This window comes from Lygodium microphyllum, chromosome 7, assembly GCF_053477565.2.
Source record: "Lygodium microphyllum isolate KBCC chromosome 7, Lygodium_microphyllum_v1.1.10, whole genome shotgun sequence".
NCBI lineage: Eukaryota > Viridiplantae > Streptophyta > Polypodiopsida > Schizaeales > Lygodiaceae > Lygodium > Lygodium microphyllum.
Window position 1 is genome coordinate 159,017,209 of NC_141141.1, and position 576,716 is coordinate 159,593,924.

Here is a 576,716-nt window from a genome sequence, read left to right on the forward strand (position 1 = left end):
CTTGTCACATGACGGGCAGTTGGCACGATCCAAATCTCTACCTTGCTTTCATTAGAGATTCTGAGGTAGGAAAGGCCATCAAAAGTAGCGAATTCTCCTTTTCTCTTCTTGAGTGATGAAGAATGGTCCAAGATGTAGTAGTAACCTTCTTTTTATTTTTGACAAGGCTTAAAGTTTGAAAGATGTAAGATGCCTCAAGATTTTATCCAAGGTTTAAACTCACACACCAATGTACACACCTACACGTTCAAACCACTTCGGCTATAACTTGTATATTATATAACCATGATGAAGAATGGTCTAGGATGATGTAGCAATAGCTTCTCATTAGAAATGCAATTAGAAGAGGACGCCTTGGAATGTATCCATACTAATCAAGAGGAAGAGCTAGTCTCGCTTCTATCATGTTCACTATTGAGAAAAAGATCCAATTGGTTCCATATCATCTTTATATGTGATGTAGCTATTTCTTCAATTGAATAATAGTAACGATTCTCAACGTACAATGGTATTTAATTCGCAAGTCACAATTGTTCTTTTGCTTACTAAGTGGGCATTTCAAATCCATCATTGACAATTTTTTACAAATCCATGCATGATTGCGCAACTTTAAATGATTGTGAATGTCTTTTTTAGTAAAATAATATGTCAACATGCAATTTGTAGTATTGTACATGTGGTGTTAAACGCACTAGTATTCGATGCACTCATCTACATATAGATAAATAGAGCCATGCTTTATTTATTGCACATTGAATTTATCCAAAAGTAATAACTTATTAGATTTTCTTTGTAATGATATTTTTGGAAGATATTCTCATGAGCAGTGTTTGGCATGTCTTGGATTTTTGTATCATTGTATAATTTTCATTTATAATTAAATTATGTAAATCATATTAGCATTCATGAATTTCTTATGGGGTTCTCTCTTTTGTGTGAGCCTCAATATGAGTCAAATGAGAACACTAAGAGCTTTGAGGTTGTCTTTATTTATCATTTTATGTATTTTAGACACATTAGATGGAGGGTATATTAGTACTTCTTTCTACACACTTTTGGCTTTGTTTCTTTTTCGCTTATATATAAGTAGTTTGTCCTTCAATTTTTATTATTCATTATTCGTTATTGATACTTCATGATTAGCTAGTCCTTCTCATACTTTCATCTCATTGCTATTGTTTGGTGTTTATATTGATGAGTAGAGTTGCATATTAAAACTGACTGTTGCAGCCTTGTACCTTTAACCTATTGAAGCTATATATAGCTCGCTCTATCTAGATTAGGTCTTATCTATATATATGTAGATTGTGATCAATATGAAAGTTTTTTGGAGTATATATAGTCTCTTCTATCTCGCGTCTCTATATATTTTCTCTATATCTCGACATGGTATCAGAGCTATTACGATCGATTACAATAAATTCCTTGAAGAAGATAGTCAAAAAGTATCTCTCTTTAATTATTAATTCATATTTTTTTTCATGCTTAAATTTGATGTATTGTGTATGTTATGAGTATTATATAATTTTAAGCATAGAAAAAATTCACTTGATCATCATGTAAATTTTAGATATGTTAATTGTAGATATATCCAAGCATGTATATACCTTGCTTAGACTCTTTAAAAGTTTCTATTCAAAAAGCTCTTAAAGAAACATGTTTCTCAAGAAAATAAGTTATTGTAATATGTTAGGATTCACAAGCTTTCGTCTTAGCTAATTTTTACTCAATTTGGAGTCTTGTGTCAAAAGTTATGTTAGTATATGTAAATTAGACTTGAAATAGAAAAATAAAGATAACTTCTTTTACAAACTTTTACAAGATAGATTTTGTCACTATTATCCATTTTTGAGTTTTCGTCAAAATTTGGCAAATCATTATTTATTCCTAGTTAAAAAATAAAGTGATAATGTTTTGATCGTTATTCATATTTCTTGTCTATGTTAAGCCGATTTATTCTTGCATGCATTTCGTCTATTTTAGGTCGTTTTATTCTTGCTTGTGTTTCATTTATCTTGGGTCACTTTATTTTGGAGTATGTTTTTTGAATTAAATGTCTCTCTTTAGAATAGTCTCTGCGTATAACTTGCGCTATACTTTCGTCATTGTTTCATATATGATATGCAAATTTTACAATCTCATATTACATGTATTCTCACAATTAGATATGTCAAATTCTATTATTGCCAATGGATTTTCTTCTAAACAACGTTCTATTATTTACTTTTAAGAATAAGGATTCTTTGGATGGAAAGTAAAGATGTTGCCAGTTCTTGAAGGCTATGACTTGCATTGTATTGTTCTTGGTAATTATGAATGTTCATCTCAACTAGTTGATCAGACTCATGATAATATCATTGTAATTGATTGATATATCTTTGAAGAATTGTAAACTATTTATAATGAGTGGGTCAGACACGATAAAGTAACTCGTTGATACATTCTTTCTACTCTTCAAGAATCTCTTATACTTTATGTATGTAATATTTCAACCTCACAAGTTATATTTATAATGAGTAGGTCAGACACGATAAAGTAGCTCGTCGATATATTATTTCTACTCTTCAAGAATCTCTTATACTTTATATATGTAATATTTCAACCTCATAAGTTATACGGGAGTATTTATTGGTAGATTTTAAGAAGAAATTTATTATAAAAATACTTTTCACGAAAGCAATTAGTAACACAACTTCTTAACATTGTAAAAAATCTTACTTATGATAATATTATTACCATGTTATCTAATAAAGATGGGATCAATTTTGATCAAGCTTGTATATCTTTGATTGTATATTCACAATTATATGAACGATGATATATAAATTAAGAAACAACTATGAACTCACAAGAGGACATATAGTTAGAACAATTAACTAGGCTTTACTTGCTCAAAGACATCGCTTTCTATGCTTTACATTTAGGAGTGGTCATGGTGGTAGCTTTGCTTGTCTCAAGTTTCCTAATAGACATTATTCTTATTGCAATAGAAATTGTTACATTACATATGATTGTTGGATAAAATAATATTATAAATATGGTATTACAAATAAATAACTATGTTTATTCAGAGATATTTCTCATTGTGACTATTGCAAAAAGAGTGATCATTCAATCCATTTATGTTTTAAGAGGGGTTTTGATTCAGACCATAATAGAGCATATGTTGCTACACTTGACAACACGACTGAAGAAGCAAATTGTATAAGTTATTCTATCTCTCTAGAAAAGATATTTCATATTCATAATGAATCTCTTTTAATTATTGATTCTTGTGCTATGGGAAACATGGCATACCAATCCCAATGTTTACATAATTATCATTCGATTTATGTCAAGAAATTAGTTTATCTTGCTGATGACACAACCTATCAAGTTAAAGATATAGGTGATTTATATCTCAATATTATTTCCTCGATAAGAATTTTGCGTAAAGTTTTGTATGTCTCAGATCTACAAAGGAATCTTTTTTCAATTACAAGACTTTTGGATCTTGGTCTCTTTGTCGGTTTTGACCATACCAAGTATCGCATTAACAAAGACAGCTAAACCATAGTTGTCACTCAAAATTATAATTTTATTTATTTATCCTTAAATGAAGATATTGTAAATATTACTACAGCTCCTGGCGATCTTAATAGCAAAATATGACATCATTGCTTTATTCACTTTGATTTTTCTAAGCTTGTCGAGCTTTATCAACACGACCTTATTCAAGATATAGAATTCAAAGCTCGTCCTCACATGGGTATTTATGAATATTATATACTTGAAAAGCATTTTTACAAATTCTTTTTCATTTCCACTACAACTCATTTCAAAGATTTACTTGATCTTATTCACATTGATATTTATGGATCTTTTCTTTCATCGAAATCTCAATATCAGTATTTCATGATATTTATTGATGACTTCTCAAGATACACCATTGTTTATCTCTTGCAACACAAACTAGAAGATTTATTATCTTTTAAGAAAGATAAAAAAGCTACATAACTTTATATTTGTTGTCACATCAAGAAACTTCGTAGTGATAATGGCGGATAATACATTTCAGATGATTTTGATGATTATTGTAATAATCAAGGTATTCATCATGAATATATTGTTTCCTACTCTCCTCAACATAATGGTATTGCTCAATGAAAAATAGGACTATCCTCAATGTTATGGGATATATGCTCATTCATTCGGGCTTATCTCGATGTTTCTAGGCTGAAGTAGTCTTCATAGCAATATTTGTGCAAAATCATCTTCCTACGATTGCTCCTAGTAAAATATCGATTACTACATGGACAAGTGAAACTCATGTTTCATATTTTCGAACCTTTGGATGTATTGCTTATATTCATGTATCCAAAGAGACTCACAAAAAACTTGATCCTCTTGGTTTGAAAGTTATTTTCATTGGATATTCAATTTTTTCTAATGGATACAAGTTTTATGATCCATCCTCCAAGAAGCTAATCATAAGTTGTGATGATATTTTCAATGAGCAACTTATGTGCAGCACATGGTCTCATGAGGATGTTGGGACGATGTGGTCACTAGAGAACATTGATGATACAAAATCATTACTCACTGTTTTTTCTTTTTTATATGATTATGAACCTCCTTCACGAGATAATATTGACTCTTCAAATCAGGAGTCACAACCTACACCTATTATTACTAATGATGACCTTGGCATTGATCTTATGTTGATCTTTCAATTGATAACAAGCATGGTACATATCATGTTTATGATGTTGATATTCTTGAGAATGCTTTCAATATTTATGAAGATCCGATCTCTTATAGTGATGTCATGTCATCCCCACAAAAGGAACAATGGCAAGAGGTTATGGAAGCTAAGTGTGACTCTCTTCACTTTAAAGGTATATGGATTCTAATTGAGTTTCCACCTAGAAGTACTACTATTAAATGCAAGTGGGTTTATAATACTAAAACAAAAGCAAATGAAACATTTGATAAATTCAAAGCAAGGCTAGCTACCAAAGGTTTCTTACAAATTGCAGGAGTTGATTATCAAGAAACTTTCTCACCTGTTGTTTGTATTATTAGTATTCGGGTCATGTTAGTATTTGTTGTTAAGTTTGATTTGGAAGTTTACTAAATGGATGTAAGAACAAGTTAGTATATTGTTTGGTTTGGTTAATTTGTTTTGTTATTTTTATTTATTTATTTATTTTTACTTTTGTGTTTTTTCTTTTTTAAATAATTAAATCAAGATATATAACACATGGATATGTAATTCATCCATGATTTTCAGTTGATTTTTAGGATTTAAAATGAATTTTTATGAAGTGTAGTATTAAAATTAGAATTTTTTTGCTTCAAAGAATATTTTTGCCTTTTCTAGAAATATTTTTTAATTGAAAATTTAGTGAAAAAATGACATGGGATTTGTAGAATTTTTTGGAATTTTTCTCAATTTAATTTTGAATTTTTACTAATTTTTAATGAATTTTACTCATTTTTTATGTAATTTTAAAGAAATTTTCAAATTTTAAATTTTTTGCAATTAATTTTTTTAAATTTCCACTTTAAAAATATTTCAAATAATTTCAGCAATATTGGTAAATTTTTTATTTAAATTTTATAATTTTTTTTATTTTAAATAATTTTTTTGGAATTTTTATCCTTTTTGTTTATTTTTATATATTTTTAATATATTTACAGGTTGGAAAATACAAGGTGGTATCCGGGCTGCGTGTGAACAGCGATGGATGACTGCGTGTGAATGGTGAGTCTGCAACACTCCACCGCACGGACGAGTCAGAAGCGCGTCCTCGCGCGTGAACGCCTGCTAGCACACCCGTACTCAACGGAAAAGAATGGAAGAGAAAGGGCAGGAACAGGGGCTAACTGAGTAGATTAGATGAATTAGGTTAGCTTAGTCTAATAAAGTCGACTAAGTTAATTTAGTTGAATAAATTAATTAAGTTAGTGAGATTAGGCTAGTTCGGTAAGTTAGGTCAAGTCATGTCAATTAAGTCTGGTTGATCGAGGTAGGTCAGTTAAGTCTGGGTAAGTTAGGTAAGTTTGGTCTGGTTAGTTTAGTCTAGTTAGGTCAGTTTAACTAGGTCAATTAAGGTAGGGTGGGAACTCACCAAGTTTAGTGGAGGGGGTTAGTTAGGCTAACTAGGGGGGTGAACTAACTAAGGTTAGGTTGGGGGGGGGGGGGGGATTAACTAACTGAGGTTAATTTGGGGGGGTTAACTAACTGGGATTAGTTTGGGGGGTTAACTAACTAGGGCTAGTTAGTAACTAAGGTTAGATTAATGAGTGATTAAGGTTAGATTAATAACTAACCTTTCTAGGAGGAGGAGGGGTAGAACAAGGTGGTGGAGGAGGAGGAGGAGGAGGCGGGGGGGGAGGAGGGGGGGGGGGGGTAGAACAGGGTGGTGGAGGGGGAGGAGGAGGAGATAGAGCAAGGTGGTGGAGGGGGAACTGGAGGAGGAGGAGGAGGAGGTAGAGCAGGGTGGTGGAGGGGGAGGTGGAGGAGGAGGAGGAGGGGTAGAATAGGGTGGTGTAGGGGGAGGTGGAGGAGGAGGAGGAGGAGAAGGTAGAAGGGGGAGGTGGAGGAGGGGGAGCAAGGAGAAGAAGGCGCAGGGAGGAGAAGGTGCACGATGGAGGTGGGAGCACGGTGGCGGCGAGATGATGTCGTCGGCGGCAGGACGATGTCGTCCGCGACGGATCAGCAACAGGGGGGGAAGAAGAGAAGAAGGAGGAGGAGGAGAAGAGGAAGAGGAGAGAAGAGAAGAGGAAGGGGAAGGAGGGAGGAAAGGAGGAGGAAGGAGCCTAGAGGGGACGCAACAACTTTTTTTTCCCTTCTCTTTCTCTTTTTTTTTTGTTTCTCTTCTTTCTTTGTTGGTGTTTTTGGCTCTTGTTTTTTTTCTCTCTCTCTCTCTTTCTTGTTGTAGTTGCATTTTGGTCTTTTGTGTTTTATTTTTTATTTTTATTTTTTGTAAATGAAATTAGATATATAGATATATATGTGTGTGTGTGTGTGTGTGTCTGTGTGTGTTTGGATGTAAGTATTATGAGGATTATGAATTAGGTTGTGTTGTTTTTATTTTTTCTCTTCTTGTTTTTTGTTTTGTTTTGTTTTTTGTTTTTTTTAAAATAAATTTTGGCTGTGGTTGTTGTTGTTTTTGGTTTTTGTTTTTTAAGGGAAAATAGAAAAATTAAAAAAAAATGGAAAATGGAGGGGAAAGAAACCCACCCCCAACTCGTGCGCATGCACAGGCAGGGATAAAAAAATTTGCAGTGACGGGATCAAACAGGCAAGGACGGTGATACGCAAGCCACGGACACCACGGGGTGGCCCAAGGCGCGTAAAACAAAAAACAAGCGCGTTCACGCGCGATACGAGAAACGCGATCATATGGGAAAAATGAAGAAAATTTAATAAAATCCAAACTGTTCATCGGATCAAAAATTCGTAAAAGGAAAAATGTGCCCAGAGATGAGGGAAAAATGTTGAAAATATGCAACACTGGGTCTAGGGCAAAATCAGGGTGTTCACATGGGAAAAGTGCAAAAAACAAACCCGAAGACACATACGAGTATTAATATCGGAAAATCTGCGCATCAGAACGAAGTGTGAAAAGAAGGAAAAGTATGCAGAAAAATGTTTCCAACAACCCTATCACAATAAAACACAATTCCGATTGAGATAGGACGCGTTCACATGGAAAAAACCCAAAAAATAGACTTGAAAATAGACTCGAAAATTAATACAGGAAGAACCGTGCACCGGAATAGAGGACAATAATAAGGAAAAATGTTCGCAAGAAAGAGATTCACAGGGCTGGTGTATCAAAACTCAGTTTGGGGGAAAGTAAGAGGGATTCACGTGGAAAAAACACGAAAATCACACCCGAAAACACTCGAAAAAATTAATAACTAAAAATCTGACAGTTAGAAGAGAGGGGAGGAAAAAGGAAAAAGTGGGAGAAACGATGGCAAGACACGGTTATCAAATCAAATTGGAATTCCGGTGAAAATAGGGCAGGTTCACATGGAAAAATGTGAAAAATAGGCACGAAAAGGGCCCAAAACCCGTAAAAATTAATAATGGATGAACCGTGCATCGGAATGACACGGAGTAAAAAGTAAAATTGTCAGGAGGAATGGGTAGGACAGGGCTGGCACATCATATCAGGGTTCTGAAGCAATAGAGACATATTCACATGGAAAACCATCCAATTTACATGAACTGTGTCAAAAATTAATAACTTGAGAACCGTCTGTCGGAACAGGGGTTGCTAAAAAGGAAAACTAGGCAGTTCGAAGGGACGAATAGGGTTGTAAGGTTAGATTGGGATTCCGGTGAACGTAGGGTGCGTTCATATGAAAAAATCACAAAACAAAGGATAAAGGAAAACAGTCAAGAAACAACCCCAAGAATAGGATAAAATAGAACGAAAGAGTGACGAAGGGATCCCATCAGGGTAAAATGAAATCACGGCATAGATGCATGATCATAACATGGTATATGTATGGGGGATATGCAATATGGACGCACAGGGATGCGTCCCCACACTTAAAATCTTCTCAGGAAGGGTAACCCAAACATCAAAGACCTGGTACCTCACATCAGACCAACCTCGACGTCCCCACACTTAAGACATGACCGGTACTAAGAAACAGAAGGTGTAGGGCTAGAAAAACTTGGCCCATATTGCCGAGGAGGAATGCCGACTATCGAGGTTGCGTCTGGTGTCATTGTGTCGGCTGGAGGAGGTAACAAGGTGTCTTCACAGCACATGTCCTTCATCCTTCATGGCAGGGACCATGCGGCAGCACCTAGGAAGGTAGCTGGTTGAAGGAATCACGGAAAATTCGTCGATGACAAGGGATATTACACTCAACTCACGATCACTCAAATGGAATGAAAGAGCAGTCACTCGCCCCATTACTAACATCACTCGAGGAAATAATGATGAAAACCCAGAGCTCACACCCGATTTAGGAATCAACAAAGGAATGGTGTAGAGGGAGTATGCCAGGGTGCACAATTGATGGTGCCGCAGTGCGTCCAACCCGTCTGGCATAGGTGCAAGGAGGAAGGCTAGGGAGCCTTGCAGTGTAGTGTATAGAACACAATGACGTGTCCTGTGCTGATGGCAAAAACCCAGCCCGTGGGTACATAGATAAACGGGAACGTACCTGACTCCAATGGTCGCAACGTCCCTCAATCCTCACCTCTCAATAATTAATTGAAGAAACACTAGTCACACTCAGTCCACCCTCTATCTCACGCTCTGTTGATAGATATAGAGGGCAGCCCGTTCCTGAAACCCATTGATGTAATCCTCACGGTCACTTGTGCAGAGATTGTATGCATTGTGCGCATTTGATGGTGCAATTGTACATCCCATCCTATGCTGGCATACAATGCAAGAAGGAAGGCCAGGGAGCCTTATGGTGCAGTGCACAAAAACAGATCGTGCATTGTGCATTGAGAGGCCCATCCCGTGCGTGCAACACTCTGTTCACACATCTCACCTCTCATTTGATTTAAAGGGAAAGACTGGTCACTCACCCCACCCTCTATCTCACGCTCTGATACATACAGAGGACAGCCCATACTCACGTCCTTATCCTGTTAGGATGAAAGCTCACATCACTCAAGGGATTGGTAATGAAGATCATGTCCGCTGTTGTTGTCATCAGGATCTTGAAGATGAGGCGTACCTAGGGAGGCAGCCTACAAATCTCGTATTTCAATGATTTGTAAGAAAAGTCGTCTGTTAGGAAGGACAAACGAACTGATATTGTAGAGACAGCGCACAAAGGGAGGTGGCTTTAAATTACCTACTGAAGAGGTTCTGTTGGTGATGAGTCAGCTATCCTGAACTGCGGGGTGTTACCACCTTTTCCACAGTCAACTGCTCGCCCAAGGGTGTTTCCACCTTTTCTTGGAACGAGGCCTGTTATGATAGGGAATTTCTTCCTTTTCTCCCATAACAATTTTGTTTTTTTTTCTTTTGGTTTTTTTATTTTATTTTCTTTTCTTGTTTTTTTCGATGAAAAAGAGAATGGTAGAAATACCATATGTTAGGACCAACCTCGCCACCGTTGTTGGATCAGACGAGAAAAGAACAAAGTCGGATTGAGATGTTTCTGTGAGGGGTTAGCAGAACAAGACCACCTCATGAGGAGAATCATAAGGGCTATCAGAAGCACGATGAGAAGGACAGTGCGACGCCCAAAAGGGAAAGGGTAGGTCGACTGTGATTGTTAAGATCCCCAGGGAGGGAAGTACTTTTTTAGGCGATAGCAATTGATCAGGAAAGGACCATCAGAGGCATCAACGGCCTGTACCTAAACAGAACCGTTAGGATTGACAACAAGTACCTTGTACGAGCCCATCCACCGTTGTTGAAGCTTGCTAAGAAACTTGTCAAATCTCGAATCATAGGCTAGGACAAAGATCACCTTCTTTGAACTCCTTATGCTTGATGAAACTATCATGATAGGCCTTGCGTCGTGCTTGAGTGGTTTCCATGCATTGTAGGGCCATCCGCCGTATCTCATTCAAGCATTCCAAGTACAGGAGACGACATTGCAGTGACTCATCATCTCCCAAGTGTTCTTTAACTACCACTCGCAAAGACGGCAATTCCAGTTCAACAGAGAAGACGGCTTCTGTACCATACACTAGCTGGAAAGGGGTCTGTCCTATAGTTGCCTTATGAGAGGTTCTGTATGCCCAGAGGGCTTCCATAAGTCGATCATCCCAGTTGCAACGATGTGCAGCAATCGTTCTTGTCAGAATTGAGCAGAGGATGCGATTGGTGACTTCAACTTGGCCATTGGCTCTGGGGTAATAAGGAGTGGACTTGTGATGGCGAATCTTATACAGCTCAGTCAGCTCCTCCATGATTTTGTTAAGGAAATGAGTACCTTTATCACTTACGAGCTCGAGGGGATTGCCAAAACGGGTGATAATATTCTCGTACATGAACAGGGCTACGCTGTTACCATCGTCCCGTTTTAGAGCTTTAGCTTTACACCACTTTGTGACATAATCCGGACAGACTAGGATGTATCTATTCTGCTTCCGTCTGGTGGGTGGATCAATGGAACCCACAAAATCAATCCCCCACTTCTCGAACGGCTTTAGGGGAAGAATGGGTTACAGTGGCATGGCACTTGTTTTGGTGGGTTTCCCCTCGCTAACAAGCATCACGTCTCTTGCAGTAATCATATGCATCCTTGTGGAGGGTCGACCACCAATATCCTGCTAACAGAGCCTTCCTGGCTGTCGCTTCTCACGCGAAGTGTCCACTACATGGTTCGTCATGGCATGCTTTCAATACTATGCCAATTTCATACCCTACAGCACATCTTCACAATACTTCATCTTTACCTCTCTTGTACAGTGCACCGCCTAGCAAGGTGTAGGGGGCTGATTCTAGCAAAAGCTTCTTCTTCTTACGGCTTGAGATGCCAGGAGGATATTGTTGAGTTGCTAGGAGATTGGCTATGTCTGCATACCAAGGAGTAACTATTTCAACTACAAACAAGAAAGCATCAAGAAGGTCTGGATCATCCTGTTCCTCTTCTTCTATTTGAGGAATCTGTGATAGATGATCGGCTAGGACATGGGAAAGACCAGGCTTAGTGACCACTTCAAAGTCGAACTCCTAGAATAGTAGCAACCATCTTATCAGACGTCCTTTAACATCGACTTTGTTCATCAGGAAGGACAGGGCTTCATGATCCACATAGAACTTGAAATGCGTTGACAGTAGATAGTGTCAAAACTTCTCCAGTGAAAACACCATTGCCAAGCACTCAAGCTCTGTCGCTGTATGGTTCTTTTCCCTATTAGTGACATTTCGGCTTGCATAATAAATAGGTTGATCTAATTTAGAAGGGCCTTTTTGACATAGGACAACACCTAGCCCTTCAACTGATGCATCTGTGTGCACAAGGAACTCCTTCGTCCAATCAAGAGGCTGCAAGATAGGTGCTTGGATCAGGCACTGCTTTAGGGTATTAAAGGCCTCTTCACAGTCATCAGTCCAAAGGAAATCCGCCTCTTTCCTTAGGAGCTTGTGCAGAGGCGCTACCTTGGTTGCAAAATGGGCAATAAATCTTCTGTAGTAGCCCACATAGCTAAGAAATCCTCTCAATTGCTTGAGATTTGTTGGTGCTGTTAAGGCGGCAATATTCTCAATCTTCGCGGGTCTGTTGCAATCCCTTGTGCCGAGACAATATGGCCTAGAAGAACTCCTGAGGAGATGCCAAAGACACATTTGTCGGGGTTGAGAGAAATCCCATACTCTTGACATCTGTCAAAACATTGTCTAGGTGTCCCCAGTGCTCACGGATTAAGCTATAGACATAGAAGTCATCAAGATACACCTCAATGAAATCATGCAAATGATTTTGGAAGGCAGCCATCATTACTCGTTGGAAAGTGACAGAGCATTACAGAGCCCAAATGGCATCACTCTATAGGCATAGGTCCCCCATTCTATGGTGAAAGCAGTTTTAGATTGGTCCTCTTCTGCGATTTGGACTTGGTTATATCTGCTGAATCCATCCAAGAGGGAATAAAGCACTTTCAGGTGACATTTAGTACCATCCAAGAGAGACATTTATCCATTCAGGTGACATTTATCCAAGATTGAGACCCACTTTCAGGGTATTTATCCAAGATTGAGACCCACTTTCAGGTGATGTTTAGTACCATCAATATCCAGGAATGTTACTTGTCTTTCACCTTGCACTTCGCGGATAAATGTCCCACGGATTGCTTCTGGATAGAGGTCTGACTCTTTCAAGAGAGTAGTATCCATTCAAGAGAGACATTTATCCATTCATTGTTAGCCACTGGATAAATGAACTCTACTTCAAGAAGTTTCAATAATTCAGCTTTCACTAGAGCAGAGTAATTAGGATTCATTCGCCTTTGTCTTTGCCTTACAGGTTTGGCATCGGGCTCTAGGTCAATGTGATGTTGGCATACTGTGGGATCAATCCCCTTTAGGTCTTTGTATGACCAAGCAAACACGTCTAAGCTCTCCTTTAGTAGATCTCGCAGGACCACTAATTCTTCTTCTAGAAGATTGAGACCCACTTTCAGGTGACATTTAGTACCATCAATATCCAGGAATGTTACTTGTCTTTCACCTTGCACTTCGCGGATAAATGTCCCACGGATTGCTTCTGGGTAGAGGTCTGACTCTTTCAAGAGAGTAGTATCCTCGTCTGATGTTCCACTACAACCAGTGTCCTCTTTCTGAACAGATGACTCATTTGACTGTTTAGGTTGCTGGAAGGGTATCAGAGCTTTGTTTGCTTCTGTGTGAGTGGTAATTTCTTTTGGATTTAGGTATTCATCTTCAAAGGATGCGTCTAGGAATGTCACATAGCACGGACCTGCTAGAGGCCAAGGCTTTGATGGCTCTAGCTTCTGTTGACAAGGAGCATCATCATTATCTTTTCTCTGGACTAAACAGTTAGGGCGAAAAGAGCCACCAGTGAACTTAATTTTTATTCTTTTAATCCATTGCTTATACAGATTCTACATACTTTGTGGTCCATTGGTCAACCCAAATGGAACCATGGCCATTCCATCCAGCACCCTGAGATCTTCAGCCTCAGAGGTCTCTGTAGGGACATCAACAAGATCATCCTCTATCAAAGGGAATTCTTCATCTACACTTTCATATCCTCCTTCATTTTCTTCCTCATCATTTTCATTCTCTACCTCTAGAGGCTCTGTCTCCGCTTTTGTAGAGGCTCTGTAGGAGAAGAACAGATCTTCTGCCTCTGCATCTGCTTCTGCTTCTGTCACAGCTTCTGACTCTGCTTCTGGCTCTGGCTCTGGCTCTGGCTCTGGCTCTGTCTCTGTGACTGTCTCTGTATCCACTCTGTCTCTGTTCTGTATCCGCTCTGTATCTACTCTGCCTCTGTACTTTCTCTGCTCTATAACTGTATTGTCTCTGCTCTATCTCTGCGACTGTCATGTAACAGGGAGAACAGTACATCCATGCTTCTATTTCATTGTCAGAGGTGATTTCAAAAGTTAATTTTCTCCGCACCTATAGCATTCCACTTCTGATTTTTGACCACTGCCAAACTGTCGTCCTCTGCAACTTTGAGAGGGAAACCTCCTTGGACCGAAATTAGGACCAAACTCCCTAGGCTTTGGTCCAATATCCTGTGTTGTCATTTTAGATTTCAGCAAGTTGAATCTTGCATTTTCATCCTACTGTCTTCGTTCATGCATCTCTTTCAGAGAGCAAATATCCTCTGTATGGTTCTTCCGCAAACAGTAGGAACAAAAGGCCTCAAGAATGGTTGGTTTTTGGGTACATTCAGTGGCTAAATGTCCCGCTTGATGACACTTTCTGCGCCATGTATTAGAGTGCATCATATCTCTTCCAGCTCCCGCAGGAGTGGATATATTGGTAGTATTCACCTTCAGCGTCTGTAGCTACTCTGTAATCACATCCAGAAGCTCTTTCTTGATACTTGCAACTAAATTGGATAAGTAGTCCTTCAGATTTTCACCTCCTGAAGTACTTGTAGTAGGGTTTTGGGAAGCTTCTGTAATAATTGCATACACTGGTTGGGTCGATCCACAGGGTCCTCTGTTCTGACTTTGATTCAGAGCTCCTGTTGAAACTTGGGGTTGTTGATTCCAGTTGGTAGGGTTCCATTGTTGTTGAGTCGCCATTGGAGGAACTGTTTGAGGCCACTGTTGTTGTGGTTGAACCATCATTTGGGGCACTGTTGTCTGCGGTGACCACAGTGGATTAGGTGCATTATACTGCGGCACTATTTGCATCTGGGGATAGGGGTAGGAAACCGTCCCTGGGACTCCATTTGGTGGGTATACCGTTCATGGCATGGGAGGAGGTAAGGCTCCTCTTCCTGGAGTCATTGATAGCCTTGCTTCAACTTCGTCATACAATCTTGCACCTTCCACTGTAGGTTGTAGATTGACTGGTCTTCTCAATTCCACAAACTTGCGAACTTCTGGTTGTAGGCCTCTGAGAAACACTTCTTTTTGAATGCCTTCGTCTAGATTATGGTTAGTTCATCTCTTCAGGATGGATTCCATTCGTGAGACATAAGCTTCTACTCTTTCTCCAGAGGACTGACTTAGATTCATAAACTCCTCTCGCATCTGCTCTTCGAAACCTTCACACTTGAATTTAGTGAGGAAGGCCAACTTCAGGTCGTCCCATGTGCCAAAAGTTCCTGTTGCTTATCTCTCATACCACTGAAACGCCGCACCCTTAAAAGTGGCGGGGAATATTGCTAGCCAATGCTCAGGGATGTTAGCCACACATGCTACCATGAACTCTGCTACATGAAGATCATGGTCTTCATTGTACTCTCCCTTAAAAACTAGCAATGGGACTACATTTGCTGACCTGTCATCAATATTTCCAGGATGAATCTGACCATGAAGGGGACCTTGAGTCGCCATGGGGACTTCTGTAAATAGTACTTTTAGGGCATCAAAGGAGGCTTCTGCTACTGCAAGCTCATTCTCGGCTTTGATTTTTGCATTCTCTCTTCTCACGTACCTCTGGACTCGTTCTAACGCTTGCCTCTTTATTGCGTCATTCATCAGGTGGTTGGCTCCAACTAGTTGGTTTGTACTCAACAAGATAGTATCAGAGAGGGCTTCAGTCTCTGAGGGATTCTCTGGCCAACATCTCCTCTACTTCCTTCTTTTCAACATCTCTGAATTCAGCTTTCAAACCACTACAGAGGGGAAGATATTCCGTTCTGAAAGTATCAAAACTCATTCTTCCTAGGATCGTTGTTATTGTTGTGTTATTATAATAATGCTAGCTTCTGAGGGTTTCAACAGTGTATGTTGTGGAAAAAACTCTGTCTACCAACTTCTAGTGGATTGCTAATTGGACAAACATAAGATTGTCAGTGCACCAAGCATCCCATGTATCTTGCTGTTGAGCATCCACAAACAAATTCCAACTCTTTTCCTTCTTGTTTTCGTGAACCTCCACAGACCACGACTCCTGAAGCTTCTTCACAATCTCCCACTTGATGATGTCTAGAAACTTATCAATGAATGTTAAATCTTCCATGGATGGTCATTCTCTCTGTTTCTGCTCTTCAGTTTGTTCCCAAACAGTTTGCCACCAAGATGCAAGTTTCTACTGCTTCAGCAGGAAGAGGAAACAGTCCACCACATAGAGCATGCATCATGATGGTAATATGTTTCCGCCATTGTGGGATGAAATTCTTGTAGAAAGTGGCTTTGATAATGAGAATTTCCAACTCTTCAGTGTGGAAGAAGAAACTTTACAAACTTCCATTGAATTCTTCTCTTCTTGGCAATGCCATTTTCTTCATTTTCAGCCTCTTCTGATGCTTATTGATGGCAAGTTTCCTCGGCTGTGCACCAAAAACATGGAGCCCCAAGAGGAACACCAAGGAAAAGGGAATTATCTTGCAAGAAAATCTATCTTGTAACATCAAAAGCTTTTATTTCATTCTTTTGATAACCAAAACAAAGAAAATAATAATTCTTCACACAGCATCATAGTAGATATCTCCCATGGATTTGTTAGAATCAACCATAATCTTTAACATCTTCATAGAATCCACCAATATAACAAAGAACACAAAAGAATACACCATCTTTGAATGGAAATCAATCACATAATATTCATCTTCAATGTCTTCATATTCTTCTCTCTCAATCTCTCATATACAGATACTCTGTTTTAATAAAATTGACTATCTCTAGCTCTCTCTCTCTCTCTCTATCAATAGTACATCATCTCCTCACTACAATACTCTCATAATAACTCTCAATAATCCTTCTTAGGTCGTGGATGCACCTCCCAAGAGGTATGTCTGATATGAAGAGTCATCAGAGCCACTATAGTGTCTTTTCACAGCTCACTACTGTCACAGTTACTCAGTCTTCAGCAGTTGCTTCTTCCACTTGTTTTAGCTCTTTTGAACTTAGATTCATCCTTTTTAAAGGTTAGAAAACTTTCCCAAAGTCACACATAAATTCTACAGAACACTTACAGAAGGTCTACAGAATAGTTACAGTATAGTACCAGAGCAGCTATAGTACAGTTACAGTACAGAGACAGAGGCTCTACAGAAGGTCTACAAAGGGTTACAGAAGGTCATCAGAACCTCATAACTCATATTTAAACCATTCCATATTATCAAAAACTATTCAATAATCTTCCAAAAAGATCTCAATCTTCATCAATCATCAATCCATGCTTCATACAGAAGAAAATCAGAACAAAACAGAAGCTATACAAAAGGTATACAGAACCAATCAGAACCTCAACAGAACATCATAGAGCTTTATATCTCCACTGATAATTATCATGAACTTTCAAAACATAATCAATATTATCCAAAACACTCTCAAATACTTCCTTTAACAACCATACATCACTCTAAATCCATCAAAAATCAATCATTCAGTCCTCAAAAACAACAAAAATCTGTCACAAATTCAGTCCTTTTCCACTCTCAACATCTGTCTTCAACTTTTGATACTCTTCTTGTGCTCTGTGGCAACCTCTTGGGTTAGTTTTTCCACCTCCCTTTCATACCTGCGAGCTCTTTCCTCCCTCAGCTCCTCCAGCTCTTCTGTGGCTTTAGTGATTTTCTCCATTTCAGCTTGTAGATATTCGTAGAGTGTCACAATCTCTTCATTGTGCTACCGTACGCATCGTGTGGCCTCGGTTTCTTCGTCCAAGGGCACCTACATTCAGCTTCTATCTCTTCCTTAGCTTATAGGTGCTCTTCCAGATCATTGACTTCCCTTTGGGCCATGGCCATTTGGCGTGTTCTCTCCAACTGGGATGCAGCCATGGCCTCCTTTTCAACTTCGAGCTCTGCTCTTTGGTTCTCTTCTCCTCCTTGGCTCTCTCTAATTGAGAGAGGAGTTCCTTGACGTACTCGTCATATTTTTCGAGTGGCCTCTTTGTTGCCGGGATAGAGGTTGTAGGCCACCTTTTGCCTCTTAGGGTCTCGCCTCGACTCGGTTCATACAAGGGGGATTTCTTCTCCTGCTTCTTGGCCCATTTCTTTCTTCACAAAGTATTGGACCCAAGCCATTAGGTTGTTGGCGTCCACTTGGGTCGTAGAGCTAGGAGTGGAGATGGTGGTGGTGATGGCGGGCGTCAGGAGAGTGGGAATGGGGATGATTGGGGCTTTGCCCTTGCCTTTTTGCACCGCAAGTGGCACGAATTCCGGCACCCGGGTGCTTAAGCTCAGCCCTTCATTTCTGATTGGGCTTGCAGGTCCTGGCTCGTCGTGCCTGGACTGCTGCTCGGCATGTGGCGAGGGCTATGTCTTCCTCCTCCTTTTTTCTCAACTCCTTCTCCTCCTCTTTCTACTTTCTCTTTCTTTGCTCCTCAGCCTTTTTCGACTTTCTGCAGGCCTTTTTCAAATCTGCCTTTTCTTGTTTCCTCCTCTCCTCTTCCCACTGTCCTTGTGCAATTTTCTTCTTCATCTTCCTAGTCTTTCCTTGGCTAGCTTGCTCTTGTTGTTCCCTATCATCTTCTTCCTCACTCAGTGTCCTTTCATTGGACTACGTCTCCTATTCTTGGTGAGGTGGTGACCTGCTTGGTGTTTCATCCACCCCTTCTCCTCCTTCTTCTTGCCCTTGTCCCAAGGCTTCCTTGATGATTGCGGTGAGAACCCCCCTAAATCCAATGGTTGCGGCCTTTGAAGACGAAGCTTTTCTTTTAAGTTTGGTGGCAAGAGATTCCCCTCCTGCACTTTGTCCTCCTGTAGCCAAGGCTTTTGCCAAAGTCTCAATGGTCTTCCTCACAAAACCATTTAGGTTCACCTCATCCAGTGACCTTGCCGCGATGCTCTCTAGCAGGCGGACATTGATGCGGCTCATGATGGTGTTGTATCTTTGACTAGAAAACAAGGTGCACCATTTTGGCTTGGGGCTAGATTTCGGGGTTAGGGATATCTGCCAGGCTAATGTTGTCATTGGTGTGGACTTTTACCTTGTCCATTCCTAGCAAGGTATATACATCTCTTTTCGGTCTCCTCTCTACTTTGTTTGCCAAGCCCAATGCCTTTTCCACCACCTCAAGGGTCAATTCAATTTGTACCTAATGAGTTCCCTCTCCCTCATGCACCGTTACGGTGCCGCAGTTCTTGTGGAAAGTCCTCAAGAACTCTGCATAGTGGAAGTAGTCCACTCCCTAGCTTACTGCTTCCATGTATTTCTGTATATTGCATCGCTCGATGATTTGCCTCACAGCCCTCTCTTCAATGACCACATCTTCTAGGTTGAAGATATGTCAGAATTTGAATTGGTTGAAGGTTCGTGTCTCCACCGAAAGTCCATATTTTGCATGTTTCTCTTCCAAAAAAGGTAATTTGCTAGCCTTTTCTTGGCCTGCCATGATGGGTGCCTGTCATGAAACCATGTTCGCCATTAGTGTTATTCAGAATAATCATACACAAAAGGGAACAATTACATACTTGCTAATTGAAATGCTTAAGCGTAGAAGTAGAATTTTTCCGCTAAGTAGTTTATTAATTTCAAATTTCATTGATATTTTCCCCAATCATAAGTTGTTGCCTTCTACCCTTGCAATGTGTGCTTTTCCTTTATTGTTTACCTTATGTAATTTGTTTGATTCACCTTACCCCCTCCCCCTCCCGAAATGAGAGGAATCCTTCCTAGGATTAAAGGGTTAAAGGATGAAGGGCCTTCAATGCATAATCTTAGTGCTTTACTTTCGTATGAGCCAGGCATAGAAATTTGGATTGTATTCTAACTTAGCATAGCTTTCCATATCGAAAGGTCGAATGCCGAGGTGGGTGATATAGGTAAGGACATCGAGTAAGAAGCCATCGGAGCCCATGTGGCTAGTGATGTGGAGTTCTTCCTCGGTCAGGATGCAATCCAAGTAGGGGTGTCCCTGAACATGTTCTTCCATGGGTCGGTCACGACTGGTCGTCAATACCCTATAAGATGTTGGAGCAACATAAGTTGGGTCATACTCTGATGTTTTGATTGCGCGCCGTTGCTTGCCATTTGTCATAACCTGACATCCCTAAAGCTCCCATTGGAGGTGAAGAGTGTACCATTTTTTCAAGAAAGGGAAGTTGTTGGCTGCAAACTATTTGAAGTCGTTAATTTCTTGATTGTTGTGGCACATGCTGCGCGCTTGTCATATGTAGTGATGAGGCATTGTTGGTGCGCTTGCTCGCGAGAGACCTCGATGGCAACTAGCTCAGTAGCTGCTTCAGAAGCCTTGACAAACACAAATTCAAATTCTTCCCAAGAACAAGGGAGTGTACGTATCTCCGTCACCAATGGTTCCTCCAAGAGCCCCAAGTCTAAGTGGTCATAGCTTTTAGCAAGGGACATGAAGGTTGCGTCCAAGAATCGAAGGCAAGCAATCAAGTCATTCCTCGTATGTTCAACTAAGTCTGTAGTCATGGTTAGAATTGATCACCACTCATAAGAGGGTCTAAGGCCGGTGGGTGGTTGAGGCTTGACAGAACTAGAGAGTTCATCAGTTAATGGTCACAGCTTGGTTTGCTCTTTAGGTTGGAGCTTGGCCTCACATTCGATGGGTTTGGTGGTAGTTACAATTGTCATGCTACCAGATGCATTTGAGATCTGAGGGGTATCATTAGCACTAGAGCTAGGCATTTGTTAGTAGCAGGCTGCAATTTTGGGCAATAGATTGGTTTAGGCCCTATTGAGCTAGGCTTTGGAGGTTTTATGGACTTAACAGCCTGATTCTTTTGTATTGTGAGTGTCTCTGGCATGATGTTTCATGTAGTCAAGCTCAAGGGTAGCGTTTATGTAAGGCCTTTGGTTGCTTTGGTTTTAGGCAGCCAAATTTAGGTGCTACCCACATAGCAACCTTGCACTTGCAATAAGGCCTTGGAGACCCATCGCGGCTTGACTGTACGTTGGTGTTTATAGTGTCATCTTGGCATCCTAGGTTTCGGGCATGGATCATTAGCCTTGCGAGGCCATGGGTTGCTATTCCTAGGTGGCGCTCTCTGTTTAGGTACCCATTTGAACTGGGGTTTATGGGCTTCAGCGTTGGTTCTAGTGGGTTGCTAGCATCGAGGCTTGATAGGTTGTGACAAGTCCCAACCCCCCTCCTTATACTTGAGAGTGGGTTTCTCTATCGGTGGCTCTACGGTCTTGGAAAGAATCGTGTTGCCCTTGTGAATGCCATAACAATGCAAATGTTGCCAATGGCTAGGTGGATACATTGCGACTGATAGTCGACATTGCAATGAGCTTACTTCTTGAAAGTTTTCCCTAACAGCGATTCCGTGCTTGCATTCTTAGTGTTGGGAAACACATAGAAGATTATCGGCATGCTTTCAGACTCAATAGAAACTGCAACTTTGCACTTTCCTAATAGCTTAAAGGGTTGGCCCCCATAAGGGGTGAGATTACCATTAGTGGGCTGTAACTGTAGGTTGCCAATTCGGGTCCAATGGTCATGAGTCAAGATATTAAAATCAGCTCCTTCGTCAATCAATGCATTGATGGTGCATGTGTATTTAGCAGTGACTGTCATGCTTAGATAAGTTGGTGGTACTGCTTCCTCATCCTCACCGTCCACCTCAATGATAGTGGCTACTCTTGCGTGGACATCGATTCCCCTTTCGCTCTCATCACTGAAGGAATATCAATCTTCATATTTGTCATCAGAATTGTCTTTGTCTAGTTGCTCATCCTTTTCCAAGTTTTGACATATCCCCTCTTGCTGGTGGAGGAGGTATGTTGGTTCAATTGTCGCAATCGGACGAGTCGAGCATCCGATCAAAAAAATTGGTTTTCGATTTCTTCTCGTTTAATTCTCGGAATCGTACGAAAGTGGTGTGTCCTATTGTTGTGATCAGACAGGTCAAGTGTCTAATCGGACGGGTTGTGTGTCTGATTTGGAGTTGGTCCGATTTTTGAAATCGGACAGTGTGTCCAATCGGACCGAGTGGATTTGTTCGAGTCCAATTTTAGGAATTGGATGGTTCACTTGGTCCAATTCTGGGAATCGGACGAATCTGTTGGTCCGATTCTCGGAATCGAGAACACTGTGGGGAGAGTCCGATTCAGCCAGCCAAAATGCATGTTGATCACATTTTTGCCAAAAATCTAAACTCCGATGTTGTCTCTACCCACAACAACAACCAAGAATCAAGAAGAGGTGTGGGCCAAGGGCATCCTATACCTGAATCTCGCAGGAAGCCCAATATGCTTCGATCGATCTGACGTAGACTTGGACTTGCAAGCTCTTTCTCTCTCTCACACACAAAGCCAGAACTATAAATGAGGTTTTCCCTTGTTACTCATGACCTTAAACCTTTGTTGGCTAGCACATCAGCCCTCCTGATCACTCCACCTATGACTCTGAGACATCTGAGCCCTCTCTTTTTCAAGTCTTTCATTGCATGCTTTCTCCTTTCATTTACTTCCACGACAGCTAACACTCACTTAGCTCCGGTTTTCACTTAATATAGCATCCAAAGCATCCCAATATGAATTATTTGGTAGGTAGGTTTCTTTCTTAATCCTTTCATGTTGGATTTTGTATTTTGGTTAGGAATAACATTGCAAGTACTTTAATGGTCATGCTTGGACCATTAAAGTACTTTAATGGTCCTTCTTGGACTGAAGGTTTGGTTTTTTGGTTCTTGCCTTGGTGACGATTGCCTCAATCAGCATGGAGACAAAGACAATATCTTCCTTATCTTGGCATCTATATTTTTTTCTTTTGGTTGAGGTGGTTTTTAGCATTTAACCATCATTTCCTACACTATTAGTTTCATTACCTTTCATGACGTGTGGATTGCAACTTGGTGGTTGTATCATCATATTCTTGGTTGGCATCTAAGCCATCTCTTGAGGTTGAGTTTTAAGCATGCTTATGACACTTGGTTAAGATTGAATCCCTTTCTTGAGATCATCTATGGACCCATCCCAAATACCTTGGTCACTAGCTTTTCCTTGCTCTTTGAGTTGGAGAGGATCAAGTCATCCTACTTCATCCAGTCGATCTATTTGCATGGTGGAGTGCTCTCTTAGCACTTATCAACTAGCATGGATCTCTTTCATGAGGCTGAGATTCAAGCTTTCGTAGGCCACTTGGTCAGCACAAGAGCCCTCTCTTGAGATCGAGTATTGGCAAATTCTGCGCAACCAAATGGCTAATTCTCCTTTGGCTATTCTAGTTAAGGGGTGTCAGTTCTACCCTCATCATCAGATTCATCATGGTTCTCCACACCTCACAAAGACTAACACCACCAAGCTCCTTTTCCTCCTTCAGCATCAATATCCATGGTTAAGAGGGGACTCCTACCCTTCATTGGTATCCTACAACAACATTTGTACTTGACATCGAATTCCCTTCCCTATTGTACCTCCCCTTTGGATCGCATGATTACTATCATCTTTGTTAAAGGGTACTTGGGCAAGTGAACAATTTTCTCGGGAGGGACACTTATTGAGCTTTCTTTCTAGATTTAGTGCAAGCTTCTCTTTCATTCTTACTATCTTTCTCTTCTCATTTTCTCTTCATGCTCGTGGTCCTCTTCCATTGTACACTCTCACATGATATCACTACTTGAGTGAGGACACAACAGTTTCCTTAGGAAAACATCACCATACTATTGAAGACTTTTGCCCACCATACCACCTTGGAGAAGAAGCTTTTCATGCTCTTGGTTGATGATTCTCCTTCTATGAAATACCACATCAACAAAAATGGAGGATATGAGGGATGGGCTTGCATGCCTTGACAGGCATGATATCTTCATAGGATATGGCCATGGTTCTTCTTACCCAATTGCCATCTCCTAAATATGATGTTTTCTACAGTAGTCTTCTAACCTTGAGAGTGTATGAGAGGCTTCTTTGGGAGGAGTTAGCACTACCTGTCTTGGGGCCTGACGAGCATCTCTCAAAAAGATAGGAGCTAGTGGATCTAGCTATACTAAAATGTTATTGGAAGTGTAGGAGGGTGAAACAAGAAAGGGAAAAAGAAGGAAAACAACAACCACAAGAAGTAGGATGATAAGAATGATGAGATGAAGGATGAGAATAAGTCTAAGATCAATGCCCACATCCTCAAATGAGCACTCATTCAGAGAAGAAGTCTTGGCAGAAGTATCCCGATTTGAAGCCAAAGGATGGTTTGAAGGGCTCAAAGGCTACCCTTGCTACCAAAGAGTTTGTTTTTATGCATCTGTTTGAGGTTGAAAATACTATCCTTGCCTTCTCCACTAAGGAGAAGCCATGGCTCATTAGTAGTGGCATCACTTCTCACATGACTTGTTGATAGGATTGGCTTCAAGTTCTTCATTCCAGAGGGGGTTCGATCACCATTATTGACAACTCTTTCATGCTAGTTCATGGAGTGGGAACTATTCCTCTTTTTCCTGATTGTTAGGCTTTAGTTTTGCCAAAGTCCTTCCTGAACTAGGTTTGGGCTTTAACCTTCTTGTTGTCCATGGTTTGACATAGTTGTTGCTACTCACCCGGTCATTACCCAAGATGTTGTGCTTATTGAGGATTCTTCTATAGGTTCTAGTCTTTGGACAAGAACTCAAGAGAGTGTGAAGATTTACTAGGGTTTGCAAAGAAAACATTGAGTGTATGACCACAATTGAAACATAGACAACTCAAACACAAATGCAAAATGCAAAATGCAAAAATCCAAAACACAAACAAAGAGAAAATATAACTCTGAAGTGAATGACTGAATGAATGTTGTAAATGAACGAAAAAGTATACAAGATACTCAAGGGTAGAGCTATCCAACATTTGGCCGCTCTTGTGGGAGTGGGCTGAGGGAGGTGTCGATGTTTGTGTGATGCCCATTAAAGATAGATCTAGAGTGTTGTAACCACCAATTGGAGCTAAGATGGGGCTGAAACTAGAAGGGCAACAAGCTAAAAACTAAAACCCAATAGTCTCTAGGGATGGAACTAGTAAACATAAGAATGTAACTGCTTGAAGATAATAACAACTAATTATTAGAGGCTGTGGCAAGTTAGGCAAAAATAGAGAAAGGTGAAGATGGTGTTGGCTGAGCTTACAATGCATTAAACACAAGCTGTATGATGCTCAAGAAGAGGTTAGACATTAAGGTGGTAGCAATAGAGAAGGCACTAGGGACTGATGGTGATGTGGTAGTGGTCATGATAAGCTGGACTACCACTGGAGGAAGATTTGATGGCCAAAACTTGCAAGACAAGGGATGATTGAATAGTGGATAGCATGCATGAATGGTAGGATCCTCTTGAATTAGGGTTTTTCTTATGGGACATAGAAATTCTCTAGGAGCATGCCCCGTTTAATGAAACTTTCGGTAATTTCTATATTTTGGGGCTATTTTAAAGAACTAATTAGTTCATAATGCATTTTTAGATCAAAACCCCTCTCATGCCCCAATTTGAAACCAAGAAGGGTCTGGAAGAAAAGCTCAAGCCCATTTTTACCCCAAGGTATCCCACCCCAAAGTAGCTAGGATATCAAACAAAGGGTGCCCATCTCCTACCCAGTGGCCTACCAAAACTACAGTCGTGATAGCTATCTTAGCAAAGGGAGTCCAAGTGATTACCCTCGTAGAGAGGACAAAGTGTAAAATAACCTTGTTGGCTGCTCATCAGTGGCCTACCAAGATTTGCAAAGGCCGATGGAACCACATTGAACCTCTTTTTTTGGGAGAAAATATGGCTTGTCGCCTATCAAGTAACTATGCTCTTTGGGGAGAATGAAAAGAGATAGTTAGATCCAACATGTCACAAAACAAATGAGCTATCCCAACCATCAATGGGTGTTGGTGACAAAGTACAAGGGTGAAGAGGTATGAGGTGTGGTGGTAAGGTGGTGAGAGAACCGCTGGTGGAAGTAGCTCAAGGTCTACTCAAAGGTGCTTTGCACAATGAGATGCATAGAGTAATGCTATATAATTAAGGCTATTGTTAGGGATAAAGGTGCCTATGCCTAGCCACCCGTGTATTAATTACACAAATAGTACAAGCATACTTGCACACCTGTACACTACAGGTGGTGGGCACCCATCACAGTCACTTCATTCTTTATTCTTTCAGTGACATTTTAATAAAGGGAATGCCACTCACATATTATGACTATTGGAGTTCCCACATTCTCTCTCTCTCTCTCTCTCTCTCTCTCTCTCTCTCTCTCTCTCCTTCCACCATAGCTCTTGCTTCTGCTCCATTCTTCCACTTTAAGACTCACTTCTTTCAATTGGTGTTAGAGCCATCTTCCGTAAGAGCCCGAGCCAAACCCATCATTGCATCAACTTGTGGAGAAAAACTTCAATGGCAACCATGGATTCTTCGCCCTGATGTATGCATTGAGCTTCATTTTCTTATCGGCTTCTTCCCCCTTCTTGAGGCCTTATCTAGGGCCTTGCTAGAGGCCATTGAGCATTTCCATAAGGCCTAATGAGGCCAACACCTAAGGTAGCCCCTTCAACAGCAACCCAGGTGATTGCACCTATTTAGGAGGCAGCCTCCTCCCTAACTGCAAGGTTTAAAACCCCTCTCGCCTCCTGTGTGGCCATTGTCATCTGGGGAAATCATCTCGAGTACTCATTGGCATTTACATTAGACTTGACATTGTCTATTGAGCCCTTGGCATTGAGATTGGGCAGCTTGTATTTATTTCATTGACTATGTATTCAACATACAGTTTGTAATAACATGGTAGCCCCCTGTCATTGAAGCCTCTTGCTCATTGGTGATGCATAAATGATGCCCATTCATGCTTGATTGATGCCCATACATTTGAGGATGCTTACCCATTTCTTGGAGATCATTTTGGAGCTAATTTAAGCACTATTCTTGCTCAGTTTGCTAGAGCTTTAGTTGATGTAATAACTAGGGCTGAAACTCATTTGGTCAATGGAATACATGCCTATTGCTTCTTGGGTGCTTATGGACTACTTGACTTGATATATCGATGCTTGTGGTTCATGTTACATGCTCGATTATGCTCTTAGATTGATTTTGAGATAAGATTAAGGCTTTGAATCTTGACATGGACTGTCATTCATTGTTATGTATGGTTATTTGATGCTCCAGTATAGTGCTTTGCAAGTTACTTGGAATGGATGCTCTCGGATATATGCTACTTGGATCTTGGATGTATGGATGCCTTCCACATGATGTTTTGAGCTTTTTGTTTGCTTGTATGGCATTCAACTTTCATTCTAGTGGGAGCTACTACTTGACACTTGGATATTACATTGAGCATTTGGTTATGCAATTGAGCTTGAGGGTCTTTTAGTGAGACTGTGGGACTTGGTGACATGTACATGCTCTTGTCATGCTTTATGTAAGGAGTTGATGCTTAGTGGGATGATCTAACATTCCTCTTGGGCCGACACCTATCTTTGTCACAATGTTGTTAGTGATGTATGCATCTTGATTGGTTATGTATTGAGCTTCCATTGGATTTCTTAGTCCATTGTCCCTTTAGTTGGTCTCTTTTGTTACCTATGAGACCGATTCTATGCATAATGGTTACGCATATGGGATGTATCTTAGTCTAATACACACTGATTCTTTGACAGATCTTGATGCCAATCACATATTCACTCACTGCTAGTTGGAGCTATTTCTTGGTAGCTGCAGTTTGTCTTATATCAGTGTTTGCCCTCTTTCACATTGAATTCTTACTTATGTACTTTATCTTCAGCATGCTGTAATTGTAGTTTATTGCACTATTTATGCGACCAATCACTTTTACTTGACATTTCATTGCATTGAGTTTGTGGATAGTTCATTACTTGTCAACACCCCTTGTTTTTAGCTTGATCCGGCAGTGGTTTTAGGGTTGTTTGCAATAATTACAATAGCTGCTTTGACAATTTGTGCACTTGTTTGCCTTCATTATGGCTAGTGGCTCGAGTGATAGTGCTATCTTTAATATTGACAAGTTGGGTGGCATCAGCTACAGCTACTGGGAGGCCCAAATCTAGCAAGTTTTAGTGTAGAAAAAATTGAGGTTAGGCCTTTGAAACATAAGGGTGTCAAGCCTGAACCTATTGATTGAGAGGATTGGGCTGAATTAGATGAGCTATGTAAGTCCACCATCATATTTTCTCTCTCCAAGTGTTCCATAATATTGTCTCTAATGGGTAGTCCACATGGGAATTATGGAAAAAGATCGTAATGTCTATGACAAGTAGAGTCCCACTTCTCAGATGTATTGGCTGAGGCAACTAATGGGCGTTTGCATGAAAGAGGGCACTTCTATGTCAACTCACTTAAATGAGTTTCATTCCATTATCAATCATTTATCTTCGCAGGGGATTGAATTCAAGGGCACTCTTCTTTCCTTGTTCCTCCTAGTTAACTATGCAAATCATGGGATACCTTTCGTAGTGTTATGTGTGCCAACATACCTATTGATGGGTTGCAGGATGTAGAAGGTGCATTCTTGATTGAAGAGATTAACAAAAGAATATCGATGCTTTTCACACCTCTCATGCTTGGATAGTTAGAGGCAATACTGGTAGGGGCAATAATGCCTGCCGTGGGATAGACTCTCAATAATCTCATTCTCAATCACGTTGATAATCTCATAGTAAGTCTCATGGATATCAAGCCTCATTAACTTGCCATTATTGTGGAAAAGCAAGACATATTTGACCACAATGCCATAAAATATATGAAGACAAGTGTAAGGAAAAAGGCAAGGGTAAAGTACATGATAAAAATGACAATTGTAGCATTGTCCGTAGCAAGTCTAGTGTTAAGATTGAAGAGATTACTATTGTGCAGACTAGTTCTGATGATGGTTTCATATTTGCAGCTTCTTCTCTTGATACTTCATAGCTGGCAAATACTTTGTTAGGGTATACTCAGTGTTGGCTGATAGATTTAGAGGCTTCCTTTCATGTGACCCCTCACATAGAGTTGTTTCACTTCTATCACAGTATGATTGGATCTGTCCGTTTGGGTAATGACCTAGCATTGATGATAGTTGATATTGGTGATGTTCAGTTGCAGTTTGGTTCAGGTTGCATGTTTACTCTTCGTGATGTAGGCCATGTACTGGCTCTCATGAAGAGCCTTATCTCTATTGGCACTTTGAATGATGTAGGTTATGTAGTTTCCTTTGGTAATTTCTCATGGAAGTTTGTGGAAATCTTATCATTGCATCTCGTACTAAGTCCAATAATCTCTACCCCTTGTTTGTATCTAGGTCAGCTAACCATATTTTGGGAGTGAATGCAATTCCACATGTATCTTTGTGGCATCATCACCTTCAATACATGTCCCCTTGAAAGGAATGAAAATGCTTATCTATTTGCAATATCTTCCACCCTTGACTCTAAATGTTTTGAGTATTGTAATCATTGTTTATATGGTAGGCAGACACGCAATATGCATAAAAAGTCTAGTATGACACACATGGATGAGCCTTTAGCTCTTGTTCATTTGGATGTATGTGGTTCCATGCCATGCAAGTCATTAGGTGGCATGAAGTATTTTGTTACTTTCATTGATAACTGTATGCATAAGGTTTAGGGATATCCTATTAAGCAGAAATTGGAAGTCTTGGTTATATTTCAATGTTGGCTTGCTTTGGTTGAGAAACATTCTGGATATAGGCTGAAATGCCTAAGGTTAGATAATGGGGGTGAGTATGTCTCTAAATTCTTTGTGCAATTTTGTGACGAGAGGGGTGTTAAGCAAGAGTTGACCGCCCCGTAGACCCACCCTAGAATGGTATGGCTGAGCACATAAATAGGACAATTCAAGAGCAAGTTTGCAGTATGCTTAGCAAAGCAGGCTTATCATAACATTTTTGGACTGAGGTAGTTACTATTGCTATACACTTAATAAATTGGTTTCCATGTACTACTATTGACTATCAAGTTGTAGAGAAGGTATGGTCTGGAAAACCTCCCTCATATGCTCAAGTGCATTTCTTTGATTGTGAGGCTTTCTGCCATGTATCCAAGGACAAGCACAATAAGTTGGATCCTAAGTTTAGAAAATGCATCTTTCTTGGTTATGGGTATGTAGGTGAGATGGACTACTACCTATGGGATCCATAGGCTTGAAAGGTTATCCATAGCCATGATGTTGGTTTCCATGAGGCGAAAATGCAGAAGCAACCTGAGCCTATCATTGAGGTATGCAAGGTGATATTTTAGGAGGAGCCTCCTACTATTGTACAACTAGTTAGACAACTTGCAGTAGCAGTTGATGCCTCCATGGCCTAGGTCCCTGATACTCCACAGGATATATAGGCCCCACAATCGAAGGTCTACTAGAGATAGATAATAGCCTGAGATAATAGCCTGTGTGGTTTGAGGCCTCTATGGATTATATTATGGTGACAAATACGGGTGAGTCTCTTACTTATGATGAGGCAATGCATAGAGGTGATAGTCACTCTTTTAAGAGAGGGTCATGTAGTCAGAGTATGACTCACTATAGAAAAATCATACGTAGAATTTGGTCTCTTTGCCTAATGGTAAGCATGATTTGCCATGCAAGTGGGTACATAAGTTGAAAAGTGCCGCTAGATGCCTAAGCCACGATACAAGGTCAGATTCGTTGCTAAGGGATTCAAGTAGGAACATGGTGTAGACTTTGATGAAGTATTCTCTCCTGTTGTGAAGATGACTACCCTATGCTTGGTACTAGCTTTGATTGCTTGGCTTGGCTTAGATCTTTCTCAAATGGATGTTAGGACAACTTTTTCATGGGGATTCGCATGACGAGATTTACATGGAGTAGCCTAGGGGCTTTGCAGACCTTGGTAGGGAACACCTAGTAGATTGCAAACGAGTATTTATGGCCTTAAGCAAGCACCTAGAAAATGGTATCACAAGTTTGATGCCTTTATGCATTCATAGGAATATTATTGCTGTGATATGGATTTGTGTTTATATACGAAGAAGGCCCTGATGATGGCCCTATGATTTTGATGGCTTGCAATGATATGGATTCATGTTTATTCACAAAGAAGGCTCATGATGGCAACCTTATGATTTTGATCCTCTATGTGGATGATATATTGATTTTTGGGAGTACTCATAATGAATTGGATGCCTTGAGAGGTCAGCTCAAGAAGAGCTTTGAGATGAAAGATATGGGACATGCCTCACATATGTTTGGGATGCGCATTACATGTGATTGCTCAAAGGGGCTCCTCTACTTGTCATTGAAGGAGTATATCTAGAAGGTCCTTGAGCGGTTTCATTTGTAGAATGTTAAGCCTATTGGCTAACCCTTACCTTCTCAGGTGAAGGTTAGTCAGGCCGATTGTCCACAGTCTGATGAGTAGAAGGCTGAGATAGTCAAGATCCCTTGTGCATCTACAATGGGCAGTTTGATGTATCCCATGATAGCCACTTATCTTAACATAGCATTTGTAGTGGGAGTTGTGGCACGCTATATGACGACACTTGGTAGATAACATTGGGATGTTGTCAAGGGTATCATGAGATACCTAAAGGTGCTATTTCTTTGATGTCCAAGGTGCAAAAATGCATAGCCCTATCTACTACTATGGAGGTAGAGTATGTTGTAGCCCACTAAGGCTTGCAAGGAGGCTATCTAATTAGGCCCTTTAGTGGTAGATCTTGGCATTATTGATGTGATCCCTACACTACATTCATATTCTATGAGTGCTATTCAGTTGGCTACGAATCCAATCTTCCATGCAAAGACGAAGAACATTGAGGTGCGTTACCACTTTATTCGAGAGGTCATTCTGATGCCAGGAGGCATATTCCACGGTGGATTCCGTGAGGTTTTACGGTGGATTCCGTAAACTTAGATGACCGGGGCTCATACACAAAGAATCTTCTTTGTGCGAGAAGTTGATGGGGACGCCTATCCTTTTCGGGCGTTTCATTAATTTAGTGTGTACATGGGTGATTCCATAGCGGGTGATTCCGCAAAATGCATATTAAATTAATAAACGTTTATGAGTTTAGAGTGCGCACTCGTAATAAATTAAGGTTAGGATTTATTTCTAACCAGTTGATTTATTTATGTAGCTGAAGACTGCTAGGTATTCACTTTTGTCGATTTAATTGTGTTATTTTACTAACGATTGTGAATGCTTCAGTTGATGTGTAGAGATAGCAGCAGTGGCGGAGGAAAGCATTGGAGTCTAGCGGGTTTTCGACTCTTGGATTAGATTTTGATAGGCGCCACGCCTATATTTTGTTATGTCTATTGAGACATCGATTATTTATTATTATTTTGTATGCGCTTATGCGCCTGGATATGTTATTTCTATTTGGACATTGAGATTGGGCGTGCCAGACACTATGGGCACCGTCCATTAGCTTTATTTTACTATTTTTGGTAGAAAGCAAACTCAAAAGCTAAAAGCTTGTCATATTGTTGTAATTGGGCTATTATTGAGCATGAAGATTGGAAATATACATTAAATACATGCTTTGTGAAGCGCTCACACAAGGCATGGGGGAGATTGAACCCAATTTGTCTCTTGCCTCTTGTCGTGCTTGCTTTTACATGGGTTTTTGTGCTAAAAAGTAGAGTACTTTGTTCTTGGGGACCTTCCGGGATTCACCACGTGAGCTATCTGCGACCGATCTGCGCACCAGTGGTATCAGAGCGGAGCAGAGATCAAGAGCTTCCAATCGCTACCAATCTCGGGCGAAGGCGGAGCTCCAGGAACAAACGGCCTCTACAATCAATCTCGTCGCGAACCGTCGATACAGGCAGACTTCTGGCGATCAAGAACCCCTGTTTCCACTGTCAGATCGCGAAGGACCAGGCTCTGTAGGCGGAGGACCACTCCCTCATCTCCATAAACAAGTCGTGGATAAAACAGTAAGAAGCCATATCTTTTTCTTGAAAAAAAAAACTTAGTCTTTAAGCTTAAAGACTTAGGAATTGAAGAAGTCCCACAAAAATTCTCAACGAGGTATCTGAGGCTGTCCGAAATTCGCACGACGTCATCAAACACATCCTCTTGACCTCCACGATCTGCGCCGTTTTCAGTCGACTCTCCCTCCCTAATAAGCCTAAGCTACTAAGCTTATTAAGCTTAAGCTTAATTCATTAAGCTAAGTCACACAATCTTCTGCAAGTCACACTGGGCAGACAAGTTCAGTAACTCCGGGTCTCGCACTCCTGAAGTCAAGTTCCGTAAGTCGCCGGTAATCAAGTTCTGCAAGTTCTGCAAGTCGGCCTAAGTCCAGCAAGTCCACAACTCTGCAAGTCTGCTAAGTCTGCAACTCTGCAAGTCAGACTAAATCAGAACTGACTAGTGCTTAAAACTCATAGAAGACTTGTTCGTATGCAAAAACTCTGAACTGGAAAGTTGTTCGCAGCAAGCTGTTCTACCTATCTACAAGTTCCTTGAAGTACTTTCAGCAAACGGAGACAGAAATATTGCAGAATTTCTGAAAATTAAAGAAGAAAATACCCAAAAATACATAGCCTTGTAACCCCAAATTTGAGCTACGCTCATCCCGCTAATTGATTTTGAGTGAGAAAGGTTTGTTGAGTTTTACAGGATGACTACCCCACATATGGATGATCCTATGGCTGAAGACGATCTACCCGAGCCTACCATGGAACAAAAGCTGGATCTTATCATGCTGCAATTGGAAGAAGAGCGAAGAGCTAGGCAAGCCTTGCAAGCGCAATTGACAAAGCTACAAGGAACGTCCACTGATAAAGAAGAACCCCAAGCTGAAGCTTTGATTCGCCGTACCATCGACGCCACTCTTGAAGCACAAACCATTCGCAAGGAATCCAAGATAAGTAAACGAAGTTTCAAGTTTCGCACTTTCAATGGCATAAGAGAAGGAAGGACTGTTTTATCATTCATTAGCCAGTTTGATGATTATTTCCATGAGGAAACTTATCCCGAAAAAGATAAAATCAAGTGTGTTACTAATCATCTGATAGATAGAGCATCACTTTGGTGGACTGTAATCCGCAAGAGCATAGAATGTCCTGCTACATGGGAAGATTTCAAGAAGAAGTTCATGCAAAATTTCCTTCCACCGCAATTTCATGAGAAGGCTATCAAGCAATGGGATTTACTTCAACAGCGCGATCGTGAGCCTATTCCACAGTATACAGAGCATTTTTGGAATGCACTCCTACAGCTACGCATGCTTGAAGACGTACCAGAGACGACACATAAGCGGAAGTACGTCTGGACTTCTTGGACATTACTACGCTGAAGTGAACATGTTCAAGCCTGCTACCCTTGAAGACGCCATCTCCTTAGCTCACAACACTGAAGATAAGTTACGCGGAAGAGATCGACGACCACAGACATTCCAAGCAAACGGTAATTATGGATCTAAACAATTCAATTCCAATTTCAGAAGGTTTAATCCAGGTCGTTTTTCATCACCATCTTTCCGCAAGAATTGGCCTAAACCACCTGCATTACCATCCACTGTCAATCCAAATCCTAAGCCTATTCCACAAGAAAATCCAAATATACCCAGACTCCCAGCCATTGCAAATAATGTGACCAAAGCTAAGCCAATAGTATGCTATAAGTGTCACCAGCCAGGGCATCTCGCAGCAAATTGTCATTCAAAGAAGCCATCAGCACATATCAACTACCTTGGAGCCATGGACGAAGAAGAGCATAAGGATATACCGGATTTCACTGAAGAAGATGATGATATTACTACTACTTCCGACACTTTACCAAGTATGCCTACTTCACATTCATTGTTGACTATGAAATGTATGGTGCATGGAAAAGAAAGAACTATATTGCATGATGACGGTAGTACCCATGACTTTATTTCAGCAAAATTGGTAAAGGAATTGAAACTGCATACTGTACCTACGCACTATCGCATAAAAGTTGCATTTTTAGGCACTAGGTACAATGGCACACAAGAAGTTCAAGATTTAGAAATTCAAATTGGTCCATATATTGAAAGAAGAAATTTCTTAGTTGTCCCATTACAGTCAAGCGACATTATTCTAGGAATGCCATGGAGACACCAACATAATCCCAATATAGATTATTCCACACACACAATGAATATTAATTTTCAAGGAAAATCTATTACATTATTTGGTATGCATGCATCTCATATTTTTCCACTGCTTTCGCATACTCAAGCAAAACGTGCACTACGCAAGAATACTAAATCATATCTCATTTGGGTGAATGAATTGCATGAAAAGGAAAATCATATGCACCCTAGGCATAAGGAATTTCTCGCATATTTTAAGGACTGTTTTGCAGAAGACCTACCACCAGGTTTACCTCCATCACCTCCAGAAGACCATAAGATTGACCTAATACCTGGCACACAACCACCTTGCAAAGCCCCATATAGGCACAATCAAATAGAGCAAAAAGAAATCCAGAGTCAAGTTGAAGAATTACTAAATAGAGGCTTAATTCGACCTAGCAGTTCTCCATTCGGTGCACCTGTGCTCTTAGTCAAGAAAAAGAATAATACTTATCGAATGTGTATTGACTATCGAGCATTAAACAAGATCACTGTAAAGAATAGGTATCCTATACCTAGAGTTGATGACCTTATGGACAAACTGCAAGGATCTTCTATATTTAGTAAAATTGACCTTAAGTCTGGATATCATCAGGTGAGGTTAGATAGATCCGACATATTTAAGACTGCATTCAGGACACAGTTTGGCCATTACGAATTCTTAGTCATACCATTCGGATTAACTAATGCACCTGCCACTTTCAGTAGAATGATGAACCGTATTTTTCTAAAATATCAATATTGTGTGATTGTTTTCTTTGATGATATTTTAGTGTTCAGTCAAAGTAAAAAAGAGCATTATGAGCATTTATCATTAGTTTTTCAATTACTGAAAGAAAATCAATTGTTTGCAAATCCTGACAAGAGTGAATTCTTTAAGACAGAAATAGAATATCTAGGTCATATTGTATCAAAAGAAGGAATAAAAGTTGATCCTAAGAAAATTGATGCAATATTGCATTGGCATATTCCTAAAAATGTACATGAATTACGTTCATTCCTTGGTCTTGCTAGTTTCTATAGGAAGTTTGTACGTAATTTCTCATTACTTGCTTTACCATTGACCAAACTTCTTAAGAAAGGCATTGTTTATCAATGGACTGAAAATCAGCAGAAATCCTTTGACTTACTCAAACATGCATTAACCAATGCCCCTGTTCTACAATTGCCTAACTTTAACAGACCATTCTTTTTAGTTGTGACCGATGCTAGCGGATCAGGAATAGGAGCCGTGCTAATGCAAGACAACCATCCAATAGCATATTCTAGTTCTAAGCTGAAACCCTCTGAGCTTAAATATTCCACTTATGACAAGGAACTCTTAGCAGTTGTCCAAGCATTAAAACAATGGAAGCATTATTTAATGGGTTCAGAATTCATGATAAAGACCGACCAGCAAAGCATTAGACATCTACTTAGCCAACCCCAAATTTCTGACCGTCATATCAAATGGGCTTCATTCATTCAAAGTTTCCATCCTATCATTTAATACCAACCTGGAAAAGAAAATGTAGTTGCCGATGCATTGAGTAGAAGACCTGCAATTCATAATATTTCTATCATATCTTTTGATTCTTTGATTGCCATGAAAGACACATATCACCAGGATATTACTTTTCATTCTGATTGGCAAAAATTAGTTCAAAATAATTTCATTCCTGTTGATTCATTGTCATATAATGATGGATTCATGTTCTTTGAAAAGAGACTGTGTGTTACTATTCCATTCCGATCTTTTTTTTTGAATGAAATTCATTGTCCCCCATATCAAGGTCATAGAGGTATCATTTCTACATTACGCATGTTAACTGAAGATTTTTATTGGCCGCATATGGATGCAGATGTATCTAATTTTGTTTCTGAATGTTTGATTTGTCAAAGAATAAAGAGACATCATGGTAAACAGTATGGGTTATTAATGCCTTTATCTATTCCATCTAAACCTTGGGAACATATATCTATGGATTTCATTACTGGTTTACCAAATACTAAATCTAACTGACAGCAACCCTCCCACGGCATGAAATAAACATGAAACCAAGGTAGAAGCGTGCAAAATCTATGCACATGGCTGAGCCATTAATCTCAAAACTGAAAAGAAACCATAAATCTTTCACTTAATAATGAACCGATTCGTTATCTTCATCATCTTCATCCATAGCTTCAACCATTATACAAGAACAAAAGGGAAAAGAAGAATTTCTGCACAAAAGACAAAGGAGAGAGAAGAGAGAACAACTTTTTGCACCACCCAAAAAGAGAATGTACGATTGTAGAAGAGAGGGAAGGGAAAGAGGCACATAACCACTCGTGCACTCCACCCCACCTCTTCCCCAAAAAGCACACCCCTTCGTATTTTTATTATTTCTTTGAAACTTTGATACATTTGATATTATAAGGCCTTTGGCCTTTAATTTTGAGTATTCCTACCCTTCACCAATGCATGCACGTAACACATTTGTGTATACCATTTATTTATTATGGATGTGGATATGGATGTGGCCCTCTCATATAGGTGTGTATTTTAGTGATTTTGTAACAATGTAGTATTATTCTCTTGACAAAAAATAAAAATATGATGCATGCTTGGATTCTTTTGTGCCTTGTTTTTATACTTCTTTTGGTGTCATCATATTCCTCCCACACTGAAATGTGAAGCGTCCTCGCGAACCTTGTCAAAGAAGAACCACTGTTTAACACAAACAACTTCCAAAATTGTTAGTTAAACAACTTCGATTATAAGGCCTAGCCATGGTAGGGTATGGGACTCCAAATCCACGACCACCAGAGTAAGGGAACTCCTGCCTCAAATACTCCCACACTGAAAAACTTTACTAGTCTTCAAAGGATAGGGTTCTGTCTTCAACAAGGGATCATAAGCACAATTTCTCCATCCCATAGGAAAAGAAAGATGATCCCATCATGTAGCTCCAAGCACACTTGACATTTTGTTAGCATTTTTAGCTATGATGATAAAATTGTTTTAGCTAGTTATCCCCTTGGAAAAGGGTGTGCATTGTGATTGCTAGTGATATGTATAACAAGGGTACGTTTTAGAATTTTAGAATACGCGCTTAGGTTTGATGTTTTTAGCTTTTTGTTTCTTTGATAATGTTATGTCTCAATTTAGATTGGTGACATTATTTGTTCTTTAAAAGGGCATTGAGGGTTGGCTATGTGGACATAAGAAGGAAAAGAGGGGTGAAGCTGTGTTGGCAAAATGGTGAGGGTAAATATATGAGGCCCATGGGAGGGTTTGTTAAGGAGGAGGCAAGGCTAAGGTTAGCCACACAAAGCTTTGACTATGTGAGACAAGTAAAAGTAGAGCATGGGAATGATCACTTATGTGAATTTTTGTTTTTAAAGTTAAAGATTAAAATAAAAAGAGGACTAGGGTTTTCAATTCACTGGTATAATAAAAAGAGGATTGTAGTAGGTGTGGGAACGAGTGTCACATGAAGTTTTTATTTAATTTTTTTAAGTTGAGTTTTGTCTTAAAATTATGATAACCTTAAGGTTCAAACCTGTGAGTGGTTTTGCAACTAGAGGACGAAGGGGTGCAGAATCCAAATCTTGGGTCAAAGTAAGAGGCATTCTAGAAAGTTGGGCAATGGAAGAAGAGTGGATTCTTTTGGATAATGAGGAAGAGGAGGTCGTTTTTGTTGCCTTGCTCATCCTCTTTTTCAACAAGCCCTACCTCTGCCTACGCCTTGTGCCCCCCTTCTCTCTCTTTCTGTTCGTATGTCCCTGTGTCTATGTGATGCTTCTTCTCATCATTGAAATGCCTAACTGGAGAAGTAGCGCACCACATCGACTAGGTTGCCCCTCCATAACGACGATGTCCCTTCTTCTCTAATGGTCTGGGCAAAGCAGTCGCGCCGATGCCCCAGTATGGCTCGCTCAGGCGGCCCGACTTGATCATCTCGTCCTGGTTCTGTATGAGTAGCTTCACCCCGCCTGACACCCCGCCTGAGCGAGATGGCGGCTGACACCCCGCCCATCAGAAAGTCGACCATGAAGACGGACCCGCCCTTCTTCTCCTTGGTCTTGTGCTGCTCGGTAGGGGTGGCCACACAAATGCCTGCCTTCTCTCTCTCCTTCTGTCTATGTGTCTTTTTGGAGACCAACCTTCTCGCTAACTCGATTCGTGGTGTCATCTACGTTGTATCCAACAGCACTTTCATGGGCCTTCTTCTGATTCTCGGAGGAGTGCTCGCGGTGCTGGGAAGCCATGGAAACTGCTTTCTGTTCTTCAACATCTTCTTCTTCTTCTAAGAATGTGTGTCTTGCCTTCTGTGACCCTCGAATACTTGCTCGCGACACTTCTTCTTCTGCTCGTTTGCTTGCATGGAGGCCTTATTCTTCATAATGTCTTGAATGTTAGCCCTTAATCTAATTCTAGGTCTATGGCAGTGTAATAGTATGAGGTGCAAAAAATGGGCCGCTAATAGATAAGCCAAGATAATGACTACTGAAAAAGGCATGTTGCTTGTGTGGTGGAAAGGGATAGATAAGGGAAAGGAAGGTAGAAGATGGTTAGGAGAAGGAGGAGGAGGCAAGAACAGCAATTGAGGGTGACAGGATTCAAGTTCTCGAGTACTACTCTCTTATGCGATGGCAAGGGAAAGAAGGGGTGGGAATCATATCCATGACCACAACTGTGAGAAAACCCTTGTGCTACTCTGCAGATTCTCTTTCTCTCTCACTCTCTATATAATCTCCATCTGTCTGCGCTACTGGTTACTGTCCATGCTCCATCCCAACCTCTCTTATCTCTTGCAGTAGCTACCCCATACTTCTTCTCGTTTGCAGGAATGTGGCATATGGACAACAACATCCAATAGACATAGAGAGAAAGAGCATGCCCTGCGTGTCCCTCTTTTTGTCTGTCTATCTCTCTCTGGAACTGATGATGATGACAATGATGGCGTGTATGAAGGTGCAATTCATATTTGCCTCGCTCTCGGAAAGCAACAACAGGCAGCAGCGCAACACTCCAAGGCCTTCTTCAAGCTTCTACTTAGCATCTCTTTTTCGATTCCAAATGCTTCTTCTTCTTCTTCTTCTTCTTCTTTTGCTCCTTTCAGGGCCAAAATGGGGCACATTCATTTTCTTCTCCCTTCTTCTTTGGGATGGCAATCTAACAAAACTTTCATGAACCTTCTTCTGCCTGAGAGGAGTACTCCGTGCCGGGAAGCCATGGCGAACTACCTTATGCTATCAACCTTTATTCTTTGTCTTCTTCTTTCCTTAGTAGGGTACAACTCTCTCTCTCCTCTCAACTAGCAAATTCCTAATATCAAGAAGCCCTTGCTCTCTATATACTTCTCGCTTTATCTATTTTCTGGTAGGGAGCTTCATGAGAGAGTCATATTGGAGGAGGCAATGTCAAAGGGGAGAAGAGAAGTATAGGAGGGGAAAATGAATGGTTCATGTTTTGCTTTATCCATAGCTCTACTTTGACCAATCCATTGTCTCTGTCAATTGATCCGTCTCCTCTTCCTCCTTTAACATTAAAAGAAGAATCCCCCTTCTTCTTCTTCTTGGAACTGTGGGTGTGTCAAAAGCTTTTCATTTCAATCTTGTAGTAGCATACAATCACTCTCAGGTTGTTGAGATCATCTTATTCCCCGGCTGCGCACCAAAAATGACAGCAACCCTCCCACGGCATGAAATAAACATGAAACCAAGGTAGAAGCGTGCAAAATCTATGCACATGGCTGAGCCATTAATCTCAAAACTGAAAAGAAACCATAAATCTTTCACTTAATAATGAACCGATTCGTTATCTTCATCATCTTCATCCATAGCTTCAACCATTATACAAGAACAAAAGGGAAAAGAAGAATTTCTGCACAAAAGACAAAGGAGAGAGAAGAGAGAACAACTTTTTGCACCACCCAAAAAGAGAATGTACGATTGTAGAAGAGAGGGAAGGGAAAGAGGCACATAACCACTCGTGCACTCCACCCCACCTCTTCCCCAAAAAGCACACCCCTTCGTATTTTTATTATTTCTTTGAAACTTTGATACATTTGATATTATAAGGCCTTTGGCCTTTAATTTTGAGTATTCCTACCCTTCACCAATGCATGCACGTAACACATTTGTGTATACCATTTATTTATTATGGATGTGGATATGGATGTGGCCCTCTCATATAGGTGTGTATTTTAGTGATTTTGTAACAATGTAGTATTATTCTCTTGACAAAAAATAAAAATATGATGCATGCTTGGATTCTTTTGTGCCTTGTTTTTATACTTCTTTTGGTGTCATCATATTCCTCCCACACTGAAATGTGAAGCGTCCTCGCGAACCTTGTCAAAGAAGAACCACTGTTTAACACAAACAACTTCCAAAATTGTTAGTTAAACAACTTCGATTATAAGGCCTAGCCATGGTAGGGTATGGGACTCCAAATCCACGACCACCAGAGTAAGGGAACTCCTGCCTCAAATACTCCCACACTGAAAAACTTTACTAGTCTTCAAAGGATAGGGTTCTGTCTTCAACAAGGGATCATAAGCACAATTTCTCCATCCCATAGGAAAAGAAAGATGATCCCATCATGTAGCTCCAAGCACACTTGACATTTTGTTAGCATTTTTAGCTATGATGATAAAATTGTTTTAGCTAGTTATCCCCTTGGAAAAGGGTGTGCATTGTGATTGCTAGTGATATGTATAACAAGGGTACGTTTTAGAATTTTAGAATACGCGCTTAGGTTTGATGTTTTTAGCTTTTTGTTTCTTTGATAATGTTATGTCTCAATTTAGATTGGTGACATTATTTGTTCTTTAAAAGGGCATTGAGGGTTGGCTATGTGGACATAAGAAGGAAAAGAGGGGTGAAGCTGTGTTGGCAAAATGGTGAGGGTAAATATATGAGGCCCATGGGAGGGTTTGTTAAGGAGGAGGCAAGGCTAAGGTTAGCCACACAAAGCTTTGACTATGTGAGACAAGTAAAAGTAGAGCATGGGAATGATCACTTATGTGAATTTTTGTTTTTAAAGTTAAAGATTAAAATAAAAAGAGGACTAGGGTTTTCAATTCACTGGTATAATAAAAAGAGGATTGTAGTAGGTGTGGGAACGAGTGTCACATGAAGTTTTTATTTAATTTTTTTAAGTTGAGTTTTGTCTTAAAATTATGATAACCTTAAGGTTCAAACCTGTGAGTGGTTTTGCAACTAGAGGACGAAGGGGTGCAGAATCCAAATCTTGGGTCAAAGTAAGAGGCATTCTAGAAAGTTGGGCAATGGAAGAAGAGTGGATTCTTTTGGATAATGAGGAAGAGGAGGTCGTTTTTGTTGCCTTGCTCATCCTCTTTTTCAACAAGCCCTACCTCTGCCTACGCCTTGTGCCCCCCTTCTCTCTCTTTCTGTTCGTATGTCCCTGTGTCTATGTGATGCTTCTTCTCATCATTGAAATGCCTAACTGGAGAAGTAGCGCACCACATCGACTAGGTTGCCCCTCCATAACGACGATGTCCCTTCTTCTCTAATGGTCTGGGCAAAGCAGTCGCGCCGATGCCCCAGTATGGCTCGCTCAGGCGGCCCGACTTGATCATCTCGTCCTGGTTCTGTATGAGTAGCTTCACCCCGCCTGACACCCCGCCTGAGCGAGATGGCGGCTGACACCCCGCCCATCAGAAAGTCGACCATGAAGACGGACCCGCCCTTCTTCTCCTTGGTCTTGTGCTGCTCGGTAGGGGTGGCCACACAAATGCCTGCCTTCTCTCTCTCCTTCTGTCTATGTGTCTTTTTGGAGACCAACCTTCTCGCTAACTCGATTCGTGGTGTCATCTACGTTGTATCCAACAGCACTTTCATGGGCCTTCTTCTGATTCTCGGAGGAGTGCTCGCGGTGCTGGGAAGCCATGGAAACTGCTTTCTGTTCTTCAACATCTTCTTCTTCTTCTAAGAATGTGTGTCTTGCCTTCTGTGACCCTCGAATACTTGCTCGCGACACTTCTTCTTCTGCTCGTTTGCTTGCATGGAGGCCTTATTCTTCATAATGTCTTGAATGTTAGCCCTTAATCTAATTCTAGGTCTATGGCAGTGTAATAGTATGAGGTGCAAAAAATGGGCCGCTAATAGATAAGCCAAGATAATGACTACTGAAAAAGGCATGTTGCTTGTGTGGTGGAAAGGGATAGATAAGGGAAAGGAAGGTAGAAGATGGTTAGGAGAAGGAGGAGGAGGCAAGAACAGCAATTGAGGGTGACAGGATTCAAGTTCTCGAGTACTACTCTCTTATGCGATGGCAAGGGAAAGAAGGGGTGGGAATCATATCCATGACCACAACTGTGAGAAAACCCTTGTGCTACTCTGCAGATTCTCTTTCTCTCTCACTCTCTATATAATCTCCATCTGTCTGCGCTACTGGTTACTGTCCATGCTCCATCCCAACCTCTCTTATCTCTTGCAGTAGCTACCCCATACTTCTTCTCGTTTGCAGGAATGTGGCATATGGACAACAACATCCAATAGACATAGAGAGAAAGAGCATGCCCTGCGTGTCCCTCTTTTTGTCTGTCTATCTCTCTCTGGAACTGATGATGATGACAATGATGGCGTGTATGAAGGTGCAATTCATATTTGCCTCGCTCTCGGAAAGCAACAACAGGCAGCAGCGCAACACTCCAAGGCCTTCTTCAAGCTTCTACTTAGCATCTCTTTTTCGATTCCAAATGCTTCTTCTTCTTCTTCTTCTTCTTCTTTTGCTCCTTTCAGGGCCAAAATGGGGCACATTCATTTTCTTCTCCCTTCTTCTTTGGGATGGCAATCTAACAAAACTTTCATGAACCTTCTTCTGCCTGAGAGGAGTACTCCGTGCCGGGAAGCCATGGCGAACTACCTTATGCTATCAACCTTTATTCTTTGTCTTCTTCTTTCCTTAGTAGGGTACAACTCTCTCTCTCCTCTCAACTAGCAAATTCCTAATATCAAGAAGCCCTTGCTCTCTATATACTTCTCGCTTTATCTATTTTCTGGTAGGGAGCTTCATGAGAGAGTCATATTGGAGGAGGCAATGTCAAAGGGGAGAAGAGAAGTATAGGAGGGGAAAATGAATGGTTCATGTTTTGCTTTATCCATAGCTCTACTTTGACCAATCCATTGTCTCTGTCAATTGATCCGTCTCCTCTTCCTCCTTTAACATTAAAAGAAGAATCCCCCTTCTTCTTCTTCTTGGAACTGTGGGTGTGTCAAAAGCTTTTCATTTCAATCTTGTAGTAGCATACAATCACTCTCAGGTTGTTGAGATCATCTTATTCCCCGGCTGCGCACCAAAAATGACAGCAACCCTCCCACGGCATGAAATAAACATGAAACCAAGGTAGAAGCGTGCAAAATCTATGCACATGGCTGAGCCATTAATCTCAAAACTGAAAAGAAACCATAAATCTTTCACTTAATAATGAACCGATTCGTTATCTTCATCATCTTCATCCATAGCTTCAACCATTATACAAGAACAAAAGGGAAAAGAAGAATTTCTGCACAAAAGACAAAGGAGAGAGAAGAGAGAACAACTTTTTGCACCACCCAAAAAGAGAATGTACGATTGTAGAAGAGAGGGAAGGGAAAGAGGCACATAACCACTCGTGCACTCCACCCCACCTCTTCCCCAAAAAGCACACCCCTTCGTATTTTTATTATTTCTTTGAAACTTTGATACATTTGATATTATAAGGCCTTTGGCCTTTAATTTTGAGTATTCCTACCCTTCACCAATGCATGCACGTAACACATTTGTGTATACCATTTATTTATTATGGATGTGGATATGGATGTGGCCCTCTCATATAGGTGTGTATTTTAGTGATTTTGTAACAATGTAGTATTATTCTCTTGACAAAAAATAAAAATATGATGTATGCTTGGATTCTTTTGTGCCTTGTTTTTATACTTCTTTGGTGTCATCACTAACCATGACATGATTTGGACAATTGTAGATAGATTTAGTAAGCAAGCATATTTCATTGCATGTAAGAAAACTTTAACAGCATCACAAGCAGCATAGTTATTTTTGAAAACTGTTTTTACTAACCATGGATTGCCAAAAGTGATTATTTCAGATAGAGATTCTAGATTTTGTAATAATTTTTGGATTACACTGTTTGCAAATCTAGGCACAAAGATTGATTTCTCATCTGCATTTCATCCAGAAACAAATGGACAAACAGAAGCCACAAATAGCACCATTCTAGATCTTTTACGTGCATACACTATCTCTAAACCTCAGACTTGGGATACTCATTTACATTTATTACAGTTTGCATATAACAATACACCGCACACATCTACAAAGAAAGCACATTTTGAAGTTATTTATGGACATAGATTATCTACACCTATTGCATCTTTGTCTAATAGAATACAAAGTGCCGATGATATTGCTGTTATGCATAACACTATTTTTGATGAGGTAAAGGATATGATTGCTAAAGCCCAACAATCATATACCAAACAAGCCAACAAGAAAAGACAAGCCATGAATTTCAAAGTTGATGATTATGTTTGGCTTAGAATATAAAAGCGTAGACTGCAAAGTGTAGATAGACATCCAGTTGTCAAATTAGCTCCTAGATTCTATGGACCATTTAGAATCATTCATAAGATTAATGACAATGCATTCAAGTTAGAACTGCCATCTCATTGGAAAATTCATAATACATTTCATATTAGTTTATTGAGACCATTTAGAGGCCAATTACCTATACACCCTGTCTATGAAAACCCACCTTTACTAGAAGAAGAGACTGAAATACTTGAACCAGAAGCCATTATAGACACTGACTACATGACCACTAGAACTGGCCGAAGGTATTCTAGATATCTAGTGAAATTTAAGAACCATCCTGTAGAGGAAGCACAATGGATGCACGCTAGAGACTTAAATGCTTTCCCCACTCTGTTAGCTCCACATTGAGCTAATAGCAATTGAGGTCAATTGCTATCCCACCCCGGGGGTATGATGCCAGGAGGCATATTCCACGGTGGATTCCGTGAGGTTTTACGGTGGATTCCGTAAACTTAGATGACCGGGGCTCATACACAAAGAGGATTCTTTGTGCGAGAAGTTGATGGGGACGCCTGCCCTTTTCGAGCGTTTCATTAATTTAGTGTGTACATGGGTGATTCCATAGCGGGTGATTCCGTAAAATGCATATTAAATTAATAAACGTTTATGAGTTTAGAGTGCGCACTCGTAATAAATTAAGGTTAGGATTTATTTCTAACCAGTTGATTTATTTATGTAGCTGAAGACTGCTAGGTATTCACTTTTGTCGGTTTAATTGTGTTATTTTACTAACGATTGTGAATGCTTCAGTTGATGTGTAGAGATAGCAGCAGTGGCGGAGGAAAGCATTGGAGTCTAGCGGGTTTTCGACTCTTGGATTAGATTTTGATAGGCGCCACGCCTATATTTTGTTATGTCTATTGAGACATCGATTATTTATTATTATTTTGTATGCGCTTATGCGCCCGGATATGTTATTTCTATTTGGACATTGAGATTGGGCGTGCCAGACACTATGGGCACCGTCCATTAGCTTTATTTTACTATTTTTGATAGAAAGCAAACTCAAAAGCTAAAAGCTTGTCATATTTTTGTAATTGGGCTATTATTGAGCATGAAGATTGGAAATATACATTAAATACATGCTTTGTGAAGCGCTCACACAAGGCATGGGGGAGATTGAACCCAATTTGTCTCTTGCCTCTTGTCGTGCTTGCTTTTACATGGGTTTTTGTGCTAAAAAGTAGAGTACTTTGTTCTTGGGGACCTTCCGGGATTCACCACGTGAGCTATCTGCGACCGATCTGCGCACCACATTCAGGACAAGGCCATAGAGCTTTTCAAGATCTCAACTAACTAAAATCATATAGATCTACTCACTAAAAGTGTCTTAGCGAAGCGCTTTGCCTTCCTTAGGAAGTTGATGGGCATTAGATGAGATAACATCTTGTTGAGGGCTGAATTGACTTGTTTTTTGGGCTAATTTTTGTTTTCAGGTAGGCATAAGTCAATTAAGTCTGGTTAGTGGGTTAAGTCATGTTAGTCTACCTAAAGCAAGTCAGGTTAGTCTAAGTTGCTTAGGTTAGTCAACTAGGCTAGGTTAGCTAACTAGGTAGGTTAATCAACTAAGTTAAGTTAACTAAGTTGGGGTTAGTTAATTAAGTTGACTATGATTAGGTTAGTCTAGGTTAACTATAGTTAGGTTAGTCTAGGGTAACTATAGTTAGGTTAACACTAACCTAGCTAGGGGTAAGTTAGCGTTAGGGGGTGGGATTAGGGTTAATCAACCTAACTAAGGTTAAGTTAGGGTTAGTTGAACCTAGTTAGGTTAGTTTAGTAACTAGGGTTAATTAACACTAATTAGGTTAGTTAACAGAAATTAAGTTAGTGACTAACCTGAGGAGGGTTAGTGGAGGAGGAGGGTTAGAGGAAGTGGTGGTGGGGGTGGGGGAGGAGAAGGGAGGCGGTGGCGGACTCGGCGGCTGACGGCGGCTCCACGCGGCGACGAGGCGGTCCTGTGGCGTCCGAACGGGCGGCGCGGCGCAGGCGGGCCAGGCAGCGACCTGCACGGGGGGAGACGAAGGAGGGGAAGGAGAGGGGAGGAAGGAGAGGAGGGGAGGACGGCGAAGCGCTGCTCTAAAGGGACATTGTAATGACTCTAGCGACTCTTTATATCAAACATACCTCTTGGGAGGGGTATCCATGACCAAGATAGGATTATTGAGAGTAATTCATTATAATTCCAATGTACTATTGAGAAAGAGAATATGTGAGAGAGATAGAGTATAAGATATAGCAATTTTTTCTATAAGAAACATTATATCTACATGAGAGAAAGTACGTGAAGATTATGAAGATGATGAAAGATGAATACTATGTGATGAATTAAATTTAAAGTCTTTCTTTTGTGTCGTCATGGTTCTTTGATGGTTTCTATGAAGAATATGAAGAATGTGTTGAAGATTTTTTGTGATAAATCCGTGATAGAATTGCTATATGATGGTGCGTGAAGATTTGTGAAGATTGGTGTTGTTTTTCTTCTTGTGTAGATGATTAAAATATGAAGAACATGCTTGTTGGTGTGATAATATAGATTTTCTTATAGTAGATTCTTTGTTTTTCTTGGTGTTCCTCTTGGGGCTCCATGTTTTTGGTGTGCAATTGGGAAAAACTGCCATCAGCAAGCGCCAATAGAGGCTAAAAATGGGAGAAGTGGCACTGTTGAAGAGAAAGAAAAGCAATGGAAGATTGTAGAATTCCGACTACTATTGTGGAATTGGAGATCTTGATTACCAAAGCCACTTTCTACAAGAAGTGCATCCCTCAATGGCAGAAACATATCACTATCTTAATGCATGCTCTATGTGACAGACTAATCCCACTGTCTTTTGAAGCTACAAAAAGTTGTATCATAATAGCCAATTGTTTTCACAAAACTGAACAACAAAGAAAAAGTAGAGAGAATGACTATCCATGCGAGAATTGGCCTTCATTAAAGAATTTCTAGTCATCATCAACAAGTGGGAGATTGTGAAGAAGCTTTAGGAGTCGTGGTCAGTTGAGGTTCACAAGAATAAGAAGGAAAAGAGTTGGAATTTGTTTGTGGATGCTCGACAACAAGATATGTGGGATGCTTGATGCATTGATAACCTTATATTTGTCCAATTAGTAACCTACCATAAGCTAGTAGAGAGAGTGTTCTTCTCAATCTATACTATTGAAACCCTCAGAAGTTGGTATTATCAAGACAATGGCACTATGGCTCAAAAGAATGAATTTTGATACCTTCAAAACTAAATATCTTCCCCTCTTTTGTAGAATGAAAGCCGAATTTAGAGATGTTAAAAAGAAGGAAGTATAAGAAATGTTGGTAAGAGAGTCCTTTAGAGACTAAAGCCCTTTTGATTCCCTTCTGTTGAGTACAAAAACAGAAAATTTTAATTTTTTTTTTTTAAAATTGCTCACAAATCTAAGTTGAAAATTATAAATAAAAATGAAAAATTTTAAAAACTTAACAAAACTTACAAATTCCATGAAAAATCTCTAAAAAGTTAAAAAATAATTAAATTTAAAAATTTAAAAAAAATTCAAAAAATTTCCATAATCTATTACACAAACATAAAATCCAACAATCCATTAAATCAAATTAAAAATAAAAAAATTAGACAAAATATCTCTAAAAAGTTTAAAAAAAATCTTTAAAGAATTAAAAAATACATGTGGTATTTTTTATTTTTTTCTCATACTATAATTTTTTTGCTTGGTGGGACTATCTTTTGGATTACTTCGAGGATAGTTTTCTCTTCACCCATCGATTTTTGCATGCCGGATTAGAATGCATTCATACACCGTACATGTATTAAAATTTTATTTTGTTTTTCCTACATCCCAACCATATTTAATTGTTAAAAGGAACCAGCTGATTACTTTTCCACATGCATCTGTACTCAACACACATCAATTTTAAGTAAAATAAAATCAATCCCCTATTCACATTACATGCACTTCATGCATTAGACACACATAATTTTTAATTTTTCATAAAATGAACCATCCATCACTCTTGCACGTGCTAGCAAAAAAAGCACTACACACATAATAATTGATAAAAAATGAATATACATATAGAGACTCGCGGAGTCGGGGGATTGAAGTTCGGGTTTGCTTAATGCATTGTAAAATGTAATAAACTTTCTTAAAGGATAAAATGAACCGTAATTTTCTTTTTAAGATTAATCACCTAATAAAAAATCACCCATTGATAATAATTGATAAAATTCACCTTTCATTAAACCTAAATCCATCTTCAATGTACATCTCTTAGTTGATCAATAAATGCGATAAATGCGAATGAGGGAGACATAATCTATTATGTAGTTCCATGTTGATATGTTTTGATATGGTCTTGGTTCAGTTGTGATCATGACTCTCCTCCTTCTTTGGTCATTCAGAGGAAGCGCTTAAAGCGTGTGGTAGAAATAGTTACTGCTTTCATTCCTCCAATGTCAATCCTTGCTACATCAAATAGTATCTTTTATGTATGCCTAACAATTCTAAATTTATTTAGGGTACACAAAGATAGTAGTTTGGATATACCCATTTCTTCTCTGCATCGCCTAGTTTCAGGAGATGCTATTCTTTTTCTGTAAGGACATTCAGAGTCTTATAAAGATATCAATTATAGCTTGTGTTTTCAACAGTTGTACTCTTCTTTCCATGAGGAGATACAACATGCGAAATGTAATATCTCGCCGTGAGACCCCCTCCCCTCCCTTAAAAATTGAATTAAAAACATTTTTTAAAAATATTATCCTCTCTCCTATCACCAGTGAGGAGGGAGGAAAAACACGATGGCAAAGGTGACGATGATGGGAAAAGAAGGGAAACGATGACACAGAGGGGGGAAAAGGACGAGGTGGATGGTGACATGGACAATAGCAAAGGAGATGGTGACGATAATGCTGAAGAAGGGGAGGTCATGTGGCTCCCTCGGCAAGTCTACAAGTCCCTGCTGACATGCAGAAAATGGCAGGCCAAATTGGCCAGCCAAGTGGAGGGAAGGGTCTCCAACACGTCCCCAATAATTCCACCTCTTCCTCATTAAAACCCCCCCCCCCCCCCCACATCGTAAGCAAAGAGGGAGAGGAGGCCTTGACAGGCTTGACATGCACACACACACACACACAAAGAGAGAGAGAGAGAGAGAGAGAGAGAGAGAGAGAGAGAGAGAGAGGGCTCGACACGCTGATAGGGAATTACCACCTCTCCTTGCTAACGGCTTGTGAGAGAGAGAGAGAGAGGGAGAGAGAGGGAGGAGAAAGAGGAAGAGAGAGAGGCTAAGAGAGAGAGGGAGAAAGGGAGTGACAGAGAGCAAGGGAGAAAACCTCCCAAGAAGGTTCACCTTCTCTTCCCCTCCTTAGAGGGTGACCACACGCATTGTTCTTTCCCCCTTTTTTCGCGAACCAATACCCTATCCCGCGAGCTTACCCCCATCGTAAGGAGAAAGGAGAAGGCCTAAATGACTTGGACACTGACAGAGAGGGAGAGAGAGAGAGGTCTTTGGAGCTATTAAAGCCGTAGCTTAAAGAGTTTTGATGATCAAAGCATTTACAGTCAAAGCGCGGGGAGAAGGACAAGCATGGAAGACAAGAGAAGCATTTCGGACCAAAGCATCCAATTGCAAGTGCAACGTCTATTCCACCCACATCACAAGCTTTCCAAGTGCTATCTAACTCATTAAGTAGGTTACTACATTAATAAGCTGGTTGAGTTAGGTTGTTGAACTGGGCTTCAAAGTTGGCAATAATATTTCTAGAACCAATTGATAAACCTATAACCTATGTATTAATCCCTAAGGTAATTACACTCCTTGGGAGGAAAAGGCTATGGACTATATCATTCCTTGTAAAGCATTCAAAGGAAAATGCTTTGGTTTATGTCAAAAATTTTGAGATATACTTTGTTGCTAGTTAGAAGTAGATTGTACTTATCTCTTGATTGAAATGGGAGAACTCCTTAAGAGGGAGAGTTTTCTTGTTCCAAGGCTTAACAGACATCCAAGGGTTTACTTAGAACTAAAATTAGGATATCTTGAATCCGTCCGATAGCTACTATGTTTATCAATCCTATTCAAGAATTGGGCTAGGTACAAACTACAATTCCAAACTTCAAAGGCAAGTGGAGAGCTCTAGGGATTAGGAAACCTGAGTCAAGGAAAAGACCAATGCTTTTGTACTTGTTGGAAAGAAGGCTGGGTTATCGACCAATGTAAGTGACTAGTAGAACATATGTCTTGTTTAGTGCCTGAAACCTTAACATATGCATTCACCAAAAGAAGGGTGTGTTAAGTAAACTTTACATAGAATCGCTCTTGATTCCAAGGGGGAGAGCGAATATGCGATGGAAGGTTACTACGACTATTCTTGCAATGTTGGAAAAGGATATCATTGTTTTGTTGATTGATCTAACATAATCTTAAATGCTTTTTGCATTGAACTAATTGTTGGGATGTGATTTGGATGATTATTCCAAGTGCTTGTGCTTGATAGTAAATGCACGGTAGGAGTCTGTGATGACAAGTTGCCATAGGAAATAAAGGAATGTTTTCTTGGAAGATGATACTAGGTTGATTGCCTTGATTGTGCCTCATTATTAATTGGATTAATTAAGGAAGGATATTTTTCGCGGGTGGATCATCTCCAAGGTCACACTGCATTTCAACCCGAGAGGGCACTGCTCGATTCATGGGCCAAAGGTCGAGTGGTAAAAAGGCCAACCATGGAAATTGTGTCTCACTCTTAGATCACTTGGGGTCAGTGGAGCTCTAGACACCCCTTGTCGAGTCCGGGAGATGGAGTTGTAGATTTCCGTGAGCCCAATGTCTGGGGCATTGGAAGATCCTATTCTAGATATTGGATAAAAATTATGGTGCCATGTGATTTGGACCGGGTATTTCTGTTGGACAGAAGGGATACATAATTTCTCCTATATGGGCAAGAGACGAAGATTATCTTGAAGATAAGTTAAGGAACTTGTTTGTCAAAAAGGACTATTTGCTTTGTTTTTGTGTCAGTGCTATAAGTTACGCAAATGAACCGTGTTTCCTAAAAGGCCTAATTAAGAAAGTTGATTTTGAATGTCACACATAAATGTGATAGGACCTAATTAGAAAACTAAAGCTATCAGGGGAAGTGGGTGGGTAGAACCCCGACGGAACTATCCTAAGACCAAGTGGTCCTAGAGATCTGGGAGGCTTCTCACAAGGTTTTACTATTGTTAGATCTTTAAGTATTGATAGGTTAGGACCCGATTCATGCCGTTTTAGGGGACCGGAATGGGACTATGCCCTATAGGTAGAGAGGTTGAGTGATGCATCCCTCTCGGTTCCCATTCTCTTTGAACAAAGTGTGGTATGAATCCGCTTCGCATTGGGTATCTTGGCGTAAAGTAGGATGTCCAAAACCTGATGCTAGAATGCTAGCAGGAGACCTTGACCCCTAGGAACCCAGATTTTAGGTCGATCCTAGTGGGTTTGGCCATGAATGTTCCGTTGCGGAGGCAGACTCGGGAAACCATAGGAGACAAACCCCAAAACATTCCATGGGACTGCCAAGCGGGGACGCTTAGATTCATTTCTCGATGGATTGCTAAAATGTGCTTGGACAGCCGATAGACGAGCACGTTACACAAAAGAGGAGTTACATAAGGCTGACACTGAGCTTACCTCAACTAAGGAAACTCTTTCCAATCTTTTCAAATAGATGGAATCATTGATTAGAATGCTAGAAGCCAGAAAGTGAAAATATCCTCTTTGCAAGCTCAGTTGACTGAAGCAATGGTTCAAGTAGCTATTATCAATGCGGATAAGGATCATCTTTTCAGGAGACTCAAGAGCTTAAAGCTTTAATTGCTACCCAAACAGTGGAGTTACAATTAGCAAGTTGTACCATTGAGCATTAGAATACTAAGATTGAGGAATTAAAAGAATAGTTGGCTTAGCTACGCACCATTCCTCAAGTCCTAGTGTACCATTAGTACCATCCTTATCAACTACATACTTGGCTACTTTTCAAGGTAATGCAACTTTGTGTCCTTTTTTTCAAGCTAAAGTGTAAAGACTTCAGTCTAGAATATGACTTTTGTAGTCTTAATTTAAGTAGTTTTTTTTTGGAATGCATCTTGCTAGATCATTCCTTCTTTGTGCACTATCAGCAACAAAGGCTAGCCCTTTATATGAAGCTATCCACGATGGATTTGCATCCTTTAGAGAATGGATGGGCCCTTATATCTTTAGAAGTTTCCGGAATGGTTTTTGTGGATTTAGCCATACCAGATACCATGTTTATGTCTTATATATATCTTAGAAGTGATCTTCCAGTTTTTGATGATGAGGATATGACTTGGTATGTGGGGGATGTGATCTTGCAAGCTGTTCTTTACGTTAGACACTTGGAGTTGCAAATGGATGATATTTTTCAATCCTATTCTTCCAAAGTGGATGCATAAAATTCTGAGGTGTCTTGGAATTCCATGATTGTGTCTGTGGTATTGAGTCAAAGACAATTGAAAGCTCCTACACAATTACAACTTGTTAACCAACTGAGGGAGGATTTTTAGCCCATATTTCTAATCGATTTCCTTTTGATACCTCCTTCTTTGAAGCTTATAATCGCCACTCTATTCTAGGTCCATTAGTGCCTTCCTTGCTTATTATCAACATATGGTCCATATATTGGATTCTTATCTATCCATACTTAAAATGACTCCCCATGTTATTTCTCCTCTTCTTTTCAACCAAAGGTGCTCCTCATATTCCTATCTTTACTCATTGCCCATTTATTGCTGATTGTTGGTTTTCGTTCCTACACCTTATCACACTCCTTTTCACTTTTCCAGCCTATTTCCTAACCCTTTTCTTATCTGATTTAGTAAAACTACCCGAATCTCCATATTTAACTCTTTCTTTTTGTTATGATTTTGCTTATCCATCCCTTCATCCCCTGATATTGGTTCCTCTTCCTCCATTTACCTCTTTTATTCCTAGCCCCCCTCAGTTGGTTTAGTAGCCACTCTGCTTTTGATCTACAGATACAAAGATGAAAAGCGTGGAGCTAGATTGATTCATTGATAGGACCTTAGATTAATTGGCCTATAATTCCAAGGGATTGGCAGACTCCTATGCAAGCTTATCAGAATTATTTGCAATTTTCCCAGATCCATCATTAATCTATTGGTCCTTTATTTAGATTAACTACTTCTTTCTCTTGGTACCTAGCGTATATACATGAATCCTCTCATAATGATCAGAAGCAAGTACCAAAGTTGTGCTTGAATGCCAATGTTGATATTGATCCTTGTCAATAAGATATCTTGTATTTTCATGCTCTTTGTCTTCCAAGTAGATATCTTATTCTCGTGGAGAGGATGTGTTGTTTGCAATTCTTTGAAAATCCTCCCAAGTTATTTGTAGATGAATCCCTTTCTATGGATAGGTTTCAAAATCATTAGGCTTTTAACAGAGAATATCTTCATTGATGATTTCTTTTTGGATGTAATTGGTGGATTGGACTTTAATGGAATCTCTCTTTTTTATTCTCCCTTATTGGGGTATCATTCAAATTTTTATGTGTTATGTGTTAGTATGTGGGTGTGTTTAATTTGTATTTATCTAGAGATATGGTTCACGAAAGCGGAAAAGAATTGAAGATATTGATTTATGGATTTGGCTAAATTTTTGTAGAGGTGCAAAGGAATGAAAGAACCTTTTATATCCTTTATTAATTTGTTTGGTTATATTTTGAAGACTAAGACTTGGTTTATACTTTAAGGTATTTTCCTTTCATCAATCTATTTGATAGTTCCAGGTTATTTTGGAGATTGATGGACTTCAAAGGTTGGTTCGTGGATGCTAATTGATAGAATTTCTGACATAAGTGTTAAGGTAGTTTTTGGGCTTAGTATTCTTTGTTGTTTCAAGGTCATGAGGATGCTCCCTGATTAAGTGTGGGGATTTGTCGAGGGCTGAATTAACTTACTTTTTGGGCTAATTTTTGTTGTTTTGGTGAGTTGAATGGTTAGATTTTAAGGGTTTATTGATTGATTTTTGTTGTATTGGAAGTGCCTTGGAATATTTTGGATGGTTTGAGTATATTTGAGAAGCTCATGATGGTTTTTGATTAAGATATGATGCTCTAATAGGTTTTGTAATGTGTCTGTTTGGTTCTGATAAGGTCTAACTTGCCTCTGTTTTGATCTGATTTCTTTATGTTTGTGAGGTTAGGATTGTGAATGAGTCTTTTAAGGAGTGATTGAGAGTATGTTGAATGGTTTTTAGTGATTTGAAGCAGTTTTGGTTTGAGCTGTATGGTTTTTATGCCTTCTCTTGACCCTTTATAGTGTTCTATAGAACTTGTAACTTTGTTCTATAAGCCTATGTTTGCTTTTGTATCTATTTTTATGGATAGATTTTTAGCTTGGAAAATGTTTTGCAATATTGGAGGAGAAATAGTACAAGCTTGAAAGAGCTTAAAGAAGCAAAAGAAATAGCCTGAAGAAGCAGAAGAAGTGGTTGAAGAAGACTTGAAGTGAAGACTACGGTGACAGTGACAATAGTGAGCTCTCAAGGGACACTATAATGACTCTAGTGACTCTTTATATCATACATACCTCTTGGGAGGGGTATCCACGACCAAGAGAGGATTGTTGAAAGTAATTCATTGTAATTCCAATGTGCTATTGAGTGAGAGCATATGTAAGAGAGATAGACTATGAAGACTATGAAGATGATGAAATATGAATATTATATGATGAATTCCATTCAAAGTTGATCTTTCTTTTGTGTCATTGTGGTTCTTTGATGGTTTCTATGAAGAATATAAAGAAAGTGTTGAATATTTGTTGTGATAAATCCACGGGAGAATTTCTATATGACATTGCATGAAGATTTGTTTTTCTTCCTGTGGATGATTACCATATGCAAAACATGCTTATTAGTATGATAAGATAGATTTCCTTATAGTAGATTTTTCATTTTTCTTGGTGTTCCTCTTAGGGCTCCACGTCTTTCCTCATTCTTTTGTACTATGTACATTTGTACCTTGCCACATTTTTCTTGTTCTCTCCTTACTAGGGGCACATTGGCCTTTAAGTGGAAGGTTATTAGGGGTAAAGTCACCTTTACCTAGTTGCCTATGTATTAGTTACACTAACATAATCCACATATCTATACACTTGTACAATTTAGGTGGCGGGTGCTTATCACTATCACTTCATTCTTTATTCTTTAAGTGACATTTGAGTAAAGGGAAGACCGGTCACACATTATGACTATTGGCATTTCCACATTGTGTGTGTCTCTCTCTCCTGCTCTTGCTCCTTCCACCATAGCTCTTGCTTCTGCTCCACGCTTTCACTTCAAGGCTCACTCCCTTCAGCTACATGTAGCATGTGCCACTTAGACAATGTCTCTCATGGGAAAATTGTTCACTTGTCCAAGCATCCTTTTACAAAGATGATGATAATCATGCCATGCAAAGGGGATGTACAACAAGGAAGGGAGGCCAATGTCAAGAAAAAATGCCATAACTCATAGAATACCAATAGAGGGTAGAAATCCCCTCTCAACCATGGATGTCAATGCTAGAGCATTATGTTAGCCTTCCTATGGTGTCAAGAAACATAATGAATCTAATGATGAAGACAGACATGACACCCCTTAGCAAAAATAGCCAAAGAAGAATCATCCATCTGCATATGCTGAATATATCCATCCTCCACCTTGATAGAGGACTCCTATGTTGTGATCAAGTGGCACATGCAAGCCTAAATCTCAATCTCACAAGCGGGATCCATGCTAGTTGAGCAATGCCAAGAGAGCACTCCACCATGCAAATAGATCAAATGAAAGGATCAAGAAAGGGATGTGCATATCAAATGTTTCATAGTGAGATTCTTTGGATTCTATGTTAAATGAAAAAAAGAGCTAAGTAAGTGTTAGATGCAATGGAAGTAAATGAAGGAAGTGTGCAATGGAATACTTGAAAAAGTGTAGCTAAGCCTAAAGGAAACTGGCCTAAGTTTCCTAAGTTTTGACCTAGGATGCCTACGAAACTAGCCTAGGAAAAGTTAATGATCAAACACATCTAAGATACCATGAGGCACTAGTGGCCAACCCCACTAATCCAAGATCCACTACATTAATGGCCAACCATTGATGAACATAGATATTAAGGGGTGGAGAAACTACACTACCTCCCTGAGAAAGACCTATGAGGGGTTGCTCATTATGAATTGTTGCTCTCTCACTATAGAGAGTAATGTTGATAGCAGGTTGCATAGCTTTGGCATTTCTCTCCTTTATTAGTAGGTTGTCCACATGCATTGCCTCTTCAAAAACCCTAGCTAGTGTGTATCTTTTCAAGTTGAGTTGCTTGCTAGTGCATTGTAGCGTTCTTCATCCTTTATTCCATTAATGAACATAGTGGAGACCGCCTTTTGAGTAAGTCATTCCACTATTGGAATTCTTTTGTAAAGACTCTGAACATGAGTGATATAATCATGGATTTCCTCTTTATCCTTTTGATTAAGATTCATCAATTTGAAAATTGGATTATTTGCATATCCTACTTTAGAGAATCTCTTGATAAAGAGGTTCTTTAGGGTATCAAAATCAGTGTTTAGTGTTATCAAGTCTTGTGAACTAGGTGTGTCCTTTTTCTTCAATGCACAACCCAAAGGCTTGTGCACATTGGGCAGCATCCTAGAGGTTGTTGGCCACATAGACCTATTCAAATAGTTCCATGAAACTATATGGGTCATCTCCTGCCTTGTATTTCTCAGTTTGTTTTGTGATTGTCGAGATCTTAGTTTGGTTTTTAGTCTCGGATACAATTCTTAATTTGGCTGGGATAGAGGCAGCTAGTGCAATGTTATTCTGCTCATTGGCTAAGTTGTCTAGTAGTCGCCTAGTTAGGAGATCTTGACCATAATGAGTTTGTCTTCAAGTGCTCTTTCTATGTCAACATTAGCTCCTAGTCCGTTGTGCCATGTGAATGCCAAGATGAGTTGCATTTGGTTAAGCTCGACCTCTTTCCTTTGCCTATTGACCCATTTTGCTTGTGTGAATCTCAGGAACTATGGCAACAGGTCCTTCCCTATCCTTTTTTCTTTCTCTATCTTGATGATGATTTCATGTGTTGGTCTACCCACATGCACTTCTTGCATCTTTTGCTCATATTGCAACAAGAGGGATTGGGGAACCTCAATCTCTAGGTCATCAATGTTTCATCATGATGGTGACATGGTCACTTTTTGTTCTTATATGACTAAGGTTTTGATTATGCTAATGAGGTCTGGTAGAGTAGCAAATTCCCTTGTGAAAGATACTTCATCTAGGCACTTGTCCCACTAGGGTTCACTTGGCTTATGTACTTCACAAGTTTTGTTCTGTCAACTTTTCCCCCTTGTCTTGGTATTGTTGTGGTTCAATTTCTTGTGATCTCTAAGTTTTGTTTGCTCATTTGGTTTCTTGTGATTGGTTCCCTAGTACAGCATTACCACTGCTAAAAGGGGATGAGGTTGGTTTCATAGATAGAGTGATGTTCTCCGAATCAAGACCATAATGCCTCAAGAAAGCCTCCATTGAAGGAGTAGCTTGAGAGAGCATCAAAGGGAAGATAGAGTGGTCCGAGCCATCATGAATCAACATGTGATGTATAGTTTAATAAGGAATAAACCAAGCAATCTACGATAGTCTTAGGTAACTCTTTAGAAGTGCATCGACAGTGATACCATGTGGAGATATGCTAGAATTTTCAAAAGAAAACGTTGAGTGTATGATCACATTTGAAACACAAAGAACTCAAACACAAATGGAAAACACAAAAACACAAAACACAACTAGAGAAGAAATACAACTTTGAAGTGAATGAATGAATGCTACAAATGAAGGGAAGGGTGTACAAGATGCTCAATGGAAGTGCTCTATCCAATAGTCGATGGCTCTCATGAGAGCAGGCTGAGGGAGGTGTCAATGTGTGACATACACTGAAGATGGATCTTAAGTACTATAACTATCGGCCCGAGCTGAGATGAGGTTGAAACTAGAAGGACAACAGGTTGGAAACCAGAATGCTATAGCAAGCTGAGCGAGAGGAGAGGAAGGTGAAGACAATGCTGATTGGGCTACGTTATAGTAAACACAAGCTATATGATACTTGGGAAGAGGCTGGATAGTAGGGGTGGTATCAATGGTAGGGTGTTAGGGGTTGGTAATGATGTGGTACTAATCATGATGATGGGCTAGATAGCCAATGGAGGGAGAGAAGATGGCTAAAACATGCAAGGTAAGGGATGGGCTGAATTGCAGGTAGTCTGTCTATTTATAGATGCAAAAGGATCCTTCCAAATTAGGGTTTTGCTTATGGGACATAGAAATTCTCTAGGACCATGCACTGTTTAATGTAACTTTTGGTAATTTACATGTTTTGAGGTTTTTTTAAAGAGCTAACCAATTTGTGATGCATTTTTGGCTCAAGGCTTTATAAGCTCATTGCCCTTGCTACATGGACTTCTCACAAGATTGGGCTCCCTTGGCATGCCCATTATGGGCACCTAAACTTCAACTCCATACACAAGGCTTCTTGGAAGAAGTTATTTGGGGGACTTTCAAAACTTTTCTCCCATTCACACCTTGTGCCAGAGCTATTTACAAGGCAAGGAGCATAACCTCATATGGGTTGTTTCTTGGAGGACTACTACACCACCAGAATTGGTGCATACTTACTTATACCAACTTATGGGCAAGGCCTCCCTTAGGAAGGCCAAGTATGTGATGTTGATTATTGATGAATTTAATAAATATGTGTAGCCATACTTCTTGGAGCACAAGAGTGAGGCATACTCCAACTTCTATGAGTGGAAGGTATTTGCAAAAATGCAAATGTCTTTCAAAGTTGATGGTGTATGAGTTGACTATAACATTGAGTTTTTTTCTAATAATTTTTGTAAGTTTTGTAAGGATCATGCTATTAGGGTGAAGTATTGCTTGAGATGGCCCAGATTGATGTTAGAGCATAGGAGACTCCCTTGCTCTCTTTGGGGTGAGATAGTTGCTATGACGGTGCATACCTATGATAGATCTCTTACTTTAGCATTGCAGGATACGACTCCTTATGAGGCTTTCTTTGGGAAGTAGCCTTTTGCATCTTTGGGTGGGATGCATATATCCATTTGGACAATAAGAAACAACACAATAAGAGTTATCCAAAGTTAAAGAAGCTTATCTTTGCGGGTTACAACATGACCATGAAGGGCTATAGGTTCGATCTTTTGAAGACACAAAATATCAATGTGAGCCGGGATGTGAACTTCGATTACGATATAGCATCTGATGATCCCATTGATGGGGCTTCTTGTGTAGGCGGTTCTTCATCATCAACTGATCCCCCCTCCCCCCATCATCAACTCTTTCCTTCTCTTTTAGTTCACCTATTGGCATCCCTCCTTTTTCTTCAACTCCTCTCCCTCCTTTCCCCTCTTCTACTCCTCTTCCACCTTTGATGGGTCCTTTTCTTCCTTCTTCTTTGAGTATTTCTACTCCTTCTCCATCCTCTCAAGTGTATTTTTGGGGTATTGAGCCATTTGAGGAGGATCGCTCTTTTTTTTATAATGGGGTGTACCTTTATCCAGTGAGGTGGAGTCCTATCCCAGATAGGTACATAGCATGTACTAGAGGCCTCTCAACCTACCTCACAGTAGGATGAGCCTATCACCATTCCTTGATGATATCGACGACTCATGGAGAATGCAACTCACTTTCTTGGGACCCCTTCATGCCCACGTGGATCAGTCTAGGACACACTCCTAGTGGGTTGGATAGTTCACTCTAAGTGAACTATGCTCTTATGTCATTAATTCTTTAGTATTATGAGCCTACTATAATTGATGAGGCTCTTGCACATGATGAATGTCATTGTGGTATGTGGGAGAAGCTTCATGTAATCGAGTATAATCATACTTAGGAGTTGGTTCAACATCCATGGAAGCAGAAGGTGATTGGTGTGAAGTGGGTCTTTAAGACCAAGTATGTGATTGATGGCTCCTTGGACAACCATAAAGCTAGGCTTGTTGCCAAGGGTTTTGCACAAGATGTAGGTTTGGATTATTCAGATACTTTCACACCTATAACCCTTATGTCCACTATTCAGGCTATTTTGTCTCTTGTAGCCCATCATCATTGGCCTGTCTTTTAAATGGATATGCACTATTCCTTCTTGAATGGCATATTCAAGGAGGACATTCATGTTTCATAGCCTCTTGGTTTTCTTGTGCAAGGGAAGGATGATCATGTCTACAGATTGAGGAAGATCCTCTATGGCCTGAAGCAAGCTCCTATGACTTGGTACCATAGGATTGATTGATTCTTCTTACAAAGTAGCTTCCACTGATTAGATCATGAGCCCAACCTTTCTTATAAGATTGTGGGTGATAGATGTGTCTTTGTCATCTTCTATGTGGATGATTTGATTATCATAGGGAGTGACTCATAGGAGGTTGATTACACTCAAGAGCTACGAAAACAAGAGGCAACAAGCAAGGAGTGTATACAAAAAGAAGCAACATGTACCAAAAGAAGTGAAAAGCAGAATACATGCAAGGATCAAGGAGGATCCAAAAGTGACGACCTGAAGATACATTGATTGTGTTTAACTGGTAGTATATGTACAAGGATCAAGAAGAACCCAAAAATGATGGCTTGAAGATACACTCATTGCACACCTAATTGGTTGAATTCAAAGCTTGGGTGAAACGCACTCGTCAAGAGAGAAAAAAACAAAAATAACATGAAGGTGTCAAGCACTCTAGAAAAATCAAGGATTCAAATCAACATTGAGAAGGTTAAAATAACTTTTTGCATGCAAATTGTAAATTAATGTGCATTTAAGGGCGCCACGAGTGGAGTGAGTTAGGTTGTCTAGACATGTCACATCACTCTACATGCATTGCATGAAGAGACCACGGCGGCTAGTGGGCACCCTTGAAACATAGGCCCAATCCAAATCATAAATCAAAGGTCACATATATATAGTGAGAAAAACCTTATTGTAACCGTTCCATTGACTAATGCAAAGTAGGCTTATCTCTTTTCTTCTTCAGAGTCTCGTTTTCTTCTCTATGTGGCCATCTCTTACATGCAAAATCTCTGAGAGACAGGAAGAGAATTATGAGAGCTTGTTAGCTTACTCTTGGTTACTATAGAAAAACTCCATTGCTTCCCCTCACCTTCTTGGGATCTTCCCAGTTTGGGAGGTGGAAGAGTAGAGACTTTGTTGTAGAGGCAGAGAACCAAAGGGGGCTTGGAAGAGAGAGTGAGACACTGAGAGTGAGAGAGAGAGAGGAGGTAGACTTGCATCAGCTTGGAGGAATAAGTGACAGAGACTGACTCTTTCTGTGCAAAGGACGACAGAGCGAGAAGTGTGGAGCTTGTGGTAGCATGCATCGGTGGGGTCGTTGGAGCTTGGAAGCTCTCAACGAACATCTAAACTACACTGGTGAGTTTCCCTACATTGACTATATTTCTTTGGTTTTCTTTTTTCTTGACAGGTTTTAGATTCTCATCCATGTCAAGTTTAGTGAGCAAGACAAGATGGTAGGAAACCTCACAAGCTTGATGAAGCTCATGACTGATATGTGTCTTTCCGTTTAGCTCCAACACATAGACAAAGTAACCCTACAGTTTCATTCTGTTACTAGGACATGATGAAATCTCTATTCACAAGTCTGCAACCATAGATGGTGAGTGAAATATGCCGAATCCATGTGAGATGGGATTTCTCTCCATGACGAGTTCGATGTGGAAACCTTGTGTGTCCTTGTTAGGACAAGTTGGAAGGGAATCAATCCGTGGAATGTGCATGTGTTTTGTTTTCATAGGATATGCTTGAATTTCTAGAAATTTTTTAGATTAGGAAAAAAGCATTTTTGATTCAAGAAAATTTAGAAAAAAGAAAAAACACAAACTACTCTCGCTTGCATGTAACCGTCGTATCTTGCATTCTAGGTATTGGCAAGTGATCCATCAGTTGAATGTGCTTCATGGGATGAAAAACCACAAAAATTTTAGGTCTCCACTCAGATTTAACTAATTTCCATCAATTTTTACCATGGGCCACATTGGCATATTGTGGGTTGGGAGTTGGCAACTAGCTAGTTGGGTCAACATTCAACTACTTGTAAAGATTCTTGCTTGTGCATATCAATGCTATTCATGATTGGGGTTGAAAGTCACGTAAAAGGGTCATGAAAACATGTGGGATTTTTTATAGCTAATTTGTATTTGCTGATAATGGAGCTTGACACAAGAAGCACATGAAAGTAGTTGCACCTGTAACAACTAGTTGCATTACTTACTTGTAGTGATTTTTAGGCATAATTGGAAAAGGGTAAATAACATTAGTATTGCTAATATGTCACTAATATTTTTTTATATTATTTGCTGAAAATACATGTGGTTTATGGTTTGGGAAATTTTAGAAAGGGTAGCAAGAGGACATAAACAATGTAATCATAATCACTACGAGTAGTCTCACAAGACTAGAACATGCATGCCTGACAAAACAAACGGGGTTGATTGCTTACATTAGTAAATTCATTAAAAAAAATTAGTCTTGAATGCCAAATCAAGATTCCATGTTGGTTGTTTTGTTTTTTACCAAATGATTGCTAATCATCGATTGTAGTGAAGATAGTGTGCTTAACAAGGTTGCAATTGAGATTGTTTTTGTGAAGCAATTGAATGTTTTTAAACTAAAAATTTAGTATCAAAACTCCTAGAAAGCTCTTAATTTTTTGAATTTTCATTAGTTGAAATGAAATGCAAAGCAACAATGGCTTTGATGCCATCACAACAATCAAATTCAATGTTCTAGCACCATGATGCAATGAAGAATGTGTAGAAAGAGAATTGAAAGGGATGATGCACCATAGATATAGACATGATTCCATAACATTGTGTTGGTTCACAAATCAATCCAACATACTATTGGTTTGCCAAGGAGAATGAATCACTATAACATGCTAATATATCAAGTGACCATTTCTCAAACAACTCTATGAGTACTATGCAATAAGTCTACAACATTTCTATAGCATGTAGAGGAGGAAATGACTTAACTTTTCTTGGGGAAGAATAAGGAGATGGAGCTTCATGGTTTTTCTCCCCCTCTTTCTATGTCATGAAATGAAAATATCAACCTCCTAAAATAAACTCCATCATAAAAGTCCACTACTACTCGATCTTTGGTCTGCATTTCCTCTTCCAATATCAAAATTAGGCTGATTGGGTAGACCATAGAGTCTCTGCATATGCACACAAAGTTAAAGGGTCATTGATGGGAAGATATGTATTGTATTTTCCTAACAGCCTTTTCAGCATTCTTAATGTCCTTTGATGACCTCACACTTTGGCTGGTTTGCCAGTCTATGTGGTGGCTATAAGAGCTATCAAATCTCTAGAAACCCAAATGCCCAAACTATTAAAATGATCCTCATGACCCAGGGCTAACTGACCACAATTAACTATCATGGCCTAAGAAATCATCTAGAGTATGCTCTACAACATCCCCTACATGACCAATGCTCGGACATTTGGATCCTCCACCCATGGATCTTCAAACATAATTGACTACAAAACTGTAGCAATCTAGTGCCAAAATATAACATTTGAGAAGAGAAAAGAAATCTTAGCAAGGTCAAAAGTAAACAAGCTTTACTTCACGTCAGCTCCACTGCAAGACTGTTCACTAATGAGTATGCAAACTTTTTCAACTGAGAACAACTAACCAACCTATCCTATAGAACTCTAATACGAGTTGTGAAAAACTACACAAAAGCACATTCAACACACACACTTGCAAAAAATTATTGTTATTTATAGCAAGAGAGTTGTGTTGGGTCCATTAGAACTGAGGGTGCTATTGCAAGTACTTGGTAGACTATTCAGAAGGCTCAAAAAGCTAGTTCACGAGCTCTAGGGAACATAGTTTTGATCTATTCATGCTTCTTGGTCCTTGTAGTACTACGTGCCATTGTGAAATTGTAGGTTTTTGAGGATGAATTACAAGTTTTACACCATCAAGGACCCTCGCACACTTAGTTTCCCATTGGGAATTGATTGATAGGTAGGAAGCGGTTGATTAGACATTGTCTACCGAAGAGCTTGCCTTTTCGGGTTTGGAGGGATGACTTGCATGTGGTTTGGTAGCCTACCTCCTTGTGTTGAAGATCACCAAATCATCTATGAGGATTTTTCTCTAAAATTGAAGGGGGGTAGGTTGTGACCTTACAGAATTGCACGTAGGGTGTGACCTCTAGTTGCACCATAGCACATAGACCACTGCTAGTGGTTGGAAAACCTTCATGAGGTCTGATCAAACTCATGTGATGGACTGAGTACCTTGTGGGTAAGGGCTGAGTACTTAAAAACTCTCAAGATGGTAGGATTTCCCTTATTTCCTTGAATCCTAATGCATCCACTTATTCGAACCGCTTGAGTCACACTTGGACCATGATTTTCTAGCAAGATAAAACCCCACGGAGGTCATCCACCACTGCATGATTCTCAACACCTCCAGACTTAGTGCTCATCATTTTAGTTATCCAAGAAACACATTATTGAAGTAATTTGGAAGCCATGACTCACCTTTGAGTGCAATAATGCCAAAAGAGAGAAGATCATAGCACACAGCTAGACCTTGACAAGTAGCACCATACACAAGGGTGAACAAAAAGTTCCTACTTATCCACTGAAGGCCACAATACAACTAAGCTTAACCACTTGCAAGTGCTAACATTACACCACATTGACTAAAGATAGAGAATAACTCTAACTTGCAAGGAACACCTCCAATGCATCTTGGATCTAGTAGGAGGAACCTCTATAAGAGAGGAGATGGGTGAGACATAAAGGCCTAATGTAGACCTTAGTCCATTTGAACTTCTACTTAAAAGACTAATAGACCGAACTTCAATAAAAAAGGGTAGTGTTACATTAACTATGACACTTTTGATCCACTTGGGAGCAACACCTATAAATACAAGCCAAATGAAGATATTGATTGTCATAAAGCAAGTTGACAAGTACAAGGTAGGGAATGAGCCTTATAGCTTTGTCGAATAGTTTGAACAAGTCTATGAGGCAAACAACCTCATGGATGCCAACAAGAGAGCACAAGCTTTTGGGTTGTGTCTTGGGGAAAAAGGCCAACTTGGTTCACAAGCCTTGATGGCATAGAAAAGAAAAACTTCAATACTCTCAAGAATTTGTTCATCAAGCGCTTCTCAGAGGCTGGGTACTCTAATAACCTAATCATCAAGCTCATGAATGTGAGCTAGAAAGACAAAGAAGAATCCAAGACTACATCAGTCATGGTGAGAAGTCTCTATAAGAGGATCCCAAAACTTGAGAGACTCATGGCTAGGACAATGTCAATGGTATTTATCAATGGGATAAAAATGAAGAACTGTATAAGGATTTGGCTAGCAACTCAAGTTTTCAACAAGATGTTTTGGCTAATCTGGTCAATGAAGTCATAAGGATGGATGATTTGCTGAAGGAAAGAAACAACAAAGCTACACAATCGATAGGAATTATTACTATCCATAGTGAAAGGTCCACCATTGATAGCAAGCAAGCAAAATCTGAAGCATAGGAAAAAGTCAAGAGTGTGGATTTCTCTCAAGAGATGTCTAACCTCAAGCTAGAGATTATCAAGCTTCAAGATGCATTACAAAAACTTACTAGAACAAACATTTAGCATGTGCACTATGGTGGCAACTGTTTGCCAACAGAGTGTCCTGAACCAAGACCTAGGACTTGTGCTAATTGTGGCAATTATGGGCATGAATCTATCCATTGCAAGTTGCCATGATACCTACTATACCAACAACCTTATCAACCACAATATCCAATGAATCGTCCATTCCAATTTGGCTGAGAAGCCCTATTCGCTCTCCTAGCATCGAATGAGCAAAGGCCAACTGTAGGGCAAACAACCGGCAAACCTGGACCCCTAACACCAATCATCACTTTGCCATTGAGTGATGCTCTGGTGCATTATAAAGAAGAACCACTTGAGGAGGATCCTTATGTGAATCCCTACATCTCATATGACAAAGAGGGAAACCTGGTCCTTATGGACTACATGCCCATCCGAGTGATGACATTGGGTGGAGAAAGAGGATGAGGGTCTAAAGGAATGCAATCACAAGAACTATAGTGACATGCTAGAATTGTGGTCATCCTGGACACATATCCTCCCAATGCCCCAAGAAAGAAGAGACTAACAAAGACAAATCCGAGTTGCGGTGCCCTGAGTGTAGCATTACACACTTGTATGTGGATTTTCCTAGAAGAAAATCATTAATAAGTGGCTTGAACATGCCATCAGTTCCCTTAGGACTATTTGGAATAGAGATTCTTGATGATGATGCAACACCCATACCACTTAATGTGATGACTAGGGCACAAGCCAAGAAGGTCGGAGTGTCAGTGTTAGGGCATAGAAATATGGATGTTTCGTCTATTGGCAAAAACAATAAAAAGAAAAAGAAGAAGAGAGCGAAAGGGAAGATTAATTTGAAGAGTTATGGTGCTAGAACATTAACATCAGGAATGCAAGTACCTGATGCAGAATTTGAAACATCTACATCAAAAATGGAAAAGAAGGGGAGTGCCAAGATAGGGGAGTATCCTGACTTGGGACATCAAATGGAGATCATGGAGAAGGTGAGGGGATGGGTTGAAGAGGCTCAAGCACACATTGGCCAATCTTACCGGATCATGAGGGCTACCCTCCTCACCAATCTACATACAACTAGCAAGTAGCCAAGGGCAAGAACCTCATTTTCAACTAGATGAAACCACCTTGCGGTAGCCCCCAACCTAGGGATGGAAACCCAACCACCCAGATGATATGCAACTAATGAGGTTGATGCAATACTACTAGTAACTCTTTTTTCAACGCAAGTGTCGTTGCCTTTAGGGCAATTGATGAAGTAGAATCGGGGGTTGTGGAATACTTTTAAAGCATGGGTTGAGAGGCAAGAGAACTTCGCCACCAAACAAAGTAGATAATGACACCCACATACCCAGTGTGATTGCCATCTCTAGTGATAGGGTCATTGTAGATAATTTCTTTCTAGGAAGGGATCGAGATGCATGTTGTCCTACCTATGATAGCATTGGGAGACACGACACAAAAGGGCATTTTAGACACTAGGGCAGGAGTGAGTGTTCTTAGCCATACAATGCGACAAGCATGGGTAAGTTCATCTATTGAAATTGCTAGATTCAATGTGACCTTGGCCAAGGGTACGAAGGTTTGCCTATTTGGAGTACTAAAGGATTGGCCAATCAAGATAGCAAGAATACAAATTTTAGCTAATTTCATTGTGATGACAAGAGTAGACTATGATATCTTATTAGCAAGACCATGAATGCAAAGTGTGCATGTAATAGAGGATTGGGGTAACGGACTAATGTTCTTTGGAAACAAAAAAAAAACAGTTCGAGTAGAGATGGAAACTTGGAAGACCTCACCAGCCAAGCTAGATGCCATCTCAGCCATGCTCAAGGGAGAATCCTAGAGTAGCCCCAACTATGGTCCATTAACCAAATATATTCCTTTTCTAGAGGATGAGAAGGATTGGATGCATGTGCTTGCAACCATTGACTTGTTGTTCCCTGATGATGAGCATGATTACGAGAGGGTTGTGGGAAAGCCAAGCACCTTCAATGAGGGGGATTAAAGTCCATGCACCGAGGGATGACTTTCCTATAGTACCTTTGTGCATGGTGGCATGAAGCTCGAACACAAAATAATTGCCTATGAACTATCATGTTCCAACAAACAAATTAGAGTTACAGAGGGTCCTTGAGTATGTGATGAGAAAACTAGCCTACAACCTTGCAGCCAACCTGAAGCCTCTCAGAGATCTCATGGATGAATAAACAAAGTGGAAATGGACTAGAGTGCACGATTTGAACCTAATATACAATTGGGCTCTACTAAGGGACAATGGAAACTTGCAGGGACGATGAATTGGTAGAAGAAGAGTCTTCTAAATGAGAGGATTTTGATGATGAATATGTGGATTGTGACTCAGGGAGAATGAGGATAGTGAGGAAGAAGTGGAAATCATAAACTATGGCACTGATGGGTAGACAATTGAGCAATAATAATGGACTCTAAGTGCAAAGGTGCTAATGCTTTTAGGATAGAAGAGGGGGTTATGAAAGTGGATTGTGACTAGACATGGCTAGAGCATCTAGATGTGGTTGACTATGAGCAAGCAAGATTAACCCCACTTGCATTTGCAACCTTATATAAAGTAGGATTAGCATCTGAGCTTTGATCACCTAGTGAGAATCCTTTCAATGAAGGTTGTGAATTCAACTCTAATTTTGAAATAAGCTCTGATAGTGATCCCGAGATTTCAAAATGCCCTATGACCTAACACACCAAGGAAGACCTCCCAGTCCACCTAAGGCACAAATGGCTGAAGGAGGAAATGAGAAAGTAATCTAAGGATTCAAATTCCAAAAAGCAGAGGAAAACATAGGACCTACCTAAACAATTCATGAAATTCAAAAAGGGTGATAGAATAGTGGTGTTACTAGGAGCAAAATGACAAGGCCAAACTAGTGAGACCATCAAAGGAACTGTCAAGGTTAAGGAAGTCAACTTGGCTGGTGAAGGTGAAAAACCTTGGCTAGTATTCATAGTAAATGACCCGACCAAGGACGAGGAGGCTAACCTCATTATACTCTTAAAGGAATTCTCCAATGTGTTCACATGGTCCATAGAGGAGCTAAAAGGCATTGATCCAAGCATAGTAACCCATAATATCCCTATTATCAGTGATGCAACACCAATTAAACAAAGGCCTTACACCATAAATCCAAAGCATACTCATGCTATGAAAGAAGAGATTGATAAACTTTTGGGCGCATGATTCATTTATGAAATTGAGCATACAAACTAGGTATCACCCATTGTAATTGTACTGAAAAGAATGGTAAGATCAAAGTGTGCGTAAACTACAAAAAAATCAATGCAACAACTAAGAGAAACAACTATCCATTGTCGTACACTAAGCACATGCTTGAGAGAGTGGCGGGGAAGGAGGCATACAACTTCTTGCATAGATTTTCAAGCTATAATCAAGTGCAAGTCCACCCAGACGACATGCACAAAACAACATTTCCCACTAAATGAGGGGTGTTTGGCTATATAGTCATGCCATTTGGATTGACCAATGCCCCTACAACCTTCCAACATCTCATATATGCAATCTTCAAAGACATGTTCAAAAAATGGTTATAAGTATTCATTGATGACCTATGCATTCATACCAAATGAGAATAACACTTGGAGGAACTCCGCATGGTCTTTGAACGGTGTAGACAGTACGGATCTCTTGTTGAACCCCTTGAAGTGCCAATTTTGGATAAAACACAGTTGTATCTTAGGGCGCATGTTGTTGAGGAATAGAATTGCTAGGGACTTCTTAATATAATGAAGGTAATTTTTGATCTTCCACCTCCGATAGACTGCAAGGGAGTTCAATTCTTCCCAGGTAATACCAGATACTATTGGTGGTTTGTATTGAGCTACGCACTAATTGAAGATCCCTATACAAGTTGCTAATCATGTTTGAATGGATAGAGGAGTGCCAACATGCCTATGAATGGCTCAAAGAGGCTCTAATGTCAGCTCCTATCCTAAGAGCCTCACATTGGTCCATCACTTTCCATGTGCACATTGATGCTTCCAAAAATTTCCATGGGGGTAGTGTTGTGCCAACCTGGTGAACATAACGTGAATTTCCTAGTGAGCTTTGCCAAAAGGTAGCTCATTGATGCAAAGATGAACCACTCCACTGGTCATTTCAATGGATACACCACTGCACGAAAGATCTTGTAGTCTCAATTGTGGTGGCCTATGCTATTCCATGATGTTACTAAGTTTGTTAAGCACTGTGATGAGTGCCAACACACAAAAGTTCCCATATGAAAGGACAAAATGGAGTTGATGCCAGTGATAGCATGCCAACCATTTGAAAAATGGGGTATTGACTTCATTGGACCCATTAGTTTTGCTGCTCAGTACTCTCAATGGAAATTTATCATAGTAGCTATAGATTACCTTACAAAGTGGTCTGAAGCAAGGGCAATGAGGAGAAATGATACAAGGACTACTGCTAAGTTTCTTTGGGAACAAGTATTCTCTAGGTTTGGTTGCCCCATTGAACTAGTTAGTGATCAAGGCACATATTTCATTAACAAGGTCATTAAGCTTCTATTGTCCACCTTTTTGGTTATCCATCGAAAGTCATCACTATACTATCCCTAGGCCAATGGTCAAGCTGAAGCAATAAATAAAATCTTGGTCAATGTATTGATAAAAAATATCTCTGCTTTGCAAAGTGGTTGAGACAATAAGCTAATGGCAGCCTTGTGGGTGTATTGCATTGCTACCTAAAAACAACTATTGAACAAAGGCCATTCATTCTAGCCTACAAAATGGAAGTGATTTTGCTGGTAGAATTATTTGTTTCAAGCCCACTGATAGCTATGCACGAGAGATGGAAAGGCTAAGAGGCTTAGAGTGAATACTTAGCTGAATTGGAAAGATTATTTGAAACATGACTTATTGCCACTCATGCACTCATATGTAAAAAGGCACGAAGGAAGGCCTAGTCCATGTTAAAAAACATGACTTTGAAAATGTGACCTAGTGTTACTCTATTTGATCAAGGGTCATAAGCAACAAATGAAGTTCCACCAATTAGGACCATTTAGGAATCCATCATATTAGTAGAACCAGCAATGTGGAGCTTGAAATCCTAGATGGGTAGGGCATAGGCTTCTTCAATGAAAGTTGCATTAAGAAATACTATCCACTTGCAAACCCACTGCACGAGTCCCCTATGCTAATGTAACCCATAAACATACAAGCAATATCAATTACTGAAGTTGACCTTGAAAATGTGGAAACCATTGTACTAGCCTACTTATGGTTGTGTGCTACAACCCAAAAAGACTATGTCCTTGATGCATTGATCGATGAAGGTACTGATAATAGCATACTCATGGATGGCAACTAACCAAGATTGGCAAGCAAACCTACTTGATCTTGACCTTGGCCAAAATTAACCCATATGGAGAAAAACCATATTACTTGTAGGAAAGTGCAAAGTCATGATCACCATCAAGGCTGAAAGCCTTCCTAGTGGGATAGGAAATGATGTTGGGACGAACCTTCAAGAAACAAACTCAATGCAATGTTGGCTATGCAATCCAATGTATCCACCTCGCTCTCATAAATGTCAGAATAATATCGGCTTTTAGCAAGGGCACCCAGGCCTCGGCCAACACCAAGGTTTTCATCTGTCACCAACTCTACTGAGAGGGATAAATAAATATAGCATGACTTGCAACAAGATCAGATGGCCAAAAAAAAACCTATAAGTGAGCTAACCACTGGTCAAAATGTCCATGCCAAGTGTGATTCTGGCATAGGTTATCTTCCTACAAAACTCCAATCTCAAGGCCACCTGAGTCTCAGAGACCCACTATCAGAAAACCTAGTGAAGAAGTTGGCGCTATGGTAAAAGAGAACATGTAAAGCCACGATGGGTCCCCAGGGCCTTGTTGCGAGGATATTATGAAGGCAATTATCGGCTATGGCTGCCAAAGAATCCTACCATGATCACTCTCACAATAGCATAAACTAAAGGAAAGTCAATTCATCCTCATGCTGCTAGTTACACTAGTGCTAAACTAATCGTTATGCTTCCCTGTAGGTAGCCATCAATACAATAAACCACCTAACCTGGTGCCCAAATGGAACGATTCAATGATGTCATAGTCAAGGGCTAGATGACCTCCGTTTGCATCATCAACCACTACCATCTGCCCACAAATGGAAACCTAAGCTCAAGGACCCCGCTAGCCTCACACCAACATCAATGTAAGCTACACAAATAGATACTAGCTATCTGGACCTGAAGGTAGCTTCTTGTCCATCTCAAGAAGACTCAACAACCATCTCCCTTTCCAATCCAATTACCCCATAGGGACAATCCTCAATGACCACGACTACTTCCGAGTGCATACTAGCATTGAATGACAATCAAGAAAATCCTCTAGCGAGGTCCAGTATAAGTATATGATATATCATCAGTGAGTCGTGTTAAACCAGAATCTCCTACTGAGTTATTGCCCTCATACTTTAGACATTCCATCGTGGAACTCACAGTAGGCATGACCGTTGATATAGGTGACAATATAGTTGACAACATTGGCTGTCTCGATAATACATTCATCCTATTCGCTCCTATCTAGGTTTGTTAGATGAAGACACTACAATGGTAGTAAGAGACCTCCCTTGCTCTTGGAAAGAGTATGAGTTCATCTCCACCAAAGCACACCTCTATTGATGAAGAACTCATTGCCATACAAATTAGCAAAGAGCAAGCCATAGATGGATGGTTAATCACATCTTTTAAAAGCATAGCCATGTAGAAGTCTTTAAAAAAAAAAAAGCAGACCTAGTGAGGCTAGCCATGTCAGAACACGCATTCCTTCACAAGTGGTTCACTCAACGTGCATAGTGGAGATGACTCGGTTGTTAGATAATGAATAATGTGGAATAATGACGAGCCATCAAGTCCATTGAGTATGAACCCAATTACATTGCACCCACTTCCTTCTGGGCAACAGGCCATCACTCGAAAGACCCCTCTAGAAGATCATATGCTACTACATCTGTATTTGAATGGAGTACTATGTGAGGAGGAGCTACATATTGCTAGCTGCCTAAACACGGGATATTTCCTCAGAGACGTTCTCTCTTATATAACTCATGTGGGCATCAAACCAAATGACATGGACCATTATGCTACCATGGAATACAATCCTTATTTTTATGATTGGTTTTCACAGAAAGATCCAACACCATCTCCTTAAACTACATTCTCGTGTGTATCTCTATCGATCACCATGCACAAATTTCATTCTTTTATTTTTCTCTTTTCGGTCATTCCGTAATAACAATGTTGAGCCTTGTGCCACCCCAATTCTTCCCCCACTCACCCCCTTGCAAGCAAGGAAGCATTGCTAACTCTCCAGGGAGGGGCGGAGTGTTCATCAAATGTTAACAAGTATTCAAAAGTGTTCATCAAAAGTTCAAAGTTAGTCATTGCATATCATTATTAGAAATTTTTGTAATAAGGGAAGCAACAATTAATTTTTTAACAAGGAAAGGGTGTAAGCTTAGACAACAAATAGAATGCCAAAGAACTAGTGGAACTATGTTCCCCCTTGGCTAAGTATGTGGAGAAATTTGGGGGTAGAGTTAACCATCCAAATTGCATTGAATTCCTAACAAATTATGATGGAAACAAAAGAATAGGGACCATCATGATGAAGATGCCTAAAGGACTATAGAAGATAAATATTTCACTCTCAGTAGGATTAATGCATCAAGCTCTAGGTCTACCACAATGCCCCTACAAACTGAAGGCAAAGAAAGATGTTGTGGTCCAGTTTAATTTCACAAAGCAGGAAATGGACAATGATGGCATCAAGCTTGAGGTGATCCTTGAACCTGGTTTGTAGCTACATGCCAAGTTCATCCACACATTGTTCTTAGGTGCTCACCACAATGTCATGATGATCAGGATCCACCTTAATATGTTTGAAGATTTGGTCATAGGAGATTTCAAAGATGTGGACCTGAACACATACACAAGGAGAACCATTCATGCATCAGCCATGCTACTTAGTGAGCCCATAGGGTTTGAAGACGTCATAGTGGGAAGCCAGAGCCCTACCAAGGGAAAAGCCATTGGGAGAGCAACCATGGTTGCATTTGGAGGGGTACTAATGGCCATCATTGAAGAAGCATTGAATGATCCCAACACACCCAAAGAGGTGATAATAGGCACCCAAGAGGTCACAACCATGTCCTTAGCACAAGGCACAATAAGCAAGATGAGATCCAATGATCGAGGACGTCGAGAGCAAACACAATAAAAAGAAGGCTCCCAAACCACAATCAACAAAAAGAAACAAAGGATACATACATAGAGGGAAAAGAAGACCAAAGAAGAGAGAAGGAAAAGAGAAGAAGATGCATAGCAAGAAAAGCTAGAATCCATTAAAAAGGAGAAGGAAGAGAAGGCTTGGAACGAAGAAGAGCCACACAAAGATGGTGGGATAAGAACAAGGAGAAAAGCTCTGCAAAAGGGGGAACGAAGAAGGACATTGCCAAGAAATAGGGTGAAGAAGAAGAAGATGCATTGTAAACGACCATGGATGAGTTCATAAAAGATGAAGTGGAAAGACAAGCCACGGAAAAGAAAGTAGAGGAGGAATATTTCCTAGCTATACGAAACTCAGTGGAGGAGACACGTAGAAGAGAAGAAACCCTAGTGGATGCACCACCCAAAACCAAACAACCAAGCATTAGCTCAAGTAGAGTGGGAAGCACAACTAGTGGAGAAGGGCACAAGCCAATCGAGGGTAAGGAGAAAGAGCTAGTCCATCCCTTATCACCACCACCACCACAGTCTACCATGCACTTGAAAGAACCACACTACCTATTTCCCCACTACCATTGCCACTGCTTCCTAGGTTGGAAGGATGTAGCTAGATCTCAAGTGAAGGCTGGCAATGGGTGGAAGCATTCTACTCATTTTTCTTAGGAAGTCCATCGCTGGGATCTACCCTTATAGGGTCAAAGAGGGTTGCAGTAGAAGAAGTTGAATTGAAAAAGAGGATAGAGAAGGTACCAACTAGAGGACACCTCGTCTCAGGTTCCCTGTATCACTCAACAACTGGACATGACTCTGATGACCTTCTCAAGACTTTAGAAGAGCAAAGGAATTAGAAGAAAGAAGAAAGGAAGCAAGTAGTGTTAGAATGGAAAGGGAAAATGAAGCTTATGCAATGCTCTAGCAACAATACACTAGGGAGGTTTACACTCTCAGAACAGAGCTAGCCACCTTGGCTAGAAAAACGATGGATATGACAATTATGAGGAGTTACTGGCACATTATAGATAAGGGAAAGAGAATGGGGAAAAGCTTAAAGCCCTACATGAGGAGACCTAAAAAATTATGGTAGAATTGGAAAGGAAAAATGAAGCTTATGGAATGCTCTAGGTAGTAGTACACTAGGGAGGTTTACACTTTCAGAACAAAGCTAGCCACCTTGGCTAGAAAAAAGATGGATATGAAAAGTATGAGGAGTTAGTGGCATAGTATAGATAAGAGAAAGAGAATAAGGAAAAGGCGGAAGCCCTCCATGAGGAGACCTCAAAAATTATGGTAGAACTGGAAGAGTTGCTGAAGGAGCAAGATCGGAAAATTGTACAATTATAGCTAGATCATGAAGAAGCGAAGCTGATGAAGGAGAGAACCCTCAAATTGGTAGAGCAATGGAAGAAAGCCACCAAAGGACAGGAAGATCTCAAGAGGACTATAGCCATGCTGACCCAAGAGAAGGAGCACCTCTAATGGAGCAAGGAAGAACATATAAGCATTTTAGAAGCCCTAACAAAGTGGCAAGAGAAAGGGTTGGAGAAAGCAAGGAAAAAGATCGACGACCAATGTATGGAAGGAAGCTCACAGCCTATGCAGGACCTTGCTCACAAGCTTTCAAAGGCTAAGCATGACAATGGTGTAGTAGAAGATAGAGCCTAGCTGGTAGAAAAGATGATGATAATCCAATAGAAGAGTGCTGTAAAGACTCTCAAAGAAGTCACCAACCCGGAAGAAGAGGACACAATGGAGGGATTGAAGAGAAAAATCCAAGTGGCAAGGGAAGCCCTCCAAAACACATTGAGGCCACTACCACAACTACCGAGTATGAGCCCACTCAAGATGAAGTGGCCTAGTAGCTTGAATTAAGAAGGCCTCACAGGGGAGCAACTAGTAAGATTGGGATTTTGGTTCATGAGGAGCCAACCCTTCATTAGCGCCAGTTGATTGGGACGTGGAAGATGCTCCTAAACCATCCCACACACAATAACAACTAGAGAGCTCACCCGAAGAGTCATCCTCTTCAACCCAAAGCAGTGAGGCAAAAATAGCTAAATAAAGTTGAATTGAATCTTAGGGATGTAGCCAGAATAGGTGCTAGAGGTGTCCTTCCTAAGAGAACCACAAGAAGTCAGCATACATTAGGAAGAAGAGCACTCAGCCCTAGAAAGAATGGAGTCATGGGACATACCGATGACCTTTTTTTCAACAAAATGGCAAAGCTCAAGCATATACTCTTGGTGGACATCATGAAGGTGGTGATTGAGATTGGGGTAGTGTTACGCAGGAGATGGATGGATCAAAATTTGCAAGATCCTTTGACTCATACCACGAGGAGAGGAGTCAAGATACTAGTAGAATAAGGTGTTTGAAAAGCCTAGACTAGTGCTTCTCTTGGAGTCATAGCCACAGGCTTGGAGACAAACTATCTTGGAGGAGAGCAATGAGGCATGGATGGCCTTTTATGGAGCACTACTTGGGGAATGGTGTTGACTACAACTCCGACACACATGGAAGGTACCACTTTCCCCTAATATTCAATATGAAAGCCAATCGACGTGAGGAATGCCTCAAGTTTCAAGAGCAGGACCTAGTGCCTTCATTCAAGGAGTCTTTAGACAAATTTCAAAATTGTCTAGATCCAACCAGCCTTTGTAACAACCTGTAATTATCTGAAGCTCTTAACATTGTTGTAAGTCAAAAGAAAGTAGTTGAGGAAGGGGGACTCCACCCCTTGTTTTTGGATATAAATGTGGGAATAGATGGGTATGTCATGGTTGAGCTCATACTTTGAGCTATCATGATACCTTCCTACTACTCGAATCTTTTGGAAGACATGAACACAAGCTAGTTCATCAGCTTTAATAATCCGTTCTTGCCCTCAAGAATGGTGAATACCCACTTGTCGATTAAGACATACACGATGAGCAAGGTCTTTCTCAAGAAATCCATGAGGCTCCTACTTCCATAAGCTCAAGATCAAAGGAGAGGTAGGGAATAATTTCCCAAAAAAAAAAACACTCTTAGAGATTCCCACATGTGAAACGGCCATATTCGCGATCCGTTGGTCCCTTTTCAACTTCCAAAACCCCCTTCCCTCTTATTTCAACCCCGACTTCCCTCACAGTCATTCCAGGTCCTTAAGAGTAAGACATCCCAAGAAATCGGTAGACCTGTCACCCTAAATGCCACCTCACTGGATGCAAACCTCTCACTAATTGGTCCCCCAAAAAATTGGCAGACCTGTCACCTTGAACACCACCTTAGTGCATCCAAACCTCTCATTGAACGGTTCCTCAAGTATGGGACAGACCTAGGGAATGTCAATCCACCTAGGCATAGACCCATCTCCCAATCACACATCCACCCATTTACACCCTGCTCACACCACACACAACTTTTCCCTTTAGGTATTTTGAAGGGCAAGAGACACCACCAACAACCACCCCTTCCTTCATCAACATGTGACCTCTTACCTTTCCACTCACCATTCCATGCAAGTCCCAAGCACCTTCATTAGTGCTAAAAAGGGACTGAGACTTGTCTAGGAGGGGGGTAATGTTAACATTTTTTACAAAAGAGCTACAAAAGCAGGAAGTGGCAAGGAACGAGTGTATACAAAAAGAGACAACATGTATCAAAATAAGTGAAAAGCAGCATACATGCAAGGATCAAGAGAACCCAAAAGTAAAAGCCTGAAAATACACTCACCACATCTAATTGGCAAGATACATGCAAGGATCAAGGAGAACCCAAAAGTGATAGCTTGAAGATACACTAATCGCATTCAAAAGTGACAGCCTGAAGATACACTAATCGCATCCAATTGGAAAAATTCAAAACTTGGAGTAAAAAGCACTTGTCAAGAGAGAAAAAAGACAAAAATAACATGAAGGCATTGAACGCTCAAAAAAACTCAAGAATTAAAATCAATACTGAGAAGGTTCAAACTCAAGTTCATTGGAGAGTTGCTTTATGCATATTGCATTACATACAAGGGACTCGATCATATTGGATCATGTATGGAGAGGGAGCCACTCTTGTTGGATAGAGTGACTCAAATTAGGCAGGTGATATGGAGTCAAGATGCTCTCTACTACAAGTGTTACTTTTTCCCTCAGTTTGGGAGGTATCTCATGCAACAGCCTACTGTAACCTTATCTTCTACAAAGGTTGAGTATCATGTAGTTTGTTCTATAGCTTAGGAGGTAGTTTGTCTCCATCACTTGCTTCTAGCAGAGATTGGATTTCCTCAAATACAACCTAGACAGCTACGCATGGATAACCAAGGTGCCTTAGCACTAGTGAAGAACCCTATGTTTCACACTCACATGAAGTGAATAGATGTTTAGTATCACTTTGTTCGGGATTGGAACATGGAATCTGAGTTAGCGGTGGCCTACTATCCCACAAAGAACAATGCAATGGATCTCTTCACAAAGTGTCTTCCATAGGCTTCTATGCTTCATCATATGAGGTTGTTGGATCTTCAGACACTTTTAGGATCTAAGAGGGGGTGTTAGCTTGCCATTTTATACTATCAGTCTATCATCTCTTGGTTCGGAGCTCCGTTAGAGTTTGACAAAGACATTGGAGCTCTGACTATCCTTTCTATTAAGTTTTATGTGCATTTCTTTCTTAGCCTGTGTCAGGTGTGTTCACACTACATAGATGTCCACTTTTTCTTGCTCTATCAAAGGTTATGCAGTCTCAAAAGATTGTGATCTACTCAACATATGTCACGTCAACATTTTTGTTACGAGATTGGGTTGGTTGGCCAGTTTTGATAAGACAGACTGCATATTTGTTGTGCAAGTTTGCTGGTTGGTCAGATTTGGGGGCGATTGGCTATATCTAACCTACACTTGCAAATCATCTTCTTCTATCTTATGCAGGTTGCACATTACCCCGAGAGGGCACTATTCAATTCACGAAGGTCAAGTGGTGGAAAGGCCAACCACGGAAGTTGTGTCTCATTCCTAAGTCTCTTGGGGTCAGGAGTTGTGGACTGTCCTGAGCCCAATGTTTGAAGCATTGGAAGATCCTATTCTAGATAAAGGATGGAAATTATGGTGCCATGTGATTTGGACCGGGTAATTCTGTTGGACAGAAGGGATACATAATTCTCCTGTATGGGCAGGAGACAAAGATTAACTTGAAGATAAGTTAACGAACTTGGTTGAACTTGTTTGTAAGATGATTGCTTGCTTTGTATTCATATATGTGCCATAAATTACACAAATGAACCCCATTCCCTAAAAGGCCTAATTAAGGAAGCTGGTTTTGAATGTCACACATAAGCATGATCTAATGCCCTCTCTGACGCTTTGGGCTACATGCATCGACTGATCAGTCTATCATTGTATTTAGATTTCATTTCAAATTCAATGCAAATTTCTCTTCTGCTCTTGTTGTCTTTGTGTTCTCTTTTCCTCTCCATGCTTGTGTTCCTCTTCCACTATGCACTCTCATAGATGTCATAGAGGATGACGGCCAGTTTGTTTTGTGGTGTACATAGGCTAACCTTGTGTTGCATTTAAGACGATATAGTAGTGTGTGAACCATGGAAGAAGCTTAGAGTGTTGGAATCCAAATCATGCCCAAATTGACTATTTCTTTCTTAAAAGGCAAACATTGTTAACTTTGTATGAGGTACCCATGCATGAACATTCATTCAAGCATAATTTTTTATAATTATTCAAGCCCATGTTACTTTGATGTGTGATGTCCTTGTAGTTAAAGTCACCCACCTTCGTTGTGAATTTAGCTTAAGAAGAATGTTGTGATGCCCGATGTCACAGTGCATAATAGGTGGGCTATGCTCATGGTTAGATAGGCTTTCGATATGCTGCACTGAAGGTGATACAATGGCATGTGACCCATGTCAAAAGTTCAAAGTCTTAGAATCCAAAGCATGCCCAACTTGACTGTTGTCTTTTAAAAGGCAAGCATTGTCAACTTTGTATGATGCAGCCATGCATGAACATTCACTAAAGCATAACATTTTACAATCCCTTGTTATTTGATGCAAGATGTCATTATAGTTATAGTCACTCAAGACACTTCTACTTAGTATGGAGGCATATAGTTCAATAGGTGGAGCTTTAAGGCATTATAATTTGGGATATCAAAGTGGTGCTACAAACACATACTCAAATTTTCACATTGACAATCTTATATCTTGATCTACTATCCGTCACAAGGTTAATTCTAAACTTGTAGGTTGTCACACTATGGATTCATTACGTTGTGTCCAAAGTGCCTTATAGAAGTCCTGGTCTTAGAATCATGAGCTTATGCATGCAGATGCTTGAGTGTATATAAAGGGACATAATGTGACAAGCTGGTCTAGATTCGCAGTTGGTGGCAATTTGTAGATATATAAACCTTTTCTAGCCAAAACATATAATTAAAACCGGAGATGGCCTTCTTGCGACATTTAAAAAATTGATGAATTGATGAGGAAAGCCCGGCGGAAACTTTTACATGTTGGCAGTAGGCTTGATGGAAAATGTGTTGATGCGAAGCCATGACTTGTTTGGTACAACCGCATCTCAATCTCATGAATAGACTTGCAAATTATGTATTTTCTGCGAGCGAACCCTCTTCTTGTCATCTCATGGATCCAAATTAGCAATGCACCAACCAGACCGACTATAGCGGACCGCGCTACTTCTAAGTCGAATAAGAACACCAAGTTAATATTTGCATTCTATTGTTTAGGTTTGCTGGTCTCTACTTTTCCAAATTCGGGGAAAAACCCAAGACTAATATGCTGCAAAAGCAACAATCACAACTCCCCCATTCTTTTTAAAGAGACAAGTTGCAAACATTAACTAACTTATGGGTCTTAAGTACCAACACGCAATTCGTCTTGAACCCTCATCGTGCTACTTAGCTATCATACACACAAGTCACATTCTTAGCACATTTCATGTCTTTAACAAGCAGCTCCACAAGGCAATTTGTATTAATCAACATTAATCCAATACAGAAAAGAATAATGCTTTTAAAAAGAAAAGAAGCATTGCAATGCTCTGTCCCGAATGACACTAACATATTCCTTCTAGGCATAATACAAAAATAATACTTGTGACCTTAAACCCTATCACAATTACATTTAGCTAAATATGCAAGCATATACAAGTTAATTGGCTAATGTAAAAGAAACTCCAAAAAGCACAAGTTATTTACTACAACAATGAAAAACATAAAACACACAAAAAGATGTATACATAGAAAATGACAATACTATTAAGGAAAAATCACCATTGTTTAAAAAAATAGATGAAGTGCCATGCAACACGTATAATGATTATGAAGAAAGCATAGCAAGCAAAAAATAGCCTTAATAAACCCTTTGAGCAATTTGATTTCAATGCCGAAATTAACATAGGGGAAAAAGCTATCAAGAATACAAAAACATACAAATGTAAACTCAATGAGAATTATCTATTAGATGTACAGAATTTAACACAAACATATTCGACCACATGAACATATCTAATCTATTAGGTAGCATAGGAAGTAGAAAAACATTCACACTCGTAACTATAATTCAAGGTCTACTTTGACATTACAAAAGACAAGATGATAGCTCAGCAAAATTACCACTTGTCGTGATCACTCCATACACATGCAAAGTTGCATATACTATTGATGGCACAACGTTGCACTCTACTCTACTTGTACCACTTATAGCCAAGAAGTGCATTGTCAATAGAGAAATTAGATACTTTGTCAACACATTGCAAAAATTTACAGCTACTAGTTATGAATGAGATATCACTTCGAGGCCAAAAGATGCTCAGTATGATAAATACATGACTTATACAAATAAAAACATTACCATAATTTACCATTTTGATTTTTTTTGGAGATTTATTTCAAGCTAATCTAGTCAAAGATAATTGGATGATTAAGAATTCTCAAGATCTAGCATCAATAGTTGGACACAATTTTTTGCAACAACATATCAAAGCATATGACCTAACAAAAGTAACATGCCAAGAAAACAAAGAGTTAAATAAAATAAGAATGGGAATGTATGGATGACTTAAACCTCATAAATCAAAATTATGTTCATAATCTTCCATCACCCTCTAAGATCACCCATCTTTTGTACACTAAACAATAAACAAAAAGATGACCACAACATGTTCATTGGATACTTGAAGTTTTCATAGCAATAGATAACGAACATAATATGTGCAACAAAAAATTAAGCTTCCCTTAGACCCCAAACTTACTACTCAACTTTATCACACTCTCTAACTTTAAAAAAACATCCTCATTGAAATTTGTGGAAGTAGCATAGACATGTTAGACTGACTAGTTAATGGTGCTAATGGGTACTTTAAAGAATCAACAAAAATACTTGATGAGACAACAATTTGGGTTGAATTCATCTCAACTTGAATAAGAATGAAGATTAAAATGAACAAAAATATTTAGATAATCAAACATATTTCCTAATTGTACTTAGAGTTTCAAATAGGACCAAACCATAACAATAATTCCCTTTGCAACCAGCCTACAGTATGCTTACATTGTGCAAAAGGGTTCACAATGGAAATGGTTGCATTTAATCCCACAAAACAACATTATCACATATTGAAGATTCGGACAATTTTCTACTAACTAGATCCCCTCCAACAATACCAAATAAAACTAGACCAAGAAGTAAAAAAAGAAATAAAAAGAATACACTCAAACACAAAGTGGATAACTATCAACCAATGAACTATAAATCTAAATTGAGAAAAATTGTTCCTTATATCCTTAAATATTTATAACTTCCAGCAACCTAAGGAAGATCTGATAACTTCTACACTTATACCAAATAAGAAATGATCCATTCATTACTATAGGAGATCTTAACATAGGCATCATTAAGAAAGGAAATGCAACATACAATTTTCTTGAAATATTCTCTAGAAAGAATACAAAACCACTGATATGAATGAAAGAACCACAAGAAAAACAATAACTATCCATTACGATATTTTGACCACTCAGCAGCATACATTTCCTTTTGTGATTACATCACCTTTTTGTCAAAGTTATCATATTCAATATACATGTGTGTTACTATTATTGATAGTTTGTCCAATTACTTTGCTATTGTAATGCCTTTGTACTTTTGCATCCTTATAAACTAATCATAATAATGTTGAGTGTAAACAAAATTGCATAGGAACTATAGTCTAGCATGCAAAAACATATTGTAATTATGATTGTTTCAAAAAAGCATAAAAGTTAAAAAAAACCGAACTAGTATTTGTGTTTATAAAACATCTCTTTTAAAAAAAGTATACAATGTTTCTTGAAGAACAACATATAGGGTCTAGGTTGACTCCATTCGCTACACAAACCTTGGAATTTAGCTTGTGCATTATTTTAAAACTCCCCATTCCCATGGAATGACTTCCAAACCGATTTCTCAATGCCACATTTTGGAAAGTTAACTTGGGCCCTACATGATCTCACCCCTTTGCTACACAACTGAGGTGCTTGAAATCTCTCTAGACCCACATCCTAGAAGAGGCATGGTAGGCAGCCTCAACGTCAACAACATCCCCACCACCAAAATGGCCCTCACCAATTGTGCCTTTTGTTGCCCCAAGGAGGCTACTTAATTCACTTGAGGCTATGGATTTGGCCATCCTTCTTGGTGCTCACTATCATATATTCTCCACATTCACATTCTTCAAATTTTGATTTGGTACAACTCTTGTTTCCATTGGATTACTAAGCTCATTGATCTAACTTTTTCAATGATATGAATATGAGAGAGAGAGAGAGAGAGAGAGAGAGAGAGAGAGAGAGAGAGAGAGAGAGAGAGAGAGAGAGAGAGAGAGAGAGAGAGAGAGAGAGAGAGAGAGAGAGAGAGAGAGAGAGAGAGAGAGAGAGAGAGAGAGAGAGAGAGAGATGCTCTGTTCGTTAGACAAGCTCAACACTTCTGTAATGTCTTGGTCCCCCTCCTCATGTGAGAATGGGAATTGGGGGGGGGGGGGGGGGGATTTTTGAGTTTAAAGCCTTAACCTTTAAATATTTTATTTAGTCAAAAAGAAAAAGAAGTGGATAGAGAGGGGAGAGGTAGGACACATAGGGAGAGAATAGAGAAAGAGAAAGGGAAGATTAGAGAAGAAGAGAGATAGACTCTATGTCTTGGACCCCCATCATCATAGGTAGGAAGGCTTGAAGGACAAGATACACTTACACTCATAAAACTACTTGAAGCTTTGGAAGGTCAAGATACTTGGGAGCATTACCGAACCTTGGAAAGATTTGAAGCTAAAGGATAACTCCCTGATGATGTTTCAACCTTGCTAATCCACTAATTAAGCACATCATGACCTTAACTTGCAAGGACCATAGGTGCCCCCTATATTCCTTTTCATTGCCCTTGGTTGGTTATAAAATCGGGTGGGGATTATGATGGTCATATGGTCCTAGTCTAAGAATCTCTTTTCTCATAAATTGTAGCTTTAATATCTAGACTACTTTTCTGTTGCATAGAAACGAAGGTTGTTCATGGGGTTGAAACACAAAGAGCTATGCATGGAATTGTCTTGTGAAATAGCAACTCATATTGCCAAGTAATACCTAAATTTGTCATGTCATAGAGAATTTTAGAGACCTACCTGAAGATAGAAACAAAGATAGATGTATTTTGATACAATGACAAAAGGATTGTGCATAATAAATTGTTGAACCATTAAAAGGAGAGCTTGCAATGGAACAAAGAGCTTAGAGGTGTGCTACCTTGATGTGAATCAAATTAGGATAGTTAATGACCAATGAGTATTCCCCCTTGCAAGTAAAGTCATACTTTACATGCATCATTACACATTGTCCAAGTTACTAGGTTATAATGTTGCTCTCTCTAATAATCAACCTGGAACTTTTAAACACAAGTACCTTGTTTGGTCCATAATGCATCCTTAGTAATATCCTTGTTAGAGAAGATACGGTACTCAAGAACACACCTAAAATATATAAGAGCACATGGCCCTTTTGAAAAGAAATTAGAAACGAAGGTAAAGACCAAAAGTGTATATCTCTTTTTTTTTCAAACTAAAATAATATTATATAAGGAGCTTGCAAAGAAGTGGATTATGATATTATTACTATTCAATAAAGTAAGGTTATTACTATGTAGCATAAACTAGGGTCACAATCACATTAGAGATGGATGTCCAAAGGACTCCTATTCTTGAACACAAGTATAATTACAAGGGGTTTTATTCATACAAATTAAATGACATGATTACCTCTTATATGGTTCATAAAAAGAAACCTTATTTATACTCATTTACAAAGCAGAATCTTAGCCATGAGAAAGTAAGGATTGATATAATGAAGAAGAAGGGCTTACATAGGGAGTTATTACTATTTTGCACTTTCATTGAGTTAGGAGAACTCTAAATGAGACATGAAAGTCCTTGAAATATTCAAGAGAAAGGGATGACATCTTCTTTTGCAAAGCATCCAAAGGATAATGTTTTGGATTGTTGAATTTTTCTTTTTAAGAAATTTCGATCTTTATGGAATGTTAAAAGAGATTCTTTGCATTGTTATCATGAGAAATGAATATTTTCCTAGCTATTGTTGATAAGGTGATTGCTTGACTATGCTTGCACAAAAGTTAATGTACCCTCATGAGCGGTTTTATAGTCACACACTAAACCCTTCCCAAGGTTAGTGGCAAGAGTCATTTGTCAAGGGGTTGTTTGACCATGCTAGAGATTAGGATCAATCTGAGATGGAAGAGGTCTCTCTATAGAGAGAACATTAGGCTAGAAGGCAACAAGGGTACTAGATGGGCTCTAGCCATAAATCCCATGGGTCTACAGAGGATTGACCTAACCCCTATGAGCCCAAGATGGACTTCTTGAAAGGCCTTGATGATAGATAAGGGCCAATGGGTGGATTGCATGCTTGAGATTGGACACGAGTCTTGAATTAAGGGACACAATGTTAGGTTGGCATTGCACCTTGGAGAAGGTATAGGATGAAGACATTGTTTTGTAACTACCTTCAAAGGATTGGTTGACATTATCTTTGCATATGTGACCATAAATTACATGAAGAAATCTGTGTTTAATGGATAATTAAGGAAGCTATCTTTACATTGCAAACATAAATGTGTTAGGATAATAAGATAATTAAAACATATCCCGAGAAAAGCAGGAGGGAAGAATCCTTGACAGATGCAGATCCTATGGATGGGTGGTTTCGATAAGCCAAGAGTTTTTGTTTAATGCAATGGAATTAGGAAAGAGTTGAATGCGTGACTTCCTAATGTGATGTCTTAGATTTTGATCCATGTCATTTTAGGAGAACGAAGTTGAGATTATATCCTATGGATAGAAGGTCGATATAGTGTGATATTACTCTACTTCAGATTGAGTTGACCTACAAATACAGTGTCTTAAGGACTGATGCTAGTTAAGCTATTAGGTAACCTTAGCCAAAATTAGGAACTCGAGGTCAAGTCGATCCTTATGGGTTATGGCTAAAAAACTCTTGTTGAAGTGAACTTGAGAGAGCCTAGGTAAGAAATCCTATATTATTCTAAGGAGTATTGGGTGACATCGCTTAGGAAAGACGATGGACCACCAAATCGTACCATTGAGGGGTCCTTAGTCGGGCATGCTACACATGGTATTAGAGGGTAAATGGAATTAGGATTGCATGGTAAAAACTTATGAATCAGTTTGTTAACCTAAGCTAGGGATTCAATAAGTTTTCTTATACTAACGAGGATGTAACTTCAATAGAGTATGGAAGCTTGGGATCATTTTCTAGTGTTCCGAGTCATGTTCACTTCGGCAATGCACTCCCCTGACTACAAATAGAGGAGAGATGTGATGCACATCTTGGACTGGTTGCATGATCCATCTCCATTGTACCGAGAAATAAGATGGGTTTTGTATGGGCATTGTTGCTACATAGATGCTGATCATTTTCACTACATCTAGACAAACTTAAAAAGAATCCAATGGAAGGATAATCTAAAGATCATAGTAGTTATTTTCATATTCACTCCATCAAGAAGAAATCCCACTTTGTATACCCATGGCCAAGCCATTCACTTTTTATACCCATGAAGGGACAAGGGTTATCCTGACCAATAGAGTGTCAATACAAGACCATGTATACCACTGTGGATTCCATACATAAGGTCTTCTAAACCCTCCTTCTTCATAGTATATGCTTTTCGATATACACCATGAACCCCCATGCTATTATCCTATTGATCTAGTTGATTATCATCCTTAGGATTCTACCTTGAAGTTGTAAGCCTTTGGGCTATTAAAAAAAGAACTAGTCTCTTCTTGTTATCCATCTATACAAAGTAATTTTTGTACTTAGAATTCTATCTGATGTAATATTAAAAAATGGCTAGCATTACTACCATGAATATGAAAAAGGTCTTGAATCCTTTGTAAGATGGTGTACTTTCATACTAGACTTATGCAGTAAATTTATAATTGTGGATTCAATTATTGAAAACCTTAAGAGAGAGATGAAAGCATGGCATACAAAAATGTACATCTAATCTTGTAAATGTTATCAATCCCAGGATATCATGCCTTCCATGCCTATGCTTACCCCAACTGAAGTGCAAGAGAATAAATTCCTTGTCAAGCAAATCAAGCCACTCAAGTTTCACAACAAAGGAAAGGATGTTGTATTCGAAGCATAAATTTGGATTGAATCCATGGAGGAATACTTTGTTACTATAGGAAATGCTCCTAATCAAGTGATGATAGCTAAGTTAAAGCTAAGAGGTGAAGCTCAGCTTTGGTGGAGACAATGGTGCAAGGACTAAGGGGTTTTTAAAGCAACTAGTACTTGAGAGAAGCTGAAGGAAGTTGTACATGGGTGATACCTTCCGCTAGCATACCACACTTTAAAGATAAATGGGTTCTTTAATTTGAAGTAGTTTGGGCTAAGCATAGAAGCCTACTATTCCATATTTGTACCCCTTTTGAAGTACGACTCACCCATGGAAAAATTTTGGGGACTTTGAGCTAGGCCAATCATCCAAGAGCTTCAAACAACACCCAAGAGTGGCAAATTTGGGGACACTGTTCTCCATACAAAGGAACACATGGTTATATCAAAGGGATCCAAGGATAACACCACGTCAGTCAAAGAAAGAAGGCTTTAAAAATTGTCATTGGGGACTTTGTACCTAGTCGAGCTGGATTATATCATTGCACCATCAACTATGCATATTAGCATACACATTTTATACCATAGAACTTATCAATTTCTTTACTTAGTGTTACCACAATTGAGTGATGTTCATGGCTTGTGTGAGTGAGCATTTGATTATTTAATTTGATCTCTTGGTGAGGTTGAGAGGTTCACATGGTGATGATGGAAATGTAATCTTCTTTAAAAGAACTACCATTCAATTTTGGGTGATGTTATGCAATGCATTCCACATCTCCTAACCACTATTGTGCAATATAGAATGCTTTATTGAGCTTCCATGGTCATCATCATGAGCTAGCTTTTTCTAACCTTATTCCAACATGTCATATAGAAAGGAACCTTCAAAAAAGAAACTATAGGCCCTTAACTATCACATATACAAGATGTGTATCGTGATTTTATATGGTTTTTTTTTAACAACTATAAGATAGAGCACTTTAGTTTGTATAATCTAGCATAAAAAGTCTTTGTTCTTACAAGTTTTAAATAGTCTTGGTTTTCTTGCATAGTATCAAACCTCTTATCTCATATTTTTCTAAGATAATTTATTATGATTAAAAAATGTGTTAAAATGAAACTTGACTTGGTGTGGATTGGTGTGTAAGAAGGTTGAGAAGAACATGTTTAGGTAGGATTTGTTTCCCCTTCTTGTGTGTAAATGATATTTTCTTTTTTCTTTCATAGAGAGGTTTAGAGGATTTTTTAACATTGTGTTTTGCTTTGAAAATTCTCACGGATTTTTCAAGAGTGGTTGAGCTAGTCACATGGAAATTTGAACCTATGTCTTAAGATCTTGAAGTGATTTATGTGTCAAACCACAAGAGAGGAGGAGATAAGAAGGAGAGAAATAAATCAATAATTTATTGAAAGGAAAAATAAATTAAATAATAAAAAATTGGGATTTAATCTAGACCATATAAAAAAGAGCTTATAACATAAAATACCAAAGAGAAAAATCATTTCGAGTCAACAAGACAAAGATTGAACCTCCATCTTGACCAATCTAGTCATAATAATTTCTCACTAGGCACTAAAAAAGAGATCTACTAAGAGTGAAATTAAGGGTCTACTGGAGATACAGTCTAAGAGAGACATAACACTTAGAAGAGAGAAACATCTTTTAAGATCAATCAGGGACTTGAAATCAAAACCTAAAGGATCACATTAAGTTCTAAACCCCAAAACAATGTTAAAGTATACAAGTTCACACAATCTCTTCATTAACGTGTGAACAATGCTTTTGGGATAGTAAGGGTTAAGGATGATATTACAATGGTAATATGATTTAAAAGAATGTGCCTAAGGTCATACAATTGACCTACAAAAGCACTTTTTAGTAATACCAACATGTGGGTATGAACAGTTGAGAAGTCTCCTTCAACTAGCGAGAAAATTATGATACTATCCTTGTAGCTAAGGTTTCTACATTATTTTGCATAGCTACAAATCTAGATAGTCACCTAACTGCTAAAATCTAGGATTATATCTATTTACCTATTTAGGGAGCTAAATATCTAAAGCTACAACCATAATCTTATGTTAGAGTATGAAGAAGAGCTATTCTTCACTCTATAAAGCATCCATCAATGAAAGGCAGCTCGAGATTCACTCATAGGAGAAAGTTATATAATTTGTTTTGAGCAACCTAATTGCAATTCCAACAGCATTGATAATGGAGTCATAGCACAATCTAGTAGTACAGTCTAGTTTTGCATAGACAATAGATACCACAAAGTGTACTATTGAATAGAGCTAAGTATAGCCCATACTCTCTATATTGTGTCATCCTCCTCTTTACTAGTTTTACGTTTGGAGATTAGCCTGTCACTTGTACTTGGCATCCATAGCTGCCCTTTTGTTTTATGAATTCATAACATTTCAATATTATTCTTTACTAAACACTTGATTGTATTAAAAGTACTATTGTATATGGAACGATACCTAGACTTTAAGAGGATCCACATCTATAAAATATAAGGCTCCCATTCCACTCAACCTATCTTTGTTTTTGCAAATGGTTGGTGCCTAGTCTTCACTACTATGTACATCCCTTCCTTTGTAAAAACTTTAGTTCATGGTGCAACTAGTCCTTCTTCAGCTTGAGGTCATCATGAGATCTTTTTACCAACATGAAATCAGATATTGCTTTCATATTTAATATACTTTCCACTAAGAATAGTGTGCATATGTAGCTTAGAACACAATGATAAGCACTATTAGGGACACTTGAAAAAGATTATAACACTTGATGATAGCTTCAAAGAAAATTGAAGATATTAGCATGAATTCTTAAACAATCAATGGGCATTAATATGATGGAAATGCACACCAAACTCTTGATAATATTACCATGCGCAAACTTATTCTTATACCCAAACTAGTGGCAAAGCTTTGGTAACATGGAGACAAAGGCCATTTGGTAATTTCTCACAAATATTGGCAGCTTTGTATTTTGGGACTATTTTGAGGAGCTAATTATGGTTTTAGGTTTGTAGTGCACCTTTTTACATATAAGGGATTTTCATATTTCATATGTAATTTTTTGTCAAACAAAAGGGTATTATTAAATTATAAAATGGACCTAGATTTTTGTAACAAAAGGGTATGACGAACCTCAATGAAGACAAGTTCTTAGAGAGTTGAGGTAAATATTATGCACCCATGCATATTAAAAATGTGTAAGTAGAAACATTCTAATAGTTATTTGTCGATACCTCAAATTGAAACAAAGCTAGGATTTTTTGAAATAGAGACCTTAGAGAGAGTTAAATTAGGTTTATGACAAAGAAAACAATAGAAATGGATGAAAATAAAGTGCAAAAATCAATAGATATAATCTTACTCATGGACAAATAAGAGTCATCAACTAGTATGATTTTTCTTTTAAAATAAAATGTCTAATTATTAATTTGGTAAATAATGAAATATTTACAACATCTTGTGCATAAAACTAAAAGCCATGTATGCCTTCTCAAAAAACAAAATCCCTTCTATAAAACAGACTCAATAAGATGCAAGCTTCTTTGAAAACTATTTTGTACAAAGCTCTATAATTCCTAATTTGTTTATATACACCCTTGGCTTCACTCACATAGGTTTTGGTAAAATCATCTAGCTTCTTACTAAATCTCGACCCCCCTCTTACCCTTTGATTTATTCCTTTAATTTGTGGAAATACTAAGTCGTATTAGAGTTTTTAAAAAGACATATTTGGGACTTTTTTTAAAGGAAGTCTAACCTTGGTAGTATCTAACATAGTCATGATCATTATGAACTTTAACATCTAGACTTTATACATAGCTGTGAAAATATTTTATTTCTAGATGAAGGATAGCTCTTTGGTGCAAACTATCTAGGACTTTTGTGCATGCTAAAGAAAATATACATCTTCCTAAAAGGCTTCCCTCATTTCCATCTACATCCTTCTCTCTTCTTGGGCTTAGAAATTCTTAAATTTCCAGCTTCCTTCATCTTCTATATCTCCCTTTGTTTTCTTCTTCTTCGACCACTTGTTGTGGTCTTGTTCTACTTCACTCCCATTTACTTATTAAGTTGCATCAAAAGCTAAAAATTAAATATGTGTAATGGATCGATAATGACAAGTCCAAATTTGCCTTATTCCTATAGATCCACACATTACACAATAAATACTTCCATATCATGGGTGGAATTCCATAGATTTCCCGTAACAAAAGTTCCTTACAAGATATTGTTGTTGGGTGGAAGGGGAGACTTAAAACCTTAAAAATTTAAGATATTAGTGTTTGCTTAGCAATTCAAAACTAGGTGAGGAGTTGTTTCTATTAGGCTGCGAGACATTATTGCTTCATATCATTTGAACTTGATCAGACCATTGATGGTGATTCCAGTTTAGTTCCCACATTTTATTGAGCTTATTGTTTAGATTGTTTCGTTGATTATTTAGATTGGATAGGAGGATTAGTGGCTCATTAATGATTTATCATTTATCCATCATGTGCCTTTCGGATTGAGTTTGATGTTTATCTAAATGGTTTTGCCTAGGGTTGAACCCTAGGTTGGTTCTTTATTGAATCAATTGGAGTTCTTCTCAAGTCAAATTGTAAATTTATCTCAAATTTTCTGAGTTCAACCAAATTCCATACTAGATCTTTCAATGTTTTAGTCCCTTTTTTTATATTTTGTAAGCTTGGGTAGTCTCTCAATTTTCATAGTCCCATAAAATACACTAAGCCATGTTGAATCAAGAACACACTAAGGAAGGTTGAAGTTCAATATTGGGGATAGCCTAATGAGTTCTCTATATAGTTACCATGCATTCCATAGATTGTTGGCAAGATCTAAGCATCCCTTGATTGTAAATTGACTTTGGATGAATGCTATTATTTAGTCCTCATGCTTCTTCTTGTTAGAAGAGCAAAACACACATTGAAATAATGAAAGAACACAAGAATGATGAAAGAGATAACACACAATATGTAAACAAGAATACAAATCCACTATGACAAGAGTATAATGGTTGAGCACTAGCTCATACACTCCACAAGCTCCCTCTCTCCACACTAGGAATTTGCAACTATATAAATGGATTGTGGCCACACTCCCTCCTTTTATAAACAAAAATAAAGGAGTTGTCCTACCATGAAATAGGTTGGTCAATTACCAAATAAGAATGAAGAGAGTGCCCATAAAGAAGGCTGTGGGCACCCGTGAACCTATGATATGACCACTTCTAACACCCTCTCTCAGAGCACATGTAAACAAGCAATGAATGAGAATGTCCAAGATGCAACAGGGATACTCTAGCAGTGTGCACTCCACTAGATACACCTCGGTAAGAAAGCATCATGAAAAGAAGTCTGAATGCCATATGCCCTCTCTAAAAGCGAAGTAGTCGAGCTAGCCACCTTGTACCTCCTACATTAACACAAGCTCCATGGATAGCTTTCCGTGACACCAAGATTCCTCCACTAGAGCATATGCATGCCCTTTGGGTTCCCTCATGCAAGACCACACAACACATTATGTCACTCATTCTAGCATGAACTTAGCACTGGACACACTAGTCTAAGGTTTGGATTACCAAAAGATGTGAACTTGATGATACGCAGCACTAAATCCACCAATGATAAAATAGCATCAACATGCCCTCTCTCCACCCTTACACTTGCACTTGCCCCTTCTAGCTACAGCCTGTGAGGACATGCATCATCACTAAAGTCGAGAAGAATTATCCACGCAAGCCATCGGGAGGCCCCAAGTAAACCGAGATGAAATAGACATGTACGCGGCCTCATGCTCCCCCAAGCGTGACCATAAGACCCAGCAACAACATGTCATTTGCGTCTTCCTTCTCTATATCACAGCATTCTATCTCTTTGCCTGCATGCACATGACCTGAATGTTGGAGCAATCCAACACCTTCTTTGAACAGCACTAGTAAGCATAGAGACACTCAACCATAGCTCCATGAGATGTGTTAGAATGATGAATCTCTTGATGGCAAGGAAGCTAGTAGGATCATAAGTGAAAGGAGAAAGAAAAGTACATAGTACGCAGTCACCTTGGAGAGGATGAGAGAGTAGGAGGAGGAGTGTGAGTGCCTACAATCAACCTCAATGCAAGATGCGTACAATCAACTCAGGAAAGAGGTCGCCGTTGTAGAGTCATCATCAGACGCACAGCTGCTGCGGTATAATGCAGGCCAGCTGGCGTGTACACAGCCCATCAGCCAAGCCACTCCATGATTCAAGCAAGCGCCACGTTCCCAAATGTGGTAGGGCACACGTCGGATGTGCTAAGGATAAGGATAGCAAAAACACAAGACTACATGCGCCTATCAAAACAACATCAACGAGCATGAGCAATCTCTCTCAATCAAGAAACCTTAAGCATCTCATAGACGTACCATGTTAGAAGAGAAAACCGCGTAGCGCCGAATAATGAAAGAACACAAGATCAATGAAAGACGCAACATGCGAATAGGAATCCACTATGACGAGAGCACAATGGTTGGTTGAGTGCCAGCTCGTTCACTCCACACGCTCCCTCTCTCCACACCAAGAATCAGCAAGTACATGAATGGATAGACGATGGAATGTGGCCGCACTCCCTCCTTTTACACAAAAAAAAAAATAAAGGAGTTGTCCTACCATGAAATAGGCTGCCCAATTACCAAATAAGAACAAAGAGAGTGCCCATAAATTAGGCCATGGGCACCCATGAGCTTGTGATATGACCACTTCTCATACTTCCATCTTGGGAGGTCCTTGAGTTGGAAATTCTTGCTGCTATTTTGTATGATATTTGTCCAATCTTCTTTGTCATGGAAAAAGGAGCGAGCAATCCACTTCGTAGCCATCTCAACTACCATTTTAAGCATGTTGGGCAGCCCTAAACGTCCTTCGTCTTTTGGCAAGATACATCATTCCTAGGCAACCTTGCAGGTTTTGAATTTTTTGCTATCCCCTGACCACAGGAAGCTTACGCTAAGCATTTCGAGCTTTTGAGTCCAACTTTAGTAGGTCTCTTTCACGACAACAAGTATACTATGGAGGGGATGATCACATGTTTTAGCACCACTATTTGACCTGCAAAGCTAAACTACATTCCTTTCAAATAATCTAGCTTTTTCTTAAACTCATTCATCACTAACTCCTATCTTGGTTTAAGATTAACCCCAAATCCCTTTGGGATCACAAGTAGCCTAAATACTTTTCCCTCTTCAATCACTTTACATCCTTTATCTAGCAACCATCAACATGGTGGTTCTATTAGGACTTTGATACCTATTTTGACTACATTCACAACTCAACTTGAAGCTAGGTAGAACATTTTCATCTAGTCCCAAAAGTTTCTAATGGATATTGGGTCATCATTGATGACAAATCCATTTATATCATCAGGGAATTGATTGAGCACCACCTTTGAGTTATCTAGGAGTTTAATTTCTCAAAGTTTGGCCTCTTTGACTTCATTATTCATGAGCCATCCCAAGGCATCAATTGAGATAGCAAACAGTAGGGGGGCTAATGGGTATCATTGCTTAATTTATCCAGACAACAGGAAGGGAGTTGATAGTTCCCCATTTATTGCTACTTTGGCACTCGTATTTCCAAAGAGAGGGCTCACATATCTAATGAATTTCCTACCTAGTCCCATATCTTGGAGAGACTATAGAATAAAGCACCAGTCAAGCCTATCATAAGCTCCATCAAACTCTATTTTGAAGAACATAAAATCTTGGTTCATTTTTAATGCATGTTCAAACTCTTCCCACCAACATATTATGGAGTCCAAGATTTATTAACCTTTTATAAATCCTTTTTGCTCCTTTATTTAGCTAGTTATCTAGGTAAGGGTTTGATATCCTAGCTAAGGTGTTAGGAAAGATTTTTTAGGTTGAGGATAGATATGTGATTTGTCTCTAATTTGATAGATTTTCTTTGTCATCCCTTTTTCTATAAGCTTTATCAAGCCCCTTGATTGACCCCTCAATGGGAAGAGCTCAATACTTCATGGACTCCTTCCAGACTTGGAGGAGATGTTTAATTAGATATTCTTGGGATTCTTTGTAGAATCTATTGGGAATTACATCTAGTCTTGAGTTTTTCCCAATAGTCGTGCTATTTATAGTATCTCCAATTTCTATTTTTGAGAAGTCACTATTTGGCATCTGTGCTAGAGAATCCAACTTTAGCAATTTTAGCTCTTGCTAGCATCATCTCCTGAGTCTATTCTGAGGAGGTGGAGAAGATTTCAGCAAATAAATATCTAGCTATCTTTAATATATCCTCATTGGATTTTGGCTATAGACCCATCCTTTTTAATTGGCATGGGAACTAGGTCTCTTTCCTTGTTCCTTTTAATCATGTTAAACATTTCTTTTGTTGGTCGGTCAACCTTGCTTGCCCACCAAGTCCTCATAGATAACATTATATTATTAGCTTCTTTTTCCTCAAAAACTCTAAGGTCCTTTTAACTTGCAATAGTTCTTCTTGAAGGTCTACTCTACCTTTATTGATTTCCCCTTCAAGTTCTCTAATTATTGTATATTTTTGTCTTCTATTCTCTTTCCTACTAGCTAGTCTACTCTTTTTGAATTGTTTCAACATCACTTGAGTGGTATATATTTCGCCAAGGCAAGATATTGGGTATTCTAGAATGCTTTACCCTAGATAGTTTCAATTCCCCCCCTTACTTCTTATAAGTTAAAGAGTGAAGAATCAACTAGGCCTGAAATAATTCATATTGTTTGGACAAACTTGAAAACGATTAGACATGACTAGATCTTTATGTACTTTATAGCCTACATTAGCAAAAGTAGAGAGCAAACCTCAGATATATAACTTCTATCCAATCTTGCCTTTCAAATTCAACTATCCTTTTTTATTATTGGTTCATGTGTATCCAATATTTGATCCCATATCTACTAATCCATGGAAGCTTTTGCAGTCTAGCCAACTATTTTTTCTTGGCCATAGATAACTTGACCTTTCAATAGATACCTATTAGTGATATCTTCCACCATATTGTAGTTTCCCATCATTATGGCTAGGCATTGGATGCTCAACAAGAGGTCCATAGGAACATCCTCTCATGAGTCTCCCACCATTATGGTTGGGCATTTGATGCCTAATAAGGGGATCCATAGATATATCATCTCTTGAATATTGCATGGTTCATGAATGAAGATGATTGCAAAATCCTCCTACCCTTTAATATGAACAAATAGTCACCGGTTGTTAACATATGTTGTGGTTTTGATCATGCACCCCTTTATGTTGTTGGAATCCCTAAAGAAGTCCCCCAACTTCCTGGGTGTGTGTAGTGTTTGGTACCAATAATAATTATTGCAAATCATATCAACATTCTTATCTAAATTATCTTTTGAGACCTTTACCTCTTCGAGGTAGACTATGTCTAGAGCTAACAGGAGGTTCTTCATCCAAGCCCTAAATAATCATGCTCTATTGGGAAATGTATCACGTTATAGCTTAAGTAGATTACCTTGAGTGCATTACTTTTGAAGTGTATTATCTAGATTTTCTTTTCTTGGCACTATCCTTATTCTTTGAAAATGGATTGCTCTCACTTTCACCAACCTCAAAGAAGCTTGTTTGGTTGGCTTCTTTTTTTAAGGCTCACAGAGAGCTTTGGACGTTGAAATTGATCTCATAGCTACCTTCGTTGTCTTTTATGTCTTCTATCAAAACACCTTTGATTTGATTCCTTATTATCTAAATGGTCTTCATGGCTATACCACATGTCACTACCCATATCTTCTATCTCTCATGGTTCACGTTCCCCCTATCAACAACAAGAGCTTGCTTGCATTCAATAGTACTGTGGAACCTTGCCTTATCCATCACTTTCTTTGGACCCCCTCCACACAACCCATGCATGGATGGAAAATGTATTCTCTTTTCTTCCACACAAAAGACACATTTGGTGACATGTTTGAAATTGTTGATTTTCTTTTCTTAGTTAGCAATTTTTGAAATAGCACCTGCCACATTAGTGTGTTTAACCTACTCAAGGATGTGACCTTCCATATACTTTGGCATCTCTTTGGTCCACACCTATAGGCTATCATTAGGGACTTTCTTAATCTAAGCCACCTTTAGCTTGATAACATATAGCATATCCTTTGGTTTGAAGGTTCCTCTCCATTGATAGTGTTGATTTTAGTTCCACCCTTTGTCTCCTAGCAAGCTAAGGATTTCTTTTTCTTTAGCGTGTTGTTGGGCATAGGCCATTCCTCCCTGTTCCTCATCAATACAATTTGAAGCCACTCTACTTTCTTCTCAATGTTGTAATCTTACTTCAACTCAACTATGGCTTTGTTATGCCACTACAAGGTCCCACAAATCACTCCACTTTTGAATCCCTTTGGTGGTTAAATTAGCAATTAGAGAGGGCTTCTCCTTCAGGGGACGTAGTCATCATCATAGGCCAAATGCAAGCACTAAACTGATTGAGCCAAAAATGGATTGCCATCGCCATCCCCTAACCAATCAGCATTCTTAGTAGTGCTTCTTAAATCGTTAACAAGATCCTCACCCTTTAATGCAAAGCTTGATTCTCATGGTAATCAATTTGCTCTCCTAATTTAGCCCATAGACTACTTGAGGAGACGTATGACTTATATTCAATAGTGTGCCTTACAATTCTTGCCTATGGTTGGGGTGATTCAATTATCTTTAGTAAAGAGAGCCTAATCCTGCTTGCCGTATTTTTTAAACTTTCCATCCCTAAGCCATTGTCCTTGTTTGGTGTCATGGATTGGGCCTTGAATTTGACCATGCCATGCTTGAAGCTTGTCATTTATCCTTGAGAAAATCCATTCAAACCATTGGGCCATTGTGCCACTTGCACCTACGGAGAAACCTAGGTATCGTATAATGATGTTGTGCTTTATCAATTTGAAAGCCTAAATCCATGCACCACGCATGTGGCTCCTCCCATCCCAAGTGGACCAACTTCATCTTACCATGGCTTGAATTTTGAAGGAATTAAAAAATATTCATAAATAGCAAGAAGATCCTTAACTTTTTGTTTCTTTAACTTCAAGATGTTAGTATTACCATCAACAAACATCTGCATAAAAAAGCTCTATTTGTTTGGAAGTAGAATCCCCCCCAATATTTCTTGCTCCATCTTACCATGTATAGCACATAGCAAAAGCTCGGTAACAACCCTTGTTGAATTGATTGCAGAGAGTGAATACATTTGACAAGCATTCATTGACAGAGACCCATGCCTTAGCCTAGGAAAAAAGTGTTTTCACCATCTTGCAAAATCCATGTCCAAGTCCAAGAGTCTTCATCACCTTCATCATGAGCTGTAAAGAGACCCTATCATAAGCTTTTTCAAAATCCATGTTAATTATCACATATTGCTTCTCAAGACAAAGAATAATCCATGATGGTGATCACATTTAAGATGGGATCTTGCATCTTTCTTTCACATATGAAACCATGCTAATATGGGTGTGATAACTCTTTCATGCAACACTACCAATTTTCCTCGAGAGATTTCTTTTGTCAATGTGTGCTCCCACATCCCTCTAATGTCCCTACAACAAGCATCATCAGAAAGGAAGCTGTATTAAGTCTAAATGGAGGTGGACTACCTGAATTCCACTACTCTTGATGAGTGCTATCCATCTAAGAACATGGATGTGATATGACTCTTGCACATCTATCCTGAGCTCATATGCTATGCTGGGGTTTTCCCACCATACTCTAGTGTTTAGAGAGGCTCTCTTGAGTCTCATGGCCCTTTAGGTGGGTCCCAGATGCCAATTATTCCATGTGAACACTCACTCACTATCACCAATCAATGTGATTGCATCCTTCAAATCACATTGGCTTTGCAATATTTCCCACTTAGCCCTCTCTTCTCCTATCATGTGGACACTTGGGTATTGATCTATTGATGGGAAGATCATTATATTTTGATCTCTCTTTGATGTAGATCAAAGTGCATCCCTTGCCCTGAGTTCTTACTGGCATGAGGCATTGATATCCCTTGACAGTTAGCCTTTCACATCAAATTTGTCTCCTAGCTTCACTTCTTGGAGTGCAACTATGTTGGATTTAATTTTTTTAAACCTCATGCAGACTTCCTCCTATTCACTACAAGTGCACCTTGTATTCTAGATAGGATATATATCTTTCTAGTTACCTTAGTCCTCATGAGACAAGGAAATCATCCTCCATCTCTAGGTCTACATATACATTGCCATCCAACAATGAATGTTTGGCAAGCTTCTTGAGGGATTGTTTGGAATTGTTATGGGCACATTTTCCTTATTCTTCTCCCATGAAATGGTCAACTGTGTTTGAGAAGGCCTTGCTCCTCCCTTCTTTATTTTTGTAGTACTTGTAGGCTTTCTATCCTTAGTAGCTTTAATGATTGAACCTCCACATCATTCTACACTTTGGCTACTTTCTTTGATGATTTATTGACCATTTCCTTAGATGTTGCAGGCTCTTGTTGCTTGTTGGCTTTCTCAAACTCAACCTCTTCTTTCCCCTTTCATAGGAAACTTGAAGCAAAGTGCCTTAATGATTTGTAGATATAACATGCGCATCTCCAAGCCTTAATGTCAAAGAGCTCCAACACATCTAGGATCTCTCACCTTCTTTCCCATAGGATGCCAACTTGCACCTATGCACAAATGGGGTTGCAACTTGAAGTAGGCACATATAATATTTTACCTAGGACTTGAATTGATTCATGTATTTCACCTTCTAGCCAATCAAGCAAGGCTAAAAATTGCAACCATATCAAGCATTCATGTAAAAGCATATCTTCGGGGAAAAAGATTGTAGACCATTGCATGGCATAAAGAAGGTTATGTATATAATAGCCAACAACACTACCCGATACATACTCCATTTCTACACATGAGTTGAGGAGATAAAAATAAAACTCTTTGCCCATGAAACGATATCGACATAGAGTTGCTTTGAATTGATAGGTGGTTGGTGAGCTACTTGCAACGTCATATTCAACAAGGATCTTTCCTAGAAAGTAAATGCAAATACCCATGTTTGCATACTGAGTGTATGTTTTCTTGAGTTTGGATAGGTAGAATGTTGTTGGTGCCCTAACCACTCTTTTCCCTTCTACACTAGCTCCCTTACATCTCTTGTTGTGTTGTTTGATACTTTTGTGCAAGTCAAACTCAACCTCCTCTATATCAATTAGCATGCACAACAACAGCATAATTCACCTCTGTGGCATCACATTCAACTCTACATTGGTTGTTGGTTGCTTCCTTTATCTCGTTAGAATATAGTTTGTATGCCTCTTGCTTGACTACATACAATTATTAGTCAAGGGTGACTACTACATGGTGGTAGTCACTTAAATGACCTTAATGAGGAATAATTATTCTCAGTTGCTCTTAAACTCTCTTAACGATTCCGCTCTCTCTCTCCAAAAGTAGAGTTTCAATCATAAACTAGTACTCTTGCATATTATCCAACAATGACTATAAGCAATAGTATATTTGCTCCCTTGCAAGCATTGGAGATTCACCATGGAAAACGTATGGAATCATATAAGTGCAAGGAACCCGCCGCGGGGGGGGGGGGGGGGGGTTTGGAAAAGTAGATAAGTGTGTTATTAGGGGTAATTCCCCTTAATTTCCCATGAAGTATAAAACTAAGGGAGGGAGTAGGGTACAAGTTTTAGTGATGGATGTATGCGTTTATAATAAGATTAAGAGGATTGTGGGGTATAATCTTGAGAGAGAGAGAGAGAGAGAGAGAGAGAGAGAGAGAGAGAGAGAGAGAGAGAGAGAGAGAGAGAGAGAGAGAGAGAGAGAGAGAGAGAACGGTTTAGGGAAAGATAAAATGCATATCTATCTTACATAAACCCTTCATCATTTCACAACAAAAAGCAAGTTGTATATGTAGTTTACAATGAAGGAAATAAGGACAAATTCTTAAAAAATGAACTTTAAAGTCAATTAAAAAATTTGTATACTCCTTTTCTCATGGATAAAGAAGAGCCACTCTCACAAAAGATTTTAATAAGGAAATGAGCCCAATAAATTTTTAATAAGTCACCTACAAGATATATTATTCAAAGCATCGATATTGTTGAAAAGATGAGAATCTGGAGTTGGAAGGACTTAGCAAAGATGGGAGAGATTATGATGTTTGTGTTTCCTCCTTGCACATTAAGAAAATTGAGATGAAAATGTGAGTAGTGAAGGAGTACATGTCTTGAAAGAAAGAATTTCAAATAAGAATGTAGATAGGAACACAGTACATGTCACGAGAATTTCAAGTAAGAATATAGATAAGAATGGAGTACATGTCACGAGAAAGAAGTTCCATACATTTACTTAGGTGTGATGTAAATGCACATAGGCCATTGTTGGTGTTTTCATCCACTTGCCTCTCCTCACATTTCTCTCTACATCTCCCTCAACCAATTTAATGTATCAATCTAAGTGTGTTGTTTAAGATATACAACATCTTTTTATCTACTTTCTAAAGACAAGGCATAATGATGGGTTAGATCGATGCTTAAGTGACAAAAATCAGCATCATTGTGACCCATAAATTGTAATATTGATTCAAAAGCACAATAGAACCACTCCCCACATGTCTACCACCATATTAAAATCTTGCCTTTGTTGCATAGCAATAGTAGTTTATCTTCATTCAAGGGATATTTTATCAATACTAGGAGTGGTGTAGGTATCAATCACTGGAACTATTGAGTTGCCATCTACAAATCAACAAAAAAGAAGTGTTCATTAGAAGTATCCTCTTTTTACATATTTGCCCTTTTACAAAAATTCACTTCATATGGGTGGTCAAGATCTTCACATTTGGAAGATTGAGGATTTGGAGATTTGGAGGATATCCAATGTCTTTAGCTTTCCTCCCCCGTACAAAAAAGAATTTAAGCTTCCAAGCCTGGGGACTTAGTTAAAATGTGTGCATGATTTTTTTGATTTTAGATTGATCCAAGGATGTGTTTTATTTATAGTTATAGACAAGGATTGTTTATTTATGATATTTGTTTTTAGGGACCCACCAATTGTAAAAGTTAAGGCTATACTCAAGCTTAGCAATGGTGTCTAGGTTTGAAGGTTGAGACGTAATGGCACTAAGCAATGAGGGGCCGTTAAAGTGATTGCTGATGTGTAGCTCCTATTTAGTCAAGATTTTATCCAGAAGCGGATAATGAAGTAATTCTTTAGGTTTGTTAAGTTTGCATGGCTCGATGATGGATCTTAGAGAAGTAGACTTACAATTTGTGGGGTCACATTTTAGCAAACTAATTGAATGATGTTGTTTCACCAAGGTAATGAGGCAAGTGCCTATAATAGCCATGTCATATTGTATTTTATACTAGTTTCTTATGAAGTGGCTTAAGGACCTACATTGCTACTTGAGTGCCTCAACATTGGATTAGTCTTTAAGTTTAGTAATGGATGTATATATGGGAAGTATTCAACATTTTCTACAATTCTTCTTAGAAAGTTTACATAAGAGCTGCTCTTGGATGGGAATGCCTTTTTGACACCAATGCTCTTGCCCTTCCCAAGTAGGATGCCATTGGGAGGTGAGTGTAACCATGTCATTATTAGTTGTTCCATGATTTGTAACAAATAATTTTGTGAAAGTACCAAAGATTGAGTCTTGTTGCAAAAAGCATTTGGTAAGAGAATGTTTAGTTTGCTCGGCCATTTTCTCCAAAGTTTTGTAAATTAAGTGGCAATATTGAGTCTCTTTTAAATTGGTCAAAGGTAATGGTCAGTCGTCTCATTGATCTTGAAGGGAGTGACATCAACGGCTTGAGATACATTACGGTTATTTTCCTAATACAATAAGCAATCAAAGGTGTTATGATGCCCTCTACACAATTTAACACACGCCATTGAAAATGGAAACCATAATAGCAGAAACCTCATGCCAATACTCTCTCTACAAAAAAACATAGGAAGACTGAGCAAAACAAATCTTGCCACCAAAAATCCTGAAAAAAATATCCAACCATGCCTTATGAGGTGCTTACCATAATAAATTTTGAAAGGCTAATGATATACCCCCTTTGCCATTGCATGCCAGCTGACTTTCCAAACACACTATTGTCACTTATCAGGCAAGCCGCCACCTTATGGGGAAAATTCAGTAGCTCACCCTTCCTCAAATCTGTGGCTTCTACCTTTTTTCTCCTTCATAGAAGTCCTAGTTGCATCTAATTTAGTTTCTCTTCCTATAGCAACATTGTGCTTGGAATACAATTTAATGTAGTCACTCTTTGAGGACTTCATAATCTTCTCCTTTATCATGTCACTCTCATGGCCAACCTTGCACCGTCCTTCAGTCCAAGACTTCTCCTCAATCCACCTTCTCTCAAATTATTCTCCATGTGCATACATTGTAGGTGCTAAATTTGGCCTTTGTGATGAGCCATTGTTGCCATGTCCACACACAAGACTATACAAACACAAACACTCAAACAAAGACTATCCATATACAGAGAACATGCTTATACATATATAGATACCACAACATTCTAATCTCACACAAAATAAAACCAATCGTGTTACATTAACATCCCCATACACTAGTACAACAAAATAATAGCATGTATTTAGATAACACACAAGTTTACAACCAACATCCGAAAAGTATCCACCACACCAAAAACATGTAAAAAGCCGTATATGCACTAAAAAAAGTAAAACATACATATACACTGAAGAAGATGGGCCAATACATACAAGCATCCCCAAAAGAACATAGAGATTTGCACTCTTCTCAATCTCACCTCTACTTTATTTACAAAAAAACCTATACTCAACCCACAACCCCTCAATTCTCTCTAGGGATGATGATAGAAAGGAAGCTCATCTCTCACTCTAGTACCTTTGACTTGGTTTCTACATGTCCGTTGTGTTCTTAAATGAAAACAAGTTATGCCATTGTTGTACCTCATGTCCAATCATAGATGTTTTTGAAGGAAAAATGCAATTTGAGCTCTTTTCATGCATGTTAAACACTCGGTGCTTACAAATGGAAGATGTGTACATTTGAAGACACAATGTCTAATTAGTGCTCAATGCTCCATGCATATATGAAAACATAAGGTTCTTTAATTTAAGTTTTATTTTTTATGCTCTAAACCTCACCTTTGTTTTTTTATGGAAGAGATTGCACTCAGCCCATCACTCTCACTTACATTCTCCATGGCTAAGAAGAATGTGTGAAAATCCCTCTTACATTTTCTAAGTATAACCTTAGTGGGCCTCATGTCATGCAGTGCAAGAAAATGGTGTATTTAGTTGCTTTATCCCCCTTGTATGGATGTAGTTGAAACATTGGGGTATAAGAAGCCCTAATGCCATGCTAAGAAACAAGTGCCAAATGGTTCTCCAACTACATGGATGTGCACATGCTTGTATTGTCACCATTAAGGCAATACAAAGATCCCTTTTTCTTAAGAAATTTATGGTGTGTTTTCAAATTGAAATAAAATAGCCCCTTTTGTAAATGTAATCTTGTCAATTTGATCATAAAATAACCTTTATTTATTGTACGCAATACACTTTCACCCCTCTCCCCCCCCATAGAAAATATCTAGCAAAACTCAAATATAAATGTCTTCAAGTCTAGATCATAGGTCATTCCAGCATATCCCACCAATCATACATCTCCTTGGACCCCTAAGAAGCTAAATGTTGTAGGAAGTTATTATGAGGACTAAGTGTTTGGATGTGGCATTAAAAATATTATTCTACATATAGGCTACTCCTAATTACTCTTCTAATAAAAGCCTTTTGCTTTTCTTTTATGAGCATCCCTCTCGCCCCTTTCACTTTTGACTAGCATGCATTATAGAATACCTAAAATGTAGACATGAAAACTATTTATTTTTAAAGATAACAAGTTACATTCATTTATTAAGATAAAATGTTACATTTGTTTATTTTTTAAATTAAAAAGTTGCATTATTTATTAGAATATATATTTTGAATTTATTAATATTTTTATTTAATAATCATATTTTCACAAAGTTTTAAAAGTTATATTTGGTATCATAGAGTAATCTTCGTAATCCCATAAGATAATCATTTGTGATAAACATATTTGGATGCCCACATCATCCATAATATATGATGAGCACCAAATCCTATGATATCTCTAGTATAAGCACGCTAGTGCATTATATACACATACTAAATCACAGTTGTTTTACGACTCAAGGATATTGGTGAGTGGCACAAGCATACTATATAATATCCACTATAGTAAGCACGTTGATGTCTACATTGGCATGCCACACCAAACTTATACCAAGTGGATGTTAACTACAGTTTAAAAGATAAATTTTGACTTCATTCTAAATATGGTGTAGAATATAAGCAAATTGCACCAATGTTTTCTACCTTAGCCTTTATTGTTTTCTAATCCTAAATGCATTGGTGCAAGTTACATGCAAATTGGCACCAAGATGCTACTATCCTAGTGAGTATAATCCCCTATACTCATTCTATCTAACATGTATTCATTCCTAATCCTAGACACATTGGTGCAAGGTGCATGCAAACTAGTATTAAGGTTTTCTAGAAACATTATTCTCACTTTTAAAATTATTTTTATTGTTTAATTAGTCATTTAAAAATAAACTTACATATTTTTTACCATGTAAATAGCTGAGGTGATGCTACTACAAGCTTTAAATTTGGGTAATAATATTTAGTTCTCTCATACAAAGAAATTCTAAACTATGAGCTCTCACTTATATAAACGTAGTATATATTTTGTATGAAATAAAATTTCACTAGAAAGCATTATTTTGTATAAAAGATTAGTGATTGCATATTAATTAAGATAATATATGGGATTATATAACTATATTAAGTAAATAAAAATAATGTGGGTGTATAAATGCAATCTAGCACCACATACAAAGACAACCAAATAGGAGAAGTATTGCCCCATGGAGTTGGTGAATGGGAGGGAGGAGTTTGTGGGGAGAGAGAGAGAGAGAGAGAGAGAGAGAGAGAGAGAGAGAGAGAGAGAGAGAGAGAGAGAGAGAGAGAGAGAGAGAGAGAGATTAGTGATTGCATATTAATTAAGAAAATATATGGGATTATATAACTATATTAAGTAAATAAAAATAATGTGGGTGTATAAATGCAATCTAGCACCACATACAAAGACAACCAAATAAGAGAAGTATTGCCCCATGGAGTTGGTGAATGGGAGGGAGAAGGAGTTTGTGGGGAGAGAGAGAGAGAGAGAGAGAGAGAGAGAGAGAGAGAGAGAGAGAGAGAGAGTGTGTGTGTGAGGATAAGATTGAGAGTAAGAGAGGGAGAGGTCAAGGATGAGGGACCAAGTGGTGAAGCCTACTTCCTTCTCTCTACTGCTATCTCATCCATATTTCCATGCTCATCTCTTGCATGCAAGGGCCATAGGGGGGTTGAGAATTGAGGGAGTGCATCATGGATTGTGGAATTTGCAACATGCAACTTTTGTGTGTGTGTGTGTGTGTGTGTGTGTGTGTGTGTGTGTGTGTGTGTGTGTGTGAAACATAGAAGGAGAGAAGTAGGTAATGAGAAATTTTGGGGGAGAGAAAGAGACAGATAGGTGGTAGTGGTGGCAGTAACATGGAGAAAGAGGAGGAGATGATGATGTGATGGTAATGGTGATGGTGGTGATGTGGTGGAGGAGGAGAAGTTGATGGTGGTTGGAATAAAGATTAGACCAAATGGACTATGTGAAATAAAAATATGGGGTTTAACAAAGAAAGCTCACTCCTTGCCCTTTCCCCAAAGGTATGAGCATTATGTACTTATGTACTTACACTCAAATGATCTCACCTAGGGTTTCATGCCAATAAATTCTTTTTTGTTGAGTCTCTACCTAGGGATTGTCCTTTGTAAGGGTCTCTAATGTACTGAATGAGCAAAGGCTATTGTTTGTGTAGAACTATATTATACATAATACTAAAGGCTAAGGTTCCTTTCAAGTTGTGATGTAAGGACTCATAACGGTCAATAACATTCAATACATATATACCTTAAGAGTGTTCATTCAAAGGTAGAAAGACAAATATAATTACCAAATGTAGTTCCTTAATCAATGTCTCATCCGTTAGTGTTGGAACTCTTCTAGATTGCATTTATACAACAATATTGTTTAGAAATATATTCTATATGTTCAATATCCCCCCATAAATCATATAATATCTTAATTAACATATAATCACCAATCTTTTTGAATTTTTTTAAAAAACAAAGGAAGTTTTGAGAGAGATTTCTTTTGTATGAAATATATACTCTTTATATAAATTTGGACCCATAGTTCGAATTTCATATGAAAGAAAAAGAAACAATCTTAATCTAATTTCGCAATACTATTGCCTATCTTTAAACTAACTTTACACAGTAAAACATGTTTTTTATTTTTTAGATTGTTTTTAAAATAATAAAACTAAAAAACACACATAAATACTTAAAAATAAAAATAAATTTTAAAATTAGTAACACCCTAGTACTAGTTTACATACATTTTTGCCAACATGTTAAGGCTTAAAAATAATCATACGTTAGATAGGAAAGAAGAAACACTAGAATTTATCAACATCTTGATGCTAGTTTCTATGCATTCTACACAAATTTATTTAGGATCAGGATCGAATAGACAATGATAAGAACACCTTGGTTGCAAGTTGCATGCATCCTATACCAATGTGCGTAGGATATTAGAAAAGAAAAGATGACCAAGATAAGAACACCTTGGTGCCAAGTTGCATGCATCCTAAACCAACATGCTTAGGATTAGAAAAAAAAAGATGACCTAAGTTGATAGAAAACATTAATGTAATGCACTTGTGTTTTTCAAGTTGCACCATATTTAAAATGAAGTGAGTTTTTCTGTAAACTCATAACAAACATTACCTTGGTGCAATAGGTGTATAAAGAGACCAATAGTTGTACATCATGACTATGTTTTGTACCAATATCTTTGAGTCATTCTAGCCATGGTGTAGCATGTTTATGGTGGACACTAGGGTGCTCAAGCTGGGAAATTGAAATATCTTAGGAAGCGAGTAAAGCATATACCATAATTGATTTAGATATTTGTATATAGTGATCCTAAAGGATTTGCTTAGGAGATGAAGAATTAGCCTATAATTAGCCTACAATAATGACTTGTATGGATTATTATAATCGTGATTAAAGAGTATTATTATTGGTCATGATTCATGACTTGAATTTTTAATTCAATTGTGGTTTTTGTGTTCAAAAGCATTAATATGAATGCATGATTTTTCCTAACATTAGTTACTATGCTTTGATAAACACATGTCTAATCCCACCAATCATATCAATCCAATAGAAGCATGATACATCATGGACCAATGATTTAATAATCTAGGGAAGTTAGGACAATTTTATTTGCTAGAACCTCAAAAATAATATTGCATGTGAGGATTTAACTCCATGCAATCTAAAGGAGACAATATATGTGTCTAAAGTGCTTGCTAGGAGATAAGTTGTTTCACCAATCAAGCACTTAAAGGACACATTTCCCCTAAAAGTTTAACAATTGCCAACATGTCGATTTTGACCAAGGTCCTTTTGAAACGCTTCATAGAAGTAGAGAAGACAATTCCTCATAAATGTAGTTGCCTATATCTCTTGCCCGACAAAACTATGTTCAAGATATCTTGAAATGAATAATGGACTAGATAGACAAGCCCATGAATGCTAGTACTAGCCTAGGAAGGATACAAATCGACACTATGGAAAGAAAAGTAGAACACATTATGCCTATCATAATGACACAAGAGCAATACGAGGCTCTCTAGAATGAAATAAACTCATTAAAAGAATCAATAAATAACCTCATTGAAGAAAATGATGTGTTGCAAATAGAGATGAGGCAAGACATCATATATAATATTGATATGCTAGAATATATCAACGACATGCTTTAATATATCAAGGACATGCTTTAATATGCTAGAATATATCAAGGACATCCTTTGTAGAATTTTTACAAATTCAAAAAATAGAGCATCAAATGACCCAACACATCATTCACCATTTTTAAAGGGTGTGGATGATCATATGTTTTTCTAAATCAAGAAAAATTCATTTTACTAAATGCATCCTATTGCCAATGTGAACGCAAATTATGAAGAACAAAATAATTTTGAATGAAAGGACAAGTTATATATGAAACTTCTAGTAATCTCAAGTCTTGAAGTTCAAAGCCTAAAGGCATCCACTTCCTACAATAGTTTCAAGAGTATCAAAATGATTTACGATAATAGAGCCAATAATATGACAACACATTAACAAACTTTCTAACTTGAATTATTCCTTATATACATTTGAATTTGAAATGGTCATTGCATGACTGTGTGACTTGATGTTGAGTCTCCCACCTCACCATTGCATCCTCCTCACCAGATTTGCCACTTGGTGCACATAATCAAGTCAACTCAGCAATCATGTTGCTTCACCATACATAAGAATTAAGGAGATGTTTAATAAACATGCGTTTCTAGATCTTAGCACCCTAACCTTTCATACATTAACGCTCTAACCTCTAATGATTTAAACTCCAAACCACATAAATTCAAAACATGTATACTCGTATTGCCAAATTAATAAGAAACTAATTCTCTTTTTACCTTTGATGGATCGATTGATCTCAATAGTTATATTTGTCCTGCAACTAACCTTACATTATGCGAACATTAACATATTAGTTTATCTAAGCCCAACGTTTGGGAAATGTTTTGAAAGTTAATCGATGGAAGGTTTTAAGGAAAGAATTCAAGAGCTACATACATTAATGCTTCAAGCAAGCAAAATACTACCAAGATTTGGTGTCCTTGTCTCAGATCAACAACATCATGCCTCTATGAAAGCAAATCCGTCTTCCATCACATCTTGTCCATCTAAAAGCTTCCTCCCGCCTTCAAAGAGAGGACGTGCGAGCTGCAGACGGTAATGGTTTAGGCAATAATATAATATAATATGGTAAGATTAAGTTCATGTCGAAGGCAAATATGGCTAATTCGAGCAGAATATGAGTGACTCTTCGTTCATGCGTAGAAAAGTGTATCGTCACCCAACTTGACTCACGTCATTTCTCTATACGGACTGGAATTTCGCAACACTGGGAGAAGGTGACGGACTGACAAGGCTAGTGACCTGAAATATTATGAACCCTAAGTAATAGGTGTTACCTGCATATCAGGCATCTTACTGACGAAGGGCTCCAACTAGCACCACAGGAACGCCTTAAAAGGCTCCGGTTTATGGGAACCAATTGTAGCTTTCTGCTTTACCTTTCGGGAGAAGAGAAGAAAATGACTAAGAAATAGACAATGAATCCGGCGACCAGGATTCCACCGTAGACGAAGGCCTGCGAAGACTGCACCGGAGTGATAAACTCTAATCTGCAGCACTGGAGTCGATCCCTCTCTCTCATGAGCATGTGATCTACATACCTGTTCAGACAAGCCATGAAACAAGAATAGGCCTCAAAATTCAGCTGGTTTTACCATCCTGAAAAGTGGAAGTGCTTCAGTTTCTAGTTTCACTCACTGCTGTGTATAAGTGGAAGTTCTCAGAATCTCAGTCGAATTGCGATGAGCATCTTGAAGCTGATGATTATACAGCATGGAAGAGAGCTCCACTAGCTGTTCCTCCAATTTCTACGCAACCAAGAACCATGTTTTGTTTAGCAGGGAAAGAAGACTTTGTTCTATATTCACAAAATGGTATAGCTTACGTCAAGATATCCTTCTAGTCGGACAACAAGCTCATGGGGAAAAGGCTCCGGCATGGTCGTTGTTTTCTTGTAGAATTTATCAAGCCACAACTCAGCGGTTGATTTCTTTGATTGGCTCTTCACAGGTTCACCAAGAGGCGTTGTTAAATGTTCAGAAGCAAATGTTTGTATGCTCTGCTCAAGTAAGATCCATATTGAAGAGCATAAAGTTATCACACATCCAGATGAGCATAGAAATCAATAGAATTTTCCGAAATTTTTTGTATAGATCCAAACCTCTTTCATTTCTCTAACATTTCTGAGAGCCTTGTCAACTCTAGCATATATCGAATTTCTCTGGAGTCAAACCGTACAGACATTTAGGAACGGTTAGAGCTGATAATACAGTAACAGAACAACGGTCCACATATGCCAGTTTCCGTGACTTTCTTCTGGGTGATCATATGAAAACTTTATAAACCAAAAGGCACTTTTTCCTAGACATGTTTTTTGTGTTTGTCAGTCTCAACTTGCAGCATGCTCATTGATACCCTAGCCAGATGTGTGCAAAGACAGCAGTGTCACAGCTTGATAGAAAAGTTGTATCCTTGGGTCATAATCACATAGTTGTTTGACTGTTTCAATTTGTCTTCCTTTGGAATTAGAATATGTTTAGATAGATCAGTGCATTAAAAGCTGACCATCGACGAGTGCTCACATATCGTGGTGGATCCAAGCAGTGGGTTAGAACAAAGAAAGTGCACTCCCACCTAATGGCTTCATTCCAGCGTGTGTGACTGGGAACTCCAGCATACCAGGGCCATCCTTGAACATGGAGAACAAACATTCATCAAAACAATGATGCGATTATGCAAGTTCTTCTCAATGTGCAATTATAGGCTGACAGTTTCAACAGCATAAATCTCCTCATGGAAGTTCCAAATTGAAGATGATATTACGGGCTCGCTTGATTTTATACACGTCAACTTCCACAGTGATCTTTGCTGCTCAACGAATCTCTATTTTCCCCTCTTTCTCCCTCTCTACATTTCTTAAATGCCTTCTTGTGTAGAGCAGCTGTGATGCTATACCATGAAACACTTTTCACCAAGAGTGAAAAATGCATCACATTTGACTAATGAAGCACTTAAGCTTGCAAGTGAAACATTGGGCTATTCTGCTCTAGGTGGAATTCAGCCATTTCAACTAGTGTTTGACTTATGATCAGGGTTGTCTACATCTGATGGATGGGTTGATCCATCCAACGATCCCATCCTGGCCCATCTGATGGTTTCCCTACCTGCCGTCCATGGAAACCGTCCATCAATGGTCAACTGCGCATCTGTCTAGTCAAAGTAGCCGTTGCCTGTGCGTTTTTGGCCCATTTTTCTGCAACAGCTCCTCCAATAGCCACTCTCCAATTCTCTCTCTCATTCAGTCTCTCTCTCTCTCTCTCTCTCTCTCTCTCCCCCCCCCCCCCCCCCCCCCCCCAAAAAAAAAAAAACCTTCTCTCTCTCATGTGACATGACACCAATCATCAATGTGACAATGCATTATGCAGCCACCCTCTCTCTCTCTCTCAAAGGTGAGAAGGATCGAAGCTTGCAGGCGAGAGCTAAGGCAGGAGAGCAAGAGCAAGAAAGAGAGAGACAAGAAATGGGAACTCCAACAACGCAACTTGCAGTGTGCAATGGCATGTCCTGTCAGTGTAGTAATACACGGGCGGCTAGGCGGAGACACCTTTACCCCCAACAACCTCCCACTTAAAGGTGAATCTACCCCAGTGAGAGAAAAAAGAAAAGATAGTACAACATGTACACATGTATAGCATGAGGAAAAAGATGTCATCTCATCCAATACCCATCAATCTCCTGAGAAAGACAAAGCGCTCAGTAGTGAGGCTTTTCGTGAGCAAGTCTGTAGGATTCTGCTCAGTCGGAATCTTAACAAGGTCAACAGACCTGTCCTCAACAACCTCGCGAACAAAGTGATACCTCATCTCCATATGTTTCGTCTTCGCATGAAAGACCGAATTCTTGGCCAACTGAATGGCACTCATAGAATCCGAATGCAGTGTAGTTATAGCATCTGTCATACCAAGGTCTGCAATCAAACTACCATGTCATGAAATGTCTGCCAGTGAGTAGACATATCCCCCAGTCAATGGAGCAAAGTGTACCTGCCACTACCAAGACTTGACACAAGTAGGTGTCAGCTCACAAGGAAAGGGACTTAAGTCAAAGAGTCAGCTCATAAGCATTGGAAGAAACCAAGACATATGAACCATGCATCATCCCAAAGGGTAAAAAATCCCAAATAGTCTCAAAAGCTCAAATAGCATAGACCGCCTGCTCAACGTTTGTCAAGCATCCAAAGACGCTCCCACTAGCACAAAAGCCATAAATATCAAGCAACAAAGCTCGAACAAAGCATGTACAAGCACGAGTGACAAGTGTCTAAGATCAAGCATCAATGATACATCCTGAACATATAGGCAGTGGAGCATCCATATGTAGCATCCATAGATATCAAGTACATCCCAAAATAAACTCTGGCAAGCCAGTAAATAGCCCAAGTATGCTCCGGGAGTCCAAAGTTAAGCCAAGACAAAGCTCCAGTAGCAAGCGGCTCCAAACAATGTAACTAGCATGCATAGGTGATATAACCCATAATGGTGGTCAAGGCGATCAAGCATAGGCCAAAGCATGCCATAAGTGCATCAAAGACGGAGCATCCAAATGCTTTCCAAAGCCGAGCTCAAGCTCAATCAATGATCCGGAGTGTAAGCCAAGCTCAAAGTCGGTCCTCAAATGTCAATACATCACTATGTATGCCTGAAATATAGCCCAAATAGCATAGGCATAACCAAGCATGAATTAAATAGCTTCAGCCCACTGTATTACAGCAGTGATTCATTGTGCAAAACTGAATATTTCAGCATCAAAATCAGCTCCAAAATGGTGGCTGCATTCCCGAATCAATAGGCATCAACCGGGACCAACTGGGCATCAAATAGCAATGCCGGGCAAGCATAAACATCAAATGTCACTGTAGCACTGTTATAAACTGCCTGTGGACTGTTATGATAGTCCCAAAACAGTGCCAAATCAGTCCCGAATCAATGTGAGTGCTCAAACCTTCAATGCCAAGCATCAAAGCATGTTCATATGCCCGAAACGGAGCCTTTGCAAGTGCCCAATGCCTGGAAAGCTAGAGATGAGGAAGACCAAACTGTAGCTGCTGGAAACAGGCTGAAAAACTGGTGCAACCTAATCTGGGGTTACTGCAATGCCACGTGGCCTAAATGGCAGGTGTGAGGGGTAGGGTAGGCACCAATGAAGCCCAAGAAGAGGCCTCAACAAGCCACCATGAAGGGGGAGCAAGATATGAGCTCCATGAACCTTGGATATGGCTGCCCTGTTTCCTACACCCTGTGGAATGAATAAAACCTAGTAAATAATGAAGCAATACCTTTGTGTGAATGCCCTGAGGGTGCCTCAATAGGCCAGGAGGAAGGCCGAGAAGCCAAGGAGTGGCGGGAGCTCAAGGGGGTCGGCTATGGTTACCGGGATGGAGACCCAATGTGAGTAGGGAGTTGATGGGAAGCTGAGAATGCCACGAGCCAAGCTCAAGAGTTGGGAAGCTGAGCTACCAGTTGAAAGGTGAGAAGGATCAAAGCTTGCACGCGAAAGCTATGGCGGGAGAGCAAAAGCAAGAAAGAGAGAGACAAGAAATGGGAACTCCAACAACCAAAAAGTGTGGCCGGGCCTTACTTTATTCAAACTGTCACTAAAAGAATAAAGAATAAGTGATTGTGATGGGCACCCGCCACCGCCACCTGCAATGTGTAGTGGTGGGTACTGTCAATGTAGTAATACACGGGCGGCTAGACGGAGGCGCCTTTACCCTCAACACTCAATATCCACACACATCCATGGACAATGATCCAAATTTGACACACCCCACATCCCACACCCCACACCCCTCCCCCCCCCTCTCTCTCTCTCTCACACGCACACACACACACACACACACGTGCACACAAAAAAAAAAGCACTACCTACCTATTGATGTATCATGATGGGCGATACTTTTGGCCCATACACACATCCTCCTTATCTCTCATTCACTCTTTCTCATTCTCTTCTTCCCCCTTTTTCATCCTCACCAACTATAAACCCTAAAACACTCTTCCTCTCCCCCATCTCATTCATGTTTAAAATACTCTCTACTCCCTCAAGCTATCTGTACTTAACCTCTCTACTTTTCCTACTCTCTCAAGCTCTCTCTATACTCTCTCAACATCTCTATCCCTCAAGCAGGTTCTACTCCCTCAACCTCTCTACCCTCTCTACTCCATCACTCCACCTCCACCTTCTTGAGTCTCTACTCTCTACTCTCAAGTTCTCTCTCTCTCTCTCTTTTTTTTTTCGTAAAAGGTAATTGTATTAATTATGAAAAAAAGTACAAGATTACATGATTACACGAGTACAAGAGACACGAGGGCCGTAGGCCAACGTGTGGGAAATCCCCGGACTAGTATACTAAAAAGGTTACACCAATCATGGCAAGGACCCAGAGGCAATTGCCAAATGCCAGGAATGCAAATCCTCCCGAGGGAGCAAGTCAGAGTGCCTGATGAGATCTAGCTGCCAATGCAAGAGCCCTTTAAGCCTTGCAATATGTCGCAGTACATTAGAGGCCGAATCAAAGAGAAAAGCATTTCGGGTGGTCCAAATGTGCCAGCATCCCCAGTGTCTGAAAAAGTGAAATAAGATCTTCATATGTAACGGTGGCGGTGTGGGATACTTTGGGCGCACAAAAACCCAATCGAAAGGAGTCAGTGAGGACCCCACCACTGCGCGCCAGATTTGCGACAAGAGAGACCAGATATTCTTGGCGAGCGGGCAAGAAAGAAAACGATGTCGAGCCGATTCCGCCGTAGTGGTGCAGAAGAAACAATTGCCATTCGAGATTCGACGCTTGGAAAGGGCCGAGGCAAGAGGAAGACCACCAATCATTACCCGCCACAGAAAGACCTTGCATTTGAAAGGTGTCTTATTCTGCCATCCCTCCATCAGTGTTGCCTGCCACCATGACAGTGATTTCCGCAAGCCCCAAACAGTATTAGCTTTCACACCCAGCCATTGGTGATCTTTAATGAGAAGATGATACACCTGATTAGTAGAGGCCTTTTCTAGACTCAACCGGCCTGCAAGGTCCCAATCCTGCCAAGGGCGATCCATAGCTAGGGCAGGAAAGGGTTGCCTACCCTGAAGTTCCGACGAAAGCTTCCCCCATAAATCACGGTATCCGCGCGGGATCCTGAAAAGTCTCCTAGCAGTCCGAAACGATGCGAGGACATTGCGAGTAGCAAGGGTAGCATCCGCAATCGAAGTCACACCCAAACGGGCCATGCGGTTAAATCTTGGTCTGAGCTGATGTTTATCTTCCCATGAAAGTAATCTGGATACTGCCAACAATTCTAGCTGAAAAGAATTAGTCTGCAAGCGGTCCCCTACAGGATGCCAACGGGCCTTTTGAAGCACCACTTTCCAAGAGCCGACCAAGTGCAGTAACAAAGAGGAAGAGGGACTGGAAAATCGAGAGTCAGCATCGAGGACATGCCACCATGAGGCCCGAAGCCGTGTGTTACCCTGGCGGAGCCCGCTGTCCTCAAGAAAATAACGGGCTATGATGGTCCATGGGTGATGATCCACACACATGGCACGAAAAAGAGACCAACGTAGAGCCAGCATATGAGTTTCTGCATCCAAAATAGCTCCACCACCCATGCGCTTAGGGGTACATGCATGTGACCATGAAATCCAGGAAATGCCTGCCTGCAGTGAATCTTTCTTCCATAGCATGAAACGAATGGGATGAGTGAGAGCCTTCAAAGTAGTGGGCGTCCATGGCAGTAATGGCAGGAAATACGTCAGCATTGGTAGCATAATTGTCTGAGCCACTTTGAGGCGGACATGGAACGGCCAGGCTTGCGACTTCCAATACATAAACTTCGCGGCCAGTTTTTGTGAAATCCACTCCAGCAGGTCCTTTGGCCGTACATCCACCCCCAATGGGTATCCAAGATGCTTGACAATGGAGCCACGGGAAACCACCTGGCCCTGCCAGCCTAATGACTGTAAATCCGGCTCCGTGCAACTGAGAATGGCTGACTTAAAGGCATTGATGCGAAGACCAGAGGCTTGACCAAAGAGCGTCCAAACCTCTAATGCCTTGCGAATGTTGTTCCTGTCCGCCTGCAAAATGATAAAGGAGTCATCAGCCAAAGATTGGCTAATGAAGTGCTGCCCCAAAGGAAGAGATAACCCTGCCAGCTGGGCAGAAGCCGCCATGGAGGATAACATAGAAAGGACCGGGTGAGTCGCCAAGGCAAAGAAGAGAGGACTCAAAGGGCAACCCTGTCTGACCGAGCGTGCAAGGACAAATGGCTCTGTAACCCCACCATTAAGCATAACTCTTGAGGAAGCCTCAGTACTAATGGTGTAGATCAATCGGGACATCCGGATACCAAAGCCCATAGCAGACATAAGATCTGCAAGGAAAGGCCAGTCCACACAGTCAAACGCCTTTTCCAGGTCCAATTGAATCAAGACCACTTGCTGATTGGAGTGCCGCGCATAGTCAATAGCCATTTGCACATTTAAGATATTATGCAAAATGTTGCGGCCCTTAATGAAACCATATTGGAGAGGGTGCACAATAGCTGGAAGGTGCTTGTGAAGCCGATTTGCCAGCACTTTGGAAAAGATTTTATACATCGCGCCCATCAACGAAATTGGTCTCCAGTGTTGCAGCTTTGACGGCGAAGGGACCTTGGGAATCAGTTTGATAAGGCCTTCTTTCCATGAAGAAGGCATGACTCTTGTTTCCCAAACCTGCTGAAACATGACCACCAATGGCTTTACCAACGGCGTGGCCGAGTGCTCAAAAAATTCATTAGTGAGACCATCCCAACCGGGACTTTTATCCTTAGGCAGGTGCAACAAAACATCCATAACCTCCTCTTCGCAAATATCCGCCTCCAAAGTGGCTTGCATATCAAATGGAACCTGCTGGTGGACCAGATGATAGAAGACCGAGCGGGCATGCGTAACCTGGCTAGACGGCAAGGAAGAAGAACCAAAAAGATCCATAAAATAATTTCTGCACATATTGATAATGGTCTGCGGATCAGTGACCATGCGACCTTCCGAATCCTGGAGTCGAGTCATATTTTCGCGAGCCGGAGAAGCATGCAAGGCGCGAAAGAACTTACGAGACTGGCAGGCACTATCTTGCAATGTGTCAGTCAAGTTATGCAGCTTGGCCTGCTGATAAGATTTCAAGCTAAATACTTGAATAAGATGGGCCAAACGCCGCTCTAGGGACAGCAGAAAATCATCATCTGGGGAGTCCAGGAGCAAGGAACGGACCAAGGCCAATAAGTCCTCTGCTGCATGTCGACGTCGGCGACAAAGAGAGGCATTATGAATCCCATACTGCCGAGCAACCCGCTGCACATTAGAGAGCAGGCGTGCAAACGAAGCCAAGCCCTCAAAGGCGAAGTCCAATAAGAACCTCTCAATCAATTGCTGCATATAACCCTGAAAAATTGGATGCTTCAAATAAGAGGAGTTGAAGCGTAAAGGGAGCTTATTCAGCAACTGCATAAAAGGTGCAATAGATTGTGCCCGCATCTCAAGCTGGAGGGGGAAATGATCCGACAACGCATATTGCTGCAAGACCTTCATCTCCAGCATCTCGGGAAGAAAATCATCCCCCTGCATGATATACATTCTGTCCAACCGCGTCCAAGTGGTTGCATATTGTGCGGAATGAGAAGTAAAACCTGAAACAGAAGGGTGAAGCCACGACCAAAGATCTTGCTTAAGTACGTGCAAAGCAAAGGAGTTCCACACCCGGCTTTCTGGCGTATCCATTACCGAATGCCCTGAGGTGGACTGAGAAGAGTCAACACATATTGAAATCTCCCATAAAAAACCCCCTGCGGCCAAGTGCCATGGAGCCCTGCAAAGTCGACCATAGATCCCGTCGGGATGCGGGATCATTCGGAGCATAGAGTCCCAGCAACCATAAAATCTCTCCTTCAAATAAGACTTCGATTACCAGAAAGCGGCCCTGCATATCATTTTTAACAAGAACAGGCTAGTATTTCTCATGGACAATCAGCAGCACGCCCGAATAGTGCTTAGCCGGTGTCCCTGCATAAAACTGACGGAATCCATGGCAATCCACAACTTTTCCTGCCTCACCGTAACTTTTGTGCTCCACTGCACACAATACATCCCACTGGTTCTCATGCAAGACAGACCACATGGTATGTTGCTTATGGCGAGAGCAAATGCCTCGCACATTCCACGTGGCAATCTTCATATATTTTCAAAAAAGGAAGTCAGGAACGAGGCGCCTGTTGCCTCGATTGCACCTTTTCCGCGAGGGCATCCAGGACACCCTTATCCAAAAAATCAGCTAATACTGCAAACGAATTCGGGCGACCTGCTTTAGAGGTAGAAGGGAAATCCACTGCCTTGGGAGTAGGGTGGGGATAACGCCTATCCCAAGGTGTAATCACATTACCTTTTGCATCAAACGCCAGCTTAGCAGGTGGACCCTTGGGGCCCTCTGAATAGACTTTCCTTGAAGACGGATGACGGGGGGCGGACGGGGCCATAGTACGCGCAGCCTGCTGTGAGGTGACCATGTCTTTCCTGCGCGTGTACGTGCGCACGGAATCCGAGGAAGCATTAGGCCCAGGATCTGCTAGACTTGCGTCCAACTTTTACCTTTTTTCTGTCGTGCCTCAATCCAGTCAGTGCTAGGAGAATCCAAATCCCGGACCTGTTGTTTGCCTTTATCCATGACAGTAGGTGGCTGAAGGGTCTCCTGTGTCGGGGCATCAAGCACCATGTCATCCTTGGGCTGCACAACCTGCGCCTCCTCAGAAGACGGTTGCCGTTCCGGGCATTCGGCCACAAAATGCCCTAGTTTACCACATGAAAAGCAGTGTCCGGCAAAATTGCCCCATTTCAGGCGAAAATGCAAAGGATAAATGCGAGAACAATTGAGGCGAAGCCACGCAGGCCTTTTCCTGGCCGTATCCCATAGCATGCATAAACGGTTTCGGTTCATAGCCCTGAGGCTTGGGGGAACCAGCACTGTGCTCACAACCGCCATCGCGTCCTTCAACAATGGCCAGTATACCGCTGGACAATTTTCCACTTCCACCCACACCGGGCATTCTCGTTGAAGCAGACGCTGGAAGTCAGCCATAGTGCGCCATGGTACCACATGGACCAAGCGGCGATCAAAGAATAGTGGCAACTTGGACAGGAGCTCAGCTCGATGCGATTCCGATTTCAACAGCACCTCATAAAAGCCGCGAGGTCCAAGGAAGATCTCCTCAACACACTCCCCTTGCAATAAATGGTGCATCCACTGGCGAATATGTGAGAGCACTGGGATCCTGCCGGTGAAAAAAAGTATAACTGCACGGTCATAAAACACCGAGAAGGACCGCAAGATTGATTTTGGGTCCACCGTGGCTTCCAGCACATCATCCGCAGCCGCAGCAGAGAAAGTTTCATTATTATGCTACACATAATCGCCAAGCAGAGTATTGGCAAAGTCCAGCAGATGCTCCCAGTCAATTTCCTGCGAATCCACAGGTTCAGAGGCAACCTGCGCATAGGAACGGTCCTGAGGACCCATTGGCTCGTCTGAAGTATGCTTGGAGCGTTTGCCTACAGGCAGCAGTTCAGAACCCGGAGGCGGCTCCTCCGTGCATGGCACCATATCCTCCCGCTCCTCTGTATTGGAATCAGGGCCAAGGGCTGCCACCGTCCGGTCGAGAAAATCCATATCCAAGCCAGCCATACTGCTGTCTTCTCGCTTTCGCTCGCTCCCTCACTCTCTCTCTTTCTCTCTCTGTGCAAGTCCCGCAGACCTGCAAAATCCGGGAACCACCCGGCTGCAGCAACAGGACAGTGAGGCTTCAACGCGGCTGCAACAGGCTTCCACGCTGACGCAGAGCAGCCGACCACAAACGGAGGGCTCTCTCTCTCTCCTCTCTCTCTCGTTCTCTCTCTCTGTACAGGAGCAGATCAGATCTCGGATCTGTGCAGGGTTGCAGTCACGTGCTGCCAGGTTAGGGCTCCCTTTCTCTGTCGCGGCACAGCAAGGTGCAGAGGGCAGGCACCCGCGGGCAGCAGACGTAGAGCAGACGGCTGACGGGACAACTGACGAAGGGTCTGTACTCTCTCTCTCTCTCGACTCCTGTCTGTCGAGCTCTGTCTCACTCACGGACATGCGCAGAGGCCTCCAGGCGAAGATGCGTACCTGCGGACGCAGACGAGCAGAGGCCGACGGCAACTGACGTAGTGCGGGCAGACGACGGGGGCGCAAACGACGGGGGCTCAGACAGACGACGGGGGTTCAGGCGACGGGGGCTCAGGGGCTGAGGCGACGGGGGCACAGACGACGGGGGCTCAGGCAGACGACGGGGGCTCAGGCGACGGGGGCTCAGGCAGCCGACGATGGTCCGTTGCCGCCATTCTCTCTCTCTCTCTCTCTCTCTCTCTCTCTCTATGCAAGTGAAACTCAGGAGACCTCAGTACACTTACAACCCCAGTCGGCACAGGTGACTCTCACAGCCTACACATGAACAAGGAGTATTGATTGATCAAGCCGTTTAGCTGAGCCGATCTAGATGTCCTAGGCCTCGACACAAACGCCGATGACACCTTCCATAAGCAGATATAGGAGATTATTGCACGGGCTAGAGCTAGGCCCTCCATATACACATGAGATTGTACCACCGTGAGCTCATTGTTACTAGATAGAGTTCTACGTTTTACACATAGCTTTAGTTAGTTTCTTTCTCATTTGCATTGTGCTACATATTTTGCTCAGATAGTTGTACCATCATATACGTGTTTGTAACTATGGTCTCATTTGTCATCTTGGCCTTTTGCAGACATTAATATATCATATCATTTCATTTCATCTCTCTTTTTTTTTTCGTAAAATTTCATCTCTCTCTCTCTCTCTCTCTCTCTCTCTCTCTCTCTCTCTCTTGTGAAGATAATTGAATTAAATGGAAATATTTACATCAGACCATCAAGTTAGCTAAGAAAAACAGAACAAACACAAATTAAGCCAAAAGGTCTCTAAGACCATGACACACAAATATCACATAGAAAGGATAGCTAGAGTGAGCGAACAATATCCAACCAAGGAGTAGCAATGTCAGGAAGAACCAGGTCAACTGAAACCATGGAGGAGATTTTCCATAACAATAAACCATGAACATGAGCTACATGACCATGGATACCCGAGGCAGAATAAGAAAGGAAGGCATTCGGAGTATGCCAAATATGCCACAGAGCTGTCCATCTAAGGAAATGGAAAAGGCAAGAATGATTTGATCGCAAGGGGGACATAGAAGGCATCCTTCTATGTCCGCAAACAAGTTGATATCTGCTACTACTGAGTCACTGAGAACCATACATAGGAAACAAAACTCAAAATCTATGAAGCAACAGAGCAAGAGATGAAGAGATGAAGCAATGTCTCATTGCATGTAGAGCAAAATACATAGCGACCACGGGAGATCTTGCGAGCATGCAACACATCCCTAATTGGAAGACCCCCAATAAGCAACCTCCATATGAAAACTTTACCCTGATAAGGAATCTTAAACTTCCGAAGTTGGAGAAACCTTTCCTGCCACTTCTTTTTGTTGTCTCGAATATGCCATATTTTATTGGCCTTTTCAGTGACCCATTTATTGACCTTGACCATCTAATGATAGATCTCATTAGCTGACTTATTCTCGAAATCATTAGGTAGCACAAACATCCAATCCTGCAAAGGAGACGAGGGCTCTAAAGCAGGCAATGGAGAGTACCTCTCAGAAGCTGTTTTTGTAAGGACGACCAAATGTCATGATAGTCACAAGGCACCCGAAAGTACTCACAAATGTGCTGGAAAGAATAAAGATGGGGCTGCCCAAGAATGACAGCATCATGGACTGTGTGCAACCCCAGGCGAGCCATTTGGTTAAACTTATCTTGCACAGGAATGACACCATCATTAACGAGGGCTCTAAAGCAAGCAATGGAGAGTACCTCTCAGGAGCTGTTTTTGTAAGGACGACCAAATGTCATGATAGTCACGAGGCACCCAAAAGTACTGACAAATGTGCCAGAAAGAATAAAGATGGGCCTGGCAAGGAATGACACCATCATGGACTATCTCCAACCCCAAGCGAGCCATCCGATTAAACTTATATTGCTGCAAGCCTTTATCAAGCCAATCCAATAACCTGGAGGTAGCCAACACTTCTTACAACAAATTCTCCTCCTTATGAAGATTAGGAGGGTACCAAATTGCGAAACACAAATGAGAGAGGAGAAAGAACTAGGAAACCTTAACATACCACCAAGAGACTTGAATAACCGTGCGACTATGTGAGATATCAATCTTTTCAATGAAAAATTTTGCAATATCTGTACAAGGATGACTCTACACACATAAAGCCTCCAAAAATGCCAATCTCAAAGCAACCATATGGAAATTAACATCCAATAAAGCTGCTCTCCCCATCCTTTTAGGATAAGTCACATGCTACCAAGAAATCCACACTTGGCCCAAACGATTCTCTTTCTTTTTCCACAACATGAAGTGAATAGGCCGAGCCAGTTCCAAAAGAGACTTATTAGTCCAAGCAAGTGAGGGCAGAAAAAATGAGACCATCTTGATCATGATGCATCAAGCAACTTGAAGTCTCACATGAAGAGGCCAGCCTTGAGATTCCTAGTACATAAACTGATCATGTGTACAGGATTACATCCAATCAAGCAAGGCACGAGGAGTTACATCCACACCAATAGAATAACCCAAGTGTCAGGTAATATCTCCTTTAGAAATCATAGCTGCTTGCCAACCCAAAGCTTGCAAATCACTCTCCATACAAGAAATCAATGTAGATTTTTGAGTATTAATATGAAGCCCCGAAGGTAAAGCAAAGAGATTCCATGTAACCATTGCCTAATTCACATTAGTCCGATTAGCCTTGAGAAACATAAAGGAATCATCACTCAAAGATTGCCCAAAAGTTGAGCACCACTGCGAAGGGACAAACCAACAATCTCACTTTGATCAACCAACTTATCCAACAAAGACAGCATTGGGTGAGTGACTAAGGCAAATAGCAAAGGACTGAGAGGGCAGCCTTGTCGAAGAGAACGAGACAGGCAATTTCATCAGTCATCCCCCCATTAAGTACAATACGTGCTAGAGCACCTTGACTAATGGTATCAACAAGACAAGTCATGCAAGGATCAAAGTCCATGGTAGACATCAACTCCCACAAGAAAGACCAGCTCACATGAATCAATGCCTTCTCAAGATTAAGCTAAAGTATAACAACCTGCTGGCCACAGGCTTTGGCATAATCAATCCCTAGTTGAACATTCAAAATGTTATGCATGATATTCCATCCCTTAATGAAACCATATTGACGTGGATGAACCAAGTGCAAGAATAGTTTCTGCAATCTATTGGTCTCCATTGTTTCAACAAAGTCGGAGAAGGAACCTTGGGTAACAACCGAATCACTGCAATCTTCCAATTTCAAGCCATCAAACCTGAATTCCAGACTTGCTGATATATGCGAGTTAATAGGTCCTTAAGTTGCTCAAAATGGGTTGAAAATAGCTCATTAGGAAGCCCATCCTAGCAAGGGCTTTCTCTACGTGGTAAATGGGATAACACATCCTCTATTTCAGCCTCTGAGATATTAGCCTCTATTAAATCAATCCATTTAAGCTTAACCCGATTACTAACCAAGTCACAAATGTATCAACGAGTAGATAGAACAACATATAAAAGAATCTCTTGTGGACCCAACAAAGCATAAGCGAGCAAAGAATTGATGAGATTGACAGTTATTATCATGCAAAGCTTTCGCTTGGGCCAGCAATTTGTATATAGCGTATTCCTCTTGAAGAGATTGAACTCCACATTTCAACCATTCAATGCTTGTAACCAAGTCATCAGTAGTATCCCCTAACTGATACAAAGACAATGAGTGAGCCAATAAAGTTTGTGAATGTTGCAATTCAGCTCGAAAAGAAGAAGCATGCTGAATACTATACTGTCTGAACAACGCAAGTGCATTATCCCTAAAAACAGCCCATGCTTCCATACCCCTAGATAGAACCCTCGAGCTAAAAGAAGCAATCAGTTGTTGGATACACTTCAAAAACAGATTTTGCAGCAAAAAAGATTGATTGAAATTCAAAGGCAAATGAACAAGCAAAGCCTTACAAGCATGAACCGGTCTATGAGTCAATTCCAAAACCAAGGCATAGTGGTCTAACAAGACATGTTGTCGCTCAACGCATATATCAATCAATGTTGTTTAACAAATGTATATCCTATCAAGTCAGGCCCAAGTATCTGGATGTTGAAGAGAGCGATAAGTATATCGAGACTGTGAAGGATGCATCCAAGACCACATGTCTTGTTTCAAAGACAATTGTTAGTGCATCTCAAGCTTGACACTCAAGATCATCCATGAGTGAGTGAGGTGAAGTTGCCTGATTCGCAGATACACATGCATTAAAATCACCCATAACAAAACCTTGACGAGCCATGGAAAGACAATGCAAGTCATCCCAAAGCTGACGACATTCTCGAATAGTAGAAGCATACACACCCACCGGCCACAAAACCTCACCCTCATATATGATTTCCAGCATTAGAAATTTGCCACGAGCATCCTAAGAAAGCAAGGATGGTTGCAAGGAAGATCGAACAGGCAACATAACTCCAAATTTAGGTGGAACCTGTCCACCAAAAGACATTGTATAATCCTTATATACATAAGAAGAACCTGCCAAAGTATGTTGTTTGTGCTCCATAGTAGAAGCATACACACCCACCGGCCACAAAACCTCACCCTCATATATGATTTCCAGCATTAGAAATTTGCCACGAGCATCCTAAGAAACCAAGGATGGTTGCAAGGAAGATCGAACAGGCAACATAACTGCAAATTTAGGTGGAACCTGTCCACCAAAAGACAGTGTATAATCCTTATATACATAAGAAGAACCTGCCAAAGTATGTTGTTTGTGCTCCACAGCACAATAAACATTCCAATTACTAGCAAAAATAATTCTCTACAACTGATATTACTTACTGCTAGAAGAAATGTCTTTAACATTCCATAAAGCAAGTCTCATGATAAACAAAAAGAGAGAGAACTAATGAAGCACGACTTTCCCTTTAACATCCGTAGCTTTAGCAGTTTGAAATCTCTCCATCTCACTACGAATCACATCCACAAGATCCACCCTCTGCAAACTAGCAATCGAAGCCTCAAATCTCTCCATCTCACTATGGATCACATCCATAAGATCCACTCTTTGCAAAGTAGCAATTGAAGTACAAGAAGGAAACTGCTATTGTTGAGAACGGAAAACATCCGGAGGGGGAAAAAGCGTCCCATGAGCATCAAAGCGCAAAGCAGAATCAGAAGCACTTTTATCAACCATAACAACTATAGGTATGCATGAAGATTGAGATTTCATGTAAAAACCTCTATCTCTGCATTGAAAACTCTAAATAATAGGACGATGAGATTGGTCAATAGGAGTCGAATGAGATTCCTATCAAGCATTGTGTCTAACCATAGTGAACTAGGAATCATCTTGAGGAGGCAAATCCCGACCAACTGAATGCGACTCACACTCAATACAAACCTAGGAAACATCCTTATTTCCATTATCATGTCCATGTAGGGCAAGAGGCACAGGAGGAGCAGCATCTTGTTGCTGAGTCAAAGGTTGGGGATCACGCTCTTGCATATCCATGTCAAGGCCCAAAGAATGCTATAAAACCTCAAGGCTACTATTACATTCAGAAATAAAATGGCCCAATTGGCCACATTGAAAGCAGTGTCGAACAAATGTCCTCTATTTGAGCTCAAAAACCAATATTTGCAACCCATTTTAGTAAGCACCACCATTTCGTGATACCACCATTGAGTAAAACCCTTAAAGTGGAATCCACACCTGTAGTGTTAATTAGTCTAGACATTCTAGGACTGAATCCCATGCATTGCACTAGCTGATCTAAGAAAGACCATTCCAAGTGGTCAAAGACTTTTTCGAGATGCAACTAAACCATTACCATTTCCTACTTTTTGTAGCAACCATAATCTATCCCCACTTGGATGTTCAAGATGTTGTGCAAAATATTTCTTCCTTTGATGAATCCATACTATGCAGGTCGAGTAAGGTCTAGAAGGCATTCATGCAATCTATTAGCCAAGACTTTGGTAAAAATCTTGTACAAAAGGGCCATTAGGAAACTAGTCACCAATGCTTCAAAGCTGAGGGGGATGGCACTTTGGGGATCAGTTTAATGAGACCCTCCTTCCAAGAGTGTGCCATGTTTCCACTCATCCAAACCTGTTGGCATAAGGGTGTCAAAGGTGCAGCCAATTGAGTTGCATAGGTCTCAAAGAACTCCTTAGTATTACCATCCTATCCACAGCTCGTCTTTAGGCAAATGAAACAGAACTTCCATCATCTCATCTTGTGTTATGTCCATATCCAAACTATCAGCAACATCCAATTAGCATTGATCTTTTACTAGGTCACAAAATAATGAGTGAACTTCATTGACTATATAAGAAATAGAGCATTGTAATCCAAACAAGTCCATGAAATAGGTTCTATACATATGAACAATTGTTTGAAGATCTGTGACTATTTCACCTTTAGAATTTCTTACATAGACCACATTTTTTCTAGCAAATAAAGCATGCAAACCCTAATAAAATTTATATGACTAACAATTATTGTCCTGCAATCCCTCTCATAATGCAACACCTTTAGCTTGCTCATAAGATCTCTTTTGAAATATATCAATGAGATGTGTCAATCTTGTAGAGATAGAAAGCAAAAGGGAATCTTAGGGAAAATTCATCAAAATAGAGTGTGTCAAAGCTAGGAGTTGCTAGTAGCTTGCAACCTTTGCCTATGAAGGGTAGCATGATGTATTCCATATTGCCTAGCAACTGTCTACACATTACATATTAATAGAGCAAGAGAAGCTACCCCTTGAGATAGAAGATTCAATGAAAATTGATGTAGCAACGGTTGTGTATAGCCATTAAATATCTTATGCTAGAGGAAACAGAAATTGAAAAGCAAAGGGAGCTTATCAAAAGGGATGGACAAGATGCTTATGCATCTCAAGCACCATGGGACCTGATCAAAGACAAGGTAGCAGTGCAAGCCTGAATTTCCAAAACCTCTGCCAAGAAGAAATCATTGTGCATAACATAGAGCCGATCCAAGTGGCTCCAAGTTTCACGTGTTGCACTTAATGGAAGGTGTAACCATGGTCAAGGGAAGATAACCAAGACCACAAATCCTCTTTCAACATTGCTAAAGCAAAGCCATTCCAATCCTGGTAATCAAGACCATCCATGAGTCTATGTCTGGAAGTCAAATGAGATGGTCAACATACATATTAAAATCACCTATGATAAGTCCGAGTCTTCCAAGGGAAAGATATGCTCTCAATTGGCACCATAACTCACAATGACCATAAACATCATTAGGAGCATATAGGCCCACTAGCCATAGCTACAATGAATCTTCTTAATACATCGCTCTTGATCACTACTAGCTGAAATTTCTCATGAACAATTAGCAACACATCGAGATGGGTTCCCATAGGAACACCAACATAGAAAAGATTGATGCCATTCTCCACACTTCTTTGACTCTTATGCTTCGTCATACAAGACATCCCAAGCATTGGAGTGCAAGGTTTGCCACATAGCATGTTGTTTGCAATGTGAACAAATACCCCAAACATTCCATGTAGTGATTTTCATGATGAACAAAAAGGAGATCAAGTGTGAGGTTGCCTCTACCTCTATGTAGCCTTATTACCAAAATAGCAAGAACATCCTTATCCAAAAAATCTGCCAATATAGCAAAAGCATTGGTCCCATTACTATGTGCTTTAGAAGTCGAGGGCTGAAATTGGCAAATCCACATCTACCGTACTACGGTGCAAGTATCTATGGTCCCATCGAGTAATCACGTTACTGCATTTATCAGAGGCCACAGACTTGGGAAGCATGTAATGGCTCCAATCGAGCCTTGGGATCAGAGGTTGCCTTAGTGCTCAAAGGTGTCATACCAAAACTTTGTCATAGGTGTCATACCAACACCTTGGGACAAAGATTTGTCCTTACGGTGCGCAAAGGTGCACTGAACATTCTATGCATCCTCCGAAGATCTTGTGTTCTCAACATCATTTGACTCTTTGCACTTTTTTGAATGCACCTCTTGCCAGCCATGGGCAACATTGGTGGGAAATGAAAGTAGTTGTTTTTCTTTGTCCAAATTTTCTTCTTCCAGGGGTTAAGCATCTATATGCTATGCGAGGCAAATCCATCGTATTGTATAACAAGAATATTGCCACAATTGAAGCAATGTCCTACAAAGGCTCCCCATTTGAGATGGAAGTGCAAGGTAAGAATACCAAGAGAATTCGCACCTAACCAATTGGGACGCTTGCAAGAGGTATCCCAAAGCATGCACATTCTCTTTCTCTTGATGGCTCAAGTACTGGGGGTACCAATACTTTACCAATCGTGGCTTCATGCAAAAGAGGCCAACACATGACTAGACAACCCTCCATTGGCTACCATAGAGCTATCTGCACCAATTTGTGATCATAAAATAATGGCAGCTGCTTAAAAGCACATCATATTGATGAGATGATCAGAGCATAATCTCATAAAACCCCCTTGGGCCCACAAAAATGTCATCAACAGAGTCCTCTTGCACAACATCGTCAACCATGAGTGTACAATACATTATAGGAATCTTACCAGTAAAAAGTAGGATGATCCCTTTTTCATGAAAGAAGGAAAAGAAGCATAGCACCGTCTTTGTATCCAAAGTAGTAACGAGGACATCACATTCTGCAAAGTCCCCAAACAATCCAAAAGATGCTCGCAACCCAAGTTCCGAGAGCCATGGGGCTGCCCTGCTACCTGACCATATGACCAAGTGTGACCTGTCTCCGAAGCACAAGGCAATGTTTACGATTCCCTGCAAAGGCAATGCATTTGTCCCACTCATAGGGGTGGTCTCATCAAACTTGAAGTGCTTGACAACCAGCTCAATATGTAACCATTTCATCCTCATCCATATTGGGCCCTAAGGCATCTACCACTGTACCACTAAAAGCAATATTCAGTGCAAAAAAAGGGGACCTGATGTCCTACTCTCAGTCCTGTCTAATTCTACACTGTGTTGCACATCCCTGTTGCTAGCGATGAGGCCTCTGATTGCACATAGGTATGCAGGTTGTTCAATTGCAAATACTACTGTGATCGTTGCTCAGTCTACATGAATCTCTGTGCACATGTTTGAGGCAAGAACACGCTTTGACTATGATGGAATGCAGCCAATCCTATGCAGATGCAGTGCTGGAGGGTTGCGCTTGAGATGACACGCTTCTGGTTTGGTCTCGAATGGGGCTTGATGCTGCAGATGTGCCCTACCTCTGTCACTGCCTGTTGTAGGGATGTCATACACCCTGCAAGCAGGTAAGCACTGCACAGGCAGTATGTCAGGGACACGGAAGTGCAAGGCCATATGGCAAGGTTGGCGCGTTGTCACATAGATTAGAGGCATGAAGGTCACCAGGGTTGCACCATCATCTCTCTCTCTCTCTCTTTTTCGTGAAGATAATTGAATTAAGCAGTAAACATTTACATGAGACCATCAGGTCAACATTCTCTCTCTATCTCTTACATTCTATTACATCAGACCATGAGGTCAGCATACTCAATCTCTCTTACACTGTCTCTGTAGAAATTTACAAGATCCGAGCAAGCTCTCAGAACGACCTATTACATAACCAATTCTAATAAATTAGACAGAAAGAATAGCTGGAGTAGAGCGAACAATCACCAGCCAGGGAGCACCAATGTCCAGAAGGACCTGGTCAGCTGACATCATAGAAGTGATTTTCCATAACACCAATCCACGCACACGGGCCACATGCCCATGGATTCCCGATGCCGAATCAAAAATAAAGGCATTACGAGTATGCCATATGTGCCCCAGGGCTGTCCATCTAAGAAAATGGAATAGGCAGGAACAATCTAAAGACAAAGAGGGCATAGAGGACATATTTCCCATAATCCACAAATGAACTGGTATGCGGTGCTGGGTCACCGAGAACCACACACGGGAAATGAAATTCCACATCTGTCATGCAACAGGGCAAGAGACAAAGAAAGAAAGAAAGATCTATTAAAGTCTCTCAAAGGCAAGAGTGGCCTATGAGACCATAACCAATACAACTAGTATCATCATCTCTCACTAGATAAGAAGAGATAAAATTTATGTGTAAGTTTACATGGTATATTGGAATGAGATGTATGGAAACTGAAAAAGTTGAAAAAGGGACCTAAGTTTAAAAAGATCAAGAGTATAGGGTATCTCTCCTCAGTCTATGGAATCCACCAAGACTCTGCAAGCTACCTCCGACTGAGTCATCGCGCCAAACTGCCTTTGTACCAAGCTAGCGTGATGCAAATGTGGTGCATATGGGCACGCCTATGTTGCCGTGTAGGTACTCTAGGGCGTCGTGCTCTCTGTAGCGTTGTAGCTTTGTCAACTGTGATGCCTCCTGATGTTGTATCTCAGTAACGCCTATCAGTAGGAGATGTAGTGTCTGGGGTGGTCGCGGCTGGGGATTCAGCTACGTTGAAGTAGTTTGTAACTGCTCTCTGGAGGGGTAAAGGATGCTGGGGTCGCCTCCTATCCTGTAACAGTAATGCTCTGCGTCGTGGACCTCCAGCAAGAAAAGGCCCAAACATCTTTGGTCCTCATAGTCCATCACCCGTCTTAGTGGTCCGAACCCCTCCTTAAAGAGGCAATGATAGCGGCCTCGGATATCATAGTATACAGTACATCTATAAATGTAGTGCTCCTCTGTCTCAGGCTCCCATCCACAAAGCTGGCACATCCTCTCATCGGCTGCAATATGGCTCTATCGACCTGTCTGAATCATCAATTGATGTGATGAGGTGCCGATCTGACCAATAGTAACTCGGAGTCCATGGGACAGTTGAGCATCTATGTATCTAGGCCTCACTATGAAACCGTCATGAGAAAGCTGCAACAAGTGACTTTGGTATTGTGCCGTTTTCATGCCTAATGGGAAAGGGGGACTTGGACCAAGTCCTTTCTATCTCCACTTTAGTGATGTCTACCCTGATCACACTATTCAGCTCTGCACGACTAAGGCTCAAAGTAGGGCAGTCGAGGCTGTAATCAAACGGTGGTAGCCTCTCTGTACTCATGCCATGCAAATTCAGCCACGTGCTCATGTGTGCATACAAACACTGTCTATCTCCCTCTGCTGCAAGCTGTCTTGAAGACTCCAGCGCTAATCTAGGATATTGGTCTTTAGGGAGCTGCCATATCCTTTTAAGGAAAGTAATTGCTTGGAATGATGCCTCAACTACCATGGGTGCAGCACCTAATTCTGCCCGGATGATCTCCTGTGGTACTAAGGCTTTTGCCCTTATCATACGTGCTATCATCATGACTAGCGGTCTTTCCATGTGTTCCCAGCCATCATAATGTTGTGCTTCCAGTCCATCACAGTCCATAAGTGGCATCCGTCTAGTATGATAAAGGCTTGGGCCCCAAATGGCTGCCCATAGAGCAGTGTGGGCTTAACTAAAGTGTCAAAAAGCCACAATTTGGTACGAGGCTCTTGAAACTGTGTGCACACTGCCGCTCTAGAGTACCCAAAGCTACATATGCCCGTGCAAGCCTAGCCTCTGAACTCTCCTTCCATGAAAACTGTGGCCCCTTGAAAGTGACCCCGAGGTATACATATTGTCTAACCATTTCCACAGGCTGGCCGTCATACATAAAGTAATGCTCTGAGCGTGTGACCCAAGTTGCTGAGGTGTTAAAGACCATGACTTTAGTCTTTTCGAGATTGACCTTGAGACCTTTCTCTTCATAGAACACATACAATGCATCCAGATGCCATTGTAGTCCCTCTGGTGAATTGGAGATGAGCACCATGTCATCAGCATATAACAAAATTGATATGAGTACCCCAGCCAAGCTGGCTCCCGTACCACCCCATCTCTGCATATAATCGGAGATCTCGTCAATGTACAGTCCAAACAGCAAAGGAGAGAGGGGACGACCTTGCTTTATGCCCACCATACTAGAGACTGAGTCTGTTGTGCCTCCAGGCACTCGTACTCTCCCTGTCACAGTTTCATACAATGCATAAATACACCACTGCATAACCTCTGGGACCCCAATGGCTCGCAACCTCTGCATGAGTCTTGCACGTGGCACAGTATCAAAGGCTTTGCGGAGGTCCACAAAACAACAGTAGATTCTTTGCCTCCGTCATCGTCCTTCCTCAATCAAGGCCCTTAGCGTGAATATATGGTCTAGCGTATTGTATCCATGGCGGAAACCGGCTTGTCCTGTAGACCGTATTCTATTTGTTTTAGAAAACACAGCGCCCTACAGAGATCTTTTGGGCACGAAGCACTTCTCCCATTGGAAGATCCCCAATGAGCAGCCTCCACATGAACACTTTACCCTGATACGGAACCTTAGACTTCCAAAGCTGGATAAATCTGTCCCACCACTTCTTTTTGCTATCGCTAAGATGCAAGAACTTATTAGCCTTCCCCGTGACCCATCTTTTAGCTTCCAACATCTGATGGTATATCTAATTCGCTGACCTTTTTTGAAATTCATCAAGTAGCACAAACTTCTAGTCACGCCATGGATGCAATGGCTGTAACGCAGGCAAAGGAGAGGACCTCTGAAGGCAGTCTTGCATTGATGACCAAATGTCCTTGTATCCACGAGGCACTCTAAAGTACTGTCAAATACACCTAAAAGAATAAAGGCGGGGCTGCCCGGGAATAACCCCATCACAGACTGTCTTCAACCCTAACCTAGCCATCTTATTAAACTTATCTTGCTGCAAATCTTTGTGTGGCCAATCCAACAACCTTGAAGAAGCCAGTATTTCTCCTTGTAGCGAAATTTTCTCCTACGAATATCCAGAGGACGCCAGACAGCAAAACGAAGCATCTCCTGCCAGGAAGCAATTAAATGAGAAAGGAGAAAAGACTGGGAGACCTTTATGGGCCTCGTAGAATTAAGCGCATGCCACTAGGAAGCATGAATAATCGTGCTTCCATGAGAGATGCCAGTTTTTTCTATGAAGAATTTGGCAATATCTGACCAAGGATGACACTGAATCTCTCTCTCTTTTCTTTTTTTCGTAAAAGGTAATTGTATTAATTACGAAGAAGGTACAACTTTTCATGATTACAAGATACACGATGGGTCTACCCCATCGTGTGTAAAGAGGAAACTATCTCTTTCCAAGAACCAGATGACCTAAGAATTACAAAGTCATGGCAAAGACGCAGATGAAATTGCCATATGCCAGGGACGTAAGTCCTCCCGAGAGAGCATATCAGAGTGCCGGAGAAGATCTATCTGCCAGTACAAGAGACCCTCAAGCCTAGCAATATGCCATTGAACATTATAGGCGGAATAAAAAAGAAAAGCATTCCGAATGGTCCAGTTATGCCAGCAGCCCCAATATTGCAGAAAGTGAAACATGATATTCATATGTGGCTATGTCGGTGTGGGGTATTTGGGCTGCACTAAAACCCAATCAAATGGGCGTAGCGCTAAACCAACCACCGCTCGCCAAACGGCCGACAAGAATGACCAGATTTTCTTAGCGATGGGGCAAGAAATAAATCGGTGACGGGCGGATTCCACACTGGTGGTGCAAAAGAAACAGTTGCCGCTGGAGATTCGGCGCTTGGAAAGGGCTGAAGCAAGCGGAAGACCACCAATCATCATCCTCCAAAGAAAGACCTTATATTTGAAGGGTGTCTTGTTCAACCAGCCGTCCATCACAGTTGCCCTCCACCATGACCGGGATTTATGCAATCCCCATAGAGTATTAGCTTTAGTAACCAGCCATTGATGATCTTTAATCAGAAGATGATACACCTGGTTAGCTGAATCCTTTTCTAAATTCAGCCGGCCTGCCAAGTCCCAGTCCTGCCAGGGACAATCCGAAGCAAGGGCAGGAAAGGGGTGTCTGCTCTGGAGCACCATCAAAAGCTGTTCCCATAAATGCTTGTATCCACGAGGGATCTTGAAAAGCCTTCTGGCTATACGAAAGGATATCAAGACATTCTGACTGGCAAGGGTGGCATCCGTGACTGAAGTTAATCCCAAACGTGCCATGCCGTTGAATTTCGGTCGAAGCTCATGTTTACCCTCCCACGAAAACAACCGTCAAACTGCCAATAATTCCAATTGAAAAGAATTAGTAGCTAGGCGATTCTCTGATGGATGCCACTGAGCCTTGCGAAGGACCAGTCTCCAAGAACATACCAAATGGGCAAGCAGGGATGAGAAAGAACTGGAGAACCGAGAATCAGCATTAAGAACGTGCCACCAAGAACTCCAGATTTGGGTATTACCATGCAAAAGCCCATGATCCTCTAGAAAATAACGGGCTATAACAACCCACAGATGATGATCCGAGCACATGGCGCGGAAAAGAGACCAACGGAGTGCCAGCATATGAGTTTCGGCATCTAAAATAGCCCCTCCACCCATGCGTTTGGGGGTGTACGCATGCGACCAAGAAATCCAGAAAATGCCTGCATGCAGGGAATCCTTCTTCCATAACATGAAGCGAATAGACTGAGCAATAGCATTCAGTGTAGTAGCAGTCCAAGGCAGCAATGGCAAGAAGTATGTGAGCATTGGCAACATAATTGTCTGGGCTACTTTGAGGCGAACATGGAAGGGCCAGGCTTGAGACTTCCGATACAGAAACTTAGCCGACAGTTTCTGTGAGATCCACTGTAGTAGCTGCTTTGGGGGAACATCAACACCCAAAGGGTACCCAAGATGCCTGACAATGGAGCCACGGGGAATAACCATATCCTGCCAGTCCAATGACTGCAAATCCGACTCCGTGCAGTTGAGAATGGCCGATTTCAAAGGATTGATGCGAAGACCGGAAGCCTGACCAAAGAGAGCCCAAACATCTAATGCTTTGCGAAGGTTATCCTTGTCCGCATGCAGAATCATAAAAATGTCATCAGCAAAGGATTGACTAATGAAGTGATGTCCAGAAGGAATCGACAATCCAACCAACTGAGTAGAAGCTGCCATATGAGATAACATCGAAAGAACCGGATGAGTCGCAATGGCAAAAAAGAAAGGACTCAAAGGGCAACCCTGTCTCACAGAGCGTGCAAGGACAAATGGCTTGGTAACGCCACCATTCAGCATAACTCGCGAAGAAGCTGCAGCACTAATGGTGTAGATCAAATGAGACATTCGTGTACCAAAGCCCATAGTAGACATAAGTTCTGCAATGAAAGACCAGTCTAAATAATCAAAACCTTTTCCAGGTCCAATTGGATCAATACCACCTCTTGATTAGAGTGCCTTGCATAGTGAATAGCCATTTGCACATTTAAGACATTATGTAGAATGTTTCGGCCCTTAATGAAACCATGGCAGGAAGATGCTTATGGAGCCGATTCGCCATCACTTTGGAAAAGATTTTATACATAGAACCCATCAAAGAAATTGGACGCCAATGTTTCAACATAGAGGGCGAATGAACTTTTGGAAGCAGTTTGATAAGTCCTTTCCATGAGGAAAGCATGAACCCCATTTCTGAAACCTGCTGAAACATAGCCATCAATGGTTTCACCAGTTGGGTAGCAAAAACCTCAAAGAATTCATTGGTGACACCATCCCAACCGGGACTTTTATCCTTGGGCAAGTGTAACAAAACATCCATAACCTCCTTCTCACGAATATCTGTCTCCAATGTAGTTTGCATGTCATGTGGAACCTGATTGCGGACCAAATCATAGAAAACTGAGCGGGCATAAGTAATTTGGTCAGAAGGTAAAGGAGTAGAACCAAGAAGGTCTAGAAAATAATTCCTACACATATTCACAATAGTCTGAGGATCAATGACCATTTGACCGTCTGCATCCTGGAGTCTAGTCATATTCTCTCGAGCAAGGGATGCGTGGAGAGCTCGAAAGAACTTATGAGTCTGACAAGCACTATTTTGCAAATTCTCAGTCAAATTTTGCAATTTGGCATGTTGATAAGATTTCAACTGAAACTCTTTAATAAGATCAGCCAAACACATAGCCAATGGCAATAGAAAATACATCATCTGGAGTCTCCGCCAGTAGAGAACGAACCAAAGCCAGTAATTCCTCCGCTGCTTGTCAACGCCGCCGACAAAGAGAGGCATGATGGATCCCATACTGCCGAACAACCCGCTGCACATTAGAGAGCAATCGTTCAAAAGAAGCATTGCCCTCAGAGAAAAAGTCCAATAAAAATCTATCAATCAATTGTTGCATATCACACTCAAAGATTGAGTGCTTCAAATAAGACGAGTTGAAACGCAAAGGGAGTCTATCCAGAAATTGCTTAAAAGGTGCAATGGATTGTGCCAGCATCTCAAGCTGTAGAGGAAAATGGTCCGACAAGGTGTATTGCTGCAAGACTTTCATTTCCAGCATCTCAGGAAGAAAAGCATCATCCTGCATGATGTACATGCGGTCCAACCGCGACCATGTAGTTGTATACTGTGCAGAATGAAAAGTAAACCCTGTAGAAGAAGGGTGTAGCCATGACTAGAGATCTTGCTTAAGTACGGCAAGAGCAAACACATTCCACACACGGCTTTCCGGAGTGTCCATCACCGAATGCTCTGATGTGGACTGTGAAGAATCAACACACATATTAAAATCCCTCATAAAAAAAACCCGTCTGCCAAGTGACAAGGAGGTCTGCAAAGTATTCCAAAGATCCCGGCGGGATAAGGGGTCATTTGGAGCATAGAGCCTAAGTAACCATAAGATCTCTCCTTCAAATAAAACTTCAATCACCACAAAACCACCATGTACATCATTTTTAATAAGAACAGGCTGATATTTCTCATGTACAATCATAAGCACACCAGAATAATGCATGGCATATGTCCCTGCATAAAACAAGTGAAACCCATGGCAATCCACAACTTTTCATGCTTCACCGTGACTCTTGTGCTCAACAGCGCACAAGACATTCCACTTATTCTCATGCAATAAACTCCACATGGCATGTTGCTTATTGCGAGAACAAATGCCTCGCACATTCCACGTGGCTATCTTCATGTGTATTCAAAAAAGAAAATCAGGAACAAGGCAAAGCTTGCCTCGATTTAACCTTTTCTGCTAGAATGTCAAGGACTCCCTCATCCAAAAAATCAGCTAACACGGCAAAAGAGTTCCGACGAGCAGATTAAGAGGTAGATGGTGTATCCACTGTCTTGGGGATGGAACGGGGATAACGACGATTCCATGGGCTAATCACGTTACCTCTAGCATCAAAAGCCAACTTAGCAGGTGGGCCCTTCGGACCATCCGTATATACTTTCCTAGTGGGTTGATTGCGAGGAACAGAAGAAACCATAGCATGACTAGTATACTCTGAAGACAACATGTCTTTCCTGCGCATATAAGTACGCAAGGAATCTTGTGAAGCATTAGGCACAGTATTTGCCATACCAGCATCAAACCTTTTACCTTTTTTGGCATGTACATCTATCCAATCATTGTCACGGGAATCCAAACTCGAAACACGTTGTTTGCCTTTATCCAAAACTTTAGGTTGCTGGGTCCCATCTTGCGACGGAGCATCAAGCACCATATCTTCTATGGGAGGCAAAACATGCTCAACATCTGAAGTCGGTTGCTTCGTTGGACATTCGGCCATAAAATGTCCCAATTTTCCACACGAGAAACAATGCCCTGCAAAGTTACCCCATTTCAAACGAAAGTGCAAAGGATGCATGCCAGAGCAATTAAGACGTAACCAAGCAGGCCTTTTCCGAGCACTGTTCCATAACATACACAAACGGTTACGATTCGTGGCCCTTAGGCTCGGAGGAACCAAATCAGTGCCCGCAACGGCCATGGCATCCTTTAACAGTGGCCAATAGACTGCCGCACAGTTTTCCTCTTCAACCCACACCGAGCATTCGCGTTGAAGCAAACGCTGAAAATCTGCCATTGGGCGCCATGGCACAACATGGACCAAACGGCGATCAAAGAACAATGGCAGTTTAGTCAGCAGATCGGCACGATGCTGCTCGAATTTCAACAGCACCTCATAAAAGCCTCGCGACCCAACAAAAATCTCTTCAACACACTCCCCTTATATTAGACTTTGCAGCCACTGGCGAATATAGGAAAGCACTGGGATCCTACCAGTGAAGAAGAGTATAACCGCACGTTCATAAAACACTGAGAATGAGTGCAACACATTTTTAGGATCCACAGTGGCTTCCAGAACATCTTCAATTTCAGAGCTAGAAAATGCTTGATGATTATGTTGAACATAATCACCAAGCTGAGTGTTGGCAAACTCCAGCAAATGCTCCCAGTCAACATCCTGAGAATTGACAGCATCAGAAGCAACCTGAGTATAAGAACGTTCCTGATAATCCATTGTGTCTTCCGAAGTATGCTTGGTGCGTTTGCCCGCAGGCTGGAAGTCAGGACCAGGTGGTATCTCCTCTGTGCAAGGAACCATATCCTCTGGTTCCTCTGTTTCAAAAACCGGACCAAGGGCTGCCACCATTTGGGTCAATAAAGGCCAAGTCCGAACCAGCCATATTGTATCACCACTTTAACCCAAGATCTGAAGCTATTTACAGGGCGCTCTCTCTCTCTCTGTGCAGGTCGTTGTACCTTAGGTCCTCTGCACAAATCTATATTCTGCGGTACTGTTTGTAGAGACTTTAACACAATTTGTCTCCTTCTGGAATTAGAGCAGGCCGTCACACACAGATCCTCGAAGTCAGACACAGGGCAGTGTGCCAGAGGAATGTCAGGATGCACATCAGGTCGATGATGATACACAGGTGTGCTGGGACAAAGTACACGCAGGACAGAAAATGGACCTCTGGAAGGCAAGAGTAGGATTCAACGTGTCGGGTAGGGAAGATGGCTCTCTCTCTCTCTCTCTCTCTCTCTCTCTCTTTCTCGCGTTCCTTTTGTACGCAGGGCCAGGTCGAACCTGCATGGCCCTGAGGGAAGAACTCAGGCTACGCACTGGGCAGGGAGGTGCGCCCGTAGAACAGGGCTAATCTAATCCGCCATTGCCATCGCTTCGTGTCACCATCGCTCGCTCTCTCTCTCTCTCTCTCTCTCTCTCTCTCTCTCGTGAATGAGTGTATATTAATATTGGAATATTTACGTCCGGCCTTCAAGCCAACCAAATAGAAAGGATACAAGTCTCACATTTTTTACATCAAACCATCAGCTCAGCAAAAAAAAAAACACACAGATACAACTAAAAGTCTATCACAACTTGTAACTCTGAAATGTCACTCAAAAAGGACAACTGGAGTGGAGCGAACAATATCCAGCCAGGGAGCAGCAATGTTAGGAAGAACCACATCCGCTGAGACCATAGAGGAGATTTGCCATAATACTAAACCACGAGCACGGGCCACATGACCATGGATGCCCGATACTGAATAAAAAATGGAGGCATTCCGAGTACACCAAATATGCCACGGGGCCATCCATCTAAGGAAATGGAAAAGACAGGAATAATCTGAATGCAAAGAAGACGAGGAAATCATCTTTCCCATAATCCACGAGCGAATTGATATCCGGTGCTGAGTTATCGCAGACCACACACGGGAAACAAAACTGCGAATTTGTCTAGCAACAAGGCAAGAGACAAAAAAATGAAGCATTGTTTCATCACATGTAGTATAGAACATACAACGACCAACACAGATCTTGCGGGCTCGCAGCACATTGCCAATTGGAATACCCCCAAATAGTAGCCTCCACATGAACACTTTACCTTGATACGGAACCTTAGACTTCCAAAGCTAGATGAATCTTTCCTACCACTTCTTTTTGTATCCGGAGTATGCCATACTTTATTAGCCTTTTCCATGACCCATCTCTTGGGCTCTACCATTTGATGATAAATTGGTTAGTTGACCTTTTCTCAAAATCATCAAGAATCATAAACTTCCAATTACGCCATGGAGAGGACTGATGTAATATTGGCAAAGGGGAGAACCTCAAAAGCTTGTCCTATATAGATGACCAAATGTCATGATAACTGCGAGGTACCTGGAAGTGTTGACGGATACGCCGAAAAGAATAAAGATGAGACTGTCCACGAATGATACCATCAAGGACTCTTTGCAACCCCAAACAATCCATCCGATTAAACTTATCTTTGTGCAAATCTTTATAAGGCTAATCCAACAACCTGGAAGTAGCCAACACTTCTCCTTGCATCCATCTCTCTCTCTCTCTCTCTCTCTCTCTCTCTCTCTCTCTCTCTCTCTCTCTCTCTCTCTCTCTCTCTCTCTCTATTTTTCCTTAGAAAAGAGCAAACGTCCCACTACCGCTCTCCAAATGTCAGACAAGAGAGACCACATCTTTCTAGCTAAGGGATACGAAATAAATCTATGGCAAGAAGATTCCACGATGGTAGTATAAAAGAAGCAGTTGCCATTCGAAATATGGAGCCTTTAAATCCGAAGCCTTTAACCATAGTAGGTAAGTTACATTAGCTTTTTGTACTAAAAACAGCCAACTCTCTTCTTAATCTAAAGAAATAAGGCAAGAAACACCAAGCTTAGGCCCATAGCCAATAGTTGTCATTGTGTCCATGTGAAGCACTCTAGCTTCACTAATATGAGTAAGGCCACTTTCATTCTTCCTCAAAGTTGTTTGCATTTTTTGTATTTTCTATTACTTGTCCCTTTCCCTCGGATGTTCTTTGAATGAAGAGCTCAAGACTATAGCAAGTACTAGTTGTGATGGTGGTCATTAATGATGCTATTTGCCACCTTACATGAAGTGGATAGGCCTAGAAGATTCTTTTTCGTCGCAAGGGCTTACACAAGTATCGAGTACATAGTGGATCTTCACCTCAACACCAACCACTCTTCCCTAATCCTCCTTTGTGTGGTGCTTTTGTAAGCTACCAAAGCAAAGACCCATGAGCTGTCAAGTGGAGATTGATAAACATCCAATCTTCAAGAATGGAAGGTCCGGGGCAAGTGGGGCTTGCAACTTGGTGAGCACAAGCATGTTCAACAAGCAAGTGAGTTTGGAGGGACATTTATGCAAATATGAAGGTTCTTCAACAGCTCTAGGACCATGGCATGTGGGGATGTGGCCACTAGAGATTGATGCACTGGTCCCTCCTCAAAGAGCCTATGCGTCTAGGCAATGACTAGGTAGCCCACTTCTCACCACTGGTTGTCCTAGTGCAAATGGCATTCCCAAACACTTTCGTCATAGTCAATTGGGTGGAAAAATAGCCTTGGACAAAGGGTTGCAAGGTCTAGCTTTCCCTCATCCTTAGAGTAGGATCAGGTAGGGTAAGAACCATACTTTGTTTGGTCCAGCATTCACAAGTGGCAGTTGCAAATGAGGGAGGGTTGAGCTTGACATGACTGGATTAGGACCCAAGAGAGTGGAGCTGGCTTAACTCTTTAATTTTACAACATTTAGTGAGTTTCTTCACCTACATAGAATGCATTGAATTGGTGGCCACTTATTGATACAGGATAATATGGACTAGGCCCCCACCACACCCACATTTGGCAAAGTAGGCATCACAAAGCCTGTCAAACATATCTTTTGCAGGTGCATAGAGGACAACTACCATCCGTTGAGGATTCCTAGGATGCTTACCCATGGGGGTCTTGGAATGAGCAGCTTATTGTCATAAATGCAAAAGGACATGGTTTGACAATGTTGCCAATGGTAATGCATGGTGACCCCAAAGCATTATCTATGGTCATGTTAGACACCTTAGTTGGTGTGGACGGTGACTTGCATGATCTACTACCAAGTAGAGCCCACCTCAAGTTTATCACATGGGGAGCTTTCTACACGTAGTCATTCACTCAAGGAGTGACACCTACACAAGAGGCAGAGATGCACAGCATAATCAGCATAAAGGTTGGTTTCATTGGATGCCTTGTCCACGTGGCTACTGTAAGAGCCATCCGCATCACAATCAAAGGTATGGGAGCTCATTCAGAGCCTCACAAGGAAGCACATTGGAAAGACCCATTGCAGTCGTTCTTCACCTAGGAGAGCTCTTCAGTATGTCCTAGTTTACAGCCATTTTTGGGTCCCTTGTCCCCATTTCCCATCCATGTGCGTATTTCATTGACTATATAGTCACAAGGAAAGGCAATCCATGGCCATCCCTGTTTCCCATGCCATATTACAACCACATCCTCAGATCTTGGAAGCAGCTTCAGAGAGATCTTGAAAATGAGAACAAAATTTCCCCTGCCCCCTGGCCCCATACCAGTTCCTTCTCTTTGCAGAGGTGATGTCTCATTTCCTCAAGTCACGTGTGAGCGGATTACGCGGCCTCTGACTTCCAATGAGAGAGGAGACTCAGTTGTTAGACTTAGAGTATGCAGATGACACAACACTCTACATAGAGGATGATGAGCTGATGGGATAGCTGGAGGCCGAGGAGGGTATCGTATTCCTTATGGCTGGTGGCACAAGGAGGCTTGGCAGTGGGAAGCTGGCTTGCCCAGATGCAGAAGGAGGGAGGTTGTAAGCGCTGCACACAGCAACTTTTGGAAACCCTAAAGCACTGCCTTTGGTCCTGTGAGGAGGTGCAGCTCGTGTGGAGAGGAGCATGCCACATCCTTCGCCATATAGTACCCAGCCTTGGATGTATCTCATGGGGAGCTTTCTATTGGCAGGCAGTCAGCCAGGGCCATCACCTTCTGTATGACGCCGGGATGCAGGACACGATATTCATCATCGAGGCATGGTCGTGGGCAGTGGTCAGTTTGGAGGCTCTACCCATCCGCCAGGTACTGGAGCCCATAGCAGACTGCTCTGAGGTATGGGAGATCATAGGGAGTCTTATTGGATGGCATATCTGGAAGGCGCGGTGTCAAGAGGCTTTCGGGGGAGAGAGACTTTCAGTACAAGCGACCTTAGCAGAGCTCTGGACCTCCATCATCCAATCCCTCCACGGCCATTGGGATCAGGTGCAGGGCGAGTCCAAGGCTCATCAGGAGCTCCGTTGTCATTTCATGCATACTTGGGGCGGCCAGGACCTGTTTTCGTGATGCAGGCAGGCAGCCCCAGATGGCGATACACCCCCCTCCATGGCTTCTTGCCCCCAACCCCCCCAGACCGTCTTGAGAGGCTTGTATACATGATGTATTTGTGACTTTGCATCAGCTCCAGCTAGTCTATTGAGCATGAGCACTCTGTTGTAATCAGTTTTTTTGAGTAATATAATCAGCCACATTTTATTTGCAAAAAAAAATCTATTAGATGAGTAAGTAATATGACAACAGTTTCTAATGCTAAAAAACATTGTTTGGTGACTACCAGTAAAACAGCAAATCATGCACACTCTCCCTCACAATCAATTGTCCCCTCAATCCCTCCTTTAATATACTGTCAAGATGTAATATGTAGTGGACTGTAAATTCAAAGCAGTATTTCTCACTTTTAGCAATATTTCAGTACGTGTGAAGTAAGCACAGCATCAATGAAATCCCTTACCAAAGCATTGTCTGCCATGAGTTGACTGACTAACTTTTAGCAATATTTCAGTACGTGTAAAGTAAGCACAATATCAATGAAATTCCTTACCAAAGCATTGTCTGCCATGAGTTGACTGATTCCTGAATGATTGGAAAATGGACCAAAAGGGTGACAACCAGTGCCCCATAACCAGTTCAAAACTGGTCGCTCATGAATATATGAAGCTTTCTCATAAGGAGCTACCATACCTCCAAGAATTGATGTGAGTCCTGCTAATATATGTCGCTGAGGAGACATCGGTTCCGCCTTTCTTCTCTCAGTTTCAGAAATATAGCTAATTATATTCAAAAAACAGCCAAGATTATTAATAGTAAGGTAAACATTTTGACCAAAAGTGTAGCATCTGCATTGATGCCTAGTACTATTTTGAACTTTTTTGAGAATGCATACAAAGAAGTGTTGTTGTACCTCAAAGGGATTGATTCTTTCCCATGTTGCAGCACAAATACAGAATCATGGCTGCTCCAGAGCAAGCTTTCACTTTCCATCATGAGTTCTGGATCAACTTCTGCTAAAGACAGCACAAACCTGGAAGGTTTTGAAGCTGATCAGTCTTTCCTTTTTAAATCTCATTGTGAAGAATGACCTCAACAGAGCTAAGATGCAGCTTATTTAAAAGGATTCCACATTCACCTGATCTTATTGCAGACATAAGCAGATCAATGTGCTATCTATGCTGAGACTAACACCAAGCATATAATCAACTGTGTTAAAGTTCACAAACACTTTCTTTGGGTAACACTTAGCATTATTTCAGAGAAACCCAAAACGGCTGAAAAGCCAACACCGAGTAAAAAGATTTTCAAAAAGCCCTGGTCTCATTAGAAAAATACAAGAGTACAAGTTGTAAAGGAAATTTTTAGCTGAAAAAGGAGAGGGGCCAACACAGCAACATATGTATACAGTTTTTTTCTTTTTTGGTAAACTACTCAAGCCAACATATCCATTAAGTTAACTTACAAGGGGTAATGTTACCAATGCGGTCAATATCAGAAACGATATATCAGAAACATTGGGAAAACAAGAAGTTTTGAGCTATCAACATCACAGAGTGAAGCACAATCATATAAGAAGAACCATATAGGGGGGAGAGAGAAAGAAAGAAAGATATATTAATGTCTACATAAGGCCGATGTGGCATAAGAGACAACATCCAGAGTACATCCATGTCTAATGTCATCTAATCAGTAAGGTAAAGAGAACATTAAAAATAAGTGGGTGGCCTATGTAACCATGCTGAGAATAACTATGCAATGGGACTATACTAGGTTGAACCATGTGTAGTGTTATCCCATTGGTGGAAAAGAAAAGAAAAGAAAAGAAGAACCAGATTTGATAGAACCATGTACAAAAATGTGGTGGAGACTATAGGCTGTAGCTGATCTCAAGATATGCACATGATGTCAACTATGATGCAATCCCTAGCTGCTTCACTGATATGCCTGGTGGTGAGTCTTTGGTGTCTTGTGATAATGGCTCTAATCCAACTGTGGTGTGGCCTCCTCCGAAGCAGTCCTGGTAGACGAGGTCGTTGTGCTAGATGAAGGGAAATAGCTCTATTAAATGTGACTCCACAATGTGGCATGTAAGGTGTTTGGTTGGATGGCTCTGTCTCTGCTAGCCTAGTCAAGTCAATAAAGTGGGGTCTGCGGAAAAATACTGTCATTACTCTCTATGTGGGTCCCTCTAGATGAGCTCACCTCTTGTCTCGTACTAGTGTTGTCTGGTGCCTCTGGAGCTCTAGGACAAAAAGACCTACGCATCTCTATTCCTTGTACTCCATGATACGACGAAGGGGTTCAAAACCATCACGGAAGAGGTAGTGGTATTGTCCTCGTATGTCATAGTATATTGTATATCTGCATATGTAGTGCTCCTCCTTCTCAGGCTCTCAACCACAAAGCTAGCAAGTCCTATTCTCTCCTAGGGTGTTTGTTCATCTGACTATCTCCATCTGAAGCCTCTGTGAGGAGGTGCGAATATGTTCGATATTAGCTCATATGCTACGAGAGAGATGGGTGTCCATATATACTAGCCAAATAGTAAAACCATCATCAAATAGACACAAGAAATGACTCTTGTAGAACTCCATCCTCAATCCCAAAGGGACTGGTGGGTGGATCCATGTCCTTGCTATCTCAATCCTCAAGATATTAGCTTTGATCACCAGGTTCAATTTTGATCGGTTGAGAGAAAATGTAAGGCAGTCAAGGCTATAATCAAAAGGTGGAAGGCGGTCAATATCCAAACCATGTAGGCTTATCAAATAAACATTTGTGAAAACCAACAGTTCTACTCGCCTCCTGCCGCTAGTTGTCTAGATGAAATTAGTGCCAATTTGGAGTATTTATGATGTGGAAGCTCCCATAATCTATGCTAAAAGGTCATTGCCTTGACAAGTGCCTCCATAACTATAGGTGCTGCCCCTAGCTCTCCTATGACAATGGGATGTGGAGTGGAGGGCTTACTCCTAATCATACGTGCTATCATCATGATCAATGGCCTTTCCATGCATTCCCAACTATCATAATAATCCCTCTCTACTCTAGTGTGATCATTGAGTTGGCTAAGACGCATGTAGTACAAGTTGCAACCCCGCACCTTTGCTCCATATAGTTGTGTAGGTGTGACTAGGGTTTCAAAAAACCATAGTTTGGTGCAAGGCTCCTGGAACTATATATGAGCACATTGACTCTTGCGTGCCCTTAGTGCTGCATATCCTTGTGCTGAACGTGCCTCTAATGCCCCTCTCAACGAAAAACATGGACTAGAGATGCGACTCCCATGTAGATATATTCGCTCACATACTCCACTATGCCTCCCCTAAATGTGAGTTGGTACATAGATCTAATCACCCATGCTGCTGAAGTATTGAAACCATAGTTTTGATCTTCCCAAGGTTCACTGTGAGGACTATCTCTATAGAAGATGTGTGAAGCATCTAGGTGGCACCGCAATCCCTCTAGTGAATTTGAAATGAGAACAATATCATTTGCACATAATAATATGAGTATCAACACCCTTGTTAGGGTAGCTATGGCTCCTCCTCGATCAATGTAATCAAACGCTTCATCTATGTATAGACTAAACAATGTGGGTAAAAATGGACATCCTTGTTTCACTCCTATGGTACTGTCAATCCTCTCTGATAGCTCCCCAAGTGCCCATACATGACCTGTGACTATCTCATATAATGCATAGATATCCCATTGTATACCCTTTGGTACTCCAATATCCTGCAATCTCTACATGATGCGTGTATGAGGCACTGTATCAAAAGCTTTGCGAAAGTCTACAAAGCAACAATAGATCCTCTTGTCTCGGGTTTGACCCTCCTCAATAATGGCTCCTAAGTGTGAGAATATGGTCCAGCGTGGTATATCCTTGTCTAAAACACCTGACTATCCTTGTCCTCTATTGCCTTGCATTTCAGCCCACTCATTGAGTCCATGCTCCAATATTGATCCCTATATCTTAGTCAAAGTATGACCGATCATGATAATCCTGTAGTTGCTTGGAATCACGGGATCACCACTCTTAAATGGTCCGATCCTGGCCATTGCGGTAGACTATTAAAGATGGCTAGTCTATGTGCACTTCCCAAAGCCAATCGTCTTGGGCTCTCCTATGTAGGCCGATTTCATCTATGTCGATCTCTTTGAATATGGCATTATCAAGCATATAAAAGTCACTCTGTCTACCTCCAGTGCGTGTATTGAAATCTCCTACTAATAATATGCCCCCAATGCTAGCATATCTCATGATATCCTCGTAAAGTACATCAAAGGGAGATACATCCCGTGTGGCATAGATAGAGTTTGCAAGAGAAAAGTAGCATATTGCAATGAATATATCCCGTAGTCTCCCTGCATATATCCTAATACATAAGTATCGTGCATCATCATCTCTCTTCATTACTTACACTATCCCTTTAAGGTCTTCTCGGTATAGTAAGGCCACACCTCCAAAACCCCTAGTGCTTCCTGGTTTTTTAGCTGTTGGACAAAACACACTTTCACACCTATATTCCCGCACGCTTGGTAATCGACTACCTTTACATTGGTGTGTGTGTTGCATTGCTATATCTATGTTTCGGAACCTATATTCAAAGTAACCAACATCCAAGCATAGGCCTCCATTATAATTCCATATTGACATCTGAAGGGTCTCATAGGCCTTGTACCATCATGAAGTCCTTTTGTCAGTGATGATGACTCGTCCATCCCTATAAACAACTCATTTTCCCTCTTTGTGGCCCTCCAATACCTTGGGCATCTGTTCTTTGCCATGTGCTATTTGTGCCGGGATAAGGTCCTCATCCAAATAAATCTTCTCACCTTTGAGGGTTCTCCTCTTAGAGAGGAAGGCCTTTTTTCTCTCTATGTCCCCAAAGCGAAGAATTAGAGCCTTGGACTTAAGAGTCCTCTTTTCCCACTCTCCAAGCATTGACTATAGGTACATCTGAAGCCCCAAATTTTTTGCCAAGTATCTTAGCATCTTCTTGTGGGTTGCTCTTCTCCTCCCATCTTACTACCTGTACATGCAAAACCCTAGCCCGTCTCCTACCCTCTTCTTCCAAAGTAGCATTCATTACTTTAGTCTTGTGTGATGTTCCCTTATTCTTTTTTACTACCTCAAACCATAGGCTGGCCTCTTCTATCTTCTTTTGTGTTGTCTTTGCCACTTCTACCCATGAATGAACCTCCCTTTCACATGCCTTTAGTGCCTCTCTCTTTTTGTAGTTTTTCTTGCATGTTCATTTCTTTTTTCTTAAATGTATTCAATTCTTCCCTTAGTTCTAAGGTTTCAAATTTGTAGGCATCTACCACTTTCTACATTTCAGTATTCAGCATGTGCATTTCAGAAAGCATTTGTGATTGTGAGTCATTGTTAACATTTATTTGCATATCTTGCATTTCTGCCCTCTGATTTACTATTAGTTCAGCTTTGACTTGCTCTTGTATGTCTTTTTCCAATTCCTATCTCATAATCGTAGTTTAGAGTGAATCATGAGATGAATTCCTTCATACTTCCTTTCATTCATGATGCATGAGGTCTTTCCATGCCTGTCAAATGCTGGGGAGACGGTCCAATCACGGGCCCTATGGCCATATGTCTTGTACCGTGTGTTCTTAGAAGGGGTGCTGAACATTGCTTCCATGGACAGTTGTGTTAGTTCTTGATCAGATTTGTCTCCTAGATATTCATTTTCCACGGTTTGATGCTTACATTTGTTTACAATATCCATCTCTCACACAGTCTGTGCAAAGCCACTCAGCTTGTACTTTGTACCATCAAATCAAAGCAATATTTGTGATTCCTGCAAATTTTAATGGTTTCCCTAAACCCGTCACTAAATTTTTGCAAGCCCAATAATCTTTAATGAGCCCAAATGCCTTCACATTGTTTACAGTCACTGCAGAAAAACAAGTCGCAGCCCCAGTCACTGCATGACTGCATACTCTAGGACATGCTCAAAATCAAAGTCAATACATCATCGCCTAGTCCACAAGTTAGTGCATCAATACATTCACCCTGGTCTGCATTCATGTCATATCAATCTGAGTACATCTGCAATCTTAGTACATTGGCATCTGCAATCTCAATACATTACTCAGGTCTGCATTCACATCAGTTGGCACAACACATCGGGCTTCTGAGCACACTCACATCAGTATGCACAATGCAGCAGTCATTCCTGTGTGTTTCAATCAGTGCCCCTGCATCAGTACATTCATCACGTCCACTGTAGAGAAAGCATATGGTACTTCTGTATCAATTCATTACTGTGTAAGTGCATTACTCGAAATAGGGAGGGCATTCCTGTGTCAGTACATTACTGCATACAGCACTCCTGTGTCAATGCATTCAGTACATCTCTGCATCGGTACATTGCTCACGACAGGTCTGCCTCATGCCAGGTACATTCCTGCTCACGACAGGTCTACCTCACGCCAGACAGATATCTGCCTCATGTTAGAGAGAGACTGCCTCATGACAGGTCTGCCTCACGTCAGAGAGAGACTGCCTCATGACAGGTCTGACATCACGCCAGGTCCATCATGACAGGTCTCTCACGGCCCCAAGTCTCAAGGCAGCCAATTGACTGTGTGCGCCATGGAATACTGCTAGAAAGAGGCCTCTTTGGTTCAGGCTTAAGTGCAGTACTTTTGTTGGTCTTTGTTTCTCCTGTGACCGATTGGGTCACTTCATCACTGAATGCCCTGACTGAAGGAGCCCCTAGGCAGATCACTCCATGGATATGGACCCAAACAAAGGCCAAATCAAGCCTTCATCTTTTGCCCAAGAACAAATTGCTCAGCCCAGTCAGTCCAAAGGCAAGCAGCCAACTGCTTCTTCAGAATTGGAACCACAAGCATGGACGGAAGCCTGGCACAACAAGGGAAAAGCAAAGAAAACTGTCGTCTCTACAGCACCTACTGAGCCTTCTTCTTCAGAATTGGGACCACAAGGATGGACAGAAGCCTAGGGAAACAAGGGAAAAGCGAAGGAAACTGTTGTGTCTACAGCACCTACTGAGCCTTCTTCACAGGACACCCTCCACATTTATTGCCATCACCAAGATAAATCCTCTGATGTGCCCTCTACTCAACTTTCTGATCTTGCTAAGGATCCACTGCCCTCCAAACAGCAGCCACAGTGCCACTCAAGCACCGTGTGCCCATGACCCTCTAGCTCAGCTATCCTTCGATGTTGCTGGTTGAGTCATCACTCCATGGGACCACAAATATCAAGGTTCTACCTTCCACCATGAAGATTTTTCTTCCTCTTTGCAGACAGATCATCAGCAACCCAATCCCATTGCGGTTTTGGGTGACTTCTTTGGAGATGGTGTATTTTGTATCTCGACACATTTCTTGATCCTTTGTCAAATGGCCCCTCTAGCTTTGGCATGCCCTTGGTTCTCGTGTCTTTTGTATCTTGGACGGGGGGGGGGGGGGGGGGGGGGGGCAACCAGCACGAGATGATGAGGAGCCCCTGATGCTGCAGTTTAGGGTTTCCAACACGGGGGACTGTCCGTCCAGCGCCTGCAGACCTGTTGCGCCATGTTCATCAGTTTGTCCACATTGGAGCCGCCATGGGAGTCTACCCTGCCTGCGCAAGGTACCACTCTGCCTCCCTGCACATCTTTGCAAGTGCATGTGGATTTTATGAGGTTTTCCTTCTCTCAACTTTAGCATGTGATTTTCTCCTCCAAAACCAACCCCTCTTCTTTGAGAAACAATTGGTGCATATTGTCTCATTCATTCACTGCCGAAATTCCAATGTTTACTGAAGCAACAATGTCCGGTATGGGTGCAAGTGGAGAATTTCTTGACTGTCTCCTAGGCCCAGCTTAAGGATAGAACTGTTGCCAAAGACCATCTGTTGGTACCCCTCCATCGAAAGGTAGCCAACAAAAACAAATTGTGCATGTTGTGGGTTACTGCTAGGAAGCGACCCAACTAGTTGCACCTCAATTGTACAAGCATGCGGCCTCTTTGGTTCCAATTCAAGTGGGGTACTTTTACTGGCCACTGTTTCTCATGTGATCAACTAGGTCATTTCATCGGTGAATGTTCAGCTCACAAGAGTGCCTTTGTAGATAACCTCATGGATAGGGACCAAACACATCCCCCCATTTTGTTGAGCAATAGGTTATTCTACCTAGTCAGGTCCAAAGGCAAGCAACTTGCTCATTCTTCATAGTTGGAAACCCAGGTGTGGACGGACATCCAATACAATAAAGGAAAAGCAAAGGAGACTTTTTGTCCCTACAATACCTGTTGCTGACCCTTCTTCTTCACAAGACACCCTCCGCACTTATTCTCCTCATCGAGACAAATCCTCAGAGGCTCCTACTGCTGCCAAGAACCCGCCGCCCCCCAAGGCACAATAGCAATGTCAACAATTGACCTAATCATCGATGCACAACTCTCCTACTCGGCTTGCTTTTCATGTTGTTGGTAGAGTCGTCACTCCATGGGATTACAAGTATCTTCCTCCCACCTTGCAAATGTGTCTTCCTTCTCACAAGCTAAACATCAAAGACCCAATCCCTTTTTGGTGTTGGGGGACTTCTTTGAAGATGGTGTACTGGAGACATTGGTAACTAAGGCCCATGCCCAAGTGGCAAAATCCCATCAAAACTCTTGATCATTTGTGTTTGTCTAGTCTTAGGGTGCCTTTTGCACTCTCGTCCTTTAGTATTTGTTGAAGCCGTTGTATTTGGATTATACATTATGGCATACAGCCAACTATACATTGTAATCTTGATATCTTGTACTTTCTTTTGTAATCAATACAATTACCCACTACGAAAAAAGAAAAAGGGGGGAGAGAGAATGACAAGGTCTGGCAATAGTGCGCCACCCTGTTAGGGTTTGCGCTTGCATTTGCCAAGCCTTCTTGGCACGCAAGTAAAACAGGTGTAGCAGCAGCGAGCCACCCAGTCAGGGTTTTGCCCCTGCAGCTCCAGGCCTTGTAGGCACCATTCAGCAACATTCTATGCACACACCATCCGCAAGTCTGTGATTCCACAGGGCCCCATCGAGCTGCAACCTACCCCTGTCACATCTTCTGCCCATGTGCCAAAAAGGCATAAGGAAAACCTTGTGGGCAAAGCTGCCACCAAGCTCAGGAAAGAACTGTCAATTTGCTGTCCTATCCTGCACACTCTAGGCTGGGCAGATTTGTGCACACAGTGTAGGCCTTTTTCTGCCTGATCACCTGCAGATTCTGTGTAGGGACTGTGCAGATCAGGAAAAGGTAGCAAAAGGGAGAGAGAAGATTTTAGACCACCACAGGGACTACACATACGCAGGTGGGCCACAGAGGTGGGAGAGCTTCAACAATGGATAGCAGCTGAATACATAGACTTTGCAACATCCTAGAGCTAAACAGAGCCTTCATAGATCAAGTGGTGGATGCCTTGGGGCCTGATTCCGATGATGAAGAGCAAGAAGAAATGGTTTCTTGTATGAAGATTTTGGACATCTAGGTGCTACAACAATATGTTCTATCGTATCACTTCCCTTTGCAATTCCACATGCTTGCCCACCCTATCACCCCTTTTGTGTAATTTTTGGGAGGGCTCCCATTGCATTTTAATTCATCTTATTTGAAGCACCTGATCTTTAATGGTTAAATGGTTTAACTGCTTGAAGGTTTTTTTTTTACTTCCCCTCTGAGAGCACTGATTATTTTGAGCAATTGCTCCATAACATGTAGAGGGTTGCCAAACATTATGGTATTCATCATGCTTGTCCTTGCAAGGAGTGTTGCCACATTGTTGAAGCGATGCTAGCATTGGTCAGCTCCTTGCGAATTGATTCTCCAAATAAACCATTTTTGCTGCCGTTGGCCACAAGGCCAACATATCTCATTCAATAATTTCCGTTGAGATCATACCAACAAGCCAATTTGCAAAGCTTGACTGAGAATTTACAAGATGCTTCATGACAGCCACATTTTTTGAGGCTTGCATGCCTCTCGTGCTCCAAAGAATATGGTATGACTCCAATATGCACATGGTGTGATAATTACGAATTTGTAGTCCATTGTACATACAGGTAGAAAATACTCCCTTGACCTTCTTGATACTTTGTCTCTTTCCTCTCAGCAGGCTATCCATGCCTACTCGGCTTTCTATGCCTTAGTCAAGCATCAAGTATCGCTAGATATGCATGATAATTTGGATAGAGACAGCTTGAACGGAGAGGTCATGGATGTTTTGCTGCATCTGCCCAATGACAAACGTTCACAATGGGATGGCTTGAATAATGAGTTTCTTAAAAGCCTATGTTGCTCGTCTGGCAAAACCCTTAGACAATCATGTGCCAACAAGTTTGGGAGACTAGAATTATGCATGTCTCATGGAAGGTGAGAGTCATTAAGCCGATTTAGAAAGTGCCATCGCACTCCATGTTGAAACATTGACAACCAATTTCTTTGATGGGATCTATGTATAAAATTTTCTTTGAAGACATGGCTAGTTGTCTCCATAAGCACCTCGACCTTGTACAACCTAATCATACAGATTTATCAAGGGCCAGAATATCTTGCACAATGTGTTGAGTGTTGAGTAAGCTATTGACTATGTGAAGCACTCTAAGTAGGAAGTCATGCTGGTTCAATATGTCGCATTTGATACACACAGTCAGCATGGATGCATGGATGCCACTTTGCATGTCATGCCAAATGGTGGGGTCTTTGAGCCATTTACTCTTGCACGTTCAATCAGACAGGGTTGCCCTTTGAGGCCCTTGTTTTTTCCCCTCACAACCCATCCGGTCCTCTCCATGCTCTCTCATTTGGTGGACATAGGACAACTAGCTCGTCTCTCTCTTCCCTTTGGTCAACATTTTGTGGAATGGTCTTTAGCATATGACACATTCATGATCCTCAAAGATGAACAAGAGAACCTCCACAAGGCATTGGATCTATGGAAGCTTTTTGGGCAAGCTTGTGGTCTTCATATCAATGCAGTCAAATCCTCCCTTATCATCCATACTCAACCAAATTTGCAATCTTTACAATGGCAAGGGATGGCGATCCCATGTGGAAATGTTATGCCACATCTGGGGTACCCCCTCACCGTTGATGTTCAGCCCAAGCTATTGTTGCAATGGATTTCTCAAAAATCAAAGGCAAAGTTTCTCTTCTAGAAATCACAAGCATGGCCTTTCCATGTCTACCTTAAAGTGGAATAGTCTATCAAGCTTCCCATGATAACATATTTTTTCCCACTCTTGCCTTGGATTGCCTCCACCTTGAGGGTTCCTACTAGACACATTCCGTAGAAATTGGAGGCAAAGTTTCTTTGCTAGAAATCACACACGTAGGCTTTCCATGTCTACCTTAAAGTAGCATAGTCCATCATGCTTCCCACACTCAAATATTTTTTCCCATTCTTGCCTTGGATTGCCTCCACCTTGAGGGTTCTTAGTGGACGCATTCACTTTATGCTATGGAAGGACACTTTGCATGCAAATATCTCATGGATCTCTTGGAGCCATGCTTGCACTTCTAAAAGTACAGGTGGTGGGGCTGTTTTGGATGCACATGCCCACATGGTTTCTCTTCAATGGTCTCTCTTTCATGCCAAGAGCATTGATCAACATCCTTGGGTCTTTACTGCCCATCTCTTTTTGGAAGAGTGGAGCATGGTTCATAGTAATACAATCATTCATGGCTCTTGGTGGTAGGTCCTTAATGCTAATGCTCCTTTTTCCTTATCCTCTTCCTTCCTGGTCACTCAACTCATCTACTTGTGAAAGTTGGTTCTTCGAGAGGCTTGGTGGGACACTGCAGAGGATCATTTGACTGCTCACTCTTTTCAGACGGAATTATTGGCAGCACCCAAGCTAATTTTGTGGGATGGGAAATAAGAGGCTTGTCCTAAATTTAACCCCATGGCACAACTGGGCTTATCTTCAACTTCTAATGCCACTCTGGTGAGTCAATGAGGGTCAATGTCCTTCCGCATTGCCAAGAGGCTTTCCACATCCCTCAAGGTTATAAGGACATGTGGGACCACCGTTTGATGACACTACCCAAAGAACCCTTCCCTACCCTCATTTTTTATCATCCCTGGCACAATTGGGGCCTTAAAGGCCAACTTCACCTGGAAAAGGCTTTGGCTGCTTAAGTATACCACCTTATGATTAATAACTACCATTGGCTGGTTGCTAAATCCAATAATGTATGGGGCTTGCACCAATCTCGGGATTGGTGGAACACGAATCTCATGGAGGTTCAATAGGACACCATACAAAAGTAAAGTCTTTCTCTAGCGCATCATGGTTGGTGGGCTGCCTCTTGCCATGGTGCTTACAAAACGTCGCATTTCCAATGGCTCCTGTTTCCATTCCATTATTTTTGGGGTTGTTGGCACAATTGGACAATTCGGAACGCTTTTCTTTTTGATTCCGCATCTCGGGTGTACAAATACCCTACTAACTTGAAAGGTCCCCTATATGCACAACTCCACCTTATTCAACACACTGATCTCCTTTAAAGCGAGGACTTGGTTCCTTGGCATATGGCAATCTCTACTACTATTTTCCTATGACTTTTATACTCTCTATAAAAGAGAGTTGAGGTTATGCACCATGGCCTAGAGCCATTGTACATCTTGTAATCTTATAATCTTGTACTTCTTTTATAATTAATACAATTACTATTACAAAAAAAAAGATCTATTAATGTTTACAAAAGGCCAATGTGGCCTATGAGACAAAATCAAAGTATCTTAAGTGACAGAAAAGTGTATCCTAGTATAGCCTTAGCATCCAAAATCTAAAGATCTGAATGTCCAAAACTACATGTATAGAACATCTAGCTATAATAGCTCCCCTCTATATCTCAAGGTCAACACATGATCCCAATTATAATGTGGTCAAAGGCTGCTCTGCTAATGTCGAGGGGTAAGTCTCATATGTTTCGCAATGATGGCTTTGATTTGACTATGGTGTGGACCCCTCAATCATCGCTTAGTGGGTCGAGGTCGCCATGCTTGGCAAAGTGTGATGGCCATGTCTAGTGTGACTTCGTGACATGGGGTAAATCTAGTCTAATGGGATGAATCTATGTTTGTTGAGCTAGTAGTGCATATGGGGTCTAATCTAGGGAAGAAATCCGACATTGCGCTCTACTTGGGTCCCTCTAGGTAGATTGGTCTCATGTCTCATAGCAACGTTACGCGACACCTATGAGGCTCCAAGAGGAAAAGCCCTAGACATTTCTCGTCCTCATATTCCATGACATAGCAAGGGCTTCCAAACGCCTCACAAAAGAGATAGTGATATCTTTCATGCCATAGAACATTGTACATCTGCATGTGTAGTATTCTTCTATCTCAGGCTCTCTCCACATCTATCGAATAGGAGCCTGCATACCATGGGAAAGGGATGTATCCATACACTATGGTTGGACAATAAATCCATCCTCGAAGAGGTGTAGGAAGTGACTAAAGTAAAACTCCACCTTCGATCCTAGAGAGAGAGGTTGCCAAATCCAAATCCTCTAATCTTAACTCTTAGAACATCAGCCCTGATGACTGAATTCAGCTCAAATCGACTGAGTGAGACTCGGGATTGTGGGAGAGTCCAAGCTATAGTCAAAGGGTAGGAACCAATTGATCTTCACTCCCCTTTGCCAGCTATCTAGAGAAAGTCAATGCTAATCTGCAGTATCTACGAGAGCTCCCATACTCTATGTAAGAAAGTCATTGCTATAAAGAGTGCCTCCACAACATAGTTGCCAAGGGTTTCGGAAGCAACAAAAAAAAAAAGGGTTTCAGAGTCACAAAATGGAGTTTCGACCCCATTCCGAAACAACGAACCGGGGAAACAGGGATCCAAAAAATATTGGTATAAAAGTAAAAATATATACGGTCGTAAGTATAGCTATAAATATATGATGGAGTAACACCACTTATTAGTTGAACCTCTACATCGAACCACTTAAATTCCTCAACAATATAACATTAGAACTTAGAAGACAATCGAGCTTTGAAAAGTTTAAAGTATATACAAATCATGATTCAATTCAAGACAGTAAATTATAACTTATCATAGACAATAAACTCAAGATTGGAGGCTCAAAAGTGATTGGTCATATACTCATATTATGTCATATAGACTCAAAAAAGAGAGTACTCATGAGTTGTAACTCAATAAATAGTACGTGAAAAAGAAATACAACTATGATATATGATGTATGGTGTGACACAGTACCTCATGAGTCATGAGTCATCCAAATGCCATAAACATGAATCTCTCATCTAATGACTCGTGAGAGTCACTCAATATCATCCAAAGCCATCTCTGTCTCGACCTCCTCATGGCTACTAGCAAAAGCACTAGTACTGCTACTAGAAGAAAAGGCATCATCATCATCATCTACCACTGGAGCTGTAGAGGTAGTAGCAACTCTACATCGAAGTCGAGATCCTCTTGCTCTAGCCAATGTATACCTAGGACCGTGTCCAATATGCAAGTGTGGACATCTCCTCATACACCATATTGTAAATGTCTAGACTCTATCTTCTCTAGAATGGTAAAAATGTCTCTCACCTTCTCTAAGCAATCCTATCTACATTTACCTGCAATGGCTCAAGTGTGTAACTTGAATTCTCAATCAAGCACAAGTTACAACAGCAAAAAACCAATCTCTCAAGCTGAGCAATCTTCAACTTATTTCTCTTTTTAATGTAAACAATGCCCGCATCTCCAATTTCTCTCATCAAGACCACTATCACAATCCTACAAGAGAACATGGATAGCCATCCTTTTCTGCCAAATTTCAATAAAAGAATAAGAAGAAATTCAGTACACTTATTTATGTTACAACTTGCATGCATCATTCTATGATGTATCATGTAACATGTTTACTGTTTAAATTTTACTCACCAATGTTGGAGTATAATTTTCATACTTCTCTCTTCAATGTACAAGCTGGAGCTATGTCTCACATAACTTTGATGTGGGGCATGCAAATGAGAGCGTATAATTATGAAACTTGAGGAGATCATCCTCAAGTCACATAATGATGAAAGCATCTCCATCAACCCACTTAGTAAAGTAAACTTGCAACCCCTCTTCAACTCCTCACTTGGATATTGATCCTCGCTATGCCAACGAGGATGCAAGTAATGTGCAACGACATGGATTGGTTCATGAAATCAATTCCATCACTTAATCCACACTGTGCCAATGTCTTACACTCTATAACATATATAAAAGTTAAACCTATTACCCACATAGCAATATAAATTATAAATCATAGATTCATATGTATGATTAAAAAAACGAAATTAGAATGAATGGTCATTGATTCACTTACTTATCTCTAACATTTTGTCAAGCACCTCTCCAATCTAATCCATGTTCTTGTACAAACAGCCTAGAATACTACCATCCATATCAATGATCCTCAAAACTGTGTAAATGGGAGTCAAAGATTTTACCAATGCAGCTACATCCTCCCAATAGGCCTCATCCATGATATTTTTGACAAATGTCAAAGCCTTAGGCTCCTCCCTCTCATCCCATGCAGCCCACTCTCTAGAGACAACCGTCCTCAAGATACCTTGGCGGACTCTAACAAGTCTATTCATAATAATAAACATGTAAGTGAAGCAAGTGGCTGATGGCTTCAAAAGATCTAAATCATTGTTTGTCCTAGAAATGGCATGCACTTTAGGCCTCTTTGTCACAAGCTTTACCATGCTTCAACCTCTCGTGAAGAGGTCATCTATCCATCCAACATTTTCTGAATCCTCCGTGAGTAGATCTAAAAAATGTGATGCCCTTGGAGTCCACATGTTCTTAGAAAACTCACTCTCCAAACAAAGCACCCATAGCCACATAGTTACTACTATTGTAAGTGATGACCTGTACTACATTCTCTATACCAATCTCCAAACTGGTAGCCCTAATGTGCCTATAAATGTACTCACATGTAATCATTGTCCCTCCTGTCGATGCATCTATGGCATACAAGAACATGGTCCCTTTGCAAGAGGATACCAAGATGTTATACCCACTTCTTCTTCTCACATTTATCCATCCATTACAGAAAATAGTACAACCATACCTCTACCAAGTAGTCTTCAAATATCTAACAAGCTCACGTGTGCACAAAGCCTCATAGGAGGGGCCTTGCCACTCACATCCAATCCAATTGTTCACTCTGATGACACACAATATAAACAATCTCATGATCTCACAAGAAACCTCTACCCTTGCTTTTGAAGGGCTGATGTAATACTTTCCCTTTCCAATGATCATCTTGCAGATCTTGTGGCCTAGTGATACATGCACCTGCTGACAAGCTACTACCACCTTGTACATCCCCAAGATGTGGCAAAGGGATCCATGAAGCAATTGTACACTCAATAGAAGCACCTACACGTACTTGAATGGCCTCTGCATCTATATCCATAGAGACGTTGGCACTAGCAAAAGTTGTGCCACTAACATCCATGCACAATCTACCCCTCTTTGGGACACTACCACCTACAGGAGGTGTAACTGTAGGATGTGCACTTGGCTGTGAAGTATCAACCTCATGTGGTACACTAACCACAAGGTATTCACACCTCCAATGCTCTGAACTAGCACACATATCATCAAGCACATCAGGGCAAAGATGATCCTTCACTCGAGTCACGCTCCCCATGCGTATGGCATGGCCGTAGCATACCCACTGCTTTGAGCCACCGTTCCCTCCATAGTCACTAGTGATACACGTGTGGTTCCAAAATGTGTCCTTTGCCATGGCTGTACCTTGCTGGAAATAAGGGAAATCAGCAGCAAGAATGCAAAAAAGTTACTCAAATCAATGTGAACAGCGAAGGACAAAGAGAGGGAAGAGATTGAGCGCTGGAAACAGTGAAAATCAGCACGAAATCAGAGGGAAAACAGTGGAAATAGTATGGACGTGAAAGAAAATAGATTGGGCAGCTGAAGGAAGAGAAATGTAGAGTTTTAAGGGTTAGGATGTGGAGCAAATAGCATGTAGGGAGGGTGATTAATTGAGAAAGAGGGTGGACAGCAAGAGAAAGAAGGTGGAATGCTCACACATGAAGGTGCAAGAAAGCAAAATGCAGTTTGCGACCTGAAACTTAGTCAAAACCCCTATCCACCGAAACACCTATCCTGAAACGCATTCCTAGACTAAAACATTTCAAGGCTGAATCGTGTCCGTTTCGGGCAGCCCAAAACGCCATTTCAAGCAACTTGTTCCACAGCCATAGATGCTACACGTAACTTTGCTCTTGGGATAGGAAGTGGGGTGGAGGGTGTTGGGTTTCACTCACGCCTTCGCTCACAAAGGACTGATGATGATCCTCAATCGGACACTGGGGCACTTCTTACTCTCCTTGTGGCAAAGATGAGAGGTGAGAGGATGCACAGAAATCGAAGCTCAACTAAGAGTACAATTGACAATGAAGAGGTGCGAGAGTGAAGACACGACTCCCAATGCAATAATCAAAAGAGTGTAATATGCAAGTACAAAGTACAACCCTAAAACCTTAGGGTTGCTAGAGTGTGTCTACAATAGAAAGGTATAAAACACGATAAGTGCCCAAACTCTATAACATAGGAACATAAAAAAAAGAAAATAAACCTAGAGGAAGAAACCTCTCGTAAGGAGAGTAACAAGTGCCGGGGTGTCCTACCAAGGATCACCAATACTCCTTAGTGAGCGTAGGTATGAGTCAAACCCAACAAACCCCCCTAGAGTGAATAGTGATCAATATACAAGGATCATTCGCCAAAGGAAATCAAACTTAAAGCATTGCAGAATGCTTCAAATTTATCAAGGGGAATAGCTTTGGTGAACATGTCTACCACATTACTAGCAGTAGGACAGTAGACAAGGCTGATATCTCCTATATGTAACCTCTCTATCACAAAGTTACAGTCGATCTCTACGTGTTTCGTACATGCATGAAACACTAGGTTCAGTACCACTGCAATGGCACTCTAACTGTCAGTAAACAAAGGAGTAGGCTCCATGACAGATACATCTAAACGAGCCAACAAATGTCTCAGTCATACACATTCAACTCTGGTAGTGAAAGTTGCCTTGTATTCAACTTCACATGACAATGTGACAACAGTGGATTGTTTCTTGCTAAGCCAAGCGATACAAGATGAGTCAAGAAAGAAACAATTACCAATAGTAGAGTGACGTGAATGAAAATCACCAGCCCAATCTAAATCCCTGTAAGCATGTAATTGCAATGGTCTCCCCTTAGCATAAAGCAATCTAAGAGTCTCAGTACCCTGCAAGTAACGAAAATCATGCTTCACAACATACCAATGTGATATGCATGGGCAGTGCATATATCTGCTAAGGGCTGAAATTGCAAACTTAATGTGTGGCCTTATGTTGCATAACTAAATGAGACATCCAACTATTGGAGCATACGTATGGATATCAAACAAATCACTATCATCGTGCAAGCACAACCTGAGTCCAGGTTCCATATTCCATTAGTGTATACACTGGATTGCAATCCTATGAGCCAAACCTCTCAAGAAGTTCACCAATGTATCTAGACTCTGACAATCCAATCGCTCTAGCTTCATGATTGAAATGAATGCCCAAATAATAGTGCAAAATCCCTAAGTCTAACATCTGAAGAGTTTGCTGCAAACTTTGTTTGAATCCTGAAATCTAATCATGTATCCCTATCAGCACAAGATTATCAACATAAAGACATAGACCAGCAAGGATCCCCCGTCTTTACATACACAAACTGTAGACTCTAATGAGCTATTAATGAACCCTTCGTTGAGTAAAAAGGCATCAATTTTTGCATACCAAGATTGGGGAGCTTGCTTCACACCATAAAAATCCTTTTTCAGCTTACATACCAAGAGTTTGAATCCCACAACCACAAAATCAATCGGTTGTTGTATATATACTTCTTCTTGAAGTTCCCCATGTAAAAATGCAGTCTTAATATCAAGTTGCCAACCATGATGGGCAGCCAAAGCAACCATAGACCAAATGGTAGTCATGCGGGATGTAAGAGTAAATGTCTCCTCATAGTCAATGCCTTTATTTTGTGCGTAGTCTTTGGCCACTAGCATGGCCTTGTACTTGTCAATGGATCCATCTGCATTCCTTTTCCGCTCGTAGACCCACTTTGTACCTATGGCTTTCTTCCCAACAGGCAAGGTCACTAAATCCCATGTTTGATTCTTTATGATCGAATCAAACTCAACTTGCATTGCTACCATCCAATGCAGACTACATTGTGTACCCTCAAAACATTCAAGCTCCTCATCATCAAGTGTACATGCTGCCATAACACACTCCATTGTATGTGTACTATCATGCAAACGAGCTTATCTTCTAGTGCGACCAGCAATAGGAGCATCCAAATGACTATCTTTCATAGTTTGCAAGTACTATCTAGGCATTTGCCTACCTTCTTAATTGTGTACAAGTTCCTACTAAACTTCAAATTCAGCATCTTGCTGAATTTTCAGATCAGCCATCGGCTGATTTTCTGCATCACTCAATGGAGAAGCTCGATGAACATTAGGTTCACTTGTTGAAGCTCCAACTATATCACCAAAAGAAATGGGCAAGAGCCCTTCAAATACATTTTGGCAGCCTCATATGTATCAAAACCAGCAAGGGATTATTCTGATTTTTCATCAAAAGCCAAATCCCTACAGCCAAATACCTTCTTAGAGGTAGGATCATCTAGTCTATATCCTTTGCTCTCACAGTTGTACCCCACAAAAATGCATTTAACAGCTTGGTTACCCAACTTCTTTCTAAGTACCTTGGGAAGCAAGACACCCAAAAGTACGAAAATGTCCAACAAAAGGTTTCCAGCTATTCCAAGCCTCAAAAGGCATAACATTCTTTAATGCCTTGGTGGGGCACATGTTCAAAACATGGCAAGCAAACGTAACTGCTTCCATCCAAAAACTAGGTGGCAAGCTCTTTGCTTTAAGCATACATCTGGCCATCTCCATAAGTGACCGATTCTTCCTCTCTACAACCCTATTCTGTTGTGGAGTATAAGCAATAGTATACTGATGGACAATGCCTTTCCGCTTCAAAAAAAACTTCAAGAAGACATGTTTGATTTCCCCCCTCAGTCTGAACAAAGAGTCTTAACCCTGCAGCCAAATTGATTTGCAACAAGTGCTACAAAAGCCAAAAATGCATAATACACTTCTTACTTTTTCACCAAAGAGTAGACCCACCAAAAGCAATTAAACTCATCATTGAAAGTGACAAAATAGTAACAGTCACCCAATAACTCTGTTTGCATAGGGCCACATACATCCGAGGACACACTTTGTAATCTAGCAGTTGCTCTAAAAGCAACATCATGAGGAAATGAAAAATCTTGCATTTCCCCCAAAACGCACCCCTCGCATATATGCTCAGGAGGTCTCTCCAAGAGAGGTAAACCATCAAGCATCTGTGCACACTGCATAAGTATCAAGCTGCCATAGTTAATATACCCCATGCGAGCCTGCCATAACTTTGCCAATGACATAGCACAAGTAAGAGCAGATGCTAGATAGACCAATTGATCAACTGAATAATCATCTAACTCATACAACCCATGACACAAAGTGCCAATCAAAACCAAAGTTATGAGTTCTTTATCTCTAACCATACATCTGTCATCATCAAATGTAACTTGCAAACCACACTTTGCCTAAGAAGAAATAGACAACAAATTCTTCTTTATGCCTGGCACAAATAATGCATCCTACAAACGGAGAATAGAGCCATCAATGGCTGTCAACACAATCTTCTCAATACCTCTAACAAGGTATAATGTACATTGGCACACTGAACAAACTTGCCAACATGAGCTACAATAACAGAGGAAAAAAAATCCCTACAAGAAGTAATATGTCTAGAAGTACCACTGTCAAAGAAACCATATGCTTGCATCCTCAATAGAACTAAATGCTTTATCAACCCAAGAAGAATCATAACTGCAAGTGTAGAAACAATAGTCATGGACTATAACAAAAGATGCGGACTCAGTAGCAATAGAAGGTGCATAAAAAACAAACATTCCTTACTTGTTCTTCTTCTCCTTGGCTATGTGCTTCCTACATTCTGTGATGTAGGGACCTGGCTTTTTGCAATAGTAGCACATTTGTCAGCATAAAAGACCAAAGAGAATAGTTGTTGCCATCCAACCTATCCTCCTTGGACACATATGTGAATACATCACCTTGTCCCTAATTGGCCATCAAAGAGCAAATGTCACCGATCAAAGAGCACAACAACAATACTTCAAGGACCAACTTAGAAATCTGAGAATTTCCCGAAATTACAGCAAACACCTTGCTGTAATTAGCAGATCCGATCACACTCTATGAAAAACTGTATGATGTATATGCTGTCCAAGGTACAAACAGTGCTCAGCAACACAAAAATGTAAAACCCCCAAAATTTCTTGTCCCAAAATGCAAAAATTCAGTCTATTACAAACTGTCGCTCGTGTACATTCGCTGACGTCTAAGATCACATCAAAAGCCCCAACTTTTTGACCCGAAGAAAGACTTTAATTTTAGCTGAAGAAAACTTGAGAAAATCATTAAAAAGAATGAATATTCAAAACTATGTGAATATGAGATTCAACCATAGCTAAAATGCCTTATTCCTATCAAATCAAACATTTCTTATTTTTCATGGTTTTTTCAAATACTCGTAATTAATCTGTCTTGATACAAAGCTTGTTAGCTTGTTTGTGGATTCGCGGGGTCTCCGCACTTTACAAATCGGCCACCAGTAGGGTTCTCATAGATGGTATGTGAGGGGAGGAGTTTCGACTAGAGAGATCAGTCCGATAGGGCTGCACCCTTGCCCCGTACCTATACCTACTCTTTGCAGAGGTGATGTCTCACTTCCTCAGGTCACGTGCGAGCAAATTACGCGGTCTCTGACTTCCAGTGAGAGAGGAGAGTGAGTTGTTAGACTCAGAGTATGCTGGAGAGAGTGAGGCTGGCTCTTGAGGTGTTCTATTCTACAGCGGGAGCAAAAATCAACTGACAAAAGTCGGTTGGTTTCCTCACATACCCGGACTCTAGCACAAAGTGGGGCGTCCACCTAGGATTTAGATGGGTGAGCAAAGGGCAAACCGTCAGGTATCTAGGGTTCCATGTGGGACTCTACATCACTCCTGCCCACAATTTCTTCCAGTCCTCGATTCTATTCTCGAAGGAAGTAGACCTACTGGAGCACGGCTCGCCTCTCACTAGCCGATCGAGCCCTGGTGCTTAACCAAGTCCTTCTAGCGACGGCCTGCTACATTGCCTCATGTTGGTACTTCTCCTCATCCTACATAGTGCAGCTTCGTCGCCTAGTGCGGAACTTCCTTTGGTCCGGGTCAAACGGCTCCAAGGATTCCATGGCTAAGGTGGCATGGGCGACCATCGTACGACATCGGTCAGAGGGAGGGCTTGGGATCATAGATCCAAAGTATCAAAGTATGGCCCTCTTGGGCAAGCTAGTTATCTGCGGCCTCACACCAGGAGGGTAGACCTGGAAGGTCCTATTGCACGAGGGTCTTCAGGATTGTAGATCAAGGCTTGGTGGTGAGTGGAGGCCGTCCCTAACATGGATCTTCATGTTAGCCCACATCACCCCCCCCCCCCCAAATCACCTTTCCTACGACGCAGCTTGCTCCGCATGTGGTAGGGCCTTTCTAAGACCCTAATCCAGAGCCCCCCAGCTACCAAGAGGAGATAGACCGTCAGCCGGTGATATGGAACCCCCAATTCAAAGATGGGGAAGGGGCGCAAATTGGCAAGTGCCCCCACATCCAGTGGGTTGGTTGGGAGACTGGTCCGGCTCGTACCATCAGGACATGGTGGGAGGTGTACAGAATGGTGGACAAGGAGGTTCTGCAGCGAGTATTAGGCTGCCAGAGAGGAGTGGAGTTGAGGAGAAGGGAGATAGACACAGCAATACCTCAAGAGTGGCTTGCTCCCCCAATACAAGAGCCAATAGAGCCGGGGGAGATATGCGCCACCAGATTTTCACCAGTAGGCATTCCCCTACAGGTGGCAGGTAGAGTGGGCGGCACTTCACCTGGGATCTTCTTCACCGTACAGGGGGGGCGGGGGGGGGGGGGGGGGGGGGGGGGGGGAGAGGGGCATCTCGCTCTTGACAGAGGGTCGCAGGATGAGGAAATGACTATCCTTTCATGGAAGAGGATCTGGGTGATTGGCCTTCAGGGGAAGACATGGCAGTTGGACCCTTCCGTCTTTTGGCATGAGCTGAAGGAGTGGCACCTCTGGATCTGGATTATTCGGGTGTGCTCATGATTCTACATGAAAAATATCAGCCTGTTCTTATTAAAAATGATGTACATGGCCGCTTTCTGGTGATTGAAATTTTATTCGAAGGGGAGATCTTATGGTTACTTGGCCTCTATGTTCCGAATGATCCTTTATCTCGCCGGGAGCTTTGGTAGACTTTGCAAACTTCCTTGTCACTTGGCAGACGGGGCTTTTTGATGGGGGATTTCAATATGTGTGTTGATTCTTCCCAATCCACATTGGAGCATTCGGTAATGGACGCGCCGGAAAGTCGTATGTGGCATGACTTGGCTCTTGCTATTCTTAAGCAAGATCTCTGGTCCTGGCTACACCCGTCTTCTACAGGGTTTACTTTCCATTCTGCCCAGTATGCAACAACATGGTCGCGGTTGGACCGCATATACATCATGCAGAATGATGATTTTCTTCCTGAGATGCTCGAAATGAAAGTGTTGCAGCAATATGCCTTGTCGGACCATTTTCCTCTACAGCTTGAGCTGCTTGCACAACCCATTGCACCTTTCAAGCAATTTCTGGAGAGACTCCCTTTGCATTTCAACTCATCTTACTTGAAGCATGCAATCTTTCAGGGCTATATGCAGCAATTGATTGATAGATTCTTATTGGACTTCTCCTCTCAGGGCACTACTTCATTTGAAAAATTGCTCTCTAATGTGTAGCGGGTTGCTCAGCAGTATGGGATCCATCATGCCTCTCTTTGTCGGCGGCGTCGACAAGCAGAGGAGGACCTGCTAGCTTTGGTTCGTTCTCTGCTGGTGGACACTCCAGATGATGCATTTCTGCTAGCACTGGCAATGCGGGTGGCTAATCTTATTAAAGAGTTTCAGTTGAAATCATATCAGCAGGCCAAATTGCTACATCTGACGGAGACTTTACAAGATACTGCGTGTCAGACTCATAAGTTCTTTCGATCTCTCCATGCCTCTCCTACTCGTGAGAATATGACCAGACTCGAGGATATAGAAGGCCACCTGGTCCTTGATCCGCAAACTATTGTGCATATCTATAAGAATTATTTCCGCGACCTTCTTGGTTCCACTTCACCTTCAGCCCAAACTACTCAGGCCCGTTCGGTTTTTTATGACCTGGTCCGCAATCAGGTTCCGCAGGACATGCAAGCTACTATGGAGTCAGATATTTGTGAGGCAGAGGGTATGGACGTTTTGTTACACTTGCCCAAGGATAAAAGTCCGGGTTGGGATGGTCTCACCAATAAGTTCTTTGAGGCTTTTGCTACCCAACTGGCGAAACCATTGAAGGCTTTGTTTCAACAGGTGTGGGAAACGGGGATCATGCCTTCCTCATGGAGAGAAGGACTTATTAAACTGCTTCCAAAGGTTCCTTTGCCGTCTACGTTGAAACATTGGCACCCAATTTCTTTGATGGGTTCTATGTATAAAATCTTTTCCAAAGTAATGGAAAATCGGCTCCATAAGCATCTCCCTGGCATTGTGCACCCTCTCCAATATGGTTTCATTAAGGGCCGAAACATTCTGCACAATGTATTAAATGCCCAACTGGCGATTGATTATGCAAGGCATTCTAATCAGGAGATCGTACTGATTCAATTGGACCTGGAAAAGGCTTTTGATTATCTAGACTGGTCTTTCGTTGCTAAACTTATGTCTGCTATGGGCTTTGGTGCTCGGATGTCTCGTCTAATCTACACCATCAGTGCTGCGGCCTCTTCGCGAGTCATGCTGAATGGAGGCGTTACTAAGCCGTTTGTCCTTGCCCGCTCTCTCAAACAGGGTAGCCCTATGAGCCCTCTCTTCTTTGCCCTTGCGACTCATCCAGTTCTTTCGATGTTATCTCATATGGCAGCTTCTACTCAGTTGACTGGATTGTCGCTTCCTTCTAGACAGCACTTCTAATAATGCCATGTGTAGTCAAGCTCTTCCCTCGTATCATACATGAGATCATCATGACCTGTGGTCTTTCCATATGCTCCCACCCATCATAGGATTCCTTCTTTGGTCCATCCTAGTCTCCCAAAGGTTGTCTCCTCATGTGAAAGAGACTCCAACCCCAAATCGTTGTTCCATATAGGAGCGTGGGTATACCAAGGTGTCAAAAAGCCACAATTTGTGCATGGTTCATGAAACTGTATGTGAGCACATTGCCTCTCCAAAACACATAAGGTTGCATATGCTTTTGCCAAACGAACCTCTGATGTCTCTCTCCAAGAGAAGTGTGGTCCCTTCAATGTGACCCCCAAATAAGCATACTGCCTAACCATCTCCACTGGCTCTCTATCGAAAGTAAATTGATGCTCACCTCTCATGACCCAAACATCTTAAGTGGTAAATACCATAACTTTAGTTTTCCCAAGGTTCACCTTAAGGTCTCTATCTCTACAAAAAGCTAATAATGCATCCAAGTGTCTATTTAGTCCCTCACATGAGTCCGATATAAGTACAATATCATCTACATAAAGCAGTAATGGTATCAGCACTCTAGGTAGGCTGGCTCCAACCCCACCAGTTCTATCCACATATTCTGAAATTTCATCTATGTACAACCCAAATAATGTCAGTGAAAGTGGGCAGTCTTGTTTCACCCCAATGGTGCTATTGCAGTGTTCGTCCTCTGCCTGCCGTCCCTGTCTCATACAAGGCATAGATCCACGTCTTCTCCGTATCTAACCTCAGTATCTCTGCTCTGATCACATAGTTCAGCTCTCATTGGCTTAGGTCAGGCTTAGGTCAACTATGGGCAACCCAAGCTATAATCAAAGGTTGATAGTTTGTCAATCTGCAACCCATGTAAAATCATCAATGCACTCATCTGAGCACACCAACAATGTATGTTACCGTCTATTGCTAGCTGTCTAGAAGAGGCGAAGACTAGCTGTGGGTATCTTTCTTGGGGGAGCTCCCATAATCTATGTATTTAAGTCATTCCCTAGACTAAGAACTCAAACACCATGGGTAATGCTCCAACTCAACTTTGATAATCTCATGTAGGGTCGAGCTCTTCGCTCGTATCATATGTGAAATCACCATGACCAGTGGTCTTTCCATATGCTCCCACCCATCATAGTAGTCTTTCTTTGGTCCATCCTAGTCTCCCAAAGGCTGTCTCCTCATCTGGAAGAGACTTGGACCCCAAATAGCTGCCCCATATATGACTGTGGGTGTAACCAGGGTGTCAAAAAACCACAGTTTGGTACACAGTTCATGAAACTACATGTGAGCACATTGCCTCCCCAATGAAACTGAGAGTGAGAGAGAGGGTGGGTGTGTTTGTGGGTTTGAGTTAGTGAGAGTGAGAGTGAGAGCCACAATTGTCCACAATGTTCATAAAGTAAGAGAAACCTAAGTGCCAAGAAGGATCTCCTGTGACATTCATCATTTCCTACATATCATCCATGACAACATGATAACTTGTGGCCTCTAATCCGACTCCATAGATATGTAGCCAAAACAAGGATCCAAACAAGGCCTTCATACATCATTGTGTATGTGTAGGATCCAACCTATACACAAAAGACAAAACAAGCTATATGCACGAACATAAAGGGATTGGATATCACACTCATCTCCTAGCTGTAGAGCCAAACGGGCTCACCACCGAGCTTGGGAGCAAGTAGCATCCGGGTCATGACCACATACCAACGACTATCATCCCATACCACCATCCCACTATACTAACACGTTGGCCTATGGGCCAAGAGTCTAAGAGTGATGCTCATAGAATGAATGTGCATAATAGGGACTTGAGTCCTATAAATAGGACTTGACCGTCTTAATCTCTAAGTGCCCTTAGTGCATTCGCACAACGTCACTTCATGACCATCGTGGCCAATGCTACTAGCACCCATTTGGATGTCCAAAGATTGAAGTATTTCACATAGTGATAAAGATTATCGTGTTCATGAAATAAACACTAAGCACATCATTTGTTGCTACAACCTCCTCTTCTCAAGAGTCCACCCTGGTTACACCCACATTTCAGATTTGGTGGGCTTTTTGTTTTCTCTTTGGTGCAATTTCCTATGCTACCTTGTTATTTTGGGTTAGCTTTTGGACTTTATGGACCGTTTGGAAACTCTACTACTCAGCAACATTTGAGCATGTCACTGCAAATGGCTCGTCATACTTTAGAAAATCTTTGTACCAATTTCTTTCTGGCTTTCTAGTCACTAAAACATTAGATTCTTTTTCTTTTTTTCTTTTTTCTTTTTTTTTTGGGGGCGTGGGATATGTCAAATTGTCAATCAACCACAATAGAACAAAAGATTAGCAGGTGTGTTATTAGTTGTTTTCTTGTACAATGACAACTTATTCTGGTTCTTCCATCCTGAGTGTCAGTTTTTTTTTTGGCAGGATACTAGCACCATTTGTTGTCTTCCATTGATTGGCTGATTTGTCAACGAAGATGATGAGGTAAGACAGCTGAGTAGCTTCTTTCTTTAAGCTGCTGACAAAAACCTCTTTGTATTTCACCTGATCCTGGCTGAAATACCAAAGAGTCTTCATCCTATGCTTGCTATCCTGCATATGCCTATATCAAAGAACTAGTGTACAGAATTACAGAACAGTTTGAATATTTGAAGTCTCGTTTGAAAATTTCACAATCAAAAACCAAAGGCTATCAGGAAAATGCTTTGCAACTACTACATCTTTAGTTGGATCTCTGCACAGCAAACATTGCAGACAAATTACATCTGCATTCAGTCCACGGTCCAACTTAAAAAAAGGGAATCATTAACTTTTCAGAGAGTTACTTACACGGGTATAACCCGGGTTCCATAAGAGACATAAACATTATTTCCCTGTTGCTTTTGCTTGGCCTTTTCTTTGGACCGTTTGTCCTTGTTGGGATTGGTTCTCATCAAAGACCATAGTGGTTTACCTTTTATCACAGACTCCCCTGACTCAGCTGTAGCATTCAAGGGCTGATACTGCAAAGCAATCACAAATAAGAATGTCTTATTTACTTGGGCTTGCACTAGATTTACAAAAATGAGCAAAATAGCAGTCATCTGACTGGCCTTCTCCTTTCCTTCAAAATGAGCAAGCTTGAACTCCCAAATGTATGGCTCATGAAAACATCGCACAAGGTGTCAGAGATGTATGTAAGTCAAACTTTTGACCTTACCATAGCTTTGAAATTAAGACAGGCGATAGTCAAATGTGACAAAAACTACGATAGAAAACGGCAAACCTCTCTTCTTCACGTATGAAGAATTATCAGTAAAGAGTAGAAAAGCCCTGGCCCCCAAAGCCCATCCTCCCCAACTAGTCCCTCTCCCCATCATAAACTCCTTCCCAACTGTTACCATCTCCCCTGCCCTCCCCTTCTTTCTCTGAATTCATTACCTTCCTCCTCGTTCTGCAAGACAGACACTAGACAAAGCTATAATCAAAGGCCACCCACCTTAAACTTAATTATTCAATATTCCTGAGCCAAATACCAAAACCAACCTTCACTTTTATAGAAGTCCTCCAACTAAGTGTCAAACCATTGCCTTCCCAAAACACAATTCACTAATGCAAAAGGCATCCATTAAGAGAGTGACTATTCACTCACACCCTTGCCATCAGCCTCATCTCCTGCTGCCACCATTCCTACATCGCCCTCTTAGATTTCCACACCCTTCTCTCCTTGCCACATCCCCTATTTTTCAAATTTCCTCACATGCCAGTTGATTCACACACTGGCCCTCTTCGTTCATTTACTGCCAGTCCACCCACCTCCCACCTCTTCTTCCTTTATGATTACCCCCCCGAAAAAGGCATGTTGCCTGCTTGTAATACGCCATGCATTGCCAAGGTAATTTGGGCATAAGCACACACATGAGCTGGCCCACAAGTAGGGAAAGACATAACTTTGGAGCCCATGCCCCAACATGATGTCACGTGTCAGTTGGACAGGTGGCATTGTCCATTCGCTGACTGGTCAGCCAAAAATAAAGGGATGCCTCCTTTTTCCACTGTCATCATCAAAGAGAGCCAGATTTTACCAGTTCATGGACCCACCAGTCAAGGAATGGGAATAGGCAGATAGGTTGGGCATAGTTGCGAGGGGTTTCTGAAATGGAAGCCATGAAACAGGCTTCATAGGTTTCATTATCCATACAAGTTTCGTAACAAGTTAGAAACAGATTTCATTTGAGGTGGAAAAAATATCTGAGACTTCATATACACACAGAATATGGCTCATGTAATGTACAAAACACAATTGGCCATGATTCATGATCTCATACAATGCACATGAAAATCTTACATAGCGTGAATATTAACATGCATTGTGATCCATTATCAGTGACCAACATTAGGTTTAACTATAGAACCAGCCATAAATATATACATACTTCATAAACAACTACTCGAACCAAATTCTTGTAAGCAATGCAAATATCCATCATATCATGTAAAAAGAATCCCTGATAAATGTTGATTACAAAAGTTCAAACATATATTCTTCATGGTAGGGCTTTTCGAAAGTTTAAAATAGGTATTTCATAAGTTTATGAAATGCTCAAGTATGAAACAAGGTTCCTAACCTTACAAAACAGGGTTTACGAAAAAAAGTATGTGTGTATAAGAGAGCTTTCTAAATGGCTCTCTCCTACCTCTTCCTTAAGTGATACACTTTAGTCAACTATTGCCTTACAGTTTCTGTAAGAGCCAACTTGGCAGCCGAACAAGGAAGTTAAGAGCCAAAGATCAACAGGTGAAGATGAAGTAGGCAACCAAGATTTGGCATATGTTTAAGGGGCTCATTTCCAAGATCATTTTGCACGAAGGTCCATATCCTAGAATGTTGGCATAACAACCATGTATTCTAGATCGATCACCTAGCAGGCACAACCACCCTTATTGCATCTCCCATCAAGTGCTCACATCTTCAATTCCCTAAAGATTTTTTTTTTTCCTATTGGTTGAGTGGGGTCAAGTTGATCACTCCATGTCAAGGCAGATGGAATGAAGGTTGGAGCACGGTGTGCTTCTAGACTTGGTGGAAGCAGTTTATCTTCCTATGATCGTGTTTTGAGTTTGAGAGCACCCAATGTGATTCAAGCACCTAATTTAGTGCCAAGTTTGATCCAAAGAGTTTTCCCTTGCATAGACAGAGTGAAGACAAAGATTCTCACGGGGAGCAAGAGTGCTCCCATGCCACTAATCATCCAGCTTTTCCTCCCTTACTACAACAGGGCATGACTACTAGTGGGATAGAGGGCTTGACTCATAGATAAGCTTTCCAAGCATAGTTTCCACATATTTCAAAAATGTAAGTTTCCAAAACAGGGAAGAAATGGTGTTTCAGATTTTTCGCCATTTGAAATTTCCACAGAAACAGAGGCTATAAATGAGAGCTAGTGCTAATCAAACTACAATCACTCAGCAATCTTAAGACAATGGACATGACTAATTCAGCAAGGTTGTGGAATTGGCCAAAATGGCTTACAAAATTTAAACCACAAGAGCCTGCATGTGACATTAAACTTGACTCCAAAGAGTAACATCTGAGACTCATGAGTCAAGGAGCAAAGGCTGGTATAGCAGGCCACAGCACTTCTTAGGCTGGTGTAGCAGCATAACAAAAAAAGCAAGTGCAGCAGACACGAGGAGAGGTGGAAAAAGAAGATGAGACCCATCGTTCTCGAAGTAAGGGAATTTTTTTGCCCCACAATTTTGGGGACTGGAACATGCTTCTCTAAAATCAAAACAGCCATGAACAGTCACTCCATTTTGAGAGCCAAAAAATTGGCATTTCTGGAAAAACTGTCTCCGAGGGAAGTTCTCCTAGGCCCTTCAGGAGTTAAAAGCGTGCAAGTTATCCATCTCAAAGTCCTATGCTACTTTTAGGTATTGCTGCCAGCTATTGTCTCTCACCCACCACTAATGGAACATGTGCTAATGTACTTGGAATAGCCTAAAATTTCAATTCGTACTATTGGTTAAGTTCCTTTGGCCCTCATACAGCCCATAAACAGATTTTTCGAACTTTAGTAGGACAATTACCTCACAGTTTGAACAAACGAAATGAAGGGCATTGCCACATTCATGAATCATCCCTCGCCTCATACCTTCGCCAACGTCCTTCACTTCTTGTCTACATCACCAGCTGTCCTTGCAGCCAGCCTCATCAATGTTGTTTCTCCAACCTACTACTGGCAACATCTACTACCCCACCATCTTCAATCATCCACTACATCTTTTGATGTCATCACTAGTGAAACCAGCCTTCCTCCTCGGATAAGGTGGTAAATAGCCTGATTAAGCACTAATTACAGCAAGCATAAAATTCATGTAAACTGAAAATGCACACTTTACCACTTTAATCTTGGACATTGGACATCTTGTTGGCCACAATAGGCACCCTTTGCAATATTTCCTTATCTTATATTACAAATGGAAGCAGTACAACTAAGATCCTCTAATGTCCTCTGCTAAGACAAATTCAGCCCCAAATCTGATATCAGTTGGTTGGCCTCTTAAATCTCCTTGAAATCCCTCAATTTCAACTACTAGAGTTCAAGTCCTAGGCCCTCAATTCTAGGCACACATCTCGAGGCAGCCGGAAAACCCCAAGTCTTGTTGAAAATTTAGGGTTTACAGAAAAGATTGACAGAAATATCTTCCTCTAATGGCTCAAACTGCTGGAAAATACTACGATAACTCAAGAGATGACTCAGAGATGAGAGACAATGCTATAGAGAGAAATTTCAAAGTTTCATCACGAGAAATGCTACATAACTACTACTGCCCCACTCAAACAGTCATGGAAGCTATCACCTATAGGTTAGGACCACCAGAAAGACTGCTATCTCCTCCTCTATCCTGTCATCTACACTGGAAGGACCTTGGGCTGCTGTCACCTACTCTTGGAGGGCTCCAAATTGGTGTCACTTGCTATAAGACTAATCCCTGGTGGCTATAAATCACATCAGCAACCTCTCCGTGCTCTCTAACAGCCTTCTTCTCTCTCATAATGGCTAGAATAGACTTCCACTAGCCCCTAAAACCATTTGTCGCACTTGCATAGGCAAGTTTTGCCAAGTGACAACCTTTTACTCCCATTTTCAGCATTATCCAAATTATTCTATGCTTAAAAAACTAATTTCAGCAACCAATAATATTAAATTAGCTAGGCAATTTTGTCTTCCAAGTATCCCTATTCAGCTATTGTAAGACCTAGGTTTGCATGAGCAACATAAGCTCAACTATACTATCTCAATCGCCTTCATCCTCAAACCTTCCCACTCCTATTGTTTTCCTCTCACTCAAAGGTGTAAGGTGGTACCATTCCCTCAATGTGGAGGACAATTCTCCATCTTCTACATCCAAGCACCATCCCACAAGACCCAACTATTAAGTTCCACAACATCGTCCATATGCTTCAGCACAAGCTACTACAACTCACACTAAAGCATGTTGGAGGGAAGTGCATCTCAATCATGGCAGCTAGCTAAAGAAGTTGGAAACAAATCATTGATAACACGGAATAATTGGTGACCCAATGCCTTCATCTTAGCCATGCCTTGTGACAACTTTCACATGATCCTTTCAATTTGTATGAACCACATTCTCTCTATGCACTCCTATTATGCAAGAACCAATTATTAGTCACCAAGGAGACAAATATCGTACCTGCAGTTATTAGTCAACAAGGAGACACATACTTTACCATTGTGTTAATAGAGGAAGCTCTGGAAGTAGAACTCGGCTAGGTTTATCCATTGTTCCTTCAAGTCCACGTTTTGTTTCATAAGAGCATGAGTTTTATGCCTTGCATTCTCATTTCATTTTCTCCATTCTTGTAAACATCTAAATGTAGATTTAGAACCTTTTTTTCATTCCACCATAGGTTATCCCATCTTGTCTCAGGTTAGCTTGGACTCTATGTTTTTAGGACATCTTTAGCTCAAATTTACTATCCATAGGTGTCTACCACTTTGCACCATGGTGCCTTGTTGCTAACAATACTACTCTTGCACTATGCACCACCCATGTCATGATAGTGAGTCTCACTTTGACCTTAGGTGCTCATCTGTTGAGAACCCTCCTTATACAGTCTACATCCCCCTCCCAAATTGCTCAAATGTAGGGATTTTCCTCCCTTGCTCATCGTAACTCGCTCACCTCAATCAAGGGAAATGAGACTCAAGAGGGTAGGAATACAAAAGAAATTTCCCTAGCAATGTGTACCTAAAAAGAATAAGCTTCGTACTTTACACTTACTGAGAAAACTTCAACCACCTTGACGACAATTGTTGCTCCAAGCCAAGGGTACTTATATCCAAATGTAAGGCAACCTCTCCTATCCAACCTTGGCCCCATTGGGCAGCAATAATCATAGTTTGTGGCGGTTGAGAAATAGTACCCCAAGGCAATTATGCACTTTCACCACCCTCTAATACCCAATATCATCAATGGCTTGTCATTTGTCATTTGGATTATGGACCACCCCCTCGATCAATGACTCATGGTTTACCTAATTGGTTCAGGGTTCGAATCTCCACTTTTAGGCTAGTTCCCTAGGGATTCCTAGGCTAGTCAAGTTTAGGCTCCTTAAGCTAAGTTAGGCTTTCAGCCAAGTTAGCTAAGTTAGGCTAGTCACTCTCTGGGCCAAGTTAGCTAAATCTTAGCATGATCTCCTTTTTGAACTCTTAGGCTAAATTAGGTCAATCAACCTAGATCATTACGTACCTCCGTAGGCCAAGTCATCCTTCGGAATCTTCTTTTTTTTTTTTTGCACACTCCACTATGTATATTTCATAAATTCCGAAATGTGAGAGGTGAGATAATGCACAGAGATCGAAGCTCAAATAAGAGTACAGTTAACAGTGAAGAGAGTGTGTAAGTCTGATAGCACCACACCCATTACTATAATCTGAAGAGTAAGATGCAAGTACAAAGCAAAACCATTTAACCTTAGGGCTCCTAGAGTGTGTTCACACCCAAAAGATATAAAACACTATAAATGCCCAAATTGTGTAACACATGCACATAAAATCAAAGAGAATAAATCTACGACAAAAAACCTCTCATAAGGAGAGTAAAAAGTGCCCCAATGTCCTACCAAGGATCACCGACACTCCTTTGTGAGCGTAGACACGAGTCAAACCCAACATACCCCCCTAGAGGGAAGAGTGATCAATATATAAGGTTCATCCACCAAAGGAGATCAAACTTAAAGCATTGCGCAATGCTTCAAATTTATTAGGAGGAATAGCTTTGATGAACATAATTGCCACATTACTAGTAGTAGGACACTAGACAAGGTTGATATCTCCTATATATAGCCTCCCTATCACAAAGTTACAGTCGATCTCTATGTGTTTTCAGTGTGCATGAAACACTAGGTTCTTTGCCACTACAATGGCACTCTAACTATCAGTAAACAAAGAAGTCGGCTCAGTGACAAATGCATCTAAATGCGCCAACAAATGCCTTAGCCATACACATTCAACTATGGTAGTGAAAGCTACCTTATATTCAACTTCCCATTACCATGTGGCAACAATGGATTGTTTCTTACTAAACCAAGAGATGCAAGATAAGCCAACAAAAAAACAATTACCACTCCTAGAGTGACGTGAATCAAAATCACCAACCCAATCTAAATCAATGTAAGCATATAGTTACAGTGGTCAACCCTTGGAATAAAGCAATCCAAGAGTCCTAGTACCCTACAAGTAATGAAAAACACACTTCACAGCATGCCGATGTGACATGCGTGGGCACTGCATATATCTGCTCAAGGCTGAAACTGCAAATTGAATGTCCGGTCTTGTAATGCATAAGTAAATGCGACATTCAACTGCTAGAGCACACGTATGAATATCAAACAAATCACTGTCATCACACAAGGACAGCTTAAGTTCACGTTTCATTGGTGTATTGACTGGCTCGCAATCCTATAGGCCAAACCTCTCAAGAAGTTTACCAATGTATCTAGATTGTGACAATCCAATGCCTCTAGCATCATGAATGAATTCAATTCCCAACTAATAGTGCAAAGGCCCAAAATTTGACATCTCAAAAGTTTGCTGCAAATTTTGTTTCAATACTGAAATCTGATCAACGTGTGACCTTGTAAGCAAAAGATCATCAACATAAATACATATGACCAGCAAGGGTTCCCCCTCTTTACATACGTCAAGTAAAGACTTTGATGAGCTGTTTATGAACCCTTGGTTGAGTAAAAAAGCATCAATCTTTGCATACCAAACTCAAGGAGCTTGCTTCAAATCATATAAAGCCTTTTTCAGCTTGCAAACCAAGTGTTCGGATCTCACAACTACAAAACCAATGGGCTATTGTAATACACTTCTTCTTGAAGTTCTCCATATAAAATGCAATCTTTATATCACGCTAGAGCACAATCCATCCATAATGGGCAGCCAAATCAAACATAGACCGAATGGTAGTCATGCGGGATGTAGGAGCAATTGTCTCCTCATAGTCAATGTCTTTCTCCTATGCGTGGCCCTTGGCCACAAGCCTGGCCTTATATTTATCCATGGATCCATCTCCATTTCTTTTCAGCTTATAGACCCACTTTGTACTAATGGCTTTCTTCCCAACAAGCAAAGAGACTAAATCCCATGTTTAAATTCTTTATGATAGAACTAACTTAGCTTGCATTGCTGCCATCCAATGCACACTCTGTTGTGCATCCTCAAAACATTCAAGCTCCTCATCATCAAGTGTATCTGCCGCCATAACAAACTCCGTGGTATATGCACCATCATCCATACAAGCTTGCCCTATAGTACGACCAGCAATAGGAGCATCCAAGTGACTATCTTTCATGGTCTGCAAATACCATCTACGCATCTACCTAGCTTCTTGACTGTGTACAAGCTTTGAAATTCAGCATCTTGCTGAATATTCACATCAGCCATAGGCTGATTTTCTTCAATACCCAATGGAGCAGCTGGCTGAACATTAAGTTTACTTGTTGAAGCTCCAGCTGTATGACCGAAAGAAATGGGCAGCACCCTAATATACATCAAAACCAGCAAGGGATAATTCTGATTTTTCATCAAGAACCACATCCCTACTGGAAAATCCCTTCTTAGAGACAGGATCATATCCTTTGGTCTCACTGCTATACCCCACAAAAATGCATTTAACAGCCTTAACCAACTTTTTTCTAAGTACCTTGGGAATGTGTGCATACACAAGACAAAAGTACAAAAGTCCAACAGAAGGTTTCTAGCTGTTCCAAGCCTCAAAAGGTGTGACATTCTTTAATGCCTTGGTGGGACACCTGTTCAAAACATGGCAAGCACACATAACTACGTTCATCCAAAAATTGTAGCAAGCTCTTTGCTTTAGGCCTACATCTGGCCATCTCCATGAGTGACTGATTCTTCCTCTCTGCAACCCCATTCTGTTGTGGAGTATAAGCAATAGTGTGTTGATAGACAATACCTTTCTACTTCAAAAAGAAATTCAACATAGAAGACATGTACTATCCCCTTCAGTCTGAACAGAGAGTATAAGTAGTAGTATACTGATAGACAATGCCTTTCTGCTTCAAAAAAGAATTCAACATAGAAGACATGTACCCCCCCCCCCCCCCTCTCAGTCCGAACAAAGAGTATTAACACTGTAGACAGATTGATTTGCAACAAGTACTACAAAAGCCAAAATGGTATCATACACTTCTTACTTTTTCACCAAAGAGTAGAGCGAGCAAAAGCAAGTAAAGTCATTATTGAAAGTGACAAAATAGTAACAGCCACCCAATGACTTTGTCTACATAGGCCCACATATATCCAACTACACAATCTGTAATCCGGCAATTGCTCCGAAAGCAACATCACCCCTCACATATATGCTCAGGAGGTCTCTCCAAGAGAGAGAAATCATCAAGCATCTGTGTACAATGCCTAAGCATCAACCTGTCTTAGTTAACATGCCCCATGTGAGCATGCCATAACTCTGCTTGTGACATAGCATATAGCCTTGGCTATGCGCTTCCTACATTCTCTAATGTACTGACCTTGCTTTTTGCAATAGTAGTACTTGCCCTTCTTGGGTTGTGTGCCCCCTTATTCTTGCTACTCTGTGAAGTATCTGAAGTCCCAAAACTTTACGGAGCATTTTTATCTTGGTTGCCCTTGCCCTTTTGCCTTGCCATTAAAGGCTACTCAAAGGCAGTGAAAGGTGCATCACAAATAGGCATCCCTCACTCCTCCTCCTCCTTGGCTATGCACTTTCTATATTTTGTGATGTAGTGTCTTGGCCTCTTGCAATACTGCCACTTGCCCTTTTTGGCTTGCATGCCCCCCTATTTCTTGCTACTCCGTGAAGCACCTTAGGTCCCAAAGCTCTGCGGAACATTTTTAGCTTGGCTGCCCTTGCCCTTATGGCTTGCCATAAAAGGCTACTCAAAGGCTATAACATCCACACCACTATTATTTCTCTCTACTCTTCCTCTAAGAACAAACTAACCAACTGAAGGAAAGTAAGTGGTTGTGGGGTAATCCTCATGGTGAGCTTCAAAGCCATACGAAAAGTGAAATAGGAGACGGGCAATGAATGCAAAGTAGTAGATATCATCTGTGTATCTTAATAATACTCATCTATATTCATAAGCTACTCACACAAGTCCTGAATTTTATTTAAATGATCCTGCATAGAATCACCCTCATCCATCTTCACAATCTCAAGCTCTTTCTTCAAGAAAGAGATGTGTCTCATTCTTTCTAGTAAACATCTACTTTGACATCAGCCATGCTTCTCGTGAAGAAGTTGCAGACTGAATGTGGGGGATGAAAGACCGCTGAACTGCCAATGCAATCAGCGACCATGCATGTGCATCCCGTGTGTCCCATGCCTTTTGTGCTGCTGATCTTTGGAAAAGTGGCTAAGCTAGAGAAAACTAAGTTGCCTGTTGTCCACATCCTCCAGGGGGAGGTGTAGAAGGAGCCACAACTCCTGGCCTAACTTCTTCACTACTGACATAATCCCAAAGATTCCTTACAATCAACACATTCTTCATCCTAAAAGACCATAGAGAATAGTGGTTGCCATCCGACCTATCCTCCTTGGACACATATGTTAATACATCACGTCCCTCATTTGCAATAGTAAATGTCACTCATCAAGGAGCAAAAGAGTAATACTTCAAGCTGGACCAACCTAGAAAATCTCTAAATTTCCAAAAATTACAGCAAACACTTTGCTGTGATTGGCAAATTTAATTGCACACTGTCAAAAATTGTCTGAAGTACACATTGTGCAAGGTGCAAATCGTGCTCAGTAGCACAAAAACTATGAAAGCCCCGCACAAAATCAGCCTATTTCAAATTATCACTAATGTACATTTGCCAATCTCAAAGCTGACAACAAAGCCCCGAAATTTTGACTCAAATTTTCACAAAATCTCTGCAAGGAATGTGTCCCAAACACTTGCAAGAGCAGAGAGATGATGCCCGAGCACAAGCCCCTTCCAATGAATGAGATCTGAATTAAATAATAATAAAATATTTTTATTTTGCCTCTAATTCTAAGCTATGGGAGGCCGATGATGGCTGAGTGGTGGCTAAGGCCTCGCAAGACAGATGCTGGTGGAGCGCGAGCTAAAGGCAAGCGGGCTGCACAGGGACAAGGCACCTATAGTGCTAGCAACGCCTTCACAAAGGGCAAAGGGAGCAAAATGAGCCGTACAAGGCGGCACAGATAGGCAGAGCTTACAAAGGGCGACACAGACAGGTGGGCAGCATTTTTGTTGGCGGGCACTGCAGGTCGAAGCGCTGCAGGCACTAGAGGCAGACTAGGCCAAGCGTCGGCTCAACAGACGCTGCTGGAGGTAGCACAGGGATAGACCAGACAGCATGCACTCAAGCACCTGGCAAGTGAACAAAGTCAGGCCAGGCAGCGTTGGCAGTGCTCACCAACAAGGCAAGGGAGGCTAGCAGTGGGCTACTCTAGTACCAAATGTGAGAGGTGAGAGAATGCACGGAGATTGAAGCTCAGCTGAGAGTACAAATGAGAGTGTGGAGAGTGTGTAAGCGTGATAGCATGACACCCAATACTATAATCAGAAGAGTGTAAGACGCAAGTACAAAGTACAACCCTTAAACCTTAGGGTTGCTAGAGCGTGTTCACACCCAAAAGGTGTAAAACACGATAAGTGCTCAAACTGTGTAACACAGGCACATAAAATGAAAGAATAAAATTGGGGGAAAAAACCTCTCATAAGGAGAGTAAAAAGTGCCCCAGTGTCCTATCGATAATCACCAATACTCCTTTGTGGGAATAGCCATGAGTCAAACCCAACAAGCTTAGCACCACAACATCTCAGTATGAAGCACTAGTATGCAAGTTATAGCTTCTCCTCTGGTAGTTACATGTTAGGCTTGTATTTTAGCTAAGAGAAGTCTACCAAGCCTAACTAGGTTAGAGACATAATTTTCGAACATAACTCGGCAATTGAAGTCGAATTCCTTAACCAACATGGAGACAAATGTAGAGTTCTCTCAACGCTAAGTGTTGGGGAGCCTTCAATTCTAGACAAACACCAAGGAGGAGAATAACTTTCCTATTTCAAGGCTGAGTTCCAAGCACCCCTGAATGCTACCACAGTGGTCGCCTCCCCTGCACGTCTTCCAACAGAGGTGCTCCTTCCTATTGTTCATCAAGTTATGAGCACCTTAATGGACTTCAAATCCTCCTCCTTCAGCCTCAATATCCATGGCTTGAGAGGGAGTCGCTTTTCCCGTATCGTACATTTAAGTTTCAGCTTGCCTACATTTTGTTTGGCATAGAAACCCCTTTGCTTTTGTACCCATGCATTCATCCTTCCACTATGAAATGGTGATTTGGCCAACTGAACAATTTCCCTCCAAGGGCACTCTCCAAGTCAAAACATGTTGCAAGAGTGTGCTTCTTATTGCATTTCCTTTGCACTTGTGTAACATGTCCCCCTTTTACCTCATCCAATGGACCATCCTCTGTGTGTGTGTGTGTGTGTGTGTGTGTGTGTGTGTGTGTGACACTTGCTAAACATCACAATGCATCATCCACATGTCTGAGATGTTTGGCTCCCTCAGAGACTGTCCCTCACTTATTTTGGCATTGTCCTTGTTCCAGGATCCTCCTCAGGAGAATTTCAGATTCGCTTCGGCTTCGTTTCCCGAGTCATAGCTTTGGGAAACATTTCTGGCTCTTTGGCAGATTTATGCGTTCTTTGTCTCAATACTCACTCTTTCTTTTTTGGGTGAGATATTGGGCTCTTTGGACAATCTCGAGTGATCATAATTTGGCATACTTGGGTCGCCAAAACCACCAAATATATGAATCCTTCCGAGCCTCACTACGGCAATCTCTCTATGATGCCAGCTATGAGGGTGACATGGACGCTTCCTGCATAGAGCTTTTCTTTTTATGTTTCTGATAGTTTGGGATAGCCCCCTTTTCCGGGGGTCCCCAGCTTGTAAATTTGTGAGCACATAAATATATTGCACTTGATATTACCAAAAAAATATATGTGTGTGTGTGTGTCTCCCCCTTTTACCTCATCCAATGGACTCATCCCAAGTCCCAAGATGCTACCTCATTCCTTGCAACATCACCAACAGCCTTGATTGTGGTTTTGCACTATGGTTTCACTTCTAGATGAACTTCAATCACCTTTATGATCATTGCAAGATCTTGGGCAATCCTTCGTGGCATCTATAGTCCATTGTCTTGGCTTCTAGGGTGGACCTCTAAGGTGACTTAAAAGAAGATATCCACCAATGAGGATTAAGGAGACATGTTGGGTCCATGCACAAAGCCTACTTTTTCTCTCCCTTAAGAATCCATTTTGGGCCTCAAAGAGAGTGGAAGTTACTCAAATGGTTTTGTGTTTTATTCACAGCATGGAACTTCCATTTGATGAATTTGGTTGGGATAGCAAAGGAAGGAATGCTGGGATAGTAACTTACAAGCCTCAAATTTTGACTTAAACTATTGGCTCAATTCCTTCAGCTCTCATAAGGCCCCAAGACCACTTCTAAATTAAGTTAAAGCAAGATTCTAGAAATTCGCTAGGATGACTGGCTCAAAAAGTTCCATTAAAGGGAATTATGGGCATTGCCACATTCATCCCTCGTCTCAAATCCTCACAATATCTTCCACTTACGCCCCCATTGCCAGCAGCCCTTGCTTCTAGCCTCATCAGTGCTGCTGCTCCAGCCTTTGTCAACATGATCTGTTGCCCCAAAGACTTCCACAATATGCCATTTGTGCTGACATCATTATTGGCTGCTATCATACTCCACAACTGCTACACTTCAGTCTCAGACTGCTGCATTTGGCTGCTGCCCTGAAAACTCCTGCATTTGAGCTACTGTTGCTGTGACACCAGCAGTAGGCAAATCTTCATGTTACCAAGCCTTTCAGATGTGCCTTCTGTAAGCAGGATGCTGGAGACTAAGAAAGGTTTCCTTCTTCCCTGGGTTGATTGTCCATGATGAAGGGGTATTATGTCAGTATTATCCATAATACTGCCTAGAGATGCCAAAGTATTGTCATTGGACAAGCAAGGCAGTTCAGTTGAGAGGGAGATGAAATTTCTTCACCGTGTAGATCCAAGCCTGGGATGCATTACCCAAGGGGCCTTTAGCTGCAGTTGCAAGGTAGATGTACCTTTTGGTTTTGAACAACTTCCATTTGCAGCCAAAAGGATTTACTATCATCAATTGGAGAAGAAGGAATGAGATAGGCGAAAAAAGGATAGTTGCAAACCTTCACAATGGCTGACATTAAATAATGATAAGGATGACTCATCTTAAGCCATGAATATTTGTGAAGACTTATAATGGATGCCACAATAGTTAGGAACGAATAATTAGAGAGCCAAATCAGGCATTAGAGAGCAAGTGGAATGCAGCAGTGACTGCTATAAATGAAGCGATGAAGAAAATTACTGAGCTTCAAACAGAAAGAATAGAATTTCAATTATGAGAGAGATGATATCTAGAAGAAAAATCACTCCTGGAGATGTATTTAGAAGAGCAGGAATCTAAAATAAATAGTAACCCAAACGGTAACATCCCAAGACCTTCACCTCACAATAGACCATAGGCTTTTAGTGACCCAACTTTCCAATGGATCTATTTAGAAGCAATATATTTAGTGCTTATATCAACAACACTCTTTAGCTTGGTAAATACATTGATAAAACTGCAAATTCAGTAAAGTGTCTCTCTATAGCATTGATCAATCTTCATTGTATCAAAATTTCAGCCCAGAAAAGTATTATTCTGGTGCCCAAGACTACCTGATTGCGACCGAAATATGTTGAAAACAACGATGGCTCTGCAGCCTCCAATAGACCTGCTGCTAGAACATCTGCAGAGTGGCGCATTTCCTGCACTCTTACCAAATAAAATATCACTAGACAGAGCGCAAACAGTTTTCCCATTAAAATGTTTATCTGAGATGACTCCTCTTGTGATAGGAGATGTTATTTTCAATGCAAAAAAGTGTCAGGAGATAAAACAGTGTCTCACGGTCAGCAAGTGTACCCACATGTCTCAAGATTGCTCCATCCAGAAAAGTCCTTGTTCTGACACGAAAGCGGCCGTCCTTAGTTTCCTGTAAAGACTCACCTCGCATAGCTTTTGTTACTGCAACTGCTAACTTCTCATGCTCATGTAAACTATGAGAGCCTCCAACTACTACAACATCCTGTCCAGGTTGTGACATCCGCTTAACCTACAAAACAATGTTGCAGAAGTGTTACTATGTTTAGAAAAATTTTCATAAATTTACAGTTAGAGCTAAGGGTTCTTATGTAAAATTTGAATAAAACACTTCTAAAAATATAAATTTCAGTGACATACTATTGGCAAAGCTGCAAATATGGGGCACATTAGAGTGAAACTAGCAGCTGCAGGAAAACAGCAAGCTCACCAACAGATTATGAGATATAGCCATTATGTTCAAACACTTGATTTGAGTGGAAATCAAATCTCCCACACGTCAAAGACTATAGCCATAGTTGCATTCGTACTATGTACAGACTAGTTCGTTCCGTACGGTTCATACCGTACCGTACCATACGTATCCGTACCATTTCATACCAAAAAACAGGCTATTTTTGGCCTCTAAAGACTAGACCGTACAATATCTTCCAACTCCTAGGCCTTATGTTTATTATCATAATTCCAAGTCTCTCGCTCAAACACACACACAGTCTCTCGCTCTCCCAACTTCCAAGATGACTATGCAATTCCAAGAGCATCTCTCCCCCCCCCCTCTCTCTCTCTCTCTCTTTTTTTTCCGTAAAAGGTAATTGTATTAATTACGAAAAAACTTGATTACAAGATAGTTGATGACACTAAGCCATCAGGTGAAGAAGTTCTCTCGCTCTCTCTCTCTCTCTCTTTCTGATTACAAGAGGCACGAGGGCCCTAGGCCAACGTGTGGAAAATCCCCGTAGTAATGCACTAAAAAAGTTACACCAATCATGGCAACGACCCAGAGGCAATTGCCATATGCCAAGGAAGCAAATCCTCCCGAGGGAGCAAGTCGGCGTGTCGGATGAGATCTAGCTGCCAATGCCAGAGGCCTTTAAACCTGGCAATATGGCGTGGTACATTAGAGGCCGAATCAAAGAGAAAAGCATTGCGCGTGGTCCAAATGTGCCAGCATCCCCAATATTTGAAAAAGTGAAATAATATCTTCATATGCAACTATGGCAGTGTGGGATACTTCGGGCGCACAAAAACCCAGTCGAAAGGAGTTAGTGAGGACCCCACCACAGTGCGCCAAATGTGCGACAAGAGTGACCAGATATTCTTGGCGAGCGGGCAAGAAAGAAAACGATGTCGAGCCGATTCCGCCGTTGTGGTACAGAAGAAGCAATTGCCATTTGAGATGCGACGCTTGGCAAGGGCCGAGGCAAGAGGAAGACCACCAATCATTACCCGCCAAAGAAAGACCTTGCATTTGAAAGGTGCCTTATTCAGCCAGCCCTCCATCAGCGTTGTCTGCCACCATGTCAGCAATTTCCGCAGTCCCCAAACAGTATTAGCTTTGTCACCCAGCCATTGGTGATTCTGAATGAGAAGATGATACACCTGATTAGTAGAGGCCTTTTCCAGACTCAACCGGCCTGCAAGGTCCCAGTCCTGCCAAGGGTGATCCACAGCCAGGGCAAGAAAGGGTTGCCTACCCTGAAGCTCCGCCAAAAGCTTTCCCCATAAATCACGGTATCCGCGCGGGATCTTGAAAAGTCGCCTAGCAGTCCGAAAGGATACGAGGACATTGCGCGTGGCAAGGGTAGCATCCGCAACCGACGTCACACCTAAACGGGCCATGCGGTTAAATCTCAGTCTGAGCTGATGTTTATCTTCCCATGAAAGTAGTCTCGATACTGCCAGCAATTCCAGCTGAAAGGAGTTAGTCTGCAAGCGGTCCCCTACCGGGTGCCAACGGGCCTTTTAGAGCACCACTTTCCAAGAGCCGACCAAGTGCAGTAACAAAGCGGAAGAGGGACTGGAAAAACGGGAGTCAGCATTAAGGACATGCCACCAGGAGGCCCGAAGCCGGGTGTTACCATGGCGGAGCCCGCTGTCCTCAAGAAAATAACGGGCTTTGATGGTCCACGGGTGATGATCCACACACATGGCACGAAAAAGGGACCAACGGAGAGCTAGCATATGATTTTCTGCATCCAAAAGAGCTCCACCACCCATGCGCTTAGGGGTACATGTATGTGACCATGAAATCCATGAAATGCCTGCCTCCACTGAATCCTTCTTCCATAGCGTGAAACAGATGGGATGAGTGAGAGCCTTCAAAGTAGTAGGCGTCCATGGCAACAATGGCAGGAAATACGATAGCATTGGGAGCATAATTGACTGAGCCACTTTGAGGCGGACATGGAACGGCCACGCTTGCGACTTCCAATACATAAACTTTGCCGCCAGTTTTTGTGAAATCCAGTCCAGCAGGTCCTTTGGCCGTACATCCACCCCCACTGGGTATCCAAGATGCCTGACAATAGAGCCACGGGAAACCACCTGGCCTTGCCAGCCTAATGACTGTAAATCAGGCTCCGTGCCACTGAGAATGGCTGACTTAAAGGCATTCATGCGAAGCCCAGAGGCCTGACCAAAAAGCGTCCAAACATCTAATGCCTTGCGAATGTTGTCCCTGTCCGCCTGCAAAATCATAAAGGTGTCATCAGCCAAAGATTGGCTAATGAAGTGCTGGCCCAAAGGAAGAGACAACCCTGCCACCTGAGCAAAATCTGCCATGGAGCATAACATTGAAAGGACCGGGTGAGTCGCCAGGGCAAAGAAGAGAGGACTCAAAGGACAACCCTGTCTGACTGAGCGCGCAAGGACAAAGGGCTCTGTAAACCCACCATTGAGCATAACTCTAGATGAAGCCGCAACACTAATGGTGTATATCAATCGGGACATTCGGGTACCAAAGCCCATAGCAGACATGAGATCTGCAATGAAAGACCAGTCCACATAATCAAACGCCTTTTCCAAGTCCAATTGAATCAATACCACTTCCTGACCGGAGTGTCGCGCATAGTCAATAGCCATTTGCACATTTAAGATATTATGCAGAATGTTGCGGCCCTTAATGAAACCATATTGGAGAGGATGCACAAAAGCGGGAAGGTGCTTGTGAAGAGGATTTCCCAGCACTTTGGAGTAGATTTTATACATGGAGCCCCTCAAAGAGATTGGTCTCCAGTGTTGCAGCTTTGACGGCGAAGGGAACTTTGGAATCAGTTTGATAAGGCCTTCTTTCCATGAGGAGGGCATGACCCCCGTTTCCCAAACCTGCTGAAACATGACCACCAATGGCTTCACCAACTGCGTGGCCGAGCTCTGAAAGAATTCATTAGTGAGACCATCCCAGCCAAGACTTTTATCCGTCGGCAGGTGCAACAAAACATCCATGACCTCCTCCTCGCAAATATCCGCCTCCAAAGTGGCTTGCATATCCAATGGAACCTGCTGGCGGACCAGATGATAGAAGACCGAGCGAGCATGCGTAACCTGGCTAGAAGGCAAGGGAGAAGAACCAAGAAGTTCCATAAAATAATTTCTGCACATATTGACAATGGTCTGTGGATCAGTGACCATGCGACCCTCCGAATCCTGGAGTCTCGTCATATTGTCGCGAGCCGGAGATGCATGCAAGGCGCGAAAGAACTTATGAGACTGGCAGGCACTATCTTGCAATGTGTCAGTCAAGTTATGCAGCTTGGCCTGCTGTTAAGATTTCAACTGAAATACTTGAAGAAGATGGGCCAAACGCCTCTCCAATGACAGCACAAAATCATCATTTGGGGAATCCAGGAGCAAGGAACGGACCAAAGCCAGTAACTCCTCTGCAGTAGATCGACGCCGCCGACAAAGCGAGGCATGATGGATCCCATACTGCCGAGCAACACGCTGTACATTAGAGAGCAACCGGGCAAATGAAGGCAAGCCCTCAGAGGCGAAGTCCAATAAGAACCTCTCAATCAATTGCTGCATATAGCCCTGAAAAATTGAATGCTTCAAATAAGAGGAGTTCAAACGTAAAGGGAGCCTATCCAGCAACTGCATAAAAGTTGCAATAGATTGTGCCCGCATCTCCAGCTGGAGGGGGAAATGATCCGACAACGCATACTGCTGCAAGACCTTCATTTCCAGCATCTCGGGAAGAAAATTGTCCCCCTGCATGATATACATTCTGTCCAGCCGCGACCAAGTAGTTGCATATTGTGCGGAATGAAAAGTAAACCCTGAAAAAGAAGGGTGAAGCCACAACCAAAGATCCTGCTTAAGTACGTGCAAAGCAAAGGAATTCCACACCCTGCTTTCCGGCGCATCCATTACCGAATGCGCTGAAGTGGACTGAGAAGAGTGAATACACATATTGAAATCTCCCATCAAAAGCCCCCCTCGGCCAAGTGACATGGAGGCCTGCAAAGTGGACCAAAGATCCCGTCGGGATGCAGGATCATTCGGCGCATAGAGGCCCAATAACCATAAAATCTCTCTGTGAAATAAGACTTCGATAACCAGAAAGCGGTCCTGCACATCATTTTTAATAAGGACAGGCTGATATTTCTCATGGACAATCATCAGCACGCCCGAATAGTGCGTAGCATGGGTGCCTGCATAAAACAGACGGAATCCATGACAATCCACAACTTTTCCTGCTTCACCGTGACTTTTGTGCTCAACTGCACACAATACATCCCACTGGTTTTCATGCAAGACGGTCCACATGGCATGTTGCTTATGGCGAGAGCAAATGCCTCGCAAATTCCATGTGGCTATCTTCATATATCCTCAAAAAAGGAAGTCAAGAACAAGGCACCTGTTGCCTTGATTTCACCTTTTCCACAAGAGCATCCAGGACGCCCTCATCCAGAAAATCAGCCAATACTGCAAAGGAATTATGGCGACCTGCTTTAGAGGTAGAGGGTAAATCCACTGCCTTGGAAGTGGGGCGGGGATAACGCCGATCCCAGGGTGTAATCACATTACCTTTGGTATCAAACGCCAGCTTAGCAGGAGGGCCTTTGGGACCGTCGATATAGACTTTCCTTGGAGCCTGATTACGAGGGGCAGACGGGGCCGTAGTGCGCGGAGCCTGCTGTGAAGTGACCATTTCTTTTCTGCGCGTATACGTGCGCATGGAATCCTGGCAAGCAGTAGGCCCAAGATCTACCAGGCCTGCATCCAACTTTTTACCTTTTTTGGGACGTGCCTCAATCCAGTCCGTGCGACAGGAATCCAAACCCAGGACAGGTTGTTTGCCTTTATCCATGACATGAGGTGACTGAAGGGCTTCCTGAGGCGGGGCATCAAGCACCATGTCATCCTTGGGCAGCACAACCTGCGCATCCTCCAAAGACGGTTGCCTTTCAGGGCGTTCAGCCATGAAATGCCCCAATTTCCCACATGAAAAGCAATGCCCCGCAAAATTGCCCCATTTCAAGTGAAAATGCAGAGGATGCATGCCTGAACAATTGAGACGAAGCCACGCGGGCCTTTCCCTGGCCGTGTCCCATAACATGCATAAACGGTTCCGGTTCATTGCCCTGAGGCTTGGGGGAACCAGCACTGTTCCCACAACCGCCATCGCATCCTTCAACATTGGCCAATAGACCGCCGGACAATTTTCCACTTCCACCCACACCGGGCATTCTCGTTGAAGCAGACGCTGGAAGTCGGCCATGGGGCGCCATGGTACAACATGGACCAGGCGGCGATCAAAGAATAGTGGCAACTTGGACAGGAGCTCAGCTCGATGCGTTTCCGATTTCAACAGCACCTCATAAAAGCCGCGAGGTCCAAGGAAGATCTCCTCAACACACTCTCCTTGCAATAAATGGTGCATCCACTGGCGAATATGCGACAGCACTGGGATCCTGCCAGTGAAGAAAAGGATAATTGCACGATCATAAAAAACCGAGAAGGATCGCAAGACTGATTTGGGATCCACCGTAGCTTCCAGCACATCATCCGTTCCCGCTTCAGAAAAAGATTCAGTATTATGCTGGACATAATCGCCAAGCAGAGTATTGGCAAAGTCTAGCGAATGCTCCCAGTCAATTTCCTGCGAATCCACAGGATAGAGGCCACTTGCACATAGGAACCTTCCTGAGGACCCATTGGCTCATCAGAAGTATGCTTGGAGCGTTTGCCAGCATGCGGCAGTTCAGAACCCGGCAGTTCAGAACCCGGAGGCAGCTCCTCCGTGCATGGCACCATATCCTCTGGCTCCTCTGCATCGGAATCAGGGCGAAGGGCTCCCACCGTCCGGTCGAGAAAATCCATATGCAGGCCAGCCATACTGCTGTCTTCTCGCTCGCGCTCTCTCTCTCGCTCTCGCTCTCTTTCTTTCCTGTACAGTGGCGCTGTCCAAGGGCAGATTCCACAAACATAGCCAATGAAACCAGAGCTTTACCTGTCAGCCTGAGTCGTGGCCTGTCCCAAGAACGCGTGTGGCAGGGCGCAACCCTAACAGTGCAAGGGCCTGAGGGTGGAACACAGGTCTGGCAGTCGACGGCAGCGTGGGATAGTCCAGGGCGCAGGGCAGGGGCCTCGCCAACAGAAACCCTAAACACAGAGGGCGAACGGGCGAAACGCAGGTGCAGAGCCCGCAGCCCAGGCGGGAGATAGCAGGGCGGGGGCCGCTGTCGATGGGCCGACCAGCGGCGGGGCGGGGGACTCAATCGCAGCCGACGGGGGGTGGGAGATAAGCAACAGGGCGCCAGAGGCAGCTGCAACCGACGGGGCTTCAGGGGCAGGCGACGGGCCTGCGGGCGACGGCCAAACGACAGCTACAGGCGACGACGGGGAAGCAGACGATCAGGCGCTGACGACGCGGAACCAGGCGATGCCTCTCTCTCTCTCTCTCTCTCTCTCTCTCTCTCTCTCTCTCTCTCTCTCTCTCTCTCTCTCTCTCTCTCTCTCTCTCTCTCTCTCTCTCTCTCTCTCTCTCTCTCTCTCTCTCTCTCTCTCTCTCTCTCTCTCTCTCTCTCTCTCTCTCTCTCTCTCTCTCTCTCTCTCTCTCTCTCTCTCTCTCTCTCTCTCTCTCTCTCTCTCTCTTTCGTAAAAGGTAATTGTATTAATTACGAAAAAAATACAAGATTACTGGATTACAAGATACATGATGACACAAAGCCATCATGTGAAGAGGTTTTCTCTTTCTTTCTCTTTCTCTTTTTTCTGATTACAAGATACACGAGAGCCCTAGGCCAACGTGTGGGGAAGCCCCGTAGTAATGCACTGAAAAGGTTACACCAATCATGGCAACGACCCAGAGACAATTGCCATATGCCACGGATGCAAATCCTCCCGAGGGAGCAAGTCGGAGTGTCGGATGAGATCTAGCTGCCAATGCAAGAGCCCTTTAAGCCTGGCAATATATCGCAGTACATTAGAGGCCGAATCAAAGAGAAAAGCATTGCGCGTGGTCCAAATGTGCCAGCATCCCCAATATCTGAAAAAGTGAAATAAGATCTTCTCATGCAACTGTGGCGGTGCGGGATACTTCGGGCGCACAAAAACCCAGTCGAAAGGAGTTAGTGAGGACCCCACCACCGCGCGCCAAATGTGCGACAAGAGTGACCAGATATTCTTGGCGAGCGGGCAAGAGAGAAAACGATGTCGGGCCGATTCCGCCGGTGTGGTACAGAAGAAACAATTGCCATTCGAGATGCGACGCTTGGCAAGGGCCGAGGCCAGAGGAAGACCACCAATCATGACCCGCCAAAGAAAAACCTTGCATTTGAAAGGTGTCTTATTTAGCCAGCCCTCCATCAGCGTTTTCTGCCACCATGACAGCGATTTCCGCAGTCCCCAAACAGTATTAGCTTTCTCTCCCAGCCATTGGTGATCTTGAACAAGAAGATGATACACCTGATTAGTAGAGGCCTTTTCTAGACTCAAGCGGCCTGCAAGGTCCCAGTCCTGCGAAGGGCGATCCACAGCCAAGGTAAGAAAGGGTTGCCTACCCTGAAGCTCCGACGAAAGCTGCTCCCATAAATCACGGTATCCACGCGGGATCTTGAAGAGTCGCCGAGCAGTCCGAAATGATACGAGGACATTGCGAGTGGCAAGGGTAGCATCCGCAACCGACGTCACACCTAAACGGGCCATGCGATTAAATCTTGGTCTGAGCTGATGTTTATCTTCCCATGAAAGGAGTCTCGATACTGCCAACAATTCCAGCTGAAAGGAGTTAGTCTGCAAGCGGTCCCCTACCGGGTGCCAACGGGCCTTTTGGAGCACCACTTTCCAAGAGCCGACCAAGTGCAGTAACAAAGAGGAACAGGGACTGGAAACACGCGAGTCAGCATTAAGGACATGCCACCAGGAGGCCCGAAGCCGTGTGTTGCCATGGCGGAGCCCGCTGTCCTCAAGAAAATAACGGGCTATGATGGTCCATGGGTGATGATCCACACACATGGCACGGAAAAGGGACCAACGGAGAGCTAACATATGAGTGTGTGCATCCAAAATAGCTCCACCACCCATGCGCTTAGGGGTACATGCATGTGACCATGAAATCCACGAAATGCCGGCCTGCAGTGAATCCTTCTTCCACAGCATGAAACGGATGGGATGAGTGAGGGCCTTCAAAGTAGTAGGCGTCCATGGCAACAAAGGCAGGAAATACGTTAGCATTGGTACCATGATTGTCTGGGCCACTTTGAGGCGGACATGGAATGGCCACGCTTGCGACTTCCAGTACATAAACTTCGCCGTCAGTTTTTGTGAAATCCACTCCAGTAGGTCTTTTGGCCGTACATCCACCCCCAATGGGTATCCAAGAAGCCTGACAGTGGAGCCACGGGAAACCACCTGGCCTTGCCAGCCTAGGGACTGTAAATCAGTCTCCGTACAACTGAGAATGGCTCACTTAAGGGCATTGATGCGAAGCCCAGAGGCCTGACCAAAGAGTGTCCAAACATCTAATGCCCTTTGAATGCCTGACCAAAGATTGGCTAACGAAGTGTTGACCCAACGGAAGAGACAGCCCGGCCAGCTGACCAGAGGCTGCCATGGAGGATAACATTGAAAGGACCGGGTGAGACGCCAGGGCAAAGAAGAGAGGGCTCAAAGGACAACCCTGTCTGACCGAGCATGCAAGGACAAATGGCTCTGAAACCCCACCATTAAGCATAACTCTGGAGGAAGCCTCAGCACTAATGGTGTAGATCAATCGGGACATGCGGGTACCAAAGCCCATAGCCGACATGAGGTCTGCAATGAAAGACCAGTCCACATAATCAAACGCCTTTTCCAAGTCCAATTGAATCAATACCACTTCCTGACCGGAGTGCCGCGCATAGTCAATAGCCATTTGCACATTTAAGATATTATGCAGAATGTTGCGGCCCTTAATGAAACCATATTGGAGAGGATGCACAATAGCTGGAAGGTGCTTGTGAAGCCGATTCGCCAGCACTTTGGAGTAGATTTTATACATGGAGCCCATCAAAGAGATTGGTCTCTAGTGTTGCAACTTTGACGGCGAAGGGACCTTTGGAATTAGTTTAATAAGGACTTCTTTCCATGAGGAGGGCATGACCCCCATTTCCCACACCTGCTGAAACATGGCCACCAATGGCTTCACCAACTGCATGGCCGAGGTCTGAAAGAATTCATTAGTGAGACCATCCCAGCCAGGACTTTTATCCTTCGGCAGGTGCAACAAGACGTCCATAACCTCTTCCTCGCAAATATCCGTCTCCAACGTGGCTTGCATATCAACTGAAACCTGCTGGCGGACCAAATGATAGAAGACCGAGCGGGCATGCGTAACCTAACTAGAAGGCGAGGAAGAAGAACCAAGAAGTTCCATAAAATAGTTTCTGCACATAGTGACAATGGTATGCGGATCCATGACCATGCGACCTTCCAAATCCTGGAGTCTGGTCATATTTTCGCGAGCCGGAGACGCATGCAAGGCGCGAAAGAACTTATGAGACTGGCAGGCGCTATCTTGCAATGTGTCCGTCAAGTTGTACAGCTTGGCCTGTTGATAAGATTTCAACTGAAACACTTGAATAAGATGGGCCAACCGCCTCTCCAGAGACAGCAGAAAATCATCATCAGGGGAATCTAGAAGCGAGGAACGGACCAAAGCTAGTAAGTCTTCTGCTGCATGTCGACGTCGGCGGCAAAGCGAGGCATGATGGATCCCATACTGGCGAGCAACCCGCTGCACATTAGAGAGCAGCCGTGCAAATGAAGGCAAGCCCTCAGAGGCGAAGTCCAATAAGAACCTCTCAATCAGCTGCTGCATATAGCCCTGGAAAATTGAATGCTTCAAATAAGAGGAGTTGAAACGTAAAGGGAGCCTATCCAGCAATTGCACAAAAGGTGCAATAGAGTGTGCCCGCATCTCAAGCTGGAGGGGGAAATGATCCGACAACGCATATTGCCGCAAGACCTTCATCTCCAGCATCTCGGGAAGAAAATCATCGCCCTGCATGATATACATTTTGTCCAGTCGCGACCAGGTAGTTGCATATTGTGTGGAATGAAAAGTAAACCCTGAAAAAGAAGGGTGAAGCCACGACCAAAGATCTTGCTTGAGTACGTGCAAAGCAAAGGAACTCCAAGCCCGGCTTTCCAGCGTATCCATTACCGAATGCCCTGAAGTGGACTGAGAAGAGTCAACACACATATTGAAATCTCCCATCAAAAACCCCCTTCGGCCGAGTGACATGGAGCCCTGCAAAGTCGACCAAAGATCCCGTCGGGATGTGGGATCATTCGGAGCATAGAGGCCCAACAGCCATAAAATCTCTCCTTCAAATAAGACTTCGATAACCAGAAAGCGGCCCTGCACATCATTTTTAACAAGGACAGGCTGATATTTCTCATGGACAATCATCAGCACGCCCGAATAGTGCGTAGCATGGGTCCCTGCATAAAACAGACGGAATCCATGACAATCCATCACTTTTCCTGCTTCACCGTGACTTTTGTGCTCAACTGCACACAATACATCCCACTGGTTCTCATGCAAGACGGTCCACATGGCATGTTGCTTATGGCGAGAGCAAATGCCTCGCACATTCCACGTGGCTATCTTCATGTATCCTCAAAGAAGGAAGTCAAGAGCGAGGCGCCTGCTGCCTCGATTTCACCTTTTCCGCGAGAGCTCTCTCTCCTCTCTCTCTCTCTCTCTCTCTCTCTCTCTCTCTCTCTCTCTCTCTCCAAACTGACTGCCAAACCTCTCTCTCTCTCTCTCTCTCTCTCTCTCTCTCTCTCTCTCTCTCTCTCTCTCTCTCTCTCTCTCTCTCTCTCTTTTCGTGAAGATAATTGAATTAAGTAGTAAATATTTACATTAGACCATCAGGTCAGCATTCTCTCTATGTATCTCTTACTTTCTGTTACATCAGACCATCAGGTCATCCGAGAAACTCTCTCACTCTCTCTCTCTCTTTTTTTTTCGTAATAGTTGTTATATTTAAAAAGTACTAAACAACACACACACACACTTTTTTTTTTTGGTAATATATAGTGCAGTATATTTATGTGCTCACAAATTTACAAGCTGGGGACCCCCCAAAAAAGCGGGCTATCCCAAACTATCAGAAACATAAAAAGAAAAGCTCTATGCAGGAAGCGTCCATGTCACCCTCATAGCTGGCATCATATAGAGATTGCCACTGTGAGGCTCAGAAGGATTCATATTGCTGGTGATTTTGGCGACCCAAGTATGCCAAATTATGATCACTCTAGATTGTCCATAGAGCCCAATATCTCACCCAAAAAAGAAAGAGTGAGTATTGAGACAAAGAACGCATAAATCTGCCAAAGAGCCAAAAATGTTTCCCAAAGCTATGACTCAGGAAACGAAACCGAAGCGAATCTGAAATTCTCCTAAGGAGGATCCTGGAACAAGGACAATGCCAAAATAAATGAGGGATAGTCTCTGAGGGAGCCAACATCTCAGACATGTGGATGATGCAATGTGACGTTTAGCAAGTGTGACCCCCACTAACAGTGTGCCTGTCAAACATTTCCAAAGAAAAAGCCTTTGTTTCAGTCGCATTTTACACTTCCAGAGCATCCTAAGATTCTTCCGCCACCATGCAAGAGACTTCGTTATAAGCCACAGAGAATTAGCATGCTGCTAAATCCATGGGGCAGGCTGAAGAAGCTTGTATACTTTGATGGAAGTTAAGAAAGAAAGAGAGACAGGACGAATGCATGTAGTAGATGGCTGTAATTGCCAATCCATAAGCCTGTCTGTATCAAGCATAGGTGGAATTGGTAGAAAGGGATGCATACTTTCTTCCGTCAGCAACAGCCGTGAACTTGTATGCTAGCATCCATGTGTGCCAGCATGAGCACTTCTGCATATGGTCATTGGATTACGGATTTCTGAAAGGTTGTCCTAGGCAGATTTGTGGGCAGAATACCTGGCTGTCCTTTCTCTACTGCTTTGATACTTGATTGGAAACAGGTTCTCTCTAAGGTCAAATGGGCTATTGATAGTTGTTTGGCGACAACTCCATGCGAAAAGAAAGCATTCATTGGAGTGCCATTTTTGGCAATTCCTCTTTTTTACAGGAACCTGTTCGGGCATACAATCTTATGAAACTGGGAATTAGGTACATACAGGATGTGGTGGATGATCGGGGATATACTTTATCCTTTCCACGGGCCATAGCCTCTTATGCATTGGGAATGCATCATAGGTTTATATGGAAGAAAATTGCTCATTTACACACACCTTTTTTTTTGGTAATATCCAGTGCAGTATATTTATGTGCTCACAAATTTACAAGCTGGGGACCCCCGGAAAAGGGGGCTATCCCAAACTATCAAAAACATAAAAAGAAAAGCTCTATGCAAGAAGCGTCCATGTCACCCTCATAGCTAGCATCATATAGAGATTGCCGTAGTGAGGCTTGGAAGGATTCATATTGCTGGTGGTTTTGGCGACCCAAGTATGCCAAACTATGGTCACTCCAGATTGTCCAAAGAGCCCAATATCTCACCCAAAAAAGAAAGAGTGAGTATCGAGACAAAGAACGCATAAATCTGCCAAAGAGCCAGAAATGTTTCCCAAAGCTATGACTCGGGAAACGAAGCCGAAGCGAATCTGAAATTCTCCTGATTTACTCTCTCTCTCTCTTTTTTTTTTCGTAAAAGGTAATTATATTAATTACGAAAAAAATACAAGATTACTGGATTACAAGATACATGATGACACAAAGCCATCATGTGAAGAGGTTCTCTCTCTCTCTCTCTCTCTCTCTCTCTCTCTCTCTCTCTCTCTTTGTACAGGAGCAGATCAGATCTCGGATCTGTGCAGGGTTGCAGTCACGTGCTCCCAGGTTAGGGCTCCCTTTCTCTGTCACGGCACAGCAAGATGCAGAGGGCAGGCACCCGCGGGCAGCAGACGTAGAGCAGACGGCTGACAGGACAACTGACGAAGGGTCTGTACTCTCTCTCTCTCTCGACTCCTGTCTGTCGAGCTCTGTCTCGCTCACAGGCACGCGCAGAGGCCTCCAGGCGAAGACGCGTACCTGTGGACGCAGACGAGCAGAGGCCGACGGCGACTGACGTAGCGCGGGCAGACGACGGGGGCTCAGGCGACGGGGGCGCAGACGATGGGGGCTCAGACAGACGACGGGGGCTCAGGCGACAGGGGCTCAGGGGCTGAGGCGACGGGGGCTCAGACGACGGGGGCTCAGGCAGACGACAGGGGCTCTGGCGACGGGGGCTCAGGCAGCCGACGATGGTCCGTTGCCGCCATCTCTCTCTCTCTCTCTCTCTCTCTCTCTCTCTCTCTCTCTCTCTCTCTCTCTCTCTCTCTTTTTTTCGTAAAGGGTAATTGTATTAATTACGAAAAAAATACAAGTTTACTTGGTTACAAGATACATGATGACAGTAAGCCATCATGTGTAAAGGCTCCAGTACTACACTACAAAAGAGTTACAAAAGTCATGACAAAGCCGCCGAGGAAATTGCCATATGCCAGGGAAGAAAGGTCTCCCGAGGGAGTACCCCTGAGTACCGAAGGAGATCTATCTGCCGATGCAAGAAACCTTCACAATATGTGCCGGGACTTTAGAGGCTGAATCCAAAAAAAAGGGCATTCCGAGTGATCCAATTGTGCCAGCATCCCCAGTATGTCTCTTTCTTTCATGAAATCCCCAGAATCCAATACATCCCACTGGTTTTCATGCAAGACGATCGACATGGCATGTTGCTAGTGGCGAGAGCAAATGCCTCGCACAATCCTCGGAACTATCTTCATATGTCTTCAAAGAAGGAAGTCAGGAACGAGGCACCTGTTGCCTCGATTTCACCTTTGCCGCGAGAGCATCCAAGACGCCCTCATCCAGAAAATCAGCCAAAACTGCAAACGAGTTCTGGCGACCTGCTGTAGAGGTAGAAGGGACATCCACTGCCTTGGGAGCGGGGCGGGGATAACGCCGATCCCAGGGAGTAATGACATTACCTTTGGCATCAAACTCCAGCTGAGCAGGAGGGCCTTTGGGCCCGTCGGTAGAGACTTTCCTTGGAGACTGATCACGGGGGGCAGACGGGGCCGTAGTACGCGCAACCTGCTGTGAAGTAACCATTTCTTTTCTGCGCGTATACGTGCGCACGGAATCCGGAGAAGCAGTAAGCCCAGGAGCCGCCCGGCCTGCATCCAACTGTTTACCTTTTTTGGGACGTGGCTCAATCCAGTCAGTGTGACAGGAGTCCAAACCCCGAACCTGTTGTTTGCCTTGATCCATGACATGAGGTGACTGAAGGTCTTTCTGGGGCGGGGCATCCAGCACCATGTCATCCTTGGGTAGCACAACTTGCGCATTCTCCGAAGACGATTGCCTTTGAGGGCATTCAGCCATGAAATGCCCCAATTTACCACATGAAAAACAGTGGCCCGCAAAGTTACCCCATTTCAAGCGGAAATGCAAAGGATGCATGCCTGTACAATTGAGGCGAAGCCAGGCAGGCCTTTTCCTGGCCGTGTCCCATAACATGCATAAACGGTTGCGGTTCATTGCCCTGAGGCTGGGGGGAACCAGCACTGTGCCCACAACCGCCATCGCATCCTTCAACATTGGCCAATATACTGCCGGACAATTTTCGACTTCCACCCACACCGGGCATTCTCGCTGAAGCAGACGCTGGAAGTCGGCCATGGGGCGCCATGGCACAACATGGACCAAGCGGCGATCGAAGAATAGTGGCAACTTGGACACGAGCTCAGCTCTATGCGTTTCCGATTTCAACAGCACCTCATAAAAGCCGCGAGGACCAATAAAGATCTCCTCAACACACTCCCCTTGCAATACATGGTGCATCCACTGGCGAATATGCGACAGGACTGGGATCCTGCCAGTGAAGAAAAGTATAACTGCACGCTCATAAAATACCGAGAAGGATCTCAAGACTGATTTGGGATCCACCGTGGCTTCCAAGACATCATCCGTTCCTGCTTCAGAAAAGGATTCATTATTATGCTGTACATAATCGCCAAGCAGAGTATTGGCAAAGTCTAGTAAATGTTCCCAGTCAATGTCCTGCGAATCCACAGGATCAGAGGCCACTTGCGCATAGGAACGATCCTGACAACCCATTGGCTCATCAGAAGTATGCTTAGAACGTTTGCCGGCAGGCGGCAGTTCCGAACCTGACAGTTCAGAACCCGGAGGCAGCTCCTCCGTGCATGGCACCATATCCTCTGGCTCCTCTGTGTCGGAGTCAGGGCCAAGGGCTGCCACCGTCCGATCGAGAAAATCCATATCCAGGCCAGCCATACTGCTGTCTTAGCGGAGGCTGCAGATCCGACTGGCGACAGCAGGGCAAAGCACGCAACTGGCAGGCCTCTGAGATGCAGGCTACGGACCTGCAGGAGAAGGCGACGGGACTGCAGATGACGGCGAACGGAACAGGCAGCGGGGCTACAGACTATGGCTCCAGGGCGCAGGGGACTCCTCGCTGTCGAGCACTGTCTCGCTCACGAGCACGCGCAGAGGCACGTAGGCGAAGACGTGGACCTGCGGAGGCAGACGGACAGAGGCTAAACGGCGACTGACGAATCGCGGGCAGGCGGCGGTGGCTCAGGCGACGAGGGCGCAGACAATGGGGGTTCAGGCAGACGACGGGGGCCAGGCGAAAGGGGCTCAGGGAGTCAGGCGACGAGGGCGCAGTCGACGGGGGCGCAGGCAGACAACAGGGGCGCAGGCGACGGGGTCTCAGGCGGCCAACGAAGGTCCGTGGTCCAGGAGGAAGCGGAGGGCAGGACAGGCAGGTCAGACGACCTTCTGCAGGTCGTCAGACACAGGCGGCGCCAGCGCAGACGAACTCCCCGCCATCGCTCTCCTCCCGCCGACCTTCTCTCTCTCTCTCTCTCTCTCTCTCTCTCTCTCTCTCTCTCTCTCTCTCTCTCTCTCTCTCTCTCTCTCTCTCTCTCTCTCTCTCTCTCTCTCTCTCTCTCTCTCTCTCTCTCTCTCTCTCTCTCTCTCTCTCTCTCTCTCTCTCTCTCTCTCTCTCTCTCTCTCTCTCTCTCTCTCTCTCTCTCTCTCTCTCTCTCTCTCTCTCTCTCTCTCTCTCTCGTAATGGATGTTATATTTATAAAGTACTAAACGACAAAAGAGTTACAAAAGTCATGGCAAAGACGCAGAGGAAATTGCCATATGCCAGGGAAGTAAGTCCTCCCGAGGGAGTAAGTCAGAGTGCCGAATGAGATCTATCTGCCAATGCAAGAGACCTTTAAGCCTAGCAATATGCCCTTGAACGTTAGAGGCTGAATTTAAAAGAAAAGCATTCCGAATGGTCCAATTGTGCCAACAGCCCCAGTATGTGAGAAAGTGAAACAAGATCTTCATATGCGACTGTGCTGTTGTGGGGTATTTGGGCCGCACAAAAACCCATTCAAAAGGGCTTAGTGAGGAACCAACCACTGCTCGCCAAACCGCCGACAAAAGTGACCAGATTTTCTTAGCGAGAGGGCAAGAAATAAATCGATGATGGGCCGATTCCACACTGGTGGTGCAAAAGAAACAATTACCGTTGGAGATTCGATGCTTGGAAAGAGCTGAAGCAAGAGGAAGACCACCAATCATCACCCTCCCAAGAAAGAACTTGCACTTGAAAGGTGTCTTCTTCAACCAGCCCTCCATCACAGTTACCTTCCACCATGACTGAGATTTTCACCATCCCTATACAGTATTAGCTTTAGTAACCAGCCATTGATGATCTTTCATCAAAAGATGAAACACCTCGTTAGCTGAGGCCTTTTCCGAATTCAGCCGGCCTGCAAGGTCCCAATCTTGCCAAGGACCATACGAAGCAAGGGCAGGAAAGGGTTGTCTGCTCTAGAGCACCATCAAAAGCTCTGCCCATAAATCACAGTATCCACGAGGAATCCTGAAAAGTCTCCTCGCTGTAGGAAACGATATCAACACATTGCGACTGGCAAGGGTGGCTTCTGCAAAACTGAAGTCAAGCGCAAACGTGCCATGCGGTTAAATTTTGGTCTAAGCTCATGTGTGCCTTCCCAACAAAGTAATCGCGAGGCTGCCAACAATTCCAGTTGAAAAGAGTTAGTAGCTAAGCGGTCCTCCGCAGGATGCCACTGAGCCTTCTGGAGAACCAATTTCAAGGAACATACCAAATGAGCAAGCAGGAAGAAGATCAGAAGCATGACCAAAGAGAGTCCAAACATCTAATGCTTTGCGAAGATTATCCTTGTCCGCACGCAAAATCATAAAGCTGCCATCAACCAAGGATTGACTAATGAAGTGCTGTCCAAAAGGAAGAGACAATCCAGCCAACTGAGTGGAAACTACCATATGAGATAACATCGAAAGAACCGGATGAGTCACAAGGGCAAAAAAGAGAGGACTCAAAGGGCAACCTTGTCTCACAGAGCGTGCAAGGACAAATGGCTCGGTAACACCACCATTCAGCATAACTCACAAAGAAGCTGCAGCGCTAATGGTGTAGATCAAACGAGACATCCGAGTACCAAATCCCATAATAGAAATAAGTTCAGCAATGAAAGACCAGTCTAAATAATCAAAATCCTTTTCCAGGTCCAATTGTATCAATACCACCTCCTGATTAGAGTGCCTTGCATAGTGAATAGCCATTTGCACATTTAAGACATTATGCAGAATGTTTCGGCCCTTAATGAAACCATATTGAAGAGCATGCACAATGGCAGGAAGATGCTTATGGAGACGATTCGCCATCACTTTGGAAAAGATTTTATACATAGAACCCATCAAAGAAATTGGTCGCCAATGTTTCAACATAGACCACGAAGAAACTTTTGGAAGCAGTTTGATAAGTCCTCCTTCCCATGAGGAAGGCATGAACCCCGTTTACCAAACCTGCTAAAACATAGCCATCAATGGTTTCACCAGTCCGGTAGCAAAAACCTCAAAGAATTCATTGGTGAGACCATCCCAACCGGGACTTTCATCCTTGGGCAAGTGTAACAAAACATCCATAACCTCCACCTCACCAATATCTGTCTCCAAAGTAGTTTGCATGTCATGCGGAACGTGATTGCAGACCAAATCATAGAAAACTGAGCGAGCATGAGTAATTTGGTGAGAAGGTGAAGGACTAGAACCAAGAAGGTCTAGAAAATAATTCCTACACATTCACAATAGTCTAAGGATCAATGACCATTTGACCTTCTGCATCCTGGAGTCTAGTCATATTCTCTCGAGCAAAAGATGCATGGAGAGCTCGAAAGAACTTATGAGTCTGACAAGCACTATCTTGCAAGTTCTCAGTCACATTCTGCAATTTGGCCTGCTGATAAGATTTCAACTGAAACACTTTAATAAGATCAGCCAAACGCATAGCCAATGGCAGCAGAAATACATCATCTGAAGTCTCCACCAGTAGAGAACGAACCGAAGCCCGTAATTCCTCCGTTGCTTGTCAACTCGGCCGACAAAGAGAGACATGATGGATCCCATACTACCGAACAACCCGCTGCATATTAGAGACCAATTGTTCAAAAGAAGCATTGCCCTCAAAGGAGAAGTCCAATAAAAATCTATCAATCAATTGCTGCATATAACCCTGAAACATTGGATGCTTCAAATAAGACGAGTTGAAACGCAAAGGGAGTCTATCCAGAAATTGCTTAAAAGGTGCAATGGGTTGTACAAGCATCTCAAGCTATAGAGGGAAAATGGTGCGACAAGGCATATTGCTGCAACACTTTCATTTCTAGCATCTCAAGAAGAAAAGCATCATCCTGCATAATGTACATGCGGTCCAACCGCGACCATGTAGCTGTATACTGCGCAGAATGAAAAGTAAACCCTATAGAAGAAGGGTGTAGCCATGACCAAAGATCTTGCTTAAGAACGGCACGAGCAAACGCATTCCACACACGGATTTCCGGAGCGTCCATCATCGAATGCTCTGATGTGGACTGTGAAGAATCAACACACACATTAAAATCCCCCATCAAAAAACCCCGTCTGCCAAGTAACAAGGAGGTCTGCAAAGTATTCCAAAGATCCCGGCGGGATAAAGGATCATTTGGAGCATAGAGCCCAAGTAACCATAAGATCTCTCCTTCAAATAAAACTTCATTCACCACAAAACAACCATGTATATCATTTTTAATAAGAATAGGCTGATATTCTCATGTACAATCATAAGCACACCAAAATAATGCATGGTATGTGTCCCTGCATAAAACAAGCGAAACCCATGACAATCCACAATTTTTCCTGCTTCACCGTGACTCTTGTGCTCAACAGCACACAAGACATCCCACTGATTCTCATGCAATAAACTCCACATGGCATGTTGCTTATTGCGAGAACAAATGCCTCGCACATTCCACACGGCTATCTTCATGTGTATTCAAAAATAAAATCAGGAACGAGGCAAAGCTTGCCTCGATTTAACCTTTTCTACTAAAATGTCAAGGACTCCCTCATACAAAAAATCAGCTAACACGGCAAAAGAGTTTAAGCGACCAGACTTAGAAGTAGACGGTGTATCCACTGTCTTGCGGATGGAACAGGGATAACGACGATCCCATGGGGTAATCACGTTACCTCTAGCATCAAAAGCCACCTTAGCAGGTGGACCCTTCGGACCATCCATATATACTTTCCTAGTGGGTTGATTGCGAGGAGCAGAAGACACCATAGCATGAGTAGTGTGCTCTGAAGACAACATGTCTTTCCTACGCATATAAGTACGCAAGGTATCTTGTGAAGCATTAGGGACAGTATCCGCCATGCCAGTATCAAACCTTTTTACCTTTTTTGGCACGTACATCCACCCATTCATTATCACGGAAATCCAAACCCGAAACATGTTGTTTGCCTTTATCCAAAACTTTAGGTGGTTGGGTGGCATCCTGCGACAGAGCATCAAGCACCACATCTTCCATGGGAGGCAAAACATGCTCAGCATCTGAAGTTGGTGGCTTCGCTGGAGATTCGGCCATAAAATGCCCCAAGTTTCCACATGAAAAATAATGCCCTACAAAGTTACCCCATTTCAAACGAAAGTGCAAAGGATGCATGCCAGAGCAATTAAGACGTAACCAAGCAGGCCTTTTCGGAGCAATGTCCCATAACATACACAAACGGTTACGATTCGTGGCCCTTAGGCTCACGGGAACCAAAACAGTGCCCACAACGGCCATGGCATCCTTTAACAGTGGCCAATAGACAACTGGACAGTTTTCCACTTCAACCCACACCGGGCATTCGTATTGAAGCAAGCACTGAAAATCTGCCATAGGGCGCCATGGCACAACATGGACTAAACGGCGATCAAGGAACAATGGCAGTTTAGTCAACAAATCGGCACGATGCTTCCCGGATTTCAACAGCACCTTGTAAAAGCCTCGAGGCCCAACAACCAAAAATCACTTCAACACACTCCCCTTGTAGTAGACTTTGCAGCCACTAGCGAATATAGGAAAGCACTGGGATCCTACCACTGAAGAAGAGTATAAGAGCACGTTCATAAAACACTGCGAATGCGCACAAAACATTTTTAGGATCCACAATGGCTTCCAGAACATCTTCAGTTTCAAAGTCAGAAAACGCTTCATGATTATGTTCAACATAATCACCAAGCAGAGTGTTAGCAAACTCCAACAAATGATCCAAGTCAACATCTTGAGAATCCACAGAATCAAAAGCAACCTGAGCATAAGAACGTTCCTGATGATCCATTGTATCTTCCGAAGTATGCTTGGTGTGTTTGCCCACAGGCTGGAAGTTAGGACCAGGTGGCATCTCCTCTATGCAAGGAACCATATCCTCTGGTTCCTCTGTTTCAGAATCCAGACCAAGGGCTGCCACCGTTTGGTCAATAAAGGCCATGTCGAGACCAGCCATGTTGTATCACCACTTTAACAAGAGATCTGAAGCTATTTGCATGGCGCTCTCTCTCTCTGTGCGTATTCACAAATAGGTGCAGATCAATAGTCTGCTGTCACCCTGTGTCACAGATGTCTTCAGTCTGCAGTCACGCTCACAATGACAGACCTGCTGCCACAATCTAATCGAGACTCTGTTTCTTTGACGACCATCAAGATTAGGGTTTACAGCAGCTCGGTGCCTCTGCAGAAATGGACAAACGCGAGCAGTAGGGCCAGAGGACAGCACGACAGTCGAATCAAAGTGAGTGTCTGCGGCATGGCAAAGTGATGGGGCAGCAGATAGGTGTAACGAAACACCGCACCATCCAACAGGGCATTCAGGACCACGACTCGCAGGTCTGACGGGCAACTGCAGAGACCACTACCCGCAGGTTTGACGACGATGGCAGGCACCCCGACCCGCAGGACTGACGGGGCGATGGCTGCGACCACGACCCGCAGGTCTCACGGCCAGCGGCAGGGCTAGGCTCGTAGACGACGACATCACTTCTCTCTCTCTCTCTCTCTCTCTCTCTCTCTCTCTCTCTCTCTCTCGTAAAAGGTAATTGTATTAATTACGAAAAAAGGTACAAGATTACATGATTACATAATTACAAGAGACACAAGGGCCCTGGGCCAACGTGTGGGAAATCCCCGTACTAATGCACTAAAAAGGTTACACCAATCATGGTAACAACCCAGAGGTAATTGCCATATGCCAGGGATGCAAATCCTCCCGAGGGAGCAAGTCGGAGTGTCGAATGAGATCTAGCTGCCAGTGCAATAGCCCTTTAAGCTTGGCAATATGTCTCGGTACATTAGAGGCCGAATCAAAGAGAGAAGCATTGCGCGTGGTCCAAATGTGCCAGCATCCCCAGTATCTGAAAAAAGTGAAATACGATCTGCATATGTAACTGTGGCGGTGTGGGGTACTTTGGGCGCACAAAAACCCAATCGAAAGGAGTTAGTGAGGACCCCACCACCGCACGCCAGATTTGCGACAAGAGTAACCAGATATTCTTGGCGAGCAGGCAAGAAAGAAAACGATGTCGGGCCGATTCCGCAGTAGTGGTACAGAAGAAACAATTGCCATTCGAGATTCGACGCTTGGAAAGGGCCGAGGCAAGAGGAAGACCACCAATCATTACCCGCCAAAGAAAGACTTTGCATTTGAAAGGTGCCTTATTCCGCCAGCCCTCCATCAGCGTCGCCTGCCACCACCATGACATCGATTTCCGCAGTCAGCAAACAGTATTAGCTTTCACACCCAGTCATTGGTGATCTTGAATGAGAAGATGATACACCTGATTAGTAGAGGCCTTTTCCAGATTCAACCAGCCTGCAAGGTCCCAGTCCTGCCAAGGAGGATCCACAGCCAGGGCAGGAAAGGGTTGCCTACCCTGAAGCTCCAACAAAAGCTTTGCCCATAAACCACGGTATACGCGCAGGATCCTGAAGAGTCTCCTAGCAATCCGAAACAATGCGAGGACATTGCGAGTGGCAAGGGTAGCATCCGCAATCGACGTCACACCTAAACGGGCCATGCGGTTGAATCTCGGTCTGAGCTGATGTTTGTCTTCCCATGAAACTAATGTGGATACTGCCAACAATTCCAGCTGAAAGGAGTTAGTCTGCAAGCGGTCCCCTACTGGATGCCAACGGGCCTTTTGGAGCACCACTTTCCAAGAGCCGACCAAGTACAGTAACAAAAAAGAAGAGGGACTGGAAAATCGAGAGTCAGCATTAAGGACATGCCACCAGGAGGCCCGAAGCCGTGTGTTACCATGGCGTAGCCCGCTGTCCTCAAGAAAATAACGGGATATGATGGTCCACGGGTGATGATCCACACACATGGCACGAAAAAGAGACCAACGAAGAGTCAGCATATGAGTTTCTGCATCCAAAATAGCGCCACCACCCATGCGTTTAGGGGTGCATGTATGTGACCATGAAATCCATTAAATGCCTGCCTGCAGGGAATCCTTCTTCCATAGCATGAAACGAATAGGATGAGTGAGAGCCTTCAAAGTAGTAGGCGTACACGGCAGCAATGGCAGGAAATAAGTTAGCATTGGTAGCATAATTGTCTGAGCCACTTTGAGGCGCACATGGAAAGGCCACGCTTGCGACTTCCAATACATAAACTTCGCCGCCAGTTTTTGTGAAATCCACTCCAGTAGGTCCTTTGGCCGTACATCCACTCCCAACGGGTATCCAAGATGCCTGACAATGGATCCACGGGGAACCACCTGGCCTTGCCAGCCTAATGACTGTAAATTAGGCTCCGTGCAACTGAGAATGGCCGACTTAAAGCATTGATGCGAAGACCAGAGGCCTGACCAAAGAGCGTCCAAACATCTAATGCCTTGTGAATGTTGTCCCTGTCTGCCCGCAAAATCATAAAGGTGCTAATGAAGTGCTGCCCCAAAGGAAGAGACAATCCTACCAGCTGAGTAGAAGCCGCCATTGAGGATAACATTGAAAGGACCGGGTGAGTCGCCAAGGCAAAGAAGAGAGGACTCAAAGGGCAACCCTGTCTGACCGAGCGTGCAAGGACAAATGGCTCTGTAACCCCACCATTGAGCATAACTCTGGAAGAAGCCGTAGCACTAATGGTGTAGATCAGTCGGGACATCCGGGTACCAAAGCCCATAGCAAACATCAGATCTGCAATGAAAGACCAGTCCACATAGTCAAACGCCTTTTCCAAGTCCAATTGAATCAATACCACTTCCTGACTGGAGTGCCGCGCATAGTCAATAGCCATTTGCACATTCAAGATATTATGCAGAATGTTGCGGCCCTTGATGAAACCGTATTGGAGAGGATGCACAATAGCTGGAAGGTGCTTGTGAAGCCGATTCGCCAACACCTTGGAGAAGATTTTATACATCGAGCCCATCAAAGAAATTGGTCTCCAATGTTGCAGCTTTGACGGCGAAGGGACCTTGGGAATCAGTTTGATAACGCCTTGTTTCCATGAGGAAGGCATGACCCCTGTTTCCCAAACCTGCTGACACATAACCGCCAACGGCTTCACCAACTGCGTGGCCGAGGTCTCAAAGAATTCATTAGTGAGACCATCCCAACCGGGACTTTTATCCTTCGGTAGGTGCAACAAAACTTCCATAACCTCCTCCTCGCAAATATCCGCCTCCAAAGTGGCTTGCATATCAAGTGGAACTTGCTGGCGGACCAGATGATAGAAGACCGAGCGGGCATGCGTAACCTGGCTAGAAGGCGAGGGAGAAGAACCAAGAAGTTCCATAAAATAATTTCTGCACATAGTGACAATGGTCTGCGGATTAGTGACCATGCGACCTTCCGAATCCTGGTGTCGAGTCATATTTTCGCGAGCCGGAGAAGCATGCAAGGTGCGAAAGAACTTATGAGACTCGCAAGCACTATCTTGCAATGTGTCAGTCAAGTTATGCAGCTTGGCCTGCTGATAAGATTTCAACTGAAACATTTGAATAAGATGGGCCAAACGCCTTTCCAGTAACAGCAGAAAATCATCATCTGGGAAATCCACGAGCAAGGAACGGACCAAAGCCAGTAAGTCCTCTGCTGCATGTCGACGTCGCCGGCAAAGAGAGGCATGATGAATCCCATACTGCCGAGCAACCCGCTGCACATTAGAGAGCAGCCGGGCAAATGCATCCAGGCCGTCAGAGGCCAAGTCCAATAAGAACCTCTCAATCAATTGCTGCATATAGCCCTGAAAAATGGGATGCTTTAAATAAGAGGAGTTAAAACGTAAAAGGAGCCTATCCAGCTGCGTAAAAGGTGCAATAGATGTGCCCGTATCTCAAGCTGGAGGGGGAAATGGTCCGACAACGCATATTGCTGCAAGACCTTCATCTCCAGCATCTCGGGCAAAAAATCATCCCCTTGCATGATATACATTCGGTCCAACCGCGACCAAGTAGTTGCATATTGTGAGGAATGAAACATAAAGCCTGAAAAAGAAGGCTGAAGCCACGACCAAAGATCTTGCTTAAGCACGCGCAAAGCAAAAGAATGCCACACCCAGATTTCCGGCGTATCCATTACCGAATGTCCTGAAGTGGACTGAGAAGAGTCAACACACATATTGAAATCTCCCATCAAAAACCCCCTTCGGCCAAGTGACATGGAGCCCTGCAAAGTCGACCAAAGATCCCGTCGGGATGCGGGATCGTTCGGAGCATAGAGGCCTAGCAACCATAAAATCTCTCCTTCAAATAAGACCTCGATTACCAGAAAGCGGCCCTGCACATCATTTTTGACAACAACAGGCTGGTATTTCTCATGGACAATCATCAGCACGCCCGAATAGTGCGTAGAATGTGTCCCTGCATAAAACAGACGGAAGCCATGACAATCCACAATTTTCCCTGCTTCAGCGTGACTTTTGTGCTCAACTGCACACAATACATCCCACTGGTTCTCATGCAAGACAGTCCACATGGCATGTTGCTTATGACGAGAGCAAATGCCTCGCACATTCCACGTGGCTATCTTCATATATCTTCAAACAAGGGAGTCAAGAACGAGGCGCATGTTGCCTCGCTTTCACCTTTTCCGCGAGAGCATCTAGGACGCCCTCATCCAGAAAATCAGCCAATACTGCAAACGAATTCTGGCGACCTGCTTTAGAGGTAGAAGAAACATCCACTGCCTTGGGAGCGGGGCGGGGATAACGCCGATCCCAGAGTGTAATCACATTACCTTTTGTATCAAACGCCAGCTTAGCAGGTGGGCCCTTGGGGCCGTCTGTATAGGCTTTCCTTGTAGACTGATTACGGGGGGCAAACGGGGCCATAGTACGCGCAGCCGGCTGTGAAGTGAACATTTCTTTCCTGCGCATATACGTGCGCACGGAATCCTTTGAAGTATGAGGCCCAGGATCTGCCAGGCCTGCATCCAACTTTTTACCTTTTTTGTGACGTGCCTCAATCCAATCAGTGCTACGAGAATCCAAACCCAGGACCTGTTGTTTGCCTTTATCCACGACATTTGGTGGCTGAAGGGCCTCCTGTGTCGGGGCATCAAGCACCATGTCATCCTTAGGCAGCACAACCTGCGCATCCTCGGAAGACGGTTGCCTATCAGGGCATTCGGCCATGAAATGCCCCAATTTACCACATGAAAAGCAGTGGCCTGCAAAGTTGCCCCATTTCAATCGAAAATGCAAAGGATGCATGCCAGAACAATTGAGGCGAAGCCACGCAGGCCTTTTCCTGGCTGTGTCCCATAACATGCATAAACGATTTCGTTTTATAGCCCTGAGGCTTGGGGGCACCAGCACTGTGCCCACAACGGCCATCACATCCTTCAACAATGGCCAATAAACCGCCGGACAATTTGCCACAACCACCCATACCGGGCATTCTCGTTGAAGCAGACGTTAGAAATCGCCCATAGGGCGCCATGGTACAACATGGACCAAGCGGCGATCAAAGAATAATGGCAGCTTGGACAGGAGCTCAGCTCGATGTGTTTCCGATTTCAACAACACCTCATAAAAGCCGCGAGGTCCAAGGAAGATCTCCTCAACACACTCCCCTTGCAATAAATGGTGCATCCACTGGCGAATATGTGAAAGCACTGGGATCCTGCCAGTGAAGAAAAGTATAACTGCACGGTCATAAAACACCGAGGACCGCAAGACTGATTTCGGGTCCACCGTGGCTTCCAGCACATCATCAATTCCCGCGTCAGAAAAAGTGTCATTGTTGTGCTGGACATAATCGCCAAGCAGAGTATTGGCAAAGTCCAGCAAATGCTCCCAGTCAATCTCCTGCGAATCCACCGGATCACAGGCAACCTGCGCATAGGAACGTTCCTGAGGACCCATTGGCTCGTCAGAAGTGTGCTTGGAGCGTTTGCCTGCAGGTGGCAGTTCAGAACCCGAAGGCATCTCCTCCGTGCAGGGCACCATATCCTCCGGCTCCTCTGTATCGGAATCAGGGCCAAGGGCTGCCACCGTCCGGTCTAGAAAATCCATATCCAGGCCAGCCATACTGCTTCCTTAGCTCTGCCTGCGGACGAAAAGCAGGGGACCACAGGCGAACAAGCGTGCACGCGTTCAGGCGTCTCTCTCTCTCTCTCTCTCTCTCTCTCTCTCTCTCTCTCTCTCTCTCTCTCTCTCTCTGTGTGTACAGATCAAGGGGCGCACCACCCGGCTGCAGCAACAGGACTGCAACGGAGAACCGGGCAGACACGCGCAGATGACCCGGGCTGCCGGGTAACAGGAGAAAGACGGGGGAGGCGTAAATGTGGCTGCGGCAGCCCCGCACGCTGACACAGAGAAGTCTACCACAGGCGGAGCAGAGGTCAGGCAGGGCGGACGACAGGCGGGGCAAGCTTCAGTCAGGGCGGACGTCAGGCAGGGCAGGCGTCAGGCAGGGCGGTCGTCAGGCAGGGCAGACGGCAGCCGGGGCAACATTCGACAGGAGGGGCAGACGCCAGACGTCGAGGCAGGCTGGCAGGCGAAGGCGCAGCAGGCGTCCAGCGAGCAAGCACGAGGCGCAGGTACAGACGCACGGTGGCAGCTGACTGACGGGCGCAGCAACGGCTCTCGATTCCCTGTCTCTCTCTCGCTCTGCCTCTCTGTCACGTGTTCTGCCTGAGTCCTGCGCACAGGGGCCGCGCAGAGCTGCACAGACGTGATGCTGCGCAAGAAGGCAGGGGCGCGAGGCTGGGATCAAGTCGCCATACAGGGAGGGTCACGCAGGGTTGCCATCGCCACGGTCACGCTGCTCGCTCTCGACCGCCTCTCTCTCTCTCTCTCTCTCTCTCTCTCTCTCTCTCTCTCTCTGTGTTTACATTGTGTTACATCAGACCATCAGGTCCTCAAAGAAAGTGACGAAAGACTATTAGAACTATGACACAAAGAGAAAATCACATTGCTGGTGTAGAGCGACAAACAATGGCCAGCCAATGGTGGGCAGCAATGTCAAGAAGAACCACCTCAGTTGATATCATAGAAGAAATCTGCCATAGCACTAAACCTCGAATACAGGCCACATGACCATGGATGCCCGAGACCGAATCAATAAGAAAAGCATTCCGAGTACGCCAAATATGCCACAAGGCAGTCCATCTAAGGAACTGGAACAGGCAAGAATAATCAGAATGCAAAGAAGGCATGGAGGGCAGCTTTCCCATAATCCATGACCAGGTCGTTATCCAGAGCTAAGTTGCCGAGAGCCAAACACGAGAAATAAAACACCAGATCTGTCACAGTACTGGACAAGAGGCAAAAAGATGAAGCACTCTTTCATCACATGTAGTGCAAAATACACAACGACCAGCAGAGATCTTTCGGGCACGCAGCACCTCTCCAGTTGGAAGACCACGAATCAGCAATCTCCACAAGAAGACTTTTCCCTGATAGGGAACCTTAGACTTCCAAAGCTGAGGAATCTTTCCTGCCACTTCTTTTTGCCGTCCCTAATATGCCATAATTTATTCACCTTTGTAGTGACCCATCTCTTGGCCTCCACCATCTGATGGTATATTTGGTTAGCAAACCTCTTCTCAAAATCATCTGGAATCACTAACTTCCAATCATGCCATGGATACAATGGCTGTAGCACTAGTAAAGGAGAGAACCTTTGAAGTGTGACTTGTATGGATGACCAAATATCACAATATCCACGGGGTACCCAAAAGTGTTGACGAATTCGCCGAAAAGAGTAAGGACAGGACTGCCCACAAATAACACCATCGAAAACTGTCTACAACCCCGAACGAGCCATCCGATTAAACTTGAGTCTATGCATATCTTTGTCCAGCCAATCCAACAACCTGGAGGAGGCTAAGACCTCTCCTTGCAATAAATTCGCCTCCTTGCAAATCTTAGGAGGGCGCCAAACTGAAAAACGTAAGATCTCCTGCCAGGATGCAATCAAATAAGAAAGGAGAAAAGATTGGGTGGTCTTAATTGGTCTCGAGGAGTTAAGCACATGCCACCAGGACGTACAAATAACCGTATTACCATGAGAGATACCAATCTTTTCAATGAAAAATTTTGCAATGTCCGACCAAGGATGACTCTGTACACATAATGCCTACAAAAGGGCCAACCTCAAGGCTTTCATATGCAAATTAACATCCAACAGGGCTACTCCCCAATTCATTTAGGTGTAGTCACATGCTGCCACGAAATCCAAACCTGACCCAACGGATTCCCCTTCTTTTTCCACAACATAAACCTGATAGGCTGAACAAGTTCCAAAAGGGACTTCTTAGTCCAGGGAAGGAGTGGCAAAAAGAAGGATATCATACTGATCATAATACTTTAAGCAACTTTCAGTCTGACATGTAAAGGCCAGCCTTGAGATTTCCAGTACATGAACCTATCATGAATCTGAGAGGCCATCCAATCCAGTAAGGCCCGGGGTGCTACCTCCACCCCAATAGGATATCCCAAGTGTCTGGTTATATTTCCCTTTGGGATCACAATTCCATGCCAGCCCAAGGCCTACAGACCAGTCTCCGTACAGGAGAGAAGTGGAGATTTCTGCGTATTAATATGAAGACCAGATGCCAAAGCAAAAAGATTCCATGCTACCATTCCCCGATTAACATTAGTGCAATCAGCCTTAAGGAACATAAAAGAATCATCTGCCAAAGATTGACCCACAAGTTGAGTACCACTAGAAAGAGTCAAGCCAACTATCTCACCTTGATCAGCCAACTTGTCCAACAATGAGAGCATCGGGTGAGTGACCAAAGCAAATAGCAAAGGAATGAGAGGGCAGCCTTGCCTAAGAGATCGAGATAAGGCAATTTCTTTCGTGATCCCTCCATACGAGCAATACGAGCTACAACTCCCTGACCAATAGTGTCAACAAGAGAAACCATACGAGGGCCAAATCCCATTGTAGACAATAATTACCGCAAAAAAGGCCAATTAACATGATCAAATGCCTTCTCAATATCGAGCTAAAGCATTACTACTTGCTATCCTGAAGCTTTAGCATAGTCAATTCCCAATTGAACATTCAAGATGTTATGCATGATATTCCGACCTTTAATGAAACCATATTGACGTGGATGAAGCAGGTGCGGAAAAACTTTCTGCAATCTGTTCGCAATGATTTTGGAGAAGATTTTATATAAAGAACTCGTAACAGAAACAGGTCTTCATTGTTTCAAAGAGGTAGGGGAGGGAACCTTGGACAACAACCGAATGACAGCAATCTTCCAATCGAATGGCATGGTACCAGAGTTCCACACTTGTTGGCACAGGCGATCCAATGGATCTTTAAGCTACTGCACATTAGCTGAAAACAGCTCATCAGGAAGCCCATCCCAACCAGGGCTTTTCCTTCGGGGTAGATGGGATAGCACTTCCTCCACTTCATCTTCTGAAATATCCGCCTTCGTTAAGTCCACCCATTCTCGCTTGACCTAGTTGCTTACCAACTCACAAATATAGCGACGAGTAGAGAGGACAGCATCAGAAGAATTCTCTTGCAGACCCAACAAGGACTGATAAAAGTCAACACACATACAAATGATGGAGGCCAGATACGTCACCATACCACCCTGTTGATCCATTAAGCGCACAATATTTTCCCTAGCATATTTCTAGTACATGCGAGCAAAGACTTGATGGGATTGGCAATTATTATCATATAAAACTTCTGCTCTGGCCAACAGTTTGTATTTTGCATATTCCTGTTCTTGAAGAGAATGAACCCTACCTTTCAACCAGTCAATGCATCTGATCAATTCATCATTAGAATCCCCTGATTGACTTAAAGACAAGGAGTGGGTCAATAAAGATTGGGCATTCTGCAATTCAGCTCGTAAAAAGGAAGCCTGCTGAATACCATACTGACAAGATAATTATCGGACAGTGTCCCTCAAAACAGCCCATGCATCCCTCTCTCCAGATAGGACCTTTAAGCTAAAGGAAGCGATCAGTTGCTGAACATCTTCTAAAAACTGATTTTGCTACATAAAAGATTCATTAAAACGAAGTGGCAACCGAGTAAGAAGAGCCTTAAATACATGAACAAATCTATGAGTCATTTCCAAGACCGAAGGGTAGTGATCTGATAAGACATGCCGTCGTTCCACCAACATGTCAATAACTGCAAGAAGAAAGGAATCACTCTGACAAATATATATCCTATCCAGTCTCGCCCAGGTGTTAGGATTTGCAAAGATCAATAGGTATAACTAGATTGTGATGGATACATCCAGGACCACATGTCCTGCTTCAAAGATCCAGCTGCAAGGGCATCCCAATCCTCTCGCTCCTCCAGACCATCCATAACTGTGTACAACAAAGTAGCCTCATCCCCAGATAGACATGCATTAAAGTCGCCCATGAAAAAACCTTGCCGAGCCATAGAAAGGCAGCACAGGCCATCCCAAAGCTGACAATGCTCCCTTACCGTGGAAGGAGCATACACACCCACCAACCACAAAACCTCTCTCTTGTAAAGTATCTCTAGAATTACAAATCGACCTCGAGGGTCTTGAGAAACCAGTGATGGCTGCAGGCAGGATTTGACAGCCAACATAACCCCAGATTTATATTGAGCTCGACCACTGAAAAAAACAACATAATCCTTATAAACATAGGAGGATCCAGCCAAAGCATGCTGTTTATGCTCCACCGCACAAAATACATCCCACTTTCCACCAAACACAACTTTCCACAACCGATACTACTTACTACACGAAGAGATACCTTTCACATTCCACAAAGCAATTCTCATAATAAATCGGAAATGAGAAAACTATTGAACCACCGCTTTTCCTTTCCCTTTTACATCTATAGCTTTGGCTGCCTGGAATCTTTCCATCTCGCTTTGGATTACATCTACAAGGTCCGCCCTTTGCAAACCAGCAATCGAAGCACGAGAAGAAAACTGTTGTTGCTGTGAACGAAAAACATCCCTAGGAGGCACAAGCCTCCCTTGCATATCAAAGCCCAAAGCAGAATTGGAATTCCTTTTATCATCCCCGGTCGGAGCACGTGAAGATTGAGGGTTCATATAAAACCCCCTACCTCTGCGTTGAAAGGTCTGAGTGAGAGGGTGTGGCGATGGGTGGGCGGAAGCCGAACGAGATGCTTGTCTTGCATTACGTCTAACCGCCGACACCAAAGAATCTTCCCAAGAAGACACATTCCGGTCGACGGTAATGGAAGTATGCTCAGGGCCCACTTGAGAAACCTCCTTTTTACCTTCATCATGACCATGTTGGGAAGGCACCTCAGGATCAGCTTGAAGCTGTTGATGTATATGGGGAGGCTGGCGATCTTGCATATCCATGTCTGAATCTATAGATCGCTGCAACACCTCCGCATTTTTGTCACATTCTAAAATAAAATGGCCCAATGAAGCATCAAAAACAGTGTCCTGCAAAAGTACCCCATTTCAACTCTTAAACCACGGTTTGCAGTCCTGGAACCTGAAAATGAATTTTGGTCGGGGGAGGTTTTCCTGTGTCCCAAAGCATGGATGCCATGTTCCGATTGCAGGAAGCCAAGAGAGGCTCTACCAACACGTCGCCTAAGGTTCTCAAGACCAAAGGCAGGAGTCTCCAAAGATGCGCAGGGAAATCAACCACCTCCACCTAAATTGGGCATGCTTGCTCAACACCTCCTGAAACTCGACCATGGGCCTCCAAGGGACCATGTAAACCAAATGCCCATCCAAAAACAAAGGGATGCGCTGCATGATGAATGACCGCACTTCCGAAGAGCGAAAAAGCACCTCAAAAAACCCCTTGGGACCATCATAAATCTCTTCAACAAGAGGGGCCTGCACATGCCTTGAAGCATCTTCTTGGCACTGTTGAACATTTACGAGCATAGACAGCAGCTAGGTACGAATCCTTGTGATCAAGGGAGTCCTTCCTGTAAAATAAAAGATGGCTGCCCTCTCATGGAAGGCAACAATCTATTGTAGAACCAGTTTCGTTCCCATAACCACATCTACATGATCCCCTTTCGGAAAAGAGTTAGCTTTACTCTCATTAGCATGAACCTAATTGGACATAAGATGATTGGCAGTGGCCAGCATGAACTGAAGAGACCCATCAGCCTGGACCTCTGGCTGAGGTGAATTTAGGGAGCATAATAGCGGATCTTCACCCGACATCGACTGACGTTTACCTGTCTCATCCCCTTCTACCAAACTGACCGGAATCCTCCGCCAATGAATCACTGTCTCAATCCAACAGAAGTTGGTCATTTCCCCTAGATGTTGGTCGAGAAAGGCCACATCGATACCATTTGTCTCTTGCAGATTCACCATCACTGATCTAGATGCTGCGCCTGAACTGCTTTGTCTCCCTTGTTGCAAGCTTGAAGACCACAAGTGTGTGCGTGTGTCTTCTCTGTGTGTGTGTGTGTGTGTGTGTGTGTGTGTGTGTGCAGGCAGTGAGCTCCACTCTCTCTCTCTCTCAAGCAAGCCGCCAATCGCAGGGTCACAAGCCAACTCCATGTGCAGAAGGCACAGATACCCACAACAACTTGAATAGGATAGGGGCAGGGGCTATTGCGTACAGATCAGTTAGGCAACAGGACTTAGGCACATGGTGGGCAGTCGAGAGGGCACAAGGCGGCCAGTACACGATAGCTAAAAACCCTGCAGGTATAATTCTTCACAGATGTTACTATTTTGTGTGATACTGGCGTGCGTGACGGGACGAGTCTAGAGTGACGTGACGGGCGTCTCTCTGGCATGACAGTGACGTGCCATGACGAGACGGTCCTGGAGTGAAGTGACCGGCACACACACACACATATCTCTCTCTCTCTCTCTCTCTCTCTCTCTCTCTCTCTCTCTCTCTTTTTCGTAAAAGGTAATTATATTAATTACGAAAAAAATACAAGATTACTTGATTACAAGATACATGACGACAATCTAAGTCATCATGTGAAGAGATTCTAAATGCTACAAGTTACAATGTCATGGCAAAGATGCAGAGGAAATTGCCCTATGCCAGGGACGTAAGTCCTCCCTAGAGAGCAAATCAGAATGCCGGAGAAGATCCAACTGCCAATACAAGAGGCCCTTAAGCCTGGCAATATGCCGCTGAATATTATAGGCGGAGTCAAAAAGAAAAGCATTCCGGACGGTCCAGTTATGCCAGCAGCCCCAATATCGAAGAAAATGAAACACAAGCTTCATATGTGGCTGTGCAGGAGCGGGGTATTTGGGCTGCCCAAAAACCCAATCAAAGGGGCGCAGGGTGGGACCAACCACTCCTTGCCAAACAGCCGACATAAATAACCAGACTTTCTTTGCGAGGGGGCAAGAAATAAATCGGTGGCGGGCGGATTCCACAGCAGTGGTGCAAAAGAAACAGTGGCCATTGGAGATTCGTCGCTTGGAGAGAGCCGAAGCAAGCGGAAGACCACCAACCATCATTCTCCAAAGAAACACTTTACATTTGAAAGGTGTCTTGTTCAACCAGCCCGCCATCACAGTTTCCCTCCACCATGACCGGGATTTACGTAATCCCCATAAAGCATTCACTTTGGTGACGAGCCATTGATGATCTTTAATCAGAATATGATACACTTGGTTAGCAGAAGCTTTGCTTACGGTCAGCCGGCCTTGTAGGTCCCAATCCTGCCAGGGATGATCCGAAGCAAGGGCAGGAAAGGGTTGTCTGCTCTGGAGCACCCTCAAAAGCTGTTCCCATAAAGGCCTGTAACCACGAGGGATCCGGAAAAGCCGCCTGGCTGTACGAAAAGATATAAGCACATTGCGACTGGCAAGGGTGGCATCCGCAACTGAAGACAAACCCAAACGGGCCATCCGGTTGAATTGTGGCCTGAGGTCCTGTTTACCGTCCCATGCAAGTAAACGGGAAACTGCCAGCAACTCCAATTGAAAAGAGTTAGCAGCTAGGCGATCCTCCGTTGGATGCCACTGGGCCTTCTGAAGGACGTGTTTCCAGGAACACACCAAATGAGTGAGCAGCAACGAAGAAGAGCTGGAGAACCGCGAATCAGCATTAAGAACATGCCACCAAGAACTCCGGATCTGGGTATTGCCATGTTGAAGCCCCTGGCCCTCAAGAAAATAACGGGCTATATCAACCCATGGATGATGATCCGAGCACATGGCGCGGAAAAGCGACCAACGGAGTGCCTGCATGTGAGTTTGGGCATCTAAAATAGCTCCGCCACCCATGCGTTTAGGAGTGCACGCATGCGACCAAGAGATCCAGGAAATACCTGCGTACAATGAGTCTTTCTTCCATAGCATGAAACGAATGGACTGAGTAAGAGCATTGAGAGTCGTAGTAGTCCAGGGCAACAATGGTAAGAAATATGTGAGCATTGGCAACATAATAGCCTGGGCCACTTTGAGACGAACATGGAAAGGCCAGGCTTGAGATTTCCAATACATAAACTTAGCCACCATTTTCTGAGAAATCCACTGCAGCAGCTGCTTTGGGGGAACATCAACACCCAAAGGGTACCCAAGGTGCCTGACAATGGAGCCACGAGGAACAACCAGACCCTGCCAGTCCAAGGACTGCAAATCCGACTCCGTGCAGCTGAGAATGGCTGATTTGAGGGCGTTAATGCGAAGGCCGGACGCCTGACCAAAGAGGCCCCAAACATCCAATGCTCTTCGAAGGTTATCCCTGTCTGCACGCAAAATCATAAAACTATCATCCGCCAGGGATTGGCCAATGAAGTGCTGTCCTGTAGGAAGCGACAGTCCTGCCAACTGAGAAGAGGCTGCCATATGAGATAACATCGAAAGAACTGGATGTGTGGCAAGGGCAAAAAATAGAGGGCTCAAAGGGCATCCTTGTCTGACAGAGCGGGCAAGGACAAATGGCTCAGTAACACCTCCGTTCAGCATGACCCGCGAAGACGCTGCAGCACTAATAGTGTATATGAGACTAGACATCCGTGGACCAAAGCCCATAGCAGACATAAGTTCAGCAACGAAAGACCAGTCTAGATAGTCAAAAGCCTTTTCGAGGTCCAGTTGAATCAGTACGACCTCCTGATTGGAATGCCTGGCATAATCAATTGCCAGTTGAGCATTCAATACATTGTGTAGGATATTTCGGCCCTGAATAAAACCATACTGTAAAGGGTGCACAATGGCCGGGAGATGCTTATGGAGCCGATTTGCCATTACCTTGGAAAAGATTTTGTACATTGAACCCATCAAAGAAATTGGGCGCCACTGTGTCAACTTAGATGGCGAAGGAGCTTTTGGAAGAAGTTTAATGAGGCCTTCTTTCCATGAGGAAGGCATGATCCCCGTTTCCCACACCTGCTGGAACAAAGCCTGCAAAGGTTTCACCAGTTGGGTAGCAAAAGCTTCAAAGAACTCATTAGTGAGACCATCCCAACCCGGGCTTTTATCCTTAGGTAAGTGTAGCAATACGTCCATAACCTCTGTCTCAGAAATATCAAACTCCATAGTAGTTTGCATGTCCTGCGGAAGCTGATTGCGGACCAGGTCATAAAAAGCCGAACGAGCCTGAGTAATTTGGGCCGAAGGGGGAGAGGTGGAACCGAGAAGGTCATGGAAATAATTCCTACACATATGCACAATAGTCTGCGGATCCAGGATAAGGTGGCCTTCTGCATCCTCGAGTCTGGTCATATTTTCTTGAGCAGGAGAGGCATGGAGCGCTCGAAAGAACTTATGGGTCTGACATGCACTATCTTGCAAAGTTTCTGTCAGATGTTGCAGTTTTGCCTGCTGATATGATTTTAACTGGAATGCTTTAGCAAGATCGGCCAGCCGCATGTCTAGTGCAAGCAGAAATGCATCATCCGGAGTGTCGACCAGCAGAGAACGAACCAAAGCCAACAGATCCTCTGCTGCCTTGCGACGCTGCCGACAAAGAGAGGCATGATAAATCCCATACTGCCGAGCAACCCGTTGCACATTAGAGAGCAATCTTTCAAAAGACGCAGTGCCCTGAGAAGAGAAGTCCAAGACAAATCTGTCAATCAACTGCTGCATATAGCCCTGAAAGAGTGCATGCTTCAGGTAAGATGAGTTGAAGCGCAAAGGGAGGCGGTCCAGAAATCGCTTGAAAGGTGCAATGGGTTGTGCAAGCAGCTCAAGCTGCAGAGGGAAATGGTCTGACAAAGCATATTGCTACAACACTTTAATGTCGAGCATCTCGGGAAGAAAGTCATCATTCTGCATAATATACATACGATCCAGTCGCGACCATGTTGTTGCATACTGAGCCGAATGGAAAGTAAACCCTGTAGAAGACGGGTGTAGCAAGGACCAAAGATCTTGCTTAAGAACAGAAAGAGCCAACTTATGCCACATACGACTTTCAGGCGCGTCCATCACCGAATGCTCCGATGTGGATTGGGAAGAATCCACACACATATTAAAATCCCCCATGAAGAAGCCTCGTCTGCCAAGTGACAAGGAGGCCTGCAAAGTCTGCCAAAGCTCCCGACGAGATAACGAATCATTCGGAGCATAGAGGCCAAGTAGCCATAAGATTTCCCCTTCGAATAAAATTTCAATCACCAAAAAGCGGCCATGAACATCATTTTTAATAAGCACAGGCTGATATTTGTCATGTATAATCATGAGCACTCCCGAATAATGCATGGCCTGTGTCCCTGCATAGAACAGTCGAAAGCCATTGCAATCCACTACTTTTCCGGCTTCACCGTGACTCTTGTGCTCAACAGCGCACAGGACATCCCACTGATTTTCATGCAATACCGTCCACATGGCATGTTGCTTGTGGCGAGAGCAAATTCCTCGCACATTCCACGTGGCTATTTTCATGTGTAGTTAAAACCAAATCAGGTACGAGGCACAGCTTGCCTTGATTTGACCTTGTCAGCAAGAATGTCCAGGACTCCCTCGTCCAAGAAATCCGCCAACACAGCAAAAGAGTTCTGAGGACCAGATTTGGAAGTAGACGGCATATCTGCTGACTTGGGGTTGAAACGGGGGTAACGACGGTCCCATGGGGTAATGACATTACCTCTGGTATCAAATGCCAGCTTAGCAGGGGGACCCTTTGGACGATCTGAATACATTTTCCTGGCGGGTTGATGACGGGGGGCAGAGGAAACCATAGCAGGAGCAGCGTGCTCAGAAGACAACATTTCCTTCCTGCGCATATATGTACGCATGGAATCTTGTGAGGGAGTAGACACAGTATTTTCCATGCCAGCAACAACCCTGTTGCCTTTTTTTGCACGTACCTCCACCCAATCAGTGGCTCGGGAATCCAGACCCGAAACCTGTTGTTTACCTTTGGCCAGAACTTGGGGCTGGTGGATAGCATCCAGCGACGAGGCATCACACGCCATATCTTCCGTGGGCGGCACAGCATGGCCAACATCGGAGGTATGTTGCTGTTCCGGGCATTCAGCCATGAAATGCCCCAACTGTCCACAGGAAAAGCAGTGCCCTGCAAAATTGCCCCATTTCAATCTAAAGTGTAACGGATGCATGCCCGAGCAATTAAGGCGCAACCAACCAGGCCTTTTTCTTGCAGTGTCCCATAGCATACACAAGCGGTTGCGATTCACTGTCCGGAGACTGGGAGGGACGAGAACAGTGCCCACCGCGGCCATAGCATCCTTCAACAGTGGCCAATAAACAGCCGGGCAATTTTCCACTTCCACCCATACAGGGCATTCACGTTGCAGCAGACGCTGAAAATCTGCCATTGCGCGCCATGGAACTACATGAACCAAGCGGCGTTCAAAAAATAAAGGCAGTTTAGACAGGAGAGCAGCACGATGCGTCTCTGATTTTAACAGACCCTCAAAAAACCCCCGGGAGCCAACAAAAATCTCTTCAACACATTCCCCTTGTAACAGACTGTGCAGCCACTGGCGAATACGGGAGAGCAGCGGGATTCGACCAGTGAAGAAGAGTATCACAGCGCGATCATAAAATACTGAAAAGGAGCGCAGGACAGTTTTTGGGTCAACGGTGGCGTCCAGAACATTGTCAGGCGCTGAGTCGGAAAAGGCTTCCTGATTATGTTGAACGGAGTCGCCAAGCAACGTGTTGGCAAATTCCAGTAAATGCTCCCAGTCAACATCCTGGGAGTCCGCAGGATCCGAAGCAACCTGAGCATAGGAACGATCCTGAGGAACACCTATCTCTTCCGGAGTATGCTTGGGACGTTTACCCGCAGGCTGAATGTCGGGACCAGGAAGCATCTCTTCGTTGCACGGAACCATATCCTCAGGTTCCTCGGCATCAGAATCCGGGCCAAGTGCCGCCACTGTTTGGTCTATGAAATCCAGATCCAAACCAGCCATCGTATGACAATTTGATCGTGAAAGAGGACTGACCCTGTCTTTCTCCCGCTCTCTCTCTCGCCCGCTGGTCTGTACAGATGCGCTGTCCAGGGGTGTACTCTGCAAAGACAGCTAATAAAAGCTGAGCTGTACGAGGAAGAAGGCTAGCAGGCAACGGCAGGGCTGAACCGTCAGCCACAGACTTGCTACGAAGCAAGGGCGACAAGAGATCGGGCACGCAGCCGAGGGCGACGGAGCCTGCAGACGGGGCCTGCAGACTAGGACGACGGGGCTCAGGCGGCGGGGCCTGCTGACGAGGGCGGAGGGCCTGCAGACGAGGGCGGGGCCTGCAGACGCAGGCGGAGGGCCTGCAGACGAGGGCGGGGCCTGCTGACGAGGGCGGAGGGCCTGCTGACGAGGGCGGGGCCTGCAGACGCAGGCGGCGGACCTGCAGACGATAGCGGACGGGCGCAGAGCCTGCAGACGATAGCGGGACGGGCATAAACCAAGGTAGACAGGCACGAACTAGGACGCACGGGCGCGAACGGGCGTGAACCAGGGCGGACGGCCGCAGAGCCCGCAGACGACAGTGGGAGGAGTCAGGCGACGGAGGCGATGGGCCAGACGGGCCAGACGGGCTAGACGACGGAGGACAGGTCGCGCCGCATCGCTCTCTCCCTCTCTCTCTCTCTCTCTCTCTCTCTCTCTCTCTCTCTCTCTCTCTCCTTCCCTCTCTCTCTCTCTCTCTCTCTCTCTCTCTCTCTCTCTCTCTCTCTCTCTCTCTCTCTCTCTCTCTCTCTCTCTCTCTCTCTCTTTTTTTTTCGTAAAAGGTAATTGTATTAATTACGAAAAAAATACAAGATTACGTGATTACAAGATACATGACGACAATGCAAGTCATCCTGCGACGAGGTGCTAAGCACTACAAGTTACAATTTCATGGCAAGGATGCGGAGGAGATTGCCATATGCCAAGGACGGAAGTCCTCCGTAGAGAGCAAATCAGAACGATGGAGAAGAGCTAACTGCCAATACAAGAGGCCCTTAAGCCTCACAATATGTCGCTGAACATTATGGGCTGAGTCAAACAGAAAAGCATTCCGAATGGTCCAGTTATGCCAACAGCCCCAGTACCGAAGAAAGTGATACATGAGCTTCATGTGTGGCTGAGCAGGAGAAGGGTATTTGGGCTGGCCCAAAACCCAATCAAAGGGGCGCAGTGTAATACCAACCACCCCTTGCCAAACGGCCGACAAAAATAACCAGACCTTCTTAGCGACGGGGCAGGAAATAAATCGGTGGCGAGCGGTTTCCATAGTAGTGGTGCAAAAGAAACAGGTGCCATTGGAGATCCGTCGCTTGGAAAGAGCCGAAGCAAGCGGAAGACCCCCAATGATCACTCTCCAAAGAAAGACTTTATATTTAAAGGGCGTCTTGTTGACCCAGCCCTCCATCACCGTGACCTTCCACCAGGAGCGAGATTTACGCAATCCCCATAAAGCGTTCGCTTTAGTAAGTAGCCATTGATTGTCTTTAATCAGGAGATGATACACTTGATTAGTAGAAGCTTTGCTCAAAGGCAGCCGGCCTTGTAGGTCCCAATCCTGCCAGGGATGATCCAAAGCAAGAGCAGGAAAGGGTTGTATGTTCTGGAGCACCGTCACGAGCTGTTCCCATAAAGGCCTATATCCACGAGGGATCCGGAAAATCCTCCTAGCAGTACGAAAGGAGATAAGCACATTGCGACTGGCGAGGGTGGCATCCGCAACTGAAGACAAGCCCAACCGTGCCATCCGATTGAATTGTGGTCTAAGCTCAGGTTTACCTTCCCACGAAAGTAGACGCAAGACTGCCAGTAATTCCAATTGAAAAGAGTTAGTAGCTAGGCGATCCTCCGTTGGGTGCCACTGAGCCTTTCGAAGGACGTGTTTCCAGGAACACACCAAATGAGTAAGCAGCGATGAAGAAGAACTGGAAAACCGCGAATCCGCATTAAGAACGTGCCACCAAGAACTCCGGAGTCGGGTATTGCCATGCCGAAGCCCATGACCCTCAAGGAAAGAACGGGCGATAGCGACCCACGGATGATGATCATCCGAACACATGGCGCGGAAAAGGGACCAACGGAGTGCCTGCATGTGAGTTTGGGCATCTAAAATAGCTCCGCCACCCATGCTTTTGGGGGTGCACATATGCGACCACGAGATCCAGGAAATACCTGCCTTCAACGAGTCCTTCTTCCAGAGCATGAAGCGAATAGACTAAGTGAGAGCATTCAGAGTCGTAGGAGTCCAGGGCAATAATGGCAAGAAATATGTGATCATTGGCAGCATAATTATCTGGGCTACTTTGAGGCGGACATGAAAAGGCCAGGCCTGAGACTTCCAGTACATAAACTTGGCCATCATCTTCTGAGAAATCCACTGCAAAAATTGCTTTGGGGGAACATCAACCCCCAATGGGTATCCAAGATGCCTGACAATGGAACCTCGAGGAACAACCAGACCTTGCCAGTCCAAGGACTGCAAGTCCGACTCCGTGCAACTTAGAATGGCTGATTTGAGCGGATTGATACGAAGGCCTGACGCCTGGCCAAAGAGACCCCAAACATCCAATGCTTTTCGAAGGTTATCCTTGTCCGCATGCAAAATCATAAAAGTATCATCCGCCAGGGATTGGCTAATGAAATGTTGCCCTGTAGGAAGCGACAGTCCGGCCAACTGGGAAGAGGCGGCCATATGTGATAACATGGAAAGAACAGGATGGGTCGCAAGGGCAAAGAATAAAGGGCTCAAAGGGCACCCCTGTCTGACAGAACGGGCAAGGGCAAATGGCTCAGTAACACCTCCGTTCAGCATGACTCTCGAAGACGCCGCAGCACTAATGGTGTAAATCAGACGAGACATCCGAGCGCCAAAGCCCATAGCAGACATAAGGTCAGCAACAAAAGACCAGTCCAGATAGTCAAAAGCCTTTTCCAGGTCCAGTTGAATCAACACCACCTCCTGATTAGAATGCCGGGCATAATCAATGGCCAATTGGGCATTCAAAACATTGTGTAGAATATTTCGGCCCTTAATGAAACCGTACTGGAGAGGGTGCACAAGGGCAGGGAGATGCTTATGGAGCCGATTGGCCATTACTTTGGAAAAGATTTTGTACATGGAACCCATCAAAGAAATGGGGCGCCAGTGTGTCAACTTAGATGGCGAAGGAACTTTTGGAAGTAGTTTAATAAGTCCTTGTTTCCATGAGGGAGGCATGATCCCCGTTTCCCACACCTGCTGAAACAGAGCCTGCAATGGTTTCGCCAGTTGGGTAGCGAAAGCTTCAAAGAACTCATTGGTGAGACCATCCCAACCCGGACTTTTATCTTTGGGCAAGTGTAACAAGACATCCATAACCTCTACTTCACCAATATCTGACTCCAGAGTAGCTTGCATGTCGTGGGGTAACTGATCACGGACCAGGTCATAAAAGACCGAACGGGCCTGAGTAATTTGGGCAGAAGGAGGAGAAGCGGAACCGAGAATATCACGGAAGTAATTCCTGCACATATGCACAATAGTCTGTGGATCCAGGATAAGGTGGCCTTGTGCATCCTCAAGTCTGGTCAGATTCTCTCGAGCAGGAGAGGCATGGAGGGCTCGAAAGAACTTGTGGGTCTGACATGCACTATCTTGCAAAGTCTCTGTTAGATGTTGCAATTTGGCCTGCTGATACGATTTTAACTGGAATTCTTTAACAAGATCGGCCACCCGCAAGGCCAGTGCAAGCAGAAATGCATCATCCGGAGTGTCCATCAGCAGAGAGCGAACCAAAAGCAGCAAGTTCTCCGCTGCCTGTCGACGGCGCCGACAAAGAGAGGCATGATAGATCCCATATTGCCGAGCAACCCGCTGCACATTAGAGAGCAATCTGTCAAATGAGGCAGTGCCTTGAGAGGAAAAGTCCAAGGAGAATCTGTCAAGCATTTGCTGCATATAGCCCTGAAAAATTGTATGCTTTAAGTAGGAGGAGTTGAAACGCAAAGGGAGTCTCTCCAGAAATTGCTTGAAGGGGGCAATGGGTTGGGCAAGGAACTCGAACTGCAGAGGGAAGTGGTCCGACAAGACATATTGCTGCAACACTTTTATTTCGAGCATCTCAGGCAGAAAATCATCATCCTGCATGATATATATGCGGTCCAACCGCGACCATGTTGTGGCATACTGGGCCGAATGGAAAGTAAAGCCTAGAGAAGACGGGTGTAGCCAGGACCAAAGATCTTGCTTAAGAACAGCAAGAGCCAAGTCGTGCCACATACGACTTTCCGGCGCATCCATGACCGAGTGCTCCGATGTAGACTGGGAAGAATCAACACACATATTGAAATCCCCCATGAAGAAGCCGCGTCTGCCAAGTGACAAGGAGGTCTGCAAAGTCTGCCAAAGCTCCCGGCGAGATAACGAATCATTCGGAGCATAGAGGCCAAGTAACCATAGGATTTCCCCTTCGAATAAGAGTTCGACCACCAAAAAGCGGCCATGAACATCATTTTTAATAAGAACCGGCTGATATTTGGCATGTACAATCATGAGCACACCCGAATAATGCATAGCCTGTGTTCCTGCATAGAACAGACGAAAGCCATGGCAATCCACAACTTTACCGGCGTCACTGTGACTCTTGTGCTCAACAGCACACAGGACATCCCACTGATTCTCATACAATGCAGTCCACATGGCATGTTGCTTGTGGCGAGAACAAATTCCTCGCACATTCCACGTGGCGATTTTCATGTGTATATAAAACACAATCAGGTACGAGGCACAGCTTGCCTCGATTTGACTTTGTCGGCGAGAATGTCCAGAACTCCCTCATCCAAGAAATCTGCCAACACCGCAAAAGAGTTCTGAGGACCAGATTTGGAAGTTGAGGGCATATCGGCTTGCTTGGGGTTGGAACGTGGGTAACGACGGTCCCACGGAGTAATGACGTTGCCTCTGGTATCAAAAGCCAGCTGTGCAGGTGGACCCTTGAGACGATCCGAATACAGTTTCCTGGCGGGCTGGTGGCGGGGAGCTGAAGAAACCATAGCAGGAGCAGAGCGCTCTGACGACATCATTTCCTTCCTGCGCATATATGTTCGCATGGAATCGTGTGAGGTAGAAGGCGCAGTACTTTCCATGCCAGCACCAATCCTGTTGCCTTTTTTGGCGCGTACTTCAACCCAATCAGTAGCATGGGAATCCATACCCGAAACCTGTTGTTTACCTTTGGCCAGGACGTGGGACGCGTGAGTCGGATCCAGCGGCGGAGCATCACACACCATATCTTCCATGGGCAGAGCAACATGGGCTGTATCTGAAATGTGTTGTTGCTCGGGGCATTCAGCCATAAAGTGCCCCAACTGTCCACAGGAAAAGCAATGGCCAGCAAAATTGCCCCATTTCAAACGAAAGTGTAACGGATGCATGCCAGAGCAATTGAGGCGTAACCATGCAGGCCGTTTCCGTGCAGTATCCCATAACATGCACAAGCGGTTGCGATTCGCAGCCCTGAGACTGGGAGGGACCAGAACCGTGCCCACAGCGGCCATAGCATCCTTTAATAGCGGCCAATAAACAGCCGGACAATTTTCCACTTCGACCCACACAGGGCATTCACGTTGCAGGAGGCGCTGGAAATCTGCCATCGGGCGCCATGGAACCACATGAACCAACCGACGATCGAAAAACAACGGCAGTTTAGACAGAAGAGCAGCACGGTGTGTCTCTGTTTTCAAGAGGACCTCGAAAAAGCCCCGGGATCCAACAAAAATTTCTTCAACACATTCCGCTTGTAGCAGACTCTGCAGCCATTGGCGAATACGGGAAAGCAGCGAAATGCGACCGGTGAAGAAGAGTATCACCGCGCGATCATAAAATACCGAAAAGGAGCGTAGGACAGTTTTTGGCTCGACGGTAGCTTCCAGAACATCGTCTGGAGCAGAGGCAGAGAAGGCTTCCTGGTTGTGTTGAACATATTCACCAAGCAGAGTGTTGGCAAATTCCAACAGATGCTCCCAGTCCACCTCCTGAGAGTCCACCGGATCCGAAGCAACCTACGCATAGGAACGATCAGGAGTAACGCCTATCTCTTCCGGGGTGTGCTTGGTACGTTTGCCCGCAGGCTGGATGTCAGGACCCGGGGGCAATTCTTCAGTGCACGGAACCATATCCTCGGGTTCCTCAGCATCAGTGTCCGGGCCAAGTGCTGCCACCGTTTGGTCTAGGAAATCCAGATCCAAACCAGCCATCGTGTATGACGAACTGATCTCACCGAAGGACTGACCGAGACTCTCTCTCCCTCTCTCTCTCTTACTGTGTACAGAGCAGAGGGCACGCGATTCCGGACGCTGCCTCTCTGACGAGGGTCAGGTTTAGGGTTTCACAGGATCTGGGAAACAGGGCGTCTGACAGGACCTGCGGCTGAACCTGCAGGCGAGGGCGACGGGCCGGACGTGCAGGCAAGGGCGTCAGGCGGGACCTGCAGGCGAGGGCGTCCGGCGAGGGCGACGGGCGGGACAGGTACGGGCGTCCGCAGCAACGTGGAACCAGCCACAGGTAGGCGCCCGCAGGTCGACGTCCGGCAGCAGGAGGCGAGAACGCGGCGGCTGAGGTCGTCGTCCGGCAGCAGGAGTCGAAAACGCGGCGCGTGTCAGATGACACGTCTGTGTCTGTTGACGTCGGCTACGAGGCGACCAGTCGACGTCGGCTACGAGGCGACCAGTCGACGTCAACAGGGAATCACGACGTCCATGTCGGCGGGTCTAGGCGATGGCACGGCAGCTCCCCATCGTCTCTCTCTCTAACTCTCTCTCTCTCTCTCTCTCTCTCTCTCTCTCTCTCTCTCTCTCTCTCTCTCTCTCTCTCTCTCTCTCTCTCTCTCTCTCTCTCTCTCTCTCTCTCTCTCTCTCTCTCTCTCTCTCTCTCTCTCTCTCGTAAAGGGTAATTGTATTACTTACCAAAACATAATCTCAAAAATACAGCATGAACAACAGTACAAAGATACAACATCTCTCTCTCTCTCTCTCTCTCTCTCTCTCTCTCTCTCTCTCTCTCTCTCTCTCTCTCTCTCTCTCTCTCTCTCTCTCTCTCTATATATATATATATATATATATATATATATATATATATATATATATATATATATATAGATATATATATATGTATATATATATGTATATATATATATACATATATATATACATATATATATATATATATATGGTTGTTATATTTATAAAGTACTAAACAACAAAAGGGTTACAAAAGTCATGGCAAAGACGCAGAGGAAATCGCCATATGCCAGGGAAGTAAGTCCTCCTGAGGGAGTAAGTCAGAGTGCCGAATGAGATCTATCTGCCAATGCAAGAGAACTTTAAGCCTAGAAATATGTCCCTGAACATTAGAGGCTGAATCAAAAAGAAAAGCATTCCGAATGGTCCAATTGTACCAACAGCCCCAGTATCTAAGAAAGTGAAACAAGATCTTCATATGCAACTATGCCAGTGTGGGGCATTTCGACCGCACAAAAACCCAGTCAAAAGGGCTTAGCAAAAAACCAACTATTGCTCGCCAAACCGCTAACAAAAGTGACCAGATTTTCTTAACGAGAGGTAGCACTTCCTCATACTGACCCTGCTCTAGATACATCTGATGGGGATGGTGTCACAAAAGTTGCAGGGTCAACTGCAACACGTCGTGGTCTAGATGCAAGATAAGCTTGTTGACCTGCTACACGGTCACAAAGCTCCCTTTGCTTCTCCAAGGTCACATTTGGACAAAACTGCACCTCTGAATTTAGCTCATGTAGAAGATGAGCTCGGACCTGATTATGCATAAATATTAAAATTGAACAAGTGGCAATTGGTATTCCATATTCTAATATTTAAGTAACTTTGGAAAATTAAAATCAATAAAAATTTGAAATACAAATGCTCGGCTCAATGGATTACCTTGTTCGCTCCACTAGTTCGCTTGTATGGGCAAAGCTTGCAAGTCCATGGTCGAGATCCTCCACCACTCAAAGGGCGGTCAGCATTTACTTCTTCCTACCATGACCAATCATTAAACCTTCTTCCTCGACCACCAACCCAACGAGCAAAGAGGGAAGATGAAGCCATTTATGATTTCAAGCTGAAAATTGAAGGATCAAGAGTCGAGAGAAGGAAAATTTGAAGGCTCGAGAGAAGGGAGAAGGCTCAAGAGTCAAAACTCACTCAAGAGTCGAGAGAGAAGGGAGAAGAAGAAGAAAAGAGGATAACTTGAAACTTGGAAAAGAACTTAGAAGGAAGACTCAAGAGAAAAGGAGAATAAGAAAGAAAAGGAAGAAGGTGCAAGGAAGAAGGAAGAAGAGAAGGGAGAAGTGAAGAGAAGGAAGAAGAACGAAGAGAAGGTAGAAGAAAGAAGAGAAGGAAGAGAAGAAAGAGAAAGAAGAGAAAGAAGAAGGAAGAGAAGGAAGAGGTTGGAGGTGGGAGGAGAAAGAAAAGAAAGAAGAAGAAGGAAGAGAAGAAACAAGAAGAAACAAGAAGAAGAAGGCGGCTAGGAGCAGGACGCAGGCGGGAGGAGGCAAACTGGGCGCACGCGGGAGTAGGCGAACTGGGCGCAAGCGGGCGTAGGCGGGAGCAAGTCAAAGTTGCAGATTGTCCACACAGGATAAACGGTCGGCCTGCCACAGGTAAGTTGTGCCACGTGGCATTCCCTGTCCCATTTCAAACAGGGAACCCAGCAGGCAACGCATTCCCTGCTGCGTTCCCTGTCTAAAATGAGACAGGGAACATTCCATCAATTGGAAACGCAGTTCATGACGGATACGTGCTGGGGACGGCGATTCCACATGCTGAGAGGCCGTTCCGGCCGTTTCCTGTCACTATGGGCCGAACATCAACACCCAAAGCGTACCCAAGATGCGTGAAAATGGAACCACGGGGGACAACCATTCCCTACCAGTCCAATGACTGCAAATCTGACTCCATGCAACTGAGAATGGCTCATTTCAAAGCATTGATAAGAAGACCAGAAGCCTGACCAAAGAGAGTCCAAACATCTAATGCTTTGCGAACATTATCCTTGTCTGCACGCAAAATCATAAAGCTGTCATCAGCCAAGGATTGACTAATGAAGTACTGTCCAAAAGGAAGAGACAATCCAGCCAACTTAGTGGAAGCTACCATATGAGATAACATCGAAAGAACCGGATGAGTTGCAAGGGCAAAAAAGAGAAGACTCAAAGGGCACCCTTGTCTCACAGAGCGTGCAAGGACAAATGGCTCGGTAACACCACCATTCAGCATAACTTGCGAAGAAGCTGCAACACTAATGGTGTAGATCAAACGAGACATCCGAGTATCAAATCCATAATAGACATAAGTTCTGCAATGAAAGACCAGTCTAAATAATCAAAAGCCTTTTCCAGGTCCAATTGAATCAATACCACCTCCTGATTAGAGTGCCTTGCATAGTCAATAGCCAGTTGTGCATTTCAAACCATTATGCAGAATGTTTCGGCCCTTAATGAAACCATATTGAAGAGGATGCACAATCGCAGGAAGATGTTTATGGAGCCGATTCGCCATCACTTAGAAAAAGATTTATACATAGAACACATCAAAGAAATTCATCGCCAATGTTTCAACATTGACGACGAAGGAACTTTTAGAAGCAGTTTAATAAGTCCTTCTTTCCATGAGAAAGGCATGAACCCCGTTCCCCAAACCTGCAGAAGCATAGCCGTCAATGGTTTCACCAGTTGGGTAGCAAAAACCTCAAAGAATTCATTGGTGAGACCATCCCAGCCGGGACTTCTATCCTTGGGCAAGTGTAACAAAACATCCATAACCTCCACCTCACGAATATCTGTCTCCAAAGTAGTTTGCATATCATATGAAACCTGATTGTGGACCAAATCATAGAAAACTGAGCGGGCATGAGTAATTTGGTCTGAAGATGGTAGAGTAGAACCAAGAAGGTCTAGAAAATAATTACTACACATATTCACAATAGTCTGCGGATCAATGACCATTTGACCTTCTGCATCTTGGAGTCTAGTCATATTCTCTCGAGCAAAAGATGCATGGAGAGCTCGAAAGAACTTATGAGTCTGACAAGCACTATCTTGCAAGTTCTCAGTCACATTCTGCAATTTGGCCTGCTGATAAGATTTCAACTGAAACACTTTAATAAGATCAGCCAAACGCATAGCCAATGGCAGCAGAAATACATCATCTAAAGTCTCCACCAGTAGAGAACGAACAGAAGCCAGTAAATCCTTCGCTGCTTGTCGACGCCACCGACAAAGAGAGGCATGATGTATCCCATACTGCTGAACAACCCGCTATACATTAGAGAGCAATCGATCAAAAGAAGCATTGCTCTCCAAAGAGAAGTCCAACAAAAATCTATCAATCAAATGCTGCATATAACCCTGAAAGATTGAATGCTTCAAATAAGATGAGTTGAAGCGCAAAGGGAGTCTATCCAGAAATTGCTTAAAAGGTGCAATGGGTTGTACAAGCATCTCAAGCTGTAGAGGGAAAATGGTCCGACAAGACATATTGCTGCAACACTTTCATTTCTAGCATCTTAGGAAGAAAAGCATCATCCTACATAATGTTCATGCGGTCCAACCGCGAACCTGTAACTGTATACTGCGCAGAATGAAAAGTAAACCCTGTAGAAGAAGGATGTAGCCATGACCAAAGATCTTGCTTAAGTACGGCACGAGCAAACGCATTCCACACACGGATTTCCGGAGCGTCCATCACCGAATGCTCTGATGTGGACTGTGAAGAATCAACACACACATTAAAATCCCCCATCAAAAAACCCCGTCTGCCAAGTAACAAGGAGGTCTGCAAAGTATTCCAAAGATCCCGGCGGGATAAAGGATCATTTGGAGCATAGAGCCCAAGTAACCATAAGATCTCTCCTTCAAATCAAACTTCAATCACCACAAAACAACCATGTATATCATTTTTAATAAGAATAGGCTGATATTTCTCATGTACAATCATAAGCACACCAGAATAATGCATGGCATGTGTCCCTGCATAAAACAAGCGAAACCCATGACAATCCACAACTTTTCCTGCTTCACTGTGACTCTTGTGCTCAACAGCACACAAGACATCCCACTGATTCTCATGCAATAAACTCCACATGGCATGTTGCTTATTGCGAGAACAAATGCCTCGCACATTCCACGTGGCTATCTTCATGTGTATTCAAAAAGAAAATCAGGAACGAGACAAAGCTTGCCTCGATTTAACCTTTTCTACTAAAATGTCAAGGACTCCCTCATCCAGAAAATCAGCTAACACGGCAAAAGAGTTTGAGCGACCAGATTTAGAAGTAGACGGTGTATCCACTATCTTACGGATGGAACAAGGATAACGACAATCCCATGGGGTAATCACGTTGCCTTTAGCATCAAAAGCCAACTTACAGGTGGGCCCTTCGGACCATCCGTATATATTTTCCTAGTGGGCTGATTGTGAGGAGCAAAAGAAACCATAGCATAAGTAGTATGCTGTGAAGACAACATGTCTTTCTTGCGCATATAAGTACGCACGGAATCTTGTGAAGAATTAGACACAGTAGCCGCCAGGCGAGCATCAAACCTTTTGCCATTGTTGGCACGAACATCCACCCAAACATTGTCACGGGAATCCAAACCCGAAACACGTTGCTTGCCTTTATCCAAAACTTTAGGTGGCTCGGTCGCAATATGCTGCGACGGAGCATCAAGCATCATATCTTCCATGGGAGGCACTGAGCATCTGAAGTCGGTTGCTTCGGATGCATGCTAGAACAATTAAGACGTAACCAAGCAGGCCTTTTCCGATCCGTGTCCCATAGCATACACAAACGGTTACAATTCGTGGCCCTTAGGCTCAGCGGAACTAAAACAGTGCCCACAACGGCCATGGCATCCTTTAGCAGTGGCCAATAGACTGCCGAACAGTTTTCCTCTTCAACCCACACCGCGCATTCGCATTGCAGCAAGCGCTGAAAATCTGCCATTGGGCGCCATGGCACAACATGGACCAAACGGCGATCAAAGGACACTGGCAGTTTAGTCAGCAGATCAGTACGATGCTTCTCAAATTTCAGCAACACCTCATAAAAGCCTTGGGGCCCAACAAAAATCTCTTCAACACACTCCCCTTGTAGGAGACTTTGCAGCCACTGGCGAATATAGGACAGCATTGGGATCCTACCAGTGAAGAAGAGTATAACAGCACGTTCATAAAACACTGAGAATGAGCGCAAAACATTTTTAAGATCCACAGTGGCTTCCAGCACATCTTCAGTTTCAGAGTCTGAAAACGCTTCATGATTATGTTGAACATAATCACCAAGCAGAGTGTTGGCAAACTCCAACAAATGCTCCCAATCAACATCCTGAGAATCCACAGAATCAAAAGTAACCTGAGCATAAGAACGTTCCCGATGATCCTGATGATCCATTGTATCTTCCGAAGTATGCTTGATGCGTTTGCCCGCAGGCTGGAAGTCAGGACCAAGTGACATCTCCTCTATGCAAGGAACCATATCCTCTAGTTCCTCTGTTTCAAAATCCGGACCAAGGGCTGCCACCGTTCGGTCAATAAAATCCATGTCCAGACCAGCCATGTTGTATCACCACTTTAACAGCTCTCTCTCTCTCTCTCTCTTTTTTTTTTTTCGTAAAAGGTAATTGTATTAATTACGAAAAATACAAGATTACTTGATTACAAGATAGTTGATGACACTAAGCCATCACGTGAAGAAGTTCTCTCGCTCTCTCTCTCTCTTTCTGATTACAAGAGGCACGAGAGCCCTAGGCCAACGTGGGGAAAATCCCAGTAGTAATGCACTAAAAAGTTACACGAATCATGGCAACAACCCAGAGGCAATTGCCATATGCCAAGGAAGCAAATCCTCCCGAGGGAGCAAGTCGGCGTGTCGGATGAGATCTAACTGCCAGTGCAAGAGGCCTTTAAGCCTGGCAATATGGGGCGGTACATTAGAGGCCGAATCAAAGAGAAAAGCATTGCGCGTGGTCCAAATATGCCAGCATCCCCAGTATCTGAAAAAGTGAAATAATATCTTCATATGCAACTGTGGCGGTGTGGGATACTTCGGGCGCACAAAAACCCAGTCGAAAGGAGTTAGCGAGGACCCCACCACAGTGCGCCAAATGTGCGACAAGAGTGACCAGATATTCTTGGCGAGCGGGCAAGAAAGAAAACGATGTCGACCGATTCCGCCATTGTGGTACAGAAGAAGCAATTGCCATTTGAGATGCGACGCTTGGCAAGGGCCGAGGCAAGAGGAAGACCACCAATCATTACCCGCCAAAGAAAGACCTTGCATTTGAAAGGTGCCTTATTCAGCCAGCCCTCCATCAGTGTTGTTTGCCACCATGTCAGCGATTTCCGCAGTCCCCAAACAGTATTAGCTTTGTAAGCCAGCCATTGGCGATCCTGAATAAAAAGATGATACACCTGATTAGTAGAGGCCTTTTCCAGACTCAACCGGCCTGCAAGGTCCCAGTCCTACCAAGGGCGATCCACAGCCAGGGCAGGAAAGGGTTGCCTACCCTGAAGCTCCGCCGAAAGCTTTCCCCATAAATCACGGTATCCGCGCGGGATCTTGAAAAGTCGCCTAGCAGTCCGAAAGGATACGAGGACATTGCGCGTGGCAAGGGTAGCATCCGCAACCGATGTCACACCTAAACGGGCCATGCGGTTAAATCGCAGTCTGAGCTGATGTTTATCTTCCCATGAAAGTAGTCTCGATACTGCCAACAATTCCAGCTGAAAGGAGTTAGTCTGCAAGCGGTCCCCTACCGGGTGCCAACAGGCCTTTTTGAGCACCACTTTCCAAGAGTCGACCAAGTGCAGTAACAAAGCGGAAGACGAGCTGGAAAAACGGGAGTCAGCATTAAGGACATGCCACCAGGAGGCCCGAAGCCGGGTGTTACCATGGCGGAGCCCGCTGTCCTCAAGAAAATAACGGGCTATGATGGTCCACGGGTGATGATCCACACACATGGCCCGAAAAAGGGACCAACGGAGAGCTAGCATATGATTTTCTACATCCAAAAGAGCTCCACCACCCATGCGCTTAGGGGTACATGTATGTGACCATGAAATCCAAGAAATGCCTGCCTGCAAAGAATCCTTCTTCCATAGCATGAAACGGATGGGATGAGTGAGAGCCTTCAAAGTAGTAGGCGTCCATGGCAACAATGGCACGAAATACGATAGCATTGGGAGCATAATTGACTGAGCCACTTTGAGGCGGACATGGAAGGGCCACGCTTGCGACTTCCAATACATAAACTTTGCCGCCAGTTTTTGTGAAATCCAGTCCAGCAGGTCCTTTGGCCGTACATCCACCCCCACTGGGTATCCAAGATGCCTGACAATAGAGCCATGGGAAACCACCTGGCCTTGCCAGCCTAATGACTGTAAGTCAGGCTCCGTGCAACTGAGAATGGCGGACTTAAAGGCATTGATGCGAAGCCCAGAGGCTTGACCAAAAAGCGTCCAAACATCTAATGCCTTGCGAATGTTGTCCCTGTCCGCCTGCAAGATTATAAAGGTGTCATCAGCCAAAGATTGGCTAATGAAGTGTTGGCCCAAAGGAAGAGACAGCCCTGCCAGCTGCGCCGAATCTGCCATGGAGGATAACATAGAAAGGACCGGGTGAGTCGCCAGGGCAAAGAAGAGCGGACTCAAAGGACAACCCTGTCTGACTTATCGTGCAAGGACAAAGGGCTCTGTAACCCCACCATTGAGCATAACTCTGGATGAAGCCGCAACACTAATGGTGTAGATCAATCGGGACATTCGGGTACCAAAGCCCATAGCAGACATGAGATCTGCAATGAAAGACCAGTCCACATAATCAAACGCCTTTTCCAACTCCAATTGAATCAATACCACTTCCTGACCGGAGTCGCGCATAGTCAATAGCCATTTGCACATTTAAGATATTATGCAGAATGTTGCGGCCCTTAATGAAACCATATTGGAGAGGATGCACAATAGCGGGAAGGTGCTTGTGAAGCCGATTCGCCAGCACTTTGGAGTAGATTTTATACATGGAGCCCATCAAAGAGATTGGTCGCCAGTGTTGCAGCTTTGACGGTGAAGGGACCTTTGGAATCAGTTTGATAAGGCCTTCTTTCCATGAGGAGGGCATGACCCCTGTTTCCCAAACCTGCTGAAACAAGACCACCAATGGCTTCACCAACTGCGTGGCTGAGCTCTGAAAGAATTCATTAGTGAGACCATCCCAGCCACCAGGACTTTTATCCGTCGGCAGGTGCAACAAAACATCCATGACCTCCTCCTCGCAAATATCCGCCTCCAAAGTGGCTTGCATATCCAATGGAACCTGCTGGCGGACCAGATGATAGAAGACCGAGCGGGCATGCGTAACCTGGCTAGAAGGCAAGGGAGAAGAACCAAGGAGTTCCATAAAATAATTTCTGCACATATTGACAATGGTATGCGGATTAGTGACCATGCGACCCTCCGAATCCTGGAGTCTGGTCATATTGTCGCGAGCCGGAGACGCATGCAAGGCGCGAAAGAACTTATGAGACTGGCCGGCACTATCTTGCAATGTGTCAGTCAAGTTATGCAGCTTGGCCTGCTGATAAGATTTCAACTGAAATACTTGAAGAAGATGGGCCAAACGCCTCTCCAATGACAGCAGAAAATCATCATCTGGGGAATCCAGGAGCAAGGAGCGGACCAAAGCCAGTAGCTCCTCTGCTGCAGATCGACGACGGCGACAAAGCGATGCATGATGGATCCCATACTGCCGAGCAACACGCCGTACATTAGAGAGCAACCGTGCAAATGAAGGCAAGCCCTCAGAGGCGAAGTCCAATAAGAACCTCTCGATCAATTGCTGCATATAGCCCTGAAAAATTGAATGCTTCAAATAAGAGGAGTTGAAACGTAACGGGAGCCTATCCAAGAACTGCATAAAAGGTGCAATAGATTGTGCCCGCATCTCCAGCTGAAGGGGGAAATGATCCGACAACGCATACTGCTGTAAGACCTTCATTTCCAGCATCTCGGGAAGAAAATCGTCCCCCTGCATGATATACATTCTATCCAGCCGCGACCAAGTAGTTGCATATTGTGCGGAATGAAAAGTAAACCCCGAAAAAGAAGGGTGAAGCCAGGACCAAAGATCCTGCTTAAGAACATGCAAAGCAAAGGAATTCCACACCCGGCTTTCTGGCGCATCCATTACCGAATGCGCTGAAGTGGACTGAGAAGAGTGAATACACATATTGAAATCTCCCATCAAAAGCCCCCTTCGGCCACATGACATGGAGGCCTGCAAAGTGGACCAAAGATCCCGTCGGGATGCGAGATCATTCGGCGCACAGAGGCCCAATAACCATAAAATCTCTCCTTCAAATAAGACTTCGATAACCAGAAAGCGGCCCTGCACATCATTTTTAATAAGGACAGGCTGATATTTCTCATGGACAATCATCAGCACGCCCGAATAGTGCGTAGCATGGGTGCCTGCATAAAACAGACGGAATCCATGACAATCCACAACTTTCCCTGCTTCACCGTGACTTTTGTGCTCAACTGCACACAATACATCCCACTGATTTTCATGCAAGACGGTCCACATGGCATGTTGCTTATGGCGAGAGCAAATGCCTCGCAAATTCCATGTGGCTAGCTTCATATCTCTTCAAAGAAGAAAGTCACGAATGAGGCACCTGTTGCCTCGATTTCACCTTTTCCGCGAGAGCATCCAGGACGCCTTCATCCAGAAAATCAGCCAATACTGCAAAGGAATTCTGGCGACCTGCTTTAGAGGTAGAGGGTAAATCCACTGCCTTGGGAGTGGGGCGGGGATAACGCCGATCCCAGGAAGTAATCACATTACCTTTGGTATCAAACGCCAGCTGAGCAGGAGGGCCTTTGGGACCATCAGTATAGACTTTCCTTGGAGCCTGATTACGGGGGGCAGACGGGGCCGTAGTGCGCGGAGCCTGCTGTGAAGTGACCATTTCTTTTCTGCGCGTATACGTGCGCACGGAATCCTGGGAAACAGGAGGCCCAGGATCTGCCAGGCCTGCATCCAACTTTTTACCTTTTTTGGGACGTGCCTCAATCCAGTCCATGCGACGGGAATCCAAACCCAGGACCGGTTGTTTGCCTTTATCCATGACTTCCTGGGGCAGAGCATCAAGCACCATGTCGTCCTTGGGCAGCACAACCTGCGCATCCTCCAAAGACGGATGCCTTTCAGGGCATTCAGCCATGAAATGCCCCAATTTCCCACATGAAAAGCAGTGCCCCGCAAAGTTGCCCCATTTCAAGCGAAAATGCAGAGGATGCATACCTAAACAACTGAGGCGAAGCCAGGCGGGCCTTTTCCTGGCCGTGTCCCATAACATGCATAAACGGTTCCGGTTCATTGCCCTGAGGCTTGGGGGAACCAGCACCGTGCCCACAACTGCCATCGCATCTTTCAACATTAACCAATAGACTGCCGGACAATTTTCCACTTCCACCCACACCGGGCATTCTCGTTGAAGCAGACGCTGGAAGTCGGCCATGGGGCGCCCTGGTACAACATGGACCAGGCGGCGATCAAAGAATAGTGGCAACTTGGACAGTAGCTCAGCTCGATGCATTTCCGATTTCAAAAGCACCTCATAAAAGCCGCGAGGTCCAAGGAAGATCTCCTCAACACACTCCCCTTGCAATAGATGGTGCATCCACTGGCGAATATGCGACAGCACTGGGATCCTGCCAGTGAAGAAAAGGATAACTGCACGATCATAAAAAACCGAGAAGGATCTCAAGACTGATTTAGGGTCCACCGTAGCTTCCAGCACATCATCCGTTCCCGCTTCAGAAAAAGATTCAGTATTATGCTGGACATAATCGCCAAGCAGAGTATTGGCGAAGTCTAGCAAATGCTCCCAGTCAATCTCCTGTGAATCCACAGGATCAGAGGCCACTTGCGCATAGGAACGTTCCTGAGGACCCATTGGCTCATCAGAAGTATGCTTGGAGCGTTTGCCAGCAGGCGGCAGTTCCGAACCCGGCAATTCAGAACCCGGAGGCAGCTCGTCCGTGCATGGCACCATATCCTCTGTCTCCTCTGCATCGGAATCAGGGCCAAGGGCTGCCACCGTCTGGTCGAGAAAATCCATATCCAGGCCAGCCATACTGCTGTCTTCTCGTTCGCGCTCTCTCTCTCGCTCTCGCTCTCGTTCTTTCCTGTACAGCGGCGCTGTCCAAGGACGGATTCCACAAACACAGCCAATGAAACCGGAGCTTTACCTGTCAGCCTGAGTCGTGGCCTGTCCCATGAACGCGTGTGGCACAGCGCAACCCTAACAGTGCAAGGGCCTGAGGGTGGAACACAGGTCTGGCAGACGACGGCAGCGCGGGATAGTCGAGGGCGCAGGGCAGGGGCCTCGCCAGCAGAAACCCTAAACACAGAGGGCAAACGAGCGAAACGCTGGTGCAGAGCCCGCCGCTCAGGCGGGCGATAGCAGGGCGGGGGCCGCTGACAATGGGCCGACCAGCAGCGGGGCGGGGGACTCAGTCGCGCCCGACGTGGCGTGGGAGATACGCAACAGGGCGCCAGGGGCAGCCGAGGCCGACGGAGCTTCAGGGGCGGGCGACAGGCAACGGGCCTGCGGGCGACGGGCGACGGACGACGGCCCTGCAGACGACAGCCAGACAGCAGCTGCAGGCGACGACGTGGAAGCAGACGCGCAGCACACACACACACTCTCTCTCTCTCTCTCTCTCTCTCTCTCTCTCTCTCTCTCTCTGTGTACAGAGGCGGGTCTGCTTTCTTTGTCTGTGCGTAGGGGCAAATTGCACATGCAACAGCAGAATGTACTGTCTACAGTCTCTGCTCGTCAGTAATCTCCTGCCTCCTATGCACAGATCAGTCCTTTTAAAATGTCTATCTGTCTGTCCCTGTTTATTGTCGTTACCCGGATTGTGCAGGGACGTATTCTACAAGCACACCCTTTGATCCTGGCGATTCTGCGAGACTCTGGTCAGGGCTTCCACGCTGCAGCACAGCACGATTACAGGTAGGCAGTATGCAAATCACGTTGGCAGGCCAGGTAGGCAGTGTGCAAGTCACAATGGCAGGCGCCAGGGGCCAGCGCAGGCGACAGCGACCTCGATTCCCTCTCTCTCTCTCGCTCTCTCTCTCTGTCACTTGTTCTGCCTGAGTCCTGCGCACAGAGGCCGCGCAGAGCTGTGCAGGCCTGTGGACGTGATGCTGCGCGAGAAGGCAGGGGCGCGAGGCTGGGATCAAGTCGCCGTGTAGGGAGGGTCACGCAGGGTTGCCATCGCCACGGTCACGCATTCTCTCTCTCTCTCTCTCTCTCTCTCTTTTTCATAAAAGGTGTTCTCTCTCTTTTTTTGGTGTGCAAAATTGGGCTGTATTAATTAAAATTTGTCACCCACAATACAAAACTATAAGCTTACTCTTCCTCCTCAGCCTCATTGTCAGCAATATTGAAATATCTCAGCTCATATACGTTCCGGTCTTTGTTAGAAGCAATGACTCGAAGCCAGTCTCTGACATTGTGCTTCTTCAGGTATTTCTTGGTCAGATATTTCAAGTACCTTTTGGATAAGGCACTCTCCGAAGTGACACTGATCCTGTTCTTCTCCCGGGAGATGGCGACGGCCTCTCCGAGGACGCCGGCCTTGCCGCCAACCTTGATGCGATCCTGCAGGAACTTCTCAAGGGAGGCAATGTCCATGATCTTGTCCTCCAGTGGCTTCCCACAGTCGATGGTGAAGGTCGACTTCTTCTTCCCTTGTGGCCCTACAGCCTTCTTCGCCGCTGCTGCTGCAGCCGGCCGCACAATGGCCTGCCTGTCTTTCTCCTCTCTCTCACACACTTTACATGAACAAGCAGCCCTAACTTGCCTCTCTCTTTCTCTCTCTCTCTCTCTCTCTCTCTCTCTCTCTCTCTCTCTCTCTCTCTCTCTCTCTCTCTCTCTCTCGCGCGCGTCTCACAGACACACAAAAGAATGAAGAGCATGTTTGTCCATCCACCCTAAACTTTGCTTTGTTCTTTGATGTATTACATATACACTCCCATCTATCTTCTAGTAGCACAATGCGCATGTTGTGCATGAGGTTTTTCCTTGTTATTCTCATGTATTCATCCTATTAACTCAAGTGACATTGCTATTTTAGCTCTAAACATGTGTTCTATTATCTATAACCCAAAATAACCAAGTTTTTGTTTTTTTCTTTTTTTCATACTAATATCGTACCGTACCTTATAAAATCATAAGGTACCAATTAATACCGTATTTTATCGTACTGTACCGTATCGTACCTTTCGCACATGACAACCCTGACTATAGCTTAATAAACCAAACCATGTAGAACATTAACTGCTACTGCACATCATCCACCTCTGCTGCATCCTCAAAGCTCTCAATAATCACTTTCCTCATCACAATAGAACTCTCATTTAGATCACTGGTTGGCTCCAAACTGCAGTAGTAGCCACATATCCCTAGAAAGAGGAGAGACATGTACTCCAGGGAGCTAATAGCTAAGTTCATAGGTGACCACAGGGAGAAATCTCTCTAGATGAGTGACGGAGATCCTACCCCTCATCTAATGAAAACAGAGCCAAGTGCTCTAGTTCCCCTCACAAGCACTCATTGAGGGGATGAGATCTGCAGTCAAAAGTCTTGTTGGATGTAGTGGGCAGCTCATCTAGGTCAATCTCATTATCCGGGATGGAGTGAGCGGCCACATAACATGCATGTTGTTTTTCGTGCTGCTTGCCCTTCTTTCTGTAGCAGTTGTCACTCATGCAACCAGTACATTTGAAATATGTACACTTTGGTGATTGGCTCTTGATGTAAAAGGCTCCAAGGACCATGTCTGTGTTCTTGATGCTTCGCTTCGTCGTCAAAGAGGATGGTAAACAACTCTTCATACTTCATTTCCCTAGCCACTTTAAGACCTAGCACAGTCTCATTGAATTTAGCTTCTTTCAATAAACACATGATCCAAAAAGCCCAGAGCCTGACCCAAGCAAAAACTGAAATACCTCAACACAGGGCAAGATCCTAAACAACCAGATGTTTTTGCCAATACAAACTCAAACATGTAATCTGTGTACCCTAACTCAGAAATTTTGTTTATGGTTTGCTATTCAATATCCAAAAAAGTTGAAAATGTGTGAAACAGCCAACAGATCTAAAATCCTCTCAGTTACAATGAGTAAACAAACCATGAAAAACCCATAAAAGCCTCTCTATTACAGTGAACCTACATAATTATTAGTAGCCTCTCCATTACAATGAAGCTATACGTAACCATTTGAAGCCTCTTCATTACAGTAAACCTACACATAACCATTACAATGAACCCATATGTAAACTAAGACGTGGAAGCTTCAAAGCTTGAGGTCCTTGTTTGCCCTATACCTGATGACAACCTTGAACACAGTGGTAAAATGTCGTTCCGAATTTAAAAAACCTCAGCCAACACTCTGCATTATCTACGGATAGTATGTACTAGGCCACTTGGGGTTTGGACATATGTCAATAGTTTGAGACCAATGTACTTGCTCGTAACAACACTCCTACAAATCATTGATTTATGGCCCAAAGTGACATTGTCCCTGTGACAAGGATAGAAGAAAGTAAAATTCAAGGTTCAAAAGAGACGAGAATCCAAAGGCAGGGATAAACATCCTGTTCATACACTTACTAGTTAAAATTCAAGGTTTAAAAGAGACGAGAATCCAAAGGCAGGGATAAACATCCCGTTCATACACCTAGTAGTTATTATGATGCCAGCACAAGAGTGTATCCACATTGTACAACCAGACCATATGCAATCTTGCACACCAGGATGCTCAATCTCCAGAGTATACCTGCTGCCATGTTCAGAAGAGACCTCCACTCAATCTCTAGCACTCCCAAAAAACATCTGAATCACCAACTCCGGAATGATGGTCTTAGCACTATCCATCACAGGTGGATGTGAATGCTTGCTAAGGAAACCAAGAAAGGATGACAAAGACTGATGATGCAAACACAAGAGGTGGTCTTAATACATGTTTACAACAATCTGAACAGTCCAACAGCCATCCATTCAATCAGTTCAGCTGGTTCAGCATGATATTATGGCATTCATAGCCCAGCATTTCTATAATTCCTATCTAGTAAAGTGCAGTGCAGTTTTCAACATTTGCAGAAATTGAAGATGAAGATTCAATAGTTTTTGGAGGGCCTGTACAGACTTGGGAAGTGTCATCTATTGCCACCATCATTCATCATGCAAAGCTGCCACTACTTCATTGTCACTAGAATATATTGTTCCTTTTTTTTCGTCACTCAAGCCAGATCTTGGTTTCTTCTACAAGCATAAAAAACATATATTTTTATAGATAACAATGGCAAGATCTTTAAAAGGCAATTGAACTAACGAGGAAAACAGCCTATAGCACAAACAATAACATCACCTGCTTCATTTCAACCATGCATCTTAGATACAACTTTGGTACAGCGATGACTGAACCAAGCATGCATGAAGCTGGTCGAAGACCAAGAGCCTCCTCAATGATGCAAGTTCTGTAAGAGGAAACTCTGCTATGCTCATCATGCTGCTATAGCAATGCATAGATTTCTGCAATTTAGAATACTTGTTAAATCAAAGCCTGATCCTCCCAGCACACAAAGGAGACAGTGAAAAAGACTGGGAGCGGTTGCCCTGATTCCTTTTATAAAATTAGTTCCAAAGAGGCCAGGGCAAAGGCGTTTAATGAAAAGACTTCATATAAATTAGTCCTATACGGCTCCAAAAAAAAGTTTTTGAAAAGGCTTGCTTCAGGGGTTCAAAGTTGGCCCATTCTAGAGAGGCCAATAATTACAGTCTTATAATGCAAGAATCTTGGGTAGCATAGGATCATCAAGCTTCTTGGTTCGAAAATGCTGTCCATAGATGCACATGCTGCTATATGCATCAACCTAAAAGTATGATCCTACAGAATCCATCATTTTGAGCTTAATAAGCTTCAGGCATTTGAAGGATAAAGTTGCTCACCACCTTTTTCTCAGATGTGATGCAAAATTCTAAGATCCTGTGTACACTTTATAGAGAGTTTAACTTCTAGGGAATCTATGTTATAGTTTACCACTTCATACGCATCATTATGGCATGACAAGGGAAGGTGTATATTGCATGCCATTTGTTACATTGAAAATCATTCAAACCATTCCACAATTTGTGCGCTCCATGCAATGTTTCAATATCAGGTCGCCTCATAGTTCAAACACAAGACCTCAGCAAGCTCTAATGCAGCACATCTTACACATCACAATGTCAAATGGGAGAAGTACCTCTTTTGTGATAGCTTGAACATCAATTGCGTAGGGCTGGCCACTCTGAAAGAGATTGTAGTTGTTGTGATTTTTAAGAACTATAATTGCAACAAGCAGCCGTGAGGTGGGATCGAATGTTTCAAACCTACACATGAATGGATATTCATTTCAAAGGCATGAGTGATTTTTCTTATATTTGAGAATATTGAAGTTACCTATTAACTGTTCTCGACATACCTTACATCTGGTGCAATGACATGCTCGATTGTTACAGCAACCAAACTAGCAAGTTGCGCTGCGAAAACTTCTTGAGTTTGCACCATATTGACAGGGTCACGTCCTCTAGGAAACAACAAATTCCTTAATCTGGGGATTGTTCTGTAGCTCACACTTCCTTCCTCCGTCTCAACCTTTCCATAAACACAAGGACCTGCAGAAAGATCAATCACTGCATACCTGGAAAATCAAGAGAGGTGAATCAAACAAAGTACTGAAAGCATAAAGGTTTAAAACTAAGGGTGAACCAAATAAAACTTGAAATTAACTTAATTATTTACTAGCAACGCCATTCACTTTCTTTGTAGACCGTCAAGCGCTTTTTGTATCTAGTGAATAATCTTTGTGCACAGGACAGATAGCTTGATGACTTCTACTTTTTCTAGAATTTCCTTATAGCAGAGTTGTCAGGTACGAAAGGTACGATACCGTATGGTACAGGCAGCCTGGTGGAGATCTAAAACTGCAAAATGCAGCTCCAAATGATACCAACCATACTGGGCGGAAGCAGCAACAATAAAAACGCAGGCTCTAGGGTATAGACTGCAACCATTAGGATTGAAACCAGCCTTCCTCCTAGGATAGGGTGGTACTAACATGATTGAACACTAATTACAGCAAGCCTAAAATTCACATGAACTCCAAATGCAAATATCACCACTTTAATCATGGACAATGGACAACCTAATGGCCTCAAAACTAGCGCCCCTTGCAAAATTTCTTTATCTTATACTACAAATGGATGGAGTACAACTCAAATCCTCTGATCTCCTTCGCTAATTCAAGCGCCTCTTGCTATCAAAACTGACCAGCAAACCTCCAAACCAATTTACCTCTTGGTATGCTTGAGAATCGGCCTTCACACTGCTCCTTGAAAGACAAATTTAACCCAGATCTGATATTGGCTAGCTTGCCTATTGAATCTCCTTGAAATTCCTCAATTTTAGCTTTTGGAATTTGAGTCCTAGGCCCTTAATTCTAAGCATGCATCCCAAGGTGGTTGTCAAACCCTAATTTCTACTATAAATTAGGTTTTACAACAGAGATTGACTTAAATCTCTTCCTCTAATGGATCAAGCCGCTAGAAAATGCTGAGATGACTTGAGAGATGGTTGGGGGATGAGAGAGAATGCTATAGAGAGAGAGAGAGAGAGATTTCAAAGTTTCATCACAACAAACACTCGAAGCTATTACTGCCCAGCTCAAACAACCATGGAAGCTGTCACCGATAGCTTAGGACCACCAAAAAGACTATTGCCCCTCCTATATGCTATCATCTACACCAAAAGGACATTGGACTATTGTCACTTGCCCTTGGAGGGCTCCAAACTGCTATCACATGCTGTAGAATTGATCCTTCGTGCTTGCAAATCACATCAGTAGTCTCTCCTAGCTCTCCAAGAGCCTTCTTCTCTCTCACAATGGCTAGAATAGACTTCCACCAACCCCTAAAGATATTTTTTCCACTTGCATGGGTAAGTTTTGCTGAGCGGTATCCTTCTAATCCCATTTTCTAACATTATTCAGCTTATTAAATTAATCTTTAGAATATTAATTCTGAAAATTAATTCAATAATTACTTTAGCGCTCAAAAAAATTATTTCACCAACCAATAATTAAATTGGTTGGGCCAATTTATCTTCCAAGTATCCCTGAGCAATTATTGTCCCTTAGACTTGCATTAATTAATTAATTAATGCCTAATCTCCAATGTCAACACTGATATTAGTGACTAATAAATTGGTCTAGCCCAAATCTGACATCGGGTGTACCACCTAGTACCTTTCAAATATAAGTTATTGCAACTTTTGCCTTTGGCACCAACTGATATCTTGGGGTCTTGGGTCACACACAATGAAATAATTAACTTACACCTCACATTTGCAAGTCACATTAGCACACTTGATTAACTTTTAACTCAAAGGCTAAGCAAAGTAATAAAATTCCATGTTCTCGTAGACAAGGATGGCCAGCAAGGTAGCGATGGCTGGAAATAGTCCAAATCAATAGTGAAAGGCTAGACAATAGGTTTCTGATAATGGAAGATGATGAAGAATAGCTCTAACTGAGATATCCTCCACAAATGGAGTGTGAACAACAAAGATACAACACTCGTAAACTACAAAAACGAGATTTGGATGAATGGAGGATAGCCTATCTATTTACAGAAAGTTTGGGGCCTCTTAAATTAGGGTTTGCATGTGGGACACAAACACTCTTTAGGATCACATTTCTTTTAATAGAGTTTTATAATCTTAATTAATTAAGCATGATTTGGGGATGTTTTAAAAAAGCTAATGTAATTGTGGCTCAACACAAGGATCATGCGCAACCTATCAAATCTTTGATTGGAAAGTTGAATCTACACATTCAAAGTTATGTAGACAGTGATGAGTTCTTCATTGCACCATTAGAAGTCTGTGATGTAATTCTTGGCATGCCTTGGTGCCATCATGTGCATGTGGTGATTGACTCCCATGACAAAGTTATTAGTACTAAGCATAAGGACAAGACACATACTCTTTAGATATATCCCCCTATTTGCTCGCCTATGCTTTTCATGCAAAAGAAGAATGGTTCATGGCTTGAGTAAGATTACAATCAAGAATTGATTTCCAATTCCATGTGTCAATGATAACATGGATAGATTGCATGGATCATTCATATTGATTTGAATAGTGGATATCATCATATATGCATTAGACCAAAGGATGTACTCAAGAAAACTTTGGGGATGTCCTTTGGGTTGTATGAGTTTCTTATCATGCCATTTGGACTTATGAATGCTCCAACCACGTTTGATTGTATAATGAACAAGATTTCAAAATGTGGGGATACCCTTTTATGACATGATTGTGCATTTAAAGAATGAAGAGAAGAATAGAAGGCACTTGGACATTGTGTTCAATGAGTTATGTAAGCATTATTTGGTGATCAATGACAAGAAAAGTGAGTCCTTTTTGCATGAAATCTACTTTCTAAGGCATATCGTATTAAGTAATGATGTACATATGGATCCTGTAAAAGGTTGAAGTAATGCATTCATAGCCAGATTTGAAAAATGTGTATGACATTCACAGATTTTTGGGCTTATGTTCCTATTATAGAAAGTATCTTCATCACTTTACTAAAATAGCATCTTCACTCCATGCTTTGCAAAATAAGGGTATGCCATTTAAGTGGACAGCTGTGGAAAATTCCACTTTTGACAAATTTAAGAAAAATCTGACATCAAATCCTTTGCTTCTACTATCTGATCTAAGGAGGCCATTTACTGTTCAGTGTGATGCATATGGAAGGAGTGTTGGGGCATTCTTAATGCAAGATAGCCATGTAGTAGTTTATGAGAACCGTGTTCGCCATGGTGGATAGAAGAATGTGCAAGTCTATGAGAAGGAACAATTGGTTGTAATCCATGCACTTTCCACATAGCAACACTATCTTTTAGAAGCTAACTTCACAATGCAATTAGATCATCAGACATTGTACTATTTTCTAACTCAAACTAAGTTGTCTAAAAAGCATATGAGATGGGCTAATTTCCTCTCTATATTTCACTCGCACATAGATAGTAAAATGAATGTAGTGGCTGATGTATTGTCTTGTAAGCCTCAGGTTCAACAATCATTCTTGTTTATCACAATGAGTTGGATGCCATGAAAGATTAGCATACTGTTGGTTTAGACTTTGCTAATGTTTATGATAAGCTTTGTAGTGGCCAAATGCATGGGCACTGTGTACTTAGGGATCTCTTTCTAATGATGCATGGGTCACTGTGTGTTACAAAGCAATTGAGGTCAAAGGCAATGACTCAAGGTCATGGTCGCCTTGGTAGAGCATTACAATGGATTTTATCTTTCATCATCCTAGGACTCCTATGGAGATGATCGGATTTTAACTATTATTTGCAGATTTAATAAGTAGGCCCATTTCATTCTGGTGAGAAAGAAGATAAAGACTAACCATATGACATGATACTGTTTGTAGCACATCTTTAAGTATCATGGCATGCTAGAGTCAATTATTAGTGATCAAGGCTCATGGTTGACCACTTCGTTTTGGAAGAAGAAGTTTGAGAATATGGATCTTAAACTAATATTTTCTTCCTCCTTCCATACAAATAAATACAAATGATCAATCTGAAAAGGCAAACTCTATAGGGTTGGATCTTTAGATGTGTTATGTGTCAAAGCATAAGTCACAGTGGTGACCATACTTGCCTTTGGTAGAGTTTGCATACAACAATACGGTGCATACTTCCACTCGTAAGGCTTCATTTAAGGTTGTTAATGGTGGCAACAAAGCGCCGCCAATCTTGCACGCTAAGGATAAGCTCTTTGAAGCTGATCGTTATGTGGAAAACATGGATGCAATCTATGAGCAGCTCAAGTATGCACTTAAGATCACAGGAGAAGCAAAACAGGGCAGTTGATCACCATAGATGTGCTTTGCACTTTGCCGAGGGCGATTATGTATTGCTGCCTTTTAAAAAGGCAAGGCTGAAAAAGATGGAGTAGAAAGAGATTGTATCTGAAACTGAATATGCATTACTATGGACTCTTTCAAATCTTGGAGAAGATCTATGATATTGCTTAAACATTGAACATGCCTCCACACTAGCGGATACATAATGCCTTTCAAGTGAGGTTATTGAGGCCTTGTCATCGTGATGTACCAAAGAATTTATCAACTAAAATTTAGCCAAAGGTTGAGGAGCTAGAAGAGAGATTGGTAGCAAGACAGATTTTTGGCACGTAAGAGAGAGAGGTCAACGTAAAGTTTCCAAGAGATACATGGTGAAGTTTCATAATGATTCACCAAAGGATGCTAAAAGGTTGGAAGAGAATGGCTTGGCAAACCACTCTTAGTTGTGGCAATTGTATCTTGACTGATGCTTTTTAACTCGAGCCGACTTTAGATCAGGCTCACTCAGGTTCAATAGTGCAGGGGTCCAAAGCATTGTCTAATGCTAAAGGGGAAGGTAGCACTCCCAAATCTGATGCTTGCTGAATGGCTTCTTGAGATTCTTTGAAATGCCCCAAATTCCAACTGCTGAATTACAAGTATAGTAGTACTAGGACCTAAATCTTGAGCCCTCTTGCCAAGGTGGCTACAAAACCCTAATTTTTGTTGTAAATTAGGGCTTCCAATACTGAATCTCAAAATTCTTCACCTCCAATGGTTGAAATGGCTAAGATGTGCTGAGAGAACTTGAAAGATGGCTAGAGGATGAGAGAGAATGTCGAGAAGAGAGGAAATTCAGATCTATCTCCAGACAGTGGAGTAATCATCGGCCAGCACCCCCAATCCAGCCAGAATGCAATTGCATGCTGCCCAAAGGCAGCAAGCTGCTGTCACCTCTACTTTGAATGCCATCGACAACCTGCTCTGGGCCTCTAAAGGCTATTAACTCCTGTAATGGCCACCACTCTACTCAAAAAACTCTCACTCTCTTATTTTTTTCCGTAAAAGGTAATTGTATTAATTACGAAAAAAAGGAACAAGTTTACATGATTACAAGATACACGATGGCTCTATGCCATCGTGTGTAAAATCTCTCTCTCTCTCTCTAAAGAACTAAACGACAAAATAGTTACAAAAAGTCATGGCAAAGACGCTTGCCATATGCCTCTTGAATGGCTCTCTTTTTTTCTCGTAAAAGGTAATTGTATTAATTACTTAAAGTTTTCATGATTACAAGATACACGATGGCTCTACCCCATCGTGTGTACAAACTGACTATTTACAAGAACCAGAGGGCCAAATAGTTACAAAATCATGGCAGAGACGCGGAGGAAATTGCCATGTGCTAGGGACGTAAGTCCTCCCGAGAGAGGATGTCAGAGTGCCGGAGAAGATCTATCTGCCAATACAAGAAACCTTTAAGCCTAGCAATATGCTGCTAAACATTATAAGCGGAATCAAAAAGGAAAGCATTGCGAATGGTCCAGTTCTGCCAACAACCCCAATATCAAAGAAAGTGAAACAAGATCTTCAAATGTGGCTATGTCGGTGTCGGATATTTGGGCTGCGCGAAAACCCAATCAAACGGGGGAAGCGAGAAACCAACCACCGCTCGCCAAACGGCTGACAAGAATGACCAGATTTTCTGAGCAAGGGGGCAAGAAATAAAACAATGACGGGCGGATTCCACAGTGGTGGTGCAAAAGAAACAGTTGCCATTGGAGATTCGGCGCTTTGAAAGAGCTGAAGCAAGCGGAAGACCACCAATCATCACCCTCCAAAGAAAGACCTTATATTTGAATGGTGTCTTATTTAACCAGCCCTCCTTGAATGGCTCTCTCTCTCTCTCTCTCTCTCTCTCTCTCTCTATGGATCCATACTGGACCACGAGCTGAGCAAGTGGGTAGAGCAACACCAACATCAGGCGGCAGGATAAGCAGGGTTTAGGAGGGGTTTCTGCACCCTTGACCATATCCTCACACTGAGAGCCATCATAGAGGAGGGCAGAGCACATGGAAGATGGGTGTACTACTACTTCATGGACTTCCGCAAGGCCTTTGACACAGTCCCACGAGCGAGGCTCATACAGAGACTACAGGAATTGGAGGTCCCAACCGAAATGCAATGGGGGATACTGGCACTATACGAATCGGTAACGGGCCGAGTTCGGGCACTAGGAGGGCTGTCAAAGGAGATAACCAGCACCATCAGAGTCAAGCAGGGATGCCCACTCTCACCCACCCTATTTGGCCTCTACATTGATGAGATCTCAGAGTACATAGATAGATTGGGGGAGGAGGGATCGAGCCTGGGAGGGACACTGATACCCATCTTACTATATGCGGACGACATAGTCCTCATCTCCAGCACACCCGCAAGGCTACAGCGCCAACAGGGCGCACTACAGGCCTTCTGCCAAGACAAAGACCTAACTGTGAACCTGGGAAAAACCAAGGTCATGGTGTTCAACATGTCAACCCAATGGCTCCGACGGTCGGTACCCCCCTTCACATACGGCAGAGAGACCCTGGACATGGTCCAAAGATGCGTCTATCTGGGGACTACATTCTCTGGACGGAGATTTACCCTGAGAAAAGTAGCAGAAGATAGACTAACCCGAGGCTATGCAGCCCTCGGGTCAATGGAGAACCAATGTGCCCGCATACAATTCCAAGAACCCCGGACAAATCTCTGGCTTTTTGACACCTTAGTCACACCAGCCCTCCTGTACGAGGCTCCCGTATGGGGGTCCAGTCTCTACCACATGCGGAGGGCCCCACAGGACCAACCACTGCCTAAGGAGGAGGCCACCTATGAGAGATGGGAGCAGATGGAGAGACCCTTAATACTTATGATCTCACGGATGATCCGTAGCAAACCCTCCGTACCACACAAGATCATCCGCGCAGAGCTGGGGGCACCGCCCCTCGTGGCTGAGGCCCTCTTCAAGACCGTGACCTTGCACCGAATTTGGGACCTGCCCCGGCACCAGTACCCCAAACTCGCCCTGGAGTCATCCAAACAGCTAGCAACACAAGCGGACGCTGAGTGCTGGTATGCCCGAACAAAGACTTGGCTACGGCTCCATGGCCTGCACATGGACCACCTCCCCCCACTACAATACAGCCTAGACTGCCCACACCTGGAGCTCACCCGAGAGGAGGTGAATCGAATCATCAGAATGGATATCATCCAGACAGACACAGCCAGGACATGGGTGACCCCCACATCAGAACAAGTAACCAAGAAGGCTTTCTACGGAGAGCACTTTCTGCACATCTCCCCGGATGGCTTCATCACCCGCCCAAGCTACATGGACACACACCTGTCTCACGGGGTCAGAAGTGCCATCGGACAGATCCGCACATCCTCACACCAACTACGGGTCGAAACAGGCAGGTACGGGGCCAACCCCCTCCCCCCAGAAGACCGAGTCTGTCAGCTCTACCATCTCGAGCCAGAGACAGAGGAACACTATCTGTAGATGCCCAATGTACTACGAAATCCGGGGATGCTTCCACTGCCTATTCAACGAAGGATTCGGACCACTCTCCAAGGTGATGGAATTCAAAGACCAGAAACGCCTGGGGCTCTTTCTACTAGAAATACGACGCCACAGAGACCACCTCCTACGAACCACGGAGCAAAGACAAGGAGCCACCAACCAACGCACACTCAACGAATTCTACCAAATACCAGCTACCCTCCCCACCATTGAGCCCCCACCATCCCAACCGGCCTCCCGACCCCGGGGGACCACCTTAGAAATAGCCACAGTGAGAGGCAAAGCCCGACGCCCTCGCCCCGCCGGTCCCCGTCCCCGCAGAAGACAAATGTCGAAGATACAAGGGATACTACACCGCCATCGGAGGGCCCTTCCCCGCCGCTTTAGTCTCTCCATGTTAGACCGACCCATGCGGGACATCCTAGAATGAACACTCCAAGAGCAGTTCCACACCGCACTGGGAGTACCTCTAGATTGTATCTAGTCTAGATATCATTTTGTACCTACTCAATTTAGTTCAACATAGCATAAACGTTAGCTTCACTGGGACTTTTGAAATCTCCCAGACATTTTGTATGCAACATTTTGGTCTCATAGGCCAACTTGGCCTGTTGTAGACGTTAATATAACTTTCTTTCTTTCTTTCTTTCTTCTCTCTCTCTCTCTCTCTCTCTCTCTCTCTCTCTCTCTCTCTCTCTCTCTCTCTCTCTCTCTCTCTCTCTCTTCGTAAAAGGTAATTGTATTAATTACGAAAAAAGGTACAAGTTTACATGATTACACGATACACAATGACTCTAAGCCATCACGTGCAATCTCTTTGGCTCAATAAAGCCCTAAACTCCGAAAGAGTTACAAAAAGTTATGGCAACAACACAGAGAAAATTGCCATATGCCAGGGAAGCAAGTCCTCCCGAGGAAGTAAGTTCAGAGTGCCGAATGAGATCTATCTGCCAATGCAAAAGGCCTTTAAGCCTAGCAATATGTCCCTGAACATTGTAGGCTGAATCAAAAAGAAAAGCATTCCGAATGGTCCAATTGTACCAACAAACCCAGTATCTAAGAAAGTGAAACAAGATCTTCATATGTGACGAAGTCGGTATGAGGTATTTGGGCCGCGCAAAAGCCTAGTCAAAAGGGCTGAGCGAGAAACCAGCCACTACTCTCCAAACTACCGACAAGAGTGACCAGATTTTCTTAGCAAGAGGGCAAGAAATAAATTGATGACGGGCCAATTCCACACTGGTGGTGCAAAAGAAACAATTGCCGTTGGAGATTCGACGCTTGGAAAGGGCTGAAGCAAGAGGAAGACCACCGATCATCACCCTCCAAAGAAAGACCTTGCATTTGAAAGGTGTCTTGTTCATCCAGCCCTCCATCACAGTTGCCTTCCACCAAGACCGAGATTCACGCAATCCCCATACAGTAATGGCTTTAGTAGCCTGCCATTGGCGATCTGTAATCAACAGATGATACACCTAGTTAGCTGAGGCCTTTTCCAAATTCAGGCGACCTGCAAGGTTCCAGTCCTGCCAGGGACGATCCAACGCAAGGGCAGGAAAGGGCTGTCTGCTCTGGAGCACCATCAGGAGCTGTCCCCATAAATCACGGTATCCACGAGGGATCCTGAAACACCTTCTGGCGGTACGAAACGATATCAAGACATTGCGACTAGCAAGGGTGGCATCTGCAAGGGTGGCAACTGAAGTCAAGCCCAAACTTGCCATACGATTAAATTTTGGTCTGAGCTCATGTTTGTCTTCCCAAGAAAGTAATCGCGAGGCTGGCAACAGTTCTTGTTGAAAAGAGTTAGCAGCTAACCGATGCTCAATTGGATGCCATTGAGCCTTCTGGAGAACCACTTTCCAAGAACATACCAAGTGAGCAAGCAGGGATGATGGACTAGAAAACCAAGAGTTTGCATTAAGCACATGCCACCAAGAGCTCCGAATTTGAGTATTACCATGAACAAGCCCGTGATGCTCAAGAGAATAACGGGCTATCAAGACCCACGGGTGATGATCCAAACACATAGCGAGAAAAAGAGACCAACGGAGTGCCCGCATATGAGTTTCAGCATCCAAAATAGCCCCACCACCCATGCGTTTGGGGGTACATGCATGCGACCAAGAGATCCATGAAATACCTGCATGTAAAGAGTCCTTCCATAACATGAATCGAATGCACTGAGTAAGAGCATTCAATGTAGTAGTAGTCCAAGGCAGCAATGGCAAGAAATATGTGAGCATTGACAGCATAATCGTCTGAGCCACTTCGAGGCGAACATGGAAAGGCCAAGCCTGGGACTTCCAATACAGAAACTTAGCTATCAGTTTCTGCGAAATCCACTCTAGTAGTTGCTTCGGCTGAACATCAACACCCAAAGGATACCCAAGATGCCTGACAATGGAACCACGGAGAACAACCATTCCCTGCCAGTCCAGTGACTGCAAATCTGACTCCGTGCTACTGAGAATGGCTCATTTCAAAGCATTGATACGAAGACCAAAAGCGTACCCAAAGAGAGTCCAAACCTCTAATGCTTTGCGAAGATTATCCTTATCCGCACTCAAAATCATAAAGCTGTCATCAGCCAGGGATTGACTAATGAAGCGGTGTCCAAAAGGAAGAGACAATCCAGCCAACTGAGTAGAAGCTGCCATATGAGATAACATTGAAAGCACCGGATGAGTCGCAAGGGCAAAAAAGAGCGGACTTAAAGGGCAACCCTGTCTCATAGAGCGTGCAAGGAAAAAAGACTCGATAACACCACCATTCAGCATAACTCGCGAAGATGCCGCAACACTAACGGTGTAAATCAAACGAGCCATCCGAGTACCAAAGCCCATAGTAGACATAAGGTCTGCAATAAAGGACCAGTCTAAATAATCAAACGCCTTTTCCAGGTCCAGTTGAATCAATACCACCTCCTGATTAGAGTGCCTCGCATAGTCAATAGCCAGTTGCATATTCAAGACATTATGCAAAATGTTTCGGCCCTTAATAAAACCATATTGAAGAGGATGCACAATGGCAGGAAGATGCTTATGAAGCAAATTCCCCATTACTTTGGAAAAGATTTTACACAGAGAACCCATCAAGAAAATTGATCGCCAATGTGTCAACATCGACGGCGAAGGAAGTTTTGGAAGCAGTTTGATAAGCCCTTCTCTCCATGAGGAAGTCATGAACCCCGTTTCCCAAACCTGCTGAAACATAGTCGTCAATGGTTTCACCAGACTAGTAGCAAAGACCTCAAAGAATTCATTAGTAAGACCATCCCAGCCGGGACTTTTATCCTTAGACAAATGTAATAAAACATCCATAACCTCTGCCTCAGAAATATCTGTCTCCAAAGTAGTTTGCATGTCATGTGAAACCTGATTGTGGACCAAATCATAGAAGACTGAGCGAGCATCACTAGTTTGGTCCAAAGGTGAAGGAGTAGAACCAAGAAGGCCTAGAAAATAATTCCTTCACATATTCACGATAGTCTGAGGATCAATGACCATACGAGCTTCTGCATTCTGGAGTCTAGTCATATTCTCTCGAGCGGGAGATACATGAAGAGCACGAAAGAACTTATCAGTTTGACAAGCACTATCTTGCAAATTCGCTGTCAAATTTTGCAATTTGACCTGTTGGTAAGATTTCAATTGAAACTTTTTAATAAGATCAGCCAAACGCATAGCCAATGGCAGCAGAAATACATCATCTGGAGTCTCCACCAGTAAAGAACGAACCAAAACCAGCAATTCCTCCACGGCGTGTCGACGCCGCCGACAAAGACAGGCATGATGGATCCCATACTGTCGTGCAACCCGCTGCACATTAGAGAGCAATCATTGAAAAGAAGCATTGCCTTCAAATGGGAAGTCCAATAAAAATCTATCAATCAATTACTGCATATAACCTTGAAAGATTGAATGCTTCAAATAGGACGAGTTAAAACGCAGAGGGAGTCTATCTAGAAATTGCTTAAAAGGTGCAATGGGTTATGCAAGCATTTCAAGCTGTAGAGGAAAATGGTCCGACAGGGCGTATTGCTGCAACACTTTCATTTCCAAGAACTCAAGGAGAAAAGCATCATCCTGCATGATGTACATGTGGTCCAACCGCGACCATCTAGATGTATACTGCATCGAATGAAAAGTAAATCGTGTCGAAGAAGGGTGTAGCCATGACCAGAGATCTTGCTGAAGTGCGGCAAGAGCAAATGCATTCCACACACGGCTTTCCAAAGTATCCATCATCGAATGCTCTAATGTGGACTGCGAAGGATCAACACACATTAAAATCCCCCATCAAGAAAGCCCGTCTACCAAGTGACAAGGAGGTCTTCAAAGTGTTCCAAAGATCCCGGCGGGATAAAGGGTCATTTGGAGCATAGAGCCCAAGTAACCATAAGATCTCTCCTTCAAATCAAACTTCAATCACCACAAAACGACCATGTACATCATTTTTTATAAGAACAGGTTGATATTTCTCATGGACAATCATAAGCACACCAGAATAATGCATGGCATGAGTCCCTGCATAAAACAAGCGAAAGCCATGGCAATCCACAACTTTTCCTACTTCGCCATGACTCTTATGCTCAACAGAACACAAGACATCCCACTGATTCTCGTGCAATAAACTCCACATGGCATGCTCCTCATTGCGAGAACAAATGCCTCTCACATTCCACGTGGCTATCTTCATGTATATTCAAAAAGAAGATCAGGAACGAGGCAACACTTGCCTCAATTTAACCTTCTCTGCAAGAATGTTAAGAACTCCCTCATCCAAGAAATCAGCCAACACAGCAAAAGATTTAGGACGGGCAGATTTAGAGGTACACGGTATATCCATTGACTTGGGGATGGAACGGGGATAACGCCGATCCCATGGGGTAATCACATTACCTCTAGCATCGAAAGCCAACTTAGCAGGTGGGCCCTTCGGACCATCCGAATATACTTTCCTCATGAGTAGATTGCGAGGAACAGAAGAAACCCTAGCATGAGAAGGGGCTCTGACGACATGTCTTTCCTGCGCATATAAGTACGCAAGGAATCTTGAGAAGCATTAGGCACAATATCCGCCATGCCAGCATCAAACCTTTTATCTTTTTTGGTACGTACATCCACCCGATCATTACCATCAGAATCCAAGCCCGAAACATGTTATTTGCCTTTATCCAAAACTTTAGGTACCTGGATCGTATCCTGCGACGGAGCATCAAGCACCATATCTTCCCTGGGAGGCAAAACAGGCTCCGTATCTGAAGTCTGTTGCTTTTCTGGACATTCAGCCATAAAATGCCCCAATTTCAGTGGCCTGCAAAGTTACCTCATTTCAGTCGAAAGTGCAAAGGATGCATACCAGAGCAGTTAAGACGTAACCAAGCAGGCCTTTTCCGATCCGTATCCTATAACATACACAAACAGTTACGATTCGTAGCCCTTAGGGTCGCGGGGACCAAAACAATGCCCACAACAGCCATGGCATCCTTTAACAGTGGCCAATAGACAGCCGGACAGTTTTCCACCTCAACCCACACCGGGCATTCATGTTGAAGCAAGCGCTGAAAGTCTGCCATTAGGCGCCATGGCACAACATGGACCAAACAGCGATCAAAGAACAGTGGCAGTTTAGACAGCAGATAAGCACGATGCTTCTCGGATTTCAACATGTCATAAAAGCCTCGAGGCCCAACAAAAATCTCGTCAACACACTCCTCTTGTAGTAGACTTTGCAGCCACTGGCGAATATGAGAAGGCACTGGAATCCTGCCAGTGAAGAAGAGTATAACAGCACGTTCATAAACCACCGAGAAGGAGCGCAAGACATTTTTGGAGTCCACGGTGGCTTCCAGAACATCTTCAGTTCCAGGGTCAGAAAACGCTTCATGATTATGTTGAACATAATCGCCAAGCAGAGTGTTGGCAAACTCCAACAAATGCTCCCAATCAACATCCCAAGAATCCATAGAATCAGAAGCAACCTGCGCATAAGAACGTTCCTGATGATCCATTGTCTCTTCCGAAGTATGCTTGGTGTGTTTGCCCGCACGCTGGAAGTCAAGACCAAGGGGCATCTCGTCCGTACAAGGAACCATATCCTCTGGTTCCTCTGTATCAGAATCCGGACCAAGGGATGCCACCGTTTGGTCAAGAAAGTCCATATCCAAACCAGCCATATTGTATCACCACTTGTGCAGGTTGGATGCTGAACCAAAAGCTCACAGAAGACAGAAACAGCACAGGCCTCCCTCTCTCTCTCTTTCTCTCACTGTGCGTGTGCTGTATCACAGATCTCTGTCTGCTGTGATAGAAATCTGCACCTCTGTCCAGCCAGAAAGTCTCTACACAGGTCGAATGCCCAGTAGCAGAGCAGATATGTTGGCGGTGTAATCCCAAGGCAGATCGACTGCTAGATGCAGAGCAGTGCAGCAACACAGAACCAGGGCAAACGGAATAGCAGACGTGCAGGAGCAGAAATGAGATTAGAGCCACCGTCTGACTTGCCTGCAGGTCGTTGGCTCTCACTCGCTCTTTCTCTCTCTCTGTGGATACTTAGAGGTCGACATGCAGAAGCAGGGACCCGCGATGACTTGGTTTGACTACACACAGGAAGATAGGCCGAAGTTCGACGGCTTGAACAGGAGGAGAGGCAGGACGCAGGTCGAGGTCGAGCGTGTCGCAGTCCTCATTTGTCGACGTAACAGGAACACGGGCGTGGCAGCTTCGGATCGAGCTCCATCACGTCAGCGTCTCGCGTTGTCCAATCTCTCTCTCTCTCTCTCTCTCTCCTCTTTTTTTTCGTAAATCTCTCTTCTTTTTTTTCATAAATTCGTAAATCTCTCTCTCTCTCTCTCTCTCTCTCTCTCTCTCTCTCTCTCTCTCTCGCTCTCTCTCTCTCTCTCTCTCCGTGAATAAGTGTATATTAATATTCGAATATTTAAATCCGGCCTTCAAGCCAACCAAACAGAAAGGATACGAGTCTCACATTTTTAAATCAAACAATCAGGTCAGCAAAGACAAAAAACACAGATACAACTAAAAGTCTACCGCAACTCTTAACACAGAAATGTCACTCAGAAAGGACAGCTGGAGTGGAGCGAATAATATCCAGCCAAGAAGCAGGCAATGTCAGGACAAAACACATCAGCTGAGACCATAGAGGAGATCTGCCATAATACTAAACCACGAACACACGTCACATGACCATGGATACTCCATACTAAATCAAAAAATGAAGGGATTCCAAGTACGCCAAATATGCCACAGGGCTGTCCATCTAAGAAAATGGAAAAGGCAAGAATAATCTGAATGCAAAGAAGATGAGAAAATCATCTTTCCCATAATCCATGAGCGAATTGATATCCAGTGTTGAGTTGCCGCACACCACACACGGGAAACAAAACTCCAAATTTGTCTAGCAATAGGGCAAGAGACAAAAAGATGAAGCACTGTTTCATCGCATGTAGTACAGAACACACAACAACCAACAGAGATCTTACAGGCTCGCAGCACATCACCAGTTGGAAGACCCCCAATTAGTAACCTCCACATGAACACTTTACCCTGATACAGATGCTTGACTTCCAAAGCTGGATGAATCTTTCCTGCCGTTTCTTTTTGCTATCCCGAGTATGCCATACTTTATTAGCCTTTTCCGTGACCCATCTCTTGACCTCCACCATTTGATGATAAATATGGTTGGCTAACCCTTTCTCAAAAACATCAGGAATCACGAACTTTCAACCACGATAGGGAGAACACGGCTGTAATACTGGCAAAGGGGACAACCTCAAAAGTTTGTCCTATATAGACGACCAAAAGTCATGATAAGTGCAAGGTACCCGGAAGTGGTAATGGATACGCCGAAAAGAATAAAGACAAGCATGTTCAGGAATGACACCATCAAGGACTGTCTGCAACCCCAAACGAGCCATCCGATTAAACTTATCTCTGTGCATCTTTATGAGGCCAATCCAGCAACCTAGAAGTAGCCAACACTTCACCTTGCAACAAATTCTCCTCCTTATAAGAATCAAAAGGGTGCCAAAATGCAAAATGTAACATCGCATGCCAAGAGGCAATCAAATGAGAAAGGAGAAGACTAAGAGACCTTTACAAGTCTTGTGGAATTAAGCACATGCCACCAAGAAGCATAAATAACCATACTGCCATGAGAGATTCCAATCTTTTCTATGAAAATTTTTGCAATATCTAACCAGGGATGACTCTCTATATATAATGCTTGCAAAAGTGCTAGCCTCAAGGCTACCATATGCAAGTTAGCATCCAACAAAGTTGTTCCCCCCATCCTTTTAGGAGTAGTAATATGCTGCCACAAAATCCATACCTAACCATGAATCGGATAGGTTGAACCAATTCCAGAAGAGACTTCTTGGTTCAAGAGAGAAGATATAGGAAAAATGAGATCATGCTGATCATGATGCATTGAGCCACCTTAAGTCACACATGAAGAGGCCAGCCTTGAGACTTCCAGTACATCTGTCTTTTCTTTGCCATTGGATGTCTCCAATGCATCTGTCTTTTATTCCTTCTTATTTTTATCTCTTGCATTCTTCTTTCTCTCTTGTTCCTTCTTGTAGTACCTGCAGTCAGGTTTCTTGTGGCCCTTCAGACCACAATGATAGCAAGTGATGTCACTCTTATCCTTTCCTTTGCTCTTGCTCCTGTTTCTCTACCCTGCATATGCATTTTTCTTTTCAGCCCTGCCTCTTACATTATAAGCTGAGTTGCTTCCTTCTCCACTAGACATACGTCTAATTTCTTCATTCAGGATAGAACCCCTCACCCCATCATATGAGAGATTGGGGTTATTGCTAAGCCACCAAGGTTTCCCATGAGTCCGGCAGTGTCATGATCAAAAAGATCGCCCTCAACTTATCATCAAAGTCCAAGTTTGCATCTTTGAGTTGATTTAGAATCCCCATAAATGCACTCAAGTGCTCAGCTGCAGGCTTTGACTCATCCAGTCGCATATTCACCAACTTGCGCATTAAATGCACCTGATTAACAGGTGTGGTGATCTCATAAGTAGTTTTCAACTTCTCCCAAATTGCATAATCTGTGTCTAAACCCTTAATATCTGTCAAAATGTCATCAGCGACACCCATCTTTATGTAAGCCACAGCCTTTTTATTCACTCTGGCCCAATCTGCATGAGACATTAGTACGGGTTTATCTTCCTGCAAAGCATCCTCACAATCCTTCAGGAACAAAATGCCCTGCGTACGGTCTTTCCAAAGGTTAAATCCATGACCATCAAACCGTTTAATCTCCATCAAACTCTTGATGTCTGAACTGGAAGAAGTTGCAGCCATTTTATCACGAACACAAGAGTAAATGCACTAATCTGCGGAAGCACAAGCTGAACCAGCAAAATACCCTGCTGTTTTTCCTCAACCAGAAATAAATCTCTGCCATTTATACATTGACCAGCCACTGCACGGGCAGAAAATGCAGAAATCTACCAGATTCTGTGCAAATCCCCAAAATTTCAAGTCCGAAATTGCATGAATGTCTGTCAATCTGACCCAGCTGAGTAAAGCTTTACCAATACATGAAAAGCCCCAAATTTCTAGGGTCCAATGTCACAAATTTTACCCAAGAAAGGCAAAATTTCGACAAAATTTGCAAAATCCCCAATTTAATTGAGGTCACCACCTGCAATGTTTGCAATTTCTGACTCAAAATCACTAACAGGCATGAATGATGCCAAATCTAGGAAAAGCCCCAAATTCTATGGCCTGATTTGCACAAATTTTGAAACTGTGCCTCTAGTGTGTGAACAACCGCCAAGGCTAATGAGGGGATTAGAGGAAATTTGATTTGTTTTTAAAAAAAAACAAACGACGGAACTAACGGGGGGGTTCGTTGACCCCCGTCATGTCACGTCTGACTGATGCCTGCCCGCCGAAACTGCCCGCGAAAGGCCTCACGTCTAACCTGCGAGCCACGTAATGCCCACCGAGAAGCCGCCTATTGTTGGACTTGGGGAAAGGGTCTGTCGACCCGCTGTCGACCTACCGCACGTTATGCCGTGCATGCCTGGTGCAGACTAGTCATGCTTACTCAGCAGCGTAATCGCCCGACTCCATTCTAGTCACGAACTCCAGCCGAGCTGAACACGAACTCTAGCCGACTGCACACCTGTTGCGAGCACCTGCACGACCTGATAATCTTGTACCGTAAGCTCTCATACCAGATGTGGGACTGACAAGCCACAGCTCAGCTGGTTTGAGTTCGAACAGGAGCGTATGAGTCAACGCACATTTTAATGATGGAAGCACGTTCAATCACCATAACACCTTGCTCATCCATCAAGCACACAATATTATCACGAGCATATTTCTGATGCAATTGGGCAAAAAATTTATGGGATTGACAGTTATTGTTGTATAAAGCTTCCGCTCAGGCCAGCAATTTGTATTTAGCATATTCCACTTCCTGTAACAATTGAACTCTGCCTTTCAACCATTCAATGCATGTGAGCAAGTCATCATTGGAGTTCCCCAACTGACACAAAGACAACAAGTGGGTCAACAATGCTCTCTCCCTCTCTCTCTCTCTTTGTGGATACCTCTCCTATTCTATGCAGATGAGATTGTATTGATAACTGACTCTCCAGAGGGTCTACAGAGACACGTGGATGCATTACACTCCTGTACTTTGGACAGTGGGCTTTCAGTGAACCTTGGTAAAACCAAGGTGATGGTTTTAATACTACACCACAGTGAGTCAAGAGATCAACACCTAAATTCATATATGGATCTGAGGAGCTAGAGTATGTGGATTCTTATACATACTTGGGAGTCTTATTCACACAGCCCACCTTCTCTATGCGAGAGGCAGCAGATACTAGACTGACTTGCCGATACACAGTACTAGGTGGTTTGGAGAGGATGCGCTCATAGGTGCAATTCCAAGAATCCCGCACCAAGCTATGGCTCTTCGATACACTGGTCACATCCACACTACTTTATGGAGAACAGATATGGGGGCCCAGCCTTGACCACCGTAGCAGATCAGGGCGCACTTATGACGGATGGAGGTCGATGGAGAACCCCTAGTGTCCATGATATCCACAATGATCAGATGTAAGACCTTAGTGCCACATGAGATCATCAGAGCCGAGCTAGCAGCTACACCGATTGTGGTAGAGGACCTCACCTGATCGGTCCCATACATACATAGCCTATGGGACTTACCCAAACACAAATATGCACGGTTGGCCCTTGAGTCCTCCAGGCAGCTTGCCAAAGAGGGTCATACTTCATATTGCTATGCATAGATGTCGGCTTGGTTTGAGTCCCAATCCTGCCACGGATGATCCGAAGCAAGGGCAGGAAAGGGTTATCTGCTCTGGAGCACCATCAAAAGCTGTTCCCATAAATGCCTATATCCACGAGGGATCCTGAAAAGCCTCCTAGCTGTACGAAACGATATTAGCACATTGCGACCGGCAAGGGTGGCATCCGCAACTGAAGATAAGCCCAAACGTGCCATCCGGTTGAATTGTGGTCTAAGCTCGTGTTTATCTTCCCATGAAAGTAACTGCGAGACTGCCAGCAATTCCAATTGAAAAGAATTAGTAGCTAAGCGATCCTCCGTTGCATGCCACTGAGCCTTCTGGAGGACCAGTTTCTAGGAACATACCAAATGAGTAAGCAGCAATGAAGAAGAACTGGAGAACCGCGAATCAGCATTAAGAACATGCCACCAAGAACTCCGGATTTGGGTATTGCCATGCAGAAGCCCATGATCCTCAAGGAAATAACCGGCTATAACGACCCACGGATGATGATCCGAGCACATGGCGCGGAAAAGAGACCAACGGAGTGCCAGCATGTGAGTTTGGGTATCTAAAATAGCCCCTCCACCCATGCGTTTGGGGGTGCACACATGCGACCAAGAAATCCAGGAAATACCTGCATGCAAGGAATCCTTCTTCCATAGCATGAAACGAATAGACTGAGTAAGAGCATTCAGAGTCGTAGTAGTCCAGGGCAGCAATGGCAAGAAATATGTGAGCATTGGCAACATAATTGTATGGGCTACTTTGAGGCGAACATGGAAGGGCCAGGCCTGAGACTGCTAATACAGAAACGTAACCGCCATTTTCTGAGAAATCCACTGCAGAAGCTGCTTTGGGGGAACATCAACACCCAAAGGGTACCCGAGATGCCTGACAATGAAGCCACGAGGAACAACCATACCCTGCTAGTCCAAGGACTGCAAATCCGACTCCGTGCAGCTAAGAATGGCTGATTTGAACGCATTGATGCAAAGGCCGGACGCCTAACCAAAGAGAGCCCAAACATCCAATGCTTTTCGAAGGTTATCCTTGTCCGCACACAAAATCATAAAGTTGTCATCAGCCAAGGATTGACTAATGAAGTGCTGTCCAGAAGGAAGCGACAATCCAGCCAACTGAGTAGAAGCTTCCATATGAGATAACATCGAAAGAACTGGATGAGTCGCAAGGCAAAGAAGAGAGGGCTCAAAGGGCACCCCTATCTAACAGAGCAGGCAAGGACAAACGGCTCAGTAACGCCTCCATTCAGCATGACTCGCGAAGACGCCGCAGCACTGATGGTGTAGATTAGACGAGACATCCGAGCACCAAAGCCCATAGCAGACATAAGTTCAGCAACGAAAGACCAGTCTAGATAATCAAAAGCCTTTTCCAGGTCCAATTGAATCAGTACAACCTCCTGATTAGAATGCCTTGCATAATCAATCCTCAGTTGCGCATTTAATACATTGTGCAGAATGTTTCGGCCCTTAATGAAACCATATTGGAGAGGATGCACAATGGTAGGAAGATGCTTATGGAGCCGATTCGCCATTACTTTGGAAAAGATTTTATACATCGAACCCATCAAAGAAATTGGGCGCCAATGTTTCAACATAGACGGCAAAGGAACTTTTGGAAGCAGTTTAACAAGTCCTTCTTTCCATGAGGAAGGCATGATCCCCGTTTCCCACACCTGCTGAAACAAAGCCGTCAATGGTTTCGCCAGTTGGGTAGCAAAAACCTCAAAGAACTCATTGGTAAGACCATCCCAGCCAGGACTTTTATCCTTGGGCAAGTGTAACAAAACATCCATAACCTCCGCCTCACAAATATCTAACTCCATAGTAGCTTGCATGTCCTGTGGAACCTGATTGCGGACCAGGTCATAAAAAACTGAACGGGCCTGAGTAGTTTGGCCTGAAGGTGGAGAAGTGGAACCAAGAAGGTCTAGGAAATAATTCCTACACATATGCACAATAGTCTGCGGATCAAGGACCAAGTGACCTTCTGCATCGTGGAGTCTAGTCATATTCTCTCGAGCAGGAGAGGCATGGAGAGCTCAAAAGAACTTATGATTCTAACACGCACTATCTTGCAAAGTCTCCGCCAGATGTTGCAATTTGGCCTGCTGATAAGATTTCAACTGAAACTCTTTAATAAGATCAGCCACACTCATTGCCAGTGACAGCAGAAATGCATCATCTGGAGTGTCCACCAGCAGAGAACGAACCAAAGCCAGTAGGTCCTCCACTGCTTGTCGACGCCGCCAACAAAGAGAGCCATGATGGATCCCATACTGCCGAGCAACCTGCTACACATTAGAGAGCAATCGTTCAAACGGAACAGTGCCCTGAGAGAAGAAGTCCAATAAGAATCTATCAATCAATTGCTGCATATAGCCCTAAAAGATTGCATGCTTCAAGTAAGACGAGTTGAAATGCAAAGGGAGTCTCTCCACAAATTGCTTAAAAGGTGCAATGGGTTGTGCAAGCAGCTCAAGCTGCAGAGGGAAATGGTCCGACAAGGCATATTGCTGCAACACTTTCATTTCGAGCATCTCAGGAAGGAAATCATCATTCTGCATGATGTATATGCGGTCCAACTGTGACCATGTTATTGCATACTGGGCAGAATGGAAAGTAAACCCTAAAGAAGACGGGTGTAGCCAGAACTAGAGATCTTGCTTAAGAACAGCAAGAGCCAACTCATGCCACATACAACTTTCCGGCGCGTCCATTACCGAATGCTCCGATGTGAACTGCGAAGAATCAACACACATATTGAAATCCCCCATCAAAAGCCCCGTCTGCCAAGTGACAAGGAAGTCTGCAAAGTATACCAAAGCTCCCGACGAGATAAAGGATCATTCGGAGCATTGAGGCCAAGTAACCATAAGATCTCTCCTTCAAATAAAATTTCAATCACCACAAAGCGGCCATGTACATCATTTTTAATAAGAACAGGCTGATATTTTTCATGTACAATCATGAGCACACCAGCATAATGCATGGCATGTGTCCCTACATAGAACAAACGAAAGCCATGGCAATACACAACTTTTCCGGCTTCACCGTGCTTGTGGAGCTGATTCACCATCACTTTGGAAAATATTTTATACATCGAACCCATCAAAGAAATTGGTCTCCAATGTTTCAACATAGACCGCGAAGAAACTTTTGGAAACAGTTTGATAAGAACGTCTTTCCATGAGGGAGGCATGAACCCCATTTCCCAAACCTGCTGAAACATACTCGTCAATGGTTTCACCAGTTGAGTAGCAAAAACCTCAAAGAATTCATTGGTGAGACCATCCCAAACGGGACTTTTATCCTTGGGCAAGTGTAACAAAACATCCATAACCTCCGCCTCACAAATATATGTCTCCAAAGTAGTTTGCATATCATGTGGAACTTGATTGCGGACCAAATCATAGAAAACTGAACGTGCATGAGTAACTTGGTTAGAAGGTGAAGGAGAAGAACCAAGAAGGTCGAGAAAATAATTCCTGCACATATTCACAATAGTCTAAGGATCAATGACCATTTGACCTTCTGGATCCTGAAGTCTAGTCATATTTTCTCGAGCAGGAGATGCATGTAGAGCTCGAAAGAACTTGTGAGTCTGACAAGCACTATCTTGCAAATTCTCAGTCAAATTTTGCAATTTGGCCCGCTGATAAGATTCCAACTAAAACTCTTTAATAAGGTCAGCCAAACGCATCGCCAGTAGCAGCAGAAATACATCATCTAGAGTGTCCACCAGCAGAGAACGAACCAAAGCCAGTAAGTCCTCCACTGCCTGTCGACGCCGCCGGCAAAGGGAGGCATGATGGATCCCATACTGCCGAGCAACCCGCCTCACATTAGAGAGCAATTGTTCAAACAAAGCATTGCCCTCAGAGGAGAAGTCCAATAAGAATCTATCAATCAATTACTACATATAGCCCTGAAAGATTGCATGCTTCAAATAAGACGACTTGAAACGCAAAGGGAGTCTATCCAGAAATTGCTTAAAAGGTGCAATGGGTTGTGCAAGCATCTCAAGCTGAAGAGAGAAATGGTCCGATAAGGCATATTGCTGCAACACTTTCATTTCGAGCATCTCAGGAAGAAAATCATCATTATGCATGATGTACATGCGGTCCAACCGCAACCATGGAGTTGCATACTGCGCAGAGTGGAAAGTAAACCCTGTAGAAGAAGGGTGTAGCCAAGACCAGAGATCTTGCTTAAGTACGGCAAGAGCAAATGCATTCCATGCACACCTTTCCAGAGCGTCCATCAGCGAATACTCTGATGTGGATTGTGAGGAATCAACACACATATTAAAATCCCCCATCAAAAAACCCCGTCTGCCAAGTGACAAGGAGGTCTGCAAAGTATTCCAAAGATCCCGGCGGAATAACGGGTCATTCGGAGCATAGAGGCCCAACAACCATAAGATCTCTCCTTCAAATAAAACTTCAATCACCACAAAACGGCCATGTACATCATTTTTAATAAGAACAGGCTGATATTTCTCATGTACAATCATAAGGACACCACAATAATGCATGGCATGTGTCCCTGCATAAAATAAGAGAAACCCATGACAATCCACAACTTTTCCTACTTCACCGTGACTCTTGTGCTCAACAGCACACAAGACATCCCACTGATTCTCATGCAATACAGTCCACATGGCATGTTGCTTATTGCGAAAACAAATGCCTCACACATTCCACGTGGCTAGCTTCATGTGTATTCAAAAGAAAATTAGGAACGAGGCATAGCTTGCCCGATTTAACCTTGTCTGCTAGAATGTCAAGGACTCCCTCATCCAAAAAATCAGCTAACACGGCAAAAGAGTTCTGACGGCCAGATTTAGAGATAGACGGTATATCCACTGTCTTGGGGATGGAGCGGGGATAACGACGATCCCATGGGGTAATCACGTTACCTCTAGTATCAAAAGCCAACTTAGCAGGTGGACCCTTTGGACCGTCCGTATATACTTTCCTAGTTGGCTGATTACAGGGAGCAGAAGAAACCATAGCATGAGCAGTATGCTCTGAAGACAACATTTATTTCCTGCACATATAAGTGCGCATGGAATCTTGTGAAGCGGTAGGCACAGGATCCGCCATGCCAGCATCAAACCTTTTACCTTTTTTTGCACATACATCTACCCAGTCATTGCCACGGGAATCCAAACCCGAAACATGTTGTTTACCTTTATCCAAAACTTTAGGTGGCTAGGTCGCATCTTGCCACGGAGCATCAAGCACCATATCTTCCATGGGCAGCACAACATGCTCAGCATCTGAAGCCAGTTGCTTCTCTGGGCATTCGGCCATAAAATGCCCCAATTTTCCACACGAAAAGCAATGCCCTGCAAAGTTACCCCATTTCAAACGAAAGTGCAAAGGATGCATGCCAGAGCAATTAAGATGTAACCAAGCAGGTCTTTTCCTAGTAGTGTCCCATAACATACACAGACGGTTACGATTCACGGCCCTGAGACTCGGGGGGACCAGAACAATGCCCACCATGGCCATGGCATCCTTTAACATTGGCCAATAGACAGCCGTCCACTTCAACCCACACCGGGCATTCACGTTGAAGCAGGCACTGAAAATCTGCCATTGCGCGCCATGGCACAACATGGACCAAACGACGATCAAAGAACAAAGGCAATTTAAACAGGAGATCAGCACAATGCTTCTCAGATTTCAACAGGACCTCATAACAACACGTTCATAAAACACTGAAAATGAGCGCAAGACATTTTTCGAGTCCACAGTGGCTTCCAAAACATCTTCAATTCCAGGGTCAAAAAACGCTTCATGATTATGTTGAACATAATCGCCAAGCAAAGTGTTGGCAAACTCCAGCAAATGCTCCCATTCAACATCCTGAGAATCCACAGAATCAGAGGCAACCTGAGCATACGAACGTTCCTGATCATCCATTGTCTCTTCCGAAGTATGCTTGGTGCGTTTGCCTGCAGACCGGAAGTCAAGAACAGGGGGCATCTCCTCTGTGCAAGGAACCATATCCTCTGGTTCCTCTGTATTAGAATCCGGACCGAGAGCTGCCACCGTTTGGTCTATAAAAGCCATATCCAGACCAGCCATGTTGTATAACTACTTGTGCCAGTCAGAAGCCAAGCCAGGAGCTCAAGGGAGGCAGAAACGGTGCAGGCCTCCCTCTCTCTCTCTCGGCCAGAATGGACTCTGCACTGGACTGACGAAGGGGCTCAGGCAGCGCGCGAGCAGAAACAGATGCCCGCTGGGCAGGGAAGGCACGTCCACAAGCAGGGAACACGACGCCTCTTTCCCTTGCTCGCTCACGCTCTCTCTCTTGCTGTGTGGCAACCTGCAGAAACGGGACAAGATGGCGCAGGCACATTCTTTTTTTCGTAAAAGGTAATTGTATTAATTACGAAAAAAATACAAGATTACTTGATTACAAGATACATGACGACAAACTAAGCCATCATGTGAAGAGGTTCTTAGTACTACAAGTTACAATGTCATGGCAGGATGGCGCAGGCACATTCTTTTTTTTTCGTAAAAGGTAATTGTATTAATTACGAAAAAGTACAAGATTACATGATGACATGATTACACGAGACACGAGGGCCCTAGCCCAACGTGTGGGAAATCCGCGTACTAATGTACTACAAAGGTTACACCAATCATGGAAACGACCCAGAGGCTATTGCCATATGCCAGGGATGCAAATCCTCCCGAGGGAGCAAGTCAGAATGTCGAATGAGATCTAGCTGCCAATGCAAAAGCCCTTTAAGCCTGGCAATATGTCTCGGTACATTAGAGGCCGAATCAAAAAGAAAAGCATTGCGCATGGTCCAAATGTGCCAGCATCCCCAGTATCTGAAAAAGGGAAATAAAATCTTCATATGTAATTGTGGCGGCGTGGGGTACTTTGGGCGCACAAAAACCCAATCGAAAGGAGTCTGTGAGGACCCCACCACCGCTTGCCAGATTTGCGACAAGAGAGACCAGATATTCTTGGCGAGCAGGCAAGAAAGAAAACGATGTCTGGCCGATTCCACGGTAGTGGTACAGAAGAAACAGTTGCCATTCGAGATTCGACCCTTGGAAAGGGCCGAGGCAAGAGGAGGACCACCAATCATTACCCGCCAAAGGAAGACCTTGCATTTGAAAGGTGCCTTATTCAGCCAGCCTTCCATCAAGGTTGCCTACCACCATATCCGCGATTTCCGCAGTCCCCAAACAGTATTAGCTTTCACACCCAGCCACTGGTGATCTCGAATGAGAAGATGATACACCTGATTGGTAGAGGCCTTTGCCAGACTCAACCTGCCTGCAAGGTCCCAGTCCTGCCAAGGACGATCCACAGCCAGGGCAGGAAAGGGTTGCCGACCCTGAAGCTCCAATAAAAGATTGTCCCATAGACCACGGTATCCACGCGGGATCCTGAAAAGTCTCCGAGCAGTCCGAAACAATGCGAGGACATTGCGAGTGGCAAGGGTAGCATCCGCAATCGACGTCAGACCTAAACGGGCCATGCGGTTAAATCTCGGTCTGAGCTGATGTTTGTCTTCCCACGAGAGTAATCTGGAAACTGCCAGCAATTCCAGCTGAAAGGAGTTAGACTGCACACGGTCCCCTACTGGATGCCAACGGGCCTTTTGGAGCACCACTTTCAAAGAACCGACCAAGTGCAATAACAAAGAGGAAGAGGGACTAGAAAAGCGAGAGTCAGAATTAAGGACATGCCACCAGCAGGCCCTAAGCCGTGTGTTACCATGTCGTAGCCCGCTGTCCTCAAGAAAATAACGGGCTATGATGGTCCACGGGTGATGATCCACACACACGGCACGAAAAAGAGACCAACGAAGAGCCACCATATGAGTTTATGCATCCAAAATAGCGCCGCCACCCATGCGTTTAGGGGTACATGTATGCGGCCATGAAATCCATGAAATGCCTGACTGCGGGGAGTCCTTCTTCCATAGCATGAAACGAACAGGATGAGTAAGAGCCTTCAAAGTAGTAGGCGTCCATGGCAGCAATGGCAGGAAATACGTTAGCATGGGTAGCATAATGGTCTGAGCCACTTTGAGGCGCACATGGAATGGCCACGCTTGCGACTTCCAATACATAAACTTCGTTGCCAAATTTTGTGAAATCCACTCCAGTAGGTCCTTTGGCCGTACATCCACTCCCAACGGGTAGCCAAGATGCCTGACAATGGATCCACGGGAAACCACCTGACCCTGCCAGCCTAATGACTGTAAATCAAGCTCCATGCAACTGAGAATGGCCGACTTAAAGGCATTGATGCGAAGACCCGAGGCCTGACCAAAGAGCATCCAAACATCTAATGCCTTTCGAATGTTGTCCTTATCTGCCCGCAAAATCATAAAAGTATCATCAGCCAGAGATTGGCTAATGAAGTGCTGCCCCAAAGGAAGAGACAATCCGGCCAGCTGAGCCGAAGCCGCCATTGAGGATAACATTGAAAGGACCGGGTGAGTTGCCAGGGCAAAGAAGAGAGGACTCAAAGGGCAACCCTGTCGGACCGAGCGAGCAAGGACAAATGGCTCTGTAACCCCACCATTGAGCATAACTCTTGAAGAAGCCGCAGCACTAATGGTGTAGATCACTTGGGACATCCGAGTACCAAAGCCCATAGCAGACATGAGATCTGCAATGAAAGACCAGTCCACATAGTCAAAGGCCTTTTCCAAGTCCAGTTGAATCAAGACCACTTCCTGACTGGAATGCCGCGCATAGTCAATAGCCATTTGCACATTCAAGATATTATGGAGAATGTTGCGACCCTTGATGAAACCATATTGGAGGGGATGCACAATAGCTGGAAGATGCTTGTGAAGCCGATTCGCCAGCACTTTGGAGAAGATTTTATACATCGAGCCCATCAAAGAAATTGGTCTCCAGTGTTGCAGTTTTGACGGCGAAGGGACCTTGGGAATCAGTTTGATAACGCCTTCTTTCCATGAGGAAGGCATGACCCATGTTTCCCAAACCTGCTGACACATGACCGCCAATAGCTTCACCAACTGCGCGGCCGAGTGCTCAAAGAATTCATTAGTGATACCATCCCAACCAGGACTTTTATCCTTAGGCAGATGCAACAAAACATCCATAACCTCCTCCTCGCAAATATCCGCCTCCAAAGTGGCTTGCATGTCAAGTGGAACCTGCTGACGGACCAGATGATAGAAGGCCGAGCAGGCATGCGTAACCTGGCTAGAAGGCGAGGGAGAAGAGCCAAGAAGTTCCATAAAATAATTCCTGCACATGGTGACAATGGTCTGCGGATCAGTGACCATGCGACCGTCCGAATCCTGGAGCCTGGTCATATTTTCGCGAGCCGGAGAAGCATGCAAGGCGCGAAAGAACTTATGAGACTGGCAGGCACTATCTTGCAATGTGTCAGTCAAATTATGCAGCTTGGCCTGCTGATAAGATTTCAACTGAAAAACTTGAATAAGATGGGCCAAACGCCTTTCCAGTGACAGCAGAAAATCATCATCTGGGGAATCCACGAGCAAGGAACGGACCAAAGCCAGTAAGTCCTGTGCTGCCTGTCGACGTCGCCGACAAAGAGAGGCATGATGAATCCCATACTGCCGAGCAACCCGCTGCACATTAGAAAGCAGGCGCGCAAATGCTGCCAGGCCGGCAGAGGCGAAGTCCAATAAGAATCTCTCAATCAATTGCTGCATATAGCCCTGAAAAATTGGATGCGTCAAATAAGAGGAGTTGAAACGTAAAGGGAGCCTATCCAGCAACAGCGTACAAGGTGCAATAGAGTGTGCCCGCATCTCAAACTAGAGGGGGAAATGGTCCGACAACGCATATTGCTGCAAGACCTTCATTTCCAGCATTTCGGGAAGAAAATCATCCCCCTGCATGATATACATTCGGTCCAGCCGCGACTAAGTAGTGGCATATTGTGCGGAATGAAAAGTAAAGCCTGAAAAAGAAGGGTGAAGCCACGACCAAAGATCTTGTTTAAGCACGCGCAAAGCAAAGGAATTCCACACCCGGCTTTCCGGCGTATCCATTATCGAATGCCCCGAAGTGGACTGAGAAGAGTCAACACACATATTGAAATCTCCCATCAAAAATCCCCTTCGGCCAAGTGACATGGAGTCCTGCAAAGTCGACCAAAGATCCCGTCGGGAGGCAGGATCGTTTGGAGCATAGAGGCCCAGCAACCATAAAATTTCTCCTTCAAATAAGACTTCGATTACCAGAAAGCGGCCCTGCACATCATTTTTGACAAGAACAGGATGGTATTTTTCATGGACAATCATCAGCACGTCCGAATAGTGCATAGCATGTGTCCCTGCATAAAACAGACGGAATCCATGACAATCCACAATTTTGCCTGCTTCAGCGTGACTTTTGTGCTCAACTGCACACAATACATCCCACTTATTCTCATGCAAGACAGTCCACATGGCATGTTGCTTATGGCGAGAGCAAATGCCTCGCACATTCCAGGTGGCTATCTTCATATAGCTTTCAAAAAAGGGAGTCAGGAACGAGGCGGTTGTTGCCTCGATTTTACCTTTTCCGCGAGAGCATTTAGGACACCCTCATCCAAAAAATCAGCCAATACTGCATACGAATTCTAGCGACCTGCTTTAGAGGTAGAAGGAACATCCACTGCCTTGGGAGCGGGGCGGGGATAACGCCGATCCCAGAGTGTAATCACATTACCTTTTGTATCAAACGCCAGCTTAGCAGGTGGGCCCTTGGGGCCGTCTGTATAGGCTTTCCTTGTAGACTGATTACGGGGGGCAGACGGGGCGATAGTACGCGCAGCCGGCTGTGAGGTGAACATTTCTCTCCTACGCATATACGTGCGCACGGAGTCCTGTGAAGTAGTAGGCCCAGGATCGGCCATGCCTGCATCCAACTTTTTACCTTTTTTTGGACGGGCCTCAATCCAATCAGTGCTGCGAGAGTCCAAACCCAGGACCTGTTGCTTGCCTTTATCCACAACATTTGGCGGCTGAAGGGCCTCCTGTGTCGGGGCATCAAGGACCATGTCATCCTTCGGCAGCACAGCCTGTGCATCCTCAGAAGACGGTTGCCGTTCAGGGCATTTAGCCATGAAATGCCCCAATTTACCACATGAAAAGCAGTGGCCTGCAAAATTGCCCCACTTCAAGCGAAAATGCAAGGGATGCATGCCAGAACAATTGAGGCGAAGCCACGCAGGCCTTTTCCTGGCGTCCCATAACATGCATAGACGGTTGCGATTCATAGCCCTGAGGCTTGGGGGCACCAGCACTGTGCCCACAACGGCCATCGCATCCTTCAACAATGGCCAATAAACTGCCGAACAATTTTCCACTTCCACCCATACCGGGCATTCGCGTTGAAGCAGACGCTGGAAATCGGCCATCGGGCGCCATGGTACAACATGGACCAAGCGGCGATCAAAGAATAATGGCAGCTTGGACAGGAGTTCAGCGCGATGGGTTTCTGATTTCAACAGTACCTCATAAAAGCCGCGAGGTCCAAGAAAGATCTCCTCAACACATTCCCCTTGCAATAGATGATGCATCCACTAGCGAATATGTGAAAGCACGGGGATTCTGCCAGTGAAGAAAAGTATGACTGCACGGTCATAAAAGACTGAGAAGGACCGCAAGACTGATTTCGGGTCCACCGTGGCTTCGAGCACATCATCAGTTCCCGCATCCGAAAAAGTTTCATTGTTGTGCTGGACATAGTCGCCAAGCAGAGTATTGGCGAAGTCCAGCAAATGCTCCCAATCTATCTCCTGCGAATCCACAGGATCAGAGGCAACCTGCGCATAGGAGCGGTCCTGAGGACCCATTGGCTCGTCAGGAGTATGCTTGGAACGTTTGCCCGCAGGCGGCAGTTCAGAGCCCGGAGGCATCTCCTCCGTGCAGGGCACCATATCCTCCGGCTCCTCGGTATCGGAATCAGGGCCAAGGGCTGCCACCGTCCAGTCGAGAAAATCCATATCCAGGCCAGCCATACTGCTGTCTTCTGGCGTTGCCCGCTCTCTCTCTCTCTCTCTCTCTCTCTCTCTCTCTCTCTCTCTCTCTCTCTCTCTCTCTCTCTCTCTCTCTCTCTCTCTCTCTCTCTCTCTCTCTCTCTCTCTCTCTCTCTCTCTCTCTCTCTCTCTCGCGCGCGGAACAGAGACGGAAGGTCGCACGCAGGGAGGCAGCACGGGTCGAGAGGACAGACAACGGCAGGGTAGAACGACCTGTGCACGAGGCTAAGGGGAGACGTCAGGCAAAACGCAGAGCAGTGAGGCACGCTCGCACAGTAGGGTTCCGATCTGGGCAGACGGCGAATGGCCAAGGCAGAAGGCGGGAAGGCAGGAAACGAAGCAGGAACAAGGCAGAACGTGCAGGGACGGGCGTCCGCAGCGACTTGCAACCAGCCACAGGTAGGCGCCCGCGAGCAGGTCGACGTCTGGCAGCAGGAGGCGAGAACGTGGCGGATCAGGTCGACGTCCGGCAGCAGGAGGCGATAACGCGGCGGCTCAGGTCAACGTCCGCGGCAGGAAGCAGCAACGTCGGCGGCTCAGGAACCGGGCGTCGACAGGTAGGTCACGGACCGCGCAGGCACATTTGTAATCATGACGCCAATCCAGGCCATCATGTGAAGAGGGGCTAAGAGCTACAAGTTACAAAGTTATGGCAAGGGGGCAGATGAAATTGCCATAAGCCAGGGACGGAAGTCCTCCCTAGAGAGCAAATCAGAATGCCGGAGAAGATCCAACTGCCAATACAAAAGGCCCTTAAGCCTCAGAATATGTCGCTGAACATTATAGGCGGAGTCAAAAAGAAAAGCATTCCTAATGGTCCAGTTATGCCAACAGCCCCAATATCGAAGAAAATGATACATGAGTTTCATATGTGGCTGTGCAGGAGTGGGGTATTTGGGCTGGCCGAAAACCCAATCAAATGGGCGCAGGGTGAATCCAACCGCTCCTTGCCAAATAGCCGACAAAAAGAACCAGATTTTTTTTGCGACAGGGCAAGAAATAAATCTGTGACGGGCCGATTCCACCGCAGTGGTGCAAAAGAAACAGTTGCCATTGGAGATTCGTCGCTTGGAAAGAGCCGACGCAAGCGGGAGACCACCAATCATCACTCTGCAAAGAAATACTTTACATTTGAAGGGGGTCTTGTTCAACCAGCCCTCCATCACAGTTGCTCTCCACCAGGACCGGGATTTTCGTAAGCCCCATAAAGCATTGGCTTTGGTAACTAACCATTGTTGATCTTTGATCAGAATATGATAAACTTGATTAGCAGAAGCTTTGCTTAAAGGCAGCCGGCCTTGTAGGTTCCAATCCTGCCAGGGATGATCTGAAGCAAGGGCAGGAAAGGGTTGTCTGCTCTGGAGCATCCGCAAAAGCTGTTCCCATAAAGGCCTATATCCCCGCGGAATCCTGTAAAGCCTCCTGACTGTACGAAAAGATATAAGCACATTACGACTAGCAAGGGTGGCATCCGCGACCGAAGACAAGCCCAAACGAGCCATCCGGTTGAATTGTGGTCTAAGCTCATTTTTGCCTTCCCATACAAGTAAACGCGAGACTGCCAATAATTCCAATTGAAAAGAATTCGTAGTCAAGCGATCCTCCGCTGGATGCCACTGAGCCTTTAGAAGGACCCGTTTCCAGGAACATACCAAATGATTGAGCAGCGACGAGGAAGAACTGGAGAACCTTGAATCAGCATTAAGAACATGCCACCAAGAAGTCCGGATTTGGGTATTGCCCTGTAGAAGCCCATGGCTCTCAAGGAAATAGCGAGCTATATCAACCCATCTCTCTCTCTCTCTCTCTCTCTCTCTCTCTCTCTCTCTCTCTCTCTCTCTCTGTGCGGTGTGCACTACACGTCCAACAGCTGTTCACGGATAGGCCAGGGCAGGAGTCGAGCAGCAAGGTAGAACGGACCCCATGCTGATCTGAGGGGTGAACGCAGGCAGCATGCAAGGCAGAGGTGCACATCTGCGGGTCAGAGGAGGCGCGTCAGATAGCAGCAACACAGGAATCAGGGTCCTCTCTCTCCTCTCTCTCTCTCTCTCTCTCTCTCTCTCTCTCTCTCTCTCTCTCTCTCTCTCCACTCACTTGCATGGGCAAGTTCTACTAGGTGGTAGCCTTCTAATTGCATTTTTAAAGCAATTTTCAGCCAAATTGAATTAATTTTCAGAATTTTAATTTAGAAAGTTAATTTAAATATTATGTCTCACCCAAAGATTAAATGTACCAGCCAACAATTAAATTGGCTAAGCCAATTTATCATCCAAGCAATCCTAAGCATTTATTAGCCCTTGAACTAACATCAGTTAAAAGTAATGTCTAGTTCCAAATGTCACCATTGGCTAATACACCTAATACTTGATTTGTACAGCCTGTTACAACTTTTGCCTTTGGCATCCAGTGACTTCTAAGGATCATTGGCCCATCATTGTGAGATAGCTAACTTGCACATCACATTTTCTCATTAGATTAACAACTTAATCGAATGCTAAGCAAATCCGAGATCCATTATACATTAGAGCTGTCCATTAGTAGAGACCTCTCCCATGGACTTGGTCCTCAAGCACTACTTGTCTCTTTAGCCTGCCTCCCCTTCGGAAGTAGAAAATCTTCTTTAACTAAAGAACCTTAAGCATCTTCATTCAAGTAGAGGTATATGTGTTCTATAGTCTATTATCTTATCCTTATTGCTTGTATTTGAGACCTAGGACTAACAACTATAGGGACATATTGCATTTCATTGAAGCAAAACTTGGACCATTCGACACTCCCATATCAGTTGTTCCTCTTTGGTTGAGCTTCACATCTCTAGACCAGCATGGAGGTTTCCTCTCTCGAGACCAAGTTATAACCTTCCTTAAGGCTACCCTGGAGATCATTCATTTCACTTTCAATAGGGCATGTCCTTCACTCTTCCTTAGATGCTTCTCCTCCCCCCTTTGGCATCAACAATATGGGGAGAGAGACTCACAAGATATTGGTCATTGTATTGATGTACTCATGCATTTAAATAATGATCTATTGATATCTTGATAATCATGCATGTAAAAGGGCACTTATGCAGGTAATTTCCCTATGAGGGCATTGCTCAAGTGGTACCACAATTGTACAAACCAACATTTCGTTTGAGCATGGCACTTTGCATTACACTTTGCATCATCCAAGCATTGGCATTGTGTTGGTGTGAAATGTAGTACTTTGGAATGGGGGAACACTTGTAAAACAAGAAAATCCCATTAGCAAACATGTGTGTCTTCTATCATCATCTCCTACATGTGATCCTCAGTTTGAGTCAAACGAGGACATTAGGAGCTCTGACATTGTCTTTGTCTGTCATTTCATGTGCTTTAGGAACTTTTAATGGAGGGTACATTAATGCATTTCTTTTGGGCACTGTAAACTGTCTGGGCACCCAATTTATGGGTTTGGCCACTTCATTGCCAATTGTCGCACTAGTTTGCATATTTATAGGTGCCGTGTCCTCTCATTCATTCATTGCATCATTGTGATCATTCAGCCAGCCCTCCTCATTCTCTTCCATCCCCCTACTAGCGCCTGACACCCACACTGACACATAGAACTGTGTGTTGGGACTGACCATTGTAGCCTTGTATCCTTCAGCCATTGCAGTCAAATTGTTCCTTCTTCTTTTTTTCGTAAACAAATTGTTCCTTCTCTCACCTGCATTCTCTTTCAGTCTCCTCTCCATATTCCCTTTCCTTTCCACTGCACACTCTCACATGGTATCAAAGCTACATGTGGGATCAGGAGTCTTCAAAGAGGCACAGTCTATCCACCATTCCAGCCAACTGGACATCATCCACAAGTGTGAAAACCTTGTTTTTACTGTTTTGCAGGGTACACACGGCCTGATTTCTGATCACCCTAGCTGCATGTAGTGTTGGATTCAACCTCTGCACCTTACGTTTTAACCTGAGGCTTCTTCCTCTCTGCTGAGCGCCTTCTTCTTTTGCAGGGAAAACACTTTTGCTGCCAGCATTCCAGAACAACCAGCCCCTCCTATGCTGTATTTTATACCTGAGTAGCCTTTTATTACCGGGGCGGCACACCAGCTGGGCTGGGTAGCATCAGCTGGGCTGGGTGGCATCAGTCTTCAGATAGGCAGTGTCTTTGCCACCTCTAATGCTGCTATTTCAGCCAGGCCCTGCATCTTTTCAGCTGGCAGGCCCCTTCTTAGTGCTGGTGCAGACAATCTACAGCTCTGCCCCTTTTGCATTTACTGCAGGACAGGCTACCTTTATTCAGGGGAGCACCTGTAGGGCAATCCTCCTTCATTCTCAGCCTCTCGATGGTTTGAGTGTTGGATATTTTAGTCCCTGGACTGTAAGCATTTTCTGCTCAGCACTCATCTGCCCCACACAATGCCACCCTTCCTGCCTCAGATACTCCGTCTCCATTGCTGTACATCAGTGTTTTCTGACCAGCAGACAAACCAACCCCAAAGAAGTAGAGCACACCGTTTCTTTTCTTTTCTTGCAAGTATTTTTTGAGGTATATTCATAGCCAACACATATGCTTGGGGCGATCCTGTGGATTGAGACTATTCAGACCAACCACAATCCTATCATTCTCTCCCTTCACATTCTTTTAGGGCTACAAGTTCTCGATTGGCAAGTTGTGGATTGAGACTATTCAGACCAACCACAATCCTATCATTCTCTCCCTTCACATTCTTTTAGGGCTACAAGTTCTCGATTGGCAAGTTGGGCACCCCTAGTGCAGGTGCATATTCTACCTTTTCTACCTGCATCTGAGACAACAGATGGACGAACTACCCTTTATCGTCATGCAAAGTCCAGTGCATCCTCAACACATGCAACCTTTGCAATCCCTATGCCCTCACCTTCCCTTGGATTCTCCGCATGTTTATAAGGTCAGCTGAATGCCAAAGCTGGCTCTTTTCTCCTTTTGAGTTGTGCAGATTTTGTGTTCGTGTATGTAAGACCCATCTGCATTGCCGCAAAGGTTTGGAAGCAAAAGGCAACTCTCTACTAGATCTAGATATTTGGGCATCGTCTATCTCTGCAGTTGAAGCTACAACAAATCTCAGTCGCAAATTCCCCTACGATGAGGAATCACATCCACAAGATGGAGGAGATTCGAGATGTGCTTATATCTCTGGGTAAGCACATTCCTTCGAAGGACCTAGCTATGGCCCTTCTCTCACATCTTCCATCACCGACATATGATGTATTCTACATCAATCTTCTCACATCTCATATATAGGAGACTATCATTTGGAAGGAGCTAGTTCTATTGGTACTTGAGTACATAGTTACTTGAAGTTTCGGAAACAGCGAAACGGAAACAGTGGGGAAACGGTAGAAACGGAGTTTCGTCTCCATGAAGAAACGAGGAAACGGGGATACAAGGAAATATGTAACCCCAATTTAATATATAATATAGATAATAGATGACAATAAGCCACACTTGTCACTTGATCGAGAAATACTTGACATACATGATTAACATACAATTGATTATTGACATTGAAATTTGATACTATCATACTAGGTCGGAGGTCCTAAATCCTAACTTCTATAACCTGTTACCTATAGCTTGCACCAATTTCCAAAATTGAAAGATACATCAGGATTCATACAGTATACTTAAACTTTGAATTGGCAAGTGCCAAGCACACTCTAAAGATATTCATAGATCACACTTTAAAGATTAAATCATTACAATTTACATGTAACATGATAATAGATATACATGAATCACAAAAACACCTGGAGGCTGGATCGTATTCATGAATCATGAAAAAAAGATACAAGAGCATAAAAGATAAGTTGATAACTAATGATCCATAAAACACCACAGTCCACTGAGTCCTCAGTCAATGACCATAAACATAAATGATAAGACACAGTCACACAAGAGAGCATCTATCTGAACTCTGAAGAGTCAAGACTCGAGCAACTTGGAGAAGTCCTATGTGCCCCAGCCCCTCCCACTAAAGCTGCATCTGACTCCAATGTAGCTATACTCCTCTTGATGGCCCTGTTGCTGCAGAATCTACATCATCTACTCCCCTCTCCCCTATAACTAATGCACTTTGATTGCCTAACCGATTGAGCTTCCACGCTTGAAGAGAAGCCTATGTCTTTATTTGCCACATGTGCAAGATGATCTTTGATCCTTGTGGCTGCCCCTCCTCTTTCAATGCCACAATAATTACATCTCCATCACTTGGAGCCACCACCACCTCTATACTCGGTGAGAATTGTCACATGATCCCATGCAGCATCCTTCACCATGATGAGTGCAGGACCCAAGCTGCAGTGTGAGATGGTCACAGCTTCACGAATCAGAATCATGATTCACAAGCTACAACCTACAACCACACAGAAATTTGAGATAGAAGATTCGAGATGAGAGAGAGAGAGAGAGAGAGAGAGAATGTGTGTGTGTGTGTGTGTGTGTGTGCGTGTGTGCGCGTGGCTCTGGAGTCCTCAGTCAACAAAGGAGCAGGCCTGATAGAGTGGAGAGAAGAAACCTAGGCAAGTAAAAAGTCGGCTCGAATGTGGGAGTCTAGGGGCGATCACGTTCGGGCCAAAGTTTTGCCCCAAATCGCAATCAGCAAAAAGCCATTTCTTGGGCGTTTCCGTTTCTAGAAACGCTGTAGCGTTTCTAAAACGCTAGAAATGGCGTTTTGTGTAACTATGCAAGTTGAGTAGGATACGCATCACAAGGAGATAGATTCTAGCAGAGCAAGTGCACATAGCCGTGCTTTTGCAGCATCATCTATAGGTAGAAGACAAGCCAACCAAAAGAAAGGGATGAAGAAGTCCAAAGTCATCTACAAACTTTGATATAGATTTTGAGGGGCAGTGCAGAGGATATCCCAAGTGTCCTCATTGTGGGAAGACCTCACACCACAAGGAGAAGTGCTAGAAGAAATACCCTTACCTTCGTCCAAAAGCAAAGGTGAGATCTACATTGGAGCTTCTACCTACCTCTACTTCAACACTAGCTATTACCACCAAGTCTCTATTTCTTCACATTCATCAAGTGAGGAGCCTTCTTTGGCTATCTCATCTTCTGAGCGGCCTTTGTTCATCGACAACGATGCATCAAGTCATATAGCTCCTCAAGGAAACTTGCTACAGGATGATCCTGCATCTACAACAATTCATTATTCTTCATGATCATCTAGGTGCTGTTGCTGGGTGGCTGTTGTTGCTGATTGGCAACAATCGAACTTCATTTTGGAGGCCCTACATGTTCTAGACTTAGAATTGAAAAATCATAATTATACAAGATCCTTAGGCGAGCAGTGGTCGCCTTAGGCACACTTTTAAACTGTCCGAAAAAGGCAATTAAAGACTCCTCTCCCTCCGTTAAATACATGTTTAGACATCCAACTCAATGCGCAGACATTCGAAGGCACTTCAAAAATTACAACCTTGCTCATGGACTTTTAAGTACAGATGAATTGCCGCTTACCTCCCACAACCTAGCCAAACTTGAGTCGCACTTCCACCACTGTACCTGTAGCGGTACACATACCCACCTTCCTGTTTTCTCATATCCTCAACATTCAGCTCTCCAATAACAGAATAGTGTGCATCAGAATCAACAGTTTCATTTCTTGGATCCATTCGTACCTATAGAAATTACATAAAGTTACAAAGAGCGAGAGAATGTGATGGTGTGGTATCACAAAAATATGAAACGTCACCTTGTCTAAATTCAGAATAAAAATGGCATTTGGCACAGGCCTGTTCATGTCTGCAGCTGAAGCTGTCTCATCCTCATAACCAAATAAGTATGTGTACAGAGAATTGAAAATTGACTGCACATTGGTCGCTTCCACCTCATACAAGGGAACTTCTCTCCCATACTCATTCTGCAGCCAAGTAACTAAAGATCAAGCCAAAATCAAAGTTCTGCTCAATCTGACAATGTCACACACACACACACACAGAGAGAGAGAGAGAGAGAGAGAGAGAGAGAGAGAGAGAGAGAGAGAGACCTCTCTTGCTTTTCCTGCCAATTTCATGGAAGCTTTTATAGTTTGTTCAACTGCAATAAGTTCAGGCTGCCCAACCTAGAACATGTAGACATTTTTTAATGATATAAAACAAGCATAGTATAAAAGTAGAAAGTTCAACGACTGAAAAGAGTCCTTGCAGGTATCAACTATTTTCAGCAGAAAAGCAACCCTGATTTTCACATTAAATTATACTGCTAAAACCTCCAATTTTTTTGTCTCAAATTATAGAAAGACATTACTGCCTAGTGAGTACTATGGATACTCAGATGCATCTGTTGGATATTATCATCGTAAAGTATTAAACAAAACATGGTAGCAGTCATGTCTAATTCGTGCCCTTTCTATGTGCCCATCTCCTAGTTAGGCTAGCCAAGAACCTCAGCCTAAATCAAACACAGACATTTAGAGCTCTCCCATTATCTGGCTTAGTCTTATCTGTCCATCTGTGTCCAGCCAGGCCTAGCACGATTCATCCCCCAACATTTTTGAGATGTCCAACTATTTTTCCCTCCATGCCACATCTCCTAGTTGTGAACTTCAGCCTGAGTCGAACTGGATTTAGATCTCTTCTAAAAAAAGGTCCAAGGATAAATATTTCCGGCTCCCAAGGTGAGGTAACCATGACCTGTAGAGTCTTGGTAGGTTCTTATGTAACCAACAAGCACCCATTGACCAATGCTCTAGCTGCTTTGGGTGGGACATCTCAAGAGAAAAGGGGTGGCTTTGCTGCACACTCCCTCTTACTTCCCATTTTGGGCTTGAAAGGGGGTATTAGCTAAAGAAAGTGTATTAACGTTAAACCTTTCATAAAGCTCATTAAATATCCCCAAAACTGAAATGCAGGAGTGTTTCAAGTGCCCCATAAGCAACCCATAAACTTTGGTTGGTTCCACTTCTATAATAGAGTATGTGCTAACTCACTTGCATCCCCTTTGATCCTGCTCAGTGAGTCTTGAGTTGCTGCTATCATCTCCTTCAACCTCAATGACTATTTTATCACCTGCCCAACACTCTCCAACTGCCACCATCATCATCCACGGTCGCTAAATGCTGTGTTTCCTGTCCAATCAGGCCAACCTGCTGTCACCCAACTCCTGGATGATAGCTGCTACTGCATTTGCATCACTCTGCAAACAACCGCCCTGCCCATTGGTCACTCCCACTGCCTATCACCATCTTTATTGCAAGCCATGTTTACTGTTTGCAGCCCCTCCACATCATCAGCTAGTTGCTGACCACTCCCAAAGACTACTGATCAAGCAGCCCTATGACTTTGGTGCTTTGCATTCTCAATTCACAGCGCCCCCCCCCCCCTAACACAAAAAAAAAAAAAAAACTATTTTACTCACTTAGGTTCTCCCACATTAAATTTAGGGCCTTCTTTTAGACCCACCTTATGTTATCCAGCTTTCGCACATGCCATATTCGATCAACACATAGGCTTTAGGGCTTCTCAAGCTCCCATGACCCATCCCCACGTGTGCCACTTTGCGCCCTAGTGCTTCATTGCCAGGAACACCACCCACGCACAATGCACCTCACAATTATTGCTACAGAAATGGCAGCACAAAAATATAGAAAACATCTAATTGTACATTCAACAGCCTGTTGTACATATCTATTTTCCTTCATTCAGCATTCATTCACTATAGATTAACTATATGCTTTTGTTTCCTCCTCTCTCTCTCTTCTCTCTATATTCCTTTCTTTCTTTCAGTCCGGTCATATGCTTCCACCCCACTGCATTCTGACAAACCAGCAAGAACTCTCAAAATGCAAAGGCAATGCAAAACAATGGTGACACCACCTCCTTAGATGGAAACAAAGAAACAAAACCCATCTAGCAACAACTCCTAAAAAGAATAGATTTTGCACATATTAGCAAAGATCGGGCCATGTAAGCAAGAAGTGGTGTACTAAGGCCCAAGGTCTCCCTACCAAGAAACCATAGCATACCACAACTACATCATTTTGCACACACTAGCAAAGATCGGGCCATGTAAGCAAGAAGTGGCGTACTAAGGCCCAAGGTCTCCCTACCAAGAAACTATAGCATACCGCAACTACATCCACTCCCCCTGGACAATCAAGTGGGGCAACGCCTCCAACTACTGCCCCATCTGCTCCTCCTAGCACACATGCCATTGGACGTGGCACACAAACAACCTCATCCACTCCCATCTTATAGTACTCCTGAAGGTTTGGGTGACCCGTCTGCTAACACCACTCCATTAGAATTCTCACCAATAGCACTTTATGCATCCATTCTTGGGTCTCCTCTTGCACCCCCACCTAGTGCATTTCCCCACCTAGGACTATTTTCCTGCCTTGACATGAGTTTAATTGGCAAAGACTTGTTGATGGTTGTGCACGATGGTGGCCACACACTTAGGCCAGCACCCTTAGCGTTCACTATGCTAGTCTCATACTACTTAGCAATCTTAGTTCTTTATACTAATGATTCAGGCCCATAGGTTACTTTGTCCTTAGGCTTTCTTTCCTTTCTCTTTTGCTACATTCACACATTCATTCACTTTCTTTTAGCTTTACTTTTGCTTTGTTTTGCTTTGAAGCATCTCACTAACCAATCTCTATTTTGCAAATTCTAATCTCTTTTGCAAGGTTTTGTATTTCAATCTAGGACTAACATGCAAGTTTACACCAGTCCTTCGGACTTCCTGGGCCAAAGACATGGGAAGTTTACTATTCCTTTGTAGTTTCATCGTCCTAGGAGACTTGCTCTTCTATCAACAAGGAGACTTCCCCTCCTGAGGTGGATCTTGCAACATCTCTTGATGCTATCATGGCAGTAGCTTCTCCCTAGCTCCTCCAACTAGGGTGCTTCATCCACATCCTTCTTCATGGTTCTCCACACCACACACAAACCAACATCACGTTCCTCTTCCTTCTCCAACATCTATATCCATAGTTGAGAGGGGGTTTCTACCCTTTCTTGGTATTCTAAAAGTTTCAGCATTTGTCCTCAACATTGGTCTCCCTTCCCTATTCTACCTTTCCTTTCCATTGTATGATCATCATCATCTTTGTAAAAGGGCGCTTGGACAAGTGAACAATTTCTCCATGAGGGACATTGTCCAAGTGGCACTTTTTGCATGTGCATTTTTATCATGAAGCATACTATTTGTCTCATTGTGCAAAGTGTCCCTAAGGGGATTCGTGAGTTGTTTCCCCTTTTGGTTCTTCTACCACCACATCTACATACTTCTTCACCCTTTTCTTCATCATTGACAACCACGAGTGGTAGGGATAGCTTGTTTGTTTTGTGATATGTTGGGTCTCACCATCCCTTCTTATTCTCCCCTTACAGCACAATTACTTGATAGCCCACAAACTTTTTTCGTTTTTCCTTAAAGGTCCAATGTGGTTCCATCTACCTTTGCAGGTCCTGGTATGCCACTAGGCAGCCAACAAGCACCCTTTGTCTGATGCCTTGGCCTCTCTGGAGTGATCACTTAGGCTTCCTTGGTACGATAACCATCACCTCTGTAGCCTTGGTAGACCACTAGGTAGACAACATGCACCCTCTGTCCATTGCCTTTGCTACTTCAAGGTAGGATACCTTGATATAAACATGAGCTTGAGCTTTTCCTCTAGTCCCTTTTTGGTTCCAATTTTGGGCTAAGATGGGATGTTGAGCTAAAAATGCATTACAAATTGATTAGCTCTTTGAAATAGCCCCAAAATATGTAAATCACCAAAAGTTTCATTAATTGGTCCACAATCCTAGATAGTTTATGAGTCCCCTAAGCAAAACCCTAATTTGGGAGGATTCTTTTGCATCTATATATAGATAGGCTACCCACCATTCAGCTCATCCTTGTTTTGCAAGTTATATCATTCCATACACACTCCACTACTATTGGTGCCCTCTCTCCAGCCTTCAATCCTCACCTATCTATTGTCCATCCATCATTGAGTACAGCCATAATTGTTCCACCTCCTAGCACCTATTTTTCAGCTATCACCCTGCTGTCACGAGGCGGTACACTAATGTGTTTTGATGCCGGCTCATCATTGCCAAGAGCTAGTGTCAAATCTTCTCCTGTTCAGCCTATGTTTTTGCTACTATGCACGCTGCCCTGCATCAGCACACCTTCAACCTATTGTCACCTGCTGCTCATAGCCTTGGTGATCAAGTTTCTATCCTCCAATGGGTGGTACACTATTGTGGTTGCCAGATTTAGCCTCCCAACTACTGTGTTTTGGTGACCAACATACTGCCCTTCTACATTTAGCACTCTTTCAACTCCAACTGGTGGTCGCAGCACTCAGGATCCATCTCCAGTGGACATCACACTCTAGTTACATTCATTACTCTAGCTTCGAGTATTTTGTACACTCTTTCTATCATTTATAGCATTGGTTCATTCACTTTAGAATTCTCTTTCTTCCTCTATTTGTGTTTGTGTTTTTGCGTTTTGTGTTTTGGGTTTCTACACTTATTGTGTTACTATCTACATTATTGTGTTTTAGACATGTCCATACGAACTCTGTTTTCTCATTGCAAACCATAGAATATCTTCACAAAAATTGCCTTTGGAAGCCCTAAGGGCTATAAAACACATTTTTGCAAACAATTAGTTCAGCTTGAACTGAATTCAGCAAGAAAATCCACACACAACAGGAGCTAGAGTACTCCACTACACAACACTTGTTGGCCCCAAAGCTTTGTGCCCCTATCAGAATTTCTTTATATTACTAATGTATTGTTGAGCTTAAAATGCATTAGCTTTATTAAAACAACCCCAGAACTCAATTAATCAATGAATTAAAACCTTTTATTAAAAAAAGACGCGCTCGTAGAGATTTTCTATGTCCTACTTGCAAACCCTAATTTGTGAGGCCATAAACTTTCTATAAATAGACAAGCTGCCCTCCGTTCAACCCAGTATTTGTGAATAGAGATGTGATCTTTGTTGAAAATGTAGCCTCTTTGCATGATCAGTTTGAAATGCCCACCACCTATAACTTGGGTGATGTATTTGAAGGCCTGTTACCATTTTCTTTAGGGTCCAAGCTTGCTGTAAATGGCTAGATAGACTTACTACAACAAGCTGTCCTACACCACATGCTCCCAAACAGCAAGTACTTGATAATGCTTTGCCTCCAACAATGGAACATGCATTACAATAGGAAAGGATTAAATGTAGCGAAAACAGTCCCAAGATGGCTATTACGAACTCTCCATGAGAGTAAAACACATGCTTCCTTGCCTTAGCACACTAGAAGGGCTGCTAGACATGCAAAAAGACAAAGTTCCGTGCTAGCATGATAGCACTCTGACTATCACAGTGGAGGATAGAAACCTCTGTAATGCCAAGCTCTCTCACCAAACATGAAAGCATAAAGCCTCCTTACACGCCTCAGTGTGGCAGGCACATACTCTGCCTCTGTAGTAGACAATACAACACACTTCTGCAACTTGGATATACAAAAGACTCCTCCCCCTCTGAACGTGAACACATATCCTAAACTAGACTTCTTGCAGTCAAGATTATCAGTATAGTCTGCATCTGTGAAGCCAACAACAAATGACTTTTACTTTCCAAAGCACATACACAAGTCCTTTGTACCCTTAAGGTTTCTCATGATACCCTTCACTGCTTCCCAATGCTTTTTAGCAGGATATGCCATATACCTGCTAACCACTCCCACCGCAAATGCAATGTCAAGATGTACAGCAACCATGGCATACATCAAGCTACCAACAACTGAAGCATAAGGAATCTTGGCCATCTCAACCTTTCCATCATCAGATGTAGGGTTGTTGTCTACACTAAGTTCCACATATGGAGGCAATATTACACCAATGGCTTTCTCCCCCCTCCATATTGAAATGTTGCAAAACCTTAGTAATATACTCTTGCTGTGACAAATAGAGAAGACCCTGCAATCTATCCCCGAGTATACGGAAGCCAAGAATATAATTGGTCTCACCAAGATCCTTTATATCAAAGCTACTATGTGTAGGCTTTGTTTCGAGGAGTCCAAAGCATAAACATCCCTGCCTACAAAATCAGCATGTCATCCGCATACAAAACCAAGAGAATAAGGCTATTATCTAGTGCCTTCTTGATGTATAAGCAGTGATTGGAATCCTTGAGATTGCATAAATGTATCAAATTTATGATATCATTCTTATGGTGCATGTTTCAGCCCATACAAACTCTTGTTGACTTTACATACCATGTACTCTTTCCCCTTTGCAACAAAACCCTCAGGCTGCTACATATAGATCTCCTCATGCAGATCACCATGTAAGAAAAAAAAATTTACATCCATCACAATGAGTACCATATCTTCAGATGCAACCAAGCCCAAAATGGTTCACAAAGTAGTCACTGCAAAAGGGTAATGCCCTATCCATAGCCCTTTCAATTCAGTCATTTCCCAATACCCACTTGCATTTCATTGAAGAATTCAAAGGCTTTTTCAGTCAATGCATAGCATCCTTGTTTGATTAGCCATTAGAATGTACTTGCCATGTTGGTTCCCGCAAGGAAAAGCGGATGCCAAGCGAGTCAGGAAGACAAAAGAGAGGTGACCCTCCCTTCCCGATTAAGACCCTGAAAGGGTGCACAACCCGGCTTGAGGTGGAACTTTGCACACCCCTCTTGTCTCGAAGCCCATGTAATTCTCAAATTTAGGTGCAGGTACATTCTCCATTATCAGAGTTTGGTACTAGTACAGCATTGATCAGCCATATTCAGGGTTCCATAAGTGGTTGAAGAACCATTGGAAGAGGTGCAAGGCATCTTCTCTTTTTAGGGTACCTACAGGTGTTGGACAAAGTTTTTACAGATAAAACAGCAGGTATATATACCAATCTACTGGTTGTTCTTGAGCCCTACAGGTGCCCCATAACCCTCTCCTAGTTGCTACACTGGTTTACAAGGGTTTCTTGTACCCAAGGTCTTCCTACACGGTCAAACAGGGTACTTACAGGTGGTGGACAGGGTGCAGGAATTTCCTGTTCAGACCTGAAGATTCAATCACAACAGATTCTGTCCTAATCCAAATTAGGAACTTGATAGCTCCATTCGAAGAGGGAATCCTAAGCTTTGATTTAAATCAAAAATTTTGGTGATCCGACATCAGAAGCTCAAGTTATTGCTGATTTTCTGACACTAGGTATGTTGAGACAGCACCCACACAGCATACAGGGGGACATTGTTTGACATTATTTCACCCAAAGTATCCAACCCAAGTCCATATCTTTTGAAATCTGGTATAATCCCATATAATAAGCTTTCCATAGAGCTATTAAGCATTGGGATTGGTGCTATATTCTGAGAGAAACATGGAGATTAAGTGACAAACTGTCTACTACTACATCATTGTTTCCTAATGGCCAAGAATAAGAAGAAAGATCCCATTACTGAGGCATTGAATGATAGTGTCAGAGATTTCCAAGAAGATCAAAATTACACAACTGAAGCCCATAATGTTGATCAAATAGATGAAGAATTAAGCATTGGGATTGCTTATACCACACATCAAGGACAGCATGACATACATGAAGAGCATGCAGGGAATGATCATCTCCTACTGTCAAAAGAGTTGGGACATGTCAATGAAGGCCTTTCTAAGGATTTGAAGGCTTTGAATGAAGGCTTAACACATATGAATCAAGGTTTGTTGAAAGGGATGGCACAAGTAAACCAAGGAATCTCTGATTTGCAACAAAGCAATAAATCTTTATCCCAAGAGCTCATCTCAGTCATAAAGGAAATTGGAAGCAAACTACAAAGAGAACCTCAAACTATTGAAGACTTCCATGCAATTCCCTTTGTTGGTAATCCTTCCCATCCAAGCAAAGAGAAGTCTCAACCAGTTATGCACACTTTGGAAAGGGGAGAACCATCTAGAGTGAGGGGCAATCATCATCCTTCACAAATTCATGGCATTCATACCCCAAGGCCTCAGTTTAGCAACCCAAAGAATAATCATAGACATGAAGGGGAACAAGACAACACTCGATGGGATAATGATTATCATGGATGTGACCCCTTCTACAAGACTTTTTATCATCAGCCCTCAAATGCACAAAAAGGAAATGCAATCAACAATCAAGTTCATGAAGGTAGAAGGCATAATAAGCGAAGATCAGCTCATGACATCCCAAACCAAGAGCATGTTTCAAATGGACAACCTTTATCTCATGGTTTTGGGCCACCTACTTTTAGGCAAAAGTCATGGAACAAAGATTTATGGAAACAACATTCTCATGGGCAGCCATCTTACAATAATAAAGAATATAAGGAAAATATAAATATCACTAATTTCAAAGGAGATAATGCTTCACCTTCGGAATGGGAGGAGTGGATCAATAAGCTTGAATTGTACTTCACCCTTTATCCTAGAAGTGAAAAAGCCAAGATTTATTTCGCGGCCCTTCATCTTAAAGGTTACGCCCATACTTGGTGGCGTTACATGCAAAAGATTAGGCAAAACTTTGACTCCTGGGAGGAGTTCAAGCAAGCAATGATTGATGTCTTTGTGTCTCCTTTGGAAAAAGAATGGCTTCAAAGAATATGGTATGCATGTGCTCAAAGAAAAATGTCCGTTAGAGACTATTCCAACACCTACTTGAAACTTTCCATGTATGTTGAAGGTATTTCAGATTTTGCTAAGCTGAATAAATACATTTTTGGTCTTGATCCTGCCCTATCATCGGAGGTAGGAGCTCAACAACCAAGAACATTACATAAAGCTATACAATTGGCTGAAAGATACTCCTTTAAGTACAAAAGAAATGCAAGAAATTTCCAGCGAAGAAGGATGGCCAATAATATTTCCAATCAACCTACAAAGTATGGGCAAGTTTTCAGCCAATCAAGAGACTCTTTTAGGCAAGAAAACAGAGGTTATAACAGTCAAAACAATTATAACAGCAAAGTGCCAACATTTCCAACTGTTTATACCTCTAAACAAGGTGAAAATTTTGTACAGAAACAGAGGCAAACTTTCAAAAATGTGGTTGAGCCAAGAGATACTTTTTCAAGAGCTGAAAATCCTCCTAAACTGCCCCAAAACAGTTCTAACAAGAACTTCCTTCCTCACGACAAGCTTAGGGAAATGCATGCAAAAGGATTATGCTTCAAATGTGGGGAGAAGTGGTCACAAGATCATAAGCTAAAGTGTAAAGCTAAGAACTCAAAAATCAACATGGTGATCACTTAAGAAGTAGAAGTTGAAGAAGAAGAAGATCAAGAGGAAAATTTACTGCATGTTGATGCATACCCAATGGTTGAAGAGATTCATGAAGAAGAGAATGCCACCAACAAAGAATTCTATGATCCCATGGATGGATTTCCTTTTGATCCAAGTGGTGTTCATAATTCTTACTCTTTTGCTTGCGAAAGTAGATGAAGAAAAATCAACAAATCAGCCATTTTCTTCTTCAAAGAAAAGGGATCCAAGATTGGAAGAGTTATTGGAGGAATACAAGGATTTATTTCAGCCACCATCATCTTTACCCCCAAAGCGAGAGGTTGGCCATCCTATTGATTTGTTGCCTAATACAAAGCCCATCAACAAACCTCCCTATTGCTTGTCCAAGTTTGAAAGGGAAGAAGTGGAGCGACTTGCAAGCTATCAAAAAGTAACATCATTACATCTATGGCAGCCATTTCAAGGTCAAAAGCGATCGTGTGCTGAAATACTTTCTTTCACAATCAAATTTATCTCCCAAGCAACGAAGATGGTTAGCTACTCTTCAAGGATATGACTTTGAAATATCTTATATGGCTGGAAAAGACAATGTGATGGCAGATGCCTTATCAAGAATGTGGACATGTTCCATTTCTACCATTTCAACTGTACATAAGGATTGGATCCGTGACATTCAAGAAGAGTATTTGCTTGATGAGCAAGCATCAAAGATGATAAAGGAATTTCAGCAAGGCAAAGGAGAAGAGTATCCAAGTTTCAAATGGTACAACGGTCTTTTATGGTATCGTGGTAGAGTATTCTTGACACCACAATCTTCTTTCAAAGACTGTATCTTGCATGAGATGCAAGCTTCACCTTTAGCGGGACACCATGGGTTGTTCAAAATATTTGACAATATCAATAAGAGTTTCTATTGGAAGGTCATTTGGAGGGATGTGGATTATATTATGCAATGTCTTCCGTGTCAACAAAATAAAGATTCCTCTCATCTACCCGGTGGTTTACTTCAACCACTTCCTATTCCTCAAGGCAAGTGGACTGATATTAGAATGAATTTTATTGTGGGATTACCTACAACAAAGCATGGGTGGAATAGCATTTATGTGGTGGTGGACCGGTTGACTAAATCAGCTCATTTCATCCCTACCAAGGCTCAATTTACAGCAAAGCAAGTGGCTAAACAGTTCATGGAATGTATTTTTAAGCTTCATGGTATGCCATTGAAATAATATCTGATCGTGATACTAAGTTCATCGAAAGTTTTTGGAGGAGTTTATTCACTTCTATGGGAACAATTTTGACTCCTAGCACGAAATATCATCCCCAAACCGATGGCCAAACGGAGCGTAAATGGTTGAAAGTCTATCTTCATCATTTTTGCTATGACACTCGAGCTTTGTGGGATCATTGGTTACATCTTGCTGAATTCTGTTATAATAACACTCATTATATGAGCATTGGCATGTCGCCATTTGAAGCGCTTTATGGATACAAAGTACAAATACCTTCAGTCCTTTTTCATGAAGACATGAATCCACAAGCCAAGGCTGAAGTTCAAAAAATGGAAGCTCTTTTGCATCAATGCAAGGAAAATATTAGGAAGGCACAAGATGTTATGAAGGCTTATGCTGATAAAAAGATGAGACCTTTGGAGTTTGAAGAAGGAGATTGGGTATTTCTCAAAGTGCCTAAATCTAGGTATGCTTCTCTCAAAGGCGGTCATAATAAGTTGACTCGTTGTTACTATGGGCCTTATCAAATCCTCAAATGAGTTGGTGAGCTTGCATACAAGCTTGATTTGCCTTCTTCAACAAGGATTCATTCTACCTTCCATGTTTCCCAACTTAAGAAATATGTGGGTCCGACCATGAAGGTTTTAGAGGAGTTACCTCCCATGGATGAAGATGGTCTTATCATTTATGAGCCTGAAAAGGTTATTGGCAAAAGAGAAAAGGTTTTAAGGAACCGTTCGCTGCTGGAATACCTTATTAAATGGCAAGGTTTGCCCATGGAGGAATCTACTTGGAAACCATCATCATACCTTGATTCTTTTCCATGGCTTTTGCACGAAACAGAGTAATATCTGAATAGGTCAGCTTGCTGTATTAAATTTCTGTCATAAAAATAATTGCTCTATGGTCATCAAATTTGGATTTTTATGGCATGGCTGGATATTAGGGATTGTCCTCTACATTTCTATAGCTCATACATGGTGATTGGACATTTCTTCTTCAAGTTATGGCCATTCTTGTGTAGCAGCCTGTTTTGGACAGTTTCCAGTAGTATATTCAAATTTCATACTTGTACTTCATTGATATATGAGATCTTCTTCAGCTTGGAGTTTCATTACAGCATGGATTCATCACTTACAAAGCTTTCCTTGTAAATTGTCCCAATTCCAGCTTTGAGGACAACGCTCTTTTAGGCCGAGATGGCTTGTAATAAAGCATAAATGCATTAGTTTAGGGTAAGTATAAAAGGTGGAGGTGTAACATGTGAAGCACATTTTTGCCATTATACAACATTACTTGTTTGAGGTCTCAACCTCCCACCATCTAAGAGGGTGAATACTCTTGGCCACCATAGCTTGGGGTGCATACCTTGCTACAGCCACTCATCATTTAATTCTCAACCAACATTGGTAATACCATTTCATGCCTAGCCACCTTGGCTATGGTTTCTTGGCATTTTATGTCTATTTCTTGTATTTTCAGTTTAAAGGCCTGCTATGGGAATTAGCTTCTTTACAATGAAATACTTCTTTCCCCCTAGAGATAACCCTAGCATCTCATATATATCTGAATGTACCAACTCTAAGGGTAAAGACTTAAGAGAAAAATATTTCTTATGTGACGTTTGAGCATGCTTACCATAAATACAATGATCAAATTGTTCAAAATCAATATATTTCAAATACGACAAATAACCCAAACAACAAAGTACATTCATTCCAGTTTGACTCATGTGTCCCAACCAGCTATGCCACAAACATAGTTGTTAAGTACAAAAGGTGCAATACGGTACGGCACGATAAAATACAGTATTAAATCATAAATGGTATCTTGAGATTTTATAAGGTACGATACGATATTAGTACAAAAAAAAAAACATGATTTTTCTCAAAACCATAAATCATTAAATGATAGAATACATGTTTAAAGTAAAAATAGCCATTTCATTACAAAATATGATAAATACATGAGAGTGACCATCGCGCTCGTATGGGCTGCACAAAACATACGATACAACTACAGTCTAGTATATCATAGTGGCATCATGCATGTGGATACAATGATCATAGATACAATAAAAGAGACCTATGAATCTATGATGAGACATCATCATCATAATAGTCATCATCATCAAAACCATTTGAGTCATAGTTACCTGGAACGGGGAACGGGAACGAGACCCCCTAGAACGGGGGGAACGTCCAAGGTCGGGGAACGGGAACGGAGGGAACGGCACATGTCTTAAGTGCCCCAAATATGCCCTGCATGACCCAAATTGCCCCAAAGAATGTCCCTCTAATTGCCCCAACACGCGTCAATGCATGAAATTAACCCAAATGACCCAAAATTGACTTGATTATCCCCATAGCTCCAAATTGCCTTGAATTGCCCCAATTATCCCAATTTCCCTTGAAATTAGACAATATAAATGGATGAATACCTTGGAATTGAGGATCGGCTGAAATTTAATTCTGATTTGCAACAGTTCATAATGCATCAAATTTGAACTTTGCATGGACTCCTAATCCTAATTAGCTTGTGGGTTGTCTTGACACTTTGAATCTTCAACCAGAGAGAGAGAGAGAGAAAGAGAAAAAGAAAGAAGAAAGAAAGTTATATTAACGTCTACAACAGGCCAAGTTGGCCTATGATACCAAAATCTTGCATACAAAATGTCTGGGAGGTTTCAAAAGACCCAGTGAAGCTAACGTTTATGCTATGTTGAACTAAATTGAGTAGGTATAAAATGATATCTAGACTAGATACAATCTAGAGGTACTCCCAGTGCGATGTGGAACTGCTCCTGGGATGTTCAACCAAAGAGAGAGAGAGAGAGAGAGAGAGAGAGAGAGAGAGAGATTAGTGTATGCACATTAGGCAATGGAGATGGGTGAATATGTGGTAGAAGAACTGTGACCCAAGCAAAAAAAAAAACGGGAAAAAACGTCAATTTTCAGTCAACAAGCCTAGAACGACCCTTCCAAATAGGGAACGGCAAGGGGAACGGCACGGAACGGCAAGGGGAACGGCACGGAACGGTAGGGAACGGCAGGGAACGTTCCTTGGCCGTTTCACCTCCTTGGAGGGTTTGGAACGCGTTAGGCCGTTCCTATAGGATGCAACGGCCATTCCCTGTTTCTATGATCTGAGTGCTCGTCAAGAGAGTCTGAAGATGACTCCCCACCATCGGATGATGAGACATCCTTATACTCATCCTCATTGATGAGATTACCATCATCATCAAATGATGGCTCCCTAGAGGCGATTGTGTAGACAAGAGAGGGATGTCATTATGAGGCACAGGATGTGACTACTAGAGCCTCATCTTCCATATGTCTGCAAGCCACTCAAACCATCCCTTCTTAATGTTGGAGGGCGTTGAATGACCATGCCCATCGTAAGAATATCGCCCGTCGACTTGAATATAACGCTAAAATGTAAATAGTAAAGTATAAACTTCAAAGTTAAAAGTTTAAAAGTTAAAACAACAAATTTTAAATTTTATGGTTGAGTGTTTAAACTTTACCGACTTCAGACTACCCATGCTCATAATGCATAAGTTAGTGCCCCAATAGACTAGCTGCTCTGAACTGTCATGTGGTAAGCCAACTGTGAATCTTTGTGTGAATGAGAGTATAGGCACTTCAATTTTTCTCACATGCACCCGAAGAGCAATCCTAGGCAAGGACCCTCATTGCTAAGGGCTAAAGGGTCTCCAATACGTATCTAAAGTTTTGCCACCAAAATAAAGGCTTCACAAGTGACTCTTTCCTCCAACAAGTGGGAGAAGCAAAAGCCACATGCCCTCTCTAATCTGCATAGCATCCTAGCTCCTCCAACGTTGCATTGTGGTCGTCCGTAAAAACCACACGAGTTAAATAAGCGAGATGGTCTGAACAAAACTCTCTATCATCCATGACCACTGGCGAATTGTAGGCTGGATGTACCAATGCGGCAAAACAATAGATGGACTTATGCATCCACGCACATCTCCTCTCTGCCATCTCTAGAACATATGCACATTGTGTCTCTGTGATCACTGTACAAGCACGTGCCTCCACCAATGCCGCTCTAAAGAAGTGAACGAGAAGGCCCATGGTGGACCCCTCACAATCACTCATACGTAACACCCTATAAAAGGGAGTCACGACAATGACAATGGCATGGACTTTTTGCCAAAACTACTCATTAAGACACAAGCGCTACATGGCTTTGGCCTCCTCTGCCTCATCCTCATCATACTCATTCCATAGAGTGGACACCATTGTCTGGCACAAGGTGGACTCACCTCACAAAGGGGTTCAGTAATAACCACATGTAAGCAAAGCGACTAGAAAAATGCTTCTTTAACTCCATTGTGCTATGTTCACGATACATCGCAAGCACCTTTACCTTTACCATGAAGAAGGTGACAACTAATGTAGCTTTGCAAACCACCCACTTCACCCACTTGAGCTTTCCAATGTCCTCCATGAGCAAGTCCAAACAATGACTTGCACATGGAATCCACACAATCGTGGGAAACTCGGCCTCCAGCAAATGGCCCATGCACTGACAATTCAAAGCAGTGTCGGTAATTACTAGCAACTTGCACCACATTCAAGGGGCCCACCTATAACCACAATTTACAAATTACAAGTAAACTAACAATACTTAGAGGTTAGAGAGAGAAAAAGAGAGTTGAGACTTTCAACTTTCAACTTTCAAGATTCAAGAATGAAGAAAGATGGGGGTTGGGGCCAGGAGAAAAGAGAGAATCAAGACAGATATTAGAGAGAATTTAGAAATTAGAATAGGGAGATAGATAGTTATGCATAAATCAATTATCACAATGAAAGAGAGTGAAACAAATGTTGGAAATAAAAGCTCACCGTCTCGTTTAAGGTGTTCAGGTGTGAACACACCCTTTCACTTTTGTACTTTATATATATTCAAAACCCAAAATGTGGTACACATGTCTTTGTACCAAACATCAAGAGTCATACTCACTCTCTCACTCTACTACTCTCAACTCTTTGCACTTTCACTCTCAGCTTAGCTCACGAAAAGCCTTCACAACAAACTGGTATCAGAGCTCACAAGCTGTGCACGCTTCTCGAAGACAATGACGGTCGTCAAGCTGCGTGATAGGCGAGCAAGAGCTTCACACACTAGCCGTCAATGTTTGACAAGTGGAGGAGAGACACTCGACAGGCAATAGGTTGACGTAGGCCAAACGAGACCTGCACGCGACCAGCCAATGCACACGTGACCAAGCTCAACGTCCGTGATGCAATATCGAGACCAGGCCTAGGCAACAAGGCATCAAGTTCAGCGTGAACGAGCACTGCCAACTTGACACGTTGCAGGCACACGGGACGGGACAGGATAGGCCAACTTGACAGGATGGGATGGGCTGCGACCGGATGGGACGGGTTGCGACCGGGCGGAACGGGCGTCAAACCCGTGACCAGGCGAGTCACAAATCGAATCCACTCAAGAGTCAACATTTTTTTTCTCTGAAATTTTTTTTTCAGTCCCCTTTCCCTTCTCTACCGGATGTTCGCGCGTACAAACACAGAGTACAAATCTGTGCACATATGCTCCTGTAAAATAGGGGCTTTTTCCAGATTTGGGAACTTTAACGCAGAAGTGGACAATCTAACTCAGAAATTGCAAAATCAGTGCACAATTGCCCATGAAATTTTGGGGCTTTTCACATTTTAGTGAAAATTTTCCAATTTTAATGAAATTTGAGCACACCGAATCCAAGAAATTTGGGGCTTTTGCAGAATTTCATCAATTTGAGTAAGAATTGTCTGGTGTATGCACTTGGGTACTTGAATTGATGCAATTTGAATGAATTATCCTCTAAAATTTTGGGCCTTTTGACCCAAATTGTCAAATTTTGCTTGAGAATGCCTTTGGAGCAGAAATTGCAGTGAAATTTTGAGGATTTCACATGTAGATGTTGGCTTGGTCTCTAATTGTGTCAAAAATTGCTTCAGGAGTGCAGCAAACGACATTTTTTAATTCTGAAAATTCATTTGCAGATCTGAAATTTCTGCAATCTTGGGATTTTCATTGCTGGTTGGTACTCTTGTGCACTATGGTCACTTGTGTCATATTTAAGCTTGCCTTTGGTGACTGGTTAGTCAACTTTTGACTGCAAATTATGGCTGGAAACAGTGACTACAGTAATCTTTTGCACCATAGCAGATAAGAAATGAGTTTCTTTGATTTGAAACTTACGAAACGTTTCTTAAAGTACGAAACGTTTCTGAGAGTAAAAAACGTGGGCATTTTTATTTTTTTATATTTTTTTGGTGCTGAGTTGAGACCCAAAACATGGTTTTTTTGACAAAAACTATTGGCCAATGTTAAAGATGATGATGATGATGATGTGTAATGACTCGTGAGGGCTCAAGATTTTGGATGAGAGACTCATTTTTTTGTGATTTTGTTTAGTTATTGAACTTTGTCAATCTAGTATCTATTCTTGTATTGAGATTTGAATATTATACGACCTTAGTCTCATTTATAAGTTATTTATGATATATTACGATTCGTTCTTCATTTTGACATTTTGCCAGTTTGTTTTGAAATGAGAATCACGATGTTGCAACTCTACTCAATCCATATTATAGATAGGCTATTTACATGTTAATTTCAGTTTTCTTTGTATAATATGTATGAATCATAATGTTTGAGTTGTAAACCATAGTATAGCTTGTCCAAAGACTAACCTTGACATAAGTGACAAGTCAATAATGGATCATGGATATGTAACGTATAATGTATTATTCTCAATTGACTCTATTATCACTCAAGCTCAATTAGCAGTTCTTTGTTTAAGAGAGAGTTCTATAGAGGTTTAGAACCTCTTTCCCCAATCAAATCTATTAAAAATCCCTATATAAAAAAACCCGCGTTTCTTATTTTACCCCCTCTTGAAAGAAACTTACGAAACACAAAGTCTTTGCTGATGGAAGAACTCAATAGGCAAAATAACTCAGCAAACAAGTCTTCAAATGCATTACACACTAGAGGCAGATTTAAGCATAAGAGCAGTTTTGAAAACAAAGCACACTTGAAAGTGTTTGGCTACAAGGCATTTGTGCACATACGCAAGGAAGAACGCAACAAACTTGAGCCAAAGTTCTATGAATATTTATCCTAGGATATGGTGATGAAGATAAAATGGGGTGTAGATTATGGGATCCCGAGAAAAGAAAAGTAATACGCAGCAATGATATCATCTTTACGGAAGATTGCATGCACAAGCAGCCCGAAAGAACACAGGAGGTCCAAAGGGTTGTATTCCGGGAGGATGTACCAATAGGACAGCAAACAATGCCTGTTAGACAGCAGCAAATAACTGCTGAAGATGTCCCTGAAAATGCAGGAAATGACGTTGTTAATGATCAATAGGATCTTGCCCACGATGTCCCACAAATTCAACAAGAACATGTGCACCTGGAACAACCTGAACCAGTTATACAACAAGCTGTACCTGCAGAACAATAGGCTATTAATGCAGATTTATAGGCTGAATAGCCAACAAATATTGACCACTAGGTCTGTAGGTCGACCAAAGTACAAAAACAGCCAAATAGCTTTGTTCCTGGAGTAAACTATGTGGTTGATTATCTCATGTTAATAGATTGTGGTGAATCCTCATGCTTCCAAGAAGCAATGGACTGACAAGATAGTAAGTGTAGTGATAGGTTAGGCACAGAGATCGAGACAATAAGTCGTTACGCGTAGCGAGAAAGAGAGAGAGTAAGATAGAGCAGAGTAGAGAGTGAGCACATTTGTAGGTACAATGACGAGTGTGTACCTTTAGGTTTTTAGATAGATATATATGTCTCAGTACAAGTGCTAAGGGTGTGTTTACACCCGAGCACATTTAAAGGCGCGAGGGCCTCTATTCCCAACAACATTCCACCTAAAGGCAATGTGCCTTAAGAGCAGAAAAGAATCAGCTAAGTCTAGGTATGTACAAAGCTGAAATACATATATCTATCCAACTCCCATCCTCTGTCGATAATGAGCAAACCGCTTTGCTGGAAGACCCTTCGTGAGAAGGTCTGCAGGATTATCATCTCTATGCACTTTGACAAGCTCAATGCCATGGCTGTCAAGTACATCTCTAATGAAGTGGTACTTCACCTGTATGTGCTTTGTCTTTGCATGAAAGACAGGATTCTGTACTAGCATGATAGCACTCTGACTATCACAATGGAGAACATGTAACTCTGTGATGCCAAGCTCTCCCAACAAACTTGTGAAAGCCACAAAGCCTCCTTGCATGTCTCAGTGGCAACCACATACTCTGCCTCTGTAGTAGACAATGCAACACAGTTTTGTAGCCTGGAGATCCAAGACACTGCTCCTCCTGTGAAAAAAAACACATACCTAGAAGTACACTTTCTACAATCCGCATGACCAGCATAGTCTGCATCCGTAAAGACAACAATGGAAGCCTTCTGCTTCCCAAAGCAGATACACAACACCTTTGTTCCTTTGAGGTATCTCATAATACCTTTCACTGCAACCCAACGATTCTTGCCAGGGTTTGCCATGTATCTGCTAACCACTCCCACTGCAAAGGCAATGTCAGGACGTGTAGCAACCATAGCATACATCAAACTGCCAACAACTGAAGCATATGGTATCTTGGCCATTTCAGCCTTCTCATCATTAGATGTAGGGCTGTCCTCTGCACTGAGTTTCACATATGGAGGCAATGGAACCCCAATTGTTTTCCCCCCTTTCATATTGAAACGCTGCAAAACCTTGGAGATATACCCCTACGGAGATGGATAGAGTAAGCCTTTTGATCTATCTCTGAGTATTCGCATTCCAAGAATGTAATTTGCATCACCAAGATCCTTCATGTCAAAGCTGCCATGAAGACTTTGATTCAAGGAGTCCAAGGCATGAGTATCCCTGCCAGCAATCAGCATGTCATCAACATACAAAAGCAAGTTAATCAGGCTGCCATCCACTGCCTTCTTCGTGTACAAGCAATCATCCACTTGACTTCTATGAAAGCCTTGAGACTACATGAATGTATCAAACTTATGATACCATTTTCCTGGTGCTTATTTCAGCCCATATAAACTCCTTTTGAGTTTACATATCATCTTTTCTTTCCCTTGTTCAACAAACCCTTCAAGCTCCTGCATATATATGTCCTCATGCAGATCACCATGTAAAAATGGAGTCTTCACATCCATTTGTATAAGCTCCATATCTCCAACTGCAACCAAGCCCAAAATGATTCTCAATGTAGTCATCTTGACTACACAAGAGAAAATCTCATCAAAGTCAATTCCATGCTCCTGCTTGTACCCCTTTGCAACCAATCTTGCTTTGTACTTTGGTGAGGAACCAGAAGTGACCATCTTGTAAACCCATTTGCATCGATATGTTTTCTGCCCTTTAGGCAACTACACCAAGTCCCAACTACCATTTTTCTCAAGAGATTCCTTTTCTGACAATATGGCTTTATACCATTTCTTGCTATCCTATCTGTCCATTGCTTCCTTGAAGCAAGATGGTTCACCACAGTCTGTCAACATGACATAATCAGTCACATTGTTTGCACTGAGAACAAATCTATCAGGTTGTCTAGTAGCCCTAGATAATCTCCTAGCCCAATGATCCTTGTTTGCTGGTTGTTCCTGCAAATTTCCATTTTCAGCATGTTGTCCTGGCATTTCAGCCTGCAAATCAACATTAACAGCTTGCTGTCCTAGCTGTTCCTACACATTAGTGGCTCATTATCATGGCAATAGCTAGCTGATCATTTCCAACATCATTTTCTACATTTATAGGTTCATCCTACGGACATCCTCAATCTTTTTGGGCTGTTTGTGCATGCGATCTTCCCGGAAGATAACATCATTGCTGCGTACTACTTTCCTTTTCACGGGATCCCATAATCTATACGCCATTTCACCCTCGTCACCATATCCTAGGAAAATGCATTTATAGAACTTTGGCTCAAGTTTGCTACGTTTTTCTTTACGAATGTGCACAAAAGCCTTCGAGCCAAACACTTTCACATGAGCATATGAAGGTGGCTTGCCCGACCACGCTTCTCGAGGAACTCCCCCCCAAAAGACCTGTTTGGTAACCGATTAATTAAGTGAACGGCTGTTATCACAGTCTCTACCCAAAAACCATGAGGTAATGCAATATGAGACAGCATCGTATGGACCTTACCCTGTATGGTCTGATTCGTACGCTCTGCAACTCCATTTTGGGATGGATTATGAGAGGCACTGACCTCTCTCTTTATCCATTTGCTGTCACAAAATCCATGAAAGGCCTTGGACACATATTCCCCACCATTGTCAAAGCAAAAACACTTAAAGTGTCTTATCAATCTGATTTTTGCCCAATGCCAAGAATTTGTTGAACTCGTCAAGCACTTCATCCTTGCTACGAATAGGATGAACCTATACCTTTCGTGTAGTATCATCAACAAAGGTGAAAAAATATTTCTTTCACCCTAAAGATAATTCTAGCATCTGACATAGATCTAAATCTACTAACTCTAGTGAAGAAGATTTCAAAGAAAGAAACTTTTTGTGAGATGTCTGCGTATGGTTACCATAAATACAATGATCACAATGCTCAAAATTAGCATAACGAAAACAAGGCAAGTAATCCAAATGAGAAAGCACTTTCATTCCTGTTTGACTCATGTGTCCCAACCGGCCATGCGACAAAGATAAATTGTTTTGTATAAAATTGGCTCTCTCTCTCTCTCTCTCTCTCTCTCTCTCTCTCTCTCTCTCTCTCTCTCTTTTTTTCGTAAAAGGTAATTGTATTAATTACGGAAAAAGGTACAAGATTACATGATTACAAGGGACACGAGGGCCCTAGCCCAACGTGTGGGAAATCCCCCGTACTAATGCACCAAAAAGGTTACACCAATCATGGCAACGACCCAGAGGCAATTGCCATATGCCAAGGATGCAAATCCTCCCGAGGGAGCAAGTCGGAGTGCCGGATGAGATCTAGCTGCCAATGCAAGAGCCCTTTAAACCTGGCAATATGTCTCGGTACATTAGAGGCCGAATCAAAGAGAAAAGCATTGCGCGTGGTCCAAATGTGCCAGCATCCCCAGTATCTGAAAAAGTGAAATAAGATCTTCATATGTAACTGTGGCGGTGTGGGGTACTTTGGGCGCACAAAAACCCAATTGAAAGGAGTTAGTGAGGACCCCACCACTGCGCGCCAGATTTGCGACAAGAGTGACCAGATATTCTTGGCGAGCGGGCAAGAAAGAAAACGATGTCGGGCCGATTCCGCAGTAGTGGTACAGAAGAAACAATTGCCATTCGAGATTCGACGCTTGGAAAGGGCCGAGGCAAGAGGAAGACCACCAATCATTACCCGCCAAAGAAAGACCTTGCATTTGAAAGGTGCCTTATTCAGCCAGCCCTCCATCAGCGTTGCCTGCCACCATGACAGCAATTTCCGCAGTCCCCAAACAGTATTAGCTTTCACACCCAGCCATTGGTGATCTTGAATGAGAAGATGATACACCTGATTAGTAGAGGCCTTTTCCAGACTCAACCGACCTGCAAGGTCCCAGTCCTGCCAAGGACGATCCACAACCAGGGCAGGAAAGGGTTGTCAGAGATCATAGCCTGTTTAGGCAGCTGCACAGTCAGCAGCAGCAGTCGGACCAGCAGCTGCAGTCGGACTGTGCAGTCGGACTGCCACGTGGCAGTCCGACTGCCTGCAGCCATTTTATTCCAGGCTGCGCCCCAGTTTTGAGCCCCGTTCTAGGTGTTTTTTCGCCTATTTATTGCTGACGTTTTCAGCAGTCTGGCCACTATTCTCTGTCGCAGATTACAGACCGGTGCCGTGCAGATCTCTGTCTCTGTTCGCAGATTTCAGACAGCAGACAGTGCAGACTGCAGCAGACTTCGAGGTGGACAGCAGGTCGCATCGTCGAGGTGGAGACACGCAGTCCAGCGCACTGCGCCCGTGTATATCTTTGTATTCAGCATTCTTTATACAGCAGATCTTCAGTGTACACTGTCTCTTTCTCTCCCTTCTCTCTCTGCGTTCTCTCACTCTCAGTCCTACGCTTCCGCACCGCTGCACTCTGACATGGTATCAGAGCAGTGTTTGAGGGCTGACTGAGCGCAGAATCAACCTGAAGAGGAGTTTCCATCGCGACACAAATTTGCGTTTTTTCGTTTAAGGGCAGACAGGAGGGCTGCGCCTTGGAACAAGGCTGAAACGAGTGTGGGCGCACAGGAAAGGAGTACAGGTGGTGGATTTGCTGCTGTTTACTGCTGTTTGTCGCGGAGAAAGTTTGAGTTTTCAACCTAAAAGTGCAGGTTTTGCTTTTTCATCGCCTCCGGCGGGTGAAGAAGCTTCGGGACGCTGAAGAGCCTTAGCAAGCTGAGTCTACTCAGTCAGAGGGGGCTGCTTTTGCGTTTGAGAAGGCATTGCAGGTGAAGATGTCTACAGAGATGGACCTGGAGTTCCAGGCGATTATGGACCGGAAGGTGCCTGTCCTACCGGCTCTTCCTACAGATCAGAAGCTCGACGGCGACAACTACCGCATTTGGCGCGTTATGATGTTGGCCATTCTGGAGTCCTATGATTTGGCGGAGTTGGTACAGGAAGATATTGACCGGCCCTCGGTAAGAGATGAGTCCAAACTCTCTTCCGATGCTCGTGCGGAGTTGGCCAGGGCCCAGTCTCATTGGGACAAACTGAATGCCAGGATTCGATCCTTTCTCTTTCTATCATGCACTACAGCCGTGAACGCTCACATCGAGCACTTGACGGTGGCTCGTGAGATATGGCTGGAGCTTGATCAAATGTACAATCGGATGACCCTGATGAAGAGGGTTTCTTTGGAGGTACAGATGCGGACCTTGTCCGTCAATAAGTCTTCTTCGCTAAGGGAACACATTAACAAGCTAAGGCAGCTACAGATGCAGGTTCAGAATGCGGGGAAGCCGATCTCCTCCGAAGACATGGCGATTACACTCTTGTCCCAATTGCCGCCACGATTCGGTACATTCTACTCTGCCCTTATTGCTTCGGGGCGAGAGTCTACTCTTCGGTGGGAAGAGTTGGTTCCTATGGTCTTGGACCAAGAGGAACAGCTAAAGGGACAGAATGCTTCCAAGACGGAGGCATTGACAAGTCAAGCCTCTCAGAAGAAGGGGAAGGACCAAAAGAAGAAGAAGGGGGATAACAAGTCCAAGAAGGACAAGGAGAAGGACAAGGACAAAGACTCCACATGCCATATTTGTGGAAAGACTGGCCATTGGAAGAAGGATTGCCCTGACAAAGACTTGAAGGACACCAAGAAGAAGGAAACCAAGGATTCTGGAGCAGTGGCTGCACCCTCATCAGCTGCATTTCTACACTTAGTTGTCATTGAGGACGCTTCACCGAATGCTTCTGATGCTGCGATGGCGGCTTCCCAATCTCGAGAGTGGATTATTGATAGTGGTGCCTCACGGCACATGACTCCTTCATCGGATGGTATTGCCCAGCTGCGACCTTCGCGTGGGCAGGTTCTCATTGGAGACAGCTCTTCAGTTTCTATTGCAGGTCGGGGTAAGATGCAGCTTATTCCGGATGGACGAGGTGGCACCCATACTTCAGAGGTTTTGCATGTACCAGGATTGGGGTACCATCTCCTTTCAGTCCATAAGATTTGCTCTCTTGGTCTTCTGGTGGAGTTTGACAGTTCTACAGTGCGAGTCCTTGATCGTGAATCGAGAAAGGTTCTATCATCTGGATATGAGGAGAACGGCATTTACAAACTGAAGTCTTCCACTGCCCTCTCTACTCTTCTTCTTACCTCACAGTCACAGTCTGAATTATGGCATGCTAGGTTTGGTCACCTAAACTATGACTATCTTCGGAAGGCGTCACGGGGACAGCTTGTTCGAGGGTTGCCGGATATAGTGGTGACCCAGCAGCCATGTGTCTCCTGCATACGGGGGAAGCAGCATAGAGATGCCATTCCCCATACCGCTTCGCGGCGGTCTACTTCACCGATGGAGTTAGTATCTACGGATCTATGTGGCCCTATGAGGAATGAGTCCCTGCGTGGGAGCTCGTACTTCATGCTGATCGTGGATGACTATAGCAGGATGACATGGGCCTATTTTTTGGCACTAAAATCAGAAGCTTTCTCGCACTTCAAGGATTGGCTTCTCTTTGAGGAGAACCGATCAGGCCGGAAGTTGAAGACCTTGCGATCCGACAAGGGAGGTGAATTTGTCTCTAATGAATTTGCTCGGTTTTGTGCAGATAGAGGAATTCACCAGGAGTTTGCCAATACGAATACTCCACAAGAAAATGGTATTCTCGAACGGAAGAACCGTAGTGTGATCGAGATGGCGCGCACCATGATGGAGCACCGACAGACCCCCCAGGTTCTGTGGGCCGAGGCTGTGGCTACTGCAGTCCACATCCTTAACCGATCTCCTACTTCGGCCGTGGAAGGGATGACTCCATTTGAGGCGTATTTTGGATCGAAGCCAGATGTTTCTTACTTTCGGGTCTTTGGGTGTGATGCCTATGTTCACATCCCCAAAGCTCACCGTGACAAATTCGAAGCGGCTTCCCGCAAACAGGTATTTGTTGGCTACAGCTCCCAGTCCCAAGGCTACCGACTCTATGATCCCGTCAAGCGGGATGTATATACTAGCCGTGATGTGCGGTTTGTGGAGGTTCCGGCTTCTTCAACGGGTGAGGAGCATCCCGTTCTTGGAGATCCAGGGGAGAGTTTGGCTCCTTCTACAGTTCCACTGGAGCCTGTGCCGTTTGATTATGATTCTGTTTCTGACACAGAGTCTACTATTCCACCGGATCCTTCTGAGGAGTTACCACCGGTGGACATTCCAGAGTCTTCTACTGATGGAGAACGACGAGGGGAGGTTCGGCCTCCTCCTCGCTGGGCCCGTGACACACTCCGTGATTCAGGGATCGAGGGGGTTCCTGAGGAGTGGGGACCGCAGGATGGTCCGCGGCGGTCACGGAGGCACCAGGCGCTTTCTTCGGAGCTTGTGTGCTCCAATTATTGTTTGATGTCCCGCGTTATGCAGGATCGAGAGCCCACCTCCGTGAAGGAGGCTTTACAGTCCGCCCCATGGAAGAAAGCTATGGAAGCTGAGTTGGAGGCTATTGAGAGGAATGGCACTTGGTCACTTGTGCCACGCCCCCCGAAGAAGAAGGTGATTGGAGTCAAGTGGGTCTTCAAGACCAAATATCTCAGTGATGGTACTTTGGATAAGCACAAGGCTCGCCTTGTTGCTAAGGGTTTTGCCCAGCGCCCAGGGATTGACTGTCATGACACCTTTGCCCCTACAGCTCGTATGGCAACCATTAGAGCTGTTCTTGCTTTGGCTGGCCATAGGAGATGGCCTGTTTATCAGCTGGATGTAAAGTCGGCCTTCCTGAATGGTGATTTGAAGGAGGAGATCTACGTTGAGCAGCCTCCTGGTTTTGGTTCTTCAGATGGGAAAGTCTACAGGTTGAAGAAGGCCCTGTATGGTCTCAAGCAGGCCCCGCGAGCTTGGAACGAGAAGATTGATTCGTTCCTCCAGACTCAGTTGGGATATCGGCGGTCCAAGGCCGATCCGCAGCTGTATGTTCACACTTCCGAGGATGGTTGTGTGCTGTTTGTATTATATGTTGATGATTTGATTGTCACAGGTGATGATGCACAGCAGGTCCAGGAGACAAAGTCAGCTTTACATCGGACGTTCGAGATGACGGATTTGGGGCTACTCCATTTCTTTTTAGGACATGAGATTTTTCAGTCTCCGAGGGGGATCTTTCTCTCCCAACAGAGATATGTTCAGGAGCTCTTGGTGTCTTTTGAGATGGAAGATTGTCGGGCCCTCTCTACTCCTATGGATCCGAACTGGAAGGCCACTTCCCACTCAGCTTCTCCTTTGGCGGATGCTTCCCGCTATCGACAGTTGATAGGGTCTTTGATTTGGCTTCTCAACACCAGGGTTGATCTATGTTTTGCTGTTGGGCTCTTGGCAGGGTTCATGAGTGAACCTAAGACGGTGCATTGGCAGGCTGCTCAGAGGATACTTCGGTATCTGAGGGGGACGTCTGATTTGGGGATTCATTACCCCGCAGGGACAGATGGGTCAGATCTTGTACTTGCAGGTTGGAGCGACTCGGATTGGGCCGGTGACGTGGACCACAGGTGGTCTACAACAGGTTACTGTTTTACTTTGGGTGCAGGTGTTATTTCTTGGAGTAGCAAGAAGCAGCCCACGGTAGCCCTTTCGTCTACTGAGGCGGAGTATCGGGCCGCGTCTTCCACCACACGCGAGGTTGTGTGGCTTCGGAGACTGTTGGAGGAGCTTGGGTGCCCCCAGACTCGTCCTACATTGCTGCGATGTGACAATGAGAGTTGCATTGCCTTGGCGAGGAACCCTGTTTTTCATGCCCGGACGAAGCACATTGAGATCCAGTACCACTTCATCCGAGAAAAGCTTTTGGATGAGACCATCACTGTGGAGTATTGCAAGACGGAGTCACATCGGAGCTTCATCGGAGCTTCAGGAAAAAGGGATTCGTCTCTGGTCCGTCGACTGGCGTAAGGCGAAAAGGGAAAAGGGGATTCGTCTTTGGTCCAACCTGCCGGATGAACCAGCGTGAGACAAAAGATTCTGTTTCTGGTCAACAAAGGTGAGGCGTCAGTTGCATCAGTCGTGAGACATCAGCAGTGAGGCAAAATGTGATTTGATAGTGATCAACGGAGGCAAAATATAAAACGTTACGACTGGCAAGAGTGGCATCTGCAACTAAAGTCAAGCCCAAACGTGCCATGCGGTTAAATTTTGGCCTGAGCTCATGTTTGCCTTCCCAAGAAAGTAAGCGCGAAGCTGCCAACAATTCCAATTGAAAAGAGTTAATATGTAAGCGGTCCTCCGCTGGATGCCAACGCGCCTTCTGGAGAACCAATTTCCAGGAGCAGACCAAATGAACAAGAAGGGATGAGGAAGGACTAGAAAACCAAGAATCCGCATTAAGAACATGCCACCAGGAGCTCCGAATTTGTGTATTACCATGCAGAAGCCCGTGAACCTCAAGAAAATAACGGGATATAACGACCCATGGGTGACGATCCATGCACATGGCACGAAAGAGACCAACGAAGTGCTAGCATATGAGTTTCGGCATCCAAAATAGCCCCACCGCCCATGCGTTTGGGGGTACATGTATAAGACCAAGAAATCCATGAAATGCCTACCTGCAAGGAATCCTTCTTCCATAACATGAAACAAATGTGGTGAGTGAGAGCATTCAAAGTAGTAGTAGTCCAAGGCAGCAATGGCAAGAAATATGTGAGCATTGGCAACATAATTGTCTGAGCCACTTTGAGACCAACATGGAAGGGCCAAGCCTACAACTTTCAATACAAAAACTTAGCTGCCAGTTTCTGTGAAATCCACTCGAGAAGTTGCTTTGGCCGAACATCAATATCCAAAGGGTACCCAAGATGCCTGACAATGGAACCACGGGGAACAACCTGTCCCTGCCAACCCAATGACTGTAAATCGGACTCCGTGCAACTTAGAATGGCTGATTTGAAAGCATTGATATGAAGACCAAAAGCATGACCAAAGAGCGTCCAAACATCTAATGCTTTGCGAAGATTGTCCTTGTCCGCACGCAAAATGATAAAGCTGTCATCAGCCAAAGATTGAGTAATGAAGTGCTGTCCAAAAGGAAGAGACAATCCAGCCAACTAAGTAGAAGCTACCATAGAAGATAACATCGAAAGAACCGGATGAGTCGCAAGGGCAAAGAAGAGAGGACTTAAAGGGCAACCTTGTCTCACAGAGCGTGCAAGGACAAATGGCTCGGTAACACCACCATTTAGCATAACTCGCAAAGAAGCCGCAGTACTAACGGTGTAGATCAAGCGGGACATCCGAGTACCAAAGCCCATACCAGGCATAAGTTCTACAATGAAAGACTAGTCTAAATAATCAAAAGCCTTTTCTAGATCCAATTGAATCAACACCACTAGCTGCTTAGAGTGCCTTGCATAGTCAATAGCCATTTGCACATTTAAGATATTGTGCAGAATGTTGCGGCCCTCAATGAATTCATATTGAAGAGGATGCACAATGGCCGGAAGATGCTTGTGGAGCCGATTCGCCATCACTTTGGAAAAGATTTTATATATCGAACCCATCAAAGAAATTGGTCTCCAATGTTTCAACATTGACAGCGAAGGGACTTTTGGAAGCAGTTTGATAAGACCTTCTTTCCATGAGGAAGGCATAAACCCCGTTTCCCAAACCTGCTGAAACATAGCCGTTAATGGTTTCACCAGTTGGATAGCAGAAATCTCAAAGAATTCATTGGTGAGACCATCCCAACTGGGACTTTTATCCTTGGGCAGGTGTAATAGAACATCCATAACCTCCACCTCACAAATATCTGTCTCCAAAGTAGTTTGCATATCAAGTGGAACCTGATTGCGAACCAAATCATAGAAAACTGAACGTGCACGAGGAACTTAGTCAGAAGGAGAAGGAGAAGAACCAAGAAGGTCTATAAAGTAATTCCTGCACATATTCACTATAGTCTGTGGATCAATGATCATTCGACCTTCTGGATCCTGGAGTCAAGTCATATTTTCTCGAGCAGGAGATGCATGTAGAGCTCGAAAAAACTTATGCATCTGACAAGCACTGTCTTGCAAATTCTCAGTCAAATTTTGCAATTTGGCCTGTTGATAAGATTTCAACTGAAACTCTTTAATAAGATCAGCCAAACGCATTGCCAATGACAGTAGGAATACATCATCTGGAGTGTCCCCCAGTAGAGAACGAACCAAAGCCAATAAGTCCTCCGCTGCATGCGGACGCCGCCGACAAAAAGAGGCATGATGGATCCCATACTGCCGAGCAACCCGTTGCACATTAGAGAGCAGTCGTTCAAAAGAAACATTGCCCTCAGCGGCGAAGTCCAGTAAAAATCAATCAATCAATTGCTGCATATAGCCCTGAAAGATTGAATGCTTCAAATAAGAGGAGTTGAAGCGTAAAGGGAGTCTATCCAGGAATTGCTTAAAAGGTGCAATGGGTTGTGCAAGTATCTCAAGCTGTAGAGGGAATTGGTCCGACAAGGCATATTGTTGCAACACTTTCATTTCCAGCATCTCAGGAAGAAAATCAGGAACGAGGCAAAGCTTGCCTCGATTTAACCTTTTCTGCTAGAATGTCAAGGACTCTCTCATCCAAAAAATCAGCTAACACGGCAAAAGAGTTCTGACGGCCAGATTTAGAGGTAGACGGTGTATCCACTGTCTTGGGGATGGAGCGGGGATAACGACGATCCCATGGGGTAATCACATTACCTTTAGTATCAAAAGCCAACTTAGCAAGTGGGCCCTTTGGACCGTCTGAATATACTTTCCTAGTAGACTGATTCCGAGGTGCAAAAGAAACCATAGGATGAGCAGGATGCTCTGAAGACAACATCTCTTTCCGCCGCATATAAGTGCGCATGGAATCTTGTGAAGCATTAGGCCTAGTATCCTCCAGGCCAGCATCAAACCTTTTACCTTTTTTTGCACGTACATCCACCTAGTCATTGCCACGGGAATCCAAACCCGAAACATGTTGTTTACCTTTATCCAAAACTTTAGGTGGCTGGGTGGCATCCTGCGACGGAGCATCACACACCATATCTTCCATGGGAAGCGCAACATGATCAGCATCTAAAGTCTGTTGCTTCTCTGGGCATTCGGCCATAAAATGCCCCAATTTTCCACACGAAAAGCAATGTCTTGCAAAGTTGCTCCATTTCAAACGAAAGTGCAAAGGATGCATGCCAGAGCAATTAAGACATAGCCATGCAGGCCTTTTCCGAGCAATGTCCCATAACATACACAAACGGTTACAATTCATGGCCCTTAGGCTCGGGGGGACCAGAACAGTGCCCACAACGGCCATGGCATCCTTTAACAGTGGCCAATAGACAGCCGGAAATTTTTCCACTTCAACCCACATAGGGCATTCACGTTGAAGCAGGCGCTGAAAATCTGCCATTGGGTGCCAGGGCACAACATGGAGGAAATGGCGATCAAAGAACAATGGTAGTTTAGACAGGAGATCAGCACGGTGCTTCTCAAATTTCAACAGCACCTCATAGAAGCCTCGGGGCCCAATAAAAATCACCTCAACACCCTCCCCTTGTAGTAGATTGTGCAGCCACTAGCGAATATAGGAAAGCACTGGGATCGTACAAGTGAAGAAGGGTATAATAGCACGGTCATAAAACACCGAAAATGAGCGCAAGACATTTTTCGGGTCCACTGTGGCTTCCAGCACATCTTCAGTTCTAGAGTCAGAAAAAGCTTCATGATTATGTTGGACATAATCGCCAAGCAGAGTGTTGGCAAATTCCAGCAAATGCTCCCAGTCAACATCCTGAGAATCCAGAGAATCAGAGGCAACCTGAGCATAAGAACGTTCCTGATGATCCATTGTCGCTTCCGAAGTATGCTTGGTGCGTTTACCCGCAAGCTAAAAATTAGGACCAGGGGGCATCTCCTCTGTGCAAGGAACCATATCCTCTCGTTCCTTTGTATCAGAATCTGGACCAAGGGCTACCACCGTTTGGTCGATAAAAGCCATATCCAGACCAGCCATGTTGAATCACCACTTGTGCAGGTCAGATGCAAAGGCAGGAGCTCCCGGGTGGTGGAAACGAACACAGGCCACTCTCTCTCTCTCTCTCTCTCTCTCTCTCTCTCTCTCTCTCTCTCTCTCTCTTTTTTTCGTAAAAGGTAATTGTATTAATTACGAAAAAAGTACAAGATTACATGATTACACGAGTACAAGAGACACGAGGGCCGTAGGCCAACGTGTGGGAAAACCCCAGACTAGTATACTAAAAAGGTTACACCAATCATGGCAGGACCCAGAGGCAATTGCCAAATGCCAGGAATGCAAATCCTCCCGAGGGAGCAAGTCAGAGTGCCTGATGAGATCTAGCTGCCAATGCAAGAGCCCTTTAAGCCTTGCAATATGTCGCGGTACATTAGAGGCCGAATCAAAGAGAAAAGCATTTCAGGTGGTCCAAATGTGCCAGCATCCCCAGTATCTGAAGAAGTGGAACAAGATCTTCATATGTAACGGTGGCGGTGTGGGATACTTCGGGCGCACAAAAACCCAATCGAAAGGAGTCAGTGAGGACCCCACCACCGCGCGCCAGATTTGCGACAAGAGTGACCAGATATTCTTGGCGAGCGGGCAAGAAAGAAAACGATGTCGGGCCGATTCCGCCGAAGTGGTGCAGAAGAAGCAATTGCCATTCGAGATTCGACGCTTGGAAAGGGCCGAGGCAAGACGAAGACTACCAATCATTACCCGCCACAGAAAGACCTTGCATTTGAAAGGTGTCTTATTCTGCCATCCCTCCATCATCGTTGCCTGCCACCATGACAGTGATTTCCGCAGGCCCCAAACAGTATTAGCTTTCACACCCAACCATTGGTGATCTTTAATGAGAAGATGATACACCTGATTAGTAGAGGCCTTTTCCAGACTCAACCGGCCTGCAAGGTCCCAGTCCTGCCAAGGGCGATCCATAGCCAGGGCAGGAAAGGGTTGCCTACCCTGAAGTTCCGACGAAAGCTTCCCCCATAAATCACGGTATCCGCGCGGGATCCTGAAAAGTCTCCTAACAATCCAAAACGATGCGAGGACATTGCGAGTAGCAAGGGTAGCATCCGCAATCGAAGTCACACCCAAACGGGCCATGCGGCTAAATCTTGGTCTGAGCTGATGTTTATCTTCCCATGAAAGTAATCTGGATACTGCCAACAATTCCAGCTGAAAAGAATTAGTCTGCACGCAGTCCCCTACAGGATGCCAACGGGCCTTTTGGAGCACCACTTTCCAAGAGCCGACCAAGTGCAGTAACAAAGAGGAAGAGGGACTAGAAAATCGAGAGCCAGCATTAAGGACATGCCACCATGAGGCCCGAAGCCGTGTATTACCCTGGCGGAGCCCGCTGTCCTCAAGAAAATAACGGGCTATGATGGTCCATGGGTGATGATCCACACACATGGCACGAAAAAGAGACCAACGAAGAGCCAGCATATGAGTTTCTGCATCCAAAATAGCTCCACCACCCATGCGCTTAGGGGTACATGCATGTGGCCATGAAATCCAGGAAATGCCTGCCTGCAGTGAATCTTTCTTCCATAGCATGAAACGAATGGGATGAGTGAGAGCCTTCAAAGTAGTGGGCGTCCATGGTAGTAATGGCAGGAAATACGTCAGCATTGGTAGCATAATTGTCTGAGCCACTTTGAGACGGACATGGAACGGCCAGGCTTGCAACTTCCAATACATAAACTTCGCAGCCAGTTTTTGTGAAATCCACTCCAGCAGGTCCTTTGGCCGTACATCCACCCCCAATGGGTATCCAAGATGCCTGACAATGGAGCCACGGGAAACCACCTGGCCCTGCCAGCCTAATGACTGTAAATCAGGCTCCGTGCAACTGAGAATGGCTGACTTGAAGGCATTGATGCGAAGACCAGAGGCTTGATCAAAGACCAGTCCACACAGTCAAACGCCTTTTCCAGGTCCAATTGAATCAAGACCACTTGCTAATTGGAGTGCCGTGCATAGTCAACAGCCATTTGCACATTTAAGATATTATGCAAAATGTTGCGACCCTTAATGAAACCATATTGGAGAGGGTGCACAATAGCTGGAAGGTGCTTGTGAAGCCGATTTGCCAGTACTTTGGAAAACATTTTATACATCACGCCCATCAACGAAATTGGTCTCTAGTGCTGCAGCTTTGACGGCGAAGGGACCTTGGGAATCAGTTTGATAAGGCCTGCTTTCCATGAAGAAGGCATGACCCCTGTTTCCCAAACCTGCTGAAACATGACCACCAATGGCTTTACCAACTGCGTGGCCGAGTGCTCAAAAAATTCATTAGTGAGACCATCCCAACCACAACTTTTATCCTTAGGCAGGTGCAACAAAACATCCATAACCTCCTCTTCGCAAATATCCGCCTCCAAAGTGGCTTGCATATCAAGCGGAACCTGCTGGTGGACCAGCTGATAGAAGACCGAGCGGGCATGCGTAACCTGGCTAGACGGCAAGGAAGAAGAACCAAAAAGATCCATAAAATAATTTCTGCACATATTGATAATGGTCTGCGGATCAGTGACCATGCGACCTTTGGAATCCTGAAGTCGAGTCATATTTTCGCGAGCCGGAGAAGCATGCAAGGCACGAAAGAACTTATGAGACTGGCAGGCACTATCTTGCAATGTGTCAGTCAAGTTATGCAGCTTGGTCTGCTGATAAGATTTCAAGCTAAATACTTGAATAAGATGGGCCAAACACCGCTCCAGTGACAGCAGAAAATCATCATCTGGGGAATCCAGGAGCAAGGAACGGACCAAGGCCAATAAGTCCTCTACTGCAAGTCGACGTCGGCGACAAAGAGAGGCATTATGAATCCCATACTGCCGAGCAACCCGCTGCACATTAGAGAGCAGGCGTGCAAACGAAGCCAAGCCCTCAAAGGCGAAGTCCAATAAGAACCTCTCAATCAGTTGCTGCATATAACCCGAAAAATTGGATGCTTCAAATAAGAGGAGTTGAAGCGTAAAGGGAGCTTATCTAGCAACTGCATAAAAGGTGCAATAGATTATGCCCGCATCTCAAGTTGGAGGGAAAATAATCCGACAACGCATATTGCTGCAAGACCTTCATCTCCAGCATCTCGGGAAGAAAATCATCCCCCTGCATGATATACATTCTGTCCAACCGCGACCAAGTGGTTGCATATTGTGCGGAATGAAAAGTAAAACCTGAAACAGAAGGATGAAACCACGACCAAAGGTCTTGCTTAAGTACGTGCAAAGCAAAGGAGTTCCACACCCGGCTTTCTGGCGTATCCATTACCGAATGCCCTGAGGTGGACTGAGAAGAGTCAACACACATATTGAAATCTCCCATCAAAAACCCTCTGCGGCCAAGTGCCATGGAGCCCTGCAAAGTCGACCATAGATCCCGTCGGGATGCGGGATCATTCGGAGCATAAAGTCCCAGCAACCATAAAATCTCGCCTTCAAATAGGACTTCGATTACCAGAAAGCGGCCCTGCACATCATTTTTAACAAGAACAGGCTGGTATTTCTCATGAACAATCATCAGCACGCCCGAATAGTGCTTAGCATGTGTCCCTGCATAAAACAGACGGAATCTACGGCAATCCACAACTTTTCCTGCCTCACCGTGACTTTTGTGCTCCACTGCACACAATACATCCCACTGATTCTCATGCAAGACAGACCACATGGTATGTTGCTTATGGCGAGAGCAAATGCCTCGCATGTTCCACGTGGCAATCTTCATATATTTTCAAAAAAAAGGAAGTCAGGAACGCGGCGCCTGTTGCCTCGATTGCACCTTTTCCGCGAGGGTATCCAGGACACCCTCATCCAGAAAATCAGCCAATACTGCAAAGGAATTCGGGCGACCTGCTTTAGAGGTAGAAGGGAAATCCACTACCTTGGGAGTAGGGCGGGGATAACGCCTATCCCAAAGTGTAATCACATTGCCTTTTGCATCAAACGCCAGCTTAGCAGGTGGGCCCTTGGGGCCCTCAGAATAGACTTTCCTTGAAGACGGATTACGGGGGGCGGACGGGGCCATGGTACGGGAAACCTGCTGTGAGGTGACCATGTCTTTCCTGCGCGTGTACGTGCGCACGGAATCCGGGGAAGCATTAGGCCCAGGATCTGCCAGGCCTGTGTCCAACTTTTTACCTTTTTTTTGTCGTGCCTCAATCCAGTCAGTGCTAGGAGAATCCAAACCCCGGACCTGTTGTTTACCTTTATCCATGACAGTAGGTGGCTGAAGGGTCTCCTGTGTCTGGGCATCAAGCACCATGTCATCCTTGGGCTGCACAACCTGCGCCTCCTCAGAAGACGGTTGCCGTTCCGGGCATTCAGCTACAAAATGCCCTAATTTACCACATGAAAAGCAGTGTCCGGCAAAATTGCCCCATTTCAGGCAAAAATGCAAAGGATGCATGCCAGAACAATTGAGGCAAAGCCACGCAGGCCTTTTCCTGGCCGTATCACATAACATGCATAAACGGTTTCGGTTCATAGCCCTGAGGCTTGGGGGAACCAGCACTGTGCCCACAACCGCCATCGCGTCCTCCAATAATGGCCAATATACCGCTAGACAATTTTCCACTTCCACCCACACCGGGCATTCTCGTTGAAGCAGACGCTGGAAGTCAGCCATAGGGCGCCACGGTACCACATGGACCAAGCGGCGATCAAAGAATAGTGGCAACTTGGACAGGAGCGCAGCTCGATGCGATTCCGATTTCAACAGCACCTCATAAAAGCCGCGAGGTCCAAGGAAGATCTCCTCAACACACTCCCCTTGCAATAAATGGTGCATCCACTGGCGAATATGTGAGAGCACTGGGATCCTGCCGGTGAAAAAAAGTATAACTGCACGGTCATAAAACACCGAGAAGGACCGCAAGACTGATTTTGGGTCCACCGTGGCTTCCAGCACATCATCCGCAGCCGCAGCAGAGAAAGTTTCATTATTATGCTGGACATAATCGCCAAGCAGAGTATTGGCAAAGTCCAGCAAATGCTCCCAGTCAATTTCCTGCGAATCCACAGGTTCAGAGGCAACCTGCGCATAGGAACGGTCCTGAGGACCCATTGGCTCGTCTGAAGTGTGCTTAGAGCGTTTGCCTGCAGGCGGCAATTCAGAACCCGGAGGCGGCTCCTCCGTGCATGGCACCATATCCTCCGGCTCCTCTGTATCGGAATCAGGGCCAAGGGCTGCCACCGTCCGGTCGAGAAAATCCATATCCAGGCCAGCCATACTGCTGTCTTCTCGCTTTCGCTCGCTCCCTCACTCTCTCTCTTTCTCGCTCTGTGCAAGTCCCGCAAGCCTGCAAAATCCGGGAACCACCCGGCTGCAGCAACAGGACAGTGAGGCTTCAACGCGGCTGCAACAGGCTTCCACGCTGACGCAGAGCAGCCGACCACAAACGGAGGGCTCTCTCTCTCTCTCTCTCTCTCTCTCTCTCTCTCTCTCTCTCTCTCTCTCTCTCTCCTCTCCTCTCCTCTCCTCTCTTCTCTCTCTCTCTCTCTTTTTTTTTTTTTCGTAAAGGGTAATTGTATTAATTACGAAAAAAAATACAAGATTACTGGATTACAAGATACATGACGACAATACAAGTCATCATGTGAAAAGGTGCTAAGTACTACAAGTTACAATTTCATGGCAAGGATGCGGCGGAAATTGCCATATGCCAAGGACGAAAATCCTCTGTAGAGAGCAAATCAGAACGATGGAGAAGATCTAACTGCCAGTACAAGAGGCCCTTAAGCCTCACAATGTGCCGCTGAACATTATGGGCGGAGTCAAACAGAAAAGCATTCCGAATCGTCCAGTTATGCCAACAGCCCCAGTAGCGAAGAAAGTGATACATGAGCTTCATATGTGGCTGTGCGGGAGTAGGGTATTTGGGCCGGCCCAAAACCCAATCAAAGGGGCGCAGTGTGATGCCAACCACCCCTCGCCAAACGGCCGACAAAAGTAACCAGACTTTCTTAGCGACGGGGCAGGAAATAAATCGGTGGCGGGCGGATTCCATAGCAGTGGTGCAAAAGAAACAGGTGCCATTGGAGATTCGACGCTTGGAAAGAGCCGAAGCAAGCGGAAGACCCCCAATTATCACTCGCCAAAGAAAGACTTTGTATTTAAAGGGTGTCTTGTTGACCCAGCCCTCCATCACAGTGACCCTCCACCACGAGCGGGATTTACGCAATCCCCATAAAGCATTCGCTTTAGTAACTAGCCATTGATTATCTTTAATCAGGAGATGATATACTTGATTAGCAGAAGCTTTGCTCAAAGGCAGCCGGCCTTGTAGGTCCCAATCTTGCCAGGGATGATCCAAAGCAAGAGTAGGAAAGGGTTGTCTGCTCTGGAGCACCGTCACGAGCTGTTCCCATAAAGGCCTATATCCACGAGGGATCCGGAAAATCCTCCTAGCAGTACGAAACGAGATAAGCACATTGCGCCTGGCAAGGGTGGCATCCGCAACTGAAGACAAGCCCAAACGTGCCATCCGGTTGAATTGCGGTCTAAGCTCGTGTTTACCTTCCCACGAAAGTAGACGTGAGACCGCCAGTAATTCCAATTGAAAAGAGTTAGTAGCCAGACGATCCTCCGTTGGGTGCCACTGAGCCTTTCGAAGGACGTGTTTCCAGGAACACACCAAATGAGTAAGCAGCGATGAAGAAGAACTGGAAAACCGTGAGTCCGCGTTAAGAACGTGCCACCAAGAACATCGGAGTCGGGTATTGCCATGCCGAAGCCCATGACCCTCGAGGAAAGAACGGGCAATAGCGACCCATGGATGATGATCATCCGAGCACATGGCGCGGAAAAGGGACCAACGGAGTGCCTGCATGTGAGTTTGGGCATCTAAAATAGCTCCGCCACCCATGCTTTTGGGGGTGCACGCATGCGACCACGAGATCCAGGAAATGCCTGCATGCAATGAGTCCTTCTTCCAGAGCATGAAGCGAATAGACTGAGTAAGAGCATTCAGAGTCGTAGGAGTCCAGGGCAACAATGGCAAGAAATATGTGATCATTGGCAACATAATTATCTGTGCTACTTTGAGGCGAACATGAAAAGGCCAGGCCTGAGACTTCCAGTACATAAACTTGGCCACTATCTTCTGAGAAATCCACTGCAGAAGCTGCTTTGGGGGAATATCAACACCCAATGGGTATCCAAGATGCCTGACAATGGAACCTCGAGGAACAACCAGACCCTGCCAGTCCAAGGACTGCAAATCCGACTCCGTGCAGCTTAGAATGGCTGATTTGAGCGGATTGATACGAAGGCCTGACGCCTGGCCAAAGAGACCCCAAACATCCAATGCTTTTCGAAGGTTATCCTTGTCCGCACGCAAAATCATAAAAGTATCATCCGCCAGGGATTGGCTAATGAAATGGTGTCCTGTAGGAAGCGACAGTCCGGCCAACTGGGAAGAGGCGGCCATATGTGATAACATGGAAAGAACTGGATGTGTCGCAAGGGCAAAGAATAAAGGGCTCAAAGGACACCCCTGTCTGACAGAACGGGCAAGGACAAATTGCTCAGTAACACCTCCATTCAGCATGACTCGCGAAGACGCCGCAGCACTAATGGTGTAGATCAAACGAGACATCCGAGCACCAAAGCCCATAGCGGACATAAGGTCAGCAACAAACGACCAGTCCAGATAGTCAAAAGCCTTTTCCAGGTCCAGTTGAATCAACACCACCTCCTGATTAGAGTGCCGGGCATAATCAATGGCCAATTGGGCATTCAAAACATTGTGTAAGATATTTCGGCCCTTGATGAAACCGTACTGAAGAGGGTGTACAAGGGCAGGGAGATGCTTATGGAGCCGATTCGCCATTACTTTGGAAAAGATTTTGTACATGGAACCCATCAAAGAAATGGGGCGCCAGTGTGTCAACTTAGATGGCGAGGGAACTTTTGGAAGCAGTTTAATAAGTCCTTGTTTCCATGAGGGAGGCATGATCCCTGTTTCCCACACCTGCTGAAACAGGGCCCGCAAAGGTTTTGCCAGTTGGGTAGCAAAAGCTTCAAAGAACTCATTGGTGAGACCATCCCAACCGGGACTTTTATCTTTGGGCAAGTGTAACAAGACATCCATAACCTCTGCTTCCCCAATATCTGACTCCAGAGTAGCTTGCATGTCCTGCGGTAGCTGATTGCGGACCAGGTCATAGAAGACCGAACGGGCCTGAGTGATTTGGGCTGAAGGAAGAGAAGCGGAACCGAGAAGATCACGAAAATAGTTGCTGCACATATGCACAATAGTCTGTGGATCCAGGATAAGGTGGCCTTGTGCATCCTCGAGTCTGGTCAAATTCTCTCGCGCAGGAGAGGCATGGAGAGCTCGAAAGAACTTATGGGTCTGACATGCACCATCTTGCAAAGTCTCTGTTAGATGTTGCAATTTGGCCTGCTGATATGATTTTAATTGGAATTCTTTCAGAAGATCGGCCACCCGCAGGGCCAGTGTAAGCAAAAATGCATCATCCGGAGTATCCATCAGCAAGGAGCGAACCAAAAGCAGCAGGTCCTCTGCTGCCTGTCTACGGCGCCGACAAAGAGAGGCATGATAGATCCCATATTGCCGAGCAACCCGCTGCACATTAGAGAGCAATCGGTCAAATGACGCAGTGCCCTGAGAGGAAAAGTCCAAGGAGAATCTGTCAAGCAATTGCTGCATATAGCCCTGAAAAATTGTATGCTTTAAATAAGAGGAGTTGAAACGCAAAGGGAGTCTCTCCAGAAATTGCTTGAAGGGGGCAATGGGTTGTGCAAGCAACTCGAACTGCAGAGGGAAATGATCCGACAAGACATATTGCGGCAACACTTTTATTTCGAGCATCTCAGGCAGAAAATCATCATTATGCATGATATATATGCGGTCCAACCGCGACCATGTTGTGGCATACTGGGCCGAATGGAAAGTAAAGCCTGGAGAAGACGGGTGTAGCCAGGACCAAAGATCTTGCTCTCTCTCTCTCTCTCTCTCTCTCTCTCTCTCTCTCTCTCTCTCTCTCTCTCTCTCTCTCTCTCTCTCTCTCTCTCTCTCTCTCTCTCTCTCTCTCTCTCTCTCTCTCTCTCTCTCTCTCTCTCTCTCTCTCTCTCTCTCTCTCTCTCTCTCTCTCTCTCTCTCTCTCTCTCTGTACAGGAGCAGACCAGATCGCAGATGTGTGCAAGGTTGCAGTCACGTGCTGCCAGGTTAGGGCGCCCGTTCTCTGTCGCGGCACAGCAAGATGGAGAGGGCAGGCACCCGCGGGCAATAGACGAAGAGCAGACGGCTGACGAAGCAACTGACGAAGGGTACCTGTTGTGGTCGCGAAGGCAGGCGGAAACGAGCAGGATAATAGGCGGCGCCTGCAAACTGGTCAGCAGGTCGGAGGATCACGGGGACGATGTGAACGACGAGGCCAGCTGACTTGCGCACAGGTCTGAGGACGCCCAGGTCACTAGAATCGCATCGCGTGATCAGGGGGGCAGCAGATCCGCCATCGCGAAGCCTCTCTCTCTCTCTCTCTCTCTCTCTCTCTCTCTCTCTCTCTCTCTCTCTCTCTCTCTCTCTCTCTCTCTCTCTCTCTCTCTCTCTCTCTCTCTCTCTCTCTCTCTCTCTCTCTCTCTCTCTCTCTCTCTCTCTCTCTCTCTCTCTCTCTCTCTCTCTGTTTGTGTGTGCAAAGGTAGGGCTGCTTTGTCTCCATGCGCCGGACTAGATTGCACGAGGCGCAAGTCGCAGAACCCAGGGACGCAGGCTCATGCTCGAATGGTGGATGCTGACTCTCGCCGGGATGAAGAAGAGATCTGTGCGCCCTGTGAAAAACTGTCACAGATGAGCTGTTACCTGGGGCGAGTAGAACGTCGGCTGACAGGCGGCTGACAGGCGATGGCGGGTAGGTCGGACGGGTCTGATGGCGAGCAGGTCCGACGAGGAGATTTGATGGCGAGCAGGTCCGACAAGGAGATTTGATGGCGAGCACGGACGGCGACCAAGACCCGCAGGTCTGACAGCCGACGACGGGCAGAAGTGATGGCGGGCAAGGCCGACAGGTCAAACGACCGACAGCAGAGCAGAATGCGCAGGAGGCGACATCGCGTCGATTCTCTCTCTCTCTCTCTCTCTCTCTCTCTCTCTCTCTCTCTCTCTCTCTCTCTCTCTCTCTCTCTCTCTCTCTCTCTCTCTCTCTCTCTCTCTCTCTCTCTCTCTTTCGTAAAAGGTAATTATATTCATTACGAAAAAAGGTACAAGTTTACATGATTACAAGATACACGAAGGCCCCAGGCCAACGTGTGTAAAATCCCAAAACTAAGCCACGAAAAAGTTCTCTCTCTCTCTCTCTCTCTCTCTCTCTCTCTCTCTCTCTCTCAAAACAACACATGATATCCTCACTATAATACTCAATAATCACTCACAATAATCATTCCTTCGTCGTGAATATTCCTCCCAAGAGATGTGTCTGATATGAAAGGTCAACAGAGCAACTACAATGACTCTTCATAGCTCATCACTTTTGTTGACCTTCTATAACCCTCTCTTGAGCTTCTGTAGATCCTTTGTTCCTATTTTGTTCTGTTTTGTATACCTCTGTAAGTGTTCTATGGAATGTATGTGTGACTTTGGGAAAGTTTTCTAGCTTTGGGAAGAGGTGAATGCAATTTTAAAAAAACTCAAACAAGTGGAAGAAGCAACTTGCTACTTTGCTGAAGACTTACGAGAAGACTCGAGTAATGCTTGGCTGCTCAGTCACAGCAACAACATGGTCACACACACTAGATGCATGAAGTGGATACAAAGTATCACTCTTGCAACCTCTGGTAATAATGCTAGGTTCCTTACCGATCTTTCATTTTCCATCACCAAAGGTGGTATGAAAACCATCATCATCTAGTTGCCCTATGCTAATCAAGCTTTTCTTGAGCTGAGGTACATGCCGTACATGCTGAAGTGTAAAGACAGAGCCATGCTGAAACTTTAACTGCACATTGCCAATACCTCCAATCTCACATGCATAGTTTTTCCCAAGATGGACAACACCATCTCGACAGCCTCTATAGACAAAGAACCACTCACGATGAGGGGTGACATGAAAGGAAACACCTAAATCGAGAATCCAAGTATGTCATCATCTGTATCTACAAGTAAAGCATGTGCACCAAAGTGTGAAGAGACAAAGAGTACGTCACTCCCACTATCATTGTCAGGAATGACTACATTCAGCTCTTCAATTTTTACATTGCTCTTCTTAGGCTAACTGTCCTTCTTCTCTTCCTTGCTTTCATCTGTCTTCTTGCCTTTTTCTTTCTCTTTCTTCCGTTTGTAGCAATCACGTTTAAAGTGACCCTTCTTGCCACAATGATGGCATTCAACATCTTTGCCACGTAATTTACTATGTCCCTTGCTATCATATTTGCCTTTCTCCTGTGATTTGCCCCTAGTATGCAAAGCACTGGAAGACTTATTGCATGCATTGTTCTGCCAATTCATTTCTTCCATGAGTAGAGCACTCTCTACATTAGCATACAAAAGGATCACATTAGAATTACTCATAGCAGTCTTGAATGTATCCCAACTCTCTGGTATAGCCTTAAATTCCTCATCAATCATGAACTTCAAGGCAACCAGTTGGCTAAAAATGAAGTTAAACTCACTCAAGTGAGTAGACATTGCTGTACCCTCTTTCATACGCAAATCCATAAGCTTTTTCAACCAATATACTTTGCTTGCAACACTCTTTTGTACAGACAGTTCTTCCAGTCTCGTCCATATAGCATATGCACAATCCAAACCTTCAATGTTGAACAACAAAGAATCAGAAATCGATAGCTCGATGGTTGAGCGTGCAAGCTTATTTAACTCATCCCAATCATCCTGTTCCATATCTACGGGCTTTACCCCTTGTGTCTTGATCAGCTTTGCCTACTTCTTTTGTAACAAGATATTGTAGCACTGCTTTTTCCAAACTACAAAGTTATGTGCACCTTCAAGCTTCTTTATGTGCATCAAATTACTACTGTCATTGCTGCCAGCCATGATTTTCAGTCAAATGTGACCAAAAAACAGCAAATGCAGACCCAAAACTGTCACGCAAGTAACCAAGATACAAACAAGTACCAACCAGCAATAAATGACCACATAGAAGCACAGATTTCAGATCTGTAATTAAATTTTCAGAAGCACCAAACCATGTGCTACAGCATTCCACAACTGATTACAGCTGTTCCAAGGGCATATACATCACATTACATGAGAAATCCCAAATTTTAGCTGCAATTTCTGTTGTACATGTACCCACACGCATAAGATTTGACACGAACGGTCAAAAGCCCCAAAATTTTTGTGCTCAAAGCATCAACCACACATCTGCATTTTCTTTGTCATGCATAGAACAGGCCAATTTTGCCAAAATAGAGCAATTTCAGCGAAACCCCCAAATTTTACCAAGTGTTGATGTCCAAATTGCGCTGAATTCAACCTGCATGTACATAAAGTGACCAAATGCTGCACAGATTTTGCCCAAACTGCAAAAGCACCAAATTGCACAGGGTCCAATATGAATCAAGGTCGAGAAATTGGGTAAATTTCAGCCCAATTTGGGCATGTACATGAAAAGCCCCAAATGTCGGGGACAAAATGTCACAAATTCCTGCAATTTCTGAGACAAATTCGTTTGTCCTGCATCACATTCCCCAAATATGGAAAAAGCCCTAAATCTTCTGGACCACAATTGCACAAATTTGGCCTGTTGTGCCTGGTGCGCAAAACCTCGTCAAGAAAGGGGGGGTAGAAGCCATCGTCGCCTGTGCCTAACTGCCACGAGCCCTTCGTCGCAACTGCTGCCCGACACGCTAGCGCTTGGTCGCTCCTCCCTGCAGACGTCACTTGCGGACGTCACTTGTGCTGCCCGTTGGTCCCATCCGTGGGCCCCGCTACTACCCGTCACACCCACTGGTCCACGCTGGACCTGCTGTCGCCTGTTGGACCTGTTGTGATCCTGCTTGCCCCAACCGATTGCGTGACTGTCTACTGACGTTCTTGACCTGCGCTTGCAACCTTGAACTGCTACTCGTTTCCTGTCTGCCGCGATGGTCACACACTCAACAGCAGTACACAAGCTGCCTTTGACCTCGGGGAGCATGCACTTTGCGCTCTGATACCAGTTTGTAGTGATGGATTAGGCACAGAGATCGAGACAGTCAATCGTTACGCGCAGCAAGAGACAAAGAGAGTGAGATAGAGCAGAGTAGAGAGTAAGCACGTTTCTAGGTACAATGACGAGTGTGTACCTTTAGGTTTTTAGATAGATATATATGTGTAAGTACAAGTGGTAAAGGTGTGTTCACACCCAAACACATTAAAAGACACAAGGGCCTTTATGCCCAGCAATAAGAAATGGCAAAAAGCAATGCTATCAGAGATGGAATCTCTCATGAAGAATGGCACTTGGGATTTGGTACATTTGCCAAAAGGACAAAAAGTGCTACCCTGTAAATGGGTTTACAAAATGAAAGTCACTTCTGGTTCTTTGTCCAAGTGCAAGGCACCCTTGGTTGCTAAAGGGTACAAGCAAGAACATGGAATTGATTTTCATGAAATCGTTTTTCCTGTAGTCAAAATGACAACTTTGCGAACCATCTTGGGCTTGGTTGCATTTGAGGACATGGAGCTCATACAAATGGATGTAAAAACTGCCTTCTTACATGGTGATCTACATGAGGAAATCTATATGCAGTAGCATGACGATTTTGTTGCAAAGGAAAAAGAGCACATGGTATGTAAACTCAACAAAAGTCTACATGGGCTGAAGCAGGCACCATGCCAATGGTATCACAAATTTGATACAATAATGCAATCTCAAGGATTTCATCATTCTCAAGTTGATCACTGCTTATATACCAAGAAGACAGCAAATGGCAGCCTTATTCTCTTTGTATTATATGTGGATGACATGCTAATTGCAGGCAAGGATGTTCATGCCTTCGACTCCTTGAAGCAGAGTCTACACAATAGCTTTGATATGAAAGATCTTGGTGAGGCAAATCACATTCTTGGCATGCATATACTCAGAGACAAATCAAAGGGTCTTCTTTATCTGTCACAGCAGGAGTATAGTACGAAAGTTCTGCAACGTTTCAATATAGAGGAGAGGAAAGCTATTAGCGTACCATTGCCTCCATATGTGAAACTTAGTGCAGATGACAGCCCTACATCAAATGATGGTAAGGCTGAAATGACCAAGATACCTTATGCTTCAGCTTTTGGTAGCTTGATGTATGCTATGGTTGCTACATGTCCTGACATTGCATTTGTGATGGGAGTTGTTAGCAAAAACATGGCATATCCTGGCAAAAAGCATTGGGAAGCAGTGAAGGGTATCATGAGATACCTTAAGGGCACAACGGATTTATATATCTGCTTTTATAAGCAGAAGTCATTTGTTGTTGGTTTCACGGATGCAGACTATACTGGCCATCCTGACTGTAGAAAGTCTACTTCAAGATATGTGTTTATGTTCACAGGAGGAGCAGTCTCTTGGATATCTAAGCTGCAGCCTGCAAAAGTGTGTTGCACTGTCTACTACAGAGGCAAATTATGTGGCTACCACAAAGACATGCAAAGAAGCTTTATGGCTTTCACGTCAAGTGACAGAGCTTGGGATTACAAAGCTTCCTATCCTCCATTGTGACAATCACAATGCTACCATACTAATACGGAATCCTGTCTTTCACGCAAAGACACAACACATACAAATGAAGGATCACTTTATCAGGAATGTACTTGACAGAAAAGGCATTGAACTTGTCAAGGTACATATAGATAATAACCTTGCAAACCTTCTTACGAAGGGTCTTCCAATCGAGCGGTTTACTCATTGCCGCCAAATGATGGGGGTTGGATAGTATATGTGTCTTTCGGCTTTGTACATACATACACTTAGCTAATTCTTTCATCTACCTTCAGACACGTTGCCTTTAGGTGGGCGGTTGTTGGAAATAAAGGCTCACCGTGCCTTTTACGGTGTTTGGGTGTGAACACACCCTTTCACTTTTGTACTTTATATATATTCAAAACCTAAAATGTGGTACATAAGTCTTTGTACCAAACATTAAGAGTTGTGCTCACTCTCTCACTCTACTACTCTCAACTCTCTACACCTTCACTCTTAACTCAACTCACAAAAAGCCTTCACAACAATAAATTTAAAAGGCAATGTATACCTCAATGATAGCTTGCCGATTGTGGCAAGAGATTAATGCACCTGTCATTTTCCTTCCCCTCTTGCTAGTATCTATGGCCTGCAAAAAGTAAGTGTCGAGTGGACATGAGACGAGTATGTTGATGATGCCCCGTTTTCTTACAATCACTCCATCCATCAGTGAGAATGGAGCAACCATATTTTATCCATGCGGTCCAAATAGGATCAAGGGCTCTATAAATCCTCTCCTCTTTATCAATCTTTTTCGTCCTCATATTGTTGTATGTGGCACTGGTCCATCCTTCAAATGGACCCACATTGGCAATGGCTTTTACCATCTTCTTCCATTGCTCTTCCTTTAGGACATTCAATGCAAGGTTGCACTCAATCACCGTACGTGTGATTTCAATGTCCGCAAGTCATTGCCTTGCTCTAAGAAAGGCAACCAATCCATGCACACGACCAAGAGCTTGAGAGAGAGAGGATTGTCTCTTTGGCGCCGCATGAGCCTCCACTCTTTGTTTTTTACCAAAGCCGGATACGGATGTGGAGCCCCCACCACCAATGATAGAGGCCTCTCCCGCATCGATTGAAGATACATCCACATTCAATGCTTCCTTATTAGTAGACATAGAAATTGATGCTAATAAGCGACTTCCTTCTCCTCTTGTGGATCCCCCTCTCATCTTGGCGAGAACCTTCTCCACCATGTTTCGAGGGATCTCCTTGCATGGAGCAACTTACCCCCCGTCTTGGAAAGATATTGGAGAAGCCGAGTTACACCACTTGTATAGCGCTTCCCGCAATACTTGCATGTCCAATGATGGGAGTTGGACTTCTTTATGTCCCTCTCCACATGGGCCGCATGCAAATTAAAGGCCTCGTGCTTCTCATGAGTCATGGTGCCGATGACGCATAAAGAGGCCCGAGGAAGAGAGAGAGAGAGAGAGAGAGAGAGAGAGAGAGAGAGAGAGATGCTTGAGTCTTGACTCTTGAAACTTGAAAGTTGAAAGAGAGGGAGAGGTCCAAGGATTGGGGTAAAGTTGAAAGAGCAAGAGTGAGAGAGAGGGGATGGGAGACGAGAATGGCAAATGCTTTGATAGGGTGTAAGAAGAGGGAATGGGAGATGAGAATGACAAGCCACAAGTCAATTTAAGATCAAGAGAGGAAGGTGAGAATGGCAATGCTTGCTAAATTGGTGTGAAAGCATGGAGGAGAGAACCACCTTTTGTAGATGAGAGAAGGGTCAAATAGTCAAAGAGAGGTCAACAATCAAAGAGGGCTGCCAACCGGATGGAATCCAAGGAGGACAGGGCGAGAGTGCATAGCTAGAAAAGGGGGTGAGATGAGATATCCAAGACTTCCCAAACCCCCCAAAGCGCCACGCAAGCAGAACGTGTCGGATTAAAGCGCAACCGGAACGCAAGAGGATGCACAGATGCGGTGGCCAGAGACAACCTGTTTTATCATATGGATACATATGGTATCGTATGGTGCAGATCGTATGGTACGATCAGTACCGTACAATGAACGAAGACAATTATGGCCACAAAGAAACATTTGGTTGCTCGGTTATGGCAATTACATGGTCACGCACGCGAGATACATACAAAGGATACAAAGTATCACTTTTAGAGCCCTTGCCAACAATACGAGAGCCCTTACAAATTTTCCATTTGCTATCCCCAAAGGTGATATGATAGCGTTTATACCATGTGCTTATCAAGCTCTTCTTAAGCTGAGGTATATGCCTCACATTATACAAAACAAACACGGAGCCATTCTAAAATTCCAATTTCACACTGCCAATACCTGTAATTTGACATGCATAGTTATTCCCCAAGTGGACAACACCACATGCACCAACATTGTAGTCAAAAAACCACTCATGATGTGGTGTGACATGAAAAGATGCATCTGAGTCAAGTATCTGAGTGTACATATCATCATCAAAATCTGTAATCAATACATGTACACTCAAAGAAGAGAAAAAGATTATGATGATGATGAGGAGAAAGTGAAGTAGATAAAGTAATCATATTCTTAATTCATGTATCCTAGCAATATGACATCCATATCCAAATGATTTCAAGAGACATTATGATGGTTTACCTCAAGAAATCTATGTGGCGTTCAATGTGGTAGATCTCTCCAAACAAATAGATAGTTAAAGGACAATAGATTCATCAATGGTAATATTCTCTCAACCAGTGCATTAATAAATCATTAATAATATTTGATTGAGGACGAAAATTTATGCACTTCTTTAGGAGTACGTAGTAGATTCATAGAGATGATAACCTTTATCTTTTCAAGATTGGTCATGATACTAGTCGACCTAATGACATGGCCCAATAGCAATCCATAGGGCACTACAAAGATGCATTTCCTTGGATTGAGAACAATACAAAACTACATGTACTACTTGAAATATTTTCTCAAAATAATCAGCTATCTCTCCCTTGTGGTGGCTGCCCCTAGGTCACCAATAAAAACTTTGAGATCCTTTGGAAAAATATCACTGAAAGTTTTATGACCCGTACGTCGTCATGCAACTTTCTTATTGATCTAGAGAGCCAATGCCATTTTAGACATTAGTGTCAATGTCAGTAGTGTGGATGGTTCAAAAATTTTAGATTTTTGGATAAGTTTAGCTAATTTTTGATGCGCTCCTCTGGTGGGATATCATGCAACCTCTCTCTTGATGCTATCATGATGATAATTTCTACCTTGTTTTTCTAGTTGAGATGCTTCCTTACATCATGGTTCTCAGCATCACACAAAGACTAACATCCGACTCCTCTTCCTCCTTCGGCATTGACATCCAAGGTTTAGAGGGGGTTGCTACCCTTCTTGGTATTCTATGGGTTTCAGCACGTGTCTTTGACATCAACCTTTTTCCCCTTGTTGTACCTCTTCCTTTTGCATTGCATGATTTCATCATCTTTGTAAAGCGCACTTGGGCAAGTGAACAATTTCTCATGAGAGATACTGTCCAAATAGCACCTGCTATATGAGCTTTTCAAAACATGTACCATACTCATTGTGCAGGGCAGCACTAGACGGATCCTAAGCTATTTCCGGTAAATGTCGTCATTTTGTACACCACACCATTTTTACTTCATCACCCTTCCCTCATCCTCAACACCCTGGAGTAGATGGGTAGCTTGTCTATTTTGTGATAATTTGAACCTAACCATCCCTTCTCATTTTCCCACATGGCATAGTAATAACAAGTAAATGAACAGCAAAATGATAATAAGAATAAGCAGACAGATGCAAAATGCATAAGCAAGGTACAATGCTGTCAAATAGGGGCCAACTAGAAAGGGAGATAGTACAGGAGTGAAGGTTCACTGCAAAAGGTAGTGAAGGAGGGACTTAGTTTAAGGCTGTGTGGACCAAAGGGACAATTAAAGGATGTCACAAACAACATGGTGAAGTGTGTCAATGCTCGTACAGATCCGGATCAGTTAACACTCAGTTTTGAGCTGTTAGGAATGGATGCTGATAATGAAGAGGAAATATGCATTTTGGCAGTATCATGATGTTTGGATCAGTGTAACTCTGCGTCTAATGGCACAAATGCTGAGTTTTTCTACAGGGAGACAGTGTGGACATTCTGGAGCAGCCAGAAGCAGCAAACTATGCATCTAGGGCTGATCGCAAGGCAGCAATCAGCTGTGTTTTGACTGATGACAGGCAGCCATCATGATGGCTGAAGCAGTTGAACATGGCTTGAGAAGCTGCATTCTGGGCAGCAAAAGCAGTGGCAGCAGTTTGGGGATGATCTGGCAGCAGTCAATGGTTGAGGTAAGGTCTGTTTGGGCAAGCTCAGGAGGCTGACATGGAGAGCCAAAGTGTGGTCAGCTGGATAAGAAGAAATGTGACATAAAAGTATAATGATTGAGATTCTAAGAGGAGAAATGGCTGTTCTCTTGATCCCTCTCTATAGAAGTGGATGGGTGTACAACTGCTTGACAAGAAATTTTAAAAATTACTATTTTGGTCCTTTTGGTTCTGCTTTAGAGCTTAATATATTTGGATGATGATTAGCATTTATTGTTTGGTCTAGCATTGCAAAACGAGTGAGTTATAATAACACATATAGTGCTTCTTATGTATGCATATTGTCGCAATTGATGGTAATATTGTCACTCTTACAAGATTTTGTGTATGCTTCAAAATTTTCTTTCAAAGAAAAAAATTGTAAACAAAACAAAGACACCCAAAAAAGAACTTTTGTTTGTGTGGGTGATTGCAGTTCATCATTACTGAGTGCAGCTCTTGGATGACGAAAGCATTGTGCACAATTATCATGATTGGGTTGTTATTATCCTTATCATTACATTTTGCAAATGGCCCACAACAAAATGTGCCAATCCTAGATGTTTGGTAGCCAACTGTGCCTTGAACTAGTGGTGGTGTAAAATCTACCAGACTTCCATTGATAATACTAATGCGTGCCAATATAATGTATGCAACCACTTCTCTAGATCAAGGGTATTCCTAATTTTGCCAAAGCCTCATGGGCAAAATGGTACTTGATGGAACGCTTATATTCTTTCAAGCACTTTTACCAACACCACTATGGCTATCTCTCACCTAAGCATTACATGCTCTTCCTTGCTGGTCTGCCCTTCCATCTCTCCAATCCAAAAGCATGACAGAGAAATGCCAGGCTATATGAAGCTCTAAAAAAGGCTCTTACAACCACACCCATTTTACAAGCCTCAGATTGGACAAACCTATACATGCTTCTTTCTATGAGAAAAACATTCTGCCTTAAAATGGTATTGTTATTTTTGTATGTTGCATTTTGCAAACAGTACTGTTGTAAATATACAAATCGTGATTGTAGCATACTTGTTTTAGGTTACACAAATTTTCAGAATTTTCTGTGTTTACAAAGATATGGCACGGCTGTTGACTTGCTTAAGTGTATGTCAGCATTGTATTGGGTAAAATGAACAGGCAATCATTTACAGGGATGCTGCCATCACTATGCAAATTGCATCTGTCCGAGGTTATTACTACTTGGTGACTTCACAAATGATGCTACATGTACATCATGCATGGGTTATACATTGCACTAGCCTACAAGCCTGCCTAACAAAGCACCTGCCCACCTACATAGCAAAAAGTATACCAAGGTAATAGCTGTCCATCCATCTCAATTCACATGTCTGTCTATAAATCCACCCATCTTCTAGATTAGGCATTCATTAACAACCTATAATCATGAATCATATCCAGCTTTAAATCCAAAAAAAGACTCACAGGAAGCACATTATAATAAAGATTATGCTCGATGTCCAGTTGCAAAGCTGTTTCTAAACATGTTGGCCGATGAGTAGGGAAAATCTCTTTCAAGACATTTCCCAACTTGCGGGCATCTAGGGAGTATCTGTAGCCACCATCACCATTGAATCCCACCAAAACCACATTCACCTCAAATGGCACTTGAAATGGAACCTACAAATAAATTAAACAATCCATGCAATGAATAAGCACATACCCAAATTTAGTATCAAAAGAAGTTCAAAAATCTCTAAGAAGACTGAGATAAAAGGACTGAAATGAGTAGTCAGTAGAGATACAAACACAGGGAAACACTTGAAAGGAGCAACAGATCATCACCTACAGAATTGTCAAAATCACTCAACTTTGTGAAGGTCAACATCATTCGTCACTTTCTCCTCTAAAGGTCAAAGCTTGAAATAGTTATGTTGGACGTAGAATTGATTATTATTTTGAAAGTCTTAAAGCTTTAGAAGCCTATAACCATTAGTTACTATAAGAAAGCTTTCCAGTTCATATACCATAAAACCTATGCAAGAAAACTTTACTTGCCTACTTTAGCCATTGATCAACAGACAAAAGACAAGCTAAAGGTTGGGAAGGCATGTTGACGATGTATTCTTTCAAAAGACAAACTTGGCAAAGTACCATTTGTGGTGAAATGTGACTACAAGAGAAGTAAACACTCTAATAGGTTTCCTCTTAAAATGATCATTTTTAATTAGAAGGCCCAAAGGGCTACAATCATCAAGTCTAATACAATCAAAAAAATTCTTACTTTGTCAAGCACTATAGGGTAGCAAACTCGTACAAAACACAAAATGGCTTGGGATTGTCAGAAGTGGAGCAACGATGGAAGCATAAATATATGCTATAATAAACTCCTAAAACACAAGACAAAAGAGAAAGGGAAAGAAAGAACACTGAGGAACACAATACAGATGAGAACTCAGATCTATGCTTGGGAAATGGAATCCAAATATCCAACACGAGACAGTCGCATACAACAGTGAGTCACTGGTTGCGTGGGCATTGGCATTGGCTCCTCTCCCTAGCAGAAGGTCCACAAGTGATAATGAGTGACTGATTGACTAAGGAGGAAGAGCCTGAACAAATAGGACAAAAATATGTCCTCAATATGATGGGGTCGGCCAGCATCTAATGCTAGTTGGCCAGCAATAAATACTCAATATGATCATAAAATGACACAAATAAAAATGCCTAAATATCCTAAATAATGTGCTCAGCCTTTGCATGCACAGACTCACACATGAACTGATATATCTACTAACACCATCTCTCAAATCATAGGTGACCTAATACAATAAAATCGTACAATGAGAATGAATCATAAACCATACAATATAGAACCACCAAGTAGAACCATGGATATCCAAGCAATGGGTGATCAAGCCACCACCAAGGTGCCTCGGAGAGAATCTGATGTCGATGTCGATCGAGCTCCTGAAAATAGAGAAGATCAGAGCATATCTCTATGTTTGTCCCAATGTCTTTCAATAGCATACATGACCATCCTATCAAAAATGCCTCTCGAAAATACGTGACCATGGATTCCCTGCCTTTGGCCAACCCGCCAAAGTGTCCCCTCATGAGAGCTCATGACTAGGAACCAAACCCACTCTCTATCAATGAAATAGCCCATCATGAATCTAGAAGTCAATCCTAGCTCCAGGATTTGAACCTGCCAAACTTCAATCAATGTGTCAAGGAAGTCCCTCTCTAGATCCTGTGTATCTATAAAAATGAATAGATGAGGCGTGGCTGCCTCATCTCACCACTCTCTCACACTCCCTCTCTGGCATAGGAGAGTCGTAAGGGATGTTGTCATCACCACCACTAGAAAGCAATTGAGAAAAGGGCCAACAAGCCCTTCCTGCGATCCATAGAAGCTGATCCTTTCTGTGCCTTGGACTTCTTCTTGGCTAGACGATCGGGGTCTGAGTCAGAGGCACATAATGACTCGTCATCAGAGTCCACATTCCGCTTTGTCTTCTTCTCCTTCTTCTTCCTCGAAGCCGCTAACTCTTTGCAATCCTTCCATAAATGACATTTCTTCCCACAATGGTAACACTGGTTCTTTGACTTTTTCTTCTTCTGCAAACCCCTCTTTGAAGCTACAAGAGCCTCACTAGAGTCTGATAAACGCCTCCTCTGCAACTGCAATGATGCCTCATGCTCAAGCAGCATCGAAGTCATATGTGTAAAACTGACAGGAGTCGATGATGTTTGCACCCACAAAGCATTTGCCACTCCATTGAACATTGGAGGGAGTTTGGAGAGTACGAGTCCAATAAGATGAGCCTCTGGAAAGGACAACTGCATTTGCTGAAGCTAGTCCTAGATTTGGGTCACATGAAGTAGAAAAGATTGGATAGTATCTTTGGCCTTGAATGAAATTTGTTGGAGCTGTCCATAAAGAGTAACTGCCCTCATGGTGGAAGGTGCCGTGTACAGTAGCCGCAACTTCATCGATACTTCAAAACATGTCCGGCAGGAGGTAACTGCCGGTAGGACTTCTTTGGAAATACACCGAAGCAAGACCAAGTAAGCACGTGCATCGTCCGAACCCCATCTAGGCACCACTTCCTCATGGTTATCTTCATCAAAATCAATTAGAACAAGAGGAGGCTATTGAGGACATTCAATAGCTTCACAAACCACGTACCATAACCGCTTCAGTATAAATCAAGCCTTCATCACGGCACTCCATGTGAGATAATCAAATCCATATAACTTATCATCAGTAGATGTGCACGAAGGAGCCATCTGTAGAGAATTTAGAAGAGAAGTAGAGAAAAGAAGATATTTAGAGAGGGAACACAACCAAATCACAAGCACGGACTACAAAAAATGAGAGTTCACATGTAGCATTCACCAAATTCTGACCAAAACAAGAAAAAATCTGCTACGAAAAGTCAAAAAATCAGCCAAAAACTGCCAAAAACAGCAACAACGACCTAAAAATGCAATTGCCCAGCCAGGAGGAGATGCAACAACACCAAAATACAAGCTAGAATTGACACACGCAAGCAGTAGAGGGGCTGATGCAGGTTGTATGGCTGCTGACGTCAGCAAAAACGCAAGTAAAACAAGTCGCCTAGATAGAGTAGCAGTCGCCTGATCAAAAATGGACAGAGTAGTCCTGAAATTAGCAAAGAAAACACAACAGGAGGATAGAACCTGAAATCTGATACCATGTCGAAAGTGGAGCAAAAATGGAAGTGTAAATATATGCTATAATAAACTGTTGAAACACAAGACAAAAGAGAAAGGGAAAGAAAGAACACTAAGGAACACAATACAGATGAGAACTCAGATGTATGCTTGGGAAATGGAATCCATATATCCAACATGAGACAGTCGCATACAACAATGAGTCACTGGTTGCGTGGGCAACAACACTGGCTCCTCCCCCCAGCAAAAGATCCACAAGTGATGATGAGTGAGTGGCTGAATCAAGAGGAAGAGCTTGAATAAATAGGACAAAAATATATCAATATGATCAGGTCGGACAGCATTTAATGTTGGTTGGCCAGCAATAAATGCTCAATATGACCATAAAATGACACAAATAAAAACGCTTAAATATCCTAAATAATGTACCCAACCTTTGCATGCACAAACTCACACATGAACTAATATATCTGCTAATAGGGATGCCTCCTTCCAAACAAGATCAACGAGGGGAAGAGAGGGAACGATCCTCCTAGATTCAATTGACAATCCTAAGGCAGGTTCTTCCTATGCTAATACCTATTTATAGAAAGTTTGGTCCTCCCAAGTGGGTTTGTGCTTATGGGATGCAAACACTCTCTAGGAACATATTTCTTTTAAATAAACAAGGTTTTCTTCTTAAGTAAGTATGTTTTGGGGTGTTTAAGTGAAGCTAATGCATTTTTAGCTCAACTCTCTCTCTCTCTCTCTCTCTCTCCCTCTCTCTCTCTCTCTCTCTCTCTCTCTCTCTCTCTCTCTCTCACATATACTTCTCTTATTTGTATGATCGTCGTGGACAATAGGCTGCGCGCTCTCCATCTCTGTGACCAACACCGTCGAAGGTGTTGCAATCATTATTCAGCCTGATGCAGTGCCCTCACTAATGCCTTGGGCTATGTGTAGAAACTGATCAATCCTTGTTGTATTCAGCCTTCTTCTTTGTTCAGTGCAGATCATTCTTCTATTCTTGCTTTCTCTTCTTCTCTCCTTTTCTCTCCATTTTCATGATTCTCTTCCATTGCACACTCACATAGTATAATCACCTATGTGACGACACGGTGTTTCCAACCAAAGAGGAGACCGCGCTTTAGCTGAAAACTCAAATTTCAGCCTGCTCTTCACTAATCTAAAAGCAATTTTTTTTGTATTTTAGAGGTGAATGTCAAAAAAGGTAGGACATCCACAACTCTCTTCTTCTTTTTTTCGTGAATAAGTGTATATTAATGTATGGAATGTTTACATCAGGCCTTCATGCCATCCAAACAAAAAGGATACAAGTCTCACATCAAGCCTTCTGGCCAGCCATGAAAATCCTGTCAAGCACAAGTCAAAGCCAAAAGGATACTACAAAGTAACACACAAATATCATGTTATCTATAGAATTGGAGTAGAGTGAACAATATGAGGAGCAGCCACATCAAGGAGGACCATGTCTGCTAAAATCATGGAAGAAATCTGCCATAAGAGTAATCCTCGACAATGGGCCACATGACCACAAATACCCGAGACCGAATCCAAAATAAAGGCATTATGTGTACGCCAAATTTGACAGAGAACTGTCCATCTAAGAAATTGGAAAAGACAAGGATAATCCGAGTACAAAAAAGACAATGAAGGTATCTTGCCCAGGACCCAAGAATGAATGGGCATTTGTTGTTGACAAGTCGCCGAGGTCCACACACAGGAGACAAAGCTCCAAATTTGTCTCACCAAAGGGTAAGAGATGAAGAGGCAAATCAGTGTCTCATCACAAGTAGTGCAAAAGATACAATGACCCCACAAGGAATCTTGGACCTCCACAATTGAATGAATCTATCTTGCCATTTCTCTCTACTATCCCAAACACGCCAAACTTTATTAGCTTTCTCAAAGACCCATTGCTTGTCCTCTACCATCTTGTGGTAGATTTGATTAGCCTACCTTTTTTGAAAATCCAGTTTCACAAACATCCAATCCTGTCAAGGTGAAGCAGGCTGAAATGCAAGCAATGGATTATAGGGCTGAAGCTGGTCCTACAAGGTCGACCAAATCAGGCTATAGCCTTTGGGCACCTGAAAGTGCCAATGTATGCACTCACAAGAATAAAGGTGGGACTGCCCAAGAATGACAGCATCATGTACCGACTATGGGCATTGCTGATTTTCCCTCTGTTCGAGCTCTCCTACAGCAAAACGCAGCAGCCTTTATGTGTTTGCAAGTTATACAAAGATGTCTAATCCCAGATTTACAAGCTTTAATGATTCGGACAAGGAGGTTTCTCTTTACTCCTCTAAACAATGGCGGGATTATTTGCAAGTTATACAAAGATGTCTAATCCCCGGTCTATAAGCTTTGATGATTCGGACGAAGAGGTTTCTCTTCACTCCTCTAAACAATGGCACCACCTGCCCAGCTACCTGTTCTCCCTTCTTTACCCAAAGAGGACTGACTAGATGCTTCCAACTATTCATTTTGGTCATGCAAGGTGGGATGCATACTCAACACCTTCGTTCTCTGGGAGCTTGTTACCCTACCTATGCCCCATCCTGTGGAGGATCCTTGTGAGGGAACAACCATGGATCATGCAGCCCTATGGGATCGGCTCAACTTTCGAGCCCGATCCTTCCTTTTTATGAGCTTCTCTTCACTCCTTTGAAAGATGGCACCACCTGCCCAGCTACTTGTTCTCCCTTCTTTACCCAAAGAGGATTGGCTAGATGCTTCCAACTATTCACTTTGATTCTGTAAGATGGGATGCATACTCGACACCTTTGTTCTCTTGGAGCTTGTTACCCTACCTATACCCCATCCTGTGAAGGATCCTCATGAGGGAACAACCATGGATCATGCAGCCCTATGGGATCGGCTCAACTTTCGAGCCCGATCCTTTCTTTTTATGAGCTTACAAGATTCTATCCTAGTGCATGTTCGCAGGTCGAAGATAGCGGCAGAAGTGTAGAAGAAGCTTGCATCTTTGTATCATCAAAAGACGTTTGCCCACAGGACTTCTCTTGAGAAAAAACTTCGGATGCTCAGTGTTGATGACTCTCCTTCTATGAAGGATCACATCAATAGACTAGAGGACATGAGGGATGAGTCTAGTCCCTCAAGAGGACTATATCTTCAGAGGATATGATATTGATTCTTCTGGCTCAGGTGCCATCTTCAAAGTTCGATGTGTTCTATACTGACCTTCTTCTTTGTTCTGTGGAGATCATTCATCTCTTCATGTTTTCTCTTCTTCACTCCTTTTCTCTCAGTGTACGTGATTCTCTTCCGTTGCACACTCTTACATCGAGAACCCAAGAGACTCTTCTTTGGGAGGAGCTTGCCCTTAGAGCATGACAAGCAACTTAGAGAGAGAGAGGTACCAATGGATCCAGCTCCACCAAAGCTTTCACAACATGACAAGAAACAACATGAAAAGAAAGAGGACACAAAGGATAATAAGAACTGTGGGAAGAGCACTCATCTGGAGAAGTATTGGCAAAAGTACCCCCATTTGAAGCCTAAGGAGGGTCTAGGGATTCGAAGGCTATCCCAACTACCACTAAGTATATCTTCATACATGCATTCGAGGAGGAGAATACTGCTCTTTTTTTTTCCTTTATGGAGAATGCTTGGCTCATAGACAATGATGCTTCTTCTCACATAACCTATCGACAGGATTGGCTTCCAAATATGAGTTCAAGAGGAAGATTCATCACCATTGGTGACAATTCTTCTATACTCATTCATGGAGTAAGAACCATTCCCCCTATTGCCAGATCGGCAACATTCTTCGACCAAAGTTCATCATATACTAGATTTGGATTTTGGCCTATTGTTTGTTCATGGTCTTACCTAGCTAGGTATCCGCATTGTGTTCACATAAGATGGAGTGATTGTGAAGGATGCTTCTATAGAAGTTCTTTGGACAGGTATATAGGAGGGTGGGCTTTATATGCTCATAGCCCTTGCCACGAGGACTTTCCACAAGCTAGGACTGCTTTGACACAATCGATATGGACACCTCAACTTTGATGCTATCACGCGAGCAAGGTATTTTCCAATTTTCCTCCCATTCACACTCTTTGTTCTAGTTGCTTGAAGGGCAAGCGACATAGGCAGCCCCATCCACAAGTTGCCTCTCATAGGACTTCTACACCACTCGAGTTGGTCCACACCGATCTATGCAGTCCTATGGGCACAACTTCCATTGGGAATGCCAAGTATTTGATATTGATGGTTGATGACTTCAATCATTATGTGCCCTTTGGAGTGAGGTGATGGCTACTACAGTTCACATCCACAACCGGTCTCCTATCTCTACATTACAAGATATGACTCCTTACGAGACTTTCTTTGGACAGAAGCCTTATGTTTCCCACTTTCGCATTTTTGGATGTGATGTGTTTATCCGTGCGAACAAGAAGAACATAGGGAACAAACACAACTCCAAGTCGAAGAACCTTATCTTCGTACACTACAGCACAACCGTGAAGGACTATCAGCTCTACGACCTGAAGAAATTAAAGATAGAGGTGACCAAGGACGTGATAGCCTCTGAGAATCCTATTGATGGTTCTTCTTGTCAAGAATCACATGGTGGATGAACTTCCTTGAGCTGCTATACCAAATACATATCATACACACAAGAGGAAGCTCACTCAAGAACATAAGAAGAGAGATGGAGGCCAAAACGTTTTCTTGCTAGTTTTTTTCCTCTTTCATACACAATACAATGTACACAAAGCATAGATGAGAAACAAAATAAAGAAAAGTCGCTTACTAAGTTAGACAGTACATAACTGACTATACTAATCAACTGGCACTATATCTATGTCAATTCTAGAGAGGTGCAACAAACTAAATATAATAGGTGATAAGTTAGTGGCCATGTGAGGATCATAATGACCACTGATGTACTAAGTGTAGACGTGAGAACCCATCTGGCCAGGCGGTCCTTCATCAATGTCTGCACTGTTAGCAGAGTATTTGTCAACTCATGTGTGAGTCTGAGCTTGATCTGGGTTGGGCATTTTTATTAGGTATTTTAGGTATTTTTCTGGTGTGGCATTTTATGCCATTGGGGCATTTTATGCACCAGTCGGCCAGCTTTAATGCTGTCCGACCAGCATTATTGCTCCCCACTTTTTCAGCCTATTTATACTCAGTGGCTCCTCCTCACTCAGTCACTTCATCTTCACCATCTGCAGACTCTGTGGAGAGAGGAGCCAGTGCCAGTGCCCACACAGCCAGTGACTCACTGTTGTATGTGACTGTCTCGTGTTCAGATATATGGATTCCATTTCCCGTGCATACATCTGAGTTCTCATCTGTATCGTGTTCTTTCTTTTCTTTTTGTCTTGTGTTTCAGCAGTTTATTTCAGCACATATTTATGCTTTCACCGCTGCTCCACTTCTGACATGCACGTATTGAGCTTGTCATCTCAACACTTCCCCTCAAGCTCAATTGTATCTCTGTAACTCCAAGTAAGCTTTTCTACACCGAATACCTTTGTGAAAATATCAACTATCTGATCCTATGTGCTAACATATATGAAGTAAATCTCTCCTGCAAGTACCTTCTCTCTCACAAAGTGGTAGTGCACCTCAATGTGTTTTGTCCTAGCATGGAACACTAAGTCCTAGCTAGCTGTACGATACTGCTCATGTTGTCACAGTAAATGACAATTGGACCATGTCTCTGCACATCCAAATCACCCAATAACTTTTACAGCCATAGCACCTCACATACTGCCATAGCAATACCTCTATACCTAGCCTCTGTACTCAATAAAACAACTATAGGTTGCTTTTTGCTACTCCATGTAACTAGTGCACTACCAAGGGAAAACATGAATCTACTGATAGATCTTTTGTCTGATATGTTACTACTCCAATCTACATCTGTATATCCAAACACTTGTACATCGTTACCTGCCTCATAAAAAAGTCCATAATGTAAAGTAGACTTCACATCCTCAATATACGTCTAACTATACCCAAATGAGGCTTTCTAGGCATCTCCATAAACTGACTGGCAAGGCCAACAGCATAGCTCATGTCTGGTCATATCATAGTCATATAGATCAGACTCCCTACTATCCTCCTAAACATACCAAGACCTTCTATCTCATCCCCAATGTCAACACTCAACTTGACATTTTGCTCCAATGGCACTGAAAGAGGCTTACATGCTATCATACCATACTTGGATAACATATCCAAGCCATATTGCCTTTGGAATAGCCATATACCATCATCACATCTAATCACCTCAATACTAAGAAAGTATCTCAGCTCATCCAAATCTTTTATCTTAAACTTTTTCTTCAAAAAATCATTAACTTTAGTAATCTCATTGTCACTGTCACCTATAATAATTAAGTCATCCACATAGATAACTATGATGACCAAGCCTGCATCTTCCTTTCTCACATAAAGTTAGTGATCAACATCAGAAATATAAAAGCCAATATTGACAAGATACTCTCTCATCTTGTCAAACCAGCTTTAAGTGCTTGCTTCAATCTATAGAGTGTCTTCTTTAATATGTACACATATGTGGGATACTCTAAATCCTCACAACCTACTAGTTGCTCCATATATACCTCTTCTTGCAATTCACTATGCAAGAACGCATTCTTGACATCCATTTGCTGTAAACTCCAACATTTGGCTACTGCCAAAGTAATCACGCATCTAACAATTACCACCCTAGCAATTGGACTAAATGTCTCTTTATAATCTATGCCATATGTTTAAGCGTATCCTTTTGCAACCAGCCAAGCCTTATACCTGCTAACTGAACGATCTGCATTACGCTTGATTTTGTAAACCCGCTTACAACCAATAGCTTTATTGCCCTTAAGCAAGGATATCAAATCCCGAGGCTTATTGACTTCTAATGCAACCATCTCCTCATCCATTGTTGCATCCCAATGAGCATAATCAACAGCATCCTCAAAACAAGTGGGCTCAACATCCTCAACTATCTTCACCATATAAGCATGATGGTGAGCTGCATAACCTTCAAAACCAAATCTTTTAATAGGGTAGCTGACCCTGCTAAACTTGCATACCACTGGATCACTCAATGGAACCTTTATATTACTATGTACTCTTTGTACACGAAGTGTCCTGATTGAAAAAATACCAAGCTCATCATCCAAACTCTCTGAACTACTAGAATCTCCATCAAATCCCAAATGACTAGTAGATGCATCATTACCATCCAATACTTTCTTCTTTCTTTTATCTTTACTTGCAACACTTGTAGATCCACCTAAAGATATGGGGCTACTCCCTAGTCTCCCAAACCAAGGGCTAACAGTAGATGTAGTACCAGATGATGTTTTTGGTCCACTAAGGCTTCTTTTTTTTTACTTTTCTTTCTACGCATAGCTATCATGATCCTTATTACCATCTAATACATCACCAATAGATGCATACCAGCTGCTCATCTCATCAAAATCACCCTTGCTCACTCTGAACTTACCAATGACAAGGTTATAACAATACCCTTTCTACTCTAAAGAGTATTCAAAAAAATATATATTTTTCAACCTTTGGATCAAGCTTCTTTCGTAGCTCATCTAGCACATGAGCATATGCAATACAACCAAATACTTTCAAGTATGATACATAGGGCTTCTTACCTGTAAAGCATTCTTCGAGAGTCATCCCATGAACTACAACTATGAAAGTTCTATTCATAATGTAGATAGCACTATGAACAGCTTCAGACCAAAAATGTTTTAGCATATTCTTTTCAATCATCAATGCCCATGCAACTTCTGCAATATGTCTATTTTTTCTTTCTACAACCCCATTTTGTTGTGGAGTATATCTATAAATAAACTGTCTCTTTATCCCATGAGACCTCAAGAAGCTACTAAACTCATTAGGTACTCTCCCCCTTCATCTAATCTCAAGCACTAAGCTTTCAAGCCTGTTTCTGTTTCAACACCTGCCTTGAAAGATTTCAAATACTCAAATATATCACTCTTTTTCTTCATGAAATATACCCATAGCTTTCCTGAACAATCATCAATAAAAGTAACAAAGTATCTGTTACCACCAAGAGATACATTCTGTGTAGGCTCCCAAATATCTATATGCATAACATCAAGTATATTTCTACTCGTATCTCTATCATGTGAAAAGGGTTGTCTTGCATGCTTATCAAATTACATGCTTCACACACTTTATAAAATTCTGCAACTCTAAAAGTAGACAACCCTATAACCAATCCTTTGGACTGCATTAATTTCAACCTCTACACATTTGCATATTCAAATGTTTATGTCATATTTCAATGTCTGCAACCACTCCTTTTCCTTTAGCAAACATAGCAACATTCATTGCAGTAATTCTGGCAACCAAAGTGAACATACGGCCAACTCTACTTCCTTTTGCGACCAACCTCCACTAATCGTTAAAGTCTTCTACAAAACAACCTTTTACATTAAATCAAACATGCAACCCTTACTCTATCATTTAGCCAACAAATGCTAAATTCTTTGTGATTGATGGCACATGTCATACATTTGACAGACTCTTTGTCTGGCCATCATACAAGGATAGGGAAACGTTTTCAATGTGTGAAATTCGGTGGCCTGAATCATCACCCATCTGCAGATAACTTGGATTTTATAAGTCCTACATCTCTCCAAACCATTCAACATGACTGGTCATATGATTACATGCACCTGAATCTGTAGTGATCGGGATGCACGAAGATCGAGATAATCAGTATTCATTACGCGCAGCAAGACAGAGAGTGAAAGATAGCAGAGTAGAGAGTGTGCATGATTTTTTGGGTACAATAACGAGTGTACCGCTTTAGGTTTTTTAGATAGATATATATATGTGTAAATACAAGTGCTAAGGATGTGTTCACACCCGAGCACATTAAAAGGCACGAGGGTCTTTATTCCCAATAACCTCCCACCTAAAGGCAGTGTGCCTTAAGAGGAAAAAAAAGAATCATCTAGGTCTAGGTATGTACAAAGCTTAAATACATATATCTATCCAACTCCCATCATCTGTCGGCAATGAGTAAACCGCTCCGCTGGAAGACATTTTGTAAGAAGGTCTGCAGGATTATCATCTATATGCACTTTGACAAGCTCAATGCTCTTGCTGTCAAGTACATCTTTAATGAAGTGGTACTTCGACTTTGCATAAAAGACGGGATTCCATGCTAGCATGATAGCACTCTAGCTGTCACAATGGAGAACAGATAACTCTGTAATGCCAAGTTCTCCCACCAGACGTGAAAGCCATAAATCCTCCTTGTATGCCTCAATGAGACAGCCACATACTCTGCCTCTGTAGTAGACAATGCAACACACTTTTGTAGCCTGGAGATCCAAAGGGATTGCTCCTCTTGTAAAGGTAAACACATATCCAGAAGTGGACTTTCTGCAATCCGCAAGACCAACATAGTCTGCATCCGTAAAGCCAACAACAGATGCCTCTTTCTTTCAAAAGCACATGCACAACTCTTTTGTGCCTTTGAGGTATCTCATAATACCTTTCACTGCTTCCCAATGCTTTTTACCAAGGTTTGCTATGTATCTGCTAACTATTCCCACTGCAAAGGCAATGTCAGGACGTGTAGTAACCATAGCATACATCAAACTGCCAACAGCTGAAACATATGGTATCTTGGCCATTTCAGCCTTCTCATCATCAGATGTAAGGCAGTCCTCTGCACTCAATTTCACATATGGAGACAATGGAACTCCAATTGTTTTCCACCCCCTCCATATTGAAACGCTGCAAAACCTTGGAGATATACTCCTGCTGAGATAGATAGAGTAATCCTTTTGATATATCTCTGAGTATTCGCATGCCAAGAATGTGATTTGCATCACCAAGATCCTTCATGTCAAAGCTCCCATAAAGACTTTACTTCAATGAGTCCAAGACATGAGTATCCCTGCTAGCAATCAGCATGTTATCAACATACAAAATCAAGATAATTAGGCTGCCATCTGTTACCTTCTTAGTGTACACGCGGTGATCCACTTGACTTCTATGGAAACCTTCAAACTGCATGAATGTATCAAACTTATGATACCATTCTCTTTGTGCTTGTTTCAGCCCATACAAACTCCTTTTGAGCTTACATACCATCTTCTCTTTCCCTTTTTCCACAAACCCTTCAGGCTGCTGCATATATATGTCTTCATGCAGATCACCATGTAAGAGTGCAGTCTTTATATCCAACTGTATAAGCTCCATATCTTCAGCTGCAACCAAGCCCAAAATGGTTCTCAGGGTAGTCATCTTGACTACAAGAGAGAATATCTCATCAAAGTCAATTCCATATTCTTGCTTGAAACCAACCTTCCTTCTTGGAATGGGTGGTGATAACCTGATTTAAGAGTTAATTACAGCAATAAATAAATGCACATAAAATGTAATGCATACTTTACCAGAACATTCTTGGACAGTAAACACCCTGTTGGCCCCAAAATTGGCGCCCCTTGCGGTATTTCTTTAACTTTCGTTCAATTCGAAGGAGTACAACTTGAGATTCTTCAATCTCCTCCTGCTAACCAATTGCTCTTGCTGTCATAAATATCCAGCAAGCCTTTTCAGTCATTTTCCCCTTGTTTCACGCAGGACTTCTTCTCCAATTTGACCCTTGGCTGGCCAAATGCTGCCCCAAATCAGTTCGGGATGGGCTGGCTCTTGAAATCCCTTGATAATCTTCAATTATCAGCTGCTGATTTCAGTCCCTTGAGCCTTCAATCTCTGGCACGGATCCCAAGGTGGCTGCTAAACCCTAATTTTTGCTGTGAATTAGGGTTTACTACAGAAATTACAGATCAGCCCACCAAAAATGGTTGAGATCTCCTCCGAATGGCTGGGAATTGCTGAGAATGGCTGAGCATAGGCTGAAGGAGATGAGAGAATGTTGTAGAGAGAGAAAATTTTGAGATTTGTCACGAAGAACTGATCAAAATCAGTTGCTGCCTGCTGTACCAGCCCCAAACGGATGCACCAACAACAATAGGAGCATTAGAGACTGTGATCTTCAAGAGAAAGTGCATCAGCAGCAATTGTCAGCTTCCCAAGGTCCAGAATATGCAATCTCCATCACCAAAATGGTCTCCAATGGCTGGGAATTGACCCCAAAAGCTGGCAGCAATAGTCCAACACCTCTTTCCAACAGCTCCAAAATGAAAAAACGAGATTTCCCTCTCCCTTCAGCCCTATTTAGCCTTTTCCCCCACTTACATGGGAAAGTTTTGCCAAGTGACAGCTTTCTTAATCCATTTTCAACAATTTTCAACCATTTAATTAATTTTCAGAATTAATTAATTCTAAAAATTAATTCAGTCCTTAATTCATGCCCAGAAAATTGACCTTGCCCATCCAAAAATTAATTGGCTGGGCCATTTGCAACCCAAAATGGTCCCATGCATTAATTGACCCTTTGACAAGCATTAATCCATTAATTAATGCCTAGTCCCTAGTGTCACCACTGACACTTAATGGCCAATTAATGGTCCTAGGAGCAAATTGACACCAAAATTCACCTAAAATCTAACAAGTGTAACTTGTTACAACTTTTGCCTTTGACACCCATCTTTTTCACAAGGTCCTTCGGTCTTCAACTGTGAAAAAGTAGCTTGCACCTCACATGTGCAAAACATGTGCATCTTTTAATTGCACATTTGATTAATCCTTTAATCAAATGTCAATTAAACATAAGCAAAGCATCAAATTTTCACGTCCTCGTGATACTTGCTTGTACCCCTTCACAACCAGTCTTGCTTTGTACTTTAGTGAGGAACCAGAAGTGACCTTCATCTTGTAAACCCATTTGCATGGAAGTGTTTTCTTTCCTTTAGACAACTGCACCAAGTCCCAACTGCCATTTTTCTCAAGAGATTCCATTTCTGACAACATGGCTTTATACCATTTCTTGCTGTCCTGTCTGTCCATTGCTTCCTTGAAGCAAGACAGTTCACAACAGTCTGTCAACATGACATAATCAACCACATTGTTTGCACCAGGAACGAATCTATCACGTTATCTAGTAGCTCTAGACGATCTCCTAACCCAATGACCATTGTTTGCTGGCTGTTCCTGCAAATTTCCATTTTCAGCATGCTGTCCTGGCATTTCAGCCTGCAAATGAGCATTAACAGCTTGCTGTCCTGGCTGTTCCTGCACATGTAATGACTCATTATCATGGGCAATAACTGGGTGATCATTTCCAGCATAATTTTCTTCATTTACAGGTTCGTTTACAGCAGGTATTTGCTGCTGTACAGCAGGCACATTTTGCTGCCCAAAAGGTATTTCTTCTCGTAATACAACCCTACGGACCTCCTCAGTCTTTTCGAGTTGTTTATGCATGCAATCTTCCCGGAAGATAACATCATTACTGTATACTACTTTCCTTTTCTCGAGATCCCATAATCTTTACCCCATTTCACCCTCATCACCATATCCTAGGAAAATGCATTTACAGGACTTTGGGTCAAGTTTGCTACGTTTTTCTTTACGAATGTGCACAAAAGTCTCGGGGCTAAACACTTTCAGGTGAGCATATGAAGGTGGCTTGTCCGACCACACTTCTTGGGGAACTCCCCCTCCCCAAAGACCTGTTGGGTGACCGATTAATTAAGTGTACGGCTGTCATACGCTCTGCAACTCCATTTTGAGATGGATTATGAGGGGCAGTGAGCTCCCTCTTTATCCCTTTGCTATCACAAAATGCCCGAAAGGCCTTGGACACATATTCCCCACCATTGTCAGAGCGAAAACACTTAAGTATCTTATCAGTTTGATTTTCAACCAATGCCAAGGATTTTTTAAACTTGTCAAGTATTTCATCCTTGCTACGAATAGGATAAACCCATACTTTTCATGCAGTATCATCTAAGGTGACAAAATATTTTTTTCCCCCTAAAGATAATCGCGGCATCTGGCATGCATCTAAATATACTAACTCTAGTGGAGAAAATTTCAGCAAAAGAGACTTTTTATAAGACGTCTGTGCATGTTTACCATAAACACAATGATCACAATGCTCAAAATCAGCATAACAAAGACAAGGCAAGTAAGCCAAACGAGAAAGCAATTTCATTCATGTTTGACTCATGTGTCCCAACCAGACATGCCACAAAGAAACACTTGGTTGCTCGGTCACGACAACAACATGATCACTCACACTAGATACATGGAGAGGATACAAAGTATCACTTCTACAACCTCTGGCAATCACTCTAGATCCCTTACAGATCTTCTATTTTCCATCACCAAATGTGGTATGAAAACCATCATCATCTAGCTGCCCTGTGCTAATCAAGGTCTTCTTGAGCTGAGGTATATGCCGTACATACTAAAGTGTGAAGACAGAGCCATGCTGAAATTGCAACTGCACACTGCCAATACCTACAATCTCACATGAATAGTTGTCCCCAATATGAACAACACCATGTCGACCCCCTGTATAGGCAGAGAACCACTCACGATGAGGGGTGACATGAAAGAAAGCACCTAAATCAAGAATCCAAGTATGCATGTCATCATCTATATCTGTAAGTAAAGTATGTGCACCAAAGTGTGAAGAGACCAAAAGGACGTCATTCCCACTGTCACTGTCATAAGTGACTATATTCACCTCTTCAATTTTGACACTGCTCTTCTTGGGTTGACCCTCTTTCTTCTCTTCCTTACTATCATCTGTCTTCTTGCCCTTTTCTTTCTCTTTCTTCCATTTGTACTAGTCACGTTTAAAGTGACCCTTCTTATCACAATGATGGCATTCAACATCTTTGTCACGTGATTTGCTGCGTCCCTTGCTATCAAATTTGCCTTTCTGCTGTGATCTGCCCCTAGTATGCAAAGCACTAGAAGACTTACTAGATGCATTGTTCTGCCGATTCATTTCTTCCATGAGTAGAGTACTCTCTACATCAGCATACAAAAGAATCGCATTGGAATTGCTCATAGCAGTCCTAAATATATCCCAACTCTCTGGAAGAGTGCAAAGCAAGAACGTAGCCTTAAATTCTTCATTAATCAAGAACTTCAAGGCAACCAGCTGGTTGAAAATGGAGTTAAACTCACTCAAGTGAGTAGACATTGTTGTACCCTCTTTCATAGCAAATCCATAAGCTTTTTCAGGTAATACACTTTGCTTGTAGCACTCTTCTATACATACAGTTTTTCCAGTCAAGTCCAAATAGCATATGCAAAATCCAAACCTTCAATATTAAACAGCAAGGGATCAGAAATCGATTGCTCAATGGTTGAGCGTGCAAGCTCATTTAACTCATCCCAATAGTCCTGTTCCATGTCTGCGGGCTTTGCCCCTTTGGTTTTGATTGGCTTTGCCTACTTCTTTTGCAACAAGATACTGCAGCACTATTTTTGCCAAACTGCGATGTTATGTGCTCCTTCAAGCTTCTTTATGTAAATGAGATTATTGCTGTCATTGCTCCCAGCCATGATTTTCAGCCCAAATGTGACCAAAAAATTCAGCAACATGCAGGCCTAAACTATCACACAAGTGACCAAGGTACAACAAGTACCAACTAGCAATAAATGACCACGTAGAAACAGAGATTTAAGATCTGTATTTAAATTTTCAGAAGCATCAAACCATGTGCCACAACATTCCACAACTGATTACAGCTGTTCCAAGGGCATATACATCACATTACATGAGAAACCCCAAATTTTAGCTACAATTTTTGTTGTACATGTACCCACCGGCATAAAATTTGACACACGCGGTCAAAAGCCACAAAATTTTTGTGCTCAAAGCATCAACCACACATCTGCATTTTCTCTGTCATGCATAGAACATGCCAATTTTGCCAAAATAGAGAAATTTCGGCAAAACCCCCAAATTTTTCCAAGTGTTGGATGTCCAAATTGCATGGAATTGAACCTACATGTACATAAAATGACCAAATGGCGCACAAATTTTGCCCAGACTGCAAAAGCCCCAAGTTGCACAGGGTCCAATGTGCATCAATGTCAAGAAATAAGATAAATTTCAGCCCAATATTTGCATATACATGAAAAGCCCCAAATGTCGAAGGCAAAATGTCACAAAATTCCTACAATTTCTGAGACAGATATCACTATTGTGTCTGCTCGCACCAAATCTAGACAAATCCCCAAATTTCTCAAGTCCGATGTGCACTAATTTCAATGAAATTGAAAGAATTTCACTAAAATGTGAAAAGCCCCAAAATTCCCATGCAAATGTACACCGATTTTGCAATTTCTGAGTCAAATTGTCCAGTTTTGTGTTAAGGTCCCCAAATCCGAGAAAAGCCCCAAGTTTCTGGGCCTAAACCTACACAAATTTGCACACTGTGCTTGCGCGCGCGAACACTTGGTAGTAGAAGAGGAAAAATTGTAAGAATTTGACAAAAAAATGATGAAAAAATGCCTTTAAAAAAATGAATCTGCTCCCGTTGACTAGCCGCCTGCTGTCGCGACCTGTCGCCTTGCAGAAAGCTGCCGCCTGATACCACGGAAGCTGTCGCCAACCAGTCACCTACCTGTCACGACCTGTCGCCTGCCTCGAAGACTGTCGCCTGTTTCACGCCTGCTATCGCTTGCCTACCAGGTCAAAAAAAACAACCTATTGTCTTGCAAAAATAACGTTTTTAACCTGCGCCTACAACCTAGAACTGTCGCCTGGCATAAACATGACCTGGTGACCGCACAAACTCCGAGAAGTACGAACACCTTAACCATAGCTCTGATACCAGTTTGTAGTGACCGGGAGGTACAAAGATCGAGGCAGTCAGTGTTCGTTATGCGCAGCGAGACAGAGTGAGAGATAGCAGAGTAGAGAGTGTGGACGGTTTTTTGGATACAATAACGAGTGTACCACTTTAGGTTTTTTAGATACATGTGTGTGTGTGTGTGTGTGTGTGTTTGCGCTAAGGGTGTATTCACACCCGAGCACATTAAAAGGCAGAAGAGCTTTTATTCCCAACAAAATCAACATACCTTACATCATCATGCATTCCCTTTCCTATAACAGCATTCATTATATACTACATAACAAACATACGCTCATTTTTGTCTTCATTTTGTCATTAAAAAGATACATAGTTTCCTTGCTGCAATTTATCATTGTGGATACCATCCTTCCTAGCATAAAAATGGGCTGCAATATAACCTATTTTTCCACAATAATAACAAACAATAGCAGAATTTCCAAAACCTCTGTTCTGCCATCTGCCTTTTCCTTTAGAGCGTCCCCTACCTCTAAAGTTTCCACGGCCTCACAAAACCTGCATTTCACCAAATTGTTGATTTAACCTATTTTGATGGTTATCACCAACACGTCCCATACCACAGCCTCTCGAAGAGAAGCTACCACATCTCCTTCTTGAACTTGAGTAGAATGCTTGGACCTATTCACCATTTCTTACAGATGAGTCACCTTGCATATTGATCTCTTTGATAATTATAAAAGAGACCACCAACTCATCAAAATTTGAAAAATGGATTTCGTACGTATATAGAAGTCACGAATGATTTAGGACCACCCAAAGTAGATAAAACCAAATCATCATTATCAGGCATTGTATCAATTGTTGCTAAAGTATCTACAATGCTCCTCATCTTCAAAACATACTCATTGACAAATATTTTTCCTTTCTTCAAGGTATTCAACTCTCACTTTCATACTTTTGTATTTACTGAAAACATGTTCTCAAAAATTGTCCAAGCTGCATGTGAAATTTCTGTATTTCTGATATGTACCAACATAATACTATCAATGACTGCAAATAGCCAATACATCACCTTTTTGTCTTTTGCATTCCATTATTTCCACACCTTCAATTCATCTATAATCGTAGGGATACTCAACTATGGCTCCTTTTCTTCACCTTAAACGAACTCATAAAGATCATTTCCAATGAGAAAGTTCATCACACGGAACTTCCATGAAGAGGAGTTGATCTTGTCCAGCTTCTCAATGATGGGATTTCCACTATTCTCTCCCATTATCACAAAAATAATACAAAACAAAAAGGAACTCTTCTGCAACCTTTCACAAGTGCACAATAATACACAAAGCAATCTTTTTCACTGATTGCTCAACAATACATATAACCTGCAACCTATTTGCAGATAGAACTTATGTTTGCTTCTTAGCAAACACCTCAAAAATTACAAATTTGAAATCTACAACCTATGCATCCACTTTCAATCGATACAACCAAAATCACAATATATCCTGAAATTGTTGTCCGCAACTTTGCGGCTCTAAAACGGAGCCCGAAATCGTCTCAGATGTCCAAAAAAACAATGGGAATGCCCTAAAGGACTCAATCTACAAAATATACAGTGCTCTACTTGCATACCAAATCTCGCAGTAATCTGAGATTTTCACTCTGCCACGCTTCCGATGCCTTCACAAACACTATCCAAGAGAAAGAGTAGAAGAATAGGGAAGCTTCTTACCCGTTGCTTACTTACTCGAATCCTTGCTTCTTCTCCTTTACTTCAGCCTTCAAAACCAACCTCTTAGTAGCACCACTCTGATACCATATCAAGAATCGCGTAGTGGGAAGACTTGCTTAAGTTGCTGCACCAAATATACACCGTACACACGAGGAAGCTCATTCAAGAACAGAAGAAGAGAGATGGAGACCAAAACGTTTTCTTGCTAGTTTTTTTTTTCTTCTTCAACACACAATACAATGTACACAAAGAATAGATAAGATACAACATAAAGGAAAGTGGCCTACTAAGTCAAACAGTGCATAACTGACTATACTAATCGACTAGAGCTATATTTATGCCAGCTCTAGGTAAGTACAACAAACTAAATATAATAGGTGATAAGTTAGTAGCCATGTGAGGATCATAATGACCACTGGCGGGCTAAGTGTAGATGTACGGACCCATCTAGCCAAGCAATCCTCATCAATGTCCGCATGTGTTGAGCTTGCTATCTCAACACTTCTACAAGTGGTTCTTCGTCTTCAACTCACCTCCCCTCTCTTTCCCTCCCCCCCCCCTCCCCCCCTCCAAAACCATTAGTACCTCCCCATCCTTTCAAGTTACTCATTCGCTCTACTTCTTTATTTGTGACTCCTCCCTCTCCTTCCTCCTCTACCTACTTCCCTCTACTTCCCCCTCTACCTACTTCCCTCTCTCCTTTGACGATGGCTTTTTCTACTACTTCATCTTCGAGTATTTCTACTTCCTCCCCATCCCCTCAAGTTTCTTCTAAGGATGTTGAGCCATCAAAAGGTAAGACTTCCTCTTCAAATGAGGGGCATATACTTACACCTAATGAGAGGGAATCCCTATCCCAAACAGGCGCACAAGTATCGGATTCTACTTGGTCTCCTTCACAATAGGATGAGTCTATCACCATTCCACAGTGGTACTAACCGTATGTGGGACTCCAGTGTTTCCCACTTTTCTACTACCCCTATAGGCCCATGTAGATCAGCCAAATTGTAGACCCAACAAGGTAGTTCACTCTGTGTAAACTATGCCCTTATGTCACAAATTCGTCAACATCATCAACCTACTACAGTTGAGAAGGCTCTTACATAAGATATTTGGCATTGTGCTACATAGAAGGAGCTTGATTCTATGGAGTGAAACCAAACTCCGGAGTTAGTTCCACGTCCAAAGAAGTAAAAGGTGATTGGTGTGAAGTGAATCTATAAGACCAAGTATCTTGTAGATGGATCCTTGGACAAGCATAAGGCATGGTTTATTGCAAAGGGATTTGCCCAAAGAGTAAGATTGGAGTACTTAGAGACCTTCGCACCAAAATGTCTACTATCTGAGCTAAATTGGCTCTTGCAGCTCATCACCACTGGCCTATTTTCCAAAGGCCCTCTATGGCCTAAAGCAAGCTCCTTGAGCTTGGTACCAAAGGATTGATTGATACTTCTTACAAAGTAGCTTCCATTGATCAAATCATGACCCCAATCTTTATTATAAGGTTGAGGGTGACATGTGTATACTCGTCATCTTGTATGTGGATAACTTGATTATCACAAGGAGTGACTCACAAGAGGTTGACCAAACTCGGGAAATCTTGAGACAAGAGTTTGACATGACGGATCTAAGGATGCTCATAGGCCATCTCATGGGCTACGCATTGATGCCCTTTGATTCATGATCCGGACTCCAAAGGCATTTAAATTGTCATTAAATGCAATTGTTGCCCCTAGTGTCCTAGACACTAAGTGACACTAGCTAGAACACTAGTGATACTAGGGTTAGGATTTTCTATGACAATTAAGCCATTAGGGTTTTATTTTATTATAAAAATATACTTTATGCCTCATTAGTACACCGATGTGGCATTATTCATTATAATCGCCTTCCGCATTGTGTTCTCTCTCACCCATTATTATACTCTCTGTTTTCGTTAGTGAGTTAATATGCATCGATTAATTCATTCTCCATCTTTCATTCTCTACCAATTAAACGTGCAATTATTTCACACCTTGGCTGCACACAGCGTGGATTGATAATTAATCTTGGGAAAACCAAGATCCTGACCTTCCACACATCAACCTCAATGAGGAGGAGATCAATCCACCCTAGGAGCAAGATAAGTGGAGGTTTTGGACTCTTATATCTACTTAGTGGTCACATTCATTGCATCGGCCAAGAGATTCACCATAGCATAGGCAACACCCAAAGACCGACTCACAAGAGGATATGTAGCATTAGCCATGATGAGGAGAGAATGCTACTAGCACACATCCAAGAGCCCCACACATGGAGGTGGCTATTCAACACATTGGTCACACCAACCATGATGTATGGTACACCTATTTGGACCCCCAACCTAGCTACATACCTATGGACACATTGAGAGACTACATGTCATCATGCTCTTATAGATGATCCACAGCAAACCATCAATACAAATGAGATCATTAGGGCCAAGTTTGCTACACCGCCCATGATTATGAAGGCCCTTTTTCAAACCATCAACTTCATACACAAAGTATACAGCATGCATCCAAATAGACTACCTAGAAGAGCCTTTGAAGACTCTAGATAACTAGCTTAGGCAAGACATGAGACTTCATGGTATACACAAGTCAAGCAGTGGCTCACAAGATATGGGGTCAACAACACCCTCCCCCTTTCAGTATGACCCTGACTCCCTTCATACACCACTCCCACGTTGTGAGAAATTTGTTCATGTAACAAGACTAGCTGCACATACAACATACATGGACATGACCTCACCCATGTCTTCCACCAAAGATAAAGATGGATCCCTAGTGCAGTAACCACCGATCAGAGCAAAGACTAATGAAGAAAACTACTAAAAACACAAAAACAACCTGAAGTAGAGGATGGAAGCTAATCACTGATAGCATTGGGAGATTGGTTGATAACTGTAGACCATGTAGCAGCAAACGCTGAGGGTTGGGCAGCCAGTGGAAGAGGACTGATGGCTAAAACTTGCAAGACAAGGATGGGGCTAAATGGCAAGCAGCATATTCATTTATAGATGTGGAAGGATCCTCCCAAATTAACTTGCATGTGATACACAAAAACTCTCTTAAATCACTCCCTGTCTGTGGAACCCAAGGGAGCTCTATGCAATGAGATGCATAGAATAGTGTGGTACATGATGAGAGAATGCGCAAGTAGCAAGTGCTAGTTGTACAATGTCTCTTTTGGAAAAATTGTTCACTTGCCTAAGCACCCTTTACAAAGATGATGAAATCATGCAATACAAAGGAGAGATACAAGAAATGAAAACCGATGTCAAAGACAAGTGCCAAAACCTATAGAATACCAAGAAAGGGTAGGAACCCCCTCTCACATTGAACCATGGATGGCAATGCCAAAGGAGAAAGAGAAGCCTGATGTCAGTCTTCGTGTGGTGCTGACAACCATGAAGATGAAGATGAAGCAACCCAACTAAAAGAGCAAGGTAGAAGTCACCACCATGATAGCATCAAGAAAGAAGCTATACAGTCCACCTCACAAGGGAAGCCTCCATATTGGTAGAAGAGCAAAATCTCTTGGGAAGATGAAATCACAAAAGAAATAGTGCGCACCCCATGTCTCCAGCCTAGGAAGAACCGATGCATACCTACATGTTAGCCCTACACTAAAATACAAAACCCTGCAAAAGAGATTAGAATCTACAAAACAGAGGTCGGTAATGAGATGCTCCAAAGCAAAACAAAATAGAAAATAAGAGCTAAATGGAAAAATAAATGAAATGATTGTGTATGAGTAAATGCACCAGAAGACTAAAAACGAAAAGACTAAGGATGTGACCACCATCGCATACGTTCATCAATAGGTCGCTACCAATGAAATGCTTGACGAGGTGATGAAGTGGTCCTAGATGGAGGTATAGAGAAAGACCTAAGAATGGATGCAAAGAGTGCAATGGGAGGTTTTAAAATAAAGAAGAGAGAAAATCAAGGCGTGGATTAGAAGAGGGTGGGATGGGAGGTATTTGAGAAGAGTAGTTTACATGCTCAAATGAAACAAAAGATGTAGATATACCTAATGAAATATGTCTACTTCAAGAGCCCCCTCGATTGAAGTTTATATACTAAAAATCATCCAAATTCTACACACCTAAAAAAGGAATAAGAGAGAATTTTGATTAATACAACTCAAAAGGGCTTGTATAAACTTGACACTAGGCGTAGCTAAGATGAAGAAGATTGGTCCCCAGTCATCCCAAATGTCATATGTCCTCCATGATTTGAGAGGTGATCGAACTTGCCAACCGGTCTAGATGTAGTAGCAAAGCTAGTAGAAGGGTTATGCGGTTGACTGTACGTTTATGCACAAGCAATCTTCAAACTCCTCCTCTATCAAGAGACTAAAATCTAGAATAGGAGAAGAAAAAGAACGTAATAAAGGTGGGTGTCATCTTCCTCATCAAGTCCATAATACCTTCTCAAGGCCTTCAATGATGGAGAAGCCTAATAGGATATCATGGGAGCCCAAGAAGAAGGTATTTGAGACATTATTATGATTTTAAAAACACAAACTTAAAATTTAAGGGGCATGCTATTGTATATAGCCTCATGATCTGCGTTGGATAATTCAAACACTTTAGCTATGCCACTAACCATGATAAGTTCCATAGGAAACTTTATTGCCCTTATCAAGTAGGAATATATGAAGCCATTGGCCTATTATCCCACAACTCATACAAATTTACTTGTAGAAATTTATTCCAATAACCTATCACCATAAAAGTATGGGCCTCTATCTTGTTGCTCCATGCATCAATTTGCTCCTTAGTTGCAAGGTCCTCATAGCTGCAACACACTTCAAAATGTATAAGTCAATATCCTCCTCATTATTATCTTCAGAAGGGACAACGAATAGTCACTAGCTGAGAGAGAATCACTCAAGGAATCATAATGACTTGCATAGGTGGCACCTTGGATCTCATCATTTGAGTTTCCACCTTAAAAAAGAGAACTCTGGAGTAAATGAATCAATGAAGCAAATAAAGAAAAGAATGTACTAGATGCTTAAGGGCAGAGCTGTCCAACAGCCCGTGGCTCTCCTGGGAGCAAACCAAGGAGATGTTGATATGTGTCACCCATTAAAGATGGATCTCGAGTGCAGTAACCACTGGTCAAAGCAAAGGCTAATGAAGAAAAGAACTAAAAACACAAAAACGACCTAATGTAGAGGATGAAAGCTGATCACCAGCAACAATGGGGGCTGGGCAACAACTATAGACTACATAGCAGCAGTCCCTGGGAATTGGACTGCTAGTGGAAGAGGACTGATGGTAACTAAAACCTACAAGACAAGGATGGGGCTGAATGGTGGGCATCCTATCTATTTATAGACGTAGAAGGATCCTCCCAAATTAGGGTTTTGCATGTGGAACATAGAAACTCTCTAGAATTGCTCTCCATTTAATGAAACTTTTGGTAATTTGCTATTTTGGGACTTTTAAAGAGCTAATCAAGATATAACAAATTTTTTGCTCAACAATCCCCAGATCAGCACCACTTGGACTAGTTCCTAGTCGAGATTCAAGGCTCCACACATTACTATTACAAGCAAGCACCATACAAAGAGAGAGACATCAATCACAACTTACCAGTTTCTCCCAAACAGCAACTCCACACAACAGCCACAAAAAGAGGGGTGATAGTCCAAAGAGCTGAGAAGATCAGAGCAACACGCTATTGCAGTGTGAAGGGTTGAAGGTCACCACTGGGGTTTGGCAAGAAAACTGGACAAGATAGATAGAGATGTGTCTTCAAGAGATAAGTAGATTACAGTGAATGTTTAAAGGTTCAAGAGGTACTTTACGGTCAATCACAGGGGTTTAAGAGAGAAGAATGTATGGGGGTTCAAGAGCTTAGACTCCGGAGATGGTAGAGATAAGAGAAGGATTGAAGGTTTCAAGCCAAGTTCTTGAAGATGTTAATAGAGCTTCCAACTGCATGTTCTTAGCAAATATCACAAGAGTATTCTCTCATAAGTTCTAACTCAAATCAAGCTTGTTTTCTTAACCGTAAGAGCAATCACAAATTATAAAATCAAGTACAATATATTGTCATGTATCATAAACAACTCTGCATCCCATCATTCATACATGATGCCATAGCATGAATCAACTTTGCATGATTACATTCAATGTAGACTGTTAGGGACAAAAGCTTATGAGTCAATTACAAGGCTTGTAGGACAAAGAGACTTGCTTCAAGAGAGCTTCAAATTGAGTTTTTGATAAGAATAAGTTACCACAGCCAAGAAATAAGAGAAAAAGCTCCTCTTAACTCAACCACAGCCAAGAAATAAGAAATAAGAGAAAAAGCATCTATGAATGATCTACAAACATTGCCCTGCCATAGGGGCACATAATACTTGCATATTTAGACAAAATGTCTTCTGTAGAGTAAAAAATGAATTAAAAGAACACTGCTATACCTAATTCCCTGAATATGGCTGAAGATATCAGCCCCAAATCAGCCCAAATATCTTCCGAGATTCACCTCTAATGATAGTATAAACTTCCCCTAACACGGTTCGATGCACTTGGTATCAAAAGTCTACCACGGGGGTAAGAGACAACAAGGTGAAGGGAGATTCAAAGAGAGGAGTAGACGAAAGAAAAGGGGTTCAAAGAAATAGAAGACGTAGAAGAATACTCACAGAAAGAAATAGAAAATATAGAAGAATACTAACAGAGATGAAGCCTATCAGTTTATTTCTGCATTATGAGAAGATAAAACTCTTGTAAATAAAAACGTGTATAAAATAATACCTTCCTCTATGCTGCTCAGATCGCCAATCTGATGCTTCCATTGGCTCCAAAAGGGGAGTAAAATACCAGCACACCTAGCCAGAATTCTACCACATCACTCCCTCTTCATCTCCCACTTCAGAGTGTTGTTCACTGCCTGAAAACAGCAATCGCGCGTTGCGTGATTTCGCTAATCCTTCTTTTTACATAAAATCCTCTCAAAATAGCTAAAAGCTACATGCTTTCTTTTACATGTTATCCTAATCTAGAAGTTGTCTACAATTTTATGGATTTTTACAAGAGATAATATCTAAAATATCAAAAATTGGCTAAAACTTGTCAAAAAACTAATATTCTTGAACCATGGACACTTACACTAATGCCTAAAATGGCATTGGCTCTCTAGATCTATAAGGAAGCCGCACTCTAGAGTTTTTCACACGATGTGCGCGTAGCGGCACAACAACGCCGACCATGGATACAGGGGTACCATACACGAATGCTACACTAGAAAGAGATGAGGGAGATCCACCTAAAATATAAACAGCATATGACACAGATGAGGGATCAATCCTAATGCTACAACCTACCCCATATTATTTCATTAGGGATATATGATATACTATACCTACAAATCCTAACTAGGTGAAACTAGATATCTATTTATCATTTAGTCACACAATTAGACATATATTGCATGCTCCTCCTATTGTATATCTACATAGGTAGTATTTTGTCTTGCACATCACCTTAGCTTCTTTCACAATATATCACTAACCATCTTTTAGCACATCACACTCTAGTGACAATCAGCATTGTACATGGTTTTGTCTCATAGGCCAATTTTGGCCTCAAAAGACATTAATATTTCTTTTTTTCTTTTTTCTTTCTACCTTCAAGCCAAAGAAAACCTCTATCCCAGTAGCAACTCATCAGTCACCTTGACAATCACACAAGAAGAAGGATGGTAAGCATAAAGTGGCTCGCAAAATCCCTCCAAAGGTCGTTGTTTTGCATGCCATTAGATAGGGACTTTCCTGGAAACAGAGTATCCACTAAACAAGAAGGCGAAATTGACTTCAAAGGCTTTGGTAAACATTATAAAAGCTCCACATATCTCTGTTAGCCTGTCTTGGCCAATCGCTCAGCTCCTGGGTGTATGCAGTCCGCCCATTTTATGGGCAGGTCGGACAGTATGGGCAGTCGGCCAGTTTTCTGGCAGGTGGACCAGTTTTTGATGATGGGGGGCTATTTATAGCTGTCCCCTCTATCAGTCTCATTCACTTCTTTTGCAGATTCCAGCACACACTCCTCCGTTCCCACTCCGACAATCGGTGCTACTGTCTCCAGCCTGATCTGGTGCCCTCACTGACGCTTTGGGCTGCGTGCAGGGACTGATCAGTCCACAGTTTTGTATTCAGCATTCATTTCAATCAGTGCAGATTTTCTTCCTTCATTTTCTGCTTTCTCTTTCTCTCTCTCCCTCAGTGTTCATGTTTCTTCTTCCGTTGCGCACTCTCACATAGTATCATCGCCAAACTGAGAGCCCAGAGAGTCTTCCTTACAAGGAGTTCGCCATCCACCGCAGCCTTTCTCTACCTTGTCCAGCTTTTGGCGGTCCATCCAAGGCTGAAACGCAGCCTTGTCCAGCTTTTGGCGGTCCCTCCAAGGCTGAAACACAGCCTTTTGTGTTTGCATTGGGTATTCAGCACCCCGGCAGACTAGGCGACAGTCTATTTGCAGCCATCTGCTTGCGTTTGCATCAAACGCAGCTGTCTTGCAGTCGTCCTCATCATCAAGGGCAGAGGCATCATCATCTGGAGCCCGGAGACTGTCTTCAAGGTTTCTCCACCTGCGTTTGTATCAACCGCAGCCTTTTCTGCCATCCAGGCGACCTAATCCACCTCCTCTTCTGGATGTGACAGCACTTCCTATGTCTTACAGGCATAGGCGGCTTCATTGTGACTGTTTGTTGCAGCTACTATGGTGTTTGCAAATTCATAAGATGTCTTACCAGTTTTAAGGCTTACCAGTTTCTAGGCTTTGATGACTTGGAGGATGAGCTTCTTTCTCATCATTCCTCTACGCGGAGACGGGATTATCAAGAGTTTCGACGACGGGAGGGGTCTCCTCGTACCCGTCCCTATTCAGTCCATGCATCTCAGAGGGCTCCATCTATCGTGAAGGTTCCATCAGCAAAGACTACTTCCAATGTCCATATGCGTTCTTGATTCCCTCGATAACGTGCCTATACTCCCTTCCTTTCCGAAGGAAGACAAGTTGGATGGTTCCAACTTTTCCCTCTGGTTGTGCAAGGTGGAGTGTATCCTCGACGCATTTGACCTATGGGAGCTGGTTTCTTCACCCATCGATCATCCCCCGATGGATCTTTCTGATGGGGCCTCTCTGGACCGTGCAACCTTGTGGGATCAGCTCAACTCATGAGCCCATTCCTCTCTCTTTATGAGTCTTCATGACTCAGTTATTGTTCATGTTCATAGATTGAAGACCGCAACAGAAGTGTGGAAGAAGCTTGCATCTTTGTACCAACATAAGACGTTTGCTCACAAGATCTCCATGGAGAAGAAATTGCGGATGCTCAGTCTTGATGATTCTTCTTCTATGAAGAAGCACATCATGAAGATGAAGGATATGAGAGGTAAGCTTGCCTCTCTAGGTCGGGTGATCTCTTCCGAGGATATGGCGATGATTCTCTTGACTCAGCTACCATCCCCCCGATTCGATATCTTCTATAGCAGCCTCATCGCCTCGAGGACCCGCGAGAAACTCTTATGGGAGGAGCTTTCTCCGCTTATCTTGGAGCATGACGAGCGTCTCAGAGAGGTGGGTGCCAATAGCTCTGGCTCCACTAAGGCCTTTACTGCAGGTATCGGTGGCGGGAAGAAGAAGAAGCACCAAAAGGAGAAGGCTAAGGACAAGAAGGAGGAGGACAAGAAGGATGCGAAGAAGAAGCCCAAGTGCCCACACTGTGGGAAGGGCACTCATCCCGAGGAGAAGTGTTGGTAGAAGTACCCTCATTTGAAGACTAAGGAGAAGGACTCGAAGGCGGCCCCCACCATAACAAAGTCTGCTTTTGTGCATGTCTTTGTTGAGGAGGATATAGCCCTAGTTTCTTCCACTCAGGAGAAGCCTTCACTCATGGATAGCAAAGCATCTTCTCACGTGACCTTCAGAAAGGATTGGCTTCAGGACATTCGTTCGAGAGGGGGCACTATTACCATTGGTGACAACTCTACAATTTCTATTCGGGGCGTGGGAACCTTACCTATGTTCTCAGACAGGCGGTCTTCTTCCGCCAAAGTTCTTTATGTACCTAATTTGGGTTTTAACCTCTTGTCTGTGCATGGTCTTACTCAGCTAGGTGCCCGAGTCATTTTAACCCAAGATGCTGTCACAGTGGAGGATGCTTCTACAGGTGATGCTCTTTGGACCGGTACACAGGAGAGTGGACTTTACAAGCTCACAGCCTTAGCTACGAGGGCTTCCCACAGCTTGGACTACTTTGGCATGCTCGTTATGGGCATCTCAATCTTGATGTGATTAGGCTGGCTTCCCGGAGGAAGATGGTGGAGGGACTTCTAGATTTCCCTCCTCTTCACACTTTATGCCCCGGCTACTTGAGGGGCAAGCAGCACAAGCAGCCTCATCCACAGGTAGCTTCCCGATGGGCTTCTTCACTGCTTGAGTTGGCTTACACTGACATTTGCGGACCTATGGGCATGCCCTCCCTTGGGAAGGCCAAGTATCTGATGCTGATTGTGGACGACTTCAATCGTTATGTGTGGCCTTATTTTTTGGAGTACAAGAGCGAGGCATACTCTCATTTCTGCAAGTGGAAGGTGTTTGTGGAGATACACACTACTTCCAAAGTTCATGGCATTCGAGCTGATCATGGTGGTGAGTTTACTTCTCACCTCTTTTCTAAGTTTTGCAGGGATCACGGCATTCGGGTAGAATATTTCCATCCGAATACACATCGGAGAATGGTGTTGTGAAGCGTGCGAATCGAACCATGGTGGAGATGGCCCGATCTATGCTGGAGCATTGGAGTCTTGCTCAATCCCTTTGGGGTGAGGCAGCGGCAACGGCAATGCATATACGCAACCGCTCTCCTACTTCGGCATTGCATGACATGACTCCTTATGAGGCTTTCTTTGGGAAGAAGCCTTTCATGTCTCACTTTCGCATCTTTGGATGTACTGCTTTTGTCCATGTGGACAAGAAGAAGAGGCAGACGAAGCTAGACTCTTAAGTCGCGACAGCTTATCTTCGTGGGCTATAGTACAACCACGAAGGGATATCAACTCTATGACCCAACGACACGGAAATTTGAGGTGAGCAAGGATGTGATCTTCAATGAGGCTGCGGCCTCCGAGGATCCGATTGATGGTTCTCTTCCAGGTGATTCCTTGTTATCAACCAACCCTCCCCTAGCTTGTTGAGCTAAAACATGCATTACTTGTTGATTAGCCTCTTAAACAGTCCCAAAACACACTAAAAAATGCTCTTTTAGAGTAAAACCCTAAAACGGGAGGCGGTTCGAGAGAGTTCAGTGGAAATCCTAAAACGAGGAGCGGTTCGAGAGAGTTCAGTGGAAACCCTAATTTTTGGGGCGCCCTTCCACATCTATAAATAGAAAGGCTGCCCCCATTCAACCTCATTTCGTCTGTGCAGATTTCTCACTCTACGTGCAAATTTCAGCCATCAGTCTCCTCCCACGTGGCTGTCCAACCCTCAGGACTGCTGCCACTCCATCCGTGTTTGCTCCTGCTGCTGGCGCCTTCATCCATGCTGGCGTCAGCTGCTGGCGACATCATCATCTGCTACGATCTGATCATCCAGTCATTGCCAGCCACATCACACACTGTTTCAGCCTGCTGTTTACAGCAGACTATGCTCAGTTTCCAGCCTCCGATCGGCGGTTCACTACTGCGTTTACCAGTTTCTAGCCTCTAGACTGCTGCATTTTGGTGACCAGCCTGCTGCTATTCACTATTTAGCACTCCTACACTCCGACTGGTGGTCACAGGCTTGGGATTCGTCTCCGGTGGACGTCACACTCCGACATTGCTCTGCCCTTGAGCACACTATACACTCTTACATTCATTTACAGCATTCATTCACTTCAGAGTTGTGTTCTCTCTCCTTCTTTTTGTTTGTGTTTGAGTTTTGAGTTTTGCGTTTAGGGTTTGAGTTTTGCCCTCTGTGTCTATGTCTGTCTCTTTGTGTTTTTGTCGTGATCGTACACTTTGCGTGTCCTCAGTGCAAACCCTAGCAATTTTCTTCACATGGTATTAGAGTCAGTGCTCTTACAAACAGTATCCTGCGGATATTGTGGAGAGCTAGTCTTTGTGCGAGGCACACAATACGACTCGTAACCAAATCACAACGTCCCAGACGCCTTCTTCTCCAGTTCCTATGATGTCTTATCAAGCTTCTCCATCATCGGAGGCCCTGAGACAGCATTATGGACTCGGTGAGGAGGACGACACTCCACCTTCACCAGATTTCACAAACATAACAAAGGACTTTGACGAGTACTATCGCAACAAGTACGGTGATGTTTACACCCCTCCTACCAGTTTTGCTACCACATTCAGACTGTTTGGTGAGGTTGGCCACCTCTCCGATCATCGAGGAAATACGGCATTCGAAACGTCTGGCGATCCATCTTCATCATCTCAGCCAGGTCCAATGTCAAGTTTATACGATTCTTTTGTGTTGCATGAATCAAAACCCTCACATGTTTCTTCTTTTAAGGTACAGGATCTGGATGGCTTTGCGTATGTGAACTTCAATAGAGAGGGCTCATGAAGCAAACGAAATTCAGGTACATCTACAGCTTCTATTTCATTTGAGCATGTCACGCACACTTCTCACTTCCCTCCCATCCCACCCTCTTCTATATCACACCTTGATCACCTCTCATCATCTTTCCAAAACCTTGGATTACACTCCACATCTGCATCACACACCCTAGGGGTTGGATCTTCCATCTCCGCTCCTAGCACCTTTTCCTTTTCCACCCCATTCTCTACCTCTTTGCACCATGGTACTTTGTTAGGGGAATGCTACCCTTTAATACAGTGCCTCTCACCTTTCAACAAATGAGCACACCCATAACTCCTAGGTCGATTGAGATGGGCATCCCCCTCACTATCTTCAACTTCACATCTCCCATGACCACTCGTACGCAAGATTTCCATCCTCATCTTATGGTGCGTCTTCACACTCTCCTTGGGTTACACCTACGCAGGGATTCCCATCTTCTGCTTCCCGTGTTCCCGTTCCACCTCCTTGGGTTTCTCATGTGCCTATCATGCCCGTGCCTAGTCAGCCCATCCCTACCTATGGATCCACCTGGCACACTATCCACATGCCTAGTGGGCACTCTGGGGCCCATTCCCAAGTGTACTCCACTCCCCCATCCTACCCCCACTACGCTTTTTCACACTATCCATCTTCGAGCACTACCACTCCTATTCAATGGCCAAGAATGCCTTCACGGATAAGACACGTTTTAACGAGTCAAATTTCACCACTTGGTCTAATTTCATGCAACAAGTGCTTGAGTCTCAGGATCTTTGGGACCTCGTCATTGGTCTAGAGCCTATGCCGAACCCTTGACTAGCTCACCCGGATTACATCTGTCAATGAAGAGCCCGCAATGCCACAACCAATGTTGAGCTGATGCAAGGATTGCTTCCTGAGTTTCACTGTCAGTTATAGCAATTCCCGCTCGCGTCAGAGCGATGGAGCATAGTTACCAAGAACGGGGAACGGGACCTCCTAGAACGAGGGGAACACCGAAAGTTAGGGAACGGGAATGGAGGGAACGGCATATATATATATATATATATATATATATAGAGAGAGAGAGAGAGAGAGAGAGAATCAACACTTGAGTCTTAGAATCTAGAGAGATATATCATATCAATCATAATTCGTGAAATTAGACACATAATAATCAAGTTTCAACAATAATAAAGATTCAAAACATTGTAATCAGAAATGGATTGTCGCATTCATGATTCAACATTGTAATCAACAATGTTACATAAGTCATACTAGTGTGCATTGCAAAGACACAAAATATGCACTAAACTTTAAAGTCTAAAGATCCAAGTTACAAGAGCCCCAATTTCCAAGTCAATACTCTAAAGTTCCAAAAGGCTAGCTGCTAAGGCTTAAGCGCTCTGATTCATGGAAGATGGCTCCACTGTGCCTGAATGCTCATCTTGCTGAACAACATCTTGGCCATCACCATCACCATCATCATCATCGTCGTCATCTTTTTCCCAATGTACAAAAGAATCAGCCTTTGCAAGTGATGTACGAGCTAGCAAGCAAAGATTGGAGCTCACATAAACTAGGTTATTCGTCTTCATTATACCAAGACGATTTCTCTTCTTTGAGTGAATGTGATTGAATGAGCTCCATAGTTGCTCTAAACAAGAAGAGCTAATTGTTTGGCTAAGAATACGAATAGCCAAAAACTTTGCAACTCTGGAGCTTCTGCCCCGTAGTCCTCCCACCATAAAGCAGCCCCAATATTTGTCCTCCAATGCATCCTCTGTACCAAACATCCCTAATGTTTGTTGGTACATAGAGAGCTGATTTTTAATTTTGCATTGCATTTCACGGCTAGGATAAAGCCTGGCAAGCAATGTGTTCCAAGCCTTGACCACCTCAAGGTCTCTTTCTTGCAACTTTCCTTGAAACTCAGGATCAAGCACATATGCTGCAGTATGCATAGGAGAGTCATACTCATTCCATTTGCTGACGCATAACTCCGTGATCTGCTCATACCTGTCTGCATTTGGTTCCAAACACTCCAACCTCTCAATCATGCGATCCATACCTTCATAGATCCTTCCAATGCACGGATCCATGCCATCTGCAAACCTCAACATGTGCATAATAGGATCAACCATTTGGTCAGTGCGATTCACCTCATCCCAAAAATCTCTATCACAGACATATGCATTGCATAACACAGCAGTAGTAGTGGCAGCCCCAGTCCAATTTTCATACTCACCACTAGCAAATAGCTCCCTAATTGCACCTTTGCGATAGTGCAATCGACCAAGCATAAGAAAGTTATACGCAAATTGTGTATCTGAGTATTTGAGAAGTTCTTTGTCACTTCTCTTGCGAAACTCAGCATACAAGTACTGATGATTACATATAAATGTGGTAATCGTGTTGCCTTTCGCAACAAGAGATGCAATCCATGGCAAGTCCCCAATATCCTTCAACAAGTTATTCAAGCAATGCGCTATGCATGGACTAAAGGTGATATGTGGATACACTGCCATTAAAATGTTTCCTGCTGCCTTGTTTGTAGATTCACCATCTGCCACAAACTACACTACATTTTCTGCCCCAACAGCCTGCACTGCCTCGCACCACTCGGATGCCAATACATCTGCACTCTTTCCAGTCTCTGAAGCATCATGACTACCAATAAAGTATACATCTCCACGAGAATATGCGACAATGCCATGCATGGACCTATGGCGTGTGTCACTCCACCCATCTGCTATCAATGTCACTCCATTTCTTGCCCATTGATTGTGAATATTTGTTGTTGCAATCTCTATGGCTGCTTTCTCCTTCTGAAGCAATGTAGCCCTGATAGTTTCTGATGAAGGGAGCTTATATGTGGGTCCATACTCTACAATCTTTGTCACCATATTTAAAAAATAAGGTGACCTGGCTGATTTGAATGCAATATGATCATGGTAAAAAAAGTGTGCCACTGTTGCATCTGTTTCCTCTTTTTTATTTGGTTCCCATGAAGTGTGCAATGAACTCTGTCTAACACCATGACATACTGCCACTGATGTGTCGAGTGCACCAGTGCGGAAGCGTAGGACTGAGAGAGAGAGAACGCAGAGAGAGGAGAGAGAAAGAGACAGTGGACGATGAAGATCTGCTGTATAAAGAATGCTGAATACAAAGATATGCAGATATATACACGGGCGCAATGCGCTGGACTGCGTGTCTCCACCTCAACGATGCAACCTGCTGTCCACCTCGAAGTCCGCTGCAGTCTGCACTGTCTGCTGTCTGAAATCTGCGAACAGAGACGGAATCTGCGCGTCACCGGTCTGTAATCTGCGAGCAGAGAAGTGTACCAAACTGCTGAAAGTGCCAGGTATAAATAGCCGAAAAACCGGGGGAAATAGGGCGCCAGAAATGGCCAGGCTTTAATGCAGCCGACTGGCTGCTGCAGGTCGGACTGCCACGTGGCAGTCCGACTGCCAGTCCGACTCCACCAGCCTGCTGCCCCTGATCAGGCTATGACCTGATCTCTAACACCCCCTCTCAGAGCCTGGGCAGGGCAGAAGCCTGAGGGATCTGGAATGTCTCCGAAGTAGAGCCTGAGGAAGCGCCTTCGTAAACAAATCCGCAAGATTGTCCTCCGTCTTGCAGTACTCCACAGTGATGGTCTCATCCAGAAGCTTTTCGCGGATGAAGTGGTACTGGATCTCGATGTGCTTCGTCCGGGCATGAAAAACAGGGTTCCTTGCCAAGGCAATGCAACTCTCATTGTCACATCGCAGCAATGTAGGACGAGTCTAGAGGCACCCAAGCTCCTCCAATAATCTCCGAAGCCACACAACCTCGCATGTGGTGGAAGACGCGGCCCGATACTCCGCCTCAGTAGACGAAAGGGCTACCGTGGGCTGCTTCTTGCTACTCCATGAAATAACACCTGCACCCAAAGTAAAACAGTAACCTGTAGTAGACCGCTTGTGGTCCACATCACCGACCCAATCCGAGTCGCTCCAACCTGCAAGTACAAGATCTGACCCATCTGTCCCTGCGGGGTAATGAATCCCTAAATCAGACGTCCCCCTCAAATACCGAAGTATCCTCTGAGCAGCCTGCCAATGCACCGTCTTAGGTTCACTCATGGACCCTGCCAAGAGCCCAACAGCAAAACATAGATCAACCCTCGTGTTGAGAAGCCAAATCCAGGACCCAATCAACTGTCGATAGCGGGACGCATCCGCCAAAGGAGAAGCTGAATGGGAAGTGGCCTTCCAGTTCGGATCCATAGGAGTAGATAGAGCCCGACAATCCTCCATCTCAAAAGACACCAAGAGCTCCTGTACATATCTCTGTTGAGAGATAAAGATCCCCCTCTGAGACTGATAAATCTCATGGCCCAAAAAGAAGTGGAGTAGACCCAAGTCCGTCATCTCGAACGTTCGATGTAAAACTGACTTCGTCTCTTGGACATGCTGTGCAGCATCACCTGTGACAATCAAATCATCAACATATAATACAAACAGCACACAACCATCCTCGGAAGTGTGAACATACAGCTGCGGATCGGCCTTGGACCGCCGATATCCCAACTGAGATTGGAGGAACGAATCAATCTTCTCGTTCCACGCACGCGAAGCCTGCTTGAGGCCATACAAGGCCTTCTTCAACCTGTAGACTTTCCCACCGGAAGATCCAAAGCCTGGAGGCTGCTCAACATAGATCTCCTCCTTCAAATCACCATTGAGGAAGGCCGACTTCACATCCAACTGATAAACAGGCCATCTCCTATGGCCAGCCAAAGCAAGAACAGCTCTAATGGTCGCCATACGAGCTGTGGGGGCAAAAGTGTCATGACAGTCAATCCCTGGGCGCTGTGCAAAACCTTTAGCAACAAGGCGAGCCTTGTGCTTATCCAAAGTACCATCGCTTAGGTATTTGGTCTTGAAGACCCACTTGACTCCAATCACCTTCTTCTTCGGGGGGCGAGGCACGAGTGACCAAGTGCCATTCCTCTCAATAGCCTCCAACTCGGCTTCCATAGCTTTCTTCCATGGTGCGGACTGTAAAGCCTCCTTCACGGAGGTGGGCTCTCGATCCTGCATAACACGGGTCATCAAACAATAGTTGGAGCAAACAAGCTCCGTAGAATGTGCCTGGTGCCTCCGTGACCGCCGCGGACCATCCTGCGGTCCCCACTCCTCAGGAGCCCCCTCGATCCCTGAATCACGGAGTGTGTCACGGGCCCAACGAGGAGGAGGCCGAACCTCCCCTCGTCTTTCTCCATCAGCAGAAGACTCTGGAATATCCACCGGCGGTAACTCCTCAGAGGTGTCCAGTGGAACAGTAGACTCTGTGTCAGAAACAGAATCATAATCAAAAGGCACGGGCTCCAGTGGAACTGTCGAAGGAGCCCAACTCTCCCCTGGATCTCCAAGAACGGGATGCTCCTCACCCGTAGAAGTAGCCGGAACCTCCACAAACCGCACATCACGGCTAGTGTACACATCCCGCTTGACGGGATCATACAGTCAGTAGCCTTGGGACTGGGAGCTGTAGCCAACAAATACCTGTTTGTGGGAAGCTGCTTCAAATTTATCACGGTGAGCCTTGGGGATGTGAACATAGGCATCACACCCAAAGACCCGAAAGTAAGAAACATCTGGCTTCGTCCCAAAATAAGCCTCAAATGGGGTCATCCCTTCCACGGCCGAAGTAGGGGATCGATTAAGGATGTGGACTGCAGTAGCCACAACCTCGGCCCACAGAACCTGAGGGGTCTGTCGATGCTCCATCATGGTGCGCGCCATCTCGATCACACTGCGGTTCTTCCGTTCAAGAATACCATTTTCTTGAGGAGTGTTGGTATTGGCAAACTCCTGGTGAATTCCTCTATCTGCACAAAACCGAGCAAACTCATTAGACACAAATTCACCTCCCTTGTCGGATCGCAAGGTCTTCAACTTCCGGCCTGATCGGTTCTCCTCAAAGAGAAGCCAATCCTTGAAGTGCGAGAAAGCTTCTGACTTTAGTGCCAAAAAGTAGGCCCATGTCATCCTGCTGTAGTCATCCACGATCAGCATGAAGTACGAGCTCCCACGCAGGGACTCATTCCTCATAGGGCCACATAGATCCGTAGATACTAGCTCCATCGGTGAAGTAGACCGCCGCGAAGCTGTGTGGGGAATGGCATCCCTATGCTGTTTCCCCCGTATGCAGGAGACACAGGGCTGCTGGCTCACCACTATATCCGGCAACCCTTGAACAAGCTGTCCACGTGACGCCCTCCGAAGATAGTCATAGTTCAGGTGACCAAACCGAGCATGCCATAACTCTGACTGTGAATGAGAGGTAAGAAGAAGAGTAGAGAGGGCGGTGGAAGACTTCAGTTTGTAAATGCCGTTCTCCTCATATCCACATGAGAGAACCTTCCTCGATCCATGATCAAGGACTCGCACTGTAGTACTGTCAAACTCCACCAAAAGACCAAGGGAGCAAATCTTATGAACTGAAAGGAGATGGTACCCTAATCCTGGTACATGCAAAACCTCTGAAGTATGGGTACCACCTCGTCCATCCGGAATAAGCTGCATCTTACCCCGACCTGCAACAGAAACTGAAGAGCTGTCTCCAATGAGAATCTACCCACGCGAGGGTCGCAACTGGGCAACACCATCTGATGAAGGAGTCATGTGCCGTGAGGCACCACTATCAACAATCCACTCTCGAGCCTGGGGAGCCGTCATCGCAGCATCAGAAGCATTCGGTGAAGCGTCCTCAATGACAGCTAGATGAAGAAATGCAGCTGATGAGGGTGCAGCCACCGCTCCAGAATCCTTGGTGTCTTTCTTCTTGGTGTCCTTCGTGTCTTTGTCAGGGCAATCCTTCTTCCAATGGCCAGTCTTTCCACAAATATGGCATGTGGAGTCTTTGTCCTTGTCCTTCTCCTTGTCCTTCTTGGACTTGTTATCCCCCTTCTTCTTCTTTTGGTCCTTCCCCTTCTTCTGAGAGGCTTGACCTGTTAGCGCTTCCGACTTGGAAGCATTTTGTCCCTTTAACTGTTCCTCTTGGTCCAAGACCATAGGAACCAACTCTTCCCACCGAAGAGTAGACTCTCGCCCCGAAGCAATAAGGGTAGAGTAAAATGTACCGAATCGTGGCAGCAACTGGGACAATAGTATGATCGCATGTCTTCGGAGGAAATCAGCTTCCCCACATTCTGAACCTGCATCTGTAGCTGCCTTAGCTTGTTAATGTGCTCCCGTAGCGAAGAAGACTTATTTACGGACAAGGTCCGCATCTGTACCTCCAAAGAAACCCTCTTCATTAGGGTCATCCGATTGTACATCTGATCAAGCTCCAGCCATATCTCCCGAGCCACCGTCAGGTGCTCAATGTGAGCGATCACGGCTGTAGTGCATGATAGAAAGAGAAAGGATCGAATCCTGGCATTCAATTTGTCCCAATGAGACTAGGCCTTGGCCAACTCCGCACGAGCATCGAAAGAGAGTTTGGACTCATCTCTTACCGAGGGCCGGTCAATCTCCTCCTATACCAACTCCGCCAAGTCATAGGACTCAAGAGTGGCTAACATCATGACGCGCCAAATGCGGTAGTTGTCGCCGTCGAGCTTCTGATCTGTAGGAAGAGCCAGTAAGACAGGCACCTTCCGGTCCATAATCGCCTGGAACCCCAAGTCAATCTCTGTAGACATCTTCACCTGCAATGCCTTCACAAACGCAAAAGCAGCCCCCTCTGACTGGGAAAACTCAGCCTGCTAAGGCTCTTCCACGTCCTGATCCTTCTTCACCCGCCGGAGGCGATGAAAAAGCAAAACCTGCACTTGTAGGCTGAAAACTCAAACTTCCTCTGCGTCAAACAGCAGTAAACAGCAGCAAATCCACCACCTGTACTCCTTTCCTGTGCGCCCACACTCGTTTCAGCCTTGTTCCAAGGCGCAGCCCTCCTGTCTGCCCTTAAACGCAAAAAACGCAAATTTGTGTCGCGATGGAAACTCCTCTTCAGGTTGATTCTGCGCTCAGTCAGCCCTCAAACACTGCTCTGATACCATGTCAGAGTGCAGCGGTGCGGAAGCGTAGGACTGAGAGAGAGAGAATGCAAAGAGAGAAAAGAGAAAAAGAGACAGTGGACGATGAAGATCTGCTGTATAAAGAATGCTGAATACAAAGATATGCAGATATATACACGGGCGCAATGCGCTGGACTGCGTGTCTCCACCTCAACGATGCAACCTACTGTCCACCTCGAAGTCCGCTGCAGTCTGCACTGTCTGCTGTCTGAAATCTGCGAACAGAGACGGAATCTGCGCATGTCACCGGTCTGTAATCTGCGAGCAGAGAAGTGTACCAGACTGCTGAAAGTGCCAGGTATAAATAGCCGAAAAACCGGGGGAAATAGGGCACCAGAAATGGCCAGGCAGCTGCATTAAATGCAGCCGACTGGCTGCTGCAGGTCGGACTGCCACGTGGCAGTCCGACTGCACCAGCCTGCTGCCCCTGATCAGGCTATGGCCTGATCTCTAACATGATGGCCCATGAGAAGGCTGCGTAGCCACTAATCCTGGTGGTCTTCTACATGAAGCACCATGCCCTGCTGGCCTTGGAGTCCATGTTGTTGGATCCACTGCTATATTTGGAGTCCTCTTGGCATGTGAATTCCCCATAGAAGTGGCTAACTCCTGCCTTTTCTCAATTGATACATTGGTGCAAAAACGCACCTCTTTCCCCTCCTCGTGTAGAAGATGGGCTCTCACTTTATCAGCCCCACTAGTGCGAGCATAAGAGCAAAGTTTGCATTTCCAAGGGCGAGCCCCTCCACCTCTCAATGGCACCCTTGCATCTACCTCATCCCACCATGACCAAGTAGTGCTTCGACTTCGTCCAATTGGTTGGCTGATCACAAAAGGATAATGAGAGTGGGAGGGTTGGCCGCCTACATATAGGCAAAATGGGGCCACAATTGGTAATAAAGTGGCTAGGCCCAAAATGTGGGTAGCCAAAAGTGCTCCAAAAAAATGCAATGCCCTCCATCTAAAGTTCCTTAAGCACACAAGCAATTACAATGTTAGAGCTTCTAATGTCTTCATCTTACTCAAACTGAGGCTCACAAGCAAGAGATGACCACACAAGACACGCATGGTTGCTAACAGTCCTGCAGCTCGAGAACATTGCTCGATATGTTACACTTGAATTTAAATCAGTTCTTGCCCATCAAACTAAACACTCCTGTCAGACGGTTTATCCAAGTATTTGATCAAGTGGAAGAAGAGCTACTCAAAGGTGCACACTACGAGGGAGAAGAGTGGTTTTTTCCCACGTCATTCCTAAGGATATTGCTAAGGAGTCAGGATAGCAATCATTCATAAGGGGCTCCTAGGACGTGGTCATGACCCAAAGTGTTGCTAGCTCCGAAGCTGGGAGATGAGCCCATTTGACTCTATGGCTAGGAGAGGAGTCTAATGTCTAGTCTCTTCATGTTCATGGATATAGCTTGTGTTGCATCTCATGTGCAAGTTGGATCCTAGATGGACATTTCATCCACCCCAAGCATACCACATCTGTCTCTACTCAAGAAGCAACTCTATACTAGGCCTCTATAGAAAATATGATACATTGAATCATGCTACAAGAAGAAAAGCTAATACAACAGAGCCGAAGCTCAAAAGATAACTACATCGTCTTGTCTAAATCAAGTAACAACACTTGTGGGAAATCTACACAATGAAGGGAGCGAAACACAATCCTCCGAGAAGTGGGCTATCGAAGTAATCACTGGAAGGTGAATGACAGCTACTATCAAGGGAGCGAACTACAATCCTCTGATGTTATCGAAGATGTGAAAGATGATCGCTAGTTGTCGAGGGAGTAAACCGCAATCCTTTGATGTCAAGGAGTGACCTAGGCAGCAAAACACAATTCCTAGAGTAGTGGAGTTGTCAAACGCAGGGAGGGCAGCCCAAATGTTGACGTCAAGTGGATAATGATAACACCAAATGATGGAGGATTAGCCGGGCTGCAAAAATGCAGGTCCCAGCAACCTCTATAACAGAGAGGGACACTAGGTGATGGAGGAGAAGCCAGGCTACCAAAACGCGGGTCCCAACAACCCTTATGATAGACAAGTGACGCCAAGTGATGGAGGAGGAGCTAAGCTACAAAAACACGTCCTAGCAACCCCTATGATAGACGAGTGCCGCCAAGTGATGGAGGAGAAGACACGCTGCAAAAACACAGATCCCAGCAGCCCCTATGATAGACAAATGATGAAATCACTCACGCTCAGTGATGTGGACTATCTCCAAAAGCTAGGATGCAAACACCAAGCTGGAGATGATGACGCCAGCCAAGGAGAAGACCTCCAAACTAAATAGTGTAGATGAAGGTGGAGCCTGAAGAAGAAGGGTGTTGACGCCAAGCAAATGATGGTGACACCAGGTGGAAGACACTCCAAACACTATAGAAAGGTATAAATTTCTACAAAACCTTGTGCACCCCTTCCCTATGCACTCTACACATTTAGTGAACATGTGAGGAGAAAAGGTGTCTTTCCAAAACTGGTTATGAAGACCACTCTCTGGAATCAGGTCAACATTACCATTTTTAGTATCAGAAGGACCACAAAATCATGGAAGCAACTTGCAGTACATTGACTGAAAGTTTTGTATGAAGTAACTCCAACTAGCAAATTTATTCTGTACATGTAGGCAGCAAAATCAAGCAGTTTTGACCTCAATGTTATGGTACCTAAGAATCCACAGACATTTTGCATCAATTTCGTACAGATGACATTTCACATCCAATCCTGGAAATTTGTACAGCTGCACCATGTTTTGAAAATGTACTCGAAACAGTGTTCATGGAAAAAAATGTTTGGTAGCAGATATAGAAACGTTTTAACTCGAACATTTAGAGGGACTTTTGAATCAGATTGCATACATTTGCCATTTTCCTAACTAAAAATTTTGTAAAGTTCAAGAATTAAATCCTTCATCTGTAATGTTGAAGGTTTTTTTAGAATCTTTGCAATCCATTTTGTTAAACCTCGGTTTATCGTGAACAATGGCTCGAAACAAGAAAAAACATTGCAATCGACGTTAAAGTCGAGGTTTTTTCAGGTGTCATTTTGAGGAGTGAGCCCATGCACACCTTTACGAAGTACAGGCTCAAGAAAAATGCGCAGGAAACAGACCTGAGCTCGAGAGTGAAGGAGTTGGCGCATCTCGTGCTTGTAATTGACAGGCATGTCTTGAAAGGCGCTGTGATGCCACTGAGGATGGCCTGGATCGCGCCGGAAAGGCTCCACCGGAGCAGCAGCAACAGCAGGACCATCATCATGCCATACCCGTAGCAGCACCACTACCACCACCACTGATGCCATCGTCATTTTCTTCATCCCCTGCCTCGTCCTCCTCGTCCTCGTCATCCTGCCAATCCGCTCTTCTTCTTCTGCCTGGCGCCTACCTCGCCGATTTGCCCGACGACAATGAGATTTAGAGCTTTCAGTGAACGAGGAGTAATTAGTACTCCCGGGAAACAGAATTTGTACACGACAAACCGAGGTTTAATGTGATTGAAGTTTATTGAAAAAAAAAAGTTTAATGTACTCAAAGTATACAATTTTCAATGTACCTCAAATTTCGTCAACAGGGTCATAACCTAGCGTAAGGGGGCCAATGATATAGCACCTATCGACAGCCCCTAAATTTGTCAAGAGTTTTTGCAATTCACCAAAGTAGCTTATTATAATTTATTTGCACTACTATTGCAAAGATGCGAAATGATTTCTGGGCAATCTCAAGGGGTTTCAATAGTTACAAGCACTCTTCACTCATTTCTTGAGTATGAAAAAACACCCATTGAAGCATGGCAAGTGAGGGCTAAGACAAAGGGGCATAGGTGTGCTAGTACTATGACACGAGTGTGAACTCGACGAGCTAATCCCAAAGCAACACATCATGTTCAAGTTATCGCTTCACCTTTCGAGATGAAACATAATCGATGCATGACTGTCTCATAAAAGTGCAACATTATCAGGGGGCCACAACTTTACTAGTGTTATGGGCATGGTAAGTACTCTTTGATAGCAAGAAGATTGATTTCACAACTTACAAGAGAAGAAATTGAAAGAGAAATTGAACGAGAACTTGATTGCGAGATAACTCAATTATAAGAGGACTCGATTACAAGAGAATGCTCACAAGAGCATGGCGTCATTACAAGATAAGACTTGATACAAGACAAGAATTGGAAGAGGATTTACCTGACAACCGCCTCACTACTGGTATTGGCAATACTAAAGGCCTTGCAGCCCATGACCCCTATTTATACTATAGTATACAGAGGTTAAGGGAAACACATGTCATTATAAGAGGATGCCACATGGCATAACATGCACATCAACACGTGGTATGACATGCATACCAATAAGTGCCACATTGACATTAGCAATGATGCGAATATCTTCTAGAAACTTCATGGAACCAAGGGTTATCCCAACTTGCATATGAACTAAGGGCTATCCTTGCTTATGTCCATTGCATTAACCCCCCTTTTAGCACCAAGTTCCACAAGGGGCAATGGTGTGCTTTTGAGTATGCCTTGGCTTGGTTGGGTGTCAAATAGGAAATTTGCAAACCTTAACAAGGAGCTCTTTGAAGATGTGAAGTTGGTTTCCATGTTGATTCACTTGGATCATAGCCCTTCCAATGGACAAGATATTGTAATCTACCTCTTGAAATTCTCGAATCCAAGATTTTGTCTACTCCATATTCTTGGTGATCTTCAATTATGATTAGAGGTGATGGCTTTGGTATTCTTCTAGGGATACTGGATGTATGACATGGCTCCAAGATTGAAACATGGAATACATTATGGATATTCATGGACTTGGGAAGTTGGAGACAATAGGTGGCTGGATTTACTTAGCCAACAATCTTGAAGGGCCAAAGTCATTGATAATCTAGTTTCTAGAGGGGGTGAGAAGAATGTAAATCATGTCGAAGAAGCCAAACTTGATCTCCAATTTTGTATGAATTCTCTTATATTTCTCTTGAGCTTATTTAATATGTGCTTACAACTCTTTATGAATATCAAAGACGTATTGAGCTAAGTTTGTAGCAGTTGGATTCTTCTCTTATGAGCTTACACGAATTTTTATCCTTGAGCGTTGATCACAATTAGAAAAGAATGGTGTGAATTGAGTGGGGACATGGGATGAATTATTGTATGCAACTAAACTTGGGGTAATAGATCCACCCAATTGTCTCGATGATAGTTAATTATGCATTTAAGGTATTGCTCCAAGACATGATTCACTCTTTCTTTTTGCCTATCGCTCTGTGGGTGATTAGCTTAAGAAAGATCCACTTGTGCTCCCAAAAGTTTAAAGGGGCCTCTCCAAAACCCAAATATAAAGTGGAGGCCGCGATCATAGACAATATCATCAAGTAACTTGTAGTGTTGATATACTTATTCCAAGAAGTGATGCCAGGAGGCATATTTCATGGTGGATTCCATGCCACTGTGGATTTCGTGAGGTTTTACGGTGGATTCCGTAAACTTTGATGACCGGGGCTCATACACAAAGTGGATTCTTTGTGCGAGAAGTTGATGGGGACGCCTGTCCTTTTCGGGCGTTTCATTAATTTAGTGTGTACATGGGTGATTCCATAGCGGGTGATTCCGCAAAATGCATATTAAATTAATAAACGTTTATGAGTTTAGAGTGCGTACTCGTAATAAATTAAGGTTAGGATTTATTTCTAACCAATTGATTTATTTATGTAGCTGAAGACTGCTAGGTATTCACTTTTGTCGGTTTAATTGTATTATTTTACTAACGATTGTGAATGCTTCAGTTGATGTGTAGAGATAGCAGCAGTGGCGGACGAAAGCATTGGAGGATAGCGAGTATTCGATTTATGGATTATATTTTGATAGGCGCAACGCCTATATTTTGTCATGCCTATTTATTAAGGCATTGATTATTTATTATTATTTTGTATGCGCATGGATGCACGGTTATGTTATTTCTATTTGGACATTGTATTGGGCGTGCCAGACTCTTTGGGCATCGTCCATTAGCTTTATTCCTATTTTTGTGTTAAAGTAAACTCAAAAGCTAAAAGCTTGCTATTTTGTAAATTGGGCTATTATTTGAGCTTGAAGATGAAATATACATAAAATACATGCTTTGAGGAGCGCTCACACAATGCATGGGGGGAGATTGCACCCAATTGGTCTCTTGCTCTTGTCGTTCATGCTTTTTACCTTGTAATTTGTGCAAAAAGTAGAGTTCCATTGTTCTTGGGGACCTTCCGGCATTCACTACGCGAGCATACAACATCTGATCTGCGCACCAGTGGTATCAGAGCAAAGCTGAGATCAAGAGCTTCCAATCGCTACCCATCTCGTGCGAAGGCGGAGCTCCTGGAACAATCGGTCTCTACAATCAATTTCGTCGCGAACCGTCGATACAGGTAGACTTCTGGCGATCAAGAACCCCTGTTTCCATCATTGGATCGCGAAGGACCGGTCTGCAGAGGCGGAGGACCACTCCTACATCTCCTTCATCAAGTCGTGGTTACACAGAGATAAGCTCCATTTTTTCAAAAGCTTAAAAGCTTAAATCTTCAAAGTTTTAAAGCTTAGTTAATTGGAATTAAGCTTCAAAGAAAATCGTGATGAAGGATGGCAGGCTAAACTGAGCACCGAAAATTGCGTCGAGTACATCCTCTTGTCCTCAAAATTGACGATTGCTCAGAAGCATTAAGCTTCTTACTCCCATAAGTCCTCTAAAGCTAATCAATCATTCGAGTCTTCAAAGTTTCTTCAAGTCAAGTTCTGCAAGTTCTGTAAAGCGACTAAGTTCTGCAAATCTTCATACTCTGCAAGTCACATAAGTCTGCAACTCTACAAGTCAGACAAGTCAACTGGAGTCAGAACTGACTTGTGCTCAAAACTCATAGAAGGGCTGTTCCTACGCAGAAACTCCGAACTGCAAAGTTGTCATTGGAAGGTACTCTACCCATACGCAAGTCTGCTAAAGCATTTTTAGCATACGAAGAAGGATAAAACGCAGATTTTTCGAAGATTGTAAAAGCTATACCCAAAAACACATAAGCCTTGTATTCCCGAACTTGAGCTACGCTCATCCCGCTAACTTGATTTTGAGTGAGAAAGGTCTTTTGAGTTTTGCAGGATGACGGAACCACATATGGATGATCTTATGGCTGAAGGCGACCTACCTGAACCTACGATGGAGCAAAAGCTGGACTTAATCATGATACAATTGGATGAAGAACGAAAGGCTAGGCAAGCATTGCAAGTTCAAATGGCAAATTTACAAAGAGCATCTACCGACAAAGAAGAACCTCAAGCTGAAGATCTTATTCGACGTACCATCGACGCAACTCTGGAAGCTCAAACCATCCGCAAGGAATCAAAGATAAGTAAAAGAAGTTTCAAATTCCGTACTTTCAATGGCATACGAGAAGGAAAAACTGTTCTAGCATTCATTAGTCAGTTTGACGACTATTTCCATGAGGAAACCTATGCAGAAAAAGATAAAATCAAGTGTGTCACTAATCATTTAGTGGAGAGAGGATCTCTTTGGTGGACTGTAGTACGCAAGAGTATAGATTGTCCTGCTACTTGGGACAATTTCAAGAAGAAGTTCATGCAGAATTTCCTTCCTCCACAATTTCATGAGAAAGCTATTAAGCAATGGGATCTTCTTCAACAACGGGATCGTGAGCCTATTCCTCAGTATACAGAGCGTTTTTGGAATGCACTACTCTAGCTACGCATGCTTGAAGACGTACCTGAAGCGACACATAAGCGCAAATATATATCTGGACTCCTTGGGCATTACTACGCTGAAGTTAACATGTTCAAGCCTGCTACTCTTGAAGACGCCATTTCACTAGCTCACGACACTGAAGATAAGTTACGAGGTAGAGACAGACGTCCACAGCAATTCCAAGCCAATGGTAATTATGGATCTAAGCAATTCAATTCCAATTTTAGAAGATTTAATCCAGGTCGTTTCTCTTCATCATCTTTCCGTAAAATTTGGGCAAAACCACTTGCTTTACCATCCAATGTCAATCAAAATTCCAAGCCTATTCCACAACCAAACCCTAATGTGCCTAGACTTCTTGCCATTGCAAACAATGTAACCAAACCCAAGCCAATAGTATGCTATAAATGCCACCAACCCGGACATCTAGCAGCAAATTGTCATTCAAAGAAGCCACCTGCCCATATCAACTATCTTGGAGCAATGGACGAAGACGAACATGAAGATATGCCTGATTTCACAGAAGATGAGGACGACACTACTACTACTTCGAATACTTTGCCAGGTATGCCAACTCCACATTCTTTATTGACTATGAAATGTTTGGTGCATGGAAAGGAAAAGATTATTTTGCATGATGATGGTAGCACTCATGATTTTATTTCAACAAAATTAGTAAAAGAATTGAAGTTACAGACTGTACCTACGCATTATCGCATCAAAGCAGTATTCTTAGGTACTAGGTATAATGGTACACAGGAAGTGCATGACTTAGAGATTCAAATTGGTCAATATACTGAAAGAAGAAATTTCCTAGTTGTTCCATTACAGTCGAGTGACATTATTTTAGGTATGCCTTGGCGTCACCAGCATAACCCAAATATAGATTATTCCACACATTCAATGAATATTAATTTTCAAGGAAAATCTATTACATTATATGGTATGCATGCATCTAATGTTTTTCCACTGCTTTCGCATACTCAAGCTAAACGTGCATTACGCAAGAGTAGTAAATCTTATCTCATTTGGGTGAATGAATTGCAAGTAAAGGAAAATCATATGCACCCTAGGCATAAATGATTTCTTGCACATTTTAAGGACTGTTTTGCTGAAGACCTACCACCTTGTTTACCTCCTTCACGTCTAGAAGACCATAAGATAGATTTGATCCCTGGCACACAACCACCTTGCAAAGCACCATATAGGCATAACCAGATAGAGCAAAAAGAAATTCAGAGTCAAGTTGAGGAATTACTAAATAGAGGATTGATTAGACCTAGTAGTTCTCCATTTGGTGCACCTGTTCTGTTAGTCAAGAAAAAGAATAATACCTATCGTATGTGCATTGACTATCGAGCTTTAAATAAGATCACTGTAAAGAATAGGTATCCTATTCCTAGAGCTGATGACCTTATGGACAAACTACAAGGATCTGCTATATTTAGTAAAATAGACCTTAAGTCTGATTATCATCAGGTAAGACTAGATACGTCAGACATATTCAAGACTGCATTTAGGACACAGTTTGGTCATTACAAATTTTTAGTGATGCCATTTGGATTGACTAATGCACCTGCTACGTTTAGTAGAATGATAAACCGTATATTTTTGAAATATTAGTATTGTGTAATTGTCTTCTTTGATGATATTTTGGTGTTTAGTCAAAATGAGAAAGAACATTATGAGCATTTGTCATTGGTTTTCCAGCTACTAAAAGATAATCAATTGTATGCAAATCCTGAAAAGAGTGAATTCTTTAAAACAGAAATTGAGTATTTAGGTCATATTGTATCATTTGATGGAATTAAAGTTGATCCTAAGAAAATAGATGCAATATTAAATTGGCATGTACCTAAAAACGTGCATGAGTTACGCTCATTCCTTGGTCTTGCTAGTTTCTATAGGAAGTTTGTACGTAATTTTTCATTACTTGCATTACTATTAACCAAACTTCTGAAGAAAGGTATTGTCTATCATTGGTCCGAAAATCAACAGAAATCCTTTGACTTATTAAAACATGCATTAACCCATGCCCCTGTCCTACAGTTGCCTGATTTTAATAGACCATTCTTTTTAGTAGTGACCGATGCTAGTGGATCAGGAATAGGAGCTGTACTTATGCAAGACAACCATCCCATAGCCTATTCTAGTTGTATGCTAAAACCCTTTGAATTGAAATATTCCACATATAACAAAGAACTATTAGCAGCTGTACAAGCATTAAGACAGTGGAAACACTACTTAATGGGTTCAGAATTTATGATTAAGACCGATTAGCAAAGTATTAGACATTTACTTAGCCAACCCCAAATCTCTAACCGACATATCAAATGGGCATCCTTTATTCAAAGTTTTCATCCTATCATTCAATACCAACCTGGAAAAGAAAATGTAGTGGCTGATGCATTAAGTAGAAGACCTGCTCTGCTATTCATAACATTTCTGTTATATCTTTTGATTCTTTGATTGCTATGAAAGATACTTATCATCAGGATATTACTTTTCATGCTGATTGGAATAAATTAGTTCAAAATAACTTCATTCCTATTGATTCATTGTCATATAATGATGCATTTATATTTTATGAAAAGAGATTGTGTGTTACAATTCCATTCCGATCTTTTGTTTTGAATGAAATTCATTGTCCCCCATATCAAGGTCATAGAGGTATCATATTTACTTTATGTACGTTAACTGAAGATTTTTATTGGCCGCATATGGACACTGATGTATCTAACTTTGTTTCTAAATGTTTGATTTGTCAAAGAGTTAAGAGACATCATGGTAAACAGTATGGATTACTTATGCCTTTGTCTATTCCATCTAAACCTTGGGAACAATTTTCAATGGATTTCATTACTGGTTTACCTAATACTAAATCTAACCATGATATGATTTGGACAGTCGTAGATAGATTTAGTAAACAAGCATATTTCATTCCATGTAAGAAAACTTTAACAGCATCACAAGCAGCACAATTGTTTTTGAAAACTGTTTTTACTAACCATGGATTGCCAAAAGTTATTATTTTAGATCGTGATTTTAGATTTTGTAACAACTTTTGGATTACTCTGTTTGCTAACCTAGGCACAAAGATTGATTTCTCATCTGCATTTCATCCTGAAACTAATGGACAAACAGAAGCCACTAATAGCACTATTCTAGATCTCTTACGTGCATATACTATTTCTAAACCATAGAAATGGGACACACATTTGCATTTATTACAGTTTGCATATAACAATACACCACACACATCTACAAAGAAAGCACCGTTTGAAGTGATTTATGGATATAGATTATCTACACATGTTGCATCTTTGTCAAATAGAATTCAAAGTGCTGATGATATTGCTAGTATGCATAATACTATTTTTGATGAGGTTAAAGATATGATTGCTAAAGCCCAGCAATCATATACCAAACAAGCCAACAGGAAAAGACAAGCAATGAATTTCAAAGTTGATGACTATGTTTGGTTGAGAATAGAAAAACGTAGACTACAAAGTGTAGATAGACACCCAGTTGTCAAATTAGCCCCTAGATTTTATGGACCATTTAGGATCATTCATAAAATTAATGACAATGCATTCAAGTTAGAATTACCACCTCATTGGAAAATTCACAACACATTTCACATTAGTTTATTGAGACCATTTAGAGGCCAATTACCTGTACACCTTGTTTATGAAAACCCACCTTTATTAGAGGAAGAGACTGAAATACTTGAACCAGAAGCTATCATAGACATTGACTTTATGACCACTAGAACTGGCCGAAGATATTCTAGATATTTAGTTAAATTTAAGAACCATCTTGTAGAGGAAGCACAATGGATGCACGCTAGAGACTTAAATGCTTTCCCCACTCTGTTAGCTCCACATTGAGCTAATAGCAATTGAGGTCAATTGCTATCCCACCCCGGGGGTATGATGCCAGGAGGCATATTTCACGGTGGATTCCGTGCCACGGTGGATTCCGTAAACTTTGATAACCGGGGATCATACACAAAGTGGATTCTTTGTGCGAGAAGTTGATAGGGACGCCTGTCCTTTTCAAGCATTTCATTAATTTAGTGTGTACATGCGTGATTCCATAGCGGGTGATTCTGCAAAATGCTTATTAAATTAATAAACGTTTATGAGTTTAGAGTGCGCACTCGTAATAAATTAAGGTTAGGATTTATTTCTAACCGGTTGATTTATTTATGTAGCTGAAGACTGCTAGGTATTCACTTTTGTCGGTTTAATTGTATTATTTTACTAACGATTGCTGATGTCAAGGTTACATAATTCTACTTAGGGTAGCGCAATAACAACACGACTATTTGGGCAATGGATGATGTTCAAGGCTATATCTAATATAAGACTCCTTAGGGTAACCTTTATGAATTAAGTCTTATACTTGGCATCTCTTGAAGCAAGAGGTTGACCATCAATTACTTTTGCACATGCTAGCTTTGCTTTCCTTACAAGCTATGTATCACGTTGCTATGCAAATTTCTCATCCATGAAGGATAATATGGCTCCAAAGTCTAACAAAGCTTGTTTGTGTATCTATCTTCCCTCTATGTGAATCTTTATTGGTAACATAAAGCTAGACATTGGATATGCTAATAGGAAAGAGATCTTCTTTTGGATTTCTTGAAGCTTTGTCTAGTTATCTAGTCTCTAGTGAGGTTGGATGTTGACGTTTCCTAATAGCGATGGAGTAGTGGCACCATGAATTCTCATCCTTCCTTTGTTAGGATAATATTAAACTATATGTCCGAACTAGCCACAATACATGCATAATCCATTAATGTGCCACCTTTGTTTTTCTTGAGTTGCCAATGACTTGAAATGTGTCATATCAATTTGCATAGGCTCTGCCTTAAGCACTTGGTCTTCTTGGCTAGTTGGGACTTCAAAATTCTTTGTTATACTTGAACTCAAGGTGGCTCCTCAACATCTTTCTTGTCTTCTCTCAAACAACTGGTTGTCACATTCAATTGCTTGAGAGAGGAGTTCACTAAGCGTACGCACCTTTGGCATAGTGAGAAAAATATATTTAACATAATATTTCAATCCCCAATGGAATTGACTAACAAAATAATCCTCATGCCATGTTAAATTGCATGTGAGTTGCTAAGATTCTAATGCATATACCAAGTGGGTCGTGACCCTTGGCATAGATTTCTAATCTTTGTTTGAGATACTCTTGGTTTATCTATTTCTCCAAATGTGGTAGAGAACTCTTGTACGAAGGCCTCAAAATTATATAACAATGGGGATTCCTTCTCAAACAAGGGGGAAAACCAAGAGAGAGTTGTACTTGAGTGAAGAGTTCCTATGAGGCTAACCCGAGAAGCATCATTTGGATAATGATTTAGTTTGCATACATATAAACAATCGTACATGTTGAAGGAAACCTCTGAATTTTGACATTGTGCAATCAAATTTATATGGAAGACTAATCTTTGGTTCTTTTTATGTTGGTCATGAAGGTTACCAATAGTGGCTAATGGACCTCTAGCTTGATATAGGCTTGGTCTTACACAACTAAGCCCAAAGCTAGTGGTTGCTCTACTTGTGGCCTTACATTACTTTCTTGGAGCTATTGGATTGCTACTGGATGCTTTGTAAAGAAGCAACAATACCTTCCATCACAGACTCCATCAGGACTAGGCAAGATTGTGGTAGAGCAATCTTGCCAAACTATTATGGGCAAGGCAAGTGCTATTTGAGAGCGAGGAGAAGCTCTCACAACTTACAAGAGAAGAACTTGAAAGAGAAATTTGATTGAGAGATAACTCAATTACAAGAGAATGCTCATAAGAGCATGGCTTGATTACAAGACAAGACTAGAACGAGACAAGAACTAGAAGAGGACTTACCTCGCAAGAGCCTCACAACTGGTGTTGGCACAGCGGAAGGGCTTGTAGCCCAAGACCCCTATTTATACTATATTCTAGTGAGTTTAAGCATAATACATGTTGTTACAAGAGGATGCCACATGGCATGACATGCACGTCAATGTATGGCATGATATGCATACCGACACATGGCACACATACATCAACAATGACATATGTAATGATGTAGATATATTCTAGAATGTTCTAAAACCTTCTAGAAACTTCATGGACAATTGCCAAAGGAGATGATAAAGGCATTGGTAAGGAGAATGCCCCAAGTCCCAACTTGGATAAATCTAACAAAGGCAAGATAAGTACAAATTTTGGGACAACTTGCATACAAACCAAGGGCTATCCTTGCTTGAGCATCCATTACAACTAGCCCCTTTACCCTGGTGGTTTGAGTACTACAAGTGTGCGACTTCAAACCCGGAGTTCACTATCCCCAGTGGCACAAATTATTTCGCATATAAATGAGCTCTAATTTTCAAGAATAAGGTTTATAAAAATAGAAAATACATATTATTTTATTTTTAAAAAATCTCTCCAACATTTTGAGTTACTGGTTTTTGTATATGCTATCAAAATTGTTTTTCATGAACACTTAGCCTAGTACTGCCTAGCTATATTGATACTAGTTGAGGGTCAAGGGGAAAGGGTCCGATAGCAAGCTCAACTCCAATTAGTCTAATTCATAAGAAGGAGAAAAACCATGACATTTTGAGGTTACTATGTTCCTTTATGTTTCTCACAAGAAGCTAGCAAACAAGACGGGGTAAGGGGGACTTATAAAGTGGCACTCCCAAAAAAAAGGAGATTACTCATATGCTTGAGTAGAAGATCATTGTTGCATATCTTATCCTTCAACTTTTTGAGCTATCATCCAATCATAGAGAACAATGTTTGCCTCTGATTAGTGAATTCAAGAGATCATCTTCTTCCCCATGAACCATCTTCTTCTAGCACATGAGGATTTGACCAATTTCATGATTATCTAATAAAATTAATTACATAAAATGTTTCACCATGAGTAGACAAATGAAAATTCCACTTTGATGTGTTAAACAGTTTTGAATACGCTAGTTGTTGCAACCAAAAATGTTAGTTGATCTTCTTTTGGCACATCTAATTGGATATTATCATATCAAGTGGCCCTTGTACACTAATTTCTAGGGGATGCTTCTTATTTTTCTTGGCCACAAAAACTTTTTCTTGCTAGCTGACTTGCAATCACTTCCTCAAAACCATTGAAAGGTAGGATGGTTATCCCAAAAATTATATATGTTAACATGTAGGTACATCTTAGCTAGAACTAGATGTTTTGCCCTTCTCAAAATGGAATATTGAGAAGAAAATAGGCACAAGTGGTGACAAATGAGAGCTTTGCAACATTGAAGACCTTATTGTGGTGGCATGATTTCCATGAAGGTGACTTGCAAATAACTCACAGATAGGAGGGCTTCCATGATGTGACCCACTATAACGTAGAAGTACTTATAATTAACCCACCTAGATTTCATGTGCATTAAGCACATAGGCTTTGTGATAAGGTTTCTAGCAGGGTACAAGTTGTGGGTTTTGCATCAAATCAAAACTTTGACTTGCATTTGTAACTATGTCAGATGACGAAACAATAAAAAACAAGGGCTTGTGTTGCTTGAAGATGTTGCCAACTTTACTTTTTTGTTGAAGCATGAAAATTCAATGTCATCAAAGTGTCATGGTGCCTTTTCAAGGTAAATATCTATGTTTAAATGGTAACAAAAATGCAAAGACTAGATCATCAAATTCCTATAAGATGCATAAGAGATGCTTTACAAGCACCTCAATACACAATCAAGCATGTAGCTCATAATTTATGAATGAAACTAAGATTTGTCAACCAAATTTTAACAAGGGAAAGCTTCTAAGGAAGTAAAATCTTCAATTGATCAAAGTAAGTTTATTTTCATTTTTCTATATGTCATTTTGAGTCCTTGCAAAAACTTGCAAAGCTTGTATGTTAAAGTTTGTGATATTAATTCTTAAAAAGGTTTTATTGAACAATAGTTGTATATCGTTTGAATTTGAAGGGCTATACAAAATCTCGATTCTTTTTTACATTAAAAAAGCTGAAATTTGAATGTACTACTATTTTGTTCATAAATATGGCATTTCTCTAAATGGGATAAATTAAATTTTTTGTTGTTTTGTGAAAATCGTGAGTGCCCCCATGAACTTTCCTTCGTGGAGAGGGGAACAAAGAATGAAAGTTATACTAATGTCTACAAAAACCAAATCAACCTATGAGATAGAATAGATGTATCTAAAATCTTAGGGAACTATTATGCTTCCACAATAGAGTAGATAATGTACAATCGAAAGAAATATTTAGATAGGAAACAAGAAATAGTTGAGGGAATCAAGATGAGGAATCTAATATATTTGTCATGATGGCAAAGCAACGGAATTGATATGACAAATGTGGATAGAAGAAGAGTATCACGATCATCTCATGATGTCCCTCCTGGGTCTATCCGACATGTAGGGAAGAAGAGTGTCACAATCACCTCATGATGTTCCGCAGGGATTTATCCAACACAAATAAGCTAAAGCACCGAGGTTGGGTTGCTTGATGATATTCCAATATCATATGTATCCACCAATGGTACCTCATGTGGGGACATGGAGACCAATAGGCTATTGGTGGTGTGAATTTCATCCCTTTATGGTTTTATCCAAGGCAACCACCTTATGGTGGATCCACAAGTCTATTAGAGGTGTATTATGATGTATCTAATGTTTGCAACTCTAAAAAAGCATGTCACCCTACACCCTCAAGGTACCTTAGCTAAGGTGATTTTTTAATTGGTGCGACTCCAAAAGGAAGAATCCAAAGTATCAAAAATCTAGAAAATCCATCATTCTAAATAGTGGTCCCAATCCCTCTTGGAACAAGTAGCAAAAGAATCCTCTAATCTACAAAAACTCTAGGTATCTCTCTACCTCAAGTTGTTAATTTGGAAAATTGGATTTTCAAGGGGACAAATAAGTTCCTCCATAGCAAGTATTATATACCTACAACGAGTGTGAGGATGTGTGAAGCTAACCAATAGTGCCACCATACTCCATAAGAGAGATATGTGTCCATTTTCCACCCTAGTTTCATTCTCTACTAAAACTTAGGGGATGAAGAAATTGCAAGAGTATAGAAGAAAGAAGCAGAGCGAGCTACAAAGAAGAAGGAAGCTCACCTCCAAGCTTAGCAACAACAGGAGGGTTCAAGTGAAAGTATTGTTTGTGAGTGAGGTGAAGAGGGCTTTGTCCCATTGAGCTAGGGAGAAAAGGGAAAGATTATGTTGAGAATTCTAGGCAAAAAGAAGGGAACTACAATAGAAGGGGACAAAGACTTAGAAGCCATGCATAAAGAATCAAGGAAGCTAGAAGAGGAATAAAAGAAGAAGCAAGAGGAAGAGGATGAACACCTGCATGAGGTTGAAGAAAAGTCTAAAAGGGCTAAAGAAGAACGAAGGAGGAAGCAAAAAGAGGAGGAAAGGCTAAAAAGAGAAGATGATGAGTAGATGGCTCTCGCCCTTAGATAGTCAATTGAGAAAACCTCTCGATCAAAAGAGTTGGGAAGGATGAGCCTAGAAGATGCAATAGGCACTAGTGCCATAGCAGTAAAAGCATCTCAAGGACCTACAGTGGTATGAAAGGGGAAGGCTCCATTATACCCACCACCATTTGTCATGGTTGCCACGCCTACCACTACATAGGAAACCACAGAAGCCATAGTGAACCAAAGAAATGTGATGGCTTGGGTGTAGTACCTAGTCAGCACAATGCAACAGCTTGGCCCAACACGCCAAGTGGAGAAGCCCTAGTACCAAGGGCAAAGAGACTGATTGCTATAGATACACAGTCAAGATAGGACTCGAAGAAGCTCAGAATAAAAGTCTCAATGACATCCATACCTTTGGCTATGCTAGTGCCAACGAATTATGTTGAATACATAAAAGAGCTGCTAGCCCAACTGGAAAAGGTGAAGGAAGAGAGGAAGGTAAGGTTGGCAAAGTTGGAGGTGGAAATAGTTGCATTCTCAGCTTATTAGCTTGAAAAGGCACAGCAAACAGCCACCCGACAAAGCTAAATAAATGACCTCAAGGAGTTGGAAGTGAAGAAGGAAGTGGAGGCAAAGAAGAAAGAAGAGAGCGCAAAAGAGCCCCATGGTGCAAAGGCAAGGTATGGATTTTTGAGTCCGCTTACAACAAAATAAGACCATGGAGGAGCACCTTGAGCAACTGAAGAAAATCAGATATGAGCTCACTAAGGAGGTGGAAAGAGTAAAGACTCATGCCTATGTAGAGTTCAATAAGGAGAAATAACAAAATAAATAGTTTCCCAAAGAACTACATGATGCCAGGGTGGCACAGAAAGATGAGGTGTCAACTAAAAGGCTGGTAGAGGTGCAAAACCGACTCCATGTGACCCTCCAAGACCAAGAACAACTAGAAGAGCAGCTGAACCACCACAAACAATAAAAGGAGAAGATGCTCAAGACCTGGAAAGAGCAGGAACATATGGTAATGATGTTGTCTCAACACTAGACTCAAGGCATAGAAAAGATGGAGAAGAAGGTTAGGGCTTGGGAAAAAGAGTGTTGGAAGGCTTAGGGATCTTGCCGAATGCCTTGCCTTGGCAAAAAGTGAAAAAATCATGGCACTAGCAAGGATCGAAGCAGTGGAGACAACTGTAGAAGTCCAACAACAAGCTATCCTTGATACTATGCTACATGTGACCCAGGCTGAAGAGGCTAGGACACAATAGAAGGGCTAAAAAGGAAGTTGAAAATTATAAGAAGAGCTATAAGGTACAATCTCTAGCACGAGCTCACCCCCACAGCCAACACTGGCCTAAGTGTGGAGCAACAACGACATTACTTGAGGCAAGTTGGGCTCTTGATAAAGGAGCTGGAGGAGCTAGGTTTCGGAGAGTAGGAACAACAGATGTAACAACCTACTGATGAAAAGCCAAGAGAGTTAGTGTAGAAAGAGGGGCTAGACTTTGAGCAAGGCCAACATGAGAAAGAGAAACCACATGAACCTAGCCCATCGTAGCAGGAGATTGAACCTAAAGATCCCAAGGGAAGCGCAATTCTAGAAAGGTTGATGGAAGAAAAAAGGAAGAGAAGAGAGACAATGCAGGGAGGCTGAGAGCGCACAACCATAGCAAGTTCCTAAAGTCTAGATTCCACAAGGGAAGAATGCTATCCTGTAAACTGGGCCCAAGAACTAGTTGTCTAGGAGCAGTGGGAGAACAAATGTCGACCTTTTGAGTTCTCCTTCCACCACAATCGCTTCTTAGATAGGGTTTTGTCTCTAAGAGTGGTGGAGCAAGTGATCAGGTTCGTATAACAACTAAGAAACTGATGGATAGATGAAAGAGAAAAATAGCCTACAAGGAGGCAAAAAGAGCTAGCGGACTACTAGCAAGGCAACGTTTGGGAGATCCCAAAGACCATTAGCGGATAGGAAGTCCAATTGAAATGGAGGCAACGTGTTTGGGACTCCAACCTTGATGCTTGGATGGCCTTCTATAACACCATATTGAAGAAGTGCAATAATCCCATCTACATGCCATATCCGCGGAGAGTAAGGGTAGACTATAACCTCGATGTGCATGGTAGGTATGATTTTCCTAAGATCAATAATGTGAATGCAAGGAGTTTAGAGGAGTGCTTAATCTTCACTTAGTGGGACATCCGCCCATCCACATCACACACTTCCTTGATGAGTTTTCATCTTGCCTTGACCCCGCATTCATCACTACCTATAATTATCTCAAGGTACTCACACTTTTGCTTAAGCAAAAGCCCATAGTGGAAGAGGCTCTCGGCTACTGCCACTCTTTTTTAATCTCAATGCAGGAATCGATAGCTGTGCAATGGCTTGCCTCATGATGAGGGCCACACTTCTACCTTCCTTTGTATAGCAGTCCTTGAAGATATGAATGACAGCCACTTTAGTAAGTGCAATCAGGTCTTCTTGTCAATGACACCTCTAAACATACATATTTACATGAAAGGCTACTTGCAGAGCAGACCCTTCCTTACCAAGTTTCTTAGGCATTCTCACAATGTAGCTCCTAAAGAGCATCAAGATGACATCTAGCATGCTCGCTCCTAATGCATTAATTTTTTTTAAAAAAATGAGAGAAAGAAAGTAAAGAAAATACAAAGGTGAAGCACAAAAAAGGAAGAAATAGAATTCTCATGTACCATCAGAGTGCCGTAAACACTCCACCTAGGGACAAGTATATCCCTAGCCCCTTTCCCCACTTCACACTTAGGGCACATCAAGGGAAAGATATGCTTAGGGAGTTTATACTCGCCTATGGTTAGACCTATCTCCCTAAGTCACACCCACAACACCTCCCCTTGCACAATCTGAGTCCTCAATTATGGGACAACACCACAGGCTTGGAGACCCAACTCCTAGTTCCACTGGCACCGACACCATGCACTGCAAGGTGAGATAGGCACACCCCCATGTAGTGCACTTTCTTTTCCTTTTCAGGTACATTTGATAACCCACAACCAATCATTGACCTTGGAGGCACCTGTTATCCACTCAAACTCTTCTCGGCCTCCACAACCTCACATCCATTTTGCTATGCTTCTTCTCCATGGCCAATCTCCCCAAAGCCCCATCATTGATTCACATGGCAAACCTTCAATCACCCGAGTCCTCACCAACAAGTGTCATGGGATTGACACTTGGCTACAAGGGGTGTAATTTTAACCCCAATGCAAAGAAAGTGAAAAATCAAGTGAAAAGAAATCAAAAGATATAGGGAAAAGTGGAAAAAGGTGACCCAACAAAAACATAGGAGGAAAAAGGCCAAAATTGTAGGAATGTGTACGAAAAGTGCAAAAAGGAAAAAGCACATTTTAAACATAAAAGTGCACCCTAAATTTTTGTAAAGGAGTGCTAGGCTCCCTCCTATACAATTCATAAATGTAGATGGGTATGGGTGAAGGGACAATGTAAATAAGAAGGAAATAGGGAAAGATGACCTAGGCTAAAATGATCAGTCATGTAAAAAAGGGATGGGCACCCGAGGAGGAGGTAGGGCATGTATAAAAGGTAAAAGTGAATGATGAAGATCATTCTTGTGTGTGGCCAAAACTAGCTCTCTTCTTCCTCTTCTTCTTTTTCTTGTTCTTGCTTATGCTTGTACTTGAGAGAGTGTGTAAAGGAGTGAGTGTGTGAGGGTGAGGGACCATGGTGGAGAAGCTCTCCATCCTCTTCTCTCTTCTCTTCTCTTCTCTTCTCCTCTCATGATGGCAATGGAGCTTGGAGCTTGGAGCTTGAGGATCAAGCTTGCTTGAGCTTGCACCTTAGATCATGGAGCTACTAGCAAGATATAGGAGAAGGCAACTCGATTAGGCATGAAGATAAGCTCACTACACTCATAGGTGTGAGAGTGCACATGGCTATGTGAGAGGTAGCCATTGCACTTGGCTTGAAACACTAGAAACAATAAGCAGTATGTGGGTCTTGGCAGTTGAGTGTGAGCCTCCACAATATCTCAAGACAAATACAAGCATGTAGTACTGAAGATTCAACATCAAATGAGCACCAAGAGACATCAATAAGAGCTCTAAAATTTTTGAGAAATAGGTTGTCCCATACGTATCATAGCAAATTGCATGGTGTTACAATAAAAGAACTAAAGTATGAAAGCTCAAATCCAATGCCACATGCTTAATACAAGGATTGAGGTTGTTAATAATGAATATCAAGCCTCTAATGAGTGTATATGTGACCAGCGATCATCAATGGAGCTATTGTGACTGAGTGTTATGCTATTCTAGAATGTGTACAATAGGTTACTTGTAACTATATTTAGCTAATATCTTGATCTCTTTGTCAAAAAAATGGAACCCAAGATGGAGTGTTTAATGTTAGGGCAAGTGCTTAAGAATTGCCAATGTCTAGGGCAGCTAAATGTGGACTATACTAGTGCTAGTCATTAGTGATAGAGGCTAGCAAGATCAGGTCCAAATTGCACGATGTTGGCTAATTGGTTTGCTATCATTACTGAGCACCATGGGTCTCAAGGGAAGTCTCAACTAGTGATAGAGGCTAGCAAGATCAGGTCCAAATTGCACGATGTTGGCTAATTGGTTTGCTATCATTATTGAGCACAATGGGTCTCAAGGGAAGTCTCAACTAGGTGTATCCAAGCTTTGGAGCAAGCCTCAACAAGCTTGAAGTAGTGAGCATAAATGCATACCTTGTAGGAAAGAAACCATGGCTACCTTGAAGTGAACTACTATAGTTATTCATGGACTAAAGAAAACTAAGGGAGAAGCTCCTTGAAAAAATGCTTGATGCCAATCGAAGGGAAAGCAGAAGTATCGAAGGTGTGAGCTATGGTGGATGAGAGAGAGAGAGAGAGAGAGAGAGAGAGAGAGAGAGAGAGAGAGAGAGAGAGAGGATGTGGAAACTCCAACAGTCACACTATGTGACTAGCTTTCCTTGTTCTATTAGTCATTGAAAGAATAAAGAATAAAGTGATAGTGATGGGCACCCAACCACTTGGTATACATGTGTGTGGGTGCTATTAGTGTAGTGAATACACAGGTGGCATATACACATGCACCTTTACCAAAACTTCCTTCTCATATCATATATTGACACAAGACATGATGCATGATTGCACCATAAATTGTACACAAGGCATGTAAAATTCACACACATGGTAGTGAGGAATAAATCAATTGGTGGAAGGACATGGGTTGCCCTTCTGTAATTCTCAATTTAGCATTCTAATCAATTGAGAGGTGGGGATTGATGGATGTTACAACCAAATGTGACATGTACGTTGTTCTGGTTTTTGTATGCAAAAGCTAGATGGGCCTTTGTAATCACTCCATGACCCACCACTATGGTTATGTACATTGCAATATGAGGCTCCTTGACCTTTCTACTATCTTGCACCTATGCCAACTAAGTTGGTGATGACACCAAAAGAATAATAAAAACAAGGCACAAAAATGACCATGCACATATCATAATTTTATCTTTGGTAAAGGGGATAACATTTACATTGTTACAAAACTCTTACAAAATCACCAAAAAGAGATAGAGATATGAGGGGGCCACATCCACATCCATCATAAATAAATGATATACACAAAAGTGTTACGTGCATGCATTTGTGAAGGGTAGGAATACTTAAAATTAAAGGCCAAATGTCTTATGATATCAAATGTATCAAAGTTTCAAAGAAATAATAAAAATACGAAGAGGTGTGCTTTTTGGGGAAGAGGTGGGATGGAGTGCACGAGTGGTTATGTGCCTCTCTCCCTTCCCTCTCTTGTCCAATTGCATATTCCCTTTTTGGTGGTGCAAAAAGTTGTTCCCTCTCCTCTCTCCTCTGTCTTTTGTGCAAAAATTCTTCTTTTCCCTTTTGTTCTTGCATAATGGTTGAAGCTATGGATGAAGATTATGAAGATAATGAATTTGTTCATTATTAAGTGAAAGATTTATGGTTTCTTTTCAGTTTTTGAGATTAATGACAGAGCCATACACAGATTTTGTGTGCTTTGTCCCTGGTTTTGTTGTTGATTATGTTTGTGGGAGGGTTGCTGTGAGTTGGAATACATTATGCACCATAATGTGCATGCTAGCATACTCCCCTCAATCCTTGGATCTTGTCAACTTATACACTAGGTGTGTGACAAGGATTTCTTATTTCTTCCTTGAGTGATGTGACTATTTGGGGTGAGTGCCTGTTTTATCATTTTATAGTAAGTGGTTGGCGAGTTTGAGTGTTCACTTCCTTATCATCAACAACCACTTGGCAGTTTCCACTAACAAAGTTATCTCCTTGGATGTTTTGCGATGTTCCCTACCCTATCGAATGTGTGTTTGTGATGAGCTATGGTGCCTCATGCAATTGACATAGACACTTGCTTCATTAATGACAAATTGCTAAACATGACGTGTTTCTAACCCTAGTCTTACTATTCTATATATGTGTATGCCATGTCATAAGTGTGGGGATCTAAGGTGTTGTTTGTCAATGTTTAGGCCCTTATTGGTCATTATAACCTAATCAGATAAGGTCATAAGTATAGGGACATGTCATTGCATGCATGAATTTGATAGAATCAACCATAATCTTCAATATCTTCATATAATCCATCAATAGAACAAGAAAAAAAAAAGAATACACCACTTTTAAATGGAAATAATCACATAGTATTTATCTTCATTATCTTCATAGTTCTCAATCTCAATCTCTCATAGATAGATACATTGTTTTGATAGCATTGGCTATCTTTGACTCTCTCTTTCTCTCTCCATCAATAGTATATCATCTCCTTACTAAAATACTCAATAATGACTCTCAATAATCCTCTCTTGGTCGTGGATGCCCCTTCCAAAAGACATGGGAGGCATGAAAGGGCACTAGAGCCACTACAGTGTCTCTTCATAGCTCATCACTGTCACTTCACTTCAAGCTTCTCTTCAGTCTTCAACAGCTACTTCTTCCATTTTTTTAGCTCTTTTGAACTTAGATTCATCCTTTCCAAAAGTTAGAAAACTTTCCCAAAGTACACCCTCATATCTCAGAACACATTCAAAAGCTTTACAGAACAGAACAGAACAGAAACAGAGCAGGAACAGAGACTCTACAGAAGGTCTACACAGGTTCAACAGTAACTAAACAACAAACATTTAGCTCAACTAAAACCAAATAAACCCATCATAAATCACTCAATAAGCTATCATAAAACCTCAAAATTCATCATTTCAATATCCCAACCTCACTTACTCAAACAAAACAGAGCAAAACAGAAGAAAACAGAATCTCAACAGACTCAAATAGGATCATATAGAAGCTATCAAAACATCATCAGAACCTATCACATCAATATATCTTCATAAAAAAATATCATGAGTTATCAAAATCAATCCAAACCTATCCAAATCATTCTAAAATCAATCAAAAATCATACCAAATCAATCATTCAGTCCACCAAAAACAACAAAAATCAGTCAAAAATTCAGTCTTTTTCCACCCTCAACAAGGAATGACAACCACAAGTTGAAGAGGACTATGTAGTTAGAAATGGATTATTTGGAAAATAATGCTACATGAGAGTTGGCCCCTTTTCCTATGGGTCTCTCTCTACCCTCTTGCACGTCTTAGCTTCTACTTCAAATCCCACCATTGCTTTCCTCTCCCAACTTAAGTTGAAATATAAATTGGAAAGCTTAACACGGTACACATGAGTCCTTTCTCTATCATAAACCCAAAATTTGTAGCATCATTTTGAAGGAGAATAATGTTTCAAAACACCATGTCCAAGTTTGCTATTGGTGGACAAAGACAACCATTTGCATCATCATTTTCACTATGCTCATCACCATCATTATCACACCATTATCATTAATTTTATGTGGAAAGAAGATATCAAATCGTCAACGTGAGGGAGGTTAATAGCAACCGACAACCTTTATAGCACCTAATGATGCAAGCTATCTACACCACCAAGCTCTCTTCTTTCCCCAAGAGAGAAGGAGAAATTGGGGATCTTGACTATTAAAGTAGCATGTATCTTTCCTCTCTTGATGTTGAGATCACTGATTCTTTCAACACTCTACTAGTGATAGCCATCATGCTCATTCCAATAGCGTGGTACAGTTCTTCTATCCCCTCCTCTCAACACCCACTACTATTTCACCACTCTCTTCTTACATTTTGTAAACGTGGCATAGTTAACTCTAATAAATGGTATTGTTCTCTCTCTATATAATACATTTTTTGTAAAAATGTGAGAAAATGACTTTGATCCCTCCCATACCAACCTACTCTTTAAGAAAAGGTGAAAATACCCTTAGGAATAGATAGAAGGAAAAAAAAGAGAAAAAAATTTAAACTATTATGGGAGAAAAGAAAGCAATTCCCTACCATAACCGGTCCCACTCCAAGAAAAGCTGGCAATCCCCTTAGGTTACGAAGCTAGTTGAGGAAAAGGTGATGGCATCCCTTAGTCCAAACCCTCCAATTCAATGGTTGATGTTACATAAATAGTGTCCATCTACCTGAGTATGATAATCCTTTTCTAACATGTCCTAAATGTAGTTTCTAAGCCACCTCCCTTGATGCATTCTATTTTGCTTCCCTCTTATATGCTTTGGATCTTCTTGTGACTCCATGGATACATTGATTATTTATCCATTGCACGTCCCTAACTTCTATAGTGTGTAGTACTTTTGGCAATACCATAAGTTCATGATAAGTCAACTAGCTCCCCGGGTATGCTTCATCATCACTAACAACCAGTTCCTTCTTCCTCAATGGTTTTCATCAACAAACAATCAAGTGATGTGAGCTTTTATCCTAACTAGATGGAGTTGTAAGTAAGGGTTGCCCTTTGTATTTATTAAAAAAGCTAAGACAAAGGGTGGAAAAAGTGAAATTTTTATTTTCTTCAAATCAAATGAAAATTGAGATGTATAAATAATGAGCATTACATGCACAGGATGGGCCTCTCAATGCACAATGCATGATCTATTTTGTGCACATTAGCATAAGTGTCAAAATTAGCGTAAGTGGCAATACTTAGTAACATCGTGACAAAAAAAGTACCAAAATAACTTCGAGATAAATTAGCATAAGTAGCAAAATAACTTTGAGATAAATTAGTATAAGTGGTTATATAACTTCAAGACAGACAAATTAGTGTAAGTGGTAATATAACTTTGTCACAAATTAGCATAAGTGGCAATATAACTTCGAGACAAATTAGCATAAGTGACAATACCTTCCAATAGTCTTCTCTTCTTTAGGGGCATAGTTATAGTGCCAATCGATTAGTATAGCTAGTTATGCATTCTTTGACTTAGTAGGTCAATTTTCTTTATATTGTATCTTATCTATACTTTGTGTACATTGTATTGTGTGAGAAAGAAGAAGAAGAATTTGAAAAGAAAATATTTTGGCTTCTATATTTCTTCTTGTGTTGTTAAGAGAGCTTCCTCTTGTGTGTATGGTGTGTGTAGCAGCTCAAGCAAGTCCCCCATGAGATTCTTGACATGGTATCAGAGTGGTGTCACTAAGAAAGGCTCATTTTGAAGGATACTAAAGTGAAGCAGAAGAAGCAAGGATTCAAGTAAGCAAACAATGGGTAACAAGCTCTCCCATTCTTCCACTCTTTCTCTTGGTGGATAATGCTTGTGGAGCCACTGGAAGTAGGATAGAGCAAAAATCTCAAATTGCTATAAGATTGGTGTGCAAGCAAAGTACTATATATTATGCAGATAAACCCTTTAGGGCTTTCTATTGCTTTTTCAGCCATCTGAAGCCATTTCATTCCTCCCTTTAGACCCACAAGGTTGCAAACATCAATTTCATGGTATATTGCGATTTTAGCTATATTGACCAAAAGTAGGTGCATATATTATAAATTCAAATCTATAAGTTTTGAGGTGTTTGTTGAAAAGCAAACACAAGTTTTATACAAATAGGTTGCGGATTACATGTACTATTGAGTAGTCCAATGAAAAAGACTAATTCTGTATATTGATTTAAGTATATCTAATTATATGACTAGTCATGTTGAATGGTTTGGAGAGATGCATGATTTACAAACTCTAGGTTATGTGCAGATGGATAATGATTCATGCCACCCAATTTCACATATTGGAAAGGTTTCATTATCCTTACATGATGGCAAGATAAAGAGTCTACTAGATATATTATGTGTGCCATCAATCACAAAGAATCTAGTGTCTATTGGCCAAATGGTAGAGCAAGGGTTGTAGGTTTGATTTAATGCAAAAGGTTATTTTGCATAAGACTTTAATTATAATTGTAGATTGATTGCAAAAGGAAGTAGAGCTAGCTGTATGTTTTCTTTAGATGTTAAAATTCCTAATATGAATGCTACTATATATGCTAAAGGAAAATGAGTGGTTGCAGATATTGAAATATGACACAAACATATTGAGTAGGCAAATGTACAAAGGCTAAAATTAATGCAATCTAAAGGGTTAGTTACAAGGTTGTCTACTTTTAGAGTTGTAGAATTTCATAAAGTGTGTGAAGGGTGTTAGTTTGATAAGCAGGCAAGACAATCTTTTTCGCATGATAGAGATGTGAGTAGAAATATACTTGACGTTTTGTATACAGATGTTTGGGGTTTATACAGAACATGTCTCTTGGTGACAATAAATATTTTAAAATATTTATTTGATCATTGTTCAAGAAAGCTATGGATATATTTCATGAAGAAAAAGAGTCATGTATTTGAGCACTTCAAAACTTTCAAGGTTGCAAACAGCTGAAACCAAAATATGCTTGAAAGTTAAGTGCTTGAGATTGGATGGAGGGGTAGAGTGCCTCTCTAATGAGTTCAGTGACTCCTTGAGATCTCATGGGATAAAGAGATTGTTTACTTACAGGTATACTACACAACAAAATGGGGTTGTAGAAAAAATATACATATTAAAAAAGTTGCATAGACATTGATGGTTGAAAAGAATATATCAAAATACTTTTGGTTTGAAGATGTTCATATACTGCTATCTATATTATGAATAGAACTCCCATAGTTGTAGTTCATGGAATGACCCTCGAAGAATGCCTTATGGACAAGAAGCCCGATGTATTACACTCAAAAGTGTTTGGTTGTATCGCATATATTCATGTGCCATATGAGCTGTGAAAGAGGCTTGATCTAAGGCCAAAAAATATATTTTTATTGGATATTCTTTAGAGCAGAAAGGATATCATTGCTATAACCTTGTCATAGGTGAGTTTAGAGTGAGCAAGGATATTATTTTTTATGAGATAAGTAGTTAATATGCATCTAGTAGAAATGCATTGGATGATCATCATCATCATCATGATAGTTATGTGCAAAAAGAAAAGCAAGAATCGCAGAGCCTTAATGGATCAAATATATCATTTGGTACTACATCTACAATTAGCCCATGGTAGGAGACTAAGGAGTAGCCCCATACCTTCAAGTGCATCTATAAGTGTTGTAGATAAAGACAAAGGAAAGAAGAAAGTGTCGGATGGTAATGATGCATCTACTAGTCATTTGGGATTTGATGGAGATTTGAATGGTTTGGATGATGAGCTTAGTATTCCTTCAGTCAAGACACTAGGTGAATAGAGAGCACATGGTAATATAAAGGCTCCACTAAGTGATCCAATGGTATGCAAGTCTAGCAAGGTTAGATACCTTATTAAAAGGTTTGGTTTTTAAAGTTATGTAGTTCACCATTATACTTATATTATACATATATAGTAAAGGTGGTTGAGGATGTTGAGCCCACTTATTTTGAGGATGCTATTGGTTATGCTCATTGGGATGCAACAATGGATGAGGAGATGGATGCATTAAAAGCCAATAAGACTTGGAATCTAGTACCATTGCCTAAGGGTAAGAAAGCTATGGACTATAAGTGGATACACAAAATCAAGCATAATGTAGATGGTTTTATTATCAGGTACAAGGCTAGGTTGGTTCCAAAAGGCTATGCTCAAACATATGGCATGGATTATGAAGAGACATTCAGTCCAATTGCTAGGATGGCAACTATTAGATGTGTGATTACTTTGGTAGCAACCAAACATTGGAGTTTACAGCAAATGGATGTTAAGAATGCCTTCTTGCATGGTGAATTGCAAGAAGATGTGTACATGGAGCAGCCAGTAGGTTATGAGGATTTAGAGCATTCTACATATGTGTGCAAGTTAAAGAAGGAGCTCTATGGGCTGAAGCAAGCACCTAAAGCATGGTCTAATAAGATCATAGAGTATCTTGTTAACATTGGATTTTATGTTTCTGATGGTGTTCAATCACTTTATGTGAGAAAGGGAGATGCAAGCTTGGTCATCATAGTCATCTACATGGATGACTTGATTATTACAGGTGATAGTGATAGTGAGATTGCTGAAGTTAAGGACCTTTTGAAAAAAAGAAGTTTGAGATGAAGGATTTAGGTGGGCTGAGGTCCTTTCCCGGTATTGAATTGATCATATGTGATGATGGTATGTGGCTATCCCAAAGGCAATAAGGCTTGGATATGTTGTTCAAGTATGGTATGACAATATGTAAGCCTCTTTCAGTGCCATTGGAGAAAAATGTGAAGTTGAGTGCTGATGTTGGGCATGAGATACAAGACCTTACCATGTTCAGGAGGATAGTAGGAAGTTTAATTTACATGACTATCATAGGGCTAAACTTTAGCTACATTGTTGGCCTTACGGTTGGTTTATGCATACACCTAGAAAGCCTCATTTAGATATAGTTAGATGTATATTGAGGTATGTGAAGTCCACTTTGCATTATAGACTTTTTTATGAGGTAGGCAAGGATGTACAGGTGTTTGGATATACAGACACAGATTGGGCTAGTAGCATGTACCAGCAGATTTATGTTTTTCCTTAGTAGTGCAGTAGTTATGTGGAGTAACAAAAAGCAACCTATAGTTTCTTTATCGAGTATAGAGGTTGAATATAGAGGTGCTACTATGGTAGCATGTGATGTGGTATGGTTGCAAACGTTATTGGGTGATTTGGATGTATAGGGAGATGGTCGAGTTGCCATTCACTGTATCAAACCTAGTGTTCCATGCTAGGACAAAATACATTGAGGTGTATTACTAAGAGAGAAGGTACTTGCAGGTGAGATTGACTTGGTATATATCAACACATAGGATTAGATAGATGACATTTTCACAAAGGCATTAGGTATAGAACAACTTTGAAAATTTTGAAGCTTGGAGTTGCAGAGATATAGTTGACCTTGAGGGGGAGTGTTGAGATTGTAAACTCAACATGTGCAGACATTGATGATGGACTACTTGATTAGATGGCTCCGCTTGTCTACACTTAGCATATTGATGGTCATTATGATCCTTATATGGCCACTGACTTATCACTTATTAAATTTGGTTGTTACACCTACATACAATAGCTGACATAGTTATAGCCACAATCGATTAATGTAGTTAGTAATGCATTGTTTGACTTAGTAGGCTACTTTTCTTTATATTGTCTCTTATCTATACTTTGTGTACATTGTATTGTGTGAGAAAGAAGAAGAAGAAACCAACAAGAAGACATTTTGGCCTCCATCTCTCTTCTTGTGTTGTTGATGAGGTCCCTGTTGTGTGCATGGTGTGCGTTTGGTACAATAGGTCAAGTAAGTCCTCCCACCATGTGATTCTCAAATAGTAGCTTTCGGAGCTCTAATCATCAATATTACTAAAGATCATTGTGTGCAAGCATCACCTCAACACAAACTTCTTCATCATCTTCTTATTGATTTATTAACATTTTGACGCCTTAATGGGCTCGCTTCTTGGTCAAATCCAACATTCTTGGAATGATACCCATGATATGTGCCCATTCCAAGATTAGCTTTGCATTTGTCTCAATGCTTTGTGAATATTCAGATTGTGGAGCATCATCATGGCTTGAACCCATTTCACTAGATTATGATGGCATACTGAATTGCACTTAGCTACTCACAAATTTAACAATGTCCAACAACTTTGGCTTGCAATCAGGTGCCATGGGTCCACTTTCTCAAAGAGTTGATGTATCTTAGAAATGGAACCATAAAACTAGCATCTTTTCTAAGATAAGGTAGGAGACAACATGATTTAACATGAATTATATCAAATTATAAATTCACAAATATGAAAATACCCACTTTACCACTTAATCTAGGATAGTGGAAACCCAATTGGCCCCAAGAACTAGTTCCCCTTGTGGTATCCATTTATCTTCTATTGCTTTGAGTTGATGTGCACTACGATATGGATTGATCTCCTTAAATCTTCACTATTAATGGGCATCATAAATGACCAACAAAAACATGAAGAATCAATTTTCTTTACACTTTGGGCACAAATTAGACTTCAAGCTCCTACATGTGGGCCAAAACAAATGGGAATGGGCTCATTGCTCAAGTGAGCAATTGCTACAACAACACACTCTCTCTTCTTATTATGACTACCCAATGGTTGCCACCAACCTCTACCAACCAACCTTCCCTTAACTTGCATGGGCATGTTTGCGAAGTCCCAACCTTTTAAGTGCAAATTTTAACATTAATTAATTAATTTATTTTGAGAACTTTAATGTGCAAACCCCCATGGAACTTTGTTTTTCCAACCATTAATTGGCCTCAAACTAGCATTAATTAATTATTTAATGCCTAGCCCCAATGTCCCCACAGGATATTTTAATGGCCCAATTAATGTCCTAGGTCCAGATTGACACCAAATATCCACAAGTACATGTGCAGCATAACTTAATACAAGTTTTATTAATGTCACCCATTGCAAACTTAGAGTATTTGGGCTATCACTCTGACTTAATTAACTTGCACTTAACATGTGTACCTCACATGTACATAACTTAATAATGTCAAATATAAGCATTAAAGATACACATCCCTGTGAGACAACCACCCTCCTGTACTATAAAGAAAGTGCCCAGGGGAGCTCCACCAAGTCTATGTACCACTTGCGAAAAGGGGATGCCAAGTTATGAGAACTAAGCTAGCCATACCTCTTTAGGTTGCACTAGTTCTTTGAGAGGAGGATCTTATCGCTCTTGAGGATTGTTGATTCTATCTCCCTCCTATCCTCTATGCATGGAAACCTAAAGCACGTTGTAATACCTCTTAATGTACTACCCTATTGAACTCAAATAGAGCAAGCAAAGTTGACCTCCCAACTAGTTCATTGAATGTGAGAGCACTCTCCTAGTTGAAACCTATCTTGATCTTTGACATATGCATTCCAAATGACTAGTTAACAATAAATCTCCTCCTACTATTCTAGGGATTGCTACTCTAGGGCCTTCTACTAGACTTGTAGCAAGTTGCAAAGGAATGATGATTTGGGTAGCATAATGTATGAAAAGGTGAGAAAATCCACATAAAGCACAGACTCCATTCTCCATCAAGCTAAGGTTTGCACTCTTAAAATCCATCTTTGGAGGAGGAGTTTCCATGTCTATCCACTTGGCTTGATCCCTCTAACCACTGGCTTGCTTAACAAGGCTTAACTTTGAAACTCTAGGTCAATGATTATCTAGTCCCCCTCAAAGTAATAAGAGATGATGGTCTCCCAAGCCACCATGGCACAATAGTTCTTGGACCCATTTGATGTAGTCCACATGAAATTCCACACTAGGTGGCTTAGTTGAACCATGCATGATGAAGAGAAGCAGCAATAGGATTAAATGTACTAGGTTGTTGCCAAAAGACTTGGTTGACCACTAGGGTCCTACCTACCAAGGAGAGGTGAAACATACTCCAATAGGTTGGCTTCCATTGGATGGAATCAAAAATCAAGATGAATTTCTAGGCTAGTACAATGTCAAGTCCTACCTAGAAACCAGGGTACCTAAGCTCAGTCATGTGAAATGCAAGTGCATGCCCACTTAATGCTAGAATCTAGGACTATAAGAAAACCAATTGACTTCCATCAATTGATTTTTACCCTTCTAGCCATGTAGAACACCTCAAGTGATAGTCTCTCTCTCTCTCCACCATGACTTCATTATTCTTTATAGAAAGTCATATCATCAACATACTTCAAACCCAACAAACTCTATCTTAATCCTTATACTAGGAACATAATGCCTTGCAAGCCACTTACTCTTGATTAAAGGCAGCGAGACATTATGTTCACCAGGAGAAGGAAGAGTTATGGGGCTAGAGGGTGCCTTGGTAGACAAACCGCTCCATCAAAAATCTACCCCTTCCACCCACCTATTTGTTAGTGGATGATCTCTATAGAGTAGTCACACATCTAATCCAATATTGAGGAAAGCCTAGCTATGTAATGGCGCCCTCCATGAAATCCCAAATCCACCTTGTCATAAGCCTTCTTGAAATCCAAAAAGACCACTATCACCCATTGTGTATTGTGCTAAACCCACTCAGTGGCATTCAAGAAGAAGAACACATTGTCTAGGATAATACTATCATGGACAAAATGTATTTGTGTGAGATGTGAAATATAGTGGACTTTATACAAAAAAGAAATGTATTAACAATGATGAAAATACCATAGAAACAATCAAATCCATAGACATAAGTCAACTTAATATGTTGCTCATGGTGTAGTGAAGCCATATCCAAGATCAAGAAGAAGCATTGCAATGGAAAATTGGATGAAGCACACCTCATGCATGGTGGCCATGAGTGTGCACCCTCACGAATGGGGGAGGAGAGTCCTCAAGAAATACATAATGGAGATCTACAAATGAATACCAGGAGGATCCTTAAGAGCTCCACAATGGATATTTACAAATGAATACCAACAGACAAGTACGATCTCACATTCTTATCTTTTATATCAAGATCTAATCCCTAGGACTAATACAAAGGCTAGCACCAAATTACTCTATTACATACCATCCCTTGTCATTAAACAAGTTTTGTCCTCAAAACTTGAAATTAAAAGAATATAATATGATGATTTGTGTGAGAAGAGAGCATAGTTTGAAGAATCATTATTGAATAGTGTCTAGAAAATAAGAAAGAAGCCTCCAAAGGTGAACCCCACCATTTGATGAGGTGTTCATCATGAAATGGTTCCTTAAGACCTTTTCACACCTACCAATTATTTTCTTAGGTTTAAACATAATTAAACCATCCTCATCAATAAGAGGTAAGGCTTCAAGGACTTGGATATCAAGACCCACATACTCCTTGAGTTGACAAACATGAAATATATAATGAATGCATGTGGAAGGAGGAAATTTGAGTTAACAGGTGAGATCACTAACTCTCTTTGTGATTTTTTATGGACAATAAAATCTATGAGCTAGTTTGTTATGTTTACCCTTGAGAGAAGCATAAGGAGATTTGGGAACCTTCAAGAAGGCCCAATCTCCCTCATTAAAGTATAAGTGCCTTCTTCATTCATTAGCATACGATTTCATAATCTCTTGTGTCTTGCCAATATTATCCATACTTTGTTTCATAAGTGTTTCGATCCTCTTGAGCTCTTATTTAGCTTGAGGATTCACATTGTCATTGAATAGGGCTGAGGGTGGTTGAAATGTATATCCATAAAGTTAAGTGCCATGGTAAAAATGTCTTATATACACTTCCAACCATTTATTAACCCTTTTTGTTTGTTTATCCATTTGAGGATGATAAGAGGTTCTTGGAGTCAAAGTAGTACCGATGGAAGTGAATAAATTTCTCCAAAGATTGTCCATAAACTTGGTATCCATATTAGACACAATCTTCATAGGTATACTATGAAGCTTGGACACTTCTTCCATGAATCGATTGACCATTTGCTTGGCTAAATATTGTACTCTAGTGAGAATAAAATGGGTTGATTTAGTCAGTTGGTCAATAATAACAAAGGTACTATTCCATCCATCCTTGGTGGTACAAAGCCTTGTAATGAAATCCATAGTAATGTCAATCCATTTTTCATGAGACATTGGTAAAGGTTGCAATAAACCACGGGGAAAAGAGAGGAATCCTTATTTTGTTGACATGGTTGACATTGAGCAATATGTCCTTTAACATCCTTCCAATACCGTTTCCAATAGAAGCTCTTATGTATCTTATCAAAGGTCTTGAATAGTTCAAGATGTCCCAACAAAGGTGAAGAATGCATTTCTTGAAGGATTTTCTACTAGAAAGTGGTTTGAGGTGTTAAATAAATTTTACCCTTGAACCAAAGGAGACCATTATGCCACTTGAAGTTCAAAACATCATTTTCATTACTTTGCTATAATTTTTGCATAAGCATGGTTGCACATTCATCCTTCAAGTACTCCTCTTGGATGTCATGTATCCAATCCTTATGAAATACATGCATGGCTACATGCATGAGTGCGCATCACCCACTACATTGTCTTTTCCAGTCATATAAGAGATCTCATAATCACATCTCTGACCATTATTTTTGCTTCCAAGATAGGTTGGACCAAGAAAGAAAGTGACTCTTTGGTCACTCTTGACCTTAAAATGAATGCTATAAAGGTAATAATGCCATTTCTTAATAGTGTGAAGTATAGCAAGCATCTCTTGTTCATGCATATGAAGTCCTCTTTCCTTATTATTAAGCTTCCTACTGTTATAGGTAATCACTCCATGATCTTGGCACAAAATAGCCCCAATGCGACATGCATTAGCACCTACATAAATGGTAAATCCCTTGGAAAAATCCAAAAACACAAAAATAGGTGTTCAAATAAGTTAAATTTTTATCTCATTAAAGCTTTTTATGGTTGCAACATCCCAAGACGGCTTTGCAATCCAATCAACCAATGAGATGAGTTGCTACATGCACATAATTCCTTATGAAGCACCTATAGAATGAGGAGAGATCAAGAGACCCTCTCAAAAAAATTGATTGGTTGGAATAGACATATTGAACCTATCTTGCATGATTCCCTTTTTGACAGTACTTACAGGTGTAAACACGGCATATACATGTGTCTGAATTATCTTGAATAGATTGCTAAAAATTGAATCCAGGGTTAGTAAAGAGCTTTTAACAAAAAAAAAGTACTTAAGAGGATTGGAGACTTTATTATTTAAGTATTAAGATATATATTACCTTGTTTGGACACAAAAATCAAAAGTTATCACAATTTTTGTTACTACTGCTCATTATAGACAAATTTGCATTCAAGATGGTCAAGAATAAAAGAAAATATCAAATCTTGAAAACTATTAATGAAGATGTCAAGACTTACTGATCTAAGCCCAATGGATCCAACCTTGGGTTAAATCATCACTAAGAAGATGATGAAGGCACTGGTGCTATTAATGCTCAACATAGTCATCCTAAAAATGTAGAGTTTCATGTATCTCAAGGTCCTAATAGGTACCCACAATTGTCTAAGGAGTTGAGCAACATGAATGAGGGGATTCCTGGGGGTATATACATGCTTGACAAGTCAATGGCAATAAATTTAATGAGCTAATTGCTATTATTTATAATTTGGGAAGCAAAATGTAAGAAGTACCACCTACACTTGATAGTATTCCACCCCCATATTTTGATTCATTTTTTGATCCTACAATCTTTGGGAAAGGAGAACCTTCTAAAAGCAGAGATACATATTAACCTAATGCATATCACTCCAAGAACAAATCAAGACCTCAATTCAGTCAAAAGAATGACAATAGGCATGAGGAGGATGTACGCATAGATGATTAAGAGCATGATGTGATCCTTTCTACAAGTTGTTCCTTTCTCAATCCCCTACCATGTCTAGATGAGTAGAGGTCAACCATGATGATAGATAAGAGGGTGCTAGAAGATCTATACAAGATCAATCTTTAAGAGAATGACGTTCAATTGAAAGGCCCTCTAATCAAGGAAATGGCCGATCATTTCACCAAGATTTTGGTAACAATCAACATGGACAGCCCTATTAAAGGCACCAATCATGGAATAAAGATTCTTGGAAACAACAATCCTTTGGACAGTGGGCCCCATACAATGATTATGAGTATAAGGAGAAGATCAGTATTACAAACTCCAAGGGAGATAATTCTTCGCCTATGAAGTGGGAGAATGGATCGAAAAGCTTGAAATATACTTTACTCTTTACCGAAGAAGTGATGAAGCAAAAATTTATTATGTAGCCCTTCACCTTGAAGGTTATAACCACACTTGGTGGAGGTACATGTAAAAGATCGGGGAAGAGTTTGATACATGGAATGAATCTAAGTGGGTAATGTTTGATGTATTTGTTTCTCCAGTGGAGAAGGAAAAGTTGCAAAGAAAATGGTATGGTTTGAAGGAAAGGGGAATGTCCATGAGGGATTACTCCAATATGTTCTTGAATTTGTCCATGTATGTAGAAGGTATTATGGATATAGCCAAGCTGAATAAATACATCTTCAGGCTTGATTTACATCTCTCTTTGGACATGTCTGTAATGCAATCTAAAAATATTCATGAGGCAATTCAACATGCTAAATGGTACATCCAAAAGTATCATAAAGACATGTCATCATTTTAGCCCAAAACTGTGAAAAATTCAATTTCAAATCAGACTTTTAGGTCAGGATAGCAAATCAGCTAGTAAAGTGAGCCATTTAGACCATTAAAGACCCTCTACATCAGCTCATCCTCCAAGGAGAGATCACCACTCTTCCAAAAGTGCCACATTAGCAACTCGGATTTATTTTTGTCCCAAAAAATGACTCTTTAATAATTTTTACAAAAAATAGGTTTCTTTTCTCAAAGTGCACCCAATCAAATTACAAGTTGGAATACTTGTTTTCTATATACTTTTTGCATCGAAGGCCCTCAAAATTAGCTCATATTTTTTAATATCCATGCATGTGATACTTAGGACTCTACAAAGATAGTTACATACCTACTTTATGGTTCACTACTCCTCCTAATTGCCACATCAGCAAGGCATGCTAATTTTGGCCCCAAAAAATGATTTGTTCCTCCCTTCTCCAAACATGGTATTTTCCATCTCTAATGGTGCCGAACCATATCATATATATATCAAAATATTTTTCATACTCTCTTTTGCCTTCTAGCCCTTCCAAATCAGTATTATCCCATGAAAACTTAAACTACATTTTTTCTCCTACTCTAATGGAACCACGTAAAGGATAAGCAATCATAAGAGAAAGATGGATTTACATTTGCATGTAGATGAAGAGTATACTATTGCAAAGTCCCTTGATAGCAAACATGGAATAAATGCAACAATTGCTTCCCAATATTACTTTGAGGAAAGAAAAATATTGATATTTGGATAGATGGTTTCTTATATCCTAATGATCCTAGCACTAAGCTAAATTCACCTTTCAATTCCACTTCTTTGTTACTTACATTTGTCGAGGATGGTGAAAATGGTCTACTAGGTTATTGCAAACACTTAGATAAAAATATTTATATGCATCAATATTATCAATCAATGTTGCTAACATTTGTCAGGATGGTGAAAATGATCTACTAGGTTATTGCAAATGCTTAGATATCAATATTCATATGCATCAATATTATCAATCAATGTTATATAGTAGTCATCAATCTTTGTTCCAATCCCAAGGTTCTTTAAATGTGTTACAAAAAGCCCTACAAGAACAACAAATCAAAGTGTAGAAGCTTGAAGAAGAATTGAAGCAATGTAAAGACAAGGGATAAGACATAGCAATGGACATGCGAAGAAATTTAACCTTAGAGGAGGAAAATGCTTCATTAAAATTGCTTTTGGAGCAAATGGAAAAGGATAAGAATGTTGTAAAAACAAAGTTGCAAAGGTACAAGCAAACTCCCATGGGTTAGAAGGAAAAAAATTTGTTGATTTATTCCAATGCTATCACTATCCTTAAATGATGAAGCATGAAAAAGACATGTGCAAACATTAAGGTTTGCCATTTTCTATTGAAAAACAATCAGAATCTACTTTATTCGCTAAAAATGCCTATTTTTTGTTAGGAACTTTTTTGATGATATTGGAGACCAAGGTGAAAGTCAGGAAATGAAGCCTCTAAGGGCATTCTTAAAATGCAAGCATTTGATTGGAATTTTAAGAGACCCTCGACATCCAGCCCTCTAGCTTGCTACTTTGAATGAGGTTCTTATAGATATTCTTAATACTTTATACGTCGAAAAAGTTCAAATAGCATGTGATACGACCAAGGTTAGTCAACAAGGCTATGAGGCTATATACGGTATGATAGCAGTTCCATTGGCTCATAGCAAAATAAAGCACATGATTTTGCCTCATCCATTTTGGTTGAGAGCTATAAGACGAGCACAATATATATCCATTGTTGATTGAAAGTATTTTTTTATCACCGAATAAATGAAAGTGGAGGGATCTAAAGCTGAAAAGATTTCTTATGACTATCATAACTTCAATAGTAATTTTATTAACATGGTTAAGTTGCAATGTGCCATGGCTCATTTCTACAAGGAGCAATGCTCAGAAGGTATTGACTTGTCCTAATCTAACATTATGGATTCAACATAGTACACTTGTCTCTCCTAAGTTTGTACCAACTATGATTGCCAAGTTTTGTTTCAACCTTGGAGTTTGTTATCAAGCTTGACAAATGCCAAAGCGTAAAGGGATGCAAGTTAGAGAGGGTGGGCCTTACTTTGATGAATTACACCATGGCCTATGCAAAAGATAGCATGCTTATCTAACCATTTAGTGTACAATCAGAAAAGGAGATTTAGTAGATAGCAACATGCAAAGTGTCCAAGGAGAACCATAATGTTCTCTCTTAGATCTTTCAGCACTCTCCATATCCAGATATAATTTTCAAGCAAACAAGTGGAAAGAAGCTTTACGTGGAAGGAGTCTAAGAATTCAACGTTAATTAGCACTTGGGCGGTGATCTCAATACTCTAAAGTGTATGTTCAATTGTGACATTAAGACATCAACATCATTGCCTTGTCCATTTTACATAAAAATAAATAATTATCTTGAGGTTCTAGATAATGTTACATGGAAGGGAGGATCACTGGCCTTCAATAGAAAGGCACCACCAAATAGGTCAATTCTTGATGATAATTGGAAAGCTTTATTTCCAATTAACATTAAGAATGTCCATTTTTGCACTTTGCATTGCCTTATGTGCATATTTGACAAGCTATTGAAGTTGCATATTAATTATTTATATACAATGAAGCCTCCCTCCGAACATGAAGCATCTATTGAGAAAGTCAAGGAGCTATTAAATTCATTAGGTCTACATGGAGGTAGGGTCAATATTAAAAAGAACTAGAAAACATTGGGCATAACTTATGACATAGCACAAAAAATATCAATGAGTGGAATTGTGAGGTGTCCGCTAGTCCCAATCCACGATACACCTTTTAGTAGTCCATCAGTAGGTTTTTCCATAAATGATGCCGCCCGCTGCTCCCTTGGAACATCACGGGATTGTCACTTAGGCCCTACCGAGTCTACTTCGCAACGGGAGAGTTCTGGCCGAACCCACTAGGATCGACCTGAAGACTTGGGTTTCTAAAATCGGATGGGTCTCCTAGCAGCCAGCTAGCGTCAGTAATTTCGAGTTCCACTTTTTAGAGGATTACTCAATCTGAAGCGGACTTGCCATTGCACTTGGTTCAAAGAGAATGGGAGACGGAGGGGAGTGTGGTACGTCAACCCTCCTGCCCATAAGGCAAAATCCCATTCCGATCCCCTAAAACAATGCAAGTCGGTTTTACCTAATGACTACTTGGTCAATTTATCGTCTTCCTATTTCTATATTCGATGTAGAAAAGCTCCCAGCTAACCGGGACCACCCTACCATTGGACGGACCCGTCGGGGGTTACGCCCACCCGCTTTCCTCTGATGATGGGTCATCTTTAGTTTTTTAATTACCTACAACACATTTATTGGAACATATACAACCAGCTTCCTTAATTAGTCCATTTAGTCACACGTTCCTTCACATAATTTATCTCACTAACATGCATACCATTCGAATAGTAAAGCAAACTTCTTTATTATATTGGAAGTCTATTACAATTTCCATCATTCCGTCCTAGCGGAAGATACACAGAATTCCATAAGGACATTCTGTCCACCAAGATTCCACCCTCATAACGAGTATTTAGGGTTCCAGGATCCCATCCTGGGTCACGAAGGGGCTCGTCAGATTCTTGGAACAATGCAGGATTTACAGCCAGAGCCCCCTCTGGCACCTACAATTCCTACTACCCGAGACTATCCCTACTGACAGACCTTTCGCCTATGGAGCCGGTCCAAGCCTCTCGTAGCGATAATCATGACCCCCTTGGAGTAGGGTCTCGCCGCTAGCTTGGGGGTAGCCTAGCGCGATCCTTCCTTTTATTCTGTTGGCAATAATTTCAATCAAAATCTAGATTCTAGCAAACACAAACAGTCCTTTCAAATATGTATCAAATAGTGCAATGACAATCATCCCAACATGTAAATCACAGTTTCACATAGCCAAGGTAGACCTTATCCTAAGGTAACCTTCCCTTCTAATGAGGATTCTTCTTTCCATAAAGAAGTGTTGAGTACACCTCTTAAAACATGTTAAGCAGGGCATGAGTTTTCCGTTTGGATTCACTTATCTAACATAAGCAAAATCCCTTAAGAAAATATATTGTGTCAATAAACTCAACGAGATGGTCTTTAGGATTCCTAAATAGATAACCAGTTTTTATAACCTTCACTAATCAATTCTTAACCTTGTCGCATTTGATCATAACTATATTGAATTCGCATAAAGACATATGTATAATAACCTTTGGCAATTAATTCTATCATGATTCAATGCCTTAGTATCCCAACTATTCTAGCTAGAAATCATAGTGATTAATCGTTTTATGCTTGAATTAATATGTCTTTCTAGATGAGTTATGTGTAAGCGAAGAATATGAAAGCTAATATCCTATGTAATTTATCTTATATTGTAAAATTGATAATCTAGTAATGAATAACCTGGTTTGGCGGCATGACGACATTAGGAACTTCATCTTTACTCGCGCTCGCATTAGCCACACCCGATGTTCCAATTGTGGTGGCAATTCCCGCAACCTCGGGCACTCCCGTATCATTGGCAATACCCGTTGCTTGACCGGTTGCGTTGATTTCCATGGTTTTTCCACTTTGTCGCTTTGGAGCCATCGTCCACGAGGAGTTTGAGAGATAGGGAAGGTGGGAGAGATTTTAGATGAGAGAGGATAGAGAATATGGCTTAGTTAAAGATCGAGACAAGGGATTTGAGCTAGCTCTCTTCCTCTTTCTCTTTCTCTCTCTCTCTCTCTCTCTCTCTCTCTCTCTCTCTCTCTCTCTCTCTCTCTCTCTCTAGCTTCTCGCAGCCTCTTGAAGAAGTATTCTTCCTTCTCTCTTCTTCTTTCTTGCAGCCTCTCGGGGTCTCCTTATGTCCCTTATGCCTCTCCCATGCCTCGTATTTATAGTGAATTGGGGAAGAGGGCTTGTGGTTGAGAAGTGGAGCTCTTTGTGGAGGGGGATCTTGGAAAGATCAGTGATCTGATGCTCAGATCATAAATCTGATGGTTCCATTGGCTCCGAAAGGGGGGTAAAACCCCAAGACACTTGGTTAGAAAGCTCTCAGTTCACTCTTTCTTATTTTCTCTTTGTTCGAAGTGCTGTCTACTGCCTGTAAACTGCGATCGCGGCGCGCGCGATTTCGCCAGTCACTTTTCTTTATTTTTCTTTTTATAAAATCTTCAAACTAACTAACACATCACTTGTTTTTTTCTTTTAAATGACATCTAGTTCTAGAAATCTCCATATCTCTTTTTAAAAAAAAAAACTAAGATAATCTCTAAAATATCTAAAATATTCTAGTCTTGTCCAAAGGTCTAATATTTTTAGACCATTCAAACTATACACATTATCCTAGTGATTAATATAACTCATAAGTTTCGTTCACGTTGTAATTTACGTGAAGGATGGCCACGGTCCTTGCCAATTCGAAAAAAATATCGAATTTACGACTCTTGATTTTTCTAAATAAAATATTTTAAATTAAATAAAAATTATTAATAATTAATGTTAGTTAGTTTTTACCTTAGTTAGTCTTTAGTTAGTAATCTTACTAACTTATTAATTAACTAACTAACTTTTGAACTAACCAACTAACTTTTATTGTGTGGAAATATTACGTCCTTCTCCCCTTAGAGAAATCGAGATGTCCTCATCTCGAGAGAAACTGTGGGTATTGTTGATGAAGAGCATCCTCATCTATCCATGAAGCATCTTCTTCAGGGTAATCCTTCCATTGGACAAGGTATTCTCTAAGGGTTCTACTCCTCAATTTTCTCTCCCTTACATCAATTACTCTGTTAGGTTGTAGCTCAAGGACTCCTTGGCTAGGTATTACAACTTGTTCATCATCAAGGATATGGTTAGGGTTAGCTACGTATGCTTTCAATAAGCTAACATGAAATACATTGTGGATTTTTATATTCTCAGGGAGTTGTATCTTGTAAGCGCTTGGTCCTAGGCACTTGAGAATCTTATAGGGTCCACAATATCTTGGACTTAGCTTCCTAAACTCACCTAAAGACAAAGAACTCTTCTTTGGATGGACACGGATGAAGACCATGTCTCCCTCTTTGAAGATTCGTTCTTGCCTTTTTAGATCAGCATACGCCTTTTGTCGATCCTTGGCAGCTTGAATATCCTGTCTGATGATCTTGATTTGATCATCCATTTCTTCTAACATTTTTCTCGAGGCTTCTACCCTTAGAGTAGGATCGGAAAAATTAAGTGGCATACGACAATCTTGACCATACAGTGCCTGAAATAGAGTCATCTGAATACTTCGATGATAGGAGGCATTATAGGCAAATTCCACTAAGGATAGATACTGAATCCACCTTTTAGGTTCCTTGCTGCAATATGCACGTAGAATATCCTCAATTACTTGATTAACTCGTTCTGTCTGCCCATCAGTTTGTGGATGATAAGCAGTACTGAAACAAAGTTGGGTTCCAATGGCTTCAAATAAACTCTTCTAGAAGTGTGATGTGAAAAGAGAGTCACGGTCACTGATGATCCTTTTAGGTAACCCATGTAACCTAAAAATCTCTTTTACAAAAATTCTAGCAATATCTGAAGCCTTGTAATTGGTTTTTGTTGGTAGAAGATGAGCGACCTTTGTTAGCATGTCTACTATTACCATTATTGAGTTATATCCTCCTTGTACAGAAGGTAACCCAACTACAAAGTCCATGTTAATAAATTCCCATTTCATTTGGGGAATGTCAAGTGGCTGGAGTTTTCCTGGTAACTTGACATGTTCAGATTTTACCCTTTGGCAATTTAGACATTCAGTGACATACTTAAGTACATCACCCTTGAGTTTTTGCCAGTAATAACTTTTCCTGACAGCATTAAGAGTTTTTGCATATCCTGGGTGTCCTGAAAAAGGAGAATCATGTGCTTCCCAAAGTATCCTTCTCTTGAGAGTCTGATTTGAAGGAATGCATAGTCTCATTCTGAAATAAACAAGTCCTTCAACTTCATCTATAGAGAATTCCTGATACTTAGTCTTGAGTTTGGGATCTTGCTCCTTATTCTGAACTTCCCAAAACAATTGTTGATAGTCTGGGTCCTTATTTGCTTCATCCTTGGTCAACTCGATGATAGGATTAGTCGGCATCGATACCATTGTAGCTAGAGTTTCTGACCTAGATGGTTCTTCAGTGATAAGAGCATTAAGGAAGGCTTTACGGCTAAGGGCATCTGCTACTACATTTTCTTTACCGGGTCTGAACTTAATTTCAAAGTCATATTCTTGTAGAACCTCGATCCAACGTCATTGCCTCATATTAAGATCAGGCTGAGTAAAAATCCACTTAAGACTTTTATGATCTGTGACTAAAGAAAACTTATTTCCAAGCAAGTAATGTCTCCATAATTTGAGAGCATGAATCACAGCTAATAACTCCAGGTCATGAGTAGCATATTTCTGCTCATGGATTTTCAACTTTCTTGAAGAGTAAGCTATAGGATGTCCTTCCTGCATTAGTACACATCCCAATGCAAGAGAGCTGGCATTTGTGACAACTTCAAATTCCTTGCTTAAGTCAGGTAGCCTTAAGATAGGAGCAGTTACCAGACTATGCTTTAGTTGCTCAAAGCTAGATTGTTCGATTGGCGTCCAATTTATGGCAACTTGCTTCTTAAGTAAATTTGTAAGAGGTGCTGCAATTTGAGCATAGTTTCTGATGAATACCCTATACCATCCTGTTAGGCCAAGGAAACTTCTCACTTCCTTGATAGTGGTTGGGGATGGCCAATCTTGAACATCCTTGACCTTGGCAGGATCTACGAATATACCCTCAATAGACACTATGAATCCCAAGTATTCAATCTTTCTTTTGAAGAATGCACACTTCTTCTTCTTGGCATACAACTTGTGTGTTCTCATTGTCTCTAGGACAATGCGAAGATGTGGTTCATGATCCTCTTCCTCCTTAGAATAAGTTAGGACATCATCGAAGAATACAAGGACAAAGTCATCAAGGTGGGGTCTAAAAATGTCCTGCATTAACCTGTTGAAGGTAGCTGGAGCATTTGTCAATCCAAATGACATCACAATGAATTTGAAATGGCCGTATCTTGTGTTGAAGGCGGTCTTTGGAATATCTTCATTCCTGACTCTAATCTGGTAATATCCTAACCGAAGATCAATCTTAGAAAAGATCTTTGCTCCTTGTAGACGATCAAGAAGCTCATCAATCCTTGGGATTGGGTACTTATTCTTTACTGTTACCTGGTTTAGCCCTCGGTAGTCGATACAAAGACGGAGAGTTCCATCTTTCTTCTTTTGGAATAATACTGGGGCTCCCCATGGTGAACTACTTGGCTGGATATACCCTTGTTCTAACAGTTGCTTGAGTTGCTCTTTTAGTTCGATGGCTTCAGGAATAGACATTTTGTAAGGTCTTTTTGCCACTGGAGCGGCTCTTGGAACAAGTTTGATCTCATGATCAACTTCTCTTTCCGGAGGTAACTCAGTTAGCTCTTCAGGAAATATGTCAGCATACTCTTCTAACCAGGATGGTTCTTCTTCTGCATGATCATATTGATTTACCTTGTTAAGCTTGATCAAGTAAACAGGTAATCCTTTCTTCAAGCCTTTCACAATTCGAGAAGCTTTTGCCAATTGAACTTTAGGTTTCCCTGTTTCACCTTGTGTAGTTGCTATTTCACCGTTCAAATCCTGAAATGTGACTTGACCTTTTCCACAATGGATATGAGCATCATTGGGAATCAGCCAATCCATTCCTAGTAAACATTCATAGGCTCCTAGGTTCATTACCCTGAACCTCATACTTGAAAGGTTTTCCCCTAGGTTAAACTCTACCTTGGCAGTTTGCTGTGTAGAAAGTACTTCCTTTCCATTTGCTAATTCCACAAGCAGCTTTGATGCATTTACAGTATCTATACCTATCTTCTTAGCACACTTGGGTGAAATAAATGAGTGTGTACTTCCACAGTCAATCAAAACTTTAAATGATTTACCTTGGTGACTAGCCGGTGTCTGTATTACCGAATATTGACGATTTGGTCCTTTCCTGTGGAATGCAGCATGAACAGTTGCTCTTTCAATATCTTCTTCCATAGTAGGGTCTTCCTCCTTATTAGTCTCTTTTAGGGTAATATTTGACGTTCTTCCTCTTGCCATAGCTACATGACCACGACCTTGGGCAGCTCTGCCTTGACCTCGAAATTGGCCTTGGTGATGGTTTCTACCAAGCTTTGGACAATCTCTCCTGAAATGTCCTGTCTCATTACAGTGGAAGCACCTAAGACCATCCCTGTTTCCTTGGGTAGGAATAAAATTTCCAACTGCATTGGATTTTGCCTTCTTCTTTTGTCCTTGGAAAAATTGTCCTTGGGTTCTTTTTGCTTGACCTTTGAATCCTCCTTTGTTCTGGTTATTGTAGCTCCAGAACTTATTGTTATTAGGCTTTGATTGTACTTCCCGCACAATAGGAGCAGCTCGAATCAAAGCATCCTGGAGGTCTATGGGACGCATTGATTCTAAACGAGTGTTCAGAGGATAATTTAGCCCATTGCAAAACTTGGACACTTGTTGAACAGTATCCATGGGGGGTGCATATTTAAGAAGAGAAACAAACTTGGAGTAGTATGCTTCCAAGGTTAGTCCCATTTGCTTCAAATTGAAGAACTCGTTCATCTTTTGGGTGCGATAAGGTGGAGGTAAATACCTTCCTCTTACAGCTTCTTTCAGCAAGTCCCAAGTAATGGTATTTTCAGGGACACCTTGATCTCGGCACCACTGCTTCCACCAAAGTCGAGCTTCGCCAATTAATTTTAGCTTAGCTATCATGGCTTGGTTGGCTGGGATAGTTCCAGCATCAGTAAAATAATCTTCCATCGATTCGATCCAAATTTCTGCATCAGCTTCCACATTTTCGCCTTTCCCATTAAACTCTGGAGGTTTGACTTGCTTCAATAAATTCCTTTTCTCTTGAGCTTCGTTGGGAATTATTGTGGGTGCGAGATTCTGGGAAATTTTTAGCAATTCGTAAGTTAAATTTTACAACTCTATGTAGCGTCAATAATAGAGTTCAGTACTCAAAATATCTCTCACTTAGTTTACCGAAACAACTCTCAAATCAACTTTCTTCCCATAAAATTAAATTGCAATTTCAGAGGTTTCAAGACAAAAATAATAAAATAGGATTGCATTATTTCTTTGATTGATGAAGTATCAATCAATCTTTTATTACAACGGATATACAAGGTAATCAGATGGAAGGAAATACATTATTCAGATGGCTCACAGGCTCATCTTATTTTCTCTCAGGAAAGGATTCGCTACCACAATCTACGTATGACACTCTGATACATCCTTTATGAAGTAACTTGGATTCGGAGAGTGAATATCTAGGAATCTATATTTTTGAGGGAGTTCAGGAAATCCCTCTTTTTTGTAGTTGCGGCGGCTAGAGCGACCTATGACTTTTATTCTGTCAGCCGGAAGGATCTTCGTAACTTCCCCATAGATATATTGGTTTAGTTTGATCTTCTTGCCTCTAGTATACAGGGTTGAGTTTACAGTGGCCTCATGAAATAGATAGATCTTAACAATTTTAAGATCTTCCATCCATTTTACCCTTTTCAGATTATTTTGAAGATAAGCTAGACGGCTTGCATCAATATAGCAATATCCTCCACTAATCATCCACCGTCTTTCACGATATAGAGGCGACGGGTTGTACAACTGATCTAGTACTCGCATCATCTGAATTCTCTAGGAAAAACTGGATGAATGCATAGCTGACATAAACATTACTTGAAAGATCAAGAATCGCTTCCAAGATTCATTACTCTGCCATAATTCAAAAAACATACGTTAATAAAGGGAAGAAAACATGTCCTAGGCTATGCTTAGAAAAAAAATAATATTTTCCTTAAGCTTACGTCGTAATCTATACTAACGTGCGCTCTGATACCAACTGTGAGGTGTCCGCTAGTCCCAATCCACGATACACCTTTTAGTAGTCCATCAGTAGGTTTTTCCATAAATGATGCCGCCCGCTGCTCCCTTGGAACATCACGGGATTGTCACTTAGGCCCTACCGAGTCTACTTCGCAACGGGAGAGTTCTGGCCGAACCCACTAGGATCGACCTGAAGACTTGGGTTCCTAAAATCGGATGGGTCTCCTAGCAGCCAGCTAGCGTCAGTAATTTCGAGTTCCACTTTTTAGAGGATTACTCAATCTGAAGCGGACTTGCCATTGCACTTGGTTCAAAGAGAATGGGAGACGGAGGGGAGTGTGGTACGTCAACCCTCCTGCCCATAAGGCAAAATCCCATTCCGGTCCCCTAAAACAATGCAAGTCGGTTCTACCTAATGACTACTTGGTCAATTTATTGTCTTCCCATTTCTATATTCGATGTAGAAAAGCTCCCAGCTAACCGGGACCACCCTACCATTGGACGGACCCGTCGGGGGTTACGCCCACCTGCTTTCCTCTGATGATGGGTCATCTTTAGTTTTTTAATTACCTACAACACATTTATTGGAACATATACAACCAGCTTCCTTAATTAGTCCATTTAGTCACACGTTCCTTCACATAATTTATCTCACTAACATGCATACCATTTGAATAGTAAAGCAAACTTCTTTATTATATTGGAAGTCTATTACAATTTCCATCATTCCGTCCTAGCGGAAGATACACAGAATTCCATAAGGACATTCTGCCCACCAAGATTCCACCCTCATAACGAGTATTTAGGGTTCCAGGATCCCATCCTGGGTCACGAAGGGGCTCGTCAAATTCTTGGAACAATGCAGGATTTACAGCCAGAGCCCCCTCTGGCACCTACAATTCCTACTGCCCGAGACTATCCCTACTGACAGACCTTTCGCCTACGGAGCCAGTCCAAGCCTCTCGTAGCGATAATCATGACCCCCTTGGAGTAGGGTCTCGCCGCTAGCTTGGGGGTAGCCTAGCGCGATCCTTCCTTTTATTCATTTGGCAATAATTTCAATCAAAATCTAGATTCTAGCAAACACAAACAGTCCTTTCAAATATGTATCAAATAGTGCAATGACAATCATCCCAACATGTAAATCACAGTTTCACATAGCCAAGGTAGACCTTATCCTAAGGTAACCTTCCATTCTAATGAGGATTCTTCTTCCCATAAAGAAGTGTTGAGTATACCTCTTAAAACATGTTAAGCAGGGCATGAGTTTTCCGTTTGGATTCACTTATCTAACATAAGCAAAATCCCTTAAGAAAATATATTGTGTCAATAAACTCAACGAGATGGTCTTTAGGATTCCTAAATAGATAACCAGTTTTTATAACCTTCACTAATCAATTCTTAACCTTGTCGCATTTGATCATAACTATATTGAATTCGCATAAAGACATATGTATAATAACCTTTGGCAATTAATTCTATCATGATTCAATGCCTTAGTATCCCAACTATTCTAGCTAGAAATCATAGTGATTAATCGTTTTATGCTTGAATTAATATGTCTTTCTAGATGAGTTATGTGTAAGCGAAGAATATGAAAGCTAATATCCTATGTAATTTATCTTATATTGTAAAATTGATAATCTAGTAATGAATAACCTGGTTTGGCGGCATGACGACATTAGGAACTTCATCTTTACTCGCGCTCGCATTAGCCACACCCGATGTTCCAATTGTGGTGGCAATTCCCGCAACCTCGGGCACTCCCATATCATTGGCAATACCCGTTGCTTGACCGGTTGCGTTGATTTCCATGGTTTTTCCACTTTGTCGCTTTGGAGCCATCGTCCACGAGGAGTTTGAGAGATAGGGAAGGTGGGATAGATTTTAGATGAGAGAGGATAGAGAATATGGCTTAGTTAAAGATCGAGACAAGGGATTTGAGCTAGCTCCCTTCCTCTTTCTCTTTCTCTCTCTCTCTCTCTCTCTCTCTCTCTCTCTCTCTCTCTCTCTAGCTTCTCGCAGCCTCTTGAAGAAGTATTCTTCCTTCTCTCTTCTTCTTTCTTGCAGCCTCTCGGGGTCTCCTTATGTCCCTTATGCCTCTCCCATGCCTCGTATTTATAGTGAATTGGGGAAGAGGACTTGTGGTTGAGAAGTGGAGCTCTTTGTGGAGGGGGATCTTGGAAAGATCAGTGATCTGATGCTCAGATCATAAATCTGATGGTTCCATTGGCTCCGAAAGGGGGGTAAAACCCCAAGACACTTGGTTAGAAAGCTCTCAGTTCACTCTTTCTTCTTTTCTCTGTTCGAAGTGCTGTCTACTGCCTGTAAACTGCGATCGCGGCGCGCGCGATTTCGCCAGTCACTTTTCTTTATTTTTCTTTTTATAAAATCTTCAAACTAACTAACACATCACTTGTTTTTTTCTTTTAAATGACATCTAGTTCTAGAAATCTCCATATCTCTTTTTTTTTTAAAAAAAATTAAGATAATCTCTAAAATATCTAAAATATTCTAGTCTTGTCCAAAGGTCTAATATTTTTAGACCATCCAAACTATACACATTATCCTAGTGATTAATATAACTCATAAGTTTCGTTCACGTTGTAATTTACGTGAAGGATGGCCACGGTCCTTGCCAATTCGAAAAAAATATCGAATTTACGACTCTTGATTTTTCTAAATAAAATATTTTAAATTAAATAAAAATTATTAATAATTAATGTTAGTTAGTTTTTACCTTAGTTAGTCTTTAGTTAGTAATCTTACTAACTTATTAATTAACTAACTAACTTTTGAACTAACCAACTAACTTTTATTGTGTGGAAATATTACAGGAATGAAGGCAAACAAATTCCTAAGCAATATGACTAGCAAGCCATCAAAGTTAAAGTGGGAGCTGTGAAAAGATTTATGCAAATACAGTACAGATTTGGAAAGATCCCCAGTCTTAAGAATGCTGTGTTCTTTTGATAAGCTAGTGTGTATAATGCTAAAACCATCAATAGTTTGTTTCACTCAAGTTGAATTTCATACAATGATTTTACAAAGCTGGTTGTCAATGCATGGGGAGAAGCCAACATCACCCATGTTATTTAATATTTGGATAAATTGATGCTTTAAATCTAATATCAATACTCCATACTTTTGCAGCACATTTTGTATGCTTATGGATCATATTTTTTGGAGAAATATGGGTCTTTGGAAATGTGGAGCACCCAAGGTATGTAAAAGTCTCATTATTGGGCTCGTGGTATATATTTCAAGAATACTTGTCATGAAGGTTGTTGCGTCAAGAAAATCTATCTTGTAGAAATGTTCAATTGGTTTTATAGATGCACCTTTGGTCTCTCCATCACATTGGAAAATGCTAAGGCTATCGCATTGGCTAAATCTCTCAAGCAATAAATCCATGCATGTAATAAGAAAAAGTGGTGAAACACATCTTTAGTGAATATACATTCAGCATGGGGTATGACAAGACGAAGGGAAGGGTCAAAATAGGCATGCATATAAAACCATATGTGAACCTCCCTTAGACCTAAATACTAGGTTTCATATAAATAGAGCTCTTTTAGTTCATTTCCTATTTCACACTTTTATGGTTGTCTTCTATTCTTCTCTTCTCATCCACCTCATGGCCAGCACCAAGCGAACTACGTGATGACATCCCCTACCATGCCAAGGCAAAGGATAAGTTTTCAATTTTCCACCATGGCAAGACAAAGAGATCCCCAATTTCACTTGATGAAATGACTCTAATAGCAGTACAACCTCATTATCTCTGTGTCCCCCTCCCCCCTTCATCCATCCAAAGGCTCAAAGAAAATGCCTCAATCAGCCTTGGAGTCTTTGAAAAGAGCTCGCAAGTAAGAAGATTCTTTCAAGAAGCAAGCGAGGATGTTAACCTTTCTATTTTGCCAAAGGATTAGCATACGTCATACAAGCAACAAAGTATAGGGAAATTTTAAAAAAATTGTTGATCAAAATTTGTGGTTCTAACAAGCCAATCAGCTTAATTTTGGCCCAAAACAATAAAAAATGCCATCAAAAATTTGATTTGAGCTATCTAGGATGCCCTGGACACTAGGGTATGTGAATGTTTGCCTCTTCTACAGCCTCTGCTTCCTCTCTAGCATTGTCTATTAGTGAAGGTTTTGGAACAAGGACATCCTTCAATAAGCCTCCCACATGTTCTTCAGCATCCACTATGACTGCAAGCAGATCCTCACCTTCATTGAGTAACAAACTAAAAGTGGTAGTCTATGAGAGGTAGTCAATGCCATGCTGATCAAAGTTGTATTCAAGGACTGAGATGCTTGAAGTAGGTGAGGGTGGGATTTACACAAAAATGACCTAATCATTTTTGAAATGCCTTCATGCCATTGATGGACCTCAAAAGCTTTCATGGCATCCATTCCTTGTCAAAATCCTAAAACCCAATGGTATATTCTCATAAGTATGTATTCGTGTACTTGATAAGATATTGCATGCTTGGACCATGCCACAATACCGTATCATTGTACTTGATATTGGGAAAAAATATCTTCTAAATATGATCTCTTGACGAATATATATATGAAAGTTGAATATCATGTAATGAATTCTATTTAAAGTTGACATTTTCATCCTGTCATTTTGGTTCTTTGATGGTTTCTATGAAGAATATGCTGAATATTTGTTGTGATAAATCCATGAGAGATTTGCTATTTGATGCTACATCAAGATTTGTGATTCTTGGTGTTTTTTTCCTCTTGTGGTTAATTAAATTATGAAAAACATGCTTGTTGATGTGACAAGATAGATTTTCTTGCAATAGTTTCCCATTTTCCTTTGTGTTTCTCTTGAGCTCCATGTTTTTGGTGTGCAATCAAGGAATGTTGCCATCAACAAGCAGCAACAAAGGCTAAAAATGGAAGAAGTGGCACTATTGAAAAAGAAAAAAAGCAATAAAAGATTGTAGAATCCTTGAATTGGGGATCTTCATTGCCAAAGCCACTTTCTACAAGAAGTGCATTCCTTAATGACAAAAGCATGTCACTATCCTTATGCAAGTTCTATGTGATAGACTCATCCCACTATCTTTTGAAGCTACAAAAAGTTATATCACTATAGTCATTTGTTTCCCACAAAACTGAAGAGCAAAGCTAAAATAGAAAGAATGACCATCCATGGGAGATTTAACCTTCATTGATGAATTTTGACATCATCAAGTGGGAGATTGTGAAGAAGCTTTAGGAGTCATGGTCAACAGAGGTTCACAAGAATAAGAAGGAAAAGAGTTAGAATTTATTCATGGATACCCAACAACAAGATACATGGGATGCTTAGTGCACTAACAACCCTCTGTTTGTCCGATTGGTAACCCACTAGAAGCTAATAGATAGAGTATTCTTCACCACTTATGCTATATTGAGACCCTTTGAAGTTAGTATTATCAAGACAATGGCACTATGGCGATCCTCAGAAGAATAAATTTTGATACCTTCAAAACTAAATATATTTCCCTCTACAGTGGCATGAAAGCTGCATTCATCGGCATTGAAAAGAAGAAAGTAGAAAAAATGTTAGCAAAAGAATCCTTGAGAGATTGAAGCCCTTTCGATTCCCTTCTATTGAGTAGAGACAATTTGGGTGGGGCTAACTCATTGATGAATGATGCGACTAAGAGGCAAGCACTAGAACGAATCCAAAGGTATGTGAAAAGAGAGAACACAAAAATCAAAGTTGAGAACAAGCCAACAGAAGCAGAAGCCTTCCTTGATGCCCTTGCGGCACTCTTTACAAAAGTCCCAATGGCGAACCAAGGTCCCATTCTTAGTAAGATCCGTCCTGGAAATATTGATGACATGCTATCAAATGTAGTCATGTTGCCAATCTTCAAGGGAGAGCATAGTGAAGAGCCTAATCTTCATGTAGTTGAGTTCATGGCAGCATGTGTAACCAACAATGCCAAAACTTCAAAGCATTGGTTGGTAATATCCCCTACCACTTCAAAGGCAAGGCGTTTCAATGGAATGAAAGACAAGCATCAGGAACTTTTGGCACATGGGACAAACTGAAGGCGGCCTTCCTCACCAAATTCAAGCATGAAGGTTTTGAAGAGTGGATGCAAGAGGAGTTCATGAATTTAAGTCAGTCCTCTAGAGAATCAGTGAATGCATACGTCTCTAGAATGGAATCCATACTCAAGAGATGGATCAACCATCACTTGGATGAAGGCATCCATAAGGGAGTTTTTCTTAGAGTTCTACAACCAAAAGTTTGTAAGTTTGTGGAGCTGAGAAGACTAGGCAACCTATAAATTGCAACAGAAGGTGCAACACTATATGATGAAGTTAAAGCAAGGTTGTCAATAATCTCAGGAAGCAGTCTTACCGCCTCCCATGCCAGGAATGGTATACCTACCAAATGCAGTCCTAGGGACCGTTCCCTATCCCTACCCTCAGATGCAAACCATGTCGCAGTATAGTGCACCAAATCCCTAGTGACCACAATTAGTTGTACCTTAAATGACGATTCAACCACAACAATAGTGGCCTCAAATAGTTCCTCCAATGGCACCTTAACATCCACAATGGAACCCTATCAACTAAAACTAACAACTACTAGTCTCAAACAACAGGAGCTTTGAATCAAAATCAAAGCAGAGGACCCTCTGGATCAACCCAACCACTCTATACAGTGATTACATAGACTTTCGAAAACCCTACTGCAAGTACTTTAAGAGAAGAAAATTTGAAGGACTATTTCTTCAATTTGATTGCAATAATCAAGAAAAAAAGTTGATGGATGTGATTATAGAATATCTACAGACACTAAAGGTGAATGCCACCAACATATCCAGTATTATAAGGGGGTGGAAGAGATGTGATGCGATCAAACACATGGTGCAAAAAGTACCATCAGACAAGACATTTAGCCACTAAATGTGCCCAAAAACCAATTATCCTTGGAGCCTTTTGTTCATACTACCTAAGAAAGAACCGCACAAAAGATATATAGTCTCTAAAGGAGATGCATAAATGAAGGAAAAAAGACGAAGAAGCAAGATTCATGTTGGAATCTAAAATGATAACCTGGGATATCATCCCAAAGGCTAGAGAGTTCAGTCCTAATTTCATCCCAATGAGGTTTTCCTCTCAAAGTTACAAAGGATGACAGTCTAACAATGGCCAAAGGTCCGAAGTGAAGTGCTACAAATGTAAAGAAAAGGGAGAGATTTTACCATATTGTCCAAATCCTAGAAGTATTGCCCTATTCCTTAGCCGATTGGAGAAGAATGTGGACCCTATGAAAGAGTATGACTTGGTCGAAGACCTGGACACCTTCAAACCAAACCTAACATTTCGATAGTCTTAGTTGTGCTGATGCTGCTATCCCCCAACAGTTGAAAGAAAATTATAAGCATATTGATGAAAAGACATGACCTAAGGATTGCTCCCACAACTGCCACTAAGTTGACTAAAGTCCCAAAGCTAGTAAAAAAAAGTGGATAAGGCTAATGCTTTCCTAAATCTTGGTACTCTAGAGATTGGCATTTGGATTGAAGGATGTTTTGTTGCACATGCATTGATTGATGGAGGCTCGCTAGTGAACATAATGATGAATATGACAATAAAGGATCTAGGCCTACAAAGCATGCAACATACATAGTGGCTTATTAGACTAGCAGACCATAGTAGAATTAAGCCTTTGGCCATTCTTCCACATATGAAGACAACCCTAGCAAAAAGAGACTATTGGCTCACCTATCCGATAGTGAAACCAAATTCCTATGGGACATCATATCCTTTACTGCTGGGAAGACCATAGATTTTTGAAGCAATAGCACAAACGGTTGGTTCAAGGATACCTTGACCTTAGGGAAAGGACCCAACAAGGTGGTAGTAAAGATGTATGGCTCACAAAAAGGTCATGGACACACCTCTATCTAAGTCTTAAGAGACTCCTCCAAAGAAGTTACAGATGGTACATTAGCAAATGAAGAAGTTGTCAACCAAATCTTTCCCAAGAAAACAAATGCATTGTCTCTTGCAGTGGGCATTGTAAGCCAACTCCCAAAAGAAGCAAAGTCCTTGTCAATGGGTGAATATCTTCTCTCGAAACCAGAAATGACTTTTGAAATTACTTAAGATAGTGAGATAGAAGCATAGATATATTGTTCTCATTGTTATATAGCCATAGCAAAGCCAGAGATAGAAGAAAAAGCAAATACAAAAGTAGATCTAGAGGCAAAAGTAGAAGCAAAAGATGCAAGAGAGAGCGTGTTCTTGTCTTACAGAGCCCCTACAAAGGCATACCAAGAGTCTAAGGAGGACGATGATGAAAGTCAAGATAAAGATAATGAAAGCAACATGGGAGAAGATAGCCAATCAAAAGAGGATACCAATGAGGAGGAAATCCCAAATGTTATAGAAGTTGAAGATCCCATGCTGGTGTGGGATAGAATGACTCTAATCCCGTTTGGACTAGTATATGGATCTCATCATATGTAAAGGATTTATGAAAATAATTTGAGAAAAATAAGCCTTCATTTAGTTGTGGCTCTTGTTGCCCTAATTTACTCTTTTCAAGAAAGGATGATGATGATGCACCTTGCCAACAAGCACCAGTTTCACAACAAATGGTTCCTGTTATGCAACATTCCTAGAGGCGTCCTCAAAAGATGAGTCCTTGAGTCAAGAGATAACTAACTCTCCCACAAAATTTGAAACATCCATGATGTCATTTTAGCATCCCAAAGAGCCAAGCAATCCAACATTGAAGAAACAAGCCACTTGTAGTGGAGCATCAGAGATAAGGAGACCATTCTCTTGAAGGAATTGGATCTATACCCTGATGAGATGGTTGCTTTTGTTCCAAGAGTTTGATTTTGAAGTGGTTACCAAGCCCGGTCGCTACTATGTTTTGGTTGATCATCTGTCATTGATCCCTAAGGTTGAAGAAGATAAGTGGGATTATCTAAACCTCCTTGATGCTTATATGTTTCTAGTCAAAACAGTAGCCCCATGGTATACATACATTGCCAAACTCTTGGCCACATAGTAGTATCCCCTTAGCATCTCGAGCAAAGAGAAGAAGAAGCTTATAATGGAATCAGCCCCTTACAAGAGAGGCAAAGATGAAGTGCTGCAGAGATGTGTTGTGGGAGATGAGATCGAGATAATTCTAAAAGCATGCCATGATGAGCTCTCTGGTAGACACTTTATGGGAGAAATGCTAGCCACAAAGGCTCTACTCGCAAGTTATTGGTGGCCTACTTTGAAGCACTGTTTGATTGAAGCACCCATCCTGCAACCTCTTGATTAAACAATGGAGTTTTATGTATACACTAATGCATATGTAGAAGGCTTCAACATAGTCTTATGCCATAAAGTCTCCTCCAAGTTGTTGGATCATCCTATCTACTAAACAAGTCCTAAGGTCACTGATTGGGAAAGAAACTATACAATGACAAAGCTTGATTGCCTTGCAATGGTATTTTCCTTGGAGAAGTTTTGACACTACCTACTCTCAATGCACTTCAAGTTTTATGTGGACCATGAGGCACTGTCATTCTTAATGAATAAGGTAGATGTTAAAGGTTGAATGATGAGATGGTTACTCTTATTTTAGGAGTTTGATTTTAAAGTGGTTACCAATCCTAATTGCTCCCATGTTTTGGTCGATCATCTATCACAAACCCCTCAGGTAGAAGAAGATGAATAGGATGATCCAGACCTCCTTGATGCTTACTTTTTTCTAGTCCAAATAGTATTCTCATGGTATGCAGATATTGCTAACCTCTTGACTACACAGCAGTATCCCCTTGGCATCTCTAGTAGAGAGAAGAAGAAGCTTCTACTGGAATCAACCCCTTGCACTCTACTAGGTGTCGTTGTGTACAAGAGAGGCAAAAATGAAATGCTACAGAGATGTATTGTAGACATGAGATCGGTATAGTGTTAAAAGCATGCCATGATGAGCCTTGTGTGGTGGCAGACACTTTATGGGAGAAGCGATAGCCACAAAGGCTCTACTCACAGGTTATTGGTGGCCTACACTGCATAAAGTTCTCTACAACCATGGCAAGCACTATAATGCCTATCAATGGATGGGAAAGACTACCAAATCTAGTGCCATGCCATTGCAGCCCCTTCTTGAAGCCATTTGAGAAGTGGGGCATCGACTTCGTGGGCCCAATTGACCCTCCAAATAGAAGAAAATAGAATCGATACATCTTGGTAAGTACAGACTGTGTGACAAAGTATTGTGAAGCCAAAGCTTTCAAACCAAGTGATGGTAACAACGTAGCCCTGCTTCTATACGAGAATATCATCACTCGCTTTGGCAATCCCTTAGAGTTGGTCAATGACAGAGACACTCACATTCTAAACAAGATTATGGAAGAGCTGACAAAGCTTTAGAAGATCCACTATTGTAAGTCCACACCCTACTACCCTAGAGCCAACAGTCAAGTCGAAGTTACCAATTGCATTCTCTGTTCGATCTTGACAAAGATGATTGTTACACATTGTCACAGTTAGGATAATCAACTTATAAAGGCCCTCTGAGTATATAGAATCTCCCATAAGGCTGCTGCAAGACAAACAACTTTCCAACTTGTGTACGGCACAGAAGGCGTCTTTGTTGTCGAGTTAGAATTACCCTCTTTGCGAGTGGCTATCAGAAAGTGCTTGGCAGATGCTGAGTCCCTGCAGCACCGCCTCTCTAGTACTTTGAATGTTTGGACAACACTCGAAGAATGGCCATACATTGTATGGAAGCCAGACAAACTCAACAAAAGGTGGCTTACCATGACAACTTCATCAAGCACAAAGATTTCAAAGAAGGTGACCCAATCCTTATCCATGATTCGTGCTTTGGAAAATTTTTGATCTTCAATAAAACTAGATGGGCCCCTATAAGGTACTCGTTGTCAACCCTAATGGCTTTTTCCAAGTGCAAGCCGTTGATGCCTCTAATGATCCCTTCCTAATTAATGGCTACAGCCTAAACAAGTATTACCCTCCTTAGGGATCCTGACAATCATAGCCAACAGTTCCTCTCCTTTCTAGGCATCGCTTCTTACTACTTCTCATGTTGTTGTTGATATCCATCATTCTCATTATGATGGGAAGGCATTATTCATTTAGTCCCTCACCTCCACCTCTTGCCTCTGTTCAATTACCCTTCTATTTGATCCAACCGACATGGAGAGGTTGGTTCTTATCTTAGTGGTTTACCCTTTACTTGGAAAAAATAAAAAATGAGAGAAAAAAATGAGAAAAGGTCATAAGAGAAAAGGACATTGGTCTTGTCATGTTGACCTGCTCTTTGAGAAAAGATGGAAACACCGAGTAGGAAACAGAAAAGAAAAAAAGAAAAAATAATTTAAAAATATAAAAAATAGTAAAAACTATTATGGAAGAAAATGAATAAATTCCATGTCATAATAGGCCTCACTCCAAGAAAATATGGCAAACACCCTTGGACGAGAAGCTGGCTATGGAAAAGGTAGCAATACCCCATAGTTCAGAATAGTTAACACCTCAATTGATATTTCCATGATGCAATTCGGAAGCTGCCTCCCTAGTTGCACTGTGTCCTTTGTTTAGACAATTGCATCTAACCTCCACAGCTATAACAAACCGCCTTGACAACACAAAATGTACACCCAAAAAATTTAAGAAATCTCCCATTGCAATTTTCTTCTCGTATATACGAGTAAAATCATTGATCCTTGCATGAACACCCCCACCTCCCACTAGCCAAAGGACTTAAGCCTTAAAAGTATCAAATCAGTGGGGATAAGTTATCCATGTGAACTCCTTCTTAGGCATATGTGCACATGTATATACGTGAACACGTGCATGCACATTTCATAATTAAAGATATAATTTACGCTTGTGAACTCACTCTTGATGTACGGTTGTGCATTTACTTAAAAGCATGCAAACACGTGCAAAAAGAATAGTTTTTGTAAACACATGCTAATTATTTTCAATAGTGTATGTGCATTATTCCTTATCATGAAAACTCCACCTTGGTCATCGACAAAACATGTAATAAATTATGCATGTATGAAAAGGAAAAATGGGAAGCAAAGAAAAATCATCCAGTTAGTCTAATTCTAACTAAAAGCCAAAGAGTAATTAACTAGAAGAGAGAAAGAATTCAATTGTAAGTAGGACTTTACAAGAGAATGACACATGGTGAGAGAGAGATAAGCAATGATTAGAAAGAGTATGTACTTTTCCTTCCATCTCTTGCCACATAAATACTCATTCCCCTATTTTTCCAACTATCATATGAAAATTTTTAGAAAAATCCTAGTATTTTTTAACCTCCACAAGACACCTCATTTCTCATATTCTAATTTTTCATGAAAAAAATAAAAATGAGATTCTTTTTTATTGATTGAAAATTCCTAAGTTGCCACATCAGTACTCCTCCTCCAATTTTCCCAATTTTTATTTCAAAAAAATTGAGATATTTTTAGCTACTTCCAACCTCATCAGGACACCTCATGTCCTCTTTCTAACTTTCTCTTAAAATCAAAAAACAATATTTTTCTGAAAAATCTCAAACTAGCACCTTACTAGAAATATCGTACACATGACATTTTCATGTTATTTAGAAAAATTTAACAAGTTGACACCCAATTAATCAATCCATTACCATCATTTTCATGGTACCACCATGTGACACCTCAGATGCTGCTTATGTAGGCAGCATCCCACACTCCCCCCTCCTCTCCTATAAATAAGACCCCTCCCCTCCATTGTAAAAGCATATAGTGTGTAGCTAAAAAGACTCTGTTGTAAAGAATGGCAATCAAAGAAGCGACAACAATACCCTTACGTTGCCAAAATCTTCTCTTAATTTTCTTCTTTCTCTAAAATCCAATAATATCCTCATCATGCCGCCAAGAAGAGGAGGTGTGGTATCATCCCCAAATGTGGCTACACCACCAACATCGTCACTTAATGCGGGGCCAGCTACGAATAATCCTAGCCAAAACCAGGTTTTAAAATAAATTTTAAAAATGCTATTTTATTTTATAAAAATAATAAAATTTATTTTATTCTTGAAATCATGAATTAGATTATTACTTTAAAGTAGAAAAGCTCAATTAATTAATGCTCAAAATTGATTTTTAATATTAGCATTTTAGTGATCTTTTTCTTCATCGAATGATAATTCTTTTTTAGAAAGAAAGAATTAGTGATAATTATAGTTAAAGTTAGATTAGGTTCTAGTCGTTAGAAATAATTAGAAAATTAGTTGTATATATACATTAAATAATAAAGTTTTAAAAAATGATTGTTATACTCTAAAAAAATCCTAACATAGAATGTTATACTTAAGAATAGACAAGTATGCTTGAAAATTTTCTAACTTAGAATGTTATGCTAACTATTATACTTTAGGAAATTTTACATAAAATGTGAAGTTAAAAATCTTGTTTAGCATCATATCTAGTTTAAGGCTTATCCAAGGTAATGTCCATCTCTAAAAGTTAAGTATAGTTATAACAATAATTATTTAGATGATGCATCATTGAAATTTGAGTTATTCTCTTGATTAAAAATTAACGGTTTCTATGAACGTTTAAACATATAGGACTTATTTCTATGATAACGATAATTGTTAATATAATTGAAGACTCCTTTAAATAAGAATAGTGTCTATCAATTTGGCCATGGAAAGACTTTCGAAATCATAAACTATCCTAGACGACATATGAAATATAGATTATTACTTAGAAATAGATTTTCTAACTCTTGGGTAACAAAAATAAATAAATACGAAAGTATAAGAAATTATTGATTTAGTAAACTTAGAAAAAAATATCATAGGAAAAGAAGATAGTTGAAGAAAGAAAAGAATTGGTTGCCATGATTTTGAAAAACTAGGAAATTCGCAAAACAAATCTGGCAAATACTTCCCGTAAAAAATTCAATAGCCACAAAAAGAAAGAAATAGAGAATGAAAATCCTTAGAAATTATTGGCTGTCAAAATCAAAGTCATTGAAAAATCTTTTCGATAAAGTTATAACCAACTTTATAAATTACTATTTTTAGTAGCATTAATTGCTCAAGAAATATTGATTGCAAAAGGACTAAATGATTGATGGTTTCTAATTTTCAAAACCTAGATGTGATTGCGATTTCTTCACTAATGAAAGGAAATATTTTTGCCCAGATTAAGGGCGATTTTAGTGGTTGACTTTCCCCTGGGGTCAATTGCTAGAGCTTGAACGAGCTGGATATATTTTTTGGTATGCCTAGAGTGTCTGACCAGCGCCTAGGATGGACGGTCCAGTACGGAAGGTTCTCTCATATGGCGACTCATAACCATGAGGAGAATCTATTCTTAGAATATGTAGTTGGTCCTAAGACTGAGAAGAAATTCGTATTGTTACCAATGCGGTTTTGCATTAAAGCGTAGAGATTAATGCTAGAAATGCTTCTCTGTTTTTTTAGGGTGGACATACCTCTGGTTTTAAGGGCGAAACTAAAAATATATAAATATGCTTTTATCCAATGTTTTGAAAGGATTGGTTTCACTATTTTTGTATTGTGAATTAACAAAGACATAAAACAAACCTTGTGTTAAAAGGGTAATTAATGAAGCTATTTTTATGTGTTCAACAACGTGGTAGTATGCTCTGTTTAGATAAGTAAAGAAAACAGTGTTTAAAAGGAAGCAGGCGAGCGACCTTTCCCGATGAAAGACGTTTGATGGCAAGGTGGACCCGATGAGTCAGGTGCTTTTTCCTAAAAGGAAAAAATAGGATAAGAGCCAACACGATGACTTACCCTAGGGTCAGAGTCTTAGAACTTGGACTGATCATTATCTTAGGGGAAATGTGCAACAGTTGTGCTAGAACGCATTAGGGTTCCATGAACCCGAGTCCGTTATTGAAAAAAAGTGTTGCACTCCATGAACCAAGGGTAATGACCCCTCTCCGTTGTTCGGACGAGAAGCCCCTTGAAGGACATCTCTGAACATGAGCTAGCTAAAGATAGGAGACTGTTAGATCAACATGAAACACTCAGGTCGATCCTTGTGGGATGAGGCAGAACGTTCCCCTACAAGGTAAACCTCGGGTCGCCTAGACTGATCAAAGTCCAAACATTCCAGTGGAGTATGGATGGCAATAGCTAGGAAAGACCTTAGATGACCACCAAACGTTATCGACTATATTTAGTGGTCGGTATATCACAACAATAGATGACCTCTTCTACAAACAATTCAAGTTCATGATCTGTTGGCTACCTCCTTAAGTACACCTCTTCCTCAACCAATACTATTTGATATCATTGACATGACGAGCCTCTCTTTATTAATAACTCCTTGAGTGATGCGATACTTCATCCTAATCGGATGGGGATGTAAATATGGGTTGCCCTCATGTGTCTATCAAGAGAGTGTGAGACAAAGGGGGGGTTGAGCGTGGTTTTTCCTTCAATCGACTCTGAGAGGTGAGAATTAAGCGACATTACAGCATTGGCGCGAGGTACATTTCTTCTTATCAATGCACACATGAGATGGGCCTTTGCCATCACCATCGGGCACATCACTCTGCTCTGTACATTGCATTACAAGGCTCCCTAGCCTACCTTCTCGCACCTATACCAAATGGGTTGGGATGCACTAATACACCATCAACTGTGCACTTTTGCATACTTCCTCTATGCCATTCCTCTTGCTGATTTCTCAACCGAGTATGAGATACATGTTCTCACTTTTTCCTCTTTGAGTGATGTGAGCCATAGGGCGAGAGAGATCTATCATTCTTACATGAGTTCTTGTTGAGCTAAGTGTTGTATTCTTTGTCATCGACAACTTACGAGTCTTCATTAACAATGCTACCTCCCTGGGTGTTGTTGCATGGTCCCTGCCATATTGGACACATGTTATGGCGAGTTGTGGTACCTCCTGCAATGACTCTAACCCCCAGCACATCGACAATCCACCTCTGTCATTTGAATGGGCCAAGTGTTTCTAATCCTACCTCTTGTGTTTATATATATGTTATGTCTTAAGTGTAGGGACATGGATTAGTGTCATGGTCAAGCGTTAGACCCCTGTTGATTAGCCAAATCGATCCGTTAAGGTTTTAAGTATAGAGATACATCCCTACACATCTCATCTACATATATTCATGAACACATTATTATATGATTTTTAAATTATATGATGTCTTCCCTATATCATGTTGAGGTCCCTTCCACGCCCAATGACCCTTTTCTCATATATTTCCTTGCCCCTTTAGCCCTTTTCCTCATTTTGTTGTTCTTTCATGCGAATGCCTCCTACGTTCACCAAAACTGTAGTATGACCATACAATCCTGTTCATCCCTTTGACCTCGACACTTTTTCTTTTTACATCTTTTGTTCTTAGCAAAGGGTCTTCAATTATTAATTTTTGAAGAATTTTACATGAATTGGACATGTTTCTACACGAATGCACCTTTCTTGCCCCAAAGCTGCAGTTTAACCCAATAGCCCTAATCTTTCTTTTCTCCCAAACATTTTCCCCTTTTGTAGCTTGACATTTTGATATACAAATTGACATTTATTCATTTTTGCGTGTTTGTGAGTATTTTCTTATGTGATTTTTGATATTTTCTCATGGGAACATGATTTCTTCTTGTTAGAATGGGACACTACTTGGAAAGCCTTGAGCCACGCCTTTAATCAAATATTTTTTTCTTTTTTCTCTCATTTTTTTAAGACCATGAATTTTGTGTTATTAATTGTTATTATGTTTTCATTTGTATTTTTTATGTTTATTCATACGAATGTACCCTCTTGCCACCAAAACTGCATTCTACCCTGATAGCCCTGCTGCAGACATCTCCTCTGACATTTTTCCTTTTCATTACACTTTGTTTCAACTAATTCATATTCTCAAATTAATTTTTGTTCTGATTTTTGTGTGTATTTTTATCATTATTCCACGTGAACACTCGCATTTCTCAACGAATCCGTGTTTAGATCTAATAGCCCTATTCATCTTGTCAAGTTGGACATTTTCCTTTTACCTATACTACATTCCGCCAAGTGGATTTTCCAATATTCATTTTGGATCCCATTTTCGAGTATATTTCTAACGATTTTTTCATGTGAATGCATGTTTTTCATGCTAAACGTATCATTTCTATTGTCCATCCTATTCCTCTACCATCCTGCCCCATTTTCCTTTTTGTTATATGTTAATTCGAGGCTTGGATCTTTTTGATTTTTTTAAAAAAGAAATTTTTATCTCATTACTTTACGTGTCCGTGTGCATACTTGGTTTTTGCCTTGAAATGTGTGTAGCAGGTGCAGGATGGGGGGGAAGAAGAGTTTCATTTTTTTACAAAAATGAAAAAAAAAAGAACAACAAACAAAAAAAGTGCAATTTTCAAATAGAAAAAAGAAACAAAATACAATACACTTTAAACCAAAAAAAAAACCACCAGAATAAAACAAAAAAAAACCCTTCCACCTGTTTGGTCGTCGTCGTCGTCCTCCTCCTCCTCCTCCTCCTCCTTCTTCTTCTTCTTCTTCTTCTTCTTCTCTCTCCTATTTCTTCTTTCTCTCTCCCCATCCCCCACCCCCATGCACCTCCCCTCTCTCCTCTCTATCCACATCCCTCCTCTCCCCTTCCCCAGCTCCATCTCTCCCACTGCTCTTTCCCCCATTATCCTCCCTCTCTCTCTCCTCACCATCCCCCCTCCCACCAGTATCTCCTCCTTTCTCCCCTCCCTATCGCCGCCTTAGTGCCTCCCTACCCAACCGCTAGTCCCCTATGCTGCTTGTGGCCTCCTCGCCCCGGCTGCTGCTAATCGTTCACGCACCACTCTTGCTAGCCTCCCCAACACCACCTCTCGCCAAGTCACCACCCACTCTCATTCTCTCTCCCCTCTCCCCACATACCTGCCCACCCTCCTTCTTTCTCCTCCCTCCCCACCACCCTCTATAGGTCCCTTTCCCCCCACCCTCCCCATTACAGCCCCCCACCCCCCCCCCCCCCCCCTGCAAGCATCCCCATCCCCTTATAGGCCCCCATTCCCCCTTAGTTTACATACCCCTACACACCACCCAAAATTGACTCCCACCCTCTATACAAGGCCCCCTGTCACATGGCTTATTGCATGTATGTGCTTTTTTATTTCATTCCTTTACAAGCTATTCACATATGCAGAGATTTCTTAGAAAGCGAGTGTGTTGTCTAAGTTGTCATTCATGCGTGAGGACACACGTGCAGTCTCAACGGTGCCATGGAGCTGTTGTTGTTCATGTGCAGCGTAGCGAATTCGATACATGCCTTTTTAGGAAATTTTAAATTGCTAAAAAGCCAAAAACACTAAAAAAATCCAAATAAGCAATCGATATTCAAATAAAATCTAATTTTATTAGAAAAATACAAAAAACCCCTAGAAATTTATTAATTTTTTTATTTACAAATAAAAGTTAGAAATTACAAAAAAAATAAATCAAATAAAAACTAAAAATTGTATTACAAATCCTTAAATTTTTTAAAATTATAGCTTAAAATTACCTAATTTTTTTAAAAAAAATCCAAAAATTTACATGACACATTCTCAATCTTTTGATTGTTGTTTGTATAATAATAAAATCCAACAACCAATAAAATCAAATAAAAATAAAAAAAATATCTAAAATTCCTACATATATAGAAAAAAATTACATGTGGTGTTCCCCTCATGTTATAAAAATTTAGCTTGGTGGGATTGTTGCTTGGATTCTTTTGTGGCTGTGGTTCTCTCTCCATCAGTCTATTTTTGTGTGCTCATTCAAATTAGGATGCATCCACATACTATATGAGTATTAAAATTTACTTTTCTTTTTGGTGCGCCAACAAAACAACATTTAATTGTTAAAAAGAACCTGCTAATCACTTTTTGTGTGCATACTCAATACACATCATTTTAAATTAAATAAAATAAACCAGCCTGTCACTCTTGCACACGCTAGCAAAAAAGCGCTACGGACATAATAATTGGTAACACTAAATATGCATTTAGAGACCTTTAGAGTCAAGTTTGAAGTCCCAAGTTCATTTAATGCACCATAACTATGCAATAATATTTCTTAATGGATAAAATGAACCACAATTTTCTTTTTAAGGTTGATTACCTAGTTAGAAAATTCACCCATTGTTAATAATTGGTCAAATTCACCTACTGTTAAATCTAAATCCATCTTCACTACACATCTCTCATCTAATTAATGAACGCAATATGTGAGAATGCGAGTGATGCAATCTATTACTCAATCCATATTGTCAGGTTTCAAGTTTTGGTTCAATTGTGTTAATGTGGTGTAGTTTGCAATATTTCTTTTGTTTTGATGGTCACAATGATGTAGTATGGGCTATGGTGTGTATATATTTTATGTTTTCTTACTTGATATCGTGATCAAGGTGCCTATCTACTTGCATTTCATGAAGCTATCAGTCACATGTGTGGGATGCCAAATTTTTTCTAGGATGTGGTTTGCTTAGGGTGGTCTTTAGTGTTCTGTATGAACTAATTCTTCGATGAGATCTTATTTGTTTTTTTAAACTACTTTGCAGGTCCCTCATCTATGTCTATTTGTGTGGCGTGTGTATTTTGTTTTTATCTGAATGGCACATCAAACTCCTCCCCCAATCCAATATATTCCATTGGCCAATCAAGATTATTCTCAATTGTCGAAATCGGACCTTATTACTAAGGCTAGCCTATCCCATTTTGTAGCTCTCTCATTGCCACTCATTCTTAATGATCCCACTTTATGTGATGAATTTTTAACCTCTTATAGCAAGCAGTCTAGCCTTGCTCGTGGTACCGCTGTCTTGATGACCCCTCAAGGATTGGGGAAGGCTTTGTCTCTTCCCTACCATGGGGAACCCTTTCTAACAGCCCGCCAGCTAATCCTAAGCTTCTTCTTTGATATTAATGCTTGTGATCTACACATTGATAGATATGCTATTCTCATCATCAAGATCTAGATTTGATTTGGTCATTGAGGTTCAATTTGGGACTGCAAATGCCCACTTTGGCAATGATTTTAGTAACCATTTTTGGTTGGCCTTGAAGCAAAATAGCTTGGCTTTGCATACTTGGAAAGATATCTTGGTGGATGGCTTTGATCTATGTAAGCACATTGTCTACTTAATCACAAGGGCAACTTGTTTTTCAAAAGTAAGGGATTTACACAAGGGTCTACTTCTTAGATCTAGTAGGGGGATTGCTTAAACTTAGGCTCTGGTTGTTTTGAAGATGGTAATCTACTTGTGTTTGTAATAGAGAAACAAAGAGAGAGAGAGAGAGAGAGAGAGAGAGAGAGAGAGAGAGAGAGAGAGAGAGAGAGAGAGAGAGAGAGAGAGAGAGAGAGAGAGAGAGAGAGAGAGAGAGAGAGAGAGAGAGAGAGTTGATGATTTGTGAAAATCTCAATGTATATGGAGGACTATATTGTTGATTAGATCAAGAGAAGGATATTTATCTTGAAAACAATCTTGTTGATACATTTTCGTCAGTTGGGTTTCACATATCATTTTCTCATACTTTTTTCATTATTTGTAAGTTACATGGCATCCATTTTATCACAATAATGTTTCTTAATGTTTAAATATTAGTTAGCAATAACTAGTTCACATTGAAAGGCTTCAAGATTACTCTCGTCTTTGGATTGCACAAAAATTTTGATGATTTTTTTAGCTTGGCAAATTTCTCATGTTGGTATACTCAATTTGTAGAGATGATGTAGATTGAAATTGATTTGTGAAGGTAGTTTGCATGTACTTGGTCTCCAATTGTTTTATGCTCGAAAGGTAGCCAAAATACTTGGGATAGCTCGCCAAAAATTCATATGCCTTTGGGAGTACTACAATATCATTTTTACATTAGAGTTATGTTGATTTGATATTTGGATAGCTGCTCCTTGGCTTTGTGGGGCACTTCGTTTGCAATCTATTGGTCTATTTTGAGTGTGTAGCTAGACTACTTTGTTATTTTTTGTGTGTAGACATACTTTTATTGTCATGGCTCTTCATCGAGTTACAATAATGCATTGGTCTCAACATTGGAACATGAAATTTTCATATTAAAAGAGAAAATATGCAATGTATGGGTCTAGAAGAAGTAGGTAAAGCCACTTAACTATAGTGGGATTCAGCCTAAGGACATGGATGAATATATATGGGAGGAATTGGATGAGTTGGCATGTTGTACTATTATGTTAACACCTCAAAGTCTATGTATTCTAATATAAAAGACATGTAGGAATGAAAATCACACGTTAAAGAGGGTTATGTAGTTAGAGATGGATCATTTGGAAAAGAATGCTACATGAGAGTTAGCCCCTTTGGCTAAGAATCTCTCTCTAGCCTCTTATACATAGCTTCTACTTCACATCCCACCATTGCTTTCCTCTCACAACTTAAGTTGAAAGAGTAACTGGAAAGCTTAACATGGTACACATGTGTCCTTTCTCTATCATAAACCCAAAACTTGTGGCATCATTTTGAAGGAGACTAATTTTTCAAAACACCATGTCCAAATTTGCTATTCGTGGACAAAGACAACCATTTGCATCATCATTTTCACTATGTTCATCACCATCATTGTTAATTTTATGTGGAAAGAAGGCATCAAATTGTCAACATGAGGGGGGATGATGGCAATCGATAACCTTTATAGCACCTAGTGGTGCAGCCTATCTACACTACCAAGCTCTCTTATTTCCCCAAGAGAAGGAGCAATTGGGGATCTTGACTACTAAAGCAGTTACCTTTTCTCTCTTGATGCTGAGATAATGGATTCTATCAATACTCTACTAATGATAGCCATCATGCTCATTCCAATAGCATGGTACAAATCTTCTATCCCCTCCTCTTAACACCCACTACTATTTCACTACTCTCTTCTTACATTTTATAAATGTGGCATAGTTAGCTCTAATAAATGATAATGTTCTCTCTCTGTATAATATAATTTTTGTAAAAATGTGAGAAAAGGACTTTGATCCCTATGTTACCAACTTGTTCTTCAAGAAAAGGCGGAAACACCCTCCAAAGTAGAGAATGAAAAAAAAAAGAGAAAAAAATCTAAACTATTATGAGAGAAAAGAAAGCAATTCCCTACCATAATAGACCCCACTCCACACAATACCCTTAGGTTATAAAGCTAGTTGAGGAAAAGGTGATGATGTCCCTCAGTCCAAACCCTCTGATTCAATGGTTGATGTTCCATAAATATTGTCCATCTACTTGGGTATGATGATCCTTTTCTAGCAAGTTATGGATGTAGTTTCTAAGCCACCTCCCTTGATTCATTCTATCTTGCTTCCCTCGTATATTCTTTGGATCTTCTTGTGCCTTCCTAGATACATTGATTATTTATCTATTGCACATCCATAACTTCTATAGTGTGTAGTACTTCTGGCAATATCATAAGTTCATGATATGTCAACTAGCTCCCTAGGTATGCTTCATCATCACTAACAACCAGTTCCTTCTTCCTTAATGGTTTTCATCAACAAGCAATCACGTTATGTCTGCTTTTATCCTAACTAGATGGAGTTGTAAGTAAGGGTTGCCCTTCGTATTTATTAAATAAGCTAAGAGAAAAGGTGGAGCAAGTGAATTTGTTATTTCCTTCAAATCAAATTAAATGTGATATGTATAAATAATGAGCATTACATGCACAATATGGGCCTCTCAATGCATGATGCATGATCTTTTTTGTGGACGACATTATAAGGCTCCTCAACCTTCTATTTCTTGCACAGTATATCAGCAACAATAGGTGGTGAAACACATGTTTGCATAATCAATTGCCTTGAAGGCATACAAAATCTTGCAAAGTGATTGTGAGGATCAATTTTAGGGTGTCAAGAATCAAGTTTCCCTCCAATTTACTCATAAGATAACATGCAAACATAGAAGGATTGGATATAACTAGTGGATGTGACTCGTTCTCCTTTCAATTGATGGCAATAATGAAGCACCAAGATGTGTTCATTGCAATGAGCCTGGCCACTTTAGAAGATAATGCCCAAATCTAGGCAAAACAATCTACCAAGGATAATTTCGTGGCAAGAATCGAGCAACTCCAATGGCCAAGGGAAAAGTTAGAGAATAGAAGAAAGCGAAGATCCTACCTTGGAGGTAGACATGGAAAAAGCAACATTATATGTTATCCTCAATAAGAAGGTTCCAAATTTCTAGTTCTTAGTAATCTAAACCTTGGCAACCTACCAAGGTAAAGCATTCAAGATTTTGATTGACTATGGAAGCATCCACTCATTTACTTTACAAAAATGTGCAAAATGATTAGGGATAGACAATGCACCTACATCAAAGTTGTTAGTAGAACTAGAAAATGGGAAAGAGTTCATTTCTACTCAACAGACTAAAAAAGTGGACTTGAGAGAGCCTAAGCAAAAAATCCCTTGTTATTCTAACAAGTACCAAGTGGCATTGCTTAGGAAAACATCTCGATGGACCACTAAATTGTGCTATTGAGGATGTCTTAGTCAGGCATGTTACACCTTTATGGAGCTTAGTTTGGTTTGAGACAGAGGCAAATGAGAGGACTAATACATCTTGATTATGTAAATGCAAATAATAGCCTCTATCTTTTGCCAATACTTGATAAAAGCCTTGGTTTAAACATGTTCATCACCCAAAGTCTTTTGTTACTTTTTTCCCTTTAAAAAGTCACAGTTTATAGTTTTATTTTATTTTTGCAACCTTCCACATCACTCCAATGGCAAATTTCCTTGCTCAAAAAATGGCAACATAGAGAGAGAGAGAGAGAGAGAGAGAGAGAGAGAGAGAGAGAGAGAGAGAGAGAGAGAGAGAGAGAGAGAGAGAGAGAGAGAGAGAGAGAGAGAGAGAGAGAGAGAGAGAGAGAGAGAGAGAGAGAGAGAGAGAGAGAGAGAGAGAGAGAGAGAGAGAGAGAGAGAGAGAGAGAGAGAGAGAGAGAGATGTGGGAAAGAAGGAAAGCCCTACACCCAAGTATGGATTTATCTAGTTCCTTGGCTCCCATCTCTAGCTACTACATGTCCCACAACATTTTTCCCTCACTTCTTATGAGGCCCACACGGCACTTCATGGTTGTCTACTTTGCTTACATCTATAATAGGCCTAGTTGGTCCCCTTACAAAAGTAGTATATGTGCCAATACATGTCGAGATGCTCCTACATACAACAATATCAAGAAACTTGGACTATGGTCAACAATTTGCAAGCATGAGCTAGGGTACTCAACTTGATTAATACAAGCTAACATGCCATAATTATCCCTCCAAACACTTTAGGCTTGCAATACGTAAGTCTAAAATCATGCGACATAGAGATAGAGAAACATGAGTGGAATGGTGCACATCATTATTGTGTGTATTAACTGTATGACATTACTATCTTCATTTGGTATTAAAGTCATCCTTATAGCCCCACAAAAGATGACCAAGATCATGTAATCATAATTGATAGAGTATAGCAAGTCATACTTTTAAAATAAATCTCATAATCACTCTTCTCCTTTGGACAAAAATATTGGTTAATAATAACTATTAAGTACTATTTAACACTTTGGTCAATTTAGCCTTTTTAGATAGTAATATAGGTTAGATAGTAATTAGGCAGCATTAGTATGGTCAATTATTAGAATTATGTATTATTAGTTAATGTAAATAACACCTTAGTTTTTTCAATTAGTATAGTCAATTACTAGTATTAGGTATAAATGAATATTTTAGTATCATACATACAGTATGTACTTAGGTAATAATTGTAATATGAGTTTAGTTAGTAATGTAATACTTACTCTAAGGAGTTTTCAAGGTGATACTAATGAATTGTATTTAGAAATAATGTGGTCTTCTCATCCAATTCTTTCTCATGGTTATAGGCTTTCACTATTGTAAAGTGCAAGGGCTACGATCTACTACTTGCATAGCATGTTCATATGCTTTTTTGTGTGATTGCCATCTCATACATAGTTGGAAAGACACCCATTCAATTTTCCTAGATATAGCTAAAAGTAGCTTCAATTTGGTAAGAATAATATGATATATGATGCAAATAGCTACAATTATTGGATTAAGTTACTCCATGCATTAGTAATATAGTCAAAGTATACACTAATTATATCTGAGCATAGAAACATTAACTAGACTATCTACAAATTTTAATTCAATTTAAAAAATAGATTCATTTTGCTTTTTAGACTATGTGTAGCTTTAAAGGTGTGAACTTTAAATAGATCGGTCATTTTCTAAAATCTAGTGAAATATTCAAGAACAAGCAGCTCAAGAATTCAGATACAATTTGCCATTAACTAAATCTAATTGCATGTGTTTCACTAGTTATCTCCAAATTATATATTTCCTCAATTTCAAATGAAGAACTCAAACTTTTTACTCAAAACCTCCATTTGGAAAGTTTTGGAGTTCCCTTTTATCTTGATTTTTTATTTTGATTTGTCTTTGAATTTGCAGCTTTTAAAATGTTGATTGATCTTTTGTTTTCTAAGTTTTTTGTTGTAGTGCAATAAGGTTCACTGAAGATTAATGCTAGTTTGACTACATTGGACATAATGTGAAACACTTCATTTTCATTTGGTCATGATATGATATCAATTGTTCTAAACGCATACATAGTGTGAATTGGGACTCATTATATGGTTGTGATATGATATTGACTGTTCAAGTGCATGACAATGATCTAGCCTTTTATTATTGTTTGTACTTTGATGTCTTGCATGATTCTAATACAAGGAAACTCTCTTGAGCAAACTTGCATGATGTCAAATTGAAGATGCTTCAAATTAAAGATCTTGCAAGCATCAAGCTCATGAGAAGTTGGTATCTAGTCACATTCTATGGGACAATCAACTTTGATTTTGCACATTTCAATATGTGTGTATGTTAGGCTGAGCTACAAACTAACGTGTGCAATCTTGCCGCATGGATGTTTAATTGTTTAAGTTCCTATTTCTAGCCATGTTTTCCTTAGTAAAGTAAGAAATGAACCTTCACTTGAAAAATGGTGTAATCGATTCATGTTTACCTAGGTAAAGTAAGAAACAATCTATCACCTTCAATAATGGTGTAATCAAGTTACTTATGTTCTTACTAAATTCAATTTTTATTATTGCCCAAGTAAGCCATGATCCATCACATTTTAGAATGCTTACTCACCATTCTATATTCCCTTTCGGTCACTCATGCGAAGAGTTTGAAGTGTATACCTTGCTATATATGCTTCTCCTAGATGCTCATAATGTTTTATTATCTTGAGCAAGGCTCTCTTATATGAGCCAAATGAATTGTACTTCTGAAATTCCAAAGCTTTAATCATGATTCATGGAGGTAACTTGCCATAGGTTTTATAGAAAAGCCTTCGTATTTGAATGAGGAGGGGTCCTTATTTCTTATCCAATTGTTATCACATCTTGCAAAAACTAGAGTAAATGGAATTGTTCTAAAGAGAACATGTTAAGCCTGTCTATAAAAAATCTAGCTAGATTGAAAAGCACAAGATAACCTACCTTGTTGCTTGTCAATGAATCAACATACCCAGAGATCCATTTGTTTCGAAGGAAAGATTGCATCTACTAGTAATAGGATAGGTTATTAATAGTGTATTTCCATTGAGAAAATATCTTTTGTGAATGAATCCCAACCCATGAGTATGTTTAAAGGAGCATTTGCAAATCTAGCAAGGAGAGAAATTGTCAAATCCTACAAAATCGTGTAGGAATGGAGTTTAATATTCTTTTTGAATAAAACTCGCCAAGAAAAGGAATGCAGGTCAATATTTTGGGTTAATTTCACAAGAGAGGAACAAAAATCAAGATAGATATAGTTTTTAGCTTGACCCATAACCAGGTAGATTCACAAAGAACCACCTTTTGTATACAACAAAATGGTTCATGGCTTATGTTTTCCTTACACCAAACCATAGGATGTTGGGGTTAAAGGCTATATTTTCCTAGCCACCTATGTTTATATTTTTTCTTTTACTTTTTTGAATTTTCTTTTTTCTTCTCTTTCTCCTTTTTACGGGGTGCGGTGCCCATGGGTGCACATATTTTTTCTTTTATTTTTTTGAATTTTCTTTTTTCTTCTCTTTCTCATTTTTTTGAATAAATAAATAGGAAAGTTCCATAAAATTAGGCCTCATAGCCTTACATGGATTCAATTGGAAGTAGAAGCAAATGTAAGCTTTACAAAATATAGTAAACTTGGTTCTCAAATTTGGTGCATGCCTTAAAGTGCATATAATGAAGACTAAGATCAAGAAAATTAAATTATAATCCTTGATGTGTAGATGCAAGTGTTGTTGAAGAAGGACTAAATACGACAAAGAAGTCTTGATGGAGTAGGTTGTAGTTTTTTTTGAGAAGATATTGATGAAGTCTTGAAGAAGAACTAAATGTGTTAATGAATGCTTGATGGAGTAGGTTGTAATTTTTCTTGAGGAAGTTTGGTTGTTGTTGAGGTAAAAGCCAAGAAGTCCTTTGCTTGAAGAATTTAGGGTACATCTCTTTCATTTCTTCAAAGATCATCGAGGCTATAGAGTGGTCTTACCTCCTTCAAATTTTTACACCTTGAAATCTTCAAGAGGTACTCATTTGTTGGAAATGTCTACTTCAAGCTCGATCTCTCATTACTTGAAACTTATTCTTAATTTGGATTCACTTGATGAAGCCTTAAGAGCAACATGTGGTTGATCCTCACTCAAAAATAGAAAGAATTGACTACAATTTGACTTTCTTGCTACCTTAGCTCATACTATAGCTTGCAATTACCCTTGCAAAATGAATGTGGTAATGCTTTCATGTGTTGTAGGGGGGTGAAACTCATGTGGTGGATGTGGATTTTTTCATTTTTTGAAAATTATTTGTACTTCACAACCCAGTGGGTCACTTATCTATATACAAGTGAAGGGTTTTTGGCTATGGTACATTTTCACTAGCCTTGGAATCAACCATTCATAGAAGCATGGGTTGTTTTGGAAAAATGAATAGGCATCAGGCAATTGTGGCGTTATGGATAATAATTATATGTATTTATATCTAGCATCACATCCTCTTGATTTAATTCTACTCGCAACACGTAGCTCCTCTTTTGTGAGGAGTTTCTAAGTAGAGGCTATTGCAAGAGTTATTTAGGTAATACAAAGTCTCATATGCTATGAGTAGTTGTAGGGATGGCGGAGCTACATACATTGGATCATTTGTAGAATCCCATGTAACTTTTCTTCAATGTGTATTAGTCATTAGTCGACTTATAATTTTAGGGTATACCATTTCTTTTTGAATGTGTATTGTCCTGCTTCCCTCTTTAGTTCTTCTACTTCCTTCGAGTTGTTTTAACAATGCTTAGTATTGAAAGAGAGAATCAAGTAGAGCTTCTCAAAGACATCTTTGGGGATGTACTCCATGAGTTGAAATACAATTGTGAGATAACATGTGCAAATCTATTCTTGCTCTTTCCATGTCAATGACAATTCTAGGATCTTTTCATGCCTTTAGCCTATATATCAATGTTAGCTTGAGTCTACACACGAGCAAGTAATATCATCATGTTATCAATCTCCTTGCGGCACTTATTTACCTAGTAACTCTTCATTTGAGCTTTTCATTTTTCCATCTCCTTAAGAGATCTCGTAGTGGGATTTTTTACCATTCTAAGCCTCATATGGAGTGACAAAGTAGAATAGTTTACTAAGATGCTATCCCTAAAATCTACTTAATGGTAGGCTGTGATGCTCTAAAACCATAGAAATACTAGAGTTTATAATAGCCTCAACAATACACTTGTTTCTTCTGCACTTATAGATTCACAACTAGAACAAAACACATATCAATTCTCTTCATAGTGTTCCAAAATGCTTTTGCAACCAATATATGATGCATCATATAAGTCTAGAATGGATAGTTAGTTCCATCCAATCTTTTGTCAAAAGCCAACATATGGAATACATGATTATAGCTAGCCCTGGCCATTCATTGCACTTGATAAAAAATTGCATGTATAGAGGAAAGTCTACATAAAACCAAGTTGTATTGTACAATATAGTACAAAGTAGACTATAAAAGGCATTGCTTGTAGTAATGAGCACTTTCAAAAATTCTACACCAATAAGAATAAATAGCTACGAAGTTTAGATAATAGTGCAAATGAAGCTTAAAATCAACCAAAATAAATAGTTTGATGATCCCTTAATCAAATACCATCCCAATTGAAGGAGATGAAGGAAAGGGTTGATGACTCTATCCAAGAGATCAAAACCCACTCTGCTACCAAATGTTGGATTTTAGGATTGCAAAAATACACACAATAGCTTGGAGAAGGAGAAACTTGAGAGCTCACAATATAAAATGTATTAAGAAGTATTAACGTAGACCATTTACAAGATTGGTTTATATATAACAATAATGAAAATAATCTCCTATTGAGGACAAAAAGTGCCCTAGAGGTCATAAGTGTGTTCAGACACCTCACCATAAAAAGATGGATGCTTAGCAATCTGTGCATATCATGGCTAAGTAAGAAATAGCCCATTATAGTTATTTCTAGTTGTAAAGTTGAGTATAGGGTAGCTTTCGTAGCTTTGTCTTAGATACATTTTGGAAAATTTGGACGTTTGACAAGCATCTATCACCACTATCTTCACTAATAGCCAAAGCACATTGGCAATTGCACAAAACCTAGTGTTCCATGCTCGCATTACGGATATTAAAATGAATTATCATTCTCTCTAGACAATGAGATCAACTTGGTCTATTTTCCAATATAAGACAACCTTGTAAATCACTTCCCAAAAGGCTTTGCCGACATGAGTGTTAGCTCTTGTTCATAGCATCACTCCCAAGGGGAATTTGTTACCATACTATGATAATGATGTATGTGAGCACACATAGGACCATTAGCTCTCTCTCTCTCTCTCTCTCTCTCTCTCTCTCTCTCTCTAGTATATTTTCCAATTCACCCCCCTAGGATAAATTTAATCTTGTAAATCTTCTACATTGATATCTCTCAATACAATGTATTATATCCTCTCAAGCTTTTTCTTCTCTAAGTTTTGTGTGTATATTCATGTAACCCTAAATCCAACAGTAGCTCAATATAAAAATGCTTGTGCAACTTTTTAACCACATTTTTTTCATCATTATTTACGTTGATCTTGCAATATGTTGAGGAGAATGGTTTCAAGCTATAGCTCAATTCATTCTCATTAAGCCATGCATGATTCAAAGAACATTAATAGCAAACCAAAAGGCCAATGATATTTTAACTTGTAACAACAAAGTTATTAGTTATATAAAGAGAGCCTATTTGCTAATGAGACACACAAAAGCATGCTAAAAAGAAGAGGCACAAAACATATCATTTTAGATGGTTTTATTATATTTACTATAACTGGAGTCATTATTAAAAAATGAGACTAAATATAAAACATTTTCACGTGATCAAGCAGTGATAATTAGTGGCCAAGTTTTCTAAACTCTTCTACTTAAAATGATTTACACATTGTGGTGAAGGATGGCTCAAGCTACCACATTGCATTTTCAACTTACCTTTTCGCAACTCTACCATACACTTCATTTTACTTCTTGTTATAGGAAAGCTTAGTCGAGTAATCTTGTTGCATGAAATTTTTTTCCATGTAATTTGGTGACAAGTATGCAATAATGATCATTTGAGCACATATTTGTACATTTAGTAATGCTATCAATATGCCAACTCTATCTAGTATCCACTAATAATGATCATTTGAGCACATATTTGTACATTTAGTAATCCTATCAATATGCCAACTCTATCTAGTATCCACTCTTCTCTGCTGATTGGATACAAATATAAGGAAAAACACATTTCTAGAAACAATGATATACTTCGAAATTTCATAAATGTTAACAAAACATGTGAGGACAGTACATCCACACATAAAAAATAAAGAACTAAAGTTTGGGGAACACCATTGAGCTACCTTGGCTAAAGAAGAACCCTAATTTTGCAAAATTGATGCCAAATCAATACTATTTTTAGCTTTTGCATTGATAAGTTAGTCTCACCTACTCCCATTGAAAAGTTAGTCTCACTAATCCCATTGAAAAGTTGCTCTCACATTAATGACTATCTTTCTCTCACACTTACTCTTTCACATGCTATCTTACAATAATACAATAGAACAATGATAAAAATCCTCTCTTGGTCATGGACCCACCATCCAAAGGATATGTCTAACTTGAAGAGTCATCAAAGACACTATAGTGTCTTTCACAGTCTATTACTATCACTATCACTTCAAGTCTTCAACTCAAATCTTCAACTACTACAATCTTTGCTCGAACTAGCTAAGATGTTATTCTATTCTCCTCTTTCTAAGTAATTAAAACATCTCCAAGCTACTAACCCACCCAAAAAAACCCATAAGACATGTAGAAGGCTATAGAGGTATATAAGAGTTCATAGAAGCCAACCAAAAGGTAAACAGAAGGCAATAAAACCCCATAGTCAACAAAAAACCTATATTGACCAACCAAAAACCATCAATAAGATCTCTAATATCATTCATTCAGGACCCCAAAACCTCCAATGTAAGGAAAACGATGCTTTACAAATGTAAAACGAAGCAAATATGATCAAAGAGTTATCAAACAGAACACATCATATCATCATAAACTAATCAAAAGCCACAATGAACTAATAAAAGATATCCAAATCATCCAAACTCATACCAATACATCTAAAAATACTCATAAAATAGTTGAGTCCCCCATAAACCATAGCTAAAGAGGATAATTTAGCTTCAAAAATCAACAAAAAATCCCAAAAATCAATCATTTCAAGCATGGGAGTCTGCTTGCAACTAAAATGGTAGAATTCATAAAACTCATCTAGCTGGCTAGGTATCCTAAAGTTTGTTGATTGGGGACACACAAAGACTTTCTCCCCAAAAGGAAATCTCTCAAGGTGGAGAAAATCTACTATATGGGAATGACCTTAAACTACCACATTGATAGCTCTTTGACAACAATAATGGCATGTATCATGGAGGTTTGCAAAGTAAGAAAGTGGGTGGTTTAAAAGCAAGATCGTTAGAGAGATACCCATGGGAATGTGTGGCATATGAGGCATGTGTGAGATTCTTTAGTGTGGAACTACAACAAAGCAATGAGGATAGATGCAGGCTTATTTAAAGTGACATTTAGAGGCAAGGATATCACACTATACATAGAGGTCACCTATTCAAGGTGAGATGGATGGGAGATTCCTTGCCATACTCAAGCACAATCACGTGGACAGGTTAGAGGTCAGGACTCATAATGAAGAGTGATGAGGAGGCTCAAGTTATGTGGATGTGAATACATATGCCACGTGGTCAATATGCTCCTTTGCTCCCATGGGCTCCACATGTGCTATATAGGAGAAGGATTCATCCTACCTACAACCATAGAGGATATTATACATTATTCTAGTGAGATGGCCTATTAGATGGGAACTTTATTGCATGCATAGCACAAAGACATGTGACCTTCTTTAAGAGTTGAGACTCGATAAGACATTGTAGAATGCATAAACTTTGGAGATCCTCTATTGGACTTAAGAAGTACACATGGACTAACCATTCTCAATGGCCTAGCCAAATGTCTAGGATCATGTGCTCTCACATGCTTTCCATGTAAGCATGCATCTAGATGGCCATAGTTACACTCATAAAGGTATGGAGCAAGCACAATGGATTACTTACAAGGATCCTTATCTTTGTACTAGATGTGTGGCCTTTTACTGTCTCTCCCTACTCCACTTTTGTTGATGTAGGTCATACCTACCTCTCCTTTAGCATTATTTGCCATTATGACTTGACTCCAACATGTACATGTCCATGATGATAGCCAAACTACTATTGTACTAAAGAGACGATGTTTGCCTATTCCAGCTAGATATATTGTGCCTTGTAGGAGGTGGATCCATACATACCCTTGGATGCATTCGTAACATAGTTTGCCTCCACAATCCATACCTCAATTGCCATGTTCTTCTCTCACACTCAATCTCTCACCACTATGAGCAAGAATGTCCCATAGAAGAGCTAGCATGGTGATCAATGCTGATAAATTTCTGCTTGGGTCTAGTGTTAGGAAGGAATAGGGGCCTATACACATGGCCAAGCATGCATGATTTTTGGCTTCTTAGTGTGGAGAAATAAGTGGGCATACTTGGCCAAGTTGGTACATAAATTTTTACTATTTATATTTGGGAAATGATAACAATCTCGTGTGGAAATAGTTTTAGGAGCCTTGAATTGAGATTCATATAACCTTTGTTGAGACAATGGTGCACTTATGCCATCTCACTCTACACATACTTGGAGAACCCCTCGGCTTTGATGAGGGAGAGTAGACAACCTTCTCCACCTTGTTCACCATGGGCATGCTTCAAGATGCTATCCATAGACTACATAATGGCTAGCCACAAGACCATGATGGATTAGCAACACACGACCTTTGTTGTCACCACTCCTAGCCTAATTGTTTGATAGAGCCCTTTCTAAAGGCTTTCTTACTAACTGCTCAACTAATACGATAGTATGAGTCCTGAATGGCTGGGTCACATGCTAGCCAACTTAATGATCTATATTAAAGCATGAGTTAAGCAATTGGGTAGAGATGTATAAACATTTATCACATGGACAAGTAGGATTTATGAGAGGTATTCCACTCTCATCCACATCCTCACGCTATGAGCCATCATTGAGAAGGGAAGAGCACATGGGAGGAGGATCTATTGTTTCTTTATGGATCTTTACAAAGCCTTTGATATAGTGCCATGAACCATGTTGATGTGGAGATTAAAGGGTCTTGGGGGCCCATCAAGGTGTTATAGGGCATATGGGCATTGTATGGGTCTATGATCAAATGGATCCAAGGTCCATGAGGGACACTAGAGGGTAATCATCAAGGGCCCTTAATGGGTGAATGCATTGGTGACCCATGGGCTGGTGAGCACTCAGGTGTCTCTTCCACCACTTCTTCCCTCTCTACATCTCCCACAGCTTCCTAGATTATGGTGGTTAGCATGACCCTAAACCCTATGTTGGCCACTTTGGGTGCTGGTTTCTTTCTTGCTGACTCTACTATGGAAGCCAGAGACTCCCCTCCTATTGCTCTAGGGCCAGTGGCTAGTGCTTTTTGCTAAAGACTTGATGATCTTACACATGTAGCTATTCCAATTGATTTCATCCAAGGATCTAGTTGCAAGGCTCTCAAGTAGCGATACTCCGGTATCCTGCTCATCAAAACATTGTACCTTCGATTGGAGAAGAATATGCGTGGACCATTTTTGCTTGTAGCCTAATGTCGAGGTTGGGGATGTCAGCTAAACTAATCCCATCATTTGTGTATATGTGGCCCATGTCCATCCCCAACATGCACCATAAATGTCTCTCTTTGGCAACTTCTCGGGCTTGTTGACAAGTCCCTGAGCCCTTTCCACCAGTTTAGGACTCAACTCAACTTCTACTCTTTGGGTCTCCTCTCCGTGCCACACCATTAGTGTGCCATGGTTCCTGTTGGTGTCAGAGGATCATAGAACTCCGTGCACTTGTTGATGTCTTCTAGGTTCTAAATGCTTCTATATTTGAGCTCGTTAAAGGCTCTTGTTTCAGCTAGCCAGGTCATATTTGGCTTGCTCCTCTTCTAAGAATGGAAGTTTCTTGCCTTGTTGTGGTGCCCTGCCATCTTGGGTTCTTGTCATGATGTAAGAACTCACTATTAGCTCACTTGAAATGACTTTTTGTAAAAAGATAAGAGGATTAAAAATGTATATTATGGAGCAATGAAATGTTTAAGTATTGAATGAAACTTTTTTTTTCAAGCAATCCACACATTCCAACAAGAATTTCATGAAAATTTTCCTCAAGTACAAGTTTACTTTAATCGTCCTTTTTTACTTTCGAAATCCGGTTTGAGGTTCAAGTCATGTTTTCTTTTCCACCTTCTACACATTCCAAATTCATGAAAATTTTCCTCAATTACAAGTTTACTTTAACCATCCTATTTTGCTTTTGAAATGTAGTTTGAGGTTCAAGTCATGTTTTCTTGTCCACTTATCTCCCCCCCCCCCGAGGAATGATGAAGATCCTTCCTAGAATTGGAGGATGAAGGGTTAAGGGCATTAAGTGTCGATTGGCTGGCCTTTATTTCTTCATGACCCAACCATAGAACTATGGGTTATACTCTAAGTGGGCATGATGGTCCATGTTATATGGTCTAATGCCTATGTGTGTAATGTAGGTTAGGACATCAGTTAGGAAGTCGCCAGAGTTCATCCTACTAGCAATATGTAGTTCTTTCTCGGTTAGGATTTGGTCCACATAGGGGATGGGACATAACATGATCTTCCAAAAATCAATTGCAATTGATGGCTAAGAGGAGCCACATAGGCTGGATCAAACTCAGAGGTTTTGATTGCACTTCTTTGCTCATCATTGGTCATAATTTGGCAGCCCCCTTGTTCCCATTAGAGACAGAGAGCATACAATTTTCACAAGAAGGAAGAGTCAAGGTCGGCTAGAATTTTCAGCTCTTTTAGCTTTCTGTTTGTTGCAAAGAATTTGCTCTTGCTATAGGAGGTGATTAGCTGCTCCTATTTGAGAGCTTGCTCTTGAAAAGTCTCATTGGTGATCAATTCCTCAGCTACCATGGGAATCTTAACAAACATGAATTCATATTCTTCCCAGGTGCATGGCAAAGAGCATGCATCTGTTGCTAATGGCTCATCTAGGAGGCCTATATCCAACCGTTCATAGTTTCAGCAAACATGGTGAATGTGTTGTCCAAGGGTATGATATAGGTGACTAAGTCGTCCCCTATATTCATGACTAGGTCTGAGGCCAAAGTAAGGATAGATCTTTGCTCACATAGGAGGATCTAAGACCTATGGGAGGTCAGGGTTTGATTGTCTATTGACCGGATAACTTAGCAACTAATGCCTACTTCATGGATTGGTCAATATGGTGTCTGCCAGCTACTTGTGTGATGGGTTGGTCTTGTAGCTTGGTTGGTGTTTCCAATCAATTTCACCTAATTATAGCTTCTTTATATGGGTGACAATCACTCTTGATGGTTTGTTCTGGTCCCTACTACATTCTAGATGCATCGCTTGAGTGTTAGCAAGTTTGGTTAGCTAATTCGGGTCTCTAATGGGATAAGCAACTAATGGTTGGTAACCACAATCATTTCTGAACCGTCAAGTCACGATTCCTGAGTCTATCAACTTTATGAGTCATTCCATGTGTCTGGAGGTCTACGAGGGTGTTGCCTAGCTTGGACTCATGCTTTCATGTGCCAGAAATGTTGTCTTGTATGCTTGTCCAGGTTGCAGACTTGGACATCCAAGTCCAAGTTGCGTGCTCGTCTGAGCATGATACCTCGGGTGTCCAAGGCTTGCTGTCCCTTGTCTCATAAACCTTTTGAAGACTCTACGCTTTCAAGAGAGATGCGTATGCTGAACATTGGGATGCATGATACTTATGAGCAACTATCCAAATCCTTGTGAAAGGTTGAGAACACATCCAACAAAGTGAATGAAGGACTTCAGCAACTGGTCAAGTTTATGAAGAGTGGATTTGAAGATGTAGTAGCAACTATCAAGGACTTGAAGGCTCAAATCATATCTTTTACACCAAATGTACCTACTTCTCATATTGAAAATACTTCAGCCTAGCCCTCCAATATGAAAGGAAAGGGGATTGATCAACCTATAATGTCAACCTTTGAGAAAGGAGAGCCTTCAACATTGAGGAGTGCTCGTTATCAGCCACCAATGTCATCAAAGCATCATGGCTATCCTCAATTCAATTCAAGATGTGAGGCTACTTATGAAGAAGAGGAGGACCTAAGAGAAGAAGAGAATGAAGAGTTTCAAGGATATGACCCCTTCTTCAAATACTTTCCCTCTCAATCTACCATCAAGCAAAAAGAATCCAACTTTCATGATAACTGTGGAAGATTTGATGAAAGAAGGTCATTTCATGATATCACCAACAAAGACAATTCATTTCATGGCTAGCCCACTAATGGGTAGCATCATTCTTTTGTATTGGGACAACCAAATCATGATGTTAATATGTCTAGACCAAACTCTTTTGGAAGAGATTCAATGTATAGAGATTCTTAGAGACAATCATCTTTTGGGCAACACTCCAACAATTTTCAGCCAACTTATAATGAAAGGGAGTACAAAGAAAAGATTACCATTTCCAACTTCAAGGGGGATAATGCATCTCCAATGGATTGGGAAGAATAGGTAAATAAATTAGAGATGTACTTCACACTTTTTCCTCGCCATGATGAAGCCAAGATCTATTTTGCGGCACTCCATCTTGAAGGCTATGCGCATACATGGTGGAGATATATGCAAAGAGTTGGTCACAGTTTTTTTTCTTGGGAGGATTTTAAGAAGGCAATGTTGGAGATGTTTGTTTCTCCAATGGAGAAATAAAGATTGCAAAGAAGATGGTATGGTCTTCAAAAAAGGGGCATGTCCGTTCGCGATTACTCTAATATGTTCCTTAATCTTTCTACGTACATTGAAGGGATTGATGATTTGGCCTAGTTAAACAAATGCATCTTTGGTCTAGATTCATCCCTCTCTTCAGAAGTAGGTGCAATGCAGCCCAAGACAATTCATGAAGCCATTTTTTATACTGAAAGGTATGGGCAGAAATATAGAAGAGACTCAATGGGGGTTTAGCCAAAAAGTGCAGGGTATTCATTACCTAATCAGCCTTCAAGGGTTGGAGCTCATTTCAGCCAAAACAAAATGGATATTTATAGGCAAGAAGGCAAGGGAACTAGTACCTACACCAGTAATTACAACAAGTTGTGTATATATCTAGAGCCCCAAGAGGAACACCAAGAAAAAGGGATTATACTGCAAGAAAATCTATATTGTAACATCAACAAGCTTTTATTTCATTCTTTTAATGACCAAAACAAAGAAAACAACAATTCTTCACGCAGCATCATAGTAGATATCTCCCACGGATTTGATAGAATCAACCATAATCTTCAACATCTTCATAGAATCCATCAATAGAACAAAGAACATAAAATAATATACCATTTTTGAATGGAAATCAATCACATAGTATTCATCTTCAATGCCTTTATAGTTCTCTCTCTCAATCTCTCATATATAGATACACTATTTTGATAAAATTGGCTATCTCTGGCTCTCTCTCTCTATCTCTTTATCAATAATACATCATCTCCTCACTACAATACTCAATAATGACTCTCAATAATCCTTTTTAGGTCATGGATCCACCTCCCAAGAGGTATGTCTGTGTTGAAGAGGCACGAGAGCCACTACAGTAACCCTTCATATCTCGCTCATGTCTCTGTCACTCCAGTCTTCTCTTTAGTCTTCAACAGCTGCTTCTTCCATTTTTTTTAGCTCTTTTGAACTTAGATTCATCCTTTCAAAAAGTTAGAAAACTTTTCCAAAGTCACACATACATTCTACAGAACACTTACAGAAGATCTACAGAATAGAACAGAACAGGAACAGAGCAGAGACAGCGCAGAGACCGAGGCTCTATAGACGGTTTACAGAGAGTTATAGAAGGTCATCAGAGAACATCGGATCCTCCTAACTCATACTAAAACCATTCCAAACTATAAAAAACTATTCAATAAACTTTCAAAAGATTTCAACCTTCATCAATCATCAATCCATGTTTCATAGAGAAGAAAATTAGAACAAAACAGAAGCTATACAGAATGTATCACAACCTCAATAGAACCTCACATTTCTACTAAAAATCATCATGAATCTTTCAAAACATAATCAATATAATCCAAAACACTCTCAAACACTTCCATTAACAACCATACATCACTCTAAATCCATCAAAAATCAACCATTCAGACCTCAAAAACAATAAAAATCAATCAAAGATTCAGTCTTTTTCCACTCTCAACATATCCCCACACTTAGAAAGGAAGCGTCCTCGCGACCTAAGGAAAAGAAGAATGTAAGTTCAGTAAAGAGCTCAATTTTATCTTCTTTAATATCTTCAATAATCACTCCACCACGACCCCAACTTATCACCTGTATCTCTGATAATACTACAACGAAAGGAAAATATCCTCTTGGATATTATCTCAAATTTTTTTAAAATTGTTAGCAACATAAAGTCATAAAGGATATAAGAGTTTTCTTTGAATCAGCATCATCTTCTGCTAGCTTGTAGTCCAACATCTTCTTCATCAATCCATCTTCAACTTCAGCTCCATCCAACAAATATAAATAATATATACATACCACATATACAACTCACACAAACACAACACCATGTAATTTGAATGGCACATGCCCCGAAAAAATGGAGAGCATAGAAAAAGATTTTCATTAAAGAAAAAGAACTGATACATCCAAAAAGAACTCCACTGCTAAGATGCAGACACTTCTTCTTAAACTGCATGCTAGACTTACTCTCATCTACAAAATGCAAAGGCACATTCTCGAGGAACTGTATACAACACATCCTTTCCAGCAAAATAAGAAACCTGGTAGGGAAAGCTTGTGCGAAGTAATACAGAATATCTATCTGAGTAGCAGTCACATCCACATTCGGATTGATGATCAAACGGGGAATACGCTTGCGAGTGTTTAGATTAGACTGCTGATGCATAAAAGTAAGGTACCAGCAAAAATGAGCTACAAGACGTACAGAGGTATCCTCAGAATGAGCATGCACCCGAGCAAAATGAAGGTAAGAATTCGAACATGCTGCAGGGGTATCCCAGGACCCTGGAGTGAAAGGCCAGTTGAACATCGGTCCTATCACAGAATCATGCAATGTCCATTGTCGTCGATGAAGTATGTCACTATCATATCCTGGTGTATCCAGCACTGATTGAGAAGGAAGGTTAATGTAATCGGAAGGAGAGGGGAATGGAATAAGGGGATAGCATTGTAAAGGAGGATAGGATAGATCATAAAAAGAAGGAAAATGAAGAGATAAGGAAGATGGAAGAGATGGAAAATTCAACAAAAACTTATGAAGGGAATCTGCTGAGAAAACAGAAGGAACAGGAGGAACTACAGGAGGAGGTTCAGAAGGGGTAGGTGATAATGTCAGACGGGCAATAAAAGGACAAAAAGTAAAAACAGAAATGTGAGGAGAATTAGAAGGAGTAAAAGACAACAAAGGAATAGTGTCAGGGTTGGAAGTGAGGAGGGAAATATACAACGGAAAACGATAGGACATAAGAGAATAAGACAAAAGATCAGTGGGATCTAATGGATAAAAAGAACAATGATAAGTAAGATCTTGGAAAAAAGAATCAGTGAATAATGGATTATCAGCAATATGATGCAATAGTTGAGTTTGCAAAGGCTGGATATCAAATTTGTGGAATACACCCTTGAGACAACGAGGTTCCAAAGTAACATCTTCCAAAGGTAGATGCCAAGCATGTCCTCTACACCAAGACGTCTGCTCATGATAAGTTTTTAACCCTTCAGGTAAAAGAAGCTCCACTGAATATACATATATCATAGCTTGTAAGATGACATCTCCCATATACAAATTCAATCCTCCTCATCAAGAATCTGCAAATGCCCCATAAGATACATGAAAGACAGCAACTGTACTTCTTGCGAAATCAGCTCATCAACAAATCTGTCAAACACAGACTTCAGCAAATCTGCAGACCACAAATTCTGCCACCCATCCTCTGGAGGTTCTAAATCCACATTGCTCAAAGAATTATACAAGGCAAAACACTGCTAATTATACTTGATCCGGAAAGACGGTGGGGGTAACACCAGCTCTGCATAATTAGTAAAATCATCCTACACACAGTTCATTCATTGTTGAAGGTGTTTAACCTTAGTAGAAAAACCATTACATAACTTCGCCTTCTACTGTGATTGGTCAAGCTCCTCGTTGGAAGATACTACAGAAGAAACCACAGGAGGTGGAGGAATAGAAAGAGTAACAATCTTCTGATTAAGCTCTGCAATCATCTTCTTCTGTGACTCAACAGTTTCCTGAGAAGATTGTAGCTGACCCTCACAAGTACCCAGTCTACTGGCTAAGTCAATCATCTCCTCAAGGGCAGAATTCTTCTCTTTAGTCAAAGACGCATTCTCTGCTTCCAGGGTAACTACTTGAGCTTCTAACTTCTAAATGGTGGCCTTCTGGGAATCCATTAGGGTAGTAGCTTCAGTCATTTGTTTGTGAATATTCGTGAGGGCGGCTTTCTCAGATGCTAGATCCTCCAAGGCCTTACTCAATTGACTAGTCAGGGAATCCACTTTGTCCTGCAAGGAAGTATACACCTCTGTGTAAATGGATTGAAGACAAGTCGTTAATCAGTGAAGTCTCCAATGTAGCCTGGATACGAGAAACTAGATGAGGAAGCAAAGGTCCAGCTAACATTGTTTGTAAGGAAGCAGGGATCTACTTATCCAATTGCCCATCCCTTTGTGCTATAAATAGATTAAGACATGACAAGACTGAAGGAAGGGAACTGGTAGAAACAGGAGGAATGGAGTCATGTGCAGGAGAATCACAAACTGAAATAGAAACAGGACTAAGGGGCCCTTTAGTACGTATTCTTTTACTGCAAGAGAATCTGGCAAGGGGCTCATCCTCTAAATCAGAATTGGATTGTAATGGAGGAGGAGTTGGAACAGAAGGTGGCGGCTGCTTCGAAAGAGGAGCAGGATCAGGAACTGGCACACCACCAGGAGGAGGTGCAAGGGAGATAATCTTTTGAAGAAAAACACCATAGGAGACATTACTGCCCTGACCTTTCCTAACTCTCTGAAAAATGATGATCCATCTTCGCGAGCATGAATGTTGCCCAATTGAACTTGGCTCCCTCCAAGATCCTAACAAAAGCAGTGAACAGCTTCTTGGAGAGACATTTGGAAGCAGGCTTCCTTGACATGAACCTGTCTTGTAGAAACTGGCAAAGTTGTTTCCATACCGAGGAGGAGATGTAAGCTACAGAAACCCTAGAACTGGTGATAACTTTGTTGGAGACCAAAGGAGTAGAGGTTTCTTTCTGCATGAGAAAAAGGATCTTCTCAATTGTCAATAATTTATTTTCACTAGGGACGAAAGATGCTGAAAGAGGCAAATACAATGCATCACTAATATTGGCTATGGACAAGCAAAAGCATCGGTTATAAACCAAGCCAGACTGGTTCTTGTAGGATGCCAGGAAGGAGTAGCAAATCGTGTTGTCCACTGGCGAAAACTTCAAAGCCACAAAAGGACGAAGACCAGCACGAAGAATGCAATCTGCCTCCAGGAGAAGAGCATAGTCATGCATCGGCAAGTGCACATGCTGGATGACAATAGGAGGAATAGAGGTAGATGCCATTCAAACTACAACAAAAAACCCACACACACAACCAAGGAAAAAGATGAAAAATTTCTTGCAAAACCCAGACAAATCATCACTGAGAAGAATATTAAAACAAAGGACATATGACTAGACTAGACTGAACCAGACTTCCCCAAACAATCCACATCCTGCGGAAAAATTTTGACATGACCTACTTACTCGTGCGATTGAAAGCTTCATGCTATGCAACAAGCAAGCATCCAAGACCCCGTGGAATCAAGCAATCAATAAAAAAACTCAAACACAGCGTACCCCTCAGACTCAAACAGAATCCAAGACTTGGACCAACAGAATAAACTGAGATGAATAAGACCGACATCTTGGATTGAATAAATCCCAACCCCCATAAACGCATTGCGTAAGCCTATGGTGCAGTGAATGTGGATGGGTGAACATTATCGATTTCATTTTAACCATGTACAAATTAGATTATAGCTCATTATTAATTAACCATTAATGCATAGTGAGTCGATTCTGCAATCCCAAACCCTACTTAGACTTACTTGACTGACTAGGGGTCTCTAAAAATGCAATTCATTGTTACAACTTACATGATCTATGGCGCAAAGCGCATGCATGTGTGATGGCGGGGGTTCATTTTAATTATAAATAAATTGTGTCTGTAGCGCAAGTGCGTGTGCATTGTGGATTTATTTTAGAAAATTATGTGGGTTATTGTGCCATGTGCTCATGCAATGGCGGGGTTCCTTTTACAATTAATAGCCGTGTTCCTTTTAAATTAAAAATTAATGAAGTGCATTCTGCTTATTTGGTGGGTGCAACGGTCAGTTGATTTTATTACAATTACATATGTATTACGGTGCAACGTGAGAGAGAAAAAAAGAGAAAAAGCCTGGCAATGGGTGGGGCTATTTGCAAAGTCTGATACCACGTCCTCAAAAAAAAGGAAAGGCGCAATCCACAAATATTCCACACAACGGACAAAAGGTCGACTAAAACTAGTCATCCTGTGGTACAGAAAAAACGAAAAAAACAACTAACACATTGACCAAAAATAATAAAACAAATGATATGTATGACCAAAACAAAAAGATGGATATGTTGGTATGTTGAATTGATTAGGATTTATGGTTATGATTTATTTTTTAATAATAGGTTTTGGGTTTTTTTTAAAAGGATGTGAACATGAAATTTCAGTAACCAATCATGAGCATCAAGTGTCAAAAAGGTAATCAAATTTAATTCACATTTTTCAGCTCATTGTTGAGATTTAAAATGAATTTTATATGAATTTGGACATCAAAATCAAGGTTTTGTCTTCAAATAATACTTTGGCCACTTAGGGGAGAATTTTCAATCGGTCAAATATTCTCAAAATGTACAAGGCAGTTTATGGAATTTTCTTAAAAATTTTAAATTTTGTCGGTATTTTTTTTTCAATTTTTAATGAATTTTGAACAGTTTTTTAATGTTTTTTGAACATAATTTTTAATTTTTGAATTTTTTGCAAATTTTTTTCTGAGATTTCCAATTTGAAAAATATTTCAATTGTTTGTAGAAATATTGGAGTTTTTAAAGGATTTTTTTTAATTTTAATTAAATTTCAATGAATATTTGAAATTTTTAATGTTTTTTTAGAGATTTCGGGATTTGAAGTACCCATGATTGCATATGAATGGCTGTTGATGACTGTGACTGCATACGAATGGTTGCAAGACCCTACCGCACGAACAAGGCAAACGCGCGTCCTCACGCGTGAACCCCTCCCCTTCTCTTACTTTAATCCACCGACACCAAAATGTCGACTGCAGTGTGCGCGAAGGGAAGCAAACAAGGGGGGAGGGGCAAAGGGCGGAGGGAGGGGGGTGGGACGGGGGGCGTAGGGGGGGGTGAGGTAAAGTAAGAGAAGGGGAGGGGTAAATGTGGGGAGAGGGTAAAATTAGGGGGAAGGGGGTTAAATTTAGGGGAAAAGGCCAAATTTAGGGGGAGGGGGTTAAAGGTGGGGGGATGGGGGTAAAGTTGGAGGTGGGGGATTAGGGGGGGTCAGAAAGGGGGGGGGGGGGGGGGGGGTTTTCAAAGAGGAGGAAGGGGTGGGAGGAGAAAGGGTAGGCAGCACGTGGGTGGCGACAGTGCGAGCGGAGGCGGCAATGGTAGGGACGGCGGCGGCGATGGCAGGGGGTACGGGGGGTCCAGGAGTAGAGGGAGGAAGGAGAGGAGCAAGGGAAGAGAAGGAGGAGGAGGGGAGGAGAGAGACGAAGAGATGGGAGGGAGGGAAAGAAGAAAAGAGAAGGAGGAGGAGGAAGGAGAGGAGCAAGGGAAGAGAAGGAGGAGGAGGGGAGGAGAGAGACGAAGAGATGGGAGGGAGGGAAAGAAGAAAAGAGAAGGAGGAGGAGGAAGGAGAGGAGGAAGGGAAGAGAAGGAGGAGGAGGGAGGAGAGAGAAGAAGCAGAAGGGGAAGAGAAAGAAGCAGAGAGAGAGGGGAGAGAGAGAGAGGGGTCGGGGAGAGAGAAGAAAAAGAAGAGAGGGAGAAAGAAAAGGAGAGAGAGAGGAGAAGGGGAGGGGTGGGAAACCGTCGGGGAGGGGGGGTTTGAAAAAAAAATTGAATTAATTTATTAAAAATAAATAAATAAATAAAATTAAGAGACATAAGTAAAAGAAGCCCACGCCCTCGTAGGGGCGGGAAGCAACAAGGGAAGGACGGTGGCATGGGTGCGGGAGGACGCGATGGACGTGTCGTCATGATTAAAAATTAAAAAAATGGGTGGTCACGTGCAACGCGAGAGGCATGACAGGCGCAAATGAGCCGAAAATTTTATAAAACCCAAACCGTGCACCGGAATGAAAAGTGGAAAAAAGGAAAAATGTGCAAAAAGGCATGTTGGACAGGCCTATCACGTTAGAATATAGTTCTAACGAAGATAAGATTCGTTCACATGGAAAAAAACCCAAAAATCGTACCCGAAAAGGGATTTGAAAATTAATATGGAATGATCCGTACATCGGAATGGAGGATAGTAAAAAGGAGAAATGTCCGAACACATATAATATTCAAGGCTGTCATATCAAATCTTAGTTCGGATGGGGTTAGGAGGCATTCTCATGGAAAAACCAAGAAAATGGAGCTAAAAAACACTAATGAAAATTAATAACAAAAAATCTAGAGTGCGAAAAAGGGCAGAGAAAAAAGGAGAATTGTGCAAGAAGGGTAGCCGAACAAAGCTATCCAGTCATAATGGAATTTCGAAGAGAATAGGACAGGTTCACATAGAAAAAAGGCAAAACAACGCACGAAAAAGATACGAAAACTCGCAAAAATTAATAATAGACAAACCGTATAGCGGAAGGATAGGGTGTAAAAAGGAAATATGTCCAAGGGGGATAGGGCTAGTATATTAGATTGCTGTTTTGAAGCGAGAAGGACATGTTCACATGGAAATATATCCAATTAGCGAAAATTACTTAAAAATTAATAACTTAAAAACAGTAAGCCAAAACAAGGGGATGTAAAAAGGAAAAGTGTGTCAGTCGAAGGGAAGAACTAGGTTATGACATCAGATATCAGGTCCAGTGAACGTAGGATGCGCTCACATGGAAAAACATAAAACTGTTCAAAATGGAATAGGGGATGAACTGTAAGTCAAAACAAGGGTGTACAAAAAGGAAAAATGGCCAGTTCGGAGGAATGAACAAGGCTATAAGGTTGGATATGACTCTCAGTGAACGTAGGGTGTGTTCACATGTAAAAATAGCAAAACAAATGATAAAGGCAAACGGACAAGAAACAACCCCGAGGACAGGGTGAAATAGAACGAATGAGTGAGGCAAGGACCCCATCAAAGCATAGAAAATAAATTTCTACATTTGGAGGTGGATAAATGTATTTCCATGATGATATGTAGAATAGATGCGCAGGGACGCGTCCCCACACTTAAGACCTTACACCGAGCAGGGTTAGATGCAACAACATAACCTAGGACTCGTCAATTGACTGGACTCTAGTGTCTCCACACTTAAAACATGACGTACACTTGCAATCATAAGAATAGGGTTAGAAAGACTTGGCCCAGTTCGCATATGGTCGAAGGAACCGTCATTGCTACAAAAGGGTTGGAGTCGGCTGCAGGAGGTACCACGGCTCGCTCCAGCGTTCAACCAACATGGCATGGACCATGCAGCAGCACCTAAGGAGGTGGCTGGTTGATGAAGCCCATCGGGGGAGGTGTTGTTGACGAAGGATAGTCACTCAACTCATGGGCACTCAAATGGAATGAGAGAACAATCACTCACCCCATAACTTACATCACTCGAGGTAATATTGATGGAAATCCACATCTCACACCCAATTTAGGAATTGACAAGGGAGTGGGGCAAAGGGAGTATGCCAGGGTGTACAATTGATGGTGCATTAGTATGTCCAACCCATCTGCATAGGTGCAAGCAAGAAGGCCAGGGGGCCTTGCAATACCGTGTACAGAACAAAGTGACGTGTCCTGTGCTTATGGCAAAGACCCATCCCGTGGGTGCATAGGGAAACAAAAACGTATCTAATGCCAATTGTCATAACGTCTCTCAATCCTCGCCTCTCAATACTTGATTGAAGAAACATCCGTCACACTCAACCCGCCCTTTGTCTCACTCTGTATTGAAAGATCTAGGAGGGCAGCCCATTCCTGAAACCCATTGATGTAATCCTCACTGTCACTTGTGCAGAGGTTGTATGCCTTGTGCGCATTTGATGGTGCAACTGTGCATCCCACCCTGTGCCGGCATACAGTGCAAGAAGGAAAGCCAGGAAGCCTTATTGTGCTGTGCACAAGAACAGATCGTGCATTGTGCATTGAGAGGCCCATCTCGTGCGTGCAACACTCTGTTCACACATCTCACCTCTCATTTGATTTGAAGGGAAAAACTGGTCACTCACCCCACCCTCTCACTCACTCTCTAATAGATACAGAGGGTAGCCCATACACACATCCCCATCCTGTTAGGATGAAAGCTCACATCACTCAAGGGGTTGGTGATGAAGATTGTGTCGATTGTTGTTGTCATCAGGATATTGAAGATGAGGCGTACCTAGGGAGGCAGCCAACAAGTCTGGTACTTCAATGATTTGTAAGAAAAGTCCTATGTTAAGAAGGGCAGATGGACTGATATTGCAGAAACAATGCACCAAGGGAGGTGGCTTCAAATTACTTACTGGAAAGGTTCTATTGATGAATCAGCTATCCTGAACTGTGGGGTGTTACCACCTTTTCAACAGTCAGCTTCCCGCCCAAGGGTGTTTCCACCTTTTCTTGGAACGAGGCCTGTTATGACAGGGAATTTCTTCCTTTTCTCCCATAAGAGTTTTGTCTGTTTTTTTTGTTCTTTTTCTTCTTCTTTTTTCGTTAAGAAAGAGAATGGTAGAAATACCATGTGTTAGGACCAACATCGCCATTGTTGCTGGATCAGGCGAGAAGAGAACAAGGTAGGGTTGAGAGGTATCTGTGAGGGGCTAGCAGAACGAGACCGCCTGATGAGGAAGATCATAAGGGCTATATGAAGCACGAAGAGAATGACAGTGCGACACCCAAAAGGGAGAGGGTAGGTCCACTGTGATTGTCAAAATCCCCAAGCAGGGAAGTACTTCTTCAGATGATAGCTATTGATCAGGAAAGGATCATCAGAGGCATCAATGGTCTACACCTGAACAGAGCCGTTAGGATTGACAACAAGTACCTTGTATGGGCCCATCCACTGTTATTGAAGCTTGCTAGGAAACTTGCCAAATCTCGAATCATAGGCTAGGACAAGATCACCTTCTTTGAACTCCTTGTGCTTGATGAAACTATCATGATAGGCCTTGCGTCGTGCTTGAGTGGTTTCCATGCATTATAGAGCTATCCTCCGAATCTCATCCAAACATTCCAAGTGCAAGAGGCGGCGTTGCAGTGACTCATCATCTCCCAAGCATTCTTTAACTGGCACTTGCAAAGAGGGCAATTACAGTTCAACAAGAAAGATGGCTTCTATACCATACACCAGCTGGAAAGGGGTCTGTCCTAGCTGCCTTATGGGAGATTCTGTATGCCTAGGGGGCCTCTGTAAGCCGATCATCCCAGTCACGACGATGTGGGGTAATCGTTCTTGTTAGGATCGAGCAAAGGATGTGATTGGTGACTTCAACTTGGCTGTTGGCTCTAGGGTAATAAGGAGTGGACTTACGATGGCAAATCTTATACAGCTCCGCCAGCTCCTCCATGATTTTGTTAAGGAAATGAGTACCTCTGTCACTTACCAACTCGAGAGGACTACCAAAACGGGTGATAATATTCTTGTACATGAACAGGGCTATGCTGTTAGCATCGTCTCGCTTTAGGGCTTTAGCTTCACACCACTTTGTGACATAATTCGTACATACTAAGATGTATATGTTCTGCTTCCGTCTGATGGGTGGATCAATTGGACCCATAAAATCAATCCCCCACTTCTCAAACAACTTTAGGGGAAGAATGGATTGTAGTGGCATGGCACTTGTTTTGGTGGGTTTCCCCATTCACTGACAAGCATCACATCTCTTGCAATAGTCATATGCATCCTTATGGAGGGTCGGCCACACCAGTATCCTGCCAACAGAGCCTTCCCAGCTGTCGCTTCTCCTGCAAAGTGTCCACCACATGGTTCATCATGGCATGCTTTCAATACTATGCCGATTTCATCCCCTGCAATACATCTTCTCAGCACTTCATATTTGCCTCTCTTGTATAGTGCACCACCTAGCAAAGTGTAGGGGACTGATTCTAACAAAAGCTTCTTCTTCTCACGGCTTGAGATGCCATGAGGATACTGTTGAGTTGCCAAGAGGTTGTCTATGTCTGCATACCAAGGAGTAACTATTTCAACTAGAAACAAGGAAGCATCAGGAAGGTCTGTATCATCATGTTCCTCTCTTGCAGTTTGAGGGATCCGTGATAGATGATCGGCTAGGACATGGGAATGGCCACGCTTAGTGACCACTTCAAAATCAAACTCCTGGAATAGGAGCAACCATCTCATCAGTCGTCCTTTAACATCTGCTTTGTTCATCAAGAAGGAAAGGGCTTCATGATCCATGTAGAACTTGAAATGTAATGACAATAGATAGTGTCTAAACTTCTCTAGTGCAAACACCATTGCTAAGCACTCAAGCTTTGTCACTGTGTAGTCCCGCTCGTGTCGGTTACTTTTCGACTTGCATAATAGATTGGTTGATCTAATTTAGAGGGGGCCTTTTGACATAGGACATCACCTAGCCCTTTAACTGATGCATTTGTGTGCACATGGAACTCCTTCGTCCATTCAGGAGGCTGCAAGATAGGTGCTTGGATAAGGCATTGTTTTAGGGTATTAAAGGATCCTTCCTAATCATCAGTCCAAAGGAAATCCGCATCTTTCCTTAGGAGCTTGTAGAGAGGGGCTGCCTTGGTTGCAAAATGTGCAATAAATCTTTTGTAGTAGCCCACATGGCTAAGAAATCCTCTCAATTGCTTGAGGTTTGTTGGTGCTGTCAACGTGACAATCTTCTCAATCTTCACCGGATCTATTGCAATCCCTTGTGCAGAGACAATATGGCCCAAAAGAACTCTTGATGAAATGCCAAAGACACATTTGTCGGGGTTGAGAGAAATCCCATACTCTCGACATCTATCAAAACATTGCTCTAAGTGCCCTCAATGCTCTCGTATTAAGCTATAGACATAGAAGTCATCAAGATACACCTCAAAGAAATCATGCAAATGATTCTGGAAGGCAGCCATCACTACTCGTTGGAAGGTGGCAGGAGCATCACAGAGCCCAAATGGCATCACTCTACAGGCATAGGTCCCCCATTCTGTGGTGAAGGCTGTTTTAGATTGGTCCTCTTCTGCGATTTGGACTATAGCTCCTGGCCTGCCATTGTGTCCAACATTTGGTCTGTAAAAGGGATAGGGAAATGATCCTTCTTCGTCTTCGAGTTTAGCTTTTGAAAATCTACACATATTCGAAGTTTCCCGTCCTTCTTGGATACTACCATGATGGGCGAAACCCATTCACTGTTAGCCATAGGATAAATGAACTCGGCTTCAAGAAGTTTCAATAATTCGGCCTTCACCAGAGTAGAATAATTAGGATTCATACACCTTTGTCTCTGCCTTACAGGTTTTGCATCAGGCTCTAGGTCAATGTGATGTTGGCATACTGTGGGATCAATCCCCTTTAGATCTTTGTACGACCAAGCAAACACGTCTAAGTTCTCCTTTAATAGATATCGTAGGACCACTAGTTCTTCTTCTGGAAGATTGAGACCCACTTTTAGGTGACATTCAGTACTGTTAGTATCCAGGAACTTCACTTGCCTTTCACCTTCCACTTTGCGCATGAATGTCCCATGGATTGCTTCTGGATAGAGGTCTGACTCTTTCAAGAGAGTAGTGTCATCGTCTGATGCTCCACTAGAATCAATGTCCTCCTTCTAAACAGATGACTTATTTGCTTGTTTAGATTGCTGGAAGGATATCAGAGTTTTGTTTGCTCCTGTGCGAGTGGTGATTTCTTCTGCACTTAGGGATTCATCTTGAGAGGATGCGTCTAGGAATGTCACATAGCACGGATCTTCTAGAAGGCGTGGCTCTAATGGCTCTGGTTTGTGTTGACAAGGGGCACCATCATCGTCTTTTCTCCAGACTAAACAGTCAGGGTGACAAGAGCCAGTGGTAAACTTAATTTTTATGCCTTCGATCCATTGCTTATGCAAATTCTGCATACTTTGTGGTCCATTGTTCAACCCAAATGGAACCATGGCCATTCCATCCAACACCTCGAGATCTTCGGCCTCTGAGGTCTCCGTAGGGCCATCAACAAGATCGTCCGCTATCAGAGGAAATTCTTCATCTGCACTTTCATATCCTGCTTCGTTTTCTTCCTCATCATGTCCATCCTCTTCCTCTGGAGGCTCTGTCTCTGCTTTTGTAGATGCTATGTGGGAGAAGAACAGATCTTCTGCCTCTGTGTCTGTTTCTGCTTCTGCTTCTATCTTTGGTTCTGTCTCTGCTACTGTCTCTGCGACTACCATGTAACAGGGAGAACAATACATCCATGCTTCTACTTCACTGTCAAAGGTGATTTTAGAAGTCAATTCTAGTTGAGGCAGGAGGTATTCTCCCATGGACAAAGACTTTGCTTCTTTTGGTAGTTGGCTTACAGTGCCCACTGTTAGGGACTGTGCCTCTATTTTCTTGGGAAAGATTTGTTTAACAGCCTCTTCGTCTCCTGATGTACCATCTACTACTTTGTTGGAGGAGTCGGTTATGAATTTGATGGATGTGGATCCATTGCCGTTTTGCGATCCATACAATTTCAACATCACTTTGTGGGGTCCTCTGCCTAGGGTTAGGGTTCCTTTGAACCAGTCCGCCCTGGCTCTCACTTCAAAAAGCCAAGGTCTTCCCAAGAACAGAGGGAATGAGTTCCCATAAGAATTTAGTTTGACCACCAAATATGTTAGACAATAGTCTCTTCTTCCAAGGGTTGTTTTTACGTATGGGAGGATGCCCAACAGTTTAATTTTGCTTTGGTTTGCCAATCTGATAAGCCACTGTGTAGGTTAAATTCCATGCAACCTTAAGTCCTTCATTGTCACATCCGTCACTATGTTTACTGATGAGCCTTCATCAATCAATACATTTAAATAAAGCACCCTTCTATCCATACACTAATCTCTGGGGATCTAGGAAGGCGTTAGCCACATCTACTTCTTTTACAAGCTCCATGGCCTTATTGGTCTTGGTCGCCGTTGAAGGAGCAATCCTTAGGCCACGTCTTTTTGTCAAGATGCTTTTGAATTTCTTTCGGCAGCTAGGAGACAGCATCAACAACTATCAAAATGTTAGGTTTGGTTTAAAGGTGTCTACGTCTTTGACCAACTCATAATCCACGGGCTTCTCCAACCAGCTGGGGAATGGGGCTACATTCATTTTCATATTTTCTTTTTCTTCTAGCAATGGCAGCATTGGCACTTCTTCTATTTCTAAAGGTGCTTCTATATCGTCTATCTCCTGGACCTTTGGTCCTATTTCTGGGACTCTCTCTATGACTCTCTTGGCACTACAGTGCTTTGTACTGCACTGTTCTGTCCTGTACTGCTATGTCCCTCTGTTGGTAGGTTGAACTTCATAGTCTTAGCAAGGGAGTTGTTCTCTCCTTGGACAACTGGTTTCTTCTTCTTGGCGCATGATAGCGGCAACTTCCAACTCTACCAAATTAGAGGCATGCTCTTATGCCTTCTGCTGGCTATCAGTGGTACTGGCCTTGACGGGGGCTGGACTTGGACAATCCTTTGCAGTGTGGCCTTCTCCTTTGCATCGACTGCATAAGGGCTTATAATCCACAGATCTTCTAGGGTTTGGACAATTCATGGAGATATGACCCTTTTCTCCACACCTATAACATTCCACCTCAGATCTTCTAAAACGCCACGTCTTTGAAAGTGGCAGGGAATATCGCTAACCAATGCTCAAGGGTTCTGGTATTGTTAGCCACACTTGCTACCATAAACTCTGCTACATGAAGATCACGGTCTTCATTATACTCTCCCTTAAAAATTGGCAATGGGACTATATTTGTTGGCTTGTCATCAATATTTTCAGGATAAATTTGACTAGGAAGGGGACCTTGAGTCGCGATGGGAACTTCTGTAAAGAGTGCTTTTAGGGCGTCAAAGGAGGCTTCTGTTGCAAGCTCGTTCTCAGTCTTGATTCTTACCTTCTCTCTTCTCACATACCTCTGTACTCGTTCTAACACTTGCCTCTTGATTGCGTCATTCATCAGAGGCTTGGCTCCAACCAGTTGTTCAGTACTCAACAGAATAGAATTAGGAGGGCTTCAATCTCTAGGGAATTCTCTGGCCAACATCTCCTCTACTTCCTTCTTTTCAATATCTCTGAATTTGGCTTTCAAACCACTACAGAGGGGGAGATATTCCGTTCTGAAAGTATTAAAACTCATTCTTCTTAGGATCGTTGTTGTGCCATCATTATAATAATGCCAGTTTCTGATGGTTTCAATAGTGTATGTTGTGAAAAACACTCTGTCTACCAACTTTCAATGGGTTGCTAATTGGACAAACAGAAGATTGTCAGTGCACCAAGCATCCCACATATCTTACTGTTGAGCATCCACGAACAAATTTCAACTCTTTTCCCTCTTCTTTTCGTGAACCTCCACAAACCACAACTCCTGAAGCTTCTTTACGATCTCCCACTTGATGATGTCTGGAAACTTCTCAATGAATACCAAATCTTCCATGGATGTTTATTCTCTCTACTTCTGCCCTTCAGTTTGTTCCCAAACAATTTGCCACCAAGATGCAAGTTTATGTTGCTTCAACAGGAAGAGGAAACAGTCCACCGCATAGAGCTTGCATCATGATGGTAATATGTTTCTGCCATTGTGGGATGAACTTCTTGTGGAAAGTAGCTTTGGCAATAAGAATCTCCAACTCTTCAATGGAAGAAGGAACTTTGCAAGCATCCATTGAATTTTCCTCTTCTTGGCAATGCCACTTCCTTCATTTTCAGCCTCTTTTGATGCTTGTTGATGGCAAGTTTCCCCGACTGTGCACCAAAAACATGGAGCCCCAAGAGGAACACCAATAAAAAGAGATTCTACTGCAAGAAAATATATCTTGTAACATCAACAAGCTTTTATTTCATTCTTTTGATGACCAAAACAAAGAAAATAGTAATTCTTCAAGCAGCATTATAGTAGATATCTCCCACAGATTTGATAGAATCAACCATAATCTTCAACATCTTTATAGAATCCATCAATAGAACAAAGAACATAAAATAATACACCATTTTTGAATGGAAATCAATCACATAGTATTCATCTTCAATGTTTTCATAGTTCTCTCTCTCAATCTCTCATATATAGATACATTGTTTTGATAAAATTGGCTATCTCTGGCTCTCTCTCTCTCTATCTCTCTATCAATAATACATCATCTCCTCACTACAATACTCAATAATGACTCTCAATAATCCTTCTTAGGTCATGGATGCACCTCCCAAGAGGTATGTCTGTGTCGAAGAGGCACAAGAGCTACTACAGTAACCCTTCATATCTCGCTCCTCTCTCTGTCACTCTAGTCTTCTCTTCAGTCTTTAGCAGCTACTTTTTCCATTTTCTTTAGCTCTTTCGAACTTAGATTCATCCTTTTAAAAAGTTAGAAAACTTTCCCAAAGTCACATATACATTCTACAGAACACTTATAGAAGATCTATAGAACAGAACAGAATAGAAACAGAGCAAAGGCAGAGCAGAGACAGAGGCTCTACAGAAGGTTTACAGAGAGTTACAGAAGGTCATCAGAGAACAGAAGATCCTCCTAACTCATACTAAAACCATTCCAAACTATAAAAAACTATTCAATAAGCTTTCAAAAGATTTCAACCTTCATCAATCATCAATCCATGTTTCATAGAGAAGAAAATCAAAACAAAACAGAAGCTATATATAAGGTATCAGAATGTATCACAACCTCAATAGAACCTCACATTTCTACTAAAAATCATCATGAATCTTCCAAAACATAATCAATATCATCCAAAACACTCTCAAATACTTCCATTAACAACCATACATCACTCTAAATCCATCAAAAATCAACCATTCAGACCTCTAAAACAACAAAAATCAATCAAAATTTCAATCTTTTTCCACTCTCAACAATATCCAACGGTCTATGGATCAAAATCAAGTGGAGGAAATGGTTATAGCCCAGTGGCTGAAGCAAAACAAAGCTTTGCAAGGACTGAAAATGTACCAAAGGAATCTCAAAATAACACTTACAGTAAGGTCCTTTCAAATGATCAAATAAGGGACATGAGGGCCAAAGGGTTATTCTTCAAGTGTGGAGAAAAGTGGACATAAGACCATAGGTTGAAATGTAAATCCAAAAATAGCAAGCTTAACTTTGTCATCATCGATGAGCCGGATGAAGATGAAAGTGAAGAGGGGAATGTATTTCATATGGAAGCAAACCCTATGGTTGAAGAAATGCATAATGAGAATGAAGGAAATAATTATGAATTTTATGATATTATGGAAATCTTTCCTTTTGATCCGGGTGGTTCTTTATGTGCAAATTCTCATGATGCATGGACCGGTTATAAGGGAGAAAACACCCTTAGACTTGAGGGGCTGATCAATGGAAGAATGGTTCACCTTTTGATTGATACAAGTAGTACCCATAGCTTCCTTAATACCAAATATTTGCATGGGTTGAGATTGCTTCATCAAAAAATGCAAGTGTCGTTGAAGATCCAAGTGGCTAATGGAGCTTATGAGTCAAGTAATAAAGTATGCTTACACACTCTTATCACTCTATCTCCTTCATGTACTTTGGAAATGGGACCGATAGATATTGGACTTAATCACTTTGGAAATGGGACCCATAGATATTGTCATTGAATTAATTACTTTGGAAATGGAAGTGGACTTAATCACTTTGGAAATGGGACCCATAGATATTGTGATTGAATTAAACACTTTGGAAATGGAAGTGGACTTAATCACTTTGGAAATGGGACCCATAGATATTGTCATTGACTGCGATTGGTCGAAAACCATTGAAAATTTTTCTTTGGACTTGGAAAACATGTTGATGGAGTTCAAATGGAATGAGCAGCATATAATATTGAAGGGCATTGATCAAAAGCAAATGGAACTCATCTCCATGAAGAAGATGCATAAAGAAATCAATGCACAATCATGCATATTTACTCTTTTGCTTGCGAAAGTGGATGAAGAGCAAACACCAAATCAGCCATCATCTTCTTCAAAGCAAAAGGATCCAAGAATGGAAGAGCTATTAGAGGAATACAAAGATTTATTTTAGCAACCATCATCTTTGTCTCCAAAGAGAGAGGTAGATCACCCTATTGACTTGCTGCCCAACATAAAACCCATCAACAAACCTCCCTATTGCTTGTCAAAGTTTGAAAGGGAAGAGGTGGAAAGACAAGTTAAAGAGTTGCTGCAAATGGGTTTAATTTTGCCAAGCCGATCTCCATTTGCCTCTCATGTGCTCTTGGTAAAGAAGGAAGATGGATCTTTTTGCATGTGCATTGATTATAGGGAGCTTAACAAGTCCACAGTGAAGAATAGATACCCGATTCCTCGCATTGATGACCTCTTGGATAAGCTCAAAGATGCAAATGTCTTCACCAAGATTGATCTTTGTTCGGGCTATCATCAAATTGGAATGAAGGAAGGGGATAAGTATAAAACAACCTTTAGGACTAAAAGAGGGTTATACCACTTCTTGGTCATGCCATTTGGGCTTTCAAATGCACTCTCTACTTTTCAAGCACTCATGAATAAGATATTGCAGTCTTTCTTATTCAAAACAATTTTTGTATTCTTTGATCATATCCTCATTTATAGCAAATCCAAGGATGAGCATTTGATGTGTGTGCGAGAGGTCTTTGACACATTAAGAAGACACACACTCTTTGCCAAAATATCAAAGTATTCTTTCATGGAAGATGAAGTGGAATACTTGGGTCACATTGTGGGAGAGCAAGGCATTCGTGTGGATCCTAACAAGGTGAAATGTGTCAAAGAGTGGACTACTCCTACGAATTCTACTTCCTTGAGGGGTTTCCTTGGATTGCCTTCATTCTATACGAGGTCTATCAAAAATTATGCTCATGTGGTGGCTCCTTTGACCGATAGGTTGAAGAAATAAGCTTTCTTTTGGGACTCCATAGCCAACAAGAGCTTCAGTGAGCTGAAATCTCTCTTAGTTTCAGCACCTATTCTTGTATGCCTGGATTTCTCTAGAAGAGGAGTTGGGACTATTTTGTATCAAGACGATGGAGTTATAGCCTATGAAAGTCGCAAGCTTGATGACAAGGAGAGTCAATTACATGTCTATGAACAAGAGATGTTGGTAATTTTGCATGCTATCAAAAAGTGGCATGACTATATATATGGTAGCCATTTCAAGATGAAGAGTGATCACCGTGTGCTGAAATACTTCCTTTCCCAACCAAATTTGTCCAAAGGAGGTGGCTAGCTGCTCTTCAAAGCTATAATTGTGAAATATTCTACATGGATGGAAAAGATAATGTTATGGCAAATTCTTTATCACGGATGTGGACATATTCTATCTCTTCAATTTCAATTATACATAAGGTTGGATTCATGACATCCAAGAAGAATATTTGTTTGATGAGCAAGTATCAAAGATGATGAAGGAATTTCAGCAAGGTAAAGGAGAAGAGTATCCCAATTTCAATTGGCACAATGGTCTTTTATGGTATCGTTGGCAGAGTCTACATGACACCACAATCCTCTTTCAAAGACCGTATGTCACATGAGATGCATTCTTCACCTTTAATAGCCCATTATGGACTGTTCAAAACATTTGACAACATCCACAAGAGATTCTATTGGAAGGACATTTGGCGGGATGCCAAGGATTATGTGATGCAATGTCTTCCATGTCAACAAAATAAAGACTCATCTTTTCTACTCGGCGGCTTACTTCAGCCACTCCATATTACTCAAGGCAAGTGGATTGATATCTCTATGGATTTTATTATGGGATTGCCTACAACTAAGCATGGGTGGAATAGCATTTGTGTGGTAGTTGATCGGTTCATAGTAAGTGGCTCAACAATTCATGGAATCTATTTTCAAGCTTCATGGTATGCCAATGAAGATTGTGTTCGATTACGACACTAAGTTTATGGGCAGCTTTTGGAGGAGCTTGTTCTCTTCAATGGGGACTCTTTTGACTCCTAGTACTCCATATCACCCACAAATGGATGGGCAAATCAAAAGAGTTAACAAATGGCTAGAAGTTTATTTGAGGCACTGTTGCCATGAGACACAAAATGCATGGGACCAATGGCTCCATCTTGCGAAGTTTTGTTACAACAATACTTACTATATGAGCATTGGCATGTCTCCTTTTGAAGCTTTATATGGCTACAAAGTACAAGTACCCTCCGCATTGTTTCATGAAGATCTTAATCCACAAGCCCATGCGGAGTTGGAAAAGATGGAGTCTCGTATGAAGCAATGCAAGGACAACATTCATAAAGCTCAAGAGACAATGAAAGTCTATGTGAATGAGAAAAGAAGACATGTGGAGTTTGAGGAAGATGAATGGGTATTTTTGAAGGTTCCCAAGTCATGTTATGCTTCTCTTAAATGAGGACACAACAAACTTGCTCATAGGTTTTATGGTCCTTACCATATTGTCAAGCAAGTTGGGGATCTTGCTTATCAACTAGACTTACCTTTAAACACAAGAATCCATAATGTCTTTCATGTGTCTCAACTTAAAAAGTGTGTGGGTCCTCAAATTCAAGTTCTGGAAGAGCTACCTCCCTTGGATGATGATGGTTTGATCATCTATGAGCCTGAGAAGATTATTGGCAAGCAGGAGAAGGTTCTAAGGAACCATATTCTTGTGGAATACCTTTTCAAATGGAAGGGTTTGCCTATTGAAGAGTCTTCATGGCAACAAGTATCATATTTGGAACAATTTCCATGGCTTAAGCAAGAGGACATTCCATAAACATGGCAGTAAATAGCTTGTTGTATTAAATTTCTGTGAGAAAGTAAATTGTCTTATCATCATCAAAATTCAATTTTGAAGGCATGCCTGGATACTACATGTTGTCCTCTATATTTCTATATATCGCACATGGAAATTAACCACTTTTACCTCAAGATATGGCCAATTTTGTACTACATCATATTTTGGACAGTTTACAGCAGTCTGTTCCATTCATATGGTCCTTCTTCATCAACTTCTTTGATCTTCATTGACATGGAGCTTTATTTCAGCATGATTCCAAATGCTTCAAGCTATCCTTATAATCATCCTTGTAATTTGTTCCCAATTCAGCTTTGAGGACAAAGCTTTTTAGGCCGGGATTGCTTGTAATAAAGCATAAGTTACCTTAGTCTAGGGTACGCTAGGGTTAAGTATAAAAGCTGAAGATGTAACATGTGAAGGATCTTTTTGCCATTTTCAAGCAATGCATGCTTTGAGGTTCCTTTCTCCCACCAACTAAGAGGGTGCATGCTCTTAGCCACCAAGATATGGGGTGCATACCATGTCCCACCTTGACATAAGGTGAGTATTCATGTTGCAATATTCATCTATGATTCTCAGCCTTCCATGGCAATATAATTTCATGCCTAGCTACCTTGGCTATGGCTTCCTTGCAAACATGGTGTATCTCTTGTATTTCTTTGCAAGTATGGTGTATTTCATGAATTTTCAATTATTTTGTTTGCTGTGAGAACTAGCTATTTTACATTTACATATAGATATACCCCATTAAAAAATGGGATTGCAAAAATAAAAAACAACATATTACAAAAGTTGCATGGGCATTGATGGCAGTTAAAAAAAATATGCCCATGCATTTTTTGTGTGAGGCTATTCATACTAATGTATACATTATCGATAGGTCTTCCATAGCTATAGTTTATAGACAAGAAACCTAATGTATCACACTTGAAAGTGTTTGGTTGTATTGCATATGGCCATGTGCCTAATGAGTTGAGAAATTGGACCCAACACTTGAAAAATGTATTTTCATTGGATACTCTATATTAAGCAAAAAGGGTGTCATTATTATAACCCTATTAGTGGTGAGTTTTGGGTGAGCAAGAATGTTATTTTTTATGAGATGAGTAGAGTAGAGATGCATTGGATGATGTTGATGATCGTGATAGTCATGTGTAGATAGAAAAGCAAGAATCACAAACTCTTAGTGAACCAGAGACAACATCTAGTAGTAGATCTATAGTCAATCCTTAGTCTAGGAGACTAAGGAACTATCCCACATCTTCAAATACATCTAGTAGTATTGTAAATAATGACAAAGGGAAGAAAAAGGTATCATATGGTAATAATACATCTACTAGCCATGCAATTTTCATGAAGAATCTAGTGGCTCAAAGAGTTTTGGATAATGAGCTTGGTATTCCTTCAATCAAGACACTAGGTGTACAAAGAGCACATGATAACATAAAGCCTCCATTAAGTGATTTAGTGGTATACATGTCTAGTAGGGTGAGATACACTATTTAAAGATTTGATTTTAGACTTATACACCTCACCATTATGCTTATATGGTAAAGATACTTGAGGATATTAAGCCCACTTATTTTGAGGAGATTATTGGTCATGATCATTGGGATGTAGCAATGGATAAGGAGATGGTTGCATTAGAGGCCAACATGAATTGGGATCTAGTACCGTTGCCCAAGCATTAGAGAAAATATGAACTCAAAAGGGCCTCATAAGAAATTGATTAGAAATCCTTAATCTTGCATTAGTGTCTCTTCAATAGTTATCATCATTGCATGTCTTTTTGTCCCCTGGCCCCCTACATTTCGAGGCTCCACCCACTTTTTGTGGTGGACCCTACCTGGAAAGAAAAGGGGGGTCTCCCTTTATTTTCACCCTAGTAACTAGCAATTTTCATCATCCAAGTTGGGACCACTACTCTTCCAAAAATGACACATCAATAACTCGGATTTATTTTTATCCAATTTTTTAAATAAATTTTCATAAAATTTAGTTTTTTTCAAAAATGTACCTGATCATATTACAAGTTAAAATACTCATTTTTTAATTGGTCCCAAAGTTCTTACAACAATATTCTAACTTTTCCTATAGTTTATGGCACAAAATAGGGAATGAATTCAAGGCTTACTATTGATTTTAAGTTGGATTTTAAAAGAATAGATTTTGGAGGAAAACCTACACCAAATAATTCTCAAGGAAAGCATGTGTTTAGCGACAAATTCAAGGATATGTATATTAAAGATTTGTGCTTTAAGTGTGGGGAAAAATAGACCCCTAATCATAAGTCAAAGTTCAAATCAAAGGGATAAAAATCTGTATGAACATAGAAGAGGGATTAAATGAGGAAGTGAATGAGAGTGAACTATTTTAAGTTTTAGCTTTGCCTATAATGGAGGAGCCACATGAAGATGAAGAGTTCCATGATTCGATGGATGGGTTTCCTTTTGACATGGGTGGTTCTTCTATGATTTGTTATATATCCCATGATGCATGGATAGGTAATAAAGTTGAAAATATTATTCGAATCAAAGGGATTATTAATGGCAAGGTTGCCTATATTTATGTGGATATGAGCAACACACATAGTTTTCTAAATACTAAATCTTTGGAAGGGTTAAATCTACTACCTAACAATATAGAGGCACCATTGAGGATACACATTACTAATGGGACTTTTGAAGCCAACCATGAAGTGTGTCCATGTACTCTTATTGAGATTTTACTATTGTGCTTTATACAAGCTGATTTGGTAGCCTTGGAGATGGGACCCATTGACATAGTACCTAGTTATGATTGTATGCAAACAATAGGCAAATTTACCATGGATTTGAATGCCATGCACTTGAAATTTTCTTAGAATGGATAGCCGATTACCTTGCATGGGCTGGATTACATGGAGATCATTTCCATGAAGAAATTGAAGAGAGAAATAAACTCGAAATAAATTTTAAGACTTGTGTGTTCACCATTCTTCTTCCTAAAGAGAATGAAGATTAGCCTACATCTACTCAAAAGAATGACAATTCAGCATTAAGTAAAATTTTAAAGGAATATAAAGACATATTTTAGCTCTCATCTTCATTACCACCCAAGAGAAAGATTGTTCATTCGATTGACTTGGTTTCTAATACTAAGCCTATAAATAAACCCCCTTACACATTGTCAAAGTTTGAGCATGAAGAAGTAGAAAGGCAAGTTAAAGAGGTGCTACAAATGGATTTGATACAACCTAGTTAGTGACCTCTTGCCTCTCTAGTGGTCTTAATGAAGAAGAAAGATAGCATATTTTGCATGTGGATTGGTTTAGAGAGTTGAATAAGTCTACTATTAAAAATAGATCACCTATTCCTCACATTGATGATCTTCTTGATGAACTCAAGGATGCCAAGGTCTTTAAAAAGATTGATCTATGTTCAAGATACCATTAGATTTGCATGAAAGAAGGGGATGAGTACAAGGTTACATTCAAGATCGAGAGGAGATTGTATCAGTTTCTTGTGATGCTTTTTGGTCTATCCAATGCTCTATCCACTTTTTAGGCTCTCATGAATAATATTTTATAGCCATTCTTGTTCAAGACAGTTCTTTTCTTTTTCGGTGATATCCTCGTATATACTAAACCTAAGGAAGAGCATTTACAACACGTGTTTAACACACTGAGGAAGCACGAACTCTTTGCCAAAGAATCCAAGTGTTTCTTTATGCAAGACTAGGTGGAATCTTTGAGCCACATTGTTGGTGAGCAAAGGATTAGAGTAGACCTAAAGATGGTGCAATGCGTTATAAATTGGCCTATCCCTACGACTTCTACATCTTTGAGAGGTTTCCTTAGATTATCTTCTTTCTATAGGTGATTCATGAAGAATTATACTCATATCGTAGCTCCAATAACTAATAGGCTAAAGAAAAAATCTTTCTTTTGGGATTCCATAGTAGAACAAAGCTTCAATGAGCTGAAGTCCATGTTAGTTTCAGCACCTATTCTAGTATGTCTAGATTTCTCTAAAGAATTCATTATATATGCAAATGCTAGTGGAAGAGGTAGCGGGGTTGTTCTATATCAAAACCATGGAGGATTTGCTTTCGAGAGTAGAAAATTAGATGAAAAGAAAAGCCAAATCCATTTTTATGAGTAGAAAATGGTAGCTATTTTACATGCAATTAAAAAGTGGCATCACTATATCTATGATAGCAATTTTACACTCAAGAGCAATCAAAGAGTTTTGAAATATTTTCTTTCTCAACCCACTTTATTTTCTAAACAAAAACAATGGTTTTCTACAAAGCTATGACTTTCTATTTTATACAAAGAGTGGAATCATGTTATTCAAGAAGAATACTTGCTTGATGAAAATGCAACCACTATGATGAGAGAAGGAATTTCATGAAGTTATTAAGAGTACGATCCACCATGGGGAATAAGGAGTGAAGGAGGCAAGCACAAGGATAATTGGGAGAGGAGAAGTCATTGGAGAATTAGAAAATGAAAATGAGACCAAGTGACTGGTTATTATAGGCGCCATAGACCTAGAGTTCTAACTTTTAAAAATCTATTAAATTCTATTAATATAGTTTTGAAAAGTAAAAAAAAATCACCAAACAATCTAAAATATAGAATGTGAGAGAATCTAAAATATGTATAAAGCATTAAAAATTAAAATCCCATGACCTATTCATCGCTAATCTTTGAAATATCGTTTTGTACATAGATTTTGACTTATTGCAAAGCACTCGATAGTATATAATTCTTCTCCATTCTTTTGCCCATCTAAAAGAAAGAAAATCAAATAAGATTCAAACTACTATGTCCTAGCCAAAACAAGAAAAAAAATCTAATATTAAACAAGCTCACCTTTCTACCACCAATACAAAAGTCAAAGCTCTCCGTAATGAGCACTTCCCATCAAGACTAGATGCTCTGAGAATTTAGGAGTCTAATTATGATTAAATTGATCATTCCACATGGCATATGAATCTAAATATCAAATGTCTATCCCATGTCTTTAGTGGACTCTAAGGGAATCCATTGGTCTACTTTCTTCATCCAACATCGGTTATAGAAGTGCATGTATAATAATGAAAGTGTAATTAAGTAACAAAATATAACACTAGAGACCACCACTTTACAAAAAAGATGTCACCTTTGTGATCCACATAATTCTATCCTCCTTCAAAATTAGAATTAAGAAAGTCCTCTGTTATGTTCTTACAAATAAACATGGAGGGTCATTGATGTGCATTAGTGCTTTTGAAGATATATGCAAAAATATGAATTGGTACAAAGCATGAAAGAACGACTGATCTTGAAGCCCTCCCAAATCTCAATGAGCTATGAATGTCATGTACGATCTTTATTCTTAATGTCTAAAGTGTCCACTCCTCCGAAATGGACCAATCCAAAGAATTGAGAGGTGGACAAGGAAGTAATTCAAGAGAACCATATGAATCAATTGATGGTGGCACTATATACATGAACTTATAGAAAAAAATCTTGCATTATAAAAGATATTGTGATGACTTTCCAATCATCATTGTCTCATCCACATCCACATGTAGAGCTTTGTATGTCCTAGACAAGCTTCCCAAAGGCTGGTCCTCAAGAAGATTCAAAGAAAAATGTCTAACAAAAGAGAAGTAAAAACCTTAAACATATGAGAAGTTAAGAACATAAAAGTAGTGACTTACAATTTGAGGAAAAAACTTGTCGAGTAGTCCCATGAGGTAGCTTTAAGTCCTTCACACCATATACATGTTGAACTGATGCAACAAGACCGCCACCTCGAGCCTCCCGAAACCTAAGCACTCGGCCCTTCTAATGAATTTGTAGTACACCATGACAATGAACTTGATGCGGCCCTAGTTGAAGGTTGCATGTAGACCAATGAATCCTTCTTGAACAATGCTCCTTCCCATTTACCATGTTCATCCTTTGTATTGTGTACATAGATAGTAGATGTGGAATCACAAGGTTTCCTTTGTTGACATGTAGATGTTATTTGAATGGTAATGAAAGTAAGAAGAGTTGTGTGGCTATGGCTATGTGAGCATAGAGGGATGATATTTTTGTGGAATGGAATAAATAAAATTACCATGGAAGAAATAGAAGAAGTTGGGTATTGGGTGGCTATAGCCAGGAGAATATGGGGGCTTTATGGCTATGGCGGCTATGGCTATGCTTAGAAGAAAGAGAGACACTAGATGTTATGTGGCTATGGCTAGGAGAAGCCGAAGGTTGTATAGCTATGGCTATGTGAGGATAGAAAGATGAGAAGATTTATGGAATGGAGGTAAGAGAATGACCATGGAAGAAGGAGAAAAGTTGGGTGTTGTGTGGTTATGGCTAACAGAAGCTGGAGTTGTGAAGCTATGGCTGAGAGAAGTTGAGTGCAGAGAAAGCTAAGAAGATTTTTGGAATGGAGGTAAGAGAATGATCAAACTGAAAGCATGACTTACAGAACAAAGAAAATTTATGGAATGGAGGTAAGAGAATGATCAAACTAAAAGTATGACTTGCAAAAATATACCTTAAAATACTTTTTTTTTAGTACATTTGTCATAAGAACAGATTTTAAGGGGAGCAAAGAAAATTTTGAAGGATAGAAATTTTCAAATTTTGGGTCTTCTTTTTGGATGCCTTGTGAGCCCCACTTGACATGGGATGATAAAAGTGGGGGAGGAGGAGAAATAGGAAGACAAGCCTATAAGTGATAGAAGAAGGGAAAAAAGGGGAGTGGATAAAATGTGCACACCACTCCCTCTCCTGTTGGTCCATCTCAAATCTCTTGTCATTAAAAAAAGCCATTAACTCTTAAGCTAAAGGGCTATTTTTGAGTCCATATTCCCCCTAATGGGCTGGAAAGATATTGGTTGTAAAGTGGATCTATAAAATAAAGCATAAGGCAAATTTTTATATTAGTAGCTATTAGGCCAAGTTAGTTGGAAAAGGTTGTGCACAAACGTATGGCATAGATTATGAAGACATTCGGTCCAGTTGCATTAGAGACCAATATAACTTGGAATCTAGTAACATTGCCCAAAGGCAAGAAAGCTATTGGTTGTAAGTGGGTTTATAAAATAAACCATAATGCAAATTGTTCTATTAGTAGGTACTAGGCTAGTTGCAAAAGGCTACACACAAATGTATGACATAGATTATGAAGATACATTCAATCTAGTTGTTAGGATGGCAATTTTCAAATGTGCAATTACTTTGGCAGCAATAGCCAAAGGTTGGAGTTTACATAGCAAATGGATGTAAAGAATGCTTTCTTGCATGGTGATTTGAAAGAAAAGGTATATATGGAACAACCAATAGGTTATGAGGATTTAGAGCATCTTACATATGTGTGCAAGTGAAAAAATGTGTTATATGGGCTAAAACAAGCACCTAAAGCATGGTCTAATAAGATCAAAGAGTATCTTGTCAACATTGGATTTTATGTTTTTGATGCAAATCACTCACTTTATATGAGGATGGGTGATGCAAGTTTGGTTGTCATAATCATCAATGTGGATGACTTTATTATTACAAGTGATAGTGACATGAGATTGTTAATGTCGAGACCTTGACAATAAGAGTTTGAGAGGAAGCATCTGAGTGAGCTAAGATACTTTCTTGGTATTGGGGTGATAAAATTTGCTAATGATATATGTTGTCCTAAGGGTAATATGGCTTGGATTTGTTATCCAAGTATAGTATGATAGTTTCTAGGTCTATGCATGTTCAATAAAGCTGTTATGGAGTTAATAAAGCCTAAAATAGAGGGCATGCAAGCCTCTCCCAGTGCCATTGGAGCAAAATGTAATATTGAGTACTGATGATTAGGGATGAGATAGAAGACCCTACTATGTTTAATAAGATAGTAAGGAGTTTAATCTAGATTAGAATCACAAGGCCAAACTTGAGCTATGTTGTTAGAGTTACGAGTCAATTTATGCAAGTACCTAGAAAACCTCATTTAGATGTAGTTAGATATATATTTAGGTATGTGAAGCCCACCTTGCATTATGGACCTTTTTATGAGGTAGGTAAGAATGTACATATATATGGGTACACAAATGCAGATTGGGCTAATAGCAAGTCCGATAGAAGATCTACTAGCGGATTCATCTTTTCCCTTGGTAGTACAATTGTTACTTTGAGGAATAAAAAGCAAGCAACAATTATTTTATTGAGCATACAAAGGCTAAGTATAGAGTTGTTATTATGGCAGTATATACAATGGAATGGTTGCAAAAGTTATAGAGTGATTTGGATGATCAAAGAGATGGTCTAGTTGTCATTTACTATGACAACATGAGGAGTATCAATTGCTAGGGACTAGTGTTCTATACTAGGATTAAAAAATTTAAGATGCATTACTTGTTTTGAGAGAGAATGTATTTATAAGAGAGATTGACTTGGTATATATCAATACATTAGGATCAGGTAGCTGACATTTTCACAAAGGCATTCGATTTCGATGTACAGAAGCTTCAAAGATTTCAAAGCTTACTTGGACTTGCAGATATGTAGTTGAGCTTGAGGGATAGTATTGAGAAGACAAGCTCAACAAGTGCAAACATTGATTATAGACTGCCTAGTTAGATGGGTCCATATGATTATATTTAGCACGTCAATGGTTATTATTATCCTCACATGGCCACTAACTTATCAACTATTGTATTTGGTTAGTTACATCTGCTTAAAATTGGTATAATTATAGCATAGCATAGAGTCAATTATACATTGTTTAACTTAGCAGGCCACTTTTCTTTATATGTACCTTATATATACTTTGTATACATTGCATTGTGAGAAGAGAAATAAGAAAAAATTGGTAAGAAAATGTTTCAGGGGATGTATCATTAGGAGAGTCTTGAGGTCTCAAAAGTGCCTTTTAGAATGTAGAGAGAGTGTGCTCTAAACCGATCAGAGCAAGGTCTCTATAATAAAATTTTTATTTTCGAAAAAATTAAAAATATATATAAATATATTTAGATATAATACTAATATGAATTTTTATTATAAATATGTATTTTTATCATATTATAATTGTGATTATGACATCCTTTGTATTAATGACATAGGATTTCAATCACTTTACATTAATAAGATATATGGGATTGTATGATAATCACAATTGAAACTAAATTCAAATCACCAAAAAGCTTAGTGTTCATCCTTTTTTACTCCCTTGTGTTGTTATTTTCATATCTTTCCTTCCTTGTTAGTAGCTTGTTCTCTCTCTCTCTCTCTCTCTCTCTCTCTCTCTCTCTCTCTCTCTCTCTCTCTCTCTCTCTCTCTCTCTCTCTCTCTCTCTCTCTGTGTGTATGTGTGTGTGTGTGTGTGTGTGTGTGTGTGTGTGTGTGTGCGCGCGCGCGCGTGCCATGGATTCAAAAAGTTTGTCATGAAGAGGATAAGAGAGAGAGAAGGAGAAAGAAAGAGAGTGCAGAAGAGAGAGAAAGACTACAGGGAGAGAGAGAAAGAGAGTGACAAGGAGAGAGAAATACTAGAAAAGGAGAGAGAAAGACAGAAAGAGAGAGGAAGAAGCTATGAAAGCTTGGAGACGGAGGTGAAGATGAAAGGAGACTTGTATTATAATATGATGGTCAAAAATCAAGTCCCTAACACCTTATATACCAACCAGTTTAGCTAGTATTTCCCTATTATTAAATCCCCTTCTCTTACATTCCACCCCCACCCGAAGGTTTTTGCCCTCAAAAACAATTTTGGCACTTATGATAACTGGGCAGGAGCAGATCAAAGTACTACCCTATTGCATTATTATAGGGGTTTACAAATGAATGAAGAGGTATTATTGTGTATGATGTGTCATTGGGGTATGTACGATACATGGACATTATTGGGAAACTATAAAAATGAGTTTTGACCCAAGTATCTTAAGTAAATGCGAGCTGTAGACAATGGACAACAAACTGTTTACTACAGGACCTTGCTGTAGTAAATCTATCATAACTTTCTGTAGGAGACTCTGATCGGGGTGTGCCATATATCAAAATGGAGCTCTCAAGGAGTACTTTCAGCCCATGTATGATGTCCATTACTGTCCATAGTACGTAATAAATTCTGCTTTGAAACAGAGAGTTGTCTGCACTCGCGGTCTGAGAGAAAATAGGGCCATAGTTAGCTAGATTTCAGCCAAATATTTGGACTTGGGCACCTTCAAAAGCACCAAATTCCCTTCTTGGAACTCAATATCTCTTCTTTTCTCATCGACATGAAGCTTCATTTGATCCTGAGCTTTCTTCAAGTTGACTTTACACTGCTGAAGTAAGGCCTGCATTCTATCCAACTCCTCCTTACTTTGCGGGTTTATTTTATCATTGAAGATAAATGTGGGAAGAGGCACCTTATAGCCGTACAATGCCTCAAAAGGTGAAACTCTAATGCTAGAGTGTGTAGAGTTATGATAGGCAAACTCAGTCAAATGAAACCATGAGTCCCAAGCATGCTGCACATCATAACAAAAATGCCTCAAGTAAGTTTCCAGCCACTTATTAACCCTCTCTGTCTAGCCATCGATATGTGGATGGTAAGCAGTGGAAGGAGCTAATTGAGTGTCCATAGAGCTAAAAATTGCTTGCCAAAAGTTACTCATGAACTTAGCATCCCGCTCATGCACAATGACATGTGGTAAGCCATGTAATCTGAAAACATTTTCCATGAATTGGCTGGCTACTTGAGAAGCATTATATTGAGTCTTTATATGAATGAAATGGACTGCCTTGGTGAGTCTGGCCACAACTAGATAGATGTTGTTCCATCCTTTTTAGTCACCGGTAGGTCGGTAATGAAATCCATAGTAATGTGTGTCCATTTGATTTTGGGCATAGGCAATGACTGCAATAAACCAGCTGGTTTTAAGGTGATGTCCTTATTTTGCTGACATGGCACGTAGCTCAATACAAAATCTTTTACATCCTTTCATAGGCCCTTCCAATGAAAGCTTTTAGCAATCTTGTCATAGGTTTTAAATATGCCCAAATGGCTAGCTATAGGTGAGGAATGCATCTCTTGCATGATCTTTTTCTTGAATGGAGAAGTGTATGGGATGGTAAACCTACCCTGAAACCATAAGAGACCATTCCTAAGATGATATGGAGAGTTTTCTTCCATATGCCCTTGCTGTAATTTCTAGAAAATGTGGTTGAAATCAGCATCTAACAAATAGGCCTCCTAAAGCTCTTCTATCCAATCATTGTGAAGTTCCATGATGGCCAAAACTTTACAAGCGCACATTCTAGATAATGAATTTGCCAACTACATTGTCTTTTCTTCGCGTATGTGTAATGTCAAAGTCATAGTTCTGCAATGTAGCTACCCATCTGCGTTGTTTGGGGGTAAGATTAGACTGAGCGAGGAAATACTTGAGGACGCTATGGTCACTCTTTACCCTAAATCTACTGCCATACAAGTAGTGGTGCCATTTCTTAATGGCATGAAGGATGGCCAACATCTCTTGGTCATATACATTCATGATCATCTCATTTTTAGTAAGTTTGTGGCTCTCAAATGCTATAACCCCATGCTCCTGTAACAATACAGCCCCTATGCCTCTACCACTGGCATCACACTGAATGGTGAATTCTTTCAAAAAATCTAGGCAAACCAAGATGGGAGCTCAGGTAAGCAATTCTTTGAGCTTATTAAAGCTCTTATCGCTTATGGCATCCCAGAAAAATACCTCTTTCTTAAGCCTATCCGTTAAGGGAGCTGCAATAGTGGCATAATGCCTAATGAATTTGTGATAGAATGATGAGAGACCAAGAAATCCTGTAAGTGAAAGTGGTGTTTGCAGATGTGGACCAATCTTTTATACATTACACTTTCTTAGGATAAGCCCTAATTCCCTCTTCACTAACAATGTGCCCCAAGTATTCCACTTCTGTCTGCATAAAAGAACGTTTTGTCTCCTTGGCAAAGAGTCTATGGTACCCCAATACATCAAACACCTGCCTCATATGCCAAAGGTGATCCTTCAGTGATCTACTATAGATGCAGATGGCATCAAAGAAAACCAACACAAATCTGAAAAGAAAGGGCTAAAGTATTTTGTTCATTAAGCTCTGAAAGGTGGCCAGTGCATTAGTTAACCCGAAAGGCATAACCAAGAAATGATAAAGCCCTCGATTAGTCTGAAATGCTATTTTGACCTCATTCCCTGCCCTCATGCGGATCTGGTGATAGCTTGGCCTCAAATCTATCTTTGTAAAGAACTTAGCCCCCTTGAGCTCATCTAGCAAGTCATCTATGCATGGAATGGGGTACCTATTCTTCACGGTGATCTTATTGAGATCCCTGTAGTCTATGCACATCCTGAAAGATTCATTCTTCTTTTTTACCAATAACACAGGGGAAGCATATGGTGAAGAACTAGGCTCAATAAATCCCATGTCTAGTAATTCTTTGACCTGTTTGGCAACTTCTTCTCTTTCACACCTAGATAATTTGTAAGGTGGCTTGTTTACATGCTTTGACTGAGGCTCCAGATCTATGGGATGATCAACCACCCTATTAGGGGATAGTGCTATAGGTACTTGGAAGAGGTCCCTGTACTCTTCTAAAAGAGCTCTCAATGCTGAATTCTTTATTGTTTTAGTGGACTGATCTGAATTTTCTTTATTTAACTGCAATACAAAGATTTAGGACCGTTTTTTGAACTCTTTTTTGAGTTGTTTGCATGAGCTGAAATTCACTGTTATTTTGAATTCCATGCAAGTGAATGAGTTATTCCGCACTGACAAACTCCATATACAGCAAGGAAAAATCCATGGTTATAGTGCCCAAAGTTTTCAGCAAATCACAACCCAAGACAACATCTATAGGCCCCATTTCCAATGCAATTAAATCCATTTGCTGTCCAAAATTTCCAAGAAGCTGAATATGAACAACATGGCATACTTGCGTGTTAATTTCTTCATCCCCATTGGCAACTTGCACCTTCAATGGCTACTGTAAATCAGTGTGGCAAAACACTTCAGTCTGTCCATGACTACTCTATTAATGAAACTATGAGTGCTACCACTGTCTACAAGTATAAACACATCCTTCCCATGAATTTTTCCCTTAATATGCAATGTATTAGGGCTTCCGGATCTTGTCCAAGCATCCATAGATATGGTATAAACAATGGCAACATGTATTTTAGCATGTGGTTCATTCTTTCCACCCATATCCCATTATACATGACCACCGGGGTCAAAAGGAAAAGAGTTGGCAGGGTCAAAGAACTCTTCTTGACCAAACTCTTCATCAGCATCATCCGTTTCAGCTGTCATCATAAAAGCATGTACATCCTCAAGGTCCTCCTCTGAGTCCTCAAATACCAACATGCTATGAGCCCATGCCTTAGCATTTCTAAGAGCACATTTTGAGGCATGATCAACTGTATACTTCTCGCCACACTTGAAACAAAGCCCTTTATCCTTTATTTTTTTATCCTTAAATTACTTTGTGGTCTTGAGGCATTAAAAGTGGGGTATGTGGGGATCTTGGGAGTGCTGAATGGCACGTTACCACCACCATAACTTGCCCCAAACTATCCTGGCCTTATAGCACCTCTTTGCTGCCCAAAATATGACTGCATATGTCCTCTTTGTTGCCCAAACACTGGCTGAGATGCCCCTCTTTGCTGTCCATGCTGAAATGAAGTATCCCAGCAATACTTACGAGAGTACCTCTCAACCAATTCAATAGCTTTGAGCAAATCCGATAGATTTTGAGCTGAAACATTAGCTGAGAGTTGGAGATCCAACCCATACACATACTTGTGTAACTTGGCATCATCACTAATCGACTCAACATACATGGTAAGGTTGAGGAACTGATTTGTGTATTCTCTAACAACAGGACCACATTGTTCAAGGCCATACCATTGGTGGGCAAGATTTTCTTTTTCCACATGCGAGATAAATACTTGCACCATGAGTACCTTAAACACTTCCCATGAGTTTATTGTTGATTTTCTCTTTTAATGTACCTCCACCATGTATGTGCAAATCCTTCCAAGTGGATGGTTGCAAAATGGATCTTTTGATCATCACTATAGGGCAAGATGTCAAAATAATCCTCAAGCTTGGAGTGCAACTCTTCGAGTTCAGCTGGAGATGATGATTGACTATTGAATTTTGAGAAAATAATCTTGTCTCTCAGCTCTCGTTCATGATTAGGTGGTTGTCCCATATATCCAAACTGAGGCTGATCCATGTGGCTGCCCAAAAATGAATCATTGCTGTAATTTCTGCCAAAAGATGGCTGAAGTCACATAGATGGTATGGGACCTTGTGATGGCTAGAAATTACCCCTCATTGCATTGTTCATGGGCTCCTCTTGCCTATGTGAGGACTCTCGCTGTTCAAAAGTGATGTTAGGGATACCCACTCTCCCCAAAATTCCTTGGGAGTTCATGTTTGCTACATTCACTAATGAGCCAATCACTCTTTCAGCATGCATACCCGATCTATCTTAATGTTCCTTCCCTTTCATTTGGAATTCCATCCACTTAGTGAGCTAGGTAGCAAGGGTGTCCATAGTGGTCTTCATTTGACCAATGCCTTCTATCAATCCTCTATGCCTCTCAGCATGCCTTATCTCATGCGAACTGAGGGTGTTAGTGAGCACGCTGAGGCTTTCCACTTCATGAGAGTAGTCTTCATCTTCCGTCTGAGGGTTATTTTCAGCCCTCAGGGTGCATGCATCCCTTATTTGTTGCTAGAGGTCATCATTTGCCTTAGTTTTCCCTTATTCCCATGCCATGGTTAGGTGCAGTCCCGTTAGACCACCTGTCACTATTTTGCCCGTAACTTGATCTAGGAAGCTCCGATTGACCTGTTTTTTTATCAGGTCGGAGCTAAGGATGCCCTCTTCAAATTAAGCATAAACATGCTACTGCATGTTTAGTATAGAAAATTCTGTAACAGCAAATCTATAGTTGTTTTATGCATTCCTACACCTTGTTTGAGAGCAATAGCGAGTTGTTTTGGCCTGTAAGGGATGGGTAGTGCCCAACTAAAGTGTCAAACTAATAGGGGGGTTACTGAGGTCTACAAACACTCTTTGGGGTCTACTCTTCAATGTTGGTACTCACTCTTTACCCCTGTAACTGACTAAAAATGTCTATGGCACCTTGTAGGAATTCAAAAGAGCTGAAATATAGTCCCCCGTCTATTGTATGTCTACAATCGCTTCTCCCATGGCACCATACATTGCTTCAGCATACATATACATGGTCTACACCATAACATCACTGCTGAGCATAAAAATGAGCATTCCCATGACCTTGTCACTCACATATGAGCATCATACATGCACTGTCATAACTGCAAACATGACTACATGTGTATTTAAAGATACATTTCAGCATTGATTCTCAATCATAATCATTCCAAGTATATCAATGGTACATCAATATGCCAATTCTCATTGTCCCCAAAATATCCCTACACCTGTAAACAAGTTCGAGCTCCCGATCACCGGAAGGTGGGCAAAGTGCCCCCCGGGCCGAGTTGTGCACCCCTTTAGGGTCTTTGATGGCAAGGGGGGTCACCCCTCTTTTGTCTTGCCATCTCGCCTCGCATCGGGCTTTTTCCTCACCCGGAGTATACATGGCAAACATTTATTAATTAAACAATCAACATGCTATGCATGGGAGCTTGGAAGTAATTCTTTTCATGAAGAGCATGAAATTGAATTGGGAATAGGAAGAGGGCTTACCGAGTAGTGACTCACTGCTATCTCACCTCATTTACAATGGATTTCAAAGATTAGTTTATGCTCAAACAATCATCACAAGTCAAGAGATTAGGGTGAGGCAATCAGTAAACAGTAGTGAGAAATTTCAACATAGAATGGACCATTTTCAATGCAAGGAAGCCTAAGAGAGGACTGAAATTAAACTGGCAGCATATAAGCATTGGAACTTTCAATAAAATGCATGATTGACTACTTGAATCTCTCCCAACAATAGGCTTTTTGGCTCAGCAATAGGATGGAACTAAAAGAGAGTTCAAGAGTCAATTACCTCTTTTATAATGAAGAAGGGCTGAGAATCAGGGGTGGCCAATGTCCCAAGGTTGCTCCCCAATGCTCCAATTAGCTTTATGATGACAAAGCTTCAGCCAAGAATTGAGTCTTCAAGCTTGATTCTTCAATGGGAGAAGGAGGGGCTGAACTTCAGTAGCTCCATGCATGCTTGAAGTCTATAGTAGAAGAATCCCCCAAAATTTAGCCCCATAATGCATTCCCATACTCCAAACCTCTTCCAAATTGGTAGGCAAGCTCCATTGATGGCAAAGACTCCAATATTTAAGCCTCGGGCCCCAACCTTGAAGGGAACTTGAAGAAATTCTAGATTCTTGGTCTATGGCTATGGCTGCCCCAAAATGTCAGGTCTCCATTCTTGCTTCCATCTTCAAATACGGGCTCCTTGATGCTTGCTTCTTCAAAGATCCTTGTAGGCACAAGCTCGTGGGCCCAAAAGAGGCAAAATCCCTCAAGATTTAGTGAGCTTTGAGTAGATTTTAGTGGCTATTTGTGGCCTGATTAGAGATTTATGGATCAAGAGAGCTTAAGAAGGTAAGAAGGAGGCTTTATCCCTATCAAGAACACCTGTTGGAAGTTGTAGAAGAAAGCCAAGATGGAGAAGAAGCTGCAGATGACCCTGGTTTGCTCAAGTTGCAGCCCCTAAATCTATGCCAAAATTTACAAGCTGTTGCCTAGGAAGAAAGGAAGGGTCCAACCATTCACTGGGTACCTTGAAATGAGGGTTAGAATCCCTGTGAAGCTCTGGAAGAGTGGTGGAGATCATTGGGGTTGGAGTAGAGAGGATCTATGGTGTTTCTCCTCCATGGAAGCTTGATAGGAGCTTGAGGATGAGGAGAGAGAAGACTCCGTGTGAAAAGTAACCAAGATTAAACTCTTTCTAACTCTTGTGACCACTGTTTTTAGAGATTTACCTTCAAATTTGGCCCAAAATGACACACGAGCTGCCAAATCCGGTCTTCCAATCTCAAACTTGGTCCAAGGACTCCATTAATGCTCATGACTGCTATCCTCCTGGTCCTTGACCTCTAGGTCCTTCAATGCTCCTCCATTTTAGTGCATGTACATGTGTACCTGATGCTTCTTGGATCTTTAATTGAAAAGGATGGTAACTGAGCATGTAAGTAACTAAATGGATTAGAACTAGAGCTCTGATACCACTTGTCATGAAGAGGATAGGAGAGAGAGAAGAAGAAGAGAGAGAGTGTGTAGAAGAGAGAGAAAGACTATAGGGAGAGAGAGAAAGATTGCAGGGAGAGAGAGAAAGAGAGTGATGAGGAGAGAGAAAGGCTAGAAAAGGAGAGAGAAAGACAGAAAGAGAGAGGAAGAATAAATGAAAGCTTGGAGAGGGAGGTGAAGATGAAAGGAGACTTGTATTCTAATGGTCAAAAATCAAGTCCCTAACACCTTATATACTAGATAGTGTAGCTCGTATTTCCCCATTATTAAATCCCCTTCTCTTACAAAGTTGATCTTTAACAAAGTGCCCAAGCTTTGAAATCACATTCTTATTTGTGTTTAATTCATTCTAAAAAGATGGAAGATGGATTCCTACCATTATTAGCAAAGGTAGTTGGATTATTATGCAACAAGCAAAATATAGGAAAAAATAAATATGTGAGAGCTCTTCCATCTCTACTTGAAAGGGTAGGATCAAAGATTTCAAAGTTGAAGCAAATTAGAATAATATAAAAGAGATTTTAGTAAAACATGTATCTATACATAGAGAATTTCTTTTGGAACCTAGCTTCAAGTCTTCCATTGCATAGATCGAATTGTAAGTATTTTATTCTTAGTTCTTTTTAAAAATTAAACTTGGTATTAGGTCTTATTATGACAAATTTTATTTTTATTTATAGATATCTATCCTTCTAATCTTAAGGAATGGTAGCCCCTCAAGTCTATTATTGATGTTATTGATATCATACATGGTTGGATTGGAGAAGAAATGTAGAAAGATAGGAGAAAAACATAGCTCATAGAGAATCAAACATTTTTTAATGACCATTCTTATATTATCCCTATACATAATGGCCGATGGAGAGCAATATTCGTACTTCCTTTGTCTAATTTTACAATATTTGTGTGGCCTTTATCAAGTCCAACTACTAATAAGAGCTACATATGTAAAACCTTTTATGAGATACAAGGAGCATTAAAAGCTAATATCTCAAGTAAAATAAGCAAGATTACTTTATTTATGCTTATCAATGTGGTTATTGATTTCTTTTCCAATACTAAGATAAAAAGATAAAATGCCATGCAGTCGGTTATATGATCATGTCTTACAATTTGTCAATGAGGGGTGGGATACCAAGATAGAAGGCAAGATAACTTGTAAGATAGATCAAGACTCTATTGCTTGCAAATACATGCTTGCTACTCAAAATTTGATATTTAGCTTTTATTACAATAGATGACATTATGTTTGTGATAGTTTAGTTGCTTTGGATCAGAATCTTGAGGATTTTAGCAAATATCCTCTAGTGGATCTTAATATTTGTCTCAATAAGAATATTGTTATGATACTAAGGGTTAGATCATCATGTGTATAATACATCAAATGAGGCTAGATTTACAAAATAAAGATATCAAATTATCATGTTCATTTCCATTCCAACTTAGCAACAAACATGTAAGTTTATACATCAAGTTATATATAATAAATATATTTGATTTCACTTTTTGAATGGTAAACATCTATGCTTTTTTCTACATATATCAAAGAGGCAAGAGAAAAATATATAGGGCAAAGATATTAAAGAAAATATCTCTTTACTTTCAATATAAATACAAGTTTAGATATTGTAACAAATTTGCATTTACTTTTATTATTATTATCTGTATATATGAGGTTTAATAAGACATTATACAAAATTCTTTTTATTAGAAACATATTTTCTAGGAGTCATTTGGCCCTTCTTTGGTACTTTGGTTGCCTTAAGTATCGAGGATCGCTCCTTCTCTACTTCCACACTCTCTATCCCCTCCTTGTCTCCTTATTCTTGTTGTATGCAATTGATAAGTACGTACTTGAAAAGCTTTTCTCATACATACCAAACATGCTCACTATTATAACAAGCATTAGAAAATTAGCACACATTTTAAAATCAGAGTGTGCATAAACTACAAAAAGTCAATACCTTATCCATTTCCCTAAAGAGAACACATGCTGGATAGCAAAAAAAGAATCCTATAGTTTCATGGACAGCTTCTCGAGCTATAACCAAGTTTAGGTGCACCTTGACGATAGACACAAAATGGCATTTGCTATAGAATGGGGCGTATTTGCCTACATGGGGCATATTTGCCTACATGGTCATGCCATTTGGGATGACTAATGTACCTACCACCTTCAAACATCTCATGTGCACCATCTTTAAGGACATGTGTAGGCAAGAACTAGTGGTATTCGTGGATAACCTATGCGTACACTCTAGTTTGGCAGAACACCTAGATAAGCTTCACACAATCTTTGAATGGTGTAGGTTGTATAGTCTCTCTTTAAAACCCTTAAAGTGTTAGTTTTGGGTAAAACATGGATGTATCCTAGGACATGTGGTTTCCAAGAACATCATTGCCCACTGACTTCTCCAAAATTAGGGTTATTATCGATTTGCCACCACCAAGGAATTATAAGGGAGTTCAACGCTTCCTGGGACACACACGGTACTATCAGTGCTTGTTATTGATCGTATTTGAGTGGACGGAGGAGTGCCAATGTGCTTATGAGGAACTGAAAAAGGTTCTCACTACCACACCTATTCTACAAGCCCGGATTAGAACATAACATTCCATGTGTACATTGATGCATCGAAGTTTGCCCTGGGTGTTGTTTTGTGCCAGCTTGGTGAACACAATCTTGACTATTTGGTGAGCTTTGCTAGTAGACAACTCACGAATACAGAGATGAACTACTCCAGAACAGAGAAGGAAGGCCTAGCCATGGTATTTGTTGTAAAGAAGTTTTAGCATTATCTTTTGGCCATGCCTTTTAGCTTCTTTGTGGACCATCAAGCTTTGCTTTATCTTGTAAATAAACCCATCATTAGAGGATGCATAGCTAGATGGTTGCTTTTGCTTCTAGAGTTTGACTTTTTTGTTGTAGTATGCAAGGGCAAGCACCGTTATATGGTTGATCACATGTCCTCCATACCCATAGGAGAAGCTACTGGACAAGGGATTGTAGATGACATACGCGATGCACACCTGTTTAGCATATCCAGTGAAAGAGACTTGTTCAAGGCAGACTTAACACCATATTGGGCAAATGACATAGTCCAGATCTTAGAGCATGGATTGCTTGAGAGGCCTATCAAAAAGGCCAAGAAAAAGTGCCTCATCCTTATGATTCAACCCTATCAATTGATTGCTGGACAACTCTATAGGTTAGAATAGGATGGCCCATTGCGAAGATGCATTTGCAAGCACACAATGATGATGTGCTGATTATTGAAGGACATGTTAGAATCACTAGAGGGCACTTCAATAGAGATACCATGGCCCACAAGGTGCTACAATCTCAAATGTGGTGGCCCACCCTATTTCAGGATGCTAATAAATTTGTAAAGCATTGTGAAAAGTGTTAAAGGACCAAGGTCCCTATTCGTAAAGATAAGATGGAGTTGACCCAGATCATAGCACAAAAACCCTTTGAAAAATAGGGGAATTGACTTCATTGGGCCGATTAGTCTTGCGACACAGTACTCCCAGGCCAAGTACATCATAGTAGCCATTGACTATCTCACAAAATGGGTCAAAGCTTGAGCCACCAGGAAGAATGTCGATAGGACTACATCTAAGTTCCTTTGGGAGCAGGTGATCTCACTATTCAGCTGCCCCATTGAGCTAAATAGCAACCAAGGCATGCACTTCATTAATGAAGTGATTTCTAATTTGCTATCCATATTCCTTATCATCCATAGGAAATCATAACCTTACTACACTCAAGCCAACGATCAGGCAAAATCCACGAACAAAATCCTAGTGAATGTCCTAACTAAAGTGGTCTCTGCCTTGTGTAGCGATTGAGATAACAAGCTCATGGTAGTTCTATGGGCCTATAAGATAGCCTATAAAATGGCAGTGGGGCAAACACCCTTTCAAAATGATGTAAGGGACAAAAGCAATCCTACTAAGTAGAGTTTTTCATTCTAAGATTGAGAATAGTTGTATAAGAGAGATGGGATGGAAATGAGGCATGGACGGAATGCCTACTACTAGAGCTAGAACGTCTTTTTGAGACCTAGCTCTTAGCTACCCATGTGATCATTTGCGAAAAAGCACAAAGCAAGAATTGGTTTTACAAGCATGTCAAATAGCGTGACTTTGAGCAAGGTGACCTTGTGTTTCTATACTTTGTGAAGGGCCATAATTAGGAAAAAAAATTAGGAGGATTAGGTCCCTTCAAAGTCTACAACATTTGTTGAACTGGTAATGTCGAGCTTGAGACCTTAGAGGGTGAGGGTATAGGCTTATTCAACGGTAGTCAATTCAAGAGGTAGTACCCTCCAACCCACGCATTGCATGAGACGCCAATGCTACAACTCGTGTAAATGTAAGAGTGGCCACTATCATAGAGATTGAGGACATGGACGAGGAAGTAGTAGCACCTGCTTGTGAATAATGCTCATTGCTCAAAAAATACACGCTTTTGATACGCTTATCGAAGAGGGAGCTGGCTTCAACATCCTTACCCATGAGCATTGGACTCTCATGGGTCAACCCCAATTACAGTCCATGAATGCTAAGCTCAACTCGTTTGGGGGAAAGTCCTATCCATTGCCAGGAAAGTACAACGTAGCAGTCTCTATCGAGACTGCTACCCATTTCCAGGAAAGTACAATGTAAAGTCCTACCCATTGCCAGGAAAGTACAACGTAGCAGTCTCTATTGAGACTGAAAGCCTCCCCATGATCTTCTACGTGTTACCAAAGACTAAGGACGTTGGTAGGGAATCGTTGTTGGGCTTCTATGCATTCAAGAGGCAAGCACATTGCAATATTGACTATGAATCGTAGCGCATTCACCTAGCCATTGGCAATGTTTTGATAGTGATGGCTTTTAGTAAGGGTAACACAATTACATTGCAGCCTACAGTGCCAATGGTAGAGGAAACAAGTGCAAGGTCTAAGGAGGGGGGTTGTAACTTTCCCCACCCTACCAAGAAAACCACTTGCAATTTGAAGGAGACACATCCAAGACCACTAAGCAATAGCTCACATGGGTGCCCAAATGACAATCAAAGCTGCTTAGAAGCCAACCTGTACGAACTTGTAACCACATAACCTCATGTCATAGGCCTAGGAGGCAAAGCTAGCACTACCAAAGCACATAAACAATCAAGCCATGATGGGTACCCAAAGACCTATTGCATGCTAAGGGCTACTATGAAGGCAACAACTAGATTTGGTTGCCCAAGATTAAGAGTGCTATGCATGCTTCTCAATCCAAGCCCTCCAACCCATCTCCAAAAACTTTGAAGCCACCTAGAATTGAGATATTACATGAACTAAAATCCACCAAATCCATAGAGTCTCAATGGGTATATAGACCAAAACTGTAGCCTACTGTCCCTGAACCGATGCAACCCAACACTCTCAATGTCCCTGTTGTTCCACAAAGCAGGAAGGAATGCAACCTCAAAGCCCCTAGATAATTCCCTCACATAGGTCACATATGAGAGCTCTATTGATGACCAATACACACACCATACATCAATTGCTGAGTTGTCTAGCCGAGTCAAACCCCAACCTTCGCTGGCCTTAGTCCCTCTTATGAGTGTTGAACTATTCTCGCTTTGGCCTCCAATTTAGCCGAGAATACGAGGGATGACTTGGTCACTTGCATTCAACGTTTGGATGCCACCTTCACTATGCTTGCTAAAAGCTACAAGCGATTGGACTTAGGTCTCCTGGAAGAGCCTTTGGCAAACTGATGTTTGCATGCTGCCATGCACCTAGGAATAATCAAAATTCATGTTTGTTAAAGTCCCCATGGTAGCTGAGGAGTTGATTGCTAATAGAATTTCTTGAGAGCAAGGTCGCCAGCAATGGCTCATCCCCTCCTATAGCAAGAGCAAAATCTCTACAACCCATCAGGAACTAGCCAAGTTGAAAACACTAGTAGAATTTGACTCTTCTCCCCTATGGAAATGATATGCTCTCCATCTCCAATGGGAGAAAGAGGTCTACCAAATCATGACCAGTGCCAAGTAGAGATGCACCATCAAAATTGTGGAGTATGATCCAACTTATGTAGCTCCCAGCTCCTTCAGAGTATTTTCCATCACTCATAATTGACCCTTAGAAGACCATGTTATGGCCCATCCTTACTTGGATCACATCCTGAGTGAGGAATAACTACATGTTGCTAGCCAGATCAACTCTAGTGATTTCCTAATTGATGTCCTGACCTACATCACATGTGTCGGCATTTGATCTCTAAACATGGACCGTAATGCCACCTTAGAATAAAACCCGCAGTTTTACGCTTGTCTCATGAAAAAGTAAAAGCATCATGCCCATGCGCTTAATTCCCTTCACCCTTCATCCTCCAATCCTAGGAAGGATGTGCATCATTCCCGAGGGGGGAGGGGGAGTAAGGTGGAAAACAAAACCTCAGAGGAACACGAATGATAAAGCATAAAAAGGGGAGGCAAATAGGAAGAAAACATTGAGATCGAAACCCAAAAGTAAAAATGTGAATAAAAAGACTTTATGCTTAAGAAGAATAGTCAAGAAATGCTTGTTTGGAATTTACGGACTACCTGAAGCAAAATTTCCATTCTATCTTTGAAGTTCCCTTGTTCATTGTGTAAAGTTGTAATGTTTTGCTTTCATGTTAGAAAATGGTATTGCAAGTGGACTAATAGAAGTTGTTGCACCTTGCCAGGAACCCAAAATGGAAGCACAAATTTCATTCTCCAAGGAAGAGCATGATAGGTTTTCAGTTGGTCGTCGAGACAAGATTCTTCAACCAACTCAAGTACCGTAGCATCAGCAACCTGAAGGAACTAATAAATGCTAAAGATGTAGTGAAGAGGATGATCGACTAGTACAACCTTCACAAGTACATGGAAAAAGCTAGCGAAGAGATCGACCATGGCCAATGCATAGAGTTCTGGAGGACCTTTGATGCAAGTAAGGGCAACAGTACCATAATTGTTAGGTGAAGAGGCTCTCCCAAGAAGATTGAGGTTGCACTAAGGCCGAAACTGGTGGAGAAAGCATTAGCATTGGAAAATGTCCAAGGAAAAAGATAAAAGAGGGACGTCTACATCATGCTAAAGATGACGAAGGCAAGGGTACACACTAATGATGGAATTAGCTTGGTAGACATTCTCGATGCTACTTTCCATTTGTAAGCAAAATGGTGCATGCACTCTTCTCCAGTGGTATAATGTGCTCGTGACGAGGATCCAAGTGCCCATGCTTGAAAGCATCACAATAGGAGACCTAGAGGAAGTCAACCTGAATGCTTATGTCTGGAGGACAATCAAAACTTCTCCTAAGGCACTAGCATCCGGCTACAAATTGGCAGGGGGCGAGTCACCGACTGCCACCTCCAAACCCACATGTAGAACACCAGCATCCAAATCATCAATCATAGGGTTTGGAGGAGTACTAACTGCCATTATGCAAGAGGCAATGGGAGAAGTAGAAGTTGAAGAGGAAGCGGGGGAGACCCTTGAGAAATCACCATCCCATGAGAAGGAACAATCAAGTGAAAGAATAGTGAGCGAGGGCGAAGAACAAGAGACGCCACCTAGTCAAAGAGGGCCAAAGAAACTACAAATTTAAATTCCATTGAAGAAGCAAGAGGAAGCTAGGGAGTGGATGACGAGAAAAGAAAAGGTTGAGTTGCAAAAGGCACAAGAAGAGTAAAAAAGGATCGAAGAAGAGAGGGTGAGGAAATTGGAGGAAGAAGCAGAAAGATTACATACGAAAGAGGAGGAAGACATGATGAAAGCCATTTGCATGTCAATAAAATAGTGTGTTGGGGAGGAGGACTTAGCAGCCATGATCCTACAAAGGACCAAGCACTAGTGCCAAGGCTATAGAGATTGAGCAAGGAAAAGGCAAGGACTTTCTCCATACGATCCCATTGGTTCTTGTGGCCCCAATTGCAACTATAATGACCACCCAAGGCATTGCAACCGTGGTAAACAAAATAAATATGATGGCCTGGGTGCAAAATTTGGTGTGCAGACTACAAGAGATAGCCCTAGAGCCAAGTGGAGAAGCTCCAACAGTGAGAATGAAGAGATCCGCAGTTGCAGATGTCGAATCAAGGCAAGATCCTAAAAATCAGAAACTAGAGGCATCAACGATGTCAATGCCTATAGTAGTGCCTTTGTGGATGGGATATGATGAGTATGTCAAAGAGCTCCATGCATAGTTGGAAAGGGAAAATGAAGAAAAAAGGATACCTATGGTGGTTGAGCTGGAGGCTGAGAAGGAAGCCTGAGCAGCATTTCAATTGGAGAGGATGTGCCAAGTGGCAAGGTACCAAAAGGAGATCTATGAGTTGAAGGAAAAACTCAAGGCCAACGAAGAAAAAGACAATTGGCAAGAAAGGTTCGAGGAGGAAAGATAAGAGCTCATAGGGGTGCAAAGGGAGTATAAGCTTCTTATTGTGCAACATGAGGAATTAAGACAGCAATTGGAAAGGATAGAGGGGGCAACGGATAGGCTTGCAATAGAAGACACCTCCAAAGCATGTGATGGAAGAGCAAGAAAGGCTAAAAGGTGAAGTGAAGCACCTAGAAGAGGAGAAAGAAAATGTTACCCAAAGGTGGAAAGAGCAGGAGCCAAGAGTGGTGGCTTTAGCCAAGAGACAAAACAAAAGTCTAGAAGAAATTAAGCAAAGAGCCGAAGAGTGGGAAGCTAAGAGTGAGAAAAGAGTGAAAGACTTGGCAAGCCATCTAGCCCATGTGGAGAACAAGAGAGTGCTAGCAGAGAGTAGGGGGCAGAGGCCTCAAACGCAAGAAGTAGAGACCCATTTAAGCTAGCAAGAGCAAAGAGAATACTTGTTAAGGGCAGGGTTGACGGCACAAGAAATAGAGTTGCTAGGGTATCAAGAGGAACAAAGACAACTAGAGCCAAAAAGAGGAGAAGAGCAGCAAGTGCTACCTACCGAAGGAGGGTCGGATTTTGAGGTAGGAAAATAAGGAGAAGAACAACCATAGCCTAGCCCCCCATGATCTGAAGCACAAAAAGAGGTCCCACAAGAAGACCCAATGCAAGAAAGGAAAGCCGAAGCTAGAAAGAAGAGAGAAAAGATGTTGGAGTAGGCATGAAGAAGGCCAAGGGTGCAACCCCTAGCAAGCCTGGAAGCTCCTATCCCACAAAAGAAGAATGGTATCCTATCAAAAACTGGAACATGGAACTTGCAGTGTGGGAACAATGGGAAAACAAGTGCAAACCCTTTGAGTTTACCTTCCGATTCCCATTTGCAATGAGCTGAGTGCTATCCCCTGGAGTGGTGGAAGAGGTGATAAACATGGGTAGAAGATTGGGGGACCAATGGAATGAAGAAAGAGAAAAGAACCCAACACTATGGAGGACAAAGTCACCAGACCATTGGGAAGATAAGGTCATGGAAGTGCCCAAGACTATGAAGGGGTATGAAGCACAACCAAAGTGAAGGATAATAATTTGGAACGCAAATATGGATGTGTGGATGACTTTTTGCAACACCCTACCCTACAAGAGAAATGACTTGACCTACATACCATATCCTAGAAGGATAGGGGTGGATTTCAATTCCAACATCCACAGCTGCTATGGCTTCCCCAAAATATAGAATGTAAATGCTACTAAACTATAAGAGGCCCTCACATGACCTTAGGCTCTCCATCTCCCACTTCCACTGAGTTCTCCTCCTGCCTTGACTTGATGTAGCCTTCATTACAACCTATAATTACCTTAGGCTACCTAAAGTGCTGCTCACAAAGGTTCCTGCCTCTCATGAATATTGCATACTGCCACTCTTTTTTTACTTGAGCACCGACATAGACCACTGTGCAATGGCTAGACTTATGACGTGAGCCACACTTCTTCCATCTTTTTGCATGGCTCTACTAGAAGATATGAATGATAGCCAATTCATTAGATATAGTCATCCTTTCTTGTCCACAACCCCTCTAAATGTGTGTATGAATCTAAATGACTACATGCAAAGTAAGAACTTTCTTAGTAAGTTGCTCAAGCCCCCAACCTTTTCCTCCCATGACCAGGAACATGAGAAAAAAGACAAAGAAAAGAAAAAAATAGAGAGAAAAAGAGAAGAGAAAAGGAAATAAAACCAAAAGAAGCACAAGCAATAGATCTCACTTTTGATGAACACCACCGTCACCTCACCTAGGGGTCCTCAAGTTAAGTGCATCTGGTGGCCTTGGTCTACCAGCTCCATGTCTAACCTCCTAGTCCTTTTGTCCCCCACTCTACACTTAGGGCTCATCAAGCACAGGATAAACCTAGGGAGGTCACACTTGCCTATGGTTAGACCTATCTCCCTAAGCTACACCCATTACACCTCCCCTCTACATGAACTGGGTCCTCAAGTGTGGGACAACACCCCCGGCTTTGCCTATGGTTGCAACCCAACTCCCAGTTCCACTGGCATGGACACAATGCACTCCATGGCAAGGTAGACACACCCCCTAGGCCGTGCACTTTCTTTTCCTTTTTAGGTGAATTCGACCAACCATGAAAACCCATCATCTTTGAAGGCCCCATCACCCACTCAATCCACTTTTGGCCTCCACAACCTCAACCATTTTGATATTCTTCTTCTCGATGTCCAATCCTTGCAAGGACACATCATCGACCTTCATGACAACCCTTGAACCACTCGAGTCCTTATCGAACAACAAAGCAAAGCCCACAAGTACCATGGGATTGGCACTTGACTAGGAGGGGGGTAATGTTAATCCCAATGCAAGAAAAACAAAAAATAAAAACATCTCCCAATCATTTACTATCCTGCTCTCTTGTTGATCTTCTATTTTAGCAATTAGGTCCTTTCTTTGTTTGATCTTTAGGGCTTGAAAGGAAATGGAAGACATTCTGTCCCCCAATAGTTTTCATGGGATCTTGAGCTTAATTTTGGTTGTAGAAAATCTATTCTCTTCTGGTTCCTTCATGTGTTCCTCAACCACTATCAACATCCTTTGCATGTCTTGATCATCAAGGCTAACTTGTAGGGTGAGAAATAGTGAGGATTTGGTCTAAGCCTATTGGCTATCTTGTTGCGTTCTCTAGGCTACTTCAATTCTTCCATGTATCTTAGCAAGATGGGTGATTGCTTGCATGCACTTTGTCCATTTGTAATCCAGGGAGGCTGATTATCTTGCTGCCTTCTCTAGGCTACTTCAATTCTTCCATGTCTCTTAGAAAGGTGGGTGATTACTTGCATGAATTTTGCCCATTTGAAATTTGGGGAGGCTAATTCATTGATTACTTCTGAGCACACTTGGCTTTGTCAATCAATTAGCTATCATTCAAAAATGACATGTTCAGCTTGAAGGGAAGGGGGGCATTGTTGGGTTTGCCTATGATAGCCCTCTTAAAGGTGAATATTAGTAGGAGGAGATTTGAGGCAATTTCTTGAGCAAGTGTCTTGATTGTGGTTTTTCTCCCTAGCCACCATGCATCCATATTAGTGTAGATCCTATCAAGTTGGTTAGCCCTCCATGTTGGTCAAACATGCTTGTTATGCCATGTGAAGGGGCCTATGTTAGTCTATTGAAAGGCCAAGGCAAGGTCCCTTAGATAATGGGAGTTTTCCAGCTCCCTCCAAGCCTCTTTTTTTGTTGTAATCATCATACACCCCCCATACAGTCAACCACCAGTAAGGTGGTTGAGTTGTCCATCTAATTTTTTATGAACATCCATAGTTATTGCCTCTTAATAGAGGTTTTTGGGGCATAGATTGACAGGTGAATTTGATTTTCCTTAGCAATAGTAATCTTGATAGCAAGTGCAATGTCATCTTCTCTTTTCCAAAATAGTTTTGGGAGGAGCTTCTCCCATATTGCAATCGACATGCTTGCTTTTCCTCTGCAACATTTGCTTTTGATTCTCTTAAAATTTAAACAGTTAAGTTATAAGGACCTTTATGGTTTCTTCAAACCATAATCCTTCCTTCTGGATATAGAAGTTTAACTACATGACGTGTTTAAGGCTGCAAAATGTTTCCTCCACAAGGATTTTTGAAGTAAAATCCTTTAGATAAGTATAGTTCTCTAAACCTTGATCAAATTAATCTACCTTATTTATCCTTTGTCTTGAGTTTTATAGTAAGGGTGACATCTTACTAGTACACGGAAATGACATCCCTTAGCTAGGATGTACTTATTCTCCATAATCAAAATATCATGTGGTAAGACCTTAGTGAAATGGATTCTTAAACAATGCTCAAGGTTATTTGGTTAGGTTATTAAGATTAAATATCCTCCTTCACTTGCTTAGACTATCTTAGATATCAGTTAACTTATTGAGAATGGCTACAATGTAACCTAGTGTCCCTTGAAATCCAATTTCTTTTAGAGGAACCCTAATTAAGTTCAACTTAGTACTTTATTAAGTCCAATTTAAGGAAATGAATTCTAATAAGTTATCCATTGTAGAACGTCAACTATATGTTTCTTTCTTTATTCTATCTATGTTCGATAATCATAAACATGTAATTTATTTTAACTATCCCATAATAACATGCTACACATGTATTAGTCCCATCATGAGAGGGGATGCGCCTTTTGGAAGTTCCCTCTTAGGTGATTAATTTAACGTTCATGTATTGAAGTCTTGAAACATCATAAGGACAATCATATCAAAAGTATTTGTAAGTCATAGGGGAGGGCACCTGAGTTTGATTCGGTGTGATAGGGACGTTGCTTCTATATGCCACCTCTTATCCTGCTCCTACTATCATTGCTTGAGGGTTATCACAATATGTGAGCACTCCTAGTGTGTTGTTACGCTCCTCTTGGGCTTGTAAAGCTCGTATGTCCTTGACAAGGCAAGGCAAAAAGGACAAGACAAGACTAAGAGAAATGGGTCATATAGAGTTTTTGGTAGGGCAAGGGAGATACCTTGGCTAGGGGAAAAAGAATAGTCCTTCAAAGGTGTATTAGAGCAAAAAAATTATCTGATGATTCTAGGGAACCCATATCTAGTCTTACACGTTGCCTTAGGAACATTCTCAACATTAACTCTAACTTGATAATAATCATACTTCAAATCTATCTTTTTTTTGAAGAATCTAACCCTTTACTTGTAATTAAAACACTTAATTCTAGGCATTGCAGATTTATTTTTTCAAGTGATGTTGTTAAATCTCCCTATGGTCATTGCAAAGTTGCATAAATTGTGAAGCCCATGTTAAATTAATGGGTTACTAAACCACTTTTTAAAGTATTCTTTTATTTGTCTTTCCATTGTTTGGTATTTTGTTCTACTAAGCCTATAAGATGGTTGAGATATTTGGTAAGCATCCCTAATTATCTCTACTAGATGGTCTATGTTGCACTTTTCAACTGGCAATCCAACAACATAATTTTCAAGAAATGCACCCCCCAAACTCATTTTTCAATGGAACCAAAGTAATGTTACTACAAGATTTAGAGGAATATATAATTTTTAAATATATACCTAACATTATGTTCTATACATTGGTTGTTGTAATTCAAGCCAACAAATCAAGGGAGAATGATTGTGGGCAAGTACGGGGTAAGTAGAGAATCCAACAAAGGTGATTGGATTGCTACATGTGATCCTTAAAGGGCACAATAACTACTGTGAGGGAAGGAAAGGCTAACATGTGTCCTCCTCCCCAACTTGTATGCATGTAGGGGGAGGTAGCTCAAGCAAGCGACAAAGGAGAGAGGATGATGACATGACTGTGATGTAGGGACATGGTGAACCAAAAGAATGGATGGACTACAAGCAAGCACTAAAAAGCACAAAGGTTGACATGGCAGCAGTAGAGAAATAGGTCTTTATTGATTGAGCCTGCTACAATGAAGCCTAAGAAATAAATATTGTGCAAAACGGCAAGAAAGTGTAAAGAGCCATGGTCGCACTATCGCTTGACAAGGTTTAAAAAAGGTATGCTAATGTAGTGTATGTCAGCATGTTTTTCTATTTCATGGATAGCCCCCCAAGTGAGAAGGAATTCTCGCATTGGTTTAACAACACCTACCAATGTAAAGCATGCTTTTCTATTTCATGGATAGCCCCCCAAGTGATAAGGAATTATCACATTGGTTTGACAATACCTACCAAGGTAAAGCATCTTTGGTGCAATATCGATTTGTGGGAAAGGGCTTATTCATGGTGCTTATTGGATCTTGTGGAGAGCATGACTGGATTTCAGCCTCTGCTATTGGCCATAGAGGTAATCTTGTGCATACTTTACCTTGGTGTTCTTCTTTCTCCCTTGAAGAAGTTCTACAACATGAGTGCTATGTATGGGTCACCTTCACTGACCTTTTAGTATGGTGGAACAAAGAAGTTAACAAGCTGGCATAGGCGCTTAGTAAGGTCCTATGTGTACCAACATCACCACCCTCTCTAGCAAACTTTAATCAAAACACAAAGCCTGTGTCCTGTGGGATCGTATAGATAAGCCCCTTGATTTCTTAGAAGTGCACAGATCTGAATGGCTTCGAAGTTGTGGTGGACATTCACTTCTCCCCTTCCCATACGCTTGCTACCTATGTCAAGAGAATAGCAACTTTGCAAGAGCTTGTCCCAAAAAGGCACAAGTGCATGAGTACAATGAGGAAGCGAGTGCTAACTCCCAGAAACAAAAGGACACCCCTGTAAACACACACACAAAGGTTGCTCAGCTACCAACTAAACCCAAGGATAAGGATAAAGGGAAGCAGTCACAAGCCATTACTACAAATTTCTATTGTTAAACCCAACTAGATAGAAAAGAAGGAAAACAATCAAGCTAGCAAGACTGAGATAGTCATCAAAGAACAATCCCACAAAAGGAGAACCTTCCCCCTAAAGGTGGATGGATTAGGAACAAGAAAACTAGGAAGAAGCAACATAAGGTGTTAATCAAGAACTTGATTTCACTCCTCTTGTTGAGGGCAACATTTGTGTGGCTATCAAAGGGGCTGGATATCTTATCATTGATGTCGATGAATAGTGTATTTGTGCACAAGCTAACATGCAAAATGCCCTTGCTTATATGGAATGTTAGGGGATTAGCCTCTGACGTTAGACAAAAAACTTGTCACAGATTAATAAGGATGCATAAGCCATCTATCTTAGCACTATAAGAGATTAAAATGGATTGAAAGCATGATCACCACTTGGACTTTGCCTTTCACTTTAGCATTTCACATTTGTTGATAGAAGTTATCTTAAAGTTTTTAAAAGAAGATGCATTTGCAATTTTTTATAGTGAGCTTCTCAAAAATCTCGTGGAAGGACTTCTTTACTTGTGTAGTATGTATCAAAATATAAGTAAAGCTACCAATTTTTTTAACAAGTTCTCTAGTAAGCAAAAATAAAGTCATTGGAGGTAAGGAAAGCATGTTCTAAGGTGTAATACATATCAAAATGTAAGTGAAGCTACATGTGTTTTAATTAGGTTCTCTAGTGAGACAAAAAACAAAGCTATCAGAGATAAGGAAAACATGTTCCAAGGTGCATAGTATGACATCTCATACACTAGAGATAGTGAGAGTATTTTGATTGACTACTATGACTCAAATCAAATAGGAGACATAGACTGTAGGAGATCAATGATATGTTATTGCTTTTCACTAGGATCTAGTTATCTTAGGATTAGTAAGATGCAACCTACCAGCATATTTCTTCAACTCAAGTTGAGTACAAAGAAGCATGTTTTATCATATGTGAGGCCTTATGGTTTAAAACACTTTTGGAAAATTTGGGATAGTGTAGAAATAGCCTACAACATTACTATATGTGATTATTTGAGTTGCATGGCAATTGCAAGAATCCTTGTGTTTCTTTCCCATAAAAAACATATTGAAGCTCAATATCATTTTATGTGAATCTTATGGTTGGAAAGTCGATTTGGAGTAGTATTTTCAAATCAATGACAATTGTGGAGACATTTTTGATAAAGCTCTTGGGAGAAGTACCTTTTCATGACATCTTCTTAAGTTAGAATTATACAAAAGGAGCAGTTCACCTTTAGGATGAACATTGAGGGGGAGACTTGGAGATCAATCTTTCACCCCTTAGGTGACTAAATAAGTTACTATTGACTCTATTTTTTGTGAACCCCCATATTAGCAGAAGGCATTTATGAGTAGCACATTTACCTATTAGGTCCTAGATTCAATATGAATTGTGACCTACTATGGCTAAGTAGCTAGAGATAAACCTTGGAAACTTCCATGTGAAAGGGGTATAGAAATAAGGTTTCTTCTAACCTTAATGAAAAATTTTAAACAAATAGGAAAAACAATTTAAATGGTCAACATATCGTAGATGTTGCCACCCTCTTGGTCCTTTCGAACTACACATCACCAATTCCTTTGATCGTGCCATTCACTATAATCATCACTGCATATTATCACTTGACAATCCACAGCATTTGATGGCATTGCCAAACTCCTCCCTTGCTATCAACTAGTTAAAAACTACAATACAAAACACTATGGTTAGACTTAACTAAGGCTATAAAGCCTTTGCTTAAGCCTAGGGCTTAGGCTAGCATTCTTTTTCTACTCACGACTTGTAGAGAGACAAAGAGAGAGAGAGAGAGAGAGAGAGAGAGAGAGGAGGAGGAGGAGGAGGAGGAGAGGACGAGAGAAGAGGTGGAGAAGTAGGGAAGAGAAGGAGGAAAAGAAGAGAAGAGGGCAAAAAAGAAAGGGGATAGAGGAGGAGGAGAGAAGGAGGGAGGGAGAGGTAGATGAAGAGAAGAGAAGAATAGAGAGGAAGAGAGTGAAAGAAGGAGAGAGTGAGTGAGAAGAAGAAGAGAAGAGAAGAATAGAGAGGAAGAGAGTGAAAGAAGGAGAGAGTGAGTGAGAAGAAGAAGAGAAAGAGAAGGTCATCATCAACCACCATGAGAGAGAGAGAGAGAGAGAGAGAGAGAGAGAGAGAGAGAGAGAGAGAGAGAGAGAGAGAGAGAGAGAGAGAGAGAGAGAGAGAGAGAGAGAGAGAGAGAGAGAGAGAGAGAGGAAGAAGCAGAAGAAGAGGAGGAGGAGCAAAGGAGGAGAGAAGAGGTGGAGAAGTAGGGAAGAGAAGGAGGAAAAGAAGAGAAGAGGAGAAGAGGGAGAAAAAAAAGGGGATAGAGGAGGAGAAGAGAAGAAGGGAAGGAGAGGTAGATGAAGAGAAGAGAAGAATAGAGAGGAAGAGAGTGAAAGAAGGAGAGAGAGTGTGAGAAGAAGAAGAGCAAGAGAGGTTATCATCAACCACTGTGAAAGAGAGTACCATTCTAGCTTGTATCATACTCATCCACCCTTCGTACCTCTAGTATTCGTGGAACAAGGCCCTTCTCCTCTCTACAAAGTATTTGTCTAGCAAGGAACCCATCTAATCATTCAGAGTTCTAATCAAGACCAAGTGAATTATGATAATTAAAGTAAGTGATTAAAATTGTTGATTAGAAGTATCCTCTTTAGAGAAAAAGTATGCCATTATTAATTAAATTACAATAATTAAATTGCAAAATTTTTGAGTTGAGTATGTAACTATTAGAACCTAGGATATTCGAATCAATTCACTTTATCAACATGACAAAGTGAAATATGAGCCCTAGGTCATGAAGTAACCAAAATGACAATATATTTTTCATTTGAGAAAAATAAATGTCTAAAGATTCCTAGGGAAAATACTCGCCTTGTTGAATCACATAGCTTCCAAGGTAAAAATCGTGATTCCAAGGTTCCAACTTAGTTTCCACAAATGAGGACAAAATTAAACCATTTTCAACATATAGAAATCTAGAAGAATAGTCAAGACTTGTAATAAGGTCAAGCAATCAACCTTTAATAAGGGTTACGAGCAAGATTGCAAACAAAGACTAATAATAACCAAGAAAATATCTAATGAAGGAAGGGTAATCAGAATTTAGATTTAAAAAAAGGAACTTAGGAAAAATCCAAAGGAAAACTAGGAGAATTTAAAGAAGCTAAGAATAGGATCAAGTTGAAAAGAATTGTTGCTAAGTTAAGGTATTGCCCTAATTACCTCCCTATTTGTGTAGAAATATTGCTTGAGGAAGAATTGCTTATGCTTGTAATGGTGCATACAAGTTTAGCTTGATACACTCAGGAAATTTATTGAATTGAATCAATATCCTAATGTACTAAGTTTGCAATACGATAAAAAGGAAAGTGAGCTAGGCCTCTCTTAAGGCTAGCTGCGGATCCCTTTTCCAAGGGGGATTAGCTTTGCTGCCTCAGAGAGTTCGGACTAACCCCAAATGGGGGAGGTCACTCCATAGGGTAAATCCTTAGGCAAGAGGATTGAGGGTGTTAGAGGGCTCTACCTAGTAAACTCTTAGACTCCTAGGAATCATCCAACCCCTACGTGACTCAAGATGGACTTCTTGAGGGCCATGGTACTAATTAGGGGTGGAAAGCTTAGTAAAATCAAGGCCTTCATATTGTTCTTTCATATGGACAAAAGGTAGAAGACTTGTATAAGGATCCCTATTAAATAAAGAAGTAGTTTTTCAAAGGATTGTTTTCACTGTTTGTGTGTTGTGATTTAAATTACGTGAACGAACATTGTGACTAAAAGGATTAATTAAAGAAGCTAATTTTATGTGTACAACTTAATTATATTAGGCAAGTAGAAAACTAAAAATACCCAACCAAGGGAAGTGAGAGAGTGTGATTCTTAATGAATCTACCCTAAGGCAAGGTGGTATTGGTAAACTAAGAGCTTCTTTACAAATTCAAGGCATTATAGTATAGGAAATGTTGACCCATACAATCTACTAGAACCTTAACTCTGCATTGTTTTAGGGGAACGTAGTGAGACTTTGCCTTATGGGTAGAGGGGTTGATGTACTCATACTCCCTCTCATTTCTCACTCTCCTTGAACCAAGTGTGATATAAGTCAACTTTGATTTGGGCAATCTAGCACAAGTAGTTGCTCGTAGATTGATGCTAGTGAATTTGGATAGGTAACCTTAGTTTACTTAGAATCCAAAATTCAAGTCGATTCTCGTAGGGACAGCCAAGATCTTTTGTTGCAAAGTGGACTCTAAAGAGTCTAGGTAGCAAACCTCGTGTTATTCAAAAGAGTACCGAGTAGTATCGCCTAAAAAAATCATCTCGATCGATCACTGAGGATGTCTCAAGCGAGCACGTCACACATGGCTAGGAAGCATAAATTATCTATTGTAATCTTACACAATAATCAAATTCTTATGTTTTTGATACATCATTTTTTCTTTCATTTGCAAGGTTGAATACTCTCATACAATCTAAACCTTGTAGAAACCATGAAGTAGCTAAAATAGCATACCTCAAGTAGTGGACCTCAAATGGCAATCCTACAATGGAAGAAACTATTGGTGAAGTCATTGTGTAGTAAGCAAAGAGAAAATCATAAGAAAATGTGTAATATTATAACTCAACATTCCTATGGAAACTAGAATCCATGACAAAATAAAGAATATATAACTATAGCTTTTACTCCACTTGACATGTAGTTGTCTCCTCTCTGCAATGTGAAGGAGTTCACATTGCCACTCATATGCTTTCTCATAATCGCCTCTAAAATTAGAGGCATCACATTCTCATTAACCAACTCTATAGCTTCTAGTTAGGTTTCTAACTATATATTAAAACTGGTTTGGGACAATCATGTTGATACCATGTTGGATGATTGGTCCTAGCTTTGGGAGAGCCATTTCATTATATATTGTTTGCTAGCTTAACAAGTTTTGTGGGAGGCCCACACATCATTGCAAAGCTCAGAAGATTGCACCTTGCTTATTTTATGTTTTTCATTGATCAAAGAGAAGAACTAGAGCTTCAAAGCTTATAGAAAAAGATTGAGGCATGTTATTCAAATTAAGACCATTGTGCTATTCATTTTTAGTGTACAATACAATAGGACAATGCTTGGAACATTGTGGTAGATGTTCCTCCTTTTCTTTCTCCTCCGCATCACAATAACAACATTCTCAATTGTCCATGCAACTTCAGCCCCACGCCTCCTTGCTCACTATTTTTGCAGCTCTACCATAACACTTGCAGGCAATTGGGGGGCGGCATAAGCTTGCCAAGGGGGTGAGAAATGTGCATAAGAACCTATATTAAGAAGGCACTGCTGTAAGCGACATTCGGGACGGGGGCATAGAAAGGGGGGGGGGGGGGGGGGGGGGCAGGATCCGCCATGTGCTTGACATGCCATATTGTGAACTTTGACAAGAACTAGGATAGAGTTTCAAAAAGACCATGTATGTGATGCTTCTACATTTATGTGAGAGAGGTGAGAGACAATTTGGTGTTTATTGAAGGTTTCTATATTTCAAATCACCTTAAAATCGGGGAGGTTAGACAATCATCCTATAATCACCATGTAGGATAAAACTCAAGTTTGGTATTTATGCAAATTGCAGTATAGTATAGATCAGCGAGTCTGAGGCCTATTGAAGTCATTATGATAAAATGAATGTATAGAGGTGCTCAAGAAACATATTTTTATAAGTGCGTCTAAAGTCTTGTGAATACTTGTATCTACAAGTGTGATTAAACGTGAACTATCATAAACATGCCTATACATACATTTATTAATGCAAGCATAGATGTGAGTCTTATCATCCACTCTACGTAGCTACACTAAATGATTGGATATTTCCTTGTCAAAATTTCCCTTTACATGTGGATTAATGAAAGAGGAGCCTTCAAAATCATGCCTTTTGTATGCTTTAATAAAGGAGGATCCTTCTAAAGGTATACAAAAAGCATCCTTTTGATGTCAATCCTTAAGATGTCATCCTCAAGTCTTCTTCATCACTCCCCAGTTGTGGGAGCGAGGATCCACTTGGATGAGAAATTTAGAGATATACACAATTGATTCCTACACCATGCTATCTTCAAGACTTGCATTTCGGCCCATGAAATCCTTCGGGTTTTTTATAAATTACTGAAGAAAGAACATTCATTGAGCATGCATTATGCCACATTGATCCATCTCACCCACCAAACGGACCATGAGATGTAGTTGGCTTGCAACAATGGACCGTGGGCAAGTCTTCTCCATGAATCAAACCACCTCAATTGCCATGGCCTCAATTGCCTCATCACCATTATCTTGAAAGTCTATTATCAAAATGACAAGAACTACATGAAAATAAGACAATGATTTAATTTATTTTGATTTTCAATATTGTATAATTACCGCATGATTGTAATTGTCATGTGTTGGCCATGTGTGACACTTTTTGCTCATGCTTGGTAGTTAAATGGTAGGGAGTAATGTGAGTTGTGCTTGGCGAATCAAATTCTTAAGTGAATATATTATTTTTTAAAATATGCTTATGTGGGCAATTAATATTTTTTTATTGGGTACTCGAGTAGCGTGAAATTATTACATTTTTTATGCATGCTCTTTAATGTGATGGTTGTATGTATAGAGAATTTATAAAAGCCTGGAATTATTATTTTGTTGATCAATATCTTGTCTAAAATAGGGTTAATATTTTAGATCTTATTTTCAAAAAAGATAGTCCACCTTGGAGAAAAGAATTGGGAAACAAGTGATGTGCAAGAAAAAGAAATATTTGGGCCTATTTTGGGATGCATTTTATATTTTGAGTACCAAGATAATAAAATCAAATAAATACATGCATGGGGGATGTGCTCACCCATGCATGGCAGGAAGATTGTACCCAATTGGTCTCTCATGCACTCTTGTCTCTCGACTTCATTCTTTTGCAATTAGTGGATCTATGAATTTTCTTCAATTTTGTACAAAGGTATATTGAATTCTTGCAACATTAATATCAAAGTGTAGTGATTGGCCTATGCATCACTATCAAGGTCTCCCCCATCTTCAACCTCATTGAAGCATCTGTAAGATAAAGCTTTTATCTAGTGGTTTCTTGATTTGGAGAATGGAAGTGGTCCTTTAACTATTTCCAAGTAAAAGAGACCTTTCAAAAGCTCTTCTTTATAAGTCTATTTCTCCTCAAGCTCATGTACATAATTGGAAAACCACTCATGAGTGGTTTATCTCCACATAGGTAGTTTTGTCCAAGGAAGGGAGAGAGACTAAAATGAAATTAGAGCCTTGATGTTGATGCCTTGAAATTTTTAGAAACACCCATGTCATTGTTTATTGAGTTGTTGATGTCACCATGTCATCACAGATAGTGGATAGTAACTCCTAAAAATTGTGCTACAACAAGCAATAGCATGCAACCATCAACAAGCAACTGTTTGTCTCTCATAAGCTTTATAAAAATTATTAGTTTATAATAAGATTATAAAATCTTATTGAATTGTGGCCACAACAACCATTTATTTTGAAAGGGGAGGCCTCGGGGCATTATTGAAACCCCCTTTTCCACTAAATCATTGCTTTCTTATCATCTTGACACTCAGAGGCCTCGTTCGTGTGTAGAGACTTCAACATTTACTTGTTGGCACAATAAAATGATCTTCTAGAGCTTCTATTCCTATACAGGATAGTCCATACCTTATTTTTTGCAACCATGACCATGTTCACATGTAGTGAAGTTATGTCTACAAGATATTTTAAAGGTTGTTTTTGCACATAATTTTTTCAACCACAAAGAGTTCTTTGCTAAGACTTTAGCAACAAGTTGTTAGTAAGCTCTTGTTCCATTGAAATATTTTTCTGAAGGATATTCTAAAGATTTTTTTTTGTTTTTGAAGCCTTGTACACTTCTTTTTTTTTGGTGAATTCACAAGTGTATCTCTACAACAAGATCATTGTTTCTTGAAGATGATAGAACCTTCTAACACTAAAGAACTCAATGCTATATCTCCTCTTTTGAAGATTACTCTTTAGCAACAAATTGATCTTCTGCATCACAATTTGGTCGAGGCTAATGCCATCCTTCAAGAGTAGATTGCAAAACAAAGGCCATCTATCAAAGATGAAGACAATCACATTGCACGCATTCTTCATGCTGCCTTTGATGCACAATAAACCCAAAAGGAGAAATACGTCAATCGTAAGTCTTTCCACTTTATAAATTTTGATGGTAAGAAAAAGGGCAAGGTTATTTTATCATGATTCGACGAGTTTAATGATTAATTTGATCAAGAATCCTTTCCCACCAAGAAGGATAAGCTCAAGTATACCACGGATTATTTGTCCAACAAAGTGTCCCTATGAGGGAATGTACTCCACGAAAGTGCCGATCGTCCTATCACATGGGATGCATTCCAAAATAATTTCAAAGATTGTTTCTTATCTCCTCAATTTCATCTCAATGCTTGAGGGAACTAGGTAAATATTGCATGGCAAGAAGGTGACAGTATAGTTATCTACATTGAGCAGTTTTGGTAAACAACTTCTACTATTGCGTATGCTAGAGAAAGTTTCAGAAGACATGTTGCAATGAAAATATGAAGGTGCAATTATACAAGTCAAGCTTCATTCTCTTAAGCCTTCCTCTTTACAAGATGCCATATCCCATGCACACAATGCTGAAGAAGAATTCCGAGCTATTATATACATCTTTTGCGTTGAAGAATTGGCTTGGAATCGTTTTCACAAAACAATTGCAATCCACGATAGCCTTTCATTCCCTTCCATTCAAATTTGTTCCCATCTTCTCGTCCACCAAATTCTACACATAAAGGCATGATGGACCAAAAAACTAGAGCACCCAAGGCAAGTTTTCAAAATACAAATCTTAATGTTCAACGTAAAAAGTTTAAACTGATATGTTACCGATGTGGTCATCCTGGCTATCTAGTACGAGTAAACAACCAGAACACCATATTGGGGAATATGGGAATTTCCCATAAGTTTGGGACACATGGTCAAATCTTTGGATTTGTCATAACTTGAACACCATAACTCCAAATGAAGCACTTTATAGCTCAATAGATTCCATTTTTCAAGCGCTTTCCAATGATAGGCCACATCATAAAGTTTTGAGAAACTTATAGGCATGTTATTCGGGTGCCACTTTTTTAGTATTCAAAAAATGGAAATTGGGAGATTCCCAAACTCACTAATATTGTGTTCCAGAGCAACACCAACAATGTTACCACTCAATTGCACAATATAGAACAAGTGCTAAGATATGCTCCTAATTGGACCACTGACTCTTCAATAAGAAGCAATAGTTGAAGGTAAGCAAGGTATGTATGTCTCTCTTCATGCTTTAGTAAAGATGCAATGAACTATACAATAATCAAATGTAATTATTTTGTATGATGATGGTAGCTCACATAATTTCATTTATGAGAAATTGATTAGAAGATTGCACTTAGAAATCACTCCATTATTATATAAGGTAAATTTTACTTTTCAACGGATAATATATAGTAGAACTCGTGAAGTCAAAGGTCTAGTAATAACTATTTGTTTAAATATAAAAGAGCATGATTTCCTCATGGCTCTTTTACAATATTTTGATATTGTATTAGATATTCCTTTTTGCATTAGTATAACCCTATTATTAACTAGGACTTTCATTCAATATCTTTTGATTTTCAAGGAGAGCACATTACTTTGCATGGAAATATAGAGTTAAAGTCATTTTCTTTGATTTACAGAAGGTGCTTGAGAAATTTTATATGCATGATGTTAAGCTTATTTTTTTTCCCTTACCTTCCCATGTGAAGGTCAATTAGGTTGATTATTTCCAGTCAGATGAGCAAAAGGCTGATATGGCCAAGATCCCTTGTGCATCTGCAATGGACAGTTTGATATATGCCATGATGGCCACTCACTCTAAGATAGCATTTGTAGTGGAAATTGTGGCGTGCTATATGGCTACACCCAACTGGCAACATTGGGATGTTGTGAAGGGTATTATGAGGTACTTGAAAGGCACTGTAAATATGCAATTTGGTATGGTACCCAAGATACTACAATCATGGGTTAGACTGGATCTGACTATGCAAGACATGCAAATAGTAGGAAGTTTACCTCTAGGTATGTGTTCACTTTTGCTAGAGGTGCTATCTCTTGGATATCTAGGGTGTAGAAATGCACACATCCTTATCTAATATTGAGGAAGAGTATATTGCAACCACTAAGGCTTGCAAGAATGCCCTATGATTAGGCCATCTAGTGGCAGACCTTGGTATTAATGTTACCCCTACATTGCATTCGGATTCTTTGAGTGCTATTTAGTTGGCCAAGAATCTAGTCTTCCATATGAAGATGTAGCACATTGGGGTGCGCTATCACTTCATCAAGGAGGTAGTAGAGGATAAGTCTATTGAGCTTGTCAAGATCTTGATTGACAAGTATCCTGTAGATGTACACACTAAAAGTCTCTTAGCGGAACGTTTTGTCTTCCTTAGGAAGATGATGGGTGTAGGATGAGATCACATTTATTTCTCATTCTATTGTACTTATATACATTTGTACGTTGTCAAATATTTTCTTGTTCTCTCCTCCTTAGAGGCACATTCACCTTTAAGTGAAAGGTTGTTGGGATAAAGTCACCTATGTATACACCACCTTGTATTTTCTACACACATCATAGCTGCACACCATTGCTAAACACAATCTCCATGAGTTGCATATACATTGTAGTGACTTGTCTGATTGTGGAGCATACAAGAAAACAACATAGTGGAACATGAGGCAAAGAAATGGATGTATACATCTACATGTCAAAACATAAGAATACTTACATAAGATTGGTATGGTGATGCAATATATAAGAATGCAATAAATATTACTCACAAATATATTCTAATTGGTCATCGATGCAAGCTTACATAGTACATTTGAGACACGTGACCATGAGAGGAGTTTCATGACTCATTTTCCCTACTTCTAACATTGGATCCTTTATATTTTACCTCTACACCTTTTTACCCCTACTTGGGCCCCACTCTCGATGTGTGTTAATTGAGATAATACTTTCTTTGTCATTGCTTTTGTCTTCTCTAGCCTACTCTTTGGTGGTACTATCAAGCATTACTAGTTTTCTCTTTCCATTGTATGAGCTTGCCTAGTTGAGGTAAATTACACTCACATGAGGGGCAACATGGTACTACCTCCTTGAAGATCATTCCTCCCTCATGGGCAATCACAATGACCTCCTCCACCTCTATCAATGTTAATAGTCTTGATTTTCTTACTTTTTTCCTCTCTCTTAGTAGACGTTCCCCTCTTTATTTGTTGACTACCTCTAGTGATTACATGATATCCACCTCAAGGGTAGGAAGGCAAGCCCATATCCTCCTCTAACAACTCATTTGATCATTGCTCTCTTTCCTACACTTGTCCAAAAGAAGTAAGAAGGAGCATGTAAAATGTACTTATTAAGCTCAAGATAGTAGCATTTAGCAAAAACTACTGCCATCCTATGAATTTCTTCCCTCTTTTGTACCACTACCCAATATTTGCCATATTGTGGTGCTAGACTATAGTTAAGTCTATTGGCCATTACGTAATTTTATTTTCCTCAAGCTCAATTTCATTTTTGTTGATGGTCATGCGCTCCAAACCTTGGTGGTGTAATAACATTAATAAGAAATTTCACATATTCAATGAGCAAGCCTTCATAAGTCATCATCTGTTGAACATGGGCTTCTTGCATGCTTTCATCACCTACGAAAAGGGTGACACGATCTTGCCTTTTGAACTATGCTCTTTCTACAATAATGAGTTATTGTTGTTTGCTAGATATTGGGATCTTTCTTGTTGAATTTTCTACCATACATAACCAATGACAACTTTATATTTGGGCTTCATGTTAACCCACACAAATTTATTTCCACACACACATTGAGCACAAAGTGAAAGATGGTGAACATGCACACACAAAGAAACATGCTCACAAAGAGAGAGAGAGAGAGAGAGAGAGAGAGAGAGAGAGAGAGAGAGAGAGAGAGAGAGAGAGAGAGAGAGAGAGAGAGAGAGAGAGAGAGAGAGAGAGAGAGAGAGAGAGAGAGAGAGATGTGTACACATACACACAAAGGATTAATGAAGATAAACTGCAACATGGTTTGTTGGGGAGAGGGATCCTTTTATATGGAAAGGAGAGAGAGAGAGAGAGAGAGAGGGAGAGAGAGAGAGATGTGTACACATACACACAAAGGATTAATGAAGATAAACTGCAACATGGTTTGTTGGGGAGAGGGATCCTTTTATATGGAAAGGAGAGAGAGAGAGAGAGAGAGAGAGAGAGAGAGAGAGAGAGAGAGAGAGAGAGAGAGAGAGAGAGAGAGAGAGAGAGAGAGAGAGAGAGAGAGAGAGAGAGAGAGAGAGAGAGCTATTCAAGGGGGGGTGTGTGTGTGTGTGCACATAAAGGGTTAATGAAGATTAACTACAATCTGGTTTGTTGGGGAGAGGGATCCTTTTATATGCACAGGCAAAAAGAGAGAGAGGGGGAAGAGAGACAGAGAAGGAGGGAGAGAGGGAGAGATAGAGACAAAGACAGACACAGAGTTGTTCAAGGGAGTGTATTCAAGCTTTTGTTATCATAAATGGGTTGTTAGGTGACCCCATTTCTATTGAAATTTTTTTTTGAAGGCACTACATCTATGAACAAAGAGTGTGGATATAAACACATAAAGGCATGCATATATATATATATATATATATATATAGAGAGAGAGAGAGAGAGAGAGAGAGAAGGAGAGGTACATACCAAGGGTCAATAAAGAAACTATAATGTGGTTTATTTTGGGGGGGGGGGGGGGGCTTTCATAGGTAAAGGAGAGAGAAGGGGGAGAGAGTGAGTGAGTGAGAAAGGGACTTGGAAGGAGAGGACAAGGATGGTGGTCAAATAAAAATTTTCATTGAAAAGGGAGTTGCTATGCCAACAACTCTCTTTTTGGTGAAAATGTTTTCAAAGTACGCAAAGAGAGAGAGAGTTGCAGGCTACTCAAAAAAAAAAAACACTACAAAGGGAGTTAGCTACAACCCCTTTCGTATGAAAAAAATTCAAAGCATGCATAGAGATAGAGATCATTAGTGGGGTAAGTTTGTTGCACTGGAGCGAGGATTGCTCGTAATCCCCTTCCTAGCAGGAAAATAATTTATAAGTAGGGTCTCAATTGAAAGAGAGACCCAATGAAAAAATATTCAAAGCAATTTTAAAATTCCTTTCACCAAGACAAGGGTTTGCTAAAAACCCCCTTTTTGATGAAAATACATTTAAATGGCTCCTCTCTCTCTCTCTCTCTCTCTCTCTCTCAATGTAATAGCATAACGTTTTATATTATTACATAACCAAATAACATAATAATATAATTTAATTTTACTATAATAATATTATACTAGAGTGCATTAGTTCATATATGGTCATTAGTACATTATGATATAGCTACATTATACTATAATACTATATTCATATTATAACATTATAATAGAATTATGTTGTTAAGACATTATATTAGTAAAATTATACTATAACTATTGAAATTCTTAACACATAAAGAGAGAGAGAGAGAGAGAGAGAGACTAGTGATGTTCGGCTTAGCACAAAAAAAATTGAACCTCTCTTTCTCTCATTATTTACACACACACACACTCTCTCTCTCTCTCTCTCTCTCTCTCTCTCTCTCTCTCTCTCTCTCTCTCTCTCTCTCTCTCTCTCTCTCTCTCTCTCTCTCTCTCTCTCTCTCTCTCTCCTCCTTGCCCCCTCGTCGTCCTCCTCCCTCCTCTCTCCCTCCCTCCCCCCTCCTTGTCCTTGTTCTCGCCCTCCTCCCTCACCCTCTCATTGTGTTTCGCTTTTCATAATAATTACTTAATATTTTCTTAGTATTAGCTAGTAGTATAATGTCCTAGTTAGTTATTAGTTAGTCGGTATTGATTAATAAATAGTGAGTAGTAAGTTAGTGCTAAGTAGTCAACTCTTATTAATTAATATAGTAGTTAATACATTAATAAATAATATTGTATTATTATATAAAATTATATATTTTTTATATTAATGACTAATATATTAACTAACACTTATATCCTAATATTAACTAATATACAAATTATATATTAGATATATTATTAATTAAAATACTTTAATATTTGTATTTATGTGTATATTTATATGTTAATGTTTAAACTAATACAATATTAATTGTTACTATGTTAATTTCATAAAATTAGAGTTTTATTCAAATTTATAACACTATTAATAACTATTGTATACATGATGTTATTAATTATAGTTATCTGGTAATATGTACGGATTACTACTATTAATCTTATTAAACATTGTGGAATACAAATCCTATATATAGTATCAATAACTACAACTACAATAGGATTGCATACATATTATAGTGTTAACAATTACATATATCAATTATGATACAAATCAAGGCCCCATATCGATTTATCACATAATAGAGATGTTAAGAGAACATTGTATCTACCAAGCCATATAGTTATAGCTTAGGATATCTGAGAGATATAAGAATAGTTATCATCCATCGCAAGAGCGTCTCAGAGGTTGGCTAAGTGTATGTTTTGGATACATTGGTTTCACAAGACTATCTTGTCAAGGAACGAAATGGGACCACATCACAACCATCACCCACCATATATCTGATAAAAGCCCATGCAATGTGGGGCAAGCAACAAACAATGTGGAAAGCTCGCCAATCTCTCAAACACAAAAAAAAAGTGGAAGAGGAGCCATGCATGGGGATAGAGACAAGCAATCAAAACATAAGTATGCTCAAGTACATAATGTCTTTAGGGGCCATTCCAAAGATTATTTTTGAGGGTTCATGGTGGAGAAGTGTGGCCATTCCAAAGCTTGTTTTGAGGGTTCACGGTGGCAAACAAGATAGGTATCAATTTGAGGGAATTTTGCGAAGTGTTCAATAATGATTTAGAGAACATATGCAAGAAAGGGAGAGATATTGTTTATTTCATTAGGAACAAGTCTTCAACTACACACCTTGTAGTATACATATAGAATTTCCAAGAAAAGACAAGCATTTATGCCACATGTGGAGATATGCATCAACAAAAGATGATGTAACTACATAATACCAATTCATTCATGCCTCATGGGCCTCACAAAGGGTTGTAGATTGCAATATTCCTGTAGTGGATTGTAGCCTTAGTTGGTGGCATCTCTGATATTCATGCTAGAGACAATACTTTGCTAGGGTAAGTTCTATCCCTAACAGTAGATAATAATAAATGCTATTATACTCTTCGCATGCCCTATTACACATTCATATTTTTTTTGTGTAAGTTGTAGAGAACATTGCTTATATGCCAATTTTTGTAAGTGGTAGAGGACATTGCTCATATGCCAATTTGTGAGCGTGGTAGAGGATATTACCCATATACCAACTACAAACTTGGCAGGGCCAATGCATGCAAGCTAGCTAGTTAGTGAGAGTTTCAAAGGGACTATCACATTGTACAATGCATGCGCCAATGGTCTAACAATGCTTTGCTACAAAGCACAAAACGACATGCATTCATTGGTGAAAAGTTCCATGGTACGTGGCCCTTTGTAGAGAAGCTTGTAAGTTGACTGCAATAAGGGAGGAGCCCTACACCAATAGTAGAAACAAGGATGGTGGAGGAGGTGATATCTAGAATTGAAATGCATCAACAACCTGGTTTTAAAGGCAATAACATAATTGTGGTGAGAAAATGAAAGAGTAATGGGAAAGTGAGATCAGAGGAAGCAAATGCCTCTCATAGGCCAAAGTATGTTATTCAAAATTAGCTCAAAAGAAAGGACACAAAAAATTTAATATTGAGGGCCAAGAAGAAAGGGTACAAGATAATTAAATTTTGAGGACCCATCACTATTAAACCAAACAAGGCCACTATCTCCAATTTCTTCAAAGAAACTAGTCATAGAGATTGACTAGCACAACATTGTGTGGGCCATAAGAAGAATTCTAGTCCATAGCCATGTCGGATTGGTTGGTGGATTGATAAGAAAAATGCACAAAATCCATTTGAAACACATCCACATGCGACCACACATGGAACATATGTTCTTCCATTAAATATGACCCATCCAAAGTCGTGCACATATGGCTAGTGGCTCATGGCACAAGTTTGACTGTGAAAGAAATCAATATGTTAGAGAATGGTGGGTTTGTTTTATTTTAACGAACACAACAAGTAGATGCTATTGAAGTCTTACATAGATATTGGCAAGGTGTCTTACAAGATGCAAGGAAAAGGATAGATTCAACAATGGCTCTAGATGCAACTATGAAGGATGACATAGTGGTAAAAGCTTGAAACATGGAGACATCCAACTCAAGTGTCTTGCAAGAGTGTTGATACACATTGCAAGGAACCCAATATGTACAAGGGAAAGCATATTTCACATGCAAGCACTTGCATTACGTGTAGAAGTGTTTGAAATGGATGCAAATGTAAGCATGTTTATAGACCTCAATAAATTTTCCAACATCACCCATAGTATGACCAAGAATTTTAAAAAATATGTGCTACTTATTAGCACAATTATTTTCTTCTGTAAGAAATAAAATTGTCGCAACATTATTCCAATTTTTGTTAACCTTTTTCTCTCATTCTCTACCTCAATCTGTAGTATGGTAATATAAATGGATAATTAACAAAGGTGATATCAAGCATATTTCTAAGAGAGGGTGGTGTCTTAATCATGCTTCTTATAATTCTCATCAATAGATAGTGGAATACAAACCCTAGAGAGAAGTGAGTGTATGAGAGAGAGAGAGAGAGTGTGTGTGTGTGTGTGTGTGTGTGTGTTTGTGAGGAGAAGGAGATGATGGTACTAGAGGAGAGATGAGGGAGAAATTGAGAGAGATGGGGGAGGAGATGATGGTGAAAGAGGAGAAATTAAGAGAAAGAGTGATGGATGGAGTTTTGTGTGTGTGTGTGTGTGTGTGTGTGTGTGTGTGTGTGTGTGTGTGTGTGTGTGTGTGTGTGTGTGTGTGTGTGTGTGTGTGTGTGTGTGTGTGTGTGTGTGTGTGTGTGTGTGTGTGTGTGTGTGTGTGTGTGTGTGTGTGTGTGTGTGTGTGTGTGTGTGTGTGTGTGTGTGTGTGTGTGTGTGTGTGTGTGTGTGTGTGTGTGTGTGTGTGTGTGTGTGTGTGTGTGTGTGTGTGTGTGTGTGTGTGTGTGTGTGTGTGTGTGTGTGTGTGTGTGTGTGTGTGTGTGTGTGTGTGTGTGTGTGTGTGTGTGTGTGTGTGTGTGTGTGTGTGTGTGTGTGTGTGTGTGTGTGTGTGTGTGTGTGTGTGTGTGTGTGTGTGTGTGTGTGTGTGTGTGTGTGTGTGTGTGTGTGTGTGTGTGTGGAGGAGGAGGAGGAGGAGGAGATGGTGCTAGAGAAGAGAGGTGGGAGGGGAGAAATTATGTGCATTAGAGAGAGAGAGAGAGAGGAGTGGGCATGAGAGATGGAGAGAAAGACCAATAAATCCTAAAAGTAAAAGTTGCAAGTTGGTAGTCAATTAAGCACAAATGATACAATCTTAGATGTAATTGTCTACATCACACTTTTGGTTGTTACACCCCATCTTCTAGACAATTCTACATCTCTTCAATACAATTCATACCTTTAAGAATGGATTATTCCAAGGACGAGTGATCTTTTACAATAAACCAAATCTTTTTATACATAAGTAAATCATTGTTCTATCCACTATATTTAATTAGGAATCTAAATTCTAAAACAAAACCTTCACTGCACACTAATATTGCAAGCAACAAAGAGGAAATACAAAATGACCTTTATCTATATCAAGGAGGAATCCATCAAGGCTCATCAGCTCAATCCAACCCATCTTCAAGCAAAGTATACCTTGATAATCCACCTCCTTTGAGGTGAACTTCTTCAAGAATATTTTCTTGATGCTTCTCCAAATAGCTCTCAGAACTTCACATCAATAACATCCTTAGAAATCTTGGATCTTATTCAACAAAATTTCTCAATCTTTACTATTAGTTAATGAGAGGTGGGGGGCGGGTGCCATGTGGCAGCCCCCCACCTCACCCACAAGAAAAAAAGAGAACGCGGGGGTGGGTACCATGCATCCAACACCCGCCCCCGCCCGCAAAAATCGCACCCGCCCCAGTGCGGGCTGAGTCTAGGCATGGAGCGCCTAGTTTATGTTACTCTCATCCTAGCATATACCATCATGTACACATTTATGTGCATATGAGTCCCTCAAGAGCCAACAATCTAACCTCCATTAGCCCAAACTTTAGTATAACATGCCAACAAAGCTAAAATCCCCACGAATGATATTGTGTAGCACACCAAAAAAAGGGGGGAGATGAACATTAGGAAAAAAAGAAAAAAAATGTAAAAGAAATAAAAGAATAACAAATGTGTGCCCATGTTCATTTCACCACACCTAGGGTTTCTCAAGTTAGAGGTGTTTTATGGCCTCGGTTGATTTACTCCATCTCTCACCCCCTAGCCCTTTCTCTACACTTATACATGCTCAAGGTGCATCAAGAGAAGAACACACCTAAGAAGCCCTTGTTTTCCTAGTGTTAGACATGACTACTTGAGCCAATTGCACCTTTCTTCCATAATTCCTTTCATTATCATAGTACCAAAAAAGGAGCTTGTTGACAACAAGGTAAAGAAGTCACTCCAACTACGAAATATTTCTTGTGCACTAGGAGACATGTGTATCAACTCTACCTTAGGTCAAAACTCAAGGGTTTCCCTATATGACATTCTTTCTCCTTACAATCTTCATAAGTGACCCTATTCCTTAACAATGATAGTACTTCATTCACCACAATGAAGGTCACCCTTGCTACTACAATGACCTTCACCAAGAAGAAACCAAACAAATTGTCGTCTACTTATGTACTAGACTATGTAAGCATATCCCTTTCACACATTAATAACATTAAAACCATAACAACATTGATGATACATAATCCTTAGGAACATTCTTTATTTACAAAAGTATTTTAATGAATTTTGTGTATTTAGCATAATCAATAGTATGATTAAGATAGTTCATATATTTTTGCAATATAGATCAAGGTATAAGAGCTTGAGTGATGATCAAGGATATTGTCAAGTCGGTTGACACAATGGTATGTGAGACTAGATACACAATAATTTTGTAAATGAGTTTTCTCCTCTTGAGAAAATGGAAATTGAGCTTGGCCATAGCTAGCCATGCTCACTTCTTGTGCTGCTATTATCTTATAAACAATCATTGATTATACAACATATGCAAGAGCAAAGCTGTTGGGACGGCCTACAAAGACTTCGAGGGATCCAAGATATCGAAATCATTCTTGTCTACATCTTAGAAACTAGTGATTTTACCTTGAGGCTGATTTCTTTGCTTTTGTATATCTTGCATCACAAGTGAGATTGCCAAAACTAGTCTTCTACATGATGTTAAAGAGAAATTGGTTAAAGAGAAATTATCTTTAGAGTTTCCTTCATGTTTGAAAAGGGACAAGAGAAGAAAAAAGACTTGCCTACATATCAACATGAAAATTTTTGCATTTATCTTAATGTTGATTGTGCAAACTTTTGATCCATCATTGACAGCTAAGAAATGTTGTTAGGGATGAAGATCTTACTTACATTATGTTACCTAAACTAATGTAAGATTTCAACATTTGAAGGGATGGTGGAACATTGCAAGAGTAAAAATTGAGAAGACACATCATCAAAGAGACTCACACTCCTAAACTATCCATTGATATAAAAAATCATTATGGAGAAAGAACTACACATTCATTAATTGTAATGTTGTAAGGCCAAGTGACTTAGATAATTCATTGGAGATTGATATACCCTTGATTATATCAAAGCTTATTTTATGGATGGAAAGAAGGTAGCCTAATATAGACAGAAGAACCTATGGTGCATGTGTAAATGTAGAAGACATTGCTAATAGTTGAAAAACATGCACATCGATGTGAAACCTTCAAAATCTAAGGGAAAAACAAGTTTGTGCAACTCTACAAGTCACACACTCACAACTCACTCCAAGTGTGCACAAGAGCTTCGACCCAAAAAAGCATGTGATTTGCTCACAAAAACACACACAAGGGAAACTTTACTAACCTCTAGGGAAATATTGATCTCAATGTAAAACCTTTATCTCAAGGAGATATCAAATACATTAGTTTGTTGGGGCTACATCAATGCGATCATATTCCATTGTCTTCTTGCTTATGCTTCACTCTGCATTGGTCCTCATAAGGCTACCTACTTGCACTATCTCATATTTTGATTATACCACTTCCTTTCAAGTGAACTTCTCGTTTCAATGTTGGCCTTGACTTTACTAGTCTCCTCTTGAATGGGTTCATATTGGATTTCATAAAGAGAAGGGATTAATTTTTGTTTCTTGTATTTTCTAGTGATAGCCTTCCTATAAAAATTCATTGATTATTTGTGAGTGCTTTGTGAAAATGTGCTCATGTTCCCCCCATGTGATTGACCAAAGTGTTTGCAACTTTGATATTGTTTTCTTCAATGAGTCCTATATCAGTAAGCTCTTATGCTCATGCTAACATGTTAAATATGATATCTATTTTCTCTAAGAGGGTTAACTATCCTTTTCCTATTATTATACCTTGAACCATTTTAAAGTATTTTGTAAAAATAGGCCTTGATGCAAGTTGATTTGTTATTATGGCTTGATGATTTATTGCATTGACTTGCTAGGGTTAAAATTTTCAACAAAACCAAAGGATAGCCCCTAGATTAACCTTTTTGAAACCTTATCATTTGCTTGATTTTTAGGAACTTTCTTGTGGATTATCCAATGCACCTATATAATTTTCTAGGCTAACAACACATGTTGTAGCCTTTAATAGGGATTCTGTCTTGATGATATTTTGGTATGTAGTGTCTTGAAAGCATTCTTATATCATCTACAGATACTTTTTCAAGTTTTGCAAGATGACAAGATTTTCTTGAGCCAAAAGAAGTGCAAGATTCTCACAATACCCATCCCTCATTTAAAGCACACAGTTTTTCCAAAGTTCAAAGATGGTTCTAAGAAGGTCAAGGTAATCATGGATTGTCCTCATTCAAAAGGTGCATGGGATGTGCATATGATCTTTAGATTGATAAGGTTCTCTATAAGGGGTTTATGGAGCATTACACACATGACACATTACCTCTCACAAATGCCACAAACGACTTCTAATGGATATGCATGGTGGAGATGGATTGGCTTTCCAAGGAGTGTAAGAAAAACTAGTCTTCTTACCTCTATTAAGATTGTCAAACCTTAGTGAGCTCTTCATGGCGATTTGTGATGCTAGAGGTTGTAGCATAACAACAATGTGGCTATTGGTGGCTTATGAGAGTGGTTGGAAACTTAAGGTGGTAAAAAGTTGAAGTGCACCACTTATGACGATTAGTGTACTTCAACTTATCTTAGCCATCATTTATGCTTGAAAATATGGAGGCATTCTTATTTATGATTTTTCAATATTAAGACATAAGAGTTAGATTCACACTAGCTGCTCACATAATCATAGTAGGAGACGACTCCACATCAATTTGCTCATGGTGATTTGTTCCACATTAATCTACAACATGTGTAAGAAAGGAGAATGGCATACATTTGTAATAAAGCATAAGTTGCCTTAGTTTAGGGTAGGCTAGCGTTAATTATAAGAGGTAGAGATGTAACATGTGAGGGATATTTTTGTCATTTTCAAGCAATAAATGCTTTGAGGTTCCTTCCCTCCCACCAACTAAGAGGGTGCATGCTCTTCGCAACCAAGATATGGGGTGCATACCATGTCGAGCCCTGACATGAGATGAGTATTCATGTTGTAGCATTCATCTATGATTCTTAGCCTTCCATGACAATATAATTTCATGCCTAGCTAGCTTAGCTATGGCTTCCTTGAAAACATGGTGTATCTCTTGTATTTCTTTACAAGTATGGTGTATTTCATGAATTTCCAATTATTTTGTTTGCTGTGAGAACTAGCTATTTTACATTGGTATCAAAGCATGGACTTTGATCCATGGGAAGAGTCATTTTCATGGAGAATTTAGTCACAAGGACAGGTAGCAAGTAATTGGAGTACCAAGATTTGGTCATGGGGTTTGGTACAGTTCAAACTGTGACTAGTCAAAGTTCTCTGTAACAAGTCGCGGTTAATTTTGGAGGTTTCTTGAAGAAGATTTTGAGGAAGATGGAGGTTCTTGGCCGAAATAGTAGGTCATGGTCAAATGGAGGCCCATTTTGAAGGTTTTTGACTCTAATTGGAGTCTAAATTGGGATTACAGGAGTTAAATCTTGATTGTTTTTTGGGAACCAATTTCTCTCTCTTCTTTCTCTCAAGCTTTCCTTAAGCTTTCATGGTGGATCTTGGAATAGTTGGCTATGGAGTCAAAACAGGGTAGCCACTCGATTCTTCAAAATTTTTTATCTTTGAAGGTTGGAATCATGGGGCTTTTGGTTCTTGATGCCTCCTGCTTCTATGCACTGGATTTTGTCAAGATTTGATGGTCTTGCTTCAATATTGCAAGAATAGGGCTTGTTCTTGGCATTGCAAGTGTATGGACAGCTTATGTGCTTTAATGGAAGAGCTCTCTATCAAGGATTGAAGTCTTCTACCCTTTTGGATGCTCATCATTCATTCCCTTTCAAATTTTCAGCCACATTTGGAGCTACAAGGATCACTTCCATCAAGCTTATGGATATTTGAGCTTTTTTGAAGGAAAATTTGGATTTTATGAACTACATATTCATCATGGGAATTGCAATTTTAGGATATTCTTAGCTACATCAAGGGGGAGATCAAGAATTTCAAGTCTCAAACAGTTATTGGAGCTTCCATAATCATCTACTTCAACAATGAAATAGGTATTTCTAAATTTTGCTCTTAATCCCTTTAAAATCCAATTGCTTAAGCCATCCATTTGTTGAAAAGGGAGAATTAAGAGTAATCCCATTTTGGAATTTCCAATTGAATACATATAGACCCAACTTAGGGCTGAATGATGTTATGTTGAATTCTCTTCATCCTACTCAGTAAAAATGAGTAGCCAATTGTTGCTAATCTCTTCCATTTGTTGGAAAATTTATGCCTAATCCTAACCTTGATTGCTTGATGTGATTGATTGCAATTTGGCTGAAAGTAAGATCAAGTGGTAAGTGGAATAAAAAATTTGTAAAGCAATGAGTCACTACTATAGGTATTCCTTACCTATCCCCATTTCATTTTTAGCCCAATTCCATTCCAATTATTGCATATCATGAAAATGAAAAATTTTGATTTAGCCATGCATATCATGCTTTGATTGTTAGAACACTAGCTCTGCCATGTATATTCTGACCAATGAAAAAGGTTGAAAGTCAAAGGAGATAGCAAGACAATAGTGAGGTAACCCTCCCTTGCTATGTATGACTTTGTAGGGGTGCACAACCTGGCCCGGAAGGAACTTTGCATACCTTCCGAAGTTTCAGAGCCCATTTAGGTACCCGTCCTACCGTTTTATCCCTCACCACAAGTGGTGGACCACAGAATACCACTTTGGAAAGAGTGGATGAAGACTTGAAGACTTATAGTACCAAACATGGCAAAAACAGGGCAGTTTGTGACATCTTTGAACATTTATACAAGTCTTTCCTACATGGACCAATCAGTTATAGGTGTTCCTTGGATACCTATAGGTGCCCTACATCCCATCATAGGTCAATTAGTTGGTTTGGGGGTCTACAAGTGCTACAATACCCATTTCAGGGTGGCTTTCATAGGGTGTTTACAAAGGGTGTTTACAAGGTGCAAGAATTCACAAGAAGGTTCACCGTTTCTATTACAAATTTTTTTATCATGATCTAATTTGAGAGCTTGATAGCTTGATTCAAAGAGGGGATGTCAAACTTATATTTGAATCAAAAATTTCAGTAATTTGACTTCGGGAGAAAAAGTTATAACAGTTTTTTGACATGGGATCTAGTGGGACTACACCTAAACAGGTTGGCAGGGGTGCACTGTTTGAGTTCATTTCACCCATTTACCCTATTGCAAGATGAGGTCTTGATAAATCTAGATTACCCCTACTATATAATCTTTCTTTTGATTAAGAAACCATTGGGATTGGTGAAAGACTATGCAAGATATTGACAATTTTCTTCCCTACAGTCATCTTTAATAGCACCTATCCATAATGGCCAAAAACAAAAGGAAAGATCAAGTCATGGAGACCATTCAAAAGGACATCAAAGAGTATGTTAGCAATCAAAAAAACACTAATGAAGCCTTCAATCATGACCAACAAGATGATGGTGTAAGTATTGGTAATGCTCATAGTGCACGAGTGGGTAATGAAGGAAATCCCTTGTCTCATGAACCTTTTGAAGACTCTATGCTTTTAAGAGAGTTGTGTATGCTGAACATTGGGATGCATGATACTTATGAGAAACTATCCAAATCCTTGGGAAAGGTTGAGAACATATCCAACAAAGTGAACAAAGGACTTCAGCAAACTGGTCAAGTTTATGAAGAGTGGATTTGAAGATGTAGTAGCAACTATCAAGGACTTGAAGACTCAAACCACATCTTTTACACCAAATGTACCCACTTCTCATGTTGAAAATACTTCAACCCATCCCTCCAATATGAAAGGAAAGGGGGTTGATCAATCTATAATGTCAACCTTTGAGAACGGAGAGCCATCAACATTGAGGAGTGCTCATTATCAAGCATCAATGTCATCAAAGCATCATGCTCGTCCTAAATTCAATTCAAGACGTGAGGCTACTTACAAAGAAGAGGACAACCTAAGAGAAGAAGAGAATGAAGAGTTTCATGTATGTGACCCCTTCTTCAAATATTTTCCCTCTCAATCTACCATCAAGCAAAAAGAATCAGACTTTCATGATAAGAGTGGAAGATTTAATGAAAGAAGGTCATTTCATGATATCACCAACAAAGACAAGTCATTTCATGGTCAGCTCACTAAATGGATATCATCATTCTTTTGGATTGGGACAACTGAATCATGGTGGTAATACTTCTAAACCAAAATCTTTTGGAAGAGACTCAATGTATAGAGATTCTTGGAGACAATCATCTCTTGGGAAACACTCCAACAATTTCCAGCCAACTTATAATGAAAGGGAGTACAAAGAAAAGATTATCATTTCCAACTTCAAGGGGGATAATGCATCTCCAATAGAGTGGGAAGAATGGGTAAACAAATTAGAGATGTACTTCACACTTTTATCTCGCCATGATAAAGCCAATATCTATTTTGCGGCACACCATCTTGAAGGCTACGTGCATATATGGTGAAGATATATGCAAAGAGTTGGTCACAATTTTGCTTCTTGTGAGGATTTTAAGAAGGCAATGTTGGAGGTGTTTGTCTCTCCAATGGAGAAAGAAAGATTGCAAAGAAGATGGTATGGTTTTCAACAAAGGGGCATATCAATTTGCAATTACTCTAATATGTTCCTTAATCTTTTTATGTACATTGAAGGGATTGATGATTTGGCCAAGTTTAAAAAATACATCTTTGGTCTAGATTCAATCCTCTCTTCGGAAGTAGGTGCAATGCAGCCCAAGAAATTCATGAATCCATTTTATATGCTAAAAGGTATGGGTAGAAATATAGAAGAGACTCAATGGGGGTTTAGCCAAAAAGTGCAAGGTATTCATTATCTAATCATCCTTCGAGGGTTGGAGCACATTTCAGCCACCAGCAAAGGGATGTTTATAGGCAAGAAGGCAAGGGAACTAGTACCTACAACAAAGGGATGCTTATAGGCAAGAAGGCAAGCAAACTAGTACCTACAACAGTAATTACATCAAGTTTTCTACATATCCAATGATGTATGGATCAAAATTAAGTGGAGGAAATGGTTATAGGCCAATGGCTGAAGCAAAACAAAGCTTTGCAAGGGTTGAAAATGCACAAAAGGGATCTCAAAACAGCACTTACAGCAAGGTCCTTTCAAATGATCAAATAAGAGACATGAGGGCCAAAGGGTTATGTTTCAAGTGTGGAGAAAATTGGACACAAGACCATAGGCTGAAATGCAAATCCAAAAATAGCAAGCTTAACTTTGTCATCATCGATGAGTCAGATGAAGATGAAAGTGAAGAGGAGAATGTATTTCACGTGGAAGCAAACCCTATGAATGAAAAAATGCATGATGATGATGAAGGAAATAATGATGAATTTTATGATATTGTGGATAGCTTTCCTTTTGATCCAGGTGGTTCTTTATGTGCAATTTCTCATTATGCATGGACCGGTTGTAAGGGAGATAACACCCTTAGACTTGAGGGGCTGATCAATGGAAGAATGATTCACCTTTTAATTGATACGGGTAGCACCCATAGCTTCATTAATACCAAATCTTTGCATGGGTTGAGATTACTTCCTCAATAAATGCAAGTGCTGTTGAAGATTCCAAGTGGCTAATGGAGCTTATGAGTCAAGTAATGAAGTATGCCTACACACTCCTATCACTCTATCTCCTTCATGTACTTTGGAAGTGGACTTGATCACTTTGGAAATGGGACCCATAGATATTATCATTGGCTGTGAAAACCATTGGAAATTTTCCTTTGGACTTGGAAAACATACTAATGGAGTTCAAATGGAATGCATTGCATATAATATTGATGGACATTGGTCAATAGAAAATGAAACCCATCTCTATGAAGAAGATGCGTAAAGAAATTAATGCACGATCATACATATTTACTCTTTTTCTTGCGAAAGTGGATAAAGAGTAGCCACCATCTTCTTCAAAGTAAAGGATCCAAGAATGAAAGAGCTATTGGAGGAATACAAAGATTTATTTCAATAACTATCATCTTTGCCCCCAAAGAGAGAGGTAGATCACCCTATTAACTTACTACCCAACACAAAACCCATTAACAAACCTCCCTATAACTTGTCAAAGTTTGAAAGGGAAGAGGTGGAAAGACAAGTTAAAGAGTTGCTGCAAATGGGTTTAATTAAGCCAAGTCAGTCCATGTTTTCCTCTCCTGTGCTCTTGGTTAAGAAGAAAGATGGATCTTTTCGCATGCGCATTGATTATAGGGAGCTTAACAAGTCCTTGGTGAAGAATAGATACCCAATTCCTCGCATTGATGACCTCTTGGATGAGCTCAAAGATGTAAAGGTCTTTACCAAGATTGATCTTCGTTTGGGCTATATCAAATTCAAATGAAGGGCATGAGTATAAAACAAACTTTAGGATTGAAAGAGGGTTATGCCACTTCTTGGTCATGCCATTTGGGCTTTCAAATGCACCCGCTACTTTTCAAGCACTCATAAATAAGATATTGCAGCCTTTCTTGTTCAAAACAGTCATTGTATTCTTTGATGATATCCTCATTTATAGCAAATCCAAGGATGAGCATTTGATGCATGTGCAAGAGGTCTTTGACACATTAAAAAGACACACACTGTTTGCCAAAATGTCAAAGTGTTCTTCCATGGAAGATGAAGTGGAATACTTGGGTCACATTATGGAAGAGCAAGGTATTTGTGTGGATCCTAACAAGGTGAAACGTGTCAAAGATGACCTAGTCCTACACGAATTCTACTTCCTTCAGGGGTCTCCTTGGATTATCTTCATTCTATAGGAGGTTTATAAAAAATTATGCTCATGTGGCGGCTCCTTTGACTGATAGGCTAAAGAAAGAAGCTTTCTTTTAGGACTCCATAGCCAACAAGAGCTTCAATGAGCTAAAATCTCTATTAATTTCGGCACCTATTCTTATATGCCCGGATTTCTCTAAGGAATTCATTATATGTGCGGATGCTAGTGGAAGAGGATTTGGGATTGTTTTGTATCAAGACCATGGATTTATCGCCTATGAAAGTCGCAAGCTTGATGACAAGGAGCGTCAATTATATGTCTATGAACAAGAGATGTTGGAAATTTTGCATGCTATCAAAAAGTGGTATCTCTATATATATGGCAGTCATTTCAAGGTAAAGAGCAATCACCCTGTGTTGAAATACTTCCTTTCCCAACCAAATTTTTCCCCTAAACAAAGAAGGTGGCTAGCTACTCTTCAAAGCTATGATTTTGAAATATCCTATATGGCTGGAAAAGATAATTGTGTGGCGGATGCTTCATCATAGATGTGGGCATGTTCTATCTCTTCAATTTCAATTGTACATAAGAATTGGATTCATGATATCCAAAAAGAATATTTTCTTGATGAGCAAGCATCAAAGATGATGAAGGAATTTCAGCAAGGTAAAGGAGAAGAGTATCCCAATTTCAATTGGCACAACGATCTTTTATGGTATCATGGTAGAGTCTACTTAACACCACAATCCTCTTTCAAATACCGTATTTAGCGGACCATCATGGGTTGTTCAAAACATTTGACAACATCCATAAGAGCTTCTATTGAAAAGGCATTTGGCGGGATGTCAAGGATTATGTGATGCAATGTCTTTTGTGTCAACAAAACAAAGCCACTACCTATTCCTCAAGGCAAGTGGATTGATATCTCTATGGATTTTATTGTGGGATTACCTACAACTAAGCATGGGTGGAATATCATTTATGTGGTAGTTGATGAGTTGACCAAATCAACCCGTTTCATCCCAACTAGGGCCCAATTTACAACAAAGCAAGTGGCTCAACAATTCATGGAATGTATTTTCAAGCTTCATGATATGCCAATAAAGATTGTGTCCAATAGCGACACTAAGTTTGGGCAGCTTTTGGAGGAGTTTTTTCTCTTCAATGGGGACTCTTTTGACTCTTGGTACTGCATATCACCCACAAACAAATGGGCAAACCAAAAGAGTTAACAAATGGCTAGAAGTTTATTTGAGGCACTTTTTCCATGAGACACAAAATGCATGGGACCAATGGCTCCATCGTGCAGATTTTTGTTACAACAATACTTACCATATGAGCATTGGAATGTCTCCTTTTGAAGCTTTATATGGCTACAAAGTACAAGTACCCTCCGCATTGTTTCATGAAGATATAAATCCACAAGCTTGTGGAGTTGGAAAAGATGGAGGCTCTTATGAAGCAATGCAAGGACAACATTCATAAAGCTCAAGAGGTGATGAAGGTCTATGTGGATAAGAAAAGAATACATGTGGAGTTTGAGGAAGATGAATGGGTATTTTTGAAGGTTCCCAAGTCACATTATGCTTCTCTTAAAGGAAGACACAACAAACTTGCTCATAGGTTTTATGGTCCGTACCGTATTGTCAAGTGAGTTGGGGATCTTACTTATCAACTAGACTTACCTTCAAACACAAGAATCAATAATGTCTTTCATGTGTCTTAGCTTAAAAAGTATGTGGGTCCTCAAATTCAAGTTCTTGAAGAACTACCTCCCTTGGATGATGATGGTTTGATCATCTATGAGTCCGAGAAGATTATTGGCAAGTGGCAAAAGGTTCTAAGGAACCGCATTCTTGTGGAATACCTTGTCAAATGGAAGGGTTTGCCTATTGAAGAGTCTTCATGGCAACAAGCATCATATTTGGAATAATTTCCATGGCTTAAGCAAGAGGATAGTTCATAAATGGGGTAGTAAATAGCTTGATGTATTAAATTTCTATGAGAAATCATAATCAAAATTTAATTTTAAAGGCATGGCTGGATACTACATGTTGTCCTCTACATTTCTATATATTAGACATGGAAATCGGCCACTTCTAGCTCAAGATATGGCCAATTTTGTACTACATCCTATTTTGGACAGTTTACAGCAATCTATTCCATTTATATGGTCCTTCTTCATCAACTTCTTTGATCTTCATCAACATGGAGCTTTATTACAGCATGATTTCAAATTGTTCAAACTATCTTTGTAATCATCTTTGTAATTTGTTCCCAATTCAACTTTGAGGACAAAGCTCTTTTAGGCCGGCATGGCTTGTATTAAAGCATAAGTTACCTTAGTCTAGGGTAGGCTAGGGTTAAGTATAAAAGGTGGAGATGTAACATGTGAGGGATCTTTTTGCCATTTTCAAGCAACGCATGCTTTGAGGTTCCTTCCTCCCACCAACTAAGAGGGTGCATGCTCTAAGCCACCAAGATATGGGGTGCATACCATGTCCCACCTTGACATGAGGTGAGTATTCATGTTGCAGCATTCATCTATGATTCTCAGCCTTCCATGGCAATATAATTTCATGCCTAGCTACCTTGGCTATGGCTTCCTTGCAAACATGGTGTATCTCTTGTATTTCTTTGCAAGTATGGTGTATTTCATAAATTTCCAATTGTTTTGTTTGATGTGAGAACTAGCTAGTTTACAACATTGAGCAGGGATTCTCATTTCAAAGTTTTTTCAATAAAGATGCTCTATGATGTTGTTTTGTGTACATGCCAAAACAGTTTCCATTATGAGATTGTGCTTAAAGAAAAATGGATGTTTTGCATAGTGCCAAGAAGGTTTCCATTATGAGATTGTGCTTTGAGACAAGTGGATCTTTTACTATGATGAGAGTGTGCCATTGTTGGGATGACTTTACATTACTACTGATCTTTAGTGGCACATTATACACATTGGGGCAACATGTTGAGAATCCTAACTTTGAGAAGCTACCTCAACATTCCTTTTAGCCTTGGATGAAGTAAGATGCTCACTAGTATGTTTCCCATTGCTGACTCTAGACTTTGCCTTAAGAGAATGCATTCCCTTCCAAATTGAACCATAATTATAGTGCTACATTGCTAGTGCTAAAATCAAAAAGTGGCATTGGGGGAGTATTTACCATTGGTTGAGAATGTAGCTAGCCCATTGATATGGCTCATGTTTCCACTAAGGGGGATGCAGTTTGAGATACCGTATAGGTGATAGTAAAGCTTCAACAAATATCATAGACTTCTATTAGGAAAATGTGGTGAATCAATTGATTATGCACATGGACCGGTTGTCGAAGTAGCTTAGGGAGGACAACAATAAAGCATGCAACAAAAATATAATGAGGTTGACAAGCATTAACATGCATTGATATTTTTTAGGGTCAATGGTGTTATCAACATACAAATGCATCAATTGAAGCTTTTTAGGAAGTGGATTTTTCACATAAGTCAACTCCATGGAAGAAGGGGCCTTTCAAATACAATACAAACCATTAAGCCCAAAGGGCACACTAGTCTCTACCAAAAAAATCCCCAAATATTTCCTTTCTCAATCATCCTCCGCCTAAATAGAACGTGCATGCGTGCGTGCGTGTGCATGCGCGTGTGCGTGTGTGTGTGTGTGTGTTCAAATTACAAAACAGGATAATCAAATTATACAATGTGGAGAGAGGGTGGCACTAACACTCTCACAGGGATTTGAAATTACATACTATGATGCAATAATGAAAGCACATTCCAAGTTTCCAAGATATTAAGATATAACATAATTGAATGAATGATACAATATTCATACCATATTGCAATGCATAAATTAGATAGAGCTACAAAAATAGGAAGGAATCTTGGACACAAGACTACTAACCTCTCTAATCTTCCACAAACAAGCTCAAAAAAACCAATTTTGATTAAGGGTGAACGTGGTATCTATAGAACCAACCATAATAGTGGGTTAATAGAATGAACACACCATTATGACTTGCAAGCATCAACATTCAACACTAGTTGTCATCATATCACATCAAACTTAGTTGATAAACATGAGAATAGGATGAAGAAAACATGTTGGTCTTGTTCTTTGCATTGGTAGCCACAACACCAAGCAAGAGTTGAAAGAAAATTGAATGAGAATGGATAAAGCTTCAAGTAGGGTAGGATATCAATTATATAGGAGCCTAAGTAGTATGTAAACCATTTTCCCATGTATGGCCAAATACAATTTTCCATTTTTTAATTACATATTTTTGGTATATCAATAACCTAATGATGTCATCTAGTTTCAAGTCAATAGATGGGTTGGGCATCTTGAGTTGGTTATTCTTTCATCAACAAAGCCATCCATATACATTGTATCTAAATGTCCATATAAATATAACAATCAGTTTTTGTAGAAACAAAATCACTTTTATGTACTTACCTTTCCCTTTTTTGTTGAAAGAGATAAGGGTTCTCCATACCATATTTGTTGGGATCCTCATTAGGAAAACACTATGCATTTAGTATTGATCAAGCATGTTGAAAATTCATAAGTACATAGCCATATACAAGCTCCATTTTAAGGCCTACACGTGTAGAATAGTAATGTCATTTAGAGGGGTAATCCATGAACATAATTGCGGTGGGTCATGCTAATGCATGTGTGCAAAATACTCATGGATTTTTATTGTTTAAACATGGAAATGAGTTATACATGAGGCCCTTGTGTGGGGTGGTTAGGTTTGATGCATCTATGTGAAATGCTCATCTAGTCATGTTAAAAATGAGTTAGAGGATGATTATAGCAATTCTATTGTGTGGAGGGTTTTTTATCATAGCATAAATGGAACAACCATGCTAAGAGGGAGAAGCATTGTTTTGCAACCTTACCCATTTATACACCCAATAATTTACTTTTGATGAGGTTGTTGGGGGTGTTTAGGACCAATGCATGTATGTAATATGCTTACCAAACATGCCAAAAATGAGTTAAGGGGTGTATATGTAAGCCCCATTGTGTGGGTTTTTTAACAAAAGTATAAACAAAAAAGCAATGTTAAAATATATCTATATATGAAAATTTATACAAAAGATATCCAAGCATATGTTTTTATAAGTCCGTTAGGGTAGCATGCATGTGTTATTGGGGGGTAAAGGCACATGTGCATATGCCACCTTGAATTTACTTCACACACTATGACCTCACACCTATACACTGTAGGTGGTAGGCGTCCATCACTATCACTTTATTCTTTATTCTTTCAGTGACTATTAAATAAGGGAAGGTCGATCACACATTGTGACTATTAGAGTTCCCACATCTTGTGTGTCTCACTCTCTTGCTCTCTTGCTCCATCCTCCATAGCTCTCATCTCTCTTACTTCTGCTTGCTCATGCTTCCACTTGAGCTTCTCCATTCAACTGTTATCAAAGCCAACCATTCAAGAAGCTTCTTCATTATTCATTTCAATCCAAATTTGAACACCTACAGCTCAAGTTTCATGGCAACCATGGATTTTTCACCCCAAGGTATGCATTAACTCTCATCATCTCGCCGCTTGATTCCACTTGCTCCTACTTGTCAAGACAAGGCTTTCCCGTGACCTTTTAAGCATTGTGGAGTGAGCTTTGAGCTGAGCAAATAGCAATAGTAGGAAAAAACTATTGAGAACTAGGCAATCACACCCAGTGTAGCCTTTTTATATAGAGCAGTTGGGCCAAGGGAAATCCAAGCAATCTAGGAGAAGGGACTGAATCCAAGTAAGCACAATGGTGAAAAGTGCTACCTATCCAAAAGACTATAAAGCATTGTATTTTCGTATCATTTGAATGCCATGTCATTGAACTTTTTTTCCTTTCAACCAGTGTCATTCTCTACACACACAAGCGTGTGTTTATGAGTCCAAGCTTCCATCTTGGAGCCTAATTCACTTGTGTGACAAGCATTGTCTCTAAGTCAATGTTATCATGAGTCTTCTCTTTCTCTTTCATCTGCCATAGCCATGCTCTCAATCCATGCATTCCAACAACAATAAGCAGCATGATTTGCATCTACTGTGCTACCCTATTTCTGTGGCTCATTGCATTCTTCCTATAGCTCTTGGAGATCCTGGCACCTTGCAAACACTTTGGAAATCATTTGGACATTATGTGGCTTGCTCTTGAGAATTGGTAGAAGTGTCCTTGGTCAGCCGCTGCTTCATTATTTGGTATAGACCTATTGTATACCATGTGGACAACAAATAGTGAGCTCCATTATGCTTGTTTGATGCTTTTTGGATACTATTTTGGTGCTCAAATAGTATGTCTATGCTTTGGGATACTACTTGGATTGCTTAGAGCTTGATTAGCTCAATTTTGTAGAGTTTTATTGCTATTATAACAGTTTGGACAACAAGCTTTTCAACTAGGAAGGTTATGCCTATTGAGGCTTGATGATATTTGCTTATGCCACTTGCATATATTGATGTTTAGCATTGATACTAGAGCTCAGATATGGCTATGAAATGCTTTGGGACTCAGATTTGAGTCACATTTGATGTCTCGGAGCTTTGGCTAATTGCTTCAATTGATTTAGTGATTGTCATTTTATGGGTTTGAAGACTCATTGGATTTTATGCTTCCGAATGTATTGGCAAATGTCTATGGGCACCCAGTTGTTATGTACTTGATGTATTGAGCCTTGCATTTCTCTTCCACACTCTAAATGTGCTTCAATGGATGCACTTCTGAGAAATTTACACTTACTTGGATACATTCCATTAGAGCTTTGGATTTTCTACACAATTGAGCTTGGTTTACAAAGATAGAGGAACTTTTACCTTATGTATATGTTCCCTTAGATACTCTTAGATGTAATTTCCCCTACAAGTGGACTTATTTGATTTACATGCTTTGGACACCAACACTTACCTTTTTCAATAAGATTTAGTGATGTATACATGCTTCTTGATTATGTATTGAGCTTCATTACTCTTTGATTAGGTATGGCATGGATCAAGATGATTGGGATGAGTTAGATGAGATATCTAAATCCACCCTTATACTATCATTATCTAAACATGTTTATTTCAATGTTGTGGCACTTGAGGATAATGCATAGCAATTATGAAAAAATATATTAAATATTTATGACAAGCAAATCCTTACATCACATATGTATTAGTTGAAACATCTTATGGACCTTTGCATGAAGGAAGGGACTCGAGTGTCTATGCATTTGAATGGATTTAATTTAATTTTGAGCTAGTTGACTTCATAGGGCATTCAATTCAAGGATAATCTACCTCCCTTCTTGTCTTTTGTGACACTTTTGAAGTCATGGGACACTTTATGTACTTCCATGTGTGTTAATATGCCTAAGGATGGCTTGAAACTCCATGCTATTGAGGGTGCTTTACTCACAAGGAGTTAAATAAAAATAATGTAGATGCGACCAACCCATATTTCTTATGCACTAACTATTAGGGGTAGACATGATGGTAAGAGTGGTAATGATTGAAACTTCTTAGTTCAACACATCTTAGCAACTTCCTCTCTTGATGCTTCTCAGTTGACCACTGCTTTGTCTACATATTCTTAGTATTGGCTACTTAATTCATGGGCTTCCTTTCATGTTACCCCATATAGGGATTAGTTTCAGTCCTATCACAACATGACAAGTTCTCTGAGATTGGGAAATGACTTGGCATTGGATATTCTTGGCATTGTGGATATACATATGTAGTTTCCTTTAAGTAGCTCTTTTACTCTACATAATGTGCATCACTTCTGGCTTTAACCAAAAGCCTTCTATCTACTCGATAGTTGGATGATGCGGGCTATTATGTATATTTTGGTAATTCCGCATTGAAGAGATAACCATGGGAATCCTTTTTTTTTCTCAAGGTGCCAAGGCTAGCAATCTCTATCCTTTATTTGCATCTAGATCCCTTGGTCACATTTTGGCTTTGGGGGCTAATATACCACATGTATCTTTATGGCATCATCAATTTGGGCACATGTCCTTAAGGGGAATAAAAATGCTTACTCATTTGCAATATCTTCCACTTATTGATTGCAAATGTTTTGATTCTTATGACCATTGTCTTCATGGTAGGCAAACACACAATTCTCATAATAAGTCTAGCATTATACACATGCGTGAGTCTCTGGCTCTTATGTATTTTGAGATATGTGGTCCCATGCACCTATTAATCATTGAGTGGTGTGAAGTACTTTGTTACATTCATTTGATAATTTCTTGCATAAGGTCTGTGAAAGGTGAGAAGGATCAAAGCTTGCTTGGAAGAGCTATGGCAAGAGAGCAAGAGCAAGAAAGAGAGAGACACAAAATGGGAACTCCAACTGTCACAATGTGTGATCAGGTCTTCCTTTATTCAAACTGTCACTAAAAGAATAAATAATAAAGTGACGGTGATGGGCGCCCTCCACCTGCATTGTGCAATGGCAGGTACTGTCTGTGTAGTAATACACGGGTGACTAGGCAAAGGTGCCTTTACCCCCAACAACCTCCCACTTAAAGGCAAATCTGCCCTAGTGAGGAGTGAAAAGAAAAAGAAATTACAGTACAATGTACACATGTATAACAGGATGAGGAAAAACGTCATCTCATCCAATGTCCATCAATCTCTTGAGGAAGGAAAATCGCTCAGTAGTGAGGATTTTCGTGAGCAAATCTGTAAGATTTTTGGGAGTGGAGATCTTGACAAGGTCAATAGACATGTCCTCCACGACCCCACGCATGAAGTGATACCTCACCTCAATGTGTTTTGTCTTCGCATGAAAGACCAGATTCTTGACTCTAGCTAAATAACACTCGTAGAATTCGAATGTAGCGTAGATATAGTATCAATCCCAAGATCGTGAACCAAACAGCCTAACCATATGGCCTCCTTGCAAGCCTCAATGGCTACAACATACTCAACCTCAGTGGTAGAGAGATCCGTACACTTTTGAACCCTGGACATCCAAGAGACAGCACCTCCAGCATAGGTGAATACATAGCCAGAAGTGGACTTCCTACTATCTGCATGTCCTGTGTAATCAGAGTCTGTGTACCCCACAACTCATGTATCCTGGCTGCCGTAGCAATACACATATCTAATGTGCCTTTCAGGTACATCATGTTACCCTTCACAACATCCCAATTTTTCCTGCCAGGTGTAGCCATATAGCATGCCACAATATCAACTGCAAAGGCAATATTTGGACGAGTGGCTATCATGGCATACATCAAACTGCCCACGGCTTATGCATGAGGGATCTTGGCCATCTCGACCCTCTGCTCATTTGTCTACGGACAATCGGCCTGTGAGACCTTCCCATAAGAGGGTAATGGACAGCCAATAGGCATTACATCCTGCATGCAGAAACGCTCAAGGACTTTATGAATGTACTTCCTCTATGAGAGGTAGAGTATACTAGGTGCTCCCTGCCATGTTCTGCAAAGCCCTTAGGCTGCTCCGTGTATATCTCATCATGCAAATCCCCATGCAAGAATGCAATCTTGACATCCATCTAATACATGTCCAAGTCGAGCTGTGTGACTAAGGCCAAAACCAAGCATAGGGTGGTCATCTTGACCACAAAAGAAAAAACTTCATCAAAGTCAACTCCATGCTCTTGTTTAAAACCCTTAGCAACAAGTCTTGCCTTATAAGCTGGCTTGGGGTTTCCAAGGGTACTTTTCAGTTTGTACACCCATTTGCATGGCAAAGCCTTCTTTCCTGTAGGCAATGCAACCAAATCCCAAGTTATATTCTTATGCAGAGAATCCATCTCAGACTGCATAGCCCTCTCCCAAGAGTGATTGTCATCCCTGCGCATAGCCTCTTCATACGTGAGAGGCTCTCCTACATTTGTAACCAAGACATAATGCATTGAGGGCTCAAATCTATCAGGTGGACGTCTAGCTCTAGTAGACCATCTCACTGTAGGCTCTGTTGCATGTCTAGCATCCTATCCAACACCCTGGCCATGTGTACCAACTATGGCGGTAGGCTATCCAACTGGTTGTGCAGGAGCACGTGGCTCCTCCTGGAATATAACCCTACGTATCTCTACTACCTTCTCGGGCTATTGATGCATCTTGTCTTCGTGGAAGACTACATCATGACTGCAGATGACTTTCCGCGCCTACAGATCCCATAGGCGGTAATCCATCTTGTCTACATCTCCATAGCCAAGAAAAATGCATTTGACACTTTTAGGATCCAGCTTACTATGCTTGTCCTTGGGCACATGGCAGAATGCCTCACATGGCAGAATGCCTCACATCCAAAGACACATAGATGCGCATAAGACGGAGGTTTCCATATCCATACCTCCTCTGCAACCTAGAAATCCAAACCACTGGAAGGTGATCTATTTATAACATGCACAGTTGTACTGACTGCCTCAGCTCAAAAGCTCTTAGTAGGCCTTCATGGCTAAGCATACTCTGTGTACACGCTCTTGGATGGTTCTATTCATCCGCTCAGCCAAACTATTATGAGGTGGGGTATAGGGGGCAGTCAACTGACGCTTAATACCCCTCTCGTCACATAGTTGCTCAAAGGCACGTGACACATATTCTCCCCCATTGTTAGTCCTAAGGCATTTCAGCCTATGCCCAGTCTAGTTCATCAACCAATGCAAGCCATCTCTGAAACACTGCCAAGACATCTGACTTAAGCTTAATGGGATAAGCCCAGACTTTACGCAAAAAATCATCAATAAACATCACAAAATACTTTGCACTACCCATAGACTAACAAGGCATGGGTCCACAGACATCCGAATGTACCAATGCCAAGGGCTCACTCATGCATGTCCTAACAGATTTCTTGTGTGTCTTCTTAGTCTATCTACCATAAAGACAATGCTCACATGAAGCAAAACATGCATAGTCATGGGGCCGTAAGTACTGAAAAACCAGAAAGCATTTTCATTTCTTCAAGGTCATATGGCCCAAACAGGCATGCCAAAGAGATACATGTGGGATGAAACCCACTGACAAAATATGATCAATAGAGGATCCATCAATTACAAGAGGATAGAGACTGCCAGTCTTGGCACCTCTAGCAAGCACAAGTCTGCCATGGGTGATCTTTCACGCAGAATCCCCAAAAGAGACATGAAACTCAGCATCATCAAGCTACCCTGCAGACATAAGACTATGTGTAAGGGCAGGTACATGGCGTACATCTTGCAACAGAAAAGTACTGCCAGTAGAGAAGTGTAGTCGTACATTTCCAATGCCAAAAATAGCAAGTGACATATCATCACCCAAGTGAACTGAACCAGAGACAGTGAGGTAGGAATGAAACTACTCATAGCATGGTGTAACATGAAATGAAGCACCAGAATCCAAAATCCAGCACTGCACATACATAGAGTAAACCTCGATCAATGGCGTAGCATCACAAGAACTAGCTGCAAGTATGTACTCCCCATCGGAGTCATCAGTCTGCATGACATTTATCTCCTTTATTTTCACACTAGATTTTGCAAGCACCATGCTGCAATGAGAGGACTTTTCATGTACTTTGTATTTCCCCTTCTCTTTGCGCTTCTCATTGCGTAACTCATGACACTATGGGCGTATATGACCCTTATTGCCACAATGATGACATGTCACATTAGCATTTCTCCCACAAGACTTGCTACACAACTTACCACATGATTTAGACCTGGACTTCTACGAGTCTCTGCCATGGCCATTCCCATGGTCATTCTTTCCATTACCATCTCTGCCTCTAATAGTCACATCAAAGCATGCGACACACGAGAGGCATCCAAGTTCTTACGATTGATCTCTTCGTACAAAAGAGCACCCTCTCTACATCAGGCAAGTTCAAAATAGTAGTAGGAGCACATAAGGCAATGTGGAATACATCCCATGACTCACTCAAAGTCCCAAGCAAAAACAATGGAGTAACCTCATCATTGAAGGTATGTCATGGTCATCAGCAAGTTGAGGAGCTGTCCAGGGGCTGCAGGAACAGGCACAAATTCATGCTGACTTGCTGATGGCTTCTATTGTTCCTGCTGAGGGTATACAAGGTGGAAGAGGAATCAACCTTGAGCCAATGAAGGCCTTGTGTAAGCCCAAGATATCCTACAAAGGCTTCACGCATGATATGGTTGGAACAAGCTCCAATGGTGGGAGCTATGGCTGCCCCTAATCTTGCAAACCCTAATGTACCTGTGAACAACAATGAAACCCTAAAGCAAGTGAATGAATACCTTTGTTGGAATGCCTTGAGGATGCCCAAGGGGGCCGAGAAGGTGCTCAGGAAGCCAAGGAGTGACGAGAGCTCAAGAGAGTCGATTATGGCTACCGGGAAGGAGACCCAATGAGTGTAGGTAATCAATAGGAAGCTAAAGACGCAATGAGCCAAGTTGGAATGCTCAAGCAACCATACTCTGATACTAGTTGAAAGGTGAGAAGGATTGAACCTTGCTTGGAAGAGCTATGGCGGGAGAGCAAGAGCAAGAAAGACAGAGACACAAAATGGAACTCCAACAGTCATAATGTGTGATCGGGCCTTTCTTTATTCAAATTGTCACTAAAAGAATAAAGAATAAAGTGGCGATGACGAGCACCCACCATCTGTAGTGTGCCGCGATGGGTAGTATCAATGTAGTAATACACGGGCGGCTAGGCGAAGGCGCCTTTATCCCCAACATTTTGGGCATATCCTATTAAGCAAAAATAGGATGTCTTATCTACCTTTCAGTGTTGACTTGCTCTTATTGAGAATTAGTCTGGGTATAGATTGCAATCCCTAAGGTCTGACAATGGAGGTGAGTACGTTTTCAGATTTTGAAAAAGAAGAAGAATGAGTGAGTAAATAACAAGGAGAACAATAAGGAAGAAAACAAGGATGGAGGGGGGTAACCAAATGTCGAAATAAATTTAATTGAATATTTTATTTTACTTCTATCAAGACAAGGTAAGATCTTCATTCAGTCAATCTAGTGGTTATGTTAGCATTAGCAGCATTTGAACAAACATGTAGGGGAGGAAAGAGAGATAGTGGGGGGAGTGTGCCATGTCATGGGAGAGTTGGGTGGAGTGGGCCTTTTTTTTTGGGGGGGGGGGCGAGGGGGGGTGCCATGTTGTGAGGGGGTTGGGTGAAGCAAGGTTTTTTGGCAAGAGGGGAGAGAGATGGTGGGGGGGAGTGTACCATGTCATGGGGAAGTTGGGTGGAGCAAGGTCCCTCTTTTCTCTTTTCTTCTTCTTCTTCTCTCTCTCTCTCTCCCCTCTTTTTCCTTTTCTTCTTCTTCTTCTTCTTTTTCTTCTTCTTCTCTCTCTCTCTCTCCCCTCTCTCCGTTCTTTTTTACTTTTCTCTCTCCTCTTTTTTCTTCTCTCATCTTGCATCATTGATTTTCCCTCTCCTCTCTTTTCCTTCTCTCTCTCTCCTCTTTTTTCTTTTTTGTTATCTCTCTTCTTCTCTCCCTTTGTCTCCTTGCCTTTTACAATTCTCTCTATGTGTTCATATTCTCTCCCTTGGTCTTCTTTTTCTTCTTCTCTCTCTCCTCTTTTTTCCTTTTTTTCTTCTCTTTCTCTTTTAAATTTTATATTTTATCTCTCTATAATTCTCTCTCTCTCTCTCTCTCTCTCTCTCTCTCTCTCTCTCTCTCTCTCTCTCTCTCTCTCTCTCTCTCTCTCTCTCTCTCTCTCTCTCTCTTTGAAATTTCTTTTATGTGACATAGGGATTGAGATAGATAGTGGAGTTATCATATATTATCATAACATCAATAGCATTATGCTTGTAAAGAAGCTAGTCTATCATGCAAGAACAAAGCATATTGAAGTACACTATCATTTCATTAGAGAGAAAGTCACATAGATGTGTGTTTGGTGTAATAGCTCAAGCAAGTTCACCCATCTCATGATTCATGGCATTTCATACCAAAGGTCTTTCTTCTATTTCTAGGGATGGATATTATTATTTAGAAACCAATAACATTATTACTAAGTCTTTTTGGTAGAAAACTTTATACAATAATCACAGTTTGTAGTAGAATATGTTCTTTGACAAGGTAGTTTTTTGTGTGGTAGAGATGGATATGTGAAACCTCACTTGCAAGGTGATGCCACTTGCCATATCTTTCAAATTTCCAATGGCTTGCCAATATCTTCTTCTCGAACAAATGGCTACGATAAATCAAAGAGTAGCTACACTTGTGGCTTTTACATGATAATGAATGTTCTTGCATTAACGAGAAATGTGAGCAAAGGCATCAAGGTCAAGAGATTGCATTGTAGGTGGTAGGATTTCAAAGAGTTAGAGAGGGCGGTTCTTGAAGGACTTAATGTTAAGGTAGCTAGAAGTTGATGTTGTTCTCAAAAAATACTAATGTGATATGGATGAGTTCTTGGCTCTCACAAATAGTTCCACACCAACCATCCCCATAGTCTGACATTCACAATGCTCTATCTTGGCTATTGAACACTTTTGCTCTTGTATATGCCCCACCTCCAAAAACTTAGCCGTCATTGATGCCAGGAGGCATATTCCACGGTGGATTCCGTGCCACGGTGGATTCCGTGAGGTTTTGCGGTGGATTCCGTAAAATTTTATTACTGGGGCTCATACACAAAGTGGATTCTTTGTGCGAGAAGTCGATGGGAACGCCTATCCTTTTCGGGTGTTTTGTTAATTTTATGTGTACATGGGTGATTCCATAGCGGGTGATTCCGTAAAATACATATTTAAATTAATAAACATTTATGAGTTTAGAGTGCGCACGCGTAATAAATTAAGGTTAGGATTGATTTCTAACCAATTTATTTATGTAGCTGAAGACTGCTAGGTATTCATTTTTGTCGGTTTAATTGTATTATTTTTCTAACAATTGTGAATGCTTCAGTTGATGTGTAGAGCAAGCAGCGGTGGTAGTGGAAAGCATTGGAGGATAGCGTGTATTCAAGTTATCGTCAATATTTTTTATGGGCGCGTATCTTAGGCATGGCACCTATATTTTTTCGCACTTATTTATCAAAGCGCTAGATATTTATTTATTATTTTTGTATCCGCATGGACGCAGGATTTAAATATTTGTATTGGACATTGTATTTGGGTACCGCCTGACTTCTTGGGCGCCCATTAGCTTTAATTCTTTATTGGCACAAAAGCAAACTCAAAAAGCTCAAGTGTGCTATTTTGTAATTTGGGCTATTATTTGAGCTTGAAGATGAATAATATATGAAATACATGCTTTGTGGAGTGCTCACACAAGGCATGGGGAGAGATTGCACCCAATTGGTCTCTTGTTCATGTCGTGCAAGCTTTCTTCATTGATTTGTGTGCAAAAAGTAGAGTTCTTTTATTCTTGGGGACATTCTTACGCTCACTACGCGTGTATATGGTGACCGATCTGTGCACCAGTCATCTCCCCGACAAGAATTATCGTGCTCTAGTGTCACCTTTAGTAACCTTTATAGCTCAACAAGCTCTCCATCACTCTCAACAAGTTGCATCCTTCCACTTCTTCCATATCAGGTTGTTGAAATGTAATTAGAATTTGACCTTTGGATGTTATGGTGGAAAATGGGGCTAATTGTGTGCGTGTGCACGCGCATACATATATATGATTTTTTATTTCTTAGTTCACAAATAAATTTTATCTATTCATTATTTTTAACTAATTATTTTAAATGGTTGTGAACCCTTTGCGTGAACCCCCTTCCCTTGCCACATGTAGCACCAAGAGAATCTAGGCATGGAGCACCTAGTAGTCTTATTGTCAATAAGTGCAAAAACAAAGAAATGCTAGTGTGTGTTCTTCTCGCCAACAAAAGGATCCCCAAGTAGAAATTGAATAGTAGAGGGTTCCACTTGTGTCTTTTGCTCATTTACAGTACAAACTCAATCAATAGGTTCATCAATAACAATCTTAGTAGTAGAGGACTCCAAACCTTAAATCTTATCTTGTCTTTTCTTCTAAGGGCAAATGCTCTACAAAAGTCTCAACATTTTGTCCTCATTATCATTTGTCTTTCACATAGGTTATCATTCTCTTGCTTTGAGATGGGTTTCTTTCATGTACTAATCCCATCCATCCTTGGTATCTTGCTCAGACATCCTACACCTCATCTCCTCTCTTTGGTGCCTTGACAATGTGGTTGCTGAGGATTTCATCCTATAATGTTGCCTTGAAATTTTCAACATAGTCTGAATTGTATCTATTCCCCCCCAAGCTGTAACAAACAACCAATAAACATTTCTTCTCACTTATAGAATGTATTGAAGTGCAAATCCGTTTCAAGGTTACAATTTTATCCTTGGAGGTGCATATTGATTGAAGAAGTAGTTGGGCATTGATCATTGTACTCCATTTATAGGAGTGCATATCATCTTGTTGTGGTGTTTGCACAAGTGTTAGTTTCAACAATAGAAATATTAAAGGATTATTGTCTACTAGTAAGATCTAGACCAAGCATTACTTCCAAATCCACAAGCTAAATTGAATCTATAGATTTTGATTCAATGGCACTTGTAAATTGGATCAAATATTCTTTTACGACAATTTTACAAGAAATTTTGTTGATTACTATATTCCCTAGGAAAGATATTTTCATTCTAGAGGTTAATATGAGAAACAAAAACCTTACAAACTTGAGACTATGAAACCATTGTCGTTGATTGATAAGATCTATCTGAGCTCGAATGTTGACTCTAAGTAGTGAATTGGAGGCTTATTAGATATTAGCATGTAAAATACTTGCATTGAGTGGTAAGACAAGATAAGACATCAATTATACTCCAAGCATATGTATTCAAACCATTTAGTCAAGGCTTTGGTTGTATCCATTGGACTTCATAACCTATGTGAGAAGTGTACATCCAAAGCATGAACCATCGAGTGGCGATATTTTGGTTATTTTGACTTGAATATACAATGTGAAAAAAAAAAAGTCTAGAGCACCACGATATAAGAATGGTTGCATTACTAGAGAATGCACTAGACTCACGATGCTTCTTAGGGCTCATTGCTAGAGGAATCAACAAAGGTCCATCATCTTCACATCGACAAAATTAGGAGGATGTAAAAGCTTTTGTTATACCTATCTTGCTATCTTTTTAATGTCGCCATATCTTTGTGCATCTATCAAAATGGACAACTTGAATTATGTGCTAGAAGGACTCAATGTGGAAATCTTTTGTAGCTTACGAGGTGGTTAGTATTGTTATTCGTTGCCACTCATGTTGGAATAGTTATCTAAATTTTCTTGACAACTTTTCGCAAGGAAGCATTGGTTATTGCAAACCCAATAGCATTTTAAGCCTTTTTTATCTTTCTAAGCATTATTGCAATCTACTTGAATCTCCTTTTCTTGGACTACTGAAGAATATGCATTGTTTCTCTCTTCCTTGCATGAGAGACTTTGGCTTATGGATTTAACATTATCTATCTGCATCTCATCTTAGGATTTTGCAGCGGTTACCACATTTGAGAGGTCAATGCCTTTGCCATCCATTGTAGTTTTCATCTTTGTTACCATCATATACTAACCAAAATTTGTAACACAAATAAACCATCATGTAAGGTATTAGTAACAACCACAATGTAACAAAGCATGCACAAGGTGATAGGTTGAAAACACACCAATGTACTAGAATGTAAAGAATTCAACTCAATGTTGCCAAATGAAAACCAATTCATGATTGAAAGAATCGTGTAAAAATCAAGGAATATCATAGATCCATGGATCTTGAGAAACCAAATCTCTTTCTTCGCACTAGTTATTAGACCAATATGAGAGTGGATGTCAAATTCAAATCAATCTCATTATGCCCTTTAACTTATAGATAGGAGTAGAAAAACTACAATCTCATATTGTCCTTTGACTTGTAGATAGGAGTAGAAAAACTATAGTTTTACAAAAGGAGGTGTACCACAAACCCTTAAGTCTCACATGTGAATGCACCCATTGTTTACAAGTATCCACATGACTCCCATCAATAAACTCAAAAGGGACAAAGCAACATCTCTCTTGCTTTCTAAGTATAAAGGACACTCCAACATGTCAACAAAAGGCGTTGTTAAGCGAGCGGTGATTGAGAATAAGCCTCACTCACAACCTGATAGTGAGATGTTAAGGAATGTCAATTAGGATAATTGACTTTGTTGATGAACAACACAAACATGAAAAATGTAAAGTTTTACAAACACCACACAAGCCACACGCAAAACCCAAGAGTCAACAATGCCTCTTGTAGCTCAAAAACACATTCCAAAGGTAGAGCATCACACACACCTTGCGCAATGTTCGAAAACACAAACTTTGAAAAAAAATCAATTGTACTATATTCTCGTACCTCATAAAACCTTCTTACAACACTTAACACTTCAACATCCAAGTTCTCGATCAACACAACAAGGCTCCATGCTCTTACGTGTGACCCTCCACTCTCCTCCCCTCGTACAAGTTTCAATTTGAATTCCAAGGTAGGGCAAGAGCCCTTAAAACATCTTCTACCCTCCTTAAATAGGATTTTCTCACACGCGGAGCTTTTGAAATCTTTTGGCGTTTTGATCATTTTATGCCCTTGAAATAAAGCTTAGGCGTTTTCCCAATGCAAAAGCTTAAGGTTTTAAGCTTTTTAAACTTTTCTTTCATTCCAAAAAATGCTGAAGTCGCCACCCTGCCCGCGTCTTCAGAAAGCCGCCGCCACGTCGTCTGCGTTCGTGCCAATCGCCATCATTCTTAATCAACATTCTTTAATCGCATTACCGCTTGTATTCATCTCGACAATGAATCAATAATGCGCGTACGCACGGTGCACAATCGGAAATCCGTCAAAAACCATAATAGCTGAATCAAATCCATCGCAAAAACTAAAACACGGTTCTTGATAGCAATCTCGGTCGAGATGAAGGCACAAGGAACTTTCAATCGATCCCCATATAGGAAAAAAAGAGAATTCCCCATGGAATTCCCTAGTTGAAAATACATATAAGTGGGGAAAGTAAAAACTAGGGAAAATGGGACATTTCCTAGTGAGAATAAGTAGGGAATCACATAAGACCTTTTCTATGTAGGAAATATTTCCTACATAGGGAATTCCTATGTAGGAAATATTTCATACATAGGAAAACACAGAATTTTCTATGTAGGGAATAATTCCTATATAAGAGATATTCCATATATAGGAAAAAAATTCTAGATGTGATTCCCTAGGTACTCTCACTAGGAAATCTCTCATTTTTCCTATTTTTTACATTCCCTACTTATATGTACTTTCAACTAGGGAATTCCGTGGGAATTCTCTTTTTTCCTTATCAATTTATCTACTTTGCCCTTACTCTTAGACATGCTAATGTCAAACAAGAAATTACACAATAAAATTTTGACTAGAAATTTATATAGAGAATATCATCATTTCTAAGTAAGAATCAATAACATACATCTAATGATCAAAATAGATTAAACAAATTAAGACATCAACATCTACTTCTAGCAACCAAAAGAAAAATGAAAATACTTTTAAAGGAGCATAGAACTAAAAACTAATTAAGCAACATGCGTGTCTTGAATGTTTTATCCCTTAAATCTCCAATATGTTCCAAAGTAATAAATGTTTGAGTAATTCCTCAAATCTCCAATATGTTGAAAAGCAATAAATTCTTAACTCAAAGTAGAAGTTATGCTAAAACTTCCACATCATCTAGACTAAGCACATTGCTATTTTTGTTTAATACAACTTTGCCATTTCCTAGTAGCCAATAAACAATCTCCTTAATCATATCATCACTTGTTGGCTTCTTTGTATCCTTAATCAAGACTCGAAAGCTAGCTTCAATCTTTTTGAGGTTCATGTATGTACTCTTTAAAGAAAAGTACATATCATGAATTGTAGGCACACCAAGATACTTCAAAAGTATGGTTTCCATGTTCTCTTTTGTCATATTAACCTGCATTGAATAACAAAAAGATAATAAGTAACTTATTATACTATGTATAGATAATTAAATGACACGAATTATAATATGAAAAGCCATAAATTTAACTACATGACTATTATATATATATATATATATATATAAACCATAAAGCTACCCTTTAAGCATCATTTGAAATGTTAATCTCAAAGCTATAAATTCAACTACATGACTACAATTATATATATCTAATTAAAATATAAATTAACAATAAAGTTACCCTTTGAGTATCATTTGAAATGTTAATCTCAATGCCTTGGTTTGGGAGATCTTTAAATTCCTAATTCAAATAAAATAAAAAGATTAGATTATGCTTTTCATGTATGACATAAACCAAAATATAAACATTTACATCTAGCACCTTTGGTTCTTTTTCGTTGATACTGGTACCTCGTTTCATGCTCCTTTGTTGCAAAATATCCTTCATCTTCTCACTTGGCTAGTCAACACGTAAAATAAATAGTTATATAATAAATCATATCTTTAGTTATTCACTAAACTATAACGCTATTGTTCTTTCACAAACATATATCAAATACCTTCCTCTTTCTTTGACTTTTTCGAGATGTTTCATTAATGTCATCATCTGGATTAGCCTACATTCAAAACTAAAATTAGTAATCACATTAAAAACATTTATATAGAAAAAAAAGTTACATACCTTATCATTGCTTGAACTATGGATACTTTGTTCCAGAGTTTCTTGACGTTTAGTTGAGTACATTATTTTGTCTAAACCATGTGACAATAAGTTTGAAAAGCTGGCACAATTTTCCATATCAAGTGTCTCATCTTCATTTTCAACATCCTACATTTTAAGCATGTAAAGGATAAGATACTGTTAAGAACATGAATCATATGGTTAATCTTAAATTTAATATAAAGCAAAGAATCTCATCGGATGTATAACATTGAAATTCTTCAAAGCTCTTTTCTTCCTCCACGAACATATTCATCTATGGGAAATGAAAGTTAATGTATAAGTATCTGTATAAGAGACATTCTCAAAGAAAGTTATTAGATATGAGCTCAAAAGCATTACCTGCAAGGATAAATCTGTTTGCTTGTATTGTTGTCCTTCAAAGGAGCTACTTTCTTCAAGAGGCTACATCAACAAAATAAGATCATGTGTATACATCAAATGTCTCCAAAATATATGGAATCAGGTACAAAAATGATAAACATATAAGATTATAAGATACCTTTTTCAAACCTTGTTCATTCGCAATATCATCCATGCTAGGAATGTATACATCAAGTTGATTAGAATCAATAGTAGCAACATATGGTTCACTCTGCCATCAATAGACACCCCTAAATGAGTATGGGAGAAAAAGAGCCAATCCTACACTTATGATATCAAACTTATAAATCATATCATCTTACCATTGATGATGTTATGTCATTTGATACATTTTGAAGCTTATCTATATCATCCACTCCAAGAGATGTGGATAATTCCCTCTATATGTCATAAGATTAATAGTTCAATAACTAAGAATCTACACATCAAATATTAGGAAAGCCAATTAAAAAAAGTAACAATCAACTTACCTTCTTTAAAAAATCTTTTTTCTTCAAATACTTTCTTTCATCTTGCTTTGTACCCTTCCACCAGTCATATATGTCATTCTCTCTCCATATGTACTCACATCCAGTAAACTTCAATGGTAAAATCTCATGGTGATTCTCTGATATAATTTTCATGATATACTTTTTATCCGTACTTTTATAACGTAGATCATCTGGGTTTAAGGATTCAAACCACCTACGTACTCGATGATAATTTTCGAGCATGACAGTGTGTTGACTTTTAAAGTATTCAGCCAAGAGCTTTTTTCCATAAAGTCTACCCTCTTCTCTAAATTTCAACATGGGTGGCCGATAGATATCATCATATGATGGTATGCGTATCACTCCTATTGATACTCAAGTGATCAAATATCATTAGTTAGTATAACCATTTCAAAAAATGACTCATTATCAACATAAGAAAGCTGATAATACCTGATTCTTGGCTTGAAGAAGTGTTAAGGCAAGCAATCTCAATGTCTTCCTTTCTTACATTGTCTCTTGTGTCATCTTTAGTAACTTGTTTACCTATATATACATAGAGTTAACCAAAGCTCACGATAATACAAGGTTATGAAAATTTTCAATAACACAAAAGAAAGTAATTAGATATTGTGTATCAATTTGGGTCACCAAATTTGTACAAGTTTTTTATCCTTACAGTTGGTACCTGCATCTTGACTTGAAGAAACATTATCGCAAGTAACCTTCTTATCTCCCTTTCTTACATTACCTCTTTTCCCACCTTTTGTTGTTCTTTTATCTATGTTTATATATATACACACAATTACTCAAAGTTTAAAGATATGAATAACTATGAACATTTTAAATTTGGCAAAGAGACTAATTAAAGCTAGTTAATCTCAAAATGAATCACCTAATAAAGCAAGATGTAATATATGTACAAATTTAAATTTTCAAAGTTTAGTAGAAATAAGGACATATACCTGTATCGTGATTTGAAGAGACATTAGGGCCAATGACATCCTTAGCTTTCATTGTTCCATTATCTCTTGTACCTGCATTTGTGATTTTGTTACCTTTATGTAAACATCAACAACCAAAGTTTAGAAACATAAGAGACTTATATTTTTTAAAAAGAAGTACTATATCAAACTAAATCACTTAATTCCTTAGCACTTGGATTAGAACACATAAAATAGTAATAAAATTAGGTATAAATTTAGTTATTAGAGTTAGTTACCTTTCACTTCTTCCACAACTGAATCCACAAGCCCAAGTAGTTTGGGATCCTCACTCATCATTTTTTTCAAAAGAGCCATCATCTCTAGATTAGAAGTCGACATGGCAAACCTACATAGGCATGGTAACAATAAGAAAGTATTTGCAATGTATATTTGAAAATGTATATCACATTAAGCAATACAAAACAAAAGACTTCAATAAACATACCGTCATAATGTTTGAAAATGTAAATTACATTAAGCAATACAAAACAAAAGACTTCAATAAACATACCGTCATAACATTGTTGCCTCATGCTCATGCGAACGCCACATAGTAGGTACAATCTTTCTTTTGTTGCCAATTGCAATTGCTTTTGTTTTGAGTACTTGCCATTGCTTTTTCGTGGATACACATAGCCACCAATCTTTCCAATCTTGATCCTCTATTCTCACTTTCCAAATATTTTCTTGCAAGTGTACATTAGTTAGCCATCCCACTTTTACTTGCTTCATTTCATAGTGTACTGCTCTTATAACCGCATATTTGAGGTCATTTGGCTCACATAAAACATCTAGATGAGACTTCATATAGACAACATCATTTTCCTCTAGCCAAGGAGGAATGCAACCGATGCAACCTATCTTAATCAAACGTGACCTTGGTCTCAAATCTTTTGTCTCATATGCAATGATATTGTTTCCATGTTGAAGTGGAATAAATTTGTGTAACAATGATTGTATTGGTCTAATACAATCCCATGAAAATGGAACAAAACCATTTTGCAAGACACTCATACCTGTAGTGGTATCCACAACTAGACTTTCATGGCCACTTTCAACCACAATACATTGTCTGTAGTAATAAGCTCCAAAAAATAGTTTCACTTCACCATTGCATTCAAACGAAAAAAATGATGATATGCATGCTTTCCAATGGCCAACATCTATGTCCACTCTAGAGTCTTCATCGCATCTTACCACCACTTTATCTCCCACTTTATAAACTTCTCCCTTTAGAAAAACCTTTTTATATTCTGTCACTGTTTCCACCTCTATGTTGAAGCTATGATGAACATATCTCTTTTCTTCATTAGTTGCATCTCTGCGTCTTAACTTCTTTGCTCCTATGGTTATTCCCTTTGTTAGAGCTACTCTTTTGCATGCACAATCATTAGCCTTTTCTAAAAAACTCCATATTTCTTTTGCTTTCTCCACACATGATACATGCATGAGACCTGATGCATGCCATTCTGGACATTCATCGTACCTATTAGAATCCACTAAGTATCCATCAGGTGGTAGTAAAGCTTTGTGGAGTTCTCTTGTCATCCTTTGATACGGCATAAGTCTGTCACGTTGGTCTTTTGTAATATGCATAAATATCCATGTAAAGAATCTTCGTCTTTGGTAGTTTGCATAAGAAATCTCATTATCTTTGTTATTTGTTTTGATATTGACATATACTGAGACCATACGCTCATAAATATAACACCAGAAAGCATCATGACTACCATGTCGAATAATGTCATCCAAGAATTCTCCAAAACCTACATTTAGTGAGGCAAGAAAATATATACGATTAAAGTGAAATATAATTGCTATATATATGAAAAAGTTAAGAAAATAAAAATTATTTATACCTGCAACATGTTCCAAAGGAGCTGAGTTTGATCCTAAGAGCTCCTCAGAGCTTACTCTCCATGAACCAAGCAATTCTCTCAAAGTGTCTATATTTTCTCTAGACCAACCATTGTCGCGAGTGTAGTTGTAAAAAGCATGAGCAATGTCTATCAGAATCAATCCTAGGTCATAGAACACCTTCGGAATAC

The 576,716-nt window shown here is 41.6% G+C and overlaps 4 protein-coding genes across 5 annotated transcripts; all 4 read right to left on the reverse strand.

The window, feature by feature from the left end:
- Positions 1-112,026: 112,026 nt before the first annotated feature.
- LOC148034144 (uncharacterized) lies at positions 112,027-388,338 on the reverse strand. Of its 2 annotated transcripts, XR_015691439.1 has the most exons (17): positions 388,000-388,338; positions 343,521-343,715; positions 291,921-291,995; positions 291,627-291,794; positions 291,392-291,552; positions 252,557-252,775; positions 252,338-252,464; positions 189,317-189,502; positions 189,066-189,155; positions 174,563-174,735; positions 147,385-147,504; positions 147,025-147,250; positions 113,439-113,498; positions 113,163-113,336; positions 112,976-113,085; positions 112,615-112,878; positions 112,027-112,363 (listed from the first exon to the last, which is right to left on the reverse strand). XR_015691439.1 is itself a non-coding variant. In XM_087682184.1 (16 exons), the coding sequence occupies exons 1-16, from the start codon at positions 388,231-388,233 to the stop codon at positions 112,713-112,715; spliced, it is 2,484 nt and encodes an 827-aa protein (XP_087538310.1). In that variant the 5' UTR covers positions 388,234-388,338; the 3' UTR covers positions 112,027-112,712. The 2 variants fall into 2 exon arrangements, 1 of the variants encoding a protein (XP_087538310.1); XM_087682184.1 differs by having other exon boundaries at positions 112,027-112,878.
- Positions 248,403-248,862, reverse strand: LOC148034145 (large ribosomal subunit protein eL22y-like). The gene has a single exon (XM_087682185.1). It carries the CDS (start codon positions 248,720-248,722, stop codon positions 248,438-248,440), a length of 285 nt encoding a protein of 94 aa, XP_087538311.1. The 5' UTR covers positions 248,723-248,862; the 3' UTR covers positions 248,403-248,437.
- Positions 388,339-571,746: 183,408 nt separating the features above from the next.
- Positions 571,747-572,864, reverse strand: LOC148034146 (uncharacterized). Its single transcript, XM_087682435.1, has 4 exons — positions 572,668-572,864; positions 572,490-572,567; positions 572,349-572,408; positions 571,747-572,101 (listed from the first exon to the last, which is right to left on the reverse strand). The coding sequence occupies exons 2-4, from the start codon at positions 572,553-572,555 to the stop codon at positions 571,832-571,834; spliced, it is 396 nt and encodes a 131-aa protein (XP_087538561.1). The 5' UTR covers positions 572,556-572,567; positions 572,668-572,864; the 3' UTR covers positions 571,747-571,831.
- Positions 572,865-573,100: 236 nt separating this feature from the next.
- On the reverse strand, positions 573,101-574,224 carry LOC148034147 (uncharacterized). Its single transcript, XM_087681018.1, has 6 exons — positions 574,136-574,224; positions 573,683-574,047; positions 573,515-573,592; positions 573,331-573,423; positions 573,171-573,233; positions 573,101-573,115 (listed from the first exon to the last, which is right to left on the reverse strand). Exons 2-6 carry the CDS (start codon positions 574,001-574,003, stop codon positions 573,101-573,103), a joined length of 570 nt encoding a protein of 189 aa, XP_087537144.1. The 5' UTR covers positions 574,004-574,047; positions 574,136-574,224.
- Positions 574,225-576,716: the final 2,492 nt, after the last annotated feature.

Coding starts and splice junctions, on each gene's coding strand:
- LOC148034144 (XM_087682184.1), bottom strand. CDS start 388,233: ATGACGAGGACGAGGAGGACGAGGCAGGGGATGAAGAAAATGACGATG. Junction 189,156..189,316: donor ATGGAGCAATCTTGAGACAT/GTGGGTACACTT, acceptor GTAAGAGTGCAG/GAAATGCGCCACTCTGCAGA. Junction 113,086..113,162: donor GACTAGAAGGATATCTTGAC/GTAAGCTATACC, acceptor TTGGTTGCGTAG/AAATTGGAGGAACAGCTAGT.
- LOC148034146 (XM_087682435.1), bottom strand. CDS start 572,555: ATGAAGGATATTTTGCAACAAAGGAGCATGAAACGAGGTACCAGTATC. Junction 572,409..572,489: donor TCAACGAAAAAGAACCAAAG/GTGCTAGATGTA, acceptor TATTTGAATTAG/GAATTTAAAGATCTCCCAAA. Junction 572,102..572,348: donor TTTCAAATGATACTCAAAGG/GTAACTTTATTG, acceptor TATTCAATGCAG/GTTAATATGACAAAAGAGAA.
- LOC148034145 (XM_087682185.1), bottom strand. CDS start 248,722: ATGGACATTGCCTCCCTTGAGAAGTTCCTGCAGGATCGCATCAAGGTT.
- LOC148034147 (XM_087681018.1), bottom strand. CDS start 574,003: ATGTTGAAATTTAGAGAAGAGGGTAGACTTTATGGAAAAAAGCTCTTG. Junction 573,593..573,682: donor AAAAAGATTTTTTAAAGAAG/GTAAGTTGATTG, acceptor TATGACATATAG/AGGGAATTATCCACATCTCT. Junction 573,234..573,330: donor ATGAACAAGGTTTGAAAAAG/GTATCTTATAAT, acceptor TTGTTGATGTAG/CCTCTTGAAGAAAGTAGCTC.